Below are 576,716 nucleotides of genomic sequence, written 5' to 3'. Positions count from 1 at the left end.
AAACTACCAGTGGAACAAATAATCACAACCATAATAATACAATTCTGCGAATCACCCCATGTTTTTGTGACCCCGGTACTAGAATGCGTTGGTGCGTTCGGTATCAGACTCCGAACATCTTCTAAAGCCCACAGTCTGTCAAAAGCTAAAAACTGTTTGTGAACGCTGGAACTGACAGTTCTAAAATGACGTTTCCTAGCTAGCAAAACATGATACAAGAGATGCAAGTGCATACACCTCCGACTACACTATGAAAAGGTGTATCACACCATGAAGGCACAAGAAATTCATAACGACTCAAAAATATATAGTTGTATATTTTCTTACGTCACAAAGCAATAGAAATTTGCCGAACATAATTAACATATTTCATAGAAAAGCGGTCTCAGATTATAATTAAAATTAATGACATTACCTTCTGTTCAACCTGTATAGTATGTGTATGTCCAATTAGTGAATATTTACTATTATCGATTTTATTAATTGCAAAATGAACGAATTCATAAGAGAAAAGCGTTTTCAGTAGAGTGGAGGCTAGTGAATTAACAATGTTCAGTTGTTATAGTATTGAATCAAGACGGAATGGTGTGATACATGACGAGTTTTACAGTAGAATATAAATTGTTTTTTTTTTTCACTAGAATTCTGAAATTTAATACTTCCAGCTCTTTAGGACTACTCACAAGTTTCAACACGAAGACTTATCTCCCTATCTAGAAAATTCGACTTAACTTTAAATCAAAATAAGTCGCAGGCAATTCTAATAGGGCAACAACGACTGTTACGCCTTTCAAAATTCGCTATTATAAATTCTATAAAAATTGAATGAAACCATAATCCCATTATATCCCAGTGTCAACTAAAGTTACCAAGGCAATAATGCTTTACTAAATGATTGATTTCAATTTTTTTCGTTGTTCACAATAATTGGTATAAAGATTAAAATATACCCCACTAGTTCGTGTTGAGTTTTAGCTCATCTGTTCGTTACGTCGTTAGTACAGAATTAATTAATGCAGAGTGCACACAAAAGATTCTCGACTGCTACACATTCCTTCAATAATGTAAGTATAATTATATCTAACAATTGCTGCACAACAATTTAAATTACATAAATCTATTAAGAATATGTGCAATTTTATTATATTAACCAAATTTTTAATGTACAGCTGTCAAAAGAAAAAGTGGCCGCTCTCCTCAAACATAGTTCCCTTCGGGTATCTTCGCTACAATTCGGAGCCAGGCGATGTTACATGTTGTTGGACCACGTTGCCTGATATCTATAGTTATAATTGAAGTATACTGTGTGTTATTCGATAGCATAATGGTAGCGTTCAGGCCTCTTATTCATGAGGTCCTGCGTTCGATTACAACGTCGTGCTTTTTATGTCATTTTGTGTTCTGTTTTTGAGAGAGACAAACTAGACATAATGGCTCCTTTCTCTTTTATGATTATTTTAGTAATTAACATCAGGTTCATTAATACATTATGCCATGACTTTATCATTAAGATATTGTGGCTGCAAGTGGAAAGAAAAAAGATTTTATTCTCAATAAAAATATCTTTCGTGGCATTAACAAAACAAATTTATTGGCGTCGGCCTTAAAACATTCAAACAATTAAGCGTTCAAAAAACAAAACAAAAAGCCACAATTCAATATTAGTCTATCTTCCTCTTATCTCGATCATCTTGCAGTCGAGTGGGCATGGAATCAACTAGTCTTTGCAAATAGCGACTGTTCTTAGACACGATATTCCAGGCATTCTGAACATACACACATACATAAGTGTTCTGTCCATGGTCAGGTCTTTCATTGCAAACCCAGCAATCTCCAATCTTTCCTATTTTCTGCCTTCCTCTTAGTCTCCGCATATGATCCACGTATCCTAATGTCGTCTATTATTCTTTTCAACCAGAGACCCAACCAATTCCTTTTTCTCTTTCTAATCAGTTTCAGCATCATTCTTTCTTCACTCACTTTTTCAAACACAATTTTATTTCTTATTCTGTCTGTCCACTTCACACGCACCGTTCTTCTCCACATCCACATTTCAAATGCTTCAATTCGTTTCTCTTCATTTCGTCGTAATGTCCATGTTCTTTCCCCACACAATGCCACACTCCACACAAAGCACTTCACTAGTCTCTTCCTTAGTTCTTTTTCCAGAGGTCCGCAGAATATTCTTCTTCTTCTATTAAAAGCTTCCTTTGTTCATGTTTGCAGTTTTCTTGGGAAGGATAGGCCTAAATGCGGTAACATCCCGTTTCTTTCCGCACACCACTATCTCTTTCGCATCTTATTAAATTCCAGGGGGCCCAAGCGTGGAGATGAGGAGAGTGGATTTGACTAATTGTGCCCTCCGGACTTCACCGAAAGTCACGGCAAGGGTTAAATATTAATTCTATCAGGATGTTTGACCCGGTCAGAGACCGGGAAATCTCAATTAGCCTTTGCCCCCCGCATCCTGGACTAGCTTCTACGAATCATCAGAAAATCTTAGAGTGTGATTGGGCCAATTTTTCCGAAAATGTTTCCACACTTTTGCTCTCGTAGCTCAGCGGACGAACGTCGGAATTTAGATGTCAACGTCTCAGGTTCAATTCCTCGTTACTCCTTTTCATTTTATTGTGGGTCAAGATAGTATAATGTAATAATACAAAAAAGAAAAACTAATACCAGTATTATGCAACTGGATTTTTCCAAACCTAATATTAAATGTATGTTATTTATATCGCTAAAGAACGATTACAATACAAACAACTTGAATATTATTTATACAGTATCACTAAAGAACGATAACAGAATATAAATGATAAATATCGGTTTGTTTAATTAATATATTGCGAAAGAACAATAACAATATAAATAACTTGAATATTGTTTTATAATGCTAATGAAGGAAAGCAGAATATAAAAGATAACTTGAATATTATTTAAATCGCTAAAGAACGATAACATTATAAAAACGTGAATATTATTCATATCGGAATTGCACAGATTTATTACAGATGTATTTAAGAAATTGTAGAAGAATAGTAATTAGTAACAGTGTCCTATTTATTCTTCTTGGAGCCAAATTTGTAACTTTTAAAAGTGTGGTTACTATGTTCAAGTGTATGTGTTGTAACGGATGCTTGATTTGTTATGTATGTGAGTCAGTTATGGGATGCTTGATGTCGTCGCAATGTCGTAATTATAGTTTGAGTGTGTTTGTATGACTATTGTGTATTAATTTATGATGTATGGTACGGAAAGCTGCATATTTGTGTTATAGAAGTGTTACGTATGTGTGTTGTTAATGTTTTTGCATGTTTCAAATTTATACCTGATATTTGTTTTGCAATCGCAATGCCTAATTTACGGATTGTTTATGTTTTGTTTACATCGCGTAAGCTAATTTAATTTTCTTTTCCATTTCTCTTTATGCTTATCTTTTTTGTGTATAAAACTATAGCCCTAACATACATATGTAAAATAGGGCTAACCCTCATTGGAGATACAATAATAATTATTATTCATATCGTTATAATACGATAACAGAATAGAAATGATGACCTGAATTTTATTCATATCTCTAAAGAACGATAACAAAATATAAATAACGTGATATCCATAAAGGACGATAACTGGATATAAATGATAATTTGAATATCATTTACATCGCTAAGGAACGATTAAAAAATAAAATGAAAACTTGAAGAAGGCCCGAACCCACGACCTTTGAATCATTAAACATGCACTTTACCGCTGGTCTACGAGGCGCAGATATGGAACACTTTCATAGTACGGGAACTGCTTGTACAAGCACATGCATCGTATAACATCGCCGCGACCCGAAGTGGACTTTGAAAATATTCGCTGTTCACGAGTGCGGCCACTTTTTTTATTTGACAGCTGTACAACTTATCACAATTTCATTAGAATGGTTTGAATTTGTATGACAACTTTAGTTTCCAGTGGACACTTACGATTGTTTGTTTATCCATTTTACAAATTCTTCCAAATTTTACCATTGCTAACGCTGGAAACGAATAATGACGTAATATAAATTTTTATAGCAATTCTTTCCTTCACTATTGGCTAGTTCGTAGTTCGATTCCCTGCTGTAGTACATTTTTGTTTACGTAATATCTGGAACTAATATCTCTGGTTTTCATCTGTTATTGCATTATCGTTTTATAGGTAGGCTGTATATAAACTGTAAGTACAGAGATTTTATACATTCATTATGAAGTAATTGGAATAAAATGCATGTTTATTGTTAGAATTTCACAAAATTCCAAGAAAAGGAAAGGTAAAATGTTTAACAGTTCACGAAATTCTGGATATTGCGGAAGACAAAGCACGGTGAATAACATAGCAATTGGTCCTCCATTGGAGGAGAAGGAAGCTGAAACAGATCAGGATTTAGACCTCTCGTATAATGAAGCTCAAGACAACGTTGATCACCTTCCAGCTAGAATACTTCGCTCTCGAGCTCTCCTAGAGTTTGACGATGGGTATCATTCAGACACCTCTGCTGTATCTGCAATTACAGGAACTTTTGGAATAAATACTACTCCTACTAAGACTAATGCTCTACTCCTGCTACGGTATCTTCATCCATGGTTCCAATGAAGTCTAATGTTTCGTCAGCGACTCAATGTTCATTTGCAGGAAATGTTCCAATACAGCCTCGAAAAATAATGAAGCTAACTACTTCAAATCCAAAATGGAGCAAAGGTAGCAGAGTGAAAACTTCACAATCAAGAATAGGAGTCCTGATATTCGACCCAACGCTAAAGGTCTACTTACAGAGAAACAGCAAAATCCCCTTTATATGCTCTTAGAACAGGGATACAGAACTGGCGAGAGAGGGGTGGAAAGCATGGGGAAAGCGTAGGTTCCCCGTCCACAGTCCACAGCCACGTCACTGTGACCCGTACGCAATCACATACATAGACACTGAATACAAATTCCCTCTTCTACCAAGTCAATGACGCGGAGGTGGAAGGAAGGAATGAGTGACATATTCCGATGAGTGACGCAACGCCACAATTGGCGCCCACTTCTGCGAGCCTGTCTTAGACCCTTTTTCTCTACAGAATTACTTTAGCTTATAGTTATGGAAACCAACAGATATGCGGCTCAGCCAGCATCTTATGCATAATTTGAATACCTCAATGGAAGAGATTCTTATTCTAATCGGTATTCTACTTCTGTCTGGGTACCACAAATTGCCATCAAGAAGGCTTTATTGGAAAAGCGATTCGGATGTTCATGTGTCACTACTGTCAGAATCTATGCGACACAACCAATTTGAACTACTGATATTCTTTCACCTAACAAATAATGACGGATTAGATGTTCTGATTCTCTATATAAAGTGAGACAACTCTTCCATATACTGAACGCTTCCTTCAAACAGGTGTCTGGCAAATATGTAAGCACTGATGAAAATATGATCCCATGAACTGTTTAGCACCATAACAATTCATAAGGGGAAAGACTGTGCGCAACTGATACAAATTGAGAGTTGCTGCTGATCCATCTGGGTTTATCTTTCATGCTGAACCATATTGTGGGAGTTCAACTTGCCTTCCTGAAACAGATCTTGGCCAAGTAAGTAATGTTGTTTTGGGATTGGTTGATCATGTGCAGTTACCACAAGGAACAAAATTCTACTTCGATAATCTCTTCATAACTGCAGTTTGCATTTTTATTTTTCCTGATTCATGTCTCAAAACATTTCATGATGCATGAGGACTATTTGGTGTTGAATAAAATCGACTCTTCCCTTAAATTATACGTAATAATTATGGACTGAGTGAAAAATAATAGTCTAAAGTAATGTGGTGTTTGTAAATTTGTAAGTGCTAAAAAAAAAAGCAAAAGCTTTTATCGAAGTAAGATGCATTTATTTCACAATAACAAAATATCAGACACGCAAGTGCCCAGTGGCAACTAAAGTTGCCAGCCTAGAATGGTACTTTTGGTTGAAGGTACATGAAAGATATAAAATTATAGTGCTTAGAGTTCTTCTAGGATCACATAAGAGAAATATCAAGCTCAAATATCATACAGGGAATTACGGGCATTAATGGGTTAAGGTAAACGTTCTCTACATCATATCGCACTCCTCGGACGAATCACACGCAACGGATATTTTAAGTGCAGTGCGTTCACTATAACGACTCTACCGCATCGTCTCATCGGATTCCCTATGAGCTGTTTAAAACATATGACGTACGATATTGACATTGGTGAAATCAGACGAGTTTTGAGGTTAGGTCTATTGATCATGAGTGTTAGCGAATAATATTTTGTAATTGTTTCATACCACTTAATTGAAAAGGAAGAAACGAAAGAGATATTGGTTACATAATACATATGTAAGAAACGACTTTATTACTGTAATGGGAAAGCCTCAAATTACATAATTCTTCGCAGTTTTCTACAAGGGAAATAAGTTTTCCGTCTGCCATTTTGGCGCGACACTGAACATGGCACAACATAAAAGTAACAGTTGAGCAATTAAAATTGGTTTACTAAAGAAAGCCATGATCGCACGCATCGGAAAAGTTGTTTATCCTAGAAACGTGGACGGATTTACCGAGAGCCGATGCGTGCGATACGATGTAGTGAAGCCTTACCTTTAATTGCCCTTCCCTTCCGTCTCGTAAGAAATAGCTATTGTCCGCATCGGTTCGCTTTCATTTGGTATTAATTAAGTACGCTACGATATTTCAATGATAATTCTCGCAAATTTATAATACTTTTTAATATGTTTGATTCTGCATTCAATACCGTTGAGGTTCTAAATAATAGCGTGCAGTTAATGAAATTAAAGGACGGAATTCAACACCACTTTATCACTCCATATCGAGCTAATGATAAGACGTAAAAGGCACTACTAGGCAGCGGGTTGAATGTAATATATTCACACCACACCTAAGAGTCAATTAACTAGCCTCTTAATAATAATAATGATAATAATAATAATAATAATAATAATAATATCGTCAATATCATCAATCCTAAACAGATGGAAAAACTATTTTGCGCAACTACTAAATGTACATTGGCCAAATAGAAATGATCGGGACGAAATTGAAATACAAACTGCTGAGTCATTTATACCCGAACCCACGCGTTCAGAAGTCGAAATTTTGATAGCAAATCTGAAAAAGTACAAGTCTCCAGGTATCGATCAAATACCAGCAGAATTAATACAAGAGGGTGGAAGTGCATTATATAGCCAAATTTATAAACTTGTACTTGCTATTTGGGAAAAGGAAATTGTACCAGAACAATGGAAGGAGTCCATAATTGTACCTATTTTTAAAAAGGGGGGACAAAACCAACTGTGGTAACTTTCGAGGAATATCACTTTTGTTGACGTCGTACAAAATTTTGTCCAATATTCTTTTGAGAAGATTAACTCCGTACGTAGATGAAATTATTGGGGATCATCAGTGCGGTTTTCGGCGTAATAGATCGACTATTGATCAGATTTTTTGTATTCGACAGATAATGGAGAAAAATGGGAATATAAGGGTACAGTACATCAGTTATACATAGATTTCAAAAAGGCGTATGACTCGGTTAAGAGGGAAATATTATATGATATTCTTATTGAATTTGGTATTCCCAAGAAACTAGTTCGGTTAATTAAAATGTGTCTCAGTGAAACATACAGCAGAGTCCGTATAGCTCAGTTTCTATCTGACGCTTTTCCAATTCACTGCTGCCTAAAGCAGGGAGATGCACTATCACCTTTACTTTTTAACTTCGCTTTAGAATATGCCATTAGGAAAGTTCAGGATAACAGGCAGGGTTTGGAATTCAACGGGTTACATCAGCTTCTTCTCTATGCGGATGACGTGAATATGTTAGGAGAAAATACACAAACGATTAGGGAAAACACGGAAATTTTACTTGAAGCAAGTAAAGCGATCGGTTTGGAAGTAAATCCCGAAAATACAAAGTATGTGATTATGTCTCGTGACCAGAATATTGTACGAAATGGAAATATAAAAATTGGAGATTTATCCTTCGAAGAGGTGGAAAAATTCAAATATCTTGGAGCAACAGTAACAAATATAAATGACACTCGGGAGGAAATTAAACGCAGAATAAATATGGGAAATGCGTGTTATTATTCGGTTGAGAAGCTTTTATCATCCAGTCTGCTGTCAAAAAATCTCAAAGTTAGAATTTATAAAACAGTTATATTACCGGTTGTTCTGTATGGTTCTGAAACTTGGACTCTCACTTTGAGAGAGGAACATAGGTTAAGGGTGTTTGAGAATAAGGTGCTTAGGAAAATATTTGGGGCTAAGCGGGATGAAGTTACAGGAGAATAGAGAAAGTTACACAACACAGAACTGCACGCATTGTATTCTTCACCTGACATAATTAGGAACATTAAATCCAGACGTTTGAGATGGGCAGGGCATGTAGCTAGTAAGGGCGAATCCAGAAATGCATATAGTGTGTTAGTTGGGAGATCGGAGGGAAAAAGACCTTTAGGGAGGCCGAGACGTAGATGGGAAGATAATATTACAATGGATTTGAGGGAGGTGGGATATGATGATAGAGACTGGATTGGTCTTGCACAGGATAGGGACCGATGGCGGGCTTATGTGAGGGCGGCAATGAACCTTCGGGTTCCTTAAAAGCCATTTGTAAGTAAGTATTAATATTATTATTATTAATATTATTACATAGGCCAAATAGAAATGATCGGGACGAAATTGAAATACAAACTGCTGAGCCATTTATACCCGAACCCACGCTTTCAGAAATCGAAATTGCGATAGAAAATCTGAAAAAGTACAAGTCTCCAGGTATCGATCAAATTCCAGCAGAATTAATACAAGAGGGTGGAAGTGCATTATAAAGCCAAATTTATAAACTTGTACTTGCTATTTGGGAAAAGGAAATTGTACCGGAACAATGGAAGGAGTCCATAATTGTACCTATTTTTAAAAAGGGGGACAAAACCAACTGTGGTAACTTTCGAGGAATATCACTTTTGTTGACGTCGTACAAAATTTTGTCCAATATTCTTTTGAGAAGATTAACTCCGTACGTAGATGAAATTATTGGGGATCATCAGTGCGGTTTTCGGCGTAATAGATCGACTATTGATCAGATTTTTTGTATTCGACAGATAATGGAGAAAAAATGGGAGTACATTAGTTATTCATAGATTTCAAAAAGGCTTATGACTCGGTTAAGAGGGAAATATTATATGATATTCTTATTGAATTTGGTATTCCCAAGAAACTAGTTCGATTAATTAAAATGTGTCTCAGTGAAACATACAACAGAGTCCGTATAGGTCAGTTTCTATCTGATGATTTTCCAATTCACTGCGGGCTAAAGCATGCAGATGCACTATCACCTTTACTTTTTAACTTCGCTCTAGAATATGCCATTAGGAAAGTTCAGGATAACAGGCAGGGTTTGGAATTCAACGGGTTACATCAGCTTCTTGTCTATGCGGATGACGTGAATATGTTAGGAGAAAATACACAAACGATTAGGGAAAACACGGAAATTTTACTTGAAGCAAGTAGAGCGATCGGTTTGGAAGTAAATCCCGAAAAGACAAAGTATATGATTATGTCTCGTGACCAGAATATTGTACGAAATGGAAATATAAAAATTGGAGATTTATCCTTCGAAGAGTGGAAAAATTCAAATAACTGGGAGCAACAGTAACAAATATAAATGACACTCGGGAGGAAATTAAACGCAGAATAAATATGGGAAATGCGTGTTATTATTCGGTTGAGAAGCTCTTATCATCCAGTCTGCTGTCCAAAAATCTGAAAGTTAGAATTTATAAAACAGTTATATTACCGGTTCTTCTGTATGGTTGTGAAACTTGGACTCTCACTCTGAGAGAGGAACATAGTTTCAGGGTGTTTGAGAATAAGGTGCTAAGGAAAATATTTGGGGCTAAGCGGGATGAAGTTACAGGAGAATGGAGAAAGTTACACAACACAGAACTGCACGCATTGTATTCTTCACCTGACATAATTAGGAACATTAAATCCGGACGTTTGAGATGGGCAGGGCATGTAGCACGTATGGGCGAATCCAGAAATGCTTATAGAGTGTTAGTTGGGAGACCGGAGGGAAAAAGACCTTTAGGGAGGCCGAGACGTAGATGGGAGGATAATATTAAAATGAGTTGAGGGAGGTGGGGTATGATGATAGAGACTGATTAATCTTGCACAGGATAGGGACCGCTGGCGGGCTTATGTGAGGGCGGCAATGAACCTTCGGGTTCCTTAAAAGCCATTTGTAAGTAAGTATTATTATTATTATTATTATTATTATTATTATTATTATTATTATTATTATTATTTATTCTGGCGAAGTTAAAGCAATCAGTCTTTTTCTTCTACTTAGCCAGAAACAAAAGAAGCTGATACAATTTTACTAATATTTACAGAACACTCATAAAAATAAGGTAAGTGCGCCAAATAAGGCCATGCTAAGTTTTGCTTCAAATTTAATACAATTAGAAATTTATTCATGATGAAATGGAAAACATATAGGTTTATTGTTAAATTGTATTCATTTTATTAAAAATGTCGATAATTCAGCAAAGGGATAATTGGCCTTATTAGGAATAGGGCTTCCAAATAAGGCTAGCTCTGAATTTCCAAATTTTGGAAGTAAACAGAGTTGATAAACTTTTCAATTGATGGAACAAACTATTGAATAACAATACATTTGATTTAATACAGAGCTATTATTATCTTACATCCCAGAAAAGAGCGGCCGGCCGGCCAACCGCGCCTTCCGTGGTTTACGCTGAGCGCATAACCTTTTCTCCAGCGCTTCTCCAATATAGAACAGTATTAACAATACATGTTCAATAATTTGGACTTAGCATGCTCACATTCGTTGCTGAAAATGACCCCCGTTTGCCGCCACACACAACTGACATCTAATAAAGGAATGAACAACTCTCTGAAGTTCCACATCATTGACAGCTTCGATGTCGTCTCGTATACAATCTTTTAGTTCGTCTATATAATGAGGATTTTTCCTATAAACCCTATCTTTTAGTGTTCCCCATAAATAAAAGTCACAAGGTGTTATGTCTGGGCTTCGTGGAGACCACAAATTATTACTGATTAGTCTCGTACCGAAAATACGCCTCAATTCCCTCAATGACACGGCAGCTGTATGAGCAGTGGCGGAATCTTGCTGGAAATAAACTGACAATCGTTCCGCTTAAGAACACTACATTTTGTGTTTGATTTTCGATTCTTCACTGAGCCTATTTCTTTATATCTTTTATCGAGTCGTCTAATTGTTTTTGGCAGAAGGCACAGATCTGTTTGGAAATTTTATTCGAAATTTTCCTCTTGTTTTCGCACACGACCTTTGCCTTTTATGTACATATTGTACATATACACACGTTCACACAGTGAGAATTTGTTCCTGGCCATTACCTAAATACACAATAATCACTAAACTTTATACACTAAAACGTTGTACACTTGAAGAATGGAGAATTTCATTACACGACTTCTAAGCACACTGAATGCCATATGGCTGCTGGAGCTCTATTGCGCGGGAGAAACGGTTAGCGCGCGGCGGAAACCACACAGGACTTGGCCGATCGGACGACCGCTCTTTTCTCGGACAGCTTTGTATAATAAAGAAGACTGTAAGACATTGAGAAAATGGTCTTTAGACTATGAATAGCATAAAAGGATTCGAATTATATAGAATTCAATCATTTTCATATTCTGGGCACTCAAAATGTACAATTTTCTGTTGGTATGTGATCCCAACATAATGTCCATGCACATATCTGCGACAAGTTTCACACAAAATCATATCTCTGATTACGTCCTCCTTACAAATAAAGCAGTAACAGCTTAAATAAATGAAATGAATAAATAAATTAGTAATTAAATAAATAATTAAGTAAATAAATAAACAAAAACAGATAAATACAAATAATTTTACAAAGAATGTAATGAATCGTGTGGTCATAATAAGGGCATCGCCTGTCGTTAAAGGGCTACATACGTTTTGTTTTATTTTGTTACGTAAAACAGTCCTAATTTAAATTATGTTATAAAATTATTTTGAGATATTAGGAATAGATAAAATATACTGTAATGATATACATAAAACACTACATTTTCACGTAATATAAGGAGTTTTAAACAAAAACCCACTTACCGCGTGGTAGTATAAACAAAGTCAGATTCCGCCGCACAGTTTTCTTTTTCTATGTATCCACTACAACTGGCAACAAGCGAATGGTTGATATGCCATAACATTTATCAGAGCATGCGGATAAGGAAGATGCTGCCTTTTATCACCAATATTTGACATTTCTTCGTAAAACAGTAATTGGCCTTATTGATCTACTTAGATTATTTGGCGCACTTACGACCTGTCAGTTCCAAAAATTTCTGGAAACAAACGTTCCAGTCTTAAGTGGAGAGCCCATAATCGTTTTCTTTCGCTAGTAGCCTAATGATCTACGCGTCGAAGCAAATTACTAAAGATGTGTGCATTTTATTATTTCGCTGAATGAGGTTTCTACAGTTCGCGGTTTCTGACTGTATAGGCCTAATTATGATAAAGAAATAAATTATGTAATGTCCTTTTCTAATTACTTGATAATACTCGGTGTCATTTCACTGGTCAGTAATTTCGTCGTCGTCATCAACACCACCGTGTCCACGAAAATACTGTAGCAGAGCGTTCCGGTTCCTGAGAATATCCACTTGTAGCTCTGGTTTTTTCTCCTTTTCTTGTCGTTAGTTTCTAACGACAAAAAGTTTGTCTTGTGTTTTCCTCGTATTTTCTATCACTGAGTTGTATTCGGTAGACTTGTGGCTGCTGTACTGTAGTCTAGTTGGATCCAAAATTAAAAGCCGGCTGGGGCGATGCGTTTCAATGGTCGATAAAATTGTTAGCATGGCTTCTGCGGGAGGGATGTAAATGTATGGCTCATATGTCGTAAGATTTACGACACGTGAATTAACTCTGTCCCTGACACAGGGCTCCAGGGAAAATATGACGGCAACTACTACTACAACTACTATCAATTGAGGTTTTGGTTAATACAGTATGTAAAGTCTTAGACAAAAAAATAACCAGCTGCCATACGTTAAGCCCCCTTCGGAAGACTTCGGTTGATTCCGTGAGATCTTAGGTTTACACATGAATGAATTTCTTATGCTCAACTTCGCTCTGCTTTTCCTTTGTTTACTTTTCTTGTTGCTTTTTCTGTCTGTTTATAGGCCAAGTATTATTTATCTATCTATTCATTTACTTATTTATTTACGTACTTGGTTATTTATTCATTTAGTCATTTATTTATTTAGTTATTTTGATAATTGTTTATTTATTTAGTTATTTATTTATTTAGTATTCAGTTATTTATTTAGTTATTTATTTATTTATTTACTTACTTACTTAGTTATTTATTTAGTAACTGATTTTTCATTTCTTTATTTAACTATTTATTTACCTATATAGTTTAATTATTTAGTTATTTATTTAATTCTTTATTTATTCATTCAGTTATTTATTTACTTATTTAGCTAGTTATTTATTATTTATTTATTTATTTATTTATATAACAGGGCAAAGCCTCAATTACAATTGAGTAGCTTAATATCAAAGACGGACATCTGACCTCAATCGAAATTTAGATAGCTGTGGTTTTTTATACAATTTTTCATCCTCTTTCCAGTTATAGTGAAACCATATGCAAACTCTAACACTACATTTATAAAATAAATTGTGTTAAATATTACAAAGAACACTGTGAATTAAAAAATTGCCCCTAGATCAAAACTATGGAGATGACAGGTGTCCGTCTTTGATATTAAACTACTCAATTATATGCAAGGAGTAAATTAGGTGCAAAATAAACATCCTTTCCCTACTCGTGTGAACAAAGAGCTGCCCGAAGTGGATTTAGACAAATTCACGATACAGGAGAGGTCATTTTTTGTGTCTAAGGCTGTACATCTACTATCAAGTAGTAAATTTCTACACTAATTTACGTGACAGAACTAAATCAATATGCAGAGTTCTTCCCCTATTCATTGAGAAGTCACAGTCAAATGCAAAAAGCCAAAAAATAAAAAATTATAATTAAAAGTGATATTTCAATTAATGATTGATTAAAAATTGAAATATTATTTATTTTGAAAAGTATTGGATCTAATGAGCTGAGATTTTGCATGTTACTTTCCATGTATATATTAAACTTTTTCTCCAAATTTGAAAAATATTGGTCAAATAGGAAAAAAAGTTCCAAAATATAGTTGAGTGTCCCCTTAAGTATGATTAGTGAAATTTGTTACTAGTCAGCGACTTACGAGTATGTAATGGAACGAAAAAGGAACTGGCCACGATACCCTATTATCTCATGATTTAGTTGCGTCATGAGTGACGACTTGTTGATGTCACTTGTGAGGTTCCAACCTATCTTCGGACGGTTGACTAAACTACTACCACTACTGCTACTACCATTAATACGGCTACTACTACTACTACTACTACTACTGCTACTACTACTAGCAGCAGCAGTAGTAGTAGTAGTAGTAGTAGTAGTAGTAGTAGTAGTAGTAGTAGTAGTAGTAGCCACCGGCGTGGCTCAGTCGGTTAAGGCGCTTGCTTGCCGGTCTGAAGTTACGCTCGGGCGCGGATTCGTTCCCCTCTTGGGCTGATTACCTGGTTGGGTTTTTTCCGAGGTTTTCCCCAACCGTAAGGTGAATGCCAGGTAATCTATGGCGAATCCTCGGCCACATCTCGCCAAATACCATCTCGCTATCACCAATCTCATCGACGCTAAATAACCTAGTAGCTGATACAGCGTCGTTAAATAACCAACTAAAAAAAAGTAGTAGTAATAGTACTAAATGTTATTGAATGGATTTAGCTTAGTAACTTCATTACAGTTTCTGAAAGGTGTCCTGCACTGGAGTCGAAGTGTGATCGCTTTGGAAAAATAGAGGCAACACAGGTGCGGTGGACGAGCGCGGCAGGCAATCTCACGCCGTGTACTCGCATTTAATGGGATGCAGAGGTCACGTGGTACAGTATGGTCGCTGCTCTTGGATACACATTGATGTGTGTACAGCTTGCATTCAGATATGAAGACAATAGTCAATACTGCAACAAACAGGTCGGCCGCGGACAGCAATTTCTAGGTTGTCGATTCATCTGCAGCAGTAAGGAAGGAGGGGTGTGACAGAAAATTAGTGTGTCTTCGTGACAATATATAATTATTAGTTGTATTCATGTTCTTCAAACGCTGATTAATATGACTATGGTTTCCTGTTATTATTATTATTTTTATATTTCTTATTAGATAAGTTTTGGATACATATCTAAACAATTTAAATTCCCGTTCCTTTTCTTTCAGTATCAACTACTTTCACCACCATAAAATCTTTATTTTAACTTTACTTTCTCGTGTGAAGTATTGCGATATTACGATTTAATTTTGGAACCATTGTCTATCTGTTGTCGCAGATTGGAATTTTTGATCAGTACTGGAAATGGGTAAATAATGGGTAGAGTAGTCAATACCAATATCATATTGAATTTAAATTATAAGGAGAACTTTGCAAAGCACTTTTGAACAATACTAATTATATTCTTGCCTTAATGACTACACAATTATCAGTAATATTCAAGATGTAAACCCCCTCTTTTCAGTCAGACATTAATAATAACGTTTTTCGTTCGGGCGGGGGTTCGATTCCTACTTGGGCCGCTTTTCTGGCTGGTTTTCTTCCAACGTTTTCCCCAACTGTAAGGTGAATATGTCGGCCTCATCTCGGCCTCATCTCGTCAAATACCATCTCGCTATCACTGATCTCATCGATGCTAAATAACTAAGTGTTTGAGACAACGTCGTTAAATAACCAACTTAAAATGTTAAATTCGATTTCCACTAAATCATCATTTTTTTTTAGTATTTTTAGTGTTTATTTATTTAACCTGGTAGAGATAAGGCCGTCAGGCCTTCTCTGCCCCTCTACCAGGAGATTCCAACTACAATATCAACAATAAAATTACAATTAGTATTAAATTTACAATTACAATTACAAATAATATTACAATTAGTATTAAATTTACAATTACAATAAAATCAAAGTACGAAAAGATTACCTGAAAATTAAAGCTAGATAATTTATCATAGAGAAACAAAGAATATTTTATATTTACTGAATTACAAATTAAATCTAGAATAACAAAATTGTATAGTGATGAAATTACTGAATATTGAAATATTTTGTGATAGATTAAAGAAACTATTTACAAGTAATCAATTACTGACCAAGTGCCTAGTACGTTTTCGTTTGAAATCAATTTTATTTCGACAGTCCCTGATGCTAGCAGGTAGCGAATTCCAGAGTCTTGGCAGGGCTATTGTGAAAGAAGATGAGTATGAGGAGGTGCGATGGGATGGTATTGTTAGTATTGTTTCATGACGAGAGCGTGTGTTCATATTATGGTGGGAAGAAAGGTAAGTGAAGCGAGACGACAGGTACGAAGGAATAGAAGAGTTCAAGATTTCGAAGAGAAAGAGAAGTGAATGTAAATTTCTTTTCTTATCTAGTTTAAGCCAACCTATTGCTTCCAGGGATGGGGTAATATGATCATATTTACGAACATTGCTTACAAAACGTACACACAAATTATGAGCACGTTGAAGTTTCATTTTGTTGTCGCTGGAGAGGTCAGTCAGTAAAATGTCCGCATAGTCGAAATAGGGAAATGCAAGTGTCTGCACAAGGGACTTTTTTAAGCAAGAGGGGAGATGAACATTTATCCTTTTTAGCACATGGATAATAGAATATACTTTTCTGCAGGTTTCTGTGATTTGCATGTCCCAGTTGAGATTATTATCCATGTGAATGCCAAGATTTTTTACTGAAGAACTGAAAGGGATATGCACTGTACTTACTTTAACAGGGGAAATGTCGAGGTGTTTTACAGCGTCGGTTTGCCGTTTGTGTCCTAATATAATTGCTTGTGTCTTTCCAGGATTGATTTTAAGACGGAGTTTCTTTGTCCATGTCACAATCGAGTCAATGTCTTCGTTCAATTTATCTATAGCGTCATTTACTCGGTCTAAGCGGGAAGAGATGTAGCATTGAAGGTCGTCAGCATACAAGTGATAGTTACAATGCCTTACAAGAGATGTAATATCATTGACATATATTGTGAACAACAATGGTCCGAGTACCGACCCCTGTGGTATACCTGATGTTATGTCAAGCCAGGAGGAGCTTCGATTCCCGGATATAACACATTGTTGTCTTTCCCGTAAGTAGGATTCGAACCAACTCACAGCAGTCTCTGACAAATACATATTTCTCAATTTATGGGTGAGCAGGTCAAAATGTACAGAGTTGAAAGCTTTGCTAAGGTCAAGAAGTGTTAGTATTGTTACTTTATTAGAGTCGATTGCTTCACGAATGTCTTCGGTCACTTTAAGTAGAGCAGTGCTTGTGTTGTGTCCAGCTCTGAAACCTGACTGATACTCGTCGAATAGTTTGTGTTCGTTCATGCAGTTAGTAATTTGTCTGTGTACGATTCTTTCCAGTGCTTTTGAAATGGCTGGCAGGATACTGATTGGTCTATAGTCGTTCGGGTCGGTGGGAACTTTGACTTTTGGAAGAGGAAGAACGAAAGCTTGCTTCCATATTTTAGGGAAAGTAGAAGTGATTAAGGAACTATTGAATATATGTGCAATCGTAGGTATTACTATCTCTAGTATTTTCTGTATAAGTATTATGCTAATGTTGTCCGGCCCTTGGGCTTTTGTCTTGATGCGTCGGATGGCTTTCATTACGTCAATGGGAGTGACGTCGGTAAAATAGAATTTGTCTCGAGTTGGGGGAACTGAGTCAGGCAAAACTGTGTCTTGATTCGTTGTGTCTTTCAAGCTCGGGTCCTTTACAAAGTGTTCGTTCAAGCGGTCAAGTGGGATGGGAATGTCTGCTTGTTCACTAGCCCTTCCAAGTCCAATAACCTTCAGACTTTTCCATAATTCGGAAAGGGTTGTGTTGGGTTCTATAAGTTTGTAGGAGTATTTCAGTTTAGCGTTTCTTATTAGTTGAGTCGTTCTATTTCTTAGGTGTTTATAGGAGTTAAAGTATTCGTCGTTTTTGTTACGGGTGTATTTTCTATAAGCTAAGTCGCGTTCGGACATCAGGCTACGTATTTCAGTCGTCATCCAAGGGGTTGGGTTTCTTCTGGTACATTTGGTCTTTAATGGTGCGTGTTTGTCATAAAGTTGAAGTATTAACGTATTGAATAAGTCTACTTTCTCGTCTACAGTTCGTAATGTCCAGATCATGTGCCATGGAAGTTGTGTAGCGTCTTCTTTCAGTGCAATATCATCTATTCTTTTAATATCCCTGTAAGTAATTACTCAGGGAGCCGATTTAGGACACTGCAGATTAAATGATAGATAAATGATATCATGCCCTGATAGTCCTGGTGCAGGCAGCTGTCCATGCGTCAGTATTTTGTCGGCATTGTTAGTAATTATCAAGTCCAGTAATGTATCTGTACCTTCCGTATGATGTGTGGGAGCTAGGGGTAGGATTACCATATCAAGGCACTGAAAGAATGATTGAAGTCTTTTAGTCGTACTAGAATGTGAGTCAAGTAAGTTTGAATTGAAGTCACCCATGATTATAACGTTCTCATATTGCGGCGTTACGTTTAGTAAGGCGGTTTCGAAATCATCTACGCCATATATATGTGGGAGTTTATATACGACACACACTAGACATTTTGTGAATAAGGTGCAAATTTCAATGAACATGAACTCGGGTTTGGCAGAGTACTGGCTTGGAGAATTATGAATAATTTTAGGTCGCAAATCGGATCTAATATAACCAGCCACCCCTCCGCCTCTCTTGCCCTCTCTGTCATTACGGCAAAGCGTATAGCCAGGAAGGTTTACGAGAGTGGAAGGAAGATTAGGATGTAACCAAGATTCGGAGATAAGAATAACGTGAATGTCTAAAGGTGAGAAGATAGAAGAAAATTCGTCAAAATGACACAACAGACTTTGTGCATTCACGTGAACAACATTAAGTGACAAAGGAGAGAAAGAAAGCGCAGCCTTGAGTATGTCTGCGGTACAGGGCAGTGGGCAGGTAGGGTTGCTATTGTTCGTGTTAATAGAGGGCACCGGGCTCTGTACACTGACCTGAGGGACTGTCGGGTGAACATGCTGCTTTTGGTTCTCAATGGTACCAACCTAAATGCAGTTGAAGTTTTTAAACTATTTCCTAGCAATAATAACTTAAGATTACAGTGCTAAATGCTAAAGAAATAAGAAGAAAAAAAGTTAATTATTAAATTAATAAAGTTAATAATATAGTAAAAGTTATAGTAAATAAGTTAATATAAGTATAACACTAGACTAAATCAATTAGAATAATACTAAAGTAATTATAACACTAAATCAAAGGAAATACAGTAAATAAAATCAGAAATAATCTGTGAGTGCAGGCGAGTCGCATAACAGAACTAGTGAATGTCAGACGCACGAGAAATCTGCCTCTTGACCTCTCCAGTTTTGACAAAGATGTTGCCATCAATTGTCCAGACACTAGTGACGCCATACTTGTCAATACATTGTCTTAACAGTTTGTGCCTGGCTTGAGTCAAGTCTTCTCTAATCGTAATTGGTTTATCTTTAAGTTTTTTCTTGTTCAGGAAGACTTCCCTTCTATTCCTGTAACTCACGAACTTAACGATCACCGGTCGTGGGCGTTCTCCTCTCCTCCCCACACGATGGCTCCTGTCGATGTCGTGCACCTCCAATTCCACACCGATTTGGGCTGCGACATCAACTGCTATCGCGTCAGTATCCTCACCTTCAGACTCTGGCACCCCGAAGATACGCAGACACTGACGGCGTTGATACTGCTCCAAGCAGTCGTGCTTTTCTTCCAACTTCGCTTCTAGAACAGAAATTTTCTCGTCCTTTTCTTTTAAGGCCGTTTCCAATTTCTCGATAAGAGCACTGTTTCTGTCGAGTGCGGCCTTTAACTCCGACACTATCGCGTCCCGCACCGAGTCCTTTATTAGGTTGGCAAGTTCACTCAACATGGCGGGATCCCTCCACGCTTCCTGTACACTGCGCCTAACACAAACTTTCTCAGGGTTCATTATTTTCAAACACGATGTAACTGCTTACAACAGGCATGTCAATTGGTGCCCATAGGAGCAAGCGCGCGCTTTAGAGCTCAGGAGAGCCTGAGCGCTTTACAGCGGAAAGGAAAAAGACAGACGAAAGAGATAGTATATGACGCTTGGTCGAGCTATATTCAGGGATGGCCAGCACTGATTCAGTAAATGTAAATAAGAGAACTTATTAAAACTATATCCATGTTAATTTTTAGATTTGCCTGAGAAGTATAAGTGCATTATAAGAATGTAAGTTTTAATTTTAATGCTCATTTCTCACAAGTTTGATTTTTTTATTGAAAAGAAATGTTTTCTCAACTTTTCTTATAGAAAAGTAAAATTTTCAGATATAGGCCTATTTATTTAGTAGGCTTACAGAATATTTCGTAAATCTAATATACCGTATATACATATTACTGAAGATAGCGTATTGAAAATTTTGAAAATATTCGCATGGAAATTGTTTGTATGAAAATGAATTAACAAAGCAACTACTGTAACATCATAAGCAGAAGATGCGTGCCCATGTGTTGTAAAAATGTCAGCTCTATAGCTTCAGCAGATTTCGAGAAAATAATTTAATATTCTGATGATAGGAAGTTGCTCACAATTAATATCACCTTAAAAGCATAATGCGATAAGAGTTTTATTATGTAATATTAGTTACACTTAAAACATATACAGTACCTAAGTAACTTTGCTTTGTACTGTAATATTGTTTTGATTAGTTTATTGATTACTTTTGTAAGGCCAAAGATACCATCAATATCAATTCCAACTTATCATCTCTTTCTTTGGAATATCACTTCCTTTATTAATGATGTGTTTCATTCACTTAATACAGTATAATTATACTGCTATGGATTTTAAGTGGATATTCCTTTTTAACTCTCTATTATGTTATTAACATTTAAAACACAAGTGCAATATTAAGAAATCAGTGTTAGTACTTTTGTTTTACAGACAATGTAGATAATATCAAACAGAAAGCAGCCATATAAAAATAACGACATAAAATTTCACGTTCCGTTGAAGTTTGTGCACCGCTGTTTTCTTAATCCAACAGGCTGCTTATTCATATACACAACCCTTCCTCTTTCCATACTTTGCGCTTGCTGCCCGCGCACGACGTCAAGGTCAGAAAAATACGCTTGCTTTGATATCACTGGCTTACAATCTCATATTAGAAAAAAAATGTTTCAAACAGAAGTTTCCCGCTTCGTTGAGGAGAATTCAAATATCGAAAAAATTTCCTTCATTCCATTCAAAATACAAAAGCTGGTCCCCGTACCCTATAAATGGACCCCAGTAATGCCTGCAATTACGCAATTTCATAGGCCCACACTTCTAATGAGATAACAAACTCAGCATTTAGTTATAGGCCTATTGATTTATTTAAGAGAAACTTACTTGTAACACTTTTATTCTGACCGCTACTTAGGGATATGTAGATGATGTTTTAATACTGTATAATGGCAATAAAAGACAAATAGATAACTCTAACAATACGTAATAAACAAAATACATCCTGAATTAAAATTCACAATAGAAGTAGAAAATAATCATTCAATAAATATTTTGGATATCACAATAACAGAAGCAGAAAATAAACATAAACATAAATTCAAAATACAGAGAAAAACAGCAACGACAACGCGCATACACAATACATCGAGCCACCCAATACAACACAAATACGGTGCTGTTATAACAATTGTACGCAAATTAATAAATATACCAATGCATCAGAGTGATTAAAACGAAGAACAGAACACTGTCAAACACATAGCCAAGGAAAACGGATATAACATTGAAATTATTAATACTGCGGTAAAAATGTTACATTAAAATAAAATGAACAAACAAAGAACGATACACAGGGACAAAAGTAAATAAATTCATCACATTAGTATACTGCAAAAACAGAACACATATATCTGCGTCATCTTTCGGAAAATTGAAATGCAATGTAGCTTCCAAAATACAAAAATAATGCATTACAGAATTAGCTGAAGAATAGAGAGAAATAAACAAGCAAAGAGTCAAATGCAAGAAAGCAGATGTGTGCAAACTAAAATGTAATAATTGCACCGAATTTTACGTAGGAAAAAACAGGTATTAGAAACAAAGGGGTAGGTTCCTCTAAGAGAGCGCGCTTAAGAGAAAATATTTATTTGAAATCACACTAAATATTTCAAACATAAAACAATTTCACAAACTAAGAGACTGAACATTTGTCTACTCACTGACATTACCAAATTTTCTCTGTCTCATAATACAAAATGAATAATTTAATTTGAACAAAAAACTGCAAATGTGGACTCTCAGGTACACATTGATTTAAGAGTACGCACAGTTTCCTCCAAGAGTACGTACTAACAGGCATCACATTTAAATATATCTGGGTCCTCGTGACAGAAACAGCCTTCATGCCACCATAACTGATACTTTGTGCGCTGTATCCAGTTTTCATTTATGGGTTCCTGGTATGATTCATCGCAGCCAGGGCAGCGAATGTCTTGATTTCTTATTGAAGAATAAGTTGATGGAACTCCAGGAACGAAGTGTTTTTTTTAGTAACTGCTCCCTTTCTTTTATTAATTGTAAGTTGTTTCGTTGATGCTTCTATCACACAGTTTGTAAAAGATGAAGACGTCATAATTTCAGATTTTTTTTTGTACTTTCTGGTCAAATGTAGCAGTTGGAAGAGGGATCAATTAAGATGGTAATAGCCCATTAAGCTGTGATTCCTTATTATTTTGCCCATTATAATTAGGCCTACTGCTTGATCCTTGAACGTGTTCATTTTCTTTTTCGGATTGAGTCTCTCTATCAACTCCTCTTGATCCTGGCAGAACGTTGTCTTCAATCGTTCAAGTGACGATGGGACAGTACTATGCTAACAAAACGGAATGCAACGGATTAAGAATGTAAATTGATTAACGTTCAATAATAATAAACGAACAAACATAATTTTGAACTTACTAGTTTCAGTCATTTCCTCAAAGTTGATTCATTCTTACCCAATGATGCTGCTATTTTTCCTTTGCTTTCTTCATTTTTCAGTCTTCTACGGCATTCTTCTAGATTTTCTTCAGTAAACACAAGCTTGCGTTCGGTTTTTCGCTTGTAGTATGACATACTGCAACCTGTGTGAAGAAAATATTACGTTGAACTTTGAATAAGTTACCATTGGAAATCTTCCTCAAAGAATACACGCGACCTCTTTGGGGAAGCTACACTGAGCGCTCTTATAGGCCAGTATATCTTTAACTGAATTGCACCACTATGCATACAAATATGCCATGCAGAACTGAGATTCTGACTATGTGCAATTTAAAAACAGTGGACAGGACTATTTATGGCTATTATAATTAATATCAACTTTTGATTGGAATTGATTACATCGCTTATGATGACGCGTCATTATTTTACAGCGAAAATAGGAACAAACAATAATATGGAAATATATTTTCTCGCTGGATGTTCACACAGCTGTAATTAACTATGTGACGACAATGGAACAAGAAACACATACGATCATAAAAAAAACAGTCGCTTTGAAATGCAGCCAATATAGAAAAATCGAAGACGTATTCTTACAGCACTGCGCGCTCTTAGTATTAATACAGAAACAAATTGAAGTACTACATTTTGTACCCAAAATCGCCAATTAAATATACTGGAGCAATATGAATTACACAAGATTACACAAAGAAAATACGCTTAACACGTACCGGTAGTGGAAACTCAACTTACATGCACTTTTCGATGTGCTATTAAACAACACATATGCATTCTCTCCTCCTCTCAATACAATAGTCATATACCCCTACCAGCGAGAGACAGTAAATTCACAAGACACGCAGCAAGTAAACAGTCGAGACGCTGATGATGAAGTAGAGGGATTCCGAAACGGGCGTACGTGTATAGTAAAATATATTACCTTTTTAACTGTTTCAACAGAGTGAAGTTTTCGTAGTGCTTTAATTTTTATCAAATTTTAAGTAGTAAGTTGTATTCTTATTGTCACTATCCTAAGTTTCATTGTGTATTCTGAATAGAAGCTCTTGTGAAGATAGGAAATAAGTCGTATCAATTAAGCAGATTATAGTTTGTCGATTTTTCTTCACTTCATTATATTTTGCACACTTGAATTCAGGGCATTATTGAATAAAAATCAATTCTGGTATCGCCAAATCCAATTCGTCATTGTAGATGTTATGTGATCCATTGAATTTCCATATCTGTTTTTCAGATCAATGAAACTGTTCATGTCGCCCACCGCATTCTTGTCCACACCGCACAGTAAAAAATACATGACCAACAGCACAATTTTTATGTACTTACAGCCGCATAAACAGTTAATAGATGAATGTAAAAATTCCTGCAAGCAACGAATGTACTTCTGGTATTCCTGCTCTTAGTAGGAAGTTCTGGACACAGTCCCTACTTTACCCTTATTTTGCATAATAGGGAAACTAGGGAAGGGATGGAACCCCGGGGCGGAACGTGAAGCTGTAGTCGGGTGATCCAGTTATAGGAAGATATTTTTCTTTTATATAAGTCATAGTATAGCTTCATTTTAGACATTTCTCTATTTCTTTGAGATGTTCAACCTACGCGTCGGGGATCAGCGAAGCGTGTAATAGGCACTTTGTTCACGCCGTCTGCCAGGCGCCTATCGCATTTAAAACCAGTAGACGCGAGGTAGGTTACTGAACTTTAGCTTCAGAAGCGGGGGTTTCTTCCTTGTCTAGGAACGCGCTTGTAGCGTTGTTTGAAGCTAGCAAACAATAGTAGCGTCTGGTGAGCGCGTCACCATAGCTAGTATTTAAAAGGACGGCGTACCGAGACGCGTTCTCAGAATACTACCGGCCGTGAGCCGATCGTGTGCGTCAGAAGATTACCGGCAGTTGAGCCGATCGCGTGTTTACTCTGAATCTTACCGGCATTTGAGCCGATCGCGTGTGTACTCATAACATTACCGGCACTTGTACCGATCGCGTATATCATAACATTCTCGGTTTTCCAGCCGATCGCGTACGTCGTAAAGTTCTCGGCATTTTGAGCCGATCGAGTGATAAAGTGGAGATTTCGCACTTTTTAGTTTGTGATTTACTCAAAAAGTGGTAGCAGCGATTTTAAACTGGCGTTAGACGAGATAATTACGTCGCCGAGATCACACGGAAGACAACAGCCAGTATTCCGTCGCTTGGACTCAAGTAAGGGACGTGATCCGAATAAACATACTTAGTGGAACTTTACTCCTTTGTTTCTTTTCGTGTGAATGACAAACATCACATTATATCCTACACCCACAAAACCACAAGGTCCCTGAGAAGAGATCACCTCTACCGGGGGACAGCATCCGTCCAACTGAGCAAACCGACTTCTGCTCTGTCGGCGACGCGGCAGAAAAAGAAGAGGGCAACAATCGCAAATGGCGCAACCAAATCGTGGCATCAGGTAACCGTCGCAAACGGAACTATCCATTTATTTGCATTGTAATATAGGGCACTCTAGGAAACTATCAGGAATTACTATTCCTGCGGTAAGGAAGAAGAGAAGCCATTTTGACTGTTTGGTTATTGTAGTTGAAGTCTGTAGTGCGATTTTCTTCGTTCCTCCTGTGTGAATTGTAACTTGCATGGATATGTATGAAGGTACGTAAAAGTATTTAGTTATTGATTTTTTTTTTCTTTAAATTTCCTTCAAATGGGCATTATTAGCTGTATTTTATCATGTTCAGAATTATTTCATTTCGAAAGCAATTTTGTGGTTGTTAAACTAAACCTAATCTCAAAGTAGGGGCTGAATGAACCAGGATTCCGTTCTACCTCCGCATTAGTATTGTTTGCTAGGTTTAATACCCATTTTCTTCTTGCCTACAGTCTCCTGACTGTTTCATATTTATTTAATAGTCTTATCTATTTGGATATTACATGAAAAAAATAGCCATCTAAAAGGAATGTAGGCCTAAAAACGAGTAAATAAATAAACAAATTTGATAATATTGTTAGTAGTGACCGTTTTGTTTGGTATCAGCACAACAGACAGGGCTTTTTTTAAAAAAAATCAACAAACATTGCAAGTTCGTCGGCACCAACTGATGATCCTGTCTTGATTACAGCCTCAGCTCAGAATACCGAGGAAGTTATGGTTGAGTTATGTCCTGCTAAAGATGTGGGCTATGTTTTCCATCAACTTCGACCAAATTTCCTCAGGTTTCTCCACAACAAATCTCTGCCATTCCAAAAATCAACATACAAAATACGAGAAGAAAGAGAAAGAAGTGTTGTGCTGCGATTTTCACAGCATCACCTTACAAAAATGATCTTCAAGAAGCATTTTAAAGACCCAAAAGAAAGGCGGAGAAACAGGAAGAACGAACTAGAAAAGGATTGAAATTCGTCCCTGGGCAATGAAAGTAAAATACAATGCAAAGAAGTAACAAGGCAGAAGAAAAAAAAAACTGAAGAGGAAGATGACAGTCAAGATGATGAGAGTGATGCAGAATGCCGTACTGCAATGACTTGTATTCTTGGTCGACAGAAGGATGGGAAGCTTGTGTTTCCTGCCATAACTGGGCACATAATTCTTCTGCAGGAATCGATAGCGAAGATGAAGCGCAACACATCTGTACAGAATGTGTTGATCGTGACTGAATTCTTTCTTTTTAATTTTATAATATTTTGGTGTGCACTTATTGCTATTGATTTTAATCGATGATGTTGGTCTTAGCCTACTTTAATTAAGCTTTGGATAGGCTGCCTCACGAGAGATAATTATGTGAAATTTGACAATGTGTCAATAGGGTTCCATTCTGCCCCAGGGATGGGGCAGAACGGACCACTTTCATTTTATTTTATTTTTTGTTCTTGGTTGTCACAATATATTTCTATGTGTAACCTTTGTGCTTCATATGAAGAGGACATATTAAAGAACATATCTACAAAATGTTTGATCACTAACTTGGCCATTTATCTCTTACATCTTCTGAGAGGGAGGAAATAGCCAGCAAAATTGTCTCTAAGATACCGTTTGACAGTATCCTTGATGACATTAGAAATTCAGTTTCTGAGTCTTCTCTACACAGGAGACATTTACTTACGACGAAATATTTATCCAATATTGAAGCAGTATTCTATCTGGCAGACGATGGACTTCAGCACAGTAGTGATATCAGAAGTGTGATCTGTTGAGTAAACCAAGACGCAGAGTGTATGTTATATTACAAGCCTCAGAGTGCAGCAACTGAAACTTTTTTGAAAGATGATTTTCTTCTTATAATTATGACAGAAGCACAAAGAAAAATGCACAGAAAGGTACAATCGATTGTACCCATTGCATGGGAATTATGGTTTTCAGTTAATTACATTAATGATGATAGACGATATTAATCAAGGGTTCCTAGGTGCATTTTTAATATCGAATAAGATAGATGAAGCAGTACTTTCCATATTTTTCACCTGTGTGAAGGAGAAACTGGGAATTTTTTTCCATATTTTTCACCTATGTAAAGGACAAACTTGGAATTTTAACAACTAAGATATTCATGAGTAGGTCGACCTGGCTGGCGAGTTGGTACAGCGCTGGCCTTCTATGCCTAAGGTTGCGGGTTCGATCCCGGGCCAGGTCGATGGCATTTAAGTGTGCTTGAATGCGATAGGCTCATGTCAGTAGATTTACTGGCATGTAAAAGAACTCCTGCGGGACAAAATTCCAGCACGTCCGGCGACGCTGATATAACCTTGCAGTTGCGAGCGTCGTTAAAAAAGCATAACATTTTTTCATGAATAGTATGGAAGATGCATTCTATAAAGCATGGGTGAATGTTATGGGGGGCACCAAATGAACCACTTTTTTGTACATGGCATGTGGACCAAGCGTGGAGGAAAAACTTAGGGAAAATAAAAGACATTTCAAAGCAAGCTGAGGTTTGTAAATGTTTACGCATTCTGTTAACTGAAAAAGACGAACTGACATTTCAGAAGCTATTGGAGAACATTTTATGACATTTTCATTTGGTGACACTGATCTACAAGAATTTGGGAAATATTTTGTGGAATATTACATGAAGAAATCTAAGTACTGGGCATACTGCTTCAGAAAAAAATGTGGAATAAACATAAATAAGTACTTGAAACGGATGCACAGAACACTAAGGCATGTGTATCTTAAGGGAAAATAAATAAAACGACTAGACAGAACATTCTTTGCAATAATGAAGCTAGTACGGGACAGGCTCTTTGACCGCCTTATTGTTCTCCATAAGGGGAAAAAAACAAGCAAATTATCTGATATAAGGAAAAGACACAAAATATCAGAAAGCCTGCAAAGCCAAATTGCTACTGAAAATGGAGAAGAATGGTTAGTGTCATCTTCATCTGACACAATGGAAACATATTATATTGTGACTAAAGTCAAGGAAAATGAATTCTGTTCTTGTAAACTTATCTGCCAAGGATCTAATGCTGGCTTGCATAAATATTCTGAAATCCTAGGAAATATGTGCAAGCATATTCAGCTACGTGCCAGAACAAATCAAGATTAATGAGAATGAATTGAAGAGTTCGCGGGAAAAATGATTAATGTCACAGTTCTCTTAAGGTTGATGTTATTATCTAATTCAATGGATCACTGCGAAATTTCATGTTATTCTTATGAAAAATTGTAAAAAGGAGAATTATCACCACGAATACGGTAATCTTTTCCTTTATTTTTTATAGAAACAACACTATATCTTGCAGTTATAGACAAATTATATCATTATCTAATCCTTAACAGAAATGTGACATTCATCGTTTTTCCCGCGAACTCTTCAAGTTATTCCAAGTGAAGAAAATCTCGTCATTCATGAAAATGCAACATCTGAAGAATAAAAAATTATAGTTCAGCGTCTGAGTAAACAAAGTCCTGTTCATGATCCAGATGTCACACTTCGTGACAAGAAACACAATCTAAGGAAAGAAGTGTGGACATAATAGATTCAGTTTTATCTCTTGAAGAAATTAACATGCTTATAAAATCATTTTCTGCTGGAAGACCAAATCTGAAAACTGAAACTCTTCAACAATCTAAAGCTTAAGTGTTGGCGTTGACTTCCGCGGCTGGTGTACAGTTACGGAAGAAAAAACTGACCGATGAACAGCAAAACTCGTAATGTTACTTATGCCGGTTTTGTTGTGATTATCACAGTACAGAGTACTGTTTACTCGAAGTTGCTGGACTAGGAGAGAAAGGCTTTCGTACTGTTTCTGTTCACATTCTATAAGGTTGAAACTCTCGTGTTTTTGTCGATGTACAGAAATGTGTTATTTCATTGTTTTTACCAGTACGAGGAATGTTATTGATTTCATTATCAACTCCTCTGTTCGTCTCTCTTTACTCTATAGACATACGGTACTTCATTTATTTATGGTTTATTTTTACTTTAATATATTCCTGGCAAAACATACGACGAAGAGTAAACAAAATTGAGATAGATACAATACATACGAACTTAATGGTAAGATGATATAGACGTGAACAATTAGTTAAAGTAGAATAAATATAAATTGATTAAGGTAATCCAATACAAATTATATAAGTGAACATTCAGTTAAATTGAAATAAATAAATACCTATAAATTACTTTCGGTAAACAATTAGTAATGAGGGAAGAGAAACACAAATAGATTTGTTAGTTAGAAATAATTTTTGTGCAATTTAGGAAAACGTTTGATTATATAAGTGATTCTAGTGTTTACTAGAACCTATTTATTTATTCTATTATTAAAGCTACAGGGTGCTATTCATAGACATTTCGCTAGCCCGGGCTACGAGCGTGCTAAACAGGATTCATATCATATATCATATCATATCATATCATATCATATCATATCATATCATATCATATCATATCATATCATATCATATATCATATCATATATCGTATCGTATCGTATCGTATCGTATCATCGCTGACACTGGTTTATGAATACGAAAAACGTTAGTTCGCTGATCATCCACCGAAAGCCCGCGCTAAGAATGTCCATGAATATGGCCCACAGTGTTTATTTTTGTTCTAAAAAAAGAAAAGAAAAATACATTCCTGAAGTAAAATAATTAATGATGAATGTTCTTTATATCACAAATTAAAATGTTACCTATGTATTTCTAGTTATATACAACAGTTTTCTTCTGAACTTAATAACTTGTCCATAAACCGTTGACATTGATCACTGCATCCATTCTTCTACTTACAGAATTAACAAGGCTTTGGATATAGACCTACTGTATCTATCTGACAATGCAACATCATCCCAAACATCTGCAATGAGATTCCACAATTCATCTGCAATCCTAGGACACCGACTCTGTAGTTACACTTTAACATTGCGTTGCACTTCCGTACACACATATTCTATGGAATTTAAGTCAGGACTTCTTGGCACCCATGGAACCTCTCGACATCGTCCCTGTGAATGTTGAACTACCGTTGCACGGCGACGCATGTGTGTACCGAAGACAAGTCATGTTGGAATTTTATTTTGTTTTCGGGTTTAAACACACGAACACTAGGTAGCATCACATTTTCCAGTTTATTGGTGTACTGATGCTGATTCATATGCCCATGAATCCTCCATAGTGCACTGCCACCATAACGAGAAATCCGTACCACTCCGACATGACAAACGACCACTGCGTTGTCTCTGGACCACATATTCAGGGTCAAATCTCTTGGATTGTTTCTGTCGAAATACGTGCACTGGCCTGCTATAGTTCATAAACACATCATCCAAAAAGATGACCTCTTTCCATGGATAGTTGTATGAATTCGACAAAATGTGACACGATCAATTCGATGGTCTTCAGTCAGAACTTCCTTCACCGCTGTTCTTCTCAGCACAACGTTGGCACTATTGAGCCTTTTACTAGCGTTCTGTTGGAAGCAGGAAATTCCCTGCCGGCCACAAATATTTTAGAAGTATAAAATGAAAGCGCCTCGAACGTTCTATTAACATAAGATCTTTTTGTGGTGTTGATGCCTTGGGTCTTCAATTACCAGCTTTACGAGTTATGTAACCTCGCTTTTGATAGTGCGCCCACCACCTGGACGCTGTTCTAGTCGCAACTCTATAGCGTTCTCCAGCTCGAGCCGTGCTAAATCGGCCTTCCTCGATCAGTGCAATTACTTTGGCTTTGACGTCCATATCTGTGGAACTGAAATACTAATGATGATTTTCGTAGTGATTGTGGCTATTTATAGACAAATTCTGTTAGTAGAGCTGGAAAGGGTCACGTGCCTAGGACTCTAGAAAGAACACGAAATATACAGTAGTCATAAACCATAAACATAGTATGTCTGTAGAGTGAAGAAAGACGAACAGAGGGGATGAAAATAACATTAACAACATTCCTCATACCCGCAATGGCAAAACCAATGGCAAAACAACTTTCTGTATGTTGACTAAAACACAAAAACGTTGCAAATATACACATAGGCTCAGTGCCGGATTCAGGCCTAGGTAACTTAGGCAGTTGCCTAGGGCGGCAATTTCCAGGGGGCGGCATTTTTCTCTCTCTTTCTCTCCCTTTTTCATTTTTATTTTGCAATGAATTTATTTTTAAAACACATATTAGTAAATCTTTTCTGAAGTTTCTTCTTGAACACCCTGTGGAAATCAGATATTGTTTTGTTATCACATTGTCGCGGTCGTGGCTGCATAGTTATATTGTAATGCCGGTATCACATTATTATACTATGAAACTGCTTAAATTTAACTGCTTGTATGAACAAGAATGCAGTGTTGAAAATCAAATTGCATATTGTTGTTTATTAGCTATTTATCGCTATGAATAGTAACCACAACTCTCAGTTACATTCACAGTATAATAGCCTATATCAGCGTTTCTCAAACTATTGTCCTTGGACCACCTGTGTCCCCGAGGTCTGCCCTTGTGGTTCTTCAAAAAGGACAGAAGAAAAAATCAAATTCAAACGAATTGCGTATCACACTATCTGAAAATCTCAGAGTTTGGAAATGACACATGACAGTCACCTTTCACTTTTACTCCCAGTACTGACATTTTATGAAATTTATTACCCTACCTGTCTACCGAATTCCCACTCTACTCTCAGCAAAAAAAAAGAGGGATTTAAAGCACTATGAACATGGTGTTTCTCGCCATCTTTTCCCTGCACATCAGCTGACGACATGTTGCTAAGTACATTGGAATATCTTCCAGATATATCCTCAAAACTAAACGAACTAAATCTCTCTCTTCAAGGTAATTCTTTGACTGTGTGAGAAAAAAGTGTTCGGGAGGAAACTTGATTTGTGGGTCAGATCCGTAAAACAGAGGTTTTTTCACTATTTCCAACCCTAGAGTCTTCTTTAATTGAAAATGATTTCGTTATTGGAAAGAAAATTATGCAATGACATGCGTTCGCATCTCGAAACTCTGAGGTCACAATTTGAAACTTATTTTCCATGTAAATATGACGAATTTTCATGGGTTCGCGATCCCTTGATATTGAAAATAACAAACTTTCTTTGAGTGAAAGAGAACAGTTAATTGAACTCTCGACTTAAAATGAAATTCCAAGCAGAAAGTATGGTTAATTTCTGGACCTCAACACAAGTGAAAAGAGAATATATTGAACTGTACAGTGGTGCTTTACAGATTATAATTCAGTTTGCTTTTACGTATCTGTGTGAGAAAGGGTTTTCATCACTAACTCTAATAAAAACAAAGTACCGAAATCGACTCTATGTATGTAACGATCTCTGACTTAAGCTATATCAAAATATAGAACAACTGCGCAAGAATCGGCAGGCTTATCCATCTCATTAATGAGAATACCAACATTTGTTTCTTTGTTTGTTTCTTTGTTTCTTTGTCTGTCTGTCTGTTTGTCTGTCTTTGTCTGTCTTTGTCTGTCTGTCTTTGTCTGTCTTTGTCTGTCTGTCTTTGTCTGTCTGTTTGTTTGTTTATTTATTTATTTATTTATTTTGTTTAGTTAATAAGTTAAAGATTGTCCAAACTCTAATACCATGATTTATTAAAATTCTAAAATTAATTTTTTTCTATTAACATTAATGTAATTAGTTAATACTAATATAAAGTTAAACGAAGTAAATTATTTTTAATTAATTAATTCAGTTTTAAAATATACTGATATTAAAATATACTTTGCTTTCAAAGGGAACAAGAGTAAGGTGTTCCTCGGAACTGTTCTGACTTAAAAAAGTAGTCCCACTTCAAAAAAGTTTAACAAACACTGGCCTATATCATCAACAATACTACAGTATTTAATCATTTTTCAGTATGTTCGCTATATAATTCGATTTGAAAGGTTTATTCTGTAAAGAGTTGGAGTTTATTTTTCAATTTATTTTATACTCCTGTCGAAGTAAGAAATACTCGTAAAATTTATATACCAACAGAAACCATGCTTAAAAAAAACCACAGCCTGCCTTTCAAAAATAAGTTTTGTTTCAACAATTAATAAGTTTGAGTATTATGTTTCTGTGCTTCGAGTCTGATATGCTTCGTCAGATCGACTTTGATAATACCATCATTGCTTTCTCTGTGAAGAAAGTCCGAAGAAAGTCTTTATAATTCACAAGTAAGATGCATGTATTTTGATTTCAGTAATTTACTGTTTTCTGAAGTCGACCTGGCTGGCGAGTTGGTATAGCGCTGGCCTTCTATGCCCTAGGTTGCGGGTTCGATCCCGGGCCAGGTCGATGGCATTTAAGTGTGCTTAAATGCGACAGGCTCATGTCAGTAGATTTACTGGCATGTGAAAGAACTCCTGCGGGACAAAATTCCGGCACATCCGGCGACGCTGATATAACCTTTGCAGTTGCGAGCGTCGTTAAATAAATCATAACATTTAACATTTTGTTTTCTGAATTGTAACATTTCATACAGTTTGTGGAATTTGGGGACTGCAAAATCTAGCACTGCCTAGGAGCGGCACTATAGGCATACCTTAACTCCGGCTCTGCATAACCTACAGAATACTGTAGAATGTAAATAAAACAATTCCGAAAGCCAATCTCTCTAAGGGACGAAGTGAAAAGCGTTAATGTATCCCATGAAGTTATTTCTATTCACTACATTATACACCAACAGAAATCATGTGCAAAACAAATCAAAATGGTGTTATAGAAGTAGTCCAGTTGGAAAAACCACCAACACAATTATATCGAAAAGTCTCGCTCATTGTCAATTTAAATCTTTCTTGATGAATGGAATAGCGAGTAAGGCGATCTGTCATATTATAGTAAAGTACGGTGACTTAGTCGTGGCAAATTATTGAATAGGTTCTTTGAACTGAGGGAGGAAACATCATCATTCACGGAGGAAGAAGAAAAGTCTGTATCATAAGTGAAGAATGAAAAAATGGATTTGTGAACTTGCCTTCTTAATGGAATTATTTGAATGCTTTAAATTGTTTTCTACATGGTAACAACAAGATTATTACACAGTTATATGACAGAGTGAAGGCGTTTAATATAAACCACCTTTAATTATGGAACGTTAGCTTAACTAAAAGGATAAGTTGCAGCACATTTTTTTATATTAACAACGATATAGGCATACTAGTTTCTTAAGATTTTGGATTTCGAAGAATATATTCACACATCATGACGATCTGAACCAGGAATTTGATTCGAGATTTAAAGACTAGGAAAATTTTCAATTTGATTTTCAATTAGTATTTGTAATTAGAACTTATTGATTTACTTTACGATAGTGAATTGAAGGATAAAAATCAAAACAAAAGAAGTTATCTGACTTTTATATGAACTTTCCATGTCTTAGATTTCCCCGATTGTACAGACATCCTTTTTCGGATTCACGTAGGCCATCTGTGCGAACAGTAATTTTTTTCCTATGATGAAGATAAACAAGCCATGTCATGGAAGCCAATTATCGGATCACAACTTAAAATGTGCTGTCACATTATGCACTATACAAACAATAGTTCCAATCGTTGAGAAATTGCTGAGGAAAAAGAGAATTAAACAAATCCCGAAAAATCAGTGCTAATGCCAGTGTTGAGTGGACTGAATGGAGTTAAATTTCTGCATTATTATTTCTAGGATTGTTATGTATTTTGTTCAACATTTTCCTTAACAGAAGCAGTTTACACATTTACAGTAATTGTCATGCATTACCCGAATAATTAACATGATATGTGTATTAAATTTCTAAAAGTAATTATAAATTTATTAACTTCTAACTTTGTTGAAAATAGGCTACAATTTTTTTTCCAAATTGCTTAAGATAGTTCATTTAGTTATTGCTATTCAGCCCGTATCTTTTTTCATCAGAAAACAATCATAAACCTATGCAGTAAATTCATATGTTGATCCCTCCGCTGAACGTCTTACCTGCCCTGCTACGACTTTCCGCGGGTGAGCGGGCAAGGCTTGATGACGACACAGTGCTCTGAGTTGGGGACCAATGCTCTATAACTGTGATAATCACAACAAAACCGGCATAAGTAACATTACGAGTTTTGCTGCACATCGGCCAGTTTTTTCTTCCGTGACTGTACATGATTTGTGGAGAAACTTCCGAACTTATACCCCGTTGTCTTGGTGTTCGTTTCGACCGTTGTGTTGTAGTCATCCTCACAGCAGTGGATAGGGAAATAGTGTGTGACCTTGTGTGCGTGTGTATATTGTACTTCCAATGATAGGTTGTAGTTCTCCTTCTGGGATATGATAGGTTCTTCGTTGTCCAATCAGGTTGAGGTCTGCATGGAGGGGAGTATTAATATTAATGACTGGCTCTAATAAGGTCCGAAAGAAAACGGGAGTCCGTGTGGGGTGACCTTGATTCCGTGTCCGTTGTCCGGATGAGAGGGTTTCGCGTACATGTGGAGACACTGCTCCCCGTTCCTAAGTATTGTCTTGGAATATACTTCCCCATGATTTGCTGAGTTGTAAACCATCGTCCTGTTGATGTTGTTGGGATGTAGTTTGATGTGGATAGCTTCTTTGACCAGTCTTTAGTATATGTTGTCTTCTTATCTACTATCTTGATATTATCGAATCCGATGGTGTGGCCTGAACCTGCTGAGTGTAAGGTTATTGCTGATATTTTTCGTATGGGCCGTATTTGCAGATTTGGATGTGTTCTTCTGTCTGTCCAATCTGGTTGAGGTCTGCATTGAGGGAACGGAGTATTCACATTATTCTAAAGCTTACGTCTCTCCTCTCTCTAAAAACTCAGAACCAGCAAACAAAAAAATCTTACCTCAAAGACTCAACTATTTAAAATAAACTAAGAAAACACCATTAAAAATAAAACCTGTTATGTCACATCCTACTCAAAAGGAAGCTTTAGAGACTGCTTTAATCATTTTAAATCCTTCGGCTGAGGTAGAAGAAGAAATGATCCAAGATTAGGGACTTAACTATCAATACGGTACCTATTCATGTAAAGTATATTTTGTTCTTTAATCGACTTGTGTAGCTCCAGGCTTCATTCTAAAATCTGTAACAGTTAAATCTTCAAAGTACAGTTATATGTATTAGATCAGTCAATGGCCATATGTACATGTTACATAACCTTACAAGAACAGCTACAGTATTTTATCCATATAGGACTATTCAAGAATATCATGCACCTGTATATTTTGTGAGTCGCAAAATCATAGCGAATTTCTTTATTGAACGTTTTGTGCAAAGATACTGTTATTGATATGTTGTTGTGCAAATTTTGATGTCAATACAAATCAGTGTTAAGTTTAACAAGAAAGACGAAATTAAAATGTGAGCTTCTATTACCACGGATCATGTACTGTAACTAAAAGGTGAGTTCAAGCAATTATGTGCTTTATTTAATCAGATTTCCCTACAACGTAGCGTAAGAAACGTTAATTAATTAAAATGTAGGATCCAAATAGACCTTATTACAATAAAGTATTATTTTCGCAACAGCAGACGACTGCTCTCTGATCAGTTGGCGGGAGACCCATAATTCCACGCGAACTACGATTGCAGTCGAAGTCTTCCGAAAATTTGGCGAACAACAGAAGCAGAAATTCGCGGTGCTAGAACTAGACACTTATGTAAAGAATGCCACCATTGCTAGCGGCCATTTGACATTAGTTCAAGCACCAAAAAATCATAATCTTCTGTTGACTACATTTTATGCAGTTTAATTTTGAAGTCAGTACGCCGAACAGATTGGCAAGAATAGAAAATATCGAATTTTCTGCTGTCATTAAATGTTTCGTAAAAATGAGAATAAGACCAACACAAATTAAACCAGACATAGATGCTACACTTGCAGAATCCGCTCCAGCGTTTTTCACTGTGAAAAACTGGACAGGACTATTTGAACATGGTCAAGAATGTGTGGAAGACGACCCCTGCAATGGACGTCCAGTAACAGCAGGAAAATGAAGAAATCGTAGAACAAATCGACTATATGATGTTGAATGACCGTCCACTGAAAGTGAGAGAATTTGGAGAAGTTATGCGTATCTCAACTGAACGGGTGCGCCACATCCTAGCAGAAATCTTGGGCATGTCTAAGGTCTCCGCAAGGTGGGTTCTGCGTTTGTTAACACCGGGATAAAAGCACGTCAGATGTAAAAATTTCGAGGTATTGTTTGGCTCGATTCGAGAAAAAGACGTCCAATTTTTCTAGTGGTTTGTGGCCACTAATGGGATTGGATTCACTACTAGATACCAGAGTCAAAATACCGTTCGAAACAATCAGCATATTCCAAATCTCAGCGGACCGGCGGACAACAATGACGTCACGCTGCAGCGAAATAGGAATAAAACTGCTGGAAGGGTCGATGGCTGTCATGGCGATTGTATAAGTTGTTGTCTGTGCTACGCTAGCAAAATTTTGCGAAATTTCCGTACTGCCATCTCGTTCAAAGAAAAAAGAGCATAAACAATTGAGGGGTTACGTGGACTAACAACCTAAGTGACTTTAAGTCGTTATTTCACAGATCACATTTTCCGACACTCTCTTGTGTGCTTTATATTGTAACAAAATCTTGTTTCTCTACCTTATTCCTAAAGGGCAGCAGAAGCAGCGTTGTGTGAGTATGCGAGAGATCCGTCATCCTGTAGCTGGTTCTTACAGTGTGTCTAGCGGCTCGACTGGCAACGTGCGTTATGTCTGTTCAGTGTGAACATAAATGGATACTGATTCTGACAATGAAAGTGGTGATGTGTGTGGAAGTACTACATACACGAGAGGTGTGAAAAGAAAAATAAGGAAAAGTAGTTGGAAGAAGGAAAATGCAAAGAAGAGACGTAATTCCGGTAAAAGTTACATTTCAAGGAGCGGTAAAACAAAATCCGCTAAACGATATGCTGTTGTAAAAACATGTTGTAAATTGAATTGTGCAGGTAAATTCAGTCATCTTGATCAGCAGAGACTTTTCAGTGGATTTTGGAGTATTGGAGGAAAACAACTGCAGGACACAATGTTGTTAGGTTACATTGAAAAAAAAAAAAAAAACTTTCCGTAACACAAAGAAACTTACGTCTGGAAGAACTCGTTAGTATTCATTTGTATACAACGTGAAATTAGAGGGCACTAATGTCACTGTATGTAAAGGATTTTTACTGAAAGTGTTGCAAATTACAGAAGCCTTTATGAAAACATGTCAGCAAGCTTTGAAAGTGGGGGCTGTTGCTACAACTGAAAATCGTGGAAAACACACAAATCGACAAAGGAAGATTGCACTGCACCTGGACTAAAGAATGAAAAGATTGGGGATGTCATGTCCATGTTGAAATTCATGACAAAAGATAATGCTATGTGGCTACAGGGAATTCTGGACAGATATACTGTAGGCCTATTCAGATTTAAAAGAGCAATGATGGATCTGTAGTCACAGATGAAGATGAATGAAAACCATGTTTGTTTTGTACATTAAATTTCAAGTTTAAAAACACATAACTTTTTATTTAGTGTCACAAAAATGTATGAACAAAGGTCAACATAGTTCAAATATTAATATGTCTTTAATTTAATTTATATAATAAAATCATTAATTAATTTTGTATATGTTATTTTCACAGTATAGTACGAAAGAATAGAGTTTATTTATGCATTTGTGATATTGTGCAGTAAAGTACAAAGTTAATAGAAGTGTTTGTATTCTTATGTTACATAATATTCTCCGATAGAAACCATTTATTGGTGATCTGTGGACTAACAACTTAAAAGGAAGTCGCTTTAACATTTTTTAAAAATATTGTAGTTCAATATTAGCCATTACTTGGTTACATTTTTGTGTTTAAGGAATGCTATATTGTTAATATATATTTTGAAAGTTTGATGGAATATCACAGGAACAGATAAAAAGTAATATCGTAATTTTCAACTTCAGTTTACTCAAAAGTATGGTTTTGCACATAAGCTGTTAGTCCACGTAACCCCTCAATTTATTTCTTGAAACGGTAGTAATAACTGGTCCGTTGACATGTTCGCTCATAAGCCATTAACATTTTTTTTTTTGTTTTTACATTGTGCTCATTACAAACAATACAGCAGAACTAAAGCATAACACACCGCCATGACATAACAGTGCACGATGCCATTCGTCTGCTAATTCCCGCCCTATACAGGAACCAATCAGATTCACTGATGGCGGCCGATGGAGACTGCCATCACCTCTGCAAGCTGATGGCACCGGTGCGACACCGGTGGAGCATCAGTGACTCCATCAGTGAAATTCGGAACACCGTAATGCCATCAGATTGCTCAGCGCTGAGATTCGGTCCTCTCTAGACCGTTTGCTTTTAGTTTGCTTTGCAAGTAAGGAATTACTAAGAAACTCCTTTATAAGCCTTATACAGAGACATCATTTTATTTTTACTTCAATTTTTATTCTACCTGAAATTTTTAATGTACTTCCCTCCTACCCTTTGTACTAATGAAGTTCAACCGTCCTTCGCACAGAACCAAGGCCGCATATGTAGTCAAAATCGCCTTCCGGTTAAAGCAAGCAGTACTGAGTTAGTGATTATAATACGTTCCAGAAATATGGAAATACGTTTTCCAATGAAGAAAGAGCTTTCAATTTTGAATCATATAGTACTGTGCGTCGGTTTGCTTACGTCGCATCCCAGTTTCCCCCACCTGCTTCTGCTCGCCCTTCTGTAAAGACTAGTGGTTGGCTGTCTTAGCTCTTTTCTGAAAACATTATTTTCTGTTAGGAAATGGACTTCTACGTAATATTGTACAACTGTTTAAAATAACTTAAATAAAAGGGCCTTGTTAAGTAATTCACTGCCACGTGATTTCCGCCCTTTCTACGATTCTGTGACATAACCATTTAAACGGATAGTATATAGCAATATGAGTAATTTTAACTTTTCGGATCGGGCAGAAGTGAAGATTGAATATACCAGTACGTAAGGTATTCTTTTATAGAGTAGGTACAGAATTATTTCAAAATTAGTCACTGATACGAAGGACGAAACTAGAAATTGGAATTAGGTACAGTAGTCTGAAGTGAGATAATATGCACAAAAGAACTGAAGCCTCTGTCGAAATGAACGGCCACCATTTTCAAAAATGTGTTTAAATATCCATATTATGATTATTTTTCAACTTAAATTCACTCTTTATATTGTACGCTAATGTGCTGTAGACAGTATACTATACACTGCATAATGAATACGTCCAAATGGATAGCTCAGTTCGTGAGTAAAAACACATATTGTTAATAAAGTACTGTATTTTGATTAAAGAGAAACATAATGAAAATTATCAAACTCAAAATCGTGATATTTCCTAGTTTACGTAAATGAATGAACTACTTTTCTTCCCTCCTATACCTAGTAAAGTGATCTGTTTGTATTTTAAGCCAGTATCATCAAACTCCGGTCGTGGAAGAGGCAGCAAACAGTGTTTCCGGTTCTCAACCGTTAATCCAAAGGTATAGCCAGGTAACTATTAGAAATGTTACTAAAAATAAATGATGTCCCGGTATAATATCTGTTAATATACAAGCAGGTATTATAAGAATATATTTGAAACTTCTTGTACAGAAAAAAATTATGACATATAATTCAGCAAAAAACTAAAACCTTTTTATTTCACCCTGTTACCGTTTAATGTCACAAAAACAGATCATAATTCTGTCCAAGAAAGGGAACAAAAAAGTAAACATAGTTGAAACCCAGCACACAGATAATACCAAGAGCGTGTCCGTCCATTATAAAATAATCTGGGGCCATAAATATGACCTGTAACTGAAAAAAGTGTCACAAGCTTACAATATTTATACAAATCACTTCGAGATCTTGGATTAAAATGATAAATGTGGGAATCGTGACCAGAAAATAAACAACACAATGAAGTAATCTCAGAGCTTGCTTCGTTATCTGAACCTCGCTGAATTTCGTTACATTGCTGATTAAACTAATTACGCAGCGGGAAGAAGAGGCCCCCATTGTGCCGTACGTGTGTCGTAACGACCAGGTCTAACACGACTGCACCACATGACTAGTCACAGAGTCTCTCGTTACTGGGTGCTTGGAGAGCAAACTGCGCTCTACATGCGCTGTTCCACAAACTGAGCGGAACATTTCATGCTAATCATCAGGGAACGGATTTATATGGACTAAAAATATATGAAATATGTAAATATATATGTAGTTATTTTTACCAAAATATGGAATTAAATATGGATTTTTACCAAAATATGGAATTAAATATGGACTTAAAATTATAAAAAAATGACTATGTACGTTAAATATTGGTACATTTTAATCAAACTAAACAAAAAATATAATGGACGTACCTTATCTTCCAATGTAGTTTCAACAAAACACAATTTTTATTGTCTGTTACCATAACAATAGGTTACAAACATTTCTTTCAAGTGCTGAAAAGTGAATCTTCTTCTATTGTCTCTGAGGATAGATTTATACTGACTAAAAGAGCGTTCGACGTCACAAGAAGTAACTGGTACATAATTCAATTTCACAATGTCTGCTGGGGATAAGTCCAAGTTAATCTTCACTGTTGATTCACCACTCATCACAGCAACAACCTTTTGTAGTTCTTCATATCCAGGGTTTTTTGAAAGTACAGTGTCCACCTTAGCTCTTACTGCATCTGCAACTTTACCTCTACCACGATTCAGTTGTTCCACAGTACTATTTATAATTTCAAAACTTTCAGATAGTGAAAGGTGCCTATTTTGGAGACTTTTGAGCGTTTTTATGATGCATGAAAATGTATGCTGAATGTGAGCTAAGTCATTCTTCACACTTATGTCACAGGTAACTGTTTTCGCAGTATCAATTGAGACTGCATCTTCAGAGTCCAATGCAAGGAGAACATTGTTAATAGAGTCTATATGTTCGGCATAATATTCAACTGCTTCTAGCCATGTACCCCATCTAGTTAAAATTGGCTTTGGTGGCAATGGAATTTCAGGGTACATTTCTTTCAACACGTTAACTCTACTGGGAGCTTTGAGAAATACTTTTTTCACTGATGAAATCAACAAATCTACTTTAGGGAAATTGTCTCTGACCACTTCTGCCACACGATGAAATGCATGCGCCACACAAGTAAAATGAGTCAATTTAGGATATACAACAGATAATGCTTGTCCAGCTTTGACCATATAAGGGGCAGCATCGCTAATAAAGAATAACACATTATCGTACATAATACCCTTTGGCCACAGGATACCCATAGCTTCGTTGAACAGTTTAACTATAGTTTTGTTATTGCACTTTTCTAGAACATCACAATGTAAAAGAATTCGTTCAGAATATTGTTCACTTAACAAACCGATAACTACATTACCAACAAGTCTACCTTCTTTGTCGGGAGTCTCATCAATGGAAACCCAAATTGAACTATCTTTAATTTCATCTCTTATCTTCTGTATTGTCTCATCGTAGATGGATGGAGCATACGTCTTCCTAAGTGTTGACTCATCCGGGATTGTATGTTGAGTATATTTTTCAAGGAATTCCCTGAAGATCTTATTCTTTAGTTTGTAGAGAGGAATATCAGCAGAGATGAGAGAACGGCACAGGTCGATGTTAAACTCAGATCTTACATTCGATGTTGTTGGTTGTGTTAAAAACAATTATCTCTGCTTGGAATTTAGTTGTTTGTTGGCCTGATGTTTACTAGTTGTAATGTGTTGTTGCACCAGGAACTTTTGTGTAGATGATACTGCACACTGACACAAATTACAAAATAATATTTTATTGTCAGTTGATAAACCATCTTCTTTAAATTCTGAAATGTAACTTGTTAGTTTTGATTTTAAATTGACTGAATGACGTACTTTTGGCATATTTACCGTCTTTATAGTATGATTTACAAAACTGAACCTATGTGTACTCTGACTGGCATTTAACTGTTGAGCTGCACAACTGAAGTCTGTTAAAAATTTTAAATTAAATTAATACAGTTTTGTAACTTACTTTCCCATTGTTGATAGGACTGCTAATTTTCAAATAACTCTGATGTTAAAGGGATTACTGAACATGTGTTTAAATCTCTATTGTTGAAATGTATTTTTAAAAGTTAATGGAATTTTGTTTTGTTTTATTGTTAAACCTAATATAATATGGACTGTTTTATATGAAATATGGAAAATATATGGAAATTAACGAAAATATGTACTAAACTCTAAAATATGGAAAAATATGGAAAATAAAAGTAGGATTTTTCAACCCTACACATTGTGAAACATAAAGATAATGCAAAATATAAATTATATTAGCTTTATAAGTAAATATGTATTTACATATAAATCCTTTCCCTGCTAATCATTATTATGACAAATATTATTCTAATTAGACGCACTGTTATTCAAACACCTACATCATCGGCTTTCCTTCTCTGAAATCTCAGTTCTAATTTCGCATATTTGAAGTAAACTCTTTGACGACCAAACACATGTTTACTCAGAATACTTCCTTTTCTCCTCTCATAATTTCATAATTTCTTCCTTCAATATTAATCAGACAGTACTAATTAGGTGGGGAATGTGGTAATGCCATTGTATATCGTCCGTAAATATCATTATCAATGGCAGGAGTTGCAATATCCACGCCATTAGAAATGCTCATAGCCTCCTGAGTCCTGAGGGTATAGTATGCTATAGTATACTTCATACATGATTATTGGAGATGGTAGATTTTACCATACTAAAATTACAATAATCACGTTTGAAATATAAGATAAAGAAAAATTTAGCATTTTATAGCATTTTTATGTTAGCATTTGACGTTTTTATTTTTATTTTTTTTTTTTTAGCTTTTTTATGAAATTTGTCTCATTTAAGGGTAGACTGAGGTGAAATTTCAATTTTCTAAACTGTTCTAGGTAGATCTCTGAAATTTTGTACAGTTGTCCTGCTGCATATAAATAGTATCTGTATAAAGTATCATCTCATTTCGTGCAGAAATATATGAATTATTAATAATTTTGTAATTTTAAATAGTGTAAATTTAGGTTTTCAAAAATTGCTACTCTTTCCACAAATTAAAATATTTTGGTCTGAAATTTTGTCTACATACTTGTCATACCCTCAGACACAAAACTTACTATTCAATTTTTCTTTTTATTTTCTAAAAGTAATAAAAAATAGTTTATGCACTAAAGTGTAAAAACAGAAAAAAAATCCAACTCGACCATAAAGAAAAATTATTATTAAAAAAATTCAAGTGTTAGATATAATCCTGATAGTAAGTTTTGTTAAGAACAATTCAAAACCTTTTACAAAAAAATCATGCATGTAGTACAAAGTTTGTACAAAGATTAGCATTTTTAGCAGTGCAAAATTTACAGAAAATGAAAGTGGAGAAAATTGACCTCAAAGTGTATGCAGAACTTACCCTCATATAAACTACCACGCTGTACACACCTAATCTACACTAGTAAATAAAAATGACAACTGAAAAAACTGTGTAAACTTGTGAGAACACTATACTAGATAAATATTATTTACGAATCGTCTGTGGACACTATTATAACACTAATAATATAACTGTTAGAAACTTAGAAATATTTATTCTATTTTTTTATTTTAGTAGGTTATTTACGACGTTTTATCAACATCTTTGGTTATTTAGCGTCTGAATGAAATGAAGGTGATAATGCCGGTGAAATGTGTCCGGGGTCCAGCACCGAAAGTTACCCAGCATTTGCTCATACTGGGTTGAGGGAAAACCCCCGGAAAAAACCTCAACCAGGTAACTTGCCTCGACCGGGAATCGAACTCGGGCCACCTGGTTTTGCGGCCAGACGCGCTAACCGTTACTCCACAGGTGTGGACTATTTGTTGTATTACAAACAAAAACCAACCATGGAACACACGTTGTTATGGCTGTAGCAACAAATGGAACTTTCGTTTAGATAAGAGTTGTGCTTTCCTTTGTAACTGAATATCTTTCAAAGGAAAGCAGTCTTTGATGTGATAACGGTTGGTTTCTATGAAGAACTATTTCGTGAAGTCGAGAAGCTACACTGGCTCAATCGGAAATCTAATATATTAAATAATAGATGAAGTATAGCATAATTTACAAAATGGTCGTAGAATTCAGAGTGGAGGGCATGGACGAGATATTTAAATTATTAGTCATACCGCGCAGCCTTTTAAAAATGTGGCTGATAGATCGGTCGTATGGCCATGAAAATTGGCAGATGGCATCAGACATAAACAATTTTAAAGATAAAAAAATCATTAATATTTTTTTTTTACCAAAAATGACAAAATCTCACATCAGTGTACCCTTAAAAGAATCACTGGAAGTTTAATATAAGGTAGAACAAATAACAATATTGCTGTCCTTTAATCTGTTTCGTCTGCCTGTGACAATTAAATCATGCTTCCTAAAAAATCGTTCTCCATCCACGTTATTTGTGGGTGCCAGATGAACTGAATACCTACTTCAGCGAAGTGTGGAAATTTCAGTTTCAGTGCTAGTAACATTTGAAGGCAGTCTTCAATAGCTACTCCAAGGTTTTTTGAAAATAGGCCTACTCATAAGTACATAAAAATTATCTGCATCTAGCTTATTAAAATAAGAAATCTTTGATTTGTAAGTTGGCACTTCCTGCGGATTTATATCACAACTATGACCAGTCACCCTTAGATTGGGAAGCTCATTTAGAGCTTGGAAAATCATAGGTATTTGTTTCATTTGGTACCATGTTCATATGATTAGACAGTTTTACTTGACACCTTTTCATACATACAATAAACTTTACTGTAATTGTTTTCTTGGATTCTTCATTGGAGACACGCTTTAAGATTTTGTATGTGTCAGATGGCAACCACCCAGTAACATATCTATCTAACGCTAATTTTAATGAATTAACTTTATGGGTAAAGGGGTAGTTACATCTTTCAAGTTGTGTTATTAACTTACTAATTTACTCTGACACTTTACTGAACAATTTGTATTGAATCTCTATTGTCATGGAATTAATTTCATCTTTGAAAATATTTCCAGTGAAGAAGGAACTATTATTTAAATTTTTTTCCTCAAGTGATAGGAAGAAATCTTCAAAGCCAAGAAGTATTTGTCTATTATATACGACGCTTTAAAGCCATGAATTCCAGAGTGTTATAACTGGCCTAGGAAAGAGAACAGGAGCTAGATCTGGCCACTTTTCCCGAAAATAATTTAATTGCGCACTTTTCATTCTTCTAGGGTATAAAAGGCAAGCTTAAACTTGGACATATCTTTCAAAATGATACCTCCTATCAAGTTTACTTTGTGCGCAAAACATTCAAAATACAAGAAATGGTCTCCAATAATCGTCCCTAAGGCCCAAAAACATATTATCGTTGTTTTTACCTTGTACAATTGTTCTGAAGAGAATAGCGAAGACACATCTGCCTTCCTTATCTGAAGTCTCATCTGCGACAACGATGATGGATTTGCCTTCCAAAGCCATGTTAATGTCGTTATGTATCGCCGTTCCATATCGAGGCATGTACTCATTTCTCAATCTTGAAAATGTAGGTAGATCACCCGAGCCTTGGAAAATACCTTTAAAGATAGAAATAGTCGAATTAGTTTTAGTTAGTAGAAGTATAGCTATTAATATACACATTTTTTGTAGGCCTAATCTTATCTATAAAACAAACAAGGCTGTAAAATATGTAAAATAAAATCCTTGGCTTAAATATAGAAATATTAAACAAAATAGTAAAATTAACAGTTTAAAGTATTTTCAAATCATCTGTCATTTTTATTTTAATGCACTACTTACGGCCTGTTTCACCAACCTTCGTTATCATTATAACGTCTCGTTAAATAATTTAGTGACACGTTAGTCAGTTTTTGTGTTTCACCAAGCATCGTTATTGCCAACGCATCTTTGAACTTATCGTTAATTTATTAGGACTATTCGTCGCGTTAAGACAGTAACGATGCATTGAGAAGTCGTCAACATGGCGGACGTATTCGATGCTGAAATTCTTTATTTAGAACTTCAACATAATGGCAAACTTATATGTGGTAGACCTAATAACACTAGGAATAATCATTTTGAAGATTTAAGTGATAAAGAATTCTACGAAAGCTACACATTAAGGAAATAAGTAGTAAGAATGATTCTAGAAGAAACAATATAGGTTAGAACTCGACAGATAGGAATCATCCACTTAGCGCCCCTTCCATAGATCCTTCTCGTTTCAAGATGTTATGTTACGCTAGGTTTTCAAATCGTAATTGGTGATATGAACGGGTTGTCAAAAGCTGTATTGTCTAGATATGTGAATAAAGTATCAGACGTAGGCTACTATCAACATTACGATCACAACATGGTCATTATTTTTATAATAGGCTTATAGCTAAATTTCTTGTCGTCATTGACAACGATACATTGTGTACATGTTCCAATCATATCTCTTGACAGTAATATGGCCAAAAGATTCTGCAACGGAAGATCCTATTTTTCATTCACTATGTTATATGCAAAACATCGTATTGAAAATTGTGGCTAAACTAGCGCTGAGATAATTTTCTTTATACTCCGCTTATACACTTTGCACATACGAGTCTGTGACAGGTTAGGTTTGGTTTGTTTAGGTTGCCTTGCATATACAATAAACTATATTCCCACGAAAAATCCCTTATGAAGTCAACGATTTTCACTTCCAAAATCACCAGAACTACCTCAGCGCTAGTTTTGTTGAAATTTAAATAGATGGCCAGGGTCAGTACACATTTCAGAGATGTAAGAAGAAGATGCCTTTTTAAATGGGAAGGTGCAAAGATATTTACTTTTAAGAGACAACATTGAATACCCCTTAAAATCCAATTTAATGACACCTCTCCTGAATCCTACCACAGAAGCATGGCAAGGAAGAATATCAAGAACTAAGAACTTTCAGATGTTCTTAAAATTATTGCCTCTTACCCGTTTGCCTATCATTATTTCCTTATTCCAGATAAAACAATGCCAGTCATGATCATATGTAACCAATGAAATTCGCGATTCTGAAGGCATGGCCGTATGAGAAATAGCCTAAAACATACAAGATGCAATTGCGAAATCCCCATGTTAGTAAACGCATGCTAATTTTAAAGGAATGAAGCTTGGTGCAACCTGGTGCAACAGTCAACGTTTAACGATCTCGTTAAAATTAAACGATCAGTTTGTTAACAAGTCGCTTCTGCTGATTTCAAGAAGCTTCGTGAAACCTGCCATTGGTCTTTCAAATATTCTCGCACGGCTGGATGAACCACTTTATTCATTGGCATGTTGGCTCGTAAACACGTCTTCACTGTGTCTTTCGACAAACTCATTTCATTTCGTCACGAGATTGCTTTTCTTTCGAGCTCTGAAATTGTTGCCTGTCAAACCCCACATTGTCCTTCAGTTGTTATTGAAGGGAATTTTCCTTTGGGCGTACGTGTTGATTGGATTTGTGTGTGTGTGTTTTTTTAATACATCTCTTTTCTCCACAACAACCTGTTGTTACACAATTTGCACATTAAAACATTTGAATCGCTTACATAAAACTGATAAATTTTATAGCTTTCTGCTCGTTGTTTAATAGTGATTTTGTCTCGGCCCATCTTCATGCCGTTCGTGTGCAGCTTGCAAATATTGAGCACTACAGAAAAACGAACATGTCAACAATTACTTTTAAATACATCGAGTTCAATTTAAATTTTTTTCGGCAGCAATGAGGAGGCAGTTTATTTTATAAAGAGTGAACGGAAACAAAGGATGTCTAAGTGCAATAAAAATTTAAGGGCTGGCCAAAGTGCATACAAAATTAAAAAGAAGAAAACATGGAATTTTAATTTCGCAATTATTCGCAAAAAGTTCTATACGGTATTTCGCATATTTTTTCACCCAATTTCGCATTTTATCGAGGATTAGAAAACCACCGTAAGATGTGAAATTCCCTTTCCAAGGCACAATTCTGTGATTACGTAGCATTTGGACACTTTTCGGATTTGTCGCGACTGCGAAAATCTGTCGTTTCTAATGATTATGATACAAGATGTATGTGCAGAGACACGAAGTGTAATATAATATAGGCTATCTGCATTTGTGTCCTAACTGTAACCTGCAGAATAGGCCTATTTTAAAATTAGAGAGAAGGTCCATGTTGTATTCGTAATTACAGAGATATAATCACGAGCTTTGATTAAACTGGTTCTGTTGCTGACAAGTAGAAACCTGGAAGACCAAAATGTAATCAATGATGGCACTGCTACTGATGTGGTTCAGATAAGTAATGATTCCAATAAATTAAGTAAAAATAATTATTTTTGAATCAAGTTTTAGTCAGGTGTCCAGGTATTTTAAATGCGTTACAGCATAGTTTAAAGAATTCTAAGGAAACATCTTAATCTGTATCTGTATAAACTAAAATCATTGTTCTCACTCAAATAAAGTGACAAGCAGGAAATATATGATTTTTCTTTATTTGTGCTAGCATAGATTTAACTCATTAACCATTTGCTAATCTTTACTTTTGAGCATCCATGTTTCAAACTCTTAAGTTAATACTACTATTATAATAAGTAGGGGGCGGATGTTGGTGACCTAAATATCTACTTCAAATTATCATTAAAATGTCTTAAACTAATGGGAAAATGACGTGAAATTAAAAGAAATATATTTAAATATTATTCATCGTACTCGCACCACAACGTCTTAGAATTTAGTCACCTTGTTTCAATGACTGCCCTGCAAATCTCGGAGAGAGGAGACAACTTACAGGAATTTGGCTAAGATAAAGGAAAAGGGCATTCAACAAAATGGAAGCTTTAAGGGAAAACTGTAGATTTTAATGAGGCTTTACAATGTGTTTCAATCAGGGGTGGTCCGTGTCAGTGCCTTCATTCTCCATCTCATCCTTCCGCGCTTCTCTTTTGTTACCAGATCTTCCAGATGAAGGAATGTGAATGACAAAACAAATTGTGGGTGCAACGTGCATTCTTGCAATTTTTGTGTTAAAAATAATGTCTACTACAGTAGACATCCTTTCCGAACAATGTTGAGGACACAACGACCTGTCCAGGACATTGTGAAAGTTTCCCTCCTTCCAAACATAAATTCTAAAGACACCCTCGTACCGACAAAGAACAGTAGCGGTCAAACGTCTCACTTAAACTAAGCTGCTGTCAAGCATTTTATATTACTTCCGTTGTGTGAAGTGAAGCCTTCAGTGCAATGAGAAATGGACTTGAGAGTCTGTTCCAAACTATAAAACTTAAACTTCACTGTTATTCACTTATTCAGTAGGTAATTACTACTGATCTGTTTGGTTTGAAAATGATTTCATAGACCTATCAGTAAAGAAGAAAGTAAAATGCATTCCAAATGATCTAAACGTTCTTCAAAGCATAAAAATTACTAAAAAAATGCCCAAAAAATATATAAATTACCTCTTAGTTCAAAAACTAAAAAAAATGCAATATAAGAAATTGATTTTTACGTTGATATTAACATAGAAAGGATTTCTACATTAATAGGCATCGTCCTAATGTGAAAATAAGAAAATGACTTTTCATCAACATCCGCCCCCTAATAATACTGTAAGTAATTGGGAATGTGTGACTTTATATTTCTAGAAAGCGACTTACTTTTCAGTAAACTTAATAGCTATTGAATAAATCAGCCACCGGCATAGCTCAAGCGGTAGGCCTATTGCGTTTCCCTGCTATGCGGAGTTGCTCTCAGGCGTGCGTTCGAATCCCGCTTGAGCTGATTATCTCGTTGGGTTTTCTCCGAGATTTTCCCCAAACCATAAGGCGAATATCAGGCAATCCTTGACGGATTCTCGGCTTCATCTCGCCAAATACCATCTCGCTATCACCAATTTAATCCAATGCTAGTTGATACAGAGTTGTTAAATATCCAAGTTAAATAACTGAATGAATCAAAGAGGGAACATGTGAAAACTATTGAAAAATAAGCGAATTCGCGTCCTTGCAATGGTATTTGGTGGTAAGAGGAAGTGTCTGTATGAGCTATGTGATAATACATAGAAACATCGATTTTCTATATTCTTGCATTAATATCAGCTTTACCACTATCCATAATATATAAAGTACCAAGATACTCACGCTTTTCAAACTGTTGGACAATATTTCATTGAATTGATTGTTATAACTATAGAGTTAGTTCCTAAGTGTTTAGTTATGACAAAATATTTTTCTTCATTCTTGATTACACTTTTTTTAGAACTTATATACAGGGACATCATTTTATTTCTACTTCAATATTTATTGTACCTGAGTTTTTTAATGTAAGCTACTTCACTCGCACTCCCTCTACTAGTAAACTTCGAATCGTCCTCCACACAGAACCAAGGCCACGATGCAGTCAAAGTCGCCTTACGGCCATTGTAAACAGTACTGAGTTAGTGAATATAGTACGTTCCGGAAATATTTTCGCGTTTTCCAGTGACGAAAGAGCTTTCAATATTGAATCGTATTTTCGCACAAGTACTGTCGTCCGTTTGCCTACGTCGCATCCCGGTTTTCCCCACCCGCTTCAGCTCCTCCCCCCTGTAAAGGCTAGTGGCTGGGCTGTCTTAGCTCTTTTCTAAAAACATTAATTTCTGTTAGGAATTGGACGTCTATGTAATATTATACAACTGTTTAAAATAACTTAAATAAAAGTGCCTCGTTAAGTAATTAACTGTCACGTGATTTCCCCCCTTTCTTCGATCCTGCGACAAAACTAGTTGGACGGACAGTAGATAGCATGTCTGAGTAATTTTGTCTTTTCAGATCGGGCAGAAATGAAATTTTAATTTACAGTACGTAAGGTACTCTTTCATAGAGTAGGTACACAATTATTTAAACATGAGTTACTAGTACGAAGGACGAAACTGCTGATTCGAATTAGGTACAATAGTCTATAGTGCGATAATATGCACAAAAGAACTGAAGCCTGTATCAAAATGAACGGCCACCATTTTCAAAAATGTGTTTAAATATCTATATTATGATTACAATTTTTATGATACGTATTTTTAAATTTAACTTCATTCTCTAAATTGTATGCTAATGTGCTGTAGACAGTATAATACGAAATACGAGAATGCCTGAAATCCCATAAGGGCAACGGCTTCTACAGGAGTGTAGGGTGAGCACAAGGTCTACTACACTTGGGGAGCCAGTCCAAGAGAGCTTACACTACACACTTACAAACTAAACACATAAACAAATTATACCAACTAAACACGAAAAACTATACAGACTAAACACATAAATTATCCAAAACTAAACATCCACAAAAAAAAACTATGAAAAGTAGCACATAAATTATAATCTGAACACACAACTATCCACACTAAACACACGATGAAAAAGGAAAAAAGAAAAAAATTACACAAACTGAACACATACATAGTCTTAACTCACACATAAACTAAATACACAAAAACCTGTACAAATTGCACACATAAATTGTACAGCCTAAACACACAAACTATCTAAGCTAAACGCACAAAAACGATACAATTGAACACAAAAATTATACTAACTAAATACATGAACTATACCAACTATACACGGAATCAAACTATCCAAACTAAAACACACAAAACTATATAATTGAACACAAAAATTATACTAACTAAATACATGAACTATACCAACTATACACGGAATCAAACTATCCAAACTAAAACACACAAAACCATACAATTGAACACAAAAATTATACTAACTAAATACATGAACTATACCAACTATACACGGAATCAAACTATCCAAACTAAAACACACAAAACCATACAATTGAACACAAAAATTATATTAACTAATTACATGAACTATACTAACTATACACGGAATCAAACCATCCAAACTGACACACACAAAAATAACTATATAAACAATACGCAACTGTACACAGTTTACATAGTGTTCGTAATTTCTTCCAGTCTTTTCCATGCCTGCCTGTCCCTCGCTGTTCTCGTCCACTGTGCTCCAGTCTCTCTCCGGAACACGTCCGACCACCTTCTCCTTGGACGTCTTCTGCTTCTTTTCCCAATGCGTGGGTCCTACATGGTCGAGGCATACGTCCACCTGCTGCAGTCCATCCTACTCACGTGTCCGCCCCATTTCCATTTGAGACGTAGCGTCAGCCTCACTGCATCCTGCATACCGCTTCTTATTCGGATGTCGGTGTTCCTTATCCTGTCTTGCAGTCTCAGCTGGAGGACGTTTCTTTCCATTTTCCTCTGCCACATACGAAGCAGGTTTTTCTGTTGCTCTGTCAGAGACCAAACTTGGCATCCGTATAATATACACTGCAAAATTAATACGTCCGAATGGATAGCTCAGTTCTTGAGTAAAAACACATATTGTTAATACAGTACTGAACTTTACATTTGTGGGTCCCTATCACCACGGCATGGCGCGTCCTCAGGTTGCGGATAGAGGAGACGGCCTCCAGATATGGAGGGTAGCTGCGAATATATTGAATAAGCAGTCGTGGACAGCCGATAAGGGGTGGTCCTCCAGCTTGGGGGTTGGGCGAAGGGCTAACAACCCATCACCGTAAAAAACAGCTTGTTACGTATCCCTATAATAAGCCTCGGAATAGGACTGATTCTCTGGCACGACCACAGCAAAGGAATAAGGATTTGAGATTTGGCACTTGGAACGTAACTAGTCTTTATAGAACAGGAGGGGTAACATTAGTAGCAAAAGAACTAGCTAGATATAGAATAGACTTTGTGGGAGTACAAGAGGTTAGGTTAGATGGGAATGGCATATCACAAATAGGAGATTACTTGTTGTATTATGGGGAAGGAAACAATAATCACCAATTAGGAACAGGATTCTTTGTTCATAAAAGAATAAAACCAGCAGTAAAAAAGGTCGAATTTATCAGTGACAGGTTATCATATTTAGTACTTAATGGTAGATGGTGCGACATCATAGTTATAAATGCTCACGCCCCTACAGAAGAGAAAGACGACCATATAAAGAATAGCTTCTACGAGGAATTGGAACATACTTTTGATCAATTCCCTAGATATCACATGAAAATTTTATTGGGGGATTTCAATGCTAAAGTAGGACGGGGGGATATTTTTAGACCAACTATTGGAAAAGAGAGCCTACACGCAATTAGTAGTGACAATGGAGTTAGATTAGTCAACTTTGCCACATCGAAAAATTTAATTGTCAAAAGTACAACATTCCCCCATAAGGATATACATAAATATACTTAGACTTCTCCAGATGGATTGACACACAACCAAATAGATCACATCTTGATAGATAAACGGAGACATACTAGTATAGTAGATATTCGAACTTTCAGGGGTGCAGACTGTAATTCTGACCATTATTTGGTGATTGGAGAATTAAGAGAAAGATTATCAGTAGCCAAGCGAGTAGAGCAACAAGTTAATATTACTAGATTCAATATTTTGAAATTAAAGGACGAGGAAACTAAGCAAAATTATCAGGTCGAAATTTCGAATAGGTTTGCCACTTTAGAAAGTTCCGACGAAGTTGAGAAAGAATTAGATGTTAATAGCGTGTGGGAAAATATCAGAGATAGTATCAAAATTGCAGCTGAGCAGAGCATAGGTTATTATGAAACTAAGAAAAAGAAACCGTGGTTTGATGAAGATTGTTGCATGGTAGTAGAAAGAAAGAAACAGGCAAAATTGAAATTCTTACAGGATCCAGTTGAGGAGAAGAGAGATAATTATTTCAATGAAAGACGGGAAGCAAGTCGTACACTTAGGAATAAAAAGAGAGGTTACTAGAAGGAAAAACTGAATGAGGTAGAAACAAATAGTAAGAATAAAAACATTCGAGATTTATATAAGGGTATAAAGGAATTTAAGAACGGATATCAGCCAAGGGTAAACGTGATCAAGGATGAGAATGGTGACTTGCTTGCAGACTCTCCATCAATCCTACACAGATGGAAAAACTATTTTGCGCAACTACTAAATGCACATAGGCCAAATAGAAATGATCGGAACGAAATTGAAATACAAACTGCTGAGCCATTTATACCCGAACCCACGCTTTCAGAAGTCGAAATTGCGATAGAAAATCTGAAAAAGTACAAGTCTCCAGGTATCGATCAAATTCCAGCAGAATTAATACAAGAGGGTGGGAGTGCATTAAATAGCGAAATTTATAAACTTGTACTTGCTATTTGGGAAAAGGAAATTGTACCAGAACAATGGAAGGAGTCCATAATTGTACCTATTTTTAAAAAGGGGGACAAAACCAACTGTGGTAACTTTCGAGGAATATCACTTTTGTTGACGTCGTACAAAATTTTGTCCAATATTCTTTTGAGAAGATTAACTCCGTACGTAGATGAAATTATTGGGGATCATCAGTGCGGTTTTCGGCGTAATAGATCGACTATTGATCAGATTTTTTGTATTCGACAGATAATGGAGAAAAATGGGAGTATAAGGGTACAGTACATCAGTTATTCATAGATTTCAAAAAGGCTTATGACTCGGTTAAGAGGGAAGTATTATATGATATTCTTATTGAATTTGGTATTCCCAAGAAACTAGTTCGATTAATTAAAATGTGTCTCAGTGAAACATACAGCAGAGTCCGTATAGGTCAGTTTCTATCTGATGCTTTTCCAATTCACTGCGGGCTAAAGCAGGGAGATGCACTATCACCTTTACTTTTTAACTTCGCTCTAGAATATGCCATTAGGAAAGTTCAGGATAACAGGCAGGGTTTGGAATTGAACGGGTTACATCAGCTTCTTGTCTATGCGGATGACGTGAATATGTTAGGAGAAAATACACAAACGATTAGGGAAAACACGGAAATTTTACTTGAAGCAAGTAGAGCGATCGGTTTGGAAGTAAATCCCGAAAAGACAAAGTATATGATTATATCTCGTGACCAGAATATTGTACGAAATGGAAATATAAAAATTGGAGATTTATCCTAGGAAGAGGTGGAAAAATTCAAATATCTTGGAGCAACAGTAACAAATATAAATGACACTCGGGAGGAAATTCAATGCAGAATAAATATGGGAAATGCGTGTTATTATTCGGTTGAGAAGCTCTTATCATCCAGTCTGCTGTCCAAAAATCTGAAAGTTAGAATTTATAAAACAGTTATATTACCGGTTATTCTGTATGGTTGTGAAACTTGGACTCTCACTCTGAGAGAGGAACATAGTTTCAGGGTGTTTGAGAATAAGGTGCTAAGGAAAATATTTGGGGCTAAGAGGGATGAAGTTACAGGAGAATGGAGAAAGTTACACAACACAGAACTGCACGCATTGTATTCTTCACCTGACATAATTAGGAACATTAAATCCAGACGTTTGAGATGGGCAGGGCATGTAGCACGTATGGGCGAATCCAGAAATGCATATAGAGTGTTAGGTGGGAGACCGGAGGGAAAAAGACCTTTAGGGAGGCCGAGACGTAGATGGGAGTATAATATTAAAATGGATTTGAGGGAGGTGGGGTATGATGATAGAGACTGGATTAATCTTGCACAGGATAGGGACCGCTGGCGGGCTTATGTGAGGGCGGCAATGAACCTTCGGGTTCCTTAAAAGCCATTTGTAAGTAAGTAAGTAAGTAAGTACTGAACTTTGATTAAACAAAAACCTAATGAAAATTATCAAACTCAAAATCGTATTATTTCCTACTTTGAAAATGGATGAACTGCTTTTCTTCCTTCCTATACTTAGTAAAGTGATTTGTTTGTATTTTACGCCAGCAGCAAACGGCGTTTCCGATTCTCAACCGTCAATCCAAAGGTATAGCCAGGTTAATATTAGAAACGTTAGTAAAAATTAAATGATGTCCCTGTATAATTGAGGAACTATTACGTTATGTAAAATACTGATTTTCACTGTGTTAATATTTCATTGTATAGATATTTCAGTGCACTTCACTAGTTTCGATGTGGTTTACATCAGCTTCTGAATTCTGGTGAGGTCCTACGCTGTCTTTGGCTTCATGTTATGGTTGGTGGGTTTGTTCATTATTGGTAATGTTGTATCCAGAAGGGTATATGTTTTGAAATTCAATGGAGTGTTGAGAGTGTGTTTGTGTTTTTGTTTGTGTGACAAAGACACACAGAAGATTTTAAATATTATCCTGACTACGAATAGATAATAATAATAATAATAATAATAATAATAATAATAATAATAATAATAATAATAATAACAATAACAGTCACTTCGTCTATAAATTCGTAAAACTTTTGTAAGTTTATGTGATGTTTATTAATCAAACAAGTTCAATTTGATGCTTAATAGAACACTTTTGTGAGATCCATGCCTACTGTTGAGAATTTATGAGATATATACTGTACATACTTTCAATTAGAATATTTTCAGAGCTAGTAAAATTGATTTAATTAACACCATTATCATTGCTTTCATTGGTGAAACTATGAGAGTCCATTATAGGTTTCCACTGCTTTCTTTTCCCGTCACGTATCGAACTAATGGGAGGTTAATCAGAGACACAACATTAAAACTGTTCGGCCCGTTCTAAGAATATATGTAATTTCCTAAAACCCGCCAAAGACAGATCAGGACTCAAAATTCTGAGAGCTTACAAAATTGCTTGCCAATATTTGTACACATATACACATATATGTGTTGAATAGGTCGTAGTATACTTTTAAAAACACGCTCGATATATTACGTTACATTAACCGGAAAGGCCTCCGATAGCTGAGCATTGTATCAACCGTGAATACATGATTTTATTTGACAAAACCAGTATCCTAGCTAGAAAACCCGGCTATTGGAAACACGTAATGACAGAGAACTTGAAAACTTACATACGCCCAAAACGTTAAACAAGGCCAGTGGGTTGATATTCAGCGAAATATACAAACTGATTATACAAGGTCTTCATTTATAAAGAAAATATGATATGCATTCGAAATAATTACTTACGTGCAATAACTGAATAAATTTAATATTATAAATGCGATTAGTTTAACCATAACTCCATTAAAAACAATGTCTATTCATTATTGTTACTGTAACGTCCAGGTACTATCTGATTACATTCAATTGCACGGCGGATTAAATTACTGATTGTATCATGGGTGTCTCTACTTACATACTGTACTCGCCAAACTTAGACGACCCCAGCTTAGAGGAAAGGAATCAAATAAGTCACGTTAACATGCTCTCGATGTTTATGTTATGCAGTTGGCCGCGTCCGATAACAGAATTGCTTTATAACAGCGTTGCCAAACATAGACGGCCTCAGCCCAAGTAGAGAAGTCAGCTTATCTTGCCGCAAGAGATAACTACTAACTTCTCTGTTTTTTTTTTTTTTTTAAACATCGTACTTGCCTCAGCCCAGCGGCTGGGCTAATTCAGAGTTATAGTGTGACGACGTTGCATAACTACCAGGCACGCACTGTATGCTTTACTGTAGTATGTTTTGGGTAAGTCAGCAGAGTCGTGTGAGTGAGGTCGTCTAAGCTTAGCGAGAACTGTAAATACATACATACACACATACATACATACATACATACATACATACATACATACATACATACATACATACATACAGTCGATCTGGGTAGCGTAGTCGGTACAGCGCTGGCCTTCTATGCTCGAAGTTGCGGGTTCGATCCCGGCCCAGGTCGATGGCATTTAAGTATGTTTATATGCGACAGGCTTATGTCAATAGATTTAACCTCTACAGTTGCGAGCGTCGTTAAATGAATCACAATTTAATTTAGTTTTTACATATATACACACTTTTTTAAGTTATTTGACGATGCTATATCATCATCTCAGGTTATTTAGCGTCTAAATGAGATGAAGGTGATAATGCCGGTGAAATGAGTCCGGGGTCCAACACCGAAAGTTACCCAGCATTTGCTCAAATTGGGTTCAGGGAAAATCCCGGAAAAACCACAACCAGGTAACTCGCCCCGACCGGGATTTGAACCCCGGCCACTGGTTTCGCGACTAGACGCGCTAACCGTTACTCCACATGTGTGGACCATATATAGGCTACATACATACATACATACATACATACATACATACATACATACACACACAGATATACATACATACATGCATGCATGCATACATACATACATACATACATACATACATACATACATACATACATACATACATACATACATACATACATACATACATACATACATACATACATACATACATACATACATAAATACATACATACACAGGGGCGCACCCTGGAATTTCTCTTGAGGGGGGGTCCAATAAAAGAATGTCAAGTTACATAAATGCACGCACGCACACACACACACACACAAACATACGTCTTTCAATTTCTTTTTACAAAACAAAATGCAGTCTTCTTGGCTTTATCTTTAGTGCAGTAACAACATCTTGTGGAGAAACTGTGATATCACGACGGATGTTTAGCAAAGCAAGACCATTTAGACGATCATTTCCCATGGTGTTTCTTAAGTATCACTTTAATCTCTTAAGAGTCGAAAACGACCTTTCACTTGTACTTGTGGACACTGGCAATGTTAATAAAATCTTCAACAGCTCTTTCACATGAGGATAGAAATCATATTCACATGCAATATACATTTCCCACACTGACTTGTACTGTTTTCCTTTACAAAATGTGTTCCAGAGTTCAAATTCACATACCAATTCCTCATCTTGGACACAAAAATTAGTATCTACTTGAGAATAATACTTGGCCAGAACTATAAAGTCACTAGCAACTCCATCTTCCTTGATCAGACACAAAAATTTTGTCAAAATGTTGTTACGTTTAGCAAATCTTGTTTTTATCTGACACGGCATATTAGATAGGAATGGAAAAAATACAGTCTTCCTGTAATATTCCTCAGCATTATCAGCAGGAACATTGCTGCGGAATTGTGAACGTTGTCCAGATGCACATCGAGGGTTTCTAATTTCCTCTCCAAGTGACGTCAGCTGAGCAGAAACCGTCGAGAATATAGATTTAAACTGGTCTTCTACTGCATCACTAATCTGTTGTAACACTTCTAAAACATTTTCTACGTGTTTAAGTGCTTTTTCCAAATTCATATCAGTCTTCTGAAGGTATTCACATAAGGTTTTTGTTACACAGAAGAGCTTGTTGATTACGTGAAGGGAAATTAGGAATGCAGGCTTGGTCACTGAAGAATTCAGCATATTGGCTTTGGAAGATATATCCTTGTCAGCCCACAAAGAAATGGTTTTCAATGCAGGGAGAACAGCATCCATCAGTTCCATTAATACCATCACAGAGTCATGTCTTTCTATCCATCTAGTAGCACACATTTGGACGAGTTTGCTTCTTTTATTTTCAGGACAAAGTTCTTTTATACTGTTGATTAGTACATCTTGCCTTTTGGGAGTGTTGAAAAATTCACACACTTTATCTACAATGCCAATGCAATTCCTGATTTCTGGAACACAACATGCATCTGATATGGCGAGGTTCAAACTGTGAGAAGCACAATGGACATATAAAGCGGCAGGGCATTCTTTAAGAATAAAGGCCTGGGCACCTTGAAACTGTCCACTCATTGCACTTGCACCATCATACCCTTGCCCTCTCATATATTTCAAATCAACATTAAATCGAGTGAGGCTCTCAAGAATTGTTCTAGCCAAATTTATTCCATTTGTCTCAGAAACTGGAATAAACTGTAGGAATTCTTCTCTGATGCTATCATTTTCAAGGAAACGTACTGACAGAGAAAACTGTTCAGTCCCACTCACATCTACACTTTCATCAGCTAAGATAGCAAAACATCTTGCCTCATTCACTCTCACTACTATTTGGCTACGAATAATATAGTTACAGGCTGATATAATTTCATTTTGTGTTTTCTAGCTTATGTAACTTGCATTTTTTCCACAGACTAATAGATGGCTCTTTAAGTTATCATCTCCTGCATCAACACGCTACCTTAACAAAGCTCTAAAATTTCCCTCGTTATGATTTGGTGTATTTTCCAAATCAAAGGGACCGAAGTCCTTATGCCCAAGTAATGGTATGCCTTGGCGGCCACAAATATAACGGTTTTAATTATCGGGAGTATTCTTTGAACATTTACATTCCCTTGCTCACTTCGTGCTTTATCAATCTGCAAAGGAACTGGCAATTCTTTACCTTGTTCGATAGATTTTAATTTAGTGTAAGTATCCACAGAATTCAGGTGATACTGTAACTTTTCATGCCTGTTAAATGTTTCACATGCATGTTTCCAATTGTCAAATGGCTGATTCACTAACCTTCCTGGTGGCGTAGCTTTGTGCAATCCAACCTCTTGAGGTGCAAACAAAACATGGTATTTACAAAATGCACCGTTTTGTTTGTCTGAATAAGGTAACCACTTCCATCGTTGGAGTCATCTCTTTTGGAAACTGAGGTTTTTTTCTTTCTTTCCAACTGGTTTTACTGGGAACTTGAAATTCTCATTCTCAAATTTCTCCCTTGATGAAAGTGCTCTGTTAACAAAAGAACTTATATCTTTACCACTAGAGTCCACATTCAGTAATACCGACGTTGGGGTTGATGATGACGATGCAGACGGTTCAAAAATACCTATATTGGCATCATGTTGTAGGTTAGGTACAGTCTCAATATTGCACTTTGCCACCTTTGATGGAACCGAGCTGAAAAAACTGGTAATTTTATGTTTTTGCATTGTGAGCACTTGTGCTAATACTATTAAGTTTATATATCACGTAACAGTTTTCACAACTTCACATTAATAATCCTTCAAGACACAAATACTTGGAAAAACAAACACAGACCCAGTCAAATACCGCCAATACTAATTATAAGCAATGATAGATACTTTGCCAACACTGAACTCTATCTGCTAAGCAGTGATGACAACGTGATGGTTGAAACACAGCGAGTACAGAATTGTGCATTCTTTGTTGGCTGATGGCACTCGGCTACGTTTTCAGCAGCAGAGCGCTCTAGCTACCAACGATTATAGTAGGATGCCATTAGATGGACTTGGCTAGCAGGAAAAATCAGAAGTGTTACGTAGTGTATATGGACGTGAATCATGTCGGTGAAATTAGAGTAAACGGAATTATATGCTATCTACGCTTAAAAATTCAGTAAAAATGTTACAACTGTGGGGGGGGGGGTCCGGACCCGACATACATGCATACATACATACATACATACATACATACATACATACATATATACATACATTTTATATAAATACATGCAAAATAACATAACACGTACTTTATTGTTCAAGAATGCAGAACAAAATTATATGGAAAATCAATTCCTTAACCATTACATTTCGTTCAATATTCTGTGTCTCTATAGAAGTAATTTCTATTTGACGAAAAAAAAGCAAAAATTGTTCTTCTCTAAACGCTAGCGGGGGTGACATGTATGTGATACTGCAGCTAAAGTAGGTAGTTACATTATTATCCAGCAATATGTTTGTGCAACCGCTATCCGCCTACTTTATTCCTAGCTCGTCTCATCCTTTAGTTCCTGCAGTATATGACGGGAAGGCCTGGATGTGAACGGGGAGAACGAAGAGGAAGCAGAATGACATAATCAGCGTCGTAATTTTAATCGCATGTAAATTTGCAATTTAGAGGACTGGTACTGTGCCACCACCACACGGTGTGGTGTGGAACTAATTACAAGGAAGCTGAAGCAGATAATGCAATACGTATGTCCAAATTAATAAATTAATTGCTTAGATTCATGAAATAAGCCTCCAATAAAACAAAGATTCCAGTCTGTATTGTTCTTGTGGGACAATATGGCAAGTCTAGATTACTTGCTCCAGTTATATTGTGTTGGATGGAAAGCATATAGAATGTATATTCCGACTCCATGTGAACAAGCAATTTGCGACGTATGAAAATGCTATATTGTGGAAATTACGCTCTTGTTTAAAAGGAAGGACGAAACGCTACAAGAAATTTAATTTACTACAAGAGGTTGTGTCGCTACTATTAATCATCGACGTCAACTACAGAACACAATTATTTTATTGTGTTAGGCAATGGACTTTCGATAAGAAAATCACAGACATTTCCACCCTTATAATTACTATTCATTAAGGAGGGAACGTGTCTTGGAGCTTCCTATCTCATAGACTCAAAAACACACCCATATAACTAGAACACAAGAAAAACTAACCGATGTTTGTTTTAAAGATATGAAGTACACACAAAACAACAAACACACTTTACACTACATAAAACGTCTGATATCCAAATGAAATAGTAATATAGTTTATTCTTAACTCTCATTCCTTCTAAATAACTTAGCTTATTCCGAAACAATAGTTATAAAATTGCGTTATATTTATTTATTTCATTTTTCTTTGAAGAACAGAAAAAAATTTCCGGAAATTAATTTAATAACTTTCAATTATGATCCTATAATGTTGCATTTAAATAATAAAGAGGACGATTCAAGTACCGGCACGGATTTAATTAGAGTCATAAATTATTTTTTATTTGACCTTCTTTTCCAATTAAATAAGTTACCTAGAGGTCATTCTATGATGAAGTGTTCTTTATGGAACAGCAGTGCATTAATTGAAAGATTCAGAACCATAGTGGACCAAGCGCCATTTACTAAAACCGTAAAAAACAAGGGAAAAATTGAGTTATCACCATAATTCAATGGAAACATATAGCAAGTAATATAAAGCATACACATTAAAACTAAACGATATGTCAATCTGCATTAAACAATGGTATTCACATAACTTTAACCCTTGCTTTCTCCGTTTTTAATAAATGGCGCTTGTCCACTATGGCTCTGAACCCTCCAATTATGATAAAGGAAATCAAGGTATTAGGAGCAAACGTACACCATAGCCCAACCTTTTTTGACTGACGATACATTTCACTGAACACCCACGATATCGCGACACACTTACTTGTTAAGAACCAGTACTTTTCTTCTGGAGAAAAAAGTGGTGGAACTCTGTGTAGAATATTTTATAGCGCACAGGGAGATGATTACTGTTCAGTGCACCGGAATGTAGTCATTTTTAGCCTCCTTTTCGTCCAACTAAGACTTTCAAGATCTAAGCGGAATTCAAAGAAAAATTATATTGAAAACATAAGTATTCACACAAATTTCGGTTTTATGAAGAAAAATGCAACAAAAAGGTGCCGGAACGTCGTGGCCTTATGTTTGACAGGCCAACACGTAGGGCCAACGGGTTTCAGTGTACAATAATAAATGGATATGGTCACCCGCTCACATGTATATACTGAAACTGACCAATATCTTCTGACGATTCTAAACTCTGTTTATTACTAATTAGGAAGAGTAAACGAATTACTAATCATTGCTACAGATGTTCACTTGCATTCGAATTATCGCCAGGCAGAAAAATTAAACTGAACATTGTTGCAGGTATGAAGTTTCATTGGTAAAGTATCAAAGACTTTGTTCTAAATAGAAAAATGCGTTGTAAAGAGAATTTCTGAATGGCATAAAATTTATTTTTCAATTCCAAAATTTCGCCACACTCCATGGGGCTACGCTACGCACCGGCTGGAAACCCCAGTCCACCCGGCTTAGGTATCACACAACTTCTGAAGAACTTAAATAACAGACAGTTTTATAAGAATTCACTATACTTGACCATTGTTTGAACATGAAAAAGAAAACCATAAAGAAAACGAGTCATTTACGGAAAAACATAATGTATTCTATAACAAGAAGACTAAAGTATTTAGTGCGCCCCATTCTGTGGAATGAATAGCATTGTAGGAAGAAGATCAAGGCATTTACAACGGAATTTTGTATAACGTAAGATAAAATAAGTCCATAGAATCCCTTTAGGGCAAGGGTCTCCTACCTCCTGGTAGGGTTACATCTCACCGCGTGAGCCAATCCCTGTGAGCTACTGTCCATTTACTGCGTAATTATACCTCTACACTGATTCTTGGTTTCTACCCTATATTAATACCCTATTCTAGACATGTTTGTATACCTTATTTTATTTCAAGGAGTGCAGTTCGGTGGCTCCTTTGAACACCGAACTGCACTCCTTGAAATAAAATAAGGAATACCAATACACTTATATCTACAATTCCACACACTTGATTCTAACTCCTTAACACTTCTGAATTGAGTTCATTGTATCCTAATATTAATTCCTTCCATCTCACTCTGTCTCTTGCAGTTCTCATCCAGTTTGACACTCCCCCCCCCCCCAGCCTTGAGTTCTTGCGACCACCTGTGTTTCGGGCGACCTTTGCTTCTGCTGCCCGTTCTCGGGTCCCAGTGAATGTTCTATACAAAATGTTAAGTATGGAATATTAATCTTAACTTCATGAATTTTAATTTTACAACACAAAAGCTATTAGAGATAAACCATAATTATATTATGATACTAGTGTTCGAAAAGTATTAGTTATTCAGACACACAGGATTTGGCAGTAAACTTTATTTTTTTAATTGGTACCCTATTTTAAGATTTACATATTCCGAAACTCCAGTAAACTCTACGTATGAATGCGTAGAAATTTTACCCATTCACCCGTTTCGTATCTTTTAACTATTTATTAAAATTGTTTCATAGACTTCAAACTTGAGACAAATAAATATCCAACATCAAGTTGAGTAGGTCATAAAACTAAACAAAACACTATCACTAACCACACTTTGGAACAGATGCTCAAAATGAGTACCACTTTTTGACGAGCAATGTCCCAGTCTATCACTAAATCTGTCAAATGTAGATATGAGATGAAACAAATCAGTTGTGTAACTATGAGAAAAACAATGGACTGTCTTCGTAATAGATTGGGACATTGGTTGTAAATAGTTCTCATTTTGAGTATCTGTTGTAAGATTTGGTTATTGATAATTAATGTTTTGTTAATTTTATGGCCTACTGAACTTGTTTTATATACTCATTTGTCTCAAGATTGAACACCGTGAAACAAGTACAATAAATAGTTTGAAGACACAAAACGGGAATGGGTAAAATTTCTACGCATTTTACGTAAAATTTAATGGAGACTCGGAATATATAACTCTTAAAATAACGTGCCATTAAAAAAATAAAGTTTACTGTCACACTCTGTATGACTGAATAACTTTTTTCAAACATTGAGTTCATATTGTATGATTATCTCCAAAATATTTTGTATGAAACTCTTTTCGTAAAATATTAAAATTTGAAAATTTATGAATAATATTCCACACTTAACCCTTGGATACATACAAGGATTTTTACACACTGTTACATATGATGGGTCTCCCGGACCCATGTTTTATTAACATTGAAATCGCTGTTGTAAAACATTTATAGCTACTTGTTTTGGAATTCTACACCTGTATGTTAATGGTTAGCGCGTCTTGCCGGGAAATCAAGTGGGACGGGTTCGAATTCCAGTTGGGGCAATTTACCTGGTTGAGGTTTTTCCGCAGTTTTCTCTCAACGCAATATGAGCAATTGCTGGTAACTATCGGTGCTGGACCCCAAACTAATTTTACCGGCATTATCATCTTCATCTCATTCGGACGATAAATAACCTAAGATGTTGATACAGCATCGTAAAATAACCTACTGAAAATACTTGTTTTGGAAAGAATGATATCACAAATTTTAATAATAACAAAAGTAGAGTTAGTTCAATTACAATATGGCTAAGTATAGGTTTCCGTCTCATCAACAAATTAGATTATAACATACATGTTTTACATTTCACATGTAAAATAATTTACTCAAAGTTTGTAAGTCTATCAAATGAATCTGAAGCATTTTATGAAGTTTTTCTCAGTCATTTTCTCATGTCACACACACAAGATTAGAATGTTCTTTACAAATTGTTTTATTGCACTTTACACATCGCATAGTAGTCTTCCGGCTGATTTTTGAAGGGCAAATATGACATCTCTTTTTCATTGCAGGTTCTGCACCATCTTTTTCATTCCTTCTTTCTCTCTCCGGGATGACTTTGAAAATCCTTAGTGACTCCAGCAAAGGCTTTTTGATTTGTGGAAAGTTGACTCTCTGTAGCATATGTGGTTTCACAAGTTCCAAGCTAAGTTCTTTCAGAAAAAGCCTTCTCTAGTGAGATATTCCACTGTGGTAATCTGGGTGTTGTTTAGAATATAATATTTCTGCATTCAAAGCGGCAATGTCAAGCATGTTGTAATACAAAACCAGGGGCCATCTTTTAGTGATTCTTTTTGTTGTGTATGTTCGAACTTTTTGATCCATGAGATCAACACCTCCTTTAGTTTTGTTATACTGTAGAATAATTTCTGGTTTCTTCTTTGGGGATTGAGAATCAATACTTTTGTCATGGTGCATTGTACTCAACAACACTACAGCTCTATTCTTTTTGGGTACATAGCTAACTAGTGTGGTGTAGTCCTTGAATGCGAATTCAGATGAAAGTACTTCTCTCCCTTTGTTAGCAAGAAACTGTATGGGTATTTCAAGCTTATTCATTCGCAGAGTACCAACTACTGTCAATTTTTTTGATAGTAATTGTTCTGCAAGAGACAAACTTGTGAAGTAGTTGTCCATAGATATATTCCTTGCAGAGTCATATACTGTTTCTGCAAGTTTTAAGACTATGTTTGTCGCCAGGCTTTTCTGAGGAAGACCACCAGCTGGTTTTCCACTATAAATTATACCATCAATTGCATAGCCGGTATGCGATTCACACAACCAATTTATCTTTATGCCATACTTAGCTGGCTTTTTGGGTATGTATTGCAGAAATCGACAGCGCCCGCGAAATGGAACCAGTTGTTCATCAATTGTAAGAAATGCTTCTGGGATGAGGGATTTCCTACAGTTATCGATGAATAATTTCCAGACATAACTGAATGCAGCTAATGTATCTGTTTTCAGTCTTTCATCTCGTGTACGCTTATCATCGAAGCGAAGATGTCTTCTTATGGTTTCAAATCTTCCAACTGACATGCTGGCACGATAAAAGGGATTCGAACATGGATCAAGAAACATTTCTCTCACAGAAACATCCCAGCTCTTCTCCATTCCAGCATGAATTACTATCCCAATAAAAGCATGGAGTTCTTCGATCGTAATGTCCTTCCAATGTCTTCTACCTGCATTCGCACGTCTACCTTCGAGGTTTGAGCAGTGAAGTATTTCACTCAATATATTTGGTGACAGAAAAACAAAGAATGCATCGCAGGGGTTTGTAGTACTTACATCTCTTGCTGGTCCTGGAGCGTTCCGTAAGATATTGTGTGATGCAACTCTTCCTCTTTGAGCTGGAGTCTTTGACCACACTGTTCCATTTCGACCTAAGAAGCAATCACTAGTGTCTGAAAATTGTCCATTGTCCATAACCTCATTATCACTTGCATTTTCACTCATTTCACTGGAGTCAGATGTGACCTCTAAATCATTGTCATTCTTATTTTGGCTAGGCGGCACATAATCACCATCACTATCATCAGAGAAAACACTACCATCTTCTGTAATATCATCATCACTATCACATTCATCCAACCACTTCCCTACCTTTTTACCACATTCGGTATCAGTTGCACACACAGATTTAGATTTCCTCAACTTTTTCACTGCACTCGAAGAAGCCATTATCACTATTCTTCACTAATCACTGGTTCTCCGGCAAATGACCCATGGAATACAGTCGTCCATCTGTGTGTGTTAACAAAGATAAATTATTATAAAATTATTATGGTCAACAGTTTGACTTTCATTAAATACCAAGCTTTACTTCTCAATTTTCCCCTGGGTCCGGCAGACCCATCATATGTAAAGGACAGGGTAGAACACAAAAAAATTATTTAGTAAAAAAGTAATTCGATTTTCTCTCTGAAAATAACATTGCATGAAAGATGAATGGTTTTGTGACGAAGTCACAGACACTCATTGTCCTAGTTTTTAAATAAATATACAAACATCAGCTATGAACACAGCGGTGGGCCTGGGAGACCCATCATATGCATCCAAGGGTTAATAAACACTCTGTATAAAAGTACAGGAATAAAACCGAAACACTTACTGAAGAACATTCTGCAGAGCATAAGTGGGCCAACATGAAGATGATCGAGACATTTAATGCAGAATATTGTCTACAGCAGGAGTACAGAAAAATAACAGGCATTTACTACAGAATATTCTATAGAACTGTACAGAAAGAAGATAGATGTTTACTGAAGAACATTTCAAAAATAGAAGCACATGAAGATGATCGAGATATTTAGTGTACAATATTCTGTTACACCAGTAGAATAAAAGGACCTAGACGTTTATTGCAGAACATTCTGTAGAATAACATAGGAAGAAGACAAACATTTACTGAAGAACATACTTATGTAAAATAGAAGTACATGAAGATGATCGAAATATTTACTGCAGAATATTCTCTGTAATGGAGTTACGGGGAAATACCGAGATTTTTTTGTAGCTCCACTGAACATTCCGTAGGTCGGAAATATATGAAGATGGCCGAGATATTTGTGAGGTGGAAAGCGAAAAGGGAGCTCTTGTTACAAATTTTAAATTCAGAGTTTATGTTATTTTCAAATTCAGTATTAAATTCTGAAAACTTTGATACCAAATTGAGTTTCTAACTAATAAATTGAGTGAGTTATGGCAGTTTGAATATTTGTTACGGAAATGAGGTGTTTTGAGAAAACAAGCTTTAAATATTTACATTGTCACCATCAATACATTATCTTGAACAGAATAAACTAAGCTATAATAATCGACAAAGTACCAAATTCGATATTTGCCACCCTAACCATCCATTTTCCTTGTACTGAAAATTTTACTCCTCCCAGAAGGGGTCCCTTTTCGCTTTCCGCCTCACATTTATTGTAGAATATTTTCTATAACACAAGTACAGGAAAAAATATTGAATTATTTATTTCCCAAAGTCTTTTTCCCCAAAGATATTTTTCACAAACTGCAATTTCCTAAGACTAAAGTTCCCAATTCTTAAATTGGCAACTTTCCCAAAAAGTAATTTGCATTTTCATTTCCAAAAAATTCAAACAACGTATAATTTTCCGAAAATGTTTACTTAGAAATGAAAGATGATCAGCTACAAACACAATTGTGACCAATGGATCTTAGATAATCCAAAGTTCTTTTATCTTCTTTGTACTGATTGTAATCAAGCACAATATTTCATATTCTTTCGTTCATATGAACCCACTTTTGCTTAGGCTTTGTCTTAACAGACTAACCCAGTGACAGTTGAGCATCGGATGCTTCGGTGTCTGTCTTTTCCTTTTGAAACTCACCAGCTAGTGTCATCTTATAACAGTTTGGGATTTCCCCTAAATCTTCTAAATTAATTGGTTCTGTAGGCAATTCCCTAATTGAAAGGGTTACATCAGCTGCTTGTCTATGCGGATGACGTGAATATGTTAGGAGAGAATCCATAAACGATTAGGGAAAACACGGGAAGTTTACTGCAAGCAAGTAAAGAGATTGGTTTGGAAGTAAATCCCGAAAAGACGAAGTATATGATTATGTCTCGTGACGAGAATATTGTACGAAATGGAAATATAAAAATTGGAAATTTATCTTTTGAAGAGGTGGAGAAGTTCAAATATCTGGGAGCAACAGTATCAAATATAAATGATACTCGGGAGGAAATTAAACACAGAATAAGTATGGGAAATGCCTGTTATTATTCGGTTGAGAAACTTTTATCATCCAGTCTGCTGTAGAAAAATCTGAAAGTTAGAATTTATAAAACAGTTATATTACCGGTTATTCTGTATGGTTGTGAAACTTGGAATCTCACTTTGAGAGAGGAACATAGGTTAAGGGTGTTTGAGAATAAGGTGCTTAGGAAAATATTTGGGGCTAAGAGGGATGAAGTTACAGGAGAATGGAGAAAGCTACACAACACAGAACTGCAATCATTGTATTCTTCACCTGACATAAATTAGGACCATTAAATCCAGACGTTTGAGATGGGTAGGGCATGTAGCACGTATGGGCGATTCCAGAAATACATATAGAGTGTTGGTTGAGATGCCGGAGGGAAAAAGACCTTTATTGAGGCCGAGACGTAGATGGGAAGATAATATTAAAATGGATTTGATGGAGGTGGGATATGATGATAGAGAATGGATTAATCTTGCTCAGGATAGGGACCAATGGCGGGCTTATGTGAGGGCGGCAATGAACCTCCGGGTTCCTTAAAAGCCAGTAAGTAAGTAGACAATTCCCTTCTTCTAAATTGCCTTAAATTTTCTTGAGATTTTCTCTATTTGGGAGCTGGATTAAAATTCCCGATTCAACTCTTGTAAGTTCTGTACGAAATTTTTGTGCAGGTTGTATTTTTGGGTGTTCAGTTGCAAATTTTTTCAGTAGTTGAGCTACCAATTCTGCATTGACAGTTTCTGGTTTAGAGCAAGAGAATGAATATTATCAATATTGTATTTTGTTCTCCAACCCCTTGTGTAATTGCAGTAACTCTGCATTTCTGTCTTGAAGAGCAATACCAGTAATCTTTGTCATTTTTTGTGTACCTTCTATAATATATGTGTCCATTAAGTAGTAATTTTTTCAGTCCTGGAAGTGAAATTAATATCTGTGCCATAATTATAATGGAATATTGTATAACACTACACCTAAATAGCATTACAATGGATACTCACTATGATATGTACTTGGAAAAAATGGATTGGGAAAAATAGCCGTCGGGACAATTTAAAAATGGGAATAAAATGTTAAATGTTATGGTTTATTTAACGACGCTCGCAACTGCAGAGGTTATATCAGCGTCGCCGGATGTGCCGGAATTTTGTTGTCCCGCAGGAGTTCTTTTTACATGTCAGTAAATCTACTGACATGAGCCTGTCGCAATTAAGCACACTTAAATGCCATCGACCTGGCCCGGGATCGAACCCGCAACCTTGGGCATAGAAGGCCAGCGCTATAGCAACTCGCCAACCAGGTCGACAAGTGGGAATATTAGATTGGGAAAATTGTCCTTGGTACAAATGTTTTGGGAGAAATTGTCATTGGGATAATACATAGCTGGGACTATGTGATTGGGAAAAATGGTTTGGGAAAACTGTCCGGGAAGAGTCCAAAGCAATAGGTAGAGCCGAATGATGCTGAATGCAGCCCGGAACACTTCAGTCTAAGCTTGAGGAGTAGGGGATGGAGAGGTAGCAGATACAATCACAAAGTGTGGCAGCGGTGTATTACGTCATTTAGCTGTTACCAATGGCTGTCTATTTCTCGAATTATCAACATAAATAACATATATTTACAGAAAAATATTCCATGAAATATTTCCCTACAGTTACTTTTATAAGTACAACTTAATCAACATTCGTTTGGAAATGAATATAATGCATGTTACTCTCTTACTCTCTGTATAATGCTTCTTATATTGCATTTTATACAATAGAAGGCGTTAGAAATAAACTATGTAAGTTCAGGATAACAGAGAAGGATTGGAATTGAACGGGCTACATCAGCTTCTTGTCTAGCTATACGAATGACGTGAATGTGTTAGAAGAAAATCCACAAACGATTAGGGAAAACACGGAAATTTTACTTGAAGTAAACCTCGACAAGACGAAGTATATGATTATGTCTCGTGACGAGAATATTGTATGAAATGGAAATATAAAAATTGGAAATTTATCTTTTGAAGAGGTGGAGAAGTTCAAATATCTTGGAGCAACAGTAACAAATATAAATGATACTCGGGAGGAAATTAAACACAGAATAAATATGGGAAATGCCTGTTATTATTCGGTTGAGAAGCTTTTATCATCCAGTCTCCTGTAAAAAATCTGAAAGTTAGAATTTATAAAACAGTTATATTACCGGTTGATCTGTATGGTTGTGAAACTTGGACTATCACTTTGAGAGAGGAACAGAGATTAAGGGTGTTTGAGAGTAAGGTTCTTAGGAAAATATTTGGGGCTAAAAGGGACGAAGTTACAGGAGAATAAAGAAAGTTACACAACATAACTGCACTCATTGTATTCTTCACCTGACATAATTATAAACATTAAATCCAGACGTTTGAGATGGGCAGGCCATGTAGCACATATGGGCGAGTCCAGAAATGCATATAGAGTGTTAGTTGGGAGCCCAGAGGGGAAAAGACCTTTTTGGAGGCCGAAACGTAGATGGGAGGATAATATTAAAATGGATTGGAGGAAGGTGGAATATGATGATAGAGACTGGATTAATCTTGCACAGGATAAGGACCGATGGTGGGCTTATGTGAGGGCGGCAATGAACCTGCGAGTTTCTTAAAAGGCATTTGTAAGTTGTAAGTAATATATATTATTGTACGTGAATGTACATTCAAATAGAGCAAGTCACTGAACTCTTAAATATACATGTCATAACTATGTTAACATAATGATGATAATATAAATTATATTTAATAAGTATAGTTGAATATTTTAATAGATAAATGAATTAGTTGAAACGTTGCATAAATAGACAGATAATTAACATGTTAGTGAAATATATAAATCATAGTAAGTACATTAATATAAGAAAAATTGAAATTATTTACAGTATAATGTGAGTAATGTAAATAAGAATAAATTTGTGACTGAGTAAATCAGTGAAATTAGTGGTGAAATAAATATTTTAACGAAGTCGCCAGTGAATATCGTCAATCTTGAGTATATAGGTTTGATTCACTGTTTTCACAAAAATGAAGACGAAACAAGCGAAATACAAAACTTTAAAATGATGGTGATAGTAAGTAAATGAAATAATTTTATAAAGTTATTGAATGAATAAAATAGATATAATGACACAAATAAATGTCAAATATAATGCGATTTTAACTAAATAAATTATAATAATTTCAGCAGCATATTATCTGTCTAAATATAAAAACGGAAATGGATCTGTTACATTTGAAAACAATTAGAGGCCGTTGTCATTTTTAAATAAATAGTGCTGAAGTTTAGAGACATGATTGTACAAAAGTATTTTTCATAGTGAAATAGGATTTTAGAATGGATGAGCCGCAGTGTGTATTTGAAGGTATATACCGATGTATGTACGTGGAACGCAAACTCTAAGATGGGTATAATTTATCAGCGTTGTGTTGGTTATAAAATGGATTACGAATATTACAAAATGAAATCGATGCGTGAGTGACTCTATAGCATATAACGAGAGGGTTGGTGAGCGACGTCGAATTTTACGAGGTCGTATCTTTCAAAGCAGTTGATTTTGATGTCCGTATAGAAGCTGATTTCATATCTGTACACAAGGCGCAGTGTTACCAAAGTAGAATAAACTGCCTATAAAATGGTGGTTGTCTATGAAGAATTTTTCTCGCTAAAAGATGTAAAACCAAACCTTTTTACCTCTTTATCCACACGCATAGAATTTGAGAACGGACAATAGAAAAACATTCCAGTGCATCTATCATTTCTCATTATTTTGAAGGCACACAGATGACTTTTATTCTACAGAATGTTCTATGCGGATATCTCAGTCTTCTATTGCACAGAATGTTCTACAGTAAACGCCTTATCCTTCTGCCTCTACCTATACTCAATGTTCTGCAGTGAATGTCTCGGCCATCTTCATGTAACTACTTCTATGTATAATCCACGGAATATTCTACACCGAATATCTAGGTAGGTCTTCTCCCTGTACTTCTATCTTACAATAAATATATTCGGTTTCCTTCCTCTACTTCTATTACGGAGAATGTTCTGCAGTAAATATTTCGAGCTCTTTCCTATAGGCCTGCTTCTATTCCAGAGAATGTTCTCTATTAAATGTCTGTCTTCTTCCTGTGCTTCTATTCTACAGAATATTCTGCAGTAAATATTTCGGCCTACTTAATAATAACACAGGGTTGTAAAATTAAATTTTGGTTCAAGGCTTTTAATATCGAAGGTTGATTTTGGTTAATTGTTGGCTTTTGTTGAAAGATCTGAAGTCAGATTTTACCTATGACGCATGAAAAAAAATTTCATAATGATTTGAAGAATTGTCACACGTACAGCTCCATTCATGTAATATTAACATTTATTTAAATATATAAATCAGGTTATCTTTGGAAATATCTACACACTGAACAAAATCAAACAGAACTGTCTTGTTCATATTCCCAATTTTGTTGAACTCATTCCAAATACAACTCAGTTTCACGGTAGGGACTGACTTCACCAAGTCCGCTTCAGAATATCTCTGTCTTCTTCCTGCATTATTCTAGAGAAAGTTCTGCAGTAAACGCCTCCGTCTTTTTTCCCTTCTTCTGTTGTAGGAAATATTCTACAGTAAATATTTTGTTCATCTTCATATACTTCTTTTCTACGGAATGTTCTTCAGTAAGTGTTATGCGGTAAATGTCTCGGTCTTTTTTTCTCTACTTCTGTTCTAGAGAAAGATCTGCAGTAAGTGTTGCAGTCAACTTCTCGTTCTACTTCCTATACTTATATACTACTTATATACTAATATTAATCATTGGTGTTTTTCTTGTATTTTTATTACAGGAATATTTCGCAGTAAATATCTCGGCATTCTTTCTGTATTTCTATTATATAGAATATTTTGCAGTAAATATTTCGAAGTTCTTCCTGTATTTCTATTACAGAGAGTGTCCTTTAGTAAATAATTCAATTTACCTAATGTTTTGACCCGGTGATAAGGCTATTTACTTAATGTTTAGTCTCGGTGGTAAGGCAATTTACTTAATATTTTGATCCGGTGAGGTGATAAGGCAATTTACTTAATGTTTAGACACAGTGTTAATGCAGTTTACTTAATGTTTTGACCCGGTTGTAAGGTAAATTTACTTAATGTTTTCACCCTGTGATAAGGCAATTTACTTAATGTTTTGACCCGGTGATAAGGCAATTTAATTAATGTTTAGACTCGGTGATAATGCAACTTACTTAATGTTTTGACCCGATTGTAAGTCAATTTACTTAATGTTTTGACCCTGTGATAAGGCAATTTACTTAATGTTTTGACCCGGTGATAAGGCAATTTAATTAATGTTTAGACCCGGTGATAATGCAATTTACTTCATGTTTTGACCCGGTTGTAAGGCAGTTCACTTAATGTTTTGACCCGGTGATAAGCCAATTTACTTAATGTTTAGAGCCGGTGATAATGCAATTTACTTAATATTTTGACCTGATTGTAAGGCAATTTACTTAATGTTTTTACCCGGTGATAAGGAAATTTACTTAATGTTTAGATCCGGTGATACTGCAATTTAGTTACTGTTTTGACCCAGTGGTAAGGCAATTTACTTAATGTTTTGACCCGGTGGTAAGGGGCAATTTACCGTCTCCGCTACTACCTGAGCTACGCCGGTGGTTTATTAATATTATCTTAATGAAAATTATATATGTGATTATTGTCTTAGGCTAGTTTTATTGTTTGTACTTTTGTCGTTTTGAAGACATCGACTTATAAATGAAATTAATTTTGTTATTTATATCTCTGATGTAATATTCCTTTATCAATTTTTCAATCCTCATTTTTAAACAGCTCCCTTTATATTACTAAGCCAATTCTCTTAGCTCATCAAAGTCTTCTTTATCATAGTTGTCCAATACAAATACTGAAATAAAATAGAATACAATACAAATGGTCGGTTTTGCGACATTTCCATAGCGACCATGCAGTAAGGTAAAGGCACCTACAACTGCGCAGTCTCTAAGATTACGCAGTGTCATATTTTTATAGTTGGCAGCATTGTTGATTCCTGCCGTTCCGTCGAGAGAAGTTGCTTGTGAGGTATAGCTCTATGGTGTAAAGTGTTTGTGTGAAAGTGAATTTATAAAGGTTTATTAAGTAAAAATTGATTTTACCCAGATTCTCTTATAAATTTGCATACGAAGAAGTTTAAGTTTATTTAACAATTCCAACGATTTAAGCCTGTATGCATATATTTCTGTTGCTAGATAAATACATAAGCTACATTATGCACTTTACCTGCTTGTTTAAGTAAACACTCCTACCATTTATTGACTACAATGCATAGAATCCTCTAAGATTTCGCTCTGAAGCACATTGTCTCATGCAACCAGTTTTTTTTAATGAAATTATTTCTTGCAGCTTCCTATTCACGTGTGTCATGACTTCGTCGTATGTTATGAAATCAGACATAAAATTAATATTTACCCCAAAACTGTTAGAGAAAAGTCGAACAATAATCGAAAATGATAAAAGCATAAGAAAATGGAGGTAAATTTCCTTAGAAGTTCAACCTGAGATTATTGAACAGACACTAATTTCACCACCTATAATCTATTCGTTATCAGAGGCAACGGAGTCAAAGAAAAGGAAACAAATTTTAAAAAATCTGAGATTTTCTGTTCCTCTGCGTACAAAACTCACTTCTAGAAACAATGAAAACTTCTAGCTACAACAAAAACATTAAACAACGCAGGAAGGGTTTCAATTAGCCTACTACAATCCATCAGCGTCAACTTCATCACATCGGATAGATTCAGAAGGAAAAATTGTCTGTCCTGATTGTGACGAAGCCTATGAAGAACCAATTTCAGAGGCCTGGGTGCAGTGTAGTGGGTGCAAACAGTGGTGCCATGAAGATTGTTCACGCTACGAAGGCGCTGGACTTTTAAATGTGACATATGTTGATGCGCAATCTTAAAGGACAACGTGCGCATTCTTTTAGGATAGTGTCTGTAAGATTGCGCGTTCACAACTTTTCAAAGAAATAATTTTGCAAAGATCAAACATTTAATTTTAGTAACTTTTTTCATTCTATTGTGATCTTAAGATTCAAGAGTTTCGTTTCATAAATATAATTTTTATATTGGTCTCAAAAATGAGTATCTAAGGACACAAATCCACTAAGTTCGCATCTTATTAGCATTTACCTTACAGCTGCACTGAAAATTTGTATCATTATTATTGAACTTAATGTTTTCCCTTCCACGCCTTTAGAGAGAACCTAATTCTTTTCTGTAGGTATCTGTTTTAGTTTAAAAAATTATATAACTCAGAAACTTCCAAATACACAAATTTAACAACAAATAATTTTTCAGGTGCCTGCGATGTTCACAGTGTATAATGTAACATTGGAACAGAAGTTACTCTGATCGAGTCCCGTTCACTACTTGAGTTCTTTATAAGTTTGTGTTTAGTTTCATGTGATATTAATATTATTGCACTATCTCTTTCGTAATAGTTTGCTCATATTGTATCTTATTAGTCTGGAAATTTACTGATCTAAAAAATATACTTCTGATGTACTCTAAGCAATCAATCGATGTGCTTCTGAGCGAGCAGTTTTATTTCAAGGTGAATTTGTTGTTGTTAGCAATCAGCAGTTTGTTTTTACGTTCGACGACATTTTAACTTCGATAAAAGTACTTGAAGTCTATCGGTATTACAACAATAACAATGTGATTATGTTTGTGAAGATTCACAACTTTAGTTAAATTTTTCTGGAAGTCTCCTTCTTTTCGGTGCTTTGTCTCCGATTCCTCTTATTATCTGGCCTCTTAACCACTTTCAGGATGTAAAATTTTATTTATATTTATATTCATAAACGTTAATATATTGTATTAATAATTACTTTATTAAATAATTGAGAAATATATTCATTAATGAAGTTTAGTATCTGTGAAATAGAAACTCCAACTTTACTACATATTCTTCTTTTCTTAACAATTTTCTTATCGCTTCACATATGGTAATAATTAGGCTTCGTATTCCAGCTACCCATAAACTGGAATGAAGTTGCCTGATTCGAAGTATATGTGACGTCACAGTGCAAGTACAGGTATGTCCGTATACAAAATAGTTACGCATCCTCTGCTCTCTTCCTCTATAAAGTAAAAATCGGGACGCAGCATAGTGAGTAGTCTTATCGATCTTATCGATCACTGCTATTACTAGTCGTATTATTTAAATAACTACATCTCTGTGGCTGATTGAAGGTTCATTGCAGAAGTAAAATGCCTTAGGTAATATGCTTAAGCGTGTAATATTGCAGGGTATAGTTGAGGATATTTAAACTAATATTTTCACTGTCAATATAGACAACATTACATATAAATTGTGTAAAATGAACATAAAAGTTACAAAAACAGTGCACTAAAGACACTGCAATATCAAAAGGCACAGAAAGTGTGTTGAACGTAATCCGAAAGAACCATTACCATGAAAATCTGAAAATTATGAAGATATTAATTCCACGTTTAGCATGGATTTGTGTAGCCTACCATGATGTTCAGTGTGAATATCCCAATTAATAAATTTAATTATCTATGTTTTATAGAATTTCTAGAAAATTAGTGGGTTTTCAGTGATGAGCGACATATGCAATATCCTAATGTAACACGAAAAAATAGCAGATAATAGTAATATCATGTACTACATAATACATCATTAAGGTCAAGTGCTACTGAAAGAATTTCTTGCAATATAAATTCATTTAAGTGACATCCGCATAAGTTCAAGTTCCGTAACTTACGAATGCACGTTATTATTCACTGCAAAGATCACGACGAAAATGAACATCACGGCTCAAGCATGTGTTTACTAGTATAGCTTCAGAATGTCGGAAGTTGACTGTACTCCCGAACATGCAGCGACGACCTGTTTGTTTATATCCTTATCCGTTGCATTACCAGTGTTCGGCGTACTATATACCCAATGCGTCTTTAACTTCAATCTTTCGGTAGCTGGAATACGAAGCCTAGTAATAATACTTAGGCCTGCTTATCAGCAGAGTATTAGGCGCTCCTTTATAAAATGCAAAATATTGCAGTTTTTCTTCTCAGATATGTTTTTTTTTTGTTAATTCGATTTCTAACAAAAAATAAAATAAATTTTTCATGAGTGTTACATTTTTTATTACGATATACATTAATCCAATTCTTATTTTTATATTTGTTATTACATTTTCTAAACCACATATATAGAAAGTATCAAATGGGATGGAATGGAATTTACGGGGGGGGCACTATGGCCCAGCACTGCGACCTATTACGATCTATTGCGCTAACCCTCAAGCTAGACGCATTCCTAAACCACATCGGCTGACTATACTAAAGTTCGCTGCGTACCCAAGTTTCGAGCAGGCAACCCTCCTCGTGCCTCCGCCAGCCCCTCCGTGAATCGCCAGCCGGCGATTGGGGAATGCTATGGAATGATGACGATATGCAGAAATGGTGACTAAATGATATAGATACCTAATATGGAAAACGAAAGAACAACGAGAAAAACTCCAACTGCGACCTTATCCACCAGAAGTGTTACTATGGATTTTTAAATGAAAAATCCCAGACCTGACCGGGACTCGAACCCGTGTCACCTGCGTGACAGGCTAGAGGTCTGACCACTCCGACACCGCAGGGTGCTATATAGAAAATAAGATCCTAACGTACGCCGAATTTGTTCGTTGTTTTCTCAGGTCATTTAAAGCACAGGCTTGAAATGCAGGCGAATTCTTAACATATGCATATATGCTACTATATCTCAATAGAGGAAAGACCAGAAATCCTGTAGCAGGAGTTGAATATATGTACATTTGGAAACAAGTAGATTTATTAGTAGGAATGCAAGCTGATTCTTGCGTACAATTAATACACCCATACTGCAACCGATTCTCCACAAACAACCCCCCTTAACAAATACCCTCACTCTAGCCCATTGCAATAGCTTGTCGTTACTTGTAACACGGTTTTCGAAACACGAGTGATTCTGGGCTAATCAAATGTAATGGGCGGGGGGGGTACACTGTTTGGGACTGACAGCTGACAAGGATAAACTACAGCATACGGAAATCCATTGTGTTGCAACCCACAAAAGAGAAGGTTAAAACAAAAATACAAGGGCAGACATTTAACCTACCTACATGCACAGGTTACATCTATTAACAGAGCCAGACTTCATTATACTTTGTTTGCATGCAGACTCAAATACATTACTTTGGCAACCCATCTATTAGACAAAGGGAAATCGTTAAGCAACAATGTAAGCATTCTTCATATGTTCTTACGTATTTTTTTAAACTACCATGAATTTGTTGAATTGCAATACTGAGGCCATAACTTCTGACGGAAAATATTCCATAAGGGCGCCAATATTTTATCGAGAATCACATTGATGAACAAAATTTGCAAAGAAATGCGATATTAAAATATCGCATTTGCAAATCTTCGGATGCAATATCATAATATTATGACGAAGACGGTTTGTTGTTTTCATCACCACTAGGGTGACCAGATTCACATGGATAGAAAAGAGGACACAAAGCTTCAAAAAGAGGACATTATTCGAAAAAAGAGGACAGAAAATATGTACTTAGATTTAGGCTTAGGCCTATATTATACTATGAATTACGTCAATATCTATTTTCTTACAAAATATTTTCAGTAGAGATTTAGGCTTATATCACACTTAAAACTATGTTAATATTACAAAATAACTATGATAAAACTTGTGAATAATGATTTTACAATTAGTTAAATATAAAGTCAAGGAAACTGTAATTATTAAAGAGGACAGAAAATATCTATCTAGATTTAGGCATAGGCCTATATTATACTTGATATTATGTCTATTTTATTACAGCATACTTATAATAAGACTTAATGATATAAAATAATAATAATAATAATAATAATAATAATAATAATAATACTTTATTGCCAGAACAAAGATACATATTGATTTTTTTTAATATAAGAACTCTATAGCGCCCCCAGAAAGACTAAGTTACATACTCGTGCTCAGGGGGCATTCCACATAAGTTGATGTTAAGACATTATTGAATAACAATAAAAGTAATAAAAGAAAAAAAAAAAGAAGAAATGATTTTACAGTTACTATATATGAAAGCCAAGGGAACTATAATTATTGTCAAAATACATAAAAAGACCACACAAAATGTAAATTTAATATTACTTTTTAAGCAAAGAGAGTTCTGATTGTTTGCAAAGAGTATAGTCCGTCGATGCTGCTCCCATCCACAGGCAAGTTACTTGAAAAAGGCAATCAAATCAGATAATTTCAAAGTATCAGGTATACAAGTTACGAAAAGGAGGACATTTCTCGATTTATTAAAACGTTTAATGTCCCGCGCACATTTACGTAGTTGCTCAAAAATAAGACTGTAGACCAGGAAGTTCATAAGTCACTTTATTCGATTCGTCCTTACGAGGGCACTTCATGGCCATTATCGTCGTCAAGTCTGCTCGAAGAGTTGAGAACAATGTAGCTGCAGATCTCAACGTATATTTCGCTTCTTTATTTTTTCTTTATTTCTATTTACGAATAAAGTGTAATGTAACCAGAACATTAGAGGTAATTGTATTATGAAAGTTTTTTCTTACAAAAGTGCTCTATATAAACCCTAAATAAGTTTAGTTGGCATGAATGTTTAATTTTAATTAATGCTAATAATTTTATTATGAAATGCCTCCAAGATAATAATTGATAATTAAACAAATATGAAAACTTCATCCAATATAGCTAATGAAATAAACTAGAGATCGGTTAATATTCTGAAATGGGGAAATGTGACTAAGAAAACTGGAAAAAATACATTAGATTTAAATTATGTAATTTTCTCACATTGCTCCTATTCACTGATCAGCAAATTTTTACTTTTTGTCTTGCTCCGAAATAAAAATAGGTGAATATTACTAATATGTGTGCCCTAAATCTGAATTTAAAATCCAAATTGTCCCATCACGTACATTTTTCCGGGGAAAATTTATTGAAATTTTTATGGTAAAACTTATTTGTTTTTAATTTTTCACTGCTACTGATAAAATTACAACACACTAGGGATTCAAAATGCCTCATAATAATAGAAAAATGTGTACTGGGTACAAAAATAATGTTACATAGTTTAAAACACAACAACAATAAATATATTTCATGCGTATAATGAGAAAAACCTAGGAATTTTAACTTCTCATTTAAAAGAATTTTCTGGATGACTTCCGTTTATTGCTAGACTCAGGACTGTCTTTTACAAGGAACCTACAATAGTCTGCACGCATACTGGATGATGATCTTCCTTTATATTGCCTTTCCATTTCAGATATTTCTTGACGAAATCTTTCCCCATGCTCGTCGCTTACCGCTCCAAAGTTAGGAGGAAAGAAATCCAAATGAGAATGTAAAAAGTGTATTTTGAGAGACATATTACACTCTATTTTCTCATATGCACTTGACATGGTTTCCACAACAATTTCTATGTAGTCTTCTGTCCTAGAGGTTCCTGGGAAATTTGAGCAAACATCTTTTAAAGTGCGCCCTGCCATTCTTTCCGTAACGGAAAGTTTTTTGTATCAAATATGAATGAGGTCTCGCCCACCTCATATGGCCATAAAGTCGTGTAATATGCGCTCCTGTACATATATGACGTGTATCGTCTCAAGTGCAGGCAGTAAGGCCGTAACACGATACTACGAGGGGAGTTCGGCCGGCGTCGTGAATCGGGTCCCGGCATAGCTCAGTTGGTTAGAGAGCACTCAGCGCGCACAGCTGAGAGGTCCTGGGTTCGATTCCCGGTGCCGGTACGAATTTTTCTCGTACTTAATGGAAAGTTTTTTGTCATACAGAGAGTCAGCCACAACTTTGTGAATTTGTGGACCGATGAAAATGCCCTCTTTTAATTTGCCTTCACTGAAACTGGTAAACGTTTATTTTAAGTACTGAAAACTACACCCTTGTTTGTTCATTGCATAGACTTCATTTGAACTGTTGTGAAATTTACTTAATAGAAGGGACCAATATCTATTTATTTATTAGAAGTACAAAAGAATATGCCAACAACCATGAGAAACCGGAAATAAGTCATAAACTCAAAATAGTATTAGCTTTTGTTTTGGTTTACAACCCCCAATACGCGCCAGATGTTTCCTGGGGGGAGCGCTTATCGTAAAGTAAAATCATAGTAAAACTTAAACCCCTTACGTGATACGAAGAAAAGCGATGCATTTTTGGATTCAGCGCACATCAAATCATAAGGGACACATTGTTTTAAGTCGTAACAAAATTCTTGTTGTTCAGTGATTATTGAAGGCCCTAGTATCATTTGAGCTTAAAAAAATTGTATGTGAGGTTTTCTAATTAAAAAAAAAAGGAGACAGTAGTTAAATAATATACAAAGAAGCGAAAATTTGTAAAACAAAAATGAATGAACATATCTCATTATTATTCTCTAAAGGAGATAAACCTAGGTGAACGATAACCAATCTATACTAAAACGTCACACAACACTTTCAATGGATTTCCTTGCTGACTGTTCTCAATTCTTTAGCATTTTTCCTAATCCCCTTTGTCTCTTTCTTTTTAAAACACTTTTGATATGTTACTATATCCTCATATTTTTCTTCTTTTACCTCCATTACTAATTTCCTGAGGCACTGTTTGCAATCCATAGTTTCAGGATCACATGTGGCTAACTTGACATCAACTGGATTTGCACATTTTAGGATCTTCAGAAAATGTAGCTTTTCTCCAAAAGTTTGAAATTTGAATGCAAAATGTATGCATAAGTGTTGCGATCTGCAATATAAAGAGGTTGGAGTTTACAAAATGACCTATATGACAAATTGCAGTAGTAACCTATCACAAATTTTTTGTGCAAATTCTTCATAATGTCCAGGAGGTATCGCTTTTCTCTTTTTATTCTATTTCCTGTTTTTGTTTCTTTCCTTCCCGCACAATCTTCTTCTAGGAACTCTTGCACAAGCTCTCTGTTATTTACAGGTAGTTTGTAACTTTTTTCTTGTGTAAGCCTGTAGCATTATTTTTAATTTTCTTGTACAATTTGTATGACACGATGCATGTGTGCATCATGACGAAACCGTGTTTCTTCAGTTTGGGAGAAGTTACAATACTCAAAATTTTCTTCACTCTTTGGTATCAACCTCTGCTGTTTTCAGATGGCGAACCAGGATTTCATTGCAAATTAGTTTTCTTTTAATTGATTTTGGCAATCTTCAGTTAATTTTTTCAGCGTCCCAAAGTTTTTCGTTGAGATAATAGTTTTTTTTTATCTTTTCATTTTTTTTTTTTTTTTTTTTTTGTGGGCCACTTTTAGTTTGGTTTCCAAATCTTTTACCTTCCTGTATGGCTTGGTTCTGGCCAGTGCCTTTTTCTTTCTGCCTATATTCCTTTGCCTTGATGATCCGGCTGTAAGCTTATGTTCTGAATATGTGGATTGTTGGAATCTATACTATCAGGGGTATTAATTCTTAAATATCTTCCCTTTACAGCCTGTTTGTAAGGTTTCCTCTAATCTTCTATACTCTAGATTTCACTTGTTTTCCAACATTTCTTTTTTCACGATCAGTCATATCTCCTATTTTCTTTCTTTTTCTATGATATTCTTTGTCATAATCACTTTTTTCTGCAACTCCTCTTCAGTCATATTTGCCCTCTGCCTACGTATGCATCTTCTCTTTTTCATATTTTCCACTATCATCATCATCATACTTTTTCTCTTTCCTACAAACAATCACATAAATAATATCCGAATTTACTTTATATACCGGTATTTAATAATTGTATGGTAAATGGAACGCCGATCTCACAAGAAGAAACAACGGTCCCAAAATGAAGGGACCGACGTTACAGGGACCGTTGTTACAAATTAGTATAATTTCAGCGCTAGTTCTGGCAAAATAAATGGTTAAAAATATCATGGAGACTAGATTTTCTAGTCGACAAATATTGTAATGTTTTGCATATACAATGGAAGCTCTTACGTTCGACAAAACAAGTTCGACATTCTATAGTTCGACTGCTTACGTAGGAGAATTATTCACGCTCCTATACAGGCAATAAGAAATGGGTTTTCCATTTGAATGGGAATTGGTTCTGTGTCTTGTAGTGATACTTTTGTTAAAGAAAAACAGAATATTTCATTGATCAGGACGTCCATATATAATCACTGATTTTAAATTAATTAACTCCTCTTTTTCTTTTTGAGAATTGTGCCGTTAGTGAGACGGAACTGTGACGCTCACTGTAGAACACTATTTATTAAAGAAAAAAATTTAACTGTCATAAATTTATATATAATATTTTTACGATTAAAAAAAAAGTATTTTTTTTTTTTTCAAAATTCAAAATGTTGGCAGTTCAATGTGCAGTGATGAAGCTTTTCCCTCATTATTCAAAAACTTATTAACTTTTCCATGTTCTGTATTTCTGAAACTCATGTTTGCAATATCATGCTCTTTCAACTACACTTACTTACTTACAAATGGCTTTTAAGGAACCCGAAGGTTCATTGCCGCCCTCACATAAGCCCGCCAGCGGTTCCTATCCTGTGCAAGATTAATCCAGTCTCTATCATCATACCCCACCTCCCTCAAATCCATTTTAATATTATCCTCCCATCTACGTCTCGGCCTCCCTAAAGGTCTTTTTCCCTCCGGTCTCCCAACTAACACTCTATATGGATTTCTGGATTCGCCCATACGTGCTACATGCCCTGCCCATCTCAAACGTCTGGATTTAATGTTCCTAATTATGTCAGGTGAAGAATACAATGCGTGCAGTTCTGTGTTGTGTAACTTTCTCCATTCTCCTGTAACTTCATCCCGCTTAGCCCCAAATATTTTCCTAAGCACCTTATTCTCAAACACCCTGAAACACTCCTTAATAAATAATTTTTTTTACGTAATAGAAATACTAATATTTGACCATTTTTTAAAATGAATTTATTTTTTATTAGACAATCTATCAAAGGTAGAGAAGTGATCTTGCATCATATTGTAGATATTTATTTTATTTATTTATGCCTATAACAGACCAAAGCCCCAATTACAATAGACAGTACAGATATTCGTTAAAAAAACATAGAATTGCATATAACATGAAAAAAGAGATGAAACAGATACAAGTGTAAATACAAATTAAAATGGAAAATGAGAAAAGGAAAAAAAAAAGAACAGACAAATAGATACTACCTAAATAAAAGACACAGATATAGATATAACTGAAAAATAGTTAAATATAGATATCATAGCCAAATTATAGAGTATGCATAAATACAAACAAAAAATGTCATCATAGAATGTTGGATAGTTTTTGAGTTCCGTGGGAAATGCATCATCTCTGCACAGTGAACTGAATGTAAAAAAATGTAAATATTATTTTTAAACCGTAAAAATACTAATTTTCATTATTGTACAAGATACAGTGGTCTAATGGAGGAAAAAAATATTGAATATTTAAAAAATTTTACTGCTGTAAGCTGCACCTAACCCCTTAAGTAGTTTTTAAGTAAATGGTTGCTGAATTTAGAACAACAAAATTATTTTTTATCGATAGTCCTTTTTCTGTAATTTCTGTATTAAAACAATGAAAAATAATTCTGTGGCCAGTGCACAACTCACCAACATTTGTTGAACATAGGGTACAGAGGACATCGGTCTGTATTTGATAGAAACAAAGGAAAAAAATATTTTATATATTCATATATAAATATAGACGCGAAAATATTGCTAATACACTACCTAATATCTTTAATAGGAAGCCGAAAGTAATTATACAATACACCAATATGAATGAAATTGCCACTTCTTAAAAGCAGCATCTCAACAGTTCAGCTCTAAAGAACATAACAGGCATTATTAGTAATATTTTGGCTCGCTGCCATTATGAGACTTTGTAAGATGAGGTACAGTTACCCTGAAAAAGAATGAGACGATTCTTGGTCGTCGGAAGTTAAAGTTCTACAGCGCGGTTCACTCGATATCGACGTAGGGATACATATCATGACAGATAGTACAAGAATTGTTACAAGGACCACAACAAGGACAAGGACCAGAATAAGGATCACGAAGAAGACTGCCATTTAAGGCCAGGATTTCACAACATAGCTCGAGTCACAAAATATCTTGCTTCACTGTACCGAATGGCAAATGCCTGCTAAGGGATCTACATTCTGGACTGCTGCTATCACTGTCTTGTCTCGGTAGCTCATATAGTAGCGTGCCGGTTCCATTGCATAACCGAAACGTCTCGTGTTCGATCCCAGGTAAAACCTTTTTTTTATTGAGGTGTAATTAATTTGTTCAGAGTTCCTCGACTGTCTAATTTGTCGAAAAATATGGAATAATTTATGCCCAATTTCTGGGTCTTACAAGTGGGCTGAACCTCGCAAAAAAAAATAAATCTTACTTGGAAGTTAAAAGTATTCTTCCTCAAACAAAAATCATAAGAAACAAAAAGAGACCTGTTAACTTAAAATCTTGTCCACATGCCATCAGGTTCTATTACAGCTCTAAGTCGATCCGGCATGGATGTCACGAGATTGTGGAATAAGTTCTGATCCCCGACGAGATCTTCCCAGGTGTCAACAACTTGATCCCAAAATTCGTCTCGATTTCGAGGGCGTCGGTGGGCATAGGTGGCTATCCTTCTCTTTTTCAATTCCGCCCATAAATTTTCGATGACATTCAAATCAGGTGACTTCGGAGGCCAATTAATGATTTCGATCTCGGGTCTCCTTTGAAACCATCTTTGAATGCTTGCAGCATAGTGCACGGGATGGTTATCCTGCTGGAATAGCAATGTTCATTCGGGAAAACGTTCTCGGGCGGAGGGAAGGAATATATTTTCCAGAATGTGCTCGTAAGTTTCCGCATTAAACCGGCCATCGATGCGTTCTATAACGCCAGGTCCATCGTAAGACATCCACCCCCAACACGATATGCTAAAGCGCCCCGATCTTTCACGTCGGTGCACATAGCGCTGATCATGTCGGAGACCATCCTCACGATAGACACGGACAGGACCTTCGTAATCACTCGAGATGGTTGTTTCGTCGGAGAAAATTACATTTCTCCAATCGAAATCCACTCGATTGATAGCGAAGGCAAGACGGTCGACAGCTTGTGCTTCCCCCAATATTTCCATTTGCGCAGCCCTCCGGCTCCTAATACCGCGGTTCCTCAACCTGCTGATCACAGTCTGTGAAGAGCCGGGAAAGTTAGATGCTGCTCTTATTTCGTTAGCAGTCAGAAAGGGGTCCTGTCGAACTGTCTCGAATAAAAGAGCATCCTCTTCCAATGAAGAAATCCGCGGACGACCAGGAATAGGGCGGTTTTCGACCTCCCCAAATTTTGGTAACGATGAACCCATCTCGCGGCTGTACTTCCAGGAACACCGACCAAACGGCCAGCAGATCTAGCCCCATATCCAGCCTCAACTAGAGCTATAACTCGCTGTCTCATGTCACGTCGGTTCGCCATTACAATGAGAAATGAGAGATGACGATAATACTTTAGTGTAGACAATGACTATTTAACATGATATAGAATTATTCAAATAAGAGGCATCTTGCATAGTAAGAGTTAATAAATCAACCCTAAATTAAATGTCTAAATGACAGGATATAACAGGAAGTCCAATTGTTGCGAAACTAATCAAATTAAATCTAATTACATTAAATAAACAAACCCCAAGTTATGACACCACATTGCTACAGCTAAATTGTATGTTATTAACATAAGCATTGAATAGGTCCGTGGTTGTGCGTTGGACGACAAAACCAAACATCGAGAGTTCGAATCTTGCCGAGGAATGTAACTTCTTGCTTTTTATAATGTAAATCAGACTTATAACTACAATCATTCATATTTCTTACATTATTTATTAATATTTATAGCCAACATTGAATTTGTAAAGAAAAGACTTTAGAAATCTCATATGGAATTTGTGATCTGTAGTGACATAAACATAGATTATCTCTCGTAACTTTTCCGTAAAAGTAAATTAAATTCACTCCTTGAAACTGGAAACCTTATTCGTAGGGTCATTTTCCCATAGCATACAAGCTGAGGTAACACAGCCATTGATAAACGTTTTGTACACAGAATTAGACTGAATTCCTATTCGACAGAACCTATAATCAATGGCTTGTCTGACCATGATAAACAAATCCTATGTGTTTCCAATGTCACTGAACAATTTCAAAATATTAATTTAAAAACTAAGAAAGGATCGTAATTGCTGTATCTAGTGATTATTTACATTTATGTCTACAAAATGAATCTTGGAAAAACATATATGATACTGGTACTACTGATATTAAGAGTAAATATATTGAATTTTTCACTTAATTTCATAATCACTTCAGTGGATGTTCTCCACTCAATGTTGTGAAAAAATTCAAAAGTTAAAACATGTAGATAACGCAGGGACTTCAAAATCTCATGTATTAAAAAGAAGAATCTATATGTACTGAGTTGCAATGTAATGATCTTCATGTTCTTAAATACTGCAAGAAGTACAGTGTAATTTATCAAAAATTATGAAAGAGGGAAATGTAATATATTTGAGTAGAAAAGTACAAAATTCAGATAATGCAATTAAACCTATTCGTAATATTATTAAATTTAAACTTGTAGATATCCTAAGAAAGAAAATATTTTTTCATTAAAACCAATGATTATAAAGTAGAGGATGCCAAATCTATTGCAAATTCTTTTAACGTATTATAGTATATAGTACAGAAATATTATTGACAACTTAAACATTCAAGATTTTGCAAAAGATACTGCAATTGGTTACTTAACAGATGTATTTAATAATTATTATTAATATATGTAATTAGTCAATAACTGCAACAGTGCTTATACATTCAATCATAACATGAATAAAATTGAATGCAAACACGTAGATAAAATAGTTAAAATTAACTGCAGGGGTGAGAATGAAATAATCCAAAGCCATACTTTTAACAAAAATTGTTTTGTGCGAGTGCATTTCTTACACATATGGGAAAGCTATTAATAAATTATTGTAATAATTACTCAACAAATGACATAGCCTAAGGACTCTAAACCTTTGTAAAAGTTTGTCTATTATTATATATTTTTTTAATTTCATTTTAATTGTTAGTTTTTAATATATATGCATTTACATTGTATATATGTGTGTGTATAAATGCATTCATTAGATTAACGTTTATAATATTATAACTTGTAATCTTGTATTGTTTGCGATCATTAACACTTAATCTCAGGACTTTGTAAAACTATATTTCAACGTGACTTAGCTATTTCAACGTTATTTAGACAAAAAAAATTGTTGTGTAGACTAAGAATACAACTCGCACTCTTCTACACAACACGCAGAAGTCCTACCGTCTGAGGTATGGAAACGACTGAAAGCTTTCCTTTCTGTGCGGAGTGTCGATCTAGTCATGAAGGTCCATTGTCGATTTAACTACACGATTTATGTATATATTTATCTTTTATTTACGTAATATTATCATATTTTTTGCAGTTTTTTAATTGAATTTCGGAACGATGCTAGTAACAAACCAAATAGCCTGAATTTAAGTAACTCAATATTCGTTATCTTGTGTATCGGTGCTCTGGTCTCCGATCATGCGCAGTGTCTTACATCTGAGACTTAGGAATATTCAATCGTCTCATCCTTTTCCAGGGAAACTGTACATATTGATCTCTCCAAAGTCCAGTAAGCTTCAGTCTAATGCAGATAACTACAGTCTCATTAGTCCTCCCAGTTTTCTTTGTAAAATGAGTCATTCGTAGACGTTTCACTGAAAAAGATTTGCTCAAGGTGAAAAACGAACAGATCGACTAGTATGTTATCCGACCCATTACACTTCAGGTTCACTGCAAGATGGAATACAGCACCTACTGCAGGATAGATAACAAGCATTACGTAGTTGCAACTTTTCTCGGCATGAGCTAGAATTCGTGAAAATTTGGCATGAGTAGCTACTGGGTTTTCCTGGATATCTTCTCCCACGAAGTTTATGGCTATATGTTTTTCTTCTCATTGATGTTTCTGGGATACATTGTATAAATTTCGTCCATCTGAGTTTATATATTCTTATTATATCTATGATATTGTACATCTTTAGTTCACATCTAATAAACGATTCTGTGCTCTAGTGCAAATAGTTGATTGCTATATTTAGGTTTGTTTAATGAAAAGTAGTTACTATTCCAATTTATTTAATGGCGTGTTCCATAAAATGTACAGAAAACAGCTATATATGTTTATATTTTACGATTATTTATGTTTTTATTTTCACATTTTAAGTGCCACCCACATTGGCCCACGTACCATCGCTGATACGCGTGTCATAGGTTGAGAACCGCTAGTCTAGCACATTATTTTTAAATTGTTTTGACTAGTAACAGAGTTGAGGCAGACTCGGGGACAATTTTAAAACATATACTAAAACATGGACAATTTCAGTTATTTATTAAATATTTTCTACAGGATAAGAATAAATATTAAAGAATACAATAAAAATAAAAAATAAAATAGTTAGATATTCTATTATAAATATTTGAAAAACACAAGAAAAATGATAAAGAGGAAACTGCATTTCTGTGTCCTGAGTGACAACTTTATAAAACTGATCTTATAATAATATGGAAAACGGAAAATACAGTTACTTAAAGTTTATTTAAAGTCAAGTACTTGTGTGTCAAAATTTAAGAGAAATTTAATTTTATAATTTAAGAAACAACATATGTCAGTTTTTCTTATTTTAGCATGAGGGCATCAAATATGTAATTATTGCGAAAATGAGCCATTTACATGTATATGTGACAACTTTTTCATTTATAATATTTATCCGTACCCCTTACTTACTTACAAAATGGCTTTTAGAGAACCCGGAGATTCATTGCCGCCCTCACATTTTTAGAGAAACCGGAGATTCGTTGCCGCCCTCACATAAGCCGCCAGCGATGTCTATCCTGAGCCTCCGTCAAATTCCATTTTCTGTTATATTTCCAACTACGTCTCGTCCTCCCCAAAGATCTTTTTCCTTCAGGTCTTCCAACTTATACTCTATACTACACATTTCTAGATTCACCAATATATGTTACATACCCTGCCCATCTCAAAGTCTGGATTTAATGTCCCTGATTGTGTTAGGTGAAGTTATACAATGCGTACCCGAATGAATATTTTGAAAAGAGTAAATATATGTCCCGGCTGATTTAAGGAGTTTCTTCAAAACGTTAACTGAATACTTTTGCGTTTAATTAACTAACTCTGACATTTTTATTTAGAAACAAAGCATAAAAGGATTAATTTTAAAATTTACAATTAAAAAATAAATCAAACGCTCAAATGTAACTACGATCCCCTTGTCCCAAACTACGTTTTACTCTGTTTGACTAAGTTTCTCTTGGAATATTTGGATTGTATTTTATTTCTCCGGCCAAGTTTATAAAAATAAATAGTTAAAATACTTATGAAAGACAGGAATTGTCGTTTGTTTAATTCTAAAAGGACACAACTTTAACGTAAAGTTTGTCCCCAAAAATTTCGTACCGCCGGTCCGTCGAAATAAAAGAGCTACTAGAAAAGACAATTTTGCTTCGTGTGGTAAATTTTAACGGTTGGTAGTGGTGAAAGGTCAACATGGCGCGAGTTAGAAAACTTTTTGTTCATTGTCGTAATTTATTTTATTGAAAAATACAAAATCGTCGCTGATGGCTAACTGTTATGTTTTATATTGGAAACACCGGTCTCAGGTAGCATTATATATAATTTGTATATACAAAACTTTCCAATTTTGTTAGTTAGAACCTTGTCAAACCAAGGCCACGAAATATTGTGCAACACGTAATAATGTAATAAGAAAACACGTCTCACTTTCTTGACACGAATTCTTTAAGTTTTCTAATTCTAATTCTTCATGTCTATTTTGTCTCGAATTCTTTTAACATTCTATCCATTTCTTCACATGATCATTCTTTACTTCTTGTATCTCATTCTTATTTCAGTTTTCTTCTGCTTCTTCTCCTGCTTTCATTACATTTGTTCTTTCTCTTCGTATTCGTCTTCTTTTTTTCTCACCCAGTTCCACTTTGCCCTTCTTTTCTTCTTTAGTGTCTTTTGGCTTTGTTCTTCGCCTTCATGAATATAGTAACATTTTTAAAATTAAAGTTTTACAATAATTGTTAATAAAAGACTGCACCCATTCAGGATAATATATTTTGGAATAAATGCAATGTTTGTATGTCCACAGCAGGAACTCGAGAGAGCGGAGGGTTGAGCCGCTATCCGGTTCTGGTGTACGTACACGGGGAGTCATACGAGTGGAATTCAGGGAACCCGTATGACGGCAGCGTACTGGCCAGTTATGGAGGTGTTGTTGTGGTCACCATCAACTACCGACTCGGCATTCTTGGTGAGTCTAGATAATTTAGCCAAACAATATAATCAGCACCTCAGACGGACGCTGTAGGACTGACTTTGAGATATATTATTGGAAATTTTCTTTACAGCACAATAATATTTAATTAAACTAAATTCTGTCTCTTTTTATGCCACTGGTTAGATAAAATAGATGAAAGTTAGGATGGTAAAATACTGGTTAAAATTATATTTTGGGATCAGTTTCTTTTACCGTCGATTTGCTACAAAGTTCAAAAAAGGGAGGGTTGGGACAAAGGATGGGTTTATAAACTGCAGAGAGGACTGCTTCATATAGGAATTGGAGGGATGTGGATAAAGGTAATAATAATATAAGAAATGTATGGTGTAATGTGAAGATGCGATTAATTGATATCGAGAGGCAAGAGATTGAGCTCCAATGTTCGCAAAAATCCTCACTACATTTACAACCAGATCTCACGTTTAACTGGGGGAGATATGACTACATAAATTCTTGTAACAAAGATAGTGGAGCAGGCATAGCGTGGCTAAGATTGGGGGCATGGAAGGGTTATAAAGTTGTCAAAGAAGAAGAGCGTCTTTGTCCACTGTGCGGGGAAAAGGACTCCTGGAGACATATTTTATTGCACTGTGTCGAATTGTAACATACCCGGAGAAAATATCTACCACCCTCGATGCTAAGTCAGAATAGGAGTTCGCTTGCATGTCTTAATCTCATGGGGAAAAGAGAATACGAACAAAAGACTGGATTGTTCCTCTCGAAGGCGAGACAGATTAGAACTTCAGCTGTTGAAGTTTGTGATGAGAACTGACGAAAGATAATGGTATTTACTCAATTATACACTTTTATATCTGTTTTAGGTTACGATATATTATATAATGTGTTTTGTTTGTGCCATTTTAATTTTAATCTGTGTGTTCTTTTAGAGAGTGGTTGGATCTAATCACAGGTGAGGGGGGGTGAAACCTACAAAGTAGGACTTTTTTTAGGTACAAAGGACGTACGGTCAGAAGACCAGTGCATTGGATTTAAGAAAAATTCTGATAATATAGTACATCAGTATGTATAATATTGCTTAATAAATCCATCTGTCTATCTAGCCTATCTATTGCGGATAGATGAGGCCCACTTTACTCTGATATAAAATAGTATCTCGTTTTATTTATTTTTCAAATTATGAAAAAATTTGTTCTCGTTATCTATTAAATACCACGTATGCCATATACTCAAATTACACTGGTCAACACTGAAAATTCTTCGGAGATTAAAGTAATAAATTCTTATTACATTTAGGTAGCTGATCACGAATGTGACATTATTTCTTTTCAATTGGTTTTAGTTTTGGCGAAATACTATAAGACCGGATCTGCTTTGTCCTTTATAGTTAATATTACACTAAATCAAGGTACGCACTAGTTTTACCATCCCTGAATGAGAAGGGATTCATTTTAAAACTTCCAGCTTGACTTACCACTGACAAAGCGAGCTTGAAACAACACTAGGTAGTTTCTATTGAAGATCTTGTTAGTGTAAATGTGTTTTCTTTACTGTATCTCTTATATTTTGTTTAATTCTGCACACTCTGTCGTGATGATATCCTGTGTGAAGGGTACAGAGAAAGAACGAACAGAGTCACAATTCTCATAAGGGTAACGACATCATCTAAGTCAGTATATTACTGCAAAATATGTGTTTTTATTATCAAAACTGATAAAGGAGAATTATCACTACGGATACAATCACCCTTTCCTACATTTTCATTAGGAGCAACAATAAATTTTGCAGTAATATACTGAATTAGATGATGACATCACCCTTAAGAAAATTGTTCTTTCTCTGTACCCTTGATGTGGTTTTCTGTGACCGATATCTTTATTTGCTTTTCTTAAATATGGTGCGTAAATGTGTAAAAAGTTGCTGTCAGTTTTTGTTACATTATTGAAGAAATTTGTTAAAATTATAAGCCAAAACGGAGATGCATTCAAATATTTTCTGTGTAAATTTCCACGAATCACTGGAAAAAAAAAATCAAGGAGGGTATTTTTATTCGCCCTCAGATCAGTAAACTCCTAAATGACCACCATTTTGTAAAATTGTTAAATGTTAATGAACAGATACCATTGGATGCTTTCCGATGTATGGTGGGACAATTTCTGGGAAACGTGGGGGTTGAAAAGTATAAAGAATTAATGGAACGTCCAATATCATCCTACCAAATAATGGGATGCAGTATGTCACTCAAAATACATAATATGTTACACTCTCATTTACACTTATTCCCTGACAATTTTGGTGCAGTGAGTGACTAACATGAAGAGCGTTTTCACCAAGTAATTTCCACAACGGAGAGACGATACCAGGACTGATGGGACATTTCTATGCTTGCTGATTATTGATGGACCATTGCAAGGGATGTTCTAGAACTTGAATATAAGCGACAGACAAAGAGGCGCCGTTTGAAATACAGAGATGTTATGTTTTTTAGACCGTGTAAAATACATTAATAATGTACCCAATATTTTCTTCGATTACTCATAAACGATAACCAATCCAGCATTTTTAAGATTACTTTCATATTCAACAGCTAAAATGAAGAAGGGAATATACTTTTAATTTCCGAATCATAAAATAAGCTCAAATTTGTTATTTGCAATAGCTATATTGCAATATGTAATTATAGAGACAAAAAAAGACACACACACACACACACACACACACACACACATATATATATATATATATATATATATATATATATATATATATATATATAATTCCATGCAGACATCTTTAGGTACGTGTGTATAAACATGTATTCATACATACATGCATATAGCTCATGCATTATGTCCACTCTTCCTAGAGAGTTGCGCACGAGATCGGATGAACCTACTTACGAATTATAGGGCAATGGGTTAGCCTTTGCCTTGAATTCGGTAGACACACGCCCGACCTTCCCTTCTACTCCTACCCCTCGACAGAAACGTTGTTCCCCTACTGCGCATCTCGAGTTTCTTGACAAAATGCATGAGCTGTACATACATACATACATACATACATACATACATACATACATACATACATACATACATACATACATACATACATACATACATCTGGACATGGAAAAACCGGTGCTTACTTATACAGATTCAAGCTGAGGGACAACCCGTCGTGTACGTGTGGAGCAGAGGAACAGACCGTCGACCACCTCCTTTTCGAGTGCCCGAAATTGGACAAAGAAAGACTAGCGTTCCAGCGGGAAATGTTAAGGAAAACTGGCAAGTGGACTTTCACAAAGCTTAAAATAATGCAAGAACATGCGCATACATTCACAAACTATGTCAATGTTATAAATTTAGACGAGTAAACGTAGGATAATTTAATCTAGGATAGATAAGAGTAGGCAATAGATATAATGAAAGACTCAAATTTTCACAACAGAATAACAGACCTACATACGCTTAGAGAGTGACAGAAACGAGACATAATGTGTTATATTGTAAACATACAGGTAGCAAGGCATGTAGTATTACCTTTATTGTAATGGGACATGCCGTTCAACTAATATTAAAAAAAAAAAATACATACATACATACATAGGTGGAGTAACGGTTATCGCGTCTGGCTGCGAAACCAGGTGGCCCAGGTTCGATTCCCAGTCGGGACAAGTCATCTGATTGAGGTTTATTCCGGGGTTTTTCCTGAACCCAATATGAGCAAATGCTGGGTAACTATCGGTGCTGGACCCCAGACTCATTTCACCGCCATTATCACATTCATCTCATTCTGACGCTAAATAACCTAAGATGTTGTTAAAGCGTCGTAAAATAACCTACTACACAGCCTGTACATACATAGGAAAGACTGGAGAATACTGGATTTGCAGTGAAAGACCTTCCCTTGAGCAGAACACTATGAATACATACATACAATCTCAAAGTTATTATTACACAGATGATTAAGTGACCTGATAAAGTAAAGAGCAGTTGCAGGGGTCTGAGGAAATCTTATTCATGAGGGCAGGAGAACTAGTGCAACGCATTACACTGACCGCGCCATTTCCATAGAGAGGGTAAGGAAGATGTGTTTCAATTTCCAGCCAGTTGCTGAGCTCCCATAATATTTCACGTGACTATTGGCATACCGATTTGGACCCTCATTATCAACTTCGGCTACGTTTCCTGCTGACGGCGTATTTAGGTTGTGTAGTAGGGGCATAGAGTATATCCGGGGTATAATTTTGAGGGATGATTGCAAAAGAGAGTCTTTGCAGAAGTGAATTTTGGAAAGAGAGTGCGTATATATTTTCCGAAGCCTGTAAAGGGAACCAAATTTTATATTGAAATTCCTTAATTCCTGCTACAGGGACTGTAATGAAATAACAGTAAGAATAATTTTTCAATGAACGATAATCTGTTCGGATTATAATTTACACTACAGTGTTAAAAATAACCAGATATGTTGGAATTACTTCTGTAGCGTGTGTTATGCTGTAGACTGAAAAGAAGAATTGAAAAATTTCGAAATGGAAGTTAAATTCTGCCTGTTTTGTTGATCGCCAAATTCTTATAGCACAAGTTCGACATTTACTGCAAGCGTAACCTTCATATATTGACTTAATGAGGGATAGATCCGGGATGTATCCTTGCACTTAGGCCGTTTAGGTCCATTGTACACTCTCGTATATGTGATGATTGTCTAAGTCTGACAGATGGCTCGGGTGGAATTCTTGAATCTGACGTCATTCTTTCTGAGCCCTGCAGGAAAAGTCCCATTCTACTGAAGGGTCCACAATCGAGAATCTATAGAACATAGATCAGCATCGGAAATCTGTACTACCTCAGAAAATATTTTGTATTGAGCTACTGATGATAGATAAAATGAAAGAGAAGTGGAGATAATTGGTAAAATGAAAGAGAAGTGGAGATAATTGGTAAAATGAAATAGGAATATTGCAGTTCCCCTAGAAAAATCCTTTACAACAGCTTTTGTGTTCACCCCAGATTCCACCCACATCGACCGGGGAATCAACCCAAGCCTCAGTGGGGGGCCAGAGCTCCATCACTAAAACCACAAACGCGTTAAGCGCTTGTTTTCTTAGTCAAGAAGCTAGTGCGCCTCTTTCTGAACACAATAAGTGTATGTTAATCAGATGGTTTTTGTTTTATTTTGTAAATCATCAGTGTTTGTTCAGCTAGAGAAGCTTTGAACAACATTTCTTGTTCTCGCCATTTCAATATTAAATAATTCAACAAACTGTTTCAATGTTGTGTAGCCTCTTGAGAAGGACCTAATCTTGTGTAAGTACAAGTCATACGAATTATACTTCAGTAGATACGTTTCAATGAGCCATAGTTAAAATATATTACATTACTCTGTAAAATTCAGACAACTAAGTGAGATTGAAATGGTGAAGTGACATCAGACTATTGTAACCGGCTTAGTTGAAACCCTAGATCATATATACCCAGATTGCTCTGCGTTATAGGCTTTGACGGTAACAACTTTTGTCAGGTTTACTATGATGCCATCTAGTTGTTACATAAGGAGTCACGTCATAACTTCCATTTGAATTGCATTAGCGACTGTACTGCCATCTCGTGTTCGTTTACGGCGGACGGGTAGCGATTCTGGCGGTTGTTATCTTCAAATTGCAACCGATTTTAACATAGGAATGAGCAATCTATATGTGATCTGGGGTTGAAACTAAGAAGAAAAGCCCAAGCATTATGTCCTTTGCCGGGCTTAAAGCATTAAGATTAAGTGAAACCCCAGAATGGTAAGAATGCTGGTAACTAAGGTTTGACTCTCTGTGTATGTTTGACATAAAAATAGATAGAAATTGATGTAACATTGAAATTCGGGATATTTATGTTGATTGAAAGCTTGCAAAGGAAAGAAAAGAAAGTAGAATGAGATAAAAATAACGAAGCGAATTTTTCTATACAAAAACGTTATTCCAATCAATTTTAAAAGCCAAGAAACAATTATGATTTTCCTGAAATTCTAAACAGAAAAATTGGAGCAGAAAACTAATGCCATCTAAGTAACAATATTGTAAATTTCTTATATATATATATATATATATATATATATATATATATATATATATATAATCCAAGACAGGATACTTTGAGTCACATCTTTTATCTATATGCCCTTGCTAAGAGCAACGCCTCCATACTGAATACTTATATCACTCAACTCTTTTTAAACAAATAATATGATAATTATTCATTTTAAGTGTTCATGGGTAAAAAATAAATGAATTCTTGAACCAATTTACAGTAAATTACAGTATCTACCTTCAATTATAAATATAAAATAATAATAATAATAATAATCATAATAATAATAATAATAATAATAATAATAATAATAATAATAATAGTGAGTAGTCTATATTAATATTATGTAGATCATAAAATAACATGATATTGAATAATGAAAGTAAAAGTAAATAGTAAAAGTTAGAAGAGTAATGTTAGTGAGACAATAATAAATATTGATAAAAGATGGTAATAATAATAGCAATATTAATAATAACTATAATAATAATAATAATCATAATAATAGTGATTACCTATATTAATATTATGTAGATCATAAAATAATATGAAAGTGATTAATGAAAGTAAAAGTAAATAGTAAAAGTTAGAAGAGCAATGTTAGTGAGACAATAATAAATATTGATAAAAGATAATAATAATAATAATAATAATAATAATAATGGCAATAATAATAATAATAATAATAATAATAGCAAAACTAATTAGATAATTTAAATATTTATCCTGTAATAATTACTATTAAATATTTAGAAACTCGAAATAACTATTATTGTTAACGAATATTCTTTGAAAATATTTCCTTAGTCTATTCTTAAATTGGTTTTATGTGTGACAGTCTCTCACATTATTCGGTAGGGAATTCCAAAGTCGAGGAACAGCCACAGTGAAATAAAATGAGTGTAAGGATGTTCGGTGGGAAGGAATGGATAATATTGAGTGTTGTGATCGTGTGTCTAGATTATGGTAGGAGGATAAATTTTGAAAACGAGACGCAAAATAGACAGGAGTGGAGAAATGCAATATATGACGGAAAGACAGTGAATTTTTCTACGATCTTCTAGTCGGAGTCAGGACAACATTTCGAGGGATAGTGTTACGAGATCAGCCCGGCGAATATTGCAGACGAAACGGACGCACATATTATGAACATGTTGCTGTCTCTGCGCCAATGTAACGCTTAGGTCAGTAAAGAGAATAACACAGTAATCGAAGTGGGGCATCACGAGTGTTTGCACTAAAATCCTTTTCAAAGAAAAGGGTAGAAAGTTCTTCAATCGCCTAAACAAGTGGATTAGTGACAATAATTTTTTTTCAAGTTTATGCAACTTGAATGTTCCAATTTAAATTCTTATCCATCGTCTATGTTTTCTTTGCAATCATAAACAAGAAGCTTATTTTGCATAAATATATAAGTCTATAAAAAAATTAAAAGCTTCTTTTGCAAGTTCCAGGTATTCATGCATTCGTTTGATCCACAACTGGTCTACATTCTGCAGAAAAGCTTAAATTTCAACATTGAATTATATTTAAATGAATTTTTCTTCCATTCGTTTTAGTTAAGCCATTTGAACATAACTCTCTAAAAATATATTTAGTGTCCATCTGTGACTCTTGCATTGTTTTGAGCGTCTGCCAGAAAATATACAAAAAACTGTTTCTTGAATTGTGCAACCTTAACTGTGTGTTCGCAAAATAAATCAGTATGTATCGTATTGTATGTAGCTAAATTTTTCTTTCAAGCACTGGAATGCATCAAATTCCTTTTTTGTTAAGTAATGTCGACCAGAAATCAAGTTTCCTTGTTTGATTTTATCTTTGGTAGTTATTATATTAACATACTGGCCTTCTAAAAAGTACTATTCAGAGTGTTAATATTGGAAAATATCAGCAAATTAGGCTACTACAAATAAAGTTCATGTAATATTTCGTGTCAGTCATTGTTGCACATTAGTTTTTCTCTGGGTCGTATCCACTAATTTTGAGTAACATTAACATTGTTTTCGATTTTAGAATGATTTCTGTTTTTTTAATTGGGTTAAAAACTCTACCAGTTCGATAGTAGATGTCCGATAGAGAAGTCTCGCCCAAAAGTGGATCGCAATTTCGAAAATTTTGGAACCACTGCACTAGAAGATATGTGTGCAAATATGGAGTTGATTCCAAGAAATATACCAAACGCCTAGCATAAGAACTGAACATACCGCAACGTTTGTACTTAGAGTTTTGAAATTTAAATATCATCGCTATAAGGTTTCGGTAGCTGATGATTTGAATGCATGCGATAAAGTAGCGACCACAAGATTTTGTCGTTAAATGTTAGAATCAATCCAGGCGGAATAGTTGATGCAATATATATATATATATATATATATATATATTCACTGACGAAGCTTCGTTTTACCTGTTCGGCCATGTGAAGACCCAGAATGATCATTAACTTTTTAAAAATTACTAATTCTGGACATTATGTAGAATTATTCCATATGGAACTCCGAGAAAGCCTCAAGCATCTCATTCAAGCATTCTTAATAGTGCGTAGTACGCTGTGACTGATATGCCATCAGTAACGGTGAAGTGCGTCCCCTGAGGTGCTGAGTGATCAAACCTTCAATCCGTCACGCAGGTGGTTCGGGTTCCAGTCCAGATCGGGCCTGAGATTTATTATTGAAAAATTATGGTGGCATTTGTGACGGACAAGGTATTTCTCGGGGTTCTTCCGTTTCCCCAAATTAGGCATCTGCATCATTCCGTCAACATTTCTTCATTTCGTCATCATTAAAGATGGAACAATCCCTTTGTAGACAAGATATCAGCATCAACATTACGCGGGTTAGAATACATGACGGCAGGGACACAGTCTCGTTTCAATAATAGTAGTGAAGTTTCTTCTTAGGTGAACATTGTGATAGTTACCGAGTTAAGTTACGTATCTTACATCTAGTGCAGTTTTATTAAGATGTATAAGATTTATTCCAAAACTCATTACGGAGTGGAAGTGTGCAAAGTATATTGTTTTAAGGTATTAATATGTTCTATCTTTTGCATAGATCTAATAGCAAAACATGCTGAATTTAATTTGGGGGTAATTTCTTTAATATCATTTTTCCAATTTAACACGTTATCGATTTGTAGCCAAGAAATTTTGTTGTTGTTGTTTCCATTGGGGACCTGTTGTTAATTATTGTGGTAGAAATTTGCGAAGTTGAATTTTTACAGGATTTAAATTGAATGATGTTAGTTTTGTTACAATTTGATACAAATCAATTACATAACTTGAGGAGAATTTCCTCTGTTGAATATTGTAATGTGTTCGAGTTATTGGCTGTAATTACTATACTTGTGTCATCTGCAAATAATATGGCCTGACCTACATATTTTATAAGGGGGACAACATTATTTATGAATACTAGAAAAAGTAGGAGACTTAATATTGATCCTTGAGGAATTCCATTATTCATAGTTCCCCATGTCGAGCTGTTTCCTACCTATGAGATATGAGTGAACCCATTGGTGTGCAACGCCTTTAATTTCATAATAATTTCATTTTCCTAGAAGCATTTATGATTTATACAGTCAAATGATTTGGATAAACCACAGAAAATACCTCCAACTTGTAATTTTTTTATTAACTGCCTCTAAAATTTTGTCAGTTAAACTAAATTTTGCCTTTTCCGTGTTTTTTTTTTCTTAAATCCAAACTGTTCTGGGAATAAAATGCTGTATTTTTCTAGATGATATAATCTTTTATACATTACTTTTTCAAAGATTTTGGATAAGACTGGTAGAAGTGACATGGGTCTGTAATTTTCTGGAGATGTTGTTTATTCCTTTTTGAAGATAGGAATAACCACTGAATATTTTACTCTGTCGGGGTATATTTTATTTTATTTTATTTTAAACATTTCATTCCAAAGACTGTACAATACAGCATAGGAAAATGTCATGATTTACAAGTAAGCAATAAGTTCATAAGTTACATACAATGAAATAATTACATTATATAATATCATATGGACAATTCTCCCTAAAAGTCATACAGCTCTATAGAGTTAAAATACTCATCAATATTATATAATGACAAGTCTATTAATTTATTTTTAATTTCTTTCTTAAAAAGCCTCAAGCTTAAATGTCTAATATTGTCGGGTAAAACATTATATAACTTCTTACAAATCTCTACAAAGCTGCTATTAGTAGTAGTGTAGTTACATTGTCCTTTTCTTAAATCATTTTTATGCCTTGTAGAATAGCTATGTACTGAGCTATTTGTAGTAAAATTATTAATATTTGTTTGTACATACATTAAACAACTTAAAATATACAAAGACGGTACAGTTAAAATTTCAAGTCTCCGAAATAAAGGTTTACAATGTGTACGGTTATCAACATTACAAATTATTCTTACTGCCCTCTTTTGTAGTTTCAATAACTTTATTATTTTAGGGTCATTACCCCAAACTATTATTCCATACGTCAGATGGCTATGGATATAAGCATAGTATACGGATTTTAGCACTTCAACACTAACATGTGTTTTTAATTTCCTTAACATAAAAATACCTTTGTTGAGTTTCTTAGATAGTATGTCAATATGACAGTCCCATTTAAGTGTAGATTGTATATGCACTCCTAAAAATTTGACGGATTCTTTACAATTGATTCTATTGTTTAAGGAAAACTCTAAGTTCTGTATCTTCTCTTTGTTTAAGCAAAGAGAATTAGCTGAACACCAATCTTCTACTTTTCGGTTGATTGCATCAAGATCATCAATAATTTTCAATCTATCATATTCACTAATTGTTACAGCAAGATCATCCGCATATAAATATGACTTTATGTATTTGCCATCAATTATATAGGGTAAGTCATTTACATAAATAATGAATAAAATCGGTCCTAAAATAGAACCCTGCGGTACACCAGTATTAGTAGTTGTGTATTGAGAAAAACTGTTATTAAAATGTACCGTCTGTTGCCTATTGTTTAAATAATTCTTAAAAAATTTTAAAGCTAATTCATTAAAACCATAAAACTTCAATTTCATTAAAAGTATTTCATGAGAGATACTGTCAAATGCTTTTGACATGTCATAAAATCGACTTAAAACATGCATTTTACCATCAATGTTTTCAATGCATAGTTTAACAAAATTCACAACAGCATCACAAGTTCCCTTACGAGCCCTAAAACCATACTGACATTGGGAAAACAAATTATTATTTTCAAAGAAACCTAACAATTGCTTATTAATAATTACTTCAAAAACCTTAGATATGACAGGTATAATAGATATTGGGCGATAATTATTATAATCAGATCTAGATCCTTTTTTATATATTGGCATAACTTTAACATATTTGAGACACTCAGGGAAAGTCCCAACATCTATACAAGAGTTAAAAATTAGTTAGAATTTCTGCAATATTTAATGCAGGTAATTTAATTATTGAGGAATTCAAAACATATATATCATAAGAGTTACTATTGCTTAATTGAAGGATAGTAGTATATACTTCCTCAACAGTAGTCATCCTAAGACTGAACTCAGAATGAGTCCAGTTATTATTACCAAATGCCTGGCACAAATAATCTTCAACATTATTCTTGGCTTGTGGAATACCATTGACAATCTCAGTTAATTTGTCCGCAAAAGAAGAATTAAAACGACTTGACGTAAGTTTAGTATCAGTATAATTACATTTATCATTATTGTTTGTTAATTCTTTTACTATATACCAGATTGATCTACTTTTATTATTAGAGGAAGTGATTCTAGTAGAATTATACCTCAATTTAGCGACATTTATTTCTCTCTTGTATAATCTCTTAAGTTCATAGTATTTATTTCTGAATAATTGATGCCCAGTACGTTTGAATTGATCATAGAAAATTATATACTTTTCTTTGAGCTTCATTAAATCATTGCCATACCATTTCAGTTTAGTTATAGTAATATTATCATCATTGGTAGTATATCGTCGCTTAAGAACCAATACCGCGTAACTGACAAAATGTAAATTTTACAGGAGAAGGAAAAAACCGAATAAAAACCATAAAAATAACGCAATAGTCTTGAAAAGTGGTGTATGGCTATGAAATAGCATAACTATTTTGTAACTAAGTCAAAATGGATGATCATGGCCGTAGACATTTGGCCATGTCACTTACGCGGTATTGGAACTCTGCCGTTGACCACATTTTGTTAGTTACGCGGTATTGTGAGGCAACTTTAGCAGCTTCAGGATACATGTTGACAAGCGTTTACTTTGCGTTAAAACTGCCTTCTGGAAATATTATTTGTGCTCTTGTATATGTCAATGTGTTATCTCAATTGTTGTCCTACCATCTGACTTGGGGTCAAGGTCGGTATGCCGTAGCTTGAATCAGCACTAGATTACGTTCCAGACAACGATTGCTGCATTCTTAGTCAATCAAATGCTGAAACTATGGGAAAGGAAAAAGAAGATACAGTTCAATGCTTATTGTTATAATAATAATAATAATAATAATAATAATAATAATAATAATAATAATAATAATAATAATAACAGCAACAACAATCTGATGCCAAGTACTTTATTTTCACACTACGTATTTGAATAGATAAATAGAATTGTTACTAAAACGTTGCTGACAAATATAATGTTACAATAAAATAATGAATAATAATATTATTATTATTATTATTATTATTATTATTATTGACAATGGACTTGACTGACTTGCGAATAATGAAAAGAAAATCATATAAAAATATAATAATGATGATAATTTTTCAGGCACAATATTCGTTAAACAAAATAAAGAAGTAATTATAGGCCTATGCTGAAATCACAAAAAGTAATCCTTGAGTAACACTAGTGTGGAATACTATCATAAAAACTATGGCACAATTCGGTTCTATATACAATAATGTGACGGTAATTTAGGCAGGCTACTAATGCTCTTTTTTTTCTGTGCTTTTGCACGAGAACATGACTTTTTTTTTACTGAAGGGACGCCATCAGTACTATTAGCTAACCAATATCGCACAGTTCATTCTTTAATTCCCAATGTACACAGAAACATCTTTTTGCAAACCTGAATTTTTTTCTCATCAACTTTTACGTTGTAGACAAATGTTCTCTTTCTTTTCGATTAAGAATTTGTACTGCCAGGTCTTTTCGTAGGAGTGAAATCCACAAGATTTGATACATAAACGGTCCTCTGTTCCCAAGTTATAGTTTTCCAGAATGCCTGAAGGATGTGTCTTCTCTCATTAGAAATTAAATTACAGCCCCTTAGTTTCGAATTTTGGCACATTTTATAACTACACTCTAGGCCCAAATTCCTTGCATCTCTTTCCGTATCATGTGTCACTTTGCCATCTTTCGATCTCTTGTAGCTATATAAGATAAGCTTCCTCTTCCATTCTAAGTTTCCTATTTTTCATTTTCTTCCACTTACCCTTTTGTGGCTTTGAACTTCTTTTTTTTTCTGTCAAATTTCCATGAAACGCTTGTAGATCCTTCTCTTTATCTTTTTCTGACGAATGTAAAGATGTAGAATAAGTAGCACTCACAAATTCTTCGGGATCGTCTACATTTGAAGAGGCGTCCGAAATTTGGTGTAGATCCTTCGACATGGTATTGTCTTCAGTTTCTGTCCCATCCTATTTCTAGCGGTATTACTTTAATAGTGTTGCTTTAAATCATACCAGACTGCATAACACGATCATAACCTTACCGGTAACGCTGGACGGACAATCCCTGATCTGCAGCAGCCCATTTTCAGAAGGACGGTTTTCTTTTACATTTGAATTATCAGGCAGTACACCTACGACACCTACGAATAAGATGAGATTACTAGTGTTTATAAATGTGATATAAATGGATTAGAAACATGTGTAGTAAATATTATCATCAATTTAGATCTTCCTCCTACCGGAGGAAATGGAAGGAACCAAGCTCAGCACCACTGAATGTAGCGCAAATTATTTTAGCAGCCCATTCATGATTATTTATATTAAGTACTTAAATTAAGTTTGCTGTTATGATTTCGTAACTGAAGAAACATAAACGTTTAATAACTGTGATACTTCTTATGCCATACCTTTGTTAATGTTCACAGAAGTTTCTCCCTTCTTGAATGCAGAACATAGCACAGATAAGATTTCGTTCTCGCTAAACTGACTGTCGTCTGATTCATTGTCCATTTCTTTTCTTGTATCTGTAGGCCTATATAATAATAAAATATTAAATATACTATATTTCAGTGAATGAACTTGCAGTAAGATTCTGCGGGAACTCAGCTCAACTAACATTCAATTGACATTAGTGAAATAATTCTGTTATATTTACCTTTTAAAATATTTGAAACTGAACACTTCTTTAATCTTCTCAGAATATTACACACTGTTGATACAATTTCACAAGTCAGTAACGAGAACCAGCTTCCGTACTGAGAGCGCGCAGGAAGTAGACATAATATCTGTTGTCAGATACGCGGTATTTCCTACAGACTTCTAGTGACTTCAGATACGCGGTATTGTACCCCCTTCTTCGTACGCAGGCCATTCATGCAATCAAATTCCCGCGCTTGTCAATGCATGCAGATGACAGTGGAGGTACCATCTGTTCAAAAAAACAGTTTTGACCAAAAATGTCAGTTACGCGGTATTGTTTCTTAAGCGACGATATATTGTTTTGACAGGAAATGCCATATCAACAATAGTTAAAAACGTATTTATAAAGCACTGAAACTTATCATCTATCGTAGGTAAGGAGTACAAAAATAGCCAATTTACTTGACTTAACAAGTAACAAAAATATGCAGATGCCAATTCATTAATAGGTCTATAAACCTTAACAGACTTTGTGTTTTTATTGTGTGTACTTTTCTGTGAACTTAAATTATTAACTTTCATTACTATACTATTATGATCAGAAAGCAAATAATTTTCTACAAAAGAATCAATTTTGTTAATATCAATTGATGTAACAATATTATCGATACAAGTCCCTACATTAGTATATCCAGATCTTTTAATATCTAATACAATGTAATTAAGTCCATAACTAACCAATAAGTTGACAAATTGTAATTTTTGTTGACTTTCAACTAAGAGAGTAACATTAAAATCAGCACCTATAACTATTGAGGCATTAGATTTATTTCTGTGAAATGACATTTGCAAAATATTATTTAAAACTTAAATAACATCATAAAAATTTTTCTCATCAGGTATTCGATAAAGTGATATACATATACAATTAATTTCCTTAATATATACAGCTGATATTTCAGATATTTTGGAAAGTGACAGATTGACTAGATGTTTAAGTTCAATACTATGAATTTCATTTTTAATAAATATAGCTGAACCACCACGTTTACCAGACACCCTGCAATATGCACTAGCAAGATAGAATCCAGGGATTTTTAAATTAGTTAGTTCATCAAGACTCAGCCAATGTTCACATAATAGTAAAATATCTGTATTAAATTTGATATTCATTAAAATAAGTTCCTCAATTTTTCCTAGGATACCTTGCATGTTCCACTACACTATAACATACGTATTTACATAATCAATATTATCTAGTTTATTTGTTGAAGTCAACTTACACGTATCCTGATTTTGTAATTCTGGGGATTCATGAATCTGTACATTACTAAGTACACCATCTAAGTTGAGTCCTTTTCTAAGTTCTGCCTTCTTAAAAAATAGCTGGTAACCAGAACACCTGCCGCCCACACGTCAGGATTCAGCGCCTTATCCAGTTTTCCATATTAATAGTCACTTTGAATGATGAGTAATATTCAGGATATTTACTTTCCAGTGTATCACATATTACCTCAGGAAAAATGTCTTTTACAAAATCAGTAAGCATGTTGCTCCTCGTGGTAGGATCTAACCTAGTCACAAAAAGGAATGCTTTTTTGGGTACTGTTTTTAGTTTGCTGTCTTTATTAATATTTTTTCCATTTACGACTATTCGCTTCTGATGTTCAGCTTGTTTAACACCTCGTTTAACCACAGTTGTCCATTTTTCTTGTTTACCATTGAACATTGAATAGTAACATAAACAACTTAGTTGCCCAGCTATAGTACGTGAACTCGCATTTAGTATGTTTTTGCTTGTTATTTCATCATACCCTGAGGAGTTTTTTGACTTTAGATTTTTAATAATTGCAATTATTTCTTTTTTTTTTTCTTGGAAATATTTGAATATTTGCGAATTTTGTTCGAAAATATTGTGTTAAAGAGTCTAAACTGTTAGTAACATGGGGAAATTCCACAGATAGTAACAGTATATTCCTACTACAAAAAGAGTAATTAGAATAATAGTACGTGCCAAATCTAGGGAATCCTGTAGGACTATTTTCAAAAAACTACAAATAATGCCCATGGCTTTTCAGTATAATTTTTATTAATAAAATAATCTTCCTCGTATGTAATCGTGAAATCTTTGTAACTAATTCAACAGTTAATTGCATAAATACGCGTCAAAAATGACTTTCGTACTCCATCGACAATACGTACCTGTGCGAAAATATGATTCAATAATGAATGCACTTAATTCACTGGAAAATACGGCTACATTTTTGGAAGAAACTATGCTTACTCACTGAGTACTGTATACTGTGACCATATGACGACTTTGACTGCATATGCGGCTTTGGGTGGAAGTTCACTAGTAATAGGAGTGGACGTGAAGTACATTCAAAAACTCAGGTACAATAAAAACTGAGGTAAAAGTAAAATGACGTCCCTGTACATATTTAATTAATAAAACAATTATTAATGTTACTTTTTTACTTTTTTCGTATTTCACGTTCTTCGATTCTTCTTCCATTGCACCAGATGGTTTGTTTGGGCTCGATATTATTGACTACTATAACAAATAATTATATTTAGAGATGAGTCACTCTTGCAGGATATTGTGTTATGCCTCTTATGTTGGTACAGCGTGTCGCAGAGACAGCTGACGGCCTTTGGCGAAAGAGGACGCGGGCCATGCTCGTGGAGTAACAGCAGGACAAACAGGAACGTGTAACTGAAACATCTGTACTGAGGCAGCCGTATCGTCACGCCACATTAACACAGCCGCCCATGCTGCTGATGGCATTATCTTGCGAGTGACCACGCAACTCTCTTAAGAAAAGAAGCTCCACTCCATTTTTATTTCTTCAAAAACACAAAGCCTTTGTTTGAATCAAAGAGTCGTAGGTCCCTACTTTATTTATGTGGTCCTAAACGTTCCCAATAATCTGGTAGCTTATTGAAGAACAGTTTAATTTATGGAAGGGAAAGCATGCGTGGGACAACTTATCGAATTATTCGGTTAACTTATATTCATGTTCTGACCCTAAAATAAGTTAAATATTTACGCATAAGTGTCTCCTCAGAGTGTCTCAATTTTCGGTAAAGCTTAAAAAGGGATTTTAGAAAAAAGCTTGAAGTCAGATTATTATTTATTTTCTGTGAATAATGTCTATAATTAAATGTCAAAATTTACTTACTTACTAACTAACTTACTTACTAACTTACTTACTTACTTACTTACTTACTTACTTACTTACTTACTTACTTACTTACTTACTTACTTACTTATAGCTTTTAAGGAACCCCATACGTGCCCATCTCAAATGTCTGGATTTAATGTTCCTAATTATGTCAGGTGAAGAATTCAATGCGTCCAGTTCTGTATTATATAACTATCTCCATTCTCCTGTACCTTCATCCCTCTTAGCCCCAAATGTTTTCTAAGAACATTATTCTCAAACACCCTTAACCTATGTTCCTCTCTCAAAGTGAGAGTCCAAGTTTCACAACCACAAAGAAAACTGGTAATAAAACTGTTTTCTAAATTCTAATTGTCAGATTTTTTTAAAGCAGACTAGATGAAAAAAGCTTCTCAACCGAATAATAATAGGCATTGCCCATATTTATTTTGCGTTTAATTTCCTCCCAAGTACAATTTATGTCTGTTGCTGTTGCTCCAAGATATTTTAATTCTTCCACCTTGTTGAAGGATAAATTTCCAATTTTGTATTTCCATTTCGTACAATATTCTGGTCACGAGACATAACCATATACTTCGTCTTATCGGGGTTTACTCCCAAACCTATCGCTTTACTTGCTTCAGGTAAAATTCCGTATTTTCCCTAATCGTTTGTGGATTTTCTCCTAACATATTCACTTCGTCCGCATAGACAAGAAGCTGATGTAACCCATTCAATTACAAACCCTCTTTGTTATCCTGAACTTTCCTAATGGCATATTCTAGAGCAAAGTTGAAAAGTAAAGGTGATTAGTGCATCTCCTTGCTTCAGCCCGCAGTGAATTGGAAAAGCGTCAGACAGAAGCTGGCCTATACGAACTCTGCTGTAAGTTTCACTAAGACACATTTTAATCAATGAAACTAGTTTCTTGGGAATACCAAATTCAATAAGAATGTTATATAAAACGTCTCTCTTAACCGAGCCATATTAAACAATAAATTGTAATTACAAATTTTTGCTGTATTATCGTCTGTTAATAACTTTTACAGCAGATCTGGGCGATATTAATTCAATTGAGTTTCTACAGATTTCTCTTTAACTCTCCACTCGGCTGACACGAGAAGACCGGCAGTTGAATACTGTTCAGTGACGGATTGCATCATAGCTTTTACGAACTTTTGCTCTCGTTGGTCGCCTGAAATCTATCACAGATGCGCAGTGCCCACTGTGCGTTTGTTTATAAGGCAATGATGCGGAAAGGACATGAGAGGGGGTTTCGGAGTTCTGTTCCACTTCCCTGTTGTGCCCAAAGATGATTTACAGTGATCTTGGTAGTGTCCACCTCCAAAAACAGAAGAACTCCTCAGAACAACGATCCAGGATCTAACGTTCGAAGGTGTAACTCAATTTCGCTATCTAGGAACCCTTATAAATAACATTTGTGACATGAGCGACTGTGTTAATGATAGAATACAGGCGGGAAACCGGGCCTATTACTCTAATTCACAACTATTTAAGAATCTGATGTTCATAAAATTACAGCATTGTCTGTACTTTTACACTTTGTACTCTGAATCCAACGTTCTTTATGCAGACTGTTAGCTTATGCTTCCATACAAAATAAGCTCTCAGTATTATCCAATGTTGTCTTCACCTTAGTTACGTTGCCCTTTGGTTTCCTTGTTTTGTTTTACATGTTTTCTGCGAACAAATCTTATTTTCTTCTTTTCAGTACTTGGAAAATTCAGTTATTATTATTTTTTTTTGTATTCCTTCCATTTCTTCTTGGATGGCGGCAGCAATCAAACTAGTGGTTGTTCTCTTCTTCCTAGGGCATGACGTACTTCTTTCTCCTTCTTTTGGAATAGGGCGAATATCTTAAGGGGAAAATGACTGAATCCGTGATGTTGAAGGAACTGCATCCATGTTACCATTTCTTGACTTGGGCCGATTTCAATTATGATCTTCAGCGGAAGTGTTTACTTCATGTTCTGAGACTGCATTAGGAACTTCGGTCACGTTCTGAGTTGCTGGCTTATCCGACACGCAAGACAGCAAACAATCATCAGCTATGAATGTGTCTATTAAATTGATATATTCCAGTCGCCCTGGAGGCTGCGTTTATGTTTACGGATGTTGCTGCACATGTGAGAACAATGTCATAGATAGAAATTGTTGAACAAGGATGATTTTTCATCCACGGATCATAAAAAGCATTTACGTAGGCCACTTCTCAAGTGACCCATAGACACTTACAGCCAATGATTTGATTATTCTGACTACAGTGAGGTGGAAATGACACAATGTTAATCAATTCTGCTTAAGACAATTCAGTTGAGAGGTGGAAGTCATGGTTATAAGGTAATATATTGTTCGGTCTGTCTTTTTGTCTTTCGTACTTTTTGAATGAGCAAGAAAATCTTGGACTTGCTTCTCAAAGTGTTCTTTCTTCATCTATCGGAAGAATTCGCAGGATGAGCCCCTCTAAGAAAAGTACCCCTTACATTTACTCTTGATAATATGCAGAACTGCATGCATTTTATTCTTCACCTGACATAATTAGGAACATTAAATCCAGACGTTTGAGATGGACAGGGCATGTAGCACGTATGGGCGAATCCAGAACTGCATATAGAGTGTTAGTTGGGAGACCGGAGGGAAAAAGACCTTTAAAGAGGCCGACATATCGATGGGAGGATAATATTAAAATGGAATTGAGGCAGGTGGGATATGATGGTAGAGACTGGATTAATCTTGCTCAGGATAGGGAATGATAGCGGGCTTATGTGAGAGCGGCAATAAGCCTCCGGGTTTCATAAAAACCATAAGTAAGTAATATGAAATATGGTGGAACACTATTTCTATCTGAATATATAGCAAATGCTAAAGTTATTTGCTGCCGTCTATAAATTGATGTAATTTTTTTAACTGTCTGCATTTCCCTCGGGCAACGATTTTATTAGAGATCTGAATTGTCGTGATGGCAGTCAACATTCCAAATATTTGGTCCATTCAAATGCGACGATTTAGAACTGCTTCCAAATTATTTCAGTATTTTTCAAAGTTGGGTTCATTAAAATTTTTATACCTCGGTAAGCTTATGGCTCCTGATATTCTAACAATCAGACATGAGCGCCGGGAAATAAATTTTGTGAATCAATCTTCACTTGTTAATTTTTTTTCTTATCACTTCCAGAAACAGCGCCGCACTACATTTGTAAGAAAATTCCCTCACTTCTTTTAGACTATAATAAATATCAGATACCTTCATTATATATTATTATAGTTATTATTTTTTGATCATAGCTGGAGACTTTAAAAAATGGTAAAGATGTATATTAAATCAGTAATTTAAAGTGCAATGTTAAAATTGTTTCAATAGCCATCTTTTGAAGAATTGTATTACGAATTATGTGTAAATGCTCCTGACAAACTTCTTACTTGTCCTTCTCACTCATTTATTGCTGTTAGGAATAAGGTGTGTGTTTGCAATGGTGAAGTGCTGAGTTTGTAGTAGGAAAGTAAAAAACAAGAATATTTTTTTTTTACGTGAATTTCTTTGTGATTCAGAATTAAGGAGATTTGGATGAAAGTTATTTCAAAACAAGATAAATTCTATCCAAAAGTAGTGCTTTTGTACCAGTTCATTTTGATGTATCGATTCGCGGTGTTTATTAAAAATTAAGAATTAGCCACGAAATCCCGTGAGGGGAAAGGCTCTCCTGATTATGCAGGGTGGCTTGTCAAGCAGTTCCCGCTTAGCCACAGGGTTCTGTTCATAGACATTTCGCAGCACGCGCTACGAGCGTACTAAGTTAGCCCCGGCTATCCACTGGTTACTAGTACAGAATTCAAATCATATCCTATCGCTAACACTGGTTTATGAATACGAAAAACGCTGATAATCCACCGAAAGCCCGCGCTAAAAATGTCTATGAATACGGCCCATAGTGTTTAAGATGCTGTCTGGGTTAATACTGAAAGGTTCACTATTGTTTGGGTTGCAAGTCACTTTGTGATGAGCTTCCATTGTTGTCGGTCTTTCGCTGTTCTTGACCATAGATGGCCGAATCTTGATCTAAGTTCGTCCGCCCACTTTGTCTTCTGTCTTCTAATGTTGCGTTTGCCAATTCTTGGGTTCCACGCCGTATAGATGTGTGTCCACCGCATCACGTATCCTGCCCATTTCTTCTTCAGCTTGTCAGCCGTTTCTACTGCGTCTTTGAGATGTGTTTGGCTCTTTATATCTTCGTTGCATAGTCTGTGTCTGAGTGTGATGTTCAGCATCTTCCTCTCCATTAATGCAATTCAATTGAATTATGCCCTATTAATAATTAAAAAAATAATGCATGATTTTAGAACAGGAAGGAAAGCCTTCGCATCCGTCAGATTATTCGATAGTCTGTAGCGTACTCTTTCTAAAGGAAGATTGTAGAAGTTTACAAATTATTATTATTATTATTATTATTATTATTATTGCTATTATTATTATTATTATTATTATTATTATTATTATTATTATTATTATTATTATTGTATCTCCCTATTTTACATATGTATGCTAGAGCTATAGTTTTACACAAAAGAGATAACCGTAAAGACAAATGTAAAAGAAAAATAAAGTAGCCTATACAATGTAAACAAAACATAATTTAGACATTGCTTCAGACATCAATTTCAGACATACAGAAAAGCAGTTACAACACACATACGTAACACTTTTTAAAAGCCGTACTCTATAACACAAATATGCGGCCTTCTGTACTATACATCATAAATTAATACACAATAGTCACAGAACACAATCAAACCATAATTAAGACATTGCGATAACATCAAGTATCCCATAACTGCGACTCACATATATAACAAATCAAGCATCCGCTACAACACATACACTTGAACATAATAGCCACTTACAAAGTTGACTTCCAGAAGAATAAATGGAACACTGTTACTTACATCGAAGAATGTTATTTTCTACAAAGTCTTAAACACATCAGTGATAAATCTGTGAAACTCCTTTAAGCAACATTGCTTCAGGAGAACTTTTGTTATGGGTGGTGTGAAAGTTGTATCGCACATGCTAAGATGGGTTCCTAGCCGGTACCTCTTGGGTTCTTGCTGAGGGCACTCAAATAATAGGTGGTCGACTGTTTGTGTGGGGTGTTCACAGGGACATGAATAGCCGTTTGGGTTGTCAATTTTGAAACGTTCAAAACATGAATTGAATTTTCGTGTCCAGTCATAAATTGTGTGGATATGTATGATAGTTCATAATTCTTCACATTTAGCCTATCTTCAAAAGTAGGAAAACACAGTACTTTTGTGATTTGGCCATTTGTACTATTCAACCACATCGCATTCCAGACATTTAACATGTCAACCTTCATTTCCATTTACATAAGAGAGGGGGTTGTTTAGTGTATGTGTACTCTGTTTCCGAATTCGCAGCCATCTTGGCTACATGATCTGCTCTTTCGTTTTCTGCGTTCCCTACATGACCACGTACAGTACGATTATTTAGTCCTGACAGTCACCGTAGATGTGCGCCTGGGTCAGGCGAGTCCATTTAGTTACGCCAAGGGATGTTTGAGTTATTCACTCGCTTACCTTCGAAGTGATCGGATGTCTTGCGTGCGGTAGAGCGGTATGTTTCCAGTACAATTAAGCTGTACTGCTTTCCTTTACTGCTGCTCGCCCTTATCTCTACTCCGGAACTCTCTCCACTCCTCCTATTACTTCCTCTCTTTCGCGTCGCTGAACTGTCAGGACTAAATAATCGGTCTGTACCCAATCGAAACATACATGTTGCTTACATCGTAACAAAGTTTCTCTAATATCAACTGTTTCCAAAATATCCGAAATCTTTACAAGGGATACGTACAAAGACCAAAGAGTACTGAAATTAAGGCAGGAATTTCAGTTCTAGCTCAGGAAAAATAGGAATGCAGAAGAATGCACCGATGTAAAGTATAACATTGAAGGTGTTCACATAGTAATTCAACCGGTATTGCTGTAAAATTTATATTAGTTATGGGCGTTAAAATTCCAAACCCACAACGAAGAATCAGGAGGCTAAAATGTAAAGTGGGACAACTGAGAGCTAAAATAAAGGAAATGGAAACTGAAAATTGTACGGCTAGCAATATTCACTGTAAGGATATAATACAACTTGAGGCTGAAATAGAAAAGACAATACACGCTTTATATTTGAAAGAGCAGTTTCGTGCATTTGGAAAAGCTAAACACCATTGGAACGAACTGAGCATTGGCTATTGTGTTTTGTAGCAGAAGAGAACTACAAGCGCGTATGAATTTGTCCGTAGTGTGCCATTACTTACAGTTCCAAGCAGATCGACTTAAAGTGGTGCACCGGATTCGCAACCAAAGAAGGAATTAGGGACGTGGTAACACAGCGGTTAAGTGAACAGAGAGCCATAGTAAGGGACGGAGGAGTTTTTAGTTCCATCATTGTTGACAACACGCCAATTACACCTGAGAAGTGAAGATGCTGTGATTGCAACAGTGGAAATGTATCGGTTGGAGAAATCCGATTAAAAACAAAACGACATAGCAAATCGACTCAACTGCTTTGTGTTTCCGGGTTTGGCATCCTATTTTGTAATAACAGTCTATGCTTTTTCACAGACAATATAACAGTATGAGAACTGAAAGAATTCATTTTTGGAAGATGCCGGGTTTAAAGTGTAATGCTGACGAAGGATTATGGAAACAGCTGGAATTGTCTGAGGTCAGCAGCATAGACAAGACTAACGGAAGAAGTTAATGAGAAGACATGATAAGAACGAGCAAAGAAACGAAAAAAACTACCAGATATTAGTGAGTGTGAGGACAGAGTAGATAGGGCTTTTGAGAGGTTATTAAACGACGTAATGAAGAACAGAATAGTGAGGAGAATGGATTTACCGAGGAAGAAGAATGTAGGAAAGTCAGGAGTGTCAAAAGTGTTAGAATAAGAATAAAGAAGAAAGTGTTAAGTGTAAGAAGACAGTGTAAGAGTGTAGTAAGATACACACACAAACAATGGATGAAATATAATTAAAGTAAAAGAACAGCTGAACAAATGAGAAGGGTAGAGAGAGAAATTGAAAATATAATTCATGTGATTCAATGTTATGGGTTGGGGGTAGCATCAACAGTAGTATAAATTTAGAGGTATTACAGACATAAATTTACGGAAAGAGGCAATAAAAGAGGAAATTTCAGAGTGAAGCGAAGGAAAAAAATATGTACATAAATAAATAGAGGTAGAATAGTAGGGAAATAACATGTGATTTAAGTGTTGTAAAATAGAGAAAACGGACATGTAGACATATAATTTAGGAGAAAATTGTTGAGAAGGAATGATTAAGAGTAGATAGATTTAAGAATACAGAATAAAATATATGAATAAATATGTAATCTAAATGTTTATGGAAAGAAATATCCAATATTTAATAGGAAAACGATAAATAGAAGAGACAGTCTAGGTATGAGAGACAATAGAAGAGGATATATAACAGTTCAGTTAAAGCAGAAGAATAGGAAGTAATCAGGAAATACTTTGCAAATGAATATATTAATATAAAAGGGTAGTATATATTAAAGGAATGATGGATCGAAAAGCATGAATAATGTAAAGGTCCACCATAACTATGAATTGCAAAGTTGGCTAACAAATAAATATCAAATAAAAAATGTATTCGAATTGTTACCGAAAGTCATGCAACCAATGTAAATACGTATCTCCGGTCTGCTTTGTGAAAGGAAACCTATGCCACAAATAATCCATCCTTGCGATTCAGAAAAACTGCTATTTTTATCCTACGACTACTGTCACATTTTCATATAATTATAAGATGATATATGACGTATATATTTGTCGAATTTAAGCGATTGCTTATGAACGTAGCGAAGGAAATCAGCCAATTGTCACAGAATTATTTACAACATTCAGAAAGACAATGATGGAAAACAGTTCAGATCCCTGCAGAAAAGCATTTATTTCCAAATAGTTTTGAACAAATGAATGCCAAAAGAGCAATACAGACATTTTCTGATCAAATGGTGGCAACTTTCCGCACCCTACAAAAATATGGAAATAAATCTGGCATTGCTGGATTTGAAAATTGTGAGAGAACTATTGATTCCTCGAACATACAAAGCTATTATTATCATAAGTCCCAGAAAAGAGAGGCCGGCCGGTCGGCCGCGCCCTTCGTGCTTTCCGCCGAGCGCATAACAATTTCTCCGACACTTCTCCAATATATAACAGTACTAGCAATAAATGTTCAATAATTTGGACTTACCATGCTCACAGTCGTTGCTGAAAATGACCCCCGTTTGCCGCCACACACAACTAACATCCTCTGATATACGAATGAACAACACTCTGAAGTTCCACATCATTGATAGCTTGGATTTCTTTTCATATATAGTCTTTTAGTTCATCTATAGAATGAGAATTCTTCCTATAAACCCAACCTTCCAGTGTTCCGCATAAATAAAAGTCACAGGGTGTTATATCTGGGCTCCGTGAAGGTCTCAAATTATTACTGATTATCAGTCTCCTACCGAAAATACGCCTCAATTCCCACATTGACACGGCAGCTGTATGAGCAGTGGCGGAATCTTGTTGGAAATAAACTGACAATCGTTCCGCATAAGAACACTACATTTTCTGCTTGATTTTCGATTCTTCACTGAGCCTATTACTTTAGATCTTTTAGCGAGTCGTCATATTCTTTTGGCAGAAGGCACAGGTCTGTTTGGAAACTTTATTCGAAGTTTCATCTTGTTTTCGCACACGACCTTGTGCCTTTTATGTACGTATTGTACATATACACACGTTTATAGGCCTACAGTTGAATTTGTTGCTAGGCATTACCTAAATACACAATAATCACTAAACATTATACACCAACATTGTACACTTGAAGAATCGAGAGTTTCATTACACGATTTCACACTGAATGCCATTATGGCTACTGGAGCTCGATTGCGCGGAAGAAACGATTAGCATGCGACGGAAACCACGCAGGGCTCGGCTGGCCGGCTGAGCGCTCTTTTCTGGGACATATGATAATAATATCCCTGTATAAGAAAATGGTTTGGTTTGCATAATGTCAAGAATACGACACATATTCATTCCCGTGATGAAGATTCCATGCAATAATAATTATGACACATACACCACCAGAAAAAATTTTATTGCATATGATAATAATGAAAATGATAATGGTGACATCCAAATGTTGCTGGAGCCCTACCTGAAAAGACTTGCTAGCTCTTTGGAAACGACATTACAGTACGCTACTTTCTCTGTCATTTTCAACGACTTCATTAAAAAAATAGAAAACTATATAGGGTAAAACACTTTGTTATTGGCACTTTAAGAACAATGTTTTATAGAAGTCTAATTTTCTTCTGTTTATTCATATTTATTTTGTTCAGAAAAGTATATCACTCTTTTATAATTTAATAGGGAATGAACATGTTTTTCAAGTATTTGATTTTCTAAACACATTTTGCTCCTTCTAAAAAAGGTAAAAGTACTATAAGAAAATTACAGTTATTGCCACAGTTTTCCACTTATTGGCAACGTGAATCCAAGTTATTTGCACAGTAGAAATATGGGAATTTTGTGCTTATTTTAACATATCGTATGACTCACTTAATATCTGCTCAATATCAGGAAATAGTGACAGTAGGCTAATTACTTGTATTAATAATCACACTAATTAATGAAATAATTGATTACAGACATTGTAATATGAAAAACGAAACTAAGTTTATTTCAAATAAATATTAATATTTGAGAAATTAGATTCTTCAATAAATTTCATTGTCGATGTCGTCCTCAACTGGAAAGCAGCCATGGCTTATGAAGAGATCGTCATCCGAATCATCAGGAATGCAGATTTGATGTTCCTTCGGAATGCATTTTTCATGGTACATGTTATTTTCATCTAGCAGAAGTGGTCTGCTAGACAAAAACTTTGCATTTTCTGCAGAACTATTAGTCGCAGTTCTATGTTAGATTCAGGGTTTTCAACTTTCTGTTCTCTGTTCTGATCATTTTGTTTTTCATTAATCTTTTGATAACATTCATAGAGTCTATATAGAACAAAGAATTTCTCCCCTTGTTGTTCATCTTTCATTATTTTCTTTATATTTCTAAATTTATCAAGTCTTTTCTCTCCTACAATTTTTGAAAAATAATTATATGGAAGAGGGTGCATTTCTGACCATCTTGTCTTTGCATTAGTACTTGGAACATTGGCGTTTGAAACTTTCTTTCCATTGCACTGCATCAGCATTCCATGGATATAGGCCAGTGACCCTAAATCCATTTTTAAGTGAGGATTTTAAGTCAATGTTCTTCAGAATCCGTGTTGAATTTGGATAGAGAGTAATGAGGACAATCTTTAGCTCCTTGCACAACTCACTAAGTGCTATGTTAAGTGAGTTTTGTGACCATCAACGAACAGGACAAAGGGAAATCAAATGTTTTTCTTCAAAAGATATGAGTAAAATACATTCCCCGTGAACTAAAAGAACACTTCCGACTTCATCCAGCCATTATCGCTGCAGTCAATACCTCAATTTTCAGGAACTTTGCGAATAATATCCTACGGAATTCTGTGGAATGAGTAAATAATCATAGATGGACAGGTCTTACCAGATGCTGAGAAAGTGCACATCACCATAACAGTTACTTTCACCTGACTATGCTCAGCTTCATAAACATTCTTAGGACCTATGGGCGCAAGAACAAGTGTTTTCTTTGGACACAACATAAAATTTGTGTCGTCAATATTGAAAACTCTTTCAGGTTCAACAGGATATCAGAAGCATTTTCTTCTTTGAGGACATCTTCAGCTAACTCGAACCAACCCCGAATGTCTTTTTCGCTTACGTATACACTGAAAACAGTAACTCCTTCTGGTCTCCTACAAGTAATTTCAGGATGACCATTTATTTCCAGGTATATTGTCCTTAAATGGGTTAGGGCGATTATTTTGTTCTACGAATTCCTTAACGCTCATCTGAATTTCTTCTTTTCTTCGTGGAAATCCCTTACGTGTAGGTTAAAAATTCCACATATATAATAAACAAAAAAATAAATTCAAAATAACTAGAAACATTTATAGTCTGTACATTATGTTAAAATTTTCTGTAAAAAATCAATAATAATAATAATAATAATAATAATAATAATAATAATAACAACATCGTAATAATAATTTTGAAAAACATTAAAAAATGTTTACATAACTTTCAAAATAAAAATTATTAGAACTTAAGAATTAATTTAAAAGTAAATTTTAAAATCCTAACGTTTTACTGTTTTTACTGAAACAAGCCTATAAAGAGATTAAAATTTACAAATCAAATTCTTTATATATATATATATATATATATATATATATATATATATATTTTAAGCTTTCCCAAACACCGACGCAAGGTATTTTCTTCTTCCTCACTCAGTATAGGAGCTGGTCTATATGTGGCTTTAAAAAACTTTTGCTACAACGGAACTGTAACGTTGACTTCAGCACGCCATGCAATTTTTCAGCAGTCTCAAAAGAATTGCCTTTTCTCTCTGCATCAACAGCTGCACTCAGACATTCTTCAGTATATTTGAGTGACCCACGAGGACCCATGTTGGATGAATGCGGTGTCTATTAACAAAATTGGAAATTAAATCAGAAATACTCTTGGGAACCTATAATTGGCGAGCATTTTTCCCATAATTGGCACTCATTTTTTCAGTAATTGGCATCTATGCCAATAATTGGTTATTCTAATTTTAAACACCAAAGATTTAAAAATATGCCTATAATCACTGCAGGTGCAATTTATAGTTTGTTTAAACCATATAAACCTTACTGTATGATTTCCCTGTTATTGACACCTCCTGCCAATAATTGGAATACACTCATTATTTCTTTGAGTAATTGGCTTGCCTCGAACCATGTGCTGATAGAGGTTAGAGATTAAATTTTTCACTAAACAACTCCACATAGCATGCCGATAACAAATGTTTATATATCAGTGTTTTAGGTAACGTACATATTTCATAAATAAAAATATAGTGAAGCTATCTCCTTAACTTACCTCTTTAAAAAGTTGCAAAAATTCAACAGTGTTCAATCAACTTCATAAGCTTGGAGGCAGCCATGAAAAAAAAAAACTCCGACTGATGGCGGGACCCAATCAAAGCTCCTAAGAGGAAACTAGAGGCGCCAAATATGCTTTGAACAATGCTGGCAACTTCTTATAGAGCTTAATATCGTTGATTGAATTAGAAAGTGCCAATAACTAGAGCGGTGCCAATAATAGTGCATTCTACCTTAAGGGGTTAAATACATCTTACAGCAGTAAAATTGTGGGAATGTTCAATTTTTTCCCTCCATTACTGTGTCTTGTAGAATAACGAAAATTACTAGGTGTAAAACACTGTCCTTCTGCTATATGATAAAAATATTTTTAAAAATTAAAAAAATTATTTTTTTTTTCTAAATTCAAAATGATGGCAGTTCATTGAGCAGTGATGAAGCGTTTCCTTCATAACTCAAAAACTATCAAACATTCTGTGATGAACTTTTTTGTGTGTGTGCATGTCATATCTACAATACGATGCAAAACCTTTGATAGATTGTCTGATAAAAAATAAATTAATTTTAAAAAATGGTCAACTATCAGTATTTTCTCTAACACAAATTTTAAAAAAATTAGTATTTATTAAGAAATGTAATTGAAAGAGCATGATATTGTAAACTTGAGTTTCACCAATAAACTAAAAGAGAGGAACATAAAAAAGTTAGCAAGTTTGTGAGTTATGAGGGAAAGCTTCATCACTGCACAACGAATTCCTACCGTTTTTAATATAAAATAAAATATATATGTATATATATATATATTTTTTTTTTTTAAGTCCTAAAAATATTTTTTTCATATAGCAGGACAATGTTATACACATACCAATTCATTATTGTACAAGATAAAGTAATGGAGGAAAAAAAGTTTAATATTTCCAAACATTTTACTGCTGTAAGCTGTACTTAAATCCTTAAAATATTCAGAATCCCAGCTCAGGATGGAGTCCGATCAAGTTAATATCCATGCACTGGCACTTCTAAAAAATGTTAACAGAGGACGGTACTCTTATCCGACAATGGATTTTGTCAATACTGTTATTGCGACATCAGGTTAGGACATTTCTTGTATATCGTAAGCCTAGACCATGAGGGCTATAATAGGAGAGAGGGGTTCAATCCAATCTTTTTCCTATTAATCTCTTTTAACTGTAAGTAGCCGCCTCTGAGAGTGTTAACATCGTTTCTTAGCAACATTCCAATTTAGATTCCTGGAAATGGAATATTGATTTAAGTTGTTAGTTCTGGAAATATATTTTAAGGAAGACATTTTGAATTTCAGTTACATAATTCTTGTTTACGTCTGTTACACATCTGTCTGTCTCGTTGCACGTATCAAACGCGATTGTCCCGACTGCGGAAATAGGAATAGTTACCCTAAAAAATATTTCTTCAAAACACCGGGGAATAGTGAAAGGCGACTTTTCATTTACAATATATAGTAATGTTATCATATAACATTAATCTGACATATTGGTAGATTCTCCTAGCCACGTGCATAATTACAAATCACAATATTTTACAGGAAACAACAATCAGCTAATTGCCAGTGACGAAGCTGTTAAGGGGCTTTTGAGGTTTAGCCCACTCTAAAAAAAATTTGAGTTATTATACCTAGTAACATTAGGCCTATAAATTCGTAATACCGATGTACCGTAACACTTGGTTTAACTGCGACCTTCCACATATTAAGTTCGCTGTTGGCAGTCATTCCAGGTTCCAAGAGTTCAGTGCGAGGCGAGGCTTGTGGTCACAAGTCTCTAAAGGCTACGACCTTGATTCGTAATTTTGACAGAGCATCGATTCGCTACATCTCTATGCTAAATGAGGTTAGCCTTGTAACCTGCAGTCACAATAATACGTCGCGCTATATTCTATAAATGGGCAATGTTTTTGAACGTCAATTTTTAAGTTGATTATTTAACGACGCTGTATCAACTACAAGGTTATTTAGCGAGATGGTATTTGGCGAGATGAGGCCGAAGATTCGCCATAGATTATCTGGCATTCACCTTATGTTTGGGGAAAACCTCGGAAAAAACCCAACCAGGTAATCAGCCCAAGCAGGGATCGAACCCGCGCCCGAACGCAATTTCAGACCGGTAGGCAAGCGCCTTAATCGTCTGAGCCACGCCGGTGGCTTTGAGCGTCAGTTTACTCAAAAGTGCATGCGTGTGTGTTAATATTAATTTTGTGTAAAATGGCTCGTACTGAGAGAACATTGCGAACATTATTATTTATTTTTAGAACTGAAAAAGAAACCGTTTTGGTTGAACGTATGAAACAAAATGTACTTACAAAGATAGGAGATCGACTATACATGTATATATTAAAATAGCGGATGGAGGAAGACAAAATAGAAATGTTCAATTTTCGTGATATAACAAGTATCCTTGGCTAATAGGTTACTCTGAGACAAATAAGTTATTATTTTTATATCTGTATTCAATTTGGGGTGACAATGAGTGATCATCATCTTCTTGTGGGTTCTGTATCACGAAACATATTTTGATAGAAAAACCGAGAAACATCTTCTGTATAAAAAATATAAGTTAAGCAGATTTTTTCAGCCTAGCCAGTATTTACATCTTAGATACGCCACTGTTAGTTGCAATAAAGATCTTTGTATGTTTATGTACAAAATAAAATATTGTTACTAAATAAATCTGGTCCAGTCTAACACAACGATTTGGTTGATCATGTCATGATCTTTTCAAATTTCAAAGCCCATTTTCTACCTCTACTTTCTGCGATATCACTTTCTGAAAACGCTGCTGCAATTGGCTTAAGGTATTTTTTTTTTTACAAAAAAGGGAGAAAAAAGTCAAAATTTTAATAGAGATGGTTACATTTCAACCACTGATGTAAATATGAATACAACGGGGAGGTGCACAGTAGTCTTTTGAAATTCCCGCTATTTTTTGTTCAGGGAAGTCGTTTCAAATCCCGCCATTTTTTTTGTACATGTGGCGCTCAGCTCGTGGCTACGAGAAACTTCTTGACAGATTACACTTAATCCGGGTTATGAGCTCCTTTCTCCTATTATAGCCCTCTTTGTCTAGACCTTTCCTTGTCATGAAGAGTACTCTTGAAAATGGTTTGTGTCGAAACTTCAAAAGTGCAGTGTAGTAAAAGAGACGATGACCATGACGTAAAGAAGTTGTGCAACCTCTTACTAAATAAATTTCTTAGATCTTACATCAGTAACTATTCCAGAAAATGCACAGGAGCTCTCAAAACTAAGAAAACTGTTTTAAAGACAGAGACACTTTCGATAAAAGTTCACAAAATTTAAATTATTCCATCAAATATGTATAACTTCAAGATGGAGTGGTACATATTGCAGTGTGAACATAGTTACTAGTAAGCATTAATAAATTCTATGTAAGTTTAAACCAGTGGACTCCAATCGCCTTCAATTCAGATACTCGGTGACCAGTAAAGCATTACGTACGATATTTCTACCTCATTTCCAGTACCAGCCCCGAAAGCAGGGGTTTGGAACCGTTCTCTAAATTTTTTAATTTTATTTAAAAATATACAATATTAGTTTCCTCCAATTGGGCACATTATTTTTATGGTTGTGCAATCCGAGTGATTCGTAATGCATTTCAAATTGTGTATACTAGTTGATTCTCAGTATATTTCCAATTGCTTGCATTAACAGTTGTTCACAACTTTTAAGTACTGCGGTCCCTTAAAGTATTTTTTTTATCAGACGAGGGCTCGGTCCCAACAAATTTACTTGTAAACATATTTCCAATTATTTCATATTCATACATTTAACCAACATAAGTATTAATGATTAAGTATGTCGTAATCTTAAGACTTAAAAAGTAGTAGACCTAGTACATTATGAAAGAGATATGACATGTTGCCAAATAATTTAATTAATTTTCAATCATTTGACTAATGAAATTTTGTAGCATGATGTAGTTTCCTCAAACAAACATCATTAGTTAATTTATGCAAATTTTCATTCATATTTATTATCCCCCTCTAACCGCCATAAACTTACAAAATTTATAACAGTGCTCATTGTATTGTTAAATTGATTTTAATGACAGTTTGAAAAAGAAAATATAATGGGAAGAATGATTATGCACTGTAATTCACCACAGAAGTCAGCTGAGCAGGGGAAACACTGAACAACAAGAATTTTGCTCCGACTTAAAACAATGAGTCCCTTATGGTTTCGTGCTCTGAATCCGAAAATGCATCTCTTTTCTTCGTATCACGTAACATTTTTAAGATACTACGATTTCACTTTTCGATAAGTGCTCTTCCAGGAAACAACTGGCGCGGGTTGGAGGTTGTAAACCTAGACAAAAGCTAATGCATTTTATGAGTTTATGACTTATTTCTTGTTTCGTATGGTTCATGGAATATTCTTTTGTACTTTTAATAAATAAACAGATATTGGTCCCTTCTATTTAGTAAAATTCATAATAGTTCAAAGTGAGGTCTACCCAATGAACAAACAAGGGTGTGGTTTTCAATATTTGAAAGGAAAGTTTACCAGTTTGGGTGAAGGCAAATTAAAAGATGGCACTTTCGTCGGTTCACAAATTCACAAAGTTATGGCTCAGTCCTTGCTTGAGAGAAAACTTTCCGTCACAGAAAAAATGACATCGTGCACTTTCAAATATGTTTGCTCAATTTTCCTTGGAAATTCTAGGGCAGACAACTACATAGAACTTATTGTGGAAAAAAAGTCGAGTGAATATGAGAAAATGGGTGTAATATATCTCTCAGAATACACATTTTACATTCTCATTTGGATTTTTTCCTCCTTACTTTGGAGCAATAAGCGACGAGCATGGGGAAAGTTTTCATCAATTGATATCTGAAATGGAAAGGCGATATAAAGGAAGAACATCATCCTGCATGCTTGCAGACTATTGTTAGTTTCTTGTAAAAGACAGTCCCGGGTCTAGTTATAAACAGAAGGCATCAAGAAAATTATTTTATATGTAAGTTCAAAACCAGATATTTTTCTCATTATACGATGAAATATTTTTGTTGTTGATGTGTTTTAAACTATGTAACATCATTTTTGTATCAAATACACATTTTTCAAGTATTATGAGTCATTTTGAATCCCTAGTGTGCTGTAATTTTACCAGTAGCAGTGTGGGGGGGGGGGATTCTTTTCATTTTCCCCGCAAAATGTTACTTAATAGGACAATTTGGATTTTAAATTCAGACATAGGGCACACATATTAGTAATATTCACATATTTTTATTTCGGAGCGAGCCAAAAACTAAACATTTTTGTTCAGTGGGAAACAGGAGAAGGATGTCAACATGTCGGCGAAACACTTATCACACATACACGGGTCAAATATTTTTATGTACAATTTATGTAATGTTGTGTATAAAAATATAGGAACATTCCAATTCTGAACATTAGTTTCAACACTTTTTTATTAATAATATGAATTTAAAAACGCTGCACATTAACACAGCAACAATTATTATGAGTTATTGAAAAAATTAACTTCTGTGCTTAGTTTATTTCATTTTTATTATACCAGGAAATGTTAAGGTTTCACCCGACGACACTAATTTGAGAAACAGCAGAGGATTTCCGCTCACTGTCACAGAAGAAGTAGTTGCAATTTGAGGAAAATAAACACAGGTATACTGACATTTTTACATTTTAATACAGTTTCAGACCCAAACATACGTAAAAATGCAAAACATCGACGAGGAAAGAACACGTACTGCTGTCCGCAAACGTCAGCAAACACTGGCAGTAACGCTGGAACAATATGAACATGGAACACTAAATATATTTCATTTAGTGAAATATGGCAGTAATAATGTATCATCCCCAGAGAAGTGAACAACATTTTTAAAGCGGCAGCCGTGGAACAAAATTGAAAATTGAACTGCAAAAAAACAGAAACAACATTTTCAACCAAACCAATATGCCAGTCCTAAGTCTGGGAAAAGTAGAAAGGAATTTGTTGTTTCTTGTAAAATGTTGCATGATCTGCCTTTAAATATTTTCTATCTTTTCCTCAAATTGCAATGACAATCTGAAGAATTTGTTCTCAAGTTATATGTCAAATTAGCGGACTCAAATATTCCTCAAATTACATGCACCCCTTCAACGAGGCTTGTGAGCCTTTTGTTGCTGTTTCCTGTCCGTTAACTCGTTAATTCTGGGGTGAACTGAACTAACAGCCAAACGGACACAGTAATAAAATTTCAAGCGGTTCTTCTGTTTCGTTTTAAGCGCAGTCATGGCAGAAAATCTAGTTTCACAGAGATATGTGGCAGAAAAACTAAGAAGAAACAATGAGAAGCGTTTTTGCAAAAGTCAATAGATAAAGAAATCAAGATTTTTACAGAAATTACATTTTTTAATTTAAACACATACCGGTAAATATTTAATTTACAACAACAATTTTCACAGGAAGCATTTTTTGTTCTGAGGCAATGATAGTAAGTTTGAAAAATATAAGCACTTTCTTTTATTGCTTGTCAGTTTTAGGCGCAAAAAATAATTTTTTTTTGTTCAAAAATCGATAAACGCAGTCTATCTTCATATGAGTCTCATTACAACAACAATAAAATTGAAGAAAATTATTAGTCTTAACTTAAAAACATAATTTTATCACAAAAATCTAATGGGACACATCTGCTAGAACGGTTGTGTACAAGTCCTTTGCTTCACCTTTTATTTTTAAATACTGTATGAGTTTGTTAACGTCATTCTTTTTTTTCTTTTATCACCATGTTGTCTTCTGGAAGAAATGGGGAACTTAATATACTAGAACATGTTTTAATTCTTGGTTTTAGCACACACACTTCACTGAACACGCTGTGCATGTGTTCTGCACTGTAACATAAACATTACGATGTTTGCCCGAAATTTTACTGAAAGTGATCACTCGTTGCGGAGCCATCTTAAAGAGCAGTGTCGATCTTAATACTTTTTGACACTCGATTTTAAGTCCATGATTTTCTAGTCCTTGTTGAGATTCTTGACTGTGTCATGATTTTCTAATATCTTGTGGTAGGCATTGGGGGTCAATATGTCTTCCATTCTCCTGTACTCTTTTTCTATTCTTCCGAAAACACAACCTGGAGCCATATAGCTATGACTACGTATCGGAAAGAAATTAAGAATGCTAGTAAATATACTGCTTGGCTCCAAACAAAAAGCGATGAGATTTGCCATCATAATACTATTCTTGTTCTGACTTGCACAGGAATCAGAAAACAGATGAATGGTGGAAGGGGCATTAGTTGCGGATTTTTTTCTAGATTAAATAAAAAATCGTTCAATATATATGGAACTTGGTTACATCCCCTTAATGACTGGGTCTAATAATAGCATTCCACTTGAAGCAGTAATTAGGAGAGGGAGAGACCGATTTATTAGCGAAGTGATATCTCCATATTTTTATTACATGTATTCGCGGGGATGTTCTGGCGACTTCGTTAGAATTAGCTTCCTCACACAGGTGTTTCGTCACTTGTCAGCACCGGACAGATTTAGGGCCACCTTGAGCGGGGTTTCGTATAGACTCGATGAAGCATAAAAGCCGGAGTCGGACTAGACCCGTGGGAAAGATACTGCCAAGCTTGGGTTTTCCAAAGAACGGGTATTCTTGTGAGATATACAAACTAATTTGAGGTTATGGGAAATCCAAAGTCTAAATTTAGAGATGACATATTTCGCGCCCAATAAGAAGAGATCTTGGTCCAGCTTATGAGGTCACTTTGGACCAATAGGGAATAGATTTTAGGCCAGTTAGCGACGTAGTTTTTAACCAATAGAATAGTTAGTTTTAGCGTAGGATAGGTTTTTATAAATAAGGGTGACGGGGAGCGGAGATGAGAAAAAAACAAGATCTCATCGTGTCGGCGGCCCTACATACAGGGCAGAATAACTACTTCGTTTCGTGTCGACAGGATAACTACTTTTCTTCGTGTAGACGGCGCGACATCTTTTTTTTGTGTCGGCGGCCCAACTTAATAGTCTTTCTTCAGGCGAAGACTCGATAGATTGAACTTTGTCATCGGCGAGACTACTCGCCAACGTTTAGGAGCTTCGACCGTGGTGTACTGGGCAGAGTATTGACTTTTATAGTATCGGATAGAGCTTATTCAGAGCTGCAACTGAGTCGATACAGAATTGCGACCAACGATTGAAGTATAAATCAGCCGGAAATACATACTCTAGGGTTTACCAAGTGAATACGACAATAAACTTATAGTTTTGGAATTTACACTGCCTTTTATATAAGTAGCCGGCTTGGGATTATTCCCGACATCAACCTACACCACAACCGTACCTCGGCTACCCTGAGTGAATCTCACGCAACATCGAGACGCACCCACCCTCAAATGGCGCCCAACGTGTGGTCACAATAACCACTCACCCTCAAATGGCGTCCAACGTGGGAACTCAACAACGATACCACCCACACACTTCTGCCTGCAACTCCTAAGAAAAGTAAATTCTCCGAAATACTATGCTGAAAACTATTTCATTTGACGTTGCATATATTTCACATAAGGACTCGAACATCTATCGAGTTTTGCTTTTACTATGTGACAGCATCTATCGAGTTTTGCTTTAACTGTGACAGCATCTATTGAGTTTTGCTTTAACTATGTGACAGCATCTATCGAGTTTTGCTTTCACTGTGTGACAGCATTTATTGAGTTTTGTTTTAACTATGTGACACTAACTATGGAGATTTGTTTTAACTATGTGACAGCACCTATCGAGTTTTGAAAAAAAAAAAAAAACTGAAATGTGTGGTAGTCTCTACCTACGGCATTAATCAAGTTTTGCTAAATCTAATTTCATAGTTCGATTCCGAATGTAGAAAACTTTCGATATCCATATGTAACTATTTTCGAAAATTCTTGCATCTATCGTCTTTTACAAAAACGCTTAATTTATTATCATTTTATGTAAATTTGGACAGTCATTTTTCATCCTTATTGAAAATTTGGAATTACTCATAGATTTAAAATTACTTTCTAGTCCATTATCTGATGATAATTCAAGAATTGAACGGTCTCTTCATGGAAAAAGTCTGTCTCTTTGTATTCAACACATATATATATATATATATATATATATATATATATATATATATATATATATATATTTTTTTTTTTTTTTTCCGGGGATCCTCATGTTCGGAATAATACTTTTCAAACTATAAAATCTTCAAATGAGACTGATTCGTGTGAATTGAAAGCATGTGTGTCTATTATATCATCTGAGTACGACTGAAACATTTAGTAATTATTCCTTTCTGCAATTATGTATTAAGCCGGAGCTTGAGTTTCTTCTTTGAATGATTCGATTTTGTTGCAAGTATTAAATACTGTTGTGTCTGGACCTTAACGTTTTAAATTCAACTCATTTATGTAAGAAGGTATGTCACTGAGATATGCTATGCTAGCTACCTATTTCGTATCCTGGAAATAATGGGACAGGTCATTTATTAATAATTACATCAGCTCAATTTCCTTTCGAAGTTCGTACAACCTCTTCAGAACTTTACCGCGAATTTCCGAATGGAAAAGAATATTCTGAAGTTCGGAGTCCATTTCATCGCACAATGCGCATTGCATTTAAAGCACTGCTTTTTTATAATTAATAATTGTAACAGACTGAGACAAGTCTTACTTAGCAAGTTTTCTTTTCTATAAATGTAGCAATGCGTTGCCAATAAGTTATTTCCGAACTATATTCTTAATTTTAGTAACTAAACTTAAATTTCTACCTGTAAGAATGTCAGCGTCGTCGGTGCAAACACAAAGGCAATTTTTTCCATTTCAGATCTCGCTCTTAAATGAAATTTTACAACTTTGAAAAATGCATTGCTGATAGCTTAAGCAGCTAATTAATAATTTTTTTAATGTCTTTCTTCATGTCACTTTGATCACAGCCAATATTATATCGTACGTAGATAAGTAAAACGCTGTTCTTCTGGGTGTCTGTAGATTCGTCTATTTGTAATGAAAAAATTTCGATTCTCTCATTTCCTTCATTGATATTACTATCATGTACCGAAGCACATATGAAGTTTTAGTGCAGTAATTCTGCGCTTTCATGTGGTGAAGAATCAGTAGAACGGAGAAAAATTCTCTCCGGCACTGGGACTCGAACCCAGTGCAGAATTGCTACACTGAAACTCCATATGTATTTCTGTACATCATAATAATATGATAACGCGTAAGTAATCACTTTATGATTAAAGACGGCGGCATGTTCCGTCGGACCCCGGCCACTTAGTCACTCGTAATGAGTGCACCTCTGTACTTGTGGTTGGACATTGTGTCTACTGTCACACATACTGTGACACGGTACATAAGGGTAGGCCAACAGTGGGGGAACACAGTAGGTAAAATTTAAAATGAAGGGATTAAATCCGTCATCAGAACTTGAATCCGGTATGGCTTATTGGGTAAAGCGCCAGCACACAAAGCTGAAAACCCGGGTTCGAATCCCGGTGCCGGCGAGAATTTTTCTCCGTTCTACCGATTCTTCACCAATCTTTCTTCATTGAGCTGCGTTTCTGTATCTTTTGCCACATCACATATCCGCTTTCATTTGTATCATTCGACAATGAAACCCCTTTCATTTTACTTGCCGTAGCCAGGCCTAATAATTACAAGCAGTAATCAAACAAGGCTCAATGAGTTCTTATCCTATGGAATAACGGTTTTTACATTTTCTGTCTTTATTTAGGATGCCGTTAGCAGTGAAGTATTAGTGGTTGAAACTTGGGAAATAATCGTTTTTCCCATTTTAAGTGTATCTTATTATGCATGAAGAATTCCATGGGTTTGGTGACTAATTCGGAATGTTTTGTGTTGAGATGTCGAAAAAGTTTCTATGACTTCATAGCTTCATTTTCCAGAACATTGAAGTCGTTGAAATTGGTTAGAGTCAGGGCATTGTATAAAACAAGATATTTAATAATAATAATAATAATAATAATAATAATAATAATAATAATAATTGTTTTTATTTAACCAGGTAGAGGTAAAACCATGGGGCCTTCTCCAACACTTAAGGGGTTAGGTACAGCTTACAGCTGTAAAATTTTGGAAATATTTAAAATTTTTTCCTCCGTTACTGTATTTTATACAATAATGAAAATTAGTATGTGTAAAACACTGTCCCTCTGCTATGTGAAAAAGAAATATTTTTACGATTAGAAAAATTACTTACATTTTTTTTTTTTCAAAATTCAGTTGATTGTGCAGTGATGAAGCGTTTCCCACATAACTCAGAAACTATCCAACATTCTATGATGAACTTTCTTGTATGTATTAATTCATGTCATATCTACAATATGATTTAAGATCACTTCTCTATCTTTGATAGATTGTCTGATAAAAAAATAAATTAATTTTACAAAATGGTCAAATATCAGTATTTTCTTCTAACACAAAATTAAAAAAATATATATTATTTATTAAGGAATTTAGTTGAAAGAGCATGATATTGTAAACATGAGTTTCAGCAATAAAATAAAAGAAAAGGAACATGAAAAGTTAACAAGTTTATGAGTTATGAGGGAAACGCTTCATCACTGCACAGTGAACTACACATTTTTAATTTTGAAAAAAAAAAAAAAAAAGAATATATAAATATTTTTTTTAATCTTAAAAATATTTTTTCATGTAGCAAAAGGACCGTGTTTTCCACATACCAATTTCAATTATTGTACAAGATACAATAATGGAGGAAGAAATGTTGAAATTTTCCAAAAATTTTAGTGCTGTAAGCTGTTCCTAATTCCTTAACTACGAGTTGTTCATTTACGAGTAAAACCAGAGTTTTTCTCCTCTTTGTTGGTAGTTTTCCCTTCCTTTTGCGTATCCTCGAGTTCGCTCTTTGAACTTAAGATGAATGCATTACTAGTTGCGACATAAACACCTTCATTACGAAATATCTTAATACCAAAATTAACCAAAATGCCTGTTTTTTATTCATATTAATATTTAAATCTGTATGCCTATTACTTTAAAAAATCACAACACTCGAGTTTTGAAACAAGCACACACACTACAAAGCAATCTTGCGAAGAGAGAGTATTCACCACAGTCTAATATATACAGTCGCGAAGCTTGGGATGATTTTTTGCATTTCTCGCGATAGTTGCTAGAAGCTTGGAGCGCTGTGAGTACTAGGAACAATAGAGTGTGCCATTGTCATCGTGATCTAATACAGGCCGTAAGGCAAACCATGTGACTCCCTTAACCCGATCACGAAGGGCGGCTTTTCAACCATATAAATTAGTTGGAATGCATAAAGAATAACATATATTTCTTTCAAATGTAGTGTAATTGCATTAATAAAATTTAAAACAATGATTATGAGACATTTCAGACATAATTCACTTGAGAGTTAAGGTATAACATTATTTTTGGTGTGAAAATTACGTTGTTCGTATGTGTAATACCTGCCTTTATTTCGATTACATTTTGCGAAATTATTGTACATTCATTTATGCAGATTGAATAATTTTCAGTTGCACCTCACGGATATTTAGATATGCTGAAATTATAGGTTATGTTTACTGTACCAGTTGCCCCTTTCTGTCTAATTTTAGTGGTCTCCAATGCCCTGCCATTATATATGTACCGGTATATTATGTCGTATGAAAATTATACGTTATGTTTGCTATATTTAACTTATATTCCTATATTCGCAAGTATACATTATAATTAAACATAATGTCATGTATGATATCCCTCACATTCAATTTGTCTGTATTTTAATACTACAATTGAGACTGAATTACTGTATTTATCTACAACCTAAGAGACGAAGTAACACAATCGTATGTACACTAATTTCATAGGAGTGGTATAGTAAATTTTCTGTCTACAATTAAGGAAGGTAAATGTGCTAAATTAAAATCACAATGTAAATTCTTTTTTATTAAACCTCAAAATAGCTTCAATTCTTAACTTAAAGTGTTGACGCGAACAGATTACGTTAACATGTAAAATTCTCTTCACATTAAAATAACACAGTTTTATAATTATTGCTGCAACATATTATGCAGCAAGATGTACACGAAACTTATGGATACATTACACTAAATAAAACTTAGCAATGATACGCAATAAAGTTATTATAATATAATATTTCATTCAGCTCCGTACACTGAAATAGAAAACTCGAACATACATTACGGTGATCCAGATCGAAAAGGCATTGACTGTGCCGTATTTCGCATTGTTGTGAAAAGTTGTGTAAACTGTGAAATGTTTGTTATCAGTTGTAATAACTGTAAATGGCTAAAATGCAATAATTTTAATAATAATATGGGACAAGGAGACGTTTGTTGCACTATAAATTCTAAGAAAAAGAGGTCAGAGTTATGCTTCTTCCGAAAGAACCAGGAAGGTGAGTTTATAAAATATAATATATGCTTTATGAAAATAATATATGAACCTTATATATTTCGTATTTCAATAGTGGAAGGAAATTGTTAATTTTTTCAAAAGAACACGATATCGAAAGTACAATACATTTTATCGTCTGCTAGGGAAAGAGTCTGTGACGAGGCGATGGTAGCGATCCTGCTGGCTAGCAACTATCTATGGATGCATATTTCAACTGTCTATGTATGCATATTTAGTAAGTATTGAGCTTCGTGACTGTATATATTAGACTGTGGTATTCACTATGATCATTCTGTATCGAGAATCAGACTATCTTAACCCATTAAAGCCCAAATTATTTTTTATTAAAAAAACGAAAACAATGTGTGTATTCTATAAATTTAATCCATAATATGCCAAGAATATGTTTTCTTTCTTCTGCCGTGCACCAAGTAGCTGAAAATCACCCGGTCTATAAATAGACCGCTGGGCACTTATGTTATCTGCGTATTCATTTGCAGTAAAGTAAATATATTTTTTGCGTATGTGAAGTGTTATAACCAGAAATATTTACACCAATATAGAGAAATTTATTTATGACAGTTATAGTATTTAATGCAACAATACAATTCTGCAGCAATAATGAAACACATTAGTAATGTCTGTCGTTACCGAGTGTGGTAAGGCTCAAAGCATCTTTGACAGAGAGTTTCATCACACTTCTTGCGGAATGTTACTGGTCTGCATTTACACCATTCCATCCGACAGTGTTTCTGAGAGGGTCGTTTTGCCATGAAATGACCTCTACTATCTATCCTCATACCAAATTTCACTTCTCGAGGTGACGAAATAGGGTGGCCCATTCTCTTGCAGTTCAAAAACATCTTGAGATATTGACCAGCCAAGCATCGTCGGAAATCAAGTAGGTCCAGGGAGTCTCGTCCAATGAATGTATTTCTCTATAGATAATCCAATCATTTACTATAGCCATAGCCAACATTCTGACAAAGAGGTCCTAGTACCACTTTTTCCACGTATTGAAGTGACATATTTCCCTGCTAACCAATCATGAGGTCCACTCCATCCATGTACTTACTGTAGTGCTTTATGATCTGTGGTCCACACTTGTGGAGTAACGGTTAGCGCGTCTGGTCGCGAAACTAGGTTGCCCGGCTTCGATTTCTGGTCGGGGCAAGTTAATTGGTTGAGGTTTATTCCGGGGTTTCCCCAATATGAGCAAATTCAGGGTAACTTTCGATGCTGGACCCCGGACTCACTTCACCGGTATTATCACCTCCATCTCATTCAGACGCTAAATAACCTTAGATGTTGATAAATCGTCATAAAATAACCTACTAAATAAAATATGACCTGTGGTTTCTGCACGCTTATCTTCTATCTTACATTTCTCTTCTACCTGCTTGCAGAAACCACTACATTAAAATTTGATCCTACAGTACTGTACACATCTGTTGTCATCCCGAACTTCACGAACAGAATTTCACCATTAATGTCAATTGTATAATCGTAGGAATTTCGTACTGAATTCTGCAGTAATTTCGTATTCTGAAGAGGACAGGCGTCCATTCTGTTTTCTCTCACAGCTTCTGTAGCCCGGAAACCAAGATCCTGAAGGTGGAGCAAAAGATCTTTACTTCTAAAAAAAAATATCAAATTATGTGTCGTGAGCCCGAGGATGTACAATGCAATCGAGCATATTCAGCACAACTCTGTTCCAAAGACTAAGTCGTGCCTATTACTGACGTCATTTCAGTTGTGTCCTTACCAGAGATTTTGTACACATGGAATAGAAAACCTCAATGTGATGTTAGCCACAGAAGAAATTAGTCAAAAGTGATACCATCTGACATTATATTGCGGAAGAAAATGAAGCAATAGGCCTATATTGTACCATTACAATATTGAATTTTTTCCTCTTTACTGTTAAACCCTATATGTTGGTGAGAATAAGAGCTGTGGATTTCATTATTGGTCGAAAAATATTATTGAAAATTTTATAGGCCACTGTACTTAGAAGTAAAAAGGAATAAATCCACTGTTCAAAAATATATACACTGCAGACGAATACCATATCACATTTATTTCCAATTTAGGGTATAAAATAACACGTTCTGGGGATCAAATTGTAACGCAACTTTCAGATGATAATCTACTTGCAATAGCACAGTACTACTGCTGACAGTCACTTGCTGATATCAACTCTTGCGGTTCTGAGTGCAATGACACACCTCTCTCTACTGTTATTTTCACGTGATATCATAAGCGCCCAGCGGTCTATTTATAGACCGCAGCTGTTTCAGTGCATATTGCTCCAATCATTTTACATACATCTGTGTTTTTCTTGTGCGATGTAATTGTAGTAACCTTGACACTACTAAATCACAAATCAATAATATATCGAGATAATATAACACGGAAAAATAATTTTATTCTTTACACGGCGCAACATCATTTTATACCTAACTAATGTGAACTAAGATACCTTAATGAATTCTTATTTTTGAAGGAAGATAAAATGTTGGCAAGTTTAGTTAACATCTTACATGATATATTTATGATGATCATTAATATTGAATCAATGTGGCGCCAGTAAAAACATCTAGTGCAGTCTAGTATACAAGGGTCTACATATAGACCACTGGGCGTTAATGGGTTAATCTTCAATTTAAGTGAAATTTCATTTACATTTCCCAGCTAATTGGCCATTGATATCTGAAACACAGATGTTATTTCGTTCTGTATTGAGAACATTCGTCGCCTACTGATCTAATTGGCTTACAAGCAATTTTTATGACAATTTTTAAAGATTTCTAAGTCTGAAAAATTCCCGTGCATTCAAAAATAAGTGCCTTGGTCACTGACAATTGCTACACATATGTTATTTAGTTTGATTTTAGAATTTAGAGTTTGGAGACTATCAGGACCTGCGTTTTTCGACAGAGCCACGAAAATTATTCTCCTCAGAATGTTTCCACAAAAAATATTTATTCGTGAAAAATGCTTAATAAATTGAAATGAGTAATATCAAAAGAATATCTCGCTGTTCAGTATGATTGATGCCAGGTGAAGGTGATTTTTTTAAATCTTACAATCTATTAATTACCATAGTGTATTTTAAAGATTCATCAACAGTAATCTCACTAGAGGTTTTGATTTATCTAGAAAAAATCAAAACTCGAGTGGGATTTAATTGACTATTACACGATTAGAAGAAAGTATGTAAAGATTAGAAGTAACGAAATACTCCAATAAAATAAAATATTAATAATTGACTTACGAAAATACAACTGTCTTCAAATGTATTATTGTACCATCTCAATAGTACAAATATTACGCTAGATGACAGTAGTGTGTTATGATTAGCTGTTTTCTTGTTATCAGTTGTGCCAAATATGGAATCTTCATTGAACTCTGTGGACGGTTACTAGTCAAGAAGGCTTTGTTGATTCAGTTTTTTTTATTAAAACAGCTGCATTCCACTTCAATTATCCGGATCCCAGTAATCATCGTCACAGATGATTTTCAATAAATCTTAGTATTAAACAATCGCTGATACGTGACTATCCATAATATCATATAGCAGAAACTATAACATAACCTAAATAATATAAACAAGGTGTTAGAAAAGTTTTAATTAGAGATGATGAAATAAACAAGAAAAGTTTTAATTAACGATGATGAAATAAAAAATAAACATGAATAATTTTAAAAATAACAATTATTGAAAGTACAATTTTCAAATTTGAATGTTTTAGTGGCTTTGTGGTTCAATTGATGTTACATTGGACGTGTACGTGAAAGAAATGTAACTCGTTGATGTAGGCTACATGGTGTATTTCTCAACTTATTCAGGATTTCCGAATGGTTCTCTTCATTTAATTGTAAATAGGGATTCAGGAAAGATGCATAGCTATGACCAGTGATCTGTATTAATTCTTGTTCTTGAATGCCAATGCGAGTCATATTTGAAACTGCTGTGCATCGACTGGAGTGGTTTGACGTCGAGACCAGTGCAGTTTGAAATGTTGGCAGACAAAGAAACAAATACTAGGGTAGTGATAAAAACAAACAAATGCTAGGGAAGCGATAAAATTAAATGTTAGGGACGCGATAAAAGTGTGGGATAAGCAGCTATGATTGGTTGAAAGACGTCCTTTCGTACTGTTTTATTGGTCAAAAGTAGTATGACGTAGTAAAAGTGTAATAGTCAATCTAAACATCCTCTATGCAGGCCCATGTGTAAAATTTATCGATGATGATTTTCCAAATGTTTGCTAACAATGCAAGCTTATGCGATTCTCTGTTACGGAACAAGATACAAATTTAAGTTTCTTTCTTTATTTCTTTCTTTCCTTCTTTCCCCAAACGAAATTAGGGACGTTTGGGATTCCTGTAACATAGGATCTTAACACAGTAGCAATCTTGCAATTCTTTGGTAGAAACAGGATGGTGTCAGATTCTTCAAAGATGCTTAATCCCTTTCAGTGATATTAACATGCTAGTGTCGACTATATTATATTCTTTTGTGCTCACTGGAACGTACCGTACTCAACCAATTTCTATTGTTTACAGAACAGATGGCAAGCCTGTCGTCGAAGATAGGTAGATGATATATGAGATTTTGTAATAGTGTTGAGTTGGACTTAGGTAATATGTACTATCCCGAGATTCGCCTGAAGAAACTTGGGAAACCACGAAAAACACGACTGATAATAACAGGCGCTTGATATTGAACCTCGACCTTCGGAATACATGGAAGACGTGTTAACCACTACCTTACTCTTCTGGGTAAAATAGTAATTGAAATATAATAATAACAATAAATTAATAATTATAATAATAATAATAATAATAATAATAATAATAATAATAATAATAATAATAAAAACTATTCACTATAACAGGGATGTCAAGGTCAGAAGCACGTACTCGATTTTCCGTGCTATAAAGCACAGAGCGGTTGCAATGAATCTATTCTGCAGGCAGTAGCGGTGATTAAGAAGGGGTGAGGAATATGAACTCTATTGGCCTAACACTGCGTGGTGAATTAAACTGTTTTCAAGCAATAGGCAATGTGTTACATTTATACAAGACAACAAGAAATCAAGGCATGTTTTGCAGCATGTACATCTTTAATAAATGCAATTAATTATAAAAAGTAGATTTTAATAACAAACATAGACTCTCCTAAACTTATACAGTTTCAGATAATAACTAGGATCTAGTTAATTGTTATGTAGTTATCGAATAATGCAATTAGCACATAATCGCTGCGTTTCAGTTTTAAACTAATACGAAAGGAAAAAGATCACAGGACATTCTGCGTATGGTAAAATGAAATAATAGGCCTACAACAAATAATCACGTATTCTCTTTAACAGGTTTAGATAATGAGGCCTATCTAATTAATTGCTAAGTAACTATTACATAATCATCTACTTATTATATGAACATCACACTTCTAGAAACAAATTTAAATTTATGAATTCTCGCCTAATTCAGAAGTGAATTTTTTTCTTTTTGCCGACACCACCCTTCTTGTGTCGGGCGAAATGTTGTTTCCTGAAGCAAGATGTAGCTTAGCCCGCATATTATCATCTGATCTTAGTCTTAGTTTTTTAGGTTTACAAGTGAGAAAAATTTCTCACATACATACTTACTGCCAAATGTAGAAATAAATTAATATGCCGCAAATCTTCGTATCCCCGAATATAGCATATCAGGATTTAAAGCGTTGTAAATGTGAGAAGAACTTTACGATCATAGTGCGTCCTTGCTGGTGCATCATTGATGAAGTCAGTACTTTCTAACGGAAAACCTGAATTGGCAAACATCCCAAGTCCATGGAAGTAATTTTTTTAGGACAGCAAAGAAACTAAGTGTATAGGCTTGCAATATAAGAATACTTATTGAAATAAAATACTTGTATAATTAAAAAACACAGGCTTAGATACGGTCTGGAGATATTGCTTTTACAGAACACGCAAAACACAACATGTCAGATAAAAAGTCGAATTCGATCAATTTTGGACTTGGAACTCGTAACTGACATGTAACCAGTCTACTATTAACAACATAGGCCTACCCTTTTGTTCGTACTTTATTCTATAAACAAAATGCAATGCATTGAAAAAGAAGCCCCACAATACATCTACACATATACATATCATATTTACTACTATTTAATGTCAATAAAACAATAAAATATGAACACTTCATTCTGTAGATCGACTAATAATTTCAGGCGTTTTACACTGCTTCTCTTTGTAACTAAATAATTTCCACATACCAAACAAAGAGCATCACCTCATTTTTCACTTATTGAAAGTTAAGAGTCCAGTTAGCCTGGAACTTACTGAACGACTTCTTCGTCAATGTGTAATGTACAACTCTTGCGTTCACCAGTGACTTGTACCTGCGTGCCCTACGTGCTCTGAGCAGTGCATACGGGCGATGAGGCACCTTTGCGCTCTCGTTGACATCACTGCACTGTACCATAGTTGAATATATGAGAATCTGAACACAATGCAATAATTATTTTGTCTTCATATCTCAAACTGAATCTGTTATTTCGATGCACCCACTTTAAAGTCGTTTGTAATTCCGGACTTAACTGTATGGACAAGACCATCCCTCATATAGGGGAATAACTCTTGTTTATTTTCGAATGCTCAGCCTGCTGTTCTGCTTGATGAATCGATTTGTATTACTGCGCCTGTAGTCTCGTAAATCTCAATTGGATGGGCAACATTTGACTATAATTTCCTACAATAATAGGATTTCATGTTTGGTAATCGCCATTAATCAATTGATTTTAACGCGATGGACATTGTATTAGATCTAGCCTTCCTTAATCTGGATACGTTTAATCAAAAGAATATTGTATAATGTATCACTACTGCTAAAATATTCAAAGCAAGAAGAGATAGCCTCGCTGTAGTTTTCTCAATGGATGGCTTCAAATCCAGGAATTCACATTCCATATTGATAAATCAAATGACAGTTAACTGAGGCTAGGAAGGTTGTGTGTCTGATATCCTCCGAATAATTGGGTTTATCCGATTATTTTTATACTCCAGGAATCCACATTCCATGTTGATAAATCAAATGACAGTTAACTGAGGCTAGGAAGATTGTGTCTCTGATATCCTCCGAATAATTGGGTTTATCCGTTTATTTTTATACTCTTTCTTCTTCCTTATCTTATCGTACATGAATAGTCGGAAGTAAGAAAATACTTTTCTTTTTTTCAATTACGTATACTTGACGTGTGTTATTCACTCCCATTGTCCCGCTGTAGGAGAAACACTTAATGTAAACATTATACATCTTGATTACACAACTTTGACACTATATCACTTCGGAAAACGTAATTAAATTACAACATCGCATACAGAACAAATAATACTCTACAAAAACATCTCAACACACAAACAACACAAACAAACAAATACAACCACACAGGCATATACAAGCTCAAATGTAACACCTGCAACAACTTCTACATAGGACAGACAGGCAGATCATTTCAAACACGTTACAAAAAACACATCATAGCTATAAAAAAATTATAAAACACTTCCACATATGCAGAACATATTACAAATGCTAACCACACCTACAGAGACATCAATACAGACATGGAAATTCTACAGATCCAATCTAAAAACCGAAAACTAAAACACTAGAACAATACGAAATATACAGACATATAAAAACACATCCAAATGAAATTCTTAACACACTACTCAATTTGAGAACACACGACAACGGGAACTATAACGGAAATATTGTTAAAATAAATTTATTTAAATGTGAGCATTCACAATTAACGAGAAGCTTGTCGGAGCCCGAGAACGGGAACATGAGAGTTAATTGTGAATGCTTAAATTTAAATACATTCATTTTAACAATCTTTCCGTTCTAGTTCTCGTTGCCGTTTCCGTTTCCGGTTTATTGTGAACCAGCCTTTACTTTATAGTCTTAGAAGAGTCTCTGTATTCAAGAAGACATAAAAATTATTTCTGCAGTTTTTAACTTATCCACTCTGATTTGACTATGCAGTTCAAATTACAGTAAATTAGTATAACTAACTTAAGAGGTTTACTAAATAAAGGTTTACTGATATTCGTCTCACCTTATGGCAGTGGTTCCCAGACTTTTACAAAGCGCTACCTACTTTTGGGTGAGATTTCTTTATGCGATCCCCACTTAACTCCATTATGAAAATAAAAATCCCAGTAAAATTGAAAAAAACGCTTACCTTACTCAAACTTAATGAATACCACCGAAAGAACGACCAAAATAGAAGAAAAGAGTGCAACAATAACATAAAATATTACATGAACATCATTTCCAGTAGCCTAATTTCCTGATAATTTCTAACACTTAAGCATATTGGATAATAGTTTCCAAGCCAAAATGTTAACATAATAACAGGCAGGATAAAATGTAAGTTAATTTAAATTCTCTTTGTATTTATTTTATCTTACTAAATGTGCAGTATGCAAGACAAAATGGTACCGCACAATAATATGAACTGCCCAGTAGGCTGTAATAGGCAATTTTATCAAACAGTGCATCTGCAACAAGTTCTTTAATGCACTTTAATGCATCAGATTCCTTTTGTCAAGTGATGTCGATCAGAAATCAAATTTCTTTTAAAATACTTAGATTTCATCTTAATGGATCAGTAGGGGTAAGAATGTCAGCTTTAGCCGGAACTTTATAACCCAGCTTCTGAAATAGAGACCTGCAAAACTGCGCACACAACCGGTTTACATTCGACCGGTCGGAGCTCAACCGGCTACGATGAACATCGGGCCGAATAACTCGGTTGTCGAGCGATTACGCCAGATGTATTGCGGAGTAGACAGAACATCAAGCGCATTTACATGAAAATAACGTTTTTCGAGTACACAACCGGAGTAACAAGGAAATTTACGTTGACTTATTGAAAAAAAAAAGTGTTTGCAAGTATTCTTACAGTTCATTCGACACTATAACACATATATTTTCTTTATTATTCTGAACTTGCAGTAACTTTTTAAGTATCGTTTATATTTTAAACTTTTAGAGTTTTACTAATGAAAGTTGCTTATAGATATGTTAAACAATGTTATAGTTTTTCACAGAACAAGACGTGCACAAGCCATGTATATTTTTCTTACCAATAAACGCTATATAGCTGGCGTTGTTCTATACCAGTGTTAAACGGTATACGTCATAACTTCATCATTTGATTACGTCGTAACTCTTTCTCGTCACATATTGACTGAATCTTGTTCGATTTGTATAACCCAATGATCGATATTACATAAGTTCATGTAAGATCGCGAATTATTTAGAACACAAATCTCACACAGAAAGAAATGGTAAGGAGGAAGAAAATACGATATCCAAATAACACCAGGTACATTTCATCATACAATAACTCTTTAACATTTTCTCAGTAGGCTATACAAACAGAGTAATAATATTGAAGGATATTTATTTTGTTTAATTACAAAAATATGTTTGCTTCAAATAGGAATACAAATAATTTAACACTTTAATACATTTATTTTTGTATTTCGAACTTGCAGTAATTTGACTAGTAACAAATAAATGAACAATGGACACAGTGACATCGAAGGAAATAGACGTAATGTATAATGTGAAATATCATAATGCAAATATATTCAAAAATATAATTACAATTCATTATAAAACAAAATAGGAAAGTAGTACGTAAGTCCATTATGACTTTTGCACTTTAAACTAAAAAAAATTGTATAGGCCTACCTCTAAAACAATAGTTGCATGCTTCTTAATTATTGTAATCAGTTGCAATATTATTTATTAAGAAATCAATTAAAAAGGTAAACAGTAATGTTATTTTCAACAATACGATTACTTTTTCTCCCAATGGTTGCTGTTCTGTACAAAATAAGTATAATTTACACATTTCTAAACTACGAATAACAAAAGAATAGCAAGGTTTAGAAATAAATCATTCTGTGTAGAAAAGATCTACTTCAGGGGAAACAAGTGTCATTCAAAGAACTATTTTATTACACACGTGCTAATATTAACTATTAGATGTCCACAATTATTATGAGGGCCTATTATCATAGACTACATGATCAGAGTTGACTTCTTGTGTTTATGTATTAATAAATCTGTTTTACTAGTCTAAAGTTACGCTCGGTGGAAACACTTATTCATGGAATGGCCAATATTCGTTTCACAAGTGTTGCTAGAGAGACTAGAGTTTTTTGGTGATCTTTCCATCAATTTAGTATGTAGAAAATGAAATGAGCATAATGTATAATGTGAGATATAATAAGTAAATAAATCCAAAATAGAATTACAATTAATCACATAAATAATTATTAACTCTAAATGCATTCCTCCAAAACAGTAGCTATTCATATACAGGGTAGAAGTGAAATAAACCTGCAGATTGTACGGGGCGATGAGGTTCAATTAGGCCTAAATGAATGGAAAACCTATATTACGTTTAATTCTCTAGTCATAGTAAACATAGGCCTACTAAAAGCATTGGTTGTAGTAGGTTTCAGAAGATGTAAAGTTATTTTTGTTTTAGTTTTACTATTGATCGAGTTTACTGTTTTTAAGTGTGTCATTATTGTAATTTTATAATTCAGTTTTCTAGTGTAAGCAAAAATTACAACCTTGGTAATTTGTGGATACCGAAAGTTTTTTTTCTGCAATTTACGCTTTACAATGTCTGTAGTTTCACGCTGCATGCTGTTTGTTCTTCTTGATGATCCGCAGCTATAATATCTGGATGGTTCACTGTGATCTCCATTTTATACGCCAGAGCCGTCCACCCACAGAGAGATTATATCAACTCGAATACACGTTAAACCGAATACTCAGGCAGTACGCAAGCAGATGTATTTCGCATACTGCATATAAAGCCAGGCGTTCAGTAGCGCTATGTAAGTCTCTTCGGTTTTCAACAGATTTTGCAGGACTCTATTCTGAAATACGTCACACGTGCAACAAACAGCACTACATTGTGGATTATGAAAGATAAGAATGTTACCATTAGTTCAAAAAATTATTCGTATAGCCATTTAAATGTTCCATTTGTATAAGGGACACCATAGATTTATAGACGGAGACAAATAGAAATGTCATAATTATTGGGAATATTTGTAACATTTTCACTGAAATATTGGATGAATATTGCGTAATGTCTTTATAGATTGAAAGGGATTGAAATGAGTCCATCATTTCAAAAATTCGTAATATTCACTGAAACTTTATACCTAATGCAACAGACAACGTTTCTTTGTTTCACTAGAGAGAGATAGGAATGTTACCATCACGGATAAAATGAGGGGTTGTTTTTAAAACAAGAGCTGTCTTCACGTTTCATTTACTCTAAACGTTGATTCAGACGAAGTTATTTTCAATAACAACTGATACTTTGGGGCAACAACAATAATGCAGTGATGTATTGGAAATACACTCCATGTATTCATTTTATAGAGCTTCGAGCGAGGGAAACTACATCATGAATAGCTGGACCGTGCGGATTTTAATAGTAACGGCTGATTTTTCAAAGCATTTGTCTGAAGTAATGGATCGCAATAAAATCAGAACCACCGAGGACCGAGGCTGCGGATCGTTTTCGATAGCACACTTCCCACCTTGATAATAACTTACTGCTACTAAAATAGACCTGTTCAGTGATATCCATTGTCGTCAAAGTTTGCAAAGGGAAACTTTTTTATTTAAGCTCATAACTGTTTTGTAAAATAATGGAACATTGCAAGACAGAGAGCGAATAAAATGTATCAGTGTATACATAATGATTACTAGTCAGCGATGAATGCAATGGAGGAGAAAAGGAACTGGCCGCCCTACCCCATTACTGCTTGCTTAGTTGTTTCGTAAGTGGTGTTACTTATAAGGTTCAAACCTATCTTTGGACAGTTTAAGTTAAGAATTATACGTGTGTGTCTGTGTGTGTATCATTATTCATTTTATAAGATTGTGTCGCATTTGAGTTGTAGCTGAGAGGACAGGCCAAACTGAATTCTCATATAATCCCGATGTCTTCAGAGGGGTAGTAAATTAAGTGAGTGACTTGGCGGCCGGGATTCCACAGTAATATGTACAGAAATATGCACTGTTGCTAGAAGAATCTACATAAAGATTATTATTTTTTGGTCCTACATAATATATCTGTTATGGTAATAACTAATATTAGAGGAGAACAATTCGCTTCGGCGCCGGGGATCGAACCCGGGTCCTTGGTTCTACATATCTAGCGCTCTCACCATTGAGCTGCGCTGAAGTCCAATCCACAGCATAATTGTTACAATAACAGATATATCCTGTAGGGGGGGGGGAGGAAAAAAACAATTTACGTACATTCTTCTAGCAACATTGCATATTTCTGTACAGATTACTGTGCATACTACTGTGGAATCCCGGCCAGCAAGTCACTCAACTGAGTGCGCTCCTTGCATAATGGTAGTTGACTTAATATAAAATTGTCAACATACATGCTCAACTGGGAGTCAAAAAACACTGAAGGAGATGGGTTCGATCCGGTACTGTGGATCGGAATTCGGCGTAGCTTAATGGTGAGAGCGCTTGGTACGTAGAACTAAGGACCCGGGTTCGATCCCCCGGCGTCGGAGCGAATTTTTATCCTCTAATATTAAATATTAATATTAATGGCAAAGAAAGTTTTAATAGATTAAGGATCATCTTCTGCACAGTAGAGAAGCAGTTTCGGTACGCACTAACGTTCGCAGTGGAACTGTGCAGTTCAATGAGCGGCTTTCAACACGACAGAAGTTGAATCTGCAATCACACAAACTTCAATGCAGTTCTTCAACGATTTGCTGGTAATCATAGTAACACATAGAGAAACATTTTACTGGAAATTATGTAATGTAGAACTATAATCTATAAAAGAAATAGTCGTTCAGGAACAAGCAGACCATTGTCTTTACGTGTAAAATAGAGTAATGAAGAGAAAATGTCTTCTACAAAGCCTGAGTCAAGTATACATAATTATTTGTGTGTGTATATATACATATATATATACACTGTATATAATAATATTGGTACATTTCATTATCCCTTCAAACAATAGGCCTACACACAACGGTAATACACATTATGGACCCACCTGTGCTGTTACAGTCGGGTGACTGCACACGGGTCATGACGTCATTTATACTCCGTGTACTCTAAACCTCATACTGGTTACTCTGTGTCCCTAGGAAGAAGCCTGCATATGAGATGCCACATACTGGGTGATATAGTAAGAAATACTACTGTATTATTATTATTATTATTATTATTATTATTATTATTATTATTATTTCACATTTGCTCTAATCACGTGTTGTGACGTACAACGAACATATTCCGCATACAAATAGCTTTATCCAATATAGAAGGAGTATTTCTTTTAATAAACTGAAAATGGACATTATTAAGTTTTGTAACAAGTCTAGAAACACATCGCTTTATATTTATTTGTGCTTTTGTACGTATGCGTAAGTTATTTCAGATTGAAAATTATGAAGATTGTAATTGACAATTAGTGTATTTTTTGTATTATTTCCTTATGGTGTTTATTGTTCTATGGCCATGGACATAGACACAAAGACAAAATTTTGTTACCACCCGAATGTACATGTTTGCTGTGCTGGCTTGTTGATGTTTAGAGCTGCGTTACTACTGTTCCTTGGGTAGAGATATAGTCCAAGCTCACACAACTTAATAGTTTTGGTAGCAATTTCCTGGCTCTAATATGCATTTCAAATTAACTACATTTTTATGTCACGGGCGTCATATAGTTCTGTAACCTTTCATGCTATAGAAACACGTCATATTATTAACAATAAATGACAAATTGTAATTTCCCACTAGGCCTATGCTTTATGTAACCGAAGTTCGAACATTAAAATGTCATGTTAAGCATGGAATGATTACAGGGTAAGTAAAACTTGTGCCGAAAATAACTAAATAGCCTATATATTGCAGGATTACAAACCAAATGAAGAACTCACTGCAATACCATAATAAAATACCAGCTGACAAGATAGCGCAGAAGAGACGACGACTTTGAAAAACTTGTGGACGTACAGCGACACAGCCTAATAGTGTCATGATGGTGTTCACTTGAAGCTAGATGAACACGATCAATAACTTTCTTGCTGCATTTGACCAATACAAATTAATCAAAATTTGTACCGACTGAAAATACAAGTACCGCATGTCATTTTAAATATTTTTCTGTCTTCTGTGTATTAATAACAAATCGTCGTTGTTCCTACAATAACTCCTATGTGCAAAATATAAAATTTTTCAGTAGGAAGAAGAAACACATTTATTCATCCTATGGCAGCCGTACATAGGAGACTGTGAATTCCTACATTTTCGAAACAAAGAAATATGATTTAATATATGAGATTTTATTATTTTCTGTATCACTTTTTAAGTTATTTAATAGAGCAAAAACCTGAAAATCCATAAATATGTCACATAGGAGTTATTGCAGGAACAATGACGAAATATTAAAACTCTCGGACTATCATTCGCCGTTTCCATTCTCGACTATGCTCTATATTGAGTGACAATTCTGGTATTCTACAGTAGCCTAGAAGGAGGTTTTAACACAATGGAAATATGCAGAGAACTATGTTGGCTAAGAAAATTGGGCACACAGAATTCGTGTAGGAAAATAGTTGTTTCTGTTATAGATCCCACTTGGATAGCGAAGAGAAAGGATGAAATTAAGATATATAGAGCGACGGATAAGGGAAGAACAAAATAACATATAAGAAACGAGAAGTAATGGCAGAGATAACCGGGAACAATGAAACTCGTCCAAAGGTATTGAGTTTGCTAAATGTGTTCCGAAGCACTGTCAACATAGTAGATTCCAGTTTGCAGAGAATTTATTAAGTGTAGGAAGACATTAAGTACATAATTTATTTAAGTAATATATTTCCTTCGTTACACTGCCTATTAGGATATTATGCGATGATAATTAATCTTCTAGTTCTTTGTTTGTCACTTCCTTGGAACCGGATTTTCCCTTTTACTCTACAAAGACCATTCAGAGAGAACTTTAATTGTTTTCATTTAACATCTTTTTTCAACTGCAAGGATTATTTTCGTATGATAAGATGACACTTGAAGACTAGACATGAAAAAGCCGAAGAGTGTAAATCTCATTCAAATTTTATTTAAAACCTAGCTTCTTTCATAAATATGCAAAGAAAGCCATGTTTCCTAGGGTCATCTTTGGCAATTACAGTCCTTTTTTTATTCAGTGTTTAATATTGTTCTTGCACTTAATTCTTTATTTACTGTTTCCTTCAAATGAGATTGTAATATCTCAGCTATCTTTCATTTTGTACTACAGAGGCTGTTTGGAGAAAAATGTATTTGTAATTCTGAATATAAACGTATATAGTGTTCTGCCAAATGACATATCTCTCACTGCAAACCCAGCATTTCCCCTTTCCTCCTTTTTCTGCCTTCCTCTTAGTCTCCGCATATGATCCACAGATCTTAATGTCGTCTATCATATGATATCTTCTTCTGCCCCGATCTCTTCTCCCGTTTTACTTTATCTGCAGGGATTATTAAATTTATAAATCATAAATAAGGTTGCGCATGCAATAGCACTCTAAAGAATACTTCTCAGAAACTGCAGACGCCATTGCAGCTTTGTAGAGATTTGTAAAAAGTAATATAATGTTTTACCCGACAATGTTAGACGTTGAAGCTTGAGACTTTTTAAGAAAGAAATTAAAAATAAATTAATAGACTTGTCACTATATAATATTGGTGAGTATTTTAACTCTATATAGCTGTATACCTTATAAGGAGAATTGTCTAGCCTATATGATATTAGAAAATGTGATTATTTCCTTGTATGTAACTTATGAACATATTGCTTACTTGTAAATCTTTTTCTGGTATTTAAATGTTCTTTCTTAACATGACATTTTCCTATGCTGTATTGTACACTCTTAGACAAAAAAAAAAAAAAATGACCGGACTCTTGAAGCGTAAATTTTTCTAAGTTCTGTTCGGCTGTGCGCCTGATACACAAGACTAAACTCAGAGTAGCAAGGACGAAACCAGCGAGATCCAAGAACATACTCTTATATCGGCAAACAACGGTTTGAACTGTGTATGTGTCATAGCTCCGTGGTAAAGCTCTGACTTCCCACGCAGAAATCCCGGGTTCGTATCCGCCTTCGTATATATATATATATATATATATATATATATATATATATATATATGTTTCGTTTTATTTTTTTTTCTCTAGCTGGAAACGAATGATACATTTATTAACGTGCACAGGAGTTGGGATTAGTTGACAAATTAAACAAAAACGTTCATTAATATCGGAGACTTCTTCCTAATTACCCTTGAATTAAAACAGATGCTCAATTCTTGGATCTTCTCCCTTCTCCATAAGGAGTATTGTTCAGTTACTAAAAGTAGTGGTGGTGGTGGTGGTGGTGGCGGTGGTGGCGGCGGCGGTGGCGGTGGCGGTAGCAGTGGCAGTAGCAGTAGTGCAACAACGAGAATAATAACAATAATACTAATCATCATCATCATCATCATCATTAGCCTTCAAGTGTTAGACCCCAGTGGATCTGTTACGGTCTCTTGCCAGCGTTTCCTAGGTCGTCCTAAATTTCTTCGACCTCTTGGGACATACGACAAAACCTGCCTGGGCCATCTAGAGCGATCCTCCTCTTGACATCTTTCTGCCACTGAAGCCTGTATTGCTGCAGATAATGGACAATTAATTCCTTCAGAATATCTACGTCCCGATGATGGTCGAGAAGGGAGTATCCAGCTGTTTTTCTCATGAATCTCATTTCGGCAGTTGTTAGCCGTTTATACTATTCACAGTAATACAAACACGAGAATAATAATAATAATAATAATAATAATAATAATAATAATAATAATAATAATAATCATGTTAATAGTATTGCAAAAACGAGATGAATAATGTTAAAGACAAAACCAATGCGTTCCAGATATAGGCTACACTCGTAAATAGTGCCGTTACATATCTGCTTTGTAATAGCCCAGATCATATATAGATTGTTCATTCCTATGTTAAAATCGGTTGCACTTTGAAGAGAACAACCGCCAGGATCGCCACACATCCGCCGTAAACGAACATGAGATGGCAGTACAGTCGCTAATGCAATTAAAATGGGAGTGCATTACTGATGACCACAGATTATTCCGCCTTGCATTTGCAGAGGAAAATGTTAATTTCGATTGAAATAAGGTAATATTTTCAGACGAAGTTACTTTTTCCTCTGACAATTACGGGCGGCAAATAGTCCACCGTTCACGGGGATCCCGATATGATCCTACGCATGTGACAACTCGCTTTCGCAGTGGCCATGTATCTGTTCTATGTTGGAGCTGGATGTTCTATGGCGGCTCGACGGAAATCTTAATGCCCAACAATACAAGGTCTTATTGGAAAATGTTATGCTTCCCTCTGTACGGATGATATATCCTGATGATATGATATCATATTTCAACAGGATAATCATCGTGTTTACACATGTGTCGAGGTCATGAGATGATTTTCAGAGAGGCCATATATCAGACTGATAGCATGGCCTCCCTGTTCACCAGATCTGAATGTCCTAGAAAATGTGTGGTCGGAGGTGAAGAAAACTGTAAACGCGATGATAAATATAATGCCACGTCGGCCGACCACAAAAGACGCATTCTGGAATATTATCGAGGACGCTTGGGATCGTGTATCTTCATGTCGACAGTACCGGAGACGCCTGATCGCATCCATACCCCGTAGGATGCAGGCGGTTATAGATGCGGAGGGATTACATACCCGGTGTTGAATTTTTTGTCTATTTTGATTTTTGTTTATTGGTCTCCAAGATGTACTTATTTATTTTGTTTAATACACAGAAAAGGATTATGTTTGTTTATTCCTATCCAAGAAGGATTTCGTTTACTTAAGGTTTGTTTTTGTTTATTTCTATCCGAGAAGATTTCGTTTATTCTCTTTAAATACAAGATACAAGGGAAGGGATTGCTATTATGTATCTAATTTGCCCTTTGTAAATATTTAACTTTCTGTTAAATATTTCACAATACTGGTTATTATCAGTATACAAGAAGTAAAAAATGCGAATGGAAAAAAAAAACAAACAAAGTATAGACTGAGATTCGAACTCGAAACCTTTCGAATACAATACCACAATGCTACCGACTGCGCTATGCAAGAGAGACGATGAATCTTCCCTTTAAGAAGCATGTTACATAATCATCATATAGTATTGACAGTGGAGTGTTGGAAACATTTACGACAGAAGAAATTCGTCCGCGTGTATATCATGCTCTGGCGAATCCACCCGAAGTCTTCCGAATCGGACATAGAACCTGGAGCCCGGTCACTTTTTTTGTCTAAGAGTGTACAGTCTTTGGAATGAAATAAATATTATTATTATTATTATTATTATTATTATTATTATTATTATTATTATTATTAGCAACGATAATGTGTTAATTTTAATTTTTCATTTAGCGCCGGCATAGCTCAGACGGTAGTGCGTTTATCTGCTGCGCTTGGACTTATTTCCGGTTTGACATTTTTCCAAAGTTTTCATCAAACGCGAGGCAAATATAAGACAATGTCACAGTGAATCCTCGGAATCATCGCCAAATATCTTCTCGCTGCTACCGCTAATATCGAATACAAATAACCTAGCAGTCGATACAGCATCGTTAAACAATAATTTGAAAAAAATTCTTCACTTAGCATTTCACCGAACTGAAAGGATCAAACACAAATGAAATCATGTTAATTTTTCAATCACATATGTATAGACCCACCCCATTGTCATTTTCTAGAAACTTCTATTTTGGGATTTCCTTTTGTATGAATTGTGCTATTAAAAGTAATGGCAAGAACACTACAATTTTGAAATGGCTTTATTACCAAAGTAAACACCACTTACAGTCCTTCAATTTAATAGCCCTTCATGTTTACCACACTTGTGGAAACCATCGTAAGCCATCAGCGCGTCCATCTCTGTTTAAATTTCGGCTTCCCCTTCAAAACTTTCTAGAGCTCCCTCAAGGGAGCAGCGTAACCCGGAGTGAGACTAGTGGCCAACAGGCTTGGAGCTCACATATTTAGTTTTGTACAGCTCCCAACCCATTGCAAGGACGCGTTTTGCGTACCTTTTAAATTTTCCTCCCAATTCTCCTTCGATTTTTCGATTTTTCGATCTCTGTTTAAGTCGGCTTCCCTATGGCATGAATAGTGACATTTCTCGTATTGTTGCCTCTAAGTGACTCTTTGATTTTGGGGAAGAGATCATAATCTCATGGACGCATATCAGGTGAGTATGGTGGATTTTCCGGTACTTCCCATCGCCAAGAATGCAGAAGACTCGTCACGGCGTTGTCAGTGTGATTCCTCTCTTTGTCATGAATTATAATGGGGTCGTTTCCAGAAGGTTCCGCAGCTTTTTCATTAAAGTGAAGGAAGATGTTGTTGCAGGAAATTGTAGTAGTAGACAGCACTTACTTCCCGCCTTGGTGGTACATAATAGTGCAGTATTAATCATCAGAGGGGGCTTTTCAGGTGAATTAAGTGAAGCACAACTTCACCATAGAATTTAAAAAAAATTGAAACATTCACTTTACTTTTATTATACATCACAATGCGACTGATTTTATTATATTTATGTTTAAAGTACTGTACGTCCAAATATGGCGCTGCGTTGAAAAATTAACGAACGCAGCGTCCGTGAATCTACTTCCTGCATTGCGACTTCCTATTTCGCTTGCTATGGTTACCGTAGAACAAGACCCCGATACATTTTAAGTTCTGCGCTGGTGAAGTTAGCTCCATTTTTCTCCAGTTAGTGTTTCACTCAGCTGTGGTTACCATGGCTACAAGGCTACACTCCTCATTCCGCAACAAGAGTTGGCTTTGGTCAGACGTGAAATAATAGAAGAGACGAATTCACAATGTTCCGCCGATCAACGACAAAGGAACTAATCAGGGTAGCCAACTCTAACAATGAAAATTACAGAAATTTAAGAGCGTAAATTAATTTCACCCAAAGAAAAGTTATAATAATAATAATAATAATAATAATAATAATAATAATAATAATAATAATAATAATAATAATAATCGTGGCGCTACAGCCCATGAAGGGTCTAGACCGACTAGCCGGCTGCTGGCCTCACACCCACATGCTGAATCTGAGGTGAACGATCATCCAACCAGAATAGAGGTATCGTGTGGTTAGCACGATGATCCACCCAGCCGTTATAGCTGGTATTCGCAACCGGATTTCGCTACCTAGCGTAGCTCCCCAAGTGCATCACGATGCTGGGTGGACACCGGTCCCATACACTGGCCGAAATTTCATGAGAAAATTTCTTCCCCCATGAGGACTCGAACCAGCGCGCATTCCGTAACGCGAGTCCTAGGCAGGTTGCCTTAGACCGCGACGCCACGGCATACTAAATTAATATATTTGTAATTTTTTTAACTATTTTGCTAAAGAAGCAAGCACGTGTCTTGAGAGAAGTGAAAATATAATTTAAGAGGAATTGAAAAAACATGGTTATGGTGTTAGCGTTGTTAGGTATTACTGTAGCCTTTATGCAAACTTAAATTTTTCCGCGGTTTCGTGAGCGAGTGTGAATAAAGATCCTGTTGTGTGCATTGTAATAAAATTATTTTCTCTACTGTTCTTATTACATTAATTATTAGGACTATTTTAAATAATTAAGAGTAATATTTGTTCATAAAATAAGTGTTCTTTAGGGATTTGGGCTGTTTATTAACAAATTTGTCCGCGGAAAGAAGTTTTTCTTACATGACTCGCATTAAAAACTATTTGTGTAGTTGCGTGTCACAAGAAAGATTCGTCAATCGCAAATATTTCAATGCAGAAGCAAATTGCGCACAAAATTATGAAAAAATCAGCCTTTCCACAACGATGTTACTGATAAATTCGCTGTCATAAAAAGAAGATTCAACTTCTCTTGAAAAAATTGGTGTGATTATTTGTTACCGTTAATTTATGATTTGATTATTATTATTATTATTATTATTACTATTATTATTATTATTATTATTATTATTATTATTATTATTATTATCTTCATCATCGTCATGTATTTTAAATATAGACTACCGATATTTAATATACATAAGCATAATTTGTTATAAAATTAGAAGTCGACCTAACAGTGCTTCACGCACCATTTACGTCACTAGCCGCCACTGTATAACCACTAGAATTCATGCGTGACAACGGACATCATATTCACAACACCTTATGCAGAATGCACTGCCTTTGGTCGAGGAGAGCCGGGATGTTTCCATTCATTTCATTGCCGCTTCATGCGTGGTTCATATGAGCGAGCGCAAGTTTCTTCCATGTTGAGGATTCGTCGAAGGGAGTTGTCACCTTCCCTCTGGTACGGTAGCGGTTCAGCAATTCCTGTGCAGTTGCGTAGCGCTGCCATTGCAGGACCTCAGTGATTCCATGGGGTATCCAATGCGCAGCAATTTTGCGTAATTCAAGAATATCGTGCAGGATGTGAAGCACAGTTTTGTGACATACGTCTAGGGTGACCAGATTCACATCGATAAAAAAGAGGTTACGAGGCTTGAAAAAGGAAGACATTTTTCGAAAAAAGAGGACAGAAAATATTACGGATTTAGATTTAGGCTTTTCATACATGTAGTTTCAATTCCGTCCATATCTATTTAATTACAAAACGTTTACAGTATAGATTTAGGCTTACATCATAATACTTAAAAGTATATTAATATCTATTTTATTATAAAATAATTATGAAAAACTTAATAACGATTTTACAGTTCGCTACATATCAAAGTCCAGGGAAATATAATTGAATCGATTATTTCGAAAACGTAGCATTGGCTTTTCGCGCATGTTACTTTTATTACCAAGAGTGCTCTTTACTTTTCCCTATAACACATTGTTGTTAAAAATAATAAAATAAGTCATATATTTCATCTATAGAAATGAATAAGAAATGGACTTTCAGTTTGGTTAATGTAATAAATGCTACTGAAGTATTTTACGCAGAACAGTACATGTTACGTTTTCGAAATAACCGATTCAATTATTAAAGAGGACAGATAATATCTTTTTAAATTTAGACTTATATCTATACTTACTTACTATTTACTGGATTTCCCGGAGGTTCATTGCCGCCCTCACATAAGCCCGCCATTGGTCCCTATCCTGAGCAAGATTAATCCAGTCTCTCATCATATCCCACCTCCCTCAAATCCATTTTAATATTATTTTCCAATTTACGTCTCGGCCTCCCCAAAGGTCTTTTTTCCTCCGGCCTTCCAACTAACAATCTATATGCATTTCTGGATTTGCCCATACTTGCTACATGCCCTGCCCATCTCAAATGTCTGAATTTATTGTTCCTAATTAGTTCAGGTGAAGAATACAATATGTGCAGTTCTGTGTTGTGTAACTTTCTCCATTCTCCTGTAACTTCATCACTCTTAGCCCCAAATATTTTCTTAAGCACCTTATTCTCAAACACCCTTAACATAGGTTCCTCAAAGTGAGAGTCCAAGTTTCACAACCATACAGAACAACCGGTAATATAACTGTTTTATAAATTCTAACTTTAAGATTTTTTGACAGCAGACTGGGTCATAAAAGCTTCTCAACCGAATAATAACAGGCATTTCCCACATTTATTCTGAGTTTCATTTCCTCCCGAGCATCATTTATATTTGTTACTGTTGCTCCCAGGTATTTAAATTTTTCCACCTCTTCAAAGGATAAATGTTCAATATTTATATTTCCATTTCGTATAATATTCTCATCACAAGACATAATCATATACTTTGTCTTTTCGGGATTCACTTCCAAACCTATCTCTTTACTTGCTTCAAGTAAAATTCTCGTATTTTCCCTAATCGTTTGTGGATTTTCTCTTAACATATTCACGTCATCCGCATAGACAAGCAGCTGATGTAACCCGTTTAATTCTAAACCCTCTCTATTATCCTGGACTTTCCTAATGGCATACTCTAGAGCAGAGGTCTCCAAAAAGCGTATCGTCATTCGTGCTCTCGATGCTGCCCGCCGAACACAGTGTGCTGTAAGGCTAGAGAAGGGGAAGAGACTCGTACCTTAGCAGATGGAAGCGATCAGTGGGGGATCGCGGCTACGGTCTGCTTATGTTTACAAATAATAACATCAAAAGAATAAGAAATATCATACGTTTGTATATTATTTTGACATACTATGAAGCTGGAACCCTGTCGTTGCTATTGACACAAGCCAATGCAAATTCAACCTCTTCTGTTCTATGGTGTCTTTCAGTGCCTGTAAAAGATCTTCTCCATTTGTATTTTGTAATTACATCTAGAAGACATTCAGACACACTAAAATGTTCATTAACTCCTCGGATGAAAATGGCTAGGTGAGCTTTGTCATTTCTATCTGTGCTTTCGTCCAATGCAAGTGAGTAAGCTACAAACTGGATAGTTGTGGTTTCGATTTCAGATTCCATTACATTTACAATCTTGAAATTCCTTCTATGAACTGTAATTGGAAAAAATTTAATTTTCTTAAACTTTGACTTTGTTCTGGACACAGTATTTTAATAACGTCCTGTATGCATGATTTTACAAATGATGCTTCTGTAAAGGGCTTCATTGATTTTCCAATATTCCAAGCTAGAACATAGCTAGAAAGAAGCTTTTTTTGTTTAAGACTGAGGACACGTGTGTGATTTGTGTTTGTATTTTCTTGTTTTATATTTATCAAAATATTTGTAGGCCTACGTATTTCACCTAAAATTAAACAAAAAACTATATATATATATTTTGATATACCGAAGTACATATGATATTTCCACGCAGATATTCTGCGTCATCACATGATGAAAGAGAGATGGAACGGAGAAAAATTCTCTCAGGCGCCGGGATTTGAACCCGGGTTTTCAGCTCTACGTGCTGACGCTTTATCCACTAAGCCACGCCGGATACAATCCCGACGCCGTTTAGAATCGTCTCAGATTAAGCTCCATCTCTTGGGTTTCCTCTAGTGGCCGCCCTCTGCACTACGTCATAGATGTCTATGAACGCAGGACCGAAGTCCATACATGTGTTGAGGTGCACTCAGATGAGTGACTGTTTGGCCGGGATCCGACGGTATGGGCGCCGTCTTTTTAAATCACAAAGTGATTTATTACGCATATCATATATATTTTTTGATGTACCGAAGTACATATGATATTTCCACGCAGATATTCTGCGTCATCACATGATGAAAGAGAGATGGAAAGGAGAAAAATTCTCTCCGGCGCCGGGATTTGAACCCGGGTTTTCAGCTCTACGTGCTGACGCTTTATCCACTAAGCCACGCCGGATACAATCCCGACGCCGTTTAGAATCGTCTCAGAATAAGCTCCATCTCTTGGGTTTCCTCTAGTGGCCGCCCTCTGCACTACGTCATAGATGTCTATGAGGAAACCCAAGAGATGGAGCTTAATCTGAGACGATTCTAAACGGCGTCGGGATTGTATCCGGCGTGGCTTAGTGGATAAAGCGTCAGCACGTAGAGCTGAAAACCCGGGTTCAAATCCCGGCGCCGGAGAGAATTTTTCTCCGTTCCATCTCTCTTTCATCATGTGATGACGCAGAATATCTGCGTGGAAATATCATATGTACTTCGGTACATCAAAAAATATATATGATATGCGTAATAAATCACTTTGTGATTTAAAAAGACGGCGCCCATACCGTCGGATCCCGGCCAAACAGTCACTCATCTGAGTGCACCTCAACACATGTATGGACTTCGGTCCTGCGTTCATAGACATCTATGACGTAGTGCAGAGGGCGGCCACTAGAGGAAACCCAAGAGATGGAGCTTAATCTGAGACGATTCTAAACGGCGTCGGGATTGTATCCGGCGTGGCTTAGTGGATAAAGCGTCAGCACGTAGAGCTGAAAACCCGGGTTCAAATCCCGGCGCCTGAGAGAATTTTTCTCCGTTCCATCTCTCTTTCATCAAAAAACTATATGTTTGTCATGCGGAACTGAGTAATATACTGATTATTATGTATAACCAACAGTTATACAGATAGCCTCAAAATAAATTATTTTCACATGTCCAACATGCCTGTAATTGCATGATATTCTTTGTGAAGAGTCGAGTATTGTCGTCGCATGTTGAATTTTAACACACGCTTAAGAATTTTGGAACAAATTAAGCATTTCACATTCTCCCCACTAACACAAAAAAATTTCTCTTCCTATTTATCCATTATTAGAAGACATTGTGAAACGGTGGAACACTTCGACCAACACACTGATAATGGCACTCCGCCACTGCTCTTCGTTTGCGCATAAACATTAAGTAGACTACAGGTGGGGATGGATGAGGCGGAGAGTGCTCATTACATACTGGCTTTGGTTCCGTTCAGAGGCTTACTCGCAAGTAGGCTTTTGGAGACGTCTGCTCTAGAGCAAAGTTAAAAAGTAAAGGTGATAATGCATCTCCTTGCTTTAGCCCTCAGTGAATTGGAAACGCATCTGACAGAAACTGATCTATACCAACCCTGCTGTACGTTTCACTTAGACACATTTTAATTAATCGAACTACTTTCTTGGGAATACCAAATTCAATAAGAATATCATATAAAACTTCTCTTTTAACCGAGTCATATGCCTTTTTGAAATCTATGAATTACTGATGCACTGTACCCTTATATTCCCATTTTTCTCCATTATTTGACGAATAAAAAATATCTGCAAATCTAGTCTTTCAGGTAAGGCTTCCTGTAAAGCAGATTTGAATAATTTCAAGGAAAAATTGTTCCGGGGCCGGGTATCGATCACACAGAGTTTGTGTGCACTCGATGTGGGTCTCTGGCGTTTCGTCAGCCCACGCGAGTTGTGTGGATATAAAGGGAAAAGTTGAGACGGTGTCGGGTGGAGTTCCCGGGTAGCTCAGTTGGAAAGAGCGCTGGTACGTTCAACCAGAGGTCCCGGGATCGATACCCGGCCCCGGAACAATTTTTCCTTGAAATTATTAAAAAAAATATCTTATCAATAGTTGATCTATTACGGCTAAAACCACACTGATGATCTCCAATAATTTCATCTACATATGGAGTTAATCTTCTCAAAAGAATATTGGACAAAATTTTGTACGACGTCAACAAAAGTGATATTCCTCGAAAGTTACTACAGTTAGTCTTGTCCCCTTTCTTAAAGATAGGTACGATTATGGACTCCTTCCATTGTTCTGGTACATTTTCCTTTTCCCAAATAGCAAGTACAAGCTTATAAATTTCGTTAGATAATGCGTTTCCAATATCTTGTATTAAGTAATAAGGTCTATATTATACTTAAAATTATATCAATATATATTTTATTACAGAGAGGTTTACTTGCGACAAAACTTAATAATAGGCCTATAAAATGATTTTACAGTTAGCTACACCTATGAAAGCAACGACAATAAGAAATAGTAGCAAAGAGAGTTATGATCGTTGGCAAAGAGTATAGCCTATTCCGTCGTTGCTGCTGCCACCTACAGGCAAATTTACTTGAGAAAGTTGTCAAATCAGATAATTTCAAAATATCTGGCATACAGTTACACAAAGGAGGACAATTATTGATCTTTTTAAAAATCCGCTCGGACTCCGGACAAAGGCCTAAAAAGGAGGACATGTCGGGACAAAAGAGGACGTCTGGTCACTCTACGTACGTCTATCTCTGCAGATAATTCACGCGCAATACATCGGCAATCGACATCCAGAGTGGAACAAGAAGGTTAATTGTGCGATCGCCAATTTGGGGTTGTCCTGATTGGGGTCTGTCCTAAACAGCATCCCTGTCTTCATGAAACACGTTCACCCATATTTGACTGAATATTGTACAACCGACAGCACTCGCTGCACTAGCTCGTCTGACTTCCGTTCTCAGCTCCACAACATCGTAAGGTTATCTCACTCACAAAGCTGACATAGGAATATATTTATCCAATCCTCGAATCTATAACAGTCAGATAGTAGGTGCAGCTTTCTTATCTGGAGTGAGCATGATCCCAAGCTTCCACATAATTAAATTGACTACCAAGTAAGCAGACATTTATTCCCTGTACGAATATGAGTCCGTGGTTTTGCGAAACATTGAAACTGCGAACCTTATTCATTGCGTATATCACGATCGACTAATTCCTTACGCTCATTCTTCTCATACTACAGAGTCTATTTAGCGGCGTTTGATGACATCAACAATGAAACTAACAAGGGAACCTTCCGAAAGTGCAACTCGCTTTGAAAAATGTAACTTATTGCAGTTTAAAAATCTACTAAAGTTATTGATTCCCAAAAAGAAAATAGCTGCCCATGCCAAGAAGATGAAGAAATATAAGTCTATAAACATGCCATGGAGTATATATACTCTAATATATTAGAGAAAAGTACTTTTCATTAATATTCCCATATACTGAAGAAAAATTATAAATATGAAGACACTTACTATAATTACTGATTCTTTTCAACATGCCACAGGCATTTTTCTCTGATGAGTCAGTGCTAGTGAGCACATCTGAATATTCTCAATCCGTTACACTTCGAACAATGATTGCCTGTGAATGCTTCAAAATAATACACCAGCGGTGTCCGACACTTTCCCGGTCTTTCATGCAGATGACCGCATCTGAAGAAAACAAATTTGCCATAAACTTGTATTGTGTCAAGACTGTAAGTTTCTGAAATTTCTCTCGGGACCAAATATTGAATTCTTCAATGTCCGGTATGACAAGGTCTGTCACATACTTCACAAAAATTTTATGAGGCATGAAGAAATAGACATCAAGAGGCTGGACTCCTGACTTACGATCAGGTGGGATCAGCTTAACTTTGAAGATCACATTTGGCGGTATACTTCGTTGCAGTAAATTGTTGTCTTACTTTGCTGACCAAGAATCAACGAACAACACATCATCAGTTGGTTTCGTCTCTGCCGAAATTGGCCAAATCACTCCTACCATATTTGCAGTTTTACTTGCAAATACCTTAATGTTAGGAAGAGTTCCTAATAACGAATTTGTATGCTGGGGAAACACTACTACTACATAGAACATACATTGGTGACAATAGAGCAAACATCAGCGGATATTAGAGGCATAATCATATAAGAGTGCGATGATTCAGAAACTGATCCAACAATGTCGTACACATGTTTTGCTCCTTTTGATCTCAATACAAGATGAGTATGCATCTCCATCTGGAACCTGCTTTGATCAGCATTGAAAAACTGAGAAGGTTGACAATGTGGCTATCACGCATTTGTCTGATTTCTTAAATGTTATGTTTTATTTAACGACGCTCACAACTGCCCAGGTTATATCAGCGTCGCTGGTGTGCCAGAATTTTGTCCCGCAGGAGTTCTTTTACATGCCAGTAAATCTTCTACATGAGCCTGTCGCATTTAAGCACATTTAAATGCCATCGACCTGACCCGGGATCGAAACCGCAATCTCGGGCATAAAAAGTCAGCGTTATACCAAGTGCGCCAACCAGACCGACTGATTTGTTCTCGAAAGCAGTCTGGCAATGTGTTCATCTCGTTCTTCTTCCAGTACTATCTCCCAACTGTGCGTGATCGTTCGTACACCAATATTATATCGTTTCTGAATTTATAAACTCAAGATTAAGAAGCTTTGAACTTGAGCCTGTTTTCTGCATCCATGACATTTTTAATGCGGATGGCCCATACTCGTAATGTCTTTTCTTGTATCCTGGCAGCCAATTCTTCTTGATTCTTGAAATAGCGTCTGTAATGCTATGGATCACAGTCACGGTAGGGGAGAAGTACTTCTTAATTCTTGTGAAAACGAATGCCGATTTGATAAAGCGTTAATTATGCGTAATAATTTTCAATATCTTTCGCATTTTTCCATTCGTATTACAATAGCAGTAAAACAAATTAGCCTTTTTCTTCTTGGAAGTAAAACTGCAAATATGCGTAAGAGTGATTTGGCCAATTTCGGCAGAGACGAAACCAACTGATGTTGTGCTCCTCGTTGTTTCTTGGTCAGCAAACAAAGACAACAATTTACTGCAACAAAGTGTACCTCCGAATGTGAACTTCAGAGTTAAGCTGATCCCATCTGGTCTTAAGTCAAGATCCAGCCTCTTGATGTCCATTTCTTCATGCTCATAAAAACTTCGTAAAGTATGTGACAGATATTGTCATATCGGACACTAATGAATTCAATGTCTGGTCACGACAGAATTTTTTTAACTTACGGTCTTTACACAATACCAGTTTATGGTAGAGATCTTCAAGCCATTAATCAGGTTTGCTTTCCTCAGATGCGGTTATCTGCATGAAAGACCGGGAAAGTGTCGGACGCCGCTGGTGTATTGTTTTTAAGCAATCACAGGTAATCATTGTTAGATGTGTAACGGATTGAGAGTATTCAGATGTGCTCACTGCATTTCGACGTTTTGTTTACAGTACTGTCTCATCAAAGAATTGCCTGTGGAATGTTGAATAGCATCAATAATAATATAGTAAGTGTCTTAATATTTCTAATTTTACTTCAATATATGGGAATATTAGTGAAAAGTGCTTTTCTTTAATATACTCCACGGTATGTTTATAGCCTTACATTTCTTCAACCCCTTGGCATGGGCAGCTATTTTTTGGGGGGATGAATAACTTTAGTAGACCTTTAAACTGCAATAAGTTACATTCTTCTCTGCGTGTTGCATTTTCGGAAAGTTCCCTTGTAAGCAAAATAAAATGACATCTTATTGTTCTCATTTTATCATCATATTACGTTTGAACTGTCTACGTACAGTAATTTAATGAAAGGGAGAAGAATGTCCACATGTTGATTTACATACACACAGCTTTTCCTCTACAAACACTGTTCCCGTCAACAAAATGTTACGAAACCAATACCATAAATTTAATCTACTGCGTCCTACAAGGGATGTTGTATTCTGTGTTCATAAATATTCAAGAAGTCTTGGAAATGTTACCGTGATGTAAAAAGTGACCAGACTATAGTTGAGAAATATTAAACCACATTCCCAGGGGTAATTTTGAAATATACCTTCATATACAATTTAAATGTGTAAATATTTAAATATACACATGAATATTCATTAGCTCTGCTCCTAAGACTTAAAATAAACAGAAGACCGATATAAATTCACTACAATATTAAGTTATACATCGTAGGAATGGCCATATTGTTTTTACCGTCATTATAGTTATCTATGTCTTCTACCGTTATATCGTGTACATTTTTCCTATTCTTTCCGTGACTTTTAATTACCGTTATAAAGTAGTCTATTGCACGCGTTATATAATTGAGACCTTTCAGTTGAAACAAAACGTGAGTTTCCACAAAAGATAATTTTAAAACAAGGATCACATGAAAGGACTACAGCAAATCATTGCTCAAATTTTTTATTAATTTCTACCGTCTTAAACAAAAATATGTTTAAGCATGTTTTCACGAGATACTTTCATTTCCTCTGCCGCCAATCCATAACTTCTTTGTAATTCTTGCAATAGCAGTGTAAGAGTACTACTACAATACTATACGTCAAGCATGTCAAGGTCGCTGCCGCCAATGAGGCACTGTGGCATGAGTGGCGCCGGTGGCACTGCACGGGAATAGAAACTGGTTACGCTATGTGTTGTGTTAAGGGTATCCGGCTGTTCTGAATTCCTCTTTTCACGTCCAAAATTTCTTCTTCATTTGTATGTTATATTCGTGAAATGAGGTTTTATATAATATAAAAAATACATAAACTATTTTCTCAAATCAGCATCGTTTAAATTCGCTTCTTATTGATTTTTAAGTTTCATAATAGAAAACATCAGTCTGTGAACGGATGTTTCCCGCAACTATTATTGTATACTGTTTCATAATAATCTTCTACTTAAATATTTATTTATCTATTTATTTATTTACTTATCTGTTTATTTATTTATATATATATATATTTATTTATTTGTCTATCTATTTATCTATTTATTTATTTATACCACAGTAAAGGAATAAGAATTAAGGGTGTTTGAGAATAAGTTTCTTAGGAAAATATTTGGGGCTAAGAGGGATGAAGTTACAGCAGAATGGGGAAAGTTATACAACTCAGAACTGCACGAATAGTTTTCTTCACCTGACATAATTAGGAACATTAAATTCAGACGTTTGAGATGGGCAGGGCATGTAGAACGTATGGGCAAATCCAGAAATGCATATAGGGTGTTAGTTGGGAGACCAGAGGAAAAAAAAGACCATAGGGGAGGCCTAAACGTAGATGGGACGATAATATTAAAATGGATTTGAGGGAGGTGGGATATAATGTTAGAGACTGGATTAATCTTGCACAGGATAGGGACCGATGGCGGGTTTATGTGAGGACGGCAATGAACCTGCGGGTTCCTTAAAAGCCATTTGTAAGTAAGTAAGTAAGAAATTTGAGCCTTTGTCACTGTTGCACTATTGTATCAAGATATTTAAATTTGTATGGTATTCTTTGTATTTAGGTAGTCTGCTATGGCAGAAAAATGTTCCCATCAATATCGCTACCACGTGTTTTTAACCATATTTATAATTTAGATTGCAATCTGTGGTAGAATTTATATTTCACCCAATGTCATTCTAATTTTATAATATATTTTCACATAATGAAATGTAGAATGATATACAACATATTTTATTTTCCATATTAGGTCATCCTTACGAGGTCATGTTTAACAAATTTGAGGAAAAATCATTTACAATATCTCTACAAATTTCAAGACTTTATTTTCATATTTTATGGTTTCAAAATTCTTGTCACATAATGGTTAAAATTTACTTTACTTGAATCAGATTTTCAAAGAATAGATTCCTGCATGAAATGCGGTAAGCTGACTTGTTTTATTTTAATTTCTGCATAGAAAATGCTACAATAAGTTTAATTCCAAACTTTGTTATTTTGTGGTCTATGTCTTGTAATGTTTACAGAATAAGCTCTACAGTTTTTTATATAATTTGATAGCTTCAAAAATTATTCATAATAAAGTGTTAAAATACAGACTTTATTTGGTCACTTTTTAAAATTCTTAGTCCATATTTTGATAATTTTCAGTCCATATGTAGGCTACATATTTAGGCATTTTAAAATGTATAGGCCAGCGGCGTAGCTCTGTCGGTTAAGGCGCTTCCCTGCCGATCCGGCGTTTCGTTTGGACGCGTGTTCGATTCCCGCTTGGGCTGATTACCTGGTTAGTTTTTTCCGAGCTTTTCTCCAACCGTAAGACAAATGTCAGGTAATGCAGGGCGAATCCTCGGCCTCATCTCGCAAAATATCATCTCGCTATCACCAATTCTATCGGCGCTAAATAATCTCATAGTTGATACAGCATCGTTAAATAACCGAGTAAAAAAAAAGAATCTATAAATCCTAGTCTTGATCATAATGATTCTTTATATTATATTATATTATATTATATTATATTATATTATATTATATTATATTATATTATATTATATTTATTTGTACTTGTTTATACAGTAAAAACTTAATTTCTGTGGCAACATTGTCACATAGAACAACTTTTCCTAATCAGCAAATTGGATCGGTGTCTGGTAGAGTTCCCTGGTAGCTCAGTTGGTAGAGCGTTGGTACGTTAAACCAAAGGTCCCGGGTTCGATGCCCGGCCCCGGAACAATTTTTCCCTCGAAATTATTCAAATCAACTTTACAGGGAATTATACCAGAAAGCTTGATTTGCATGCGTATAGAGTGTTTGTTGAAAAACCTGAGGGAAAGGATAATATTAAATGGAGTTGAGGGAGATGGGATTCAAAATATTCCATAGTGCATCATGCTCAAGCTGTGCGGGTACATTTACTGAATGCGGAATAAGCTACATAGTTACTTCAGTGCCAGACACATGGGTACGCTGAGTGAGTAGTAGCGAACCACAGTAGCACGAGGCATGCCACAGCCACCAATAAATGGCGTTCCATAATGTCTGATAGGAGACGTAAACATTGCCGACACAGGTAGGGAAGCGGATAATTGCTATTGAACCAATGATAAATATCACATCCCACGCTTATCTTGAAGTTGGGCGGTCTGAAGTATTCTACCTATGCCCAACGTCAAGATAAGCCTGGACTGCAACATCATCCGACGTTCGTTGTTCAGAAATTATCCGCCTCCTTACCTCTGCAGGTAATGTTTACGTCTTCTGTCAGACATTATGGGTCTCCTGCTGTGAACGATTCAATTCCTGGAGCTGGCACACATCTGAGTAAACATGTGTTGCAACATTCTTACAAGAAAAATTTCAGGTATATTGGAAGTTCTGATGGAATAATAGACTATATTTCTCATTGTACAAGTAACAGAAATGTTTATTAAATATGTTTATGCTCGACCATGCCGAACTGTAGTAATTATACACCTGGTAGTAGCCCTTTAATGCACCTCATTAAAGTACACCTATTCATTATAGATCAGTTGTTCAGCCAATGTGAAATCACCATTGTACCATTATAAAAGCGCAAGTATCGATTATTCTCGGATATGCAATCGAAAGACAACTAGCGAAAAGTCAAGGAGGCTGGATATCCAATACAGGTTATGTTCTGTTACTATAATAATTAGCGTTAATTGTAAATAATATTCAAATAAATTCAATTTGTCATCTCGTTTTTCAATTCTAAATCAATTTCCAGGTTATATCAAGACTAATGTTCATGTTATTCTCTAGATTATATCAAGATCAATGACATTCGTTCCTCGGAAAAAATCAATACTTTCGCGTCTGCGCATATCTCACAATTTAGAAGGTCAGTTCTCCTCCCCACTTACATAACCATAACATGAATACTTATGAATAATTTCAAGTTAGAAATATGGTCGAGCATAAAAAGTCATATGAATCTTGCCTATAATGGTAATTAAGACGCTCGTATGAAAATTATGAAAATCGCTTGCGCTCGTTTCATAAACAAACATACTCGGGTCTTAAGTACTACCATTATAGGCTCGTTGCATAATGAACTAATTTTCAATTTCCATTGATTATCTGGACTTCGAGATAACATATAACGATTTTAGAATAATGTAAACAATGTAATAGGAACTGATAAATAAAATCCATAACCACTCATGTCACAGAATTCCTGTCCCATGGATAAGGACTTATGAGCTAACAAAAAAAAAAAAAATATATATATATATATATATATATATATATATATGACGGCATCAAAATTTAAAACTAACTACGTAACTACGAAAATTAAAATAATTTATTCCGTGGTCTTCAGTCTTTGTTATAAAGTTACTGAAAGACTTGCCTAATAAGTAGGATGTTTCAAAACTATACTTTGATAAAGAAAATGAAGAACTGTAAAAATGTTGTATTTTAAGGTAATATTTTATTCGTTTTGAATCGATTTCTTAGTTCTCATAACTAAATTAAATTATTTTTTGATGTGATTCCCAATTGCATTTGGATATATATATATACTGTATATATTTCGGGCTATAAAATGACTTTAGCCCTTTGGAAATTAGTAATTTCACTCCACATTTATTGATGTTTCTACAAGAAAAAGGTGTTATAAGTGTCACGCTGTAATGTATCGTGTATATAGATAGATAGATAAGTGCATTTATTGATGCATATTAAATTATACAAACTCATTGTATACAAGATCCTTCGCATGAGCTCGTACGGCCATTCGTGCTGTAGCTATGCACAGTTTGAGTCTTCAAAACGAAAATAATACCTACTAATAATAAAATAGTTATTATTATTACTACCGTTATCATTGATTACCACTATTATAACTAATCTAACTTCATACCAAATTTCACAAAAATAATACAAATAAAGTAAAAGGGAGATATGAAAAACACACACACACAGTGACACACACACACACACACACACACACACATATATACAGTATAAACAATTCAATTTCTTGTTGAAGCTAATCCAAATAATAAATATAAAGGTAATACAGTATATAAATAAAAACATACACACGCAATAAAATACAAAAGACACAGTAAATACAAAAAAAAGAACATTATCCCCTAATTATATCATTCGCTCAATGTTAATATTACTCATTGCAACACTAATAAATCTTTCCCTTATCCATCGGTTCCCTCCCCCTCGGCCAATTCCCCCCTCAACTGACGAACCTTAGCCATAAATTTTCCCACACTTTCATAGGATTTAATGTTATTTAATACAGCGTATGTCGCCAAGTGCCCCCTGCTAGATGTAATGAAGGACTCTGGCAGGAATCGTTTCCTCAGAGCTTCTGTGGCTTCACACTCCGACAAAATGTGGTGTGATGTCTCGCCTCTACCGCAAAGAGGACATATTCTCGCCCCCTCTTCGTTGACGATTTTAAGTGCCCTCCAGGCTCCTAGACGAAACCAGATTAAACCCAGTCTACCTTCTCTGGTCCCTCCATAGAGATATAATTCGGTCCCCCAATTTGTTTTGATCATCGATTGGATCTCCAGAGCAAACTTATCTCTACATTCCCCTTCTGTAATTTGCCTGTCTATATCCTTCAGGCGTTTCTTGACTTTCCGCCAGACATTTCGCTTGTTCCTGCAATCTTCCCCGATTATGAATCCCATGCCTATTTCCTCCAACCCTCTGCGTAATCTACCTGCCCAGGTTACTTGGTCTCTCCTCTCGAGTTGCTCCCTATAACAGACCGCTCTAATAAGAGACTGATCTCCATGCACAATCCTCAAGTAGTACTTTAAAACTTTTATCTTGCATTCTATTGAGTCTCTATGGCGTCCGAATTCTCTTAGGATTCCGCTGTTAGCCGTTCCCCTCCCCACCCCCGCTATCCGTTTTAAAAAGTCGCTTTGTACCTGGTTAAGTTTTTCCGTTCTTCCCCAACCCCAAATTTCTGCCCCATACGTAATTGTAGATCTAACTACCGCGTTATATACTTTATCTAATAAATTTAGAGAGACTTCCGGGATTTTGTTACGTATCTTCAGCGTTTCCATCGCTTTTATCAATGCCCTATGTTTTGTAGTGTCTATATGTTTATTCCATTTTCCGTTCATCGTCATTGTTACCCCTAAGTAAACAAAACTTTTCACGTTGTTCAGTGCTCGGCCTTCGTATGTCCAAGTCTCCGTTTTACTGTAAACACATCCTTTCTTAAAGGTCATAGTCTTCGTCTTTTCAGTATTTACTTTCAATCCCCAGTCCCTAGAGTATATTTGAAGCTTGTCAAGTCCTTTCTGCAATCCCTTAACACTTTTAGAACATAATGTCAAATCGTCAGCGTATAATAGTACTGGAATATTCACGTCCCCTATGACGGGGGCGTCGATGTCCTCTCGTAACATAATCTCTGTTATATGGTCAATAAACAGGTTAAAAAGTAAGGGAGACAGTATGCAACCTTGTTTCACACCTCTGCGACTGCAAAAGGTTTCAGACACTCTGTTCATGTCGTACTTAACACAAAATTCCACTTTATTATATATCCCCTGAAGCGCCCTAATCATCCTGCCCGACATCCCTTTCATCCACAGTTTATACCAAAGCGCTTCTCTCTCCACAGTGTCGAAAGCCTTTCGAAAATCCACGAAAGCGCAGTGCAGTTTCCCTCCTTTTCTAGACATTTGTTTCTGTTTAAGGGAATTCAAAATAAATATGTTGTCAACTGTGCTACGACCTTCCATAAAACCCATCTGAAATTTTGAAATTTTGCCATGCCGAGACACCCACCCCTTCATTCTTTCATACAAGATTTTACAATAGATTTTACCCATAGTAGGTAGTAAGGCCACGCCTCTATATGAGTCTGGAGATCCAATCGAACCCTTACTTTTATAGATTGGATGAATGATGGATGTAGCCCAAATTTCCGGGTATTTCCCATACTTAAATAAATCATTAAACACAATTTGCACCCTTTGTACAAATTTATCATTGACAAGAGCAGCCTTAAATATTTCTGATGGCAGACCATCCCAGCCTGGTGCTTTATTATTCTTCAAAGAGGAAACCGCTTTTCTAATTTCTCCCCGTGAAATCTCTGCGTCCAGCTCCGGAACCTCCGGAAACCCCAATAATTCTTCCGGTCCTATCACTAATCCCCCCCATATCTCTCCTTCCCCTTAAACGCCCCTAAAATATTCCCGCCATACTTCTGGTGTATTTCGTTCCTTACCCATCCCCCACCTCTTATTCTTTTAATAGTGTGCCACATTTCAGATATATCCCCGTTCTCTACCACTCTACTCAGCTCACCTGCTTTCCTGAGTTCCCAGTTAGTCTTTTTGAGCTGAATGATATCTTTATAATTTCTCCTCAATTGAACATACCTTATCCTACTTTCATCATTCCCCACCCGTCTAAATACCCTTAGGGCTTCTTCAGCCATCTTCTTAGCCACCCTACATTCGTCGTCATACCAGTCATCCCGTTTGCTCCCCTTATTCTTTCTTCGTTCCACCATACTACCCGCTGCCGTTCTTAAAATATTTGTCAGCGTCTCCGCCGATTCCCCCCGCCGCCCCTGAAGCTGTTCATTTAAGTTAGTGAGAAATGTGTCCTGTAGCTCGCTCTTCCATTTATATCTGTTAACAGTTCTGCCCCGGTTTTCCGTCCAAACTCTTATCTCTCCCTTATTTTTATTATTTGACTGAACATGAATCTGCAAAACCACAGGTGAGTGTTGTGATTGAATCCTGTCCCCCACCCAGAAATCCGCAATCCTGTCGATTAAATTCATGCTACACAGTATGTAATCTATCACACTCCCTCCGTTCGCCCCTATGAAAGTCAGCTGTCCCTCTAGATCCCTCCCATATTTCCCGTTCATAATTTCTAGATTGAAGACGTCACAAAATGCCAATAAATCCCTTCCCTCCCCATTCAGAATCTTATCTTTACTATTTCTATTTGGCCCCCTTTTGTCGTCCTCTTCCGTATTCCCGCCTACTAATGAAATGTCCTCGGTGCCCGTCCTTGAATTGAAGTCACCGACAACAATGAGCTCCGCCCCTGGAAATTTGGTTGTTAAACTGGAAACGATCTCTGCCAGGTCCTCAAAGAAATGCGGATTAGCATACCGCGAACCGGAAGGCGGCCTATAAGCACCCAAAATCACTAAATCTAATTCACCCACTCTTAATGATACTCCGACAACCCCTTCCAGGCCCGTGTTCAAATTCTTAATATTATCTCCTATGTCCTTTTTAATAGAAATGGAAACACCTCCCGCCCACCTACTCCTCCTGCCACGCTTATCCCTGCCCTTACTAAAACTAATGAAATTGTTCAATTCTAGATTATCCTTACAGCTAAGCCAGGTTTCTGTGAAACACACTATATCTAGGGACTGTACAAAGTTCATAAATCGATCACATGATACTTTCTTTTTAAAACCTTCAATATTGAAGGCTGCAATGCTGAGGGGGGTGAGGTACCTCTACTTCTTCCCCTGACCTACTTGCGGCGCCATGGAGCTCCTCAAGTTCCTCCGTAGGGGTGTGACATCCGCCCTCTCCTCGGCTGGCTGCTGTCCACGCTCCCCTCTCCAACGCTCCGACGCAGTTGCCATCGAAGCCACGACCCTCGGGCTGGTGCTAGGCAGCTTGTCCACCCTCGTCTGTAGGCCCGCCTGCGGCTTCTTCTCCCCTCTGGCGCGCTCCAAGGTGGTCGTCTTTGTCGCCCCATTCCTCGGACTGCCACTGGGCTGCTTTTCTTCCCTCTTCCGGTCTGCGGTGTTCGCTTTTGAGGCGTTTCCGGCACTAACAGTTGGTCTATTTTCCTTCCCATTGTTCTCCGAACCCGGACTTCTCTCTTCTGACGCCACCACGGTATCCTCTGGGCTGACCTCTATATTCCTCTCTTCTGACTTCGCCCCATCTTCCTCCAAGCTGTCCATTGCCTCCAGTTCGACTCTGGACCACAGCCTGCCGTTAATAATGAGCTTGTCGTACTGGATGACGGCATGACATCCCTGACACTACTGTAACAGCTACCAGTGTGGCTCGGTCGGTTAAGGAGCTTGCCTGCTGGTCTGAAGTTGCGTTCGGTAATCTATGGCGAATCCTCGGCCTCATCTCGCCAAATACCATTTCGCTATCACCAATCCCATCGACGCTAAATAATCTAGTAGTTGATACAGCGTCGTTAAATAAACAACAAAATATACTGTAACAGTAGAACTCCAAGTGTTTTTATTTTTAATATTTAAACCTAATTCGAAAGTTATATAAATAAGTAGTGAAATTATAATATTCTGGTCTAAATGCTCAAATTAGTAACATCGGACATTTCCTCGCCTTAGATGCGACTAATTATCAGAACACTACAAATATACTTCTTAATACTGAACACACAAACACCTATTTACAACGTCAGAATTGGAGTTTGGAAAAAAAAAGATTAAAATATTAATTTCTAACCCTACGTAATACTTTTCATCTCAATTTTTAACTGACAAGCAAACATTCTGATGAGGGCAGATAAAAAAGTTAGTCTAACCTTTTTTCTTTCACCATATTGATAATGTCAAAAGAAGTGCTTATACAAATTTTGGCCACTCGACCGCAGTTACGAGGGCCGTAGAAAAATAAGTTCGCCAGGGGCCGTTAACAGAAAGAAAACAAAATTTCTTTTTGAAAAAAGTTATTGCAACAGACACAGCAATATTGTTGAGCTATTTTTCAACATATTCCCCACCGGAAATGAGACATTTGTCATATCATGGGACCGACAGAAAGGTGCAGACGGCTGTCAAACGCTGGTTCCGATCCCAGACGGCTGCTACTTCTACGACACAAGGATACAAAAATTGATCCCATGGTATGACAAACGTCACAATTCCAGTGGGGGTATATTGACAAATAGCGCAATAATTTCTGTATCTGTTTCAATAAATCTTTCCGTCCAATTGTTCTTTTTTCTGTAAACGGCTCCAGGAAAAATCACTTTCTGGACGGCCTCGTAATTGCGGTCGAGTGGCCAAAACTTGCATAAGCACTTCTTTTGACATTATTAACATGGTGGAAGGAAAAAATATAACTTTTTCATCTGCCCCAATCAGAATGTTTCCTTGTGAGTAGTAAGTACAATTTAATGTTCAAACCGAAAAATAAATTTCAAAAAAATAATCAATTGGTTAATTTTTAAATACGTTTAATTTATTTTAATGTAAATATAGTAGTTAATATACTCATATATGTATATATATATATATATATATATATATATATATATATATATATATCTTTGGAAATAGTTTAGGAATTTTATAACAAGAATTCAAGTTAAGTATATATAAGTCCAGTATTATTTGATTAACTACGCATAGCAGACAAGGGAGTCACTTAGGCACTCAATTGCTTCAATGGCAACAGAAACAAGATACCTTCATTAGGATTAAATTTCCAGTTGCTTACTCCTAACGTATCCATTTCAATATGTTTCTGTTGTGTAATTGCACCTCCTAATATTTCCCCACGCCCTCCCACCAGTTATATCCTTGCAGTGGACGTAATGGCTGGTTCCAGAACAATCTGTGACAACCAAATGATGTACTATTCATGAATGGCTGTGGTCGAGTGATTTCTTTTACAAATAGAATAATCTTAAGATTTTGTTATGTGACACATTACGTACTGCGAGTAATGAACCAGTGCAACCGATGTTTCAGTGTGTAGAACAAGAGATTCAATATTGTTTTTTTGATAAGGGATTTCAATAGCAATGAACAAAGTTAAAAATTAATTTACACTCTCCCGTTTTCAATTCCAGGAAGTGTTGGGATACATAAAATAGAATTTATGTGAAGAGCTTTATAACATACAGTGAACGAAGTTCTCTTGACAGAAGCTGTGTAATTTTGAGATAAAATCAGATGACGTAATATGATCTATGTCACCATACAATTAATTCAACTCTTTGTACATAATATTGATCTTCATGCTGTTGCCTGAGGTGCGACTCCTCCTAACGATTCCATCCTTTGCTACCGTCTGGAGGTTTTCGAATCGGAATTCTTTTTATTTCTTAAGGGATTACCGCATGGACCATCGGCGTCGGCACGCGAAATTGTACTTTTTTCAGCAGATTGTGTGTTATCAGGAGATTCTGTGTTGTTAGCAGATTATACGTATTTGTTGTCAATAGAATGTGTGACATCAGCAGATTGTGAATTGTTAACAGCTTGTATTTGTTGTCAGCAGAGAATATGTGTCATCAGGAGATCGTGTGTTGTCGGCAGATTTATGTGCTGCCAAAGGATTGTAAATTGGTAGCAGGTTATATGTGGAGGTCCGTTCCAAACTGTATTAAGTCCACTAATTTAATTTTTTTAGGAGAATAAAAACTGTTCATGTGCCAATTAAGGGAGGTAAATTAAAATACTAAAATTATTAATTAGTGAAAGAACTGAATTCATCAGGATCAATTATATTTGGAATCATTTTTACATCAGACTATCCCGTAATTCAGGAAATATCATGGACATAATACGGTTTGACGTGAACATAAAAAATTATATATATATATATATATATATATATATATATATATATATATTCCTCAATATTTGTAAAAATTCAACATTAAGTAATTGTGTAAGTAATAGGTAACACTCTTTGATTTACTCCTATGTAATATTGAATTACAAAGTGTAATGTTCATTAATGCTAACGATCTTGATCAGCTTTCGTTTTTTTTAAGAAAACTTTACCTTGACCCTATGTGTATCATGTTCGGGAATTGCACAAGAGTGGAACCGACCTTCCCTAAGCTAGCATGGTGGTTCGAGCTGTGTTAAATCAGGATCCTTATCAATGTTTCTGCAGATTGAAACAGGAATACTCTATTGTACATTACATGATTATTGTAAAAACAGTTTTTAAATAAAAATAAGTTCCCTAAACACCTATTAATTATTAAAAAATATACTAAAAATATTACAACGAAGTTCACTTTGTTGCTGTCATGGTGTTTTCTTCTTCACTCTTTTCCTGCTTCCTCTGCTATTCTGCCCTATAGGCACTTCTCCCTCCATTTTCACAGATATCATGTGCACAGCTGGACTGCAGCGGCATTGAACTGATACAAAGGTCGACAATAAGTCAATACTGTAAATTGACGTTAGTTTTTCTCAGTGCAGGAAACTTGACACGCAATTTTACAATGAGAAATATAAATTGGTTTTGGACAGAATACGGTTTGACGCGGACATAAACGTGGACGTAATAGGGTTTGACATGAACACCCTCTTTCATGCATTCTTTTCAATGGGATTTAATATAGTTAGACCCAAACAGACTTCATAGCATGATAGAGCATGTTCAGAACTATACGAAATCATATAAAACTCAATTTCATCCCTAGGTGGACTTAATACAGTTTGGAACGGACCTCCTCATATGATGTTAGCAGATTATTTCATAATTAAATTTACAAACCTAAACAATTATTCACCAGTTGAGCTACAAAAATTATAATATGCAGCAAGTAAATTAATTCAATTTAAAACCATAAACAGTTCAATGAGTTGAGATATACAGAAATAGACAATATATCAGTTCGTTCGTTGGCACATAATATTGAATCAGTTTTTCTACAATATCATTATCAAATGAATAACTAATAAATAGTTACCCTCATCTAAAGATTAAGAAGATTAAAATTGAGATAAAAACTAATAATTTTATCCTTCTAGGCAGAAGAATGATAGAAACACATAATTCGAATGAGAGTGAACACCTCCAACAATGCTTAGTAATTCGTTTACTCTTCCCACTTAGTAATAAACAGGGTTTAAAATCGATAGAACATATTGGTCAGGTTCAGTATATACATGTGAGTGGGTGACAGTGCGATTATTTTATCAAAAGTATTTTATTTAGATTTTCTATTAACAAATTTTTAATTACAAAAACTCAATGTGATTTAAGTTCTGGGTTAGATGACAGCAGTGCTACCATTCAAATAATGTGAGCCAAAGTTCCCTTCAGCGTTCTCAAAAAAGTACTGCGTTTCGTAAATATTATAGTGATGAATACTTACAATATGGTTTTACGTGGCTTGGAGATGAATATAAACAAAATCCCGAGTGTCTTACATGCGGAAATGTTTCGTCAAATCAGTCGATGGTGTCGAATAAACTAAAAAGACATTTAGAAGTGCCGTTTTCAACATCATAATTACTGTGAGCTCTAAACAAAGTAACGACTGCAGCATCTTGAAAATGATTTACGTGTTGGCCTGTCAACCATAAGGCCACGCATAGAAAAACTTTATGCAACCCACCAAGCGCAAACTTCACATTAATTTAATATGTGAGTTTCCAAAAACGATAATAAAAATCTTTTATCGGACATCAAGAATAGACAGGTTGAGATTTTGAGAAATACCTTTGATATCTTTTTTCTAATGCCACTTAAGTTCCTGCTTTTTTAATTGCGTGTTAACATCGACCTATTTACAACACTGGAAATTGTTATTAGTTCTCTTTTCTGACGGAATGCTCTGGAGCGGCATTCCGGCACCTTTTTGTGTTCCACTGCAAACCCAGCGTTCTCCAGTCTTCCCTATTTCCCATATATCTTAATGTTATCTATCTTCTTCTGCCCCGAACTTTTTTCCAGTTCACCTTCCAGTGCATTCTTCAGTAAGCAGTTTCTTCTTAGCCAGGACTCAGCTAATTCATTTTTCTGTTTGTGATCAATTTCATCATTATTCTTTGTTCACCCACTCTTTTCAACACAACTTGATAGATTATAAAGCTATAATTACGAACTATGTTGGAAAAATATTATCAATTGCAAATACTGTATACTGTATTTGCTTGTATGCTTACGTAAATCCTAGATTGTAGACAGGAAAGTTACTACCATGTAACTGCATCCATTCCCTCTTGTTTTCAACGAAATGCTAACATTGGTCGTAAATAACTTGCTAAAACAGATACCTCTATAAAGTCAAAGTTTGAAACTATGTCATAATTCATTATGCAATAGGCTTAATGGAACCGGATACGGATGCCATTACGTACAAGGAATATAAATGTCTGATGTATCCCAGGCATCTGACACGCATTTTCAAGCAGTTAATAAATTTAACTAACTTATTTAAGAGATCCAGCACCTCCACATGGACAGTAGGGTGCACAAACTCATGCTCACTTTGCCACCAATATTTTCTTTCATAGAAAATTCAACCACTTCCATTTTCGCCCATATCTTGCATTTGTCCATTACCTTTCTTAGTCTACTCTGTCATTTCATCCATGCAATTATCATCCATTAAAAGTATTTTCTTTCAGTTTTTACCACTTTGTCATTTAGTAACATGCAGGTAATGATAATGATATAAAATATATATATATATATATATATATATATATATATATATGTATATATATATATATATATATATATATATATATATATATATATATATTGCCACTGAATTTAATGTAGATTTAAAATGGTGCTCTACAGTAAAATCTTGTAAAAACTGGCTGAAAACAACAACAGTGTAATCAAAGTTTAGAAAATTTCAAGTAGGCCTATCGATTAACATCTTGTTGGTCGTCTTCTGGAGATGCTGAATGCAGTTCAATTTATAGCTGAGGGTTCATGAGGTATATTCTGCATAACAAGCGACGTTGCCCTACTTGTCTTTAGTTTCTTATGTACAGTCTTTACTCTATCGGATACACTTGTAACACCACTGTGTCATTATTATGTTCACTCTTTTTAATACGTTCCAAGCATTTTCTGATGCTCGGTCTTTAAAATATTTCTAAATTTTTCAATTGAGTCGTTAATTCAAGTTACACATGATTTGGTTGTTATGTTACTGTTAAACTAGTACTCCAAGTATTTCAGACCTGTCAAACTAGTATTGCAAATATTTCAGACCTGTCAAACTAGTATTGCAAGTATTTCAGACCTGTCAAACTAATACGGAAAGTATTTGAGACCTATCAAACTAGTTTTGCAAGTATTTCAGACCTGTCAAACTAGTACTGTAAATATTTCAGACCTGTTCAAGAATTATTGCAATGGCAATTAAAAATGAATTGTCAATTTTACTTTCACTGTCAAATATACGTTAAAAATAGTTAACTTATATATCAAGTATTGCTGAAAGTAAATTTCCGTGCCTAAAAGTACTTTTACGCATGCTCATTATAAATACTGAAAACATGAATTGATTTTTGTGGGATTAGCATACTCATCACAGCTTCAGCAGCATTTTCTATATCGGAATTCACTTCCGAATCACTCATTTTCCTAATTATATTTATCACTTTCGTTATAATAATTGTATATTCCAAAATTACATGGCAAGCAGAACTCCACTTAAATAACTTCCATAACAACCAGCAAAGCAATCACCATAGCCTACTACATCTCCGAAGGCCGTGTAGTCTATTTCCACACTTTTCGTGCTTTTCGTGCTTAAAACGCTATCATTTGCAACTTGTTGCATAAATAGCTATTAAATGTGTGATATATTTCAGTTCACTGACCAAAAAGAAGAACCTATTTTCCAGTATTAATTATTTAATTATGTATGTAATAAAGGATCTTGTGTTGTAATTTTTGTAAAACATAAAGAAGAATAATTTTCTTATAAGTTATATAAATCCTAAACTGGTTCTTAAATAAACAATCCGTACCCTGTTCATAACTTATAAATAAACGAATCAAGCAGAGCGGTCTAACAAAATCGAAGCACGTAAGAATTGGACCCCGGTAAATTCTGTTTTTATCTCTGCTCTTCTATGGATGCTTTCCTTAGTAGAATTGAAATGCGATCTCCGAGTTCAACCGGGTGAAGAGGGCGGACACAAGAACGGGATTCTGTGACCGAGGATCATTGTTGGTGCAATGCAATCCTATTTTCATCGCGCTTTTCGTTTTATTATACTCCCGTGACCCCTGATCATTACGTTGACCGAGATTGATGCACTACGCCTTAAATGTAAAACAGTCACAGACTCAATATTGCTGGTTGTGTGGAAGAGAAGGCCTTACGGCCTTAACTCTGGCAGCTAAAATAAATCATCATTATTATTATTATTATTATTATTATTATTATTATTATTATTATTATTATATTAAAACAACTCTCTGCGGTCTTCTTGATTTATTTCTATTTTATAGGGTGCGCAATGGGCCATTTGGGCCTAGTGCTATTGTAGTAGGCTAGTCTACACCCCTAATCTATAAGAAGAAGAAACGGTACAAATTAATAATACAAAGTAATATTGGGTGTTAATTTCCTCTGATTGAGATTCTGGCTGATATGCACAACTATTATCAGGCAGTATATCTCATTTGACAATATGTGTCAGAGAAACAACAATTGTTTTTATGCACCTGAAGTCTGATTAGTGTAATATGTAGCTAATTGGCAATGTATGCAATGAAGGTGGAAAGAAACTGGTCATCCTACCCCTTTGTCTCCTGGCTTAGTTGCCTCATAAGTGGAGTCTTGTTGGTATAATTTGTGAGGTTCAGACCTGTCTTCGGACAGTTGACTAAACAACAATATTATTATATCTTCAGCACTCAAGCACTCATGCGAAAACAATTTATTTGTAATTTCTATTATTTTTTTACCATCACTTTCACATTGAAGATGATATAATTTTAATTTCAACTTTTCTCCCAACGTTCTTCTTCAACTACACTCGCTGTCAAAAGATCTTTATATTCTAAAATTCAGAACCCATCCACAGATGAAACAAATTGTGATTAACTAAAATGTAGGCCTAATTACAGTAAACGTTTCGGTAATTTCATAGAAGACGGGCACCTGGTTGAATGTAGTAAGTATTACCAACTTTTTTGATTTTAGAGTTAGATAATAGTGATTTTTAGTGACTTTTATATGTTAGTTCTAGGTCTTTATACTAGGTGTTGCCGTGATTTTTTTTTTCGATTTGATTGGTTATGGTTGTCATTTGTTCTAAATTTTTTTTTTCTATTTTGAATGGGTAATGACGTCAGATGTTCTTGGTGGTTTGACGTGAGTGGTGTTACATTGTGTCTGATGACTAAAGCCATTGAAAATTTGTCATTTTATGATATTTGTGAAAGATGTGTGAACATAAAACAGAGTATTAAATTTTGTGACGATTTTGGTTTAGTTCTTTCGCTGGTGAATAAGAATTCTGTCGATTGTTAAGAGAAAACTGTGGTTTTAAAGGGGTATTTACTGAATTTTCCGTATAAGTTAAGGTGTAATAGGTATTTGGAGAGAATTTCGTTTTGTGTAAATACATGGTTTAATTATAAGAAGTTGACTGTACGATAAATTGGGTCTAGTTCTTTGTTGCCTGCATGGTTTAAGTTTAGATTGCCTTGAAGCCTGTGTCGTATACTGGAAGTGAAGTGGTTGTCATTGAAGACGTCAGTGAGGATTGAATTTTGTTTGATAAGGTTATAAATTATGTTTTCTTTCGTATTTTAATGATTTTTGGGTGTAAAGTGTGCTCAAAACTGCCGAAATATACTGCCAACTATGAGGTTCAAATGCTACCAAACACCTACAATATCAAAGATGAAAAATTAAACATATTTTAATTTTTTTCAAGAGCTTCTTCTTCTTAAATATATGAACATAATTATGTTTGATTTTCAATCTTTGATTTTATGATGTTTGGTGGCAATTGAACTGCATAGTTGGCAGAACGTTTTTGGTAGTTTTCGTCAGTCATATTGGATTTTTCCCGTATTTCAGGGAATTATCAAAGTTCCTTCATATTATGTTATATTATTTATTTTCCTCTAACCTCTAATAATACAGGGTATTTCAAAAATACGGGGCATAATTTCAGGTATGTATTTCCCACATATAGACAATCAAAATAGTTCATTACAACATGTGTCCGGAAATGCTTTACTTCCGAGTTATGGCCTTCGCAACATTGAAATTCGCCGGAACGATTTTTTCTTTCCGCAGGTCGTTGCCGTCAAAGGAGACATTAAGAGGGCACTCTGAGGCGAAGGTTACATTCAGTGTTTTTAGGCGTTAGGCTGTGCGACATGTATTCAAATCAAGAGCTGGCACAGATACACTTCATGTACGGTAAGGCGGACGGCAATGCTGCGCTGGCTCGTCGTTTGTACCAGGAGAGGTACTCACAGCGACAATGTCCAGATCGGAAGACATTTGTACGTCTCCATTACCGTCTGTGCGAGTATGAAAAATTTAACTCTCCTGGTTTGGGAAAGGGATTACCAAGATCTACAACTCCAGAAGTACAGGAGGAGATTCTGGAGGCTGTGAACGTGACTCCTTCTATCAGCAAACGAAGGGTAGCGTTGCAAGTCGATGTTCCTCATACGACTGTCTGAAGACTGTTGAAAGAGTATCAATTGTATCCTTATCATTTGCAACGTGTACAGGCCCTGTCACCAGCAGATTACCCTGCACGAGTTAGGTTATGTCAGTGGTTCTTGCAGCAGTGTGGTGTAAATCCGAACTTTCCTGTCTTAGTATTATTTACAGATGAAGCACAGTTCACACGAGATGGCATAACAAATTTCCACAATCAGCATGTATGGGCGTATGAAAACCCACGTGCAACTGTTCCATCTCATCACCAGGTGCGGTTCTCCCTCAACATGTGGGCCGGTATCATTGGTGATCGATTAGTTGGACCCCATGTACTTGTAAACAGATTTACGGGGCAGGCGTACACAAACTTCCTGGAAAACACCATACCTCATGTTTTAGAAGACACTCCACTGATCAATCGTCAACACATTCACTTCTTGCATGTCGTACTTCTTGTCGTACGGCTCGCCGGTACTTGGATCGAAGGTTTCCTGATCGATGGATAGGTAGACGTGGCCCAGTTGCTTGGCCTCCACGCTCACCTGATCTGAACCCTCTCGATTTCTACTTGTGGGGCCATTTAAAATCATTGGTTTATTCGTCTCCGGTGCTTGATTTGGAATCCCTTCGGAATCGAATTTTGGCATGTTCTGAGGACATATGCAATACTCCTGGAGTTTGGGATCGTGTTCGCAGGTCAATGAGACATCGATGTGAGGTCTGTATTCAAGCAGGAGGTGGACATTTTGAACATCTTCTGTAATGACAACGACCTGCGGAAAGAAAAACGTTCCGGTGAATTTCAATGTTGTGAATCCATAAGTCGGAATGAACTATTTTGATTGTCTACATGTGGGAAATATATACCTGAAATTATGCCCCATATTTTTAAACACCCTGTATATTATTGAAATTATATTATTACTATTATTTCTGTTGTTATTATTATTGTTAATAATAATAATATTATTATTATTATTATTATTATTATTATTATTATTATTATTATTATTATAACTTTTATTTCCAGTTCTCTTTTATTTATTTGTGTTTGTGTTATACGTGATCTTTAGACGAGTTTTCTTGTGAACCTGTTGATCCTCTATTCGACTTTAATGTAATTTTCATTATTTACTGTCGCTGTTTGTAGTGTTATCTGGGGCCCATTTGACAATGTCAACAAATTACAAATTAACTATAGCCTACTTTAAACATTACAAGTAAAAGATTAAAAATGCTTGTAACCTGTGTTTCACAACGCAGTCTTATTTTAAAATATAAAGTTTGATGAACTTTGCAAAATAAGCTAACAATTTTACAAATTAATAATACAAATACTACGTAGTTAAGCGTTATTGCAATATCGGCAAAGGAGCAGAGCTAAAGTCCGATGGGCATGTTTATAATTTATCCTAAAATTAATTATTATAAGCTTGGTGAATCATATTTCACCAACAGAAAATATAAAATATTTTTACGAAATATTTAAAAAGTATCTAGACTTTGCTATATTGGCGATAATGGAGTTTTGTGTAATGCAACTGATCGAGTGTAGAAATGCGTTGATTGGCCTACGACTTAAATGACCATAGGAAGTGCCAAATTTAGTCAAATAAATAAATAACGGATTTTGTCCACATACAAACATGTAATTGGTAAAATGGTTTTCATGCCTATCCACAAAATCAGCTTTATTTTGTGTTGGTCCATCAATTTTTATTAATGTTCCGTCCACAAACCCACAAACATTAGGAAACCCAGAAACTGGATGAAAATTGTGTGTCACAGTAAGTACATTAGGTGCTCAATAACTCTGATAACAGCATCAACTATCCTGAGGGCACTTTTGCACAATGAAGCCTTAGAAATTCCGTGCATATCTGCTACTGACACTCAATATCCAACCAATGCAAAGCAATACACAGTTGTAGCTTTGAGGTTAGGACACCACATTTCCCTGTTGGATGTTAGAGTGATATCCCATATCTATAGAAGAGATTCCTTCACAACGAAACTTTCATTAAATTCATACAATGATACGAGCGTGTTATTAATTCTCGGCCGTATAATTTTACGCCTACGTCTTATTTGATTAGGTCTAAAAATTCAATATCTTCGTCTGTGTAACTAGAACTGCTAAATAACATCACAATTGCTTTGGTTTATTTCTTAATGGTATCCAATACTTAAGCATTAATTTAATAAACCTATATTTAATTTAGTTAGTTATTGCAATAACTATATTAAGCTTTACACATCTAAAAAGTAAATGTAGAAAATCTGCTAGCTTCATTAGTAAAGTTTACACATTTGTAAAATTACTCCTTGATTGTGAGGCAAAACATTTGTAAAGTTAGGGTTACCATACGTTCGGCAAAAGGAGGACATGTCCTCTTTTTTAATCATTTTATCCTGTCCGGCAGGCATTTAAAAATTATTGAAATGTCCGGCATTTCGCATTTCAACAGGAATTAATATGAATATTGAATAATGTGTGATATTATGCATAGGATATCTAAACAAATGGTGAAAACCTATGAAAGAATTTATCTGCATTGAATGTTTGAAGCTGGAGCACATAAAAAAATGTGATGACCTATTGACATGCATTGAATTCTTACACTTTAAAAATGTCACTATTCCTTATTCTAAGCTATTTTATCAATTTTATTCTGTAATGTACAAAGATATGCCAATCAAGTTAATTTGGATAAAGATTTAAGTTTATCTAAACAATAGTGTAAATTCTTCAATTTCATTAGTTCTGTAAGCACTGAAACTTTCTCAGAACTCTTAAAAATATGTCAATTCTATTTATTTATCCCAAGTCATAATGGAAGTGCTGAGAGAGTATTTTCCCTAATATCTGCTCAATGGACAAAAAAAATGAAATCGCATGCTAACGGAGACAGTCAGAGGTATCATCATGGTGAATTATAATTTCAAGGACATGTCCTGTGAACAGTTCCATAATTATTTGTTACAAGATATGTTTGTCTCTTCAGGGTCTTGTGCACAAAGTGGGCTCCACCGATAAGTAGGGTACAGAAGTAATACTGATCCAGCAACTAGTGAGAAAACTGGCTAAAGTGAGCCATTATTTTATCTTTAATTTTCTTCATACCAATTTTTAAAAGTCCTCCTTTTTCCAGCAATGTCCTCTTATTTTAGATTCCATTTCCTCCTATAGAATTTCTTCTCATGGTAACCCTATGTAAAGTGCGTAAACTTCATTTGTAAAGATTTGATTTCCTTTGTAAAGTTCAACATTACAGACTGAGATTGTGGAACAGAAGTTGACAGAGTCTAGAATTTACAAAGATTGTAAACATTGTGAAACGGGCTCCCAGTAGGATGCAAGAGAAGGCCCTACAGTCTTAATTATGTCACATTAAATAACATAAATAAACTATTGTGAAAAGGCTATGTTTTAAGGCTATAAATTGTTGAAGCAAGCTAGTGTTCAGTGAAAATACTACAAGAAACCGTAATACTGTTTGACAATCCCTTTGTCCACTATAAATCTCACATCATGTGCAGAATGTAGAATCGCTGTCTTTTTTTTACGCATGCGTCATTTTGTAACCCCACAATGGAGAAATAATATAGAAATGATAGAGAAATTCAGTCAGTAACACTTTTTGTACATCATGTCAGAAAATCTGCAAATAATTAAATCCCAGTCCTTCCATGAGAAGCCTTCATCTAACTCAATAAGCTGCTATTACGCCTCATTAGTGCAATGTGACATGATACAATGGTATATTACGATACAAGGTTGAACAGTACTTTTTACAAAATCCAAGAATAAAAAAGTTTGAAAATCGAGCAGAGCGATTTTGTAATGCACTTCACAAACGTGCTTGTATAACATTCTTTGCACGATCATATTTTTTTAAAATTGCAAATACGATATATTTTGCATTGCAAATTTACAGCAATATTATTCCAAAGCCTTCGCAAAACTATGCTGTAATGGCAACTAAGTAACAATAAGTTCACTGTAATGAATCTATTTCAGTATAGTTTTATGTTATGTAGAATAATTTCTCTATCGACAAGTTTCTGTGTGGGAATTCCAACTTTCAAGACCTAACAACAATAGCTGTAAATATAATATAAAACACGATCGTGCAAAAAAGACTCTTACAAGTTTCCTATTGAGCAGTATTTATGATAATAATAAAATATGATTAATTGCACCGAGAAAGCAGCCATCCCATTCCATTGTATGGCCCAGGCGATGTTTATTCATCAATTGCAGCGAACTTGCCCCTCCTGGCTGTCCAGCCATAAAGATGACTCGCAGAACGTGTTTCGACTGATTTATCCATGAACGCACAACTACCTCCCTTCCGGGCCTCATCTGCATTGTCAGGAGGCCAATCATTCGATCCGTGGCTCGCTTGTTAGCTGGTTGGTCCGGCGTCTCTTTCATAGGCTAGAGGAACGACCGACGCCAGAACCATCTACTGGAATATTTCTTCCAAGTTTATATTCAGATATTTTATTTAAGGAGATATAGTACACTTTCGTTCAAAGATATTAACTTACTTCCAATTTTCTGATCGTATAAGCGAACTTTCTAACCACGGAACAAGTCAGAACCAAAGATATAAAAAAATGATAAACTTTGAAATAGTTCCGCTAGTTCTCAATAGGTCACCCTATTATTGCGACCGGTTAGAAATTATTTGGTAAAATGTTGTTGCAGATTAAGTATAAATTATTCTCATAATTGACAGTACAGTATCATCGATTTCCCGCTAAATCCAGTGTTTTCTTCCCCCACATCAGTTTTTGCTAACCCGTGACGTAATTATAAGGAGTGCACGGAAAAATACACATTACCGTAGTGTTTAAATGTGTTTTTAATCGCAATCAGTTATATCTTTTAATAGAAAATTTTTTCTTTAATTACAGACCATTTCTGAAAAATTATATCAGGATACGCAAGCTAAACAACTTATATTTTCTCAATATTCGTATGTATAACATAAATACAATAAATAATCACAAACTGCTGACAATTTTTTTTTTCAATTTAACAGTGCATAGGTCTATTTTGTTATTTTAATTCCTATACACCTGTCCAGGTTTGGTTTTATACTCGAGATAGTCACTCTGGGTACATTTTCTATTTGAATATTATATATTCTGGCTTTTAAGTGCATACGTTCATGCATTTGTGTCATATTTTAGTGCGTATGAATTCGCCCCCCACTATTCTATTATATAAATTGATAAATAAATAAATAAATAAATAAATACACATACGTACATACATACATAAATACATACATACGTACGTACGTACATACGCACATACATACGTACGTACGTACATACATACATACATACATACATACATACATACATACATACATATATACATACATACATACATTACACAGTAGTCCAAAAATATATACACTGTTGAATTTGCCAATATCTTTCAACTTGTAACAAATGAGGATTAATTTGTAATTATCCATTGCAGGGATAAGTAGCTTAATGTGTAGTATTCGCGTAGGCTTCGCGGCTGGTGTACATGGTGTGTTGATAAGCTTCAGGGCTTCTACCGCGTTATCTTGGTGTTATTGGCTGACGTTTCGACCGCTGTGTTGTGGTCATCTTCAGAGCAGTTGTTGGATAAGGAAATAGTCTGCCAGTACTTATATATATATAGTAGTCTCGATGGGAGAACCTACGACCTATCACAGCAAGTACTCCCCCCCATAGAAACTACTATATATATAAGTACTGGCAGACTATTTCCTTATCCAACAACTGCTCTGAAGATGGGCACAACACAGCGGTCGAAACGTCAGCCAATAACACCAAGACAACGCGGTAGAAGCCCTGAAGCTTATCCACACACCAGCTTAATGTGTAACCTGATAATGCAGTGGGTATGGTTTTCTAAGAAATAGTAGGCCTATACTGCCATAGAAATTTACGATCGAATCCATAATTCAGTAAGAATTTCTCTCACATAAACATATATGTTTGGAGACATGCTGTGCATTTATTGCATTATCGTCTCATGTTGAAAGTTATAAAGTTGAATCCTTTTGGTACATCGTCATTTTCTGTTATTTTTAGTTACGGTTTACGTCACGCGCATAATTCCCAGTTCAAATGACCTTTCATACTGGATATGAAAAAAAAAAACTCATGCGATTGCAGTGAGATTGAAAATATACTTACAGAAAGGGACACTTTTCCCGCCATGAATGCTGAAAACTTGTACTCCAATCAATGTATCGAAACCAATTTTCTACATCAAAATTCCATCTAACATTTTATCACTCATGTTATTTCGTTAATGACAAAATACTGGGAAATGATTTTATTTATAGAAAGTGACTTTCAAACTGCCTTGTAGCGTATTGAGTTTCGGGGACGTGGATACGTCTGTCTTAAATCGACAGACATACCGAAATCTTTTGTTTCGCACCAACATCAGATCGCTAGCACATCAGAGTCACTAGTATATGCCTACCACTCGGAAATTTTCGCGCACGTCCAAAATGGCCGTCAGTCGCCGAGAGCCCCAACCAAGTTCATGCTCACATCATAGTAGAATACCTGATCGAACCAGACCACATTTATTTCAGTCGTGTTATTTATTAGGCATGAAGTTATGGTGTCGAAATGGATTATCCTACAAATGTTACATCATTACATTGCCGTTTCCATCATGTTCTGATGTTAAAGACAAATTCATTTAAAAAAAAAAAAAAAAAAAAAAAAAAAAAGAATATTCCAATATTTACGAAAATTGAAAAATAAGATGTCGCACCTTTGTATTTTGCACTGCGGCTGCTGAATGTATTTCCGTTTGAAGTTAATGAATATCTCTCTTAAATATATACAGTTTAACAAATATCTGATTGGTTGGGCTGAGAATTGCATTGGCGAAATCGCGGCATGCTACTCGTTTCAAAGAATAACTTAAGCTCAACCAGTGGTGTACGCAAGGGGGAGGGTTACCGGATTTGAGTATTTTTTTATTCATAATCCTTTTCCTTTCTCTAATGTTTCACTGTCAGAGTAACAAAATCTACATCGACATAAGGCATAGTTCTGCTACCCGTCCTTAAATATAATTCCTGTTTTTGGTGCTGCGGCACTTTCGAATTATAACAATGCCTGTAATAAAATGAAGCCTTCACAATATGAGATGTAACTTGTTTGTTAAAAATTGGATGACTGTGAAAAAATTACGATTCAAAGATGTAGTAAGAATATTAATAAATATACCGTAACATAATAATAATAATAATAATAATAATAGTAATAATAATAATAATAATATTAATAATAATAATAATAATAATAATACGCAAATGCAGATCTGATTTTCAAGTCAGCATCACAGGAAGCTATACCTGAAAGCCAGACTTGCACAATATAATATTACGTGACTGTTCGTTAACAGAAAACCACGAATAAAGTCTCACAGACTTTGTGTGCACTCAGTGTTGGGTTCTGGCGTCTTGTCAGCCCACTTGAGATGTGTGGATACCAATGGAAAAAGTGAGCCGGTGTCGGATACAGTTCCTGGGTAGCTCAGAAGGTAGAGCGTTGGCGCGCTCTGCCATACGTCGCGGGTTCGATACCCGGTCCCGGAACAATTTTTCCTTGAAATTATTCAATAATACTTACTTACTTACTTACAGCTCATGGATTTTGTCAAGACACTCGCGATGTGCAGTACGGGAACAACGTTTCTGTCCAGGGGGTAGGAATAGAAGGCAAGGGCGTGTGTCTACCGAGATCAAGGCAAAGGCAAACCCAGTCCTCTATAATTCGTAAGTAGACTCATCCGATCTCGTGCGCAGCTCTGTAGGAAGAGTGGGAGAGTGTCTGGACATAATGCATGCGCTGTACATATGACTTATAAGGAACCCGGAGGTTCATCGCCGCCCTCACATAAGCCCGTCATCGGTCCCTATGTTGAGCAAGATTAATCCCGTCTCTACCATCATATCCCACCTCCCTCAAATCCATTTTAATATTATCCTCCCATCTACGTCTCGACCTCCCCAAAGGTCTTATTCCCTCCGGCCTCCCAACTAACACTCTATATGCATTCCTAGATTCGCCAATGCGTGCTCATGCCCTGTCCATCTCAAACGTCTGGATTTAATGTTCTTAATTATGTCAGGTGAAGGATGCAATGGGTGCAGTTCTGCTTTGTGTAACTTTCTGTATTCTCCTGTAACTTCATCCCTCTTAGCCCCAAATATTTGCCTAAGAACCTTATTCTTAAACACCCTTAATCTCTGTTTCTCTCTCACAGTGAGAGTCCAAGATTCACAACCATACAGAACAACCAGTAATATAACTATTTTATAAATTCTAACTTCCAGAATACTCAAAATTTAAAATACTGATAATGTAAATTGTAAACTATTTTAAAAATAATCTCTCTCGACAAAATTCTGCGAACGATAATGTGCCCAACCATATGAAAATTAAAGAAATTGAGTCGTTTACACTATTAGCGTACTTTCTATTTACTCGTCATGTAATATGGATGTAAAAAATGTTGGTATCGATGGAAAAGGAGTAGAATAATACGGTTGGGGAACATATAAGAATGCGAGAATATAGAGGCGGGAATAGGAAGAGAAAATGTAAAACCTCGAGGAAGGGAAGTTGAAGAAGAACGAGGAGAAAAGAAAACTATATAAAAAAACTGAACTAACAGGAAAGAAGAAAATAACGAACACAAGAGGATTTCATGACGATCACACTGGGAAATATCAGTTTTAACAACGCATGTGCTATCGCAAGTCTGTTCTGTATAATTATTGTTATTTTGCTTCAATTATAAGACTAAATGATAAGTACAGCGTCATCATTTTATTTTTACTTCAATTTTTATTATACCTGAGTTTTGAATGTACTTCACTCCCATACCTTCTACTAGTGAACTTCCACCAAGGCCGCATATGTAGTCAAAGTCGTCTTAAGGGCACAGTATACAGTACTCAGTGAGTGAGTATAGTACGTTCTAGAAATATGGTCGTATTTTCCAGTAAAGAAAGTGCATTCATTATTGAATCATATTTTCGCACAGGTAATGTATCCGTTTGCCTACGTCGCTTGTCTGTTTCCAACATCCGTTTCTACTGGCCCCTCTGTAAAGGCTAGTGGCTGGGCTGTCTTAGCTTTTTTCTGAAAACATTTGCTCTCAGGAATTGAACGTCTACGTAATATTATACAACTGTTTAAAATAATTTAAATAAAACGGCCTCGTCAAATAACTGTCACGTGATTTCTCCTCTTTCAACGACCCTGCCACATAACTACTTGGAAGGACGGTAGACAGCAATCTGAGTAAATTTATCTGTGCTAATCGGTGATTACAATATGTAAGTAAGGAACTCTGTTATAGAGTACGTACAGAATTATTATTTCAAGAGGCACAGGATTATGATATCCCCCATGTCGACTGATGCTTTGCATTACTTCTTTTGGGGTTACTGTAAATCAGTTGTGTTTGTTAAACATCCTACAACATTAGAAGAATTAAAGAATTACATTCCAGACACACTACATTCAATTTGAGAACATATCCTTAAAAACGTTTTCGATAATATGCACACAAAAGAACTGAAGCTCGAACAGAAATGAACGGCCATCTTTTTTAACAATTTGTTTAAATATCCAGCCTTTGATTATTTTTCAATTTAAATGTACTCTCCATATCTTTTTGTCAATCTTTATTTATTTATTTATTTACTTATTTATTTATTTGTTTATTTATTTATTTATTTATTTATTTATTTATTTATTTATTTATTTATTTATTTATTTATTTATTTATTTATTGTATGCTAATGTGCTGTAGACAGTATATTACACATTGCTTAATGAATACGTCCGCCTGAATAGTTCAGTTAGTGAGTAAAAACACTTATTATTAATACTGCCACCGGGTGTATACCCAATTGTAGTGTTAATAAATAAATAAATACATACATACATACATACATACATACATACATACATACATACATACATACATACATACATACATACATACATACATACATACATACATACATACATACAACTCCAGAGGTTATATCAGCGTCGCCGGTGTGCCGGAATTTTATCTCGCAGGAGTTCTTTTACATACCAGTAAATCTACTGACATGAACCTGTCGCATTTAAACACACTTAAATGCCATCGACCTGGACAGGGATCGAACCCGCAACCTCGAGTATAGAAGACCAGCGCTATACCAACTACGCTACCGAGGCCGACTACTGTACTGTATTTTGAGTAAATAAAAACCTAACGAAAATTATCAAACTGAAAATCGCAATAGTTTCTAGTTTACGTAAATGGATGCACTACTTTTCTTCCCTCCTATACCTGGTAAAGTGGTTTGTTTGTATTTTACACTAGAATTATCAAACTCCGGTCGTGGAAGGGGATAACATAGTGTTTGCGGTTCTCAACCGTTAATCCAAAGGTATAGGCAGGTTAATATTAGAAATGTTAGTAAAATAAAGTGATGGGTCGGTAGAAAGTTATTTAAGGAAAATGAAAATGACATAACGGAATGCTAAATGATTTATTTCATATCAAGCTATTTTTAAATCAAACACAATACGAACGAGTGCGACCGCAGACAGTAATAACAAGTATGCATAACTTTTAATTAAAGTCAAACATAATATGCGGTAATGTGCTGTAGTGAGCTATTAACAAGTGGAACCACGTGCCCGATGAAATACAAATGGTGATCTCTGTTAAAAATAAACCAACTTTATCATACATGTTTGACGTCAATTATGCGTCTACCGTGGAAACAACTGTTGTCGGTTGTGTGATGTATAGGATATCACAAAATTCAGTGCAAACATTAAACCGCTTTAAATATTATATAATATTTGAGATAGAGAAAAAACAAAAACATCACAGTATTGGGCAAACAAGGGGGTTTACAAAACATTGGTAAGATGTCCGCCGTTCTCTTGTTCAACGTACAGGATTCTGTCTGCGACACCATACACAGCATTTTGTAGATAATGTCTTGGGATATTGGCAATTTCTTGCGAGATGGCATCTTTCAGTTACAGTAGGGTTGTTGAATGTGTCAGGAAAACTCGTTCTTTAAGGTAACCCCATAACCAATAGTCGGCCGGATGGACATCTGGAGATCGCGGAGACCAAATTGTTGCAAAGTGCCTACTGATGACTTTGGTCGGAAAACGAACCTCATTTACGCGTGTTAACTCCACCATTAATTTTTGTTAGTAGGTTATTCTACGACGCTTTATTTAAGACAGACTGTTACAATAAACGGAGAGAGCTACTACAGCATGTTACATAACTTCGTCATCCCTAAACTGAGGAATCACGATATGGAAAATATAATCTTCTTGCAAGATTGCGCTTCACCTCGCATCTTTAATCCTGCAATACAATTACGCAGATGTTTGGCACTTTACTTACAGATGAATAATGTGGACTCATACAAAATAAACATTCTTTCACGGGACTGTATACAGAAGCATCTTTTATAATGCTTAATGGTTACGCGTATGAATTCATCTTATAGATTACATTTTGCCCATTAAGTAGAGACTCCATTACAAATCATGAAAATTTTCCAAAAAAAAAATATTGGCTATTTCATTCCTTTAGAATGTATATTCCCATACCCCAAATGGATTTAGTTCAATTCTGATTACAAATATGTTTCAATTTTTTTAATTAAGACTGTAAGTGGGCATGGCATTTAAAGAGCTGTGAAAATTAATTTTTGATTAAAGTATTCTTCTTTACAAGTCTCAGATCACAAATCTAGTAACTTTTTGTTCTAAAGTTGGCTCCCTGAAGTTACTAGATGAAAATAACGGAGAATTTTAATTTAGATCAATATTCAGTTTACTTTCAAATATATTTTTCAGTAAGTTTATTTTTCTTGATTCAACACCAAATTTGTTATTTGATAAGTTTATTTTAAATGTTCAATCAACATGATTTATCTATATTTTGCAAATTTTATTATTTGCTATGACATCTCAAATGGATATTAACGTTTTCGCCTTTTCAGCATCATCAGATATTTTAAAAAAGACGAAATCTAAACTTAATCCATTAGACCATATATATTAATGTGCATGACAAAGTTGATTTCATGAGTTTTATGTAACTAAAGATTATTGATAAAAAAATTTAATTTTGAATTTGATTTTTGAGAAATAAATATAAATTTTTAAATTGTGGATGTGACTGTGGATACATATAACTCATGTTACATTGTTTTGTTAAAATATCACTTATTATAAAAATAAATAATTAAAATTGATAAAATTTGATAAAATTTACATGTTATACTTTGTGTCTAGATTAGAGAACTATAGTGCCATGCTATTATTATTACGATGTAGTCAATGATGTTTTGCAATACATTTGGATCTTCTGTGGTAGTCAATCTCGTGTTCTTGGGTCTGTAACATATGTGTTTTAATAAATTTGTGTCTAGAGGTAACTGATAATTTTCTGTGATGAACAACTGTATTTTTTTTTTTCAGTTTCGAAATATTGATTGTTTCTCATAGAATTTTTTGTGCTGAATGCGATTCTGGAACTGTTTAGGTTAAAAAACTGACAGAACAGAGCGTAAATAGCACTTAATTGTGCGCTTTAGAATCAAAATATAGACAACTCCACTGTGGCTTGGTTTCAAATTAGGACAATTCCTTCAATAGCCAATGAGAAGCCCACATTTGTATCACCCTTTCCCATCACGCATCGCGAATCCAGCATGGCTGATTATTTATATAACCTGTTTGTGGGTATATAAGTAGGCTACTGTTTTACGTAAATTTGCTTTGAAACCGAGTTAGAAGAGATTTAAATCAAAAGTAGACAATTTCACTTTAAATAAGTCTTCGTTTGGTTTAAAAAACAGACAACTCCACTTTAAATATGGCTTCGTTTGGTTTCTGCAACTCCATGACTCAGTTTCAGAGATGGACAACTCCACTTTTTAAACTTAAATTTCGACCTAAATATTAATTTTAATCACATTTTGTGACTAAAAACATATTTCTATGATCCATGAGAATGTTTAAAAAAAGTACGTATAACGGTGACATTGGTTTCCAAGGATTTAGTTTTTCGCTTCTCCTGTAAAAAAGCAAAAGTGGAGTTGCCCAACTTTGATACCAAGCTCCTCAAAATTTTCTCTGTAGATGTTAATTTTTTACTATTGTCTTTGAACGCCTTAGTGATTATCATAGAAATTCAATTGTTCTCGTTTAGGATAAAATAAACAAAAGCGCATAGTTCTCGGTTTAAGTTGGAAAAGTAGTAGTACATACATAACCGGCTAAACGTAAAGGACTAGGCCTACTATATTTTCTACAGGTCCCCATGATATTAAAGCTTCATCTTCTAAATGGTAATAATCCCCATATTTTACAGAATGTAGACTCTAGTTCTGAGACGTCAGAGCAATGTCGGTCGTTGTGGCGAATTATTGCATACCAATGTAATTGAAAGAGGAAGGATTTACGGGACGGCGATGAGAGTCAGAATTTGGACCTGCTCAGCACTTATGACCCGGTAATTTATTAATAGTAGAAACTAGGAAACCTTACAACATTTATTTTCTATTTTCGACTAGTGTTCTCTCCCCTCCAATTTTATTTATACTTAAAACTTTAGTTATAGGCCTATCATTTAACTTGTAATTTTATACACCGTGTCTCGCTTAGAGGGATCAAGAAATAAGTGATAATTTCGTGTAAATAATGGTTTATTAGCATAACTTAATATAAAACCTCTCCGAGTTTCGGAGAATGCTGAATGCAACTCGATGTGTGCGCCTTGAGTTGCCCTACAGACATCTAAACGACGGTATTCAACCTCCCGCCAAGTGTTCTGTGGCATTTGTGGAGTCACTACCGCAGCTGCATTTGTGATGCGTTGTCTCAGTTCCTCCAAAGTGATAGCTCTGCCTCTTTGGTACACAACATCCTTCACAAAGCCTCAGAAAAAAGTCCAAGAGGGTCAGATTAGGTGGCCTGATTGGCCAGGTAATTGGTCCTCGTCTTCCGATCCACCTATCCATGTGTGACGAACACGGCGTTGTATTCGCGTAACAGATTTTTCTTCTGCTAGCCATAGCACACACTGGACTTTCTGTTGTGGTGTCCACATGTTGACCATGGGGTGTTTTCCTACAAAATGGCGCCAGACTTGTTTTAGCAACAAACAAACAAAAGTTACACATGCGGCTGTTTTCAGAATTTGTTCCGTAAACTTGGACAGTTTATCTTGTCAAATGTAAATCTCAACGATATCTTTATCTGGTTTTAAGTGGTGAGCATTTATTTCTCGATCCCTCTAAGCGGGACACGGTATATTATGTAACTGTAACTCCCAACCATGAGGATTTGCTCTTTTTGGTGTAAGCTATAACATTTTAATATGTGTAGGCTATATAACTTAGCCTATATTTTTTATTTCAATCAATACAAATTCAAATTTCTGAGAAACGATGGCGACTGGAATTCTCTTACATAGGTTAAAGGCTTAGTGATGGGTTTTTGCAAAAGTATGTGACATTGAACGTAATTATGAACCTTTAATGTATTTCAATAAACCTTTCCGTCCCCAAAGCCAGACGTCTTGTTCCATTCCCATCCCACTCGTCCCTGCAGGGACTGCTGCGTCATTTGATTGTAAGCCTTCTTTTCCATCGCACTACAGAGAGGGGTGAGAGACTAAAAGTTGTGTGGGTGCAGAAAAGAACTTGGAAGGTTATGGATATGAAGAGAAAAGTAGGCTAATATTTTGTAGGAATGATAGGACCTATGAGGATGCAGAACATAGGTTAGGTTAGGTCACGGTAGTTACGGAAGAATTAGGACGACCCTTTGCACGTCGGCCATACTGAGGCCTATTGTGCACCCCGAATTGTATGGGATGAATGAGGATGAGGGTGTACCAACCCACCGGCCGCATGCGACCTCTCAACCGCTCAACCAAGGGGACCTACTACCCTACCCCCGCTCTAATTCATACCGCCAAGGTGACCAAGCAGCACAGGATCCATTGCAACGGTCCTTCCAAGGTGTCGAAGCGTCTTTGGAAGTGCTTTTAAGGATTGAATCCTGGCAGAGATATTGCGGAAAGCTGGGAACCCAGGAACGGTTGCGGATAGGACTCCTCTTCCCGTAAGCGGCTGAAGACCTGAATATGTCTATTGAATGAGATGAGAAAGATGAATGATATGATATGAAATCTAAATTCTTTTTCTACACGGGAGGGGAAGGGAAAATGGACCGACGCAATGAAAATTCCAATTCGGCATTTGTCTAAGTAACTGTGGAAAACTACGGAAAAACCACAGTCAGGTTGGTCGGTACGCGAATCGAACCACGGACCTCCCGAATGCGAGTCCCATGGGATACATATGAGCCAACTCGCTCGGAAGCAGAACAATAAAATATCCTGGAAGACAATACAAGAAAATTGCAGCAATGTCAGAAGAAGAACTAATGCGTGTTAATGAAAATTTTCTTAAAAGGTGTGAGACATGTGTAGCGGGACAAGGACATCGTTTCCAATGACATAGTAAATGGATATTGTAATTGTAATGAGCACGAGCAATGTATGCACTTGACTTAAGGGGTTATGAATATCCTGCTCTTCCGGCAAACAGCGCGCTTCCACACGCGACCACACATTCACGGATGAACGTCTATTTGATGGCACATGTCACTTAGCTCCATACTGCGTTCCGTAGTGTCTGACAGGCAAAGTAAACAATGCCGACAGAGGAAGAGAGAAAGATAATTGATAATCAATGGCAGAGGTCACATCTCACACTTATATTCAAGTTGGGCAGTGTGAAGTATTCTACTTCCGCCCAACTTCAGGGTAAGTCTGTAATGTGACCTCTGTCATTGGTTGAATGGCAACCATCTTTCTCCCTTCCTTATTTTGCCTGTCAGACATTATGGAACAAAGTATAGGTTGTCTAGTTTCTGAGATATAAGAGGTGCCACGGCGTCTCGGAAGTGTCGCGTGTCGTTTTCATACTGCCGTCCGTACCTCGGACCGAAAGAATATACGTATTTACGTCAAAAAAAAACAAACAAACAAAAACAAAAGAGAATAAAAAGGTGCACAATCAGTCGAAGCAGAATTGCAAGAAACAGAGCACGATTCGGCATGCCTTGATATTGTATTAGGTTTAAACTCAACGAAATATTGATCGTTGTGATCCATATCATACTAACATTCTTTCTAACATTAATTGGAAAGAAGATGGTACCATATTCCATTTAGGCCTACATATACAGGGTGGAAGGTAAGGTAGTAATTAATTGATAGGAGCCATAGATCTCATTATTTAGAGTACTTTTGTCAAAAAAATAAATTATATGACTTACGGATAGTGAGATAATTACAAGTGTTTCGAAAGCGCTGACTGCAATTGCAAGATGTCTCAACGCCGCATAAGTAATACCCCACACCCAATGCGGTCAGCGACTTGAAGGGAGTGAGTTAAGTTCAACTACCTTTCACCGTGTACCTTGCAGCAGGTGAGAGGAGAGGGCGGCGGCAAACAAATGTACTGAGCTTCGGTGCAATACTTCGCCACATTATCTGGAGATAAATCTTCGTACAAAAATGACTTACGTAAACTCCGGATACGGATGTAACTGTTATTTTTTTAGTTTGTGTAATTTAATGTCAGAAAATCTAAATTAATAACCAGAATGAACAAAGCAGGTTCGGGCGCAGTTCAACAATGAATACACATGAAACACAGGAAACTATGTCAAAATTAGTGACAATATTTAGGATTGAAGTTTCAGTTACAATTAATGAAAAAAAAACTGATGTAATTTTGTGAACAAAATGTAATTGACATTACAGTTTATTGTTTTATAAATCACTAATTCTGGGCGTTAATAATGAAATAATGATTAATAAACTCTGTAAACCGCATTCAACTCACATCTTACAAGTACAGTTCAAAATGCCCACCATCAGCGTGCGTGCAGCGTTCATATATTCTAGTCCAATTATGACGAACTCTGGTCAGTAGTCCTTCATTGTTCCGAATTTCTTCCGCGGCCTGGATCATGTCTAAGTACTCACGATTTGTGAACTCTGGGAACTCGTAGTTTTGAAATAAACTGAACTGTATCGCTGTACGTCCAACTGCACACTAATGCAATGTAAACATCACAACAGCTGATCAGTTGCGAGTACTACTGTACGCAAACTGTTTGCGGTCCCGACAGCGATGCCAGATTTTTAGACCTTCTGTATGTGACTCGACAATCAATGTTTCCAATGTTTCTTCAATCGATTAATTCGAAGTCTATGAATTTTCTAATTAAAATACTGCTGGAACGTGAACATAACAAACGTTCTCTTCGTTGTTATACAAGAAATTAAACCGTATTTTAAACAGTATTCCTAAAATTTGCGATCGAAATGTCGGCATGAAAGTATTATTTCTTCAAAAAATTCGCCAAAACGGGCAAAATGGTATTAGACTTTTTTCTTCGTTATATTTTAAGCAATCACATCCTACAATTAATGTACTACCTTACCTTCCACCCTGTATAGTCCGGGTCAGCTTACTTAATACCCTAAGGGTGAAACCTAAATATTTTTCCCCAGTACTACATAAGCTAGTGGATTATGATGCTTTTCTAGTTTGCAGGTTGAATTTTCTTTTGTCAACTTCGTTTCGAATTTCGGTAGTAACAAATACTACAACTGGTAGTGATTTTATAACTGTTATGTTGGCAGCAGTGACAAAAGTTGTCGATAGTTTAAATTCTGAAAATTCAAATTTTTCTAGATTTCTGAGCCCATTACTGGAAGCTAGTGAAATTTGAACATATTAATAAATAATAATTAATATCTGTATAATAGTTATTGTATGGGTTGCTTTGTGTTGTCGTTACAATTTCAAGATTAGAGTCAGGTAGGCTAAGTGTAAATAAATATAACATATTTCGTGTGATACATGCCCTTGGGTAATCGATAGAAATACCATTTCACATTTTTATTCATTTTTTTAGTGTTTATACTTTTATTACAATAATGGATTTAAATATTCTAAAGAATACATTTCAAAGTGGCATTCGTTTTCTGAATTCATACTAATCATTTCACGTGATCAAACAAAATACAGTTTTAGGTTAAGTCTCGTGAATCGTAAACTGTTTAATCAATGCAATGAATTTCATGTTGTCAGACAAAATGCATTTTTATATTAGATCATACACTAATCTACTAACTACTAACACAATCTGCGAAAAGTCCAGAAGAGAAATATACTCTTTCACGAATTATTGAACCTTTTAGAAAACACCTCCCCAACATGAAGATAAGATTGGTAAATAAGTAAGACATCGTTATTGTTAATACTATAATAATAATAATAATAATAATAATAATAATAATAATAATAATAATAATAATAATAATATTATTATTATTATTATTATTATTATTATTATTATCATTATTATTATTATTTTTATTGTTATAGTGCATGGCATTGTGTGATTTTATCCTCTTTTGGTGATATCTAGTATTAGTTGGTAACACTGAAGAGACGTTAAAATTAGTCTTTTAGGGCCGTATTCATAGACATTCTTAGCGCGGACTTCCGGTGGATGATCAGCGAACTAACGTTTTCGTATTCATAAACCAGTGTTAGCGATATGATATGATATGATATGAATCCTGTACAAATAACCAGTCGATAGCCGGGGCTAGTTTAGCACGCTCGTAGCGCGGGCTAACGAAATGTCTATGAATAGCACAGTTAGGAATTACTCTTACGTGATCCCCAGTATATCAAAGACGCCACAAATGCATTTAACATAGGCCTATCACTAGAAAACACACTGGCAGTGCAATAACACGGAAATCGAATATGTTGTTGGTTATCTTTGTAGAATCTTCTAGGAATAAAAACTGTTAGCTAAGCAGTCATCAAACAATGGCTTGGAAAGTCAGAAAGTGTAGAATAATAAGCACTAAAATATTTTTAACAAATATACAGTAATATAATATGTTAGCAAAACTGTCGGCACATAGACCAGTCTCAATGTAGACTGGAGACCTATGAAGGTATCGAAATTCTGTCTCTGACATCGAGAGCTACTGCAAAAGCCATAAACTTCTGTTATTGCTTTTCTTCTCGCTCTTCACACGTGTTAGCCCCTACTCTCATTTTTAAAACATCTTGCCCTCCGAATCTCTTTATTCTCTCTCCCTACATGCCCTCATTTTACTTTCATATGCCATGTTCTTTAATACTTATCACTTTTCTCTCCTATATGTCTTGAGAGAAGTTTTCTTTTCTTCTACATTTTGTTGGAGGGGGGATGAGAGGGGGAAGAATTCACATTCTCTAGTTGTTAACATATTTATCCATGGGATCCATTGTCTCTGACCCGAGGAACTCCGCAATGACATCAGTGTTCAAATCCTGGTTAACCGAAGCAGAACGTGTCATTGCTAGAGCAGATCTTCTCCAAATACGTAAAAAGAGTTCTCCGCTGCTACAGCGACCAAGAGCGTTTCTGGTTGTAGAGGCAGTGGTTCGATTTGGGGCGGTCAATTGGAGACATATTTATTATGAGCATTGGAGACATATTTATTATTATTATTATTATTATTATTATTATTATTATTATTATATTCACTCACTCACAAATGGCTTTTAAGCAACCCGGAGGTTCATTGCCACCCTCACAAAAGCCCGCCATCGGTCTCTATCCTGTGCAAGATTAATCCGGTCTCTATCATTATATCCACCTCCCTCAAATCCATTTTAATATTATCCTCCCATCTACGTCTCGGCCTCCCCAAAGGTCTTTTTCCCTCCAGCCTCCCAACTAACACTCTATATGCATTTCTGGATTCCAGATTTGCTACATGCCCTGCCCATATCAATCGCCTGGATGTAATGTTCCTTATTATGGCAGGTGAAGAATACAATGCGTGCAGTTCTGCGTTGTGTAACTTTCTCCATTCTCCTGTAACTTCATTCCTCTTAGCCCCAAATATTTCCCTAATAACCTTATTCTCAAACACCCTTAATCTCTGTTCCTCTCTCAAAGTGAGAGTCCAAGTTTCACAACCATACAGAACAACCGGTAATATAACTGTTTTATAAATTCTAACTTCAAGATTTTTTGACAGCAGACTAGATGACAAACGCTTCTGAACCGAATAATAACATGCATTTCCTATATTTATTCTGCGTTTAATTTCTTTTCGAGTGTCATTTATATTTGTTACTGTTCCTCCAAGTTACTTGAATTTTTCTACCTTTTCGAAGGATAAATCTCGAACTTTTATATTTCTATTTCTTACATTATTATTATTATTATTATTATTATTATTATTATTATTATTATTATTATTATTACTAGTAGGCCTATTACTACTATACAGAATCTTCTCTGCATTTTTCTAGCATCCTTAATTTTGACCTACCACAACAGACGAACACATGATGATACTTCCGTGATGTGACATCAGTTCTGTAGGATGTTCATCTGAAACAATACAAGACAACTGACAAGTGAAAACCAAATAATCGTTCTGGCCTTTATTATTATTATTACTCTATCATTATCATCATCATCATCATCATCATCATCTTCATCATCTTTATCAAAATTAAAAAAAAAAAAACGTGATTAGTTTGTGCTCATTCAGTCATATGTCTGAGGTCCTACATTGTTTTGCTAAAGTCTCTTGTTCAAAACTAACTGATACATTATTTTCTTATTTATTGTTTGTATATATTGGGTACCCATGCATTGTGGGCGCGTCCTCAGGTTGCGGATCGAGTAGACGGCCTCCAGATATGGAGGGTAGCTGTGAATATATTGAATAAGCAGTCGCGGAGAGCCGATGAGGGGTGATCCTCCAGCTTGGGGGTTGGGCGAAGGGCTAATAATCCATCACCGTAAAAACAGCTTGTTACGAAACCTTCGAATAAGCCTCGGAATGAGACTGATTCTCTGGCATGACCACAGCAAAGGAATAAGGTTTTGAGATTTGGTACTTGGAAACGAGTAGAGCAACAAGTTGATATTAGAAGATTCAATATTCCGCAATTAAAGGACGAGGAAACTAAGCAACATTATCAGGTCGAAATTTCAAATAGGTTTGCCGTATTAGCAAGTTCCGACGAAATTGAGGAAGAGTTAGATGATAATAGCGTTTGGGAAAGTATCCGAGATAATATCAAAATTGTAGCTGAACAGAGCATAGGTTATAAAGAAAATAAGAAAAAGAAACCGTGGTTTGATGAAGATTGTTGCATGGAAATAGAAAGAAGGAAACAGGCAAAATTTAAATTCTTACAGTATTCAGTTGAGGCGAATAGAGATAATTATTTCAATAAAAGACGAGAAGCAAAACGTACACTTAGGAATAAAAAGAGAGATTACTTAAAGGAAAAACCGAATGAGGTAGAAAGAAATAGTGAGAATAAAAACATTAGAGATTTATATAAGGACATAAAGAATTTAAGAATGGATATCAGGCAAGGGTAAACGTGATCAAGGATGACAATGGTGACTTGCTTGGAGACTCTAATTCAATCCTGAAAAGATTGAAAAACTATTTTGGGCAACTACTAAATACACATAGGCCAAGTAGAAATGATCGGGACGAAATTGAAACACAAATTCCGGAGCCATTTATACCTGAACCCACACTTTCGGAAGTCGAAATTGCGATAGAAAATATGAAAAATTATAAGTCTCCAGGTATCGATCAAATTCCAGCAGAAATAATACAAGAAGGTGGAAGAGCATTATCTAACGAAATTTATAAGCTTGTACTTGTTATATGGGAAAAGGAATTTGAATCAGAACAATGGAAGGAGTCCATAATCGTACCTATCTTTAAGAAGGGGGACAAGACTAACTGTAGTGACTTTCGAGGAATATCACTTTTGTGGACATCGTAAAAATTTTGTCCAATATTATTTTGAGAAGATTAACTCCATATGTAGATGAAATTATTGGGGTTCATCAGTGTGGTTTTAGGCGTAATAGATCAACTATTGACCAGATATTTTGTATTCGACAGATAATGGAGCAAAAATGGAAGTATAAGGGTACAGTGCATCAGTTATTCATAGACTTCAAAAAAGCATTTGAATCGGTTAAGAGAGACCTTTATATGATATTCTTATTGAATTTGGTATTCCCAAGAAACTAGTTCGATTAATTAATATGTGTGTCAGTGAAACATATAGCAGAGTTCCTATAGGTCAGTTTCTGTCAGATGCGTTTCCAATTCACTGTGGGCTAAAGCAGGAAGATGCACTATCACCTTTACTTTTAACTTTGCTCTAGAGTATGCCATTAGGAAAGTCCAGGATAACAGGCAGGGTTTGGAATTGAACGGGTTACATCAGCTTGTAGTCTACGCGGATGACGCGAATATGTTAGGAGAAAATCCACAAACGATTAGCGAAAATACGGGAATTTTACTTGAAGCAAGTAAAGAGATAGGTTTGGAAGTAAATCCCGAAAAGACAAAGTATATGATTATGTCTCGTGGCTAGAATATTGTACGAAATGGAACTATAAAAATTGGAGATTTATCCTTCGAAGAAGTGAAAAATTTCAAATATCTTGGAGCAACAGTAAGAAATATAAATGATACTCGGGAGGAAATTAAACACAGAATAAATATGGGAAATGTCTGTTATTATTCGGTTGAGAACCTTTTATCTTCCAATCTGCAGCCAAAAAATCTGAAAGTTAGAATTTATAAAACAGTTATATTACCGGTTGTTCTGTATGGTTATGAAACTCGGACTCTGACTTTGAGAGAGGAACATAGGTTAAGGGTGTTTGATAATAAGGTGCTTAGAAAAATATTTGGGGCTAAGAGGGATGAAGTTACAGCAGAATGGAGAAAGTTACACAACGCAGAACTGCACGCATTGTATTCCTCACCTGACATAATTAGGAACATTAAATCCAGACGTTTGAGATGGGCAGGCCATGTAGCACGTATGGGCGAATCCAGAAATGCATACAGAGTGTTAGTTGGGAGGCCAGAGGGAAAAAGACCTTTGGAGAGACCGGACCGAGACGTAGATGGGAAGATAATATTAAAATGGATTTGAGGGAAGTGGGATATGATGATAGAGACTGGATTAAATTTGCTCAGGATAGGGACCAATGGTGGGCTTATGTGAGGCCGTCAATGAACCTCCGGGTTCCTTAAAAACCAGTAAGTAAGTGTATATTGGGTACAAAATATTCCGTGATTAAGAAGTTTTGAGTTTAGTTGCAACATTCAATGAACATTTTTTTTGTCTTTATCGTTCCACGTGTACAACATTTTGTAATGGAACCTTTATTTCTACAGAAAATCTTAATCTGTAATGATGTTTCTTCTGACTGAGAATTTGGCTGATATATACAGGGACATCATTTTATTTTCACTAATACAGTATTTCTAATATTAACGCGGCTATACCTTTGGATTGAAGGTTGAGAACCGGAAACACCGTTTGCTATCCTCTTTCACGACTCGAGTTCGATGCTACTGGCGTAAAGTACAAACAAACATTTTACTAGGTATAGGAGGGAAGAAAAGTAGTTCATGCATTTACGTAAACTATGAAATATCGCGATTTTGGGTTTGATAATTTTTATTAGGTTTTTGTTTAATCAAAATATAGTATTGTATTAACAATAAGTGTTTTTACTGACGAACTGAGCTATTCATGCGGACGTTTTCATTATTCAGTGTATAGTATACTGTCTACAGCACAATAGCGTACAATATAGAGAGTGAAGTTAAATTGATTAATAATCATAATATGATATTTAAACACATTTTAGAAAATGGTGGCCATTCATTTCGATACAGGCTTCAGTTTTTTTTGTTAATATTATCACACTATAGACTATTATACCTAATTCCAATTACCAGTTTCGTCTTTAGTACTTGTAACTCGTGTTGAAATAATTTGATACCTACTCTAAAAGAGTACCTTACGTACTGTAAATTCAATCTTCACTTCTGCCTGATCCGAAAAGATAAAATTACTCATATTGCTAGCTGCTGTCCGTCCAAGTGGCTTTGTTGCAAAGTCGTAGAAAGGGGGGAAATCACGTGACAGTTAATTACTTAACGAGGTCCTTTATTTAAGTAATTTTAAACAGTTGTGTATTATTACGTAGACGTCCAATGCCTAACAGAAATTAATGTTTTCAGAAAAGAGCTGAGACAGTTCAGCCTCTAGTCTTTACAATGGGGTTTGCAGAAGCGGGTGGGGGAAACAGGATTCGACGTAGGCAAACGGACGACAGTACCTGTGCGAAAATATGATTCAATATTGATAGCTCTTTCGTCACTGGAAAACGCGAACATATTTCTGGAATGTACTATACTCACTATCTCAATACTGTTTACTATGACTGTAAGGTGACTTTGACTGCATATACGGCCTTGGTTCTGTGTGGAGGACGGTTGGAAGTTTACTACTAGAGGGGGTGGGAGTGATGTACATTCAAAAACTCAGGTACAATAAAAATTGAAATAAAAATAAAATGATGTCCCTGTACATCTATTATCAGGCAGTACATCTCACTTGACGATATGTGTATGGAGAAGAACAATTGTTTGTATACATCTCAATTGTAATTATGGACCGGCAACATTCATTTCAAAGTGCGCAGAAACTAAATGCTCCTACCTGTCAGACTGGAGTGGGGAATGTCACTTCTCTTGGGACTCTTGAAGAGTACTGATCTGCTCGTGTGAAGTATGGTTTATTAGTGTAATATAGCATTGTTCTATTCCTACTACCTCAGAGTATTTAAAGTAATCTTAAACTGTAAAGTGATCTAACTCTCTGTCACCCCTCTCGATATCAGTCGGTGTGTGACAATGACGTAATGCTCTTACTCAAGAGCGGAAGAAGAATGTTGCCTGGCTACAATGTAATAAATTAAATTAAATTATGTTTTATTTAACGACACCCGTAACTGTCGAGGTGCCGTAATTTTGTCCTGCAGGAGTTCTCTTACATGCCAGTAAATCTACTGACATGATCGTGCCGCATTTAAACACACTTAAATGCCTTCTACCTGGGCCGGGATCGAACCCGCAACCTCGACCACAGAAGACCAGCGCTATACTGACTGCGCTACCCAGGCCGACTACAGTGTAATATGTTGCTAGTCAGCGATGTATACAATGGAGGGTGAAAGGAACTGGCCACCCTACCTCATTATCCCTTGCTTTAGTTGCCTTATCAGTGATGTCTTATTGGTGTCACTTGTGATGTTCAAATCTGTCTTCGGATAGTTGAGTAAACAGCAGCAAGGATGTTTCCACGACAAATTTATGTAGGCCTACCGATGTTAGAAAAGCATTACCATTTTAAATATTCTTATAAGCAGGCTAATTCGACGGATTGCAACCTTATTATTGTAATTTATTATTTTTACTTGGTTATTTAACGACACTCTATCAACTATTGAGTTATTTATCGTCAGTGGTATTGCTGATGGCGAGATGAGGCCGAGCATTCACCATTAATTACCTGTCATTCGCCTTACGGTTGGGAAAACCTCGGAAAAAACCCCCAACCAGTTTATCTACCTAAGCGGTAACGAAATCCACGGCCGAGCGCAACTCTGAATCAGCAGGTAAACGCGCTACAGTCTGAGCTACGCTGATGACTGTAATTATTATTATTATTATTATTATTATTATTATCATCATCATCACCCGTCAATATAATATCTTCGGGCAACTCTAACCCATCACTGTCTCTTACAGAGATCTGCACGAGCAAGAATGGGGCTCGCCAGCCGTATTCAAGTAGGAACCTTTCATGTGCTTCTCAGTCTCATGCAATTAAGACAAAGTATTCGGGCCAAATCCGAAAACATTAACAAATTCATAGCCAATAACCGCACACTTCCGAATAGCTATAACCGCACTATGGTACAACTTATATAACGCAGACATTATGACATTCCAGAACCGAAAATCGCAGTAACAAAGAAAGTTGGAAAGGACTTGTGAAATTGATATGAAGAATGAAATGATGAAAAAATCAAGGTGTTGTATGGCTGTTACGGATGTGAAAACGTACAGCACTGTCATTTTATATGCTGAGGGGTGATATGATTTGTTTGGTAGAACCGTTGTATTAGATGTGTAAATAAAACAAGCAAAACACACTGTTATGATGCTATGGGCTTCAATTATTCTAGAACCTGCAGTGCTACTATTTTGTTTCAGTGTGCTCTCTGAGTGACCTGTAGGCCTACCACTTTTCCTGTTAGTACTGTATTGGTTATTGTTGAGTGTTCATTACATCATCACTGGACAGAAATTAATTATGTTCGTTAGTTTAGAACATTATTTATAGTGATAGTCATAATAATTGTTGTAAATAGAAAATAAAAAAAAAATTAAAGATATTGACTCTAACAAAGTTGCAAAGTACTTACTGTATGGTAATTTTAAAGGCAGGTGTTTTCGTGAAGTAAAAGTGACCCTGTAGTTTGAAGATTTTATTAAAAAGTATAATGCTACTATCAACACAAATAGTGATGTGAGTATTATTATTATTATTATTATTATTATTATTATTATTATTATTATTATTATTATTATTATTATTATTGTGGCCACTGGTGATCACATCCGTGACCCAGTGGACGTTAGAAATATTGGAAGGCAGAAAATGAGAGGGAGTTGTAGGACGGTACTCTTGAAAAACGCTAGGTAAATAATCAGGTCGAATTGACTGCAACGGAAAATATAATTACATTCAGTAAACCAGACATGGATTTAATTCGTAAATCCACATACCGCGAACGACACAAATACTGGTCGAAATTTTTAAAGAACTGATTGGCGTTTTAAAGTTTGTTGGCTAAATCGAAATAAATATTAAAAAATAATGAAAAAAAAAAATCTACGTTTTTGAATGTGAGTAACTTCTTATTGACATTTCTATTTTCTATGCACATTTTGTGAACAGAACTTAGCGTTTGGCACTGTTAACCAAGCATTTATATATTAATCCTTAAACTCTGGCTTAGAATGTGACTGAAACATTTCAATTATCTGATCCGATAGAAAACCCTAGGTGGGATCTAGAAAATTTCGTTGCTCAAATCAAGGTACATTTTACATCTGTAATGGCTTAGCTGTAGCATGACTAAGTGGCCAATAACAGAGGTCCGAGTGCGTGTGGGCTTGTCTAGCCCTTCACAATACAATGTAATTTCGGTTTACAGAAGTCCTTAAAGATACTGCTGGATTATTTTGAAACGTTCTGGTACCAAAATGCAACACTGCTACAGTATTTAATCATAGTAGTAATTTAGGCCCAAGAATATATGAGCCGTTCAGAGCAGAAGTGGTGTAAATCAAAAATGGGCAATGAGGGTTAAAGTAAACATTCTGTAAAATTCAGCGCAAAGTAGCAAATTAATATTCAATTTAATTAAATTATTAGTAATCAGTGGATAGCACGAATGACATATTTAGTGCTATTTTGCGCTGTATTTTACAGAATTTTTACTTTAAACCTCATTACCCAATTTTGACTTACACCGCTTCTGCTCTGAACGGCTCATATAACAAATTTATATTTAAATATCCTAATTTTGTCAATTCTATTAGTTCTATTATTAAATTTAAAAAGTTATGTATGGATTTTATAAATAATGAAAAATTGTAAATTTGAATTTATATATTCTTATTGTGTAGTAGATATAAGACAAATTGTATTGTATACTTCTTAATTTAAATTCAAGAATCCGCCCCTGAGCACGAGTTCTACTTCAGGGGTGAGCTAAAGTTTTATCTGTTTATATTGTATTTTATGTTACATTTATAAGCAAAAATAAATGAATAAAAAAGTAAAAAAATATATGAATATAAATTTATATTCGCATAGGAGAAATGACATATTGGTCAATATAAGTATAGAGACTGAGGAAGCATGGACAGGTCTGTGTGCGACTGAACTAATAAATTAACACATGTGTGTATAATATAGAGAAGCGGCTTTGCAAATCGGACAATACACCTCCTGGAAGGGTGTAATAATTTTCACGGGAATGTGGAACAGATAAGGAATTGAAAATATTAATCAGAAATATAGGAAACCGTAATACTTACTGGTATATTCTGAATCAAGTTGTTGGGTCAGATTTTATGTAATCCAATTCATTCCATGTGTAGAGAGAATAAACTTATTACGATTTCTTTTTAAACTCCTTACATGCTTTTGTCCAGTTAAGTAAAATGTGCTACATGCATTACAGAGAAGGGGCGTTTTACCAGAATAACTGGCTATTTATGTTTCTCTTTCTCCTCACTAAATACATCATTCAGGGCGAAAATAACTTACAGTCAACTTATTTCTCATTTATACGTCTAATTTATCGAACTATAGTAACTAATGTCTGCAGAAAGGTCTATTTGGACAATGTTTTGTTAATGGTGTGACGGGTGAAATTCTGGTCATTTTCACTAAAAAATCGCATTTTCGCTTTCTTGTAAAAAAATTAATCAGTAATCTCTTATCTGAAGCGTTCAGAACCTTAGTGGGCCAAGCGCCATTTACTAAAACCGTAGAAAACAAAGGTTAAAATGAAGTTATTACCATAATTGAATGGAAACGTATAGCAAGTAATATAAAGTGACATATTAAAACTAAATGATATGTCAATCTTCATTAAACTATGGTATTCACTTAATTTTAACTCTTGCTTTCTCCGTTCTTAACAAATGGCGCTTGGCCCACTATGACTATGAACTCTTAATTTATATGTTAAGCAAGTTTCAATGCTCTGCGGCACTCGAAACCACAAAAATTACGCAATATACATGGCTGCATCCTTGAACTTCTATTCCATGCAAATTTTACAAGCTCTTTTCTCATACTCTTTTTTTTAACACATTTCATCAGGTTGGAAGTTTACAGGCTCTTACAATTTTGATGCTAAGAACATAAAATTTTTACTGCATGTTCTATACACTGTGGTTAACAAAATAGCGCATGGGTTTTATGATTAAATAAATACGTTTTAAAATAAAACATGAAATATTTATAGTGGCAATGGAAAATTTCAAATTTTAGGTATGCAGTGGTTATAACATTTTTTCCCTCACTTTTGTGGTAAAGATATAGGAAAACTAACGAGTGATGTTTTTCTAAATATGCCACTGGCCTTGCAAAAGAAAATCCAAACATTCTATGGAAAAATTGAGCGACATATTTCATTTTTAAATATGCAAATTTTTCAAAATATTTTTGCTAATAACTCAGAAAATAAATGACTCACAAAAATAAAACTTCACCACGTCATTATCTATTACACCGTGATTATGTGTACAAAAAATCAAGGACGTTGCTTGTAAAATGTAGAAAATAAAATTTGAAACTTCTGTGCAGAATTGCTGTAAAGACTTGTGTTAATTTGTTTAATGGTTCTTAAACGAAAATATTTTTTGCTCATTCTACAAAATGATTACAGAAGTTGATGGTCTGAAAGTGGCATACCAATTGCAGAGTGCCCTGGTGGTACGAATGCAGACTCAAGATGAAAGAATATAGTACGATGAACAATAAACACTAAGAGAACTAGTTATTATTGTTTGTTAAAATGAACTTCAGGTTACACCCTGGAATGCAAAGCTGTTGATCTCGTGTGTGATTATATCACCACAGTGAATCGCCAGGTAATATATCTCAATGAAGTAGTTCAAAATAAGTCCTTCTTAAATTATATTAAAATTTCTTCAGCAACGTGCTTGGCAGTGCAGCTGGAAATGTGGAATAAAGGCTAACTTTTTCTGTTAAATATAATGTAAGGAAGAAGAACGACGCAATACTGCCTGTTTTTGCCGCAAACTTCCAGAGAATGTCACTTGTAGAGTACCGTACGTATAAGAATACTTTACCCATATTAGCTAGCAGCACGAAGAAAACTGAAGGCTAGCGAGGAGATGGGAAAGAAAAGTAGCGCAAAGAACGTGTAACTAAAAAAGACAAGAAATCATACAAATGCAGAAAGAAACAGTACTCCAGAGGCAAATCTAGAAGAGCAGCAGTTCGAAAAATATATAAAACATGAAAGAATTTCTGTGATAAATTTTCTAAAGCTCCTTCAGTGGAGCAGCGGAACTCGGAGTGAGATAAGTGGCTAACAGGCTTGGAGCTCACATATTCAGTTTTTCTCAGCCCCGAACTCCCTTGCAAGGGCGCGTTTTCGCTCAACTTTTCATGTTTCTCCCCTCTATTCCCCTCTCCATTTATTTATTTATTTATTTATTTATTTATTTATTTATTTATTTATTTATTTATTTATTTATTTATTTATTTATTTATTTATTCATTCACGACCCTCCTTAAAACGAGAAAACCATTTTCTTGTCGTGCTCTCTTCTATAGCATTGTCCCCATGCACGACGCAATTTCTGGCCGCCTCCGCTGCTTTCGCCCATCTATTGAACTCAAAAAGAAGAATATGTCGAAAATGTTCCAAGTTCTCCACTTGACACTCCATTTTCTAGCGTCCATGGCTCCACTCACTAGCTGTAAAAATGAAAACTTCAATACGTAAACTCAAGCACAACACTTGAACTTCAAATAAAAACTCACAATCTATAAATAAACCCATAATAACCGGAGTACCAACACGCGAAACAAAGACGCTTCCAACTCATACAGCAACCCAATACATGGGTTGTAAATAAAGTAGTGGCAACACTATCGGGAATGAGTCAAGTGCATTCGCATGTGATACGAGACAACTGGTGATCGTACTTGGAGATATTATCGATGTATTGAATGACAAAACCGGTTGCTATGACAACAGATGTTATTTGCGTGTTTAAGTGTAGAGCACTATTTTTAACTGCTATAAACCATGTTTACCACACTTGAACAGCGATCGTGGATAAAAATCGAGGTAGCCCGTGGTAGAAATGCACACCAATGTCATCAAGGGTTACTTGAAGCTTGTGACAACGATGCACTACCGTATCCGAGGGTTGCAAGATGGGTCTCTGCATTTCGTACGAGTCCACATTTCCTGAGAGACAACCCACCTTTCATCTTCCATGATAATAATCGTTGTCGTGTCGCAGGAGCAGTGGCTGAATTGCTACAGAGATAGGATTGGGACGTAGCGGAACATCCTCCGTATTCCCCTGACATGAGTCCTTGTGACTACGACTTGTATCAACTGTCCAAAAAAAACACTTAGAGGCAAGAGGTTTCCAGACATTGCATCAGTGCTTCATGCAATAGGGCAGTCCATCAGAGAGATCAACAGGAACAACCTCTCTAACGACATTCAACGGTTACCACGTATTTGGAAAAAGATACAGGAACACGCTGGTGGTTATATTGAAAGAATTTAAATGTATTTTCCATGTAAGTTCAATAATATGTTCGTACTATCTATGTTGCCACTACTTTATTTACAATCCTCGTATTTATATATATTTTTATTTTTTCGGTTTCTCCGTTCTCTATTTACAAAATTAAAAATTAATAAAAGGAATAATTGTATTCCTTTGGTTTTAAATTTTGGATAGTTTTTGTTCAATCCTTTCCATTGCAGATTTGTAGTTATAACATTTCTGAAATCTTTTTCTCAGGCGTGGTGTTTTGCTGATTTTTTTCGAAATACATACATTACACATGATAATAGCATTAATTATTTAACACCTAAATCAGCGGTCATAAGCACAGTGCACCCTGGGGGTAGCGTCCCTTACCCGCGGATAAGACATTGCACTAGCGTGCAGCCGTGGCTGCTGACGGATATCTTTCTGCCTCTCCCTTCTGCACGACGGAGCATATTACCATACACTCGTTATCCTTTACTCATTTCAGTGAGTGATGACCACTCATCTAAATAATAATAAAAGCAAATGATACTTCGAAAAATAAAATCTGCTACTTTCGGTAACTGTCCTTTTTTTTTTTTTAAATAGGCTACTTCATTGTGGCGACATTGACACGGATTGGACTTCGACCAGAAAAAAACGTCCTGTCATGTATGGCGTATGAGTCTCATCAAAATTATTGAAGTAATGTTCATGCAGAAAATGAGGTATCGACCAGAGTGCTGTGTAAACAGAAGGATTAACATTTAGGCTACACATACCCTGTCTGCGACAAATCTGAATGTCTCTCAGTACTAGAACCTTGGGTTTTGTCAACGGTATTTGAAGGGTACACGGGAAAAACGATCAAGGTCCATCAAAAATCGAAATTGAGTTAATAATGCTATCTTATAGTGGAAAGGAAGTTCTATCATGTGGTCTAGCTAGTAATAAGAAATCATCATTCTTGACATTCCACTACGTCAATTTCTATTAAATACACACATAACAAAGTATTAAGTGCTTAAAATTTAAAATTCGTTTTTCTCGAAACTTTCTAAAATGGACCTTGATCGTTATTCCCGTGTACCCTTCATTTTTGTATAATTATGTATATATACTGTGTATATATAATTATATTTCCCATGATTCTCCGCTTATCCGCTAAATGAGAAGACAAGATGGAAGCAAGGAATATAAAAAATATTGAGACAAATGTTCTGCCTCTCGATACTGTCAACACCATTTACTCATAACATGACGAGGAAAAGGTAATATGACTTTTCCGTTTCAGACGCTAGAGATGCTAATAATAATAATAATAATAATAATAATAATAACAACAATAACAATAACAACAACAACAGCAACCAGTGCTTTCCTTCTGGATAAAAGGTAGTTAAATTCTGTGTATAATATTTTGAAACCGATGGAGAGATGTATTTCTAGTTTACTCCGCATCATCGACTGATTTGACAAAACATTTCAGCACATAACACACTCGGGATTTTGTTTATATTCATCTCCACGCCACGTAATACCATATTGCAAGTATTCATCACTATATTTTGCGAAACGCGGTGAGTTTTTGTGAATCAGAAGGGAATTGTCGCGTACATGATTTGAATTAGCACTGCTGTCATCTAACTCAGAACTTGACCAGATTGTCTTTTTCAATTGAAAAATTTGTCCCTGATAAAATCTAAATAAAGCACTCTTGATAAAATAGTCACATTATCACACGCTCATACGTATATAGGCCCACTGAAACTGACCAATATGTTCTGACGATTCTAAACACTGTATATTACTAAGTGGGAAGAGTGAACGAATTATTAAGCATTGTTGCAGATGTTTATTCGAATTATCGCCAGGCAGAAAAATTAAACTGACCATTGTTGCAGGTGTTCACGTTTCATTGGTAAAGTCTGTCTCAAAATGAAATGTACCGTATCAAGAACTTCGTTGTAAATTTAAAAAATGCGTTGTAAAGATTCTTTCTGGATAGAATAAAATTTATTTTTCAATTCCAAAATTTCGCGACGCACTCCATGGGGCTAAGCGACACACCGCTTGAGAACCACTGCTTTAAGCTACGGTATTTTTAAACATGTTTACTATCTTGCAGCCCCTAATACTTTGTGACAAGGAATTCCATTGTCGCGAGGTGGATACTATAAAAGATTATGAATAACAACATGTTCTATGGAGAGATATGCTTAGCGTGCCTCAGATGAGTGATCTGGTATTTGCGTCGTGGTTAGAGTATAGATAAGAGAAACGAGACGAAAGGTTATTTGGTGTTGAGATGTGTAGAATTCGAAAGAGTAAAGACAAAGATTGTAAAGTTCTACGTTCTTCGTGTCGGAGCCATGAAACACTTGCGAAGGACGGTGATATGTAATCATATCGTCAAATGTTGCACACGTATCTGACGCACATATTCTGAACTCGCTGTAACTTGACAGTTCAGAACTTAGGTCACTTAACAGAACATCACAGTAATCGAAGTGCGGCATTACTAGGGTTTGTATTAGAGTATGTTTTAGTTGCTGGGACAAAAAGTTTCTTAAGCCACACAAACAGATTTTTTTATTGTTTCTTTAACTTGAAAATTGCAATTTTGATTATTATCCGAAAAGAAAAAGATTTTTTTCGACAAATGAATAAGCGATTAGTGTGTTATTAGGTGTAACAACTAGAAGATTACTGTTATTAAGAGAGTTAACTAAACGTTTATGTCGAATAATTATAGCTTGAGTCTTATTTGGATTAAGTGCGAGTCTGCAATTGACTGCCCATGTGGAAACAGTGGTTAAGTCACAATTTAACTTATCAATTGAGTCATTGATCGTATTGGGTCTGGAATGTATGTAAAGTTGTAGGTCGTCGGCATTGAGGTGATATCGGCAATACTGTAAGTTCTTTGATACGTCATTAATGTAGATAGAGAAGAGTAGTGGTCCTAATACGGAGCTCTGGGGCACTCCCATCTTTGTTCATCGCCATGGGGAGAACTGATTATCAAGTGAAACATACTGTTGGCGATAACGTAGGTAGGAACCCATCCAGCTCAAGGTATTGCCTGACAGGTGCCAAGTCTTCATCTTTGCAAAAAGCAGGTCGATATCAGTAGAACTAAAGGCATTGCTGAAATCTAGAAGAATTAGTGCCGTTACTTCACTCCTATTCATAGCTTCACGGATGTCCTCAGTCACTTTAAGTAGAGCTGTAGTAATGCTGTGTCCAGGCCTAAAGCCCGATTGATAGTCATCAAGGAGATTGTATTCGACGAGATAGTTCGTAAGTTGTCTGTGTAAAATACGTTCCAATGCTTTTGAGAGTGGGAAGGTTTGATATCGGTCCTTATTGGTTTACTGTAGAAGGTGTATTAGATTAGGTAAAGGTTTTACTAACGCCATTTTCCAGAGTGAGGGATAGGATCCAGTCATAATAGATCCATTGAATATATGGGTAACAGTCGGCAGGATCACATCTATTATTTTACAGAGGAGAGTGATATTTATATTGTCTATACCTTGGACTTTAGATTTAATACGTCGCAGCGACTTCATTACGTCAGTCGGGTTAATGTGTTTAAAGAAGAATTTATCCCACACAGGTTGGGGATAAGATCTCAGAAATTCAGAAGTCTCTTGTTTATGTAATGCTTCAGTGGAGCAAAGACAAAATGTTCATTTAGACTATTGAGTGACAAGTTGATGTTTATTATCCGAGGTTTTGCTTTTGTTAGACCCAGGCCAATGTAGAATTTGAAAGGCATGATGAGGGCCGATAAGCTGATACAATGACAATGGGAGTTTTGTCAGGATACGTCTGTGCTTATCTATTTAACAAATATTATTAGTTTGCAATACTTGTCACATTTATTTAGTTTTTTTTTTATATATTTTCGGCTTAAGTAAGCCATCTTCAGAAAAGTTTATGCCTATATACATGAAAGTAGTGCGTACATGTGTGTGTGGTACAAATAAACCAGTTAAAAATAAAACTCTATAGAAGTAGATGAACATACAATGAATTAAAACATTACAGTATTAAAACAGGGCTATGTAAGCCATAATCAAAGTCATTAAAAGTTATTAAATACTAAAATTAAATTAAAACATGTGCGATGCAGTTGCAATTGAAACATGTTGGTTCATCTGTGGTGATGTCGAGATCTGACTAGAATATTGTGAATCAATATCATAAGTAGTTCTGTGGAGACATCCCTGTAGACAATGAAAGTAGAAAGACAACAGTAATGTTTTAATTCATTGTATATTCATCTACTTCTACAGAGATTCATTTTAACTGGTTTATTTGTACCACACACACACATGTACTACTTTCATGTATATAGGCATAAACTTTTCTGAAGATGGCTTACTTAAGCCGAAAACGTTAAAAAACTAAATAAATGTGACAAATATTGTAAACTAATAATATTTGTTAAATAGATAAGCACAGACGGATCCTGACAAAACTGCCATTGTTAATGTAGAATTGATCATGCTGTCACCTATTTTGGGCAGGGATAACTAATTATTAAATCATGTAGCAGCACACCATATGGCGAAAAGCGTAACTATGTTCATAAAACATTCACCCTCTTCTGAAATCATGCTATTATAAATTAGATTATTATTCTTCCTATCTTTCACTAAAAATCTTTACAGGTGTGTATGGATTATAGGCCAGTTCACCCCGGCAATATTCACTTAAAAGACATTTCACCAACAATATTTTTAACCCCTGGTAAGTTCATTCGATGAAAATTCAGAGTAGACTGATCAAACAAGCCCTTATTCTAAACCTCAATATATTTTCGAAAGTAAAAGTGATTATAAAGAACTGTCTCTTTTATGGAATGCAGTACATATTTTTGGTACATTAAACAGCAATGTTGTAGGCACAAGCACGCTGGTATTCTAATATCTGTCCCTGATCTTTGAACTCGTTCTTCGACGTTATGGTCTGCAATCTTTGATTCAAATTCTTGTATTTCCGCTTCTGCAGTTGTGCAACAGTCCGTCAGCTCATAGATTATCATTTTTTCTCATGGTCCTTCTTATGTTTATTCGTTATTTCTTGAATATAAATTGTACATGTATCTCTTATGGATCAAAATTGATCCGTTTCCCCTCACTTGCAATAATTTTTCCAGTTTCTTCCATGTTTAAAAGAATATTAATGTTTTTAATAATTTAATCTAACACTGAAAAATAAGCATTAAATACATGATGAACAAAACTGTTGTTACGGGTACGGCAACTTGATATTGCTGGGTGAGTTGGGTGAGAATGCAATTATTGTATGTACAGTATATAACTAATTATCCAGGTTGAACTGCCCTTGGCGTATTTATCCAGGTGAAAAGTCACTTTGGGTTAATTACTCGTGGGGGAAGGGCCGGATCCCGTGTATATGTCCAAAGCAAAATATCCAATACAAAAATGTCCAAAGTGCAAAATGTTCGATACAAAAATGTCCAAAGTGTAAAATATCCAAAGCAATAACGTACAATAGAAAAATATCCAAAGAAAAAGTATTACTCTTTAGGTAATAATATGATATTAAACATTCACAATACAAAACACAACACTCCAATACAAAAGTGCAAAATTTTTAAAGCGTAGGCCTATAATGTCTAAAAGAAAACACCATAGGCGTATGGTTATATGAGCGGAAATTTTCAGTGGTTTTTATAAAACAACCATATAGTCCAAAGACCTTTTTTGTGGACTCAGTCATTGTGCAGCGAGGACGATGGCAGCATTCACAAATATCCCACTCGTAAACCGTAATAGACTGGTAGTACTGCTTCTTACGTATACGGCAAAAACACCTCACAGAAAAATACTTTGGCACGTGAATTGTTGTATTAGTTATGGAGTCTTCTTTAGGCGCAGAAGTAACCCCATGTAAGAAATCTAAGCAACGGGAGGAAAAGAAACAAAATATAATAAAGAAAAACAAGTTTCAAGAAGAGGCATACTTCAGCCACAACTATGTATTTTTTCTTAAAACAACCATAGTTATCTCAACTTAATTATAATTCTTTATGCTCGACCATGCCGAAATGTAGTAATTATACACCTGGTCGCAGACCTTTAATGGACCTCATTAAAGTACACCTACTCATTAAAGGTCAGGTCTTTCAGCCAATGACTACTCAGGTTACAACTGTTCAGCCAATGACAGGTCAGCTTTGTACCGTTATAAAACCGCAAGTATCGATTATTCTCGGATATGCAATCGAAAGAGAATTAGCGAAAAGTCACGGAGGCTGGAAATCCAACTATCGCAGAAGGTTATGTTCTGTTACTATAATAATTAGCGTTAATTGTAAATAATATTCAAATAAATTCAGTTTGTCATCTCGTTTTTCAATGTCTAATTTATTTTTAATGTTATCTCTGTAGGTTCTTATGGCCTACCAAGGTCATTGTGAACACCTGTTCCTCGGAAAAAATCAATACTTTCGTGTCTGCGCACATCTCATAACATACGGGACATTGGCCAAGGTCAGATACAAAGAAAATTAATAATATCAAGTTAGAACATGGTCGAGCATAAAAAGTCGTATGAAACTCGCCTATAATGGTAATTAAGAAGCTCGTATGAAAATTATGAAACTCGCTTGCGCTCGTTTCATAAATATCCATACTCGCTTCTTAATTACCTTCATTATAGGCTCGTTGCATAATGTACTATTACATAATATTGCATATGAGGAGTGGACTTTCAAAACGCAGTTCTGGTAATTTTTTCTTTTCGAGAAAAATGCAGAAAACTGCTGCATCAAAAGTATCAGAACTAACCTCAAATTGTTTTCACTAAAAATTGGAGAAAAATTATTCAATCTGTGGTCAAAATGAGAAAAATCCTACTTTGTATGTGTGAAAATTGTGGCGGGAAATGTAATGGACATACTGCGTTTTGACTGGGAAAATAGGACTAACAGCATTTTGAATGTCTATGTGGAAATAAATGCAATATTTTTATTTACTGTTTCTTACTGTCAATGTAACATTTATTAATATTTCTTCACTCTGAAATATAAGTATAGGAAATTGGAAAGAAAAGGACAATGAACAGCATTTTTATGAGACTTTTCCATCTATACGCTTAAACCTGGATCATCTTCCTCACAGTCACAACCAGATTCACAAACCTCGTCAGTGACTTCACTTTCACTGGACCTGTTAGAAATTATAGCATGAGAAAACCATTTTAGTTCTGGTTTATTCTCTCACTGGTCTCCTGCATAGCATCTCAACAGATTCCCCACATCCTTGATCTTTTCTGGTTTATTAGTCTTCTGTTGGACATTTTTGCTGGCATGACTGACAACATTTTTTGGCCTCTTTTAAGTAATGTTCATGTAGCATCGTCATTTCGATAATAAACTTCCATTTTTACAACAGAATGGTTATCCTTCTTCTTGATTATTATTCTCTTTCCCTCACTTATGCCTTGCATCCTGGTCAAAGAAGAGGTGACAGATTTAAAATCAAACACCTTCTAGTCCTCACCAAGAGTTCTTACTGTACGAGTTTGAGAGTATAGATTATTGTATGTTTCTTTGTTCAGTATTGTGGATTGCGGCCTAAGAAGTTGTTCAACACGACCAAACACTCTATCTGCCGGCAAAAATGAGTGGCCTCGAACTGGAAAGATAAGTAGTATCTTCTTAGTGTTCAGTGGAGCAAAATTGGAGAGCCAAAACTTTAGAGAATATACGAGGGGGTCCAGGCAAGAAAGTGCTTTTGTGATAATGCAAGTTGAATGTTTGATCAAATCCTCAAATCACAGTAAAAGTTAAATTTTGATTCTATAGATATAATTAATTTCCCCGATACATTTTTAATGTAAATATGAAATATATTATACATATTTTTTATTATTTTATATTACAAATTTATATTTAAATGTATACGTTCTGTGGCATGACACTGTCTTGGTCAAAAGAATTACTAATTATATAGTGTGAAGTTTTATTTACATTAGAAATGTTATATTTTCAACCATTATTTTCCATTTTTTTAAGACAAACAAACTTGATATTAATTTCGTTACTTCTCAAAAGGCAAACAGTAACCTAAAATATAGGGTATTTCAAAAATCAGTTCAAATATTAAACCCCTATAAATATTATAATATTTGAGGTAGGGAAAAAACAAAAACATCACAGTGTTGGGCAAACAACGGGGTTTACAAAACATTGGAAAGATGTCCGTCATTCTCTTGTTCAACGTAAAGCATTCTGTCTGCGACACAATGCGCAGCGTCTTGCAGATAATGTCTTGGAATATTGGCAATTTCTTACGAGATGGCATCTTTCAGTTGCAGTAGAGTTGTTGGATGTGTTAGGAAAACTCGTTCTTTAAGGTAACCCCACAACCAACCTCAGTTACGCGTGTTAGCTTCATCATTAATTTTTAGTCGGTTATTTTATGACGCTTTATCAACATCTTAGGTTATTTAGCGTCTGAATGAAATGAAGGTGATAATGCCGGTGAAATGAGTTCGGGGTCCAGCACCGACAGTTACCCAGCATTTGCCCATATTGGGTTGAAGGAAAACCCCGGAAAACCAGATAACTTGCCCCTACTGGGAATCGAACCCTGACCACCCAGTTTCCTGGCCAGACGCGCTAACCGTTACTTCACAGGTGTGGACAATAATGGAATAAGACAGATTTACAGTAAACGGGGAGCGCTACTACAGCATGTTACAGAACTTCGTCATCCCTAGACTAAGGAATTACAATATGGAAAACAATCTTCATGCAAGATGTCGCTCCACTCCACATCATTATCCCTGTAAAACTGTTAATTACGCAGATTTTTAGCGATCGTATAATCAGTAGGCACTTTCCAACAATGTGGCCTCCGCGTTCTCCAGATTTTAATCCAGCCGACTTTTGGTTGTGGGGTTACCTTGAAGAACGAGTTTTCCTGACACATCCAACAACCCTACTTCAACTGAAAGATGCCATCTCGCAAGAAATTGCCAATATTCCAAGACATTATCTGCAAAATGCTGTGCATGTTGTCGCAGACAGAATGCTATAGGTTGAACAAGAGAACGACAGACATCTTCCCAATGTTTTGTAATCCCCGCTGTTTGCCCAGCACTGTGATGTTTTTGTTTTTTCCCTATCTCAAATATTATAATATTTGTAGCGGTTTTATGTTTAAGCTGATTTTTTAAATACCTTATACATAATTCACATCATATTCCTCATCATCACCATCATCATCAAATATGAAGTTGAAGTAAAGGCATGGTGGATTGGAGGGACATATTCCATTAGCTTTATTACATCTGTAAGTTTGATTTTCTTTATTTTCAGAAGTCCCACATTTTTCTGTCTACAATCATGGTACTTGCGTTCCTTTTCTTCCAAGAAACCTCTTCAAACTCCATATTCATTCTATTGTTGTTCATTCGTCCTCTATGATTTTGAAGACCGTCAATGCTCATAAATGATTTTTTTCCAAACCCTCACTGACCTTCCATTAATTTTAACTCTGAAAATAAAAATATATTGTTTGTAGCAATTTTCTAGGGAATTCTCCTTGTACCTTCGCTTTATATGACTGGCCTCAATACTGCCGAAGAGTTACCCGCTTCCTCAATGTAGGTTGTTTTTCAGGACTATTGAATGAAGATTTGCTATGAGCTAACTCTTTTTCTTCTTCTCGTGGCAAGATAGTTCTATTGTCATCTTGAAGGAAATGTATTACTGATATAGCTGAAACAATATTTTAATAATGAATTTTTTCTTCCAGAAATTAAATACCGTATTATAAAAGTCAAATTAGTTCATATGTTTATACTACTCAGAAATCCACTTGATAGCAATTCGATAATATGGTAATGCACTCATACAAATATTAAATATTTAGGACAAGAGAATGCCAAGCAACATATTGCAAAAATTTAGGACAAGAAAATCCCAAGCAATAATTTTAAATTTAAGAATGTCTTGTCTCACATAAGGTAATAAAAGGAACCAAACGTTAGACATTAATGGACAGTATTATTACTTTAAATAAATAATGAAAAAGCAATTAGAAACATCTTTTATGAAATGAAATGCGTACTTAGTCCAAGCAACACATCTACATTTAACATTCTGAGGGCAATATAATGCCAAGCAACACTTAACTGTATTTCAGTTTTTGATGTTAATTCTTCTTCAAAAAGTGGCAAATATTCAGAATCAGAGCTGGAATTACTTCCTTCAACATTTGATTCATTAGAAAACTTCAACTTCCTCCTGTGCACCATTCTCTCCAAACTACCTTTGTTGCTTGAATTGTCTTGCAGTTATAGAAGATGCATTAAGTATGAGGGTAAGAACATACAACGGATAATTGAGCCATCTGTTAGGTTTTCTGCAGAAACTCTTGACACCATAATTTTAAATGTATTATTTCAACATCAGATGACATGATTAGTTCAATTTGGCCAAAAATGTGGCTTGGCACTTTCTTGCCGGGACCCCCTCATTACAATGTGGCAATTCTTGTTTTGCCCGGCACATCCGTCAGCAAAAATTATTGCATTAGATAGATTCTCTGGTATATTACTGATCAAGAAGTCATGTAAAGCTGATGAAATTTCAGTAGCACCGCGATAAGCCTGATCTTCTGACCAAGTATAAAATATAGGTTGTTTTGTCAACAAATCAGTGACGCAGAGACAATAAAAAGACACGCAAATCAAGATTTCAGGTATAACTCCCTGTAAAGTTGATTTGAATAATTTCGAGGGAAAAATTGTTCCGGAGCCGGGTATCGAACCCGGGACCTTTGGTTTAACGTACCAACGATCTACCACTGAGCTACTCGGGAACTCTAACCGACACCGATCCAATTTTTCCCTCTATATCCACAGACTTCAAAGTGGGCTGACAACCGTCAAGCAACCAACTTCGAGTGCACACTAACTCCGTGGATCGGTGTCGGTTAGAGTTCCCGAGTAGCTCAGTGGTAGAGTGTTGGTACGTTAAACCAAAGGTCCCGGGTTCGATACCCGGCTCCGGAACAATTTTTCCCTCGAAATTATTCAAATCAACTTTACAGGGAGTTATACCTGAAATCTTGATTTTCATAATACACGTCACTGTTCGTTAACAGAAAACCACAATTTAAGTCACACGGAGTTAGTGTGCACTCGAAGTTGGTTGCTTGACGGTTGTCAGCCCACTTTGAGGTCTGTGGATATAGAGGGGAAAATTGGATCGGTGTCGGTTAGAGTTCCCGAGTAGCTCAGTGGCAGAGCGTTGGTACGTTAAACCAAAGGTCCCGGGTTCGATACCCGGCTCCGGAACAATTTTTCCCTCGAAATTATTCAAATTATTCAATAAAAAGACAATTTCCGTGCATAAAAAGCTTCCTGGGCAAAACCTGTACTTGCTGGAGGTCAAACAGTAGGAGACAGTATTCTCTGGGGGTAAGGAGATAAAATGCATGTGCCCTCAATGTATGTATTCTTAAGTTCGTCATTAGTAATGCTTTTTTTTTAAATCCTGCTTCAAAGAAATTATGTTTTTTTCCCTTGTATAAAAGCTGCACATATCACTAGCAGGTGATCCGAAACCTGTATTGAACTGTTTATTAAAAATCCTTGCAAAAACCTTATAATTCACTCTGTATTTAGCAGAGACAGTTTCATTGTACATTTTAGAAAGTCTTGAGATGTTGAGTTCTGATGACAAGTATATGCGCTGAGATTTGGAACGTTTGTAATGGCTTTCCCCACAATGAAGTCTACGAATAAATTCTATTACCTTCTGCCTTTTGTGCAAGTGTTTATGTGATTTACAATCTCCACCAGGACGTTCAGTTATTGCTACACCAGCTTTCATACATTTTGCTATAGTCATGACCCCTAGGGCTGCAACGAAGAATTTCTGACAAACAGTAGTACTTCCTTTGGATGTCCAGAACTGGTATTGAACACGATGTCCACACCTGTGGAGTAACGGTTAGCACGTCTAGCCGCGAAACCAAGTGGCCCGGGTTCGATTCCCGGTCGGGGCAAGTTACCTGGTTGAGGTTTTTTCTGGGGTTTTCCCTCAACCCATTATGAGTAAATGCTGGGTAACTTTCGGTGCTGGACTCCGGACTCGTTTCACTGGCATTATCACCTTCATCTCATTCAGACGCTAAATAACCTTAGATGTTGACATAGCGTCGTAAAATAAACTACTAAAATAAAATAAAATAAAATAAATTGAACACAATGCTGTCGCGAAGTTCCCTGTTCTCTACGATGTCTCCTCTTCTTTGGTGAAGTCACAGTTATTAGATGTGATAGTTTATTGTCTTGAATTATTTTATTTTTTCTAGTGTATAAGTTTTGACGAGCTTTTATTATGTCATCTCGTGTAACTGTGCCACACTTAAAAACATCATTTTCAGTATGATTACATAGCTTCGTGTATCTTTCTTAGTTTGGAAAATGGTCACAATATCTATAAAATAAATACGCTATTTATACGTGTAATATTGCAGCACATGAAATGGAATATCTATTCCTCTTAATTATTTATTATTTAATGTGATACTAATAATTAATCATTAACTTATTTATTACAATTAATTTTGTATTAATATTTTAAATATTAATGTAATACTACGGTATGTAGGTTATTATTATTATTATTATTATTATTATTATTATTATTATTATTATTATTATTATTATTATTATTCAAATGCAAAATTCGTTTAATTTTCCAGTTAATAACAAAAAAACATATCTCACTTCCTTTATCTTCTCACGTTTTGTAGTTCTTTACCTTCTTCTTCGTCCCACAATTAATATCACCAACTACAGACAACTCTTCTTCAGCTTCCATATCGCACGACATAACTCTAACAATAAATTTACTTGGCAAAGACAGAAACTTGATTACTGCCACCAGCTATGTATCCATTGTTGAGCGCCCAGTGCAAATAAAAGCATTTTGATTGTCAATCACAGGCGGACTAACAGCATTTTGAATGTCCAGACCAACTTCTCACCTATATAACTTCGGAAGTAAATGCATTTTGATGCGAAAATCACTTCCATAGCATAGACACTTATATAATGAATGACATGCAAGCAAAAACTCATTTTTGAAATTTTTGGACTTAAAGCGATTTGAAAGTCTGCTCCTCATATAGACTGAATTGAATTACATTAACTCGTAAATTAAGTTATTAGTTTTTCGTATAAATTTATCTCAAATTAAAAAACATATACTAGTCGTTAAAATTTAACTGAAGAAAATCCTGGAGAATCTTTAGCGTATTGTAAATATTCATAATGTAAATATGTATGTCGCTATTGTATTGATTAAAGCTGGTTGAGTAAAAGAGAAGGCCTTATGGGCTTAACTATGCCAGCGAAAATAAAAGATTCTATTCCGCAGTTACCTACATTTACTAGTTCTATAAGGCAATTTAAATTATATAAGAGGTGTTCACAACCAGAGTTGACCAAGTCCTTCTGAAATAATTTCTTCATCCGAGATTGTATTAATCCACAAAGTGATCACTGGTGGACTTAGTCCACTTTCGTTGTGAGCTCCTCATATGTACTTCATTTTTCCCAAGTTCCTACAAGATCTTAAGAAATGACATGTGAATTTCATATTTGAAGTGTCAACAACACACATGCCAGATAGTTTTTCTTTCTCCTGAAAATGTATGTTTTTGGACTATGTTTTTTTCTTCTTCTTCAATAAACTCTTCAATTGCGAGAATATTCTTAGTGCACTTTTGAACGTACCGTCAGTAAATACAATTATTCTACTTCAAAAAGAATTTATTATTACTATTATTATTATTATTATTATTATTATTATTATTATTATTATTATTATTATTATTATTATTATTATTATTCTATATAGGGTAAATTAGGGTCTGTTGGACAGTCGGGCATGTTGGACACTGTGTACTTTAACGTGTTACCTCGCCACTTGTGGGCACCACATTCTGCTAGAAGTCAATGACGGAATTAGCCGCGAGTGGGGCTACTTCCGTCATTGACTTCTAGCAGAATGTGGTGCCCACAAGTGGCGAGGTAAGACGTTAAAGTAGAAAGTGTCCAACATGCCCGACTGTCCAACAGACCCTAATTTACCCTAAACAGTAGAATAGTCTACATATTGGTGTTAAGAGATAAATGAACACGATTTACATAATAAAATCATAAACAGTGATTTGAATAAAGAATACACAAAAATTATCACTGCGATAAACATATTAAGCATTAAATTACAGGAAAATACTATTTACATAATAAAATTACAAAGACGATTGAATTAAGTGTACACAAACAAAAAATAAAAAGCAAACAATAAAGAAAACACAGTGGAACACATTGCATTAAATATTTGCAACACATTAGATCTGGCAACTCATCATAAGGTATTCTTATAATTTATATTTAAAAAAGATCAAAGTTCGGAGCCCTTGACTTCAGGCGGCAGAAAATTCCAGTGACGAGAAGTAGCCACAGTGAAAGATGAGTAATACAGATGATGTGTGAAATGGAATTTCTAGCGTATTGCCATGTTGTGAACGAGTGTTTAAGTTATGATAGGGAAAAGGTTTTGGAATCGAACAAATAAGTAATAATAGGCTCTGGGTATAATTGAAATTGAATACTACATAAAGTATTACATCACAATTACTACAGTATAATTTTTAACATTCCCCATGATTAATGAAACACTTCCATCACTTCCAACAACCCCAATTTAGTGCAATCCAAAATTTTCCACGCCTATCACAAGTTCATGTCGACAATACCCGGAGCTTCCAGACCACACATCATTACCAGACATCGGATTCTAGGGCAAATGCCTATTTTGTTTCTTTAGGAGAAAAGTAAAAATAATTATTAATATTTGTGTTTCATGGAAATTGAAAGGTATTCAAAGAGTTTTATAGTGCCCTAAAATGCCCTAAAACGGTTATTAGAGCCTAATTTGTTAATATTCGCCTAAAAATGCCTAACTCACTGTAAAGTTTCGCATTTTACTCTTACTTTTTATAATTTATACATGCACTCACTGCGAAATTTAAGGCATTTAAAAAGTGGAAAGTTTGCTTCACACCGGCCATGAAACCATTGACAAAGGAAACAAAATGTTTTGAATCTCACGACACTCGCAATAGATTTCACCGAATTTAACATGTTTGGAGGCATAAATGCCGACAAAGAACCAACCTTAGTTTAGAAGCAGGCAGCAATCACAACATGTGCTGCTACCGATTCAGAGATATACTAGGCTATACTATAAAAATGACTTTTTCGGTCTGAAACAAATTAGCTGTACTGCCCTTCAGAGTGTCATAAAATCACAATTTTTGGAGAAAGAGTGTTTTTGAAATATTTATGAAAATTCGTAAAACTGCGAATTAGTAGGGTAAACCGTTACAAAATATTTAAAAGAATGGCCCTCCTAGTGTTAACACTACCAGGAAATGCAACAATAAGTGGAACTTTGTATTTTTGTCCAATTGAATCTCAATAACAACGGTTCAGAATGCTCGTTAACAGTTGCTCTTTCCCTCACCTTATTTGTGTTGAGAAGTTTTGAGCGGTAGGACGTTTTCCTGTGAAGTTTATCGAGATAATGCCGAAAAATATAAGTGCAAAATCTACATTGATCCGGCAATGGCTAACAGAATATTCAGAATTCACTTATGATGGAAAAATAATATTCTGCAAGATTTGTAGCAAACAGGTATGTAACATTAGTTGAAATATATAAATTCTATTAGTTTTAATGAGTAGGCCTATAATATTTATACATTGACTGAGCTATCCTGAGGTATAATTCTTTTTAAGACCACTACACTTTAACCTTTTAAATTCCGATAGTTAAAGTATTTGCAGGTCATTAAAATTTTGATTGTTCGAATCCACTAACTTTGTGATAGAAATACGGCAATACAACAATTAGGATTTTATTTTAATTCAGTTTACTTTACATTTTTAGATTTCGCAAGAAAAGAAGTGCCACCTAAAGCAGCATGTGCAAGGAGCGGCTCATAAGGCTAAAGCTCAGCAGAAAAATCAACTGCAACAAACTTTACTAACACAGCCTACTTCATCCAATCTCAGCAGCAATTTATATGCTGATTTAACCAGAGCGTTTGTTGCTGCTAACATTCCCTGGAATGCAATTGAAAATCCGGTTTTAAGACAGTTTTTACAAAAATACTGCAAACAAAATATCCCATCTGAGTCGACCCTAAGAAAAAATTACTTAGACAGAATATACAATGAAACTTTACCTTCCATTCGGGAGGATATAGGTGATTCTTACATATTGGTCTCTGTGGATGAAACCTCAGATCCTATGAATAGGTATATAGCAAATATGGTACGGTAGTAGGAAAACTTAGTCCTGATGGACCTTCGATTCCACACCTCGTATGTGTTAAGGAACTTTCGAAAGTGAATAGCCAAGCCATTGCTTATTTTGTAAATAAAGGCCTACAGTCTTTATACTCAGGTAATATAGACGATTCTAAAGTTCTGTTGTTTTGTACTGATGCTGCCTCATACATGGTTGCTGCAGCTCCACTTCTTAAAACATTTTATCCTAACCTCACGCATGTAACCTGTCTAGCACATGGCCTTCACAGGGTTTCTGAAACAATCCGGAATGAATTTCCTCTTGTCAATTCGTTTATTTCTAACACAAAAAAATGTTTTTGTAAAGCCCCATCCAGGATTTCAATATTCAGAGAGAACTTTCAAGATATCCCACTCCCACCTCAGCCGGTTGTTACACGATGGGGAACCTGGATTCAGTCAGTGGTGTATTATTCTAAGTATTTTAAAGAAGTGGTCACAGTTATTGATAAATTACCTGAAACTGATAGTGCAGCGTGTGTGAAAGCAGTGAAAGATTGTCTGAATGACTCACGAGTGAAAAACGATATTGCCTACATAACATCAAACTTTTCTTTCATACCTGCAAGCATTGAACAATTAGAACGTGAAAAACAATCTCTTTGTAGCCAAATAGCAATAGTAAAGGAAGCTCAAGTGAACATACATTCTGCTTTGGGCGAAACTGGGAAAAAAGTTAAAAATAAGTGGGACAACGTATTAAATAAGAATGTAGGATTTTCATTGTTGGAAAAAGTATCAACAGTGATATCGGGGGAAAGTGTAAATGTTCCAGTAAGTATTGATGTTTCTATTGTACCTAATTTAAAATTTGCGCCTCTCACATCAGTTTCGGTTGAAAGAAGTTTTTCTGCTTTCAAAATGATTCTCAGTGACAAAAGGCAAAGGTTAACTGTGGAGAATTTAGAAAAAATTCTGGTGGTGTACTGTGCAGATAATTATAATAAAGTCTGAGCATGGAACTGAATTTCAATAACTTAAAATGAGTAATCTTGATATCAATAATCATTATTTCATTAGTTTCAATATATTAAATTTGTGCAGCTCTGTTTATAAATATAATATAGTATTCTTTTTTAATGTTTAAACATACTTTTTTGTGCGTATTTTAGTGTATAACTAAAAATTTCAGTGAAAGAAATAAGTATGATACCTTGATGTGCCTAAAATGCCTATTTTCATTAAAATAGGGCCTAATTTTACAAATTTTGAGCTTATTTTAGGCGCCTAAAACTGCAATTTTTAGTGCCTAAAAATCCGATGTCTAATCATTACTCATTCCATTTTCATAATACTATTTCGCTTTCGTGACACTCCTCCAGGAGCGGAGAGGGGACAACTGGTCGGTGTGCACTACTTTACCCTATACGAGGGATGAGGTAAGAAAAGTTTACGTCGCAGAATAATTAGCTAAGAGTAAGTCTATGTTGACAAGGGGTTGGCTTGTTGCAGCAACCCTCTCTTCGTTGGAGGTGGTAGGGAAAAGAACTTAGATACACTGTAAAGGATGATACACCACTCCATTTAGGAAGGAAAAGGGTAGAAACTAGTGCCTTAGTCGTGTAATCTTGTTAACAGCGCATGGCATATCTCATTAGAGAGTGATTCCATAAAGTCGTCCAAGTGTGGGCATGGTTGCCAGACAGCCGACATATATTGCACTTTGCAAACACACAGCGCAAGACTTTCAAGTGATCAGGAGCGCAGACTAAATATAGTCCTTGTTAAATGCTTGTCACTCATTGCCTTGCTGAACAGTGGAGTAAATGTCGTGCGTCAAGAGATCTGCATTTTTAAACCATACCACGAACTGTCGATGTAGTTGGGGGAAGGTGAAGATATTTTCTACATCATACAATTTCCATACACATTTCAACTGTTTCCATGCATCTTTTAGCCATCTTACCAGTAGAGCCTACAGCCAGTAGACTATACTTACTTACAAATCGCTTTCAAGAAACCCGGAGGTTCATTTCCACTCTCACATAAGCCCGCCATCATATGCTTCAGCTATGAGTTTATTTTCTAAATTGAAAGGTTGTAGACTTTGTTTTAGAACCTCGCTCAGACCGTTAGCCGTGCGGTTGTTTACATCTTCGAGAGAAAGAAATCTTTCCACAGATTTACAACCTTTTATGTATCTCAAAATAATAATTGGCTTTTGCAGGTTATGTCTGTTGTTTCATCAGCCTGCACAACAACAAAATCTGTAGAATTAATGTTCTGTTTCATATCTTCGATGTATACATCATACATACTGTCTAATAATTCATTTTGTATAATGTGTAAAGTATATTTAAAAACAGAAGTACTCTTTAAATGTTCATCCAATACATTATCAAGACTTGCAAGTAAAGATAACAAGTCTAACCAATTTCCCGATTTGCAGATCCCTGATTTTGGTTCTGAACCCTCAGTTATAATTCGTGAGTTCCGCAAAATACTGTGACAGCGACGTGAGATTCGAACTCACGACCAGCGTCCCGCGAGAGAGCATATCGCGCGGGCTTCACGGAGCACTGAGTAACGGCGCGCGGCGGAGAGAGGGGAAAAAGGGCCCACGCGACGAGGGGAGATCGCGCGCGCAGCTGCTTACGGAATGAAGGGGGAACGGACCTTCCCGACTCTTCCAGAAGCCCGTCGAAGTGGAAAAATCGCGAATTCGAAGTCTCTCGGTTACGTTGATGTGGTTATAAATTACGGACGCGAAGGAGTGTGTGTGTGTCATTCATGATTAGTTCAGTCAGTAAACCAGTGAACAGAGCAAGCCAGTCTTGTGTACCGGAGTTCGACTCGAGTGTGCGTCCGCAACTGCGTCAGCATCCGAAGGCCTGAGTTCGAGTGCAGTGGACCGCAATTGGAGGGACCTGAGTTCGAGTGCAGTGGACCGCAGTTGGAGGGACCTGAGTTCGAGTACAGTGAACTGTCTCTGAAGGTCTGTGGTTCGAGATACTGTGAACTCGAGTGACTGAGATAGAAGAACTGTGAACTGAGAACTGATTGTTCTGATTTGTAAATAGTGCTTTGTAAATATTAGTTAAGATTAACAGTTCATTGTTGTTCGTAATAGTCCAAGTAAATTGTCATTGCCGTCAGTGGAGTGCTATAACGAATCCTGTGTTGAGTGAAAAACCTATTGTTGACGAGAGCGTTTAAACTGAATTGTAGAAAGGAATTATTGTTGGAAGAATAAAATCCTATTGTTGAGTTGAAATAAAGTCACAATACTAAAGAATCAATTACCCTTGCTAGTATATGTCTGTATTTTGTGACCTGTTCTTTGTGTTTCTGGATTGAATGTTTGACCCTGAATCAATTTGTGCTGCGATATTTACTGTCCCAAATAGTTTAAACTTACAAGCATTTCCTAAATTTATTGCACTTTCTTCTTATTTTTGATGCGCTCCCTTAAATGTTTTAGATCTTTGCAACCTGTCGACGTCCACAGTCCCTCGCCACCAAACAATAGACAATAGAAACAAAATAAACTTTGTTTTTCGCCACTTACACTTAGCCAGGACTTCTCTGTAAACCACGAGTTGCAGAAAGTTCTCCTTTTCATACCATCCGCCTGTGTAGAACTGAAGTCATTAGGTTAATGTGTGCCTACTCGTTTAACTTCAAGTTTATCTTCTAATTTTAACGAAGAAAACGATGTTTTAATAGGCAATCCAGTTTATTCATATTTTCACACTTCGCTCGCATGCACTATTCAAAGTTCACACGGACACTTCTAGAATTAACCCACTGTTCAGTGGCACTGCGACTCACAGTACAACAAGCGACTGGCGCTTCCAGTCGGCAGGCGGGCCAGGCTTGTCGGACCCCAACGAGAAGCATTATACTCGCAACGGTAACTTCGTAACACTTCGTGAATCTCCGTCGATAGCGACCATTGCATATCGCACCATGGCAGTTGAGCGCTAAAGTGATTCAAGTTGTGGGACCCTTTGACGCGGATCCAAGCTCACAATATTTAGTGTCATACAATCTTTGACGTTTTACTGACACACATTGCGCCATGTTATGAAATTTACTGAAACAATTATGACTCCAGTACACTGTCCTGAACAAAATTTACGCATTTAAATGTGGAAAGAAAATTGCTGGGGAACGAAATATTGGTGGGGTACGGCCCCGGTGGCCTTTAAGGACGGGCCGCCCTTGACTATCCCTTTTCACTAGCTAAAACTCTACCTGCTGGAAACAGCGCTCCCCTCAAGCCTGTGTGATGAATCTTGTCTCACTATGAAAATAGAGAAAAGGAGATACATGTCTTACTTCGTCTGTGTCGTTATGGCGATGCTATATATTCATACAGTGGCGGAAGGGACTAGTTAATACATTCTGTAGCACAAAATATCTCTCTTCGTACTTTGTAGTTCCGTCACTGAATTTGTCTTTCAAGAAACGGAGTTCCAGTAGCCTGTACAATAATAAGGTTTTGAAAGGAATCCTAAAAATTTACAACCCTCCTATAATCTCCACCCTCATTTGAAGGGACTTGGTTTTAATGCTACTGAGACAAGATAAACCAAAGCAGGTATAGCTGAAACATCAGCGAATTAACAGTATAGACGACAGGAACTGAATGTACAGTACGTCACTACTGTAAACTGGGGGACAATCGACAACTACTAAAACAAAACGCAAGGAGCAAAGATGCCTATCTTGATACAGCTACTTTATCTGAACATTAGTGAGTATATCTGGATGATTCAGAGTAGGTCATGTTTGTTGACATTGTTTTCTATGATTCCATACTGAATGTATTATATTAAATGGCTATTCTTTTGCTAAAGTGAATAATAGTAATAGTTGGATTTAATATTATCTTATCGTCTTTGGATAAATCTTTAATTTAAAATCTGAAAAATAAAAAAAATAAATAAAAGAAGTAATACGACAGAGCTACAGACTTATTGACTCAATGTAGGCTATATCATATTTATTACTTCGGACATTGACGTTCATTCTAACAACTTCATACAGGTTATTCGCATCATACTTTAGCACATGTCAACATCGACAAACGAGTAATGCATAGCGACTGTTTTGATACAGCGTCACATTAATAGTTGACATAGACAGCGACAGAATTATTATCAGTTATTCCCCGCTCATAAGATCATTATTTCAATACACCCCATTAATATAGCTGCACAATTTGACCTCTGTATCAACTCGAACATAATTTAAAGGAACACAAACATGATCTCTGCCATAATGAAGTGTGTCTATAATTTAGAGCTGTTCGCAGTGTATAATCAGAGGGAGTGCAACTCCACTCTTCATGACTGGAGCAAGGGAGGTTCTGGACACGCCCCCGCTGTAATTCATCATAATATTATCTGAATGGTAATAGTGCTGTTTTCCAGTTTGGAAATCTGACTCAAAATCCATTGAAGTCCTAGTGGAACTTACGGTTAATGTAACAGCTTTCCTCTGCGGTTACAATTTCCCTTGACTTAAAATATCTGTCGTAGATTTCATCGTACTCAGGCAACTTCAAAGTAGAAAGGTGCAAAGTGTCAAATTTGTGAGTAGTATTTTATTAATAAATAACTTTCGCTCTTGAACAATTTTAAGAATAATTTTTTTTTAGAATTGAATTAATAGCGCTTACGATAACTTTTCACCAATCTTTATCAATAGTTTGATGACACTACTAAAATTAATTGACTCAGAGACAAACGTACTTCTCAATTCCTGAAAGGTGTTAAGTCTCATAAACATTTCGTAGGTACTATGATCCATTTAGTATCCACAGATCCCTTAATTTCTGCAAATACTTCCATTAAAGTAGTTTGCAGACTGGAAGCAAATCACCCTCACCACTTGGAACTGAATATCTCCGCTTTCATCATGATTATCATACATTCTATGTTGACGTCACTGGTATGACAGTAAAGAGACCCAACAGAAATGTTGATAGTGTTGAATAATCTTGGTCATAGACCTTAGAAAATAAAGCTATTTTCTACACAGGTGTAAGTTCATTGTATTTTCAAGCCACTTACAAAAAAGAAAAACGTGTTAATTTAATGATATTTCCCCCATTTTGTGGACTTTTAACACGAGGAATTTAAAAGTTTGAAACAAACCAGCTGTGTCATCTAGAGAAAATGCATTATGTTTCTATGAGATTCATAGCTCTACATTATCTACGTAATGTATTGTATATAAGATTTACCTACGCTGATTTTCTATTTTTCTAGAAAAAATTATGATATATAATAATCAATAATGTCTTTTGCCATAATGACACTATTAACACGACAAATAATCAACGGAGGGAAATCAAAACGAATCGCATAATGCGCCCTTTTTATGAGAGAGTCCTAGTAACCAGAGTCCGCTAGTAACTTTGCATCACTGCCATCTTTTAGTGGTCTTAATAACACTCTACCATCTTGTATGGATCTAGTCTTTTTCACATGTAATGTCCCTTGGGAATTTGCACCATTCTAGTGAATTATCATTTCTTTTTAATTTCGACACTTAGCACCTTTCTACTGTTAAATACCTATCCAGTTTATCGCTACGTATACGAGGTCAACTCCGCAGAATAACAGCGATCTGTAATACTTTGGCATCACATAGATTTTATACAAACGATAATAGGTTTGTTCGCACAGAAGTTCCAACTGGTTTGAACAGTTCCGGTCATGCGCACATGGATTTTACTGTTCGCACAGCGCAAATTTCAAACTCTGACTGTTTCTGACTAATAGTCACGCGTTCTACAGCATGTCAAACTATCACAAATCGATTCCTGACAGTCGGAATTGATTTACGAATCAAGTGCAAACCAGTCTCTAATCGTAGATGACGCATGCGCATTAAGATAGTTTTGCCATTGTTTCCTGCATGTTATTTACAACATAACCTATACGAATATGGCCTAAATATACAAGGTGTTTCCGAGATGGTGTTACAAATTTTCAGGAATGATGGCGAAGGCCACATGTATCAATTTGAGATCAGCAACCCTGGTCCGAAAATCACCGAGTCGAAAGTTACAAACAAAAATAGTTGTATGGAAATGAAATAATTTTATTCCTCTGTGTATTTATCTGTACATCTTACATATACCGTAATTTCCCATAACTATGGTCCAGGCACCCAACAATGGTCCAAAACGCATTATGTACCACTTAGTCCCCCAAGAGTTCGGTGTTTGCCATTTAAGGCGCCACTGTGATGGAATTATGTTCCCCATAGATGCTTATATCTACCATTATACGTGGCAATGATATGGATGCTTAACAGGGTCAGTGTGCATCGTTCTATTGAATGTGTGAAGACACGAAATCATTCAGTTTCTGATTGTCTGTTTTATTGAGCTCTCCTCTGTAGAAATCGTACGTTATAGATATATATGATTCTTTGTACCTGGCTATATAGTGTTTACTTTCACGTAATAATTAGACTGGCAGAGGTTAAGGACTGCGTGAAAAATGTTTAACCTCAAGGCTAGAAGTCAGTCCTCAACTATTTACCACAATTTTTCGTGGATCATTGTTGTATTTAACTTTGAAATATTTGTTTTAATAAAATGTGGTCAATGTGATTATTTACTTCTGCAAATACGGTATCTCAGTATATTCTAAAACACCATTTAACATTATAGTCAAGTAAACAAAGAAACAGGCTGTTCCAGCATCAATGGTACTAGCACGAATGATGGTCCGGTAAAACGAAAACTGCAAGGTAGAAGGAAAACAACCATCCCTTTAAGTGAATATGAGAGCGATGAAATTGAATTGGATACAGATTATGATGTATCCGGTGTTCTCTCCATATTTACAGACAGTGAGTCAGATATGGAAAAGAAGACGAAATCTGTTAAATTAATGCTAAAGGCACATATTTATATGGTAGTTACTTATGAGGAGGAATTGTGGCCGGGGAAAGTTTTGAAAGAGAAGAACAATGGAGCTGTTGTTTCATGTATAGGAAGAAGCGGCGAGAAATGGAAGACATTTTATTCTATAGAAAGGAAAACATAATCAAGCAAATTGAAGACCCCAAATGCGTCTCGAAAAAGAGAGATCTATTTTCAATTTCAGATTTACAAGAGAAGTGGAGATTCAAAGGATCGAAATAAGCCTAATGAATGTAGTTCTCAGTACGATAAATAAACATTATAAGTGAATTTATTTGCATAATTTTTTGCTAAGAATGTGTTAGTTTATTTTGATACCATACTTTTGTTCTTTAATATACATTCACCTGCGAAAAAACCGGGCCAACTACATTTTCTTTAAAATTTTTTAAAATTGTAGGATATTTTTAATAATTGTAGGTGTGCTGAGGTTCATTTAGTTATTCATTTATTTTGTGATACGTAACAATGTAATACTGAATACGTAATAGCCAACAATGATCTGAAAAGAAGATTCGTTCTTCTTGTAATATTGTGTGTAAACTTCTCGGACTCATTTCGAGCTAAGCCGAAGATGTCTACAGACTGGTAGGCTCTTTTGAGGCAGTATTGGAGTACTTCAATGTATACAATGTCACTAAGTCCTACCGATTCAGCAAAAGTGGTTGCATTGATAGAAGGTGGGAATAGTCAGCATTATGTGGCTGCAGTTCTTGGGATTCCTAGATCGACAGTACGAGTGTACCATCGCTTTAGAGAGACAGGAAATTATTCCAGGAGACCGGTTCAGGGAGAAAACGAGTAACTTCGGCTCGTGACGACCATTTTATTGTCCTAAACACATTAAGAAATCGCCATTCCATAGCTATTGAGACCAGAAGAGCCTTCCAGAAAATAAGACAAGTTAATGTGAGTGAGAGAACTGTAAGAGGACGTCTGGATGATTGTGGGCTGATTCCAGAAGACCAGCTAAAGGCCCAGAAATGCTCCAGCAATATCATGTTGAACGATTACGTTTTGCTCACAATCATGCTAATTGGAACCTTGGGGAGTGGCGACGAGTGCTCTTCACAGATGAATCGAGATTTAGTTTACAGATGGACGTGAAAGAGTGTGGAGAAGAGAAGGAGAACGTTTTTCTTCATGTAACTTCAGTTCACGTGTCAGTTTCCAAGGTGGATCAGTAATGGTATGGGGTGGCATTTCGTATGAAGGTCACACAGAACTTGTGTTAATTAATGGAGGTGCTTTGACTTCTCCAAGATACATCGAAGAAGGTCTAATTTAACATGTGGTATCATATGTCCCACTTATTGGTGGAAAGTTCCTGTTAATGCATGACAATGCTTGCCCTCATGCTACAAGAATCGTGGATGAGTTCCTTCACGACGTTGGATTGAATAGGATGACATGGCCAGCAAGAAGTCCTGACATAAACCCTATTGAACATGTGTGGTAAATGCTAGGGAAGCGAGTTAGAAGTCGTTTAACTCCTCACAGCAACTTACAGTAGGTCCGAAATATTCTAAGCAATGAATGGAATAGAATCGACCAGACTGACATCCAGAATCTGATCGAAGGGTTGAATCGGCGAATGGTAACTGTCATACAGTCACGGGGAGGCAATACCCGCTATTACCAACATCTGGGTGGCCATAAAATCAGTTGAACATTTGGAAGAAAATTGATATAATTTGTATTTTTTTTTCTGGGAAGCTTCATTTCATAAAGGATTTTCTGTTTCTCGCCTCATAAAAAATTAGAAAGTTTAGGTGGCCCGGTTTTTTTGCCGGTAAGTGTAGTTGTCCATTATTGCAGAAAAATGACTTTCAGATTTCACATGTTTATTGAGTGTTTGTGTAATGTGTACTAATAAAAATAATCCATGTACTTTTCATTTATTTTTAATATTTCTGTGCTAGATTATGTTTCTACCCTTAAATTAGAAACTCAATGTATTGATTTACGAAAAATTACTCCTTAAATTATAGTCCATTCATGCTTTCAAGCATGAATATATGAGTGAACCATAGTTGGGCAACTCAGAATAGAACTATGTACCAATGCTTATTATTTTTTCAACACTTGTAATTAAATAAGTTCAAACACACATGTCAATATTTATTTAATATAAACTTACAAGAGTCCGAAGCCAAAATTTCACTTAATCTGGATGAATAGTACGGAATATACAAAGAAAAATGTGATAAATGTGGACCATAGTTAGGGGAAACTACGGTACTGTATTCATCTGACGTTGTTTACGTTGTCTACTTACAGTATTCCATTCAGTGCGCTGTCTGAGGGGTGGACACAGGAAACTACACTAAAGCAATGCAGATAGTTTAATCTATAACGGACATGGTCAGTCCTGATATGCACGTCTGTAGACAGCAGTGTTTGTGTACAAGTTGCAGTGTCCAGTCGATCAGTCCTAGTGAAATACAGGAGTACACGAGAGCGGAATAAGCAGACTTGATTTTCGAATACGGATGAGCCAATGGAAATAGTAGACAAGCTCACAGATTGTATCGGGACCAGTACCAACGTAGGAGACATCTGGCCCATACCATCTTTCCACGACTGTTCCAAAGGTTAAGGGAAGGAGGGCACGTGGTGCGAAATTACAATTCCATTTCCACACAACTATTTTTGCTTATAAATTTCGACTCAGTCATTTCCGGACCATGGTTCCTTATCTCAAATTGATACATGTGCCCTTCGCCATCATCCCTGAAAGTTTGTAACACCACCTCGGAAACACTCTGTATAATCGTATGTTTAGTACTGTTGTCTTCATATAATTGTCATTTTTCGGGAAGGTAATACTAGCGTGCTTACTATTCTATAGTTTTACAGCATGTTATAAGCGTAGACCTACTATTATTTTTTATTCAATAGCTCTAACATTTAATTATCTGGATACGTCATGTCAAGCTGTTTTTATTTAATTTGTAAAGTTTATAGCACATACGAAATTAATTATTTTATTTTAGTTCTCTTTTAAAACAAAATTCACAGTTTGTGACTGTGATGAGTATGGCTCTTGATAAAGATAAGGTTATACTTCAGAATACTACGTAAGTGGACAAAACCTTAAGTTGGAATACACAAATCACACACATATGTAAAATAATTTTTGTGAAAATTCACACACTAAAAAGAATTTGAAATTTCCTTCCGTTGCTTCTCAAGAAGAATTTTGTCGCTCTTGATGCCTCATTTTGATTACTGTGACACTCTCTACACTGACCTTAACATAAGACTGACAGACAGAGTACAGCGTGCTCATAATGCATGCGTTCGATTTATTTGCAACGTCCGTAGATTTGACCGTATCACACCTTCACTAAATATGCTGTCCTGGGTCCGTCTCAAAGAGCGAAGAACTATTCACTCTCTTACTTTACTCTTCAATATTCTTCAAACCTCTAACCCTAGCTACCTAGCTTCTCGTTTTCAACATTTGTCCTCATATCACGAAATAGATACTCGCTCACAACATCATATCACACTCTCCATTCCTAAACACAGAACATCTTTCTACGCTTCATCTTTCACGGTCTCTGCAGCTCATCTCTGGAACTCTCTACCACAACATGTCAGAGACTGTCGGACATTGTCTAGTTTAAAAAATAAATTAAAATTTCACTTTTTGAATTAGATTCCTTTCAGTTATAAGCCCTTTTCTCTGCCATAGTTTTGTAAAAATATAGGCTATATATTTCTTTTTCCTTTCTTTCCCCTTTTGTTCTCTTTATCAGTCGATGAATTTATTATCATAGCCTTTTTATCGTGAATTTTATTTAATTTTTGTATTTCTTTTCTTTTTTTATTACTATTTTATTACATTTCATTTTGATATATTCTTCCTTACGTTTTTCCATATTAACCATTTGTACTAAATGAGTTGCTTTCACTATATTCCAATGTATTTTACTTTCCTTTTTTTTTTTCCTATTATAGTATTATTTTCATGTTGTTTAGTGTCGATTTTATTATGCTAGTATTATTTCTTTTTTGTAATATGTTAGTATTCTGTTCTTTAACTTTTTGTTAAATTTAACCTGCATTGGCCCTTGTTTAGTTTTGTGGTAGATAATAGGCCTCCTTGTTTCCTGATGTTTTACAGGAACTGTTTGGTACTTTTACTCGAGATGCTCTCTGTGAAACACTGTGAGAAGTTTACTTCAAAATACTACTATCTTGATCTACTTTGTTCAAATTTGCATAAAAACAGTGATAGAAGTGCAGAATTTCCAGCGTCCGTAGAGTTCCACACTTGAATGTCTTTGTTTTATGTCCACACTGCGGCATTCTCAGCAATGATTTCGTGTAATGATTCACTTCTGAAGATCTACCCTTGATAATGATAACAATTCAATTCACTGATCGTTGGGAAGAAAAAGGCCAGATTTGCACAGTGTTACATGAACAACACAGACCTTATAACTAGTATAGAAAAAGGAGATTTAGGTTACAAAATTACTTTCATGGAAATAGGAAGTTCTCCTGTGTACAGGAAGTTGGAAAGGAAGAGTTTTGCAGCAGCGCTCATATTTCAACCGAATATAATAGAGGAAAGAAATTATTACAATTTCAAGATGCATGTATATCAACACTAACATAATGTGATGAAAACTAATTTTCTTTAATTTGTGGAAAAGGACAGTTTTGCAAACCATCAACTCAATGATCCTGATTAGTCTCTATTCATTCTAACAGACATAGTCAAATCTTGTGGAAGTTGGAATCGAAACTGCATGATTATTATGCATCCCACGGCGTCCCTTTGCCCATCAATATTGTCTATTATTAGCACAATAATAATCTGGATTTGCGCTGCCCCCCAAGTCTGTGTGCACCGGAACGCTTCGTTATGACTCGTTATACTCTCCGCTTCTTGGCACAAGCTGTCACTAATGCCCAATCAAAATATGTACAATGCATGCCTATAAAATAAAATTACTCTGTGAATTGAAGTAGTTAGCACGTGAGGGAAATGCAAATGTTCCATTTTAGGACTTGATTATATGAGTTCTCGTAATGTGGTCAACACATACATGATGGAGGTAAAATATTCTAGTAATACAATAGCCTGAAACTTTCGACTAAAAACCAGTTTAAAGTTGCTGGTGAAGGAAAATACTCTTGTATGCCAAATTAATTCTGTTATCATCACAACTGACCCGCTGTTTTTTTCTTACTTGGTCCTTTAACGGCTGTATCAACTACGAGATTATTTAGCGTCGATGGAATTGGCAATGAAAATGGTATTTGGCGAGATGAAGCCGAGGAATTGCCATAGATACCTGATATTCGCCTTACTGTTTGGGAAAAGTCAGAAAAAATCCTACCAGGTAATAATCCCAAGCTGGAATAGAATTCGCGCCCGAGCGCAACCCCGGATCAACAGGCCACGCCGTGGCTACCAAGCTGTAGACCAGACCTATAGAACTGTATCTTCTCAGAGCGACTGCCTTACTACTCTTTCTTACTCCACCCACCTTTTCTACCCGTGCGATCATGGCGTTTTAGTTAAGCTCGGCTGCATCAACATTTATTCTCGCGGCGGCAGGTATACAATACGCTATCAAGAATTACAAATGAACAGATAATAAAATACTTAGAAACATACCTTTGGAAAGTAAGAGAAAAATGAATGAGGGAAATAAATAAGTTAAAAGACATATAAAATAAATTTTAAAATGTATGTGTGCATATAATGTAAGAAGGTCTACCTGGGTATATATCGTCCTATTACTAGTAAAGCCGATTAAGTCCACTTTTTGTGTAAAATAAGTTAAGTACAGTCCCCGACTTGTCTTTCCGTACTCTGTATTCTACTAAAATTAAATAAATCCGAAATGTTGCACGCAGGCAACAAAGCAGTTACTATATTTGAAGAATTTATTATGATTTTTCGTGCATTAATAAAGTTTTAATTCCTGTCTTTACTAAACTTGCATTACTGGTCTCAACTGGTTTTACTAGTAATAGGACTATAAATAAGTGAGTGATAGCTATATGACCGGATGCCAATGCTGTCATTCAACATTGTAACGCAATCCTGCCAAAAAAAATAAACAAATATTTGTATAAATAAGTAAATAAATAAATAAATAAATAAATACGCGTACTGAAGTTTAAAGAGAACCGGAACATGGCAAAATCTAAAACCGTGAAGAAATACTACTTCCTAAGGAAATGGGAATATGATTATTTTGTTATCGAAGACGAAAGAATTGCTTGTTTACTGTGTCCCATCCAATTTAGTTCTACTCGTCACTTCAATATTAAACCACAATTTAACAAATCTCATTAAGAATTATGGAATGCACAAACATTCGAGTAAGTTCATTATTACGAACTGTATATTGATTATTTATTTATATACTGTTAAATTAAGGACGTCACTCGTTGTGTTCATTTTGAATTGAAATTAATAGTGACTTTCAAGGTTCATTACTTAAATGCTATAAATTTATGTTTCCATATGTGATGATAGAAGGAAAGTTTTCGAAAATCTAAAGCAGGTTAGGTGCAAAGAAATCTCAAAGAAACTACTGACAGGAAATCTAGCATAATTGCAAATCTTGAAACGAGATAACGCATTATAAATACAATGAATTTATTACAATCCTTTTTGAAAATTACATGCCACCACTGATGAACCTTTGCACGGGCAGAGGATGTAAACAACTCTACACGGAAGTCTACCATCCCCAATAGAGGCTGACGTCATATTTCCCCTACTTACGGGTTCTGCAGGCCTGCTCTAGACTCACGAAAAATCCTGTGATACCTCTGATGGTCGAAGACCTATGGAGCAGATATTCTTACAGCATTTACCTTTTTCGTCCAACTCTCATTCCACCATCACCATATCATCTCAGCATTTTCTAATAAGGAGAAGATATTCCGTAAGAAAGTACAGTCACTACTATAACCTTTTTCCTCTGAATAGATCCTGTAACTTAAAAGGATAGATAGTAAATTTGAAATTATCATTAAAATTAACATCTTACTGTCTCTGTATATTCCCTACAGTTTAAAATAGACACCGTGACTCTGAAGTACGGTGTCTCACTATAACATTTCTTTAATCAAATGTTATCGTACTGTAGGCAATATTTGGTGACTCATATGATGCTTAAGATACCCTTTTTTCATCAGAATGACTCGATGACATGTGAGCGCCATGTGTACATCCACATGATTATCCAACTCCTGCCAGATTCTGGATAACATGTCAGGATCATCTGCTTCTTCTTCAGTCCTCATTCGTAGTTCCTGTAGATCTCATAGTACAGGCGACACATGAAGTCTGTCCTTTAACTAAACCACAAGAAAAAATCAGATGAGGTTAAATAAAGCGATCGCGGAGACCATTTCATGAAAACTTAGTTGATGTTTCCCACTCGTCCTGACCAACGTTCTGAAAGAGCGCGATTGAAACAGTCAGTAATTTATCTGTGATAGTAGGAAGGCGATCCATCTTGCTAATACAGGTAATTTATCAGAATCTTCAATCAATTGTGGCATTAACCACGATTGGAACATGTCAAGATAGGATATGCCAGTGACTTTTTCTTCCATGAAGGAAAACGGATCGTAGAATTTGAGATGTGACATGACAATTCAGTGGCGAAGCTAATGCGTCAATACTGCGTACGCTAAAAAATTCTGCTTACTTTATATATTTTTATGCAGTAGATGTTTCTCGGTTTTTCTATCAATTTTTTTTTGTGACCAGACCCCACAAGAAGATGACCACTCATTTTCACTCCCAAACAGAATACAGGTATAACAATGTAACTTACTTGTCTCTCAGAGTACCCTATTAGCCAAGAATATTTCTTATACTATGAGAATTGAAATTTTCTATTTTTCCTTCTCCATCCCCTACTTTAATATGTAAATGTAGTGTCGATCTGCCGTCTCTGTAAGCTCATTTTGTTCCATAGCGGTTTCTTTTTTAATTTTGCAAATGATAACTTCAATGTTCTTTCAGTGTGAGCCATTTTACACAAAATTAGTATGTAACGCACATACGCATGCCCTCTTGATTAAACTAACACTCAACAATGCAACGCATTCACAGAAAACCAACAGCGCGACGTATTAGGTATACTGCGGTGGAGGCTAGCCCGGGCCCTGCTACTGAGTCGTAGCGACTGGATACCCCTTCCTCCCCTGCCTCCTCTCAAGCTTACGAGTGCCGTTGCCTGTGAGCGAGATCGTCGCGAGTAGCTACGAGGCTTTTGCCACAACTCCTCTAAGTGGAATGACTGCCAAAGATGAATTTAATATATGGAAAGATCGGATTGAAACCAAGCGTTACGATACAACGTTTTTATGAACTTATATTGTTACTAGATATAACTTTTGGGGGGGGGGTAAGATAATCCTTAAAAGTGTCTTAAGAGATTCGCCACTTGATGGCATAAACAACATTCAACTTTGGTGAATCATGTTAATGTTGAGTGATAGTGTGTGGATTCTCAGTAACTTATACCAAATTCGACAATTGTAAAGATTCGCCTTTCCACTTACGTAGAATGTCGCCTCATCACTGAATATAAAACGTTCCTTAAATTCATATAGCCTATATATCTTCTTTGTCGGTGTGTGGATCTTCTGATTGAGTTACAATTTATACGACTTCATCTGTACACGTTTCTGTAGCAACCTTCCACACTGTGTGTGCGGTTTTCCCAGCTCATGTCAGGCTTTCCGCGAGGACTTTTGAGGGCTTCGAAGAGCACGCTCAACCCGTTCATTGGAAACTGAAAGTCTTCCACTGTGGACACAAACAACTAGGCATGACAAATTGGTGATGCCACTTCGTTACCGACTTACTGATGGGTGCCTTCTTTCCATATTTAGTTGGAAAAGAGTACTGCATTTATGTAGCACAACCATTACTATCGAATTTCAGTACGCAAAATGATTTTACTGCATCATTAAACGCCAGTGTCATATTGTTTCGGCCAAATAAAGAAACTACATACATGTAGGCCTACATTGCAGACAGAACAAAACCAAACCTATTCGTACACATGTCACCTTCCCATCGATAATCTCGTCTTTCCTTCCTTAGTCCGAAAATTATCAAATTCCTTTTCTGATTATCTTCTAAACATTTAATTTTATTTTCTAGACAAGATGTAACCCGTTCAATTTCAGGTCTCTTTTCGTAAATTGTTAAGTCACTGAGCTGTTTTTCTGTGACATTGTTTGTTGTTGGCACAGGGTTCCTCAATGCCAACACAGACACGTACCTGCGTTCTCCTTCCAACTACGGCCTCATGGACCAGATCGCAGCCCTCCATTGGCTACAAGAAAACATCGCAGTATTCGGCGGAGACCCCACTAACGTCACCATCGTGGGACACGGCACTGGCGCCGCCTGCGTCAACTTCCTCATGACGTCCAGCGCTGTACCTGATGGTAAGTTTGAACTTTACTATATATAATTAGCAGTCACCTGTGACAAAATCTTACTTTCAAATTTGATAACGTGTAATGACAAGAAGCATTCTATTCCACTCAAGTAGTCTTATATCCTTTATCCGTTTGAAGACACTTTCTTCTCTACGGTGAGCTTTAATTCTAATTCCAGATATGAGTGACTTAGTCTGACTTCTTAAAATAAGAAAGTTTTTACAATAGTGGTGCAATTTATGTACTCCCCCTTACTTCGAGTCCTGTTGGGTTTTTCGTCACTTCTTTCTTTCATTTTTACATTCTCTTGTCGATATTTATGCCCTCTCCCATACTCCACTCTAGATGCTAAATTCTTGGACATTTCATTTTCTTCTCCACTTGGAACCAATTAAGGGCCCAATAATTTTATAATTTTTCAAATTCTTCATGTGCGTGCTATGAGATTTATCTGCCGTCAGGAGTTGAACTATGTCAATCTCTACCTTTAATAATTTACATTTCTTTGTGCTCTTGATCCATAATATTGCAGGAATTTCTTTTAAGTGTCACGATTATCTTATGTTATATATTTTTTATTCGATGGTGGATAATTGACTTCGCGTAATTCACCTAAACGTTACCATCTATGATTGATGCACCGAAACTGTAGTTCTTCTTTTCGCCATAGTCGTTACCTTTACTTCACTATGTGGACGAACTACATAGCACGGCATGCTAGTGGTGATTAACGAAGTAGATAGTGAGATGTTGGTACGGAAAACAGGAGTACCACGAAAACATACCACCGAACAGCGTCTTCTTCCACTACAAATACCACGTGGCTCTGGCGGAGTTCGAACTCGTATTAACAGCGTGGAAAACCGACGCTTTAACCAATCGCCCAACGGTACTCTTACACTTTGTACGTAGTCCAGCCATTCTTGTCTGGGGAACCTGTAATTATTCTTGTCGAGTACGTTGCTATGTGATGAGTGCCAGATACGCTGGTGTGGTTCGAATAGTTAAAGCCAGAAGGACCCATGAACAATAGTTCCTTTAATCTTAAAATAATCATTGGAACACCCAATTGCCAGTGAATGTAAATGGAGGGAGCGCATGCAATTTCAACAGGACAATCAAGCATCTTGCTAACCACGTGGTCTGGAAAAATGACAAAATTCACTCACAGGAATCTTGTATTTTTTTTTGCAAATAGCCTACTGTTTTCGTATTGAATGAATGAATGAATTAATTAATTAATTAATTAATGAGTGAGTGAGTCAATCGATTATTCAATCTTTGAAGGAGAAAATGAAAAAATGCAAGCTTAAAGGTACGATATTATTAATATATATTTTGTTTTCTTCAATGTTCAAATTGTGCCTATTTCTTAATTTGAATTTTGGGTTTGTAGATGTACAATGCTTGTTATTTCCTATTTATTTCCCCTTGTCTATCTTTTCTTAAACCTCTTTCCCCCTTTCGGAACGAAAAGAATACGTTTGCTTGTAATAGAAAAGTGACACATTTTTTTTAATTCATCTCAAGTATGGATTTTTAGACAAGTATTCGCATTAGTAAATTCTGAAGCTTTCAGATTTTTTAAATGTATCTCGTTATATGTGGCAGCGTAGATATAATTAAAATAACTGTGTGGCTAACAAATACAAATAGATAAATATTCAGTCATATGACTTATTATTAATGTAAAATACTATAATAATTATTTACATTGTATTATTAACATTGTATTTTGAACGTTTTCGCCAAATCATGGCATCTTCAGACATAAATATTCGATATCTTATGAAAATTTGGATACATATTAAAATGTGTGAAAAGATGCAAAATAATAATACAGTTAAAAAGTTAATAACATGAAAAAGAGAAAGCAACAAATTAATGACATGTGATATCACTAAATGTTATATATTATGCATATTTAACGAGAAAAAATACTCATAATTTTGTTTTAAAACAATATGGGAAAAGGATGTAGTAAAATATGACTTGTTAAATATGCATATTTTACAGAATGAATTTAAATATATAATCTTATGGCAAATATGCAAAGTATGAAAAAGACAAATGTGAATAGATAACAACTAATATGAAATGAGCTATTATTACATATGAAAATCATAGTACAAGCACGTTTAAAAAGTCATATGATAATATTATCTATTTTTATTTGTTGATACTTGACTTATTGGAACTTATAAAAATGAATGCAAAAAACTGTGTGGCTGCTATGTTAGGCTAGGGCTCCACTAGCTGTATTTGACAGCTGTTGTGAGCTGCAGACTACTGCCTGAAAATGGAATACACGCAAAACAATCTAGGTGGCTATATGGGCAGTATTTCACTGCGCCTAACAGAATTACGGCGGCAATGCCAAGGTCTACTGCCGGAGGAATAGAACATGTTCCATTTTCGTGCCGTTATCTGTCGCCGAAGCCTGGCTCCACTGGCCGTAGTAGTCAGCTGGCAGCTGTAATAAAACAGTCTACGTTTCGCAGTGCTTGTAGTTGTATCACAATAGTATTGTTGATTGATTGTTTGCAATTTGTAAAATGGAGCTTGATAGTGAGCAAATAAATTATTGAAATTGAGAAATATTCCGTACTGCAAATTTGGGTTGCCAACTTGTTTTGAAGAAAATACGGGAGATTAAGGAATCGACAAAATTTCGAATATAAAATTAATAAATATTCCGTTCAGTTAGCTACTAAAAACAACTTTATTCTACACTTCGCCAGCTAGGCTTAAATTACGAGTATTTTGAGACAGATTTTTTCTCGCGTAATCGTTAAAGTCGACTGCAGTTTTCAGTTCTGATTTGATTAGATGTGTCGTGCTCCTGTTTCGAAAGTCTGTCCAATTGTCCATGAGGCGAAACACCCCCTATGTATGAGCATTATTACTTGGTATGCTTACTTATTTACTTACAAATGGCTTTTAAAAAATCCGCAGGTTCATTGCCGCCCTCACATAAGCTCGCCATCGGTCCCTATCCTGTGCAAGATTAATCCAGTCTCTATCATCATATCCCACCTCCCTCAAATCCATTTTAATATTATCCCCCCATCTATGTCTCGGCGTCCACAAAGGTATTTTTCCTTCCGGTCTCCCAACTAACATTCTATATGCATTTCTGGAGTCGCCCATACGTGACACATGCCCTGCCCATCTCAAACGTCTGTTCCTATTATCTCCTAATTATGTCAGGTGAAGAATACAATGCGTGCAGTTCTGCGTTGTGTAACTTTCTCCATTCTCCTGTAATTTCATTCCTCTTAGGCCCAAATATTTTCCTAAGAATCTTATTCTCAAACGCCCTTAATCTCTGTTCTTCTTTCAAAGTGAGAGTCCAAGATTCACAACCATACAGAACAATTACTTCGCATGCTGAGAACAAAATTCCGACATCCGGTAGAACTAAAAGAATTTAGCTGGATATTCCCTAAGTTTGTGATGCATTGCAGCAAACATGACTTCATATTTTCTGTTACTTAATATTGGATGGTCCACACTGTGGAGTAACGACTAGAGCGTCTGGCCGCGAAACCAGGTGGCCCGGGTTCGATTCCCGGTCGGGGCAACTTACCTTGTTGAGGTTTTATCCGGGGTTATCCCTCAACCCAATTTGAGCAAATGCTGGGTAACTTTAGGTGATGGACCCTGGACTCATTTCACCGGCATTATCACCTTCATCTCATTCAGACACTAAATAACCTGAGATGTTGATAAAGCGTCGTAAAATAACCTACTAAATATATATATATATATATATATATATATATAGGATGTATCCGCCATTTTCTTTGATGCAATCTTCGACGACAGCGAACCAATAGCAAACATACAATCACCTTGATAAATAGTGTGCTAATTTTCATTGCAATTTTTGCTTGATCTTGTAGTACACAAAGAACATCACAATGCTTTTTCAGCTGAACAACAGGAGTGGAGCCGAGCGGAGCAGTAGACTACGGCTTTCACGCGCAGAAAATTTACATTAAGTAGAGCCACCTTCTTGCAGTACAAATCTAGGCAGTGGAATGCAGCTCACAGCAGCCGTCAAATACAGCTAGTGGAGCCCTAGTCTTAGGCCGGGTGCACACAGAATCAGACGCTGCGCTATGCGACGCGACATTTTGTGTCATGATACTTGTCTCCCAATGGTTTCTTATTAACTTATGTGGTGCACACAGAATCAGATGCGGCACGATAGTCGCGAGCAGACACGAGGAGACGACATCGAATGACTGCTTCAAGTTCCGTGGCGAGGAGACTGTCTGATAGTTGCAGTGTACTGCGCATGCGTTGGTGGTGGCTATGATTGCACGCTTTCACTATCTGCAAATACTGTATTGACTGTCTCCGTGGTCCGTTTGTCAACATGCTGGCTTCCAGATCAGGAGGTCCCGGGTTCGATTCCCGGGCTCGGGTCTCGGTAAATTTTTCTTGAAGAAGAGGAATTCCCTGGGTGTCTAGAGTCTGGAAATTTGTATGAATGTGAGTGTGCTGGGTTAATATTAATTAACCAATCATCACAAATATAAAAATACATCAGGACTGTCGCTGGGCAGTAACCTGAACACACGTTTCAGCGTCATATTGTTGACAAGTAACTTCATCTGTTAGCACAACTATAAAGCATCTAATAGATGCTATAGAGTTATCAACAACGAAAAAAAAATACTATATTGTTGTGTAGTGCAAATTATTCATAATGGAGCTCGATGCAGATAAATCAGTTGTTTTACTACAGGAAAAATACGTTCTGTAAATTTTTTTGAAACAATATCACGACAATAATGTGGTTTCTAAAAATATGTGAGAAATTGCAAATAAGATAAAAGCACCAGATGATGATAATGATAATAATAATAATAATAATAATAATAATAATAATAATTTGTAGTAGGCCTACTTCTCTGCTCTATACTATCACTCAATCACTCATTATTGATTTAATATATTATTTTTCTTTTTTGTGAGTCGTGAAGTAGTCATAAACAGAAAATAACGTCTGTGCACTACATTAGTAGTATTTAATTTTAAGACTTTCAATCCTATAGATTTTTAGGCGCATTAGTCATCCTTAGGAAATAATAACCAAAGCAATAGAATTTCTCATATATACAGTCTTCTTTCCTTGACGCCATTTTCTAGCCTAGGCCAGTTTTCCAAACCCACACAGCCAAGAAATCAGTTGTCGCAAGCAGACCGTGTTATGTTATCGCGAGGCGTTGTAAAGGAAAACGTCGCGTTGCGTCTGATTCTGTGTGCACCCGACCTAAATGTGTCTAACCAAGTCCTTCTTTGTACTTAATTTCCCTATACGAGAGAGTCATTCCTTTCATTGCATTCCTGCTTGTAGTATTTATGTTATACATGGTACTCTTGGCCTAATGTTTCATATTACAGGGGCATATTCCCTGGTTAAATAATATTCCATTACGCTAAAAGAACTGCATAATATCTTGCAGTTCAGAGCATTAAATTATAGTAATTAAATTTCTATTCCAAGTAAGTCAGAGAATCGGAAGTAGTAACAGTAATAATAATAATAATAATAATAATAATAATAATAATATTAATAATAAATAACAATCATTGTATACACATGATTGAATTAATATTTATATTTTCGTTTTTTATTTAGTAGATAGGCCTACACTAATTGAACCCCTTAAGAAATCAGGATCGATTTTATAGTGTTTCACATCATTTCATTTGATGTGCTTCGAATGTTTAATTAACGACAAAATACGCTCACAATCTCAAAAATTTACAACTCACTAATTAACTCTGGATATACGTACATAGGAATGCTGAGTTTGCAAATAGGAATCAAGTGATAGTGCATTAGTAAAACTAGGAATATTAAAATGTGTTATACAATTCATAAGAATGTAGGGGTGGAGTCCAAGAAATACATTTTTCAATTATTCAGAAACGACAGAGCGAAGGCTAGATGCAAAGATATTCTCACATCACGGCGTTAGGACTCGGAACTGCTTAGACGACTCATAAGAGGGATACTGTGGTAAAGTTCCAAAGAAGGGATTCCCTTGATTAGTATTATACCCATGATAATAGTGATATACCTATAATCACATATATTATATTATCCTAAACACATACAAGTAACTCTTCTGTTATTTCTGTATCTGTCTTGTCATTTAAATAATATTCTGCAACTGTTCTTTACATTTCACTTCTATTATCGTTTAGGGGTAAAAGTAGGAGGAAGAAGAATAAAGTGCATAAGATTTGCTGATGATATGGCGTTGTTAGCAAAAGAGGAGACGATACTAAGGGATATGATAGTGGAGTTAAATGATAGCTGTGAGCAGTAGGGAATGAAGATAAATGCAAAAAAAAAAAAAAGACGAAGACCATGGTTGTCGCAAGAAAAATAAAGAAGGTAAACTTGCGAATTCTAAATGAGGCAGTAGAGCAAGTGAACAGCATCAAATACTTGGGATGTACTATAAGCAGTAACATGAGCTGCAGCCGGAAGTCAAAAGGAGGACAGCAATGGACAAGGAAGCTGTTAATAGAAAAAGGAGCATCTTCTGCGGACATACTCGTATGAAAAAAGAAGTATGGAAGAAACTAATGAAGTGCTTTGTGTGGAGCGTGGCTTTGTATGGGACAGAAACATGGACGTTACTACGAAATGAAGAGAAACGAATAGAAGCATATTTTGAAATTTGGATATGGAGAAGAATGGAATGTGTGAAGTGGAAAGACAGAATAAGAAATTTAAGTTGTGTTGGAAAGAGTGGGTGAAGAAATAATGATGATGAAACTGATCAGAAAGAGAAAATGGAATTGGTTGGGTCACTGGCTGAGAAGAAACTCCTACTGAAGGATGCACTGGAAGGAATGGTGAACGGGAGGAGTTCGGGGCAAAAGAAGATATAAGGTGATAGACCATATTAAGATATGTTGATCATATGCGGAGAGTAAGAGGAAGGCAGATAATAGGAAAGATTGGAGAAAGCTGGGTTTACAGTGGAAGACCTGCCCATGAGCAGAACACTTGTGTATGTATCGTTTAATTTAATATATATTTTAGATATTTATTTTACGACGCTTTATCAGTTTATTTCATAATAAAAGCTACTCTAAAAAATAAGGCGTTATTGAGATTGCAAAAATTTCATAGTTAGGTTTTAATCACAATACATACTGTTTTCAATTTGAATAATCAACTGACTAAATCGTGGTTGCTTAATTGTTCACTATAGCCCAGTAGGTTCATCCAATCCACACCTGTGGAGTATGGTTAGCGCGTCTGACCGCGAAACCAGGTGGCCTGGGTTCAAATCACTGTCGGGACAAGTTACCTGTTGAGGATTTTTTCCGGGGTTTACCCTCAACCCAATATCAGCAAATGCTGGGTAACTATCGGTACTAGACCCCGAACTCCTTTCACCGGCATTGTCACCTTCATTTCATTCCGACGCTAAATAACCTGAGATGTTGATACAGCGTCGTAAAATAATCCACTAAAAAGTTTCATCCATTGTCCTTTAATTCCAGACGAAACTTGAGAAGATGTGAGATAATTCAGTTATTTTTATAACTGCTGTCAATAATAACGCTTCTGGTCATACCAAAGTAAAAGCACGAATGTTTTTTCTTATTTACTCAGGATTTATTTCCTTATACTCAGTGGGATTTCCAAAGCTGTGGAAATATTCTGACCCCTCATTAACGATGTATGCAGGTTCAAACTCATCATCATTATCATCATCATCATCATCATCATCACCATGACCATCATCACCATTATCATCATCACCATCACCATCATCATCATCATCATCATCATCATCTCCCTTTCAAGGTTTACATAATCAAGTCTGCTCCGTCTTCACATTTTCTTGCCAGCTCTTCCAAGGTCATCCTCTGTCTCGGCGACCCAAAGGGCGATAATTTGCAGATAATTCGAATTCCTTGGGGAGAACGCAAAACTACACGAATTCCGTCCGGAGTCATTTGGGGAGGCAACCGAATTCCTTGCCATGACAGTAACATGTTCCTTCCGACTTTGCAGGCTTAGAACTGACAACAACGTAACAACAATAAAGTAACAAGGTCTACTAATGAAAATCGCTTGTATGGTTGAAACTCTTAATACTTCCTTTTAGGCATAGTCACTAGTATAATAATTACAATGCCATTAAAATAATTTATACAAGAATTTAACGAGTCCTGTTTATTCAGGTGGCGGTAGAATGAAAGAGTGCTTTCATTTATTATTTTGCTTTTCTCCCTTTATAATTATTTTAAAGTTATTTTAAAATTACTATTTATATATTTAAATTAATCTTTATATAATAATTGACAGGCAGAATAAGAAATTAAATTGTGTTAAGAAGAGTGGGTGATGAAAGAATAACCCTGAAACTGATTACAATTGGTTTCTTATGAGAGAGAGAGAGAGAGAGAGAGAGAGAGAGAGCAGGGAGCAGTACAAGATAAAATCACATATTACGGGGATACCTTTACCTTTTTACGAAACACTTTTTAGCACAGTTACAGGTATGTTCCTTTAAATATGGCCCACTTATTATTTCATGCTTATAAAACTACTTTTGTGAATTAATCTGAACCTAGCATGAATACGTCATTATCTCATATATCATTATATCATAACAATTAATCTAACATAAAATTTTATCTGAAACCGCGTATGTCAGATTTTAAATGTGTTTATAACTTTTTAACCCTACGTGGCAGGAGATTTCTATGTCGATTTTCAAAATCAGTGCTATTTTTTCGTTAAGAATCACCTATTTTTATCGCGGTGGTATGGCAAATTTCTTTTTTTATTGAGCAATATTATTATCCTTTCTGCACAGTATTCTGCCACATGGTAGTTTGAGTGTTCTGTGCGCAGTGAATTCTTCGAAGTTGTAGTTAAATTACTTTGAGCTCAGTGTATTTCATCAGATCGTAGTTTGAATGTTCTGTTCCGACTGTGTTCTGCCAGCTCTTACAAGCAAACATTCTCAGAGGGACAGATAAAAAAAGTTAATTTTTTTCTTCCACCATGTTAATAATGTCAAAGCAAGTGCTTGTACAAATTTTGGCCAAACGAGTGCAATTACGAGAGCCGTAAAAATAAGTTTCCCTGGTGCCGTTTACAGAGAGAAAACACAATTTCAGTGGAAAAATTTATTGGAACAGATACAACAACTGTTGAGATATTTTTCAACATATTCCTCATCGAAATTGAGATATGTTTCATACCATGGAATGAACATAGAGGTCCAGAGGACTGTCATATACTGGTTTCGATCCCAGGCGGCAGACTTCTACGATACAGGGATACGAAAGTTGATTCGACGGTATGACAGTTCCGGTGGAGAATATGTTGAAAAACAGCTCAACAATTGTAGCATCTGTTTCAATAAATTTTTCCATTGAAATTGTGTTTTCTTCTGTAAACGGTCCCAGAGAAACTTATTTTTACGGCCCTCGTAATTGCGCTCGAGTGACCAATATTTGTGTAAGCACTTGTTTTGAGATTAATAACATAGTGGAAGTAAATAAATTAACTTTTTTTTCTGCCTCACATGCTTTAGTTTAAGCAGGACGAATAGAAGAAATAGTGTACGAACTCTGTGAGTTTACACGGATCCGCTGCAATGCGGCGCTGTTACTGCTAAGCGCCAGAGTCCGTGGATATGCATGGACTCTGCTAGGAATTCACAGTACTTGTTACGCTGAAAGTAGTCCTTTTTAAAAGCAAATTTCTTCCATTTAACCCAGCTATTCGTAACTTAAGAAATACCTTCATAGTCTCTTATTCATAATTAATAGTCTTCTATCAGGTATTACTGTCATGAACGTTCGTAACAGAAAATACAATGAGATCTGAAACGTTGTGAAAGCAATTATACGTTCAGTATTTAAATAATCTTTTCGTAACAAGTTGCGACTTCAGGGATAAAAAAACCCTACGAAATGCTAGTAAATGAAGAATTGAATGATATTTTACGTGCGTATAAATGAATTAAATTACTCACCATGATTAGTTGCCTGCTACCTTTGAGAGTTTGCGAGGTGACTTGACGGATTTACGAGCTTGTAAAAATCTTCGGATTTACTTTGTGCTGAAGAAGAATCGGCACTTTAAATAGTGGTAGACTAATTTCGGAATAATATCGATTATGTGTTCTCTGCAACAACCTGCTCCCGAAGACTGGATCGAAAGAGCGTCAAGATAGATCTCATCCCACATTGCACTTGCTGAGCTAATCTTTTCTTTAATCTTCAATTCTTTTTGAATAAGTACGTCATATACAGCTTGGGAGGGATGGTTTAAAAAACTGACGTTCCTACCTATCGGCAGTCTTTGATTTGGGTGAGAGCTGCACAATGTTCAGACCTATTACATTCCTGTCGAAGGGCACAGAGGGTACACGCAATAAACTTAGAGGAATGATTTACTACATAACCGGCCACATAATACACTAAACATGTCAATCAACGCAGCAGGAGTGGTATTCACCAACTCGGGCACAGCACTTTCCCAGTATTGACTATGTATTTTTTCATGAATAACATTTTTTTTTTTCCTTTTATACAGGTTTCTACTGACTTCCTAACTGTATTGTTGAGTAATTCCACATTTCGCTCTAGTGTTCGCATTTGGTTCACAAACGATGTGAGCAGTTCATCATCACTTTTCGTTTCAGAGTTTCCAGCAATTTTAAGAAGGATCTGCTTCGTAGTAAATGCATATGGAGGAAATCTATCGTCGAAGGATGGTCATCTGAACTGAGTGAAGACAAAATTCCGAAGTGATGTTCCAAGGGGTCTTGGGCGAGTTTCCCTGTTAGAATATATTTGTATCCTTTGCTCCGAAACCGTTCGCTCATTTCTAAGGTACTCTGCAAGGTTACTACTAAACACTGTTGTAGCAGACGCAAATGTGTTGGTTGTAGTTGTGAGACACTGAAGAAAATCAGTAAGGAATTAGTGATCAGAAGAGTCTTTATAAAGAGCCTTAGCAGAAATATGTGAATTTAATGCGGCGGCAATACAGTTTAAATGCCTTGTGAATTATTCAGTGTCCTCACTGCCTTCGAAACCCGATGACCCCAATTATCGATAAAATTTGAGGCCTTTGGCGACACTGTTGTAAAGAGTTGGAACGCGAGTCTGGTGACATCCATTCTCTTAAAGGACGAGAGTTCTAATTGAACTGTTGTCAAACTTGGGACAAACCCTACACATTCGCACATCCAGATAAAAAAAAAGTCTCCTATAAAAACTAAAACTGATATTTTTCTCCTTGCAAGAGAGTTCGATTTTATCATGGAAATAATTTGTTATGCATTTCAGTATGTGCACAAAATCTGAGAATGCCCGTATCTTTCTTTTTGTCGTCGAACGGATTAGGAATATAGTATTATGCTGGAAATTTTTTCCATTGATGTCTAAGACTTCCAGGCCTTTCTATTTGTTTGACTGACATCACAAGTGAAACCGACTACTCTCGTCCCAACTGCTTCTAATTGTAGTATAAGAAATTTAGCGAGAATATCACCTGGAGTAGCGTTTCTGCTAGCGTAAATAGCAATTGGTTGAATCCAATCTTGCATAAATACTAATGCATGATTTGCTAATTGTTTCTTTTAGACATCAGACGTGAGATCTCTGAAATCAACAAATACGTCCACTTTAAGGGAATAATTATTAAGTTGAATTTCTTCTCTGAATTTGACCTCATCGAATACTACCACTCCGCAACGTTCATTTTTATATACTTCATCATTTTGGTAAATTAGGGAAAATGTGAGGTACAACTCTTGTTTGTAATTTTCAACGCACTCGCGGTATTGCTGTCTTATGACTTTTTATATTAAACAGTCCGATCGGTTATTTACCGAAAGGCTGCCTATCTTTCCTCGGAATCGCTCTGGCCCACTTTCCAAACTCATCTTTTTCTTTAGGAGATGAAAAGAAATGTCTCGTTACACTATTTCTACTGTATTCCGATCTACAACCCGGAACAAAACAGTACGGAATTTTTGTAATTATTATGTAAACCACCACACAATATTCTTTTGTCACTGGTTAATTCAAAGCACAACAAATTGAAGACATCTACACAACTCTCAACAACAAAGCATATTAACAACCCCTAGCTACGTTCATCATTAAACGCGCGAGAAATATATTTTCGAGTTATCTGACTTCAGACAACAGATGGATCGTAGCGATCGAAGCGCCACTAGTTGTCAGGTCCGCCACCGACAATGGGACAGCATAGAAGTGCGTACACTATTTCTTCTATTCGTCCTGGTTTAAGTGTTCCGTGCACAGTGTATTCTACATGGAAGGTTGAATGTTATGTATTCATTTTTGTTCTTCTAAGTCGTAGTTTTAGTGTTCTGTGAGAAGTTTATTCTGTCATATTGTAGTTCAAGTGTCTAATGCGCATTTATTTCTGCATGATCGTAGTTTAGGTGTTCTCTGCGCGTTGTATTATGACATTATGAGAGATATTAGATTAAGTGACTCTTAAGCAATGAATTCTGCCACCTTGTGCACAATGTACGTATTCTGCCTAATCCTGCTTAAAGTGTCCTTTGCTTATTGTATTCTACCAGCTCGTAATTTAAGTGTTCTGTAGGCAGTGTATTCTGCAAAATCGTAGTTGAAGTGTTGTGTCCGCAATGTAGTCTGTAGATAAGATTCAACTTTAATGTCCCTTACGCAACGTATTCTGCTAGCACGTAGTTTAAACTTTCTGTATGGTGCAGTATATTCTGTCAAATCTTAGGGTGCTATGCATAGACATTTCGCTAGCCCGCGCTACGAGCGTGCTAAACTAGCCCCGGCTATCGACTGATTACTTGTACAGGATTCATATCATATCAAGTCGCTAACACTGGTTTATGAATACGAAAAACGTTAGTTCGCTGATCATCCACCGGAAGCCCGCGCTAGGATTGTCTATGAATATGGCCCTTTGTGTACACTGACGTTCAAAAGTATCTGATCCGACTAATCGATAGTGATCGATAGTTTGTCGGTGTAAATGTGGATTGTTTAGTTATTTCTTCTATGAATAGATGGCGAAGATAATAGTCACTGTTGCCAATCGTAGATAAATATTCCCGCATTATGGAATTCAATTTTTATCCCACTCAACTGATTGTAAAACAACACTGGGTTTAGTTGGAAACTGCTAATGTTTGTCAATTGTGATAATAATTAATGCTTAATCTAAATAGTCATTTTCTCTGACACATTTTTAACTGTCCCAATCATGGTGCTACCTATTAAGAACTAGCGGAACTGTTTCAAAGCTTATACATTGGCTCTGACTTAACGAGTGGTTGGAAAGTTCGCTTACACGATCATAAAATCGTAGGTCGGATACCTTTGAACGTCAGTGTACGCATGTGTTTTGTGCCAAGTGCATTCTTCCAGTTCGTGGATTAAGTGTTCTTAGCGCAGTGTAATCTGTCAGATCGTAGTTCATGTGTTTTTGCGCGGTGAATTCTCAGAGATTATATGTAGTATAATTGTTCTCTACGAAGTGTATTATACCAGATAGTAGATCAATAACGTCGTTGTTTTATGAAACCTATGTGGTAGTATAGAAAATAATTTTTCAGGAGAAAAAAATAATTAAAAATCAATGGGCGTAAGTAAAAATATGAAATAATTCTGTATACAACGTTGATGAATATGATGAACATACCATCGAGGACAGTGTAGGCCTATTGATTTTTTTTTTCCCTGAAAATTTTTTTCTGTACTGTCACATAGGAGGTTTCGTAAAAAAAAAAGACCATATCTGGTGCGTCCTTCATTTTGCTAGCTGGTAGTTTCAGTTTCCACCAGATTGTATTTTAATTGTCTCTTAAGAAGTTTTTAATTCTATCACGTAGTTTAATCATTCTCTGCGCCGTTTATCTCGTCAGATATTAGTTTAAGTTTTATATACGTGGTGTGTCTAAAAAGTTCGGTGAATGGTGTCATATCTGAACGGCAACTTGGCGCATGTGCTTGCGCATGCGCATGGTTCTTCAGAGACAATGCATGTGACTGGCAGTATAAACAGACTGTGACCAGTTGAACATAGTCAGTGTGAGAGGTCGTGTCACAGCGCAATGGAGCAACGTGTAAACATCAAGTTCTGCTACAAATTGGGGAAGACTGCAACGGAGACACATGGAATGTTGGTGCAGGTGTACCGGAGGGAAGCCGTGAGCAAAAAATGTGTTTAAGAATGGTTTAAACGCTTCCGTGAAGGGAAGGAAACAATTGAGGATGAGCCACGTTCAGGTCGGCCATCAACAAGCAGAACCCCAGATATGATCGAGAAAGTGCGACAAATGCTGGCACAAGATCGGCGACTGACTCTAAGATTGATTGCGGAGGAATTGGACATTAGCAAGGACACGGTGCACATCATCGTCCGCGATGATTTGGGTAAACGGAAGATCTGCTCCCGATTTGTGCCGCACAAGCTCACAGACGAGCAGAAAGCAAAACGGATGGAAACTTCTGGTGATTTCATTTCCATGTGTGACCAGGATCCATCAGTGGCGGCCGCTGATCATGTTGCAGCGTTGCACAATGACCAAGTTTTTCCCGCACATTAAAATTTTGTTTATATTAAATAACTAAACAGATTTTAAGTTTCCTTCTCGTCCAATTTAAATATATACATTTTTTTTATTTAGTTATCATTCAAGAATTCGAGTATAAAATAATCAGCATTTATAAAATTCATGAAATTGTGAATACTTCAGAAGTGGTCGTTATGCGGCTCAAGCAACAGCCAGATTCGTGTAGCGGCTGGTATTGAAGGTAGGCTCAGTTCAGAGTTCCCTATCCCAGCAGTTAACACAGCTGGTCGCGGCAAAGCTCTTGCAACAACCGGAAGCAAATAGTTCTTGTATTTGCCTGTAGATTGCAGAAGTGACAATTCCGAATAGACACATTCGCTGGATGAATAGTGACTTGAGACGAAATTTTCAGATTTTTTCCAAGTCTTCGTTCCTCAAGTGGTTTCTCAATTTCCGACTTCCTGTTTCCTGACCAACGTGTAGCTAGGTGAGCACGTGGTCCAGTCGTTTTATAATCGTGTGACATCCATTTAATCCTCTCTTAAATATTTAGTTTTTGTTGGAATTTAAATAGTTTTATGTGAATTGTGCTGCATAATACATTATTTTTTTTATTGGATGTGATATTTTCGTCAAGTTTGTGACATAGGTACGTAGGCATATAACGTTATGAATTTTGTAAGTTGTTTAAAAAACCGGAACTTTTCTGGAGTTGAATGACTTTTGTATAAAATGAGGTAGTTAACACAATTTTTATAGTGCATAGTGAAGTGATGTTTTCTTCAAGTTTGTGATATGCATGCGTTTACCATTACGAATTCTGTAAATAGTTTACAAAACAAGAACTTCTCTGAACTTTCTGACGAAGAAAAATAAAAAAAAATAAAGAACTTGGTAGACCATTGCCTGATCTAAATATTGTCCAGACAGTTACTACGGGGAAAAGACAATTCAAGGGAATTTTTAGAAAGGAAATTTATAATAATCAAGACTGGCTTTGTGATTGTGAAGTGAAAAACGCACTGTTTTGTTTTCCGTATATTTTTTTTCATGGGGAACAGTCGTGGACAAGAACGGGCGGGAAAATTTTAGAACACGGATTGCACCTACCAAATTATGTCTTAAAATACTAAAAAGGGCAGATTTGTCTGAGTTTGTCGAATGCGCATCATTATATTTATGAAAAGGCACTTTTCAGTGCCAATAATTTATTTTGTGTGCACAAGGTTGGAATTTTGAAGTAAGAGGAAAAGGGTGCAATCCATGTTCTGGAGTTTATCCGAACGGGCATTACTGATATTAATAATTTAAGTGCCAGCATTGGATTAAAATGTTCATGACCATGTATTGAGAAAGGTAACTAATTCTACCCCACTCATCACAGAAAGTGCAACACCTAGACCCAAACTTCACCAGCCGCCACTGGGATCCATTGCTTCTGAAAACCATCGTCACGGGAGATGATACCTGGTGCTGCCAGTTCGATCCGGAATCAAAACGGCAATCTACGTCATGGTATGACTTGAGGCTTTCCCGGCGTTTGATATAGAATAACTCTTCTCGGGTTCTCAGCCAGGTGAGTTGGAGATTACCTTCTAAGCTTTCGACGGCTAGCTCTGCCATCTTCTTCAGGGGTGTCATGGTGTTCACCGACTTCCCCGCGACCAAAAAACAGCCGTCTGCAAAAATCCAAGGTGAAAACACTGTTGATCGCCTTCTTCGACAACAACGGCATCATCCACAAGGAATTTGTTCCTGCAGGTCAAACCATTAATGCTGCATTTTACCAGTTCGTTTTGAACCGATTGCTACAGCGTATCCGGCGTGTTCGGCCCGAGTTGCACAGGACTGGAAAATGGATGCTGCTCCATGACAATGCCCCTGCACACTGTGCGATCCGTGTGCGCCAATTCTGGCTCAGAAGATGGTAACTGTTCTTGAACATCCTCCGTACTCCCCTGATCTGGATCCTGCGGACTTCTTCCTATTTCCCCGCTTGAAGGCGGCCATGAAAGGTGAACGTTTTGCGGACGTGAATGCCATCAAAGATCTTGTGACAGCCATTCTGCGATCGATTCCACGGGAGGCCTTTGCTGATAGTTTCCAGAAGCTGTACGAACGTTGTCAAAAGTGTGTTGTAGCGGGCGGCGACTATTTTGAAGGGCAATAAAGAAAATTTGTTTGTATCTTTGTTTTGTTTGTTTTCTGATAGCATTCACCGAACTTTTTCGTAAACACATTTTCTGCTCACGGCTTCCCTCCGGTACACCTGCACCAACATTCCATGTGTCTCCGTTGCAGTCTTCCCCAATTTGTAGCAGAACTTGATGTTTACACGTTGTTCCATTGCGCTGTGACACGTCCTCTCACACTGACTACGTTCAACTGGTCGCAGTCAGTTGACCTGCCAGTCACATGCATTGCATGCTGTGTATCGATTCTCCCCAAGTCTCTGAAGAACCATGCGCATGCGCAAGCACATGCGCCAAGTTGCCGTTCAGAAATGACACCATTCACCGAACTTTTTAGACACACCACGTATGTAATATTCTGTCAGATCATTCTTTAAGTGTTGTGATTGTAGTGTATTCTGGCAGATCCTACTTGAAGTTCTCTGTACTAAGTGGATTACGGAATCTTAATTCAACTGTATCCTGCCATACCATAGTATTACTTTTCTCCGCCAATGTATACCTTTCCCCAAATTTATTCTGCCAAATCTCAGTTTAATTCACTCTTTTACAGTTTATTCTGTCAGCTTGTAGTTTACGTCTTTTCTGTGCAATTTATTCTATTGTATCAGTTCAGGTGTTCCCTACGCTGCGTATAACTTGTAGTTTAATCGATCAATGCGCAATGTATCCTATCAAACTGTAGCTTAGTGTTCTGTGCTTACTGTGTTTTGCCAAATTGTAGTTTAGTAAGTTTTCTATACATAGTGTATTCAGCAAGATTGTAGTGTGTTCTGTATTCAATATATTATTCCAAAACCTGGTTTAATTTTTCCTTTGCTCATTCTTTTCAGTCAGTTCATAGTTTATATGAATCGTTTATTGTAAAAACACCACAACCGACATTTTTTTACAAAATGCGTTTTTTTTTTTTTTTTTGTGGATTTTGATTCCCAGCAATGAATGCGCATCTTTTGATATAAAAATCTTATACGTAGCATGACTGTAACATGTAAAAAATTTGACAAGAAATATGCATTTATTGTAAAAACCCCACAACTAACGACATTTGTTTTTCAAATAAACTAGTCTGCCACACTAGCTGACAGCACTGTCGCACCCAACAGCTGATTTCAGTCACAGCCGGATCAGTGTTTGGTTCTGTCTATTGCTGACTAAGTGTTGCCCTTACTATTATTTTCTGTTTTGAGTATTTTGTTACAAGATGGTTAGTTCAAGTGATGAAAATGTTGCTAATAAGGATTATTGAGAACTCGTATAAATTCAAGGTAAAACGAGTCACAGTTAATGATGTGGTTAACTTCAAAGCTTGATGGCGAAAATGTTATAAGCTATCTAGCATGATTGATTCATTTTATGGCCGTGGTGTACCAAAGGATAAAAAGGTACATTTTTAAATTTCGATGGTGAATCTGTTTTTTCGCTGCAATGAACAAAAAGGTAAAGTTCTTTGTAAAGTGTTAATTGACAGCATTGTACCGCAGAAGTATTCAGCATTCGAATTCCCGAGAAAAGTGTTTGTGCTGAAAATTTACCGTTTGAACTGCCAACAGACCTACCTTATAACAGCTCGAGGCTACCAATCAATGTTAAAAAAAGGAGGACTTTAAGAAGATTTTGCAGTACCGTAAAGTGGGGATATTTCGGACGCAGGAGTAACATCAGACGGTAATTCAATTAATCATATTTTATGTTGGTAACACCAGTTCTTAGCATCTTTTCCGCGCTTTTTACTATGTTCGTATGTTTCTGCACATTTTTAAAGACCCATTGGTGAACTGGTGTTGCCAACATAAAATATGATAAATTGAATTACCGTCTGATGTTACCCCTGCGTCCGAAATATCCCCACTTTACGGTATACATACCGGATGAATTGAAAGAATTCTACACAGAACTGTACACATGGTCTACCACCAACAAAGATAGTAATGACAGCGGAAGCGAAGACTAGAAAAATAATATGTCCTGATGAGAAAAATGTCTGTTGCAACAGAAAAAACTTTAATTTCTTGTGACTTTATACTGTAGTTTTCGTATATTATAAAGTTTGTCCATACTTACTTTCATTCACTCTGATACTTGGAAAAAAGGCAATGCTTTGCTTAGTTTCAGTTTGTTTTTAGAAAAACCCCATAACATCCAAATTAATTTAATTTTGGGGGGGGGACTTTATATATATATATATATATATATATATATATATTATAAAGCACAACTAATGGTGAATAAGCCTCATATTTAGCTACTAATATCACTTGTCAAATACATTTTGACAATAAACATGAAAGTAATGAAACTAAACAGTTTTTATTGGTTTCCCAAAAGTTTTGTTTTTGTCACTTGTGGGGTTTTAGAAATAAACGATTCATATATTATTTTGTGCATAGTGTTACCTATTAGAGTGTAGTCTAAGTGTCCATTATACAATATACCATCCTAGTTCGCAGTTTCAGCTTGTGTGAGCTTCGTATCCTCTCAGTTCATATTTAAACGTTTTGTACACATTGCATCCTACCAGCTCGTGGCTTAATTAAAGTTTTGTGTGGAGTGTATTCTGCCTAATCGTAGAATAATTCACTTGTGCGCAGTGAATTGTGCTAGCTTAAGTATCCTTTGCTGGGTGTATTCTGCCAGATATTAGTTTAAGTGTCTCCTACGCAGTGTAATCTGCCAGATCACAGTTCAAGTATCCTGTATGCAATGTACTGTAATAGTTCATATTTTAATTCCAGTGTTTTGTGCGCAGTGTATCCTGTTAGATCATAGGTGTTTTTCATTTTCATAAGAAAGGGATCGGTTGAGGCTTGAATATTATGTGGAATCCCTTAAAAATCAATTATGTACAGTAATTTCGTATAGTTTAATTAGAGTGCTTCTTAGTGTTTAATATTATATAATTGACAATTTAAAATAGTAAAAGTTACTACAGAACTGCATTTAGGGGGAAGTAGCCATCAATGGACCATCTAATGATTTCTTATTTTATCTAACAGAGGCAATGCCTCAAAATTCCGTTCATAGGACTGAACAATTAAATTACTAATAAGGAATGGTAAAATAAAGTGACAGAGTTACATCCCATTTACATCTGTTTAAAGATTAGCTCATTTAAAATTCGGCTATTGGTTCAATGAAGGCAACAGGGTCCTACAGATGGACCACTATGTTTCCATGAATGGACCAAAAGAAAATTTTTTAAATATCTCAAAATAATGTCTATAAATGACAAATCATAACAATGAAGAAACATAGATTCGATTGATGGATGCTGAACTTACTTTTAATTACAATTGTAATCGTATTATGAAACTGAAAATCATGAAAAACATAGTCTTTCTCATTTTAATGTTTTAAAGTTGTAGGCTATTTCAAATTAGCTAATACAGTAGTTTAAAAATGTTAGTTTTTAAATTACAAGATAGCAACATAATAATGTGATTGTACACATAAAATTATTTTCTGAAGTTTGTATCCATTTCCTGCAAGACATACACTGAATCATATTTTCCTGGATGGTTTCTTCACACATTAAACAAAACCAGGAGTCTTGATTTTGATTGGTTCTTAAGGGAATTGGTTTCCATGAATGATCCATTTTAAAATACAGTCCATTCATGGAAACTCCAGCTGGTCCATCCATAGCGGCTTCGCCATTTTCTAATCACTAGGGCCCGGATATATGTGCACTGAAAATACCTAAAATATGCATGCAAATATGCACTAACCAAAGGAATTATTTCATTTTAATTCAATGATATACATGATTCATTCCTTTAAGACAATATTTTTTAAGAAATAATCGTAGATGTAGATTATTTAATTTACGCAGCGGAATGTTGCCACATACAAAAGCTTTACTAAGATCAGCGGAAAATGTACTAACTTCAGACCGTGTTTTCGTCTGAGTTAAAAGTACCTGTTACGTGTTCTTACTCTTTTGTTTTGACCTGAGATGTGCAATTGTTTTTGAATGCTGTTCTAGTTGAAACTTTTTCTCTCATTTTACAGTCTTCTCATATACTTGACAATACACTACATCGCCGTCACTTGAATAGTCACTATTCCCTGAAATCCACTATTTAATTAAAAATGATTTAGTGGACTTATCTTTAGGCATTTTTAGTTTAATCTGACAGAACACCGCATAAACTATTAGTAGATGAAAACAAGTCAACAGATGAACACCTGCCGTCCTGTCAACACAAACTTTGAGAAACTACTGCATTGAGAAAGGAGTGTAAGAAATTCCTTTTGTGGAAAAGGTCTGCAAAGTCTATCTACCTGCATGTGTTGTGAGACTGGAAGTATGGTCCCGTTACCATTTCACTTGAAATAGGAAGGCTATTGTGGTGCCAAGGGATGTCCAACATACAAATTCATTACTGTATTTACAGTTCGTTCAGAAATGTCAGATAAGTCATCATACACAAACTAAATAAATGCCGAAACATGCACTAACCCTCAAAATATGCACTAACCTTCAAAATGTGCATTTCCATATGCGCTTATGCATTTTCGAAAAATCCGGACCCTACTAATCATACTTCAAGAGCGCTGAAGCGGTTATACAAAATGTATGAATATACAACTAAAAAGGAGGCAGGCAGAACACTGCTTCCAGTTATATATGTCATTTCATAACTTAATGTCATTAAGCCGATAGGTACTTAAAGTTACGTTAAAATTGTAGTAAAAATAACAAAAACGTATTTGAGCTTCTTGTTCAGCCCACGTGTTTGCTGCCGCCAGCAAAGATAACCCGGGAGTGACATATACGAAAGGGAACCTTGAGGTGACGTTTCACGCATAAGCAGTCATTATGACTAAGAATACTGCAACGGTTCATCGATGGCTACTCTCCCCTATTACTAATATCCTAATACGTATTTATAAACGAAATTTTGTTTTTTAATGTTTGATTTAAAATAAAATATCACAAAAAGCTACATACTATATTCTGCATTAAATGCCTCACAAAAATAATGTGAGGGAAAGGACGCTACATTTTTAAAAAGATTGAAAAACATTGAAATAGGAAATGTGCTTTTATATCATTACAGTTTTGCATGTATCTTACATAATCGCTGTACAAAAAGTCTCTAACTTGATACGGTTCTAGCGTGACTACTACAGTTTCATAGACACAATTTGCCCCTTATATTTTAATGAGCTTTTCGCTAATACCTTGTTCCTGGCGTCATAAAAAAGAAGCTATGATGGAAGTGTCCTCTGTAGCTATCAAAAGAACAGCTGTTCCAAGTAGATTAGTTTTAAAGCTAAATGCTCTTAAAAGGGTTAATTATTTCAGATAAAATTCCTCACCCTACCATAGCAGTTAAAACACCTTCCCGCGGATGCGAGTAAAATGTAGGTAGCTGAGAGAATACCCACTCGAATCTCAATGAGCTCAAAGGCTCTGCTTCGTACTGCGTCATTCGCTTTATTTGTGTCTTACGTTCTTACTGCAGGGAATACAATACTAAAAGTTGCAATGTAAACAGTGTTAAAATTCTTCTTCGTAATAGTCTCATAATTATTTCACTCAAATCAAAGAAGAGTTAGAGGAATAAACCGATATTCAGGGACCGGAATTTGGAGCTCTAAATAATATATTGAGACATTGTATATACAGTGCAAGGGGTGAGGAGCATCACCTGCCTACATTACTGAGTGCAATGTCGTCTGTCTGAGTAGTGAACAACATTGATACATAACTAGGAGTACAGTGCACACACAGAAAATCACAAATTTCCTATGAAAATAATATATTTACAAGTAATAAAGAATGTATGATTTAAAAATGTGGCTATGTGCTATTTACATATCCGTTACAATAAATGCTAACAGTTTACCTATTTTGTGATTTATTGTAATAACTAACAACGTATATATCATTTTCAAATTCCGAAACGTATAATTTGCCAGGTTGGAAAAGCAAATTCCATTGAAAGACTCTGTTCCACATCTGCGGATACTGTTGAAGAATATTTATAATAAGGAATAGGCTGTCACTTGTATTTCACTACTTATGGTACCATCTGCGTATTTACCTGTAATTCTACCTGCAACCACACTAAGGATATAGTATCCAGAACCTGACAAGTAAGAAGATATAGTACACCTGGACTTTGCTTTCATCGCACCAACCAACCTAGTGACTATGTGGAAATCAATGGAATCTCTGGTTTCGTCTATGGAAACCCAGATTTTCACATTCTGTAATTCATTTTTAATGTACTGTATTTTATACAGTAGCCATATATCATTTTAACATAGATTTTTCGCATGGTTGACTCATTTCGGAATCTTAGCGAAAATAATACTGCATCACACATTTCTTCATAAAATGAATGCGTAGTTCCATCACTAAATTCTTCTTTATTAACCTCTTGATGTTTATTTTTGTTAACATGACGTTTAACATTGAAAGTTTTATCACCTGATAGTTGACGATGACAAAGTTTACAGAATAGCATGTAATCTTGAATTGTAAATACACTGACACTATATTCTGAAATCAACTGTCTCATCTTAGTACTATCACTTTGTTTAACCTTCGGCATTGTACAGGGATATCATTTTAATTTTACTAACATTTTTAATATTAACCTGGCTATACCTTTGAATTAACGGATCGAGAACCGGAAACACCGTTTGCTACCCCCTTCCACTACTGGAGTTCGATGATACTGGCTTAAAATACAAACAGATCACTTTACTAGGTACAGGAGAGAAGAAAAGTAGTTCATCCATTTACGTAAACTAGGAAATATCGCAATTTTGAGTTTGATAATTTTCATTAGGTTTTTGTTTAATCAAAATATTGTACAGTATTAACAATAAGTGTTTTTACTCACGAACTGAGCTATCCATGCGAATGTATTCATTATGCAGTGTATATTATACTGTCTACAGCACATTAGCGTACGATATAGAGAATGAAGTTAAATTGAAAAATAATCATAATGTGGATATTTAAACTCATTTTTGAAAATGGTGGCCGTTCATTTCGATACAGGCTTCAGTTCTTTTGTGCATATTATCGCACTATAGACTATTGCATCTAATTCCAATTATTACCAGTTTCGTCCTCCGTATTAGTAACTCATGTTGAAATAATTCTGTACCTACTGTATAAAAGAGTACCTTACGTACTGTAAATTCAATCTTCACTTCTGCCCGACCCGCACAGATAAAATTATTCAGACATGCTATCTACTGTCCATCCTAGTGGTTATGTCGCAGGATCGTAGAAAGGGGGAAAATCACGTGACAGTTAATTACTCAACAAGACCCTTTTATTTAAGTTATTTTAAACAGTTGTATACTATTAAGCAGACGTTCAATTCCTAACAGAAATTAATGTTTTCAGAAAAGATCTAAGACAGCCCAGCCACTAGCCCTTACATAGGGGCGAGCAGAAGCAAGTGGGGGAAAATCGGGATGCGACGTAGACAAACGGACGACAGTACCTGTGCGAAAATATGATTCAATATTGAAAGCTCTTTCGTCACTGGAAAACGCGAACATATTCCTCAAACATACTATACTCACTAACTCACTGCGGTCTTGGTTCTGTGTGCAGATCAGTTGGAACGTCACTGGTAGAAGGGATGGGAGTGAAGTACATTCAAAAACTCAGGTACAATAAAAATTGAAATAAAAATAAAATGATGTCCCTGTATAATGTACCTGAAGTAAGCTAACTTGTCCTGTGCCAGCAGAGCGAATGGTGATGTTTTCTTGAGACAGCTGATGTTTACATACTGAGGGAGGAAGCACTACGCGGGACAGATACCTTGTACTAGTAGACATTGAACTGTGTATATCTCAGTCCTAGCTTTAAGGGCTCCAAATTCCGGTTCATGCTGATAATAATTAAGAAGTAACTTACAGTCAATGATAGTTTTCCATTGAGTCGTTTGAATCGCCGAGTCACTATTTTAAGGAAAAGAAATGTTTTTATTTTGAACAATTAAATTCAATATTATGTTTTATGTATTATCATGTCTTATATCTTTTGTCCTTAGTCAAAACGTTACAATCAACGCATTTGTGTACGGAATTTCTCCGTGAGTAGAGAGCTCTGAATCGTCATGAAATCAGTTATTGACGCAATTCACGCCAGCTCAACATTGCCAACCCCTTGAGTATGAAAATCCGTAGACGACTTCTAAAAATTCAGTAGATTGGGTATAAAAATCCGGAGATCTTGCGGATCTGATCATGTCGGTTTCTTTCGGTAAAACCACTTAAATAGTCATACTAACAATTGCTTTAAATAAAAATAATAACTGCCCTTCTTGCGCTTAGCAAGCCATTTACTGGGCCAGTTAAAAAGGGAAACAACTCAAATTAAAGATTTGAGAAAATTACATTATAAAGTTTCATGTTACTAAGAGAAATTGAATTAACATCACTCTAATTTGAAACTTACAGTAAAGTAGGTATCTCTAAGTTCGCCAGGTTTCCAAAGTTCGCAACTCGTCATTTTCGTTAAGATACTATATTTGGCCAAAATTTGGCACCAGTAACTTGATGCATGATGTGTTAGAACTTCGTTGAATATGCAAGGTGCATTACCAGTATCTCTTGCTGTGAGGTAGTCGCCATATTGTGTTAACTGTGGTTGCCGATGTAAGATTTGCTGTGTAAGTATCCGTTTCATCCAACGGAATAAGTAATGCATTTATAGAGTGTAATGTATTATTTTGAAGCCTATTTTGTGTACTTTTTGGTTGTATGTTTAGAATTACATTTACTGTGTGATGTCGTACTTTATGATATTATTATTATTACTATTATTATTATTATTATTATTATTATTATTATTATTATTATTATTATTATTATTATTATTATTATTATTAAATGTTGGAACTGTTCTGAAATTCGCCACTGCAGCTTCTTCCATGGCCAACTTATTGCTGCTTTTGTGAGATCATTTTAAACAGATGGCAGTTTAAATAACTTTATTATTTAAATGAGTGATATTTGAGACAGTTTATAAGTAAAGAAATACTAAAATTATTAATCCTGTGATAAATTATTAATTATAAAACTTTATTAAATTCCTACTATGACCATTTTTTTTGTATTAAACTATATTACATCTGTACTGCGATTATATTAAAACGTAATTTGAATTTACAACAGACACACAAGTGGCGAATTTAGAGAACACATGCGTCCTAACTTCGCCAGTTGCATCCTCCTGTCTCTTTTGTTTTTGTATGAGAAGAAGTACCTTATTCTTTACGAAGTTTGTACTTAAGATGCTCCTTAGTATCAATATTGAAATTTTTTATACTTTCGAAATATGACTTCATCATCAATTTAAAAATAAATTTGTTAAATGGCGAACTTAGGGAGCCTTACCTTATTTTAAAACATAATTTATTAATAGAATTTGGATTAATTTCAATGATCCTTGGATTTTTCACAACAACATGAAACTTAAAAATTCGGGTTTCTCAAAGCTTTAAATTTTGAGCTGTTTCCCTCTTCGTCATGATCTTCCAGCGCGAACTGTATTTCTGAAAATATATATATATATATATATATATATATATATATTTTTTTTTCTTTTTATGGTCCTTCAGACAACCTTTCTCTTTTATATTCCTCCGTAACATATAACTCAGAATCTTCATTTTTGGACATAATAAGATTTACCTAAAATCATAATAAAGCACGATGAGTAAATAATTAATTGTGGTACTCACAGTCAGCAATTATGGCATCTTGGTTCATTCAATTGTAGCCTGTTTAATTTGCTTATTTAAAGAGCAACGAAAAAAGAACACGTAACATTCGCACACTTCAGTTTCCAGCTTTCATACACCAACAAAGCCACAGGCGTAGCTCGGTCGGTTAAGGCGCTTGCCTGCCGATCCGGAGTTGCGCTCGGGCACAGGTTCGATTCCCGCTTGGGCTAATTACCTGGTTGGGTTTTTTCCGAGGTTTTCCCCAACCGTAAGGCAAATGTCAGGTAATCTATAGCGAATCTTCGGTCTCATCTCGCCAAATAGGCCTATCATCTTGCTATCACCAATTCTATCGAAGCTAAATAACCTCGTAGTTGATACACCGTCATTAAATAACCAAGTAAAACAAAAAAAAAAACACCAACAATTTCCAGCATATCGAAATGAGTGAACAACTGTAAATAGTAAACTAATAATAATCGCTCTTCTTCGCTCGCTAGTCTGACTCCACACTAATTCAACCAGTGACAGGTAGACACAGACATCGCATCCGATTGGCGATTCCTCATTTAAATTTTCCACCATAAGAGCAGGGTGCGCATTGAGATTTCTGATGAGGGAGGGATAGAATCCTACATAGAGAATACCATACATAAAATTATTATTATCCTCATACAGCTCAACGCTTGGCCGCACTGAGTTGCTTGTCTTGCATATTGATCATAATAATAATAATTATATCCATGAACAGGCTTAAGATAAGATGTTAGACCAGTAGTGTCAGAGTTGTAAGCTCCAAAACCAGTTGTGGAGCTAGATCGAAGCATGAACTTGCTTATGTCTGTAGAAACACCGGAGCACGCAACCAGTCTAGTGGAGCGCTCCGCTCCGTTTAGTCTCTGTCTGACAACGCTGTGTTAGACAGTTATTGATTGTTGTCAGCTTGTCGGTGGTGATAATACCAAATACTCTACAATGATAATACCGGAAAGTTCACGGTAAAAGTGGCGAAAGACACGCCAGTGCTATCTAGCGGCAAGGATTGTAGGCAGCGAGGATGACGTGACGAATATCCCGATGAACTGTGATATGAGCTTTGTTCTTGAACAAAGACGTCATGTCGTAAGGATTATTCTCATTATAGTTGCACACAATGTCAGTTAAATGTTGAATTCTTTCTCTGGGTTTTGTAAAAACTACGCCTAGCAAAATATGCTAGATCTTTCTTAGATTTCTAAAAGATAGAGATTGGGAGTAGTCATGTAAACACGAATAGAATATTACTTTTCTGTTACAAGATTATTATTATTGTTATTATTATTATTATTATTATTATTATTATTATTATTATTATTATTCTGCAGTTATTTGCTTTTATCTTTTAGGTGTGCCATGCTCATATGGGCAAATAAACGCAAAAGACAGCCGTTAGCAAGGTTTAATAGGTCGCGTCAGCTACTATCGCTATTTGCATCCTTATCTAAAATGCTTTAAGATTTAAAACACAAACAATATCATAAGCAAAATGCGAGCACCAACTAAAAACGTTGTCAACCTTCTAGACGAAACGTTTGAAATTAGAGGGACAGAATATCTGTACAAAAATTACACAATATATTCAGATCACTTTTGATTATCGGACCTCAATAACCATAATTTGAAACATTAGGGGTAAATAAAAATAGAATGTAATAAATTGGAAAAGTTTACCGGAGTTTCAAAGACTGTTAATTTTTAATACTCTGCTTTTAATAACACATTGAAGATAACAGTTATTATTTCCTTCTTCCGAAACTATGAGTAAAATCAAAACACAATGAAAAAACCGCGAAGGTCCCAAAGAAACATATTAGATCTTGCATCGAGGAGACTACGGGTTTTCTGATATCACACACAAACGACGATACTCCTCCATCATGTAATTAGAAAGTGCATTAGCAATGGCATAGGTATTCCCTATGTTAACTGAAACAGTTATGTATTAAAATGCATAAATCTACTTTACATTGTTCATATAAAACAAAATTTCTTTAAAGTTTCTCCGTATAAAAATTGAAACTCTTTACTTTTTTTAACCAAGTAGTGTGCCTTGGGATGCGTAGCATAAAAATGTGAATGGTTGATTTTGTGAAGAAAGTGGACTCAAGTTTTTCATAATAAGTGATTCAGGTTGTTATTCGGTCAAATAATTTGCCTAGTCCTACACTTTAAAGGCATTATTCATATTTCACTGAATTAAGTTCATTTTTTTACGGTGCAAGAAATCCTAAAAGATTAAAAATGGCTCAAGTGGAAATGACAGCTCTGAACACAGCAAGTCCAAATGCCGATTTAATTAAAATTGTTCAAGATAATGAATTCATTAGTCACAACTCTGCTTAAAAAGAAGGAACTGGGGAGACGATATTCCAGTTACGACAGAAATTTTGCCGCAACTTTCCATTAATGTTCACCTCAAGGTTGAAGATTTTTAAGAGGAAAATTATGTTTACCAACAGTTCGATCTCTCAAAAATTGGCTTCATGAATTTGGTATAGGCCCCGGTATAAATCGCACCTTACAATTAATTATTAAAAATAAAATCCGATATTCTACCATTGACTGAAAAGGTTGTAACTATTATTGTTGAAGATAAAATGTATTTGGAAGAAAATATAACATAATGCTAAAACAGACACTTTGAGGGATCCATTGAATTAGGCATAGACAGACCTAATCAACAAATTTCAACTGACGTGAAAATTTCAGAAGTGCCGTTTGCAAACCAAGCATTGGTTTTCATTATTCGAGGAATGTACAAAATTTTAAAGCAAACTATAAGTTATTTTCGAAAAAAAAGATACCATGTCTGCAGAGATTTTAAAATCACATCTGCTTGATGTAAAAGATAAAATACAAGATATAGGCTTCATTCCTTAAGCAGCGACTGTGCCAGTATTTTCACTGACAAATATTTCAATGTGCTAATAAATTGTTACATCAAAAATAAAATGTATAATGATTAGCTAAGCAACGAAATACGCAATGTATGAAAGTTTCTAAAGTCATGCACAACTAAATCAAATACAAGAATTGTCTCATTTCATTTTTATTTCAATAACTTTGTAACTTCTTATTAATTTAAAATGTTGTGAACTTTGTGACTCTAATTCTGTTGATTTACATTTTCTTATTGACATCAAATACACACCTCTCCGTCTTTCCTTACGTAACCCAGCACGCCGCTAGGAGTGTATAACAATCCAAGCCGCTATATAGCAGCACAGTCACTTTTCGCCGCCGCTTGCAATGCTAAACAGGCAAGCTTTCCAGTATTATTGTTAGAGAGTATTTGATAATACAAATATATTATTTTCTTTGCTTACTTTGTACGCTACTTTATAAAGTACATATACTCGTATTAAAACAATTATATTTTGTGAGGAGGGACAGAAGTTATCCCTGGCAGGGATGTTAATATGAATTTATGAGAGGGAGATAACATTCCAACAGGGGAGAATCCCCCCATCCCCCCTGCATAAGAGTGTCCATTGTTGTTCTTGTCGTTATTGTCTTCTGGTGCAAAACAAAGTTCAGTCACCTGAAAAAAAGAACTACTAAATGGAATGTCAAATGAGAACTATGCGTTTCTTACTTAAAAATTGAAATAGAATATTATCTAAAAATCCGTAGGTTTAGTTTAAAAATTCGTGTATCCGCAGACGCTGACAAAATTCCGAAGATCTGCGGATAAATACGTAGATTGATAAAACTGCGCCAGCTATGAATGACTCATTCTGTTGTGTTAAATATTTTATTTTGAGTCTGTTATTGAGTGATTGGGGGTGAGGGGAAGTGCCAGGCTCTGCTATGGCAACTCACCCTCACTCTGAGTATGCGTTTCGTTTCAACTAGCATGTAGTATTGCCAACCGTAGAGGAATTCCTCTAAGCGGTGTGGAATTGGGGCGTAATGTCGAAAAAACAATTCAAATTTAGCAACTTTTGTATAATTCTGTAAAGCATTTTTATCGTCACGTAAAAAACATAACATTATCGACTAATTGAAACTTTTATTCATCGTTACGGAATCAAACCTTATATGTTAAATAATGTATTATTGGTCAATGTCAACAGTACCTCTACGAAAGCATTCTAGCCGCATTTTCATAGCATAATCGTCGAGTTCATTTACTATACAGGCGACATTGGAGTGTTTATTTATAATTAGAGCATTGTTGAGACAGTGTTAAGATATGTTACTATGCTGTCTATTTTTTATCGCTCCAATCAAAAGAAAGGGATACAGTTCTCAGCCAGTAATCTTTCAGCATTTCCAAATGGCATGTATTTGCCTCTTCATAGCTAACAGCGTTGCTGCTACCTTAGTTCAGTGGTCGTCAGCACTCGATGAAATGGGTTACGGGTAAGCAATGCATGGCGACAAGCACTCTCGTGCAGGAGGAAGCATACCCGCATAGCAGCCACGAATGCATGCTGGTGCTATAACCACAGTCTACTATATACAGTCGCGAAGCTTGAGGTGATTTTTTGCAAATCTCGTGATAAAGCGCTCCAAGCGGTTAGCAACTAGAAAGAATAGACTGTCCATGGTGGACTTTGGACTGTGTCGTATTTCCATCGAGTGCTAGCTCGTTGCGTATTTCACATTGATGCTTGTGAAATGTTCGTTATTGGTTGTAATGAAAACGTTAATGGCTAAAATACAATAATTGGAATAATAATAGTTTACTAGAGACGTAGAAAAATTAAGTTTGATTTAATGAAATTTATTGATCACGTTTTGTTTTCAATTCTGGTGGGATTATTATTGCTTAGGCCTACTTTTTTTTTCAAAGGATATGTTTTTAATTATAGCTGTTAATTTTGTTGTTATTTTTATTTGTTACTTTACTAGAGACGTAGAAAAAGTCTGTTACAATAAAATTTATTGATCGCGTTTTATTTCCAATTCTGGTGTGATTATTATTGCTTAACCTCATCCCACTTTATTAACTACGTAAGCCTACACTACAAGTACCGGTGCACGTAAGTTACTCCATTAATTCATATTTCCATTATTATTGTTGTAAAGGGAAATGAAAATTAATATTTATTGGTTTCATAGTTAATTATCGCTATAATCTTGAATGAGTGAAGCGATTATAGTAAATTTCAGTTCGTTTTGCACAAACAAAAATAATATTAACCTATTTCTTGCAGGTATCTTCGAGTTTATGGTGGAATTTAGCATACTTCATTAAAATAATAAATTAACTTTATGCATTTAATATTTTAATAATGGAAGGAAGGTGTTAATTTTTCCAAAAGAACACAACGAAAGTGTAACATATTTTGTCGTCTACTAGGAAAGAGATCTGCGATGATGAGGCGATAGTAGCGATTCTAGTGGTGGGCAACTACCCATGTTTGAATTTTTACTACATATTGAGCTTCGCGACTGTATATAGTAGACTGTGCTATAAAGACCTGCGGGTAAGAGATGCTAGCCCGAGAGTGCTGATGACCGCTACCTTAGTTGATTTAAATTAAGAAATCAGTCTGTGTCATGACTAGACATCGGATTTTTAGGCACTAAAATTGCAGTTTTAGGCGCCTAAAATAAGCTCAAAATTTGTAAAATTAGGCCCTATTTTAATGAAAATAGGCATTTTAGGCACATCAAGGTATCATACTTATTTCTTTCACTGAAATTTTTAGTTATACACTAAAATACGCACAAAAAGTATGTTTAAACATTAAAAAAGAATACTATATTATATTTATAAACAGAGCTGCACAAATTTAATATATTGAAACTAATGAAATAATGATTATTGATATCAAGATTACTCATTTCAAGTTACTGAAATTCAGTTCCATGCTCAGACTTTATTATAATTATCTGCACAGTACACCACCAGAATTTTTTCTAAATTCTCCAAAGTTAACCTTTGCTTTTGTCACTGAGAATCATTTTGAAAGCAGAAAAACTTCTTTCAACGGAAACTGATGTGAGAGGCGCAAATTTTAAATTAGGTACAATAGAAACATCAATACTTACTGGAACATTTACACTTTCCCCCGATATCACTCTTGATACTTTTTCCAACAATGAAAATCCTACATTCTTATTTAATACGTTGTCCCACTTATTTTTATCTTTTTTCCCAGTTTCGCCCAAAGCAGAATGTATGTTCACTTGAGCTTCCTTTATTATTGCTATTTGGCTACAAAGAGATTGTTTTTCACGTTCTAATTGTTCAATGCTTGCAGGTATGGAAGAAAAGTTTGATGTTATGTAGGCAATATCGTTTTTCACTCGTGAGTCATTCAGACAATCTTTCACTCCTTTCACACACGCTGCACTATCAGTTTCAGGTAATTTATCAATAACTGTGACCACTTCTTTAAAATACTTAGAATAATACACCACTGACTGAATCCAGGTTCCCCATCGTGTAACAACCGGCTGAGGTGGGAGTGGGATATCTGGAAAGTTCTCTCTGAATATTGAAATCCTGGATGGGGCTTTACAAAAACATTTTTTTGTGTTAGAAATAAACGAATTGACAAGAGGAAATTCATTCCGGATTGTTTCAGAAACCCTGTGAAGGCCATGTGCTAGACAGGTTACATGCGTGAGGTTAGGATAAAATGTTTTAAGAAGTGGAGCTGCAGCAACCATGTATGAGGCAGCATCAGTACAAAACAACAGAACTTTAGAATCGTCTATATTACCTGAGTATAAAGACTGTAGGCCTTTATTTACAAAATAAGCAATGGCTTGGCTATTCACTTTCGAAAGTTCCTTAACACATACGAGGTGTGGAATCGAAGGTCCATCAGGACTAAGTTTTCCTACTACCGTACCATATTTGCTATATACCTATTCATAGGATCTGAGGTTTCATCCACAGAGACCCATATGTAAGAATCACCTATATCCTCCCGAATGGAAGGTAAAGTTTCATTGTATATTCTGCCTAAGTAATTTTTTCTTAGGGTCGACTCAGATGGGATATTTTGTTTGCAGCATTTTTATAAAAACTGTCTTAAAACCGGATTTTCAATTGCATTCCAGGGAATGTTAGCAGCAACAAACGCTCTGGTTAAATCAGCATAGAAATTGCTGCTGAGATTGGATGAAGTAGGCTGTGTTAGTAAAGTTTGTTGCAGTTGATTTTTCTGCTGAGCTTTAGCCTTATGAGCCGCTCCTTGTCCATGCTGCTTTAGGTGGCACTTCTTTTCTTGCGAAATCTAAAAATATAAAGTAAACTGAATTAAAATAAAATCCTAATTGTTGTATTGCCGTATTTCTATCACAAAGTTAGTGGGTTCGAACAATCAAAATTTTAATGACCTGCAAATACTTTAACTATCGGAATTTAAAAGGTTAAAGTGTAGTGGTCTTAAAAAGAATTATACCTCAGGATAGCTCAGTCAATGTATAAATATTATAGGCCTACTCATTAAAATTAATAGAATTTATATATTTCAACAATTGTTACATACCTGTTTGCTACAAATCTTGCAGAATATTATTTTTCCATCATAAGTGAATTCTGAATATTCTGTTAGCCATTGCCGGATAAATGTAGATTTTGCACTTATATTTTTCGGCATTATCGCGTTAAACTTCACAGGAAAACGTCCTACCGCTCAAAACTTCTCAACACAAATAAGGTGAGGGAAAGAGCAACTGTTAACGAGCATTCAAATGAACCGTTGTTATTGAGATTCAATGGACATAAATACAAAGTTCCACTTATTGTTGCATTTCCTGGTAGTGTTAACACTAGGAGGGCCATTCTTTTAAATATTTTGTAACGGTTTACCCTACTAATTCGCAGTTTTACGACTTTTCATAAATATTTCAAAAACACTCTTTCTCCAAAAATTGTGATTTTATGACACTCTGAAGGACAGTACAGCTAATCGGTTTCAGACCGAAAACAGTCATTTTTATAGTATAGCCTAGTATATCTCTGAATCGGTAGCAGCACATGTTGTGATTGTTGCCTGCTTCAAAACTAAGGTTGGTTCTTTGTCGGCATTTATGCCTCCAAACATGTTAAATTCGGTGAAATCTATTGCGAGTGTCGTGAGATTCAAAACATTTTGTTTCCTTTATCAATGGTTTCATGGCCGGTGTGAAGCAAACTTTCCACTTTTTAAATGCCTTAAATTTCGCAGTGAATGCATGTATAAATTATAAAAAGTAAGAGTAAAATGCGAAACTTTACAGTGAGTTAGGCATTTTTAGGCGAATATTAACAAATTAGGCTCTAATAACCGTTTTAGGGCATTTTAGGGCACTATAAAACTCTTTGAATACCTTTCAATTTCCATGAAACATAAATATTAATAATTATTTTTACTTTTCTCCTAAAGAAACAAAATAGGCATTTGCCCTAGAATCCGATGTCTGGTCATGACATTATTGGTTTAGTAATGCATCAAATGGGTAGTCTCAAGTTGTTTCACGTATGACAAGTACAATATTTCATCGGTTTAGTATAAGAGAGAGCCATCATACTGATAGCCGTCGAAATATTGGACTTAAAATCTCAGCATCCAAATCAATTGAAAAGTTCAGAGCCACAGTGGGCCAAGCGCCATACATTAAAATGGAGGAAACAAGAATTAAAATTAAGTTACTAACATAATTGAATGAAACATACAGCAAATAATATAAAGTATGCACATTAAAACTAAATGATATGTCAATCTTCATTAAACTATGGTATTCACTTAACTTTAACCCTTGCTTTCCCCGTTTTTAATAAATGGCGCTTGGCTCACTATGGCTCTGAACCCTTCAATTCAAATGAATAAAACAGAAAATGTAAATTAAGGTTAGAAATATGCATAATGAAATTTTAAAAAATAATTATGATCTGCAACAAGATGTGGTAGCTATCAATACGATAAGAATTTATTAAAAATTTATATTATGCAGTGACATACACGTATATTATAAAAAGAATACAGATGGTAATTGATGATGTTCAATGAAGATTTTAAAATGACTGACGCAATTGGCTGAAGAGTCTTTTAAGAAACCTTTAATCTTCTAAGGACCTCCGATGTAAATTTGGGAATTATTCCTCGCGCACTAAATATAGTCCAATAACAATCCAATCCTGAATATTAGAGTGGATAGTGGAAGATGCCTGACTTTTTCTTTGATTGAAAATTTAAGATACTGTTTATTTAGTTTTGAATTTCATATTGAAATATCAAATTCTGGAAGGTGTTTTGAAATTAAATTTTTGATAAAAAAAAAGCAGAAAACATTAATTACCTTGTTTATAGATACAGGTTTTCTTCTTACCTGCAATGTAGGCATCTTTCCCCTATAGTCGGGTAAGATGGCAATGCAATTAATACATTTACTGATATAGGCCTATGTATTTTAGCTGAACTTGGTTTGATACATGTACATAATAAAATCGACTTAATCTAAAGCTCATGGATACTTTCTCACTAGTTTATCACTACTTAGGAACACAGTCATTGCACAGATTTTTTTTGCCGTGTGCAAGACTCGTGAAATCATTTCTTGCACACAATGAATTCAATCCTGTACTTTTTTTGTCATTCTTTCTTAGGAGGCGTTTAAGGGTACGGTAAGAAATCCCGTATGCTTGCTATGCTCTAAAACAGTTCATAGCCTCTGTTATAACATGTTCCATCGCAAGTTGAAGACTGTCCTCAATCCTCGGACCTCTATCAGAGGACCTTACATAATGTTTATGCATTCCCTGCAATAAAACAAAAAATAAAACTCTTGAAACAAGTTCCCATCTTCCCGAAAAGAAGTGAGCATCTTCCCCAAGTATCGGAGTAAGATGCCTTGTGCTGTGACGCAACCTAAGATGGCGGAGCAGGGTCGTTTGTTGTTAACAATACAACTTTAGAATCTTTACTACAATGCCCATTACAAAAGTTTGACAGTTATTACGAATTCCAGGATGTATTAAAATTTTAACGTACCTTCGAAATTATTTTATAGTAGAACAATGAGCTGTTTCTTGCTTTTCTTCGTTTCATAACAAGAACAAGTGGCAAAATGAGATAGCTTCCACTCTACAGACATTCAAGTGTCTCCGTGATCCAGTGTTGCCAGATCTTGAAAAAATATTTCCGGAGGTCGTAATGAAAAAAATCCGGAGATTTGTCCACAATTTCCGGAGGCACTTTTGAAAATCACATAAAATATTATTATAACCTTCTAACTATTACAATACATGAACCTATAATAAAAAGATTTCTACTTTAATTTTTCTACTCACCAATTTGATTTAGTAGTCACCACCTTCCTCTCATAGATGTTTCTCCAGACCAAATATGTTCGTTTTTATGCGTTACATATTTTATATTTAGGGAAGCATTAGTAGTCAAGTTATAAAATATTAACAAAACTTTAACTATATAATGTTCATCTACCAGTTTTAATGTATGCCAGAGATTGGTTTTTCTAAAAAAATAAATAATTTCCTACATTAAAAAATCCGGAGATTACAACTTTATTTCCTTTTTTTCCGGGAAGTTAAAAAATTCCGAAGATTTCCGGAAATTTCCGGAGACCTGGCAACACTGCCGTGATCATGAAGACATGCGCGTGGCGTTCTCTCTCGGAAAAATATGAAACTACAAAGCATCTTCCCCCTATAGTCATCTCACCCCGATTCACTCTATATTGATGACTGAGATCATCACAGCATGGAAAGTAAATAGCGAACTTCTCTTCATGTACCTGCTTTGGTTGATTTTCATTAATTTCAAATCTAATTTTTGGGACAAGAATGGGACCAGTTTTTATATTTCGGTCAATTATTATGACGTCAAGAAGTGACACGAAGTTGTTTACGGATGTTACGTGGATTAATGGTTCCAATATCGTTGACATTAATTGGTAAGTGACGAAGGCTGTCAGTAATTTCGACTTGCAGGTTTTTAATTTGATTAATATAAGTGTTGTCTTCGTTAACTAATAATCTGCAAATATTAAGATGTTGGAGAAAAGATTTCCACTGTGCTTTAAAATTCCAAGTCCTCTCAAATTTCGAGATCATTGCATCCGGTACACTTGTCGGTAAGTCAACGATTTCCTTGACAGAACCACGGAAAGTGTATCTATATCTTTAAAAAATTTTAATTTAAGATCCTTTAATGGTGCACATTGAGATAAATAGATAAGCTGAGGTCGAATATATTGGTTTAAAATGAAACATTACATCATTAATAAAGATTAGACAATTTACTGTAGAATTTAACTACGAAGAACGTATTAGTTACTAAAATACAAATTAAACGTAGAATAATATTATATAGGGATGAAATTACAAATAATTGAAGTATTTTATTACAAAATAAGAGAACTTTTTAACAGACCAGAACAAATACCGGCTCTATATTTAAAGTGAATCAAAATTCTCAATGAAATGAACGATTTCTTTTTGTTCAAACTGGCGAAAATATCAAATGTTTAGTATGCGAACATTATGATATAGTGAATATATAAGATCTAGCCACATTGCAACACCAGATATGCTCAAACATACAGGCCTAATAATACTGTTGGAGATGAGCGAACGTAAATAATAGAAAATTTAAAGCAATCCGTCGTCAATGAAGTAAATTGTTTTAGGAAAGTAACTTATTGTTTCAGGCATTTCCCTGCTTATTCCAAAACACAGAAAACAAAATATATAAGGAACTACATGAAGCAAAATCATAATAGCATTTCGTTGTGTAGACAATGTAAATATATTGCTATCTAATTTGAATAGACAAATTGAAATGAAGTTATTAAATATTTGTCAGAAACATAAAAGAAAATGCATAAAGCAAAACTTTTGTTGTTTAGATAATGTAAATATATTATAAATACAACGCTCTAATTTTAAAAGACTTAATATTCAAATAAAGTGATGAAATATTATTGTCAATCCTAACAGGACAGTGGTTCTTAATCCTTTTTGAGCCACGAACCCCTTCGAAAATCTGGTGAAAGTCATAGACCCCCTCTAGAAAAACGTAAGAAAATTGAGAAACAAATTTAGATATGCTTCTCGTTTTTAATTTGAAAAGATATATTGAATATACATGTTAATTTTTAATGTGAATTTCGCGGACCCTCTAAAGCCCACCTCTCGAAGGAGTCATGGAGCCCAGGTTAAGTACCCTTTCACTAGAAGATTAGCGACTGAATGACCGCCACTAGTCTAGCTCTGACAGCCATCGCAGTAGGACGTGTCCAGCAGCGCGTTGGGTCTGAGCAGGCAAGCAGCTAACATTGAGTGGTTGTTGTTTATTTCTGTGTGTGTTCATATACGCATAATAAGTTAACATGGCAACAAAAGTTATTCGGCAGCATACAATCAAAGCAACATTTAACAAGGATCAGCAACGTCCGAGTGCTATGGAAATTCATCAATGGATAGCAGACGAGTTAAATGTACAAGAAGACGACCTACAAACAATTCAACTTGTAAGTAAACAACATGCTGTTTATTTGAAATTTAAAACGTCTACAGTGTATGAGAATTACCTGCAACGTTACGAAGGGTCATCAACCTTAACCTTACAGAGTGGATACAGAGTTGACGTTACGCTTTCCCTAGCGGAAGAAGAAAGTACTGTCGTAAGAGTGTTAAATATCCCCCCCGAGGTGCCCAATGAACGATTACATAACGTTTTCCAAAATTATGGGAAAGTAAAACAAATAGATAGTGAAAGATGGTCGTCGCGATATCGATTTCATGTAGATACCGGAATAAGGCTAGTTAATATAGTCATTGACAAACCGATCCCATCCACCATTGTAGTAGCTACATACGAGGCGTATGTGACGTATCCAGGCCAGGAACAATCATGCTTCATCTGTGGCGGATTATCCCATCTGCGGAATACATGTCCTAACAGAAACTTAAAAGCGAAAATCACTGTTGCCCCTAGAACTGTCTTCACTATGAGTGATTTGTTTAAAAATGCCGAATCGACGTCGAGATCAACAGTTGCACCCAGAAGTCATTCTAGTCAACAAAAGGAGAGTGAAGCTTCCGATAACCTTAATGGGAATGATGACGTCATATCACGTCCATCGGACATTATGGAGACGGAACACCAAATTGACAAACACAAGCAGTCTAGAGGGGACGGAGTTAATGGGTCAACGACTGAACAACATCGGGAACATAGTACTCGTGACCATGAAGAGGCAGAGCAAAATCCGGGGACGACACCTCTTCCGGTGAATTCTGAAACTGATTCTGCAGATGAAATTGAGGGAACCCGTGTAGATTCCGATCAACAAAAGTCAGGAGACGGCGCGCGTCTTCAATCTGAGCTGACTTCTGTGTGCGATAACAAACGTAAGACATCAAGTAACACGTCAACTGTTAAGAATGACTTACAAGGCGGTAGTACATCATCTTCATTGGAGAAGCAATCTAGTACACATATACCTACACAACTTGAAGCGGACCAGACATGGAATGAGATGATGGACGCAGACGACACCAGCCACAGGTCAACTTCTGCTACTCAACACAAGGACATAGCCGCGCAGAAGACAAGCAAAGGAAGCAACAGAGCGGGTAGGTTACACCCATATAAGCATGAAGGCAGCAAGTTGGGGTTTCCTCCTCTGCGAGTAACAGATTAATATCTTTCATTTGTTATTATATTGACATACCTAAGATAAATGCTTATTCAGTTTGACACATTTAATCATGTCTCATTTCAATCCATTCTGGTTTAAGAAAGCTCACTCCTTTGGATTATTAAACATATTTTTCCTTTCTTTAATCCCTTTCTATATTTATTTCTCGTTCATGACGGATGTCATTAATATTCTTACCTTAAATGTCAATAATATCTCCTCTCCCCGTAAAATTAAGTTATTATCACAGTGTCTTCGCAATATGGACATCCAGATTGGCTTACTGCAGGAGGTCGGGACTTCGGACCTTCACAGCATATTTGGTTATAATATAGAATCCAACGTTCTACCCGATGAGAGAGGAACAGCTGTAGTGATTCAAGATCACATTCCATATACAGACGTAATTAAACTTCCCGATGGAAGGGGAATAGCACTCCGAGTAGATAATATCCATATTGTGAATGTGTATACCCCCTCAGGCTCTCAGAAACGACGTGAACGTCAGAAGTTTTTTACGACTGATATAACACCGCTTTTAGCACGTAAAAATGAACAATTAGTATTAGGAGGAGATTTTAACTGTGTATTACACGCCTCCGACACTTCCGGAGAATATCATCCTTGCCCGGAACTCCAAAATATAATCGATGGTCTGAAACTATTGGATTCATGGAAATTACAGACACGCCGAAATTCCCTTTACACATATAAAAGTCATAATTGCGCTTCAAGGTTAGATAGAATATATATGACACAGAACCTGAAGTCCAATCTTCGAGGTACAGACATATGCCCGGTCGCTTTCTCTGATCATTGTGGTTATATAATAACCCTACGAATTCCACGTCTACCCACTCCATTTGGCAGAGGCATATGGAAGCTTAACACAAGCATATTGAAGGAAGAGGATTTCAAAGAGGATTTGGAACACAAGTGGAGAATATATCAACGCCAGAAGTCGAGGTATCCAAATATTTTAGAATGGTGGGTCAATACGAAACAAAAATTAGGAAAATGGATGAAATACTATAGCATTCTTCGACAACAGGAAATAAAAGGACAAGAAGAATATTTGTATGGATTACTGAGGGACATATATGCTTCGTCTTCAACAGAACCTCGATTAACCACTTTACTGAAAAAAGTTAAAGCAAGTATCCTCAAAATTCAACATGATCGAGACAGAGGTACACAAATACGAGCCCGGTCCAACAGTATGTCAGGGGAGTCAACTTCCATGTATGATGTCATTCGAGAGACGAAGAGGGGGAAAAGAAAATATATTAACATGATTACTACTGCTGATGGAGTAATACACACAGCACAACCATCAATACGTTCTGTTTTGTACGAGTATTACAAGAATCTATATACCGAACCAGTTGCTGCGCCAAGTATCAATATACAAGCCAGTCAGAATAACCCGCCATCAGCTACACTCACAACGCCTTTAACAACACAAAATATATTGGCAGCTATTAAAGCTAGTCCATTGAATAAGTCACCAGGAGCAGATGGAATTCCAGTCGAGTTCTACATTGCGTTTTGGAGTATAATCGAGAGGGAAATGGTAGAAATAATGAACGCTCTTATGACATCTCCTGTTATTCCCAGTGATATTTGTTTGGGAATAATGGTACTCATACCCAAGATTGCTTGCCCGAAGACAGCTCTAGACTACCGTCCCATTACTCTCCTGAACAGCGATTACAAGATATTTATGAGGTGTATGAAGACACGTTTGAGTACAATTTTTCCACATGTAATAGGACCTCATCAGCAATGTTTAGTGGCTGGCCGAAATATTCTCAATGCTACATGTGCAATTCGTGATAGCATCAGTGTCGCAAAACAAAATAAACAAAGTCATATGCTTATTTCCCTTGATTTTGACCATGCATTTGATAGAGTACGTCATAATTATCTACTACAACGAATGATGGAGTTAAACATAGACCCAGCTTTTATAGCTTGCCTACGCAATATAATGGCTGTTAGTAATTCAAAACTGTTAGTAAACGGACATCTTACACAAGCCTTCCCTGTGGAAAGATCAGTGCGGCAAGGTTGCCCTCTGTCTATGCATCTCTTTGCTCTCACTTTGGATCCTCTGTTACAGAATATTTCTTGTATTTACCCTATGAATACAGACACTATTATTCGAGCTTATGCCGATGATGTCACTATAGTTGCAGTTGATGCTACCATATTGCCAAGAATGTATCAATGTATACAACAGTATAGTCGAGAAACGGGAGCTCAATTAAATGAAAAGAAAACGAAGGCTATGTACATCGGAAAAGAAGACAAGATTCCACTTCCTAGTTGGCTCAGCATTCACTCGTCCATTAAAATCCTAGGCGTCACTTTCTTCAACGATCTTAGTCAAACAATACGATATAACTGGAATTCGGTCACTAATGCTGTTCGTCACGTCTTGTCTGCACAAAAATTTCGATTCGCTGACTTGGTGAAGAGAGCGCAATATATCAATACATATGCTTTGTCGAAAGCTTGGTATATGGCGCAAATTTTACCCATTCCAAGTCTAATTGGTAAGAAATTGCGTTCTGCTACAGGGTGGTTTTTGTGGAACCGACAGATCTTGCGAGTACCAAGAGATCAGTTAACCCTGGCAAAATCTCAAGGAGGCTTAGGAGTTTTTGACCCTTACACTAAAGCACTCAGTCTGTTCGTCTACCGGAATCTTCTTCACGTCCAAGGACAGGGAGATGACTTCTCCTTCACATTCTTCTCTAAATGGGTCTCCATAACCAAGTTAGAGAATCCACCGGATTTACGAGGTCTGCCAAGTCATGCACCACAAATACACACTTTCAAACAGGAAATCAGTTATATACCACAAAATATCCTAAATTCTGTCACTGCCAAACATATTTATAAGTATATGAATAGAAGTTTGCCAGCTCCTAAAATTGTGTGCCGTTTTCCTGTGTATAATTGGAAACGGATCTGGAAGAATATACGAAACAGTGTTTTGACCTTTAAACAGCAAGACCTATGGTTTCGAGTGGTCAATGATATTTTTCCAACTAACAGTAAATTATACCATATCAAATTAGCCCGGACATCACTCTGCCCCTATTGTCAAGAAGAGGACAATCTTCAACATCGCTTTCTTGAGTGCCCGAGGACTAAACAATATTGGGAAACTACAATTCAGGATATTAGTGACATCGCGCATATCCCTGTGACATACATAGATTTAAATTTATACTCAAGCCAAGTTTTTATTATAAACCCAAGACAACACAGGCAGCTATTGTGAAGCGATTAGCACTTTGTATGGAAACAATATTGGATTAAAATGTTAAAGCAATGTCCACACATTTATATGGAAATAATGTAATAAAAATATCAATTCATAAAATTGTAGTATGTAGGAAAGGTTTCATTTTCTTTATCAGTGCAATAATTGTTGTTGTTTGACTGATAATATGTTCACTGAATATATTTTGGGGGTATATTATTGTTATTATTGTTATGATTATTATAATTATTTCTTATTTTTAACAAGTACTTAAGATTCTTTAACTTTTTGAGACTTATTTTTTGTACTTAATTATGTGATAACTAATAACATTAAGCAGAGGAATTGAAATACTTTTGAACTGAACGTTAAAGTAATGCATATACCCTTAAAATGTCACAATGTTCTTTTTGTATGTAGGAGAATAATAATTCTATCATGTGTACAGAAATATTTGCTTTTGTTGTACTAGGAAAATCTCACTCAGATTATTCAACATTGATATGGGACCATTATTTTATTAAGTATTGTCTGTTTGAAATGTTTTGTTATTGCTATAGTTGTATATAATTTTATGTTGCAATAAAAAAAAAAGTAAAAAAAAAAAAAAAAAAACTGAACTCTATGCCTGCCCGATACAAGCACACCTCGCACAGGACACGCCCGATTCCTGCCACCGTGAGCATCTCTGTTGTAGAATGAAACATATTTTCACTTATTTCCCTAGAGAAGCAATGTGACTTACGTCCAGTCGTCAATAGCAAAAAATATTATCAACAGTAATCTCACTAGAGGTTTTGATTTATCTAGAGAAAATCAAAACTCGAGTGGGATTTAACTGACTATTACACGATTAGAAGAAAGTATATAAAGATTAGAAGTAACAAAGTACTCCAATACAATAAAATATTAATTGGCTTATGAAAATACAACTTCTTCAAATGTATCAACTATCGAACCTGACGATGTCATATCCAGGCCTTGTACACTGGTTTCTGACAAATTATTATTATTATTATTATTATTATTATTATTATTATTATTATTATTATTATTATTATTATTATTATTGTACCATCTCAACATTACGCTAGATGGCAGTAGTGTTTTATTATTATGTTTTCTTGTTACCGGTATCAGTTGTGCCAACTATGGAATCATTATTGAACTCTGTGGACTGTTACTAGTCAAGAAGGCATTGTTGATTCAGTTTCATTTTTATTAAAATGCAACATTCCACTACTATTATCCGAATCCCAGTAATCAACGTCACTTGACAGACGATTTTCAATACATCCTAATATTAAACAATCTCTGATACGTGACTATCCATAATATCATATAGCAGAAGCTATAACATAACCTAATATACTGTACACAAGTGTTAGAAAAGTTTTAATTAACGACGATGACATAAAAAATAAACATGAATAATTTTAAAAGGAATAATTAATGAATGTACAATTTTCAAATTTGAATGTGGTTGGTGGTTCAATTGATGTTATATTGGACGTGTGCGTAATAGAAGTGGAACTCGTTGATTTAGGCCTACATGGTGTATTCAACATATTCAAAATTTCCGAATGAATAATTTTAAAAGGAATAATTATTGAATGTACAATTTTCAAATTTGAATGTGGCTGGTGGTTCAATTGATGTTTTATTGGACGTGTGCGTAATAGAAGTGGAACTCGTTGATTTAGGCCTACATGGTGTATTCAACTTATTCAGGATTTCCGAATGGTGCTCTTCATTTATTTGTAAATCGGATTTCAGATGATGCATAGGTATGATCATTGATTTTTATTAATTCTTGTTCTTGAATGCAAATGCGAGTCATATTTGAAACTGCCATGCATCGACTGGAGTGGTTTGTAATTATATATATATTTTGACGTCCAGGCCAGCGCAAATGTTGGCAAACAAAGAAACAAATGCTAGGGACGCGACAAAATTGTGCGATAAGCAGCCATGATTGGTTGAAATACGACCTTTCGTACCGTTTTATTGGTCAAAAGTAGTATGACGTAGTAAGAGTGTAATAGTCACCGTAAAATCCGTATACTTCCCTAAAATAAGCTAATAACAGCAATTCACGGCATAGCAGTTGGAGTAGAAAAAATTAGTAACCACCTTAAGAAAATTAATCGTGAAAAGCGAGAATATCACAATTATAAATTTGATCAACAAAAGCAAAAATCTTGGCCTGCGTAATTCCTTAACCATCACCATTTTCAATACTGCTGCTACTAATGCTGCTAGTAATGAGCTTGAGTGCTTAAAGTAAAGTATTATACATCTTGATTACACAACTTTTAACATTTTATCACTTCGGAATATGTATTATATGCTATATATTTCTTGTGTTAAATTTTACTGTACCTGTTTGACATGTTTCGGCCTGGTGTTGGCCTTCTTCAGAACTGGTTGTTGCTAGTCTTGGCGCCAAGACCAACAACAACCAGTTCTGAAGAAGGCCAACACCGGTCCGAAACATGTTAACCAGGTACAGTAAAATTTAACACGAGAAAGACATATAATAGATATTCTAAAGTATTACTTTCAAAATCTAAACCAATATCCAATAGTCTCAATTACAATGCAGCCCAACTACTGCAACAATAAATTATCTCCTTCCTATGACATATGAAACATGTTCATAACTTGAATGTCAGAATTCTATGACAGTTCTATAAATATGTAATTGTCAACAAATGCATTGACACATTGCTCTTTCATTAACATTAAATATGTCAAAAAAAAACCTTGCAAAATTTTACCTGTCGTGATAAAATTTTTATGCTCGACCATGCCGAAATGTAGGGCTAGTAATTATACACCTGGTAGCAGCCTTTTAATGGACCTCATTAAATTACACCTATTCATTAAAGTTCAGGTGTTCCACCAATCAGAAAATACCATTGTAGCAATATGAAAGAGCAAGTATCGATTATTCTCGGATATGCAATCGAAAGATAACAATAAATCAATAAATCACCTATATTTGAAATAAAGTCAGTTCTGTTACTATAATAAATAATAATATTCAAATAAATTCAATGTATCTCGTTTTTCAATGTCTAATTCAATTGCAAGGTTCTATCAAGATTCATGTTTATTTTACTCTCTAGATTATATCAAGGTCAATGTCGACATTTGTTTCTCGGAAAAAATCAATACTTTCGCGTCTGCGCACATCTCGCAATTTACGAGGTATTGCACAAGGTCAGTTCCGCTCCTCAGTCAGATAAGAATAACATGAATACTTATGAATAATTTCAAGTTAGAAATATGGTCGAGCATAAAAAGTATTATGAAACTTGACTATAATGGTAATTAAGACGCTCGTATGAAAATTATGAAACGAGCTTGCGCTCGTTTCATAAACATACTCGCGTCTTAATTACTACCATTATAGGCTCGTTGCATAATGTACTATTATGAAACAGGAATCTGGCAAATTGTCACTATTTTGCCACACAGGCGGAATGCTTTATCAAACAGAAATTTGATAATTTGTAGTCGTTATTTTTATTTGTCAGACTGACATAATTATTTGCAATTGTCAAGTTTTATTAAATAGGCCCCGGAATCTTAGCGATGTCTATGAGCTGATGTTGACATTGATACCACCTGATGAATGAGATAGGTAGGCCTACACTGCAAGACGTTGCATATTCTACACTGAAATTCAGAAATTCATTAGCATTGATAACGATGTTCCATATGTTCTCCAATGGAATGTGATGTACCAGCGCATATATTTCAGATAGAACTGTCGCCAAAAGGAAGTGATAACAACATCTTTCCGTCTACCATCTTGAAATGTTAAGCGTTTCGTCGGCCTCGTTGGCTCAGTTGGTATAGAGCTGGCCTTCTATGCCCGAGGTTGCGGGTTCGATCCCGGGCCAGGTCGATGACATTTAAGTGTGCTTAAATGTGACAGGCTCATGTCAATAGATTTACTGGCATGTAAAAGAACTCCTGCGGGACAAAATTGCGGCATACCGGCGACGCTGATATAACGCTCATATAACCTTGGCAGTTGCGAGCGTCGTTAATAAAACATAACATTTGTTTAAGCATGTCAGACACTTTAGAACGTTTCGATGCAGAATCCGAAGTTTATGCTGAAGTAATGGAAGCTGTGAATGCAGTTGACTGTGAGGCACTTTCATTCTAGCAAGCAATAGCGAAATATAGGCAACATTAATCTTTTTCCACAAATTCTGTTTAGGCCTATATTTACTGTACAGTTGTCAAGAAAAATGGCCACACTCGTGAACAGCGAATATTTTCTAAGTCCACTTCGGGTCACGGCGATGTTACACGATGCATGTGCTTGTAGAAGGAGTTCCGAAACCATGGAATTATTTCAAACCTGCGTCTCGTAGACCAGCGGTAAAGTACTCGCTTAATGATTTAAAGGTTGTGAGTTCGAGCCTTGTTCAATTTTTCATTTTATTTTTTAATCGTTCTTCAGCGTTATAAATAATATTCAAGTTATCATTTGTATTCTGTTATCGTTCTTTAGCGATATAAACAATATTCAAAATATCATTTGTATTTTGTTATCGTTCTTTAGTGATATAAATAATATTCAAGTTATCATTTATATTCTGTTTTCGTCCTTTAGCATTACAAATAATATAATCAAGTTATTTATATTCTATTATTGTTCTTTCGCGATATAAGTACTCTGTATTTTATATAAGTAATTATTATAATATAAATAAACATTTTCTTTGTAAAATAGGTTATTTTATTGAAATAATTAATTATATATTATATAATATCTTATATTAATTAAAAAAAACAATATTTATCATTTATATTCTGTTATCGTTCTTTAGTGATCATGTATAGCAAAATTAAAGTTATTTATATTCTGTTACCGTTCTTTAGCGATATAAATAATATTCAATTTATAATTTATATTCTCTTTTCGTTCTTTAGCGACATAAATAACATAAATTTAATATTAGGTTTGGAACAATACAGTTGCATAATACTGGTGTTAGTTTTTTTCTTTTTATATTATTACATTATACTATCTTGAAACACAATAAAATGAAAAGGAGTTACGAGGAATTAAACCTGAAACGTTGACATATAAATTCCGACGTTCTTCCGACTGAACTACGAGGACACATGTTTAGAAACATGTCCGGAAAAATTGGCCCAATCCCTCTCCAAGATTTTCTGATGATTTGTAGAAGCTCGTCCAGGATGCGGGGGAGGAAAGGCTAATTGGGATTTCCCGGTATCTGATCGGGTCAAAAATCCTTCACCCTTGCGGTGAATTTCGGTGAAGTCCGAGGGCCCAATTCATCAAATCTACTCTCTTTACCTTCACGCTTGGGCCCCCTGGGTTCTATTAAGATTCGAAAGAGACAGTGGTGTGAGGAAAGCAACGGGAAGTTACCGCATTTATCCTTCTCAAGAAAAACTGCAAACATGAGCAAAGGAAGCTTTTCATAGAAAAAGGAACATCTTCTGCGGACCTCTGGAAAAGGAACTAAGGAAGAGACTAGTGAAGTGCTTTGTGTGGAGTGTTGCACTGTATAGGAAAGAAACATGGACATTAAGACGAAATGAAGAGAAACGAATAGAAGCATTTGAAATGTGGATGTGGAGAAGAATGGATCGTGTGAAGTGAACAGACAGGATAAGAAATGAAGTGATTGAAGAAAGAATGATGCTGAAACTAATTAGAAAGAGAAAAAGGAATTGATGGGGTCACTGGTTGAGAAGAAACTGCCTATTGAAGGATGCACTGGAAGAAATGATGAACGGGAGAAGAGTTCGGGGAGAAGATGATATCAAATAATAGACGACATTAAGATATGTGGATCATGTGCGGAGACTAAGAGGAGAGCAGAAAATAGGAAAGATTGGAGAATTTTGAGTTGGCAGTGAAAGACCTTCCCATGGGCAGAACACTTATGTATGTCCAGGGTATTTGGAATGCCATGGCCGAGAACAGTCGCTATTTGAAGACTCTAGTCGATTCCATGCCCACTCGACTGCAAGATGTGATCGAGATGTGGGGAAGACAGACTAAATATTGAATCCTGGCGATTTGTTTTGTTTTTTGAAAGCTTAATTGTTTGAATGTTCTAAGACAGACGTCAGGAAGTTTGTTTTGTTTATGCCACGAAAGATATTTTTGTTGAGAATAATTTTTTTTCTTTCCATTTGCAGGCATAATGTCATAATAAATAATGATAAAGTCATGGCATAATACATTCATGAACCTGATGTTAATTATGAAAATAATCGTAAAAGAGAAAGGAGCAATTATATATATTCTGTCTCTCTCTTTCTTAAAAACAAAACAAAAAGAACATAATAAGCACTAGGTTGTATTCGAACACAAAGGGCCTTAGGGATACCAGGCAGGAACGCTACCATTACGCTATCAAGTAAAACACAGAATACTTTAATTATAATTCTAGATATCAGGTAACGTAGTCCAACAACATGTAACATCGTCTGTCTCGGAATTGTAGCGAAGATATCCGAAGGGAACTTTGCTTCTAGAGAACGGCCCCTTTTTCTTTTTCTATATGCATAGTGAACTTTAGTGAAGTATGTAGTCTAAATACGCAAATACGAATTCGATACCGTTTGGTACCATTTCTTTTAACACGAATTGTTATCCTGTTCCTCGAAATTCGTGTTGTCGAGATTGTGCTGTACTTTTAAGAAGTACCTATGTTACATTTTATATCTAAATGATCATGCCTGCAATGTACAGACTGACTCATGAAGTTTCACCGCCACTTAAAAAGGGCCTTCCTAGAGTTAAATGGAGCAAAAAATGTAAATAAGAAAATAGGGTCCGACTTACAGTTAAATCGCTATAGGTTATTGAAAATTTGAAAGTAGAGACAAAATAATATCATTACAGAAAAAATGGATACAGTTTCCACTCTTGTAACTGCTTACTTGTTGTAAACTATATTCTGCTCATCAACTCTTAGTTTTACAAGAGATTTTCTCCTCCTACCTCCATATACTTGGTCGCACGCTCATGAATCGCGTGCGTCTTATTCCTTAACTTATCAGGGCTGTTCCTGATAATTGCTGCGGCGTCCATAATACGCACATTTAATTGTTCACCTGTGTTTACCTTAATCCTTCATTCACCCCCTTAAGCAATAATCATGGGATGTCAAACCTGGGGACCTGGCTAGCAAAGGATGAGGACCTCGGCGATTATCCAATGGTATGGGAAATACTGGTTAGATGATTTCTCACAGCGAGAGTGAAATGAGCAGGTGCCCCTTCAAGTTGGAAGTGCAGACGAAGTTTCGTTGCAAGAAGAACATCGTCTAGTAATTGTGGCAATTCGTTTTGTAGAAGGTGTAGGTACAGGGACATCATTTTCTTTTCACTTCAATTTTTATTGTACCTAAGTTTTTTTAATGTACTTCACTCCCACACCCTTTAATAGTAAACTTCCAATTGTTCTCCACACAGAACCAAGGCCGCGTATGCAGTCAAAGTTGCCTTAGGTTCATATTAAGCATTACTGAGTTAGTGAGTTCCATAAATATGTTCGCGCTTTCCTGTGACGAAAGAGCTTTCAATATTTAATCATATTTTCTCATTGGTACTGTCGTCCGTTTGCCTACGTCGCTTTCCGGTTTCTCCCACTGGCTACCCCTCGCCTCTCTGTAAAGGCTAGTAGCTGGGCTGTCTTAGCAATTTTCTGAAAACATTAATTTCTGTTAGAAATTGGACGTCTACGTAATATCATACAACTGTTTAAAATAACTTAAATAAAAGGGAATCGTTAGGTAATTAACTGTCACGTGATTTCCCCACTTTCTACGACCCTGTGACAAAACCACTTGGACGGACAGTAGGTAGCATGTTTGAGTAATTTTATCTTTTCGGATCGGACAGAAGTGAAGATTGAATTTACAGTACGTAAGGTACTCTTTCATAGAATAGGTACAGAATTTTTTCAACATGAGTTACTAGTATAAAGGACGAAACTGGTAATTGGAATTAGGTATAATAGTCTATAGTGCGATAATATACACAAAAGAACTGAAGCCTCTATCGAAATGAACGACCACCATTTTCAAAAATGTGTTTAAATATCCATATTATGATTGTTTTCAATTTAACTTCATTCTCTATATTGTACGCTGACGTGCTGTAGACAGTATAATATACATTTCATAATGAATACGTCCGAATGGATAGCTCAATTCGTAAGTAGAAACACTTATTCTTAATACAGTAGTGTATGTTGATTAAACAAAAATGTAATGAAAATTATCAAACTCAAAATCGCGATATTTCCCAGTTTAGTATTTAGTATTTATTTATTTAACCTGGTAGAGATAAGGCTGTCAGGCCTTCTCTGCCCTTCTACTAGGGGATTACAACTATAATATGAAGAATAAAATTACAATTAACATTAAATTTATAATTACAATTACAATAAAAATTAAAGTACGACAAGGTTACCTGATTAATGAAAGCTAGACATTTTATCATAGAAGTTAAGAACAAAGAATATTTTTGTATTTACTGAATTACAAATTAAACCTAGAGTAACAAAATTCTATAGTGATGAAATTCCCGGATATTGAAATATTATGTGATAGAACTATTTACAAGAAACCATGTCTGAACGAGTCTCAATTACTGACCAAGTGCCTAGTAAGTTTGCGTTTGAATTCAATTTTATTTTGACAGTTCCTGATGCTAGCAGGTAACGAATTCCAGAGTCTTGGCAGAGCTATTGTGAAAGAGGATGAGTATGAGGAGGTGCGATGGGATGGTATTGTTAGAATTGTTTCATGGCGAGAGCGTGTGTTCACATTGTGGTGGGAAGAAAGGTAACTGAAGCGAGACGACAGTTTACGTAAATGGATGAACTACTTTTCTTCCCTCCTATACCTAGTAAAGTGATTTGTTTATATTTTACGCAGTATCTTCGAACTGCGAAGAAGGGGTAGCAAACGATGTTTCCGGTTCTCAACTGTTAATCCAAAGGTATAGCCACGTTAATATTAGAAATGTTAGTAAAAATAAAATGATATCCCTGTATACGTGACTATTTAAGTTGCCGTGTAAAATGAATGGTCCTATCAGCTTATCATACCGAACACCACACCATACATTTACACTAAATCGATGTTGAAAATTGGTTTTGTCCGTGGCTTTAGGGTTAATATCTGTCATTCATATAAGTTATTAATGTCATCTCGTGTGAATTGTGACTCATCAGTGAATACCGCAGTAAAACTCTACCATTTCCGTTTAACCAAGTGCAGAATTCGACACGATTGGCATTATCTTGTGGCTCTATAGGGGAATGTTGCCTAAATTAGACCACTTTTCATATTTTATTTTTTACTCATTAGGATATGAAATTTGTAATGATGTAATCTTATTTATTAATATGATTACAGTATGTTACCCGTTGACTTTTGTCTAACTGTGCAAACGGTACAAATAAGGAAACTAGTTTTCCAATTTGGACCGGTAGGTTCCTAATTTATACCATAAATTTAAATAATTTGTTTTCATGGGAAACTACGAATTTTGTACTCTAGTGTCACTTATCACTGATTAGGAACATATTTAACATAATTAGAAACTAACCTAGGTTTATTTACAGGCGTCAAAATATTTTTTCTCCCACTTTCCTACCCCAGCACATTTGGCGTGAATCCAAATTTTGCATTTCATAAACATTATCATTTCTTCAATTCTTCCCTCATTGCAAAGTTCATAATACCACTTGTCATTTTGATTACGGTATCCTCCGATTTTTTGTTGGCGCTCTCTGATGTTGAAGGAAAACATTTTCCTTTCGTTGCTCCAGTCGCAGGCCTTGTTTCTTCTTAGCTTCTATCAAAATGGTTCTTATATGGCCTACTGGTCAACTCATAAACTCGGTGACTAGGCCTACCCCTTTTCACTTTGGAGGTTTGAAATTACCTCGAATGGAAGTTTGAGCATGTCTCTGGAAAACTTATGAAAAAAGGACAACTTTAGAATGAAATTACGAAATTGGCTTCATCTTTGATTTAAGTGTACAAAGGTTCCTCCATTTTGATTTGCTTTTGAAAATGTAATTTCTTACTGTTATTAATGGCGTTTTTTTTATCCCCTTTTCCGAAGAATCTTCAGATAATCTTCTGTCAAAAAAATGTTACTGGGTTCACAGATATCTTCTTTGGGCCAGTTTTCTTGATTGAGCATTTCAGCTGTAGTGTAATGGTGCTCTTCGAACATATGCCGATTGACAGGCCACACGCCGGATGATTTTAAACCACTTATAATAGTGGAAACTGTTGCCACTCTGCCGTAAGCCTCTCCTAAAAGTTTTGACAATTGGCACAACGATGTAGTTGAATTTGGATTTGACCACACCACTTCTCCATAACCTGTGTGTGTAGTACACTCCAATTGAACTGAAGAAAGACACATTTAGTGGTTGAAGGCAATGTACTGAATGTCCTAGTAGCAGTAATAACATAGCTTCATTTTCTCGAGCCAACAGAAGAGTCTTCGGGTTCTTGCTGTGAGTGGTGTTTCCGTGAAGAAGCAGCAATTCTTTCTTCTCTTTCGTTGGTTGTACAGTAGCGATGAAATGTCTCAACCATTTCACAAAGCGCTCGTTCACGTATTCTGTTTCGAATAATTCCACCAAACTACCCAGGGGAGCACCAGAAATGAATTCAGCGGTCATCATTAGCTTTTTGAATATTATCATTTGGTGGCACGTACTGTACAGCATCATTGACACAACACCAACTTATCATTGTAGTATTGACACCTCGCTCTCCACTTGGAAAACCACCAACCTGTTCCTTTCCTTCGCGGACAACAATTTTTTGGGGGTTTTCTGGACTGTTGAGAAACCATTCTCGTCCACGCTGAAAACTCTTGTGGGTCCAATATGCGCAAGTCACACGAATTTTTCAGGATACCAAATAATTCAAGCACTCTTTCCTTGTTGAACACTTTCGCCTGAGCTATGGACGTAATTTTAATTCTCTCAGACGCATGTTTTGCAAATTGTAGCAAACTGGTTTCATAAATTTTACCAGTACAATGTGGGAAACTACTAGTGTTACAATAAAGGCAATTCCTCCATATTGTCTTTATGATCTTGTAGAAAATTTACGAATGCCAATACGAGAGAATACTTCACAGAAAGTGCGACAACTAAACGTATGTTAGGCCATGTTCAAGACAGTTTTTATGTATTTATCTAATTACAGATCTATCTTAGCTGAAAATTTAGATTGAGCTGCGGAAAAATGAACTTGTTCTAGTAAACGAACCACCCTTTCTTTCATGCTCACAACTGATAAAATGACGGACGGGTGACTCTAGTTTCACAGTGAACCGTCAGATGTCACCTATCACCAGAAATACGAAAGTAACCAAGATGGTACAATAGAGGCAATATTCCCCTATGTCGCACTTCTAGAAAACGATACGGATAGAGTTCATTTACATGGAATGTCCGCCGTACTTTTGAATGAGTAACACCCAGTCGCCGACCTACACGTTTTGTTGAAGTTGGAGGACTGCGTTGTACAGCATTGAGAATGTTTTCTTCTTCTGCTAATCATGTAATTGCCGCCTTTCATACTGGATATGAATACTGGGGAGTGAACCATTTTTCCTCAGTGTGTTAAATATTCCACTAATAGTCTTAGGATTCGGAATCCTACGATAATGACAACAGCGACGACATTTCGTCTGCAGCTGCTATTGCATTGCCCTCACACACACCATAAATAAATACCATATTGTCATATTCCTCAGTCGTAAATATATATGGCTTCTTAAGATAACTAACAAGCTGCTAATTCCACAATGTATGACGTCAACTCAACATATGACAAATGGCTCTCGATGCATTGTAAAGTAAGCGCACGCGGTGACATTCAAGAGGTCTATTCACACTAATACGTTTAGAAAATGATTATTCATGAATTATGTGAGATAGAAAGAAAGAAGGAAACAGGCCAAATTGATTCTTACAGGATTCAGTCCAGGCGAATAGGGATAATTTTATTATTTCAATGAAAGACGAGACGCATGGCGTACATTTACGAACCAAAAGAGGGACTACGTAAAGGAAAATTAAATGACGTAGAAACAAATAGTGAGAATAAAAACATTACGTATTTATACATGGGTTGATTTTTTAGTAGTGGCAACTATGCTGCAGCGATGCCGTGCAAAGGAGCCAGGCAATATCGTTTATACCACAGGTTGCTTACATGCCTCCCCTCCCTCAGAACTGATGAACTCGCCCTCCATCTCCATGTCCATTCACAGTGACAACACTAAGACGAACTGTTGTGAGCAAAGAGGGGCAGAATGCAGTCGAAATGTTTTCGAAGGAGGATTGGTACATGTCTCAAGGTATCCATCAAATTCCTTACTTACTTGCAAATGGCTTTTGAGGAACCCGGACGTTCATTGCCGCCCCCACATAAGCCCGCCATCGGTCCCTATCCTGTGCAAGATTAATCCAATCTCTATCATCATATACCATCACCCTCAAATCGATTTTAATATTATCCTCCCATCTACGTCTCGGCCTACCCAAATGTCTTTCCTCCCCGGTCTCCCAACAAACACTTTATATACATTTACGGACTCGCCCATTCGTGCTACATGCTCTGCCCATCTCAAAAGTCTGGATTTAATGTTCCTAATTATGTCAGGTGAAGAATACAATGCGTGCAGTTCTGCGTTGTGTGACTTTCTCCATTCTCCTGTAACTTCATCCCTCTTAGCCCCAAATATTTTCCTAAGAACCTTATTCTCGAACACCCTTAATCTATGTTCCTCTCTCAAAGTGAGAGTCCAAGTTTCACAACCTTAAAGAATAACCAGTAACATAACTGTTTTATAAAGTCCAACTTTCAAATTTTTTCACAGCACACTAGACGACAAAAGCTTCTCAACCGAATAATAACAGGCATTTCCCATATTTATTCTGTGTTTAATTTCCTCCCGAGTGTCGTTTATATTTGTTACTGTTGCTCCAAGATATTTTAAATTTTCCATATTTTGGAAGGATAAATCTCCAATTTTTACATTTCCATTTCGTACAAAATTATGGTCACGAGACATTGATCATATACTTTGTCTTTTCGGGATTTACTTCCAACCCTTTCGCTTTACTTGCTTCAAGAATAATTTCCTTGTTTTCCCTAATCGTTTGTGGACTTTCTCCTAACATATTCACGTCATCCGCATAGACAAGAAGCTGATCAAATTCCAGCAGAATTAATACAAGATGGTGGAAACACATTATCTAGTATAAATGACAATTAAAATTTATTATATGTGCCGTCTATGCTTATCCTTATTTAACAAATATATTGGTTATACAATATTTTGTTACATAATATATCTATTTAAACGTTTTCGGCTCTATGGAGCCATCATCAGAAACAAGTAAGCCCATATGTATGGTATGAGTACACTATATGTTGCCGTGCAAGTAAACTCAATTAATATTAAATTTAAAATGACATGTTTCTATGTAAAATCAATAATTGTATGGCAGAAATTACAATGTAAATACAAAGCGGCTCTATGAGCCGTAATAAAGTGTTACAATTGCTAAAGATAAAATTAACTAAAATACTTTAAAATTGTTAAGATCAGAATTAATAGTCGTCCAGTTTGATGGTTATGTAACTTTCCATATTTGGTAGGAGCTGGGGCCACAGCTGTGGGGAAGAAAGTATCAAATGTAATATCTATACTCAAAAGTTTTCAATGATGTTCGTTACCAGAACAAAATATATACATATCTCAATGCTATTAATTCCATGATCTTAATAATTAACATGAATCTATTACAGAACATCTCGTGTAGAGATTTTATATGTACGTAAGCGCACGGAACAGTTGTTTATTAGTTAAAGGTTGAACTATTAATTATTAAGAGGGCAAATCTATACAAAATTAATAAGAGAAAACGTAAATGACTGTGTCTTAGATTTAAAACTGTATAAACTGTAACTTACTATGATTAATGAGGATGTGTTCTTGAGTTCACTGGAGGCAGAAAGCAACTGGTCGGTGCGCTCCGTGTACAAAAATTACGTAAACTATGTCACAGCTGATGGAGGAAGGGGGTGGGGGAGAATAGTGGTAGGTTGAAAACCCATCACGTGTACTGTGTGCGTTCAGATTGAATAATGGATTATATAAATTTGGAACGTGCTCATTTAAGAGAGGAATACCTCATTTTAATTCCCGGGCTATATGAAAATCTTCTGCTGCAGTGATATGCGCGCAATTATTTAAAGGAGAATTACACGTAATGTTTCATTGATATTGATTAATTCGTGGCCATTCTCAATAAGGTGGGTCGCGAATTTAGATTTTCTCCTGTTGTATTTGAAATCTGCGACATGTTCATTGAATCTGGTTTTAAAATTCCTACGAGTTTGTCCTATGTATTTGTGAGGGCAATTTTTGCACTGTAGCATATATATCCCCCTGTTCTGATGCTTGTCGATTACGTTAATTTTATTGGGTAAAATATTATTGAGTTTATTACTTGTTCGGAACGCTAGTTCAATGCCATGTTTTTTAAAAAGGTTATTAAGTTGGTTGGAAACTTTACCAAAGTATGTCATAGGGACTCGTTTTTTAGGTGTAGTGGGTTCAATGGTTGAAAGTGTAGTGTGTTGGTTGTGTAGCAACTTGTTTTTCCGTTTTTGAAACAGCTTATTTATTTCTTGTTTATTAAAGCCGTTGGATCTTGCTAATTCTGTAATATAAGTGAGCTCTTTGTGGAATCGTTTTTTACTTAAAGGCACCATTAATAGTCTATCGATGAGGTATCTGAATTTGCTGAGTTTGTGTGTCTCAGGGTGATTAGGTTCCTTATTTATTGTATGATTTGTGGAGGTAGGTTTTCTAAAAATGTCAAAATTTATCTTGGAATTATCTAGTGAAATTTATAAGCTTGTACTCGCTATTTGGGAAAAGGAAATTGTACCAGAACAATGAAAGTAGTCCATAATTACCCTACTTAACTTTAGTAATAGTAGTAGTGGTAGTGGTAATGGTTTGTCTGGCAGAGTTAAGATCATAAAGCCTTCTCTTCCACTCAGCGAAGTTTGAACAATACACATGAAATACATGAATATAATGCAAAACAACACAAAAGAAGATGCCCTAGACCAGTGGTCGTCAGCACTCGCTGAAATGGGTAGAGTGCATGGAGGGTGGAACGCTGCTCCGTCGTGCGCAAAGGATAGAGAGACAACATACCCAGGACTGTGTCTTGTCTGCGGATAAGATACACTAGCTCCAGCGTGCAGTGTTTTGATGACCGGTCCCCTAGAGATTACATAAAATAAAGTAGAAAATTACATATAATGAAGATCAATTACATAATATAAGGGGAATGTATAGCCTATTTATAAGACATAACTGCTCGATATAAACTCGACGATTACACACACACACACACACACACACACACACACACATATATATATATATATATATATATATATATATATATATATATATATATATATATATACATACAGGGTGTTTAAAAAATAAGGGATATAATTTCAGGTACGTATTTCCCACATGTAGACAATCAAAATAGTTCATTACAACATGTGTCCGGAAATGCTTTATTTCCGAGTTATGGCCTTCACAACATTGAAATTCACCGGAACGTTTTTCTTTCCGCAGGTCGTTGCCGTCAAAGAAGACATTAAGAGGGCACTCTGACAGTTAATTCCGAGGCGAAGGTTACATTCAGTGTTGTGTAGGCGTTAGACTGTGCGACATGTATTCAAATCAAGAGCTGGCAGAGATACACTTCATGTACGGTAAGGCGGACGGCAATGCTGCGCTAACTCGGCGTTTGTACCAGGAGAGGTACCCACAGCGACAATGTCCAGATCGGAAGACATTTGTACGTCTCCATTACTGTCTGTGCGAGTATGGAAAATTTAACTCCTGGTTTGGGAAGGGGACGACCAAGATCTACAACTCCAGAGGTACAGGAGGAGATTCTGAAGGCTGTGAACATGACTCCTTCTATCAGCACACGAAGGGTAGCGTTGCAAGTCAATGTTCCTCATACGACTGTCTGGAGACTGTTGAAAGAGTATCAATTGTATCCTTATCATTTGCAACGTGTACAGGCCCCGTCACCAGCAGATTACTCTGCACGAGTTAGGTTCTGTCAGTGGTTCTTGCAGCAGTGTGGTGTAAATCCGAACTTTCCTGCCTTAGTATTATTTACAGATAAGCACAGTTCACACGACATGGCATAACAAATTTCCACAATCAGCATGTATGGGCGTATGAAAACCCACGTGGAACTGTTCCATCTCATCACCAGGTGCGGTTCTCCCTCAACATGTGGGCCGGTGGGTATCATTGGTGATCGAGTAGTTGGACCCCATGTACTTGTAAATAGACTTACGAGGCAGGCGCACACAAACTTCCTGAAAAACACCATACCTCATGTTTTAGAAGACACTCCACTGATCAATCGTCAACACATTCACTTCTTGCATGATGGCGCTCCTGCACACATCAGTCTTACGGCTCGCCGGTACTTGGATCGAAGGTTTCCTGATCGATGGATAGGTAGAGGTGGCCCAGTTGCTTGGCCTCCACGCTCACCTGATCTGAACCCTGTCGATTTCTACTTGTGGGGCTATTTAAAATCATTGGTTTATTCGTCTCCGGTGCCTGATTCGGAATCTCTTCGGAATCGAATTGTGGCATGTTCTGAGGACATACGCAATACTTCTGGAGTTTGGGATCGTGTTCGCAGGTCAATGAGACATCGATGTGAGGTCTGTATTCAAGCAGGAGGTGGACATTTTGAACATCTTCTGTAATGACAACGACTTGCGGAAAGAAAAACCTTCCGGTGAATTTCAATGTTGTGAAGGCCATAACTCGGAAATGAAGCATTTCCGGACACATGTTGTAATGAATTATTTTGATTGTCTACATGTGGGAAATACATACCTGAAATTATGCCCCGCATTTTTGAAACACCGTGTATAATACCAATAAGAGACGCATGGAATAGTTAAATGAGAATAGAAAAAATTTAGATGATAACGAATTGACTTGAGATAGAATATACAGTTAAAGCCTATACTAATAGGAGAAGACTTTTTTTTTCCACATAAAAACCCTATTTTACATGAGTATATTAGGGTTAAAGTTTTCTATTTACTTGAGATAATATGATATAAATACATTTTTAACATTTTTCTTTTCTGTCGATGTTATGAATAAGAGAAGTGTAAACTTAATTTTACGACAGTTACAACTATCAACACAAACACATGAGAAGTCTACATCAATCATAAAGAAAGGGCTTAATTATACGAAATACATTAAAAATGATACCTGTAAATCAATTTACAGCAGAAAGCCGGAGAGAGCAGTCGCGTGTGCACAACTCGCTTACACAGTATAAAGGCTATTGGCCTGAGGAAGAAGCGAAGAATACAGTAAGAGAAGATGGAACAGTGGTGGCAGAAAGGGACATCAGGAAATGATAAAGTAAGTGAATTAAGTAGAGAGGAAAGGAATAATAATGCAGGCTTGAATCAAGTAGAAGTAGATATGAAGAACCAGGCTTTAAGACTAAAAGTAGATAACATCTGTGAAAAGATAGAAGAGTTGATAGAAGAGAATAACAAATTAAAGAAGAAGATGAGTGAATACGATCTCAAGTTGAGAAAAGATAACTTAATAATTTTCGGGGTTGAAGAAAGGGGCCGGGAAAAAGAGATGGATACCTTTAAGAAAGTGAGAGATTTATGTGAAGTGATCTTTAATATAGAGTTGAGAGAAGAACATGTCGACCATACGTACAGATTAGGGAAAGGAAATAAAAGGCCTATCTTCTTGAGCCTCAAGAATACAAAAGTAAGGGAAGTTATTCTGAACAATCTAGAACGGCTCCGGAGTTCAGGAGTGAGGGTGGAAACAGATATGTCATTTGAAGTAAGAAATAGAAGAAAACGACTACTACCTTATATGAAAGCAGCGAGGGCGAAGGGTCACTTTGCTAAAATGTACGAAGATAAATTGAAAGTGAACGGAAAATGGTATGATCTGGAGTTCTGCCTGAGGAATGAAGATCATCCAGAATTTGGACTAACGAGAAGAACGAAAGAGGACAAAATCGACGTTTGCTACATAAGCGAAGGGAAGGAGCAGAAGAAAATCATCCCAACTTCAAGGACGGAACAAGTGATGGTCGCAGATCACATGGTAACAGGAGCGAATAGTAAGGAGTTCAGGAACCCACAGGCTGACGTACGAGGAAGTGTAGAGGTGATGACACAACGAGAAGATAAGTGTAACGTGATCAAGCAGCATAAGCAGATTCCTAGTCTCCATACGATGGCAGTAAGGTTAGCGCACTCCAGAAGGAATGCTGAAAATAACGGAACAAGAAGCACAGGTGCTAGAAAAAAGGCGAGTGGGGATAAAAAGAGAAACCAAGAGTCAGGAAGTGATAGGGAAGAAAGTAGTGAAAAGATTAAGGGTGCGAGTGTAAGTGGAAATCTAGGATGTGGAAGTAAAAGCGTGGGGGGGATAAAAGAGGAATAGAAGAAGAAGAAGGAAAAAGAAAGAAAGACAGAGATAGAAATAAAGCAGAGACAAGCAGTAAAGAAAGGTCAGAACCGGCGACAGCTGAGGATATAGCAATGTTATTAGATATGATTAAAAAATGTGGGAATATGATCAAAAAGTGCTAGTAAAGGGTAATTGTAATTGAAATGACAGAGAAGTATAAGGGAGCGAGAAAGTGTATAAGCTGATGTGTAGAAAGAAATATAAGTATTTATAGGAAGTGAGAGTATTGTGAAAGGATTAGGTGTAAGTGGAATAGAGAGAAAGTTGAAAGTGAGCGCAAATATGAATGAGTGAAAAGTGAAAAAGGGTTAAGAGAATTGAACAAGTGACAGCATAAAATTAGTACTGACATTTGAACGTTGGAGCAGTAAATGAATATAAGAGACAGATAGGAGAAAAGGTCAAAGAACAAATAAGGCAAATAATTCAATATGATAATTTGTAGAGAATAAGTGAAATTTAAATCTTAGTGAATAGTAGTTAGAGGAAAAAGGGGGTTTGAAAGGCATATATAAATTTAGATATATTACGATTAATGATCAAATAGAGAATAGCAAACGAAATGTAGGAGAAATACTGAAAGGGAGATTGGTAGAAGTTGTGTAGACATGTACTGCAAATATGTGTTACTGTAAGTGTTAATGGTGGCACCGGATACAGAAATGTGAGGTACACCATTACATGTAAAGAAGTGCTGTGACCAAATATATCAAACATCAAATGATACCTGTAAATACAAAACATAATTGAATAACAATAACATAGAATTTGGCATGAAATAATACATATAGCGTCCAAAAGTAAACAAATATTATGATACATACTAGAGCAATGTGGAATATACAGACATAATCATACAAACAATTATTTCATACACAAGTAAATTTATAATTTACACACATCCTTTTATAGCATAGCATAGATGGACAATTTGTATTACTTAAGGTTAAAATTTTCAAATAATACAAGAACAATATTGACACTTACAATTTTCTATTGATGTGGTTAATAAACTTGATGAATATTTTGCGACAACAATTTCTACGGAAAATGTTGTACAATGGCTTATTGTAGCTAATATTACATTTATTTAGGTGCATTTCAATGCTGTACCTTCTATATCCATAAAGTGGGCAATCAAATAACAAATGTTCTACTGTTTGTTCACTTCCACAAACGCATTCATTTCCGTTCTCTACATTAATATGAAATCTCCTGAAATATGAAAAAAATTTACCATGGCCGGATAGAAATTGTGTGAGAATGAAATCAGGTATAAATAAAGTGCACTTTAAGCGGCTATGTACATCGGGGAAAAATAGATCTCTTGTGGTTGAGCCATTATTACTATTCTTCCACTGTGAATTCCACATATTTATTATTTGTTTTTTATACTCAGCCTTTGCACGAGATAAAGTACACTTTTTGTATGCAAAATCACCTTCGCTGGATACTGCTAATTTCGCCAGTTCATCAGCTCTTTCATTTCCAGAGTAACCATCATGTCCTTTTATCCAAGAGAGACAAACATGGTTATTATTTCTTGAGAGTTTGGTTCTTATTTCTGTGGCTATCGGGTTTAAATTGAATTTATCTTTAATAGAGAGCAATGCTGCTTGAGAATCTGAATGGATGTGTGAATCAGTTCTGTTGTCTATGCACCATATGACTGCTTGTTGAATGGCATAAAGTTCAGCTTGAAAGATAGTGCATATTGGAGCCAGTCTGTATGTAGATGTGAAAACTTCTGTGTCTCTTGAATAGACGACAAAAGCACAGCCTACTAACTCTTCTCCATTTCCTCTCTGTGTTCGAGAGCCATCGATATAGACGTGAAATTCGTGCCTTCTGTTGCAAGTTGTTTGATTAACAAAATGTGGGTATTCACGTGGGTGTCCTCTTGACAGAAAATGTGTTTTCTTCTCAATTTCTATCTCTTGCTGGAGTAGTCGTGAAATAACTTCTGTTCCATTTTTCCCGTCTGTCAGTTCAGATTAAGCAATGGCTGTTATATGCAGTGGTGCAATGCCTGCTATAACCAGGGCTGCGTCCGTAGATATTGTTCTGTATGCCTTCGTGATCTGGAGTACAAAACCACGCTGTATTTGAATTAATTTCTTCTGCGCCCATTTTTTATCTAATATATGCTGGTAGGCGGAAACGCAATACAGTACCAATGGCTCGAAAGCCCCATAGTAAATAATACGCAGTGCTTCTGAATTGATGCCCCATGTGGGTTTCGTGGCTCGTGCTAGGGCGGATTGGAACTGGCTTGCCTTTTTGGCCAAATTTTCTAAATGTGGTTTAAAAGTCATTTTCTTGTCGATAATTACTCCGAGATATGAGAAGTGATCTAGTATTTTTATGTCTTCCATATTCAGTTGAATGTTTGGTGCAGCAATTCCTTTCTTCTTGGTTATCAACATTGCTGTTGTTTTTTGTGGATTGAATTGAAGTTTGTTAATACAACCCCATTTATACATCGAATTAAGCGCTGTATTTGCAGTATTTTGTAGGGCAGTAATTATATCTGCTTTAACTAACAGAAGGGCATCATCTGCATATGCCATAATGCTACAATTGTTTGGTAATTGCAGGCATAATAATTCATCGTATAAAATTATCCATAGACCTGGGCTGCAGGCTGATCCTTGGGGATATCCTTTGGTCAAGTTTTTTATGATCTGTGTGTTCCCTATCGTAAGCTGTGCTTTGCGCCTAGAAAAATAGTTTCGAACCAACTTGTGTAGATTTCTAGGACATCTTTTGTTCTCTAACTGTTGCATGATTTTTGGCCACCAAGCATTGTCGAAAGCCCCTGATATGTCCAAAGATATTAAAATACCTAGCTCTTTGTTTCGCAAAACTTCGCGAGACCATTCAACCACCTTTAGGACTGACGTTTTAGTTGATTTTTGTGGTGTAAACCCATACTGGCTTCCATTTAATAGTTTGTTGTTGTGCATGTGAAACATTATTCTATCTATTGTAAGTTACTCTAAAACTTTACCTAAAACAGGTAAGAGACGATTGGCCTGTACGCATTTGCTGTAAAAATCTCTTTAGAATGTTGTTTTGGAATTACTTTTACAACAGCAATTTTCCATAAGTCAGGAAAAACAGCGAGTTCCAGACATTTGTTGTAGATGTTGAGGAGAAGATTGGGACAGGAGATATGCAAGTTTTTAATCATATTTGCTGATATGGCATCAATTTCAGGAGCTTTCTTGTCATTAAGGTTTCTTATAATATGGTTCACCTCGTCGTCTGTAAAAGACAGATCATCATGTGTCAGAGGGTCCAAAGTGGATTCGTGTCGTATAATTTTTTGCATATATGTATCTTTTGTATCTGACGGGAAAAACCTTTCCATTAGAACCTTAGCCGTATCATGCGTGTTTGTTGTATTTCCTTGAATAGTATTTTGAATAGCAAAAACGTACTATATAGGCTAGCATACAGATACAAACGATTAGTAAAATATCAGGATAATAAAAAAAAATAGGAAGAAAAGGAAGAGAGAGGAAAAAGAAACTTGGTCATGTAAAGCAAATTATTTAGATACTTCCGCAAGAGTCTAGTTCTGTTCAATGAAAACATTTCTAAGTAGAGAGTACTTAAATGATTTTAGACTCCGACTGCTCTTGATTTCCTGTGACAAGGAATTCCAGGAACGAGCTGTGTGTATTGTGAAGAAAGCAGAGTAGAGAGATGTTTGATGATATGGAATTGATAGAACAAGGTTATGCTGTGAACATGTATCACGGTTACGGTGGGATGCTAAAAGTGTGAAGCGAGGAACTAGGTAAATAGGTGTGGAATTATTTAGAATCCGATACAGCAAATAGAGTGAATGGACTGAACGTATCTTAAATGGACTGAATATCTCTGAACTTTACCAATATTCTTTTGAGAAGATTAACTTCTTATGTAGATTAAATTATTGCGGATCATTATTCTTATTGAGTTTGGTATTCCCAAGAAACTAGTTCGATTAATTAAAATGTGTCTTAGTGAAACGTACAGCAGAGTCCATATAGGCCAGTTTCTGTCCGACACTTTTTCACAGTTCACTGCGGGCTAAAGAATTGGAAATTTATCCTTTGAAAAGGTGGAAAAATTCAAATAGCTTGGAGCAACAATAACATGTATGGGCCTAAATGACACTCGAGAGGAAATTAAACGTAAAATAAATATGGGAAATGCTTGCTATTATTCGGTTGAGAAGCTTTTGTCATTCAGTCTGCTCTCAAAAAATCTGAAAGTTAGAATTTATAAAACAGTACGAACAAGAACTGAATAAATCAGTTTGAAATACCAACACAAAATGAAATTCTTTAACATCATATATTAAAAACACTCGCAAGAAGATAGGATATAATTATATTCTTTCTGTGACTGTTTGAAACATGTTTAAGTATAATTTGAAAATAACATAATTAGGGCCTTCTTCTACAATATTATTATATTAGAAATGAAATTCCTGTTAAATCGTTATTATTCATATAATTTGAACACATGTCAAATTTTAAGGTCTTATATTAAGTAAATTGAAACAGATGAGACGACATACTAAAAAGACTGAACTCCAAACTGCAAAATATACCCTATTGCGAACTTAGTTATATTAATGAAATAACATTCTTATTAACAAAAATTGAACGAAGAAAATCCAACTGTAAATAACAGGACCGTTCTTCTACATACTCAAATACGGTGTTACAATAAAGTGCCAAAAGCAATAATTGTCATTTTTCTACGAACCGCGATATTCATTACAAGTTTTCTGCTGGAATTATAATTGTCACTAGACCCTTTTTTACCGACCAGATGCGCCTTCTAAAGACGTACAGTACAATAGAATGAAAAAAAAATTTAAGTTTGCTAGTTGAGCCCTTTTTTAGTAAGCACTTCAATTGCACCTGTTACCGTATGGTTTAATACCGTTGTTTTATTTTGATTTTGGGGTAATATATGGCTTGATAATTACTTTTGAAAACACAAGAAAATAAGAAGCCAAAGGAGAGTTAAGCGGAACATAACTGCTGAGTTTTGTTTCGCCATTAAAGTCAGTAACAGCTGTGCCAAAACTCGAACTTCAGATGACGGAAAACTCTGTATGTCATTGTTGCACACAGCAGCAATGCTTGCTTTAACGTTGTAATCTTGTCACGTCTCTGCGAGGCACTCAGCTACTATAGTCAGCGTTCGCGTCTCTTTTCCTCCTCACAATTTGATACTGCCCACTCTCACCTCAAAGAGACGTCTTAACCGGCGATGGAACTTGCAATTCTAGCAGCACAGGACTCAGATGGTTTGTTCTGTATTTGACCGATGACGCCGGAATATCCGGGCTTTGCTTGAAATGAAGATGAGTGCCACGGAGATGACACGCACTTTCTCATTATGCGTACGTTTCATACATTTCCCAGCAATTCCGTTTTATATCATTTGTCAGTGCAATTACAGTTTATCGTTTATAATATTGAAATATTATTCAAAAGACATAAGAGTTTTATATCATTTGTCAGTGCAATTACAGTTTATCGTTTATAATATTGAATTATTATTCAAAAGACATAAGAGTTTTATACCATTTGTCAGTGCAATTACAGTTTATCAACAGAAATCTTACTAGATGTTTTGATTTATCTAGAGAAAATCAAAACTCGAATGGGATTTATTTGACTATTACACGATTAGAAGAAAGTATATAAAGATTAGAAGTAACGAAGTACTCCAATACAATAAAATATTAATTGACTTACGAAAATACAACTGTCTTCAAATGTATTATTGTACCATCTCAACATTACAAATATTACGCTAGATGCATGCTAGATGGCAGTAGTGAGCAATGCCTTCTCGTCGAGAAGTTCTCGATCTATTATACACGATGGCAATGTTACTAGTCAAGAAGGCTTTGTTGATTCAGTTTCATTCTTATTAAAATGCAACATTCCACTACAATTATCCGAATCCCAGTAATCAACGTCACTTGGCAGATGATTTTCAATAAATCTTAATATTAAACAATCTCTGATACGTGACTATCCATAATATCATATAGAAGAAGCTATAACATAACCTAACTAATATACACAAGTGTTAGAAAAGTTTTAATTAACGACGATGACATAAAAAATAAACATGAATAATTTTAAAAAGAATAATTATTGAATGTACAATTTTCAAATTTGAATGTGGTTGGTGGTTCAATTGATGTTATATTGGACGTGTGCGTAATAGAAGTGGAACTCGTTGATTTAGGCCTACATGGTATATTCAACCTATTCAGAATTTCCGAATGAATAATTTTAAAAGGAATAATTATAGAATGTACAATTTTCAAATTTGAATGTGGTTGGTGGTTCAATTGATGTTATATTGGACGTGTGCGTAATAGAAGTGGAACTTGTTGATTTAGGCCTACATGGTGTATTCAACTTATTCAGGATTTATATTGGACGTGTGCGTAATAGAAGTGGAACTCGTTGATTTAGACGTACATGGTGTATTCAACCTATTCAGAATTTCCGAATGAATAATTTTAAAAGGAATAATTATTGAATGTACAATTTTCAAATTTGAATGTGGTTGGTGGTTCAATTGATGTTATATTGGACGTGTGCGTAATAGAAGTGGAACTCGTTGATTTAGGCCTACATGGTGTATTCAACTTATTCAGGATTTCCGAATGGTGCTCTTCATTTATTTGTAAATCGGATTTCAGAAGATGCATAGGTATGATCAGTGATTTTGATTAATTCTTGTTCTTGAATGCCAATGCGAGTCATATTTGAAACTGCTGTGCATCGACTGGAGTGGTTTGTAATTACATATATATATATATATATATATATATATATATATATATATATATATTTTTTTTTTTTTTTTTTTTTTGACGTCCAGACCAGCGCAATTTCAAATGTTAGCAAACAAAGAAACAAATGCTAGGGACGCGACAAAATTAAACAAATGCTAGGGACGCGATAAAATTGTGCGATATGCAGCCATGATTGGTTGAAATACGTCCTTTCGTACCGTTTTATTGGTCAAAAGTAGTATGACGTAGTAAGAGTGTAATAGTCAGTGTAATTACAGTTTACCGTTTATAATCTTGATATATTATTCAAAAGATATAAGAGTTTTGTATCAAGTGTCAGTGAAATTACAGTTTATCGTTTATAATCTTGAAATCCTATTCAAAAGGCATAATATAAATGGAATTACTTAATATACTTTCTAAGCGCCAGCGAGCGTTTGCATGCTCATCCGGAGCTGCATTTTGACGTGGGATCGAATCCCGCTTGACCTGATTAACAGGTTAGATTTCTTACGTGTAAGACTAGAGGATTCACGTGTGGGCCTTTGAACTCTTGTCTAACGTATTTTTTATTTGACTTTATTGTAATGTATTTAAAAGTATTTTATTGACAATTTTTATGCCTTTGACAATAAAATCAATCTATCTATCTATCTATCTATCTATCTATCTATCTATCTATCTATCTATCTATCTATCTATCTATCTATCTATCTATCTATCTATCTGTCTGTCTGTCTGTCTGTCTGTCTGTCTGTCTGTCTGTCTGTCTGTCTGTCTGTCTATCTGTCTATCTATCTATCTATCTATCTATCTATCTATCTATCTATCTATCTATCTATCTATCTATCTATCTATCTATCTATCTATCTATCTATCTATCTATCCATCCATCCATCCATCCATCCATCCATCCATCCATCCATCTATCTACCTACCTACCTACCTACCTACCTACCTACTTACCCACCCACCCACCCACCCACCCATCCATCCATCCATTCATCTATCTGTCTATCTGTATATCTGTCTATCTGTCTATCTATCTATCTGTCTGCCTGCCTGTCTGCCTAATGTTGGGTTAAAAAAATCATGGTTTATTTAACGACGCTCGCATCTACCGAGGTTATATCAGTGTCCCCGGTGTGTCAGAATTTTGTCTCGCCGGAGTTCTTTTACATGCCACCAAATCTAGTGACATGAGCCTGTCGCATTTAAGCACATTTAAGAAGCTATCTACCTGGGCGGGGATCGAACCCGCAACCTCGGGTGCAGAAGGCCAGCGCTATACCAACTGCACCACTTAGGGCGACAATGTTAGATAATCTATGGCGAATTCACTGCCTCATATCTCCGAATACCATCTCTTCCATCGACGCGAGATAAACCAGTAATTGATACAGCGTGTAAATAACCAACCAAAAAACGTGCATCGTCAACTCCTCTCCCAAAACAACGCTCTGTAATGTATCCGATGTCATGTTCCGTCATAAGTTCTTAAATCTTTCATAACTTACGCTTATGTTCAAGTTTTCACTCTAAAAACTATACGTAAAATGTATACCGACAATAAATATATTTAAGGATATGTAGATTGTTCTATTTATACACAATACAGCAACATTTATTACAACTTCAAACAATGCCTTTTTGAAATGTTATTATAATGAGCCAGTCCACACATTCGCATTTTCTAGATGGTTGTAGATGGATAAGACTTTGGCTATGAAAAATGCAGGGTATTTTGTGATTTCACAATCTGTATTTATATTCACTGTAATTTAAACAGTTAGTTAAGTTAATAAACACGTTAGTAAATTTAGTGACACTGCAATTGTGCTTGATTGTTATATAATGAATATGAAGACATAGGTTTATATTTTGACGCAACTCCATCTACATGTCTTATTCAAAAGCTATCCTACGTTAACTAAAAAGAGTTGTAATTTCTTTACCTATGGACATGAGTGGGCAACTCGTGCTCTCAAAGTGTCAACACACTCTCAGTGCAAGTAGAATGGACTGTGTACTAGCTGTAGTGTCTATATGCAGTTCTCGAAACACCCAAGTTGGCTCGCGTCTGCAGTAAGTGGCGGCTTGTTTTAAGTGAAAAACAATATAATCCCCAGAACATTTCCCTTTAGTGATGAGTCGAAAGAGAAAGATTTTTTTTATTAAGAAGCCAGGTAAAGCTTGTATTATGTTCTATTACACTTTCTTACGCATGACATTTTATGTTACAAATAAACACAGTGAAGGTTTTAGTAAAGAAATACTGTCTAGATCTGCTTTAGAACAGCTAAAGGTAAAAATGGGATATCAATAAGATGAGACTGATGTCAAATATCGTTATCACATTATGTGTGCAAATTACAGAATTGCACGACTTATGATCGACTAGCTAAGAGCATTTATGGATAAATTTCAAATGTGACAGTAAGTTACTGTATAACATAGACAACTTCACTTTCTTTGACTATATAAATCTTCTTATCAAATACAAGGCCCTACTTCAAGACCTACAGCAGAATTCACTGGTAAGCTTGGAGAAACAGTGACAATTGACAAGGAATCGAGATTTTTCTTTTGGCTTAGTTACAGCCGATAGAAGATCCTGAAAGTTTACAGCTTGAATTGATAAATCTACAGAACAGCACGCCACTCAGATTCCAGCGAACTCAGGAATCGAACTGATAGTAGTGCTGCCTAAGTCAGGAATTTCCATATATCGTCGTTGTTCCTGCAGTTACTCGTATGAGCAAAATATAAAATTGTTCAGTAGGAAGAAAAACACATTATCATTCTATAGCATTAGTACATAGGAGATTGTGAACCCTTAAATTTTCGAAAGAAAGAAATATAATAATTACATATAGAAGATTTTATTATTTGCTTTATCACTATTTAAGTTACTTAATAGAGCAACTATTTCAATATTCTGCACATATTTGCTTCTCCTATTCCAACTTAGAGTGACAATTCTTTCACTGTTACGCGTTTGTCAGCCACAACCATGTTGTTAACGCGCTGCACATTGTCAGGACTTCGTGCAGTGCAGGGTCTGCCGCTGCGAGGAGTACCCCGAATATTGCCGTGCCCTTTTTCACCAGATAATCTGCTTGCCCACTGACTAACCGTACTGCGATCGACAGCTACATCTCCATACACCTTTTTCAACCTCTTGTGAATGTTTCCCACTGTCTCGTTCTCACAGCACAGGAACTCGATATCAGCACGTTGCTTCTGACGAATGTCAAGTACAGCAGCCATCTTCATGGAATGCTAGCATAGCGCCACTCATGGGAACGACTTAAATTAAATTTGAATACAAGATGGAAGGATGTATCTATGACCTCCATAAATTGCAAAGGTAGAATAAAAAATAACTTTAAAAAATGTTGTGTATTACTTTCGGAATGACCCTCGTATTAAAGCTATGAATTGTCCTGAAGATGGAGAGTGAAAGTTGGCCTATTTTAATCATAATCATAAATGCATTAATTTTTAAACAGTTAAAGCTCCATTAAATATGTCAATTGTTTAGCAATTTATATGCCAGATTTGAAGTTAAATCGAAGGTATTTATTTTATTTCAGATTGCGTCCCCGATATATTTTTAAACCATAAAAAATGTTATAACTCTATAATAATAATAATAATAATAATAATAATAATAATAATAATAATACCAAAATAACCGCGAATTCGCATGAATGAACCTATATTAGGCCAGTTAAATTCTTATTCAGATCATCTCATAACCGGAATGAGGCCAGTACCAAGAAAAAAAATCAACTCTGTTCCTGAAGGAAATACTGCAAAAGCTTCTTTCAGCTAAACATACATTTAAGACTCATGAAAATGACGCAAATGCTTCTTTGGACGAAGAAGCAGATCTTCAGACGAAGAAAATATGTCATCACACGATGAACCGTGAATGCCATTCTCCTCTGAATAAATTTTGTGTAATCTATATTATTATGCAAATCTAGCTTTCAGATAAAGCTCCCTGTGAAGCAGACTTGAATAATTTCAAGGGAAAAATTGTCCCTGGACCGGGTATCGATCCCGGGACCTTTGGCTGAACGCACCAACGCTCTTACCAACAGAGCTATCCAGGACCTTCACCCGACACCGTCTCAATTTTTCCCTTTATTATATTATATTATATTATATTATATTATATTATATTATATTATATTATATTATATTATATTATATTATATTATATTATATTATATTATATTATATTATTGTTTCCTATCACACCACAGATAGCCCCAAGTAGGCTATAACAATTTTCGTTCTGTCTTACAGCACTGGCAGTTTTGACCTTCTATTGCAAATAACGTGTTGTTTGAAATTTAAATGTATCATTGACTTTACATATGAATGTGTCTGTTGATAGAGCCTATTAATATAGTATGTGGACTTTTCTTGGCCAGCTACATCAGGCAAATACCCCACTGTGCACGATTCTATTGTGAACTTTGTCGTTGTTTCTGTCTTCTTCTCCTGTGTGTGTTCTTTTCTTAAATTTACTGTCCTTTTCCGCTCCTGCTGCGTCGTCAGCCGGTCGTCGTCGGTCCCATTTTCTTCACTCTGCCGCTGCTTAGAGCCTGTCCTTCACTCGGTCATGTGTTATACAAGTATAGGCTACCTTTTCGGTCAGGGTTCCATAAAAAGCGTACTGTTGTAGCAGAATACATTGATACATTTGATTATTTTACGCATGCAGTCATGTTGTGGGAGTTCGTGGTTTTTGTGCGTCTCCAGAGAATGTGTATAGTTCCCGATTTATGATGACCGTTGTCTTTCCTCGTCAGGCTCAGTGACAGCGGGAGTGTTAGTGGAAGTGGCCATGTGTATATGGGTTTTGGATTTTCTTCCAGTTTTGGCATAGCGGCAATTCTCTTTAGGCCACAGCTTGCAACTGTGGCTATACATGGACTCTATAAATGTCAGATTTCTTCAAGTTATTGTCTCATCTTGTAGCTTATTTTTCTAGTTTTCGAAAATATATATCTTGTACCCATTATCTCAATAATCATAATTGTTTGTGAATTTATAATATAAGAGCACTATACTTTCTATACCCAGTGTCTGTTTTCTCTTATTTCAAATTTTCCGACGTTTATTATCCTTCCGACGGACAAAAAGGAAACTGTCAATTGGGCAAAAGGCTTCATTGAGGTACCATGGCTATATTGTAAACTAAAATTAGTATTTTTAATCGATTATAATTACTTTATTCCAAAAATTTACATGTATATTTTTTTTTCTAAAGTGCTTATATAATGTAGCATATCTTTTGAATAGTTCAAGATAAATGAATAATTTTAGTATGTAACATTCTCCACACGTAGAGAATCATTTTGGCGAAATAAATTTTACCTTGGTCAGTTTCTAATGGAGTTATGTCGATACAAAATTTTATTAACTAAAAAAAAGTGTTCTTTGGGCCCCAAAATTCGATTTTAAAGTTTGAATTATATAAATTTCTTAGTTTACTCGCAAGAAGAAAAACGTTCCGGTGAATTTCAATGTTGTGAAGGCCATAACTCAGAAATGAAGCATTTCCGGACACATGTTGTAATGAACTATTTTGATTGTCTACATGTGGGAAATAGCCTACATACCTGAAATGATGCCCCGTATTTTTTAAACACCCTGTATGTGTATATATATATATATATATATATATATATATATATATATATATATATATACATTAAGGGAAAATGTGTATTTTTATCATAAGAGTCGATGTATACCTTAAGAGGGGGAGTATGTAACGGTTCCTTTTCGCCATCTTTTATTTTTATTTTCTTATTTAAACACACGCTTACGTCCATTAGTGTGCATTACGACATTTCTTAATAAATTGGATTGTGTTCGAGATATCACAATTATCTAACCAGTGTTTTGATTCTTAGCCTACTTTCGCTCCTGGAGGACACTGAGTTATTTGTATTTGTTGCTACGTTATTTTGTTCAAATTCTGTGCCTTTTTCTTTCGTCCCGGAACTGAACACACCCAGATTTTAATGTTGTCAGTTGAAAGTCGCGACGTAGCAGATTAGGGTGCCGGCCGTGTTGGATTTAGACATGTGGAAAGAAGTGTACTTGTAAGGTGCTAAGTCAAATGTCGGGATGAGCCTTGAAAGAAATGGGCCATGGACCTACATCCTCCTTTCCATAATATTATAAGTTTCGGCATTTTCCATATTTATTTCGCATTCGGTTCATGAGCGAGTTTACTGGAGTCCCACTCGCATTACGAAAGGACTCGCCACCTTTCAATGTGCAAGATTTGTAGATCTCCCGGCGTTCTTTGTCCTAATACCAACTTGTAGTGTATAAGAGACGAACAGCAAATTGTATAACGGGCTTCCAGACACTCTCGTCCACATAATATGTGATATATCCAATGGCATGTTCGTCCAATAAGTGTTATCCAGTGACAAAATGTCTACTTTTTCTCTCTCTATGAGGCCGGGAAGAGAACATCCCTATGCACCGCGACCTGAGGTGCGTTGTGCACCACTAGGATGAGTTGTAGCCCAAACACCGCACTCTCGCCGACCTGACCTAACCCACAACACCCTAACGACCAGTCCCGCCATCCCTCTAAGTCCGTGTACCATTCCATTCCAACAGCCCACCCCCACATTCCCCCCTCAAACGGTCTGAGGTGTGAGCCACCCCTCCCGTCCGTCTAACGGTCTGAGAGTGGATTCCGCTGCTGGGTCCCAAGCGGGGACTCGTTCCCGGCCCGCTGAGTTCGGGAGCGAATACGCTACCACGAGACCACAGCGGTGAACAAATGTCTTCTTACAGTTCTTTGGTCCACTTCACTTTTTTGTTCGACATCAATGTTTCTCCCTTCAATAAGTGTCCACAGTTTATTCAATCGTCTTTTTTCCATGATCTATCTGCAAATATTTAACTAAGAAAATCAATTTGAACCACAATGGAGTAAAAGGGGAAATATATTGTAACTCTTGTAAGTATGGATGCGGGTCATTATATTTATAATATTAATAGTAAATTTATAAATTTCTTTTATCAATTACAATGGCTCCGAAGACCGTAAAGAATAAGAGGGATAAATCATTCATCGTAAATGAAGGATATAGTTATCGCTTCGCTCGTGCAATAAAATCGTGCAAAAAAATACTAGCGTTGCGATGATAGATTAACATGGAATCCAAGAAGGTACAGCTGTAAAAAAAAAAGTGGCCGCACTCGTGAACAGCGAATTTTTCAAAGTCCACTTCGGGTCGCGGCGATGTTACACGATGCATGTGCTTGTACAAGCAGTTCCGGAACTATGAAAGTGTTCCATATCTGCGCCTCGTAGACCAGCGGTAGAGTGCTTGTTTAATGATTCAAAGATCGTGGGTTCGGGCTTTCTTCAAGTTTTCATTTTATTTTTTAATCGTTCTTTAACGATATAAATGATATTCAAATTATTTATCATTTATATATAGTTATCGTTCTTTATGGATATCACGTTATTTATATTTTGTTATCGTTCTTTAGAGATATGAATAAAATTCAAGTCATCATTTGTATTCTGTTATCGTTTCATAACGATATGAATAATAATAATAATAATTATTATTATTATTATTGTATCTCCAATGGGGGTTAGCTCTATTTTACATATGTATGTCAGGGCTATAGTTTTATACACAAAAAAGATAAGCATAAAGAGAAATGGAAAAGAAAATTAAATTAGTTTATGCGATCTAAACAAAACATAAACAATCCGTAAATTAGGCACTGCGATTGCAAAACAAATATCAGTTATCAATTTGAAACATACAAAAACATTAACAACACACATACGTAACACTTCTATAACACAAATATGCAGCTTTCCGTAACATACATCATAAATTAATACCCAATAGTCACACAAACACAATCAAACTATAATTACGACATTACGACGACATCAAGCATCCCATAACTGACTCACATACATAACAAATCAAGCATCCGTTACAACACATACATTTCAACATAGTAACCACACTTTTAAAAGTTACAAATTTGGCTCCAAGAAGAATAAATAGGACACTGTTACTAATTACTATTCTTCTACAATTTCTTAAATACATCTGTAATAAATCTGTGAAATTCCGATATGAATAATATTCACGTTTTTTATATTGTTATCGTTCTTTAGCGATTTAAATAATATTCAAGTTATCATTTATATTCTGTTTTCCTTCATTAGCATTATAAAACAATATTCAAGTTATTTATATTGTTATTGTTCTTTCGCAATATATTAATTAAACAAACCGATATTTATCATTTATATTCTGTTATCGTTCTTTAGTGATACTGTATAAATAATATTCAAATTATTTATATTGTAATCGTTCTTTAGCGATATAAATAACATAAATTTAATATTAGGTTTGGAAAAATCCAGTTGCATAATACTGGTATTAGTTTTTCTTTTTGTATTATTACGTTATACTATCTTGAACCACAATAAAATGAAAAGGAGTAACGAGGAATTGAACCTGAGACGTTGACATCTAAATTCCGACGTTCGTCCACTGAGCTAGGAGAGCAAAAGTGTGGAAACATTTTCGGAAAAATTGGCCCAATCACACTCTAAGATTTTCTGATGATTCGTAGAAGCTAGTCCAGGATGCGGGGGGCAAAGGCTAATTGAGATTTCCCGGTCTCTGACCGGGTCAAACATCATGATAGAATTAATATTTAACCCTTGCCGTGACTTTCGATGAAGTCCGGAGGGCCCAATTAGTCAAATCCACTCTCCTCATCTCCACGTTTGGGCCCCCTGGAATTTAATAAGATGCGAAAGAGATAGTGGTGTGCGGAAAGCAACGGGATGTTACCGCATTTAGGCCTATCCTTCCCAAGAAAAACTACAAACATGAACAAAGGAAGCTTTTAATAGAAGAAGAAGGATCTTCTGCGGACCTCTGGAAAAATAACTAAGGAAGAGACTAGTGAAGTGCTTTGTGTGGAGTGTGGCATTGTATGGGGAAGGAACATGGACATTACGACGAAATGAAGAAAACGAATTGAAGCATTTGAAATGTGGATGTGGAGAAGAACGGTGCGTGTGAAGTGGACAGACAGAATAAGAAATAAAATTGTGTTTGAAAAAGTGAGTGAAGAAAGAATGATGCTGAAACTGATAAGAAAGAGAAAAAGGAACTGGTTGGGTCTCTGGTTGAAAAGAATAATAGACGACATTAGGATATGTGGATCATATGCGGAGACTAAGAGGAAGGCAGAAAATAGGAAAGATTGGAGATTGCTGGGTTTGCAATGAAAGACCTGCCCATGGACAGAACACTCATGTATGTATGTTCAGAATGCCTGGATTATCGTGTCTAAGAACAGTCGCTATTTGCAAAGACTAGTCAATTCCATGCCCACTCGACTGCAAGATGATCGAGATAAGAGGAAGATAGACTAAATATTGAATTGTGGCTTTTTGTTTTGTTTTTTGAACGCTTAATTGTTTGAATGTTTTAAGGCCGACGCCAGTAAATTTGTTATGTTTATGCCACGAAAGATATTTTTATTGAGAATAATTTTTTTTTCTTTCCATTTGCAGCCACAATATCATAATGATAATGATAAAGTCATGGCATAATATATTAATGAACTTGATGTTAATTACTAAAATAATCATAAAAGAGAAAGGAGCCATTATGTCTAGTTTGTCTCTCTCAAAAACAGAACAAAAAAGGACATAAAAAGCACGAGGTTGTAGTCAAACGCAGGACCTCATGAATAAGAGGCCTGAACGCTACCATTATGCTATCGAATAACACACAGTATACTTCAATTATAACTGTAGATATCAGGCAACGTGGTCCAACAACATGTAACATCGCCTGTCTCCGAATTGTAGCGAAGATACCCGAAGGGAACTTTGTTTCAGGAGAGCGGCCACTTTTTCTTTTGACAGCTGTACATTAAAAATGTGGATATAGAAAATCTCATAATCTAAAAATGCAATTTTATTACATTTCTTCTTCCTCAAAATGGAGCAAAAAATTAGTCAAAGGAAGTTGTTCAGAAGATCAAACGTATGGCAAAAGTTTCTCCTAACACATATCTTAGCCAGATTATATGTCAAGGTACATCAAATGTGCAAAATGAGAAAGTACTTGTACAAATGCCTCAGAGAAAGTTTCGAAACGATTTATAAACCTGAATAATACCTCCAATTCCCGCTAATTTATAGAATATAAACATCACTCATCCTAACACTGTGACAAAGTCAAAAGAACAATTTCCTCTCTATTACAGTCCTACAGACGATCCAATAGGATACCTGCTAATATTTTGTACTGTAAATAATATGAGATTATATGCTAGTAGTGAAGCAGTATTCTCCGATGGGACCTTTAAAAGTGTCCCCAGATATTTTCGCAGCGCTTTATTATACATGGTTTAAATATGGGTTATGTACGGCCACTGGTATATACATTGACAGCTAGACAATATGAGACATATGAGCGAATATTTCAACAGTCGAAGAACTTTGCTATATAAACAACTTTCTCTTAGGTCCCCATATACACACAGTTTGGTCTTCCGATCGACCTGACAGCCGAAACTTTAACAGTTTGTGCTCTCACTTTCTTTCCCCATATATTCTCAGGTTGTATGCCACAGTCAGTCTTCCAGCGTATCGCCGAGTGGAGGAAAATTATGTTTAGGTGTTTTTTTGGGGGGGGGTTATTTTACGACTCATTATCAACGCTATGATTATCTAGCGTCTGAGTGAGATGAAGATGATAATGCTAGCGAGATGAGCCCAGGGTCGAATGCCGAAAGTGTCTTAATGGGTCGAGAAAGAACCTCAACCAGGTAACTTGTCCTAATCAGGATTTGAACCGGGCCTGTAGTTTTGCGGTCAGACGTGCTAAGTTGATTTGTTAAAACATTATTAATTATTTGCATATGCAGCTATTGCGTGTGTTCTACAAAAAAAAAGTTAACGAAAGTTGTAGACCAAACAGTGGTTAGAAAGAAGAAATCATTTCACACACATCGACTTGCTTCAAGAACCTACAAGTTTTCTAAAAAACTGGAGCAACTATTTACGAATAGGAGAAAGTACTTACTTAGCCTACTTGGAATTGTATCGTTACGCCATAGCCTAAATAAAAAAAGAAGATAAGAACATGGAAAAAAGCGATCACAACCATTGTTGGAATGTGGAAATATTCTGGCAGAAATATTATTATTATTATTATTATTATTATTATTATTATTATTATTATTATTATTATTATTATTATTATTATTATTACTTACTTACTTACTTACTTACAAATGGCTTTTAAGGAACCCGCAGATTTATTGCCGCCCTTACATAAGCCCGCCATCGGTCCCTATACTGTGCAAGATTAATCCAGTCTCTATCATATATTATTATTATTATTATTATTATTATTATTATTATTATTATTATTATTATTATTATGGCTACATTTGCTAATGATACTGCCATTTTGGCTGTTGGAAAAACTGAAGAAGAAGCAATTGATAAGCTTTAAAAAGCAGTTAATCAAGTTAGAGTTAGGACCAAAAAGTAGTGTTTTGAACTTAATGAGACAAAATCAACCCATGTAAATTTTACAAACAGGCAAGTGAGAAAGCTCTTATATTTATAAATAAACAATAATTCCATACCCAAATGAGGCCAATTACTTGGGCATGACACTTGACGCCAAGTTAAAGTGGAAGGCTCATGTTAAAAATAAAAACGAACTTGCTATTAAGTACAGAAAAATGTATTGGTTGCTGGGAAGATTATCCCAACTGAATATACATAATAAAGTGCTATTATATAAGCAGTTATTAAAACCAATTTGAATGTATGGGTTGCAAATTTGGGGTTGCACCAAGAAATCTAATATTAAAATTACACAGAACTTACAAAAATAAAGTGCTACAAGAAATTGTTAATGCGGCATGGTACATTAGGAATGACAACATAGAGACTTGCAAATGGATACGGTCAGTGAAGAAATAAGAAATGTGGCAGTGAAGCATGAAAAGAGATTTCACAGTCATCAAAACCCGACTGTGCTTCAGATTCTAGACAACAGCAAGGTAGTAAGAAGACTCAAACGGATAAAACCTGAAGACTTAGTGCAGTGATTTTGTGTCCTTCCTTGAATTAGACAAATTTTAGCAGAATTATTCATTGGAATAATTTTTGCCTAACAGTGACTATTATATTGAAGCTACTAGGTAAGTATTTTACTTAGTTGCAGTATTATGTAATGCATTTAGCATTTTAACTAAAAGTTATTATTATTGTTATTATTATTATTATTATTATTATTATTATTATTATTATTATTATTATTATTATTATTATTCTCAAATAAAATTTTTCTCGCCTGAATATTCCCGGATGATGTTTAGGAATATACCCAGACTGGATTTATTTTTTTACAATTCTTAATTTTCTTTACTTTGGCAAATGGACAAGTTACAACTCAAGGAAAAAGTACAATGTAGCAAGTATTGACAAAAATCATATGATTATTCCTGCATTCAACAAGGAGATTCTTGAACTCTTGATCCTATTTGCTTGTTAAGCAATGATTGAGTCAGTTATCTGAAAGAAGGAGATTTACAGACTGACACAATACATTTGAAAACACAATACATATCGGTTAACAGGTTTATATTGATTTAAAATAGACCTATACTTCGTCCCATAAATGTCTGACAGAAGATATGTACAGTTGTCAAAAAAAAAAAAAAAAAAAAAAAAAAAAAAAAAGTGGCCGCACTCGTGAACAGCGAATATTTTCGAAGTCCACTTCGGGTCGCGGCGATATTACACGATGCATGTGCTTGTACAAGCAGTTCCGGAACTATGAAAGTGTTCCATAGCTGCGCCTCGTAGACCAGCGGTAGAGTGCTTGTTTAATGATTCAAAGGTTGTGGGTTCGGGCTTTCTTCAATTTTTAATTTTATTTTTTAATCGCTCCTTAACGATGTAAATGATATTCAAATTATTTATCATTTATATCCAGTTATCGTTCTTTATGGATATCACGTTATTTATATTTTGTTATCGTTCTTTAGAGATATGAATAAAATTCAAGTCATCATTTGTATTCTGTTATCGTTTCATAACGATATGAATAATAATAATTATTATTATTATTATTGTATCTCCAATGGGGGTTAGCCCTATTTTACATATGTATGTTAGGGCTGTAGTTTTATACACAAAAAAGATGAGCATAAAGAGAAATGGAAAAGAAAATTAAATTAGCTTACGCAATGTAAACAAAACATAAACAATCCGTAAATTAGGCATTGCGATTGCAAAACAAATATCAGTTATCAATTTGAAACATACAAAAAGATTAACAACACACATACGTAACACTTCTATAACACAAATATGCAGCTTTCCGTACCATACATCATAAATTAATACACAATAGTCACACAAACACAATCAAACTATAATTACGACATTGCGACGACATCAAGCATCCCATAACTGACTCACATACATAACAAATCAAGCATCCGTTGCAACACTTACACTTCAACATAGTAACCACACTTTTAAAAGTTACAAATTTGGCTCCAAGAAGAATAAATAGGACACTGTTACTAATTACTATTCTTCTACAATTTCTTAAATACATCTGTAATAAATCTGTGAAATTCCGATATGAATAATATTCGCGTTTTTTTATATTGTTATCGTTCTTTGGCGATATAAATAATATTCAAGTTATCATTTATATTCTGTTTTCCTTCATTAGCATTATAAAATAATATTCAAGTTATTTATATTGTTATTGTTCTTTCGCAATATAAATAATCTATATTTTATGTTATAACACAAATAACCATCTTTCTTTGTAAAATAGGTTATTTTATTTAGATAATTAAATACGTATTATAAAATATCTTATTAATTAAACAAACCGATATTTATCATTTATATTCTGTTATCGTTCTTTAGTGATACTGTATAAATAATATTCAAGTTATTTATATTGTAATCGTTCTTTGGCGATATAAATAACATAAATTTAATATTATGTTTGGAAAAATCCAGTTGCATAATACTGGTATTAGTTTTTCTTTTTGTATTATTACGTTATACTATCTTGAACCACAATAAAATGAAAAGGAGTAACGAGGAATTGAACCTGAGACGTTGACATCTAAATTCCGACGTTCGTCCGCTGAGCTACGAGAGCAAAAGTGTGGAAACATTTTCGGAAAAATTGGCCCAATCACACTCTAAGATTTTCTGATGATTCGTAGAAGCTAGTCCAGGATGCGGGGGGCAAAGGCTAATTGAGATTTTCCGGCCTCTGACCGGGTCAAACATCATGATAGAATTAATATTTAACCCTTGCCGTGACTTTCGGTGAAGTCCGGAGGGCCCAATTAGTCAAATCCACTCTCCTCATCTCCACGTTTGGGCCCCCTGGAATTTAATAAGATCCGAAAGAGATAGTGGTGTGCGGAAAGCAACGGGATGTTACCGCATTTAGGCCTATCCTTCCCAAGAAAAACTGCAAACATGAACAAAGAGAAGTTTTTAATAGAAGAAGAAGGATCTTCTGCGGACCTCTGGAAAAAGAACTAAGGAAGAGACTAGTGAAGTGCTTTGTGTGGAGTGTGGCATTGTATGGGGAAAGAACATGGACATTACGACGAAGTGAAGAGAAACGAATTGAAGCATTTGAAATGTGGATGTGGAGAAGAACGGTGCGTGTAAAGTGAACAGACAGAATAAGAAATAAAATTGTGTTTCAAAAGTGAGTGAAGAAAGAATGATGCTGAAACTGATAAGAAAGAGAAAAAGGAATTGGTTGGGTCTCTGGTTGAAAAGAATAATAGACGACATTAGGATATGTGGATCATATGCGGAGACTAAGAGGAAGGCAGAACATAGGAAAGATTGGAGATTGCTGGGTTTGCAATGAAAGACCTGCCCATGGACAGAACACTCATGTATGTATGTTCAGAATGCCTGGAATATCGTGTCTAAGAACACTCGCTATTTGCAAAGACTAGTCAATTCCATGCCCACTCGACTGCAAGATGATCGAGATAAGAGGAAGATAGACTAAATATTGAATTGTGGCTTTTTGTTTTGTTTTTTGAACGCTTAATTGTTTGAATGTTTTAAGGCCGACGCCAGTAAATTTGTTTATGCCATGAAAGATATTTTTATTGAGAATAAAATCTTTTTTCTTTCCATTTGCAGCCACAATATCATAATGATAAAGTCATGGCATAATATATTAATGAACCTGATGTTAATTACTAAAATAATCGTAAAAGAGAAAGGAGTCATTATGTCTAGTTTGTCTCTCTCAAAAACAGAACAAAATTGAACATAAAAAGCACGAGGTTGTAGTCGAACGCAGGACCTCATGAATAAGAGGCTTGAACGCTACTATTACGCTATCGATTAACACACATAATACTTCAATTATAACTGTAGATATCAGGCAATGTGGTCCAACAATATGTAACATCGCCTGTCTCCGAACTGTAGTGAAGATACCCGAAGGGAACTTTGTTTCAGGAGAGCGGCCACTTTTTCTTTTGACAGCTGTACATTGCCGGCAGAGGAGGAGACATTCCACGCTTGACTTGAATTTGGGAGGTTTGAAGCGTTTTAAGACAAACGTGGAATGTGACCTCTACCATTGGTTGAATAGCAATTATAATTTTCTCCTCCTCTGCCAGCAATGTTTACTTCTCCTGTCAGATATAATGGAACGAAATATAGTACAGTGCATCCAGATCGAGCCCGGACCGGTGGTAACATGCATAGCGCGCTTTGTAGTAGTGTTTTCGATACGTAATCTATGGCAGTTAAAAAGTTACTTAATCTGTAGCAAATATCAGGTTATTTTGTTTGCGGGCCTTTTGTCCACAATTTGTTTCGTCCATTACCTTTCGTCCACTCACTTTCGTCCACGTTCTCTTCTTCACAACCGATTGGTCCATACAATTTATGTCCATCCATACATTTTGTCCCCACCTTTTATCTCCATAACCTTTTGTCCATCTTAGAATGCATATTTTTGTTTCCCTTCTACAATTACAACACCGGAAACATGGTTATGGAATGTGCACGAAGCAGTCTTGAGTGAGGGACAGAGGATTAACAATGCCGTCGAAGATTGGCATAAATAAAAAAAACGCATGGTTGTTCATCATCCCAGCCTTTGGAAGTTTTTGGAAGTATTGCTGGATGAATAGGAATCAAATGAGCAGGTGATTACTTAACTGTTGGGAGGATACACACGCAAGTCGTGAACCATTAAGTCAGACGTATATCAATAATCATGAACCCATCAGGGAAATGGTTACACTGTATGAAGATTACAAGAACGACGGCCGGCTGGAAACACATCTGAGAGAAATTTCGTACAGTTTAAAAATTAACCCTGCTGAAGTCCTTCAGGGAGAAAAAATGATGATTAATCATGTTTATAAAGCAAACAGTATGTACATTCAACAACATATTTAAATTTAAATAAATCACTTTTTCACGAAATGAATTATGTTTCATGTCATCTATGTTTTTTGCCATAGTGGACGAAAATATAATGGACGTAGCATGAAAATGGACTAAATGGTCAGTGAACAAAATTTAATGGACGAATCATGAAATGGAGAAATGTGTCAGTGGAGGAAATGTAATGGACCAAAGGCCCTATAACGGGTTATTTAACCTCGATGTATTTGGTGGTAGCGGGGCGATATTTGGTGCTGTAATTTTACCTAACGTTGACCTCCAGTTGGGGATAACCTTGGAAGAAATCCAAACAGGTAATTGGCTCAAGCGGGAATCTAACCCGCGTTGTTGAATAATCAGAAATGATACAAAGAGCGAAACAACTGAAAGAACACAAGACAGTAGCACAACTGAGTGATTGGCCTGCCGGTATCGTCACACACGTACATTCAGCTTGTCACGTGCTTTGGCCAGGAGATAGAACTGACGGATTTCCCATAGTTCAACAGCCAAAACGATTGGCCGCCCGGCCACACTACACACGTGAGTTTTGCCGTTAAGTCTTTAACTGTGCAGGCGGAACAGAAGGCCAAACTGTGTGTGTGTGTGCGTGCGTGCGTGCGTGCGTGTGCGCGCGCGCGATGAGAACAAAGTTGCAGTTCTCGAATTTGTCACGTATTTGGAAACTACATATATAGTGAGGGTCAGGTAAGAGCAGTTCCTAAAAGGTTAATTTGGCCGTTTCTTCAGTGTTGCCAATTAATACCAGATATCACCAAAGAGGGTAAAATCACGTCATGTACAATAATAATAATAATAATAATAATAATAATATACTATTAACAATAAGCATATTTGCTTATTTAATTATTTACTACTTCTTTATGTTGGGAGGTGTTTTCTAAATAGTTCAATAATTTGTGAAAGAATAGACCTATATTTTCTTCCTGGACCTCTCGCAGATTATGTTGGAAATTAATAAATTAATATGATCTAATATTAAATTTTTTTTTCTGTCAACATGAAATTCATTGCTTTGACTAAACAGTTCACGATTCACGAGAACTAACCTAAAAGTGTAGGCCTATTTTGTTTGATTAGTTACCGAAATTCCATAACCAGTAGCTCCTGCCATAGGTTCTAGTACAAACTCCGCAAAACCGAATGCCACTTTGAAATGTATGCTCGTAATAATTTTGCTATTCTAGTTACAATTGCTGTCTCCGTGAGCATTTTCTATCGATCATTCAAGTGCATGTATCACACCATATATGTTATATTTATTTACACTTATCTGATTAATCTTGATGTAACCGCAACGCAACTGATACTGATATTAATTATTATGTTCGAATTTCACTAGCTTCCAGTAATCGGTTCATCAATCTAGAACAATTTTAATTTCAAGAATTTGCACTGTCGACACTAGCTGTTACTGCTGCCAACATAAGAGTTAGAAATTCACTACCAGTTGTAGTAGTATTTCTTAGTATCGAAATTCGAAATGAAGTTGGCAAAAGAAAATTCAACCTTAAAACTAGAAAATCACCATAATCCACTAGCATATGTAGTAATGGGGGAAAAAGGGTTATGTTTCACCCTTAGGGTATTAAGTAAACTGATCCGGACTGTATACGAGGCAGGCCAGCATGTGATATCGGAGGCGTCAAGATCCAGCAATGTTTCCGCCCCTGATGTGAAATGTCTGTGAGTTGGTATTAAACAGGCAACAGAGAACTAGCAATTTAATAGAGGAATTCCACTCCAAATTGGGAAAGATGTTTGCCATACCTACACGATGCAAATATCTAGCGGTTTCTAGGTGCTCTCAAAGACCTGGAGCAAAAAAAGGAAAACCTAGTTATACAAAGGACGGGAGGGCCTGTAAGATATAAACCACCAGTAAAAAAAAAAAAAACTTGCATAATAAACTCGCAACATTTCGAAGAAATTACGATTAATGCAAACAAAACGGCGAAATTAAACAGTATCGTCGAGCTGTTTCACACCAATTGAAATTACATACATACATATCAACAACAGGTTGCAGCAAAAAAGATGGACAATTAGTATTTATCAGGTAAATAAATGTATTCATGGATGAATTTTTGAGTAACAAATAGGCATTAGATATTCACTTTTCCATTTGATATTTCGATAAATTGTGCTTTCGTGTGAACAAAAAATCATATAGCCCAAATTGTTCATGGACGAATTTAGTTGGAACGAGAGTTCTGAAGTGCCGGAAATTGAGTCTGGATGAAACTGATGAAGGGATTAAATTACTAACGGGCTAAAATAGTGAGACGACAGATCTTAATTATAACTAAAGACCGTTTTCTTAGTCCAACAACATTGGAATGAGTATAATTGTACACGGGTTATACAACACGTCACGTGTTATTCAGTAGACATCCTGCTCACTACAGGGTCATTCTAAACAGATTCCTTACTCCTAAACAAATACAGTATATACTTCAGTTTAGCCATGTTTATTATGTTATACATTACTAGTTGAAATAAAGGTGCCTAAAACAAGTACGAAAGTGCAGAACTGGAGAGAGGAATTCGGAAGACAGTATGTCTGTGTATGTGGCGACATAATTGTATGTAATTTATGTAAGACTGACATAATCTGTTCTGGTACTTACAGCATCACTGTAATTAAAACAACATATAAACCATTTGAAGTTGTTAGAAAGAAGTGAGTCTGACGATCTACCTACAACTAGTAATTCAATACGATGAAAGAGTAATGGAACGGAGAAAAATTCTCTCCGGCGCCGGGACTTGAACCCGGGTTTTCAGCTCTACGTGCTGATGCTTTATCCACTAAGCCACACCGGATACAACCCCGACGCCGAACAGAATCGTCTCTGATTGAGTTCCAACTCTTGGGTTCCCTCTAGTGGCCGCCCTTTGCACTACGTCATAGATGTCTATGAACATCGGACCGAAGTCCACACATGTGCTCAGGTGCACTCGTTATGAGTGACTACTTGGCCGGGATCCGACGGAATAAGTGCCGTCTTAAATCACTTCGTGATTTACGCATGTCATATATTATTTCAATGTACCGAAGTACATATGATATTTCCATGCAGATATTCTGCGTCATCATACGATGAAAGAGTAATGGAACGGAGAAAAATTCTCTCCGGCGCCGTGACTTGAACCCGGGTTTTCAGCTCTACGTGCTGATGCTTTATCCACAAAGCCACACCGGATACAACCCCGACGCCGAACAGAATCGTCTCTGATTGAGTTCCAACTCTTGGGTTCCCTCTAGTGGCCGCCCTTTGCACTACGTCATAGATGTCTATGAACATCGGACCGAAGTCCACACATGTGCTCAGGTGCACTCGTTATGAGTGACTAGTTGGCCGGGATCCGACGGAATAAGCGCCGTCTTAAATCACTTCGTGATTTACGCATATCATATATTATTTCAATGTACCGAAGTACATATGATATTTCCATGCAGATATTCTGCGTCATCATACGATGAAAGAGTAATGGAACGGAGAAAAATTCTCTCCGGCGCCGGGACTTGAACCCGGGTTTTCAGCTCTACGTGCTGATGCTTTATCCACTAAGCCACACCGGATACAACCCCGACGCCGAACAGAATCGTCTCTGATTGAGTTCCAACTCTTGGGTTCCCTCTAGTGGCCGCCCTTTGCACTACGTCATAGATGTCTATGAACATCGGACCGAAGTCCACACATGTGCTCAGGTGCACTCGTTATGAGTGACTAGTTGGCCGGGATCCGACGGAATAAGTGCCGTCTTAAATCACTTCTTGATTTACGCATGTCATATATTATTTCAATGTACCGAAGTACATATGATATTTCCATGCAGATATTCTGCGTCATCATACGATGAAAGAGTAATGGAACGGAGAAAAATTCTCTCCGGCGCCGGGACTTGAACCCGGGTTTTCAGCTCTACGTGCTGATGCTTTATCCACAAAGCCACACCGGATACAACCCCGACGCCGAACAGAATCGTCTCTGATTGAGTTCCAACTCTTGGGTTCCCTCTAGTGGCCGCCCTTTGCACTACGTCATAGATGTCTATGAACATCGGACCGAAGTCCACACATGTGCTCAGGTGCACTCGTTATGAGTGACTAGTTGGCCGGGATCCGACGGAATAAGCGCCGTCTTAAATCACTTCGTGATTTACGCATATCATATATTATTTCAATGTACCGAAGTACATATGATATTTCCATGCAAATATTCTGCGTCATCATACGATGAAAGAGTAATGGAACGGAGAAAAATTCTCTCCGGCGCCGGGACTTGAACCCGGGTTTTCAGCTCTACGTGCTGATGCTTTATCCACTAAGCCACACCGGATACAACCCCGACGCCGAACAGAATCGTCTCTGATTGAGTTCCAACTCTTGGGTTCCCTCTAGTGGCCGCCCTTTGCACTACGTCATAGATGTCTATGAACATCGGACCGAAGTCCACACATGTGCTCAGGTGCACTCGTTATGAGTGACTAGTTGGCCGGGATCCGACGGAATAAGCGCCGTCTTAAATCACTTCGTGATTTACGCATATCATATATTATTTCAATGTACCGAAGTACATATGATATTTCCATGCAGATATTCTGCGTCATCATACGATGACGTTCCATTACTCTTTCATCGTGTGATGACGCAGAATATCTGCATGGAAATATCATATGTACTTCGGTACATTGAAATAATATATGATATGCGTAAATCACGAAGTGATTTAAGACGGCGCTTATTCCGTCGGATCCCGGCCAACTAGTCACTCATAACGAGTGCACCTGAGCACATGTGTGGACTTCGGTCCGATGTTCATAGACATCTATGACGTAGTGCAAAGGGCGGCCACTAGAGGGAACCCAAGAGTTGGAACTCAATCAGAGACGATTCTGTTCGGCGTCGGGGTTGTATCCGGTGTGGCTTAGTGGATAAAGCATCAGCACGTAGAGCTGAAAACCCGGGTTCAAGTCCCGGCGCCGGAGAGAATTTTTCTCCGTTCCATTACTCTTTCATCGTATGATGACGCAGAATATCTGCATGGAAATATCATATGTACTTCGGTACATTGAAATAATATATGATATGCGTAAATCACGAAGTGATTTAAGACGGCGCTTATTCCGTCGGTTCCCGGCCAACTAGTCACTCATAACGAGTGCACCTGAGCACATGTGTGGACTTCGGTCCGATGTTCATAGACATCTATGACGTAGTGCAAAGGGCGGCCACTAGATGGAACCCAAGAGTTGGAACTCAATCAGAGACGATTCTGTTCGGCGTCGGGGTTGTATCCGGTGTGGCTTAGTGGATAAAGCATCAGCACGTAGAGCTGAAAACCCGGGTTCAAGTCCCGGCGCCGGAGAGAATTTTTCTCCGTTCCATTACTCTTTCATCGTATGATGACGCAGAATATCTGCATGGAAATATCATATGTACTTCGGTACATTGAAATAAAATAGTAATTCAATGCCAGCAGACGAATTTAGCAGATATCTGTATGAAACGATGGTGCATAGGCCTACTAACATTCCTTTCAACAAAGTTGAGGACAACCAATTTCAAAATTTTGTAGGAAAGTACACATGTACACGAGGGCAGTACCTGTGTTATACTAGTACCAGTATTTTAAGTTAAATTTTCAGCAAATATTATTTGCAATATAGACTTAAACGTTTCATTCAGGGCAGTACCTGTGTGATACAGTTGTACCGGTGTTTTAAATTAAAATTTTACAACAAATATTATCTTAATATGGGCTTAAACATTGCATTAAAAGCGGTACCCATAAAACAGTAACATTTTAAGTTAACATGTTGCATCTAAGATTATTGTAATATAGGCTTAAACATGTTGTTAAGAGTAGTGCCTGTAATAGATTAACATTCCAAGTTTAAATTTTAGATAAAAATATTCTTATAATATAGGCTTAAACTTTCCTTTAAGAATAGTGCGCGTGAAATAGTAACATTTTAAGTTAAAAGTTTACACAAAAACTGTGTTTATTCTTTTGTAATAGGCCTACACAAAACAGCCATACTCTTGAAATCGTTCCTTTATGTGTGTACTATGCTTGTTGACCTTGATGCGGGAGTAGTCTGTTTTAATCGTACAGCACCACGCGCACTGTTCTCCGTCCAGTCATTTGGCTCATTGCACAAACTCCGTACTCACTTAATTTCAAAGAGTAGTGGCTAAGATTCCGATCTCTACTTATAACCAAGCGATGACGACGCGTACCAACAGGACATATTGATAAGATTAAGATAGGCCTATGAACGTATTCCGAATCTCACCGGTGAGCAATCCGATGGCATCAGGGTGTTCCGAATTCCACCGATGACGTCATTGATGCTCCACCGGTGTCGCACCGGTGCCATCAGCTTGCAGAGGCGGTAGCAGTCTCCATCAGCCGCCATCAGTGAATCTGATTGGTTCTTGTATAGGGCGGGAATTAGCAGACGAATGACATCGTGGACTGTTGTGTCATGGCGGTGTGTTCTGCTTTGGTTCTGCTGTATTGTTTGTAATGAGCACAACGTAAAAACAATATGATAATGGCTTATGAGCGAACATGTCAACCGACCAGTTCTTACTACCGGTTCAAGAAATAAGTTGTTTATGCTATCTTTTCTTTGAACGAGATGGGAGTACGAAACTTTCGCAAAATTTTGCTAGCGTAGCACAGACAACAACTTTTACAGTCGCCATGACAGCCATCGATCCTTCCAGCAGTTTTGTTCCTTATTTCGCTGCAACGTGACGTCATTGATGCCACCGGACCGGTCAGATTCGGAATACGCTGTATGCTTACGAATAGGTGACGCACGGCTGACAGTTATGTCGAATAAGCGGATTTATGTGGTGTCTTCAGTTCCGAGGCTGAGTAGTAAAGAGTAATGAAATTTATTTTACTAAGAGATTTCTCAACTTGTTACATGGTAGTTTAATTATTATACTTTTTATATTTTCATCACTGCTTAATCTTTGTCGTATGGTTCTGGATCACGTTTCATTTGTTACATTTAATAGTCAATTGAAGGCCATTTTGTGAAAGTGTATTTAGTTTGGCTTTAGCTTTTTTAATTTATTGTATTTTACTCACTTCTCGGAGAATAATTGTTTCACCATCACTTTAAATGTATTTTTGTCGTTTATATTACACTGTTAGTCCACCTGAACTTAATGAGATTCATTTTTATTTGCGTTAGGGTAGAGTGAAAATACGAAGTTTATGGAACCAAAATGTAATACCAGAAAAAAGTTGTGGGATGATATCATAAAGAACAATGCAAAATATATTTTCTGTAGATTAATATTTAGATGTGCCCCAAGAGCATCATATTTTGAAATTTTCCCAAAATTTTGAGGTTCAGATTTTTAGCGAGAAAAAATTCTTCAGTGATTTAGTCTTGACAGGATATCAGGAACTTGTTAAAAAAATACATGTTAAAAGACTCTGAATATTTTTGGTTCCCTGTTGTTTCATTTTGAAGTGTCAAAGAAACCTCTATTTATATAAAAAAAGTGGGAATAACCACAAAACTCTTAGGTATGATATAATTAATGTAATAAAATTAATGGAAATCCATTCTTCTTATGTGGCAGGATATTTAAATCAGAATATAGCTAATATTAATACAAGAAATCTGTCTTTCTACCCCATATTCGTAATGCCAGAGGGCCTGAACCCATCAAAATTACCTATCTATCATGATGTAATGAAATATTATCTATGGGTCAAAATGAATTAAAACCTGACTTCAAATAAAAAGAATCTACTGTTGGAGAGATTTCAGAAAAAGTTGCTATCAAAACTAAAGAAATCCAGGTAAAGATATAAATTCCGGAAGTCAGTCATGCAAGAATATTAAACTGATTCGTGCTTACCATGACCAATACACAAACTTAATGAAGCCTTGTAAGAAACGACATAGTGACAACTAAAATGACAACATTGCAAAATTGAAAGAAGAAGTGAGGAAACTATTAGATATATGCAGATGCAAATCCAAAAGAATTTAATACTGTAGGCTTAATTGTGATAAAGACCGCCGTGTTCCAAAACAAGAAAGAATGTTTTACTGGATCAAAGACCAAAAAGAAGGATGATAATTGGATCTGTTTATTTAGTTATCACTCAGAAAGAAATGAAAAAGAAAACAAGAATAAATTATAACTAAAAAAAATAAATGGGCTGAAATGGAATTTTTGTCATATTTTATGTAAAATACTATAAGTTATATTTTGTCTGTTTGGATCCCCTTAAAAATACTGTATACTGCAACCCCAATTTAGAGTCTTCCAAATAAAATTTAAATATGTGATTTTACAGCAATTCATTAGTTATGTAATCAAAAACAAAATAATAGAACAAATATACAAAGAGGCAAAAAAATTATAATTGTAAGAAACTTCAAAACCCTTGGGTCATCTCAGAAATTAAATATAGAAACTCCATATTTTTCACATTCCTACGTTAAGTGAAAATGCAGATTTTTGCAACTATTACATTTAGAAAACAGATAAAAACAATTTCATGTATAGATTCACTGCATCCTATTGTGCATATTCACCATTTATATTTGTTTCTTACAGTATATTGTGTCGTTGGTGAGTTAAATATTTTAGAGACCTTCAATCTTCATAGGTTATAAATATATTTATATTGCTCGCCTTATACAACTTCCTCATGCAGTCCACCGCTCTTCAGTATTTATAATTTATATACCCCTGTCAGGGATCGGAGTGACCGGTGTTAGGCGAATTTCAAGTACTGGTAATTGAATGAAAAATCCTCCAACTCATATTGCCAAATATACGTCCTATCTCTCTGTAATCAATTCCGCCAATATTATATTCATCATGCAGATGATAAATTGTTGTTACTTAGCCGATTTTAAATTTCATTTTCATCATAATATAATCGCCGCTATAAAAATATTGAAACAGGAGTAATAATAACGATGATATTGTAACAATCACCATAACTGTCGTAATAATCATCACTGCCGGCATAAACATAATCATAATTATGATCGCCCGTCAGATATTTCATTACAATCATAATTATAATTAGGATTTCAAGCACTACTTCCATAGTCGTAATCACCATAATGTTCATAGTAATCAATAATCAGCCGCCATTTGTAATAATGATTATTATCATTATTTACGTAAACCATTAGGTATGCACTACAAGAATTTAAGGCGATGAATAAAAAGATAATTTTCGAATTTTATTGCGGAAGTAATAAAAGCCAGTTCGAAGATTGAACTTCGAAACCCTCGAATAGCAACTTATGATCGGGAGAGTTAGGGTATTGATAATGAGTAATTAACAGCCGAAAAGAGGCAGCCTTCACGTTTTAACAAAGTCTCAAATGTGTAGCACAGCTATCAGGCTGCTGATGAAACGCGATGTTTAATTAAAGAAGGCATAGCTGGATTGTAGGAGGAGCAATTTGATTGTGCATCCAGTATGGCAGCTCGGCGCGACGTGGAGATGAAAGGGATCAATGAACAGCCAATAGAACCTATAATTACACTTGTGGCACTAATGCATGTAAACGCTTGGGTAGATTGCAATGACATAATGGCACCCCTAGTGTAAAAGCAATCTATATGCCCAATCTTAGCCTTCAAATCCTTCTCTTTCCATCTCATTCCCGACTATATATGATCAGGTGATTTGCAGAATTCTCCTTATCCATCATAGATGATTTTCCACTGAGCATGAAAACCTTATAACACGATAAATTGAAGTGTTTAACGAAAGGAACCTTCTTGTGGTGTAAAATTACAATGAAATAAATTGTTTCCAGGCGTTTCATAAACTAATATTCTTCTTAAAGTTATAGAGTTATTCCAAATAATATTTTGTAAAAGGACAATTTTTCAGCAAACTGGAGGAAAAGTACAGTTTTGATAATTAACTCGTCGGATTAGGATAGTTTTGAAACAGAAAAATTAGTTTCAAATTATATTTATAGTGTGATGTTCTTCAGCTGGGTGTAAATTCTTCGGAAAACGTATTATGTCTTTCTCGAGTTAAATTGTACATTACATCGTTTACATGTTTCAGCCTGTTATCGGCCATCTCCAGAATTGGTTGTTGCTGGTCTTGACTGAAACATGTTAACGAGGTAATGTAAAATTTAACACGAGAAAGACACAAAACACGTTTTCCAAATTTATATAGTGTTAAAAGTTATGTAATCAAGATGTATATGTGTAAATTCTTAATGAACCCTTTAACTGCATTTCTTTTTGTTTAATGTATTTTAGAGATCTATCACAATTCCTGTTATCTTTATCTGCGTAAATTTGGGACAAGGGAGTTGGATATCCCCAAAATGATACGAGTATTGCCCCTTTTTTTAGTTTTGACGTACGTAGTACTTGTTTGCTGTTGTTTTACGGGGATTGTTTGGTACATTTGCCCGAAATGTTCTCTATGGAACGCTCTGTGAAGTGTGTACTCCAAAATACTACAATCTTGATCTACTTTGTTCGAATTTGCATAAAATAGTGATATAAACGCCGAATATCCTGCATCCCTAGAGTTCCACACGTTTTATAAATAGAACAATCGTTTTTCAAGTAATTTGAAGCTAGCATCGCATGAGTTTTAAATTTTTAATTAAACCCGATCAATTTCACACTTCCTGAACAAAAAATATTCCATGGGATTCATATGAGATAAGTTTCACAAGTGGCTGAAATAAAGCAGACAAATCATTGAAGCATCCATCATTAGTGGGAAATTACTTGGACTCTTGTGGTTCCTCCGATATTTGGTGATGCACCTTTATTTCCATCTGAATATATGCTTTCGGGGACGCGCGATAGTGTCGCGGCGTAATGCTACAAAGCCGGAAGTTCGCGGGTTCGATTTCCGATGGGGTTATGGATGGACACTATGGGATCTCCTCAGCCTGTAACAAAAATGAGTACCAGGGGTATTTCCTTGGGGTTAAAGGCGGCAGGAACGTAGGATTGACACCCCTACTAAACTTTAACTTGCCGATTGTCTGTAAAACTAGGAGTCTTATCCTCTCGCCTCACCCTCTGGTCCGTCCTGGCCTGTTATGGGGTTGACTTTACCTTTAATGTATGCTTTCAAACTTCTAATTAAATTACGCCTCAAAAGTGCTAACAATTAAACAAAAAGAACTACTTGAAGTAAGGAATTCCTGGCTACAGTTTCATTTTGGTAGAGGGCAAAGAAAAATGTTAATAAAAACATATGCAACCTCGACAGCATGTTATGTTAGCTCATAGATTTCAATTATTGTAACTCGTACGAGGTAACCCCTGGCGTAAGCAACCCGCAGCGCATATTCTTTAAGGTATTTTTTCCTGATCTAAATGAGGGGTTGGAAAGCAATGGTGGATTGTTAATGTTTAGGTGAAGGGTTTGGACTTTTTCCATTGCTGGTTGTCACAATCAATAAATTGAGACACAACGTTTCGAAGGGTGGTTCTCCCTTCGTCTTCAGGTGGAAGGAAGGAGAGAAGAAAATACCTTCGGGTCTTTCTTATTTATAATCTCCACCGAAGCCAGGAATCGACGATCAGTCATACGGAACAGCTGTACGTAACGATCCCAACAATAGGTTTTTTCTCTTCTCTCCTTTCTTCCACCTGAAGACGAAGGGAGAACCACCCTTCGAAACGTTGTGTCTTAATTTTTTGATTGTGACAACCAGCAATGGAAAAAAGTCCAAACCCCTGACCTAAACTTTTTTTTTTCCTATTGTAGGTATATGAAAAGTTATTGACCTTAGCAGAGTATGCTTGACGTACAATATCCCATGGTTCTATAGGCGTTTGGACACCCATGTGTTAGCTTATATTCACTACTTGTAGGAGTCTCCGACGTTTACACCTGGGACGATACTAGGCCTAGAGTAAACTCTCGATCAACTGAGATGTTTATTATCCATGACGATATGTGGTGAAAATATATATAGGCCTGTAAATAACTATAAATAATATAGTAGGCCTATCTATATGTATGAAATAAGAATGTATGATAAGCTTCACTCCAAAAATTCACTTCGTGAATAAGACCTAATTATTAAAACCATGTTTTAACTTCAATTTTTTTTTAAATTATCCTACGTATTAAAAACTGCGTGTCCGTAACCTATAAAACGCACGAATAATCGTAATACTATTGCGATCATATTGTATAATCCTATTAGAATTTACATTTGTTCTTTCTACAACTAGAAAAAAAAATACGATGAATTCACGCCCGATAGTCTCTTTCCTATAAAAAAAACATTGTTGGTTGCATATCCTGTTTTTTGCGTACGGTATTTACAATAATGATTAAAGGGGCAATATTCACCTTCCACAAAGTTCCTATTTTCTTTTATTCATGCACCTCGTCCTCAAAGTTCTCGTTTAGGTTCATGAACATTCAATTTACTCGTGTCAATATTCTGCATACTGCAGATTTCCCCATTCATCGCTTAAGGGGAATCGCTCAGTATTATAGAAGTTTACGCTATTATTTATTGTAAATTAAATTAAATTGAGGTAAGAAAATGCTGAATTATATTAAATTATACTAGGTTATACGAAATAATTATAAATATAATTTTGACACGCACAGAAAACCAACAAGCGAGAGAACATAACCAAATGTAGCATATGACATAATTAGAGCCCGGCTGTTTAAGCATTTATAACAGTTAAAATAGGCTGGCAAAAAAGGCAATAAAAACGTAAAAAGGCATAATAAATTTTGAAATAGGCATTATAAATTTTTAAAAGGCGTAATATATTTTAGCATTAATTTTAAATTATATCAACATAACTCACATTTTTACTTCGTAGTTGACACATGTTGACTTATAAAATACTTTTTTTTTTTTTTCGTGATTAACCGTCTTTTCACAAACCTTACATAACGAAACTGTTCCATTCCGCATCGGTTGAAAACATCAAATTCAGTAACGTAAGCATGAAGTTTACTTTTCAATGGTTTACTGAATTTAGGAATTCCAGCTAACCGATCTTTACCTTCTGTCACCCGACAATAACTGACTGTTCCTCATTCAAATTTCTTTCTCCTGCAATAATAAACACGTGTAGCACAAAATTATAACACTAACGTTTGAAAATATGAAAGCAAACAATTTGAAGAGTCTACTGCAAGAATGATGGATGGCATTTTTTTTGTCGAAAATGAATCAAGACTGTCAGTGCATGGCTTAACACATATAGAGTGTACATAGAGAGTTATATGACATTAACACTGATAGTCATTATCCAGTAATTATCGGAAAATCACAGTTAAGCTTTGAGCACTAAGCATTTCACACTTTCAATTGCTTCTCCTGAAAAATGTATTCCAAATGACATCCATCATTCTTGCAGTGGACTCTTCAATTGAAAATTCTATGTGACAACTTCTGTGAGTAGGGGCTTAATATTTAAAATTATAAAGCTGATTGTTGGTATCGTGAAGACATGACATATATTATTGTAACTGTGGATTGTCGATCATTGTTCATATTGCACCGATAGTAGTCGGGTAGTATCGGACATCGGGTAATATCGGACAGTGAGTTTCTTTCATCTATCACACGATGACAGTATCTGATTGACATGGTTACGTTTCTGTGATGTCGCATACAGAAACGTAACCATGTCATTCAGGTACTATCATATGGTGGTAAATAAAAGAAAAACGCACTGTCCGATACTACCCGACTCTCCCCTGGTAAGAAACACCTTAAAAAGGCAAAATAGGCAAAATAAAAATGGACTCTATCACTTTGATTTACCCCAAATCACAATTATATTTATGAAAATAATGATTTACTTCCACCCAGTAAAAAGGCATTTTGTCAAGCATCCGGGCTCTAGACATAATATAGCCCTACAACATGTTTTTCCGCATGGAACGCTCCTGCTATCCAACGGTAAAACTTCGTATAGGATATGCCTATTTCCATCCCACGGTCTTTTTAGTAGCAGATTGGTATATTATGAAATGTGTATGCATCTTAAAAAGAAATTGTTTTAAGTTCAAATTGCTATGCCTCGGAAAAGAGCTTTCCAATAGGTTCATAATCCAGCAGCACTACTATCCACTTGGATTTGTCGATTTTTGAAGCCGTCTTCGGCGTGGTGAGCTCATGCACGTCATGTTAATGTCATAGAAGTTCTGAACCAGAATGACAAATGTTACACACTCGTAAACTCTCCGTCCTGTGAAATCTAAGAGAATGAACTGGCAGTGTCTACGGACAGACTTTGACATGGCGGCAGTAATAGAAAGCCGCAAACCCCAAACTCAGTCGATTTACTGCGACAACTCTGTCTGTCGTGTGTGGGTCGATGTCTGTTACCACCGCCGATGCTACATCACGGCCAAGTGAATTCTACTGTAATGCAACTGCACTGCAGTCAGTATATTCGTATTCTGATAACTATGAGGTAAAGAGAAAAGCAGGAGAAACTTTACAATTTGTCCCACACAAATGGTATTAGTTATGGATCGTCTGAGTACAGCAATACCAAAGTAATCCTTAATTCTGCGAAGTGCACTGGGATGTTTCATCTCTCATGATTGCGACTGTGTTAAATCACAATCTAATTTCTCAAAAACCTCTGATTGTATGCCCATCATTCTCTACATCCTTCCCTCCATCCTACGGCTAGTATCCTAGTGTCCTATTTCTTGTTCTGTTCATTCTTATACTTTCTCTTTTCGTTTCTTTTTCTTCATCTTTCTCTTCTTTCCACGCCATTTCTTCTGCTTCCTTTTAATGTTCTTTTTTACCTTGTTTTTCTCTCTGTTCTGTTCTTTTCAACAACCTTATTCACTTTTCCTTCTTTCTCCCTCCTCCCTTCTCTTACATTCATCTCCTCTCCTTCCGACAACACTTTCCCTTCATCATCCACTTCATTCTACTCTTCTTCCACTTCATCACCTTTTCCCTTCTTATTTTCCTCTTCACATTTCTCTTACTATCCTTCTCTTTTCCCTCATTTTCTAGCTCACTCTAACATATATTTTGGCCCGGGTTCGATTCCCGATCGGAGCAAGTTATCTGGTTGAGGTTTTTTCCGGGGTTTTCCCTCAACCCAATATGAGCAAATTCTGGGTAACTTTCGGTGCTGGACCCCGCACTCATTTCACCGGCATTATCACTTTCATCTCATTCAGACGCTAAATAACCTAAGATGTTGATAAAGCGTCGTAAAATAACCTACTTAAAAAAACATATATTTCCATTTCTTCTTATCGCTTTCCTTATTTTATGTTTTACGTGTAGTCTATCCGTTTCCCAATCTTCCTTTCACTTCATTAATATCTATTAGATTGATCCATGAGTTCGGCCGGTTACACACTTTAGCATGAAGTAACGCTCGAAATAAAGCATAGCTGACATTGATCGGCTAGAGATTTTTTGAAAACTTAGCTACGTATTTCCCGCTCCCACAGATAACCTAACCTAATTGTAGCCTATAAAATTTATATTACGTGAATGAAATTGAACAATTAATACGAAGTCAGATGTTCAAATGTATGTAACTTTATTTCTATCAGCGCATATCAAACCCAAGGAACTTGTGTAATATTATATATTCCGTACGACATAATTAAATTTGTGTTTTAATTATCTATAACAGAGATTGCTCCACTGTATAGCAACATATTTCTCGCTATAATGTGAAGACGTTAGGTTAAGCTAAGCCGTGTCCACACATTACACAGTTCATTGCTCTCGCTGTAGTGTGTAACCGTTCTTAGTAGGTTCTTTGTTCGTTATCACAACCCTGCGTTGTTATGAGACTGTTTATCGTTTGCCATTCGTAACTTTTTATTTGGAAAGTTGTGCTTGTAAATACGCCTTGAAATTTGCAGATTTAAAGAAAGTTTGTGGTATTTGTGGGCGAAAGAAGCTGAATTATTGTCAAGTGGAAAGAAAATTATCACTGCCAACATTTTCTTTTCTTTCATTCATTGTATTCCATAGATCTTACATTAGCGTTGAAGCTTTAAGATGTGGATCAAGTAAAAATTTTACAAGACTACTATTTTTTGGCAAGACGAAGCGAGGTGAGGCCGAGGATTCGCCTTAGATTACTTGGCATTAGCTTTATGATTGGCGAAAACCTCGAGGAAACTCCAATCAGGTAATGAGCCCAAACGGGGATCTAACCCAAGCCCGAGCGCAACTCCGGATCAGCAGGCTAGCGAGTCTGCCGACTGAGCTACGTTGGTGAGTCAACAAAAAATATATGTACAGCTGTCAAAAGAAAAAGTGGCCGCTCTCCTGAAACGAAGTTCCCTTCGGGTATCTTCGCTACAATTCGGAGACGGGCGATGTTACATGTTGTTGGACCACGTTGCCTGATATCTACAGTTATAATTGAAGTATACTGTGTGTTATTCGATAGCATAATGGTAGCGTTCAGGCCTCTTCTTCATGAGTTCCTGCGTTCGACTACAACCTCGTGCTTTTTATGTCCTTGTTTGTTCTGTTTTTGAGAGAGACAAACTAGACATAATGGCTCCTTTCTCTTTTATGATTATTTTAGTAATTAACATCAGGTTCATTAATATATTATGCCATGACTTTATCATTATCATTATGATATTGTGGCTGCAAATGGAAAGAAAAAGGATTTTATTCTCAATAAAATATCTTTCGTGGCATAAACATAACAAATTTACTGGCGTCGGCCTTAAAACATTAAAAAAATTAAGCGTTCAAAAAACAAAACAAAAAGCCACAATTCAATATTTAGTCTATCTTCCTCTTATCTCGATCATCTTGCAGTCAAGTGGGCATGGAATTGACTAGTCCTTGCAAATAGCGAGTGTTCTTAGACACGATATTCCAGGCATTTTGAACATACACACATAAATGTTCTGTCCATGGTCAGGTCTTTCATTGCAAACCCAGCAATCTCCAATCTTTCCTATTTTCTGCCTTCCTCTTAGTCTCTGCATATGATCCACATATCCTAATGTCGTATATTATTCTTTTCAACCAGAGACCCAACCAATTCCTTTTTCTCTTTCTAATCAGTTTCAGCATCATTCTTTCTTCACTCACTTTTTCAAACACAACTTTATTTCTTATTCTGTCTGTCCACTTCACACGCACCGTTCTTTTCCACATCCGCATTTCAAATGCTTCAATTCGTTTCTCTTCATTTCGTCGTAATGTCCATGTTCCTTCCCCATACAATGCCACACTCCACACAAAGCACTTCACTAGTCTCTTCCTTAGTTCTTTTTCTAGAGGTCCGCAGAAGATCCTTCTTCTTCTATTAAAAGCTTCCTTTGTTCATGTTTGCAGTTTTTCTTGGGAAGGATAGGCCTAAATGCGGTAACATCCCGTTGCTTTCCGCACACCACTATCTCTTTCGCATCTTATTAAATTCCAGGGGGCCCAAGTGTGGAGATGAGGAGAGTGGATTTGACTAATTGGGCCCTCCGGACTTCACCGAAAGTCACGGCAAGGGTTAAATATTAATTCTATCAGGATGTTTGACCCGATCAGAGACCGGGAAATCTCAATTAGCCTTTGCCCCCCGCATCCTGGACTAGCTTCTACGAATCATCAGAAAATCTTAGAGTGTGATTGGGCCAATTTTTTCGAAAATGTTTCCACACTTTTGCCCTCGTAGCTCAGTGGACGAACGTCGGAATTTAGATGTCAACGTCTCAGGTTCAATTCCTCGTTACTCCTTCTCATTTTATTGTGGTTAAAGATAGTATAATGTAATAATACAAAAAGAAAAACTAATACCAGTATTATGCAACTGGATTTTTCCAAACCTAATATTAAATTTATGTTATTTATATCGCTAAAGAACGATTACAATATAAATAACTTGAATATTATTTATACAGTATCACTAAAGAACGATAACAGAATATAAATGATAAATATCGGTTTGTTTAATTAATATATTGCGAAAGAACAATAACAATATAAATAACTTGAATATTGTTTTATAATGCTAATGAAGGAAAACAGAGTATAAATGATAACTTGAATATTATTTATATCGCTAAAGAACGATAACAATATAAAAAACGCGAAATTATTCATATCGGAATTTCACAGATTTATTACAGATGTAGCCTATTTAAGAAATTGTAGAAGAATAGTAATTAGTAACAGTGTCCTATTTATTCTTCTTGGAGCCAAATTTGTAACTTTTAAAAGTGTGGTTACTATGTTGAAGTGTATGTGTTGTAACGGATGCTTGATTTGTTATGTATGTGAGTCAGTTATGGGATGCTTGATGTCTTCGCAATGTCGTAATTATAGTTTGATTGTGTTTGTGTGACTACTGTGTATTAATTTATTATGTATGGTACGGAAAGCTGCATATTTGTGTTATAGAAGTGTTACGTATGTGTGTTGTTAATGTTTTTGTATGTTTCAAATTGATATCTGATATTTGTTTTGCAATCGCAATGCCTAATTTACGGATTGTTTATGTTTTGTTTAGATCGCGTAAGCTAATTTAATTTTCTTTTCCATTTCTCTTTATGCTCATCTTTTTTGTGTATAAAACTATAGCCCTAACATACATGTGTAAAATAGGGCTAACCCCCATTGGAGATACAATACTAATTATTATTCATATCGTTATAATACGATAACAGAATACAAATGATGACCTGAATTTTATTCATATCTCTAAAGGACGATAACAAAATATAAATAACGTGATATCCATGAAGAACGATAACTGGATATAAATGATAATTTGAATATCATTTACATCGCTAAAGAACGATTAAAAAATAAAATGAAAACTTGAAGAAGGCCCGAACCCACGACCTTTGAATCTTTAAACAAGCACTCTACCGCTGGTCTACGAGGCGCAGATATGGAACACTTTCATAGTTCCGGAACTGCTTGTACAAGCACATGCATCGTGTAACATCGCCGCGACCCGAAGCGGACTTTAAAAATATTCGCTGTTCACGAGTGCGGCCACTTTTTTTTTTGACAGCTGTACATAACAATCAAATGATTAAATGTACAAACCTGAACAATTATTCATCAGTTGAGCTATAAAAATATAATGCATAGCAAGTATAAATAATTTAATTTAAAAGCATAAACAATTCAATCAGTTGAGATATACAAAAATGGACAATAAATTTCATGCACATTACTTCAATTTACAAGCATAAATAATTCATCAGTTGAGCTATAGATGGATTACTATCAATTTACAGCATATACAATTCATCAGTTGAGCTGTAGAAAAATATACAATACGTAGTAAACAAATTAATTCAATTTACAAGCATCTTATTCTTCTGTTTGAGTTTAATAGATAGCAAAGACAGCGAAGACGGTGCAAAACATTTCTGTTGAGTAAAGGGAGAATACCATAGGAGAAGCACTACGAGAAAATGAGTCTGTCGTTTTAACACGCAACATCCGATACAAAATTTAGTGTTCGTCCACAGAGGATAATGTTATGCGTCTGCCGGGATAAAGAAGGTGTCATGTATCACGAATTACCTCCCAGGAATGTAACCATAATTGCTGATATCTCTTTCCAAACAACATAGACACCTTGCGGCTGCAATTGAAGAAAAACGGCCGGGAAAACTGCATTAAATGCTGCTGTAACACGATAATGTATGCCCGCATTTCACTAACATGACGAAAGCAGCTGTCTAGGAGTTTGGATGGGGGGTGATTCTCCCGATCTTGCGTCCTCAAATTACCACCTTTCCCGTTCTCTATTTAACAATCTTCAAGGGAACCCCTTTGATAACGAAGATACTTTACAAACTTAACTTGACGACTACTTTAACTCCTAACCAACAGATTTCTTCAGATGCGGAATCGAGAAACTACCTCAACGTTAGCAGAGAGTTATAGATAATGTAGAAGAATATAGTAATGATTGCTATGTTCTATTCATCTCAATTAAAAATAATTGTTATCACAGCGAAAAAAAACACTGCAAACTTTTGCATAAACTCAATAAATATTTATTTAGTACTCGTAATAGTAATTCTTGTATGGTTGAACTCGTTTCTGCTCATTGCTGATTACTTTTTTTTTCTGCCTTCCAGTAAGGAAGTACATCTTTTATCTTCCTTGGTTTGTCAAGTGCTCCAACACTTTCTGATCTCACAAATATCGTTCCAAATTTATGAATATGTCTTAAAGTTGTTCAGATTTTTTGTTTGAAAAATCAATTGTTCTAGACGTTACCTCCAGTATACATGTACATAACAATTAATATTGAAACTCGCAGTAGGGTAATGAATTTGTAAGTGATGATAAACATTCTAAGCGTCACTTCCTTCGTAACTGAAGCAGAAGCAGGAGCCCTATTGTATATGTATTCTACGTACGGAAAATCCCTGGCACAGGCCAGCCAATTGTTTGTCCCTTTACATTATACATAACCTTTCCATGAGAAGGTTTTCCATTCCAAAGCCCAATAAAATTCTCCTTTGATCGGATTCGCTCTCCATATCACAGTGAAGACATCGGTATCATGATGATGGCGCATACTTCCCTTAGATGTTTCAATGCTTTGCAACAATTCAGTTTATTATCAAGTATTTGTTATAAGTTCTTTGTAGCTTATTTATCCTTTAACCCGCCATTTGTCGCTATATGATCGTCTTGCTTACATTTTTAAAACATCTGTGTAAAAAAAATTCCCGCTTATTTTACTTGACTTTTGAACTTTTCTGGAACCCCAGATCACATATATAACAGATGGCTCATCCTTATGTTAAAATCGGTAGCACTTTGAACAGAACAACCGCCAGGATCGCCACCCGTCCGCCGTAAACGAACACGAGATGGCAGTACAGTCGCTAATGCAATTCAAATGGGAGTTATAACGTGGCTCTTTATGTAACAACTAGATGGTAGCATAGTAAACCTGACAAAAGTTGTTACCGTCAAAACCTATAAGGCCGAGCAGTCTGGGTATATATGATCTAGACTGGAACATATGTTTATATTAGATTCAACAATAATCGCATTCATTATATTTTAACCAGTCTCGTTTCAGCTTTGTCACAAATGTGAGCAGTGTTGCCATGTGTGGGAATGTATCCCTCGGCGTAGGGAATTTTCACATGAAAAGGGATGTAGAGATTAAAAAAAAAAATGGAAAAAATGTAGGGTCTTTTCAGTGTGCTTTTTTTCTGAGGGACAATTAGTTACTCTTAAAACGAAGCAAGGAGCTTAACTTTCTGAGAAGCTCCAAGCCTTCTGACTCGAAATAGCTAATATTCTATTGGTCTGTGAGCACACTCGCTTCATGTTTACGCTCAGGAGTGATGAAATAAGCAATTTTCGATTCACCAGCCTTTTAGGAATCTCTCTCTCTCTCTGTCTCTCGCTCATAATCATAAAACACATACACAGCAGAGACAGGCAAAATGTCTTTCCGGCTTGCCCATGACTGTTTACGTCCGTGAGCGGGCTTAAGCTTAGTATCGTTCGCCCGCCTGCAACCTTCCCTCACAAGCAGGCAGGCAGTATTGTTGCACGTGACTCCCAAACAGTCCTAAGAGTGACCCGAAAGGACTGTTGGGTTCCGCCGACCTGCGCTAGACTGTGCTGCTTTCAGATGCATGATAAATACGAACCAAGTCATTCAAACCTGACAAGAAGCCTACAGATATAGACAAATTACTGAAAACTTAATTTGTTGTCTTCTGAAACGTGCCGTTAATAAAGACAAAGACAACTATTTCTCGTCAACATAATATCCATTATATACCAACAGTTATTATAAATTACTTGCACTCTCCTTTTCATCGTAGTAATATAAATTTAATACAAATCATTCAAACGTTCAGCTTCATAAATATAAAGAAATCTCTCCCTCACAAGTTAAATAGCAAATCAATATTCTGAAGAACGAAATCTTCTCTTCTCTTCTCTTCTCTTCTCTTCTCTTCTCTTCTCTTCTCTTCTCTTCTCTTCTCTTCTCTTCTCTTCTCTTCTCTTCTCTTCTCTTCTCTTCTCTTCTCTTCTCTTCTCTTCTCTTCTCTTCTCTTCTCTCCCCTCCCCTCCCCTCCCCTCTCCTCCCCTCCCCTCACCTCTCCTCCCCTCCCCTCCCTGCCCCTCCCCATCCAATTTCTCTCCTCTCCTCTCCTCTCCTCTCCTCTCCTCTCCTCTCCTCTCCTCTCCTCTCCTCTCCTCTCCTCTCCTCTCCTCTCCTCTCCTCTCCTCTCCTCTCCTCTCCTCTCCTCTCCTCACAAGTTACAAAATGTTACTAATTTGTTGAGTCAGATACACTTTGCAGGAATATGAAATGTATAATATTGTCTTATTATTTTATGAATTCTATAGCGTAATAAATCGTAAAACTGTCTTTCTTTAATCGAGAATTATCTGCCTTATTTCTTAAGTCACATACACATTGTAGAAAATTAAATGTATAATATTTATCTTATTATTTTATGAAATTCTAGAACACAATAAATTGTAAAACTGTGTTTCTTTAATCAAGAATTATCTGCCGTTATTCCTTGAGTCACATACATTTTGTAGAAAAATGAAATGTATAATATTTATCTTATTATTTTATGAAATTCTGGAGCGCAATAAATCGTAAATCTGTGTTTCTTTAATCAAGAATTATCTGCCGTTATTTCTTGAGCGAGATACACTTTGTAGAAAAATGAAATGTATAATATTTATCTTATTATTTTAAGAAATTCTGTAGTGCAATAAATGATAAAACTATATTTCTTTAATCAAGAATTTTCTGCCGTGTTGGACCATAAAATTAAGATTTTTTGAAGTGACTAAATAGCCAACGAACTTAGATTTAAAACTAGTACTGTTTCATCTTAACCAGCGCAGACTGGCTTCCGTGAATGCAAGTCACTCTACCTTATAATACGAGCATACAGGCAGACTTTCTTGGGTCCCGCCTGGACTGAACCCATAAAACCCGGGCTGAATGGGTTCAGTCTTAAAAGTTAACTTGCTTTGTAGTGTCACTGGAACCCAAGCCTGGCGGCAAGCAGGTACGGGCGTGAGTCTTGTCTGATTTGCCAGTGTCTAATACACAGTTGTACAAGAGCTTCTCTGCTTATCTGTTTACGGAGTCCGTTACAGACTTTAGTCATTTTGTACCATTTCAGAATTTATTTTTGTGTTAAATTTGTTAATTAGGGGCTCTAGTGAACAGTCTATTTACGCTTTTACCCAATTTTCCTCTGCCGAAAAAATCGCCATAATTATTTAAAGTTGTCAATTCTGGAATTTTGGAAACTAATTGTGGAATGCCAAAATTTTAAATCTCATTTCATATTTGAAAGTATAGCGAAAATTTCCAAAATTTCTCTTTCTCTACAGCACTCTAATGCGTCTGTGGAAGGCATATTTCCCATGATGCCTGACATTAAAATCAAAAATAAATAAACTCTTGACAGATACTATTTCAACATTTATGCGTATAAAATTAGACATAGCAACATGAGAAAGGTATGCTATGAGTATCCCGTAACACAAGAAGTGCTTAAAATGTTTAATGAAAGCAGGTAGAAACGGAACAAATGAAAGGACGAAATTATTGGATTTATGTTGGGTGAAAGAGAGATGGCAAAAAACGAGAAAACCCAAATTCAATTATAACTGTAGGTACATTTTTAATTTATCACCATTTTGTGTTTTTTTTTATTTTAGTAGGTTATTTTACGATGCTTTATCAAAATCTTAGGTTAATTAGCGTCTGAATGAAATAAAGGTGATAATGCCGATGAAATGAGTCCGGGGTCCAACACCGAAAGTTACCCAGCATTTGCACATATTGGGTTGAGGGAAAACCCCGGAAAAACCTCAACCAGGTAACTTGCCCCGACCGGGAATCGAACCCGGGTCACTTGGTTTCGCGGCTAGACGAGATAACCGTTACTCCACAGATGTGGACCCGTTTTGTGTATGCCTGATTAATGCATGGATACCATATGGGACTTTTGCGCTTAATTTGACCAACGTAGGGATATTTTACTGATTGTGGAGATTTTTTAAATATCTGTAGGAATTTCCGTCTGAAAAAACCTGCCAACACTGAATATAAGCGTTTTTCTCATTGAGCGATAAACCACATGATTAAAATGCTGTGCTGCACGTTTTCTTTATTCTAATTTATAAGTTGACATCTAGTAATAGCATTTTATGATGTGCAAGGCATTCAATCGCTGTGGAGAAACGGTTAGCTCATCTGATCGTGAAACGAGCGAGCCGGGGTTCAAATCCTGTTTGGGACAAGTTATCTGATAGGGAACTTCAATTAAACTGTATCGTGGTTGAAGGTGCTTTGGTTAACTGACGTTTTACTGTATGTAAACTTCTATTTAAATAAATTTTGTAATTTAATAAGATAATCTCCTTCCACGCGCGACAAACCGTGTCATAACAATGGTAGCAACAAAATAGGACGGGTTAATAGAGAGTATACTGAATTAGTAGCAAGTTTATCACGACAGAGCACGTGGAATCTAAACTCTATACCTGATGTCTTTGGAGCAGATATAAACAACGGAACGAAATGCAAGAGAGCACGGTTCACACGATACTAAATGTCTGTGTATGAATTAAGTGGCCGACGACGTCACGAAAAGTGTAAATTAAAGTAATGTGTCTTTGAACATACCTTCTTGCATCAGTCACTAGTTGTACTGCTGTCGTCTGCTCATACATCGGACAGATGCAACAATTACATTATAAATTTGATCATCTCCAATTAATGAACCTGGTTGGCCACGTTCAGCACGAATTAGTATCCTTAATGATGTTCCTTTGTTTAAAGCATTATTACTTATATGTGCTGGTATAGTAATTCATGTTATAAGGGATTCTCAAGATATTCGCAATAGAACAGTAGTAGTGGACGCGTCTCTGAATACCGTCTCGTAATCAGGATATGCACGCGCTAGTGTCTACAACGCTCTCAGCTAAGGAATGACTCGGCAACCAATGGGAGCGCAGCGATAACGTGAGATGCATCGAGACCCTTGTTATGGTCTACTCCAAAGACATGTGGTATAGAGTGTAGCAAAAGAAGGGATGAGGAGACCTGACCTGACAGTTTGTGGCATGATAGATACTGTACTTTATATGATGTAATTAACTACGGCACTGTGTAACACAATTATTATTACAGCAAGCAAATATAATATTGAAGACACTATATAGCTAAACACTCGGCCACGTGCGATGAATTAGGAGAGGAAGAAAGTTTGAAGATGTTTAAACACCTAAAATCATCGAAAGAGGTATTTTTTGAATTCTTATATTCTTATGATATGTTATATTTTATGTTATTTATACATTATATAGAAATAGGAAAAGGAATTGGCTGGGTCACTGCTTGAGAAGAAACAGCCTGCTGAAGAATGCACTGCAAGGTATGGTGGACGGGAGAAGAGTTCGGGGCACAAGAAGATATCAGATGATAGACGACATTAAGATATATGGATCATATGCGCAGACAAAAGAGGAAGGCAGAAAATACGAAAGACTGGAGACTGTTGCGTTTGCAATGAAAGACCTGCCCTTGGGCAGAATACTACGAATCAATGAATGAATGAATGAATGAATGAATGCATGAATGGATGAATGAATGAATGATGTTTTATTGAGTTCTCGAAATTTTTATTTAAGCTAGCTTTTATTTATTTTAATTGTAGATTTAGTAGCTTAACAGTTTACGTTTGTACTTTATTATTTTTTAACGTTTAGGACTCGGACTTACAGGTTAGGAACCAAGCTGCTGTACTGCAAAATCGAATACTTAATTACGAGAGAATACTGACAATTCTTAGAAAGATCTTCCATGAAATCGTCCTTGCGAATAACTTGTGACAAATTTAACATGATCAATCTCTCAACTCGAAATATAAGAACTTAGTTAAGATGTCGCATGGAAATTATTATTAAGGATGAAAGAACTCATATCATTTTCTAACGACAGTTATTATTAAGGATGAAAGAATTCATAGCCATGTTTTATTTCCTTCGATTAGACTACGGATATTGTTGACATTTCTCAATAATCATTTTCTTTCGACACGTGGACAAACTCTTTGTATAACGGAGGAATTTTTAGGTATCAACAATATTATTAATAACTTATCACGTTATCAGTCTACAGCAGAACTTCGTCGAAAGTAGCCACGTGTGCACAACACTCTGCCTAATCAAGTAGAATGGTTTTTGACCTGAGTTAGAATTTAGGAAGAAGTGAAGTACGGATAGGCAAATGGAAGAGTGAAAACAAGTGATTTCAGGAAATGATGAAGTTAGTGAAGTAAGGAGAGAGGAAATGATGTTCAGTACAGGAATGAAACAGGTGAAGTACCAACAAAAAAACAGAAGTTTTAAAATTTAAGTGGAAAGGTAGAAAGTATCAGCGAGAAGATAGATTAGTTGACAGCGGAGAACAATAAATTAAAGAAGAAAATAAGTGACTGCGATCGCAATATGAGGAAAAAGAACTTAATAATTTTTGGCATTGAAGAAACGGGGCGCGGAAAAGAGATGGAACCCTTGGAGACAGTAAACGACACTTGTAGAATGATCTTTAATCTGGAATTGAGGGATACAGATGTTGACCATTCGTACAGACTCGGAAGAAGATTCAATAGGCCTATATTTTTTAGCTTGAAAATACAAGACACAGGAAAGTTGTTAATTCAGGAGTGAGAATAGAAGTAGATATACCAATTGAAGTCAGAAATAGAAGAAAGCGGCTACTGCCATAATGAAAGAAGCAAGATTGAAAGGACATTTAAAAAATGTACGAAGATAAGCTGAAAGTGAATGGTAAATGTTATGATCTGGAGTTCTGCTTAAAGAACGTAGGGCATCCTGAATTTGGATTACGAAGAGAAGAATGAATGTGAACAGCGAACAGATTCCCAGGAACAAAAGGTCAGTTTTGCTGAGGGAAGAAATAGTAAGACAGCAGACAGTCCAGGATAACCACTTAAACCAAGAGAAAGAACAGGAATGATGAAAAAAAATCATCCCAACTGCAAGGATGAAACAAAATATAGTCAAAGGTCACCCACACGGTAACAGGAGATAGTAGCAAGGTTAATGAGTCATTAACTAATGACTCACATAATAAAGAACGAGGAAGTATAAGCATGGCGACTCGACATGGAGAGGGAAGCTACGTTAACTGCAGAGTAAGAGAAATGCAAGTCTGCTAAGAAAGCGCTTGAATATAGGGATGAGGGGCATAAGGAGCATGGGAATAGGGAAGAAGACGTGTTGTGGGAAAAACTAATCCATGAATCGGGACGTGGAAGGGTAGGCCTATTAGTAATAAGTGTGGAAGTGAAAATGTAATTAAAAAGACTCTTATGCAGTGTTTGCTGGTGATATTGTTGGGGATTTTAAAGATTTTAGAAACATTATGGTAAAAAAAATTCTAGGAATTAAATCAATCGTTAAGTAAGCAGTGGGGTATAATCGGTTAAAAATATGGTGGGGGAGACGACATTTGATAGTATAAGGAAGACAAGCGAGTGAAGCTACCAACAAGTGGAGGGAGGAGTGGTCAGTGAAAGAGGCAGTGATCAGTGATGATAACGACCTAAGGCAGTGGTCATCAGCACTCGCTGAAATGTACGGAGGGTAAGCGGAGCCGTCCCGTGTGTCCCGTCGTGCAGCAGGAAGAGGTAAAGAGCATACCCGCTAGCAGTTACGAGTGCACCATGGTGCACTGTATTCTCCGCGGGTGCTCTGTGCTGACGACCGCTGATCTAAGGTAAAAAAAGACTAGTGAATACTATTTTTCGAGTTAATAAGTGACCAATATTAGTGAACTAGTAAAAGATCAAGAAGAGAATAAATATAAAGATTAATACCAGGGCATCAGAGTAACGAAGATGTGAATAGTAGGAATAATTATTGATGGTGCACGTACGTTATTATAGCGAATAGTGAACTGAATAACGAATTGGCTACAGAAGTGAAATGATATAAACAGTAAGGAATATGTGAACTAGTGAATAAATAATGAATAGCAAAAACAAGGTAGGATAAGTATTAAATAGACGATGGACTGAGCAGTAAGAGGAGAGGGAGCTAGTGAGATTGGGGTAGTTTTATTAAATTATACTGCGAAGAAGTGTTATTTGTAATGATTGTTAATGGTGGCACCGTAGCCTAAATGTAAAAATGTGAGGTCCATCATTAGACGTAAGAAATGCTGTGAAGAAATGTTAAAAGAAAGTATAATTTAGGAGGTGCAAGTATGCATCAAAAGAAGAAAAAAGTCTAATAAACATGGGTCTTACAACACATACTTTCTGAGATCTGAACACTTTTTCATACGAGATGTTCAATGTGACGTTCATTAATGACAATGCTTTCCTCTCCCCTTCGGCGTAAGGAATCACGCACTCTTTGAAATTGACTTGGTTGTTCTTGATAACAAAAAGTCTAGGGGATTTAGGTTTGGGGAATGAGAAGGCCAATGTGTATGGCTTCCCCAACCAATCCAGCAGTCCTGAAATGTCAGTGTCAGGTGTTCACGCACATTGCAAAAAAAAAAAAAAAAATGTGCCGGTGTGCCATCATGCATGAACCACATCTGTAGTCTTGCTGACATGGCACATACTCCAGCAAGGTAGACAATACATTAATAAGAAAGTCCTGATAACGAGCCCCAGTGAATTTCTGGTAGCACGTATGGTCCTTAATCTATCACAAAGAACGCCTGCCCTTACATTGATTGAGAATCGGTGCTGATGCCTTATTTCTTCAACTGCATTGGAATTTTCATCAGCCCACACATGCTGATTACCAAAATTCGCAAATCATCTCTGCTGGACCTCGCTCATATCCGCAAACAGATTTTTGTTTTCAGTATTCCTTGCAACGTATCAGTATTCCATGCAAGGGGTGTCAACTACGTATGGTATGACTATCTGGTAGTCTGCTATATTGTAGGGCAGAGAAATGCATTGTCATGAATGGATGTCACATTGAGCACCTCCTATGAACAAGTGTTCAGATCTCAGAAAATATATGTTGTAGGACCCATGTTTATTAAATATTTTTTCTTGTTTTAATGCATACTATCACCTCCTAAAATATTGGATACTTTTTTTTTACATCCTGTATATCATATCATATCGTTAATAACTTATGTTTTCATTATTGTATAATAAAGGAATTTATGGTTGGGAAATCTAAAAAAGTGATTGCATAACGCATATTTCACTATATATTCTGTTACTGTACGTTTCTGCAAAATATATCAATCGCTTCATTAAAACAATGTGAGATCACAGACCCGACACTGCTAGCCTTCAGATGACGTAAAGAGCTCACTTGCTCCTCACAGAACCCGCTGCTCCCCACATTAACTCTGTTTACCCGCGCATCGAGCTGTGCTTTAATATAACTTAACCATCCAAATAAAAATATAAACTTTCATTTATACAAGATACAATTTTATAATGTCATAACTCATTCATAAAATTATTTTGCTTGAGGTATTGAATATATGAGGGGTTCACAACCAGAGTGGACCAAGTCCATCTGGAATAGTTCTGAGATATTGAGTCTTAAAGTTCCTGCCTCACGCTTACCAACCTTCACCTTCCATAGGAAATGCTGCCCTCTGTGGAGTAACAAATGGCAATGAATAAATCTAAGTTTTCTTCATCCGAGATTGTATTAATCCCCAAACTGATCATTGGTGGACTTGGTCCACTCTAGTTGTGAGACCCTCATATATTTAATTTCATACAAATTCACTTAGTACAGCTACTTGTGTATTTTAATTGCTTCTAACAGTTCTCACATTATTTTTTTATTTAAAATTAATAAGAACACTAAAATTAACTACCGTTTATAATGAAAATCTAACTGTTTTGCTACTTGCTTTTGAAATAAACAACTACCAGTATGCTAAGAGAGCAAACTTTCAAGAAAGCTTAACACTCCCCCAAGAGTACACATAGACCCCTATTGGTGGTGTGCGGCCCCATCCTGTTCTGTCTAGCTTTTAAAATATTTATTGAGAGAAATAACGTCTTACTCGTACCTAATATGTTACGTGACTTTGTGAGGGATGTAAAAACTTATATTTAAAAATGAAATTTATTTTATTTCTCACTTATGAATTTGCATTAAATTTACAAAGTAATTCATATTTGTATATAGGACATAAAATATATCTGAAGAAAATTTTAAGTGAGGACAGATCTGTATAAATAATATTTTACTCAATAACAACGGATTCTTATTTCTTTATTTGCTAGGATTCGATAGATTTTGCAAAGTAATTGACATAGATCTAGTATCTTCTTTTTTATTATAATACTTTTCATTAAACACGTATATGAGTCATTCCACGTCAAATCGCACAAAATTATACAAATTTTGACCTTCACATTTCTGATCGCGTTTATATTTTTTTTTACCAACTCTATGGGTCTCATAAACCAACAAGTGTATTTTTATTTCCTCCTAAGTCCACATGTTTTTAAAATACTACATGTTAAAATTCGTTAAAAATGTCGCACAATGCAACATTTAAAGCGTCATATTTCTGACGATATTCATGTTAAAATTTTTTTGAAAAATGCATTTAAAAGCTTAAAGTACTGTCTTTTATTAAATATTTACTAACTAATTTTAATATAATTATTTCAAATATTTTTTTATAATTCAATTTTTAAAAAATATACATCAATGTGAAATAGCTCTATTAAAAATCTAAAAAAATGCCTACTAGGTGCACTGAAGTATTCTTAATAATTCCGTAACAAATTAGAATGGGATCTCCAATACTTTAATGAAAATTTAATTACTTATGACAGAATGTGTAGCCGTCGGCGCAGCAGCAGTGGACGGGAAGCGTTAAAGCGCGCTAAGAGGTTTATCGGCGCTGGATGATTGACTGAACGTTGCAACATTACACCCAGTACGGATCAAATCACTCGAGGAAACACTGCTAATTTACTTATTATGATATCTTCAAATAATTGTACATTATGCTTTTCAAATGTTTCTTTTCATTCACACTTTAAATTTTCATTCGCCTACCTTCTTTCTTGAAAGAAAATTGTTTTACTAAATCTTCCGTTTTTGACAACGGAATGAAAGAATATAATTTTAATGTACCAGTTATTTGTTTTAGATTATGGTATATGGCCTGCAAATTTTCAGTGTGGTTTTTGTGCTTATTGAATGGACAAAATATAAATGACACGTTAGAAATGTTTTTGTGACTAATCAAACAGTTTTTTTTTTTTTTTTGGTGTTGTTATAGGATCTTGTATAGGCTAACTCTCGTGGCAAGTCTTTTAACAGTATCTCAAATGCCAACACATGGACCTTTACCATGCGACATTGCAAAGAAATGTCATTCAGCACTAATTCCATAATCGTCTTCATGTAAGCTATTATTTATTTTTTTTTAACTTGATCCATTGGAAAAGTAGATCATTTTTTTCTTATCGTTGAATTCTTGCTTTAAGAAATTGATTGTTTCGGATTGAAAAAAGTGAAAGGGATCGGTGTCATGTTTCATGGTTTCTGAGATGACATTACTTTTGTAACGAATTTCTGTATCTCCTTTGAAATATACTACGAAAGGATTTATTTATTTATGAGATGCCGTAGTATTAACAAAATTTGAGTCCGAATGAGCAGCGCTCGTGTTCGGTCTCAGTTCAAATATAATATTAATAGGCCTATAAGAGAATATAAAATAAAATAAAGTAGGAAGTAAAATTATTATAATTGTATTGTATTGTGGCTTGGCATATGTTCCAATGCACACCTTGTATTGAATCTTGTATTACAAATGAATAATTTTCAGAAAAGTCTGCAATAACTACGTAATTTTCAGGTTGTACCTTTCTTTGCATTCCGTCAAAAATAAAATATGGCTGACTTTTGAATGGATGACGATGCATCTTCTACATGAAAAACTTAACATGCTAGGGAGCCTTTTACTTTTGAAACTTTTCACGGGGGTATCGTTTTGTTGTATCTTTCTTTTCTTGATAGGGGATTCTATTGACATCAAACTCTTGTTTAATTCCTCAATATTACTGATTTCTAGCACTGTATCCATAGAACTGTTAGAAGAAGTACTGGGATAATCACTTTCTCTGTCCGCACTTTCATTTGATTCATGTTTATTAATATCACAATAACTACCGGCTTCACATATAATTTCACCTGACCTATGCGGAAATTGTTTGATTTTTACGGAACAAATCACATATTTGCACACTCAAAGATTCCTTTAAATTGAGCGACTTACGCGTCTTAGTGTACTTTTCTTTTTAAAAGCGTGATTAGGAAGGTAAATGGATTTAAACACTTGTTATATATTACGCGATCTTTACCATCACTCATGTTGTATAGAAGTCACGTCACTGCGCGAAATTCAAACCCAAACTGATTATTTTTCTCTCCTACCATCTGTTTACTGCCATAAAGTTTACTGCCTTACCCAGCCTTGCTATCATCAAACATTTGGCTATATTACAGTATAAACTGTAAAGTGCTTCCCCTCTTAGCTGAGCTGACAATAATAAAATAATTTTAGATAAGATATTTACTGTTCCTTAAGGTATTAATCATTTGATGATTGGTATGGTGACATCAGATGCAACGGGGAATTTCCACGGGAAGCCTTCTAGCCTATGGCTGCAAGCAGTTCATTAGCTGGGCATCGCGAGAGCGTGCATGCCTCCGGAAAATAAATTGTTACAAATGTATGGGTGCCGATCCCATATTTATATATGCAGTAGTTTACAGATAATACATCAGCGAACAAGTCTATATTTTTTCATTTATTTAACTTGGCTATTTAATATAGTAATTTTGCTTTGAAAAAGAAACGATTAAAAAAATAGGCCAAATTTTAAATTTATTTGTGATAGGCCTAAAGTAATAAAAAGTGTTGTATTTCGTCTTTCAAATGCGCCAAACCGCAAATCTCAATTATATGTAGACACAGAGTTCCATGCGAGTTTATGTAACAGTGCGCGCATAATTTGCGTAACTTCAAATATTCATAATTACACAAATAATTAATAATTGTGAAAATAAAAAAATACGGGTCTCCTTATTTGATGTCTGAAATTCATGAAAAAAATCGACCATTTCCGAGAAGGTCGTGTTTTATTGCTGTGCAATTTGGAGTGGAATGACTCATATGTACAAATTTGCGGCATTTCTTAATTGTTCCGAAAGCATGGCTCGGGACATTGCAGAATGAGGGTGAGTGCGAATTATTGGTGGAATGATGAAATGGTGAGGGGAAACGGGTTAACTCCGAAGAATCTCCACGCTCCCACTTTGTCTACCACAAATTCCTTCGTGAGCCAGACAAGAATCGAACCCAGGTCGCCACGCTGGAAAGAAGAGTAGCTCTTCTCCGCTTTATTGTTGAACCTCCACATTGGATCCAGTGCGGTGTTTCAGAGAGTAGCTTTGATCCTACCATACACTCCCTCACAATACGGACATTCCTGATCTCATAAGTCACTGCAGAGAGTCACAGGATAAATAAAAGAAAAGGGACAAACATTCAGTCCCATGGAATGGAGATAAATTTCCGCCCACACCAAGAATTGAACTACTTACCTCACGCTTTGAGAGTACATCCGCTATCTACTAATAGAGCAAACCTGGGTAATTTCGCAATACGTACAATTTCGCAGTAATATTAATATTTAACATTCCGAAATTAATCGAGTAAATTTAATGCTGTAAAAAATCGCAGTACATGGCAGCACTCACTACCTAGATCCGTCTACACTGCAAGTAGCCGTTCTGTCCAGCTTCAACAGGACTGAAAACTGATTTTACCATTCTGTTGTCAGATTCTGTGAGAAGAGAGTGCTTGTGAAACGTTGCGGTAGTTTTGTCTGAATTATTTTCATAATTGAAGAAATGTAAGTATTTCATTACAGTAATTATATTCTTTAAAGGTGGAGATTTTTTGAGTGGTAAGTGAAAAATATCCAACAAGTGGTTGCTGACAGTGAGAAATGTGTTTTTGCCGGTGAAGCTTTTATTCAGTTCTGGCTGTTAAAATGGCGTTAGATGTGACTGCAGCAGTGAAATGAAAGAAGTAGTCTATTGAATACGAAATTATTATTATCGTTGTTTAATGATAATAAGTTGCTATTTGGGAAAAGGATATTGTACCAGAACAATGGAAGGAGTCCATAATCGTACCTATTTTTAAGAAGGGGGACAAGACTAACTGTAGTAACTTTCGAGGAATATCACTTTTGTTGACGTCGTACAAAAGTTTGTCGAATATCCTTTTGAGAAGATTAACTCCATATGTAGATGAAATTATTGGGGATCATCAGTGTGGTTTTAGGCGTAACAGATCGACTATTGATCAGATTTTTTGTATTCGACAGAAATTGGAGAAAAAATGGGAGTATAAGGGTACAGTACATCAGTTATTCATAGATTTCAAAAAGGCGTATGACTCGGTTAAGAGAGAAGTTTTATATAATATTCTTATTGAATTTGGTATTCCCAAAGAAACTAGTTCGATTAATTAAAATGTGTCTTAGTGAAACTTACAGCAGAGTCAGTATAGGCCAGTTTTTATCTGATGCTTTTCCAATTCACTGCGGGCTAAAGCAGGGAGATGCACTATCACCTTTACTTTTTAACTTCGCACTAGAATATGCCATTAGGAAAGTTCGGGATAATAGACAGGGTTTGGAGTTGAATGGGTTACATCAGCTTCTTGTCTATGCGGACGACGTGAATATGCTAGGAGAAAATCCACAAACGATTAAGGAAAACGCGGAAATTCTAGTTCAAGCAAATAAAGCGATAGGGTTGGAAGTAGGCCTAAATCCCGAAAAGACTAAGTATATGATTATGTCTCGTGACCAGAATATTGTACGAAATGGAACTATAAAAATTGGAGATTTATCTTTCGAAGAAGTGGAAAAATTCATATATCTTGGAGCAACAGTAACAAATATAAATAACACTCGGGAGGAAATTAAACGCAGAATAAATATAGGAAATGCCTGTTATTATTCGGTTGAGAAGGTTTTGTCATCTGGTCTGCTGTCAAAAAATCTGAAAGTTAGAATTTACAAAACAGTTATATTACCGGTTGTTCTGTATGGTTGTGAAACTTGGACTCTCACTTTGAGAGAGGAACAGAGATTAAGGGTGTTTGAGAATAAGGTTCTTAGGAAAATATTTGGGGCTAAGAGGGATGTAGTTACAGGAGAATGGAGAAAGTTACACAACGGAGAGCTGCACGCATTGTATTCTTCACCTGACACAATTAGGAACATAAAATCCAGACGTTTGAGATGGGCAGGACATGTAGCACGTATAGGCGAATCCAGAAATGTATCTATAGAGTGTTATTTGGGTGGCCGGAGGGAAAAAGACCTTCGGGGGGCCGAGACGTAGGTGGGAAGATAATATTAAAATGGATTTGAGGGAGGTGGGATATGATGGTAGTGACTGGATTAATCTTGCTCAGGATAGGGACCAATGGCGGGCTTATGTGAGGGCGGCAATGAACCTCCGGGTTCCTTAAAAGCCAGTAAGTAAGTAAGTAATGATAATAAGATGCCGGAGGAAAAAAGACCTTTGGGGAGTCCAAGACGTAGATGGGAGGATAAAAAAATAAAATGGATTTGAGGGAGGCGGGGTATGAAGATAGAGACTGGGGTTAATCTTGCACAGGATAGGGACCAATGGCGGGCTTATGTGAGGGCGGCAATGAACCTCAGGGTTCCTTAAAAGCCGTAAGTAAGTAATGATAATTTTCTTTACTAAATTGATTGATAGCGATTAATTACACTTAGTGCTGAGTAATAGTACAAGATACAATACTGATAAGGCAGAGTAACGGGTTCGATCCCAGTAGAAAATACGATCAGTTGTGTGTAAGTTTGTTCTGCTTTAGCTAGTTAAAAAGAAAGATAAAATTAATAGTTATTTATTTATTGAAGAGATAAACTGTAAATACCTAATATTAATAGTCCACAATAGAGGTCCGAGTTCCAATCTCAAAAATCAGTTTTAGGTAAATGAGAACAAGCAACAATCAAATTTGATACATTTACCTCATCATTTGTTACATATGTCTCCCGCTAGATGTAAAATATGGTCAGGAATATGAAAAATATGGCCAGGAATATGACGAAACTGATGTAAAAATGAAGCCCTCAGTAAAATTTTGAATTTTGGCTGGTCTGTTTACAAGAGCAGCAAGCAATTTAATATTCCTTACAACACACTGAAGGACCGTCTAAACATCACACTAGACCCTTCCAAAATACCAGTTGTGAAGAAAGGAAGTCCTTTTTTCTTATCTGGAGAGAAAGAAGCTGAATTGATGTCCTATGTGATTGAGATCCAAGAACTTTGCTTTGGGCTTAATGCAACTGAAGTTCGAGAATTTGCATTTCGATTGGCATCTGAAAATGGCAGGAATTCTTTCAGCAATTAGGATAAGAGGGCTGGTTGGGAATGGTGGGTTTCTTTCTTTCTTCGTGGTTTGTGCATGTGACAGCCTGAAAACCTCTCCTACAACAGGGTTGCTGCAGCGACACGAGAAAACCTCAGTGACTTCTATGATGCTCTGGAGAGGGTTCCGGTTCTAGATAACTCGGGACTGAAGGACAAGCCCAACCATATTTGGAATCTGGATGAGACATGTTTTAATATGGTACCAAAACCAAAGAAAATAATCTCCCCGAAGGATTCCAAAAGGGCATAGACTTAGTCTAGTGCGGAAAAGGGAGAAACAACAATGGCCTGTATACAGTGTTTGTAGTGCAAAAAGTGGTTCCATGAAAAACGTCAGGGACTTGTAACATACAGCAAGAACTCTTATGTCACTCTTGCAGAGAACATAAATCTGAGTGAGAGAAAATTCTTGTAAGATAAATAAATCATTGCATATGTTTTGGTAGTGAAATTGAAGTTATTTTTGCACCAAATACGTAGACATTTATTTTAGAAGTATCACTGCGAAATTACCAGAATGGTACTGCGAAATTAACCGAGTTGTCCTACATTGTGGCGTTCTTAATTTATGTTGTACGTAAACATTTTAGTTTTAAAAAAATCAAATTTGCATGTATCGTGTAGAAATAATCATAATGAAGACTTTTTCCTAAAGATGGAAATTTAAAACATTATTTATTATATTTTAGAGAAGTAATACCTTAATACTGCGAAATTATCCGGATTTGTCCTACATTGTGGCAGACCTAATAATAAAAATAATAATCCTTTGTACTATCCCTCCAATCGTTATAGTTGGATTACGGAACCGGAGGCGGCAGACCTATGTATATTTAAACACGAAAATAATTGTCCACAGAAACTTTGGAAGTATAATTATATAAAAAAAACAATCAATATCTGTCATAAAACTTATTTTGGTGAAATAATATCTATATCGTATCATTACAAACATTATAACATAAATTATCAGAGTTAATTTCGAGAAACCTTCCATTTTGTGAACTTCATTCCAAAAAACATAGTCTACATGATTTTCCAAATTATGGCCAAGTTTGTCATTCCTAAATAAGTGTCCATTCAATAGTTAAGAAGAAATTGCGGTATAAAAAATGGTAGTCCGAAATTAACTTTTTCTATACCACTGGGACTAAAAGCTAAATGTATCCTATATATCATTGAAAATTTTGAAATCCGTTCTTTGCTACATTTCAACAGTTTCTGATTATACTAAGAATAAATAGAAAATTACTATCCTCTAGCTCCTCTGTAATGCAAGTAAACGCAATGTATACGATCCATAAACTCGAAGGGAGTAACTGAAACACAGGAATAACCCATATATTTTAATAACAGGACTAAATCAGAAGCCAGATGTGTCGAGTTTCTTACTGCGGATCTATATGTCTCGAAAGAGCTTACCCACTGTCTATAATTACACGCTGAGTTGTGCCACTAAATCTACACACCTGTTAACTCTATACACATAATTAAATAATTTACGTCGACATTCTACACCAAACCCACGCGTCCTTAGACCAGCCCCCTCCGTGCTTCGTCAGCTGTCGTTCGGGGAATGTTACGGAATTATGACGGAATGGAGAAATGTTGACGGAATTATGTAGTTGTCTAATATGGGGAAACGGGAGAACTCCGAGAAAAACTCCAACTGCCGTCTTGACCGCCACAAATGTCACTATGGATTTTTCGACGACACACAAACACATCCAAATGAAATTTTCAACATACAACTCAATTTCAGAACACATACACTCTTCGACTCCACATTATACTACACAAACACACCCCCACAGGAAACACAAACAAAAGGCGCCAAAACCAGAAACAACCAGTTCTGAAGATGGCCAATAACAGGCTGAAACATGTTAACGAGATAATGTAAAATTTAACACGAGAAATACACATAATACGTTTTCCGAAGTGATATAGTGTTAAAAGTTGTGTAATCAAGATGTATATTATATTTTGTTGTGAAATGCATGGTTAATTAGGAAATTAAGTTTACACGTTCAGCAGAGCGGCAACAACGCGTAATCTCTCGAGGCAGTGGATGAACTTCAATGTAAACTAACCATTATAGAAGCTACCCGCCGGGCATAGGTCTTGGGCTTAACAATGATCCATTTGTCTTCGAACTTGAATGTAAACAAAACATTACGTAGGCTACCTGTTGCCCATAACTTGTTCTTGAACTTCAATGTAAACAAAACATTACGTACTTGTTCATTTCCATTAGCGTATTAAAAGTTATTCATAATTTAATGATACTTGGAACCAATGTTTAACGCTAGAGTCATTAGATATCAAACCACAATAAGAACATTGGTAAACTCAACTGAAGCATTGCACTAGCATTTCAGAGGTAATGTTCAAAGTGGCCCCCATTCGTTTCTACACATACTTGAGACTTCCTCAACCAATTTTGACGCGTCCTTGCGAGGATCCCTGTGTCGTTTATGTTATCCTTAGTTGCCAGGAAAATACGCAACTGTTCTTTAAATTTGTACTAAGTACAGTCGAATGCGATGTAGCAACCTCTCGAGCAATATCGCGACTGCTACGTCCAGGGTTTTCTTTCACCAAATTTAAGACAACCTCCTCTTTGAAGATTTTTTCTTTAGAGCATTGCCGGCCATGGTTACGACAACCTGGAACAACACTGCCAGTATCACGGACCCGCTGACAGATTGCAATAAATGTCTCTGCATTTGGAATATTTCTCTCAGGATATCGCTCTCCATGAAGTACTTGAGCTGCACGGGAACTACATCGTGTTTCGCCGTGAATTGATGTATCAAGATATTTGCGGTTTGAAAATCGTGGCATTATCTGATAGACACAAGCACTAAACAACTCACCTGCTGTCCTAAGTACGCACTGATACAACAAGGAAACGAACTTAGGTTTGTCTGCCGAGTGAACGACCCCACTAGACTAGACGCCAGTTCGGAAGGCGGTCGGCTGCTAGCGTTTGCGTCGAGAGAGACAGATAGTGAGAGAAAGGCAATGCACGGCATTGCCACATCGTACTTCACGCACGCGCGCAATACAAGTAGCTGAGGAGAGAATTTCAATTTTAAAAAGACAATAATGACCTTAGCCGTTGATTACTGCAAGCATGACAAACCTTTTATCAGAACATTATCAAATCTTACGTTCTATTAATAATTCTTATACCAAGTTTTAAGATTTTTAAGTGCGGTATATTATTATTATTATTATTATTATTATTATTATTATTATTATTATTATTATGTTATCACACAGTTTTAATACGAAATGTATATGGTGTAGTACTAGAAAAAATGATACACTGTTTAAGTAGAAATTGTATTTAGGTCTATTTCTAGACGCAAATTATTTTAGCTACTTAAATACCCTAAAACAATAACTACGAGTACCATGTTATATTGTCACATTTCAGTCACATTTAATATAAATTAGGATTTAATAAATATTCAGTGCCTGGTTTTAATCGAAGTCGCTGATTCCCTCATCAGTCCCGTCAGATTCTTCAGAATCGGAATCTGGAAGGTACATATCTAATACTGTACATCGCAGCACACTTTTATTAAAAGCATTTAATTCAGAGACTGTTTTTTCACGACGAGGATGTTTTCCAGGAGAACGAAACGTGGCAGTTCCGCTCACATTAAAATATTTGTTTCCTTCACTAACAGTTCTTTGCACGGTTCGCAAACCCATACCACATGCTTCTGCAGTCTCTCCTGCGCGTTGGCAACGTTTCGGCCAGCACCATGATGCCCGGCAGAGTTCTCCTCGTTAAGGTTTTTAAAATAATTATACACCTTAAACACTATTTCCCGCGCCTGCCTGTGCAGTACTTTTCTTTTTATAGTATCTCCTTCAATTTATTTATCTTACACATACACAGTGTAATATGTTAGTTTTACTTATTCAATGTTTAAAACACTCACACGTGAAAAAAGTAACTCGAGAAGCACTTGTTACTGACTGATTCTGATTGGTTCTCCTGTTCAAGCTTGTGACGTCACATGCCATACAGGCTACGGCGCATCTAGTAGCCGTCCGCCTTCCGAATTGCCGTCTAGTCTAACTACCCCCACAGGTTACAATGTTACAAACTCTCATAATTTTAAAATGTTTAAATTATCCTTAAGTATCATGAAATTTACTTGAAAACCGTCCACTTCATCCAAATACGCCAAAGTGAAAAATATTTCTTTATTAGATCCTCTTATCAGCATAGACATACATGACGTTTCCACTCGCAATAGTTATCGAAACAGAGGGTGTTAAAATGTTTGTGAAAGTGATTTTTTTTTTCCGCGAAAACTATAAACTTTACACCAATATGATTATAGACTTTTTGTTATATACAACATGAACTATTCATCCTTATAATTTTCCTGGTTAATTTTCTTCCACCCTATATAACGTAAAGATATTCCCATCCTCCCCGGAAGTGAAGCCTTCTATTCGTCTCACAACTCAGATGTCTCAGAAATGTGTGTTCATATGGACAAGAACGGGCTAGAAGCTCATCCCAGTGATGTTTCTTTTATTTCGTTAATTACGTTAAAATGGAATTTTACTGTCTTGGGACAGATTCTTCAGTTGTTTTAACAAAAAGTACAAGAATTGCTGTCCAACTCCTATCAGTTGTTATTAGGCTTGACCTGACAAAAAAAATTATTAAGTGAAGGGTACAGGAGAAAAACAATGAATATCACGTTTCTGTTAAGGGAAAGCTAATAATAAAATTCAGTATATTAATGCACAATTTATTGCTGTTCGTATTAAAAAAGAAGGAAAGCATGACTCTATTCGTGGTGATAATCCTCCTTTTTAAAAGTTTTAGTGAGAACAACACTAAAGTTTATAGTAATATTTTAAATTAGATAATGGCATCACCCTTAACAGAATTGTGACATTCATTGTTTTCCCCTGTACCCTTCAATTTGAAAATAGCTTGTCTTCCTCATCAAACAAAATGAAGATAATCAAACACAATGAGGAAAACAAAAAAAAAAAAAACATATGCTCTCTAAAACTTCACTTTAAAACGTTATTCCGGTCATAAATTAATGTGACCAGAGAAGTTAGTTTTCTGTTTACGCATACTTGTTAATATTGCCTCCACTTTTCGTCTCTTAGATTTTTTGCTGCTGTTTAGCTCTTTTTAAACAGTTTCCTAGGACGTTCCTCTCCTGGGAGTAGATGTCAATTTTGACCAAGATAGTCTACTGGTGTTTCAAAAGGATTGCATTTGACACATTTTACTGAAAAGTTATGCCACGGACCGTTCTTAGTTTAAACGTTCCTAAGCTTTCGATTATACTATCAGTCCATTTTTAACACTCTGTGTGCATTGTCATTAATATTTCTTAAAATTACATATTGTCATCAGAACAGTTCACTAAATCTAGTTTCTGCAGTATGTAGTTAAGAACTTTTTCTTTCCTTTCAGAAAAATCACTTTGTCTTGCCAGATATGTAATAACTAGGACTAAGAATTGTATGCCGTTAAATTGCTCTTCATGTGCCTCTGACTTTAGGTACCAGAACGTAATTGCGTTGAGCTGGCGGACTTCAGTGTGTTCCGCTGAGCAGTGAACTTTAGTTGATCGGTTACATTACGACCGAATACTGCTATTCGTAACAGGCAACATTCAACGTTCTATAAAGAAGAATAATAGCAAGATGCCGAGGACGAAATTTATGACTTAATTTCAAATGAGGAAATTTGTAATAATGATACAGATTATAAGATAAATAATGCTTGTATAAAATATTTCAAATATGCCCCCGTTGTTTCTGCAGAAGTGGAACGAAATTTCTCTAGATATAAAGCTGTGTTTTCTAGCAAAAGGCAACCATTCTGCTTTCAAATTTGAAAATGTGGTTTGCTATTCACTGCAACAATATGAGTCATTCCAAGTCAAATCGCACAAAATTATACAAATTTTGACCTTCATATTTCTGATTGCGTTTATATTTTTTTATCAACTCTATGGGTCTAATAAACCAACAAGTGTATTTTTATTTTCTCCTAAGTCCACATGTTTTTAAAATATTACATGTTAAAATTCGTTAAAAATGTCGCACAATCCAACATTTAAAGCGTCATATTTCTGATGATATCGATGATAAAAATTTTTTGAAAAATTCATTTGAAAGCTTGTCTTTTATTAAATATTTACTAAGTAATTTTAATATAATTATTACAATTACTTTTTTATAATTCAATTTTTAAAACATATATATCGTTGTGAAATAGCCCTATTAAAAATCTAAAAAAAAATACTTACTAGGTACACTGAAGTAATCTTAATAATTTCAGAAAAATTCAGAATGGGATCTTCAATAGTTTAATGTAAATTTAATTACTTACGACGCAATGTGTAGCGGTCGGCGCAGCAGCAGTGGACGGGAAGCGTTAAAGCGCGCTGGGAGATTTATCGGCGCTGGATGATTGACTCAACGTTGCAACATTACACCCAGTACGGATCAAGTCACTCGAGGAAATACTGTTAATTTACTTATGATATCTTCAAATAATTATACATTACGCTTTTTAAATGTTTCTTTTCATTCACACTTCAAATTTTCATTCGCCTACCTTCTTTCTTGAAAGAAAATTGTTTTACTATCTTCAGTTTTTGACAACGGAATGAAAGAATGTAATTTTAATGTACCAGTTATTGGTTTTAGATTATGGTATCTGGCCTGCAAATTTTCAGTGTGGTTTTTGTGCTTATTGAATGGACAAAATATAAAGACACGTTAGAAATGTTTTTGTGACAAATCAAATAATTTTTTTTTGGTGTTGTTATAGGATCTTGTATAGGCTAACTCTCGTGGCAAGTCTTTTAACAGTATCTCCAATGCCATCACATGGACCTTTACCATGCGACGTTGCAAAGAAGTGTCATTCAGCACTAATTCCATAATCGTCTTCATGTAAGCAATTGTTTTTAAAATTCTTTTTTTCTTTTCTTCTTCTTCTTCTTCTTCTTTTTTTTTTTTTTTTTTGTATTCTGAACTTGATCCATTGAAAAAGTAGATGATTTTTTCATATCGTTGAATTCTTGCTTTAAGAAATTGAATGCTTCGGATTGAAAAAGTGAAAGGGATCGGTGTTATGTTTCATGATTTCTGAGATGACAATACTTTTGTAACGAATTTCTGTATCTCCTTTGAAATATATTACGAAAGGATTTATTTATTTATTTATTTATTTATTTATTTATTCATTTATTTATTTATTTATTTATTTATTTATTTATTTATTTATTTATTTATTTATTTATTTATTTATTTATTTATTTATTTAAATATACAGAATAAATAATATAATTACAAACAAGAGAAATAGAAATAAAATAGTACAATCAATATAAAAAAGGAGATACAGTAGTATTAACAAAATTTGAGATCGAATGAGCAGCGCTCGTATTCGGTCGCAGTTCAGATATAATATTAATAGGCCTATAAGAGAATATGAAATAAAATAAAATAGGAAGTAAAATTAAAATTGTATTGTATTGTGGCTTGGCATGTGTTCCAATGCACATCTTGTATTGAATCTTGTATTACAAATGAATAATTTTGAGAAAAGTCTGGAATTACTATGTAATTTTCAGGTTGTACATTCCTTTACATTCCGTGAAAAATAAAATATGGCTGACTTTTGAAGGGATGATGATGCATCTTCTACATGAAAAACTTTACATGCTAGGGAGCCTTTTACTTTTTGAAACTTTTCACGGGGGTATCGTTTTTGTTGTAGCTTTCTTTTCTTGATAGGGGATTCTATTGACATCAAACTCTTGCTTAATTCCTCAATATTAATGATTTCTAACACTGTATCCATAGAACTGCTAGAAGAAGAACTGGGATAATCACTTTCTCTGTCCGCACTTTCATTTGATTCATGTTTATTAATATCACAAGAACTACCGGCTTCACATATAATTTAACCTGACTTATCCGGAAATTGATTGATTTTTACGGAACGAATCACATATTTGCACATTCAAAGACTCCTTTAAATTGAGCGACTTACGCGTCTTAGTGTACTTTTCTTTTTAAAAGCGTGATTAGGAAGGTAAATGGATTTAAACACTTGTTATATATTACGCGATCTTTACCATCACTCATGTTGTATAGAAGTCACGTCACTCCGTGAAATTCAAACCCAAAATGATTATTTTACTCTTCTATATTTTGTCTCCTGCCATTTGTTTACTGCCATAAAGTTTACTGCCTTACCCAGCCTTGCTATCATCAAACACTTGGCTATATTACAGTATAAACTGTAAAGGGCTTCCCCTCTTAGCTGAGCTGACAATAATAAAATAACTTTAGATAAGATATTTACTGTTCCTTAAGGTATTAATCATTTGATGATTAGTATGGTGACATCAGATGCAACGGGGGATGTCGTAAAACTTTCCCCGGGCAGCCTTCTATGCCTACGGCTGCAAGCAGTTCATTAGCTGGGCATCGCGAGCGCGTGCATGCCTCCGGAAAATAAATTGTTACAAATGTATGGGTGCCGATCCCATATTTATAAATGCAGTAGTTTACAGAAAATACATCAGCGAACAAGTCTATATTTTTTTTCAAATTTTTAACTTGGCTATTTAAAATAGTAATTTTTCTTTGAAAAAGAAATGATTAAAAAAATAGGCCAAATTTTAAATTTATTTGTGATAGGCCTAAAGTAATAAAAAGTGTTTTATTTAGTCTTTCAAATGCGCCAAACCGCAAATCTCAATTATATGTAGACACAGAGTTCCAAGTGAGTTTATGTAACAGTGCGCGCATAATTTGCGTAACTTCAAATAGTCATAACTACACAAATAATTAATAATTGTGAAAATAAAGCAATACGGGTCACCTTATTTGATGTTTGGAATTCATGAAAAAAAATTCGACCATTTCCGAGGAGGTCGTGTTTTATTGCTGTGCGATTTGACGTGGAATGACTCATATATGAAATGAAAAATTATGTAAAACAAAAACGTAATACACTATCACATTAACATAGTAAAATAATAAGGCTGATACTTGTCAATGTCATATTAGGTGTATTTCCTACAGACATAAACTAGCATGTAGTCAATGATATTGTGACGAACCGAATAGTTGGAACACGAAATAGGAAAAAATGTAGCAAAGAAGATGAAAAAATACTGGCTAAACATTATGGACATGTAGCTCTATGTAAAATTTGTGACAATTTCAAATGAGGAAATTTATAATAATGAAACAGATTTTGAGACTTATAATGCTTGTGTAATATATTTCAAATATGTCTTCATTGTTTCTGCAGAAGTGGAACAAAGTTTTTCTAGATATAAGACTGTGTTTTCTAGCAACAGGTAATCAATCTCCTTTGAAAATTTGAAAATGTGATTTGTTATTCACTGCAACAATATACTTACTTACTTACTTACTTACTTACTTACTTATGGGTTTTAAGGAACCCGGAAGTTCATTGCCGCCCTCACATAAGCATGCCATCGGTCCCTATCCTGAGCAAGAACTGCAACAATATATGAAATGAAAAATTATGTAAAACTCAAACGTAATACACCATCATATTAACATAGTGAAATACTGTATTAAGGCTGATACTAGTAAATGTTATACAATGTGTCCGCAAACTCACTCCGCAGCGAGGAGAGACGCTCGATCTCCTAGAGGGAAGTTTTAAGTTGGCAGCAAAATCATTCACATGTGTTCAGTGTTGACCTTCGATGGAGTGAATCCCAACTCCCAACGTAACTGCAGCGGCTAGCGGTGAAACCCACCTACCAACATACCTGCAGCCCTTAGCGTATACATCGCTGTCTCCTCACTGCGGAGTGAGTTTGCGGACGCACTGCATTACAGTAGGTGTAGTTCCTACAGACAGAAAATAAAATGTCTTTAAAATAGTGTACTTTTTCTTTAACAAACAAAATAATTTCTTAAAATATTTCTTTAGCAGATAGTTGTGTTTCGAAGTCAAAGGAGTGGCTTTCATCCACTCAAATGCTGAAAACTAACTTACCGTGATGATAAGCATGAGTTCAAACTAACGAAAGAAACGGCGTTAACTCTCCCCAACTCTGAGACGTATTCAAAGTTAGAGGCGGACGAAGCGCACTGGTAGTATAATAATAATAATAATAATAATAATAATAATAATAATAATAATAATAATAATACTTTATTCCTAGAACAAAGATACATACTGATTTTTTTATATAGGAACTCCCTAGCACCCCCAGAAAGAATAAGTTACATACTCGTGCTCAGAGGGATTTCCACATAAGTTCATGTTAAGACATTTTATTGAATAACAGAGTAAAAAGTAATAAAAGAAAAAAAAAGAAGAAAAAAACATATCACAATCATTCAACTTTAAATTTTCTCTGTTAACAGCAATTTTTAATAGATTTTTTTAATAAGGAGCATTAGCAAATTGTGTGTTTGGGAATTTATCTATTATCATGTTATAAAGCCTTGGACGGAAGTTGCTACTGTGATTATATGCTACAGTTGTAGTACATTTAGGAACTGTCAAGCATATGTTGTCTGATCATTTGGTTTTATATTTATCTGAATATAAATTAAATATGTTTCGGTTTTTATGTACCTACTAAATTCAGTAATACATTGTTATAAATTTGATGGAAGTCAAATAGATTAAATTCTGAATACAGCACCTCTCAAGGATAATCAAGAGGTTTATTAAGGCATATTTTTATTATTCTTTTCTATAGCAGAGTTATTGGTATGAGGGAGGTACTATAAGCACTCACTTACTTACTTACTTACTTACTTACTTACTTACTTACTTACTTACTTACTTACTTACAAATGGCTTTTAAGGAACCCGAAGGTTCATTGCCGCCCTCACATAAGCCCGCCATCTGTCCCTATCCTGTGCAAGATTAATCCAGTCTCTATCATCATATCCCACCTCCCTCAAATCCATTTTAATATTATCCTCCCATCTACGTCTCGGCCTCCCTAAAGGTCTTTTTCCCTCCGGTCTCCCAACTAACGCTCTATATGCATTTCTGGATTCGCCCATACGTTCTACATGCCCTGCCCATCTCAAACGTCTAGATTTAATGTTCCTAATTATGTCAGGTGAAGAATACAATGCGTGCAGTTCTGCATTGTGTAACTTTCTCCATTCTCCTGTAACTTCACCCCTCTTAGCCCCAAATATTTTCCTAAGCACCTTATTCTCAAACACCCTTAACCTATGTTCCTCTCTCAGAGTAAGAGTCCAAGTTTCACAACCATACAGAACAACCGGTAATATAACTGTTTTATAAATTCTAACTTTCAGATTTTTGGACAGCAGACCAGATGATAAGAGCTTCTCAACCGAATAATAACACGCATTTCCCATATTTATTCTGCGTTTAATTTCCTCCCGAGTGTCATTTATATTTGTTACTGTTGCTCCAAGATATTTGAATTTTTCCACCTCTTCGAAGGGTAAATCTCCAATTTTTATATTTCCATTTCGTACAATATTCTGGTCACGAGACATAATCATATACTTTGTCTTTTCGGGATTTACTTCCAAACCGATCGCTTTACTTGCTTCAAGTAAAATGTCCGTGTTTTCCCTAATCGTTTGTGTATTTTCTCCTAACATATTTACGTCATCCGCATAGACAAGAAGCTGATGTAACCCGTTCAATTCCAAACCCTCTCTGTTATCCTGAACTTTCCTAATGGCATATTCTAAAGCGAAGTTAAAAAGTAAAGGTGATAGTGCATCTCCCTGCTTTAGCCCGCAGTGAATTGGAAAAGCATCAGATAGAAACTGACCTATACGGACTCTGCTGTATGTTTCACTGAGACACATTTTAATTAATCGAACTAGTTTCTTGGGAATACCAAATTCAATAAGAATATCATATAATACTTCCCTCTTAACCGAGTCATATGCCTTTTTGAAGTCTATGAATAACTGATGTACTGTACCCTTATACTCCCATTTTTTTCTCCATTATCTATCGAATACAAAAAAATCTTATCAATAGTCGATCTATTACGCCGAAAACCGCACTGATAATCACCAATAATTTCATCTACGTACGGAGTTAATCTTCTCAAAAGGATATTGGACAAAATTTTGTACGACGTCAACAAAAGTGATATTCCTCGAAAGTTACCACAGTTGGTTTTGTCCCCCTTTTTAAAAATAGGTACAATTATGGACTCCTTCCATTGTTCTGGTACAATTTCCTTTTCCCAAATAGCAAGTACAAGTTTATAAATTTCGCTATATAATGCACTTCCACCCTCTTGTATTAATTCTGCTGGAATTTGATCGATACCTGGAGACTTGTACTTTTTCAGATTTTCTATCGCAATTTCGACTTCTGAAAGCGTGGGTTCGGGTATAAATGGCTCAGCAGTTTTATTTCAATTTCGTCCAGATCATTTCTATTTGGCCTATGTACATTTAGTAGTTGTGCAAAATAGTTTTTCCATCTGTTTAGGATTGATGGGGAGTCTGCAAGCAAGTCACCATTCTCATCCTTGATCACGTTTATCCTTGGCTGATATCCGTTATAAATTCCTTCATACCCTTATATAAATCTCGAATGTTTTTATTCTTACTATTTGTTTCTACCTCATTCAGTTTTTCCTTCAAGTAACCTCTCTTTTTATTCCTAAGTGTACGACTTGCTTCCCGTCTTTCATTGAAATAATTATCTCTCTTCTACTCAACTGGATCCTGTAAGAATTTCAATTTTGCCTGTTTCCTTCTTTCTACTACCATGCAACAATCTTCATCAAACCACGGTTTCTTTTTCTTAGTTTCGTAATAACCTATGCTCTGCTCAGCTGCAATTTTGATACTATCTCTGATATTTTCCCACACGCTATTAACATCTAATTCTTTCTCAACTTCGTCGGAACTTTCTAAAGTGGCAAACCTATTCCAAATTTCGACCTGATAATTTTGCTTAGCTTCCTCTTCCTTTAATTTCAAAATATTGAATTTAGTAATATTAACTTATTGCTCTACTCACTTGGCTACTGATAATCTTTCTCTTAATTCTCCAATCACCAAATAATAGTCAGAATTACAGTCTGCACCCCTGAAAGTTCGAATATCTACTATACTAGTATGTCTCCGTTTATCTATCAAGATGTGATCTATTTGGTTGTGTGTCAATCCATCTGGAGAAGTCCAAGTATATTTATGTATATCCTTATTGGGGAATGTTGTCCTTTTGACAATTACATTTTTCGACGTGGCAAAGTTGACTAATCTAATTCCATTGTCACTACTAGTTGCGTGTAGGCTCTCTTTTCCAATAGTTGGTCTAAAAATATCCTCCTGTCCTACTTTAGCGTTGAAATCCCCCAATAAAATTTTCACGTGATATTTAGGTAACTGATCAAAAGTATGTTCCAATTCCTCATAGAAGCTATCATTTATATGGCGTCTTTCTCTTCTGTAGGAGCGTGAGCATTTATAGCTATGATGTCGCACCATCTACCATTAAGTACTAAATATGATAACCTGTCACTGATAAATTCGACCTTTTTTACTGCTGATTTTATTCTTTTATGAACAAAGAATCCTGTTCCTAATTGGTGATTATTGTTTCCTTCCCCATAATACAACAAGTAATCTCCTATTTGTGATATTCCATTCCCATCTAACCTAACCTCTTGTACTCCCACGAAGTCTATTCTATACCTAGCTACTTCTTTTGCTACTAATGTTACCCCTCCTGTTCTATAAAGACTAGTTACGTTCCAAGTGGCAAATCTCAAAACCTTATTCCTTTCCTGTGGTCGTGCCAGAGAATCAGTCCTATTCCGAGGCTTATTGTAGGGATTCGTAACAAGCTGTTTTTTACGGTGATGGGTTGTTAGCCCTTCGCCCAAGCCCCAAGCTGGAGGACCACCTCTTATCGGCTGTCCACGACTGCTTATTCAATATATTCGCAGCTACCCTCCATATCTGGAGGCCGTCTCCTCTATCCGCAACCTGAGGACGCGCCATGCCGTGATGACAGGGACCCACAATACATGGACTTTAAGCACTACCCCATCCTATAATGCTGTATTGTAATATAGCTTGTACTAATGCCAGGTAAATCAGTCGTAAAGTATGGACAGTCAAGTAACTTCGTAGGATGACAAAATAGTGAATAATTTTTCTTAATCTATTGCACAGAATCTATTTGCCTGGCCTAGTAATAACTCTCTCCGCGTAATCTGCGCCCGAAATCTCAACGTAAATATACAGTATATTTTCAATTATCGGAGGTAATGACGGGGAAGAGGTACCCGGATAATGCAAAGAAATGGATAATACAAAGCTTATTATTTTGCATGTCCTATGTAGTATATAGGCCTATTTAGTGAAGAAATGCTATTAATGCAATATTTTAACAGACGATTATAGTGAGAACAACACGTAGACAAAAACAGGCTGACCATCTGTTTGACAGTAGCAGGTAGCGACTCACAAGCAAACGTTCTGATGGGGGCAGATAAAAAAGTTAAATTTTTTTCTTCCACCATATTAATAATGTCAAATGAAGTGCTTATACAAATTTTGGTCACTCGAACGCAATTACGAGGCCGTCCAGAAAGTGATTTTTCCTGGGGCCCTTTATAGAAAAAAGCACAATTGCATAGAAATATTTATTGAAACAGATACAGCAATTGGTGCGCTATTTGTCAACATATCCCCGACTGGAATTGAGATATTTGTCATACTTAGGATCAATTTTTGTGTCATAGAAGTCAGCCGCGTCAGATAGGAACCAGCGTTTCACTGCGTCTGCACTTTCTGTGTCGATCCCATGATATGAGAAATGTCTCAATTCAGATGGAAAATATGTTGAAAAACAACTCAACAATTGCTGTGTCCGTTGCAATAAATGTGTCCAATGAAATTGTGTTTTTTTTTTCTGTTAGCGGCCCCTGGCGAACTTATTTCTTACGGCCCTCGTAATTGCGGTCGAGTGGCCAAAATTTGTATAAGCACTTCTTTTGACATTATTATCATGGTGGAAGATAAAAATTTAACTTTTTTATCTGTCCCCATCAGAACGTTTGCCAGATTTCTCCTCTTGCTTTTCAAAAAGGGACATTCCTTATCCACTCCTTCGACAGGGAAACGTAAACTTCGAACTATTAAAGCTTAGTTCAAAACCTACCGTTTTAATTTTAGTCCAATATAATTTTTTCATAGCATCTTGTTACTTTATATTAATAAGTAATGGATTATTTTCGAGCTTAAGATGCACGGGTAATCCGCAAACTGGATAAACCGTGAACGAATAATCGAGAAAATAGCCCACTGTAGGCATGCCCAGCCGGGGCAGATCTAGCCTTCAAAGGAGGTGCAACAGTGACGTAGAATCTCAGAATACCATGCAGGCATATGCATAAAAGATATTCTACGTCACTGTCGCACCTCGTTTGAAGGCTAGATCTGCCCCTGCTGGGCATGCCTGATATTCTGTATATCCGAAAGTGGCGAAAATATGCAGCTGGATTTCTACTACTAACTACTGTAATATTACTTCGAGCCACGAGAAATAACCGGAAATGGGAATTAATACGCCATACTTTCTTTATGAATTTTTCCACGGAAGAAACTAGTCCTCACGGGACTCGAATCAGGACAACCAGCTTGCAAAGTTAATGGTTGAGATCACACAGCCACAGAAGCGGTTAAATGATTATAAGAACATCAATCATCATGTGTAAGCAAAGATTGTATGGAAGAAAGATAGTGACGCAGATATATGATTAGAACCTGAATCGTAATGCCAATACAATAATAATTACTAATATATGAAATCTACCAACGGATCAAAGTACGATGCTTGTTGTAAATGTTTAATACCGCAACAAGAGTGCGAAGTCTAGGAGTGAAATTTATGTATCTGAATAAAAAAATGAGTGTGAATGTGATAAAGTACAAACATAAAATAATGGATGAATAAGTGTACGAATTAACGTTAGACAAACCTCTGAAATTCAAGTGAAACCACACACAGACATGAAATTACGTGAAATGCACTGCTTCAGATCAATGTACAGATCGTATAATTATTTTATCTCTGCCTCTGTCCAACGTTACATTTGTGGTGGGGGGAAAGGAGACGACAGAAAGGTTGTAATGCTTTTTAATACGCTGATTCCCACGACTAAGATAAGCCACTTAAATTTAACAGAGATAAAATGTGCAGTGCTTGGGAAAAGTGACATAAGTCAGTTTTCACAAACTTTTTTTGATAAGTTATTGACAACTTACACTGGTTTATGTCGATCTGATTTTTTTCTGTATGAATTATTGTAATGGGAGGAATATCTATGTATTTTTTTCCAAGCGAACAGATGTTCCGTAAATTGACAATAAATTATCAAAAAAGGTTTGTGGAAATTGACTTGTGTCACTTTTCCCGAGCACTACAGGAATGTAAAATCTGTAGAACATTGATATAATGCTATGTGGGCCGAGAGGTGTGGTTTTGGTTTGCTGAACTTCAAGGCACTGCTAATTCATTTAAAGTTTGTGCGACTGCAGCCTGATTATATTTTCATTTGGTTTTACTTTATTTATAGTTTGATTTTTCTATTATTTTATGTGTATTTCTGGTGATGTAGAAGAGAAGGCCTGACGGCCTTAACTGTACCAGAATAAACAAATACATAAATAAACATATACAGGATGTTTCAAAAATACGGGGCATTATTTCAGGTAAGTATTTCTCACATGTAGACAATCAAAATAGTTCATTACAACATGTGTCCGGAAATGCTTTATTTCCGAGTAATGGCCTTCACAACATTGAAATTCACCGGAACGTTTTTCTTTCCGCAGATCGTTGCCGTCAAAGGAGACATTAAGAGGGCACTCTGACAGTTCATTCCGAGGCGAAGGTTGCATTTAGTGTTGTGTAGGCGTTAGACTGTGCGACATGTATTCAAATCAAGAGCTGGCAGAGATACACTTCATGTACGGTAAGGCGGACGGCAATGCTGCGCTGGCTCGTCGTTTGTACCAGGAGAGGTATCCACAGCGACAATGTCCAGATCGGAAGACATTTGTACGTCTCCATTACCATCTGTGCGAGTATGGAAAATTTAACTCTCCTGGTTTGGGAAGGGAACGACCAAGATCTACAACTCCAGAGGTACAGAAGGAGATTCTGGAGGCTGTGAACATGACTCCTTCTATCAGCACACGAAGGGTAGCGTTGCAAGTCAGTGTTTTTCATACGACTGTCTGGAGACTGTTGAAAGAGTATCAATTGTATCCTTATCATTTGCAACGTGTACAGGTCCTGTCACCAGCAGATTACCCTGCACGAGTCAGGTTCTTGCAGCAGTGTGGTGTAAATCCGAACTTTCCTGCCTTAGTATTATTTACAGATGAAGCACAGTTCACACGAGATGGCATAACAAATTTCCACAATCAGCATGTATGGGCGTATGAAAACCCACGTGCAACTGTTCCATCTCATCACCAGGTGCGGTTCTCCCTCAACATGTGGGTCGGTATCATTGGCGATCGATTAGTTGGACCCCATGTACTTGTAAACAGACTTACGAGGCAGGCGTACACAAACTTCCTGAAAAACACCATACCACATATTTTAGAAGACACTCCACTGATCAATCGTCAACACATTCATTTCTTGCATGATGGCGCTCCTGCACACTTCAGTCGTACGGCTCGCCGGTACTTGGATCGAAGGTTTCCTGATCGATGGATAGGTAGAGGTGGCCCAATTGCTTGGCCTCCTCGCTCACCTGATCTGAACCCTCTCGATTTCTACTTGTGGAGCCATTTAAAATCATTGGTTTATTCGTCTCCGGTGCCTGATTTGGAATCCCTTCGGAATCGAATTGTGGCATGTTCTGAGGACATACGCAATACTCCTGGAGTTTGGGGTCGTGTTCGCAGGTCAATGAGACATCGATGTGAGGTCTGTATTCAAGCATGAGGTGGACATTTTGAATATCTTCTGTAATGACAACGACCTGCGGAAAGAAAAACCTTTCGGTGAATTTCAATGTTGTGAAGGCCATAACTCGGAAATGAAGCATTTCCGGACACATGTTGTAATGAAGTATTTTGATTGTCTACATGTGGGAAATACATAGCTGAAATTGTGCCCTGTATTTTTGAAACACCCTGTATATATACATACAAATTAATAAAACATTTGAACATAAGATACGTGATGAAATATTTTATTTGGTTGTCTGAACTATAGCAGTTTTAATTTGAGGTAATTCTTTCAGGCATTTGGCTAAGAAGTTCATTAAATCATGTCAAGTGACGCTATGTAAAGATTCGTCTTTTTGGACGAGCAAAGCTTAGTAAAGACAATTCGTTTTGGTTGTTTATAGTTATGTTTCTGAGATTTCCGAAAAGTCTAACAACCAGATCAATTAAAAAAAAAGTACAACCCGGGCAACGCCGGGTGCTTTCAGCTAATTAATAATAAATCTGTTAAATCTTTCTCATGGCTATAGCTATAGTTCATTCTAACCGTGATCGTGAACGCGCAGACATACAGTCCAAAGGTGATACAACATAGTATAATTTCAACATTTCAGTAGTTTAGGTGTGATGTGCAGATTTCTTCTTCCATCGAATCGTTCGAATGAAAATTTCAAATTGATTCTGTCCTTTATTACCACCAGAAAGTCATCTTACAACCCATATAAATTTACTTGCTAGAAACTAGACCATTTATTACTGGCAATGTTAAACATACTTATACTTACAGTTCTATTGAATGAGGTATATTTACGAGCTAGTAATGGAGAATCCCGCGTGATAAGTTTTCCACCAACTCCTCTCCTCTGCATACCATACCATATTACTTTCATGTGTATTTTGCAGATCTGTTGTTCCTCCGAAGTGTGTCAAGAATGAAACTGACTTGGGAGCTAGTACTAAACAACTCGTTCTTCCACCTACTCGTCAACTATGTCCAATCTAACCAATTATAATTTTGGTTTCCTCTTGCAGAGCTGCTCTTCCTCCAAAGTGTGTCAAGAATGAGGCTGACCTGGGAGATAGTATTAAAAAACTTGGTACAAGTTTTTCCACATAATAGCCAAATGTGTCCTATCGAACCAATTATAATTTTGGTTTTGTCTTGCAGAGCTGCTGTTCTCCGAAATGTGTCAAGACTGAGGCTGACCTGAGAGATGGTAGTAAAGAACTTGATACAACTTTTTCCACCTACTCGCCAAATGTATCCAATCTAACCTATTATAATTTCGTTTTTGTCTTGCAGGGCTGCTGTTCCACCGAGCCGTCCTCATGAGTGGTTCGGGTTTGAGTCCCTGGGCGCTGGTAGAGAATCCGGCGCGATACGCTCAGCAAGTGGCTCGACACGCCAACTGCTCGCCTGATCTACCCCATCCACACTTGCTCAAATGTTTACGTGAACGTCCGCTAGAGGCACTGATGAACACACCGATCGAGGCGCCAGAATTTTCCTCTCCTTTTGGTCCCTCGATCGACGGCGTTGTTATCGATAACGGCGAACCACCCGGAGGTGGGGGCGGTGGAGGAGCCGGTAAAAATTCCGATGGTTCGTCAAAATACGGTGACTATATGAGCGGTAGTGGAAGTTCTAGCAATTCCGGTAGTTCCAGTTCCAGCAACAGCAACGACATTAACACCCTCAATAGTGTTCTGCTGAGGAAATCTGTAGTGTCAAAACTCTCAAGATATGACCTCCTCCTTGGCGTTGTCAAGGCTGAAGCATACTTCGCGTTTTCGGGTGAGGATGTTCAATACGGAATTGAGGCGGACAGGCGCTCGAGAATATTAAGAACATTTGTGAGGAACACGTACCGGTTCCACTTGTCAGAAATCCTAGCAACTATTGTGAACGAGTACACAGACTGGGAACGCCCGGTCCAGCACCCCATCAACATTCGAGACGAGACCTTGGAGGCACTCAGCGACGCGCAAGTGGTTGCTCCTGTCGTCCATACTGCTGATCTGCACTCCGCCGCTAGGAGGAACTCCTATCTCTACGTCTTCGACTACCAGACCAAATTTGGAGACTACCCTCAGGTTAGTATACAATACTGATTCTAACTGTTCTCAAAATATTCACTTAGCCCTATAAGAGCGCACAGTTGTCTGAAGGGCTAGCGAGTCGGCTTTGTAAAGAGGAAGTTTCACTAGTTATCTTGAAAGAGCTCATGTCTCCTCAAACTGCAATAGATAGCGAAGCAGATAGAGGAATATAAAATGCTAACTACAAGTTACTGGAAATGCATCAAGAAACAATTACGCGTAATTGGAGAATGTTGGCTACTTGAGTTCAATCATCTCAGCGAGGCGCGTCAACCAACTAAATAAAAGTTTGCAGCCAGTGACTAAGTAATATCGGTTCGTATTTTAACAACGTTCATTAAATTCATAGTATTTCAGTGAAGCAACTAAAACTGAAGTTGACTATGCCTATGTTTATTAGTTGTTACATACAATAGACCTACATGTTTAACACTAGTTACTGCATTTAATTGCGTGATTGAAACAAAAATTATTTTTGCACGATGAGACATATTCATTCCGTTCATTTTGTTCACTATGTTGATGTTTTCTTTTGTGTATGCTGAGTTGAAGAGTGAGATCCCAAAACTCGCTTAGTTCATTTGAGCATTTTTATTATTGATACATATATATGATTTATGTTTTAGACCTCTGTCAATATATATCATGCTTTCTTTCAATATTTCATGTTTTCTTCCAATCTACGCCAATCTTTGTCTAAAAGTTTGTGTTATTGTGCATGTCACTTGAAAACTAGCTCAGTTCATACACAGGTGGATAAAAAAAACTAGCTCTTTCATAAAAATGGACTTAACATGATTTGGGATCGTATTCTTCAATTGCTTACTTGTCAGAAACTCTGGAGGGTATGCCAGGTGTAATTCGTAACAAACTAAGTATACTTTGTAACGTCAATGAAGGAATATAGGGATATTTGAATTTATTTCAGAAACAACACATGTGGCATTTATCTCATTTCGGGAAAAATGTATATGTTAAATGAGATATTATCTGTTCATCCCTACACCATCTTTTTAAATCCGTAACTGAAGTGGTGAGATCAATAACCATTCAAGTCCACTTTTGGCCATTCGTTTTTTGCAAATTTGAAAATAAATTTTGGATATTTCCACAAGTCTTACGGCTTTAAAATTTTGTATGCTACTTTGCCTTGATTTCTAAAACAACCAGAAATATTACGTGCAAAAATAATAATTGGGTAACAAATAAAAAAAAAGTTTTTTACATTCTTCTCGAAACTTGTGTCAATGGACTTGAATGGTTATTGATCTCACCGCTTCAACTTATTTTTTAACTTCAATTTTTCTTTCACATATGTTGTTTCTGAAATGACTTTTCAAAACCTAATTAATTCTTTTTTCCTTTTTATTTAAGAATACACTAATCAAATACAATTTCGTTGTAGAATCAAACAAATACTACACTTTTACAGGCCTGGTATAAAAATACAATTCTAAGTCATTTTTAACCTTCATCTTCAACATTAGAGACAATGGCACCAACCGTGTCGCTGTCAGTGCCCAACTGAGAATGTGACTGTAGAACCATTCAATACTATTCATGTACACTTGCAACTTCTTCAATTCCTCTATCTTCTTGTTATTATAGGAACTTTCCCTTAGTTAGGGATAGGCTTTCATACCAGGAAGAGACGAAATGCTACTAGTCTTTGCAAGGCTGAAGGTGTTCTCAAGTAGTTCGCTAATAAATGAGTTGCTGACTAGCTTTTCCTTGTTATGACTACTTTAGGAAAATTCCTTGTAGGTGTACATTTTGAAAGTAACTCTGTTCTCCTTACAAATTCCTCGACCAGAAGTTGTATTCTTCGTGTAGAAGGGTAGCCACCAATCTTTGAATGACAGAATAACATCAGTCACAACTTCCTGAATGGTGAATCTACTTGTAAGACTAGCTCGTCTAATGAGCTTTCCATAGGCGTACTGTTTGGGAGTGTAGATTCTATCCACACGTCAAAGAACGTGCTTTATTAATCACGTTCACAGAATAGGAAGAAATGTTTCCTAAGAGGGAAGAAGTGCTTGATTGACTGAAATCTACCACTGTCACACAAACATAACGAAAATATTAGAAACTGAAATTAATAAAACACTTAAGTGACTAATAGAACCTACAAACAAGCCTGCTTTTCCTTTTCAACAATGTATTAAAAAGGAAAGAACCAACTGATAAATTGTAATTTTGATAAGCATAGTTAATATTCAGAAATAACTAGTACGTAGGGGTTGATTATACTCAAAAAAGATTTGAAAACTTACTATAGAAGATATTTTTGAGAATGATTAAATTAATTTGCAAACTCCGGGAAAAAAAAGATACCATAACAATAATATATCGAGTCAAGTGAAAGAAAAAACAAAAACTCTTCCTTATAATGAGTGTTTTGCAGCTCACAAACGATTTTCTAAGATCTACCTTTAAATGCATGTGTCTCGTTCTAAATTCTTTGAAATGCTTCCCCACCATATAAGACCTGTGCGAGATACCACACATAGTGTTTATGTATGTATTAAACATGCAAATTTCAGATTTTTACCTGACGCCATCTTTCTTTTCTGCCTTGATTATTAACCTGGAAATTTTTAACATCGAAATCTATAACAGAGAAAATGTGTTGTAACACAAACAAGTCAGCCTGGGTAGCGTAGTGGGTATAGCTTTGGCCTTCTGTGCTCGAGGTTGCGGGTTCGATCCCGGCGCAGATCGATGATATTTAAGTGTGCTTAAATGCGACAGATTCATGTCAGTAGATTTACAGGCATATAGGCCTAAAAGAACTCCTGCGGAACAAAATTCCGGTACACCGACGACGCTGATATAACCTCGACAGTTGCGAGCGTCGTTATATAAACCATAATTTCATTTTCAAAACACAAACAAAGAACAATGCATGACAAATGAACGGTTTGTTTGTCATTATGACTTATAAAGTCATTCATAACACCTAATTCAAGCAATGTACTAGGCCTACATACGTCTCTGTAGGTAGTGGTAAATACATTATAGGAAAACAAGAGGCATATATATATATATATATAATTAACATAATATGTAATATCTCAGCTACACTACAACATTACTAAGGATGACAGCTTGTAGCTAAATCGAAGTTTAGCAGTGATTTGACAATGATCAATTTAAATAAAATGGGGTCCTACACTTTGGAAATAATCCCTTTTTTTATATAAAACTGGACATGATTAAGAAAAACTCTATTCCAATCCAGTAGTCACACATGGTGTGGAATCAGAAAATGTAAACATTCTACCCGAAAAAAGGTCACATACGAATATCTCATGTCCCCTGCGATAGCTGAGTGATCAGACCTCCAGCCTATCACGCAAGCGGTCCGGATTCAAGTCAGGCCTGGGATTTTTCATTTAAAAGTCCAGAGTGACATCTTTAGCGGACCTGGTCGCAGTTGGTATTTTTCTCGTGGTTTTCCCGCTTCCCCATATTAGTCACATCATTCCGTCAACATTTCTCCATTCCGCCATCATTTCATAGCATTCCCCGAACGCCGGCTGACGACGCACGAAAGGGGCTTGCCTAGGGACGAGTTGAGTTGCCTGCTCTAAATTTGGGTACACAGGGAACCTTAGTGTAGTCATCCTGTGTGGGTTTAGGAATGAATCTATAGTCCGGGTCAGCGTACTTCATATCCTAAGAGTGAAACCTAACCATTTTTCCCCAATTACTACATATTCTAGTGGATTGTAGTGATTTTATACTTTGTAGGTTGAATTTTCTTTTGCCAACTTCGTTTCGAATTTCTATACTGACAAATACTACAAATGGTAATGATCTTGTAAATGGCATGTTGGTAGCTGAGACAAATCTTGTCGGTACTGGAGTTCCATGAAATTAAATTGTACTAGATTTCTGAGCCGGCTACTGGAAGCTATGAAATTTGACCCTAGGGCCTACTAATAATTAATTAATTAATTAATTAATTAATTAATTAATTAATATCAGTATTAATATTAATGCATAATAGTTATTTTATGTGTTGCGTTGTGGTTATAATTCAATACTATAGTCAGGTAAAATTCCGGAGTTAATACTAATCATTTCATGTGATCAAAAAAAATATACATTTTTAGATTAGGTCTCGTGAATCAATTGTTTAGTCAAACCAATGAATTTCATATTTCCAGACAAAATGCCTAACATGTTGATTCCTTTCTCTTGTAGTTTTCCTACGAAAATATGTTACAAATTATTGAATTATTTAGAATAACCTTCCAACATAAAGGTAAAGTACTGTAAGTATATAAATAAGTTATTCAGTACGTAGGATCGTATGATATCTGGTAACTGTTGGCAACACTGACAAGAAGGCAGTATTTGCTGTTTAGGAACTGTTTTTATGTGACCCTCACAGCTTGAGGGTGAGTGAGCAATAGTCCGTGAAAGGTCGCATTGCTGGGTCATACTGTCCCCTCCCGAAATTCCAATGTCTGATCCTTATACAAAATACAGAACGTAAACAAAATCAGTCAACTAAAAACGACATTGCAGGACCAGTACGTCACTGTACAGTATGTTCATTCCACCGCGTCTGAAACTTGAGACTGTCGACAACGCGAGTCACAAACACGCAGACATTACCAGCAATGAGATCTCACCGCCAGCCAGAAATGACAAATTGTTGCAACTTTGGGCTCCTGTTGCCATCTTCAGAAACTTCCTTCCCACGAGCCACATTTGTGTTTCAACTTTCACATAACAAAACAACGCGAACCTCGAAATATTAATTGCAACATCATGCGGTTATAATCGATTCCCGATAGAATGAAACGCAGAACCCAACTTGCTTCAATATCTATTCGAGAGAACTAGGAATGTAATTTAATTGGCTGTGGTGTGTATTAAACATACTAACACTGTTTTCTTTCCCAGATGAAGTAATTTATCTTTTCCGCTTTTCGACTCGTATAAAATTACAATTAAAGAGATTCTTCCGAATCGATATGATAATAATTGAGTTCATTATTAAATGCCTCTTTTAACTACAGAATCGCTTCTCTGGCGTTAACACAATAATTAATTGTAAAATAATTTAAAATAATGTGTTTTTAAATATAAATACTAGTGTTTATAAGATGATAATTGTAATGTCGTAATAAAATTCTTCATTTATCGTTTATTCGAAACTTCTGAGATTATTCAGAGACGATTAAATTGCATTTTCAGTTTTAATTATCAATTGAGAGCCATTTTCAAACTACAGACGGTATTCAAGTACAAAATGAAAAAGTTGATGTCAGTTCTTTATTTCTCAACTCTTTTAGCCTGTAGATGTTATTGAGGGACGATGAGACCACATTGCAATTCTTCTGCGCAAATTATTTAATGAAAAGAAGACGACAAATATAATTATAACTTCCAACATAATATTTATTTTAAATTACACAATAAGAAATTTTATTACAATCTAGGTTACAATAATTGAAATTATAGCAATAGCAATACTTGTAGCAGCTGTAGTAGCAGTAGTAGTGGTAGTAATACATAGTAATAGTATTATCACGGTCTAGTATATACAGTCACGAAGCTCAATACGTAGGGAATATGCATCCATAGATAGTTGCTAACCACTAGGGTCGCTACTATCGCCTCATCACATACAATATGAAACTACCGGAGCAGTCTATTGTTCCTAGTACCCTCATCAACTCAAGCTTCATATACTCGTATCGTATATATATATATTAGACTGTGGTATTACCTCTTTACGGAGAAGGGATCCGAAAGCTTGCACCGTAGTGCGAGGCTTATTATGCTTATGACTGCTTTCTGTGGGAATGATTGTTGAAGTCCGAATAATCGCATTCTTGTAGGCATCGTGACTGCTATGTGATGCCATCTTCAATTTTAGCCGTATAGGCTCAAGTTTCAGAAAAATCCCGCCAGATTTCTTCTTCTTCTACTTCTTTATTAATTATTGTTAAGTACTAGGTCAAATTCGACCCTTGCTAAAAGGATATGTACCTTAGAAGATCGTGCGGCAAGTTAGAAAGTTAATCAGTGGCGGCCGGTGACCGAAATCTTCGATTAGGCCTGATGTAACTAGTTTAAAGGCTCATTTAAAATGAAAATTAAACATAACGTAAGCGTTAACATAAGAATATAAACGTTACGGTAAAATCAAGATCATTCACGATGGGAACATAAACATAACAGCAAACATACTTGGTATCCATGGAAACATAACAACGACGCCATTTCCTCATATTCTGTTGTATACTTCAGTGCTCCACGATTGTGTTCTGTTTGCAAATCACGTAAACACAAGCATGAAAGTTTGGAGTTTGCAAACTTTCATGTTAACGTCTTACGGTAATGTTTATGTCAATGCTTATGTGAATCATTGTGAATGATCCCATTTGGTAGCCTGGGTTTAAACTTCTATGTTTATGTTACGGTTATGTTTAATTTTCATTGTGAATGGACCTTAAGTGCGCCCCATACAAAATTATATTAATTATTATTGCCATTATTATTACTATATTACAATTAATGTCATTCATATTAATATATTATCATTGTTATTATTATTATTATTATTTATTATTATTATTATTATTATTGTTATTATTATTATTAATAAATAGTAATAAAATGTCACTCACCATATAAGTTGGCTATAATGTGAATTTGTTTCAGTAACTGTTCAATGTGATGAAACAATGCATATTATGTTCGGATAAAAGATCATGACGTGTTGAAATTTTCTGGAAACAATTTTCAATTTGCTGAAGAGCTCGGTAGTCCACACTGTTCTTTTTTCTTTAGACAGCAACGAGCACGTCCAACAAAGAAGTTTATTTTGTTCCGCATTACCATATAACGATTTGTGTTTCCCATACCAGGAGGCATTCAAAGCTCGCATTTTAAGATTATCTTTCAAATCTGTTATTAAAATTTCTCTTCGTTCAATATTATTTCTTCTCGAAAAAGGATACTTTAATAATGAAATAATTATATCATCATGATGCTCGAAATATATAACACTTTTGCATAACTAATAACAGAGACATAATTGAAGAGAACAGTGTGGGCTCGTGCCTGCTTGACAGCGAGAAACTTTGTGTTATATAAGCCTTTATTAGGAAGACGTGTCATCATTGCTATTCCCACCCTTCAGGCGAGCATTTTCAATAGACAGGTCTACATATGGGAGAAGTGAGAGCTGAAAGATGGGTGAATACTGGCCAGGCCACGAGACCAGAAGAAATTTGCCTCTGTTAACAGCTCTCGAAGTGTAACCTCAAAGCCCGCGAAACAAGACAGATCTATATACATAGAAAAGTTTTCAAATACTTCTATGCGTAATTCAGATAACTAATATGTTACATAAAACACAAAATTCGGGTTTAATTAAACCAAGTGATTGAGGCCCTGCTTTACGTGCCTCAATCAGCCGCCACTGATAGAAGCTCGTGTGATAAGTTAAAAGCTTAAGACACTCCAAGGTAGCATAACTATACCAACGGTAGAGTAAGTAAATATCATTACTGAAAAATGTTTTTACTTATTATTGGATTTGCATGGTTAGGCATTTTAAAAATTATCTACGAATGATTTTGTTATAGTTTGTGAAATATAATATGCCAAGCTCGCCATACAGTTTACTATTTCGAATGAGATAGTTCATTCCAGTGATAGTTCTACAGATGACTCGTTGAAGTCCGTCTAGACATTGAAAGTGTCGTGTAGTCTATTTGCTTAAGCCCATATTTCACATTATAATGTTATGTATCAGTAGGTGGCAAAAATTACGTCATGAAATACAGCCCGCAATACACGGAAAAGGGGAAGGAAGGAGAGGAGAATACTCAAACTATTTCACATTGAATGAACAAGTAATGGTTAAGGGAAGGGAGATCATACAGTACCTCTCCGCCCTATATTTAACATTGTTTTATCTTTTAAACAAGCATAGGGGAGACCCGGGCAAAACGAATAACCCGGGCAAAGAGTATAATATCTATTTCCTAGAAACACCAATAGGTAGCGCTTTCTGTTATGTTGGGAAAGAATCCCAACCAGATTTTGCTGCTGGAACTGACTTGTCGTCATTCTAGCTAGCGAGAAAAGAAGTCAGTGTGTGTTTGAAGAAAATTGACTGTTTTCTTAAAATATTTCAAGGTAAGAGAAACAAATGTACAACATACAGTACTGCAGAAACTCTTTGTTATGTGATAGCAATATATAGGCGATACTATTACTTCTATAGTGCCGTACTTATGAAGAAGATTATTCACGTTTATATTTATATAACCTTAAATGAAAAGCGAAGTGGCGTCTGCAGGCAAAGTGGATAACTTATCCGCTTTGCCCTGCCACCTTTTTTGACTATATAAGTGTCAGCTGTATTTTTGTATGTATTTGTCTATTGTAATAAAGCGTGTTAGATCATTTTACATAGTGGAGGCATTAAGTCAGACTAATTAAATTATAAATCAGCAACACTGATCTTAATTTTTGCTTAAAAAGGTCATAATGTGTTTTCAGATGGTTTAATTTTTAAAGAGGAAGACGGAGCAAGCCAAATGGTCTGAAGAAGCCATGAATAAAGGAGTTGAAGAAATAAAATCTTCCAATCAGTGGTTCTGCTATCTGGCCATACAACCATAATGTGTTTCTTGATGAAGATTTTGCTCCAGATGAACTTACAGAACTTGAACTTGAGACAGAAATCAGCGAAACGACAGCTGGCTCAGATTTAACAAATTCTATGGTGCCAGCTTCTTCAGCGGCTGAAGAAACAGTTAATGGTCACTCAGAATCAACCACCTCTTTGATGTCGGCATAGGCTATTCAGAAATTGAAGAATATTCAATATATCAATTACACTCAGGTTTTCAGTTCCAGTTACACCAAAACCCTCAACATAGTCAACAGGAGAACCCAAATCAGTTCTTTTGATTTAGACCAGTGCCAAAAGTGGATGCGCGAAAGATACGAGTTAAACGAAGAAAATGTCAGCACTCTGAAGCTCTTACATCTATACCGATTAAAAACGTTGAAAGAGAAGTAACTTATGGGCAGGAGGAAAAGCAGAAGAAATCCAAGTCTTCAGTGCCAGTGAAACGTCGACTTGTTCAAATTTGTATTTTGTACTAATCTAACGTGCTGTAGAGGGCTGTAATAACATTTCTTATCGTCTCATATGACTCATTAACATCGTGTTTATGTGTTGATTTAATTTTATTATCAATGAATAGAAATTAAATAGAAAGGTGAAAATGTTATAGGGATATTCACTTTGCTCGGGTTAATTATTCGCTTTGCCCGTCTAGCCGGGCAAAGAGAATAGTTAACTACATTTTCTTTCTCAAATCATATCACTGTCCGTAGGTACGAGAAACGAATTGCTGTTTTGTAGATATATGGACAAAATGCATCACAACCAAAATCATGAAGTTTTTGTTTCGGGATCTGTAATAGCCTGTGGGATTGTTTATTCTTAACTTATACGCTTTGCCCGGGTTTCCCCTAGTTCTTGAAAAATGAGTAAAGAAGCAGAACTGCTGAATGGCCGCCTCACGAACATGTATGGTATAATATTTAAAGGCGAGTCTCTTAGTAAAAAAAACTGCAAGATACTTGGTGGTAATACTTGTGAAGAGAATATTCTCATTTTGAATGGTAAGAGGCTGAAACAGTCGCGAAAATCTTCTTATGAAGAAAACCGCTCCTGACTCTGTGTCACTTACCTTAAAGATCCATTTTTTGGACCACTGGATATTATTTAAAGCTTCCTACATTTGTAGACAAGCCAAATGAATGTTCATCTGCTTACTGCCAAACGCGTACAGAGTAAGTTTACTTTTGGAGTATACTTCGGAAAATTGCACTCTACAGTATGATAGGGTATGTAGCACGTATGGGCGAATTCATAAATGCTTATTTGGGCCTTTGGGGAGGCCGAGACGTAGATAATATTAAAATTAGATTTGAGAGAGGTGTGATATGATAATAGAGACCGGATTAATCTTGCTCAGGATGGGAATCGGTGGCGGGCTTATGTGAAGGCGGCAATGAACCTGCGAGTTCCTTAAAAGCCGTAAGTAAGTAAGTAATAAAATAATAGTATGCTCGGAGATGTGGATGGGGAAATTATACGAAACGTTTTAGTTACAAATTTTGTCAAATGGGAGGTTTATGGACGATTTTTCTCTTTTTATGTTGACTATTACACTCTTACTACGTCATACTACTTTTGACCAATAAAACGGTACGAAAGGACGTATTTCAACCAATCATGGCTGCTTATCGCACAATTTTATCGCGTCCCTAGCATTTGTTTAATTTTATCGCGTCCCTAGCATTTGTTTCTTTGTTTGCCAACATTTGAAACTGCGCTGGTCTGGACGTCAAAAATATATATAAAATTACAAACCACTCCAGTCGATGCACAGCAGTTTCAAATATAACTCGCATTGGCATTCAAGAACAAGAATTAATAAAAATCACTGATCATACCTATGCATCTTCTGAAATCCGATTTACAAATAAATGAAGAGCACCATTCGGAAATCCTGAATAAGTTGAATACACCATGTAGGCCTAAATCAACGAGTTCCACTTCTATTATGCACACGTCCAATATAACATCAATTGAACCACCAGCCACATTCAAATTTGAAAATTGTACATTCAATAATTATTCCTTTTAAAATTATTAATTCGGAAATTCTGAATAAGTTGAATACACCATGTAGACCTAAATCAACGAGTTCCACTTCTATTACGCACACGTCCAATATAACATCAATTGAACCACCAACCACATTCAAATTTGAAAATTGTACATTCAATAATTATTCCTTTTAAAATTATTCATGTTTATTTTTTATGTCATCGTTGTTAATTAAAACTTTTCTAACACTTGTGTATATTAGTTAGGTTATGTTATAGCTTCTGCTCTGAGAGGATAAAAAGATCTTCTGCTATATTTTATTATGGATAGTCACGTATCAGAGATTGTTTAATATTAAGATTTATTGAATAGTAATCATTACAGTGTCTGTATAAAGACACTACTGCCATATAGCATGCATCTAGCGTAATACTTGTAATGTTGAGATGGTACAATAATACATTTGAAGACATTTGTATTTTCGTAAGTCAATTAATATTTTATTGTATTGGAGTACTTCGTTACTTCTAATCTTTATATACTATCTTCTAATCGTGTAATAGTCAATTAAATCCCACTCGAATTTTTTATTTTCTCTAGATAAATCAAAACGTCTAGTGAGATTACTGTTGATAAAATATCAACAATATGACCGTATAGAATATTCCAAAGGCATCATTGAAACTCTTGGAAAAAAATACAAAATGCGTGGAAACAATCGTAATAGCCAATGAAACGAAGTGCAAAATTGCAGAATAAAATTGCATTAACTCTCCGTATGCGACGAGATTAAGCTTATAAAGGTCGTAATCGAGGCAAACTCATTATTTTCTAAGACATCAATAATATTATCCATTACGAAACTGTCTCATCTACCGTAACTGCCAGTGCAGAGTAATTATCTGAGAGTTCTAGACTGACTGTGTACGCGAACTGCTATATCGTGAATAGACACCTACTTTTTGTTCATGACAAAGCATCAGATCATAAGACGGCAAAGAATAGGTCCTATTTTTTAGAAAGATAAGAAATCTTTGCACTTTCTCGCCCAAAACATCTCCACACTTACCACGCTGAGATTACTTTCTGTCCTCGAATCTAATACTACAGCTTAAAGGAGACATTCGGATGATATATAGTACAATTCATCCGAAACGCCATGACGAGCTCTTTCAGAGCGGTACCAACGTAAATCTTTCCCGTTCTTAATTCAATTTTTTCGTATCAATTCCAGAGAAATATACTTACTTACAAATATCTATTACAGAATCCGGAGGTTCATTGCCGCCCTCACATTTGCACGCTATCGTTCCCTATCCTGAGCAAGATTAATCCAGTCTCTACTACCATACCCCACCTCCCTCAAATCCATTTTAATATTATCGTCCCATCTACGTCTCGGCCTCCCCAAACGTCTTTTTCTCTCCTGTCTCCCAACTAACAGTCTATATGTATTTCTGGATTCGCTCATACATGCTACATGCCCTATTCATCTCGAACGGATTTAATGTTCCTAATTATGTCAGGTAGATAATACAATATATTTTCCTAAGCACCTTATTCTTTTTTCGTCTTCAAAAATAATGGTTAATTATTTATTTATTTATTTATTTAATCTGACAGGATTAAGTTATTGTATTCTAAGACACCCTTAGCCTCTGTTCCTCTCTCAAAGTGAGAGTCCAAGTTTCACAACCATACAGAATAACCGGTAATATAACTGTTTTATAAATTCTAACTTTCAGTTTTCTTTTAAGCAGACTAGATGATAAAACCTTCTCAACCGAATAATAGCAGATATTTCTCATATTTATTCTCCGTTTAATTTTCTCCCGAGTGTCATTCCGAGGCTTATGTAGGGCTTTCGTGACAAGCTGTTTTCTTTACGTTGATGGGTTTTTAGAACTTCGCCCAACCACCCGCAATCTGGAGGACCATCCCGTATCGGTTGTCCGCGACTGCTTATTCAATATATTCGCAGTCACCATTCATATCTGGAGGCCGTCTCATCTTTCCGCAGTCTTAGGGCGCACCATGTCAGTTCCAAAAAATATGTTTCGTGTAAAGGAAAGTGGTTTTAAAGATAACTTTCTTTCTTTCAAATTAATTCAATTTGATTTTTTATATAGCGCACCTTAGAATGCATGTGAATTTCCATTCCATTCTCCTTATCAGTGCTTGGGTAAGTCTTATATTAAGCCTATTGTTTGCAAAAATTAGTAACTAATTCTACCACAACAACAAAAAATAGTTTTAAAATTTTCAGGAGTAAATAACTACCTCTTATTCGTTAAAATCCTGGTTTTCTACCATGTTTCGTCTCACTATACTGAGGAAACACAGTCGCCACGGCACATAATTTAACAGGCTCCCCACAACATTAGATATTCTGGATTGACGTTATTTAAAACTGCAGGAGAAAGATTCAAAGATTCATTAAAATGTATGGTTACGTCTCATACACAATGTAGTGACCAATTTATCAAGGGAATAATTTGATTTTCGAATATAGTGAAGAAACTGCTGAGAGAAGAAAAACGAAGGACCTTTTTACATTAAACTTTGTTCTTAAATTTTCGTTAGCATTCATAATATGTATGATTTCTACGTCAGCAAAGAGACGAACAACTTAGTTTACCTCATATAGATTCATCGAAAATCAACAGATAAAAAATAAGTAGAAACATAATTTTCAAAATAAAGAGTGCGATGTAATTCATGTCGGAATATTTCAATTGACAGATACTGTTCTCCAACCAGTAGATCAACCGTGAAAGGAATGTGCTTACTATTGCGTCATCTATTGGAGCGAAGTAGATATATAATATTACCGTTATAACGTCAGTTTAAAAACCATGCGCTCTCCTGCATATGTTATTTCCTATATGGAAGGATTAAAAGACCAGGAGATTAACAGTGATCTAATTTTGTAACTATGGTAGTATAAATATGTGTGTAACAATGTCATTGTTTGTGCTGTGAGAGCTAGCCAATAGAGATACGAGTACCCACGTGTGTGACCTTGTGACATCTTATGATATCAACATTCATTCACAGCATTACCCCGCTCCGTTTCATTCCGCAAAGACTTTCTCGTGGTTGGAGCACAGTCTCTCGTGGCTCCGACTTAAAGAACGCAGAACTTTACACTCTTTGTCTTTACTCTTTCGAATTCTGCACACCTCAACACCAAATTACCTTTCGTCTCGTTTCTCTTATCTATACTCTAACCATGACGTAAATACCAGATCACTTATCTGTGGCACGCTAAATATACCTCTTCATAGAACATCTTGTTATTCCTCATCTTTTACAATATCCACCTCGCGTCAATGGAATTCCTTGTCACAAAGTATTAGGGGCTGTAAGACAACAAACACCTTTAAGAACAGCTTAAAAGATAACCTTATTAGCATTTCACTCCAATCATACTGATTTAAAATATTACTGACTACACTGTTGCTTTTTTTCTTTAGACATCATCCTGATTGTGCTGCATTTTCAAAATTGTCTCATAATAATCTCTTTCTATTATCTAATATAATTTGAAATATATTAACATTCTATGTATTTTAGTTTAATTCTGCTACCCAGTTTATTTCAGTGTTTAATTAATAGTTCATAGTATTTTGTTGTTTAATTCGTAAATAACTCTTGTATACATGCAACTCTCATCTAAATCAAATTGTTGAATTCTTTGTAAGTTCATGCATATGTATATACACTTTTTGCTGGTTGTGTGGAAGAGAAGGCCTTACGGCCTTAACTCTGCCAGCTAAAATAAATCATTATTATTATTATTATTATTATTATTATTATTATTATTATTATTATTATTATTATTATTATTATAGTATGAGAAAAATGTGTAAAAATGTTTGTATATATTGTAAAGTATTAAGGGAGAAATGCAAGTTCTCTGTTAATTGGGATTCAATCAAGCATTTTATAACTACAGTAACTACAGTAGAAAATATTCTGATCCAATTTATTATGTCATTGAATTGAATTTAATGGAGGGGGGCACTAGGGCCCAGCACTGCGACCTGTTAAGATCTATTGCGCTAACCCTCTGGTGACGCATTCCCAAACCCACACCGGCCGACCACACTAAGGTTCTCTGTGTGCCCAGGTTTCGAGTAGGCAACCCCACTCGTCCCTAGGCCAGCACCCTCCATGCGTCGCCAGCCGGCGTTCGGGGAATGCTACGGAATGATAACGAAATGGAGAAATGGTGACGGAATGATGTAAATGCCTAATTTTGGAAAAAAAAGGAGAGCCCCGGGAAAAATCCCAACTGTGATCTTGTCCGCCACAAGTGTCACTATAGATTTTTTATTTTTTCAATGAAATAATTCCAGACCTGACCGGGAATCGAACCCAGGCCGCCTGCGTGACAGTTTGAAGGTCTGACCATTCAGCCACCGCAGTCCAATTATGATAAGAAATCACTTTATTAATTTATGTCACTTTCATATGTGTGGGCAATGGTAGATTAACAAAGAGCATTAGTTAAGACCTATTATGATTAGCTGAATAGAATATATTATAAGATATTGCATGCATGTTTCATCACTCGATAATAAACATGTATGATTATATTAATTCTGCATTATTATCCATTTTGTACGACAATATTATATTTCTGTAGTATTATTGCTGTCAATACTATCCTGTTCGTTGTAAAACTTACTATAGTACCTGTCTAAAAGGTCGAACAGAAGAGAAGTAGACCAAATTGCCAGAAATTATGGTTAACAGTGTTGCAGGTTTGCGCAACCACCAGTTTCTTCGCATTAATATAATTTCATTATTTTCCTAAATAGTATTTATTTTATTTTACTAAATATAAAGAATGTATCACAGAGAGTCCGACTTGAACATTATCTATGAGTGAAATCACAAGAGTAGTAGAAAGCCTGTCAAGAAATGCTAGAGGCTGAGGATTGCAAGTTCTGTGCAACGCAACGGGTGGATGACAGGGCAGCCGAGGGACCTCGAGCCCAGCCAGCAGCTCTTTCACTCATCGTAGTTAAGGCTCCAACTTTCACTGAATATACTCCCTGCATTGCGCGTTACAAAATGAATTCTGTCATTAGTAGGACTGAAGAAAGTATTGCTCATTATTTGACATGATAATTTGCGTGGAGGGGACTGGCGTTCAAAAATGATTACCTACTATTTATTTGTGTAATGATGAGAACTTTTTCGTCTTTTTACAGTTGTCAAAAGAGAAATTGACCGCTCTCTACAAGCTAAGTTCCCTTCGGGTATCTTCGCTACAATTCGGAGACAGGCGATGTTACATGTTGTTGGACCACGTGGCCTGATATCTATAGTTATAATTGAAGTATTCTGCATGTCACTATTGTAGAGTAGAGATAGCGTTCCGGGCTAATATACATGAGGTCGTGCGCTCGAACTCAACCTAGTGCTTCTTGTGTTTCTCTGTTTTTAAGAGAGAGAGAAAATATAATTGCTCCTGTCTCTTTTATGACTGTTTTAGTAATTAACATCAGGTTCATGAATGTATTATGCCATGATTTTATCATTATTTATTATGGCATTATGGCTGCAAATGAAAATAACTCAAGATTTTATTCTTAAGAAAAATATCTTCCATGGCATAAACAAAACAAATTTATTGGTCTTAGAAAATTCAAACAATTAACAGTTCAAAAAAGAAAACAAAAAGCCACGATTCAATATTTAGTCCACTTTCTCCCATCTCGATCATATCTTACATCGAATGGGCATGGAATCGACTAGTATTTTCAAGTAGCGACTGTTCTGCCACGGCATCCCAGGGATCCAGGACGAGCTTCCACAAATCAACAGGACGTCTTGGAGGGAGATTTGGCCAATTTTTCCGCATGTGCGTCTTCATTTGTGCCCCGTAGATCAGGCAGAAGAACGTCGGAATTTAGATGTCAACGTCCTACGTCTCAGGTTCAAATCCTCGTCACTCCTTTTCATTTTATTGGGTTACTAGATAGTACTTATAATGTAATAATATAAGAAGAAAAAACTTACACTAGTATTAAGCAGCTGTATTGTTTCAAACCTAACATTAAATGTGTATTATTTATATCGCTAAAGAACGATAACAGAATATAAATATTAACTTGAATATTATTTATATCGCTGAAGAACGATAACAGAATATAAATTATAACTTGAATATTATTTATATCGCTAACGCACGATAACAAAATAAGATAATAACTTGAACAAGGCTCGAACTCACAACCTTTGAATCAAGAAGCTAGTATTCTAATCGCTGCTCTACGAGACGCAGATGTCGAGTGAATCCTACGTAAACACCATAATTCTGAAACTGCTTGAAGTGCTATTCTACAAGCGCATGCATAGAATATATTCGCTGTTCACGAGTGCGGCTACTTTTTTTTTTTTAAGCTTTACATATGCGTTTCTCAGTTTCATCTTTAGCACGCTTTAGATTATGGACAGTGCTCCTAATTAATGCTATTTGAGTAGAGAGTACGGCACCGTATGTTTCTAAGGCAAAATCGCAAAATCGCAAAATTTTAACATATATAATATTATATTACGACATACACCATGGCTGCATCATGCAATAATATATTTCGATTGGTATGACATCACTTAAGTAAAATGGCTAAACCACTTTCCTTACTGATTGTAAATTGTCAAAATAATATATTGCATTCGTTCAACCATGTTATCTAACGAGCATTAATTGGAGATAAATAAATTGCCCCAGTACACTGTATTTTTTTAAATTCAGAAACACAGTATTCGTCTTAAGAAACACCTTCCTTAACAGTAACCATTAGACTTCCAAGGTCAGGAAATTCCGCTCTGACCTCTTCTACAAGTGTCTGACAAGTATGAATATCATATTCGGATAATTCTGTTGAAGAAACTTTGCCAGTCCGTTAATGTAGATTGAAGCATCTGTGACACATAGCAAGAAATTTCATACAGTACACATGATGCCCGAAATGAATTCATAGCACTATTAAAGAGTTTATATATTGTAATTCATTGGTTGGAAGGGGCTCTTGTAAATTCCGGACAAAAGCACTTTCTTGTCTCTGGCCTCGTCATGGACTAGCGAAAGGTACATGTAAATTCCGGAATGAATATACCTGGTGAAATTAAGAAGGGAAAGGAGTAGGGGTAAACAAATGAAGAGCGCAGTGACGTTCGCTCATCAGCTGTTTGTAAGTGTTGAACAGTTCATTTCTAATTCTAGTTACGTGGTTCAGTCCATTTATATTCGTCTAGTGGGATAGCACGAAGAGTAAAACTGCGAATTTAACAGAGAAGGTGAGCCTTCCTCCCTGAGCTCCAGATTCAGTCAGTCCCGTTTCGCGGACAAGTAGCCTAATAAGTCCCAGGGAACCGGAGTCCCAAGCCTTTCCTGATCAGCCGACCCTGACAGGTGGGCCATCCTGCTTCAGTCACTGATAGAGATAGGCCCCGTCCGCTTACGAGTAGCCTGATAATCCTAGGGAGTAGTATTTAAACCATTGGTACTCATTACTCGACCCACGGAACGCATGCAGTTCTTAAAGACATTTATTGCGATCCTTGTAACTAATTAGTAATTATTATTTCTAACAATGGAAGGAGTCCATTATCGTACCTATCTTTAAGAATGGGGACAAGACTAACTGTAGTAACTTTCGAGGAATATCACTTTTGTTGACGTCGTACAAAATTTTGTCCAATATTCTTTTCAGAAGATTAACTCCATACGTAGATGAAATTATTGGGGCTCATCAATGTGGTTTAGGTGTAATAGATCAACTATTGACCAGATATTTTGTATTCGACAGATAATGGAGAAAAAATGGGAGTATAAGGGTACAATGCATCAGTTATTCATAGATTTCAAAAAGGCATATAACTCGGTTAAGAGATAAGTTTTATATGATATTCTTATTGAATTTGGTATTCCCAGGAAACTAGTTCGATTAATTAAAATGTGTCTCAGTGAAACGTTCAGCAGAGTTCGTATAGGTCAGTTTCTGTCAGATGCGTTTCCAATTCACTGTGGGCTAAAGCAAGGAGATGCACTATCACCTTTACTTTTTAACTTTGCTCTAGAGTATGCCATTAGGAAAGTCCAGGATAACACAGAGGGTTTGGAATTGAATGGGTTACATCAGCTGCTTGTCTATGCGGCTGACGTGAATACGTTAGGAGAAAATCCACAAAAGATTAGGGAAAACACGGGAATTTTACTGGAAGCAAGTAAAGAGATACTGTAGGTTTGGAAGTAAATCCCGAAAAGACAAAGTATATGATTATGTCTCGTGACCAGAATATTCTACGAAATGGAAATATAAAAATTGGAAATTTATCTTTTGAAGAGGTGGAGAAGTTCAAATATCTGGGAGCAACAGTAACAAATATAAATGATACTCGGGAGGAAATTAAACACAGAATAAATATGGGAAATGCCTGTTATTATTCGGTTGAGAAACTTTTATCATCCTGTCTGCTGTCGAAAAATCTGAAAGTTAGAATTCATAAAACAGTTATATTACCGGTTGTTCTGTATGGTTGTGAAACTTGGACTCTCACTTTGAGAGAGGAACAGAGACTATGGGTGTTTGAGAATAAGATTCTTAGGAAAATATTTGGGGCTAAGAGGGATGAAGTTACAGGAGAATAGAGAAAGTTACACAACACAGAGCTGCACGCATTGTATTCTTCACCTGACATAATTAGGAACATTAAATCCAGACGTTTGAGATGGGCAGGGCATGTAGCACGTATGGGTGAATCCAGAAATCCGGGAGGCCGGAGGGAAAAAGACCTTTAGGGAGGCCGAGACGTAGATGGGAACATAATATTAAAATGGATTTGAGGGAGGTGGGATGTGATGATAGAGAATGGATTAATTTTGCTCAGGATAGGGACCAATGGCGGGCTTATGTGAGGGCGGCAATGAACCTCCGGGTTCCTTAAAAGCCAGTAAGTAAGTATTGTTTTTCTGATAATTATTTTCTAATTACTGTAATAATGTGCAATCAGAGAAAACTTTGGTTATCCTGTATCTTTAGGGCACTGTCATGTCTCATGTGCTTATTCTTGTTAACATATCTTGATAAAATAATGGTTATAAACATTTACAACTTAATATACATTCGTGCGTACATTAAAATTTTGACAACAAGTATCCAAAATATTCTCAAACAAAGATAGAAAACTGAAAATGTTAAAAATGTCCGTCATATCTGAAGAGAAACTAATGCATTTCACTGTATATGAAAACAAAATGACAACAAAAGCATCGTATCACGTAGAAGAAATTAAGCCATTTAAAGAAGCACAGATTATTAAGGAATGCCTTCTAGTAGCTGTAACTGACATTTTATATTCTAAATTTCCAAATGCAAAACAGGGTACTGGTGAAATAATACAACTAATCAACATGCTCGTATTGATATAATTTTGCAGAAGAGTAGCAGAGTCCGCGCTTAGGTTTCAGAAACACCAATCATATGTGTTGGTTAGTTTATATATAAATAAAATTAATAATAATAATAATAATAATAATAATAATAATAATACTCTTCATAGATATAATAATTATAAATCAGCTATTTCCTTAATCTTCAATACTGTGAAATGCATTATGGCTCTCGGCAAATTGCTATTTCTCATTTTTGGCTCTCCTCTAATTTCTAGTGAGTACCCCTAATTTAAACCATAATGGTATCAGAGGTATGGATACAAATTCCGTGAGACTAAATGGAAGAAACTGGCACACTTCACATGTTGTACTTAACGGAACAAAGGAATTTCGTTCTGTGTCCAAGACAGTAAATTTAGGCCTACTTTATTTCATAAAAGAAAACAGTTCGCAGTATAGCGTACCTGAAGTGAATGCATTGCAGTGTTAAAATTTTTTATTACGATCCCTATGCCGTCTTCAGAAGCTAGTTATTTTTCTCTACACCAAAGAAAAAATATATTTCTCTAATAAAAAAGAACAACGATAAAAGAAAGATAATAAGGGTTCGGTGCAACAACGTGTCAAGTGACATTTTCTAAGAAATTAGTTTTTTCTACGTTTTTATATCTGCTGAAAGAGACGGATCGTTTGGTTTAACAAGAAGTCATCTTTCGTGCTTCTGAGCAGAACTTCGGCATAATGCATTACCCTGTGTGTTGAAGCTATGTTTGGAACAACAGCAAGTCCTTTGCGTTACTTGACTCTTTGTTGCATCGAATAGCCGCGATGACTCATTGATATTCGAGTTCATAAGTGTTTTATAAGAGCTAATTGGCGCGTTTTCTTTACTCCCGTTTACAGTGTATACAGAGTCTTTCACAAGCAACGAGTCTATCGAAAAATAAACTATTTTGGATAATTTTTTGAAATGATGTTCACCCTCACGAGAAAGAACCCTTCCCGGTGCCGTACAGTCGATTTGGAGACAAACACCCTCTACACCCGCCGCCAGAGGAAGCTACTTAAACATGTGTAATAGGGTGTATTGAATCTTTTTTTTTTAATGAAGGTGGCTAGTGCGGAAAAGTTGGGGACTTGTGGCAGAAAGATTGCATGAGAAAGAAAATTAAATTTAATCAATATCTTGTGTCTCCGCATCAATACTGAAGATTCGAATTTATAACGCATACTTGTAAAAATTATTATAACGACAGTCTGCATACGTATACAGCTACCCCTCGATAACCAGATCTTTTAAAAGTTAGCAAAGATAGTACAAGAAGATCTTCTGTAGAGTGAGAGTAGAGAGGGATGCTGGCAGTCAGGGTAGCGTCTGCCCAGCAGTCGTATTTCGTAGGCTACGCTGGCCAGGTTTGTATCGCTGTTCCTGTGAAATCGTGTATCATATCAGTGGTTTAGTAGTACATGCAATAGTTCTTATGCATCGTGTTGTCATGAGTGGAAAAATAATTCCGTACTCTCCGTACTGCTGTGTCCTTTGTTCGATATACCAGGACCGATAAGAGAGTTGTAACTTCCAACCTATAAAGATGTGATAACACATTTTCTTTGGATCAGACAGTTAAAGACAAACGAACTAGGTGGAAAACACCTTTCAGTAAAACACATCGCTCATGTTACTGCCGACAGACTTATCGAGGTTTGAAAAACAGCAAGCCTTCCTACCATCAGCGATCGCAGAGTAGTAGAAAATATGAAATAGTATCATAGTAAATACCAGAATATTCTGAAATCGCACTAACGTAGTGGGCTAACCTCAAGGGCGCATGAATAGGCTTTTATTGATAAAGGTCGAAAATTGTTTGGTATATGCACTTGTAAGTGCCCGGACCCGGAAAGTCTCTGTGAATGTGAGTTAAGTAGGAAAGTTCCATTGATAGGAGTATCCTTTCTAATGGATAAGAAAAATTAACGGGATATGATTATTGATAATATCGACATTGTGACGACGAAGACACTATTTAAGAGTGAAGAGAGTAAAGCGAAGGGGCCCACTCGCCATCGATCTGAAGAAGTGCGACTTGGATTCCGAGGAAGAGAGGAAGTTACAAGCTCTGAGTCTTAGCCTTCGCATCACTCGGAACAGCAGTGAAGGAGTGTGGATTCTGCCTTCAAATCGAAGCCTTTGTTGCTCAGGATCGCTTGCCTCCACCAAAATTATCTTCAGCTGCCTTCAGGACAGGCACCTCGAGGAGAGATGTGACTCTAATTGCGACAGCTATGCTACAAGCGCGAAAATAATATCTACTAGAAATAAGGGTCTTATAATAGATGGTCACGAGAGAAATGAAGATTGGAGATAAAATTCAGAAAGAAGAAACACCTAATAATAATATAGGGTAAACTAGGGTCTGTTGGACAGTCGGGCATGTTGGACACTCTGTACTTTAACGTGTTACCTCGCCACTTGTGGGCACCACATTCTGCTAGAAGTCAATGACGAAAGTAGGTACGAGTGGGGACCTTCCGTCATTGACTTCTAGCAGAATGTGTTGCCCACAAGTGGCGAGGTAACACGTTAAAGTACAGTGTGTCCAACATGCCCGACTGTCCAACAGACCCTATTTTACCCTATATTATTTTAATGTAGCGAAGTACATATGATATTTCCATGCTGATATTCTGCGTCATCATACGATGAAAGAGTAATGGAACGGGGAAAAATTCTCTCCGGCGCCGGGATTTGAACCCGGGTTTTCAGATAACCTAATAATAAGTTCATTCGAACAGTATATTTTGATGGTCGAAAGGACAAGACACTAACACAGGCAAAAAAGGACAAGCGATTATATCGCCGAGAAGAAGAAGAGGAGCATAATTTATTATGACTTTATTAGAAAAACCACATTCAAAGTATAGTGTAAACATTGGTAATTTCGTGAAAATTAATTTAAAATGCAAATGTGTAAATATCCTTATTCCGATTTTTTCATCTAAAAGACGATAATTTTCTGTACAAATCTGGACACATAAAAAAATGGACACGTTCTTGAACAAGTGCCAAAAACCACTTTAGCAACCTCAGCTAAAAGGTTGGTTATTTCGTGATAACCTTTGTAATTTCGTGATATTACATTGATAATTTCGTGAGAGGTAGAAGAATTGTGGAAAAATTCATTGAAGTAAAATGAAAGTCTCATTTATTGTTACAAGACTTCAAACACAGTAATTCCGTCTAATATTCACAGCACGAAAACATAGAAATACATATCAACACATAATAAGAATGAAATCAAAGTAAAAATTGAAATTTAAAAGGGATCTTCTTTGCCCTGAAAGGGTGAACACTTTTATTACGGAGTTTACTATAGCCTATATTATTAGGGTAACTCCAAAAGTAATGCATAACATTTGTTTAAAAATTATATTTTTATCCTACAGCTTTGCTATTTTCACAGAATGTAGATACATCCTTTAGGAACAAAATGCCACTTTTCCACATAATCCCCGTTCCTTTCAGCTGCCTTGCGTAACCTAGGAATGAGGGCATGTAGACCAGCACGGTAAAAGTCTTGACCAATACGTCTGAGCCACTCTTTAGCAGCGTGCACAAGGGAGTCATCTTCTAACTTCGTTCCGCGAAAGGATCCTTCAGTTTACCAAAGAGATGGTAATCTCACGGTGCCAGTTAAGGACTGTAAGGCGGATGTTTCGGTGTTGTCTATCCGAATTTTCTGATCTGGTCTGTGGTCTTGTGACTGACATATAGCTGTGCGTTGTCGTGCAATAACAGAACATCCTGCTTCTATCGATGTCGTCGAATACGTCTCAGTGGAGCTTGAAGTTTCTTGAGAGTTGCCACATACGCGTCAGAATTAATGGTGATTCCGTGTGGCATGATGTCCACAAGCAAGAGTCTTTCTGAATCGAAAAACACTGTAGCCATAACTTTTCCTTCCGAAGGTGCACTTTTGAATTTCTATTTCTTTGGTGAATTTTCATGATGCCACTCCATTGTCTGTCTCCGTCTCCGGTCCAAAATGGTGGAGCCATGTTTCATCTTCTATCACAATTCTTGCAAATAAGTCATCTATCACTTTTCATTGGCACTTAGCATGATAACAAATCAAACAGAAGCTACACTGAACACATTGCGTCCCTCTTTTCTTTTTTGTTATTACATCTTATCTTCAGATTTCTAAAAATTGTGTTGTAATACAATTTTTAAAATAGTATAAAATGTAACGCTTAATGCTCATCAAAATTTCGCCTCAAACACCTAAGATTTCTATCAGTAAATCTATGCTTATATGGCAACTACAGCTGCAACTAAAATTCCAAAAACATTTCCTAAAATTTCATGAAGATATAATAAATTATTGCACCAAATATCATATGCTTACCTTTAGTAGTATGCCTGTAATGTAATTACAAACATCCACAAAATTTGTACGCCTGAGAATTCGACGCTAACTTGCTCTCTCCAAACATAAAAGCTCACTGAAGCAGCTACAATAGTCATACAAAGCGTAGCTGTATGTTTCTGGAAACCGGACAACATATGCAATCCCTTGGCGGAAATTTGAATCTCGTAACACCATTGGTTAGTTCCGAAAGAGCAAAGAAATAGTATCACGAATTAACCACTGCCACGAAATTACCAATGTTTACCCTATTCGACATGTCTCCCCTTCCTCTGGATATGGACATCAGATTGGAAGAGCCATGCTTCAATTTTTAAAGTCAAGTAAATTAGATGTATCGCCCATAGCAGCACTTGTTCTGATGGAGCCCCTACAAATACAGGAAGAAGGAACGGATCGATGGTGTGCATCGAAAAGGAAATCGGCAGGCCATCCAACGAATAATTTGTCTTCTCCATGCAAATGAACTTCGACTCTACTATCTCATGAAACATCTTGCTGGTATCACTACAGGTCCAGAAACACGTTCTGGACATATCGGAGAAGAGTTACTCCATTGTGAGACAAAATCATGACGAATTTCAAAGTTATTTAAGTACCCTGGATCAACAAAATTAACGTGGAACGGATCTCCGATCTTAGTAGGCCTACTGACCAGGAGTATCTTCTGGGGATCTACTAAGCCGTTCATTCTGGCCATTGTCCGATAGAGTTTGAAAGGAAGAAACCAGGGCCAGTTGTTCAACCTCGATTACTTACAACTGCTTATAGCATTCTCCGCTTGTATGTGAGCTGTAGTAACCCTTCAGATAATTTAGTGTGCATAGCTGAGAAATGCCATGCTTCGAAACGAAGTCTGAGTATGCAGCGTAAATCAACATTTGACACCGTAGTATACTACTAAGGGTGGGTGGAGGGATGGGGCTAGAAGTGCAACCACCTCCTCGTAGTGAGCCCTGGGTTATTTTTGAGTGTAAATTTAAAGAAATAGGCGAAGAGTTGCACTACGAAACAAAATTTGAAAACAGATACAGAGCATTAAGCTCGCAAAACTTTAGAGCTGATGCAGAGACACAGGATATTGTCGAATTACTATTTTCTTTTTTTCTACGTTCTTTCTGCCTCAAATAGAAACATTTTCGCATTAGCCACCTTCATTTTTCAAGAAAAGTTTTTTTTTTTTCGATACACCCTAATGTGTAATGTGCATTTGATGCCAACTTAAAATGAACTGGAGCATGTCCTTCTATACGACAAGGACTTAAAATGACCTGGAGAATGGCCTCCTATACGCCAAGGATAATGGCACACGGCCATGCCTATGTACAATGTTGTGATAGACTGGAATAATAAAATGCCATGCAGCCGCTTAACGTTATCCCAGAAGAGAAAAATTGCTGCCTGATTTGAACTTGGAAACAATGTTGCTCAAATAGAGCGTTTATTCCGTAGACGAAATGTTTCCAGGCAGGTGGATCGGTCGCACAGACCCAATCCGTTGGCCTCCTCGATCACCTGTTGTGACTTCTCTGGACTTCTTTTTCTGGGGATTCATCAAGAATTGTGTCTATGCACCATTCCTGAATTAGTGGAACGAATTGAACACACGATACAAATGGTTACGCCTGACATGCTCACCAGAGTCCATGAAGAGTTGATACGTCGCTTACATTTGTGCATTAAGCAGAACGGAAGACATTTTGAAAAGTGAACACCATAATTTGTCAACAATTGAAACTTTTTCTACATTTATGTGTTTTAATAAAGGTTTAAAACACTAACCATTCTTATGATAGCAATATCTTCCTTCCTGCAAAATGCGAAACCTGAATCACGCAAGTGTAGTGGGGGCGTTAGATATACACACAAATTATGTTACGGGTATCTTCTCACATAGTCTTGTAGTTTGACGTTAAATATAAAAATAATATTGAAATATTATCTTTGAAGAGCCTCTTGTTTGTAAAAGCGACGATAAAAAATAATTACAAAAACGCTTATCAGCACATTTTTCCTATAGAGTCTACATAATATGAAATTGAGGTTAGAGGAATAAATTACAGGAGTCATCTTGTAGTATCCGAATATTTCCTCTGTTGAAAGTTACGTTAAATAAAGAATTTCAGTTGCAATTATTATTTTATCGCCTTATGTGGATTCTGTAGGTTTAAGTAAATATCAAATAATAATTACATAATTAAAATTATCTCATTATTGGTAAATAATATGTTGATAAAAAGAGTTAATGAGTTAAAATTTAATGAAAATTAATAAATAATTTATTAACTAGTGGACTTACTCGTGTTAATTATGTAAGTCTGTGCGGCTTACAGCTGTTTCGGTGCTTCATCACACAGCTAGTAGGCTCTGAGGATGGTATGATGAAGCACCGAAACAGCTGTAAGCCGCACAGACTTACATAATTAACACTAGTAAGTCCACTAGTTAATCAATTACTTATATTCAAGTGTTAAAAGTAGTGTACGCAAGATTCAAAATGGAATGAAAATTAATATTTTAGAGCCACTTTCATTAACACTTGGCACTTGTGGCTTCTTTCCAATATACGAGTATGATTGAAAAGTTGATATAATGTTTAAATATCAGTAATCATTATCATCAACATCATCATCAATATTTTGGTTACGTAGTATTATTTCTAATCAAAATGTAACAGCTTCGTTTACCGTTCTGCAGACTTCAATGAATTGAAAACTACATAGTTGATTCCAGAAATAATGCATAGTTACTTAATTGCCATACATTTTAATTTGTCAATCTACTTACATTAACATCTTTCAAAATACGTAATTCCCTTGAGTTCAATTACTGTTTACCTACGTTGTGGTAGCTGTTGGATAATGCTTAATTGTGATTTGAAGTTTAATTGTCGGATGCATCGGGTCACAGCAATGTTCAGGTCATTTAACGTTGCAAAACTCTGACACCGAAGTGAATTTTTCAGTTTGGGGTAAAGGTCGTAATCACGTGAACTCATGTCCGGACTGTAGGGTGGGTGTAAGAGTGTTTCCCAATTGTAATCGGCCAATATGTGCCTCAGCGGCTCGCCAATATGCGATCTCGCTTTATCGTGGAGAAGTAGAACTCCAGACTTCAATAGCTGTGATGATCGATTCTGGTGAATTTTTGGGTGTAATTTCTTACATAAAAAAGTCTGAATAGTAATCTGCAGTGACTGATGTGCCAACAGGAAGACGATTAGTAGTCATAACACCCTGATAATCATGCGCCGTAATGATAATTTGCTTGACGACATTTCGATGGACACGGCGAAGCCTGATGTTTTCATTGAGCTGACTGCGACTTCAAATCACGAATCCAAGTCTCGTCTATAGCAACAATGCGTCTTAAGAATTTGTTGCGCTTCCTGCTGAAGTGCGAGACTAACAGACTTGCAGTTACTTTTGTCGTGGTTTTGCCTATTAGACAGCTTAAGGGGACCCCATCGAGCAACAACCTTTCTCTTTTGCAAATGTTCGGTTAAAATGCGCTCTATCGATGTTTTGGATATACCACATTCATGGGCTATCTCTTCACAAGTCATCCGTCTGTCTTTTTCCAAAACATTAGCAACAGTGACCTCTGAAGTAAAGTCCGTAGAGGGCAATTCCAATGTAACGGACGTAACTCTCAGACCTGTTATTTGGGGAAAACATCTGGATTGTTTCAAACTTAATACACATCTATAAAAACAAATTTTACCACAAATGTATCTAATACCAGTGCATGAATGTATGAAGTGTGAATGGACCTAACCATTGTTGTCTTTATATAATAATATATAGCTGAAACGTAACGGATGTAACAAAGAAAGGACAAGGTAATTTCTACACTAAATTAAATGTCTGATTTCTCTGAAAGTACAGCAGATATTTATTCCAATTTTTTTTACTTTAAAGTAGACATCATACATGTTATGGTGGTACAATTTTAAAAGTATACCACTCTGATTACCGTGGCATTGTTCAAGGAAATATAAGCGTAACGGACGTAACTCAACAATTGTAACGGACGTAACAACTGAATATTTATGTTGAAAATGAAAAGAATCCTCTTGTATTGCCAGGTACAGGTGCATTTATCTTTCTAACAATGTCATCAGGTGAGTACCATATTTCATCTTCCATTTGTGGCCATACCCATCCACATCCGGCTGGATGCATAACCCGTACACGGAACTCTCCATTTCCATTGATATCAGTCACAATCTCATAAAATTAATTATTTTCATTAATTACAACAAAATCATCTCTTTTAAATATAGTATTCAAGCCTACATTCTGTTCTGTATCTGGTGGCGAGAGACATACATATCCTTAAATGGTCTCTGGTATTCTTTAGTATTGATTTCACAAGCTTGGAACACATTCCTTGTAGAATCATGTAGAAAATAGTGGAAATTCTTAAGACCAGGAATGGAGGCAGTGTTAGTCTTCGATCATTCACGTTGCTTCTGCTGTCTGCAGATAACTTTGATTTTCTCAGACACTGCCAGTGCAGCATAAAGAATTCCATAGCACTTGTGATTGTGATTTTCCTTTGAAGGATTGCTCTCCACACAGCCCTTTTATGGCACCACCTAAGCCATCCACTGAGTTGGTCTTAAATAGCAAAAGTTGACTTCCCTATTTCAGTCTCGGATTTTCTTCTTTAAAAAGTCTGTATGCTTCCATGACATTCATATTTAAAATTCTCTTCTGCACAGTTGTCTTCTTTCCTTCCTGTTTTCACTTTCGTAAAATTTAACAACCTTGTTTCAGGATTTTCATCAGGTAGCCTTCTGCGTGTCACTCGGTTTATAAATCCAAAAGATTGAGACAATTTTTTCACTACAGCTTCTTTCTTTCTTGGAGACTGGGGTTGCACTTTCATCGCTCTTTGCAGAGCTTTGCCAAAGGACTGTGGTGACGCAAATGATTTTGAGGGACTGCTGTCAGTTGTCTGTTGATTGTCACTCGCTTGTTTACGTTTCCGCATTTCTGCCATTCTGTTTCTTGATTTCGCTGCTTCTGCTCGCCTTCTGTTACGATTCCATCCAGATCTTCTGTTTCCCTGGTCTTCTGCATTTTCTTCCTCATTTCTTCAGCCTTTTCTGCACTCAATCTGGATCTGTATTTTCTCATTCTTTCTGCAGGTGTCATTGGTTTCTTTTTAGTATTTTCTATAGGCATGTGGTCCATCTAGGGGAAAGGAAGCTTATTTTGCATTTATAGGTTATGGGGCATATGTTGTTAATGCTACAAATACAACATAAACTATGTTACGTCTGTTACATTAAGTATGTTACGTCTGTTACAGTTCATAACTACCAAAGTAAATGAGCTACGAACAAATGACATACCATTCCATAATCATTACATAATCCATTAGAAATCTGGTAATTATCACATATATATCTATCTTGAATGTTGAAATATAAAAAAAAAATTATCGAAAATCGTAACTGACGTAACATCAAATATGTGTTATTTTAATGCTTTCATAAATCCATAAACCACACGCCACACTACTTATCGACATAGCAATTCTGAAAGTACATTTCCTCAGCTTGACTTTAGTACCACATTAGTTTCAGTTCCGTACCTTTGTTTCCAAAAAAGAACAGAAGATATTCAGTGATAATAGTCAGTGTCCAACTGAAGCTCTGATGTCATTAATGAAATGAAGCAATATGGCAGCATGTCATGTGACACATTATTGTCAACTCTTGTTTTAGAAACTACAGATCATCCCTTAATTGGAGGGTAATTTTTTGTTTTAATAACAGAACTTTTTTTTTTCGTCGATCATGTCCACTTTTCATTGGAATTGCCCTAGATGATATCCATCTTCCGGGGCGTTTATTGTCTTCTACAGAAACAGACCTTCATAAAAACGTTGAGATCAACGGGAAATGGTACTGCGGTCCAGTGTTGAGTCACCACACACTTCTCGAAGCAGCTCACAAATTTCTGTCGATGTACGTCCACGCAAAGTTTCAATTTTAAAGAAAGATTTTTGATCTAAGACAGTAACGTGACCTAACCGATTTTCATTGTCCATTTCAATAGCTTCTACATAAAGAAATTTGTAAGCAATTGAGTTCAACCTGCACAGATTTGTTCAGAATGTCTCCTTTAGTGACGCAATACATAACAACCGCGCGTCTCCATGGAGAAGATAGCGCATGCGCAGTGTGCATTATTTCTGGGATCACCCTCGTACACTGACGTTCAAAGGTATCTGACCCTACCAATCGATAGTGATCGATGATTTGTTGATTTAAGTTTGGCTTCTGTAGTTATTACTTCTATGAATAGATGGCGAATATAATAGTCAGTGTTGCCAATCACATAAATATACCCGTGTTATATAATTCAATTTTTCATCCCACTCTACTGATTGTGAAACAGCACTGGGTTTAGCTGGAAACCACTGATATTGTCAATTATGAGAATAATTTATGCTTAATGTACATCATCATTTTGCCCGACACTTTTTTAACCTTCACCTTAATGGTGTCACCTATTGAGAACTAGCAGAACTCTTTCAAAGTTTGTCAGTTTTTTATCTTTTTGGTTCTGACTTATCCCATGTTTAGAAAGTATGTTTCCACGATCATAAAATCGTAGGTCAGATATCTTTGAACGCCAGTACATATTAAACGTACTAAAACATAACAAAATATTTATATGCTAATCAAGGAATAAGTTCAGATTTCACAGTATGTCAAGCTGCTGTACGTGTAGGATTCACGACCCTACAAAACTATGTTAAAATATAATTAGAGCGCTATGAGCAAGAGAATGTTCCTCAATAGTAATTTATGTAGTAGTCCTTCACTCTGCTAACCATGCACGCTGTTCATCTTAATAAAAGAGTAATAGCAACAATTTTATGCCACTCACTGCATCATCGCTGAGATCATCGCCACCAACACAGATAACGAGCTGCTCAATTTTAGCCCCAGTAACGCTATCGACTTGGGAACCTTAAAGTTCTTCAATATTGTTCTTAAAGTTTCTCTTTCCTTACGGAAGTTCAGATCTTACTTCAGAGGCATGAATACTTTTTTTAATGCCGGGGCCCACATTTAACGTCACAGTACTTACTCATTTACAAATGGCTTTTAAGGAACCCGCAGGGTCATTACCGCCCTCACATAAACCCGCCATCGGTCCCTATCCTGTGCAAGGTTAATCCAGTCTCTATCATCATATCTCACCTCCCTCAAATCTATTTTAATGTTATCCTCCCATCTACTTCTCGGCCTCCCCAAAGATTTTTTTCCCTCCGGCCTCCCAACTAACACTATATGTATTTCTGGATTCGCCCATACGTGCAACATGTCCTGCCCATCTCAAAAGTTTGGATTTAATGTTCTTAATTATGTCAGGTGACACGCAGTTCTGCGTCGTGTAACTTTCTCCATTCTCCTGCAACTTCATCACTTTTAGCCCCAAATATTTTCCTAAGAACCTTATTCTCAAACACCTTAATCTCTGTTCCTCTCTCAAAGTAAGAGTCCAAGTTTCACAACCATATAGAAGGACTGGTAATATAACTGTTTTTTCTAACTTTCAGATTTTTTGACAGCAGACTAGATGACATAAGCTTTTCAACCGAATAATAATACGCATTTCCCACTTTTATTCTGCGTTTAATTTCTTCCCGAGTGCCATTTATATTTGTTATACTGTTGCTTCAAGATATTTGAATTTTTCCACCTCTTCGAAAGATAAATCTCCACTGTTTATATTTACATTTCATAGCATGGGCCTATTCTGGTCACGAGACATAATCTTATACTTCGTCTTTTCGGGGTTTACTTCCAAACCTATCGCTCTTCTTGCTTCAAGTAAAATTTCCATATTTTCCCTAATCTTTTGTGAAATTTCTCCTAACATATTCACGTCATCCGCATAGACAAGAAGCTGATGTAAGCCGTTCAATTTCAAACCCTCTGTGTTATCCTGAACTTTCCTAATGGCATATTGAAAAATTTGTCGAACCGCGCTTCAATTGAATATGATTTCAATTTTCTTGTAGCTTCTTTTACGTTTAATTCCATGAGACTTCAGTTTCTCGTCAGGATTGCTCGCTAAATTCGCCTCCTTTCCTATTTCATAAATATTGGATTCAGACTTCCAGCAACAGAAGTGGCTGCTTTATTTTAGTATAATCAATAAAATATTTTTATTTCCAGGTTGAATATTTTCTATCAAATCCCTTCTTTACATTTCTGGTTATTTCCCAGCCCTGGCTGTGGATGGTAGGTGACTTCATGTTCTGTGAAAGCTCTTGCAACAATAAACATGCGTAAACCATTACCTACAAACGAGGAATGTCTATACAAGTATTTTTTAGACAGCAGAGGAAAGTTTGAAATTATTGAGTGATAATTATTAGCTTTGGTAAATGTGCGTTTTTACCGTCGGCGTCACTCATTCTGATCTTCTCCATTACTGATTGTTGTTGTTCTTCTTATCTCAAGGTCCATTAATCAAATCAATAATTTTTTTTGTATCATTATGATTAATTATGTACTACATAATTGTGTTTGTGACAAATACTGAATATAATGCCTTCTTGCGATACTTTTTCTATTCTACATTTTGTACAGAGTGGAAGTATTTTCAATAATTATGATGTTTATAAAATATTATTAAATTATGAAAACTACATGATTAAGTGACCACATTGTCTAATTTTATGATGCTATTGTCAATGATGATATTGTTTGGTCTTTTGAATTGAGATTTCAATATATTGTAAATTTATTTCAACTCAACAATGTAACTTTTATTTAAAGCAACAATAATTCCTTTCTACAATTCACCTTAAACGCTCTCGTCAACAATGGGATTTGCTCTCCGCACAGCAACACAGCGTTCGTTATTGCACTCCACAAACGACAATGACAATTTACTTGGACTATTACGAACAACAATGAACTGTTAATCTTAACTAATATTTACAAAGCACTATTTACAAATCAGAACTGTCAGTTCTCAGTTCACAGTTCTTCTAGCTCAGTCACTCGAGTTCACAGTATCTCGAACCACAGAACTTCAGAGACAGTCCACTGTACTCGAACTCAGGTCCCTTCAACTGCGTTCACTGCACTCGAACTCAGGTCCCTCCAACTGCGGTCCACTGCACTCGAATTCAGGCCTTTGGATGCTGACACAGTTGCGGACGCACACTCGAGTCGAACTCTGGTACACAAGACTGGCTTGATTGCTCTGGCTTACTCACTGAATGGCTGAATAAACTGAAAACTGCCCAAGTTCGCTCGCGTTTCTTTTATAGCAAAATCATAGTTACGAGAAATTTCTACGGGTGTCCTCTTGAATTATCTGGATATCTCCACTTCGGACGGACTTCTCTGGAAGATTCGGGAGGGTCCGTTCCCCCCTTCACTCCGCAAGTAGCAGCTGCGCGCGCAGCCTCCCCTCGCGCGTTGACGTAATACACCCCCTCTGCCCTTCAGCATGCAGATGCTCCCCGTACCAGCGTTCGAACCCCGTTGCAGCTGTCACAATATAATCAATTCTACGTGATATTTTAGTAGAATTTCTGTATTAACAACTACGATCATTTCGTGTTGGAATTCCAAATTGCCAAATAAGATAAGGTTTTTTTTAATATGTTTACTAAACTACGACGTAAAAATGTTCCACTGTTAAAGAGTCTGCAGTATAGTTTCTTCAAACTTCAGTGTGAGAATTACTAGACATAAATGTTTAGTAAAGTTTTAATCTCTTGTAACTGATATTTAATTTCCCATAATATTCTATCTGTTATACGGATGCTGTATGGGTGTTGTATTATAGAACACTTGCTATTCACACGAAAATGGCAAAATCATGCGTTTCAAAAGAAGAAAACAATGTTTACTTTTACACATATAATTAATTATATCGAACGGGTATAAAAATTAACACATAAAATTAGTGAAAGAAATCATAATTCATCAGTGTTCGAGATAATTTCTTGTTCTGATATATTCTGATAGATGTATATGTGTTGTATTGAACTCTCGCTACCTGTTCTATCTTGCGTCAGAAGGAAAAATGGGGTAAATGCCAAATTATGAATTTTTCAGTTAAGTTTGATTCATATGTATGATTTTATGCTTGTTTTAATGTTGGTACTCCCGAATTGCAGGGTTGTATAATTACATATATTTCTCGATATTTGAAGGAAGTGACAAATGTATGTGAAAATATGTTTGTTGATTGCTGGCAAAAGGAAGCAAGTCGCATGTATTTAAACTCAGTTGCTTGTCATTTAAATTAAATAATTGATATCACGTTTCGTTTCACTTTGGTATATTGTTTAGAAAGGGGAACATTTAGAAAGAGTGAAACATTTATCTCACAATATCAGAAAATGGAGATTTTGGATTTACTTCGTTCAGACTTAAATGATTTGTGAGGTAAGATATCCTCAAAGCTGTACAGGTGCTTTGTTGAACTTTTTAAATAAATACCTATTGTTTCCTGAAAACTTCATGGGTGTTGTATTGGATTAAGGGACAAAGGCTAATTGGGATTTCTCTGTCTCTGATCGGGTCAAAAACCCTGATAGAACTGATATTTAACCCTTGCTGTAAATTTCGGTGAAGTCCGGAGATGCCTAATTAGTCAAATCCAAACTCCTCACCTCCACGCTGGGGCTCCTTGGGATCTTTTAAGATGCGAAAAAGGGAGTGGAGTGCGTAAAGCAACGGGAAGCTACCGCATTTATCCTTACCAAGAGAAACTGTAAACATCGGAGATTAAAAAGAAGCCAGAAAATAGGAAAGATCGGAGAGTACTGGGTTTGCAGTGAAAGACCTCCCCTTGCCCTGAACACTATGTATGTATGTATGTATGTATGTATGTATGTATGTATGTATGTATGTATGTATGTTAAAAATCGGCCTCAGTAGCGTAATGGTATAGCGGTGGCTTTCTATGCTCGAGGTTGCGGGTTCAATCTCGGCCCAGGTCGATGGCAATTAAGTGTGTTTAAATGCGACAGGCTCATGTCAGTATATTTACTGGCATGTAACAGAACTCGTGCGGGACAAAATTCCGGCACACCGGCGACGCTGATATAACCTCTGCAGTTGCGAGCGTCGTTAAATAAACATAATTTAGAATATTTTGTATATTAAAATACTACCACAAAAATAATAACTATTATGACCATGGTTACAGTACAAGAAGACACATTATATCATGTTCTTTGGTTGAACCCAAATGCAATTCTGAAGCGGGACTAAGGCATGGCTCAAATGTCGGCCCGAGATTGTGTAATAACTTCATTACAAACATTCAAAATTAGCACCTTCCAATAATAAATTATTTAAAACGCAAGCATTTTAACTCACTTTAAATATTGATTATTCTAATAAATTAAAATGTTTGATAGTTTCATTTTTTATATTTTTCATTTTTTTATATTTGTCTCTTCCATTAAATATACCCCTATTGAAAAAAATATATTTTATGTTATGAATCTTTCAAAATTCAATCAATAAAATAGAAATAAAAATATCATTTAAGCCATCCTAGCATTATAAACAGGTTGTTAGTACATTCGATATCGTTCATAATCGCCTTGTTATAGCACGCGTACCAATAAAAGCAATGACACATTCGGTATGACGCAGTACCGGAACGCTTGCTATCTTGCTTACTGTTTGTACGGCGACATAACAAGAAATGAAATGAAATGCAGGACAGAAGAGAAAGTAACGTATCATTTATTTCCAGTCTTTAACATTTTGTATCACTTGTGTAACATCACATATAAAAGTTCTGTGGTTCAGAGAAATTATATAACAAAATAAATTAACATTGTAACATAACCTGCAACGTCATACATTTCTCTTTATTCATGTCAATGTCATGTGCAACTAATCGATACGAACATATGAAGACTTTGTTAGTTATGGGTCCCTATTTCAAAATTTATTTCCTACAATTTATAATGCTAAGATGCCATGAAGTGTTGTATCCAACTCGTGGATAATCTTATTATGACACTCGTGAAAATTGTCACACTCACTGTCGTTCGTGCAACAAACATTCACTCGTGCCATAATCATCAATATTATCCACTTGTTGCATAAATTATTATGTATGTAATATATTACTTCATTTCTATTATTGCATAATATTTTGTATTTATTTTACAATTGGTATTATTTAATACTTTTTCATTTTACTTTATTATTGTTTAAATGGGCATCGCCCCTTGGACTTTCTAGTTAACCTACTCTTCTGTGTATTACCTCATATAATTTTACTGTATTTCTTGTAGTATTATTTTGGTATTTTTCACCTTACTTTTTCTTACTTAGGCATATACTTGATTAATTACATTAAATATTTAAATCATTATTTTAGTGTAGACCAAGCGTGTAATATTACTTGAAAATATGTCACATTCCAGCCGTCTCTCCTAATCACGTAAGTGAAATGGGTAGGCATTAGGCACACACACAAACACACTCACACACACACAAACTTGGAAATATCCAATTAACGTAGTCATTAACAGGATCCTTATATTAACAGTGGTTTTATAATAAACAGTTACATGAAATAATAAAATGTATGCAAGTATATAAGGGTTTTTCTTAACTAAGTGAAATAAAAAACTTAAATAATTTTTTGAAGTACTCGTCTAGCTTATAAAAGCAATTTTTACTAGGTATACCTGCTGTTTTAGCAATCTTTCGGAAGCAACATTTTTATTTCCGGTCGCGAATGCTGGCTGGAATGGAATTAAAAAATTTTGGAACACAAGTAAAGAGGAGATGACTCCAAAAGTTTCGTAGTGTGCTTGGAGAGGAGTAATGGCATTTTCATTACGATAGTCATAATTTCGTTTGAATAGCTCTTTGCAGTTTTATATATATATATATATATATATATATATATATATATATATATATATATATATTGAGCACACTCGAGAATAATTTTGGAGGAAACTATCAGAACTGTATGTTCTTTGAACAAATATTTACAAGAGTCGTGGGTTTTCATTCGAAAATGGTTCTTATTATTCGTTTCTGTAAAATAAAAATTCTATTTATTAGATGTTGATCTGCTGCACTCTAAGATATTATATTGTATTAATATTGGAATAGATGTAATCATAGTAGAAAAAAAAACATAAATATTTTCCTGCTGCAGTATTGCGATAATTTATAAATTAATCGGAGTTTGCGAGATAATTAGAAAGATGTCTGACATGATATTATAATTCAATAGCGAATTGATGGTTACACCGAGGAATTTGGAAACAGATACTTTTCTATTGACATGTTAAATGTAATTGTGTTGTTTGTTAGCAAATTTCCGTGAACTTTAGACTTGAAAAATATGAATTTGGTTTTAGCAGTATTAATCGTGAGATGTTTTGCAGCACACCAGTTCTGTAATTCAGTGATAATTCGAGAGGCAGCAGCGTTCTTCTCTCTGCCTTCAACTTAATATGCTTCATCTTCTTCAATTCACTTGTTTCTCTTCACGAATGTCTTGGGAAGATAATCAGCAGCCTCACCGCACATTCAGAGCCCTACACTGTCCCTTTGGAACATCCCTCGACCTTCCAACCGTAGCGCTCTTCAAAATACTTCCCAGAAACGCATCAACTAACGTTAATCGCTCCCGAGGGAGATCTCGCACTTGAAATCACGCCACTAAATTCACCTGAATTTAAAGTCACCGCTAAAGTGAGGGGTGGAAACAGCCCTTCTATTAGTGGATAAGTTACTGGAAGCGATAGGGAGACTTGGTGAAGAGTAAGTTAGGGAGTTAAAATTGCGGACACATTGGAATTGCGCATCGGATAAAGGTGAATCACTTGGTTTTTTATAATCTACAGGGATATTTAAGTATCATCTGTGATAATCATATGAGCACATTACAATTTTAACTATTTCATTCTTGTATTAAATATTAAGTCCTTATTCATGTCATGAGGCATAATTAGCAGCTGTCTATGTTTCCTTTTTTTGTGAGAAGGGAGCGATTTTCAAAGGAGTGAAACTAAAAAGAATAACTCATTCAACTTTGTAATCACTTCTATACGTGCGAGAATATTCTGAAGGATGAATTAGAATATAAGATCTAACGGATCTACGTTAATGACGGTTTTTTAGTCACGGTTTTTGAAGATTAATACTGCTATTGTGTCTGCCCAAGAGTGTGATTAACAATCCGTCACGCCAATATCAGGAATAATGATGTGAATTCCTTTGTCATAATATAAATGAAGCTTCATTTTGGTTTTTTGGAAAAGTATATGTCACCACAACACAAGTGAGGGAAACGTGCATTCATTATTTCCTTCCATAAAGCGTGTATTCATACGTACAGATAAATTACATCAATATAAATGTGTCAAAATGGTTACTTTGTGAAGAGGTAATATACTATAATAAATGAGTGAAGAAACGTAAAGTATTTTTTACTTAATTATTTAACGACACTATATCAGTTACTGAGTTATTTTGCGTCGATGGAATTGGTGATAACTAGATGGTATTTGCTGAGATGAGGCCGAGGATTCGCAATACATTACCTGACAATCACCTTACAGTTGGAGAAAACCTCGGAAAAAATCCAACCAGGTAATCAACTGAAGCAAGAATCGAACCATGCCCGAGCTCAACTCCGGATTAGCAAACAAACACGCTACTGCATGAGCTACGCCGGCGGCTAAACGTAAAGTATTTTCTCTTTTATATATAAATAAATTCCACAATAACTCTTTACAGAAGAAAACTTACATGGCTTGTTCCTTTACATTGTTAATGTCTAAATACTGAAATGCCCTCTGTGGACATGAGCAAGAAAAAAGATATGAAGAGTCCACTGCAAAAAGGGGGAATGTCGAATGTATTGCATTTTCCAGGAAATGCAATTTAAACTTTGACATTCCCACTCTTTGTGTGGTATACCAATTCTTCAACATGATGTAGATCTGAAACTATCATCTTTCTTGCAGTGCAACAAAGTAGCCTGTATTATATTTTACTCCCTTTGATCTATAGTACTGAACCTTCATCTCATTTTTCACAAATTTACGACATTCCCCCTTTTAGCAGTGGACTCTTCATATTGTCGTGGCAGTAAGTTCGTTTTCTTGGTAATAAAGTGGACTGTTTGTAGTTTTAAAATGTCTAAATTAACCCTACACATTTTTAATAATATTGCCACTTGTAGAATAGCTTCGAACAAAGGCAAAAAGAGAATCTTATGTTAGCATCACAGGGAAACAAATAATTGATAACTAAGAACCAGAGATCAACCTTAAGGACTTTGAAATTCGTCGCTTGTAAAAACAGACGGCTGTTCAATGATAATATTTCAATATTGTTTTTATATTTAACTTCAAACTACGGGACTATGTGAGATGATAATATAATTTGTGTGTGTATATAATGCTCCCACTTCACTTGTGTGATTCGAATTTCGCATATTGCGGATAGATGGCAGGACTGTGACCCATTTTCAAGTTGCACACCACTTCGGCGGGCACGTTATGCATGATGTGTAACTGTGAATGTTAAAGCAACTTCCTTCAATATAACAAAACTTATTATTGGTCTACCGTTGTGGTCTCTTGGTAGCGTCTTCGCTCCCGAATCCAGAGGGCCGGGGTTCGATTCCCCGCTTGGGACGAGTTGCCTGGATGAGGTTTTTCGGGATTTTTCCCTCACTCCTATGGATGAATATCAAGTAACTTCATCAGGCGTATGGAACCCCACTCATTCTCGCCACTTCCTTTCCTCCCTCATCATCCTTTCCTCACCATTCCGGTTGTCTTCCTTGGTTTTCAGATCGATCCTGCGGCGGCCTTCCGAACCTGCTGACACTCTCGGCCGGCCTCCATAGATAGGTCAAGCGTGGTAGCTGGTGATCTAGCAGCGGAACCCGCTACCCTCCCGAAGAGAGAGGGGTCTACACCTCAGACCGTTGAGGAGACGGGAGGGATGGTTTACACCTCAGACCGTTTGAGGGGGGAATGTGGGGGGGCTGTTGGGAGTGGAATGGTATACGGACTTCGAGGGATGGCGGGATTGGTTGTCAGGGTGTTGGGGGTCAGGTCGGTTCGACGTAGGTGCTGTCGGTGGGTTTTCAGCTCATTCCAGAGGCGCACAATAGACCTCAGGTCGCGGTGTACAGGGATGTTCCCCTCCTGGCCTCACAGAGAGAAAAAAAACTTGTTTATTGTGATTTAGCCCTTTTTATTCTATAATGTTATTCTCTTTCATATTGATATCGTACTTGCATTCATATTTCACAGGCACACTCTCAGTTTTAACATTAGAATAGTGCAATAGAATATAAACGGCACTGGAAACTTTACATCACAGCGATACGAGTATAATGCATAATTATCTAGACAATCTCACTATACTGGACTCATTCTTAAATAGAACGAGAATACAGACAAATGAAAGAAAGAATGTCATACTCTTTCAATACGTAATTCCTGGACTCTCAGGTATTATCACTTTCCTTCTTTTTTTTTTAAACGGTGACATTGAATCAAAACGAAATTTTAATGGCAAGCAGAGTAACTATCTGATGCCTCCATGTTAACTATTTTACCAGTGCACTCCATTTAAAACCAGGTATCCAGCTTTGAAGCCGTTAACCCTGTGAATTTACAGTAAATTTATTTCCCCTGCATAAACATTTTAGGTTTTATTAAAATTTTAACAGTAATTTACTAATGGAGAGTAAAAAGAGCCTGCCATAATTGCCAAGGAAATGGGAATAATAGAAGAGAAGAGTAGAGAGGAAGGAGGATAAGGTCCTTGGCCCATTTCTTTTAGGTCTCATCCCGACATTTGTCTTATTACCCAAGGAAAACCACGAGCAGGATGAGTTGTCGTACTCACGACAGGCTTCATTGGAAACAAGGTCTAATTAAGAAGTAAATCTCATTTTATTTATCATTTATAATAGGGTCTAAGTCATGTACGTTACAGATCATTAACTGTATAACACTGTAAACATGAAAAAAAGAAATAACTATATTAATACATTTATTCGTTAATTGCATCACCACTGATTTACTTTAAGTCCACATCTGTCTAGTTGTCTTTTAGTTTAGTTTTCAATTTGGTTTAAGTCGGGTACGATGTCTTTCCAAGCTAGAACGTGGAGATCTTCTTTGTTTTTTCTAAAGCTGGGTTATAGTTACCCAAACTAGAAATTAATGGATTATAGCTGTTGTACGATTTTGTGTATGTACAGAAATCTTGATTTGAAATATAATCTTCTATCGTCCAGATTAATAGCTACTTGTAAACCTGTATCTTTTTAAGAACTGTAACTGGTGCGTGCCCCCAAGCAAGGCAAGCATACATTATTACTGTTCTCATTAAAGATTTGTAAAAGGTTAAGGCTGCACGAAAGTTTAATCACTTTCCCTGAGACTATCGTACAGGAATACATCACTTGTTAATAATTTAAATGGACGAATCCCGTATAAGTGGTATTCTAGATAAAGTGGTGCTATTGTGAGAATTATTGCGAATGATGAAAAGGAATGCGAAAGAATACTATCGCTGTACCTTAAAAATTCCACATAGACTTGTCGATATTTGAAGACGATACTAAGGATAGTCGTTTATATAGAAAGTTAGAAATTATGCAAAGGATATGCCTTTGCCAACAAAAATAGTTCCGCTTGTACTCGGCTGGACTTGAACTCGGTGGCAACAATGATGAACTATTTTGAAGGATTATAGGAATTCTGCAAGGAAAATGGGGATATCTGCACACAACTTAAAAAATATAACTTTTTCAACTAGAAATTGTGTAAAACCTAAAATTCCGAGATTTAACCGGGATCTCAGGCATGGAAACACAATGCCGTAATTGTCCGGCTAATGTCTCATCTGTAGCGAGAGAAACAGAATATAACAGTCATAACAGAGAGCAAAAAATAGAAAGAGGGGAAAGTTGTTGGAAATACGTAGTTTTCAATCTAATTTGCTTGAAATGTCAACGTAGAATACACCGTTGAGACTGTACACTAGTGCGACACAACCACCAACTGCTAAGTTAGTGGCTTTTCCGCTAGTTCCAGCGGATTTTAGATAACGGAGAAAAGTATTCGACATACAGAGTTTGGCGATTATTTAACTTGTGCCAAATCATTTATTTACAATGACAACTCAGGGGAAATTCATTCTTACCTAGCGGTTTCCCCTGAACATGTATTGGCAACACTGCTAATTATCGTCATCAATTCGTAATTGTGGTGATTTCGATAACATAAATGCCCCCCGTAAGGACGAAGCAAGTGGCAACAGAGCATTTTCCGTTCTGATTGAGGCTCGTACCAATCTACAACTTACTGTACAATCTCATCGGTGCATTCTATGTTGAAATTCAAGCACGTTACAGTCAAAACTACATGTTTCTGACAACTTTCCCCTTTTTTCATTTTTTTGCTATCTGCACTAATATGTCTACGTCGCCGGACTTTTGCATCACTCTGTATAAACATGCTGTTTAGTCAACTGTCCGAAGACAGGTTTGAACTTCGTAAGTGATATCACTTATGGGACAAATGAGGGATAAAAATCACACAACTATAGGCTATTGGCTCGTTCGCTCTCTATATACCATTTTCAAGTAAAGCAATATTTGGATAAATAAAACGAGAATCAACATGTTTGAACTGGCATAATAGGACCGTACTTACATACTAATGACTTTTAGAGAACCCTGAGTTTCGTGAGATACCTTATTACAGAACTACATATTTCTACATTATTTTCCCTTGGTAATATAATTGACGTGTACATTTTGCGGAACCCACCACATTAGTTTCGAAAAGGAGAATGGCCACTTCATTCAGTGTTGCCACAACGAAATGTTCGACGGCATATTACAGTTTGTTTATTGTATACAAAGTACTTCTTGAAGATATCAGACAATGTCATCATCGACTGTAAGATCAATCCGCATACCGATTTCCCTTTCAGGAAAACATATTCTCCCTTAAAGGTTACACCTGCTTCATAGCTAATAACCAGTGCATTAAATGTCATTACATATTGCTTGTCTAAAAATGAGGTTTTTCACAAATCTTGCATTGTACTCACTATTTTCAAAGTAACGAAATTTGAGCGTACCAAAGTGAATAAGTGCAATGTTTTAAAATTAAATGCATATTGTCGCCATTTGCTGCTACACTTGGTTCCATAATGTCTGACAGGAAAAGTAAACATTGCCGACAGAGGAGAAGAGAAGTATAATTGCTATTCAACCAATAGTAGAGGTCTCATTCCACTCTTGTCTTGAAGTTGGGCGAGGATAGAGCCCGATCGCCAAATCGTGGCATCAACATGCGCGAGCTTCTTTCTGAGGCTTCGGAGTAATGGGTTCTGTTTGTGCGGGCGACTGCTTACTCACAGAGAGCGTACTGTTCAAACATTTTTTTGGACGAGTCCAAGTAAGTGGATGTCAATTCCTCTTTCGCCCAGGTGCCACGAGTTTGTGATCGGGCTCTAGAACGTTTCAGCGTGGAATGAGATCTCTGCCATTCGTTGAATAGCAATTATACGAGGGAGAGTCAAAAAGCAAACTTAATAATTGTTTTATTAATGAAATATGTACAATAAGACTACAAACACTTCATCACTTTTAACATAGTGTAACTTTTTATACAAAACAAGAATGTAACTTTTATTGTTACGACAATAATAATCACTTTCTACAATTTAATTCTATTCCCGTCAAGAATGGTATTTCCACTCCACACTGTAACACAGTATTCGTTATTGCACTCCACAGACGACAATGACAATTTACTTGGATTATTGAGAACAACAATGAACTGTTAATCTTAACTAATGTTCACAAAGCACTATTTACAAAACAGAACTGTCAGTTCTCAGTTCACAGTTCGTTTGCCTTGGCTAGTTCTTCTAGCTCCGTCACTCGAGTTCACAATATCTCGAACCCCAGACCTTCAGGAACAGTCCACTGAACTTTGAACTCAGGTCCCCCAACTGCGGTCCACTGCACTCGAACTCAGAACTTCGGACGCTCACACAGCTGCGGACACACTCAAGTCGAACTCCGGTCTCGAAGCTGGCTTCACTGCTACACAAGACTGGCTGGCTTGCTGTCCAACGACTACAACAACTTCAACAACTCCTCTCTCACTTGCCTCTCTTCTTTAATAACCAAACCATAGTTTCCAGAGAGTACGATACTGGAAATTTCTACAGATGTCCAGAAGATGGCACCTCTCGAATTCTCTGGATTTATTCCCTCTCTGCCGCGGTCGCCGTCTCTCCTCTCCTCTCTACGCCACAGCACATGCCCCAGGAAGCAGATGCGCGCGCAACTTCATTTTTGCCGCGCCGAGCCACGGCCGACTTTGCCCTCCTTCTGCCGGTCGTGAGATCGTTTCCCAGCTGTCACAATAGTATAACAGGAACACTTGCATTGAACGTATTTGGGACTATGTTGAAAAGTGATGAAGTGTTTGTAGTCTTGTTGTATATATTCAATTAATAAAACAATTATTAAGGTTACTTTTTGACTCTCCTTTGCCGACAATGTTTACTTCTCCTGTCAGATATTATGGAAGGAGGTATAGTCTCCTAGGATGAGATCTTAGAATTAGGGATAGACATAGGAGGAAGGAATTAAGAAGTCTGGGTAATCATAATAAAGCTTCTTAGCACATGTGAAGGGTTCAAAACCATAGTGGGCCAAGCGCCATTTACTAAAACCGTAGAAAAGAAGGGTTAAAATGAAGTTATTACCATAATTCAATGGGAACATATAGGAAGTAAAATAAAGTATTTACATTCAAACTAAATGATATGTCAATCTTCATGAAACTATGGTATTCACTTAACTTTAATCCTTACTTTCTCCGTTTTTAATAAATGGCGCTTAGCCCATTATGGCTCTGAACCCTTCATATTATTGTGTCCCGTATCATGCAATATTTCTCTTTAATGTCACACTGACAGTCGAATCTTACTCTTACTTTTGCTGAATGATTTCTAGTAATGTTAGAATTTCTGTTATAGCATTAGTCCAGCCACCAGATAGGTGGCTGGACATAATAACTCGACCGGCTGTTATAAGAAAAAAAGAATTGAGAACAAAATACTTCCAGAAAATGCTATCTAGGACGTCATTAACCAGTCTAATGATACAAGAGGTTCATATTGTATTTCTTGTGAAGATTCTCCTGTTCCTCACTTGGGTGTCTAGGTGTCGTGTGGCTGCAGCTTCGTAAGATATGCCTGAAGTGCGGTCGGTGTTGAAGCCAAGAGAGACTCTCAAAGTTTCGGTATATAGTTCAGAAGTATTCTCGACATATAGTAAGCATTGTGTCTAATGTTACAAAGGCGCAAGTGTAGTTAGAGTATTATCATTACGCATTACACTACCGTCATCTTAACTTCTTTGCTTTTGCTCTCTCAGTTTATAATTATTCTTGTTTTTTCTCTTCATCTTCCATGATATCCTTAATTTCTTTTGCTTTCCGCCATTTTCTCTTCTTTATCACCTATTTTTCTGTTCTTCTCCCTTTGCTTTCCTTCCCATCCCAGCTTGCCTTGACCTCCATTGCTTTTTCTTCTTTATATCTCTTAAAACTTCTATTTTTTTTCCTTCTTGCTCCTTTCTGTTCATGCAGTTCAGTGTTCTTTCCTGTTCTTATTTTCTTCACTTTTTATCTGCCTATCCATATATTATTATTCCTTTTCCTTCTCTGACTTTTATTCTCTCTAGTTTTCTTTCCTCTCTTTTCCCTCATTTCTTTTTTTTTTTCTCTTTTCATCTGCTCCTTCTCTAATCTATTTAAATTTGTCTTCTCACCTTTAATCTTCCTTCCTCTCCGCCTTTTATCTCCTCAACTACATCTTAATTCTTATATTCCCAATATCTTCTCTTTTATTTCATCGTATCCTTTTCTCCCCCCTTTTCTCATAACCTTCTCTCTTTTTCTTTTCCCTTCTCTCCAATCTACTTTCTTGTCCGTTTCTTTTTTCTTCTCAGACTTCTTCTTCTTCTCTCATTTGCTTGCCAGTCTTTTCCTTTTTCCCCTTCAATTCCTCTTCTGTTATTTTCCCTTTCCTTGTACATTATCTTACTTTTCTTTGCCCACATTCCATTTTTATCTTCTTTTCCCCTTTCTCTCCCCTCTTTACTTTCCAACTTCCGTTCTTATGTCTCCTTCTACTACAGTGCGCCGCATTATACCCGGCCGTAGCCCTCGTGTTTTGTGGGGTGTTCCGACCTTTCCCTCGCACGAGAAGCAAAGGAATCGGCGGTGATTTAGGCCTATACTCCAGTATATATATATGCCGGTAAGAAACAATAAGAAAACGTTATGTTGGTTTTATCTTTTGTCAAATAATGTATTGAAAATGATGTCCGTCTTTCTGTATGCAAGATCACATGGGAGAAATTTGCAAATAATAATAATAATAATAATAATAATAATAATAATAATAATAATAATAATAATTTATTTTAGCTGGCAGAGTTAAGGCCATAAGGCCTTCTCTTCAACTCATCCAGCAAAAAGTATATATATATGAACTTACAAAGAATTCAAAAATTTGATTTGGATAAGAGTTACATGTATACAAGAGTTATTTACGAATTACACAGCAAAATACTATGAACTGTTAATCAAACAATGAAATACGAACTGTGTAGCAGAATTAAGCTAACATACATAGAATGTTAATATATTTCAAATAATGTAAGATAATAGAAAGACATTATTATGAGACAATTTTGAAAATACAACACTATCACGATGCATATCTAAAGGAAGAAGTAACAATGTAGTCAGTGATAGTTTAAGTCTGTATGATTGGAGTGAAATACTAAGAAGGTTATCTTTTAAACAGTTTTTAAAAGTGTTTATTGTCTTGCAACCCCTAATACTTTGTGACAAGTATTGCTTGAAAAAGAGAGGGAGGTTTATTATTTATTAGCAGGGAAAGGATTTATATGTAAATACATATTTACTTATAAAGCTAATATAATTTATATTTTGCATTATCTTTATGTTTCACAATGTGTAGGGTTGAAAAATCCTACTTTTATTTTCCATATTTTTCCATATTTTAGAGTTTAGTACATATTTTCGTTAATTTCCATATATTTTCCATATTTCATATAAAACAGTCCATATTATATTAGGTTTAACAATAAAACAAAACAAAATTCCATTAACTTTTAAAAATACATTTCAACAATAGAGATTTAAACACATGTTCAGTAATCCCTTTAACATCAGAGTTATTTGAAAATTAGCAGTCCTATCAACAATGGGAAAGTAAGTTACAAAACTGTATTAATTTAATTTAAAATTTTTAACAGACTTCAGTTGTGCAGCTCAACAGTTAAATGCCAGTCAGAGTACACATAGGTTCAGTTTTGTAAATCATACTATAAAGACGGTAAATATGCCAAAAGTACGTCATTCAGTCAATTTAAAATCAAAACTGACAAGTTACATTTCAGAATTTAAAGAAGATGGTTTATCAACTGACAATAAAATATTATTTTGTAATTTGTGTCAGTGTGCAGTATCATCTACACAAAAGTTCCTGGTGCAACAACACATTACAACTAGTAAACATCAGGCCAACAAACAACTAAATTCCAAGCAGAGACAATTGTTTTTAACACAACCAACAACATCGAATGTAAGATCTGAGTTTAACATCGACCTGTGCCGTTCTCTCATCTCTGCTGATATTCCTCTCTACAAACTAAAGAATAAGGTCTTCAGGGAATTCCTTGAAAAATATACTCAACATACAATCCCGGATGAGTCAACACTTAGGAAGACGTATGCTCCATCCATCTACGATGAGACAATACAGAAGATAAGAGATGAAATTAAAGATAGTTCAATTTGGGTTTCCATTGATGAGACTCCCGACAAAGAAGGTAGACTTGTTGGTAATGTAGTTATCGGTTTGTTAAGTGAACAATATTCTGAACGAATTCTTTTACATTGTGATGTTCTAGAAAAGTGCAATAACAAAACTATAGTTAAACTGTTCAACGAAGCTATGGGTATCCTGTGGCCAAAGGGTATTATGTACGATAATGTGTTATTCTTTATTAGCGATGCTGCCCCTTATATGGTCAAAGCTGGACAAGCATTATCTGTTATATATCCTAAATTGACTCATTTTACTTGTGTGGCGCATGCATTTCATCGTGTGGCAGAAGTGGTCAGAGACAATTTCCCTAAAGTAGATTTGTTGATTTCATCAGTGAAAAAAGTATTTCTCAAAGCTCCCAGTAGAGTTAACGTGTTGAAAGAAATGTACCCTGAAATTCCATTGCCACCAAAGCCAATTTTAACTAGATGGGGTACATGGCTAGAAGCAGTTGAATATTATGCCGAACATATAGACTCTATTAACAATGTTCTCCTTGCATTGGACTCTGAAGATGCAGTCTCAATTGATACTGCGAAAACAGTTACCTGTGACATAAGTGTGAAGAATGACTTAGCTCACATTCAGCATACATTTTCATGCATCATAAAAACGCTCAAAAGTCTCCAAAATAGGCACCTTTCACTATCTGAAAGTTTTGAAATTATAAATAGTACTGTGGAACAACTGAATCGTGGTAGAGGTAAAGTTGCAGATGCAGTAAGAGCTAAGGTGGACACTGTACTTTCAAAAAACCCTGGATATGAAGAACTACAAAAGGTTGTTGCTGTGATGAGTGGTGAATCAACAGTGAAGATTAACTTGGACTTATCCCCAGCAGACATTGTGAAATTGAATTATGTACCAGTTACTTCTTGTGACGTCGAACGCTCTTTTAGTCAGTATAAATCTATCCTCAGAGACAATAGAAGAAGATTCACTTTTCAGCACTTGAAAGAAATGTTTGTAACCTATTGTTATGGTAACAGACAATAAAAATTGTGTTTTGTTGAAACTACATTGGAAGATAAGGTACGTCCATTATATTTTTTGTTTAGTTTGATTAAAATGTACCAATATTTAACGTACATAGTCATTTTTTTATAATTTTAAGTCCATATTTAATTCCATATTTTGGTAAAAATCCATATTTAATTCCATATTTTGGTAAAAATAACTACATATATATTTACATATTTCATATATTTTTAGTCCATATAAATCCGTTCCCTGTTTATTAGAGTTTGGGCATATTCTAAGAGATATCGCCACATAATTATAGCTTTGCGAGACATATATGATGGCAAATTTGTAATTAAAGAAAAAGAAGATTGAGGGAGATTCGTCCTTGAGCTACTACTATCAATTTGTTCAATAGACCAATGCCGTAACGACTTACGCTACTGTGAATGTTAATATCAGTTCGGCATAATACATGGTTTTCCTGTTCATATTCGCTCCGATTGATTTTGTATTTATCAGTTTTATTATTATTTCAGTCTCCAAGAGTCCTGATGTATCTATAATCAACCCGCCATTCGATTTTATTACATATTTTAGACTCTTAAACAAAATACTGCAAATTTAAATGGTTTAATTATGTGTTATCTGGTGAACTACGGCTTTGACGAGACGAGCATGCGCAATGTTATGTCTCTGGAACTTAGTGGCAAAAAGAATGGGCCGGCCGACAATTTCTAAGTGTACATATGAAGAATGCCCCAAAGCCAACTCCTGGATCTCCTCTAAAAAGTGTCTTTCGTCCTCGGAATACATCAATGCCATCAAGATGTCTTGCAACGTCACCGCAGTGAGATCTGTCCCTGGCAGAACGTTCAGTACTACCCGTTGTCGCCATCCCGGCTGTAACCCTTGGTCACGCCCTAAAGTTCTGTAAGAAGGCAGAGCTTCTGCGTGCCCGTACAGCAATAATTGCCAACCTGCTAAGAAACAGGGAATGTGAAGTACATGAGAAGATTCGTTGTGTGTCTGAAGATGATTCTCATAGAAGGGTGGATATAATTACCATCAATAGAAGAACCCAGAAAGCGATGGTCTTAGACCCTACGATTTCCTTTGAACGAGACACGAATCAGACACTGCAGATAAATGATGACAAGCAAGCTAAATATGTACCTTGTCTTCCATACCTCAGTGAAAAATATGGCATTTCGCTTTACAAGTTGGATGTTACAGGCTTACTATTTGGAGCGAGGGGTTGTTTACCAAAATTTTCATGTAATATGCTTAAATCCTTTAAAATTCCCTTTTATGAGGATCAGAAGATTGTGTTGGAAATTCTGAAGGCCTCTCTTAAAATTCTACACTATCATTTAGCCTATATGTTAACACAAAAATTTTTGTTTTAATGTACAAATCGAATGATTATTATTTTACTCCTTTCATTTCCCTTTATCTTTTTATGTTTGTTAATTCCGCATCCTAGTGGTCAACCTCACTTGAGGACGGATGATTTTAAATAAATCTTAGTAGTTTGATTAAACTGTACTAGTATTTAAACTAGATAGTTTTTTTATAATTTTAAGTCCATATTTAATTCCATACTTTGATAAAAATAAGTGCATATATATTTACATACTTGATACATTTTTAATCCATATAAATCCGTTCCCTGCTCATCGCATTGTTTCTCATTATTATCAGCTTATCGTCCGCAAACTGTTTCATACAGAAGAAAAAACCGTCAACTGGACGAGTCACTGTTTTCAGACAAAATTTCCTAATATGTCGCTTTCTCTTAAAGAACTACATGCATCTTAAGTATGAGTAATTCGTCTCCGACGAGTGTGCTGATAAATTTAAGTTGGATCGACATGTAGAACACTGAGAAATTGAAAACGAATGTCCAGGTGAACTTGAGCCTTAATAAAAGGACAAAAGACGACGAGACAGGAGAAGAAATGAAAAATGAATGTAATGAAAGATTTCATCATTTATATACACTACCACTGCTAGGCCAGAGCCTATAAAATGTGAGGATAGGGTACTGGAAATGGCATTTGGATGAACAAAAAAGAAAAGAAATCTAGCCAGATAATGCGGTTGGCAGCAGATGGGAAATTCTAGCACAGATCGTCGGTGGCAAAGTGCTTACTTCCCTTCTTCTTTTCCCCTTTCATCTACCTATATTTTTAGGAAATTAAGGTCGGCGGTAGGAAGAATGATGAGAGAGAAGAAGGGGTATTAGTATGGATTTAGGGCAGATGGAAGTGAAGTCATAACACACACTTAAGAAAGCGAGTTTCTTCAGCAAGTGTTTTACCGCTATGAAATTTATTAAAACGTCATAAGATTCACATCGCTTCATTTTTCTGTCAGAGTGATAAGAGGAAAATACACGCAACAGACAATAGAATCAATAAGATATTAGCTTTACCTTAAGTTTGGCATTATGAAATTAACTCACTATATTTGTTTTCATTCATCTTTTTAGACAGATTTCGGAGCAAAAACAAATCTTATACACAGAGTGATTCACGAGGATTTATCGTCCTTTACGGAGCTTATTTCTGAAGACATTTTGAACAAAAAATGTCACATAAACATAGTTCCTATTCTCATTATTTTCGGAGTTACACTAATTTAAAGTTGTTTGTAAAATACGTTTTTTCTTTAGTTTTAAGGTAACAGTATAATATAAATAGAGAATGAATCATTCATAAATATCATTTCTTTAATTGGCAAGTATTATGAAGCTAAAAATGTGCTGTGAACTCCTTAGTTGCTACGTACAAACATCTTTTTGTATTTTTAACTAGAAAATTACATTATTCTTACACACTTATCACAACAATTATCACAAATCACACCACTTCCACCGACTTAATTATTTGCAGTTCAATTTTTCATCCTAATTTACAGTCTTGGAGAGTTTACAACACATTTTAAAAAATGTCGCCGTCCGCTTGAGTACACTTGGTCGCACGCTTGTGAACGGCACTCGTCGCTCTACATAACTACATACGGCTATCTTTGATTTCCGTAGCGCTCGCGCTGGCTGCAGACTGCACGCTGACCAAGATCACGCGTTCACAGCAATGCGTTCTAATAACGAAACGTAACTCTGTAAATATTGAGAATAGGACCCATGTTTATATGATTTTTTTTTTTTTTTTTGCTCAGAATGTCTTCGGAAATAACCTCCGTAAAGGACGGTAAATCCTCGTGAATCACCCTGTATAATATTTATTCATCATTGTGTTGTTGGAACATTATTAATATTATCAAAGATCCACGAAAACAACATGCTAAGTCACTTTTTTTTATTTTTGTTCTTTGGTCCCATCTGCAAGCCCATAAGTAAATTATCTTTCTAGTAAATCAGAATGACAAAAAGCCTGCATTGTAACGTGGTAAGTAAAACTAAATCAGATGTAAATTCATAATGCCTTATGAATGTAGAAAGTAGATAGATGGATTTGTTGAGCAATATTATACAAACAGATGTACTATATTATCATATTGTTCTCTTAAATCCAATGCATGGGTCTTCTGACTGTACGTGCTGTGTAAAACAAGTCCTACTTTGTAGGTTTCACCCCCCTCACCTATGATTAGATCCAACCACTCTCCAAAAGAACACACAGATTACAATGAAAATGGCACAAACAAGATATTATATAAATATCCTAACCTAAAACAGGCATAAACGTGTATAATTGAGTAATTACCATTATCCTTTAGTTAGTTCGCATCACAAACTTCAACAGCTGAAGTTCTAATCTGTCTCGCCTTCAAGAGGAACAATCCAGTCTTTTGTTCGCATTCTCTATTCCCCATGAGGTCAAGACATGCAAGTCAACTCCTATTCTGACTTAGCATCGAGAGTGGTAGATATTTTCTCCGGATATGTTTCAGTTCGACACGCTGCAATAAAATATGTCTCCAGGAATCTTTTTTTATGAATGTATTATAATTAAGAAATGCTCTCCTGAAAATTTTAAGAAAAATGACATAGCATGCTCTTCCTGTGGACCATTTATTTGTCTAAAATTCTACTTCAAGGTAATCAAACTTCTCTTCTCTTCTCTTCTCTTCTCTTCTCTTCTCTTCTCTTCTCTTCTCTTCTCTTCTCTTCTCTTCTCTTCTCTTCTCTTCTCTTCTCCCTTTTTTCCTCTTACCTTCTCTATCTCTTCCTCTTCCTCTTTTCCTTCCTTCTCTTCTTTACTCTTTCATTTTCTTCAGTCTCTCCTTCTCGTTTCTTCCTATTCCAACACTCCTTTCTCTCATTTCCTTTCCTCTTTCTTCTGCATTCTCGTACTCCCTAATTTCCCTCTTCATTCTCTTTCTTTCATTACCTCACCGTTCTTCTCATTGTCTTCAGTTCGGATGGTATAATGCCGTGATGCAGTCGTGATAATGACTCGACACTCCTCAAGGAGCGCTGATTATGAGAATTGGAGGAATAATAAAAGGGAGGTTTGCAGACCACCATCTCTGTCAGTCATAAACTCTAAATTCCTTAATTTTCTCCTGGTCTTACTTCTTCGCACCTCAAGATCGAATTCTTAACAAGACTAATGCGCCATTTTTCCTTGTATATTCCATTTTGCAATCTGCTGAACAATCAAATTGCCCTACATTTGTGTGGCGAGGTCGCACAGCTCCAATTGACCTTAACTGTTTTGTATTTGAATATTGTTTACTCTTTCGTTATATGGTGCATAAAGAGAAAACATAGTCATGTTGCAAAGAATTTATTTTGACTGAATTATATCTAGAAAGTGGCTGCGGCATGCTGTTTGTTGTGTGCAGTAATTTCTTCCAACTATTGAACGGATTAAATTCATATTCAGTAGCCTACCTGGGAATCAATTCAACGGACGAAATAATTATAGCTTTTTATTTAATAACAATATGTGGACTGAGCGGTCATGTAGCGTCATTTAAATCTGTGATAGGGAAATGAAACCGAGGATTCAAAATGGGCCATGACCCGCTGTTTTTCCATTCCTACACTACTTCACACCATAATTTCGTATGTCCTCTTCTCACCTTCCGTGACAGGCTGGCTATCTATTCGAGACCAGATGTCGAGTACCACCAAGAATGTGAATCTTTGCTTATGCCCATGAATTAAGGCACCAAATACAAATAGTAGGAAAAGTTCTGCTTGCACAATCTCACTTCACTTTACTGTATCCAAATTTGAATTTGCTCCTATTAACAAACTGAGAAGCAAAAGTAATATTAAGCAACACAGATGATGATTTACAAATTGCTATATTTCAATTAACTCAAATAGCTAACGAGTATGATATGATAATTTCGGAACAAAAAACAAAAGTTATGGGTTTTGAAGGGACAAACCACTTGAGATGCAAAATAGTGATTAACGGAAAAAATAATAGAACAAGTAAATAACTTTAACTATTTGGGATGCAATGTATCCTACTGCCAAAAGACTGATATCAATATAAAAATAAATAGATTCTATAATATGTGTGGGACAATAAGAAGAACATTAAAAAATAAAACATTAAGAACCACTCAACTAAAATTTTACAAAACAATGGCAGTACCTATGTTGAGAACTGGACACTTAATAGATAAGACAGAAGAAAAATAGAGACAGCTGAAATGAAGTTCTTGCGTTCCGTAGCGGGTTATACACTTTTAGACAAAGAAATATAATGAAGACATAAGAACACAATTAAATATATACAACGTAAATGACAGAATAAACCAAATAAGAAGTAACTGGTTAGAACACATTGAAAGGATGCCACATAATAGATTTCCACAGCTGACAGTTCAATATCAACCTAATGACAAAAGGAAAGTAGGACGTCCAATTACAAAATGGAAAGATACAATCTGTTGATGTGGAAACAGGTCAAAGGCCTAATTCCATGAGGAAGAAGAAGAAGAAGAAGCAAAAGTGGAAAGAAAATCAGAGCCGATTTGGACATAATTGCAATTATGAGCCTTTCATTTTAAGTAAATAACACTGCTCCCTCGATATAAGAGAAAGTCAATGATCACCTACTTAGAAATAACACGCGGAGCACGTCCCCTGCAATCGGCAAATGGTAGAGCATGAAAGTCGAGGAATATTATGAACACGAAAACAAAGATCATACGAGAATGGGTATTTATTTAAGAGTTGTTAATTTAGTATAAAAAGTGAATCTGATACAGCATTAATACAAATTAAGTTCTTTCCTACAATTTATCTACCTATAAAATAAATAAAGAAATAAATCAATTAATTTAATAAACAATATATATATATATATATATATATATCGTGTATTGTGGGTCCCTATCACCATGGCATGACGCGTCCTCAGGTTGCGGATAGAGGAGACAGCCTCCAGATATAGGGGGTAGCTACGAATATATTGAATAAGCAGTCGTGGACAGCCAATAAGGGGTGGTCCTCCAGCTTCGGGTTGGGCAAAGGGCTGACAACCCATCACCGTAAAAACAGCTTGTTACGAATCCACACAATAAACCTCGGAATGGGACTGGTTCTCTGGCACGACCACAGCAAATAAATAAGGTTATGAGATTTGGTACTTGGAACGTAACTAGTCTTTATAGAACAAGAGGGGTAACATTAGTAGCAAAAGAACTAGCTAGGTATAGAATAGACTTTGTAGGAGTACAAAAGGTTACGTTACTTGGGAATGGCATATCACAAATAGGAGATTACTTGTTGTATTATCAATAATCATCAATTAGGAACAGGATTCTTTGTTTACAAAAGAATAAAATCAGCAGTAAAAAAGATCAGGTTATTGTATTTAGAACTTAAGGGTATATGCTACGATATCGTAGTTATAAATGCTCATGCCCTTACAGAAGAGAAAAACGGTAGCTTCTATAAGAAATTGGAACATACTTTTCGTCAGTTATCTAAATAACACAAGTTGAGGGTGGATGGTTATTGAGGTCCCACGTTGGACGCCATTTGAGGGTGAGTGGTTATTGTGACCACACGTTGGGCGCCATTTGAGGGTGGGTGCGTCTCGGTGTTGCGTGAGATTCACTCAGGGTAGCCGAGGTACTGTTGTGGTATAGGATGATGTCGGGAATAATACCAAGCCGGCTGCTTATATAAAAGGCAGTGTAAACTCCAAAACTATAAGTTTATTGTCGTATTCACTTAGTAAACCCTAGAGTATGTATTTCCGGCTGACTTATAATTCAATCGTTGGTCGCACCTCTGTATCGCCTCTATGGCAACTCTGAATAAGCTCTATCCGATACTATAAATTCAATACTCTGCCCAGTACACTATGATCGAAGCTCCTAAACGTTGACGAGTGGTCTCGCCGATGACAAAGTTCTAACTATCGAGTCTTCGCCTGAAGAAAGACTATTAAGTTGGGCCGCCGACACGAAAAAAAAATGTCGCGCCGTCTACCCGAAGAAAAGTAGTTATCCTGTCGACACGAAACGAAGTAGTTATTCTGCCCTGTATGTAGGGCCGTCGACACGAAAAGGAGTAGTGATTGTGCCCTGTATGTAGGGCCGCCGACACGATGAGATCTTGTGTTTTTTTCTGCTCCCCGTCACCCTTATTTATAAAAACCTATCCTATGCTAAAACTAACTATCCTATTGGTTAAAAACTACGTCACTTAACCGGCCTAAAGTCTATTCTCTATTGGTCCAAAGTGACCTCATAAGCTAAACCAAGATCTCTTCTTATTGGGCGCGAAATATGTCATCTCTAAATTTAAACTAAGGATTTCCCATAACATCTAATTAGTTTGTATATCTCACAAGAATACCCGTTCTTTGGAAAACCCAAGCTTGGCAGTATCTTTCCCACGGGTCTAGTCCGACTTTAGGATTTTACGCTTGAAAGGATGTCTATGCAAAACCCTGCCCAAGGTGGCCCTAAATCTGTCCGATGCTGACAGGTGACGAAAAGATGCGAAACATTTGTGTGGGAAGCTAATTCTAACGAAGTCGCCAGAACATCCCCGCGAATACATGTAATAGAAATATGGAGATATCACTTCGCTAATAAATCGGTCTCTCCCTCTCCTAATTACTGCTTCAAAGTCCACACCTGTGGAGTAACGGTCAGCGCCTCTGACTGCGAAACCAGATGGCCCGGGTTCGATTCCCGGTCGGGGCAAGTTACCTGGTTGAGGTTTTTCCGGGGTTTTCCCTCAAACCAATGTGAGCAAATGCTGGGTAACTTTCGGTGTTGGACCCCGGACTCATTTCGCCGGCATTGTCACCTTCATCTCATTCAGAAGCTAAATAACCTAAGATGTTGATAAAGCGTCGTAAAATAACCTACTAAAATAAAAAAAAAATAACACATGAAAATGTTATTGGGGAATTTCAACACTAAACAAGACGGGAGGATATTTTTAAACCGACTATTGGAAAAGAAAGCCTACACGTAACTATCAATGACAATGGAGTTAGGTTAGTCAACTTTGCCACATCAAAAAATTTAATTGTCAAAAGTATAACACTCCCCCATAAGCATATGCATAAATATGCTTGGACTTCTCCAGATGGATTGACACAGAACCAAATAGATCACATCTTGATAGATAAACAAAGACATACTGATATTGTAGAAATTCGAACCTTCAGGGGGACAGACTGTCATAATGCTGACCATTATTTGGTAGGCCTAATTGGAGAATTAAGAGAAATACTATCAGCACCCAAGCGAGTAAGCAACAACTTAATATTAATAGATTGAAAACGAGGAAACTAAGCAACATTATCAGGTCGAAATTTCAAATAGGTTTTGCCGATTTAGGAAGTTCCGACGAAGTTGAGAAAGAGTCAGATGTTAATAGCGTGTGACAAATATCAGACATAGTATCAAAATTGCAGCTGAACAGAGCATAGGTCATTTTGAAACTAAGAAAAATAAACCGTGGTGCGGTGAAAATTGTTGTATGGTAGTAGAAAGAAGGAAAGAGGCAAAATTGAAATTCTTACAGGATACAGTTGAGGAGAATAGAGATAATTATTTCAATGAAAGACGGGAAGCAAGTCGTACACTCTGGAATAGAAAGAGAGGTTGCTTGAAGGAAAAACTGAATGAGGTAGAAACAAATAGTAGGAATAAGAACATTATAGATTTATATAAAGGCATAAAGGACTTTAAGTTGGATAACATGCAAAGGTAAACGTGATCAAAGATGAGAATGGTGACTTGCTTGCAGACTCTCATTTAATCCTGAACATATGGAAAAACTATTTTGAACTACTAAATGTTCATAGGCAAAATAGAAATGATTGGGAGAAAATTCAAATACAAATTACTGAACCGTTTGTACCCAAACCCACACTCTCTGAAGTCGAAATTGCGATAGAAAATCTGGAGAAGTACAAGTCTCCAGGTATCGATCAAATTCTAACAGAATTAATACAAAAGAGTGGAAGCGCATTATCTAGCAAAATTTATAAGCTTGTACTTGCTATTTGGGAAAAGGAAATTGTACCAGAACAATGGAAGGAGTCCATAATTGATCTATTTATTGATTAAATTATTGGTGATCATCAGTGTGGTTATAGACATAATAAATCGATTAATGAGCAGATTTTTTTTTGTATTCGACTGATATTGGAAAAAAGGGAGTATAAGGGTACAATGTATCAGTTATTCATAGATTCCAAAACAGCATATGACTCTGTTAAAAGGGACGTTTTATGTAATATTCTTATAGACGTTGGTATTCCGAAGAAATTGGTTCGATTAATTAAAAAGTGTCTGAGTGTAACGTAGATAGAGTTCGTATAGGTCAGTTTCTTTCTGATGCTTTTCCAATTCAGTGTGATCTAAAGCAAGGAGACGAACTTCACCTTTACTTTTTAACTTCGCTCTCGAATATGCCATTAGGAAAGTCCAGGGTAACAGACAGGGTTTGGAATTGATTGGCTTACAGCAGCTTCTTGCCTATGCCGATGACGTGATTATGTTAGGAGAAAATCCACAAACGATTAGGGAAAACACGGAAATTTTACTTGAAGCAAGTAAAGAGATAGGGTTGGAAGTAAATCCCGAAAAGACAAAGTAGCCTATATGATTATATCTCGTGACCAGAACATAGTACGAAATGGAAATATAAAAATTGAAAATTTATCCTTTGAAGAGGTGCAAAAAATTCAAATATCTTGCAGCAACAGTAACAAACATAAATTATACTTGGAAGGAAATGAAACGCAGAATAAATATGGGAAATGCCTGTTATTATTCGGTTGAGACGCTTCTGTCATCTAGTCTGCTGTCAAAAAATCTGAAAGTTAGAATTTATAAAACAGTTATATTATCTACATTACCGATTGTTCTGTATGCTTGTGAAACTTGGACTTTCACTTTGAGGGAGGAACAGAGATTAAGAGTCTTTGAGAATAAGGTACTTAGGAAAATATTTAGGGCTAAGAGGGATGAAGTTACAGGAGAATTGAGAAAGTTACACAACGCAGAACTGCACGCATTGTATTCTTCACCTGACATGATTAGAAACACTAATTCCAGACGTTTGAGGTAGGCAGGGCATGTAGCACGTATGGGAGAACCCAGAAATGCATATAAAGTTTAGTTGGGAGCCCGGAGGGTAAAAGACCTTTGGGAGATCGAGACGTAGATGGGAAGATAATATTAAAATGGATTTGAGGGACGTGGGATATGATGATAGAGACTGAATTAATCTTGCACAGGATAGGGACCCATGGCGGGCTTATGTGAGGGCGGCAATGAACCTCAGGGTTCCTTAAAAGCCAAAAGTAAGTAAGTGAGTATATTAAATAAATTTAAAAAATAAATTAACAAACATATTTGCATAGTGTTCTGCCCAAAGTCAGGTTTTGACTGCAAATCCAGCATTCTCCAATCGTTCCTATTTTCTGCCTTACTCTTAGTCCCCGCATATGATCCATATATCTTAATATCGACTATGATCTGATATCTTCTTCTGCCCCGAACTCTTCTCCCGTTCATCATTCATTCCATTGTCTCCTTCAGTAGGCAGTTTCTTTTCAGTCAGTGGCCCAACCAATTCCTTTTTCTCTTCCTGATCATATATAAATTAAATAAATGATATTAATTAGTATATAAAATAAATAAACGTACCAATTAAATAAATAAATAAATATTACCTTTAACTCTCCAGTAATATCCTTAATATTTGCGCCATTTTCTAGACGTTGAATAATATTTACGTTGTCAAAATACTTAGGCGTGAACGTTTTATGACACGTTACCTTTCCGGTATGCGGAGGCTTGAATTCTCGTCACAACAGCGGATCACGTTGTACTGTTTTCTGCTCTCTTCAGACTCAAACGCATTCTACTAAATCGTCGGAGCAGTGTAGGCCTACTCATTAATTTGTCAATAAAATATATCAGTGGCGGTGCGTCATTAAGAGCACAAATGCACGTCAACACCTTGTTTCCGTTAATCGCAGGCTATTTTTATTATATAATATAGTTTTGATGTAATGGAAATATATACCTGAATCGAGTAGTTTAAAACTTTCTGCAACTTTGACATGCTTCTTGTATAAATTTGGCAACGTACGTTCACATGAAAGCCGTCCTCTTAACAAGGAGGTGACGCGACTTGACACGCATGAGCGGGACAAAATTGTTCGTAGCTGACCACTTATGACTTCTCAAGAGCACAAGGCAAGGTGAACATGGAATCTATCCTGCAGATGTCAGGTGCGTCATGGCGTTCTTGAAGTCTCTATTATAGTCTATAGATGTCAGCATTTCTCACTGTCGAAGCTTTTATTTGTCTGGGGTGTGTACAGTGCTGCTACGGAGTGTAGTTTGTGAATTACTGTACTTCACAATACTTTAGTTTGCTATATGTAGGAATAGCGTGATGAGCAAACGGAAATAAAATTATACGTGTTTGATTATTATTATTATTATTATTATTATTATTATTATTATCATTATTATTATTATTATTATTATTATTATTTATTGAACCTGCACATCGTCTTTTTTCGATAGTGAGATAATATGATTATGACATTTATACTAAATCTATTAATTTTAACTGATGTCATGTTCTCTTCGGTTTTGGAACACAAAATTGTGAACACACGCAATATTTTATCACGAGCCGCCACTGAATGTATCACATTTCATATGTATTTTATTGGGTAAATTTGTCTGTAGGCACTGAACATAGACACAATTCGTCTAATAGTTTAGGAGAAATCGTTAGCCACAAAGGCACTGACTGATTGACAGACCGGCCATCAGACCGACCGGTCTTAACCGTTCCTGATATCAGCGTGTTACTGCATAATTTCAAACGAAAGTGTGTAAAGAGTAGCTTTCCATCAACATAAATTTCTTCGTAGGTATACAAATTTACGAAAACATGTTAGCGATAATATGTTCCAATATAAAGAATGTAACCATAAGGTACAACAGTATGATGTAATTGCTTCTCGAAAATTAAACTTCCTTGTTTTCGTACCAAGTCATATTGATCAGAACGTTACATTATTTTGTACTGAAGATGCATAACTTGTTTATATATATAAGCAAAATTAATCAGTGATGACAGTATAATAGTATTTAAAAATATAAAAATATTCACTATTTCAATGGGCAGTTCATGTACTACCTGAACAGTGAAGTAATGAAATTCCGTAACATTATCTCAAAACATAACATTTAAATCACAGGACAAAATTTAATTCGTGTCAAATAGAACCCATAAGAACAGCAGAGTCAAAGGGAAGTTAGGTGAAAAATTACAATTTGAAATGTCATATTTTCTTCAACTAACAACTTCTGTTATATTATGAAAGGTACAAAAGTTCTAGGGCGTAATAAACTTAACCTTATTGTCACAGGTTTGAAGATGATATTAAATGAAGAATTAATACTACATTGACGATGTTATATTGTTCTCTACAGATAATTAATAACAGTTACACAGTAATCTAATGGACTAAATCTGAATGAGATTAATTAAAACGGCTAAAAATTATTTCTTATACAAATTAATAATGTGGTTTTATGCCTCAAATGCCGCAAGGCTGCATTCGCTGACGATTTGGAGGATATTCTGGCAGTCATTATCCCTTTTCCTCGAAAGAGGCAAACTTAGTCTTCTTTTTCAAAGTCCGAAAAGGATAAGACGACTCCAAAGTAGTATAGGTCTATTAGCTAATCTGTTATCTCAGGAAACTGGCGGACCGGGTTACACATAAACACCTCAGAACAGTTGCGTTGCTCCAAATAAGGAACGAACAGTTCGGATTTCACTCTGGCTGTTTTCCTTCACTCCAGGCTCTTTGAATGGCGGAGGACATCACCTGGGGACTAGGCACGAAGCGTGTCGTAGCTGCAGCTTACCTGAAAAACAAACGAGCTTTGAAGAAAGTTAAACATTGGGTACTGTTACACTGGACTTGAGAGTTCAAGATGAATTCGGTGTGCTTCATTTCATCATATCTCAGAGGAATGCACGTTCAACACCCGAGTATGTACTAGTTTCTCCAACTCTGGTCATATTTGAGCAGAATTTCCTCAGGGGTCTGTCATTGCGTCCTTACTGTTTAGTTCGTAAATGGCCTGTCATTTCGTTAGAGCCACGAGAGGAGGAGTGAGTACTACAGGTATGCAAACGATATTGCCACGTACCCTGACAGACAGCACAACATGTTCCTCCACATCTGGTGTATGCACAGTTTGCGGCCTGCACGTTCGTCTGTCTCAAAGGACCCATGCTCACACAAACGCCGAAAAATGGCTCCAAATGCAGTGTGATGTTGGTGGTGCTGTCTGTAAGGGTACGTGGCTCGGTACATCCGTGCTGCCTCTCGACCGTTTCCACCTGCTTGGCCATACACGAAAAGCATCTCGGCTTGTTCCTGGAATGAATACCGGACCATTGTGCTTCTGCGTTGTTTAAATCACACTATCTGCAACACACAAAACGCACACTGCAAGTTACGAGAGAATGTCGTCAGTGCCATCTACAATGGAAACTATGCATTTTCGAAAACAAGGTGATATGAACTTTCGTGCTCCATTTTCAGTCAGGAATCATCCCCTGTAGTTTGTCGATGGACATAAAACTCACCCTGTATATATGCATTATATTATTTTACTTTGCCAGTTACATATACTGCTGTTTTTAAAGAATATATAATTTGTGTATTATAAATGTATTCAAGACTACATTATAAAGTAATTAAATCTCATTTTGATACTCGAGAATATTCAGCCGTGAATAAAAACCCAAAACATATTTTGCATTTTAATTCAACAAATTAAAAAAACACCATTTTCAAACACCTTTACGCATAACGAATTGCTTATATACATTCTTAAATTTCAAACTCTTGGAGGTAAATAGGTATGTGTGTATTTCTTTATTAATTTGTTATACATTCAAGGGCCGATATTAGTACTATGGATGAAAGCAGTACTCGTTAAACACTTGGGTTCAAATAGACGTATTGTATCCATACCTTTGGTTTTTGTTTGTGAGTATATGATCAAAAATATGTGTGATTTTTGTGTATAAAATTAATGTATTAAAATAAGTTTGATGTATTTTCAAGACTTCAAATTCTAAAATATTTCTTTCGGTAGGATAATCAATAGGTTTTTAGACATATTTTAATTATTCTTCTCTGTAATAAATCTAGTGGATTAAGGTTTGTCATATAGATCTATACTACCCTATTTTTATTGGGATATAGACTGAAATAAGGCAAAGTAAACTCTTAAGTAGTACATCCATTGGTAAGTAACTGAACAAAATAATATGTAATTCTACGTAATTTGTTACAGGGGCTGTTGATTTGTTTGTACCATTTCAGATGTTTGTCAATAATGATTCCTAAATATTTAACCTCAAGATGGAAGAATAATTCCGTGATTAGACAGAAATAATTTTCTTCTGAGGTGAAAAATAACGATGATAATGTGGTTCAATATTGTTGGCCATGACGATAGTACTTTGTGCTATAGTTGATGAGTGATGACTAGACATCGGATGTTTAGGAAAATACCTTTTTTTTTTTGCCGTTAACGCAATTTTTGCTTTAATATCTATTTGCCCTCTTTTTGCTTTTATGTGTACTTTTGCCTTTTTCTTTATATGACTACTCACTCAACATTACTGCATTTATTTCTGCGCTCGAAACCAAGGAAATTGCAGTTCTTATAGTAGAACAAATTGTTGCAATGCAACATTGCTGTTTTGCTTACTCCGGAATCGACCTTGTCCTTCTGACTCCAGCACTGTGCTGAGAACACGAAGTACGCAGTGAGTTTTGGATTGTCTTTGTGAGGGTACTGTTGTATGGTGAAAAATTCCAAAATTGAAAACATCGAAAGCTTCTTCATATTGTCAGTGGGTAGCAGAATTTCCTGCTTTCACTACTAATGGAACGATTATTATGTAGCCGGGATGGCACAGTTTAAGAGAGTTCCAATCTTATCAGTATACGTTGAGAGATGTTTTTCACCATATACCTTAAGCTGATTTTGTTCATTAAACGTGACACAAGTTTGTGTGTCAATCTTGAAAAGTTGTTTGTTGTTTATTGTAACTCAAATTATGGACGTGAAGTTGTGGATGAATAAGTACAAGTGAAATAAGTCCATAGAACAGAGCAATTACTTTTCTAGTATTCTTTGTTAAGTTACTTATGGTCTTATTGATGTTTGCTTTATGAATTATGAGTGATTTAATATAGTTTCAATGCCTTCTAGTGCCCCATTTTTGTTGTTTTAGAGCCTTTTTAGGTGCCTAAAATACCATTTTTAGTGCCTCAACTTCCTATGTCTAGCGTTGACCCACAACAATATTGGTATAATAAAGGAAGTCAACAAATAGGTTATGAACAAATACATTTATAAGGATTATTATTTCTGTTAGATTTCACAAGCAAAAGTGCTGCTTACAGTTAAAGAGTTTCATGATGCTTCACTAATAATACTTTATTCTTTTAACTTAGAACAATGAACTCAGACCATTACTGAAGAAACTATGGCGAGATATCAAAAATAAATAGGTGTTTGAATTGAGAAATAAAATTATTAGATATATATTAGTTACGAGTAATTTATTAATACATTCCGGTACTTTTTAAATGAGCACCTGTAGTGCAAATGGGTCCAGTAGCGAATCAATGCGGTAATGTTATGCCCTTTGTTAATGCATTTCGGTTGGCACTTGCCTCGGCTTGTGATGAATATTCAGACCTCATCACATTATTGAGGTCAGTACAGTTTACTTCCGCTATCAAACCGTAAATTACGATCGTTAAGCCATAATTCGAATGCTCGAATACATAAATACAAACACCATCCGTCATCCCAAAGTAATTTTATATTACTATTTTAAACAAATCACCACACCGTAGCGTAGTGAGTCATCAGTATTCGAATTACGATCTATATTAAGTAATAAAGTACCATCTTTATTCTTCTTCACTGTGACTGAAGTTTCAGGTTGACTCAATTAATTAGACCTACCAGGAAAGTGAAAAATGTGTTTTCTTTGTTAGGGATTAGATGAGTGATCTTTGTCTTGTATTTGTCATGTTTTGTGCCACGCTGACCATATGACTTGTGAGTCCCGACCATTCTGTGCTAATTAGGAATTTAAGAGATATATTTAGCGGAAAAAAATAAATGGCACTTTTACTGGGCTATTTAACGACGCTGTATCAACTACGAGGTTATTTAAAGGGTTCAGAGCCATAGTGGGCCAAGCGCCATACATTAAAAACGGAGAAAACAAAGATTAAAATTAAATGAATGTCATAATTCATTGAAACATACAGAAAGTAATATAAAGTATGCACATTAAAACTAAATGATATGCCAATCTTCCTTAAACTATGGTATTCACTTAACTTTAACCCTTACTTTCTCCGTACTTAATAAATGGCGCTTGGCCCACTGTGGCTCTGAACCCTTCATTTAGCGTCGATGGGATTGGTGATAGCGAGATGAGGCCGAGAATTCGTCATAGATTACCTGACATTTGCCTTATGGTTGGGGAAATCCTCGGAAAAAACCAACCAGGGAATCAGCCCAAGCGGGACTCCAACCCGCGCCCGGGCGCAACTTCGGATCGATAGGCAAACGCCTTAACCCACTGAGTTATACCTGTGGCTCAAATGACATTACAACTCGTAACAAGCCTATTACTATTAATACTACTATCACTACTACCACCACCACCACCACCACCACCACCACTACTACTACTACTACTACTACTACTACTACTACTACTACTACTACTACTACTACTACTACTGCGGCTATAAATTTTATTCAGATCAATAAATGATTTCGTGAAAATGTAAAGCAGTGATTTTGCTGATAATCCATATTACAAGAAAGTTCCATACTTCTGACTTAAGATATGACATATCCTCATTGACATACTGACACTGAGTTTAAAACCTTCATCAGAAAAGTATTGAAACGCTCAGAACTCGTGAGTTGAAAAATAAGTAGGCCTATAGGTGTTGGGCAAGCCCGTGGTCCAGGTAACACAGGGGTTTTCTTCAGAAGCTCCGGTTCCCCTATGGCATCCCAACAAATCTCCATCATCATCTCATCTCATCGCGGGTGTAGCATAGACCAGTCTCCTTACGACGCACCCTGGGCAACGATTTTATTGGTAAATTCGTCTATACGACTGGTTTCATGTGTGTGAATGATGAACAATTAAGTGTCAGTACCCGCCTTCAGTATAATGGAAATAATAAGTACATGCGCTTGGACAATACCTAAAGACGAGCTGCTGATCAATGCAAGACACCATCGTGTACTACATGCTTAGGCGACATCGTTAAAAACTTTAAATTGGGAGATTCATGAGGAAGTATATTGCGTATCATCAGATGGTTCTTTTAGACGGGCAGACATTATTGCTATTAACAGACGCTTAAAACTGGCTTTTGTTCTTGACTCTACTATCCGTTACGAAAAGAACCTAAATCAGGCCACCGAAGTCGATATTGAGAAGAAGTCTATATATGAACCTTGTCTGCCTTATCTTTCTCAAAAGTACAACGTTCCTCTTAAACAATGGTCTCTCATTGGTTTGCTGTTTGGTAGTAGATGTTCTGTTATAAAATTCACTTGGAATTATCTTAAGGAACTTCACATTCCTTTTGATTATGTAATGTCTGTCCTTATAAATATTATCAAGGATTCTCTTCAAATATTACATCATCATTTCTATTTCAATTAATCCACTTATATTTGCCTTCAACAATTAACTTTCTTTTTTCTTTAATGTTTCAAATCACATTGTATTGTACATGTTTATTTTATTCAAGATCCTTGTGTTCACTCAAATTCTTTGAGTTGATGTCTTTAATGAATAAATAAAAATGCAATTTTTTGGTAAAAGGACACCCATAAGTTTGTACTGATACAGAGGTGTGAAAATTATTAGAATAATCTTAATTTTAAAGGTTTTTTAATAGTTCCTTCACAAATATTAATTGAATTGATGAATATTGGTATATATTACTATACTGATGTAGGATATATTTACTACTAACAATGCCGGAAAGCATTGTTGTACATTGGTATTTTTCTTATTTTACAATTGTTATGGGAATTCAGAAATTATTATATTATGTTGGCGGAATTGGAAACAAAAAAAAATTATATGCACAAAACAGATGTATACATTCATTTGAACCTTCACAACAATGTAAACGCAAAGAACAATTCGTTTAAAGCATTTCTTAATTAATTTTTGGTGTTTCCAATTCCGTCAACATAATATAATAATTTCTGAATTCCCATAACAATTGTAAAATAAGAAAAATACCAATGTACAACAATGCTTTCCAGTATTGTTAGTAGTAAATATATCCGACATCAGTATAGTAATATTATATACCAATATTAATCAATTCAATGAATATTTGTGAAGGAACTATTAAAAAACCTTTAAAATTAAGATTATTTTAATAATTTTTACACCTCTGTACATATATTAAGTTTCTGGATGTCTTAAATAGAAACAAAATGCTTCCTAATGAATACCATGTTGTTTAGTGTACTGTACTATTCATAATGAATAAATGTAGTCACGTAGATCACTTTTATTTTATTAACTGTACACAGAATGACTTCTTTATGAGCCTGAAAGGATACATTTGACTTTGCCTACGTTATATGGTTTAAGGATACATAATAGGGCAACCTTTGCGCATACTATTGCATTAACACGTCACAAAGTGATGGTGAGATTTTGAGAAATTCAGAGTTTGGTCATAGGTTGACAAATAACTTACTTCCATTACCACAGCCAAAGACTTCCGTACCATACTACTTTGCAGGTAATGAGCATTCCTTTTCAGAAAGAAGTTGATGAGACTTTTTTCGACAGCCTCACTTACTAACCTAAAAGTGAAAATATATCATTTCCGCCATTCACGAGGAAGATAAAAAAAACTTCTGGCATTCTGCTTGCTCGATGGAGAGTATTTCATTGAGTAATAAATATCAAACTAGAAAATGTAGATAATATTACAGAAGCTACCCTGTGTGTCTACAGTTTTCTTAGAATGTATGAAGTGAATGATGCAGAAAAATATATTACCCACAAACGTGTGCAGATAAAGAAATAAACGAGGAAATAATAGAAGGAGAATGGAGGAGGGACATTCCAGAAAATGGTGCATTTGAGCATCTACGTGTAAGACTTGGAGCAAGAAATGCTATTTCAGAAACACTGGAAATCAGAGAGAAATTAGATAATTACTTAGTACGACGTGCAGGTGACATGACTCAACAAGAAAAATTTATGTATTGCATGAAATGCAAGATAATGTTAGATAAAAATCTTTATTAAATAAGTTTAAATAAAAACAATAATTTCCAAGACCAAAATATATTTTTTACGTTTTTTTATTAGTCTGAATGGTTTCTGTTTTTTTCCTTTTTTTTTTTTTTTTTTTTTTGCATCCATTAATACCTTCATTATATCCAACATGGCAGCCAGTGCCTTTGATATCTTCTGGTAGTGATGCTAGTTCAGCAGTAAAATGTTCTTCAAACGCAGCGTCACTATGCCCAGGGGAGTTTCTAGTTTCAAAGGACCGTTTAAATCTGTTTGTTGCTTCTGCTACCATTTTCAGTGGTGTGAAACATTGTATTCTGATGCTGTGATTTACTCTTCCCTCGTGGTGTTTGTTGTGATTGTGATGACTGTGAACGACTTCCACTCTCACCCCTGGGTCACTGTGGCTGGACTCATGTTCTCCAACTCAAAAAGAAATACGCTGGAAATATGATTACACTGGGTATTTCACTTTTTCCAGGAATGTATTCATAATACATATTTTACCAGTATTCAACATTACTTTTTTTCTCAGACGTTTATGTAATAGAATAGTTTTTTTTTTTGCATTTATAACTGTCAATAAATAAAAAATTCAAATTATATTTATATTAAACAATTATAACCAATGCATACTATTAAGTTTTAGACTCTAAGTAAATCAGCATTAATGATAATGAACATGGCAATTTATAAATAATTTTTGTAATTATACAGGTGAATCGAAAGTCTGGAACCATATAAATATCTCCCATATGCTTGATTTTCGATTACTATTGGTGTTACCAATATTTGTAAGACCAAATGCTCTACCAGTGACACATTCGATTCTAGCCCTCAGCTTTGTCAAAAGCCGCCATTTTGAATGTAATTTTGAAATTTTTAATGGAAAAGGGATCATGTAGGTACTCAAAATCATGTGAAAGTTTCTGCGAAAAACGATGGTGCAATCCGTTATGAGATATCTCTCATCGCTTTAAAGTTATTTAAAGATAACTGTCATAATGACACATATATTAGTTACATTTTCTCTTCATCCTACGAAGCTCTTTATGTAACTCAAAAGAAAAAATTAATAGGTGTTAAATCTGGAGACCTGGCCGGCCATTGTACTGGCCCATGTCAACCAATACAAAATCCAGGAAACCGTTCCGTCTGCTGCAACATTTCTTTGGCTTAACCTACTACAATGAAGAATGATATCAATTCTTTCCTCTTTCGATAATGTCATCACGAAAATCAAGAAATTTGTTACAGGAAAGCTTCAAATAATCACAACAATGCATTGAAACTGTCACAGGTTAACCAAACAGTAAAGCATGAAAAGTTAATTACCAGAATTGCATAAAAATACTTTTTCCAAAGCCTCCTTAGTACTGTACCATGTTACAATATGTCTGTAGATGCAGTAACTAATGTTGTGTCATTATTACAGTAATGCTATCTTTAAATAACTTCAAAATGATTACAGATATCTCAAAACGTTGTTTTTCTCAGAAAATATCATATGATTTTGAGTACCTACATGATCCCCTTTCCATTTAAAATTTCAAAGTTGCATTCAAAATGGCGCCTTTTGAGATAGCTGAAGGCTAGAATCGAATGTGTCACTGATAGAGCAATTGGTCTTACAAATACTGGTAACACCTATAATAATCGAAAATCAAGCATATGGAAGATATTTATATGGTTCCAGACTTTTGATTCACCCTGTAGTTCAGCCAGTTTTCAATGACTGATTCATATTATTATTTGTGATGTGATTGTACAGCATTTTTCATTCTGTGGTTGGATTATTTCAGTATCGGTATAGAACGAGCTCCCCCTCTCTCAGGAGACCCTAAGCCCTTCATGGGACACAATGGGCCTATTCATTCATTTATTCATGATATGACAACGTAAAGCTTATAATGGACATTTATAAAATTGTAATAATCTGTGAAATATACATCTTCTGAGTAAATTGATTGTAATACTATGTATTTTTATTAACAGATTTATATTTAAAAAAATACATACCTGTTAAAATTACTGTTCTCATCTTCTACTTTAGAATCCACCGCCTCTTCTAAAGAAACTTGGCTTTCATATGCAGTCTCTGCTTGTTGGGTTAAATTAAAATTGCTATAAGTTTGTTTTGGTTTGATATGGCTCTTCAAGAAATTTAACATATTGAATAACGTCGTAGCTTTTGAGCCACTCCTGACGTCAGATATAGCCTCCTTTTCCCTACAGCAGTGGTTCGCGAACTTTCAGAGATCGAGGCTCTGTAAATTCTTCGTCTATAAGTCGAGGGTCCGGTCCCAACAAATTTACTCGTAAATATCTTGCAAATTTTTAAAAAGTTTATAGATTTAAGTAACGCAAGTATTCATAATTAAATATGGCGTACGTAAACTTAAGACTTGAAGAGTACCAGTTTTTTTTTTTTAATTTGGGCAATAATTTTCTTTTCTATTTTAAGTATATGTCTTTTGCGTATGAAGAATTCAATGGGTTTGTTGACTAAATCGAAATGTTTTGTGTTGAGGTCTCCAAAAAATTGCGACTGTTTCATAGCTTCATTTCCGAGAAAAGTAGCACAAAATGATTCGTTGAAGTAGTGGAAAATTGGACAATGTCAGCGTATTATATGTAACCAAATTTTAAGTAGTAGTCCATGTACTTACGAGTGAACGCAGACTTTTTTTCCTTCGTTCTGGCAGTTTTTCTCTCCATTTGCCTATCCTGGACATCGCTCTGTGAACGTGAGGTGGACGCATCATTAGTTGGTGCGTCACAAATACCTTCAGTACGAGATTTCTCAATTCCAACATTAATCAAAGTTGTCTCTTATTCATATTAATATTTAAATCTGTAGACCTATTACTTTAAAAAATCACTACACTCGGGTTTTGAAACAAGCATTCACACACTGCAATGCGATCTTGCGAAGAGACAGTATTCAGTATGGTCCAACGCTGTGGAGTAACGGTTAGCATGCCTGACCGTGTGACGAGCGGGCCCGGATTCAAATCCTGGTTGGGACAAGTTGCCTGGTTGAAGTTTTTCCCGGATAATTCCTATAATTCCTCAACCCATTAAGGGTAAATGCTGGGTAACTTTCGGAGCTGGATCCTGGACTCATTTCACTGGCATTATCACTTTCATCTCATTCAGAAGCTATATAACCATAGCAATTGAAAAAGCGTCGTTAAATAATCAATTAAAAAATTATTCACTATTACAGTTCAGAATCGAGAACCGGCTAGATACTGCCTTAATCTTTAATTTAAATGAAAAAAAAAATTGTTTAATCTTCCCGGATAATTGGTCACTGACATCTACAATACAGTTTTGAGAACAGACGATTCGTCGCCCATTGTTGTAATCGGCTTGCAGCAAATTTTTGTGACCGGTCATAAACAGCGGTATTCCCTTTCTCGAATGTTGAAAGATTTCTAACTCTGAAAAATTCCCGTTCATTAAAAAAAAAAGTGGCTTTTTTCACTGCTACACAGATGTTATTTAGTTACACTTCAGAATTTAAAGTTTAGAGACGATTTGAATCTGCGATGTCCTAAGAATATTTCAACTATAAAATATTTATTCGTGAAAAATGCTTAGAAACGTAAAATGACAAAGTTCAGGAGGATAACTCGCGGCCCGGTATAATTGATGTCAGTGCCCGGTACCGGGCCGCGACCCGATTGAGAAAAACTGGCCTACAGTATCGTTCTCGTATCAGTTTCATTCTTGACTGCAAACATCAACACTGTAACAAAATGCAGAAATTTCATATAACAGATTTTTTAAAATTTCAAAGTTTTTTTTTTTGATTCCACGACATTTATGGTAGACGCAACAATAAAAATATATATTTTTTTTTTGCCCCGATGTCACCAGTATGTCTCTAGATATTACTGGTCTTCTCTCCTGACAGTGAATTATGTGTAAATTCACTTCTGAGGTTGGCGCGCCCGTTGCCCCGATGATATGGTAGGGATGATGAAGATTATGTAGCTTACAGTTAATTATAACTACATCTACATTATATCTACACTTAACTGTAATTCTAACTCCAAACCATGGAACAACACAATCAAAATTAAACATAAACGTAATATAAACATAGAAGTTTGCCGTCGGGTTACCAAATGGGATCATTAACAATGATTCACATAAACACTGACATTAACATTAGCGTTAAACGTTAACATGAAAGTTTGCAAACTCCATACTTTCATGTTTATGCTTACGTGATTTGGAAACAATACATATTCTTGCTACAGAACTTCGTCTGACTGAGAAATAGCGACCTGGAAAACAATCTTAATGCAAGATGGTGCATTGTCCCATGTCCACACTCTTCAAAACAATTGAAGAGTAAGTATGATTCCAAAGCTCGCTCAGTTCATTTAGTAATTTTTATGAGATATATGAGTATATTTTAGATTTCTGTCATATTTTAAGTGTGTTTTCTTCCAAAACAACACCAATACTTATCTAAAAGTTTATGCTATTATGCATATCATTTCAAAAGTCGTTCAGTGTGTAGACCGGTGGAAAAAAACTAGCCCAGTCCTTAAATGGACTTAACATGTTCTGGGATCACACTCTTGAATTGAGCCGTTCAGAGCAGAAGTGGTGTAAGTCAAAAATGGGTAATGAGGGTTAAAGTAAACATTATGTAAAATACAGCGCAAAGTAGCAATTAATATTCATTTTATTTAAAGTATTAGTAGTCAGTGGATAGCACGAAGGACATATTAATTGCTACTTCGCGTTGTATTTTACAGAACTTTTACTTTAAACCTCATTACCCAATTTTGACTTAAACCACTTTTGCTCTGAACGGCTCAATTAACTACGGTACATGGATCCAGTGTTGCCAACCAAGGAACAATAAATCCCCCTATATCACATTGAAAATGCGCCTAAAATTCAGAGAAACCCCCTAAAATGTTTTAATTTGTACTTGGAAAAACACGACATAAAAATTAGCAAATGTGATTATGCATACACAATTGAATAGAAAAAATATTCACACATCATGCACATAGACATGCAATAGAATAGAATACCAACAGTAAAATCCTGTATGTCCTTGCAGTGGAAGACGATTTCTTGAGAATTTGATTTTTGAGTGTTTGCGTTTGCATTAGTTGCACACTATGTTCAAATATGGCATTCAAGGAAAAAAGGAAGATAAGTCCAAAATTATTCAAAGCTCTCGGAGACAAATCCATTGTTGAAAGACAAGTTAATATTTTATATCGACTTATGTTGCAGAATTGATATTTATACGCGGTAGTACAAAAAAGAACTATTTAATTTCTTAGGTGCAATGATTTTTATTATTAAAATAAAATAGTTATTCTAAAGGTACATATCCTTGAAATTCCTTTATAAATAAATAAAATTAATAAGCTTAAAATAGTAATATAAAAACATAGGTTACTTTAAATTGATGATTTAATTTCTTTGGATTTCTCATAATTCGTCCTCACATTACGAACTGCTTGGTTCCTCCATCGGGTCAACAATGTGTTGCATTTTGCAAGTATTATCCCAGTTACACTGAAATCCGTAACACTTGCACCTTGCTGAGTGTCTACTTTTACTCGGGCAAGCAGACAATTTTAATTCCAAACTAAAATAAATTATTATTCATACCTCACGTGACTGACAATAATTGTTGCGTATAATATTTAATATAAAATAAAGTCTAATTAGGAAAACATAGCTGTAAAATACAAAGAAATGAAAGTCAGTTGTATCAAAAGCATACATTTAGTTTGGGGAAATTTTTAACTGCATTTTACTGCAGACACTATTGTTGTGTAGGCCATGACTTAAGCACAAGGAGAATACGTTTGCAACGCGACGATGGGCGGGAGAGAACATCATAATGCGAGTAATAGAGCAAGTGAGAAAATATACTTGCAAGATGCCATACTGGCCGAAGAGAGGATTCACGATCATGATATTCATTCTTCAATTACACAACACAGTAGTTTCACTATAATTAATTTCAAAAATAATTCCTAATGACGTAGTTTAGAAAAACAACCCCAAAAACCCCCTGAAATATATCTTTCCCCTTTAAATCCCCCTAACATTTTTATCCCCCCAAATCTCCCCCTTGAAAAGTGTTTTACCCAAGTTGGCAACACTGCACGAACCCTAGAAATCATGCCATTCATCAGTAGAAACTTTCTGTCAATATGGCCTCCACGATCTCCACATCTCAGTCCGGCCGACTTTTGTCTGTGGATTCCAGTAACGAGGAACGACTTGAATGAGAATTAGAAGTCTCATCTTTTGGCATTGAATCTACTGCTTCGAAACCACTATGCAATGTAACTGAACAGAGAACAGAATAATAATTGTGTGAAAATGAAACAAGAAGAGTCAATGCGGCACGAGGAGTCAGGTGGCCGTTGTAATATTGTTTCTGTAACTAAATAATGCAAACTGAGTGTAGTAAATTACAAAAGAATACCGCTTGTCTGCGATGAAAACGAGACTAACATTCAAAGTAAATCAATACGTTATCAGTAATACCAACTGTATCATAATTATGGAACGCATATTGTAATTTAGCTGATTGTACCAGGTACGCAAAAATGTCATAACTCACTTAGCCTAGTAGTATAAAAATATGAAAACGTTACATTATAGCTTTTCTTTACTAATGGCGGGTATTTGACTATTCGTCTTTCACTCATGTTGTATTAACTTATTAGCTTATCTCTTCAATTTAATGTTGTGTAACAATTTACAATTACCAGATTGTTTTCAGTACTATTGCAGTTTATTTTTCTTGTACATTTGCCGATAAAAATGAGTTATTCAGTTTATTTTAACGAAACTTACTTCCGATTATTCTTCATTATTGAGATACATTAACATTATAGTTGCTATAATCTTATCATATTCACACGTGCACACACCTGTCAGTTGTTCATAGCGAATGCAGCCAATCGGGATTATATGGAATGGACACTGAGCGAATTTTCCTGTTTTGTTTCTCTGTGCGCCAGCGTTTAGTTCCACTTTCAAGCGCTAGAGGTTAGTGTTATCGAGCAAACTCCAAGATAATAATTGATTATAAGAGTTGAGACACACAATCCAAACATCGCCTGCCTTATTGCATTATCCAGTAACGCTTTGCTTCAAATAAATTCAAGTTAACAGCTTCTCCTTATTTTTCAGTGACTATTACACTCTTACTACGTCATACTACTTTTCACCAATAAAACGATACGAAAGGACGTATTTCAACCAATCATGGCTGCTTATCGCACAATTTTATCGCGGCCCTAGCATTTGTTTAATTTTATCGCGTCCCTAGCATTTGTTTAATTTTATCGCGTCCCTAGCATTTGTTTCTTTGTTTGCCAACATTTGAAACTGCGCTGGTCTGGACGTCAAAAATATATATAAAATTACAAACCACTCCAGTCGATGCACAGCAGTTTCAAATATGACTCGCATTGGCATTCAAGAACTAGAATTAATAAAAATCACTGATCATACCTATGCATCTTCTGAAATCCGATTTACAAATAAATGAAGAGCACCATTCGGAAATCCTGAATAAGTTGAATACACAATGTAGGCCTAAATCATCGAGTTCCACTTCTATTGTGCACACGTCCAATATAACATCAATTGAACCACCAACCACATTCAAATTTGAAAATTGTACATTCAGTAATTATTCCTTTTAAAATTATTCATTCGGAAATTCTGAATAAGTTGAATACACCATGTAGGCCTAAATCAACGAGTTCCACTTCTATTACGCACACGTCCAATATAACATCAATTGAACCACCAACCACATTCAAATTTGAAAATTGTACATTCAATAATTATTCCTTTTAAAATTATTCATGTTTATTTTTTATGTCATCGTCGTTAATTAAAACTTTTCTAACACTTGTGTATATTAGTTAGGTTATGTTATAGCTTCTGCTCTGAGAGGATAAAAAGAACTTCTGCTATGTGATATTATAGATAGTCATGTATCAGAGAATGTTTAATATTAAGATTTATTGAATAGTAATCATTACAATGTCTGTATAAAGACGCTACTGCCATCTAGCATGCATCTAGCGTAATATTTGTAATGTTGAGATGGTACAATAATACATTTGAAGACAGTTGTATTTTCATAAGTCAATTAATATTTTATTGTATTGGAGTACTTCGTTACTTCTAATCTTTATATACTATCTTCTAATCGTGTAATAGTCAATTAAATCCCACTCGAGTTTTGATTTTCTCTAGATAAATCAAACGTCTAGTGAGATTACTGTTGATAGAATAGTTGTAATAATAATAATGTTTTATGTTTATGTATAATAAATTATATTATAAAATAATATAATACATTATAAAATTATGCATCAAATTCGTTCATACAATTTATAGGCATATGATTTTACTTCTCATAGGAGTTTTGTTTTTCCATTTTCAGCGCTATCATATCATTACATATTTTAATTGTTGTTGGGGTCAACGTCTCTACTCTCATTATAAAGGAACTCTAGAGTCTAAAAATTATAGATAATGACGGATTTATCATTGCATCGGTCCAATTTATTTTATTTGAGTACATAATGTACCTAGATGTATTAATTGTATGTTTGTTATATTCCTCTGTGTCGACTGCTAACTGGTGTGATGTCAGCGCCAACTCTAGGGAAAAAGCAGAATCTCACGCTCAAACTGGTTTGAAGGTCATTGAAATTATCCTGTTGCATCAAAGGTACCGAAGCGAAGTGTCCATACTTGTAATTCCCTATACGCTGGCGAATGGTTTAACCATTCAAGTCCATTTACACAAGTTTCGAGTAAAATGCAAAAAAAAATAATAATAATAATAATTTCTTACCTAATTATTTTTTGCACGTAATATTTCTGATTGTTTTAGAGATCAAGACAAAGTAGTGGTACCAACTTCTAGAGTCGTAACACTTGTGGAAATATCCAAAATTTAATTTCAAATTTGCAAAAAATTAATGGCCAGAAGTGGACTAGAATGGTTATTGATCTCACCGCTTCAATTGATACATTGTTGTGATGCTGCGAAATATAAATGTCTTGGGCCTGGTTGGGTCCGTATTCAAGGTTTGTTGGAATTTGTGATTCAATGCGAGCAGATATTTCTGTTATACACAACAATATGAAATAAAATGAACACGCAGCCACAGTGAAAAATTATTTGTCTACCTCAACAAATTTATTACGGTAACAAATTTCTAATTCTGTATACAGTCACGAAGCTTGAGTTGTGATGGTGCTGGGAACAATAGACTGTGCAGGTACTATTTCGCATTGTCTGTAATGAAGCGATATTAGCGATCCTAGTGGTTAGCAACTATCTATGGATGCATATTTACTACGTATTGAGCTTCGTGACTGTATATACTAGACTGTGATTATATACTATATGCTTCAGATGTTGATGCGTTTCCATACGCAGGAATAGGGCTATATTCAATTAAAAACATTTTATTAAGAAAATATTTTATTATCATATAATAATTGTCATAAAATGCTTGTTCTCATATAAGAAAAACCAATTGTCGCACACAGTAAATGTGTGTTCTTTATTCAGTTTTATTTTTGTTGTGCCATAAGATGCCATTATTTACCATAATGAGTGGCTCACAGGTTGTCACCACTGTACGTTATCAGCTGCATATCATTCAAAGACCGGTTATTAGCGGCCAGTTGAGAAATGGCTCGCGTTTCTTCACCAAGGATATCACAATCAGATACAGCAATAAAATAAAGAAAAAGCTACCCTATGTGCAGGCGAATTTAAGAAAAATTAGGCAGTTTTACGAATAAAATCATAAAATAGGCGCTAACTACTATTTTAGTGCATTTTAGGCACTCTAAAATGCCTTCTGTATAGGCCTACCATATTTTTCATGCATATTCAATATATTATGCAATTACTTCCCATGACTCTTCAAGGAACTAAATAGCAATTTACCATAAAATCCTAGTTCTACAAATGACAAACAGTAGTATGGATCAAGTAAGGTAGAAGGACGCCTATGAAAAGGAACAAAGAATAAGAAATAAGTTGTGGAAGAGGCAGAAATTGGAAATATTCGGCAAAAAGTAGAAGCAGATATGAATAGAACGGGGGGTTCTATTCATATCTGCTTCTACCTTTTCTCCATCGCTTACCAGAAATCCAGGAAATTTAAAATGTTTAAAATGAACTCAACTCTTTTTAGTGTACTTTCTTACCTCACACGCCCACTATTATATATTCCACTTCTTCACTCACTTTATTCACAATCTTTCTTGATGGTCTAGAAGGAGAATAGACAAAAAAAAAAATGTTGCGGTGAAGTTCATCTCCGTTTTACGTAGTTAACTCAACCGCGGAAGAGAAATTCTTTCCGCGAATTTCTCTTCTATCTCCTTTCGTCCTTCTTTCCGTTTTCACGTTCCGCAGCTATTTTTCTTCGTCTACTCAAGTACTTCTCTATCTAACGATAGGTGGCGAAAGGGAAAGGAACTCTCTTCAAAGTTCTCAGATTGTTTTCACTTGAAATTTCCCTCCGTTTGGAGAAATGTACATTCATTTGCAACTGTGTAATAGATTTTTCACAGAAAGTGTAACTCGGACTTTTTCCACTGCTAGTGAAATATATAAAACTCAATGTTTCTAAAGTTGCACATAACTTATTACGTCAACAGAGCTGTGAGAATATTGTACAGCTCGTTAGAATCGTTGCTAATATCCTGACAGCAGAAGACGAGAAAGACGAATGGCCTGAAGATTTCACGGAGACAGTGTTCCTGCCAATACAGATTAAAAATAACGTCAAGATGTGTGATGAGTTCAGGACTATCAGTTTGATATTGCACTCGGCGAAGATTCCTCTGCGAATTTTGAATCGACGTTTATATTCTGAAATGGAAAGAGAATTGAAAGAAGAGCAATTTGGGATCAGACAGGAAAAAAGGTACGACAGATAGGGTGAAGTAAGGTATATTGGTGATATAGGCCAAGTTCTCTTTTAAGAAACCAGAAATGAAAATAGTTAACGAATATATATGGCCAGGTCTTGTTTATCCCTTGCAATGCGCTCCACTCAGCCAACTTCCTGAAAATGTTTTGAAAAATATTGATAAAATTATTAGAAGTGTAATCAAGGAAATATTTTCCCACCAAGATGACACCCCGAATGCCATGCAGTATGCATCGAAGAACGTAAGAGGTCTTGGAATTCTGAGAGCTGAATGGGAAGCCGGTATTCAACACTATAACATCTGCAGGCGACTGGAACACGTGAATGATGCATATCTACATCACATGAGAAATCTAGAAGAGGAGAAGAAAACATCTCTCACGCGTCTGAAGATTACTCCAAACAGCGTTACTCCTCAAACTAAAGGAAAATATCTCAGAGAAGTTCTCAGAAAACAATCATTCCAGTCATGGTGCCAGCTCCCTCATAAAGGCAAAGGTGTTTGTACATTTGAAGAATGCCCCAAAGCCAACTCCTGGATCTCCTCTAAAAAGTGTCTTTCGTCCTCGGAATACATCAATGCCATCAAGACGTCTTGCAACGTCACCGCAGTGAGATCTGTCCCTGGCAGAACGTTCAGTACTATCCGTTGTCGCCATCCCGGCTGCAGGGAGACTGAAACACTTGGCCACGTACTGGGGTTCTGTAAGAAGGCAGAGCTACTGCGTAACAACAGACACCATCGTGCCCGTACAGCAATTGCCAACCTGCTAAGAAACAGAGAATGGGAAGTACATGAGAAGATTCGTTGTGTGTCTGAAGATGATTCTCATAGTAGAGTCGATATAATTGCCATCAATAGAAGAACCCAGAAAGCGATGGTCTTAGACCCTACGATTTGCTTTGAACGAGACACGAATCAGGCACTGCAGATAAATTATGACAAGCGAGCTAAATATGTACCTTGTCTTCCATACCTCAGTGAAAAATATGACATTTTGCTTTATAACTGGGATGTTGCAGGCTTATTATTTGGAGCGAGGGGTTGTTTACCAACATTTACATGTAATATCTTTAATCCTTTAAAATTCCCTTTTATGAGGTTTAGAAGATTGTGTTGGAAATTCTGAAGGCCTCTCTTCAAATTTTACACTATCATCTATATGTTAACACGTAAATTTTTGTTTAATGTACAAATCGAATCAGTATTTTGCTCGTTTAATTTCCCTTTATCTTTTATATTTTGTTAATTCCGGATCCCAATGGTCAACCTCACTTGAGGACGGATGATTTGAAATCTTAGTAGTTACCGATAGATAGAACCTTCACTCTAAATTGGACTACTGCGAACAGTCGGTGAAAAATAGAGAATTGCATGTAGTATTTGTAAACCTTCAAAAGGCTTGTGACAAAGTGGTTTGGAATGGACTTATAGTGACACTAAAGAAAATTACTGTGGATTAGAAATAAAGTACGTTTTTAAGTTATATTTATATGAAACAACGAGTAGAAGTCAGGAAAGGAGAAGTACCTAGGTAGAATAAGGATAGGGTACGCAGGGTGCGAATTAACGGGGGGATGGGGGAGATTTCCCCCCTGTTGGAAAGTTATTCCCCTCTCATAAATTCATATTAACATCCCTGCCAAGGATAATTTCTATACCCCCCTTCACAAAATATAATTGTTTTAATACGAGTATATGTACTTTATAAAGTACAAAGTAAGCAAAGAAAATAATATTTCAGTATTATCATCACCGGCAAGCTGACAACAATCAATAACTTAGGAATTACACACCTTATCTTAAGCCTGTTCACGGATATAATTATTATTATAATCAAAATGCAAGACAAGCAACTCAGTGTGGCCAAGCGTTGAGCCGTATCGAATGAGGATAATAATAATTTTATGTAGGCCTATGATATTCTCTATCTAGGATTCTATCCCCCTCATCAGAAATCTTAATTCGCACCCTGAGGGTACGACAATATCTATTTGAGGGATTTAATGAAGAACTATTTTCAGAACATTTAAAGGATGAAAACTATTTACTTTGTGATATTTTGGGTTTTTGGTGATTATTTAACAACACTGTATCAACTACGGGATTATTTATCAACGATGAACAGATGACAGCAAGATAATATTTGGCGAGATAAGGCCAAGGATTCGCCATGAGATCCCATTACATTTTGCATTATACCTCGGAAGGACCACGGAAAGAATGCAACCAGGTAATCAACCCAACGCGCGAGAATTGAGCCCAAGTCTGGATTAGCAAGCAAAAACGCTGCCTCCTGAGCTACGTCGGAGTGTTTCTAGAAGCGGTGCCACTAGCAACAGGCACTAAATAAAAATACTACTACTACTACTACCATTACTACTACTGCTACTACTACTACTACTACTACTACTACTACTACTACTACTACTACTAATATCATATAGGGAAATTATTTATCAGAAGTAAATATAGATAGAATAAAATCCAAATTCTGTAAGAAATATTTGTAGAACCCATGGAATGGCTCAAATATAGCAGCCAGATTGGAAATGGGGATGGAGGGTAGTAGGGGAACAATATTAGTTAGTACATTAAATTTTTTAGATATATTGTAGAGAAAAAAGAAAATGCTAACTTGAATAGATGTTTAAGATTCCTACAAACGATGAAAACTAAGTCTAATTGAACTTAAAAAAATAAAAAGTAATGTAAGCAGTTTAGAACTGAATTTGTTATGGCAAGAAATTGATTAAATTAATATACATTTGATAGGTAAAGTTATAATGGCGAGGAGTAACGAGATAGTGAGACAGGAAATGTTTACCAATTTAAGTGTTTAAAATCATTACTAAATTACAAACAAATGGAAATCATGTGGGGACAAGAAGAATATACAAAAATTAACAACAGGGAAGAAAGGATGGGACTAGCGTGGTGGAGATTGGAAATTTGGAGGTTAAAAATAGAAGAGGAGACGTAGGAAAACATAGGCCTGTACAGGATGATTCACGAGAATTTACCGCCACTTACGGAGCTTATTTCCGAAGGCATTCTGAGCAAAAAAAGTCATATAAACATTGGTCCTATACTCAAAATTTTCAGAGTTACACTAATTTGAAATTGTTAGTGAAATACTTTTTTTCTTTAGTTTTAAGAGTAAAAGAATATTACAAATAAAGAGTTAACTATTCAGAAGTATCATTTCTTTAAATGACTAGAATTCTGAGCTAAAAATTTGTTGTTAACTTTTTCGGTATAGATTTTGTTCTTCAATTTTTAACTAAAAATTACATTATTCTTACACACTTATCACAAAAAATTGTTACAAGTAATACGACTTGATTTTACAGTTTAATTATACATCCTAATATACAGTCTTAAAAAATTAACAAGAGTGACGTGATTTGTAACAATTGTTGTGGTAAATGTGTAAGAAAAATGTAATTTTGTAGTTTAAAAAAAAATCTGTACGAATCAAGTACGAAATTCACAACACATATTTTTAGCTTCAGATTACTAGTCAATTAAAAGTGATACTTCTGAATAGCTTAATCTTTACCTGTAATATTTTTTTACCCTTAAAACTAAAGAATAATGGTATTTTACAAACAACTTCAAATTAGTGTAACTCTGAAAATATTGACATTACAGCGTTTTTTGCCGATCTCTGATAACGAATTTGAATGACATCATGTACGTCAGGAGTCACACGTCAGCTGAACTGTGGCACGAGGTGACAGACCAGTAGCGAGTGATCTCATAGCACGGCGACTCACAGCAGAAATTCCCAAGAAAATCTAGCCTTTTTCGGAGGAGTATATAACAATCCTTTCCGATGCCAAGTACAGTTAAGTGAAAATAAAAGAAGCCTGCAATAAACGAGGTCTCGTTATTTCCAAGAAAGGCATCTTCTGTGTACTTAATAAGACTGGTAAAGTTCGAATGGGATTAATTTATATCTCGTGGGGTGCGGCGACTTGTGACGGGAGTGGATTTGCTTGCTTTCTCCACTCTGGAATTAATCCCATCCGAGCTTTCCCAGTCTTATTAGGTATATACAAGATACCTTTCTTCGAAATAACGAAACCAGGTTTTTTGCAGGCTCCTATGATTTTCACGTAACTGTGCTTGGCAACGGAAATGGTTGTTATGTACGCCTCCCAAAAAGGCTCGATTTTCTTGGGCATTGCTACTGTGATACACCGTGCACTCTGATTATGAAATCACACACTACTGGTCGGTCACCTCTCGCCGCAATTTAGCTATCGGTGTGATTCCTGACGCACATGACATCATTCTAATTCGTTATCAGAGGTCAGAAACAACCCTGTATTAAACATGTTTATATGACATTTTTTGCTGAGAATGTCTTCGGAAATAAGTTGCGTAAGTGGCGCTAAATCCTCGTGAATCACTGTATGCCCTTTATGTAATCAAAAAGAAAATGAAGCACATAAGAAATTGTGTAGAACAGTAAACGGAAGAAAATTGAGTGAACTCGGAACATTTTTCTATATAGTAAAAAAAAATTGGAAGGGAAAGATAAGTTATAAACATAATATGTATATAGGAAATATTAATTAAAGGGAAAGAGTTTTTGTTAAGAAATAACTGGAATGATTGTATGCAGTATGGAGTATATAATAATAGTTATTAATAGTAAAGTGTAGTTAGGGGTAGGTTCCTGGAAAGCAAAATGTAACAAGGCCACCATGAACGAATGATGCACAAATTGTATATAATTTTGATGACAATAATAATATAATGTATAATACTAATAGACTATTACTTCTACCCATAGTAGTAAGAGTCTACTATATTACACAATTTCTATGTGAATTCGTAAGGATTATGTCTCCGATACAGCCGTTCAGTGTGTATCGTCTTCCGGGTGATCTAGGCATAGACCAATGCATTTACTTTCTGGCGGGCTGCACTGTAACACATCGGTGTCACGATAATTCGTCCCGGTCAATTTGTCACTACGACATTCGTCACAGAAAACAATTCATACCTGCGACGGTTGGTACATTTTACAAGTTTGTCCTGGTCAATTGGTTCCATTTAATTCGTACCGGACAGGTCATCAATGGTTGCTACATTTCAATCCTGACAGTATATTAACAATCTTTGCCACACAAGATCATCTGCGAAAACTTGTTACATCTGAATATTGGATTTGTGATGGAGCTTTTGCATCTACTCCTAAAAGTATGTCCACTATACACGAGCCATGCTAATATCAGGGCCCAGTGGTTTCTTGTAGTCATGGCCTTGCTCCGAAACAAAACCAAAGCGTTATATTATGAGCTGTTTAGTGTATTAATAGATAAAGTGGATACATTTTTCTGAGAGCAGTTGTCCTCATTTATTTCCAGCTAAGTGCAATTAATGCAATAAAGGAAACGAGCTAAATCAGCCGGATGTTTGTTCCATTTAGGACAGGCATTATGGCGTAAGATACAATCTGAAGGACTAATGGGACAGTATTTTCAAGAGGACAATACAGACTTTCGCTTGCAGTTCCATTCCCAAAGTACTATAGGCTACAGGCAGGAAAATGAGGGATATGAAGTAATGGAAGCATTCAACCTCCTTCGGGAAGCCTCTTCAGATGTTCTAGAGCCTTTGTTTGAGCATGCAGAGAACTACAACAGAAGACGTCATGGACGTGGGTACAGACGACCTATGTTCCCAATCAATCTGTGGAACTGCTATGATCGCACAATAGCTGGCAATTTATTTTAAGCTTCTAAAGCATTAATTGTTTTCAAATAAATATGTATTACGCTTTAACTTCCTTGGTACTTACTGCTTGGCATAAATGTTTTCACGTACAAATTGTCCGGGACGAACAGTCTGTATCGAATTTGTCACGGTACCAATTGTGCTTGGTACGAAATACATAGGACGAAAAGTACTGGTACGAATTCCTTGGAACAAATTGTCGCATAATCATCCGAAGATTTCAACAAATGTTCGATTCTGGGCACAGATTCTGAGATTTATAACGAAATAAGTAAAATATCAGCAGGGTTATCCATCGTTTCATCTGCCATTTTTTCCCCTAGATCTTTATTCACTTAAATAATTATCGTCTCAGCGTTTCCGAGAAGTTTCTGTTCATCAAAGGGAAATTATTGGTGCGAAATATCTTTTCATACAAACTTAACGCATAGTCAAGAAAGGAGAAATTATGCAACTATTCATAACTTCTATATTGCCAGGGAATTGAGGAATGGATCCCGCTGGGGAAGTAAAATAATTCCTAAAATATGAGCACCTCTTAACAATAGTATGACTGGGTCTCCGGAGCGGACATTGATAAAGAGTCTTTTGGAATTTAACTCGGTCTATTTGTGTATGTAATCGTTGAATGCAAAACAGAGTTCGATTTAATACGTAGAGCGCTTTTAGATTAAGGACTGTCACGTATAAGATGGAACTAGTTCAAAGAAATCTATGTCGGGTAGCCAATAATAGTGAAGCGATGTTGCCTAGTTAAATCATCGCAAAACCTCGCTGATGTGTAGTATACGACTTCCTTTCTTGCGCAAAATATTTATACCTAAGGTTGAATTTCATAGTTAATCGTACAGAGTCCTTCCCGAACCGCTTCCAAAAGGACTTTTGTACATAGCAATTTTTCCTTCCTGTAGAACAGATTCTTAAACAATATTTTCTATAAACTGTCCTTCTAGCAGAACGTGTTTCTGTAACGTCCTAGCGGCAGTACGGAAGTTATATGTTCTGCCGTTAGTACTCTGTTGTGCTGACAGAAGGACGTATTATTTATTTTCTTTTTGTTTTGTTTTGTTTTGTTTTGTTTGTTTATTCATTCATTTATTCTATTTATTATTTTCAATACAGTTTACGTTTGTTTTATTGACTTTCTAAATAGAAAGAGAAAAGTAGTAAATTAATAATTTTATTTATTATTTTCAATACAATTTACCTCAGTTTTATTTGTAACATTAGGATGATAACTGAATAAATCCAATTTTATTCAAAAAATATTAGGAAAATAAATAATGTACATACATGTGTGAATCATAACATTTTCTTATTTTACTTCTTAAACATATTATTTTTAATACTTGCTTGTGAAATAGAATACAAGACCCAGATATTACTCGAGATTATTTAAAGAAATTTGAAAGTAAATAATTTTAAAATGTAATTTATATTATTTGACTAAGTCCAATGAATATGAATTATGCAGGAAGTTCATTCTGAATGTGAAATGCAAAACAGTCACGTTTAGTTTGAGGACTACACATAACTGCTCTTGGGCCACAAGCAACCAGCTTTTTGTTGTATCTTCCTGATTCTGGAGCAAACAATACATTTTCTCTGGATTCTTGTTGTTTCTTGTCAGACTTTGAAGAATTATTGGAGTTAGAAGAAGTGCCATTGTTGACTATGTTAGTTATGTCTGAGGCAGAATCCATGTTATTCTGTTATCAATATTCCATTTTACTTTAACAAATTTCTACGTACCTTCAATACAGTCCCTTCACAAACATTTTCAGACCATGTATGACCAGAAACAGACTTACTCCAAGTGTTATTTTCATCTCCATCAAAGGGAATTGCATTAGCGAAAACTCGCGCACACTTAGTGAAAGAATCCGCCATATCTCAGCAAAAATTTATCGTACCAACTTCATTTTTTCGCGCTAATAGAGAAAGAAACGCTCTTTCAATGGTCTAGGTGAACATTCTCTCGGTAGGACAGGAAATCCTATATAATCACTTGAACTTGGTTGGACGATGAGAACTTCGTGTCCTGCCGGTAGGACGCTCTGCGATTAATCATTAAGCTGTCATGTGATAGAGCTAAAAATTCTGAAGCTAAGTTTACAAGAACGGAATCTGTACGTCACCTGGCTCGCATGTTAGCGCTTTAAGACTAAACAGAGCTATTATCCTAGATCATATGTATAACAGATAGGTCGGCCTTATAGGCTTTGACGTTAATAACTTTTGTCAGGCTTACTACGCTGCCATCTAGTTGTTACATAAGGAGTCACATCATAATTCCATTTGAATTGCATTAGCGACTGTACTGCCATCTCGTGTTCGTTTACGGTGGACGGGTGGCGATCCTGGCGGTTGTTCTCTTCAAAGTGCTGCCGATTTTAACATAGCGATGAGTTATCTGTTACATATATGATCTAGGCTATTATCTAGCCTCCAACATGTAACATACCGTATGGCCTGAAGTCCCTCGCTACAGGGTCACACCCAGGATTTGGTTTTAGGGGAACTTCAGATAATACGCTGTACTTTAGAGCACATAATGTAATCTATAGCTAAATTTATTTTAAATATTAATTTCATTTGTTACCAAGATTTTCAAAGGAAGGGTCTTACATTTACAAACACAAATATAGCTTAGTATGGAATAAAGGACATCAACTTACAAAATATTAGCCTATTGAAAATTTTAGTAGGTCTGCTTGCCTGATATTTGTTTTAAAATGCAGTATTTAAATCTCATTATCAGAGTACATCACACTTTAAAAGATTGGGCCATACAGAAATTCATATAGACTATATTTAAAGTACAAAAGCAAGCCTTCTTGCAGCCTTATAGTCACAGTATCATATCACTACCACATTGAAAGCAGGAAACTTCGTAGATACAATGTCTACAAAGAAATTATCTATTGATTTAAGTACTGATGATGGAAAGAGAACTGAGGCTTTGGAAAATAGGAAAAAACTCAAGCCAATATTGGAAACAGTCATACTATGTAGAGGACAGCATCTGCCGTTACATGGTCATAGAGACAATGGTGAGTTCAGTATGACTAAAACCATAGAAGAAAATGAAGGACATTTTATAGCTATTTTAAGAGCTCGCGTAAATGCGAGAAGTGTGTTAAGGAACTAGTTTTAGAGTTATGGTAGAAAAGCTGTGTAATTTTGAATATCCAAGATGAAACCATAGAAACTCTTGGCTAGTAAACTTATCATTTGACGCTATTGTTGGAAATAAATTTTCATTATTATTATTATTATTATTATTATTATTATTATTATTATTATTATTATATTTAAAAATAGTAAATGTTATGTATGTAATCAGTTTTTATGACTTAAAAATTGTCGTTTGCATGAAATTCTTGTACATTTGGCGCACGTGAAACCCTGTTTTCGTAGGTACCTAGTACAAATCATCGAAATTCATGTGATTCTGTAAATAAAAGAAAAATAGTTTGAAATGTGAACGATGCAAGATGTTTTTCAGTTTTTTAAGATGAGACTAGTGATGTGTCTTCCGTTGAACAATTTTCTCTTTGTGTGCGCTACATAAACAATGATGGCTTGAAAGGATACAATAAATAATATGATAAATTTTTACAATTTATGCCTCTAGAGTAGCCATTTTCAACCTTTTTCAACATGAGGTACACTAAAGGTATAATTTAAAATCTCGCGGCACACTCATACAATCCAAGCCAATAGTTCTCAACCAGGAAGAATTTTGTGGATTTTAGAAGGGAATATGTTTACTAAATGTTGGCTTGTGCAGCGTTCACCGAATGTTGATTGTTGTGAACTCGTTTTTTTCTTTTACTACCGTTTCACTTTAATTTTTTTCAATTTTTTGCTACGAAAATATTTATTATTTTCATTTTCACTAGCAGTTCATTGGCGGCACACCGGTTCAAAATGGCTGCTCTAGAGAATGTGAAAGTTCAACACAAACATTTGGATGGCCTAAAAGAGTGCAATATCTGGACCGGACCGGACTTGGATACCACGAAACCTGCGACATGAGTAGCACAAAGAAAACTGGACTCTTCACTATGTGAAGACAGTTGTGCACCATTCAATGACAGTGAACTTGATTGAATTTTTTTAAAGTAATGTAGTAATGAGTATTGACATCTTTTTGTTGTCCCTAATCATTTATAGTTGTTTAACTGTATAGCACAATCTTACGTTTGTCACTTTTGTTTATAAACATTTTTCTTTGTTCTAAAAAAATAATGGCGTTATTATCTTCATTGCAGGCAATAGCGCAAGTTCGAGAGGGGACCCAAAAATTACCGTAATGCATTTTTATTGCATTAATGCACTTGTCCCAACGCTTTTGCCACTGCTGAAAACAGTGCTGGAGCTCTTGAGGCAGGATACTGTTCAAAGCCGTTAGCGTGTTTTCTTTGATGTCATCCACATCAGACATTTCTTCATCCGTAGAAACAAAACAAAAGTCCGACGGAGCCAGATCGGGTGAGTAGGGTGGATGAGGTACAAGCACCATGTTCTTGTTTGTCAAAAACTGTCGCACCGTCAGAGCTGTGTGGGTTGGAGCATTGTCGTGGTGAACAACTAGTTCCCATTTCTCCACATTTTGGGCCGTTTTCGTCGCACACTCTCTCGTAACCTTCGTAACACATCCAAATAGAAATGTTGGTTCACTGTTTGCCCTGGCGGAACGAACTCTTTGTGGACAATGCCATTCACATCAAAAAAACAAATCAACATTATTTTCACATTGGATCGCACTTGATATGCTTTCTTGGGTCGTGGTGAATTTCGAGTTTTCCACTGGCTCGATGGTTGCTTTGATTCTGGATCGTACCCATAGCACCAAGACTCATCCCCAGTCATAATTCTTTTAAGAAAATTTGGATCGTTCTGCAATTCACTCTTCAAGTCGCGGCAAACTCTCACGCGGTTTTCTCTTTAGTCATCTGTGAGCAAGCGAGGAACAAATTTTGCAGACACCCGTCTCATGTGCAAATCTTCGGTTAAAATTCGCTGGACCGTACTCCATAACAGGTTCGTTTGCTCATAAACTTCGTCAATGGTGTTTCGACGATCTTCATCAATTGCACGTTTGATTTTGGCAATGTTTTCGTCATTTCTTCCTGTCAAAGGACGCCCGGGGCGTGGCATATCTTCAGTTGACAAGTTGCCAGATTTGAAACGGGACAACCACTCATAGACCTGTGATTTCCCTAAAGCGTCATCATTAACGGTCTCGGCTGCAGTTTTCCCTAACAGAAAACAAAATTTCACACACACTCTTTGTTCCTTGTGGTCGCCCATCTCACTAATCGCCAAACGGTTGAAACAGGAATGCAAACAACACAGCACCACAAACAAACCACTTAACTCAGATTGACGCCAGCTCGCTAACGGTCGCTGGAGACTCCAAACTAACAACACCAAACAGCATAACTCGTTAACTACAAAGCATGCGCGCGCAACAGTTCGGTTCCGGTTACTTTTGGGGTCCACCCTTGTATGCATCATACTTACTTACTTACTTACCTAATTACTTACTTACTTACTTACTTACTGGCTTTTAAGGAATCCGGAGGTTCATTGCCGCCCTCACATAAGCCCGCCATTGGTCCCTATCCTGAGCAAGATTAATCCAGTCTCTACCATCATATCCCACCTCCCTCAAATCCATTTTAATATTATCTTCCCACCTACGTCTCGGCCTCCCCAAAGGTCTTTTTCCCTCCAGCCTCCCAACTAACACTCTATATGCATTTCTGGATTCGCCCATACGTGCTACATGTCCTGCCCATCTCAAACGTCTGGATTTTATGTTCCTAATTATGTCAGGTGAAGAATACAATATGTGCAGCTCTGCGTTGTGTAACTTTCTCCATTCTCCTGTAACTTCATGCATCATACTTTTATTTACTTGTACTGTTGTAAAATCTTCTGACAATTACAACTTTTGGAGAGTACATTCCATAGGCAAGGCTACAAATGATCAATATCTTAAAGATCAATATTATTATCCGTATTTCTGGTCAGCTGTAACCCATTTTTTAAATTGATGGCGTTAATACCTTCATTTACCCTATATGCTTCCTCAAACCCGTGGCAGGGCATGGCGCGTCCTCAGGTTTCGGATAGAGGAAACGGCCTCCAGATATGGATGGTAGCAGCGAATATATTGAATAAGCAGTCGCGGACAGTCGATAAGGGTTGGTCTTTCAGCTTGGAGGTTGGGAGTAGAAGTAACAGCACATCACCGTAAAAAAGAGCTTGTTGCGAAACTTGGACATAAGACATTATATTACCGGTTGTTCTGTATTGTTTAGAAACTTGGACTCTCACTCTGAGAGAGGAACAAAGGTTAAGAGTGTTCGAGAATAAGGTGCTTAGGAAAATATTTGGGTCTAAGAGGGATGAAGTTACAGGAGAATGGAGAAAGTTACACAACGCAGAACTGCATGCTTTGTATTCTTCACCTAACATAATTAGGAACATTAAATCTAGAGGTTTGGGATGGGCAGGGCATGTAGCACGTATGGATATGGAAATGCATATAGAGTGTTAGTTGGAAGACCTGAGAGGAAAAACGTTTGGGGATGTCAAGACGTAGATGGGAGGATAATATTAAAATGGATTTGAGAGAGGTGGGATATGATAGTAGAGACTGGATTAATCTTGCTCAGAGTAGGGATCCATGGTGGCCTTATATGAGGGCGGAAATGAACCTCCCGGTTCCTTAAAAGCCATTTGTAAGTAAGTATAAGCTTCCTCAAATAAATAGCTTAACTGTACATGTGAGCACAGAACAGTGATCGAATAAGTGATCGTACAACTTCAGATATTGTATATGGTCGAGCAGACTATCGTCCTCGAACACTACCGAGTGAATCAGATTAAGGTAAGATGATAATTGTGGTTGTGCCTCTTTATTTCAGGCTATTCGGGGACGAAATGAAATTGTATGTTTAATTGAAGGCGATGGAATAAAAATTGTAGTATCAGTTCTTTACTTAATATATCACTTGAAAGGAACAGATGCTATCAAAATATTTTAAGAAGATAACTTTTTGTTTTCGTGTGTAATATTACTTTCAGGTAACATACGATCTTCAGAGACAATAATTATGACAATTTAACACTCTTTTAATTAACCCCTATCAAAAATGGATCATATTCAGAGACTTTAATAAAGGAACTCAAGCTGTGTAATATAAAAAATGCATCAGAGAGGACGTCATGAATTTCTTACAAAAATAAATTTGAATATACGTAAAGATTAATTTTTTTGTCCTACAGAATACATCTGTTATGGTAACAATTGATATTACAGGAGAAAAATTTGCTCCGGCGCCGGGGATCGAACCCGGGTCCTTGGTTCTACGTTGTCTTAATATAAAAATGTCAACATACATGTCGAACTTGGAGTCAGGCCACAAAGGGAAAAACACTGAAGGAGAGGGATTCGATCCGGTGCCGTGGATTGAACTTCGGCGTATCTCAATGGTTAGAGCGCTTGGTACGTAGAACCAAGGACCCGGGTTCGATCCCTGGCGCCGGAGCGAATTTTTCTCCTCTAATATCAAATTTGAATATGCTTTCTGTTACCATTGGCAAAATAGTTTATTTAAATGTCGTCAAGTTAGGTATGAGGCATAGACACAATATGAACCAATAAGACAGTAGTTCTTTTGACCGAAATCCATATATTGTACAAATATTTTGGGTAACACTGCGTGTTCACACTAGAATTTAAGACACTGAAAGGGATATATTTATAAGAAAGCTGGAAAAATAGACAATATGAGAGCCGAAATAAATTGTTCTAACACTTATAGAAATTAAAAGACGATTGCATTCCCAAATGCATGCAAAGTTATAAAACTGAAGGAAAGAGAAATGTAAACCGACCTGGAAAATAATGGACAGATCTATAAGGAATATATTTAATGAGGGAAAAAACGAACCGATGATGATTCTTTTAATTCGTTATTTAACGACGCTGTATCAACTACGAGGTTATTTAACGTCGATAGGATTGATGATAGCTAGATGAGGCCGAGGATTAGCCATATATTAACTGACATTTGCCTTATGGTTGGGAAAAACCTGGGAAAAATCCAACCAGGTAATCAGCTCAAGCGGGAATCGAACCCGCGGCCGAGCGCAACTCTGGATCGGCAGGCAAGCGTCTTAACCGACCGAGATACGCCGGTGGCTAGCCGATGATGATGATGATGATGATGGTTGTGGTCGTGATGATGATGATGGTGGTGGTGGTGGTGGTGGTGGTGGTGGTGGTGGTGGTGGTGGTGGTGGTGGTGGTGGTGGTGGTGATAGTAGGAATGGTAGTGGTGGTGTTTGTGGTCTGGTGAAAAGGATCTGTAAACTATTTAGTGAGAAAATGTGTTATTCATTATCATGGTGACACCATTCATTTTTAACAGTTTTGTTACAGAAGCATGAGAAGACACGTGTAGCTGGCATGTTTTATTACTACATGAAGGTCGGCAGTGTCAGTACACTTTAAATATTCTTGTAAATATATTGCCTTATTACAACTCTTTATTCCAAGGACTCTAGTACAGTAATCTACAAGACAACGGTAAATTGGTTATTTTGTTATAAAATTCATTAATGAAATGGCTATAAATTATGTTCCTCATGTTGCAGAGACAAGGATGTATCCACGGAGAGGAACTACCATACGTGTTCGGGGCCCCCCTTGTCGGTGGGCTATCCTACTTCCCTCGCAATTATACCAAGTCGGAGATGCTTCTCTCTGAAGCGACAATGATATATTGGAGCAACTTCGCCAGAACTGGGTAAGTGAGCAGCTTGCCTGGTACAGCAGCATCAGTGATAAATTATTAAACCAAAATAGAAACAGAGGCAGAGAAAACCAAAGGATTTTATCTCTTTAGGTTTCTCGTACTTCCATAACTTGTTATTAGAAGAGAAAGAGATTTATAAACTGTAACTGAATTGATCTTCCAACACCAAAGCCAAAATTCACTATGTTTTTCTTTCATTCTACAGGAAATTTTATTGTTGGTTTATTGGTTGTGAATTCTCTCAAGCCAATTTATATTACCTACATAACGTTTTACTAGCTAAGAAACTCATGAGTTCATACTTTATAAATACAATAACACACTTAAAAATCTTCCATTCTTGGTAAAAAGATCAATATATAGAATTTTCAAACCTGAATATCGAAATCGGTCTACAAGAAAAATATTGTAACATAAATCACTGAAAAGCACGCAATTAAATTTTTAAATTGATCTTCTGTGCAAATTCCAATTCAGTAAAATTTTGGATATTAATTTGGAGGGATAAAAGTAATTGTATCTTTAGAGAGATTAGAATTTTAGGTAAGTACATATAAGAAGTGTGACTGTGTAAATAGAACTGGATATATTCAGCTTAATAAATAGACAGCTAGCATTACGTAAGATTAATTTACAAATACACACAGAAAGTTTACGAAGCTTAGACGTCGTACTTAAGGCGAAAATACATGATTGCAACTTATTATACGTACTTTCCAAAGGAATCCAATGGAAGGTGCCTTGTGTTACATATCCGCTTAAAGTTAAACCCCAGATTAAATAATATCATATGTGGAAATAGAGTAATAGGCTTATCTCTGGTGGAGTCATGGAGTATTCTTCAATTGTCAATAGAATTTTCTTATTGTAGATTTCTTGTACACATGCATTAATTAATTCAGAGTTGTACAAAATCCATATCGCATGGCAATCTTAACATTTTTGCGTAATGGTGAAGATATAAGTTATTAAGAGTTTTCAATACGAATTCACTAGAATAAACGTTTGATTCAGTGCCCCCTTGACACACCTTATCATTGTCCATAAGTATAGAGAGTGTCGTTTTGCGGATTATTTACAGTGATTCCGAAAATTGAACGTATGTCACAGAATACCTCACTAGGCAATATTAGTTGATGTGCAGATGCAATATGCATTACAAACAGAATCTCTCCCAATTATATTGAATTGCGATATAATTTGTGACCAATATATTGGCTATCTTAAATAAAATTAGTAAAATAAGTTACTAATCAATGATTTATGCAATGGATGGGTAAAGGAACTGACCACCCTAACCCACTATCTCCTGGCTTAGTTGCCTCATGAGAAATGCTTTAGTGGCATCACTTATGATGTTTAAACCTGTCTTTGGACCGTTGGCTGAACAACAACAATATGTCAGATGACCTCTGACTAGATGGAAGAATGAATTTCTTTAAAACTTGAAACAAGCAAAAGAGTCTAAATTGATGATGCTGATATTGATGATTATGTTAAACAAATAATCTTAATCCAGATACAACAAAATCACAGATTAATTCATTTGCTTTTACATATGATTTTAAACATAAAATAAAACTAGGTAGTTTACAGACCTTTTATTATAAGTAAGTTACTTATTATCTCTGTCGGTAAGAAACGTCATAGTTCACGGAGGGAAGGAAGACGACAACGGTTGTACTAGTCTTCGAAATAAGTTCGTCCAAATGTCTATCCAAAGTACCAAGTATTTTTTCCATTTTAATGTTAGCTATAATTATAAGATCTCAATATTATGAAGCATGATTATCGCACCCTTAAAATAATGTTGTCGTAACTACCAAAAGTTAGTTCTAATAAATGCAAGATAAATATTTCAAAGCCGTATGAAAACTCAGGATTGCCAGGTATCAGTATGAGCCCTGCAGATTTTGCACTTGAACTTGTAGATGCGACAGTTCTGCTGTTTAATAGAGTATTTAAAAAAAGATTACAAAACTACCTGTAACTCAAAATTTAATTTTTTAGAGTCACGACAGTATTATTCCAGGGATGCGTTGTGGTTTCCGCGATTTTCAAATTATTCAAATAATTGTACTAAGTAAATAATACTTTGTAGTAAAGCATACCTGTTCCTTCCCTTTCGGGGTTATTGTAAAATTTAACTCTATCTTCACCATCACTGTATTCCTCTTCAGAATCATCAGTGTCGCTGACTTCGCCTCCAAGATTGATTATTATTATTATTATTATTATTATTATTATTATTATTATTATTATTATTATTATTATTCTCTCTACTTCATTGTCTATCACTTCCTCTCGGTCCAAGTTCCTTTCTAAATTATCTCTTCCTGTAGGCCTACAATACTTTTGTTCATTCTTCCACACCAATATTCCGAATTTTTTCTTCACTAAGCTATAATATTATATTACACATTTTAAATGTGATGAGAGCCCAGTCTCTTAATTACGCCCAAATAAGTTCCGTTGGGTTGAGATCAGAATGATACGGGGGGAATCTTAAAGTAATATAACATGAAGGGTACACGGGAAAAACGATCAAGGTCCATCAAAAATCTAAATTGAGTTAATAATGCTATCTTATAGTGGAAAGGAAGTACAATCATCTGGTCTAGCTAGTAATAAGAAATCATCGTTCTTGACATTCCAATACGTCAATTTCTATTAAATGCACATATAACAAAGTATTAAGTGCTTAAACTTTAAAATTCGTTTTTCTCGAAACTTTCTAAAATGGACCTTGATCGTTATTCCCGTGTACCCTTACTGTGATTTTGTAGCAACGCATTAAGAATGTGCAATTCCTTTAGAAGTTTATATAATTTAATTAAATCATAGAATTGTGGTTTCAATATGTTCGCTGAAAAGATAATTTTATTAGCTGTTAATCTGTTAGCTACTTCATCATTTCGTCTTTTCTGGACTTGTAGGCAAGAGACTTGTGTTTCTGGACGTTGTGATATGCAGCATTATTCATCACGACAACACTTTTCGGTTTCTAATTAGGAATTAATTTCTCCTCTACCCACTTCAAGAAATTCTCATTATTCATATTGTGATAATCCCCACTACTAGATTTAGGCCCAACCTTCCACATTAATACATCATTAAGTATAAATCTCTCAGCACTCCTCGTATGTACAATAAAATTGTAGGTAAGTCTCTAGGCGATATATCAATCTCGGTTAAAAATAGTAACCATTTATAATTAGCGGCAACTTACATATGGTTAGCTGACACCTCATCTAACCAGGGCACTGCCTGGCTGAACGCATCTATATATCCGATGGCTGCTTATACTGCCTGCTCATTCAATAGTCAAATTTGTAACATGAATAGAAAAGAATTGTCCTAATGGTCAATGAAGTCGTTTGTGAATATATGTTCTATATTTTATGTTTGTAGTAAGTGTTAAAATATTATGTGATATTACTTTGTTTCGCGACTCTAATAGCTTCTTCTTCCTCTTCGTTAATCCATTATATTCTTTGCTCTTGAAAGAACAAGAAAGCCGGAAAACTTTTTCTGTGTAGAACTTTCCCACATTACTAAGTAGAGGTGTCACGAATTTATCCACAAGAGTTTCTGATACAAGTTTCTGATGGTTATTATTACTAACACACTTCAATATGTCACACTGGCACAAGATAGATAGAACAACATTTGTTCCGTAGCTTGGAGCAGATATACGAATGGACACAGTATATTTGGTGCTACAGCGTACCATTTCAGCGAAAGCATTGTTGGAATGGTCTTATGAGCAGGCAGTATAAGCAGCCATCGGATGTGTTCAAGTAGGAGGTGAACCAAGGTAAAGTCTGTAATGGTACTCTGTTTCTAAAAAGTGATACAAAGGAAAGCAACTACACCTTTGCAAAGATGATAGTCAACGACTAAAAACGACATTGTTTACTCCATTCTACATCGAAACGAACGGAGCTTATTACATTATAAAGTATTATAAACAACTGTTAGTGGCCTTTGTAATGTGGTAACTTATCATATTACGCCCTTATTAACCACTTCCCTGATTAACCCGAGTTAACTCGGTTTGCTAACATGTGTCAAAATTTATTAACCCGAGTTAACTCGTTTGAGTCCCATTGTCTATTTCATAGTGATTGTTTAAGTATGTAAGAAAATGAGTGATGTACAGTGATTCTGCAATATTAAATGACCTCTTTACGAAAATAAAAAATATGACACTTTTTTTCACATAACTGGTAAAATATATAGTAAGGGAAGAGGTTAAGAAATGCACACCTTCCGCAGTTCCAGCCACATTTCGGTAAGTACTAAATGTAATAATAGTTCCTTCATATATATTCCATTGCTTCTCCATCTTCAAATATTCCCCAAAAGCGAAGTTACTTATGAGGGTATTTATGGTATCTTTTTTAATCTTGGTGTATATACATACATAGTATTCTGCCCAATGTCAGGTCTTTCACTGCAAACCGAGCATTCTCCAATCTTTCCTATTTTCTGCTTTCCTCTTAGTCTCCGCATATGATAGGCCTACATATATCTTAATGTCTTCTATCATCTGATATCTTCTGCCCCGAATTATTTTCCCGTTCACCATTCCTTCCAGTGCATCCTTTAGCAGGCAGTTTCTTCTCAGAATCCTAACGAAAGCTACCATTAAACTTTTTTCTGAAAAGCGGTAATATAAAAAAAAATTCGCTATGAAAATGTTATAGCGGCAGAAAGAAAGTGTAGTTAACTTCAAAATGAGCTATCATTTGTTTTTCTGCGATGGATTGAACCAGATTTACGGCTATTGAAATTTTATGGTCCGCTCCAATCTACAGTAGACTTTGCACGCGGAACTACAAAAATCTTTATCTTCGAAAACATACAGTAGTCGTAATTTCGTAAATTAGAAATACGGGACTAATGAATTTCCTGATAGAATCTATAAAATATTTCCATAGAATCTGAAGGATTGCGATTAAATCAGTGTTTCTCGTGGCATGGAATGTCTCAATTATGCGAGCTGCATTCGCACGCCAACCAAGTTGTAATTCCAGCGACATCAGTTTCAATTTGTGGTGGACAAAAATAATTGCGTTGATACAAGTTTTCTCAAGGTGTCATCATTTCTTCCTTCGTTCAATCTATAAAACTTCATGTTTTCATTGACATTGAAATGAGGATAAAATAACTTGTATATTTAACTTTTAAATACTGTATATAATTGCACAGACTAATGTCATTCCAGGGAAGCACGTTTGCGGTAATTTTTCTAGAAATGTAATCCTTTTGAGTCAAAAATTGGCAAACCGTTTGCAGCATGGTTCTGCTAGTTTCAAGGGCATGTTTGCGGCAAGACTCAGCAAAATATTGTGACTGACTTAGGTGTGTGTAAATTCTTGTTACAACACATAGTCACATTTTGCTTCCCAATTTTCACAGGCTTAGGAATGTCCACTGCTTGGTTAAAAATATGGCATACTTCAGTGACAATAATGCCACCTCGTTTGATGTTCATAAAAATCTAGAACTTTGTTGCATGGAATTTCAGCCCCAACACAACGTACTGCAATAGTCCAAATCTCCATTCTGATATTCCCCCATAGAGACACGATGAAATTAATTATTTGGTTGTACATTTTTTCCTCACGTTATATTGTCCGGAATTTACAGAGTTTATCTTGGTGCGGGCAAATGTTTGCATTTCCAGTAGAACATCGATGGTATTGTAACTCTGAAATGAAGTTAAGAAATAACTACGAAAAAATAAATCATAAGAACTAACCTCTTTGTTATAATATAATGCCGATAATATAGGTGGCGCTAGCTACTGAAAAGTTGCCCAAGATTTCGAGCCGACATGCACGGCTCAACACTTGGACGGGAAACAACAACGCAATATGATCACTTCGAGTTGTATTGTCGTTCATTTTTACATTATGTTTTCTGTAACATTAAACGCTCGGTAATTGTATGTTAAATTAATGTTCTTTCTTTCTGTAAAACCTACTTTTTTAACTTAAAACATTTTAACTACTGCTTCTCAGATGCATTGAACACATGAAATGCGTAAGGTTTGTCCTGATTACTAATTTTAACTCCAAAGTAGACATGATACTCGTACAATTTCCACACAAAAGGAATGATTTTAAACTTTCCGCCTGGCATGGTGACTTTACCACAAATCGGTCTGGGTGAGTCTTGCACTTTCTATTCATTTTGTAAGAACGTTCCTTAAATCAGTCTTATCACTGAGAAAGCTCAAGCCAGACTATATGCAGCAGCAAGAAAGAAGGTGATTTTACCGCCTCTCTCTCCTAGTGAGTTATCATTATACAGAGTTCTAAGCTATGGCCCGTGTCTCAAGTGTGATTTTCAAGTTCTGATAGAGGAATGAAATGTCTTGAAAAGCTCCTTTCTTCCACATTAACTGTATATATGTACTATGTCAGATATTTAATGTACAGTTTCCCTAAAAAGGAATGAGACAATTGAATATTCCTCTCAGATGTAAAACACTGCGCATGATCAGAGACCAGAGCACTGATACACAAGATAACGAATATTGAGTTACTTAGATTCAAGCTATTTGGTTCGTTACTAGCATCGTTCCGGAATTCACTTCAAAAACTGCAAAAAATATGATAATATTACGTAAATAAAAGATAAATATATACGTAAATCGTGTAGTTAAATCGACAATGGACCTTCATGACTAGATCGACACTCCGCATAGAAAGTAAAACCACAGTCTAGTATATACAGTCGCGAAGCTCAATACGTAGTAAATATGCAAACATTAGGTAGTTGCTAACCACTAGGATCGCTAACATCGCCTCATTACAGGCAATGCAAAATAGTACCGTCACAGTCTATTGTTTCTAGCACCCTCAAAACTCAAGCTTCGTGACTGTATATAGTAGACTGTGGTAAAACTTTCGTGTCGTTGCAATAGCTCAGACGCTAAGATCTCTGCGTGTTGTGTAGAAGAGAGCGAGTTCGATTCTTAGCATATATCAACGATTTTTTTATATAAATAACGTTGAAATAGAGTTTTACAAAGTCCTCAGATTAAGTGTTATGATCACAGGAATTACAAAATTACAAATTATAATATTATAAACGTTAATCTAATGAATGCATTTATTCACACACACACACACAATGTAAATGCATATATATATATATATATATATATATATATATATATATAAAACTAACAATTAAAATGAAATTTAAAAAAATATTCCTAAGCCACACAGGCAAACGTTTACAAAGGTTTAGAGTCCTTAGGCTATGTAATTTGTTGAGTAATTATTACAATATTTTATTAGTAGCTTTCCCATATGCGTAATAAATGCACTCGCACAAAACAATTTTTGTTAGAAGTGTGGCTTTGGATTATTTCATTCTCACCCCTTCAGTTGATTTTAACTATTTTATCTACGTGTATTCAATAGTGTTTAATTTAATGTGCATTCAATTCCATTCATGTTATGATTGAATGAATAAGCACTGTTGCAGTTATTGATTAATTACATATATTAATACTAACTATTAAATGCATGTGTTAAGTAACTAATTGCAGTATCTTTTGCAAAATCTTGAATGTTTAAGTTGTTAATAATATTTCTGTAGTATTACTATAAGACGTTAAAAGAATTTGCAATAGAGTTGGCATCCTCTACTTTATAATCACTAATTTTAATGAAAAAATATTTTCTTTCTTAGGATATCTACAAGTTTAACTTTAATATTATTCCGAATAGCTTTAATTGCATTATCTGGATTTCGTGCTTTTCTATTCAAATGTGTTCTATTTCCCTTTTTCATAAATTTTTATAAATTACACTATACTTCTTGTAGTATTCAAGAATATGAGGATAGTTACATTGCAGCTCATTACATATAGATTCTTCTTTTTAATACCTGCATTATCTACATGTTTTTATTTTTTTATTTTTTCACAACATTGAGTGGAGAACATCCACTGAAGTGATTCTGAAATGAAGTGAAAAATACAATACATTTTCTCTTAATATCAGCAGTACCAGTAACATATACGTTTTTCCAACATTCATTTTGTAGATATAAATGTAAGTAATCACTAGATACAGCATTTACGACACTTTTTTAGTTTTTAAATTAATATTTTGAAATTGTTCAGTAACATTGGAAACAGGGTTTGTTTATCATGTTCATACAAGCCATTGATTATAGGTGCTGTCGAATAGGAATTTCTAATTCAGTGTACAAAACTTTTATCAATGGCTGTGCTACTTCAGCTAGTATGCTGGTGGGAAAATGAGTCTACGACTAAGTTTTCCTGTTTCAAGGAGTGAATTTAATTTACTTTTACGGAAAAGTTCCGAGAGATAATCTATGTTTATGTCACTACAGATCACAAATTCCATATGAGATTTCTAAAGTATTTTCTTTACAAATTCAATGTTGGCTATAAATATTAATAAATATTAAGAAATATGAATGATTGTAGTTAGAAGTTTGGTTTACATTATAAAACCAAGAAGTTACATTCCTCGGCAAGATTCGAACTTTTCGAACTTGTCGTCCAATGCATAAGCACGGACCTATTCAATGCTTATGTTAATAACCTACAATTTAGCTGTAGCAATGTAGTGTCATAACTTTGGGTTTGTTTACTTAATGTAATTAGATTTAATTTGATTAGCTTTGCAACAATTGGACTTCCTGTTATATCCTGTTATTTAAATATTTAAGTTAGAGCTGATTTATTAACTCTTATTGTGCAAGATGACCCGTATTTCAATCATTCTTTATCACGTTAAATAGTCATTGTCTACACTAAAGTATTATCATCATCCCTCGTTTCTCATCTTAATAGCGAACCGACGTGACATGAGACAGCGAGTTATAGCTCTAGTTGAGGCTGGATATGGGGCTAGATCTGCTGGCCGTTTGGTCGGTGTTCCTGGAAGTGCAGCCGAGAGGTGGGTTCATCGTTACCAAAATTGAGGGGAGTCGAAAATCGCCCTATTCCTGGGCGTCCCCGGATTTCTTCATTGGCAGAGGATGCTCTCTTATTCGAGGCAGTTCGACAGGACCTCTTTCGGACTGCTAACGAAAGAAGAGCAGCATCTAACTTTCCAGGTTCTTCACAGACTGTGATCAGCAGGTTGAGGAACCGCGTTATTAGGAGCCGGAGGGCTGCGCAAATGGAAATATTGGGGGAAGCACAAGCTGTCGACCGTCTTGCCTTCGCTACCAATCGAGTGGAATTCGATTGGAGAAATGTAATTTTCTCCGACGAAACAACCATCTCGAGTGATTACGAAAGTCCTGTCCGTGTGTATCGTGAGGATGGTCTCCGACATGATTAGCGCTATGTGCACCGACGTGAAAGATCGGGGAGCTTTAGCATATCGTCACAGTCTAGTATATACACTCGCGAAGCTCAATACGTAGTAAATATGCAAACATTAGATAGTTGCTCACCATTAGGATCGCTAATATCGCCTCATTACAGGCAATGCAAAATAGTACCGTCACAGTCTATTGTTTCTAGCACCCTCAAAACTCAAGCTTCGTGACTGTATATAGTAGACTGTGATATCGTGTTGGGGTGGATGTCTTACGATGGACCTGGCGTTATAGAACGCATCGATGGCCAGTTTAATGCGGGAACTTACGAGCACATTCTGGAAAATATATTCCTTCCTTCCGCCCCTAGAACGTTTTCCCGAAGGAACATTGCTGTTCCAACAGGATAACCATCCCGTGCACTATGCCGCAAGCATTCAAAGATGGTTTCAAAGGAGACCCGAGATCGAAATCATTAATTGGCCTCCGAAGTCACCTGATTTGAATGTCATCGAAAATTTATGGGCGGAATTGAAAAAGAGAAGGATACCCACCTATGCCCACCGACGCCCTCGAAATCGAGACGAATTGTGGGATCAAGTTGTTAAAACCTGGGAAGATCTCGCCAGGGATTAGAATTTATTCCACAATCTCGTGACATCCATGCCGGACCGAGTTAGAGCTGTAATAGAAGTTGATGGCATGTGGACAAGATTTTAAGTTGACAGGTCTCTTTTTGTTTCTTATGATTTTTGTTTGGGGAAGAATACTCTTAACTTCCAAGTAAGATTTATTTTTTGACGAGGTTCAGCTCACTTGTAAGACCCAGAAATTGGGCATAAATTATTCATATTTTTCGACAAATTAACAGTCTAGGGACCCTGAAGAAATTAATTACACCTCAATAAAAAAAAGTTTTGCCTGGGATCGAACACGAGACGTTTCGGTTATACAGTGGAACCGACACGCTACTATATGAGCTACCGAGACAAGACAGTGACAACAGCAGTCTAGAATGTAGATCCCATAGCAGGCATTTGCCATTCGGTACAGAGAAGCAATGATAGTTTGTGACCCGAGCTATGTTGTGAAATCGTGGCCTTAAATGGCTGTCTTCTTCGTGATTCTTATTTTGGTCCTTGTCCTTGTTGTGGTCCTCGTAACAATTCTTGCTGTATTTGACATGTTACGTATCTTTACGTCGATATCGAGTGAACCGCGCTGTAGAACTTTAACTTCCGATGACCAAGAGTCGTCTCATTCCTTTTAAGGATAACTGTACATCTGATATTAATTTAAGTCTGTTTAGTGACAGTAAACATCATATTTTCTTATCTGTTAGACGCTTTATTTCTGTAATACATATAACACAAAACTTAGCTAGTAAAAATCCTGATCTGATTGAGAGAAATAAATTTTTGTATTCATCATAGAAAGAGCATAGAAGATCAATTATAAAATCCTTGACCTCAGGAAAAACTTTTGTGTTATTATTTAGCCTACAATGTTACATAAGGTAGCAATATTGTCGGTAATTGGGTCTTTTTTCAATTATATTTTTATTTACATGTAAAACAATTTGGACGCGTTGTCTGCAAATCCTTCATAATGCCCTATTTCTTCCGTTATAGTTGTACAGGGTGTTTCAAAACCTCTGCGACAAACTCTGAGGGATGATAATCTAACAATAAGGAACTCTTTTTGTTAAACAACTTATGTCTTTTGACGCGTCGGTCGTTTCGAAGTTACCGTTGAAAATGTTTTTGCGCGAGCGTATGTCAATGTATGCGAATGTATGCACCCCTGTTTGTTTATTGAGATGTTTGAAAGAGACGAGAAGGGTTGTTGTTGTTTGTTTACGTTTAATGTTGAATATCTTTTCCTTTCAGTTCAGTCTAATCATCAATTCAGATGGATGTCTACACTTTTCCCGAGTTAGCCGACATGATATCGTGCTTTGGGGAGGCTCGCGGAAACAGAAGAAGAGCTCTCCACGTGTACCAACAACAGTTTCAAAACAGAAATCACCCTCACCACACAATGTTTGCTCGACTTTATCAGCGCCTTCGAGACGATGGGTCTCTTCGTCCCGGGCGCAATGGTGGAAGACCGCGTAGACATCGATTCTCAATTGATGATTACACTGAACTGAAAGGAAAGGGCATTGAAAATTAAACGTAAAAAACGACTAGAGCCTTTCTCATCTCTTACAAACATCTCAACAAGCAAAAAATAGGAGTGTACACATTCGCATACATTGACATACGCCCGTGCAAAAACATTTTCAACGGTAACTTCGAAACGACTCGTCAAAAGACATAGGTTGTTTAACAAAAAGGCTTCCTTATTGTTAGATCTATCACCCCTCAGAGTCTGTCGCAGAGGTTCTGAATCACCCTGTATAATAAATAAACCAGAAAATTCATTTTAATAACTTCTATTTATTTGTCTGTCTCTTTGTTAAAGTCAGGTTTCTGAATAATGTTTAGTATTGACACTGTCTTACTTATATCAAATTTATTAAACTGTAGCTATTATATTTATAAGATGAGATGTTAAGAACCGGAGTTTGGAGTTGAATATATAAGTACTAAGTGCAGATTAGTACATGAGAGGAGCTTCATTTGAAGTCATTTATAAAACATGCAGCTTTGTCTTTCTTTCAGAAACCCAAATGAGCCACAGGAACCTGATCTGGTGCACGGGGTGAGACAAGAGAGGAACCGCTTCAAAAATATCGAGTGGACAGCATACGAGGCAGTTCATAAGAAATACCTGAATCTCGGTCAGTATCAATACAGTCATGCAGATGCTCATCTATATATGTGAGTTTGTTAATCATTCCTAATAATTTTAATAGGCTATTGCATCAAATGATATTGATCAAATGTGATAGATAGGGTGGAAGTGGTATACCTAGATGTGCAGATTGAAAGGGGCAATTGAATGTATTAATTAGATTAAATAAACCCATTATGCGTTTTGTAATTATGCGGATGGTTAATTAGAAAATTAGGCTGAAAGTTTGCATAGTTTGGCAAGTGCGCATCACCGGCGGCACACTTACAAATACACAAGAAACTCAGCTCTGAATAGCAGTATACTGTCCCTTAGTCACTGTAGTAGGGCTGCCAGACTTCCTAATAGCAGAAAATAATTATACCTGTTTCTTTCTTGCTAGGAGGGAGGGAACATCCCATGCACTACAACCTGATGTCTATTGTACACCCCCCTATATGGGATGAGTTGCGTGACCACCGATCCTCTACGCGCACCGACCTAACCACTTGACCCCCTTAACAGCCAACAGAGTCCATGTAACACTCCTGCTTCGGCAATCCCCCCCAAGGCTCCCTTAACGGTCCGAGACTGAAGTCCTCCCCCGAGTAGATCTGTCGCGGGTTCAGTTGCAGAAGCTGTCCATCATCACTTGACTAAAATCGACGGAGGCCGGAAAAGAGAGCCAGCAGCTTAAGAGTGCCGCCTGTAGAGCGATCTTAAAACCAGAAGAAGTAACGGGATGATGAATGAATGGATGATAGGGAAGAACAGGAAATGGCGAAGATGAGTGGGGTTCCAATCGCCTGTAAAGTTACCTGATATTCATCCATAGAAGTGAAGGAAAACCCGTGAAAAACTTCATCCAGGCAATTCGTCCCGACCGGAATGGAACCCGGGCCCGCTGGGTTCGGAGTTAGATTCGCTAACCCCTCAGCCACAACGGTGGACATTATACGTATCAATAAACCTATTTATATTTAATTTACAAGTAAATCGCACATTCTGTTCAAAAATTGAAAAAGAGTAAATGTAATTCTTTATCAGTCTCTCAAATGATAAGAGTAAAAATAAGAATCGTAGGCATAGAACTTAACTAATGAAATAGTTTTAACATTTGATAACTTGGTTGAGGGTTTTCCGAGGTTTTCCCTCAACCCAATATGAGCTAATGCCGAGTAACTTTCAGTGTTGGACCCCGGACTCATTTCACCAGCATTATCTACCTTTATTCTATTCAGACGCTAAATAACCTAGATGTTGATAAAGCGTCGTAAAATGACCTACTAAAAAAACATTGGACAAAATTATTTTTGCTGAGAAAAACATTCATATGGGACTAATATGGTATTAGAATTTCTTGCTGTACGCTATCCAAGGAATAAGCTGATAAAATCTGCAGAGTTATATTACTTCCACCTTGTATACATAATAGTTGGCCATAAGCATATAACTTAACTTTCCCACCTCAATAACCAACGTAAGTTAATTCATGTTCTTTTTCTGAAACCTCCTTCAAAGGCGATTCAAAGGCGATGCACCATTTCGAGTAATTGCATCACCATCAAAAATCTGTTGTCTGTCGCAAAAATATGTATGTTAAAAATTATTTTTGTTTCTTAATGTTACATACTATGCATCTGCCACTTTCATTGCACACAACTTATAAAATAATTAGTTCTTTATCGTGAGTGGAAAACACATTTTGTCCATACTAGTGTTAGAACCTCTACCTTACTAATATTGGTCGCGACATTCTTAACATACATGTACAGCAGTGATTCTCAACTGATTTTCACTGAGGGCCACTGTAATTTCCATTTTTTACACCGCGGAGGAGGAATAGGATTTTTGTAGCACAGAAATAAAGGATCTCGTTTCGCAAACTGCATTCTCGACCACATAAGTCTCACGTACAGTTCTCGGTACGTAATGTACTATTTAGTCACTTGAAGTTACTTAGTCGTCAGCTACTATGGCTATTTGCGCCCTTATCTAAAATCCTTCACAAAACAGAAACACAATACAATAATCAGAATGCTTAAAAGAACTAAAAAGCGTTGTCACTGTTAAAACGAGGTTCACAAATGCAGTATCAACAAGGTGATGCATAAAAATCATAAAAGTGAGTAGTTCTTAAATCCTACCTAGTGTTTAAAAGGAAGCAATAAAATAATAAAACAAATGCCACCAGAAATAACTTATCTGACGCATTTCTAAATACTCGGATGTAAAAGGTCCGAACGTCAAGTTTGTTAAAAAATATATACTAAATAACAAATGTAACCTCCGGATGTAAAGTGTCCGGAGGCTAAGTAAAACTGATCAATAAAAAACTAAATCACCCTGTCAACTTCAGTACTCGATAAAAATCTCAGAACTCCATTTTTACAATTAAAATCATTTCCAAGAGCATCACGTAGAGTCGGCTGAATTCCATTTTGCCGACGGATGCGGTCATATTTTTTACAATGCAATAAAAAATATTCCACCATAAGAGGAACATGGCATATATCACACTCCGGCTGAGGCTCGCCACGTAGGAGATGGCCATGTGTCAGATGATAGTGGACAATCCTCAACCGGGTGAGTAAAACGTCTTCGTGTCGTGACGCTCTTGTGGACGAATCCCAAACTCGAACAGTATTCTTTATTCTTCGTAATTTCTTCCCCTCTTGTGCAAAACATTCTCCTTCCCATTGCCACCATATTATATATTTCAAGTGATTTTGTAAGTCTTGCCACCTCTCGTGCCAATATACCAGAGTGCCATTCGTAGCACCATCTTTGGCTGCAGCATCTGCGGCCTCATTCCCTGAAATTCCAACATGGCCAGGAATCCACACTACTCCAATCTCGGAGTCAGAGCTTAGGAGTGTGTGGAATGGCTGCTGTGTTCTTAACACAAGGGGATAATCTGAATGGAAAGACTGCAGAGACTGAATGGCACTTAAAGAGTCGGAGCAGATTAGATATCTGCCCTGAGCTTGTCTAATTAAAAACATTAAAGTTCTGTACAAAGCATATAATTCTGCAGTAAAACGCTGGTATATTCGCTCAGTTTATATTTAAATATCTATCCATTTGCAACGAAGGAGCAACCAACACAATCATTTACCCAGGATCCGTCAGTAAAAACTAAAGAATAATTTGAAAAACATGATAAAAGTTTACTAAACCGAAGTCTATAAACAAAAGCTGGTATAAAATTCTTAAAACTTCGGCTCAGACTTACATCAAACATGGTACGTCGCATAATCTACGGTGGAGTAGTGGTATACTCCAGTGTACGAACTGATGGTAGATGGATGTAGAGCAGCTCAGAAAGCAGTTCACGAAATCGCACGACTGCTGGACGAAGTCTCCGTGGATTTTCACTGTATCGGCCGTAAAGAGACAAATGATGGAAAGGGTCGTAAGAATTGTGCTCAGACTGTGAGCGGAGCTTAACCGCATATGAGCACAAGAGTACATTACATCGCCGATACAGTGATGGTTTTCCCGCTTCACAGTACAGGCTCTATACGACTCGGAAGGCACTCGTAGCGAGTCGAATCCCATGATGACAGTATCTAAAAGGCGTAATTTAGTTTTATTTGCTGAGCCATAAAGAAAACAGCCATAATCCAGCTTTGATCGGATAAGAGTACGATAAAGCCGTAAAAGCACTATGCGGTCTGCAACCCAGCGAACCCCTGACAAAAGATGTAAAATATTTAGGGACTTTTCACAACGCCTTCTTAAATCACGTATATACGCCTCCCACGTTAATTTATAATCAAAGATAAGGCCCAAAAATCTCGCAGTATCTATATATTGCAACTTCACTCCATTAAGACGCAGTTCAGGATGTGGATGAAGTGGACACACTGCGTTTCTTGAATGGAGAATTTAAAGCCATTGCGAACAGCCCATTCTGATAGCACGTTGATGACCAGTTGCAACAGTCACTTGAATAATTAATAACTGGTTTTATATCATGGTCCAAAATATTTCTTAGTAAACTCGCATTCTTCTTAAGGGATCTCAGTTAAACAGTAAGATAACGTCGAACCTAGCCAATACTCTGATTTATTATGCTTAGAGATAAATTAAAAGCTCAATAATATGTGATCTTTACATCATTTTTCACATAAATTTTAGCATACTATCCGCTAGCGCACGTTAGGATTTTTCGTACGCGTAGGACAGCGGTGACCAAAACTCGAACGACAGTGATTACACGCGAAAGACAGTCTAAAAAGTAAGGAGATGGGGGAGAGGTACATGGCATGAAAACTACAACCAGTGATGGTTCGTGCACTAACAATGATTTCTTTATCAACCCCGCGAATAAAAATAGTAGGCTTTGCTGTAACAGTAATGTCACTACTGTCATCAAGAACCAATAAAAAATATATACAAATTTTCTTACTTTTTTTAATATTCCTCAATGAATACAATCAGAAATTTCCTGAATTCTTTTCTGGATATTTAGTCGAGAAATGCGCAGTTTTTCAAAATTAATTAACAATTTTTATTGGACAAATTATTTCAGCCACCTTGATCATTACGCTTTTATAAAACTCTCCTTCGTTGGAAGGCTTAAGAGAACGAGCTATTTCGTTCGCCACTAGATAGCTGGCTTCCTTACATTTATTTATGTCATCTTTCTCTTCATGACGATGATTGAAGGCTGATTTCAGTTCTTGGAGTTTAATTAGCTCACTTCATTACTGCACTAGCACGTAATATTCAGTCAGTTTCTCTATATTATTATTATTATTATTATTATTATTATTATTATTATTATTATTATTATTATTATTATTATTAAATCAAGAACTATTAAATAACTGATAGAAATTAAAATGGAGATATGGCGTAGTAATTATTTTATCATTCAAGGGAAGATGTAGGTCTATATATTGAGACACATATAAGAATTATAGTAACACTTGCTGATAAATAATAATAATAATAATAATAATAATAATAATAATAATATCTGTTATGCCTGTGTATTCAGCGTAATGCCTTGTAATGTCGCTTATAAACACTACTACTAATTGAACTGTTGAGCAAAGCAACATATTACATTTTCTCCGACAGAAAAGCGAATAAATTCCTCTTCCCATTCTGTACGAAACCTTCTGTTCCCACTCGCAGAGACAGAGGGTTTGTAGAGCGACACTGCTTACCTCCAGTACGTGAGCGAGACAGAGAGCAATGTATAGGAAACTCCCCTTACCAGTATGAATGTCTTTGATTACACGATGTAATCACGATACCCAGTTTGGTCACCGCTGGCGTAGGATAAGACTATACCTAGCACACACACACGCATACACACGCAGACATATATATATATATATATATATATATATATATATATATATATATATATATATATAATCATAGAGGGAAAATTGTGGATTATTTGTAGGTCAAATTTAAAAACAAAAATTCACATTTTTAAACAACATTTAAGCCCCAGGAAAAAAACAGTATTTTCCATATTAGAATACTTAGGCTTATATTGTTTGTTGTTTTGAAAAGTAGTCATGTTCTTCTCTTCATAACCCAAGCCTTTTTTTTTTTCTTCTTCATGTTTAATTTTCAGAATTCAACATCATTTAGAAACCTTGTAATGTGGGCTGTTTGGTAGTTCTATTATGATGTAGAGGAATATCTAAGAATAGCACTATTCATTTTACATCATTTGGATTTGTCATTTTAATTACATCTTGAATGGCACTGTATATCCATGTCCACAATTCCTGCATATAAATAGTTTGTCTGTGATGTAAGTTGTCTATTTTTCTACACATATGACAGTGGAGAATTATTAATATTATGATTATATATTTTTTAGCTTGAGTAGGTATTATGTCATTTTGTAAGCACTGTTCTCCAGTTAGTTGATATATTTGACATTTTAAAATTTTTCAAATAATGAAGAGTTTTGGCAGAAACAATTATGTCAAAATAGTAAAATTTTCAGGAGGAACAAAAAACAGTGTAAATGTGATTGTAAGGTACAATGAAGCCTGGTAATATGTTCATACGTTTTGTTAATAAGACAGAAATAATGATGTAGAAATGTAATTGAAAATTTAAAATTATAAAAATTACGCCGTTAAAAAAATAAAAACTTCTTGACAATGGATCCTTTGCCTGAAATAATAACTTACAAAAAAAATCTTATTTATTTACTTCATGAAACAATGTATCCTTACACTTTGTAAACAAACTTATCCTTTTACTTTTATGCATTCCTCTATCATATTTTTGGCAAATATCTCTAACAGTGTACTTTATTTAGCGGTGGTCTTCACTAGTCTTCATGTAGGACCGAACAACTAAATTCCAAATACACATTTTCCATAGTTCGACATAAAATGTCGGACATTGCTTTCAAACAAAAATAATCACTGTCATCTGGCTATGGTTGTTATCAAGAGAAAGCTAACTAACAGTTGTGGTTTTTACAAAAATACTAACTCCATGACTATGACTGTTTTCGTAGAATACGTTATGCATATAGGAAAATACAGTCTGTTCTTATAGCAATACTAATATCTCATTGTCCCAATTTTTTTTACATTGGCTGTTTCTGCCAGAAAACCTTTAATTCTATTCCAGTTGAGATTGGGGAATTTCATCATTATTGAAATAGGATTATTTTGCATTGTAGGTAAATATTAGTGGATATCCTTGGTTTTGAATGTTTTTCATTCTGTATAAAAGAGTTTGGAAGTTTTTAAATTATTGTTACAATTCATCGGAATATAATATTTTGTGCGAGATCGTGCGTATTTGCTTGTTTTCCGCACAGAACCAATACGCGGTAAGTGTGAAATACCACATTCAGTATTCCCAACGTAATACACATAACAATTTCCCTCTTCTTACCGCTTAAGCGCGACATTCATTTTACTGCTTTAGGCTTTTAACTTATTATTTTTAGAGACGTTTAACATAGTAATAATTATAAATTGGAAACTTACCACTGCAATTTCACCTAAATTGCAATGTTAATTATTGTTTTTAAATATTTGCAAAAATTAAGTAAATTCTACTACTCCACGAAACTTATTGCATTCCTGATACAAGTAACAATAAGGAGCCGTGAAAAAATCAACAAGATTCCAGATGCCGATGTTATTACTGCAATATGTTATATAAATAATATTGTTAAAATGTTAAAATGAAAAATAAATCATTACATAACCTTACCGTTTGTTTTAAGTTCGCATTTAAAGACTGGGGGAAAAAAAAGACAGACGTATATCACGGCCTGCTGGAGTATAGTAAACACAGAAAACATTTTATAGCAACAATGTTGAAGAAAGATATTTTGGTGTTCCAAAGTTGCCGTCATTAAACAGAAACCAACATGGAGATTTCATTGCAACTAATTAGAAATTCGTCTTTCAGGTATGTAATAAACGATCTTCGCACAAAATAATGTACGATACACGAGCGGTATGTTTGTTTTCATATTCTCGGAAATTAAAAAAGCTCAACTACGTTTCGCTTTTTCAATATTTTCCTCGACCATGAAAACGTCAACATAGCGCTCTTGTAACGTATATTACTATTGTGATACACTATCGGATATTGTGATACATGTCCGCAGTTTACTTTTTATGAGCAGATCCTGACATTTTCGTTGGACACAATAGAGACCCAATCCCCCCCTTTTTCTATCGGTTTTTCATAATTCTGTTTCAGTTATTTTATACAGATATCCGGATCACAAGTAGTAATTAATACTCAGTTCAATTCGTTGAGATATCTCGACCGGCAAAGGCAGCACCTGACTGAGATACCACAACTTTGAAAGAAATAAATTTAAATTTCGATATTTTTGTTGAGCTAGAGTGTATCTTATATGTGTCAGCAATGGTTTGGACACCATAATAATGGTGGATAATTATCCAAAGTATCTTGAAACGATCTTATACAAATATCTCAGAGAAAGATATGTCGACATGCCAATCCCCCAGAGATAATAACGTAGATTTTTAGAGGTTGATTTTTGCTGTCGAAGCTAGTTCGTAACTCCTAAGTATCTGTTGAAGGTTTACCATTTGTTTTGAGTGTCTTAATCGTATCACTGTGTCATCAGCATATGCTATCGTTGAAAATAAATTGTCTGTTGGTAGGTCTATGTAACAAGTTAGATTAACTTGTAACATCCTAATTAATGGTTCTGTGCAAAGGGAATAGCCTATAGTAACATGGACAGTGGACAACCTTGTCTTACAGCACTCTGAAGTTTAATTGGGTGTGTAAAGTATCCATTAACTTGCACTCTGGAATGAGCATCGGCGTAGAGAAACTGAATGGCATTGATGATTAGATGTAGTATTTTAATTCTGTGCATAGTCTGAAAAATATATTGGTGATGCATGTTAACAAAGGTGCCTTAGTAGTCTAAGGGAAAATAGTTTTTAATTTTTAATCTTCCTCAACTTCGTGGGGTTGCCAAAGACAAAGAATGTTAAACAGTAACATTTAAGATGTGACATTAAAAATGTCTTACAAGACGTTTGTATACAATAAACTGAAATTTACAGTAGATAATGTTTTACAATAATTAAAATTTGCAGTAAAATAAAAAACAGACTAAAAATAGAATGAGAAAATTCAACTGTCATTTCAATTGAAGTACAAGTATGGCCGTAAAATCTGCAGAAAACCTTTCAAAGCTGTCGTAGAAATTTCCTTAATTGTTGTTGTTGGGACTCCAAATTTATGACAGAATGAGACGAATCGTTTTGTTATGGTCCCTCTAGCGCCCACTATTAATCCGATGACTTCTATATCCCTGAGTTTATATGATGTTTTGTAATAAGGGATAGTTGGTTCATAAATTGCCCTTTTCTCTAGATTAACTTCCTCGGATTATTCTGATGCATCTCGAAACTGATAAAAATGTTTTCTCCTTTTTATCTCCTGTTAGATGTAGGATAATGGTATCTCTTTTTCTTGCCTATAAGATTTTCTATATTCGACCTGCCAGGAACGCACATTTCTGTTCATTTACAAGAAGTGCTGGAAGAAAAGGTCGGATTCTATTAGCTATTTTAACTGTTTACAGTCGGCATTGAGAAATGTAATAGGGCGAAAATCCTTCATGATTCTTGGAGCCATCTTTTCGTTAAATACAACATGGAGATCGATGACCACTTAATCCTAGAACTCTGTAAAATTCAGTTTTAATGTTAATGAGCTATTGAGTCGAGATGAGAGGTCTCTCTGCTGCGGGGCATGTCGATCTCGCCATGAAGGTTCAAATTTCGATGTTATTATAGATTTTTGTATAATATATTTATCTATTTTTACGACGCATTTAAATTTGTTTGCAGTTTTCCAAGTAATTTTTGGAACTAATTGCAACAGCAGTCCAAACAGATTGAATTTAAATAACTGAATTACGCAATACCTTGTGTATCTGGGCGCCGAGCCTCCTATCATGCGCAGTATCTTGTATCTGGGACTTAGAATATTCCATCATTTCATTCGTGTTTTGGGGAACTGTACATATCAACCATAACCTCAACCAGAGGATAGATAACATAGGATTGTAAATAAAATGACTCTTACTAATGGAACATGCATAATGATCATTAATACATATCACAACTAGGGCTAGGATTTTGATGGCCTATAAATCACGAAAAAATGTCCTAAAAACAATGCATTTATGAACTAAAAATCTTTCAGAAATGTCCTTAAAAATGCCCTAAAATGATCTTACATAATTGGCTTAGTACGAATATTAATATTTAGACTTGTAATTAAATTAAATTCCAGTGCCAACATTCAAGTTTATTTAATTTTACATAATTTTTCTAAGTAGTACACTTTAATTTATTTTACCTTATGTAGTTCCGGAACTAGCAGGCATAGAGGAGTCTATATTGAAGGGGTAGTTGGACTGATCCGTTATGTGGGGTGTACTACGTTAAAATGACAATATTTGTGTAGAAAAACGATTAAAATAATATACAAAATAATGGGTATTAATTGAAAAATATGTTGAGAAAATATTAAAGGAAATAAATAATATTTTACATTAATAATGGGGATTTATGGCCAAAATTAAATGAAAATACCCCAAAAATGACCGAATAAAACAAAAAAAATGCTCTTATGAGTTGTAAGAGGCAAAAAATGCAAAAAAAAAATGCCCTAACAAATGTGTTTGAAAACACTCAGTCCATCACATAACATATAAATACTAAAGCAGCAATGTTTCTGGCTTACTAGAAAAAAGATGCAATTTCGTCAAATTCCTAGCCCTAATCATCACGTATAAACACCCGAACACATACAGTCACACAACCATTAATCACTCAAACGTTCCACGGTATTATTATCATATGTTTTATGTTTTTTTTTTCAATTATTCCGATAATAATTATTACTACTGCCTTGCAACATCTTTAAGTTTTAGGACTTGAGACTTTCCCGGCTTCGATATGGAATAAATAATCTCGGGTTCTCAGCCGGGTGAGTTGGATTGTTGATTCCAAGCTTTCGATGACTAGCTCCGCCATCTTCTTCTAGGATCATTTTGTTTCTTGGTCTTTTCTTTAGTTCCTTTTAGTTGGTTGTTTAACGACGCTGTATCAACTACTCGGTTATTTAGCGTCGATGGTATTAATGGTAGAGAGATACTATTTGGCGAGATGAGGCCGAGAATTCGCCACAGATTACCTGACATTAGCCTTACGGTTGGGGAAAACCTCGGAAAAACCCAACCAAATAATCAGCCCAAGCGGAAATCGAACCCACGCCCAAGCGTAACTAAGAATCGACAGACAAGTGCCTCAACCGACAGCTGCGCCGGTGGACGTCTTTTGTTTTTATTACTTCGTAGTTTAATAGAAATTTTACAAGAGCAAACCTATGCATTTAATGAAATATAGCAGGCCTGGGCGCTATAACTCGACTGAGTCACTACAGACTACCCCTTAACTCCCCACTGTCCTTACCCAATAGAGACTGTTACGTTTCGGACCAATACGAGTACACAGGAAGGCTAGCATTGCCGACTGACGGATTTTGTAAGGTAGGCATCATAAATTTCGGCTCTCGCGTGTCGCCTAAAATCGACCACTGATGCACAGAGCCTTATTGCGTGTCTGTTTCTAAAGCTGTGAAGCGGAAAGGACATGGACGGAGGTATCTCTTTTCCTTTCCTCTTCCCCTTTATGCCCAGAGCTGGAATATAGTTTAGCAATTACCTATAGAATGATTTTCTCTCACTGTTAGCCTACGTGCATTACCATCAATATTTTGAAACATGTCTATAGATTTAAATACCGAATTTCGGGTAAATCTGAATAATATAGGAGCTACAAATGAGGAGCATAGTATCAAAGTTAGACAACTCCATTTTTTGCGATTTCGAGATATTGATTGTTTCTCATAGAATTTTGTGTACTGAATGCGATTCCGGAACTGTTTAGGTTCAAAGCGGACAGAACAGAGAGAAAATAGCACTTAATTGTGAGCTTTAGAATCAAAATGTAGACAACTCCACTGTGGCTTGGTTTCAAATTGCGACAATTCCTTCAGTAGCCAATGAGAAGCCCACATTCGTACCACCTTTTTCTATCACGCATCGCGGATCCAACATGGCTGATATAATCGGTTTGTGGATGAATAAGTACTGTTTTACGCAAGTTTGCTTTAAAACTGAGTTAGAAGTGACTTTGACAACTTCACTTTAAATATGGCTTCGTTTAGTTTCAAAAACAGACAACTCCACTTTAAATATAGCTTGTTTTGGTTTCAAAAAGAGACAACTCCATGTCTTAGTTTCAGATATGAACAACTCCACTTTTTAAACGTAAATTTCGACCCGAATATTAATCACATTTCGAGACTGAAAAAATATTTCTGTGACCCATTAGAATGTTAAAAAAATGTACGTATAACGGTGACTTTGGTTTCCAAGGATCTAGTTTTTCGCCTCTACTATAAAAAAAGTGGAGTTGTCCAACTTTGATACTAAGCTCCTCAAATAAACATTTTAGGTTAATTCGCCCAAAACCTTATTTAAACTGTACGATTTGTAAATTGAATAATACTCTTTACTTTTTAAATGTTTGCAAAAAATACACTTTTCATGAAATGAAAGCATAAAAACTAATCTTATTTGAATGAACAGTGAATTCGTTATTAAGTACATTCACGTCCTTTGAATGATACGAAAGTAAACTATAAACAGGGTTTTTATTAGGAACATGAAAAGGAACTACTGACTTGTTGTTGAGAAGCGCATAAGAAGTATTATTCTGCCAATTTGACACTAACCGAACACACGTTGAGACTCGAAAATTGCAATATGAAATCAAATATAACCTACGCCTTTTAAATAATTAATATCCCTTTCAGCGGACTGCTGCCTTTCAACTGATAAAACCATGCACTATCTTTTAACTAGTCATAGATAATTTCTGAAGTGGAAATCCATTTTACCTTCTGTCAGAAATGGATGACTGAACTGGGAGAATGCAAGTAGTCTAGGTTGTACTTTGTTCATTTGAGCATGAAGCTCTTTGCCCGAGGTGCAAAGGAACTTTTGTTATTCTCTGTTGATCCACCAGGAGAGATAGCAAAACCAATTCACATGACAGAGGATTGCTTTTAGGACTTTCGTTACAATTATATACTGTATATATGCTAGCGCTAGAGTGAAAGTAAAATTAACCCCTCTTCAAAGAGTAATTGAAAACATGAAGATAAAGTTAACCTGCATGTATAGTATTTGTCTTCAATATTACTATCACGTTTCGGTCGCCATTTTCTTTAGATACTTCGGTCACTTAAGTGTATTCAGAGGTTTCTATATTTACTACTAGATCTGAGGAACACTCATTGAAATGTAGCCAAGAGCGATAGATTTTTAGAATTACGAAAATCCATTGCTTGACTCACAGCTATTATTCCTTTGAGATATAGAATCGTAAAGATTCACTAAATTTAATAGTTATAAACTTACGGAACTTCCAAGTTTACAGCTATGAGTTTTAGAGATTTCTTTAAATATTAATAATCAACTGTTTAATTTAAAATGTAATATCCCGATCGGAGGAAAATGTATGTTCATATGTGATCTTGAAATATGAAAACAATAATTTATCTTGGGTGTAATATTTCATACGCTTGTGAAATAGCCGTAAATAATTAAATCATCAGTTTCACTGCATTCGTGGTAGAAACTGGGTTTATTACCTAATATTTATAGAAACCTTAAAAACTAAAACTATGTAGTAAATTGGCAAAACCAACTTTGCTATATCATAATGAGATAACCAACACAGAGCAGGTCATCAGGCGAGTAATAACAGCCAGTGAAATAAGATTCATGACCAAAGGAGATGCACAGTTTTCAAAAATAAATAAATAAAATAAAATCGAAGATAACAATAAAATAATGAAGATAGTTCTTCTACAAGAAGTCCAAGTTAAATCAAATAGGCCTACTTGTTTCCTCAAGCATGGGATTGGCCACAGAATAAGGATGGATTTTAAAATGGTTCTTTATTACTATGATAATGCGAAAAAATATAAGCTTACTGTTTAAGAAAATCAAACATCTATCTATGCAGTTATCTAGTTCACTTTTTGAAAATAACTTGGGTTAAATATCCCCCATTACAATTTAAAAAGTTGTGTAACTTTCTACGTAAGGGCTATTCCATCTCAAATCGACCGAAATATAGAGAAAATTGACCTTTCAATTTTTAAATACACTGAAACTTTTTCTGTCCGTAGACAACTGTGTTATAATGCTTTGTGCAAAGTTTGAGGCATCAGAACTTAATAGTGTTTAAATTAATAATATTTAAATTTATCGTATTTTCATAAAATTAGCAACTTTAAACTGTTGTGGCTCCGAAACCCTTTCACCCAATGATCAAAATCATGGTTTATTTTGATGCTGAGAAGTTAAAGTTTATATTGACATGTAAATAGTTTTTCTTACTTTTTATGGAAATGGAGAAATTTAGATTTTTCTTCATTAAGACGCCTTTGGCCACGAAAAAATATTTTTAAAATATATGGTTAGATTCCGCATTGAAAGTACAAATAAACACATATTTTTTACTTGTGGTACGTTGATAAAGTATTGAAAATATAAAATAAAGAAAATAAATAGTACGCGCGTGAACTAACCAGCTGACTGTGAGACGGGAGGTAGTCGAGACAAGCAAGGCCAGGAGACAAACATGTGATGTGTCGTCTAGCAGTCATGGCTGGGCTAGCTTTATCACAAGTTTTCATAAACACAGGAGTAAAATGACTCGCAATGCTCGCTATCTTGTGCTCTCGGCCAGTGCGTGCGGACTTGGTGCGGTACTGCGCCGTTCAAGTCTAGGCGTGTGAAAATAATTTATTTAATACCCTCGAAACTTATTGCCGAATAACTAAGCAAACAATGCCGAATCCCTCTTAATAATGCAAGGTTTTTCTCAATATTTTTTTACATTTTTACAAATGGCCAAAAAGCCTAAAAGCAAGTAAAATCAGATTATCTGTCTCTCTGTTTACAATAAAAAATAATGATTACTTCTTAACATAACCTACCAAATGTCAGCTTCAAAATAAGCTCTCGTTCAATGTTCTGCAGTAAATGGTTCCAGAGTTCCGAGCGCTGAAAGAGGCTTGATTTTATAAAATACACTAAATTTGTCGCTCAATAATACGAAAACCGTTTGACTTTCGATAGTATATTTTTGAAAATGCACTCCCCTCAGTACCTTGTATAAGTAGGGAAAAAATTAGAGTATAAAAAAATGCGAGGTTTTATGCAATACACTGAAATTTCAAAATCATAGTTTATTTCTTTTCGGATTAGTTATTTAAGATTTTCTGTATTATGCTAACAGTTCTGAAGACTTTAGACTTTAAGTAGCCCCATACTCTCAAATCCGGAGATCTTGCTGGCCAAGTAGACCCCAAATCTTGAAATCAGTCCACAAAGTTAGTCAAGCTTTTTTTGAGGCATACTCCATTTTACCGTCTTGTTGAAATAGAAGATTACTTATCCCAAGTCTAAGCGCTCATTTTAAGTCTTTCTCGGAAAATTCAACGCCAGAGACTGTCACACTGCTGAGTGCGTCGAACTTCTTGCCACGGGAGTTTGCATTCGTTCAGTGTTCTCGAACGTTCGAAAGCAACATTTAATACTCCCACTAAATACTGAAATTACACTGCAATGAACATCAATATTGATAATCCTTTATAAAATAATTTCCCTTTCGGGTACCGGTATCCTTCAATGTCTTGGAACTCGAAACTCAGTTATGAAATTTGTTTCTGTCTGCACAATACTCCCGGTTTTAAAAAACATCTCTACCAGAGAGCTGCATTGGAGTTAAATCGCTCGCTTGAATTCGGTCGAGTGTCGCGCCCTCGAGCGAGACGATCTGACGTAACACGCTCGTAAGAAACACGAAGCACAGTACAAGGTCATCTAACCGACATGTCTTACCTTGTATGGATGGCGCAGATAAGATACACAGCTGTCGGGCTCACACCGTAAAAAATAAGGATTTATTTTTTGCATTTATGACAAACGTCTAATGGAACGGTCCTGCGGAAAATGAAATCATTTTAGAAAAAAGTTTTCTAATACTTTTTTTGTTAGCGACGTAGCAATAACGTAGAATATTATTGGATTCATAGCATTCTTCTCCACTTCATCTAACGCACTGACCTACTGCGATCTGTGTGCAGTAAGCGCATACGATGGAACTTTCAGTCCCGAGTTGTATCCTCCGTTAAGGGAAATGAAGCCGAGCTACTTAAATGCTTCGAAAGGATTAAAGAGAAAGATGACTGAAATGAATGGAATAATGTAACAATGGGATAAGCTTTTGGCCTAAAAAATAGTTAAATAATAATTATAATGATTTTTTTTTCTAAATTTCTTTCATGACTTAATGAAACATATTGATATATTATACAGTATAATACAGTTGCAAATTGCAAATACATTGACAATATCTGACGCATTACAACATTTTGAGTCAGCTGTAATGGAAATAAGAGAGAACACTAACAGATATGAAATAAATGTCGATGATAAAGAAGAATGTTCGTTTCCTCCAAGAAAAAGGCTGAAACTCAGTAGGCAAGTAAACCTGTCGGCAGATGCCAAAGAAATATGCGACATCATTATCAACAAATTCACTTACGTTTCCTACAATCACACATATTTGGCAGCTTTAATATGCTTGAGCCAAAGAAATTAGCTTCATATAGAGACAAATTCCCCACCGACCTGGCTAATATTTTCGTAAAAAATTACTGTCCTTTAATTTCGAAAGAAAAATGTGTTAATGAACTATCAGTGATCTATCGAAATGATACATTTAAAGACATTTCCTCTGTGTGTGATTTGTTCAGATTTTTTTTATGGATTACTCCTTTGAAGAATCATTCTCTGAAGTGGGAAAAGCCCTTCGAATCGCATTAACAATACCTGTTTCAACAGCTGTGTCAGTACGGAGTTTCAGCACATTAAACAGGATAAAAACATTTCTCGGAAACACCATGGGTCAAGATAGACTGAATTCGTTGGCTTTCTATTCTATTCTTAAGGAGCATCTCCATCAAATTCCGAACTTAAGAACAGGGTCATCGAAAAGTTTGCCAGAAAGAAGGACAGACGAGCACATCTTCTTTGTAAATAATTCTGCAAATAGGTGAGTTTATTGTTGAATTTGCGTTATTATATAGGTTGTAGTTTTAGTTATATTATTTTAAGTAGAAACAATTAACCAAATGAAATACAAAATCTTAGTGTATTATTTAAAGCATATCGCAAAATTTGTGAAATATCTGGCCCCACCAACAAAAACGATCACGAGCCGCCACTGCTCTTCATACCTTCTTTAAAACTTAACTTGTATTCCTTGTTGAGTATTTTCAACTTCATTACATCTTTTAGCTCGCGCTCAATTTTTGACATTGTACTTACTTCCCGGTATCAAGAACGAATGTCTAATGCTCGGCTTATACCGTTCAAGGATTTATCGTTCGCGAACGTTTACCCATCATACTTGTGCGCTACCTATCGGATTATGCTATGAACTACTTGGCGCTCGAGCGAAAACGTCCGATGCAGACCTCTTTCTCTACAGAAAATGCCCCGTTGCTTTTTACTGAAAAATAAGCCACGGTTCATCAAATTGCATAACACAGAAAATAAATTCGTAACCACATGATATTCGTTTATTGCTGCTTTCGCATTCCTCAGCTTACTGAAATGCACCCGTACCCAGTGGCAACCCCCGTATTACAAATTTAGACTCTAAAAGAGACGGAGAAATCACAACGGCTAATTGTCTCACTTCAGAAACTTTCTACAAGGTTGCAGCTGCGGAGATCGACCTTTGTAGAAATTCAACGTGAGCAAGAAATGACCAATAAATTTTACCTAGAGCCCTCTATCAGAATTATTTTAAATATTTAAATTGGGGATATGGACTTTACAGATTTACTTTCCTCCCGGAGAAACAATCATTATGATATATCGATCTATATTAGCCATCACTCTCAGCCCAGTTGAGACCTACGAAACTTGGATTGGTTCTGGGTTTTCCCTCAACCAATTGAAGCAGAATTGCTGAGTAACTTTCGGCGTTGGACGTCAGACTCATTTCGCCATCATTAATTCACATATCACATCCGTGCCACAGCCAGGGTTAAGTTCACGGTGGCGGTGCCAAGGACAAAAAAAGGCGTTGAAGTAATTCACGTTTTCATATTTTTAATCCTCCCCACACTATGATCATATAATGAAACAGGTTACAGTCGACTTATTGTGTTGATCTAAACGTGGTTACTATAAGGAATTCAGGATTACACCCATATTCTGTGGTTTTAGTGTTCTACAATTGCATTTTCTTGATAGATATAGATACTTGATAGAGATAGATAATATTAACTTCGATCTTCAGGGAAATTATTTATTTATTTATTTATTTATTTATTTATTTATTTATTTATTTATTTATTTATTTATTTATTTATTTATTCATTCATTCATTTATTCATTCATTCATACAGTACATATCAAATAAAACAATCTGATTTAGAAAAGAAAAAGAGTCTGACTGAGTTGGAAGAATGGGAAGAAAGTGGAAGAGAAGTAAGATAAATAGCCACAGTGCTGATATTTGTGCTCGGTTTGTTTCTTCTATGGACTGAAAACTATAATAACTCAGGGTCTCATTTAATAAAATAAAGGAGGAAGATAACCGAAATCGTACCAACTATTAGCCTATATGAATGACATAAATCAGAACCACACGTTAAATGCCATATGGCGTACATACAGGGCTGGATTTCCCCAATAGGTTAACTAGGCCATAGCCTAGGATGCCCTCCATATAATGCATACAAAATGACTTTTAAAAAGCCATAGCTTCGAACAAGTCATAAAAGACTAATTTTTTTAAATAAAAATGATATGTAAATAACTGTTGTATTGTCGAAAACTAGTAAACATCTCAATGTAAAAAGAAACCTGCATTCTGCTATGATCTAATAAAGTTAAATTTAACTGCATACGTAATTCTAAGTAAAATTAAGTGTCTTCTCTGAATGACACGCGTAGTTCAAAAGATATTTTAAGAAAAGGAATGCATTTACAGTTATAATATGGTATCTGAATAGTCTTTCTAGTTTGAACAAGATTTTAAATGTATAATAATTAAAATCTTTATCTTATTTTCTCTACAAACCTACTTGTCTTTTTTAATTAAATTTAAACAAATATATAAGCAAAGATATTTAATTGTAGTCATTTTATCGTCTCCGTACTGTATATAGCCTTCGAATTTCAGAAGAGAATTTAATTAAAACATTTTATCAATCGTTACATTATGAAGCTGGCTGTAACGTGGGCCATGGAACATTGAGAAAAAATAAAACACCCAGACATCAGAAATTACATCCTTTAAGTATCAATTGACAGAAAGGCTATATGATTGTAAAACAAATTACTCATCATTTCAGAGACTCATGTTACTAAAAACAAATATAAAAGGATGTATCATACTTGTTTCTTCTTCTTCTTCTTCATTTACAGATAAATTATGTAATTTGAAAAAAAAAATAAGAAAGTAATACCAACCATTGATCTCATTTTTGTACAGCACCTATGTAGCGAGGTAGTCCAAGACTTTAACGTTGCTGAGCCTAGCCATAATGTAGAAAATTATTCCATTCTCATTTCAAAATTATTCTCGTCTTAAGAAATTGGGTAAGTATACATTACGTATAATTTTTAGATAAATAATTATTCCACCTACATAATTTCTGGATAATTCATATAATTTATTTAATTCTTTTCACCTCAGTGGCTTGTTTTTTTACGGAGAAGGGACCCAAAAGCTTGCACTGCAGTCTGAGGCTTATTTTAAGACGTTAGATACAACTTACAGCAGTAAAATTTTGGAAATATTGAGCATTTTCTTCTTCCATTACTGTATCTTGTAAAATAATGAAAATCAGTATGTGTAAAACACTGTCCTTCCACTATATGAAAAAAAAATTTTACAATTTAAAAAAGTTATTTACTTTTTTTAATTAAATTCACTATGCAGTGATGAAACATTTCCCACATAACTCAAAAAGTATCCAACATTCTGTGAAGAAATTTTTTGTGTGTATGTATGCATGTCACATTTACAATATGATGCAAAATCACTTCTCTACCTTTGATAGATTGTCTAATAAGAACTAAATTCATTAAAAAATGTAACACACAAGAAGAAAAATATTATTAGTTAAGGAATGTAGTTAAAAGAACATGATATTGTAAACATGAGTTTCAGCAATAAAATAAAAGAGAGAGAACATGAAAAGTTAAACAGCACTGCACAGTGAACTGCCACAATTTTGAATTAAAAAAAAAAAATAATAATTTTTTTAATCGTAAAAATGTTTTTTTTTTTTTTCATGTAGCAGAAGGACAGTGTTTTACACATACCAATTTTCATTATTGTACAAGATACAGTAATGGAGAAAAAAAATGTTGAGCGTTTCTGAAAGTTTTACTGCTGTAAGCTGTACCTAACCTCTTAATTGATTTTTTCGCTGAACGGGCAGCTCTCTTGTACAAATACAATGCGTTTCACCGTAAAATTGACCCAGGCTATGATAATGATGACAATGACATTTGAATTAATGAAGGCGAAATGAGTCCGAGGTCCAACGCCGAAAGTTATCCAGTAATTCTGCTTCAATTGGCTGAGGAAAAACCTATTAAAAACTCAAACTCGGGTAACTTGTCCCAATCGGGTTTTGAACCCGTATCCGCTCGTTTCACGGACAGACATGCTAACCGTTACTCCACAGCGGTGGGCCAAATGTGTTTTGAGATGAAATATTTTTGCGATCGTGAACTGGGATATCTAACATATTCACACACACACAAACAACAGAAAGTTTAGTTTCGTGTTTGGGACTCTTCTGATCAGTCAGGCTTATGAGGTGTTCATTCCCACGCTAGTGGCATTCAAAGACTCACAAGGTCAGTACACGGATATGAGTGACTGCTCTTCTGGTTGACACAATTTCTCATTCTGGTCGATAGCTATGGAAACGATCTAATTTTGAAATAACATAAAGACTATGAATAAGTTATAAACTTTATTTTTTTTTTTGACTACGCAAAATGATTAGATCGAATTGAATTGTTTCAAATTTTGAATTCTGTACTACAGTTGCATAATTTCACGGTTTCATGGTTTCAAGATTGCATCACAGTCTAGTATATACAGTCACGAAGCTTGAGTTGTTGAGGGTACTAGGAACGATAGACTGTGCCGGTACTATTTCGAATTATCTGTGATGAGGCGATAGTAGCGATCCTAGTGGTTAGCAACTATCTATGGATGCATATTACCTACGTATTGAGCTTCGTGACTGTATATACTAGAGTACTAGACTGTGGTTGCATAACATCAGCTCACGTACACATTTGTAATACTACTGATTACAAAATTATATAGAATAACGTAAATAAATTTCCATTCAAATTTGAATCAAATGATAACTCAAGCCGAAGATGACAATTTTTCTTCTTCTTTCGCGAGCTCGTCTGAACGATCCATACTTCAACACATTTTTTTTTCTATTTTATTTGTTATATTCCACAGATCTTAAATTAGCAATGAAGCTTTAAGATGTGGAACAAGTGAAAATTTTACAAGATTACAATTAAAATTACAATTTTTTTTTAATTTATTTTACACTTTTACAATATTTTACAATTTTTACAGTTTTACAATTTTACAATTTTCTACAAATTTTTACAATTTTTTACAATATTTTGGTGAGATGTAGTGAGATGAGATGAGGTCCGAGAATTCGCCAAAAGATTATCTGGCATTTGCCTCATGGTGGGGAAAACCTCGGAGAAAACCCAACCAGGTAATCAGACCAAAGGGGTGAAAAGAAGTGAAGCCGAGGACTCGCTAAAGACCATCCGGCATCATTCTCACGGCTGGGGAAAACCTCGGAAGAAACCAATCAATGAGACCAAACGGGGGATCCAACGCAAGCCCAAGCGCAGCTCCGGATCAGCAGGCCAGCGAGTTTGCCGACTGAGCTATATCGATGGCTCTACTAAAAATATACATAGCCAGTCAGATTATTAAATTTACAAACGAAAACGATTATTCACCAGTTGAGCTATAAAATGAAATACATGGCAAGTAAGTTAATTCAATTTAAAGGTATAAACAATTCAATACACAGCTGGAATATAGATAGACATCCGCGGTGACGGCTTGTCTTTTGTCGCAACTTGTATGTCCTGTCACGAAATAGCACGATTAGGCATCTTCCATTCTCGAAAATTTAGAATACACCTGGAGCATACATATAAATCGAAGTAGTAAAGCTGATATGATTAGGATAATAATCCACATATTCATGGTTTGATTTCTAATTCCAACTTCTAAATCATCTATGCTTCCTTTCAAATCATCATTTCAAATATACTTACAATATTGAATTATTTTATAATAGCCAGTAGAGATGGGGTTTTGCCGCCACAGCTCCGGAAAAATAGCTGGCCATTGAGACTGACTTCAGCCCCTGCGCGGGCCACGAAGTAGGCACTATAATTATAATTAATTATATGCAAAAGTCTTAAGACTTTTAATAACATAATATAGGAGTCCATTATAATTGACCAAAAAAGCATTCTATTTCTATATAATATATATCATTATTAATACCTTTCAAAGTTTTACTCCAGTCTATCAATGAACACTGAATCTCCAGACCAAGTTGACATTTTAGTGCGATTTCTTTTAAGCAGTGGAAGTTAGTCTTCTATAAAGTTGTAAAATTTCTGGGTTGTTTTGTTTATTGTAACGTGGAGTTTCAATATTAGCGAGAAGTTCAAAGCAATCTACATTGAAAATTAGAATAGGATGCCACAATGAAAACTCTTCGTCTAAGCACTAAGCATGGTAATTATTTTTAACACATTCTTCCCTTTTAAACGTAATAATACTATTCATTACAATTTCACAGCGGGTGTAGTCCTCGACCTTGCTGGTATTTAAACACATCTATGGTCCCAATAGCCTATCACTTGTCCCGCGCCGTAATCACAGGCATCATGTCTAGGACTCGCGTTAGCCTACGAAATGCGCGCGGTACCAGTCCTCCCTCACGATAAAGAAATTTTCCCATGAAATTTCGTTCAGTGTATAGGACCGGTGCCCACATAGCTTCGTGATAATTTGGGCAGCTACGATAGTCAACGAAATCCGGTTTCGAAAACCGGATGAAACATCGTATTCACCATATGATACTTCTGTTATGGTTGGATGATCTTCACCCCTACTATGGCATGTACACGTGAGGCCAGTAGCCGCCTGGTCGGCCTTGACAATGTATAGATTGTTCACACCAAGGATTGGATTGGAATATCACTTTTAATTGGAAAAGTGATCTACATAGAGCTGCGTTAATATTGACTGCTATCGGAACTAAACATACAGGGTGATTCAGAACCTCTTCAAGAAACTCTGAGAATCAATAGATCTCGCAGTGAGGATCATTTTTTGTAAAACAACCCATGTTCTCCGATGCCTCGTTTAGGAGCTAAGCGACATCGAAACAAAGACAGGTATTAACGACATTAACAATAAGTATGAAATGAATTATTTTAAGTATGTTTTCTGACAAAACATAGCTGTTCACAGTGTCTACCCTGAACCTGATTGCATTCATTACACCGTCGTTGCAGTGGTTATCGGCCTGTGTCGAATTTGATCAAAAGCAGCTAATACTCGCATAGTGGGTTCCTCTCTGGTGTCAGTTCGAGTGGTGTATTATTTCACATGTCCTAAAAAAAAGATTAAGGGCGTGAAGTCGGGTGATCACGCTGGCCACGCAACAGGTCCGGCTTTCCCTATCCATTGTTCCCCGTAGATATTGTTCAGATATACTCGTACAAGTTCTTTGGGACGTTATGTTGAATCACATGTCCCCTCACATAGTGAAGAGTACATCCTCCATGAGCGGGGAAGCGTGTTCCGAAGAACGCTCCATTCCAACGGGTAGCAAAATTACAAGACACTTGTAACTGTCCGCAAGAGTACTTGAAGAAATAAATGAATAATTCATTACACAATTAACTGTAAATGTCACTAATGCCTGTCTTCTTTTCGGTGTCGCGTAGCTCCTACACGAGTAATCACGAAAAATGAACCTCATTGCGAGATCTATCGATCCCCAGAGTTTGTTGCAGAGATCCTGAATCACCCTGTATTTGTAGAACAGAGAAAACAAAATAAAATTGATCAGAATGGACACCACATCTACATACATATAATGTCTAGTGAGAGACTTCGAAGAAAAAATGACGTGATTTAGTAACTGAAAGATGCAGGATCGGATCGTATTCAACGCCATCATGTACTAAACTAAATCCTGAACGAACACTAGACATGCACATGTAGTGAAAGATCAGCACTGCACAAAAAAAAGGCACAAGACAAGGCAGTTGGGGAGAAATCGAATCTAATTAATAGGAATTCTTAGCTGACGACTCTACTGTTTTAATAATAGTCTTTATTAAACACAAGTATGTATAACTTTCCGCCATCATTTGTTCATTCTGAAAGCCAACCTTGGGAGTTCGAAGAGTGAGGTCTACACCTGTGGAGTAGCGGTCAGCGAGTCTGGCCGCGAAACCAGGTGGACCGGGTTCGAATCCCGGTCGGAGCATGTTATCTGGTTGAGGTTTTTTCTGGGGTTTTCACTCAACTCAATACGAGCAAATGCTGGGTGACTTATGGTGCTGGACCCCGGACTCATTTCACCGGCATTATCACCTTCATTTCATTCAGACGCTAAATAACCTGAGATGTTGATACAGCGTCGTAAAATAACCCAATTAAAAATCGAAGAGTGAGGATGATTGTGGAGTATGATGGAATGGTGGTAATGGTGAGGGGAAGCGGGAGAACTCGAGAAAATCTCTTCGCGTCCGCTATGTCCACTAGAAATTCCTTCGTAACTCAGACGGGTATGAAGCCCGGGTCGCCAAGGTGGAAATCAGAAACTGTAACCGCTTCGCTAAGGGTAAAGCACGAATCTACAGTTTTGCGACAGATCATGATGAAACATGAACTACAACCATTTATTTTTTAAAGGATAATTAAAATTCAGTTCAATTTGCTTTGACGTGCAGATCTTGTTTCAAGCAAATTAATTCAGAATGCTATTGCCAATACCAAATCACAAGCAGTGCGGTCAAACGCAGAGAACCATAGACGTCATAAACAAAGTTAAAGCGAACCCTTTCAAGCAGCCAATTGCACAAACACACTTACCTATCCCAGCACTTAATTTAATTGATATCGTGTCTAATTAGATTTCCCCTGCCTACTTTCTGGAAGTGTAACGTAAATTACATAACACATCTGACCGCTCTGGAATTTCCAGAACAACAAATGGTTCTGTCGTGTTACTAGCGCCGAACAAACAGCAACCACAGAGTTGAGGTCAAAGGTCAACGTGGTTATCGAAGTGTCTCTAACATTTAGAAGCGAGGATTTGCAGAAGCAAAATGCTCCACAAAACAAGGAAAGCACTATTGCCTACATAGTGAACCATTCTTCAGGGTATTATTAGCCTATTATTATTAATATTATTATTATTATTATTATTATTATTATTATTATTATTATTATTGCCATTAAATTTGAATTAAAGTATACCCGCTTCGTGATTTTTAATAGAATGATATGTCCATGTTTAGAGGCATCTAATTTTCCACTGTTAAATTAATATTTAACACTTGACATTGCTATTAGTTCCAGAAAATAACACAACAAAAGCTTCTTCTCGTAAATAATAATAATAATAATAATAATAATAATAATAATAATAATAATAATCATAATCAGAGACCGGAACTTTGGCAGAATGTCTTTTTAAATGTGTTAAATCTATCTTCATTTTGAAAGTAAATCTGTACGAATTATACCTTTGTGATTGAAACGTCACAGTTTTATGTTGCCCTTTTCTGCCTTTTTTAATATAAATGCTTAATTTACAAAATAAATGCTTTTTTTACCTTTATTTGATTATTTATCTATTATTTATTAATTTATTATTAAAAATTGTCTACAGGTATATTTTAATTTATTTCTATAACCGCTACAATGAAAGTGACTTCACCGAATATATATTATTGTCTTTCAGTCAGTTCATATTCTCTTTGCAACAATGAGTGCTGCCGTGCAAAAAATGTATAACAGTAAGCGTTTTAATTATCGCTTGTGTTTATTTGACAAGGCAACAATAGTGCGGTTTCTAACGTTATTTTTAACGGTTATTTTTCTTTCAGTTTTCATTGCGACGTTGCTGTAGGTAGCTAAATATTTCATATCGCAATACATCAGTACAACCAAACACAAAAATGCACTTTCCAAGGCTACTAGGAAGAAGATTTATTTGCTTCCAACAGTAATTGCAACATCTAGTCCAAAATCTCAATTTGCATTCGACTTATGTAAAGCAATTCTTGCTGCCGAAATCCTTTTGTGGAAAGTGCAAGGTTGTGGGTCTAGTGCAAGGTTTTTGTAATTGTCTTGTATTGCGTATTTTAGTTATTTATAATGCCTTTTTGCCTGCCTATTTTAGCTACTTATGACGCCTTTTTGCCTGCCTATTTTAATGATTCGTAATGCCTGAACTTCCGGTCTCTGATAATGGCTTTATTTAACCTGGCAGAGTTAAGGCCGTATGGCCTTCTCTTACACTCAACGAGGATTAAAACTTGCTTACAAGTTGAACATAGAGTTGAATCGGATTTAAGTAACTACATGTAATGAATTACATAATTACAATAATGAATTATAATGTTCAAAATATTTTGCAGATCTCTCTAGTAAATATACTTTTCCCCTATATTATAGACAATTTTATGACAGGTCACTCACTCTAAGAAATTTCATTTTTATGCCTTCTAGCCAATCGATTAAAATCACATATACATTATAAAACAAATTTTTGTCAGTTTCATAAATGGTGAGCACAAATTCTTACACTCACGAGAAGCATTTTAATCCAATTTATAATTTGGAATCCTCAGTCTATGTGTTTTCTCTGACTGATATGTATATGTACACAGGGAAATTCACGAGAATTTACCGTCCTTTATGGAGCTTATTACTGAAGATATTTTCAGCAGAAAATGTCATATAAACATAGTTCCTATTCTCAATATTTTCAGAGTTACACTAATTTAAAGTTGTTTGTAAAATGCGTTTTTTCTTTAGTTTGAAGATAAAAGATTAATACAAATAGAGAATAAACCATTCAGAAGTATCAGTTCTTTAATTTGCAAGTATTATGAAGCTAAAAATGCGCTGTGAACTCCTTAGTTGCTTCGTACGGACATCTTTTTCTATTTTTAACTAGAAAATTACATTATTCTTTCGCACTTTTTACAACAATTATTACAAATCATACCACTTATACCGACTTAATTATTTGCAGTTCAATTTTGGATCCTAATTTACAGTTTTGGAGAGTTTACAAAACATTTTTAAAAATGTCGCCGTCCGCTTGAGTACACTTGGCCGCACGCTTGTGAACGGCACTCGTCGCTCTACGTAACTGCATACGGCTATCTTTGATTTCCGTAGCGCTCGCGCTGGCTGCTGACTGCACGCTGACCAAGATCACGCGTTCACAGCATAGCGTTCCAATAACGAAACGTAACTCTGTAAATATTGAGAATATGACCCATGTTTATATTACATTTTTTGCTCAGAATGTCTTCGGAAATAAGCTCCGTAAAAGACGGTAAATCCTCGTCAAATATATATATATATATATATATATATATATATATATAATCAGATAGTACACATCTCCTGGCTTGGTTACCTCATAGGAGGTGCCTTATGGGTATTTCTTGTGAGGTTCAGAACTATCTGAGGACAACTGACTAAACAACTCTATAAGTAAAGCGAGATACTGAGTAGCTCAGTTAGTAAAGCTGCTGACTAGACACCGGAAGGTCACAGGTGATGACGGGAATATTCTCGTTGCCAGAACTTTGAAAAAGGCCCCGAGGTTCTCTCAGACTATCAAACTGACTACCGAGCCTTTCCCGGGCTAAAGGTGGTCTGAGTGTGGCGCAAACCACACCACCAAAAATGTATCTCTGCCTCCTTGTCCCTAAAGCATCTCGATGGCATGTAAAGGAAATATCTTTACCTACACCTATAACTATGCAAAGCGACTACGGGAGTTGTAAATAAATTAGTGGCAATGAAGACAGTACGAACATATTATTGAACCTACATTGAAAATACATTTACATCCCTTCAGTATAATCACCAGCGTGTTCCTGTATTTTATTTATTTTCTTGTTTTTTTTTACAAATCCGTGGTAACCGTTGAATGCCGTTAGCGAGGTTGTTTCTGTTGATGTCTCTGATGGACTGCCCTACTGCATGAAGTATTGATACAATATCTGGAAATATCTTGCCTCTAACTGGTTCTTTGAACTGTGGAAACAAGTAGTAGTCTCAAGGACTCATGTCAGAGATATACGAAGGATATTCCGATATTTCCCAACCCCGTGCCTATTGCTATAATTCAGCCACTGCTCCTGCGACATGACAACGAGCATTATCATGCAAGATGAAAGGTGGTGTGTCTCAGGAAATGTGGACATTTGCACCGCATAGCTGGACTAGGTTGTGTTCACAGTTGTATGCCACTATCAGCATGACTTTCATATCGCACTTATTTTAGACGTGGTGATCCTTTGTGGTACTATTCATTAGACTGACGCTTTAGTTCAGGCTCGTATGCCCGTGTCCACGTCTCGTCAATGGTAACAATATTGCAGGAATACGTCTCCTTCGTTTTGTTATCTCTGTAGGTGTAGTTGAGCTATTACGTATCGGTGCCAAAAATTCTGTGCTTCTGTCAGATTATGAGGAACCCAGCGTGCTGCAATTTTTCTCATGTGGAGGTTTTTCTTCAGGATGTACCACACAGTTTCATGACTGAGTCCAACCTCGATTAATAATTCTCGTACAGTCCAGCGATGGTCATCAGCAGACATCGGATTCTAGGGCAAATGCCTATTTTGTTTCTTTAGGAGAAAAGTAAAAATAATTATTAATATTTGTGTTTCATGGAAATTGAAAGGTATACAAAGAGTTTTATAGTGCCCTAAAATGCCCTAAAACGGTTATTAGAGCCTAATTTGTTACTATTCGCCTAAAAATGCCTAACTCACTGTAAAGTTTCGCATTTTACTCTTACTTTTTATAATTTATACATGCATTCACTGCGAAATTTAAGGCATTTATAAAGTGGAAAGTTTGCTTCACACCGGCCATGAAACCATTGATAAAGGAAACAAAATGTTTTGAATCTCACGACACTCGCAATAGATTTCACCGAATTTAACATGTTTGGAGGCATAAATGCCGACAAAGAGCCAACCTTAGTTTTGAAGCAGGCAACAATCACAACATGTGCTGCTACCGATTCAGAGATATACTAGGCTATACTATAAAAATGACTGTTTTCGGTCTGAAACCGATTAGCTGTACTGCCCTTCAGAGTGCCATAAAATCACAATTTTTGGAGAAAGAGTGTTTTTGAAATATTTATGAAAAGTCGTAAAACTGCGAATTAGTAGGGTAAACCGTTACAAAATATTTAAAAGAATGGCCCTCCTAGTGTTAACACTACCAGGAAATGCAACAATAAGTGGAACTTTGTATTTTTGTCCAATAGAATCTCAATAACAACGGTTCATTTGAATGCTCGTTAACAGTTGCTCTTTCCCTCACCTTATTTGTGTTGAGAAGTTTTGAGCGGTAGGACGTTTTCCTGTGAAGTTTAACGCGATAATGCCGAAAAATATAAGTGCAAAACCTACATTTATCCGGCAATGGCTAACAGAATATTCAGAATTCACTTATGATGGAAAAATAATATTCTGCAAGATTTGTAGCAAACAGGTATGTAACAATAGTTGAAATATATAAATTCTATTAATTTTAATGAGTAGGCCTATAATATTTATACATTGACTAGCTATCCTGAGGTATAATTCTTTTTAAGACCACTACACTTTAACCTTTTAAATTCCGATAGTTAAAGTATTTGCAGGTCATTAAAATTTTGATTGTTCGAACCCACTAACTTTGTGATAGAAATACGGCAATACAACAATTAGGATTTTATTTTAATTCAGTTTACTTTACATTTTTAGATTTCGCAAGAAAAGAAGTGCCACCTAAAGCAGCATGTGCAAGGAGCGGCTCATAAGGCTAAAGCTCAGCAGAAAAATCAACTGCAACAAACTTTACTAACACAGCCTACTTCATCCAATCTCAGCAGCAATTTCTATGCTGATTTAACCAGAGCGTTTGTTGCTGCTAACATTCCCTGGAATGCAATTGAAAATCCGGTTTTAAGACAGTTTTTACAAAAATACTGCAAACAAAATATCCCATCTGAGTCGACCCTAAGAAAAAATTACTTAGACAGAATATACAATGAAACTTTACCTTCCATTCGGGAGGATATAGGTGATTCTTACATATGGGTCTCTGTGGATGAAACCTCAGATCCTATGAATAGGTATATAGCAAATATGGTAGTAGGAAAACTTAGTCCTGATGGACCTTCGATTCCACACCTCGTATGTGTTAAGGAACTTTAGAAAGTGAATAGCCAAGCCATTGCTTATTTTGTAAATAAAGGCCTACAGTCTTTATACTCAGGTAATATAGACGATTCTAAAGTTCTGTTGTTTTGTACTGATGCTGCCTCGTACATGGTTGCTGCAGCTCCACTTCTTAAAACATTTTATCCTAACCTCACGCGTGTAACCTGTCTAGCACATGGCCTTCACAGGGTTTCTGAAACAATCCGGAATGAATTTCCTCTTGTCAATTCGTTTATTTCTAACACAAAAAAATGTTTTTGTAAAGCCCCATCCAGGATTTCAATATTCAGAGAGAACTTTCCAGATATCCCACTCCCACCTCAGCCGGTTGTTACACGATGGGGAACCTGGATTCAGTCAGTGGTGTATTATTCTAAGTATTTTAAAGAAGTGGTCACAGTTATTGATAAATTACCTGAAACTGATAGTGCAGCGTGTGTGAAAGATTGTCTGAATGACTCACGAGTGAAAAACGATATTGCCTACATAACATCAAACTTTTCTTTCATACCTGCAAGCATTGAACAATTAGAACGTGAAAAACAATCTCTTTGTAGCCAAATAGCAATAGTAAAGGAAGCTCAAGTGAACATACATTCTGCTTTGGGCGAAACTGGGAAAAAAGTTAAAAATAAGTGGGACAACGTATTAAATAAGAATGTAGGATTTTCATTGTTGGAAAAAGTATCAAGAGTGATATCGGGGGAAAGTGTAAATGTTACAGTAATTATCGATGTTTCTATTGTACCTAATTTAAAATTTGCGCCTCTCACATCAGTTTCGGTTGAAAGAAGTTTTTCTGCTTTCAAAATGATTCTCAGTGACAAAAGGCAAAGGTTAACTGTGGAGAATTTAGAAAAAATTCCGGTGGTGTACTGTGCAGATAATTATAATAAAGTCTGAGCATGGAACTGAATTTCAATAACTTAAAATGAGTAATCTTGATATCAATAATCATTATTTCATTAGTTTCAATATATTAAATTTGTGCAGCTCTGTTTATAAATATAATATAGTATTCTTTTTTAATGTTTAAACATACTTTTTTGTGCGTATTTTAGTGTATAACTAAAAATTTCAGTGAAAGAAATAAGTATGATACCTTGATGTGCCTAAAATGCCTATTTTCATTAAAATAGGGCCTAATTTTACAAATTTTGAGCTTATTTTAGGCGCCTAAAACTGCAATTTTTAGTGCCTAAAAATCCGATGTCTAGTCATCAGCAAGGAGACCTCGCACTAACTCCACTTGTTCGTCATAAATGAACGGACGACCTATGCGAGCCACATGAGCCGTCTCATTTCGACCCGTACGAAATGCAGAGACCCAACTTGCAACCGTCCGATACGGTAGTGCATCCTTGCCACAAGCTTCAAGTAACCCTAGATGACATTGGCGTGCATTTCTACAACGGGCTACCTCGATTTTTATCCATGATCGCTGTTCAAGTTTAGTAAACATGAGTTAGAGTAGTTAAAAATAGTGCTCTATATTTAATCAGGCAAATAACAACATCTGTTATCATAGCAACCGGTTTTATCGTTCAATACATCGACAATATTTACAACTACGATCACCAGATGTCTCGTATCGCATGCGAATGCGCATGACCCATTCCCGGCAGTGTTGCCACTACTTTATTTACAACCCATGTATTTGGCATTATCTGAATTAACATTGATCCTTCATCTGATGGAACGTTTACATTGACTAAAAAAGTACGATAAATGCTGGAATAATTACACTGTTCTACAAAATTTGACTGACTTTTTGTTTATCTGACTTTTTCAATGTTATATTATCAATTTGATAGTGCTGATCATGAATATAATATTCATTTTCGTGAAATGTCGATATTTTGCAAGAAATATAAAAATAATACATTTTAGCATTTCTGCAATATACTAGTATCAGTATTCATAAAACAGATATTAAACAAAAAATAATACAAAATAATAAGGAAATACATACCTATTCATGACACAGGATATATTTATCCTTAGTATTTCGTTAACAGTCATTCAAAAATGAACAGAACTTGTGCATTTCCGTTTATGAGGATCTGAAGTGCTGCGAACTAGGCCCCAAATGTAGTCTCCCATAATAGCAGCATCACATCGACCCTGGTATCTTTTTTCCATTGTTCCGATATCCTGATGGAAGCGTTCACCGTGTTCTTCGCTAACGTCTCCCAAATTAGGCCGAAAAAATTCTAGGTGGGAATGCAAGTAATGCAATTTTATTGACATTTTGCATCCCAGTGATCGGTAATGTTCCAGTAAAGAGGCAACTATTTCTTCACAGTTGTCACTTTTCTTGTTGCCTAGGAAGCCTGTCACCACTGCTCTGAAGGCCTTCCAAGCATTCCTCTCAATATCAGTCATTTTCTGCTCAAGTTCTTGGGATGAAAGCATCAAACGAATCTGTGGGCCAGTGAATATGCCACCTTTCACTTTTGCATCTGATAAATGAGGGAACATTTTCCTCAGATGAAGGTAAGCAACAGAGTTGGGTTCTAATGCCTTCACAAACTGCTTGACTAGTCCAAGTTTTATGTGAAGAGGTGGGAGTAAGATCTTCTCTCTTGGAACTAGAGCCTCGTGGATAACATTGCGTTTACCTGGAATTAGGTGTTCCCTTTGTGGCCATGTTTTCTGAGTATAGTGCTGGTCAGTGGCTCTACTGTCCCAAAGGCAGAGAAAACACGAATATTTTGTGAAACCACCTTGTAAACCTAATATAAATCCCAACATCTTGAAGTCTCCACAGATATCCCACTTGTAACTAGTGTAATTTATCTTCTCTAGCAGGAACCTTACATTTTCTTAGTCCTCCTTCAAATGAGTGGAGTAACCAACAGGAATTGAAGGATACATATTTCCATTGTGAAGTAGGATAGCCTTAAAGCTTCTCGTTGAACTATCTATGAACAGACGCCAATCTTCTGCAATATGGGGGACTCCAATAGATTCAAACAACTCATTGATCTTAAAACAATAGCACAGTTTTTCTACTGTATGGAAAAAGGATGAGAACTCCTTATTCCGAGTTCTGTATGATGTTACTTTACATGAAGGAAGGAGAAACCTCCATTCTTTGAAGCGTGAAGCAACTAGCTCAGCTTTACATTTTGGTAGCTCTAATTCTCTGATAAAACCATCAAGCTCTGATTGACTAAGAAGGTGGGGTCCTTTTTCTTCATTCTCACTAAGAAACGTTTCATCTGAATCACTTTTTATCGCACTTTCTTCATCGGTTGAGTACTGATCAGGTGGTTTAGGAACTGGCAGGTCATTACTGTGTGGAACTGGGGCAATGGAAGAAGGTATACTAAGGTAATCTAAGTTTCTTCTGTTCTTGACACTTTTGTATTTCGATATGTCTACAATACAAAAGCAACAGTCATTGTGGTGGTTTGAAGGTTCTCTCCAGATCCGAGGTATGGCAAAAGGCATACTTTTTCCAGACCCACGCAGCCATCCTTCTAAGTTTGAACGACAACTACCACAGGAGACGTGGGGAGCCCATATTTTATCAAAATCTCCAACCGGCACTCCGAAGTAATGTTTGTACGCTGTGCAGAACTTCGTTCCAGGTAAAATGGCATGTTGTACTTGTTTAGGGCTTATATAGAAACCACAAACATAACAAAAAGAGTCTGTTGGAGGCTTACAGCTTCTTGTAGACATTTTTTACAATAAGAGGCAAAAGTTAGAAACTGCACACATATAATGAAGAAAGAGACTTATTTGTCTTAAAATATTGATGACTGGGAGTAAATTCTATTCACTGATGTCTGCCAATCCTGAAAAAAGGAGAGGTCTGCAATTAGTTCGCACCTAGGGGCTCGTAATAAAACTAAATAGAGAATGTGTTTGGTTATGTTGTTTTTTTCGAAAACATAAATTACAAAATATTTTCCAAAATATTATCATTTCAGAAAAACCAATGCCATATTCGTGTTCAGCAGGCAAATTTCATTCAGGAACGATGAAAAAATTAACATAAACAATTTCTTGTCGAGTAGTGTTATCATCGTTTACTTATTTATTTATTTATTTATTTATTTATTTATTTATTTATTTATTTATTTATTAACTTACTTGTTTACTTATTATTAATTAATTAATTTCTTTGTTTGTTTATTTATTTATTTGTTAATTTACTATTTATTTATTTACTTGTTTATTTATTTATTTATTTAACTATTTACTCTTTCATTCATTCGTTCTTTCGTTCGTTTTTTTACTTGTTTATTTATTTACTTTACATATTTGTTTATTTCTTTATTTACTTGTTTATTTATTTTGCTTATTAATTAACTAATTTGTTTGTTTATTTACTTAATTGTTTATTTATTTCTTAATTTATTCGTTCATTTATTCGTTCTTTCGTTCGTTTATTTATTTATTTATTTATTTATTTATTTGTTCTTCCTTTTTTTGTTCCTTCATTTATTTATTTATTCGTTCATTCATTCGTTCTTTTGTTCGTTCGTTTGTTTCCTTATTTGTTTATTTATTTATTTACTTGTTTATAAATTAACTAATTTGTTTGTTAATTTACTTATTTGTTTATTTATTTATTTCTTAATTTATTCGTTCACTCCTTCCTTCTTTCGTTCGTTCGTTGCTTATTTATTTATTTATTTATTTATTTATTTATTTATTTATTTATTTATTTATTTATTTATTTATTTATTTATTTATTTATTTATTCGTTCTTCCTTTTTTGTTCGTTTATTTATTTATTTATTTATTTATTTATTTATTCGTTCTTCCTTTTTTTGTTCGTTTATTTATTTATTTATTTGTTTATTTATTCGTTCTTCCTTTTTTGTTCGTTTATTTATTTATTTATTTATTTATTCGTTCTTCCTTTTTTGTTCGTTTATTTATTTATTTATTTATTCGTTCATTCATTTGTTTTTTGTTCGTTCGTTTGTTTCCTTGTTTATTTATTTATTTACTTGTTGATTAATTAGCTAATTTGTTTGTTAATTTACTTATTTGTTAATTTACTTATTTGTTTATTTATTTATTTCTTAATTTATTCGTTCATTCCTTCGTTCTTTCGTGTGTTCGTTGCTTATTTATTTATTTACTTATTTATTTATCTATTTATTTATTTATTTATTTATTTATTTATTCGTTCTTCCTTTTTTGTTCGTTTATTTATTTATTTATTTATTTACTTATTTATTCGTTTATTCATTCGTTCTTTTGTTCGTTCGTTTGTTTACTTATTTATTTATATATTTATTTATTTATTTATTTATTTATTCGTTCTTCCTTTTTTGTTCGTTTATTTATTTATTTATTTATTTATTTATTTATTTATTTATTTATTTATTTATTTATTTACTTATTTATTCGTTCATTCACTCGTTCTTTTGTTCGTTCGTTTGTTTACTTATTTATTTATTTATTTATTTATTTATTTATTTATTTATTTATTTATTTATTTATTTATTTAGTTATTCGTTCATTCATTCGTTCTTTCGTTCGTTTGTTTATTTATTTATTTATTTATTTATTTATTCGTTCATTCGTTGTTTTCGTTCATTCATTTATTTATTTATTTATTCGTTTGTTCATTTATTTATTTCTTTATTTACTTATTTATCTATCTATTTATTTATTTATTTAATTATTTATTTCTTCGTTCGTTTATTTATTTATTGTTTGTTTGTTTGTCTGTTTATTTATTTATTCGTTTATTTATTTATTTATTTATTTATTTATTTATTTATTTATTTATTTATTTATTTATTTATTTATTTATTTATTTATTTATTTATTTATTTATTTATATCTTGATTATGTTCGTTTACATAATTCTACAAGAAAAGTTCAAATTGAACCTTGTCACTCTCATGAAACACCTGAGAGTGCAATTAGGAATATGTCAAATTGTTCGTACGACAAAAATAATTGAAATATCAACATAAAATTAATTTGGTAGGTAGTGTTAAGTAGTACTATTTGAGCCGTTCATAGCAGAAGTGGTGTAAGTCAGAAATGGGTAATGAGGGTTAAAGTAAACATTCTGTAAAATACAGCGCAAAGTAGCAATTAACATTCAATTTATTTAAACTATTAGTAGTCGGTGGATAGCACGAAGGACATATTAACTGCTACTTTGCGCTGTGTTTTACAGAATTTTTACTTTAAATCTCATTACCCAATTTTGATTTACACCACTTTTGCTCTGATCGGCTCATTTAATGCAGTAAAAATCTCCATTTTGCTAAAAAATATCAGATAGGACCTTATCATTCTGAGTCCTCCACATGTCCAAATTTTTCTATCTCTCCAGACGACAATCCTTTTCTGCTACTGACCCACGAGTTCGTTTTTGGAAGCTCAGAGCAGTTCTTTACGTATACGTTTCTATCCAGTGAGTTGCTTTTGGTGTAGATAGATAATCTTATAGCAGGTTTGGATGAAGCACACATCTTTCGGATATAATGTAAGTATCCGCCATCAACTCGAAGTACGTAAAATGTTGCATATGTTAATATGTTGAGTATAAACTTCCCAGCTTGCCTTCATTAGCGCCAGGCCACGAAAATTTTTAGCTGCATAAATCATTCTGTCAGGGCAATCATAAGCCAATCCAATCAGTTCTTTGAGCGGTTCTTTTGTGATTTTATCGACGTCAGGTAAAAAGCCTTATCTAATTTTTGTACGAGGTGCACATTGTAACGGATTTACCAGGCTGGGCCAAACATATTGATTGATTATTAAAATCTTTTGATCAAGCAAAAGTATGAGTGAAGCATAAAGCTTTTTGATGTTTTTATGCATAGATGTAATGATTGATTTCTCATCGAGGACTAGTACTAGAGTTCATCAAAGAAATTAACCACTATATAATTAGTAGTCTCTCTGGTACTAGTTATAGAGTTAATTATTTACCCGTTAGTAATGTTATTTCTGGACGACACAATGTGCAATAAAATTCTTAATTGAAATTGGTATAATTTTAACTGGTTTAAGAGCAACAACACTGATAAAATATCGTTTTCTCTTAAAATAATGATAGAATTGTTCTCATGTTAACTTTGTCATATTAAAGCAATATCATCAGCAAAAGCCATCGCTGTACGATATTGTAGCTGAGGGTTTAAAGTAAAACCATACTCTTCTTATACAGGGACATCATTTTATTTTTACTGACATTTTTAATATTAATCTGGCTATACTTTTAGAGAACCGGAAACCCCGTTCGCTACCCCCTTCCACAACTGGAGTTCGATGATACTGGCGTAAAACACAAACACATCACTTTACTAGGTATAGGAGGGAAGAAAAGTACTTCATCCATTTACGTAAACTAGGAAATATCGCGATTTTGATTTCGATAATTTTCATTAGGATTTTTATTTAATCAAAATGCAGTACTGTATTAAGAATGAGTGTTTTTACTCACGAACTGAGCTACCCATGCGAACGTGTTCATTATGTAGTGTATATTATACTGTCTACAGCACATTAGCGTACAATATAGAGAATAATGAAGTTCAATTGAAAAATAATCATAAAATGGATATTTAAACACATTTTTGAAGATGGTAGCCATTCATTTCGATAGCCTACAGGCTTCAGTTCTTTTGTGCATATTATCGCACTATAGACTATTGCATCCAATTCCAATTACCAGTTTCGTCCTTCGTACTAGTAACTCATGTTGAAATAATTCTGTACCTACTCTATAAAAGAGTACCTTATGTAATGTAAATTCAATCTTCACTTCTACCCGACCCGCATAGATAAAATTACTCGGACATGCTATCTACTCTCCGTCCAAGTGGTTATGCCGCAGGATCGTAGAAAGGAGGGAAATCACGTGACAGTTAATTACTTAACGAGGCCCTTTTATTTAAGTTATTTTAAACAGTTGTATAATATTACGTAAACGTCCAATTCCTAACAGAAATTAATGTTTTCAGAAAAGAGCTAAGACAGCCCTGCTTTTACAGAGGGCCGTGCAGAAGCAGGTGGGGGAAATCGGGATGTGACGTAGGCAAACGGACAGTACCTGTGCGAAAATATGATTCAATATTAAAAGCTCTTTCGTCACTGGAAAACGCGAACATATTTCTGTAACGAACTATACTCAGTAACTCAGTGCTGTTTACTATAAGCGGCCTTGATTCTGTCTGGAAAACAGTTGAAACTTCATTAGTAGAAGGGGTGGGAGTGAAGTACATTCAAAAACTCAGGTACAATAAAAATTGAAGTAAAAATAAAATGATGTCCCTGTATTTCTTTATCGGTCAATTCTTTCAATATACCATCTACTATTTGGGAAAAGGAAACTGTACCAGAACAATGGAAGGAGTCCATAATTAAAGGGTTCAGAGCCAAAGTGGGCTAAGCGCCATTTATTAAAAATGGAGAAAGCAAGGGTTAAAGTTAAGTTAATACCATAGTTTAATGAAGATTGACATATCATTTAGTTTGAAAGTGTATACTTATATTACTTGCTATATGTTTCCATTGAATTATGGTGACTATTTCGTTTATATGACGTCATTGCATTTTCGACCAATGAAGTGTAATGAAATTTTCAATTCCAACCAATCACAGTCAGACTTTGCGATAATTTCTGCAGCTAGATTTATCGCTATCAATTTATCGCATGGTCGTTCTTTTGTTTAGTCGTTGTCGCCAACTGTTTCCCCTTACATTGATGATCATGAATACATTAAGCTGCAACTACACGGTTACACTTTCCTTTCAACTTTAAAGCAATGAATGCAAGATTGATATTTAATATTAATTAATATATTTACGCAGTGAAGACCACTTTCAAAACGGCGCACCATGTAGACACAAAATCTTTATGCATCTTAATTGAACGTACCTTTTAAACTTGATTCTTTCAATATTCTTCCCAAATTTCACGCATAAGCGATTGGAATATTGAACTGTGTAGATGCAGCTTTAGTTCCATTACACACTACAGCGAGAATGCGTTTGTTGAGCTATAAAAAAATGCTTTCGTGTAGCACTGATTGTAAGTAAAGGTCGAAACAAGGCACAGTTGACATTGGTCCTGCTTCCACAGGTAGGCCTAACGTAACCTATAAAATTGTAGCCTATAACATTTGTATTGAAATTAAACAATTAATAGATGTTCAAATTTATGTAACATCATCGCATATCAAACTCAAAGACCTTGCATAGTAATAATGTCCTTGATCAAACTGCCTTTCGTATGGCGTAATAAAATTCGTGTTTTAATTAGGCCTATCTATACAGAGATGGCTTCACTGTGTAGCAACATGTCTCGCTGTGAATACATAAGCATTGGTATATAGCTGTCCCCACTGTTACTGTTAAATTAAATTATGATTTCAGCAGATAATGAAAATGTATTTGCTATAATAATAATAGAAAAATGCAGTACATGTAATTAACATTGTTAAACTAGTATTTCGCTTTTCGCAATTGGCATTACTGAATAATAACATCGAATTTCTTTATTGCAATAATCGATATTCATCTACGAGTATTTCAACTTCACAATGTCTGAATAGGTTAAGTATTCGTTAATATACAATTATTAACATTTTGTGATCGAATTTTAGGGATATATTATTTAAATTTTTATTTTATTCACGAAATAGTCCTAATAAATGTCACTCGAAGGTCTGAGATTTCCCAGATAAATCCACTCGCTTCGCTCGTGGATTTATCGGCAGATCTCAGACCTCTCGTGACATTACTACAGATAACTTCATTTTAATCCTTGTTTTCTACGGTTTTAGTAAATGGCGCTTGGCCCACTGTGGTTCTGAACCCTTCAATTGTATCTATCATTAAAAAATGGGACAAGACTAATTGTGGTAACTTTCGAGTAATATCACTTTTATTGACATCGTACAAAATTTTGTCCAATATTCTTTCGAGAAGATTAACTCCATATGTAGGCCAACATGAAATTATTGGGGATCATCAGTGTGGTTTTAGGCGTAATAGATCGACTATTGATAAGATTTTTCGGAGAAAAAATGGGAGTATAAGGGTACAGTACATCAGTTATTCATAGATTTCAAAAAGACATATGACTCGGTTACGAGAGAAGTTTTATATAATATTCTTATTAAATTTGGTATTCCCAAGAAACTAGTTCGGTTTTAAATTAAAATGTGTCTCAGTGAAACGTACAGCAAAGTCCTTATAGGTCAGTTTCTGTCAGATACGTTTCCAATTCACTGCGGGCTAAAGCAAGGAGAAGCACTATCACCTTTACTTTTTAACTTCGCTCTAGAATATGCCATTAGGAAAGTCCAGGATAACAGAGAGGGTCTGAAATTGAACGATTTACATCAGCACCTTGTTTATGTGGATGACGTGACTATGTTGGGAGAAATCTACAAACTATTAGGGAAAACACGGGTATTTTACTTGAAGCAAGTAAAGAGATAGGTTTGGAAGTAAATCCCGGGAAAAAAAAAAAAAAAAAAAACAGAATATTATACGAAATGGAAATATAAAAATTGAAAATTTATGCTTTGAAGATGTGGAAAAATTCAAATACCTTGGAGCCATAGTCGGGAAGAAATTAAACAGAATAAATAAGGAAAATGCGTTTTATTATTCGGTTGAGAAGCTGTTATCATCCAGTCTCCTCTCAAAAATCTGAAAGTTACAATTTATGAAACAATTATATTAACGGTTCTTCTGTATGCTTGTGAAACGTGGACTCTCATTTTGAGAGAGGAACAGAGGTTAAGGGTGTTTAAGAATAAGGTGCTTAGGAAAATATTTGGGATTAAGAGGGATGAAGTTGCAGGAGAATGGAGAACGCTACAAAACGCAGAACTGCACGCATTGTATTCTTCACCTGACATAATTAGGAACATTAAATCCAGACGTTTGAGATGGACAGGACATGTAGCACGTATGGGCGAATCCAGAAACGCATATAGAGTGTTAGTTGGGAGGCAGCAGGGAATAAGAGCTTTGGGGAGGCCGAGACGTAGATAAGAGGATAATATTAAAATTGATTTGAGGAAGGTCAGATATGATGGTAGAGACTGGACTATTTTTGCTCAGGATAGGAACTGATGGCGGGCTTATGTGAGGGCGGCAATGAATTTCCGGGTTCCTTAAAAGCCGTAAGTAAGTATACCATCTATTATGGAGTTAAAGAGCGATGGTGATAGTGTACTACCTTGAGTAACACCGTTGTTCATTTTAATCGGCTTTGTTTTTCCATTCATAATCTCAATTTGAATTTCATAATCAGATAGTAAATTGGACATTTAAACTACTTACATTCTGTTGATGTTACATTAACAGCTGTATTCAGAAATGCAATAAAAGAATCATACTTATTAGCCTTAGCTGCTTTTAGGCAAACATTGACCTGAGATGTATTATATGAATACCAACATTCGATACTAAACATCTCTGATGATAAGATATAATAATAATAATAATAATAATAATAATAATAATAATAGTGATAAATAATAATAATAATAATAATAATAATCCGTGGCGCTACAGTCCTTTAAGATCCAGACCGAACAGTCGGCTACTGGCCTTACGTTCATATGTCTATACAGAGTGGACGATCATTCACCTATAATGTAGATAACGTGTGGTAAGCATAATGATCCTCCCAGTCGTTATAGCTGACTTTCGTAACCGGATTTTGCTACATATAGTAGTTCCCTAAGGACATGACGATGCTGGGTGAACACCGGTCCCAAACACTGGCCAAAATCTCATGAGAAAATGTTTTCCCCTTTTTTCGCTTTTTTTATTCAACTCTTGTTACAAAAATATACAAATCTTCTGGATCTACAATAAAATATTTAAATAATACTATGTAATTAAGTTCTATTGTAAAAATAAGTAAATAAATAAGTAATAGTACATTATGCAACTAGCCAATAATGATAGGAATTAAGATGCGAGTATGTTTGTTTATGAAACGAGCGCGAACGAGTTTCATAATTTTCATACGAGCGTCTTAATTACCATTATAGGCAAGTTTCATACGACTTTTTATACTCGACCATATTTCTAACTTGAAATTATTCAGAAGTATTCATTTTATTCGTATCTGACTGAAGATTGGAAGTGATTTTGTGCATAGCTCGTAAATTGTGATATGTGCGCAGACGCGAAAGTATTGATTTTTTCCGAGGAACAATAATGTCATTGACCTTGATGTAATCTAGAGAATAACATGAACTAATTTTGATATAACCTGGAAATTGATTTAGAATTGAAAAACGAGATGACAAATTGAATTTATTTGAATATTATTTACAATTAACGCTAATTATTATAGTAACAGAACATAACCTTCTGCGACAGTATTGGATTTCCAGCCTCCGTGACGTTTCCCTCGTTGTCTTTCGATTGCATATCCGAGAATAATCGAAAACCTGAACTTTAATGAATAGGTGTACTTTAATGACATACATTAAAGGACTGCTACCAGGTGTGTAATTACTACATTTCGGCATGGTCGAGCATAAAATAATATTAACCATCCTAAGGTTTACGTAGCTCTCAGAATTTGGTCATATGTCAACTCAAGAAATATTATACTGAACATGTAACACTAGAGGAAACTTCGAAAACGTAATGTTTTTGTATCTACATTTTGACAAAGAGAGATGTCAATTACACCATGATATGAACACAAAGAATAAGTATAGGGTATTTCAAAAGTCAGTTCAAACATTAAACCGCTATAAATATTATAACATTTAAGATAGGGGAAAAAAACAAAAACTTCACAGTGATGAGCAAACAACGGGGTTTTCAAAACATTGGGAAGATTCCGCCGGTCTCTTGTTCAACGTACAGCATATTGCCTGCGACACCATTCATTGCATTTTGCAGATAATGTCTTGGAATAATGGCAATTTCTTGCGAGATGGCATCTTTGAGTTGCATTAGGGTTGTTGGATGTGTCAGGAAAACTCGTTCTTTAAGGTACCAAAAGTCGGCCGGATTGAAATCTGAAGATCGCGGAGGCCACATTGTTGAAAAGTGCCTACTGATGACTTTGATCTGAAAACGAACCTCAATTACGCGTGTTAACTCTTCCATTAATTTTTAATAGGTTATTTTACGACGCTTTATCAACATCTTAGGTTATTTAGCGTCTGAATGAGATGAAGGTGATAATACCAGTGAAATGAGTCCGGGGTCCAGCACCGAAAGTTACCGAGCATTTGTTCATATTGGGTTGAGGGAAAACCCCGGAAAAACCTCAACCAGGTAACTTGCCCCGACCGGGAATCGAACCCGGGCCACCTGGTTTCGCTGCCAGACGCGCTAACCGTTACTCCATAGGTGTGGGTAGGCTCATGTTTTCGAGTGTTGAACACATCACGGAGTGTTATTAACCGATTATGGCTACGTTATCAAGTCACAGGTGAGGTTAAGGAACGTCATCAAGGCCGAGGAAGAAAGATAACAGCAAAGCAGGATCGATTTCTAGTTCTGCACACTAATTGTCAGCGGACTGTCACTGCCTGGCAAGTTGTATCTGTTCTCCAGGACACTCATGGAGTTATTGTAAGTGACCAGACTATAATAAACAGAGTTAATGAAGCATCACTCTTCTCTCGATGCCCTCTCAGAGTACCAGTCTCTAGGAGAAACAATCGAGCAGCGCGTCTAACATAGGCACAAGTACACATCAATTGAGGTTATGAAGAATGGGCTCATGTTATGTTTTCTGATGAGTCTAGATTCTGCTTTCACTACGATGGAAGGCGTCAAGTTGTGTCAGCAGAAAGACTTCGTCATGTTCAGGAAATCCATAGCTATATGAAGGTGATTCATCATGATGTGGGCAGGAGTAAAGATGGACGGAAGAACACAGCTTGTTTTCCTGGAAGGGACAATGAATCATATTATGTACTTAAATTCTATTCTGCGATCAATTGAGGGGTTTTTAGCAAAAACGTCAGTTGTCCAAAATCATATTTTTGTGGGAATCTTCAAAAAACTTAACAGCATCAACAATTATTGGCATTTCACGTTGGTAATTTGTATGAACTCACTGTATTATCTGTATTATGTTGTAACGTATAATATTTGGATCATTGGAGCAAAAAATCCTTTGGACAAATTACATTTTTATTTGAAAAGTTGCACATTCACAATGCAGAATGCAAAATACAACAAAACACACTAGCGCCTGCAGCTGCTACTCTGGTGCGATGGTGCTGCCAATACTGTGTAGATCAATGAAACCTGGACAACTGACATTATCACAAATATTGTGGACTACTGAGTTTTAACAGAAACAGAATTTTTAAAAGCAATTCGAAATGTACTATTGACTCTTTCAAAGAACTGAATACATGTGTTCTTGCATGTCCCAGAGGAGTATCAGATGATCGCTCTAACTAAAATTACCAGATGTTGGACAACTGACGTTTTTGTACAGCTGTTCAATTGTGAGACCATTTGCTAATGCCCTAGCAGAACGTTTCATTCTTATGCATGACAATGCCCACGCTCATAGAGCTCGAGCGGTTTGTGAATGGTTTCAGCAAGAAGAAATTTGTGTACTACCTTGATCTCCTCAGTCTCCGGATCTTAATCCCACAGAACATGCATATGATCAACTTAAGAGGGCTGTAACATCACGTATGGAGAATATAGAACGTTGGATACTTACAGACTGCTCTAATTCAGACTTGGGATAATCTTCTGCAAGAAGACATTGAACATCTGATTTCAAGCATGCCGAGGCGATACAAGCAGTGGTAAATGCACGACGTCATACTCATTACTAACAACTGAATTCATTTCAATCTGTAAGGAATTTTCAATAATTCTTGTTAAAATGTTTCTGCCATTTTACTCAATATGCAGCATTTTCGTTATTGTTTAGTCTTCAACATAAAAAATAAAAATAATCATCAAATTGACTTGATTTGTTTCTTAGTCAATATAACTTATTTCTTGGATAAGTTAATATCCATTTCTCTGCTATGAATATTAAAGTGAAGCAAATAATGTACTTGTCCCTTAGATTCTTTTGAGTAGTGTATTACCTGTCAAAAATGTAATACTATTAAACAATAATAGACCTATGAATGAGAAAATAATAATCACAACTTATTTATTGCTAACTGCTTCTCTTTATAAATATATCAATACGTAGGCTATACCAGAGCAGTTAGGAGTATGGATAAGTGTTGTCTGCCTGTTTAACGTGAGAAGGTACTGTCTGTTACCTGGTTGAGGTTTTTTCCGGGGTTTTCCCTCAACCCAATAGGAGCAAATGCTTGGTAACTTTCGGTGCTAGACCCCGGAATCATTTCACCGGCATTATCACCTTCATTTCACTCAGGCGCTAAATAACCTGAGATGTTGATACAGAGTCGTAAAATAACCCAATTAAAAAAAATTCATTAAGTTTGGGTGCACGTTACAAACAAACTGTTACAGATATCTGAACAAGATTTTCTGGGAATTTTTTTACATTCTTAATCTTTAATAATACCTACTACAAATTAAGAATGTTAACAAAAGTTGAGACATAATTTTTTAAAAAATTCCGCAATATTTTGGGCTAAAATTTAATATCTATATATTTTTTAAATACTGAATCTTACAGCAAAACTCTTAACTATTTTTAATCTTTTGGGTCTGGTTAACGCACAAAAATTTTTCAACTATTTGGATGTACAGTTTTTGAAAAAATACACCAGAATAGTTTTTTCTCAGTTTTACATTTTTTTATTCTGGTGAATATTTTTCAAAAACAGTTTGTCCAAAATAAGTGAAAATTTTTGTTTTCATTAACCACGTCCAAAAGACTCCCAAAAGACTAAAATAGCTATGGCTTTTGCTATGACATCCATGGAAATATTTTTTTTTAATATTAATGTTAAATTTTAGCTCAAATATTTGTGGAATTTAAAAGAAAAATTATATCTCAACTCCAGTTAACATTCTTCAATTTGTAGTAGGTATTAGTAAAGATCAAGAATTAAAAAACATTCCCGGAAAATCTTGTTTTGATATCTCTGCATCCCCTCCAAGCGGGAGTGATGCTTCTTATTGGTTTCAAAGAGAGGGGAGGCAAGCAGGAGTAACGCCAAAATGTTCACTTGCTTCTAAACCTTTTAATACGCTCTCCTGTAAACGTTTGTCTGTGTGGCTTAGGACTGTATCATTCCCACCCCTTAATTTCTTCGATATTATGGATGACGAAGAAACCTTGTGTTTCCATAAAGATGTCCAAATCGATATTGCGACATCACAGGACTTCCTTTGTTTAATGAGAAAGTGGCATTAATTTTAAGCCACAAAATTGAACTGCACATTTCTTAAGTACCGGTATTTTAAGTTGGAGCTACTGTATTTATTCTCGAATTCCTGGCTTATATTTTGGTAGACAATATAGATGTTGGAATATTAGTCATATTCATACTGTCAACAGATGGCTATTAAGCAATATTGTCGAATGTTCGGTCCCTGTGAGACAGTGAAATTTTCTTTCCTTTCCTGCTATTAGATTTCACGGTCATTCCTTGTTTTCCCTCTCGTTTCTCTCTTCTTGTAGCCTGTGGCAAATCCTAGCAATTTATTTTCTCATTCCATCCTGTCCCAAGTCTTTCCCTCTGTCCTATACGTTAAAATATGCACATTACAATTTAATCGGTTTGCTGTAATATTAGTTCCTTGCTCTAATCTGGTGAAGGGTCGCGTCTTCTAATGGCACTCATCCCTTCTGCACCCGCTTATAAGCTTCCTCTCTGCTCTTCACAAGATTTATATGTGCTACTTTCCGTGAAAACCGTTCTTAAAGAAGGGCGAGATCTAACACTCAGATGTTTTCCGCAGAAATCTCAAACAGGAAAGGTAGATGAACAAAACACAATTTTGTTACACAACCTGACAATTATTGATGAAGCGTGTACATCATAATTATTTAACCACAGCTTTGCAGAAACTTATTACATTGTTTTTGATTATTTCAACCCATCGATTTAAAGAAAACGATTTCGAGGCGAATCGTAGCTTAGTTGAATAGCAATATCTGCCTGCTGTGAAAAAGGTCTGTGCCGATCTGATTTTGTAATATTTATGATAAGTTTTCTTCGAGAAAAAAAAAGTATTTCTTTCCACTTAATTTTGAATAGACCTATGGAAAATTTAACACTTTGTATCAGTCTTATCATACAAGTGGACAACAACATATTCCAAAGAGTAGTTTCATTATTCCAATTTCATTTTCCTCCCATCCCCTTTTTTCTTCTCTCCTTTCTTTTCTTCCAATACAGGTTTTTAAAAGTGTCCAATATTTGGGAGGTGATAGTATGCATCAAAACAAGAAAATAATGTCAAATGGACATGGGTCCTACAACACATACTTTCTGAGATCTGAACACTTGTTCATAGGATGTGCTCAATGTGTCGTCCATTCATGGAAATGTATTCATCTGTCCTACAATACAGCAGAATACCAGATAATCATACCGTAGTTGATACCCCTGGCATGGAATAATGATACGTCGTAAGGAATACTGAAAACAAAAGTCTGGTTGCGGATATGAGCGGGGTTCAGCAGAGATGATGATGTGAATTTCCCTAGTCAGCATGTGTGGGCTGATGAAGATCCCCATGCAGTTGAAGAAACAAGACATCAGCACCGATTCTCAACCAGCTGATGCGCAGAGGTTCTTGGTGATAGATAAAGGGCCATATGTGCTACCACAGAGATTAACTGGGGATCGTTCTCAGGACTTTCTTATTAACGTATTAAAACAAATTTCAAAGGGTGCGTCATTCCTTACGCCGAAGGGGAGAGAAATGCATTGCCATTAATGGACGTCACATTGAGCACCTCGTATGAACAAGTGTTCAGATCTCAGAAAGTATGTGTTGTAGGACCCATTTTTATTAAACATTATTTTCTTGTTTTGAAGCATACTAGCACCTCCTAAAATATTGGATACTTTTATAACACTCTGTATATCTTCACTCTATTCCTTTTCTTCCCCCCCCCTCATTTCCAGCCTTATTTCTATTCTGACCTTATCTTTATTCGTTTTATTTCTAATCTGTTATTTATCTTTCTTAGGCTATATTACTTTCTGTTAATTATAACCTACATCCTTCTCCTTTCATTATTTTACTTTTCTTATTTCTCCTCATTTTCTTGTCCTCTTCCATCGTTTAGATTTCCTTTCCCTTTGCCTCTTCTGCTTCTTTTCTCCTAATTTTCTCGTTTAATATTCTCCTTTACTTTCGTCTTCTATTACTTCCTACTTTTCTTCGCCTTCTTTATTCTTTCTCCTCGTTTTTATTCATCTCTTCTTCATTCTTCTCGCCTTATTTCCTTCCTCCCCGTTTCATTCTCTCTTCAATCTGATTGTATTCTTTAAGTTCATGTTTTTTTATCAGTCTCCCGTTTTCTTCCTTAAATATTTGTTCATGTAATTTTTAAGAAAGTCTGTCACTACATGATTAAAGTATTTTGTTCTGTCGACCTACTCTTATAACTCTAATCTATCTATCTATCTATCTATCTATCTATCTATCTATCTATCTATCTATCTATCTGTCTGTCTGTCTGTCTGTCTGTCTGTCTGTCTGTCTGTCTGTCTGTCTGTCTGTCTGTCTGTCTGTCTGTCTGCCTGCCTGCCTGCCTGCCTGCCTGCCTGCCTGCCTGCCTGCCTGCCTGCCTGCCTGCCTGCCTGCCTGCCTGCCTGCCTGCCTGCCTATCTATCTATCTATCTATCTATCTATCTATCTATCTATCTATCTATCTATCTATCTATCTATCTATCTATCTATCTATCTATCTATCTATCTATCTATCTATCTACATATACTGGATTCGTACATACGCAACACGCATTCGGATATTTTTATTTCACTTTCAATTGTTGGTCTACGCATACGTTTTCTCAGCTGATGACGCCTTCTGTCCACAGACACGAAGCCCAAGGTGAAGACGCACTATCGAGCCCACCGACTGTCCTTCTGGTTGAACCTGGTGCCTGACCTTCACCGTCCAGGAGGAGATGACGTCCCTCTGTCACACCACATGCTAGAGGACGACAACGACCACGCCGTCGGGCCCGGGGGAGGAGGCGTCACTTTCGATGGCAGAGTCCGTCCACCAGGTCTCAGCGACGGGGCGGCCGTGTCCAAGAAACCGCCGTCGGTGACAACCAGTGCGTCGTCATCAGACGTCAAGTTGGACACCGTCAGCACCAACGTCTCCGCTACCAGCCAGAGCCTCCTGCCGCCTGACTCCAACGTCGACGACACGTCTTCAGCCGCGGCGGCAGCGTCGGCGTCACCGCCGCAACAGCCAGAAGACGGCTTCGCTGCATATTCCACAGCACTCAGTGTTACTATAGCCATAGGATGCTCTTTACTAATACTAAACGTCTTGATATTCGCAGGGGTGTATTACCAGAGAGATAAAACGAGACTGCATCAAGAGGGAGGCGGGCAGGGAGGGGTAGGGAAGAAACGAGCGGAGAACGGACAGATGCCGAACAGCATATGTGGAGATCTCCTCGGTGTGGACGGTAGTGGTGGGGGCAGCACGACAAATATCAAAGGATCAGACCCTGGAGGCGGTGGAGGAGGTATACTAGGACAACATCATCACCATTCACATCACCATCATCAACTACCGCCGCCAGAATTCGCGGATCTACCACCACCCCCTCCATCATCAAACAATTCCTCATCTGTGACATCAACTCTACCAAAACCTCCACCACCTCCAAAAACACCCAAACCTTCCATACCTGCACTATCGAATCCTAATCAATTACAGAGCTGTGGACCAGAGTCGCAACCATTGTTACCGCCTCACAACATGCAGATATTAAACGCGGGACCTGGAAGTGGAGGAACGTTAACAAAGAAAGGAGTTACTCATAATAATAAAATGGAAGAGCTGAGAGTGTGACAACAGCAGAGCTTCGGCAACCAGACTATTACGACAGACGTTTGATTTGTGGCACGCGTGTGGAATAGGCGGAAGAACTTGAGTGAAAATGAAGCTGCAAACATCAAGTAGTAGAGAGAATATGTTGTGATGAACGATTCGACTGCGTAAAAGAGGTTGTAGAAGTTGAATTATTGCTCTTCAACATTTTAAATTACGTCTTTGCGAGAATTCCATGATAAGCCGTAGTAAGAACGGAAACAGATCATCAGACAAAATTGATAAAGGCATGTTTTACACATTTTAAATATGCCAGGTCCTCACTTGAGATGTGACTATAGTTGTAATGAGAAATGAAAACATACCTAGAACTGTCCACTGTTGCAAACATCAATTGATTTGAATTTTTAAAAGTTTTGCTCAAGTAAGTTTGGGGAGAAGAAAAAGAAGAACTATAGGTGAATATACTTTATACTACAATAGTAAAGGGGCCTATACTAAATAATTTAATTGTCCTTCAATGTTATCATGCCGATCTTTCTCAAACAAAAATTGCACGTAAAATAAATGCAATATTCATGATTTCCATTTTTTAGAAATTTTAACGTCGAAACATTCCTGAAGTACGGTAACATTTTATTTAGACACACACCCAATTAGGCAAGAAGAAGTCGTCATTAAGTAAGTAAACGGGTGATATACAAAGACAGGACTATATCTAGTCCTGATAAATTACGTCCTATTTTTGACTCAGAAGATGAGTCCTCAAGTATAACAATTATAGAGCTTTAAAACCACTGTCACCACAATTCACAGGCAAGACTGTATGATATTTTTATTTCTCATAATCATAATAATTCCTATGCGGCTACAGATATATTAAACATATATTAATATGATGTATTTTAAATAACCTTACTTGATAGGAAACAGAGGACTGACAAGTAATGTAGATGTTATATACAGTATAACATCTAATCAATATATGTATAGCCTACATATAGACACACAAGACTTCATTCAGCTGCCTACCGTCTCGTCACTCCCAAAGATCGTTCTTGTCTGTCCTGTGAGTCGTCAAATTCTAACACAGCCAATTAAATATTAAATAAGAAGTATATTATTATTATTATTATTATTATTATTATTATTATTATTATTATTATCCGAATAATTTAAATGATTTAAAAGTTTTAAAATTTTCACACATTCAATTGTTCAGAATTAACCTATTTTAAACAAAATCAAATTTGCTAATTAATATTATACAATACCTGTACTGTGAGTGAGGCATGGAAGATTACCTATTTTAAAAATAAAATAAATGTCTTACGAGAAAAACAAAACTTTTATTATCAATATCATAAGACAACTCTCACTTTTGGATTATCATCTTCATGTTGCAACAACAGTGTCTGCCAGGTATCCATAATTGCTTTTAATACATTGTTGTAGCCTGCGTTCGGAGCTGTTCCTTTTATACTCCAACTGTTAAATGGATTGTATGTGTTAAGAGTATTTCCTTCAGGTAACCCCACAAGTAAAAGTCAGCACATGAGAAGTCAGATGATCCTGTAGGACAATCCACATCTTCAAACCTGGAGATCAAGTGACTCCCAAATATCCCCCGAAGAACTGTCATGCTTTGTCCCGAAATATAGGCTGTGACACCAGCTTGCTGAAGCCATATGTTCTTCAAGTTGAGGTTGAAGATATTTCTGGATAATTTCGACATAGCGCTCAGAATTAACTGTGACTGCACGTCTTGTATGTTCTGAAAAGAAAAGTAGGGAACAATAATGCCTTCTGTGCGGATAACGCACCAAAAAATAACTGCAGTGGTCATTCATGGAGACGTCGCGAATTCATATTGGACCAGTAATAAAGGATCCGCTTCTTTACAAATCCAGGTGGTATAAATTATGGCAGCCTCATCAGGCATCAATAGCACATCCAGTTGGAACAGATCTTGCTAAATTTAGTTCTTGCATGTGTCGGAAGAAATGTAAACGATTTAATTTATCGTCAGCACTTACTTCTTGAAGAACTTGCATTTTATAGGGTTGCAATAACAGATCAAGCTGCAGTGTGCAGCATTGGCTACGATTCGGTAAGCTTAGAGAGAGCGCGTGTCTTCGTGTTGAACGAGTTGGTCCTCGCTGTAATACAATTCTCATCATTTTTAATAACCCAGTTCTCTTTACATTGCAGCTCAACCTCATTATCTCCACTTTCTTATACAGGAGAGAATATTTTCTTTGTGTTGTAACTATCCACTGTCTCAGTTATCTATTGTCGAAATGATCGCTGAACATGAACTACACTCCCATGATGTAACTTTCAACTACGAACACGCGATGTTGAGTACCTACTCCACTCCGTCATGTTAATTAGTAAATCTAAAACATGTACTAATGCACAAAAGCGATAACGTCAAGTACATTGTTATGGCTGTCTGTGGTACCAATTTAAAAATAAGTATTGTTGGGAGCTGGAGAGTTTGCGACCGGAAGACGAAATGGAGTAAGGGATTACGTATCAGTCACAGCTGCAAGAAGACTTGGCTCAAGGTCACTACACGCTACTATTCAGTTAAACTCTTCGCGGCGGCACGAGCTTTCAATAACCATCAGGATGCGGTCAATATTACTGTGAACGGGTAATGGCATGTATGTTTTGATTAAGCATGGCGCACTTAATGTTTTCCTTATAACATTACTTTCTCTGGCAGACTCTGAAGCTCCCAACTGTAATCTCCTGTGCCCCACCTCGTGTGCACACGCATGTAACTTACAGTACGTAAGGGTCACTTCACGTCATGACAATTGTTTCTTCTCCCGAAAATGCAACAATGTTGAAAATCATGTATTTGCCTTTGAGACACAGCCAGGCAATACTGACAGATTGTTGAAACCGATATTGTGGCCAGCTGTCATCATACTCCACTACAACTCTCTGTATCTGTGATAGATGTGTTTTTTTTTTAAATAAAGCAGAATCAGAAAAGAAACAGGGCCAGACATATAAGGGAAATTAATTGAACAGAAGGCAAAACTAGAAAGGGACCTAAGAAGTTCATGGAATTAAAACCAGGATCACAAAGAAGTAGAAAAAGCTCATGAAAATGAACACAATGTTTCACACTTCATTCCATATATTTCATTTCTAATAAATTCCAGTTGCTTATACCATGTTAGCTTGATAAAAAAAAAATAAATTATTATACCAATCTATGTCACATTAATAATAAGAAAAGCCCGTCTGAAAGAGCATTCGTTGTTCTTCATTCTTTGTTGAATGCATGTTATTAATGCTGTAGGTATTTGTAACCATAAGCGGAGAGAGAACCGTTTCCTTGGGGGGGAGGGGGCAAAGCAAAACCGTGGAATGCCCATATAACGGGGTTATGAGGGATATTATTTACCTCCGCCCCCCGTTATAGTTTGACCGTGATACAGTATATCGAAATATTTAATAAAGGCATTTTTGGGGGCATGTTTCTTACAGTGTTACGTTCATATCCGCAATGTTTCGGACCGAGTTGTACAGGGCTTGAACTTTAGGTCTACTACAAATTATAATAAGGCATACAGAAACACATGCATTACATCAATAAAATCACGTAACAGTGCTAACAGAAACTCTTTTATAAGAAGTTTACCTTTCTGAAGATATCATATGAAATGTAAACTTTAATTATTTTATTTTTATTCTCATTTCTAAGTTTACAAATTATACCGGAATCACTTTTCTTTTTTCTGCAATGTTGTGCAGTATGTTATTCATATTTCTCCAAGTGGCGGCCTGAACACCTGCAAACTTCTAATACATGCGTACAAAAGAAACATTACAGTGTTTTCATTCCTGAAATGAGGTATATAAGAAATTCTTATATATTCAGAAATTTCAAATAAATATTATAGTCCAGACACATGATCTGAAGACACTAATTCATCAATTTAAGCACGGAAATTTAATCATAAGTCTTTTCAATTCAATAGTTTCTAACGTTAATAGAAAAAAAAATAGTTGAGATAAGTTTGGGAGGGTAGTGGCCCCCCATGCCCCCCCATAACTTCGCCTATGTTTCTAACATATATATATACAAGTGCTTAAAAATTTCAAGATGATTGTGTACTCACGTATTAAGATAATGTCTATTACATTATCTAACGTTATGGTTTAATCATATTTTCAAATATGCATTTGAAATTACTTCAAAAAGACAATGAACATAATAATTGCGTAAGTATGAAACGGATTTAAACCTAACACGTATGTATTTGCACCTGTAGTGACTTTATACGATAGGACACGAAGCTTTACTATTCAATACAGACCAGAGCATAAAGTGATTAGCCAGTGTGCGTATTTACATTGCATCAATGTATCAAAGTACCGGTACATCAATGAACTGTTATAATAGATCTATAACTTAAATTTACTTACTTACTTACTTACTTACAAATGGCTTTTAAGGAACCCGAAGGTTCATTGCCGCCCTCACATAAGCCCGCCAGCGGTCCCTATCCTGTGCAAGATTAATCCAGTCTCTATCATCATACCCAACCTCCCTCAAATCCATTTTAATATTATCCTCCCATCTACGTCTCGGCCTCCCTAAAGGTCTTTTTCCCTCCGGTCTCCCAACTAACATTCTATATGCATTTCTGGATTCGCCCATACGTGCTACATGCCCTGCCCATCTCAAACGTCTGGATTTAATGTTCCTAATTATGTCAGGTGAAGAATACAATGCGTGCAGTTCTGTGTTGTGTAACTTTCTCCATTCTCCTGTAACTTCATCCCGCTTAGCCCCAAATATTTTCCTAAGCACCTTATTCTCAAACACCCTGAACCTATGTTCCTCTCTCAGAGTAAGAGTCCAAGTTTCACAACCATACAGAAGAACCGGTAATATAACTGTTTTATAAATTCTAACTTTCAGATTTTTGGACAGCAGACTGGATGATAAGAGCTTCTCAACCGAATAATAACACGCATTTCCCATATTTATTCTGCGTTTAATTTCCTCCCGAGTGTCATTTATATTTGTTACTGTTGCTCCAAGATATTTGAATTTTTCCACCTCTTCGAAGGATAAATCTCCAATTTTTATATTTCCATTTCGTACAATATTCTGGTCACGAGACATAATCATATACTTTGTCTTTTCGGGATTTACTTCCAAACCGATCGCTCTACTTGCTTCAAATAAAATTTCCGTGTTTTCCCTAATCGTTTGTGTATTTTCTCCTAACATATTCACGTCATCCGCATAGACAAGAAGCTGATGTAACCCGTTCAATTCCAAACCCTGCCTGTTATCCTGAACTTTCCTAATGGCATATTCAAGCGCGAAGTTAAAAAGTAAAGGTGATAGTGCATCTCCCTGCTTTAGCCCGCAGTGAATTGGAAAAGCATCAGATAGAAACTGACCTATACGGACTCTGCTGTATGTTTCACTGAGACACATTTTAATTAATCGAACTAATTTCTTGGGAATACCAAATTCAATAAGAATATCATATAATACTTCCCTCTTAACCGAGTCATATGCCTTTTTGAAATCTATGAATAACTGATGTACTGTACCCTTATACTCCCATTTTTTCTCCATTATCTGTCGAATACAAAAAATCTGATCAATAGTCGATCTATTACGCCGAAAACCGCACTGATGATCCCCAATAATTTCATCTACGTACGGAGTTAATCTTCTCAAAAGAATATTGGACAAAATTTTGTACGACGTCAACAAAAGTGATATTCCTCGAAAGTTACCACAGTTGGTTTTGTCCCCCTTTTTAAAAATAGGTACAATTATGGACTCCTTCCATTGTTCTGGTACAATTTCCTTTTCCCAAATAGCAAGTACAAGTTTATAAATTTCGCTATATAATGCACTTCCACCCTCTTGTATTAATTCTGCTGGAATTTGATCGATACCTGGAGACTTGTACTTTTTCAGATTTTCTATCGCAATTTTGACTTCTGAAAGTGTGGGTTCGGGTATAAATGGCTCAGCAGTTTGTATTTCAATTTCGTCCCGATCATTTCTATTTGGCCTATGTACATTTAGTAGTTGCGCAAAATAGTTTTTCCATCTGTTTAGGATTGATGGAGAGTCTGCAAGCAAGTCACCATTCTCATCCTTGATCACGTTTACCCTTGGCTGATATCCGTTCTTAAATTCCTTTATACCCTTATATAAATCTCGAATGTTTTTATTCTTACTATTTGTTTCTACCTCATTCAGTTTTTCCTTCAAGTAACCTCTCTTTTTATTCCTAAGTGTACGACTTGCTTCCCGTCTTTCATTGAAATAATTATCTCTCTTCTCCTCAACTGGATCCTGTAAGAATTTCAATTTTGCCTGTTTCCTTCTTTCTACTACCATGCAACAATCTTCATCAAACCACGGTTTCTTTTTCTTAGTTTCATAATAACCTATGCTCTGCTCAGCTGCAATTTTGATACTATCTCTGATATTTTCCCACACGCTATTAACATCTAATTCTTTCTCAACTTCGTCGGAACTTTCTAAAGTGGCAAACCTATTCGAAATTTCGACCTGATAATTTTGCTTAGCTTCCTCGTCCTTTAATTTCAAAATATTGAATTTAGTAATATTAACTTGCTGCTCTACTCGCTTGGCTACTGATAATCTTTCTCTTAATTCTCCAATCACCAAATAATGGTCAGAATTACAGTCTGCACCCCTGAAAGTTCGAATATCTACTATACTAGTATGTCTCCGTTTATCTATCAAGATGTGATCTATTTGGTTGTGTGTCAATCCATCTGGAGAAGTCCAAGTATATTTATGTATATCCTTATGGGGGAATGTTGTACTTTTGACAATTAAATTTTTCGATGTGGCAAAGTTGACTAATCTAACTCCATTGTCAGTACTAATTGCGTGTAGGCTCTCTTTTCCAATAGTTGGTCTAAAAATATCCTCCCGTCCTACTTTAGCATTGAAATCCCCCAATAAAATTTTCATGTGATATCTAGGGAACTGATCAAAAGTATGTTCCAATTCCTCATAGAAGCTATTCTTTATATGGTCGTCTTTCTCTTCTGTAGGGGCGTGAGCATTTATAACTATGATGTCGCACCATCTACCCTTAAGTACTAAATATGATAACCTGTCACTGATAAATTCGACCTTTTTTACTGCTGATTTTATTCTTTTATGAACAAAGAATCCTGTTCCTAATTGGTGATTATTGTTTCCTTCCCCATAATACAACAAGTAATCTCCTATTTGTGATATGCCATTCCCATCTAACCTAACCTCTTGTACTCCCACAACTATAACTTAAATTATATAAAAAAATATTTATGGCATTAAAATTTATAGTAGCCTAAGTAAACCAAAAGAAGTAAGAGTAGTTTTTACGAAAAAATACAAAATATTTAGATACGATAACCATGAATCAATATATTTGTACTGCTATAGGAAATGTCAACGCTCAAACGAGTGATGAGTCTATTACTTGTGTTAAATATCAATTTCACAAGCCAATATTAAGTGATAATTGCGAATTTTTAATACTATTTTCTATACAAAATGATATTTTATAACCTTCTACAGGGTCTTACAAAAGTATCCAATATTTTAGGAAGTGCTAGTATGCATCAAAACAAGAAAATAATGTCTAATAAATATAGGTCCTAGAACACACACTTTCTGAGATCTGAGCACTTGTTCATAGGAGGTGCTCAATGTGACGTCCATTCATGGCAATGTATTTCTCTGCCCTTTGGCGTAAGGAATCATGCACTCTTTGAAATTGGCCTGGTTCCTTCATGTGTTCCCATAATCAAAAGTCTAGAGGATTTAGGTTCAAGGAACGAGCAGACCAAGGTGTGGGGCTTCCCCGACCAATGCAGTTGTCCTGAAATGTCAACGTCAGGTGTTCACGCACATTGCGGAGAAAATTTTCTGGTGCGCCATCGTGCATGAACCCTATCTTTAGTCCTGCTGACATGGCACATTTCCCAGCAAGGCAGGCAATACGTTAATAAGAAATTCCTGAAAATCTCTGTGGTAGCACGTATGGCCCTATTAATCTACCACCAAGAACGCCTGCCCACACGTTGATTGAGAATCGGTGCTGATGCCTTGTTTCTTCAACTGCATGGGAATTTTCATCAGCCCACACATGCTAATTATGAAAATTCACAACACCTCTCTGCCTACCCCGCTCATATCCGCAACCAGACTTTTGTTTTCAGTATTCCTTGCGACGTATCATTATTCCATGCCAAGGGTATCAACTATAGTATGATTTTCTGGTAGTCTGCTGTATTGTAGAGCAGAGAAATGCATTGCCATGAATGGACGTCACATTGAGCAACTCCTATGAAGAAGTGTTCAGATCTCAGAAGTATGTGTTGTAGGACCCATGTTTATTAGACATTATTTTCTTATTTTGATGCATATTATCACCTAAAATATTGGATACTTTTAACACCCTGTATAAGTTCTTTGCTTATGCAAAATTGTAAGAAAACTAGATCATTTATGATGATGAGGAATGTCTGCTTCGACAAGTTATTATGTTAAAAATGTATTGAAATTACTAAACCTTTAAAAGTTTTTACTTTTATGGTTAAAAAATTAAACATTATACGTACCAATAAATAACTATTGTTTGTTGTGACGCACAAAGTTTATAGGTTCGCTGAAGATAGTATGGGTTCCTACGCGATTCTTCCAGCGATTTACATGAGGCACTTTACTGAGGTAATAAGTGAGTATTTATCCACAATAATGATATGCAAAAAACAGGCTTAACCGAGATTCCAATAACGAGGAGGTAATATCGAACCAAACTTTCTGATATTGAAACCGTATTTCGTAAGTAGGCTATTTGTTGTATTTTTCCGTACAACTTATCTTACCATACAGGAGGTGTGCATTGATCAGACTTACTCATAGACAAGCTACAGAGATTGTTTGAGAGCAGGAGGGCCTATATGTGTTCCACGGAAAAGAAAAGCTAACAAAATAATGGGAAGAATTTACGGTGTTGCAGCAAACGATCATAACTGATTTCACATGCGCATTTAACTACTTCTTGAAAGGATCTTATGCAGATTTGAGCAGCTACAATGGTATAACCTATCACACATTCGAAGAAACAGCATTATAACGTGGACCATTTGAAGATGATATAGGGTAGCGCAATTTCTTGAAGTAAATGCGGCGCAATTTCTTGAAGGAAATACCGCGTCGACTGCGAGAACTATTTGCATACATTTGCTACTTCTGTGAGTCAACATCGCCTTAAAATATATGAATAAATTTCAAAATTTCTATGGTGGAAGATATTGAATGTACTTCATGCATATGCAGCAGAAAACGCGTCTTTACAACAGATCACATTCTAAGAGCTAATGGTCTAGAGTTCAAGGGATTCGTTCCTCCAGCACCAAGTGTTCCACTGCTTAATGAAGCTGCATACAATGATATCGAAGAGGCTATTCGTGTCGTTGACATGTACAGTAATCTAAATAAATAGCAAACTTTTCTAGTAAGTAGTCATGAGCGCAATAGCTGGCGAAACAGAAGAGAAGTTATTCTTCTTAGAAGCTCCAGAAGGATGTAGCACTACCTTCGTTTACTCATGCATTTTGAGTATTATTATGGGCCGCGGTCCTATCGCATTGACAGCTATCTAGACTGGTACAGCTATGCTACTTTTGGATGAACTACGCCCCATTGATTGTTCGATCTTCTCGTTCCTGTAACATCTTCATCAGTTCCTTGCAGTAAGGCTAAGTCTCAGAGAACTACAGCTTTATCTGAAGCATAAATGGCCCCAGTTGCTGCAGTAGACCTAGACTGTATGAATCGTTTACTGTGAGACATTGTGAAATGTAAAGATCCATTGCTGGGTATGGCTCCAAAGAGTAGAAAGGTAATACTAACTTTTGGGAAATTTCAGACCAATCTCACCAATAGTTCCAATGGCGAATGAAGTTCAAATCCTGGAATCCTGCATTCAAACCCAGATCACATATGTAACAGATAGGTCATCGCTATGTTAAATTCGTTTCCACTTTGAAGAGAACAACCGCCAGGATCGCCACCCGTCCGCCGTAAACGAACACGAGATGGCAGTATAGTCGCTAATGCAATTCAAATGGGAATTATGACAATTATCCTTATGTACTCGTAACAACTAGACGGCAGCGTAGTAAACCTGACAAAGCCTATAAGGCCGACTTATCTGGGGTATATATGATCTAGGATTCAAAATATCAACATTTGGAATTTCCTTGCTTCTCATCATTTGTCCAAAAATATGCGTGCCAATTTCAATGAACGGGCATTTTCTGAGTGATTCAATTGAGATATGGAACACTTCAAATTAGCAACCACGCGAAAATATTATTAACATCCCCAACAACTTTATTTGCAAGGAAAATTCTATTACCAACCAGATTTGTTGATAACATTATTATGATTATAATTTATTCACTAGAGTTAATGCGCATCTTCTCAACGACACTGGCTACCAAATCAACAAAGGATTCTACATTAATTATAGGCCTATAGGGAATTCCAAAGAATATTAGAGTCAACATTCATCACAGATTATCCGGCTGAAGAGTTAAATATACCGTTAAAGATAAAGATAGAGATGAGCCTTTTTGTGCCCCTGTAAGGTAATGACCTCTTGTTAAGGGTTCAGCTCTTATATATCTATCGCGACGAGCTGCTCCGCGTTAGTGTCACTAACTATTGTGAACTGTGTCTGTTTTGCACTTCGAGTTTTCTGGGACACTTAATCGTGGACAATGTTCAGACTGTTCCCTAGATTTTTCTACTCTCCTCTTCCTCTTGTTGTCCTGGGCCATTGTCGACCTGCGTGCTCTTTAAATAAACATACCGTTAGATTACCTGAATTCTATTACATCCACAGAAATGCCACCACATAGAAACTCATTCTGAAAGTTGGTGAGATAGTAATATTCATCAGATATGAAGTTGGGTTCAGGCTTAATGGAGTTCTTGTGGTGGTACGTAACTTAATATTGAAAAATCTGTAAAACCAAGGCGCGAAATCTGGGGGCTAGATTAACATGAGCTGCAAGTTTCAAAAATAAAATAAGAGAAATTTTTGACTGTCAATATAACTTACTTATTTTTATTATTGTGATGTACTGAAGTACTTATTTTATTTGAACGCAAAAATCTAATAATGATTCTATCATAGATGACTGACAGTTAGCTGCTTCGCCACTCAGTAAGATGCTTGCGGGAACTCAATCGCTTGCTCCTGCGGAGGTTTGCATATGACGTCATCCTAAGACATTTACACGTCTAAATTGTGATAAAAACTTGCGGATCCAACTCAGTAAACAATCTGTAGCTTCGAAGTATACATGCAGAACGACAGCTGGGAAAAACGAAATTTTGAAAAAAGATAGACCATGTCCCTAGATTACAAATTTGACTTCCGAGCATAAATACAAGAATAGAAAGTATGCACGACATTTTAAGCTATATCAATAAGCAGATATATCTTGGTTAACTGGTTCTGAAAATTAAATAAACTTTTCTGCTGCCTCTGTTTGTTATTTACAACAGAATTGAGTGTGGTATAAAAATGGGTTCGCGAATTTGAATCATCTTTCTATAGCTGTCAGCAAGCGTAAGAAGTCTGTAAAAAAACCTTAAACATTTTTTTTCATTCTGAATAGCTATTAGGTCAGGAAGGACAAGAATCGATCACTAGTTTAATGAGAATAAAAAGAATTAGCAATTAATGCATATGCTAGATAAAAAGTAAAAAAAAAAAAACATGATTTAATTTCATTTATTGTATTTCATAAATCTTACAACAGCATTGCAGCTTTAAGATGTGGAACACGTCAAGAGTTACACAATTTCTTGGCGAGATGAGGTGAGGCCGAGGATATGTCATCATTACCTGACATTTCCCTTACAGTTGAGAAAACCTTGGTAAAAACCCATCATATAATCAACCAAACAAAAATCTAATCCAAGCCCAAGAGCAGCTCTGGGTCAACAAGCAAGCGAGTCTGCCAACTGAACTAGGCTGATGGTTCTACAAGAACGTACAATACATAATAAGTAGTAGAACAATACAAAAGGATATACACTATATAGCAAGCAATTGAACTATACACACAAGACACAGTAGATTAATCCAATTTACAAGCATAAAAAATTAATTAGTTGAGCTATACAGAAATATGCAATACTTACATAGCAAGCTGATTAATTCACTTTAGGGCCGATTGATGTTCTTTTTCCTCATATTAAGGGAACTTGTATAGAATTTCTGGAATTAATTCATCTGTATGATGTACTATTAAGGAAGAATTTAAAAGAATCAACAGTTTTCCGTAGCGCCTCTTCTATAATCTAAAACGATTTGATTTCTTCCATCTCTTCTCCAGTCACAGACAGAATAAAGCAGGAGCTAGAACAGCGTTGAATTTGGATGGAACCTCCGACGTAATAAACATTTCACATCTCTCAACTGTTCTTCGTTTCGTTCATCAGAATGGGCATGTTAAGGAGAGATTCTTCCGCTACACTGATGTTAGCAGCTGCGACCCTTCTACAATATGTTAAAATTGATCTGAATGATGTCAACTGCGGTAGCAAACTTATTGCTCAAATCTATGACGGCGCTGTAGTTATGGTGGAACAAGTCAGAAAATTGATTGTCACAATTCCGACTACAGCTGAAAGAACATTTTCTGCGTTGCGGACGTAAAAACTCAAGGATAAGAAAGACTATCTTCGCTAGTAGTGTTGTCGAAAGCTTTACTTGATAACTTAAATATTCGAACAACATTTTATGATCAGGTGGTACAGAAATTTAATGAGACGGGGACAGACTTTATCTTCAAGTGAAAGATTGCTACAAAGATTCATCACCTTCCATTAATTACTCCACAACACATTTGCAAGTAAGCTTTACATTTCAGTTGCATCAATTTCATTGTTTGTAGATAATCTCTTAGAATGTGAATTGGTATTTATAATAGTGAATACTTATTTTTTATTCACATCAAAAATAAGTGTTTTGACTACGATGTTTTGGAATATATTGTTATAACGTAAGCGTGCCCAAAAAGTTTCATCAGACTTCGCCTCTGGTAGAACTGGATGTTATTACGTGTGCTGGAAAAGGAAACATTGTTCTCGTGCCAAGAGAATCTACTGATCTGAACTTGCCTTTCTGCATGTCGAGATTGCAGTTCCCATTAAAGCTAGCATTCGCTGTGACTATAAACAAAGCCCACGGACAGACTTTCAAGAAAGTTTGAATCTACGTTTCTAAGTCAGTATTTACCCATGGGCAATTGCAGGCAACAGTCAGTCATATGAAGATTCCAGTAAAGTGAAAGCAATTTTAAAAATAACTGAGCAACATTAAGATAGTGAGGATGTACATAAAAAGAACATTGTTTGTAGAAAAGAACATGATTGTAAGAAGGCAACAGCTCAATGGCATTCGCTTCACTCTTGACTATAAAAAAAGCATATAGCATAAAATAAATTTTAATAATTGTCATTTAACAGGTAAATAGATTTTGCTGTTGTATGTCTCTAGTTTGGTATTTAAGCTACACTGATTATTTAAAAAATGCTGTTCACAACAATAAATAAATAATATGTCCACACAGACATTGCAATTACACGAATTGCAACATTTCTTCATGTTAAGAAACATTCCTATTCTCAATAACTAGTATATAAATCTCGACCACTTTTCCCTAATGTTTTTATGAAACTGTTGGCAAAAAATCGTTTAACCATTTTGTCCTTTAGGAAATTAAATGTCCCCAATAAAAACAAAATTCCATAAAATAAGCAACACAACAACAAGTTTACATAATTACGTATCTGTAAGTTTGTTTTTACCATAATCTTTACCATGGGCAGCATTGATATGACGTCTTATAATGCCGTATATAACGAAATTGAACGGAACATAATAGGCAATTAGCTTTATTATGTCCTTCAACAACAAAATAACCATGTTACCATTCCTTACTGAAGTTGTATCTTGCGACTGTAGACAGTGCCATTTTCAAATATTCTGTAAACCGTTCGTTTCTGAATGTTTACGTTCTGCAGCTAACGACTGACTAAACAGAATGAAAACAGAGTCGAGGACAGGAGGTGCAGGAAGTAGGGATGTTAATGTTTGCGCTCTAGGGAGCGCATGCTTGGCACCCCTGATTTACACTCACTCAAACATGTACTGACAGACCGTTCCTTGGTTCTTCCTTCTGTCATACATAAAATTACACCTCAAGACTACACAGATATTCACCATTCTAACGACAAGAATATTAAGACAAGAATTAAACATAGCTCGAATCGGCTAGAAAATAACCCACTGACAACTTCAGCTCTTCGTTTAATTCACAGCTGTAGTGGAGTAAGATGGCGGCATATCGAGCCACCCGACTTCATTAACGCTAATACAGAAGCAGACGACTCTGCCAATATAAGTATTTTACATTTGAGATTTGAAGAGATGTTATTATTTTCATAATACAGCAACTAGATGAGATATTGTATGTAAGCAGATGCCTTTTATAAAGGGGAGCAGAAAACTCGCACATTGAAATCATCATTTAATTTGTGACGAAATACGAAGTACAGAACGGACATGGAACTAAAGGTGCATCTACACGGTTCAACTTTTCTTTCAACTTTACCCATTCAAGCAACAGTGGCATAGCGTCAATGTAAGCTAAGAAGCTCAGCTTCCCCAGTTAATAATAATTTCATAATAAACCTTCAGCCTATGGACAAAATTATTTATTAATTTTAATATAATTTATATTTACGCGTTAAATATTGTGATGCGGCAGCTCAGGATGATTTGTGATGCAGCAGTAAACAAGAAGCCTGCACACACCAGCTTCCAAGCAGACTGGTTTCTTACACTCATTCTTCTGTGTAACCCACCCCGCAGATTTTCCATCCCTTTCTAACTGAACTATCCTGGTCGCAAGCTAGCTTCTTGCTAGCTTTTACATTGAAAATAAGTAGTTTCCGAGTTATCCCTTTTCGTGAGTTGTGTTCAGTTGAAGTGTTAGTGTGCATTGTGGCTGATATAATAAATAATGAGTGAAATAACAGTTCCTGACACCAATTTACTTTAATTTTTTTAGGACAATTCTATTATCAAGACTGACTTACGAACAAAAGTGTGATCTAAAAAACAAATAACCGACTCCCTTGCTGTCAATGAAGGACACAACCAAAACACAGACGCATACTTACGTACTGCGTTAATATTGTGATTCCTCTATGACAGGATGTGAGCTAATGTTATACGTATACGTGTCTATTTCTTAGAGATATGTGTAAACCGTGAAATCATATTTTACTATGTACCATTTGAGGTCATGCCTTATTTGTGTTACTTACGAGGTTCCAACCAATCTTCGACTGCTGACTTGACATTGACTACTATTTATTTTAAGACTATGTTTTTGTAATACGTTTTCTCATATTGGATGAAAGACAACTTGAATTAGCTTCCCCTGCTCAAAATTTCATGCTGCGCCACTGTCAAGCAATACATGCAAGATTGATATGTAATGTTAATTAATGTAGGCCTATATATGTAGTGAAGATAACGTTCAAAACTGCGCACCATGTAGACACAAAATCTTCATGCATATTAATTGAACGCGTGTTTTAAACTTGATTCTTTCAATATTTTTTCTAGATTGCATGCGTACGAACATGGAAAATTGAACCGTATACTGGGTGTTCAGTTCAAAGTGTGTCATGGCTCGCTGTATGTCGTCATGTGGCTAGCCGATGAGCCTAGAGAATTCAATCTTCCTACATCTCCGCAAAGGAGTATTACCTATATGCAAGAGAAGTTGCCTACCAAGTACGGCGTTCATTCTGAAGAGTACTTACCGATACGTACGGTAACGCCTGCAGTGGCAGGAATGTGAACTGTTTGGAAACACGTACTGAGGTGAGTTTTTTTCTTATTGTCGGGATATGGGGAGAGGGTTAAGACAATTACTTACGTACAGTATTTGTTGACATTAATTTCGACGGTCAACATGGACACGGAGCATTTGATTTGTATTGTGGAATGTTGCCGTACGCAACCGATGATAACAAATACCCTTGGTACGACTTGCCCGCGCAAAACACAGTTCGAAAGAGGTTATGGTAGCACACAGACCGTACAGACCGCCATCTGTTGCTACGATGTTCAAGTTATACCGTACACGTTCTTAAGTTCAGAGTGAACGCCTTGATTAATAGGCAACTTCTCTGACATAAAAGCTGAAACTCGCTTCAAATCGCTGACTCACCAACAGTGACGTCATGACACACTTTGAAATGAACACCCAGTAGATGCAGCTTAAAATAAAACGCAACATTGCACAATACAGACATTACAGTGCTAATTGCTTTGACCTTCAACGTAGTCTCCCAGGTTGCTCTGGGTTATTGCCAAAAAGGAGAAGGTGGTGTTCAATATGCAATGATTCGATAGTTCGTGCACGATGAAAAAGGCGGTATACAGTATAAAATCTCCTGCACATGATTCGATAGTTCTTGTCATATCTCACCGAGCCGCTGTTAAAATATACTTTCTGTTATCAAAATGTTTTCCATTCTACTGCTTTTTTAATTTCGGAAATTAGATCGAAGTCACATATTGGGAGTATAGGGAAGACTTTCCGCTGCCAACGTCATGAAAGATTCTTAATAGTGTCTTCTGTTTGAATTACAGCATTATCATGCATATCATATCACTTCTGTGATGTTCCTTTCGAACTTAAGAACACACTATATTACTTAAAAGGTAAAGGGAGAAAACAGTCAATGTCCTTTTTTACCGATTTTTTTGGTGTACAGCCCATTCTATAGGTTTTAAGCTGGGACCACAGAACTATCCTAACGAACACTTTATCTCTGTTGAGGCAATCAGCAACACCCTTGAGCATTTGTAACATTCGTAATACTGTGAGTCCAGAAATCCGTCTATTCTAAGGCAGACTCGGCTAATTTCGTGATACTAAGGTTTTCATGCAAAAATAAGGTTCAAATTAAAAAATAGTGTTTTTAATGAACATAATTATTAAGTTTCAGGAAATTACATGTCAGCATTTTATCTCAAATAAATGTATACAATAATTAAGGACAAGCATTATAAATAACCAAAAAAATTTAATACTCCAAAAGGGCTGATATAATTTGGTGATAGTATAACGGTATTTTCGTGATAGTCCTTAAATTCAAAATATTTAGGCATATTCAGTCAAATTTTAAATTTATCAATCAGATTCCTACCTACAACTCAAACAATTGAAATTCTTTCCGTCTTTTGAAAGGTACTGACATGTATCATGAAATCATTGATCACAACTGACACACAGAATCCAACTTTCACCATGCTTGTCATCCTCGAAATTTCCTGAGCAAGATCTGCACAAAAATCATTAGGCTTATCATTTGGCTTTTCTTCAAGCACAGGTCTTCTTTGTTTGGCTCCTGAATATGATGCTGTTTCATTGTCTACCTCTTTTAACTCACTTGAGGGACTGGAAATGTCATTCTCATCCACTGCTACTTTGGTCCCCTTCTGGTCCTCGTCGAACTTGCCAAGAAAAAGAAGACGTTTCTCTGCGACAATTTTCCTTTGTTTCAGACACAATAAATTGCTTCTTTGTATTTCTTTTCACATTTAACCCTACGATTATCTGCTATCTGCAACTAGCACGACGTGAACAATACAGAGTCCGCCAAAAAAATGTATACACACTTTAAGGAACGAAAACTATGTATTATGTGTTTGTTTTACATTTAAATACTCGTCATACATGTAGCACTGTCTTCAGTTAAACACATGTTGCTTTAGATGCTCAAAATGTTCGCCGTTGGCGTCCAGACACATAACGCAACGACGAGCGGTCGCCGCAGCTACGTCGGTCAGTGTTTCAATGCAGATCGCTGCACATGCCGCTGTAATCTCCTGGCGAAGGTCCTCCAACGTGCGCGGCTTACGTCGATAGATTTGATCTTTCACAGTTCCCCACAAGTTCCATAGGGGTTAGATTTGGCGATGGTGGGGGAACTCAATGGACCCTCTTCTTCCAATTCAATGTTCCTATAGATTAATCACCCAGGAAATTTGTACGGCTAGGTGGTAGTGTGATAGCGCCCCGTCCTGTTGGTAGAAGACCTCATCATCAGGTCCATAAAGCGCACGTACACCTGGTAAAATTGATGTGCCTAACATTTCGAGGTACATTTCTTCAGTGACAGTACCATAAAAAAAAAGGTTCCTACTAAGCCCCTAGATGATAGTCCACACCACACATGAATCCCTAGTAGATTGACCGCTTTGTCCACATGAACATGCGGATTTTCCGGTGCCCAGTAGACGCAGTTATGTCTATTCACTATTCCATTACGTTTAAACTGGACCTCCTCAGATCGCACTACGTCATCACAAATTGTTCGTCTTAAGTTACCATTCGCAAAATTGCATTCGACAATCAGGATCGTCATCATTAATCGCGTGCAGTAATCGTGGGATGTAAACTTTCCACTTAGCAGCTTTCAGAATTCATCGTACACTTGTACTGCTAATCCCCACTTCACGTGCACATTGCGTAGCAGACTTCTGAGGAGAAGTAACAAACCTTTCCAACACGAGAGCCGACGAAGCAGGACTTGTAGCTGTACGCGGTCTTCCCTATCTTCCTTTGTGAATATCACAAATCGTTTCAAGCGCCTAAAGCTTGTCAACAATGCATTTTATTGTTAGGTGGGTTGGGGGTTCTGTTTCGTACTCCCGCGTACACTGACGCTGCATTTTCAAGCCTCATAAACCACTTCAGAATGCATTTTCACTGCTCGAACGTCAAGCGTACTCAGCCATTTTGTTTTCTCACTATCGCGATGAAAGTACCGCCATCTGTTGAGCGAAAGACCCTACTACAACATATTCGTAATTCAAATCAATTGACAATATCAATATCCCGATACAGTCTGACAAAGAGTGAATACATTTTTTGGCGGACTCTGTATATCAGGGGGTGCTGTGAATACACACACAAATATTTTACGTTTCATGCATTTGATATTTCTTCCACCAGAGAATGTTTTTATACCATAGAAAAAATTTAAAGAGAAAAATTAGCTTCGTGGAACGAGAAAAACACTAAGAAAACAACCTCTGAAGATAAGGCTGTGTTATATAATCAGTGGATTGATAAGTAAATATTTTTCACCAAGAAGTATACAATGTCACAGTACTTACCATTGAAAACAATTTGGACCACAAAACATAGCAAAAAAAAACTCTTCTTTTTAACAGAGGAAATCTCACAACTCTTTAAGTAATTTCCAAAGAAATCCTACTCACATCACTGCAAGAGCGCAGTGAACAAAATCTATGTTATAATAGGCCACATCATCTACCATTTATACGGTACCATTAGAATTAAAATTATTTTGTCCCTGGTATAAATTCATGATAACTCATACAATATAAAAGCTAGACAGCGAGCATAGTCTAAAACATGGACGTCCAAACACCTATAGAACGAGGAGATATTGCTCGTCAAGTTTGCTCTGCTAAGGTCAATAACTTTTCATATAAAATAGGAAAAAACAACCTTAAAAATATGCACTGCGGGTTGCTTACGCCAGGCATTACGTCGTACAAGTTACAATTGGACATCTATGGTCTATAACATGACCAGCTAGAACGTCTGACCAATTAGAACTCCTGACCAACAATAAGCTCAATGTAGTCCGTTGTACCTGCAGGAAATTGAATGTGTGGTACTACTTCCTACTCATTTCGAAGTAACTCATGGGAAAACGTAAATTTATTATTATTATTATTATTATTATTATTATTATTATTATTATTATTATTATCATCATCATCATCATCATTGAGATTTTTTTATGAGGTGAGAATCAGAAAACTCATTATGAAATGAAGAAAACATTGCTTCCCAGAAAAAAACTCTTTTTTATTATCACTTGCGATATTATTTTCAACGCCAAACAATGAATATAATTAATAGTTGTAATAACTTACAAATTGTTTCAATTTCCTTCCAAATGTTCAACTGATTTTGTGGCCACCCAGATGTTACTAATAGCGGATATTGCCTCCCCTCAGTAATTGCCGCTTCTTACTATACATGAAACAACAACTCCATTGTTCTTCACTTCCAAAACTTTCCCTGGCCGCAATTCCTCTTCATAAGTAACTACCATATAACTATGTGCCTTTAGCATTATTTTAACAGATTTCGTCTTCTTTTCCACATCTGACTCACTGTCTGTAAATATGGAGAGTACACCGGAAACATCACAATCTGTATCCAATTCAATTTCATCGCTCTTATAGTCACTTACAGGGACGGTTGTGATCCTTCTACCCTGAAGTTTTCGTTTTACCGGACCATTATTCGTGCTAGTAATATTGATGCTGGAACAGGCTGTTTCTTTATTTACTGGACTATAATGTTAAATGGTGTTTTAGAATATACTGAGATACCGTATTTGCAGAAGTAAATAATCAAATTGTTCACATTTCAATAAAACAAATATTTCAAAATGAAATACAACTATGGTCCACGAAAAATTGTGGTACATAGTTGAGGACTGACTTCTAGCCTTGAGGTTAAACATTTTTCACGTAGAGTCCTTAACCTCTGCCAGTCTAATTATTACGTAAAAGTAAACACTATATAGCCAGGTTTAATTGTACAAACAATCATATATCTATAATTTACCAGTTCTACAGAGGAGAGCTTAATAAAACCGACAAACACAAACTGAATGATTTCGTGTCTTCACACATTCAATAGAACGATGCACACTGACCTTGTTAAGCATCCATATCATTGCCATGTGTAATGGTAGATAGAAGCATCTATGGGGAACACAATTCCATCACAGTGGCGCCTTAAATGGCAAACACCGAACTCTTGGGAGACTAAGTAGTACATAATGCATTTTGGACCATAGTTAGGTGCCTGGACCATAGTTATGGAAATTACGGTACCTACTTTATTCGGACATAACAATACAATAACAAAAACATAATGATGATGATGATAATAATAACCTCTAATTGTAAATGAGGTTCTGGCTGATACATACATCTATTATCAGTCGTACATTTCACTTGACGATATGTGTCGGAGGAAGAACAATTGTTTGCAAACATCTGAAGTCTGATTGGTGTAATATGTAACTATTCGGCGATGTATGCAATGGAGGGGGAAAGGAACTGGCCACCTTACCCCATTATCTCCTGTCCTAGTTGCCTCATGAGTGATGCCTTGTTGGTGTTATATGTGAGGTTCATATCTGTCTTTGGACATTTGACTAAACAAGAGCAGTAATAATAATAATAATAATAATAATAATAATAATAATAAATTATAATTGAGATTCTAGCTGATACGTACGTCTATTATCAGTCGTACATCTCACTTGACGATATGTGTCAGAAGAACAATTGTGTGTAAACATCTGAAATCTAATTGGTGTAATATGTAGCTAGTCGGCGATGTATGCAATGTAGGGGGAAGGAACTGGCCACTCTACCCCATTATCTCCTGGCCTAGTTGCCTCATAAGTGGTGCCTTGTTGGTGCCACTTGTGAGGTTCAGATCTGTCTTCGGACAGTTGACTACGCAATAATAATAATAATAATAATAATAATAATAATAATAATAATAATAATAATAATAATTAGAGGTGATTATAATATTTTCTCCTTGATAACTACTGAGTGAATAGATTGTCGAGAAAGTGCAACACGTCAACTCTGTTCTTACCTAACATCTCAGATTTTGGTTAAGCAGACACATCTCAATAGGTGATTTACGGCGCGATATCGGTAATTCGACATACCAAAAATTATTGATGTGAAATATTACCACATGTAAGCCACTGAGAGATCATTTTTTATCAGAATTAAGAAAGATATTGAAATTGTCTATCCTCTTGTTCCAAACATATGTCGCACCTCATTAAAAAGTAACACATCATTCGCTACTATTACCGTTAAGAAATGGAAGAGATGTTTTCTTGAATGCTACTTCTCGTTCTTTCAGGATATGTGCTTTGTTCCTGTACCTTTCTATAAGAGATAAAAGTCACAAGTGGTTAATTCGGATGATCGATGGAGCCACACATTCCTATTGATAATAATTCTTTCCTCGAATAGGTACTCCATGAAGTTCATCCATAGAATAGTCGGCTGTGTGTGATTTCGGAGAATCGTACTGAAGAAAGATCTTTTTCCAACAGGATTCTGCAACAGTACATACATACAGTCGACAATTCTATGGATAAACTTCACAGAGTATTCGAAAATATATCAGTAGGGGTGTATGGTTCTATTGATCCCCAAACATCACCCTTCATGACTTTTATCTCTGGGAAACTCTAAAAAACAAAATGTACAAAAATAATCCACATATCTTGGAAGTACTGAAAAATAACATTCCAGAAAATTTCTTAACGATAGCAGAAACGAGTGATGAGTCACTATTTGAAAAGGTTCGACGAATATTTGATACAAGAAGGCATTATCTTTCTCAGTTTTGATCAGTCAGTGATTTAGTAGTATTTTATATTATGAATTTGTGGTGTGTCAAATTACCAGCACTGCGCTACATATCACCATTAGCAAAGTTTCTGTTTAACCGGACTCTGCGACCGACTCGGCCGAAACCCGGTTTTTCGCGTTGCGGTTTCTCTGCACTCTATTCACTCAGTATAACTGGAAGTTATAAGTACGAATCGAATTTTTTACCTAACATCGGTCATTTTCATAACGTGGAAAAACAAAATTAACTACTGAGCATTTAATTCTGAATATAAAGTCGCATCATCTTTACACATTGCCTGATTACAGTACCGGTATTACAAAGATAAGATAAGCAAAAAGAATGATAAATTTCCATAAACTTATAAAGAAACTTACGTTGTTTCGAGGTTAATATGAGAAAGAATATGGAATCAGAAAATAATACACCCATGAAATTTTATTTCTATATTGAATACGTGTAGGATGTTTTCTTAAATGGAAGTCTCTTTAAATTGTCTGAAGATGTTACCAAACAGAAGAAATCAAAGGTGATAGTGATGTTATCATCTATGAAGTGAATGAAATGTCTTTACACATAAACGTCCTTTAAGGAACTTACCATCACTGGAAAGTAATAAAAAAGAAGCGTTGCTCATTACATGTAAAACTATAGTTTGAAACAAAATGAACTCCAAGTGTGAAGTAAAGTGTTGAGTAATATTTTTTTCCTAAGAGTGACATTCGCAGATTTTGCGAGCCTAAAGAGAGAATTGACTATGCATGTATGTGACTGTGTATTTGCGATTACGTGTGTATGAAAGGAATGTAATATGTTACGTTAACTGCGGTTAAAATAAAATAAAACATTAATTGAATTTTAATACTGTAGAGGTGTAGAGTTTGCTTTAATATTCCTTATTCCTTCAAATGCCTTCTAAATATGGTGTAGATATATGTACTATAATTTCACAACTGTTCGTACAAGGGGAGTGTTACCAACAATGTAACAGATTTTCTTATTAATACTTACATTTTCCACGTGCCTTTATTTATTTATTGGGTTATTTTACGACGCTGTATCAACATCTAGGTTATTTAGCGTCTGAATGATATGAAGGTGATAATGCCGGTGAAATGAGTCCGGGGTCCAACACCTAAAGTTACCCAGCATTTGCTCGTGTTGGGTTGAGGGAAAACCCCGGAAAAACCTCAACCAGGTAACTTGCCCCGACCAGGAATCGAACCCGGGCCACCTGGTTTCGCAGCCAGACGCGCTGACCGTTACTCTACAGGTGTGGACTTTCCACGTGACATTTTTACACTAGGAATTTCAGATATTCTATAATATTGAACGGATTGATATGTAAATAAATATATCTGTCGTCGATTTGCAAAAGAGGACATGTCCAAAATAACAAAGTGTTGGAAAATCGCAAAAACTATAACTAAGTTAACAAATTAAAATGTTCATATATTTTTTTCTAATTAGATCACTATGGGTACATATATTCAAGATCCATGAACATTTTAATTTTTAAGTCTGTCATGTTTTTTTTTTTTTTTTTTTTGCGATTTTCCAACACTTTGGCATTTTGGGCGTGTCCCCTTTTGCAAATCGACAACATATATTATTTTAGTTATAGGTAAAAGACTGTAACTAAGAAAAAAATTTCGAACCAGAACACAGTAATTTGTATATAAAATTTTATTTCATATAAAAATACATATTTCTGTAATATATTTATGTAAATACAATTTTTAAACAATTTAACTATAAATACATAAATTGTTAATTTTCCTTTTCTAATTTCTAAATTCAACCCAAGAACTCGTACATATTACACATTAATGAAAACACAACGTGAATGAATTTCTTTCTTAAATGTATTGCTTCGTGACTTTGACAGCGCGTGCTCTCTTGAAGGGGAATCCCTCATCTATGAAATAACGGCTGACGCAATGCATTCGACTAGGATATCCTCCAGTGAGAGGAGTTGGCTTGATTCATTCAGACCGTTTATGTAGTACCGGTACATAAGGGAAGTAATTGGAGAACTCAAGTGTTCATTCCCGTTTGCAGCAACATATTGCTGAATTTAGTGAGATTTTTACAAATGAAGGAAAAATTCTATTCTGTCAGAAATGTGGGATAGGCTATCTTTAAATGCGGATCAGCAATCTCAAGTCTTGCAGCATTTAGCAGGTAATAAATATGTAGGGTGTAACAAAATTCAATACCCAAACTTTTATGGATGATAGAAAAGACCAAAACAAACGTTTTTTGTTAAATGGCTATGAGTCTGAAACTAATTATTTAATGATAAATCCATAAACTGTACTATAGTCCGGGTCAGCTTACTTAATACTCTAAGGGTGAAACCTAACCATTTTTCCCTCATTACTACATAAGCTAGTGGATTATGGTGATTTTCTAGTTTCCAGGTTGAATTTTCTTTTGCCAACTTCGTTTCGAATTTCGGTACTGAAAAATACTACAACTGGTAATGATTTTATAACTGTTATGTTGGCAGCAGTGACACAGGTTGTTAGTAGTTTAAATTCTCAAAATTTAAATTGTTCTAGATTTCTGAGTCCATTACTGGAAGCTAGTGAAATTTGAACATACTAATAATTAATTAATATCAGTATTAATATTAGGCCTAACACATAATAGTTATTGTATGTGTTGTTTTGTGTTGTGGTTACAATTTCAAGATTAAAGTCAGGTAGGCTAAGTGTAAATAAATATAACATATTTCGTGTGATACATGCCCTTGAGTAATCGATAGAAATACCATTTCACATTTTAATTAATTTCTTTCGTGTTTAGACTTTTATTAAAATAATGGAGTGAATATTCCAAAGCATACATTTCAAAGTGGCATTCGTTGTCGGAATTCATACTAATCATTTCACGCGATCAAACAAAATACATTTTTAGGTTAGGTCTCGTGATTCGTAAACTATTTAAACAAAGCAATGAATTTCATGTTGTCAGAAAAAATACATTTTAATATTAGATTATACACTAATCTACTAACTACTAACATAATGTGCGAGAGGTCCAGAAGAAAAATATACTCTTTCACAAATTATTGAACCTTTTAGGAAACACCTCCCCAACATAAAGATG

General features: G+C 35.8%; 1 protein-coding gene across 1 annotated transcript; it reads left to right on the top strand.

Annotated features, from left to right (window-relative positions):
• Positions 1-94,649: 94,649 nt before the first annotated feature.
• Positions 94,650-552,407, top strand: Nlg3 (Neuroligin 3). Its single transcript, XM_069844699.1, has 6 exons — positions 94,650-94,821; positions 251,458-251,655; positions 393,000-393,790; positions 488,516-488,667; positions 500,667-500,785; positions 549,985-552,407. The coding sequence occupies exons 1-6, from the start codon at positions 94,650-94,652 to the stop codon at positions 550,977-550,979; spliced, it is 2,427 nt and encodes an 808-aa protein (XP_069700800.1). The 3' UTR covers positions 550,980-552,407.
• Positions 552,408-576,716: the final 24,309 nt, after the last annotated feature.

Source organism: Periplaneta americana, chromosome 14 (assembly GCF_040183065.1).
Source record: "Periplaneta americana isolate PAMFEO1 chromosome 14, P.americana_PAMFEO1_priV1, whole genome shotgun sequence".
Taxonomy (NCBI): Eukaryota; Metazoa; Arthropoda; class Insecta; order Blattodea; family Blattidae; genus Periplaneta; species Periplaneta americana.
The sequence above is the reverse complement of the archived record's forward strand: the minus strand, read 5'-3'. Positions and strand labels throughout refer to the sequence as shown.

Excerpts from the sequence above, each read along its gene's own strand:
- Nlg3 (XM_069844699.1), top strand. The coding sequence starts at position 94,650 with ATGTCCACAGCAGGAACTCGAGAGAGCGGAGGGTTGAGCCGCTATCCG. Across the intron at positions 94,822-251,457 it reads CTACCGACTCGGCATTCTTG|GGTTCCTCAATGCCAACACA; the intron begins GTGAGTCTAGAT and ends TTGTTGGCACAG. Across the intron at positions 488,668-500,666 it reads AGCAACTTCGCCAGAACTGG|AAACCCAAATGAGCCACAGG; the intron begins GTAAGTGAGCAG and ends TCTTTCTTTCAG.